The sequence below is a fragment of the Marmota monax genome, unplaced genomic scaffold (assembly GCF_021218885.2).
Source record: "Marmota monax isolate L192 unplaced genomic scaffold, Marmota_monax_Labrador192_F-V1.1 WCK01_AAM20220418_F8-fsc00326, whole genome shotgun sequence".
Lineage (NCBI taxonomy): Eukaryota > Metazoa > Chordata > Mammalia > Rodentia > Sciuridae > Marmota > Marmota monax.
The window spans coordinates 533,725-1,110,440 of NW_026693533.1; the positions used below are offsets into that span (position 1 = coordinate 533,725).

Here is a 576,716-nt window from a genome sequence, read left to right on the forward strand (position 1 = left end):
TTTCTACTCATTTCTTAAAACTTCATCTTACATATGCCATAATGTAAAAATATTTTCTAACATCTAAACCTTAAAATTCTCCAATTATATGTTTCAGCAGTGACCTGTATTTCTATTTTAGAACAACTACTTTCTCATCCTTGAAGAAAAGAATGTCCCTAGAACGACCCTTTCATTTCCAACAAACTGGCCAAATAAGAGAACAAGGCCTGGGCCAGGAATGCCTAGATAATCGAAAAGGACACAGACTTTCTTTCATGTATGCTGGGATCTAGGAAAAGTTAATATTATCTGTAAAGAATCGCTTTCTACATTACACCAGGAAGATTACTTCTTGGGAAGCTGATCATGCAAGCCATGTAAGCAACTAAGCCAGTTAGCGCTGATGATGTCATTGCTTCTGAAGCCTATCATATAAATCTCTTTCTCAGTGGCAACTGGGGCAGAACTAAGAGTACCGTGGAAAGGATATGTGTCACTTTCCCAGACAGGTGTCACTGGATAAAAGTCTATGAGGGAGAGGAAGAACTACTTGGAAACACCATGAGGGGCAGATGTGCTATCCATTCAGCCTATCACCACTATACTTCCCCCATAAACATTTTTCAATAAAGTCCATACTTTGCATGCCATCCTCAGAAATTTCTTTGGTCTTTTAGCAACCTGTCCCCCTGCCCTGGCACAACTGGGCTGCATAATAACAATTATGAACAATTTGTTAATTGCTTATTTAATTGGTTAATGTCTTTCATACTTGATAGACTTTTATTCCTATGAATCCGGGGCTATGTGTGTTTGGTATAACACTGGACTGAACCTGCATAGCAGAAGCTCAGTAAATATTCCTTGAACATATAAATTAATATTGTTCACAAATTCAACTTTCAGCTAGGTAAATGTTAGAAAATAGAATACTAAACTAATTTGTAAATTCAATTTATAATGAACCCCAAAATGCTCTATCACAGAGCAGTTAGATGTCCAATAATGCACATCTACTAATGTGCAAACTATATGCCTTCCACTTCCATTACCATCTAAAAAATCCTTGAATAAAATAAGGAAAAATGACATCAATAAGAGAATAATATATAACATTGAATCTCCTTTAAAATTTCAAGGGAAAACATTCAGAAAAATTAGGAAGTGTTATTAGTTATAAGGAATTTACAATACATCTCATAATATTATGATTGAAAGCCTCAAAATAATTACAAATGTCATAAAAATTATAGATGCTTTTTAAAAATAGTTAATGAAAACTATTTTAGACTCTTCTTTAAACATTTAGATTTTGCCCTGAATTGTTCATTACTAAGTAAGATGAGTAGATGAAGATGACAGTATTGCAATTAAATAGAAAAGACTTCAATTGAAATGATATATAGTTTTATATAGTTTTCTCTTTACTGGGAATCATTGCCCTTGAATCTTCTAACACAATAGAAAAAAGAGAAGAAAGAAGAACACTAGAGGGTGGTAAAGGAAAATTTTTTAAAAAATATTTATTCATTCTTTTTAGATATTCATGACAATAGAGCATAATTTGACATATTTGCATACATGGAGTATATTCTGTTCTAATTAGGATACTAGTCTTGTGGTTTTTCCTGATGTGGAGATTCATTGTGGTATATTCGTATATGTACAGAAGAAAGTTGTATCAAATTCATTCTGCTATCTTTCCTGTTTCTATCCCCCTTCTCTCCCTTTTATCCTCCCTTTGTCTAATCTAATGAACTTCTATCCCCACCCCTTTGTTGTGTGTTAACATCTACATATCACAGAGAGCATTTGACCTTTGGTTTTTTTGGTGACTGGCTTATTCCACTTAGCATGATAGTCTCCAGATCCATCCATTTACACTTAACTGTCACTGTTATTATTTTATGGCTGGGGGCTGGGCAATATTACATGGTGTGTGTGTGTGTGTGTGTGTGTGTGTGTTACATTTTCTTTATCAATTCATCTGTTGAAGGGCACCTAGGTTGATTCCATAGCTTAGCTATTGTGAATTCAGCTACTATAAACATGGATGTGGCTGCATCACTGTAGTATGCTAATTTGAACTCCTTTGGGTATATACCTAGGAGTGGTATAAATGGGTCAAATGGTAGTTTCATTCCTAGTTTTTTGAGGAGATCTCCCTTTCCAAAGTGTTTGCACCAATTTGCAGACCCACCAGCAATGTATGAGTGTAATCTTTTTCCCACATTTTTGTCAACATTTATTATTACTTGAGATGAAATCTCAGGGCAGTTTTAGTTTGCATTTTTCTAATTGCTAGCGACATTGAGTATTTTTTAATGTATTTGTTAACCATTCATATTTCTTTGTGAAGCATCTGTTGAGTTCCTTTGTCCATTTATTGATTGGGTTGTTTGTTTTGGGTTTCTTTTTTCTTTCTTTCTTTCTTTCTTTTTCTTTTTTTTTTTTTTTTTTTTTGGTGTTTCTGAAATTCTTTATATATCCTAGAAATTAAAGCTCTATCTGAGGTGCAGGTGGCAAAGATTTTTCTCCCATTCTGTGGGCTCTCTCTTCACATTCTTGATGATTCCTTTTGCTACAAAGAAGCTTTTTACTTGATTCCAGCCCATATTTTGACTCTTGAATTTAATTTCTCTTGCTTTAGGAGTCTTGATGAAGAGGTGAAAGAACTTATAAGACTCAGAAGATAAAAATCAATTCAGAGAAAGAAACAAACTACCAGAAGTGTTTTAAGCAAAAATAAGTCATGATGAGTAATACTGGATGTCATCTTGGCTGGATTGAGAGATGGATAGAAAATTGGTAAGATATACTTCTGGGAGTGTCTGTGAGGGTGTTTCAGAAAGGATTGACACATGATTCAAAAATACTGAGTGGGGAAGACCTGCCCTGAATATGGGTGTCACCTTCCAATAGGCCAGGGCATGAAAATTTAAAAAAAGACACAAAAGAAGAGGAAACTCTTTGTACACAAGCTTGAATCTTATTGAGCAGGTATGTTTGTGTTGCTGTCAAAACCTAAGAACAACAGATTTCATAATCTTCAACATTTGAACATAGACTTGCTTCAGCAATCCTCCAGGAGCTTTCTAAGCCATCAGCCTCTGGCTGGGGCTGCATCATTACTCCCTTATTATAAAGCTTCCAGATTCTTGGACTGAGCAGCTACTGGTTTTTCTGGCTCTCTATCCTACAGATATGATGTAATACGATGGCCTCTGGGTAAACCAATCTATTATATCCTCTCTTATATTTGTGTTTCTCTCTCTCTCTCTCTCTCTCTCTCTCTCTCTGTGTGTGTGTGTGTGTGTGTGTGTGAGAGAGAGAGAGAGAGAGAGAGAGAGAGAGAGAGAGAGAGAACGTGCCTGTATACAAAGTAAAGGAATATTAAATCCTACAAACTTTATCCACTACTGATATGACATTTATGTTTTGTTCATGTCATTGACATATTACTATCAATAATGCCTTATTCAAAACACTACTAGTACTTATTATTTCTACCATTTGTAAAAGTATATTATACACCAGAATATGCACACAAAGACACATAGAAGTTATTGTGATTCATAGCTAATGTTATGGCCTTTCCACAACAACTAGTGATTATTCTTAATTTCCTATAAGAGATGAGGAAACAGAGACATTGAGCTGTAAAATAATTTTCCTGATAACACATGGGAATAAAAAATGTCCACTGTGAGGTTCAAATATGTCAATATATCCTTGATAGGCTAAGGTATCAAAATCTTTATACTCAGAAAAAACTGGCATCTGATATTAATACTTTTGATATTGCCCTAATTCCTAATACTACTTATGAAGGAAATTGTGTCTATTTAAAGCTAATAGAAAGAGATCATTCAGACCCTTATATGTGCTATAATGCCTAAGTACTAAATTTTTTGTAAAAGTTCTCTGATAGTTGAAATAAATCTTAAGAGAATCTTCTTAAATCATGAAGGCTGCAAGTTAACCTCAAAAATTCACTGTCATCTGCAGACTTAACATTATTTGGTACAGAGCTAGAATGTCTTTCTTGAAAAGGTAAACCCAGAATGAAATTTAATGTATAAATATCATCTTCCATGTTTAATACACAAATAAAGAGCTCTGCGCTATAAGTATTATTAAAAATTACAATCTTTACATATGTGATTTGTTCCAGATATTATCTTGATCAGTAAGAGATAAAAAGGGGCAAAAGTAGGCATTGCCCACACTTAGCCTTTCAACATGTTAACATATTGATAAATTATCACTAAATACGTGGATAATAACTTTGGTGAATATGTGAAGGTAAGATACATGATATTATAGGAGCATAGAACAGCACCTGACCTCAACTATGGACTTAAGGGTAATGTATTTTTTTTTTTTTAAATTTTTTATTGTTGGCTGTTCAAAACATTACATAGTTCTTGATATATCATATTTCACAATTTGATTCAAGTGGGTTATGAGCTCCCATTTTTACCCCATATACAGATTGCAGAATCACATCAGTTACACATCCATTGATTTACATATTGCCATACTAGTGTCTGTTGTATTCTGCTGCCTTTCCTATCCTCTACTATCCCCCCTCCCCTCCCCTCCCCTCCCCTCCCCTCCCCTCCCCTCCCCTCTTCTCTCTCTGCTCCCTCTACTGACATTCGTTTGTCCAAGGGTAATGTATTTTTAAAGCTGGGTATTTTGATAAGAATTGACTGAGTAAAAGTTTAAGAGGAAAACCCCTTCCTAATAAAGGAATTAATAAGAAATTCAGAATAAATATTTTAAAATTACTTTAACCATATAATGAATTATTATTCTACCTTTTCTGCATGATATAAATAATTACTCAATTCAAAAACTGAGTATGATTAGACACACACAAATATATGGCATACATAGAAATAATAATATTCATACACTCATGAATATGTAAAAAAGAATAAGGCAAAATATGAATGTGAGTAAATTGTTAGCTTCATTTTATATTCTTTCACGTTTCTGAGAAAATTCAAAGATCTCACCTTTTAGATACTATTTCAAGTTCAGTTAGTTTACATTAAAAAATAAATACACCATCAACTTGTCTTTGCAGACTTATTAGAATTAGTAGCCCTACCAAGTGGCCAAAAAGAATTTTAACTTTAGCTATATTTTATCTCTTTTATTTGTTCCTCTCTCTTTTTTTATCTTTTCTTCTATTTTTGAAAATAGTGTATTAAACAATTAGTTATGTAGTTTAAAATTAATATAATTAACTTGGTTACTCAAATGTGCATTTACAGATAAAAATTTTTAAATATTTATTTTATTTAAAAATGTCTTGAATTCTGCCTGAAGTGATACATTTTGCTAATTTCTTATTAAATACTGATTACCTAATATTTTGCTGGCCATTTTATGGTGCATATGAAGTAATAAACACAATTTCAACTTATTAAAGTAAAATTACTAAAAATCATTTTAATATTTTATATACTCCTGTTTCTCTCACGCTCCTATGTGCATGATTGCCTCTGTTTCAAACCAAGTTTAATTAATAAATTTCAGACTCACTTTTAGGAGGATGCAACTTCCAATTTTACAAATTCCTAAATCCCCAGTGAACAACTGGTATAGAAAACTGCCCAATATAGTCTTTTCAACCAGGACACATGCATGATTTTTGACCACCAGTAATTGCTTGAGAAAATAATTTATTTTATCTCAGCTACAATTTTGCATCTGAAAAATAGACATTCTATAATTAAACTTCAGAGTTATTTTGAAGACAAAGGCATTTTAAATTACCTGCCACCCTTGAAGTGCTTGCTAAATTTGTCTCAATAGATGCAATATGGTAGAGTATTAGGGGAAAGAAAGGATTGGGGTATAAGTCCTAGCAAAAGCAATAATTAGCTATTTTATTCTTATATGTGACATTTAACTTCTGAAAATTTGTTTTCTAAAAAATTTATAAAATGGAAAGAATAATACCTGCCTTGTAGTGCTATGAACATCAACTAAGATAATATATTTTTTTAAAAAAACAGCAAAACTATGCTGTTGCTGTCAAAATTTGGCCTCTGAGTGTGTTCATGATTGTGCACAAAATTAGCATTACAGAAGTATGTAGGCAGAGGTTGCTCAATAGCACTCCAAACAACAAGGAAAAATATCACCTCCACTTATTCCTACTTCACCACTCAGCTCACCACACCCTAAGACATCATTCCTGCCAGAAGTCACATCTCCTGCCAGAAGGACAGAGTAACTGTCATAAAAAAGAGCTGTACTGAATTATGCATTGGGGTCAAACTTTACTGGTTATTCCATTGATGTGAAGGGACTATATTCATTAGCTATTCTGGTTATTATTAGGTCTTATCCTTTCTATTGAAAAGAAGATAATTTTCATTCCATCAACAAAAGTGAAGAAAATTTTACTTAATAAAACTATATAGTTTTAAATATATGTGGAATGAACATAAATGCTTTATGCTTAAAAATGACACGAACACAATTGATACACTATGTAAAACAATGAAGTTTTATATCACTTTTTAAATACTATTTAAGATTTTTATGTAAAAATATAAGAGGAAATGGTAAAGAAAACTACCATTTAAATTCTTGTCAAACCCACGCATTTCCCCTTGATATAAGTTCACTGATTTTTTTTTTTAAATTCATACGGCCATTTGATGTAGAACTTGTTTTATTAAATGGTAATAGGAAAATCATCTGCTACATTTTATTTCACACTACTGGTTTAAATCATACAAAATTGTGTATCCAAGTATTTATCAAATATAATTAACACTGTATACAATGAATCTTTCTGTCAATGTGGACTATGAACTATTTTTAGACAAACCATACAGCCCTCATTACTTTATCTGACCATTATCATGTTGCTTGAAAATAGGGTAGTGATTACAATTTTGTGTTTTAAAAGTACTCATGAAGAAAAGATGAAAGAAAAAGATACTTGGGAAGAAAGTGATTTAACCAAAACCAAAACAAAGAATTTATTTTTAGTTCTATCATATTATGAAAATCTGTGCTGTGCTTATTTTAAACTTTGAGATTTATTAACATTCAGGAAGCCTAAATGGAACTAGACATGCGTAGTCAAATTTAAAAATAAGAGATTTATGAAAGGAAAATTATCCAGGGACTTGATGGAGGCTCACATTTTGCTTTTGACCAAAATGAATGAACATCCATTTGCTGGTCACTGTAATCAATTAATCCTAGACCAATTGCAGTAAGATGCATTTCAGAAGGCATCAGGATAATTATTAAGAAAGTGTCTCTCAGATAAATGGTTTATGATATCCATTACCCCATGTTTTGCTAGTACAACTTTTGAAAACAATATTTTATTAAAGAGTAGGGAAGAACAAAAGACTGAAAAATAAATTTCATCTCTGTCAAAGCTAATATATGAAGAATCAAATAAAATATGCTCACACTGCAGTGGAATTCAAATAAATTATTTTAACTATCTTTTTGTACTATTTATACTTACTCTCCTGAATTTAATTTCCTTCCATAAAATTTCGATTCTCCTTTTTAAAGCTCCAGGTAAAATGAAATGCCAGGAGTTGTTATATATTCCTTTCTAATAATCTCTTTTTTGGCCTCTGTAGAATCATTTTAAATTATAATTAAATAAAAAGATGAATACAGTAACATTGCCAGAATAAACCCCCAAATCTTTTACAAATTACTTATCTATGAAAACAAAAATCATAAAACCATAGATATTTTCTCAGAAATTTACTATTTCTGATGATTCTTAATGCTGGTGGATGAACAAAAACTGAATAATGATCTCAATGATTTCCTAATTTATTAAATGAGTTGCACACTCTTACAAATATTAATGCAATCCAAATGTGAATTTAGCTTTACAAACATAATTTCAACTTTCTGGAGAACATCCTCCATAGCCTGTGACAAAGGAGCAAGAAAGTTTACTGGGTGTGGAAAATGAAATGAGTAGCATAGAGAGAATCAATGCAGAGACCAGAATATCCTAGAGAAAAGTAAGTAGGTGATAGTGTCACAAATGCCTAGAAGTAGCCTATGTTATTTCAATTTTTGATTCAATTCACTTGATCTCCTGCACCTCATGTGCTCATGCACATAATAATCCCTTCTTTAGAAAATACTACATTTGGAGTTGTATGCAATCTTTCTGGCATATATAGAGGCTCAGTCATTTCTAGCTATTAATTTTATTCAGAAATAAAATAATATTTTGACTCATCCTGGAAAATGACTACCACATCTTCACACAGTATCAATCTCAATTTGAGAGAAAAAACAAATTGATAGGAATAGAAATGTAGCACACACCCACAGAATATTAACTATTCTGTTATGACTAAAAGATGTAAAGGCAGGAAATAAGACTGGAGGAGCAGAGAGGGTCCCCATATAAAACGCTTAAATGCCTTGTTCGTAAGTGTGAACTGGACTATGTAGACAATGATAACCTAGAAACAGTGAGAAGAGCTTGAGTGGGCAGGGATAGTGATAAGTTTTCTTTAAATAAAAAGTAATTATTATTAATGAGCAGTAATGTGAGATGATGATCTATTAGCTATGTACCTATCTTAAACATAATATCTTCTATATTGGATAAAGATACAAAACCAAGGCCATGATAAAAAATATTCTGTGATATATTCTGTCTTAGAAATTTTTCCTCTTATATTTGAAGTTGTAAAATACTACAAAAATGAAAAATAAAAATAAAATTATATAACTGATATAACTGAAAATCATGTGAGCACCAACTTTTAATATAAGTGATCATATTATTATCTTTACTTCATACTTTTTAAAAAGTAAAACCTAGGCTGGGGATGTAGCCCTGGAATACAGTGATTGCCTAACAGGTGTGAGGCTTGGTTTCAAACCCAAGCACTTCAAAAATAATAATAAAAACAAAAATAGCAAAACCTTGAGTATGAATTAGAAATCTCAGAGATTGGCTCTGAATGTAACAGCATAAAGAGCTCCACTGACTTACTCCCAGGGGAAACTGGTGAAAATTATTTAATAAAAATAACTTAAAGCTTCTGGAAATAGTCCTAAGAACCAACAAGCAAAGAAACTCTATTAAAGAGAATCTACAAAAATTTGGAAGGTGAGAATCTAAAATTTGAACTTAGTCAGCAAAACACATTCCACTCCAGATTGCAACAGACCAAAACACAAGGCTCCCACACATTCCACTTCCCACTTGGAGGTTTTAGTTCCCCATAGGAGCAGGATGTCAGTATTTTTAATCCTACTACCAGACACAGGTTGCTGAAGCTAAATCCCAGGTGACTGAGAAAAATGGATTAATGCCAGACAAAATAGACTTTACAACAAAAAAACAGCACAGAAGATGTATTCCGCTATAGTAATTGTCGCGACCCCTCGCCGGCAAGGGAAAACACGACACAGGATTCTTCTTTCAGCAGTTTATTCAGGCCTTGATTCAAGTATCATCTTCTAGTGAGCCCCCGCCGAGCGCCCAAGCACAGCCTAATAAAGCCTCCCGCATACCAATCCCAAGCTGCCACGTGGATCTCTCTCATAGGGTGGTAAGGGATTGCGCGCCAACTCTCCAAAAAAGGAGTTGTTTATCACAGGCCACAGTGGAAGCCGGCGCCATCTTCTAATGGTGGCCACGGTCTATAAGAATGGCTTACCACAAGTAATCATATGGGTATGCACATGAAGATGCACACATATGTGTAGAGGAGATTACAAAGTCACTTATATAGACAACAGATCTTTTTACAATGTTATAAAGGCAATTCAGTAAAGATACTCCCTTCAAAAAAACTTTAAAGAACTACTAGAAATGCAAATGTCAAATTTTTAATTAACTCTGATCCATACCATGAATTACATGAAATAATGAATTCAAAATGTATGATAGGCCTATATGTAAAATCTAAAACTATAAGATTTTAGGTGAAGATTTTGGGGATAAAGTACCAAAAAACAATTCATGAGAACCATGAGTTCAAAGCCAGCCCCAGCAAAAGTGACACTCTAAGCAATTCAGTGAGACGCTGCCTATAAATAAAATACAAAATACGGCTGGGGATATGGCTCAGTGGTGGAGTGCCCCTGAGTCCAATCCCCGATACCCAAAAAATATATCCATGTAAAATTAAACTGATTATATTAAAAATATTTGCCTCTCAAATATAATTTATAAATATATATAATATACACATATTCATTATAATAATTGTGGTGATGGTTTCACGGGTATATACATTTGTAAAATCTTATTGAGTCATATATTTTGAATATGTGCAACTTGATTTATATAAAGTTGTTTTTTAAAAGAGAAAAATTCTTTAAAAATAAATATCCAAAAGTGTATTATTAAAAAAAAGACACTTCACACAAATCTGTTGCTTTTAAAATAGCATCAGGAAAGAAATTGATAATTGAAAAATAAATTTATTCCACGCCCTAGTTTGTAGACTAAATTGCTGCTGGAGCTGTGACCTTTGAAATCTTCAATTACCTAATAGTAACTGAATTTTACCTCCAAGTTTCTTTACAGAGCTTGCCCAAGAACTCATATCAAATTCTGAGCAAAAGGTCAGAATGTTCTGCCATGTATTATGGGTTTTCATTATTTCCTATAAACTATGACATTTTCAAAAGGTCAACATTGAAGCAAACTTGAGTATTTTTCATTCTTTCATCTGGATGTATACTATGAAATATATAACATGGAAGTGATATAAAATACTTGTATATTATTGTTGACATGGAATAAGTAGTAATAAGAGAAATTTAGAAAATTTAAAAAGCTTTTTTCTTACAGAATTTAAATCAGACTGAGGTATGTTTCTAAGTTACCTAAAAATATAGATGCACAATAATTATCAGCTCTATTTCCACATTAAAATATTTCTCAATTAATTTTCTAACAGAGTGTATAACAAAACAGTAAAGTTCATAGTCATAAAGAAAATAGAAATTAATAAAATATGCAATATAATTTGGAATAATTAAGTTATCATAAATAATGCTCCCACACAAGAAAAGTATTTTAAGATAGTTTCACTAAAATAATTTAAATGTCATTAATAATAGTTGACTAAAAATTCTTAGCATTCTCTTTGATTTTTCAAATATATTATTCATCTAGTACACGATTTAGAAAGCAGTTTCTTTTAAAAAATCATTATGCTCCAAAGACAAGTTGTAGTAATATGCTACATACTTTTTCATCAGAACTTGTATTTACATTTTCTAAGACCTCTGGATCCTATTAGGCTACAGCAATTTAATATTTACCACTATATGTCCTAATCAGCTTAATTTTTTTAAAAATTAACACTGGATAGTTGGAAATGTATGGTAAAAAATCATATTTTGTTATTTTTAACAATTTTCATGCTGACAGAAAAGGAGAACATGTGTGAATTTGAGAAGGCTCTGTTCACTAAATATTATTGATTTACCATAGGATCAAGGCTATAGGAAGCCCTGTATCAAAATGCTTTTCAAAGGGACACAGTTGTTTTCACGAAAAGAAAGAGCTCACTAGATTTCCAGAAATTAAAGTGTGCATTTCATTGTTTTTCATATTTCTATTGTAATTTTTCTAATTGTAGTAAATGTCTACTAAGTAAAACCTGAACAATTAATTTGTATTGCTGCTGATTTTTTAATTCTAAAAGTGACGGGGTATGATGAGCAATAATATATTAGTCATAGGCTTGTAGTGAGATATAAAAATCAGCACCCTACTAGTCTGCACTATATCCATACATTAATGCCTGAATTGCATAATGTTAGAAAATATTATAAGACATAAAATATGAGTGCAGATAAACTTTAGCATCTATTAGGTGCTGATCACTAGAGCTCATTCAGCTAAAATTTCCAATTCCAACCAGAAATGGGCACACAACATCTTTGTGAAACACTGCAATGAAACTGCCAGATTTTGAGGAAATAAAAGTGTAGAAATATATCCTTGAAAGACAAAAAATAATAATTTTAGATCTTGATGTGGCTTGGATTCCGTCTGGGCACATTTTTTCAGTGCACAACGAAGAAAGACTGAGTGAAAACCAAATGTAACAGTCTCCTACACTAAGGTGCCAGGTTCAAGTCTGCAGTGGAGATAGCAATTGTGGAAAGAGCTGTGCATAGCATGAGCATCAGACATTTGCAAGAAAAGTCTCCATGGGTCTTGAGATAAAGGCTCAGCTATAAGGCAACAAGACTCTGAGCAATGTGTGAAAATGGATGCTGAGGGTTTAGAGTCCAGCCAAAGGTATGAGAGATAATTCAGTACAGGCATATATTGGAGTTCCAGTCCAAACAGAGTTGGAAAATTTTGTGAACTTTGAAAGACCAAACTTTAAGGATGGAGTAATGGCCTTCCTTTATTACTAAGGACAAAAATAAAATAAATATGCCCTAATAAAGAATTAAATTAGAACAAACAGAATTAAGAGAATTTTCCAGTAATTCAACTGCCTGTAATAACAAATCACTTTATCAATTGTTTGTTTGTTTGCTTATTTATGGTACCAAGGATTAAACTCAGGAGTGTTTGCCATTGAGCCACGTCCCCAGCTTTACTTTGAAACCGGATCTTGCTGCATTGCTTAGGGTCTCACTAAGTTGTTGAGGCCAGCCTTGAATTTGCCATCCTCCTGCCTCAGCCTCACCAAGTCCTGTTACAATACCCTTTTGAGAAAAACAAAGTAGCTCGTACTCTATAAGTGTCATTCATGATGTCTCTTACACAACAGAAATTTACTATTGAAGTAGGAAAATATGGCACATGAACAACAACAAGGCTGAGGTGAACAACAAGGCTTTGTTCACTGAAGTAAACAAAGATTGAAATTTGCACAGAACAAGAATTTTTTAAATGCTGTTACAAATACATCTGAGGACATTATTCCCTTAAAAATTGGCCAAAAAAAAAAAAAAAAGGCATAATGGGTGAACAAATGGAAAATCTTGGAATAGAGAGATGAGAAGTTCTGAAGAAATTCAAGATAGAAATTCTAGAACTGGAAAGTACATGATTTCAAGAAATCACGCTGGATTGAAACAGGAGCATAAGAAAAACTATAAAACAAAAAACCAAGTTAGGGAACTTGAAAACAAATTAACAACCATTATTCAATCTAAAGGATAGAGGAAAATATTGAGAACTTTAAAAATCTCTATTTCCCAAAGGACTATATCCTGTAGTAGTATAGCACAAAAGAAGAGGATGTTAACTCTATTAAATTTCCTTAAACCACATTTTATATAAGTTGGTTCCTACAATAACAACTTAAGTAGATGCTAACAGATAAAGGATGCACATTTAATCTCATGAAAACACAAATGGAAGTTAATGACAGGAGTATAGTTATACAGCAAATAGAAGAAAGAAGTGTAATAGTTAATAAATATCAAAATATTTTATTGACTCAAATGAATCAGAAATGGAATAAGACAAGAGAGGTAAAAATAGAAAACAAATAATAAAATAGAAGACATAAATCAAAACACATAAATAATTATATTGAAAACAAATAAACTAAATTCTCCAATTTAAATGGAGTTATTACTAGACTGGTTAAAAAAATCAAATACTTCTGCCTTAAAAAGATGGAATTTAATCTGAATGAGGTGGCACATGCATATGACTTAGCAATTCAGGAGGCTGAGGCAGGAGGATTACAAGTTTGAGGCCAGTTTCCAGAACTTAGTGAGGCCCTAAGCAACGTAGCAAGACTCTGTCTCAAAATAAAATATAAAAATCTGGCAAAGCAGCCCTGGTTCAATCCCTGGTACCAAAAATAAATAAATAAATAAATCCTAATCTTAAACATGAGAAAACTTGTATGGTTACAATAAGATGGAGCAAAACAATGAGTTATTAGTAGAGACAAACAGGAACATTTCATAATTATGAAAGTATCATATGTCAGGAAACCTATTAATCATTCACAAATAGGCATCTTATACCAGATTTGCAAAATACATGATGCAAAGCCTGACAAAACTATAGGGGCATACAAAGAAAGTCAAGAATGTAGTTAGAGGGGCTGGGGATGTGGCTCAAGTGGTAGTGCGCTCGCCTAGCATGCGTGAGGCACTGGGTTCGATTCTCAGCACCACATAAAAATAAAATAAAGATATTGTGTCCACCTAAAACTAAAAAACAAATATTTTTTTAAAAAAAGAATTTAGTTAGACATTTTCACAATTCCTAACAGTTGACATAAAAAAGAATTTATATCAGAAATATGCAAATCTGAACAAGACAATTTGAGCTAATTGACATTTATAATACAACTATATTTTACATTCTATATTTTAAATTTTGTTTACATTTTAATTCTTATTGTTAACCATGTCCAGGGTCAATCCCAAGGTCTCACACACACTATGCAAGCATTTTACTGCTGAACTATACCCCAGCCCTTCATATTTGTTTTTCAAAATCTATGTTGCCCTAAATAAAAGACTTAAAAAAAAAAACTTGTATTCTTCATGGTTTACTTGTAAATTATATCAAATTATACTAGACATTAAAGGATTACACCAAATACTGAAAGAAGAAGTAAAACAATTTAAATATGATTCAGTTAATTTGTTCTGCTTGGCAAGTCAATTTTCTCCCACTCAATATCATGTATATTTCCTCCTGACCTTTTTTTTTTTTTTTTTTGATTCGGAGGAAATCAGAAAACATTTGTGCAATTAGAAAGACATGCATCCTGCTATTCATTAGCTAGTCATCAACATTCACTATATCTTGACACATTGTTAGATCTCATTGCCCAGGACAGTCACAAAATCAGACATGGATGTTCTCATCAAAGGAATGAGAGCAGAAGCTGTGTGTATCACAAGGTGCCAATATAGCTAGGAGTGTGTACACCATCACCACTGTGTGAGACTCCCTTGCCTGCTAGCCAATGTAGAGAATTCAGCCCTTGAAACATCATGGTGCTATAGGTATAAGAAACCTGGATTCCTGGTCCCTACATACAGTAGCCCTAACGAGTACATCCCTACCCCACTGATACATTCACATATTGACCTGTGTTGTGAGTGAGAAGTGAACCTTAACTTCAGCAGGCTACTGAGATTTTAAGTGTGTTTTTATGGCACTTAACCTACCCTAAATCAAAACACCTCCCTACTTTATTTCTCTAAGTCAAATATTAAAACTAGCCAGATATTTAAGAAACATAATATTTTATAGTTTCTATATCAGTAAGTTTTACTTTTTCAGTATAACTTTCATTTACTTAGACTTCAGTCTCTTAATTCTACTGGTTACATCTAATTTGAAGCAGATTGCTTTACTTGCCATTAGTAAATTCACAGAGACTCCTTCCTTACTACTCAGAGGCCACAGTAGTACTACTTACAGAACCACTGTTATCTGCCCTTCCATACAGACCCATGTTTTTCTATTACATGATGAACTTCCACTGAATGCTAATCAGATATATCACCTTATAATAACTAGTGCTCTTAGAAGAGGAAGGTTATTTCTAAATGTGGCTGCTTCTAATGCTAGTGAAAAGCACATGATCTTTAAATGGTAGTAGATTAATTAGGAGATAAGTATATGAGCAGGAGTAGTCTTATATGAAAAATCCTCATCTTAGATTCTGAGAATTCATAAGTTTACCTTTACTAATGAAATTGTTTCCTCGGGCAAGACTCCTAACGTAGAAGTCTAAGTGTCCTGACATTATGATGGCAGTTAGTAGATAATACTTATTGAGACCTAGAATTATATAACCAATTACCCCCAAACTTAAAACAAGAAGAATTAATTATCTCAAAGTTCCTATGAAACAGGAACCAAGAGCTCACAATGGTGCAGGACTGGTGAGAGGAGGAGAATTGCTATAGGAAGAAAGCTCTGCTTGGAAAAAGTTCCCCTCTCTCTTCGGTGAATCAAATCCTTCAGTTGCCTGGATGAGGCAATAATACTGTCACATTTAGGCCACCGAAAATGTGTGACATCCAAGGAAAAACGAGAGGAATAATATCTACTCCTGAGTTAGGTCAGATCTACTACTGGGATGAAACAGGATTACTGAGAAATCCCCATCCTTGACACAGAGACTTATTCAGAATTATAAGAACCCCCTCTGATGGGAGCACCAGCTGACAAACCATCTGCTGCAGGGAGAGGGGCAAGGGAACATCTAAAATCGAAGGTGGAATAGACATTAAAAAAAAAAACAAAAAAACTTACCATCCCCACCCTAAGATTAAGGTAACACTAGAGGCTTAAGATACACTAAAGATACAATAGCAGAGGCAAAATCAAACCTAGCCCAACTCCTTACTAGATTTGACTCACTCTTCGCCCCCATATTGAGAATCTAGCAGAAAAAAAAAAGGCCCATTGCCAAGTTTGAGACCACTTATCTTGACCTCCAATATCCTACCCAAAATAGAAACTTTTTTGTTTTTAAAAAGCACAATTTTAAGGAAACAAAGTAATGTGTCTCAGGAGGTTGAGGAAGGAGGATCACAAATTCAAGGCCAGCCTCGGCAACTTAGTGAGGCCCTAAGCAACTTAGCAAGACTCTATCTCAAAATAAAAAATAAAAAAGGGCTGGAGATATAGCTCAGTGGTAATACATCCCTGGAGTCAATCCCCACCACCACAGGAAAAATAAGCAATCGGTAGAACAATAGTTATATAGTCAAATACTCACATAATCATATGTGATTCAGAGGCTACATATTGAACAATGAATTTAAAATGAATGTTGTGTAGAGAATTCTAGTAAATAAATAGTAGGGATGATCATATCCACAAGCAGAAAGATAAAAACTATTTGAAAGAATCAAATGAAAAATACATGTTATTGCATAATAGCAGGTAAAAATAACATGAACAACTTCATCACTGACTCTTCATGCTTACTTAGAAAAGTAAAGAATAAGTGAAATTGAAATACATTGAACATACAGAAAGATTAACAGAAATTATACAAACTGAAACACAAAGAAAAAATTGAGATCCAGAGAGAAGGTCCCTCAAGAGCAAATATACTAAAAGGCAAACACTGAAAACTACCAAAAGACACAGACTCACTTTTGCCCTACACTGATAGGACAAAATAGTCAAAATTTCTGCCCAAGTTCAAGAGCGTGGGGAAAGACACTCTGTCACTTTGTGGAAAATAACCAGTATCACATTGCTTAAGAACATATGGAATGAAACTTATTGTTGCAGCTATTTTAGGAAAATATAATCTGTCACATACATGTTTATTGAATTCCAAGCTTGTGAAATTGTAGATGCCTGAGAATATGTAGTCCCAGGATCAGCTAAACTTCTGGAGTAGAGTTTGGCAAACAAAATTCAAATGATATAACTCAAAATAGAGTATGCCAGATATCATTCGCAAAGAACTTAGTGCTATGGAGTTTCCAAAGAAGTAATGGACATTCTAAAGGAAGAGATTGAAAATTAGCGCATGCAAGAGTTGGAAGTGAGATGACCTCAGTTAAGATTTTTATAGATGTAAAAACAGGAAGGAGCATCAGAGCGAGCAAACATTATAGTTCTAGAAACAAACAAAAGAATAAAAATAAATACACATATAAAGTTGGCATCTTTGTAGAAACAAACAACAACAACAACAAAACATTGTGTATTTAAAAGCACAGTAAAGGATCCACACACCAAAAGAAAAAGAAGCACCAAAAGTCTAAAAAGAGAAGTATGTGAATTTTTCAGGACAGTGATAAGAGCGCATTAATTTGAGTTCAGGCAAACATATGGTAGTGTTCAGTGTAATTTATATACATTAAATGGCATAATCTTCATATGCATCCTATAGGTTTCAGTACATATAAAAAGAATAAAAATATTATGGATTCAAGCCAAAATATTGGTCAATTCATGTTACACATTTTACCACACACCTCTTCCTGAGAAAAGGTCTAGTATTAGATTTGATATCTAGTAAAATATCCTTGAAGATTATGAAAAAGAAAGTAAGAAAATGTGAGCAGAAAAATGTGTGTGGTTTGAAAAGAGAATACAAGAAAGAAGGATGAGACGAGTCATTAAGTCACTACACTGTTCCATTATGTTGTGTGCTGGGGCTACCAGCGCCCAGTAGAGCAGATTTCCGCTTGGTGGTATGAGCCACCTGGGAAAATTAAAAGTCTAAAAATAATCAGTAAGGAATAAAAGACAGACAGAAGTTAGATTTTAAAAGGGAAGGGAAGTACATCAAAGATTTCAGTGTGATAGAGGTCTTGAGGTAAACAGGTTATTTGATGCTTGGCAAGGTTACACCCATCTCTGGGAGACCATGTTTGATCCTCTTAAGGCTATGAGCTAAAAGCAGGGTGCCAACATGATCTGAGTTTCCTTGAACCAGGGAATTTCACCCAGGAATTCCCAGAAAAGCAGCTTCTCTGACTTAATGGCTCAAACCATTAAGTCATTAAGTAGTTCATACATGTTGCCCAACAGTTGCGTCCAATCAGAGGGAAGAGTCAACAGAGAACAAGTGTAAAGATGCTTGCATGGCAGTAGAATGCATTTTGACATATCATACATAAACGGAGTATAACTTCTCATTCTTCGGCTTGTACATGATGTAGGGTTACATAGGTCGTGTAAGCATATATGTACCTAGGGTAATAATGTCTGATTCATTCTATGATTCCTGCCCCTATGCCTTCTCCCCTCCCTTCACTCGCCTCTGTCTAGTCCAAATCACCTCTATTCTCCACCCCCATTATTGTGAATTAGCATCTGCATATCAGAGAAAATATTAAGTCTTTTTTTTTTTTGGAATTAGCTTATTTCACTTAGCATAATATTCTCCAGTTCCATCCACTGGTAAATGCCATAATTTCATTTTTCTTCAAAGCTGAGTAATATTCCATTGTGTATATATACCACTGTTTCTTTGTCTATTCATGTTTTTGAAGGACACCTAGGTTGGTTCCATTGTTTAGCTATTGTGAATTGAGCTGCTATAAACACTGATATGGCTGCATCACTGTAGTTTGCTGATTTTAAATCCTTTGGATATAAACCTAGGAGTGAGATAGCAGGGTCAAATGGTGGTTCCATTCCATGTTTTCTTAGGAATCTCCATACTGCTTTCCACAGTGATTGCACCAATTTGCAGTCCCACAAGCAACGTATGAGTGTACATTTTTCCTCATATCCTCGCCAATATTTATTGTTACTTGTATTCTTAATGAAAGCCATTCTGACTGGAGAGAGATGAAATCTCAGTGTAGTGTTAATTTGCATTTCTCTAATTGCTAGAGATGTTGAACATTTTTTCATACATTTGTTGATCAATTGTATTTCTTCTTCTATTAAATTTTTGTTCAGTTCCGTTCCCACTTATTGATTGGGTTATTTGGGGTTGTTTTTTGGTGTTGAGTTTTTTGAGTTCTTCATATATCCTAGAGATTAATACTCTATTCAAGGTGCATGTGGTAAAGATTTTGTCCCATTCTGTAGGCTCTCTCTTTGTGTTATTGATTTTTTTCTTTGCTGTGAAGACACTTTGTAGTTTGATTCCATCCCATTTACTGATTCTTGATTTTACTTCTTCCCTTTTAGGAGTCTTATTAATTGTTAAGATACTTAACTAGATTCAGAGGGAATATAAAATGTGCGTCTTTCCTGCATCAGTTGTTAACCCTAAGGAATTTACTAGTGATGGAGAAACGTCTGGGGATGATGAGTATTTAGAAAACTGTCTTCTAGGCCTGTCAAATCATAAATGCTGTACTCATCTAACCAAACTGTATTAATCAGACTTGGCAAAACAAAACAAAAAAAAAATACTTAATGCTATGCTTGATGATGAGAATCTGATGAAATAAATAAAACTCAACATTAAAAAAAGATGCCTGCAGACTTTGCATGAGACTTGAGGATGGGTTGGAGATATGTGGAGAGCAGAGGGTGAGCTGTTCAATTGGAGAAGGATTAGTGCAGATTTAGTTGGAGAAGACAATTGAAGATATTTGTGAACTCTGAGACACTGATGAAATGAAAAAAATATATATATCAAGTACAAAATAACAACCAACATTATCAAAAAAGATATGATGTCCCTGAAAACATGTTAGCAATAGCCTTGAATATGAAGAGAAAGATAAAAATTCTCTGAAAGTTCTGTAAGTTTATCTACCAAAAATATATGACAGGCAGGTGTGGTTCACGACTGAACTGGCACGCAGCTTTATCATCTGCAAAGAGTTTGGGGTATTTATTAATAAGCCAACTCTAAAATCTTCACAACAACCCACTGTTACTCATCTAGGCAGAGGCCCTTGAAAACTGAACTATGAAAAAGTGTACCTGTATCACAATTTCAGAGTTTCACTAGTTTATTACGCTCAAAGAATGATCTAATCTTTTTATGATAGGCAGCCAGTCATTTTTCAGTGAAATGACTACCACCACTTACTGAGAAACAAAATGAAGGAGATAACATTTCTTTCAGATATATCTGCACAGTCTTTCCCTTTATGGATTCATACAGTAATATCACATTGCTATAGTAATTTTCATTAAAGCCAATATTATATATGAACTTAATTTCATCATTTTATTCACTCCAAGAGGAAGAAATTATGATATTATCTCCATTAAGTAGTTATGGAAAGTGTTACTTAGAATTAATTAACTCACCCAAAATTCTATAGTCATTGTAAAGTCAATTACAGGTATTAGAATGCAAGAATCCTGATACCGAGAATTGATACTTTTTCTCCTAAATGAAAATACTTCTTTCACAATAATAAAAAATATAAAATACAATTACCTGATTAATTTTCTATTCTATTCCTATGGTCTTCACAACCTATTTTAAAATGTTTTCCACTTATGAAATAGACATATTCCAAATATATACGATATGTGAAATGTTAACATTGGGGGAATCTCAGTGATTTATGTGGGAATTCTTTGTATTGATTTTGAAACTTTTCAGTAAGTCTTAATTTTTCAAAATAAAGTGTTAAAAAGATTATGAATTTTTGCTCATTTCTACATAGTCAAATTTGTATCATCTAGATCCAAGAAAAGTAAATTAGCACAAGTTAGCAACAACAACAACAAAAAAAACTATTCAAACCAAAGAAAAATTCTGCAGAAGATAATAAATTATCAAAATACACCTCCAAAAAGTGAATAGTTAGTGGTCAAAATAGTAAAATCTGATCATTCTTGATGGAAAGGTACATATGCAAGAGATTAGATTGAAGAGATTCATAAATGATAGCCTTAATTTGTTTGCATTTAGTTTCTAATTACTAGTTTAAATGTTTCTATTCATATTAATGGATATATGAAAATGGATAGTAAATTGCAATCAGACTTTATTTGAATTTAAATCAATTCTGGAGTTGTGCCAGGTACCTGTTAATGGAATGCGAAAGTATCATTATAAGAATTTATTGAATCACATATCTTAGAGATTCAGGTACAAAGTCATAGTGAACTACTTAATATAAGTTTACGTTTTTCTATAGATCAGCATAAGTAATTTCGTCTTTGAACTTTTTAATCAAAATCATTACCTTATATGTGAATAATACCCTTGTGAGTTATATATAATATAATATCAGCAAGGAGGGAGGGGGACCTCTACAGTCTTAATTCCTTAAAAATTCCAGGCTAGGGGCTGGGGATGTGGCTCAAGCGTTAGCGAGCTCGCCTGCCATGTGTGTGGCCCGGGTTCGATCCTCAGCACCACATACAAACAAAGATGTTGTGTCCGCCGAGAACTGAAAAATAAATATTAGAAAAAAATTCTCTCTCTCTCTCTCCTCTTTCTAAAAAAAAAAAAAAAAAAAAAAAAAAAAAAAAAAATTCCAGGCTAGTGTCTTATCCCAATAATAATCCTTTTCCCTCCACTTAAACTCTGAAATTTTAAAGAATGATGAATTCATGATTTTTTTTTTAAAGAGAGAGTGAGGGGGGGGAGAGAGGGGGGAGAGAGAGGGGGAGAGAGACAGAGAGAGAGAGAGAGAGAGAGAGAGAGAGAGAGAGAGAGAGAAATTTTTTTAATATTTATTTTTTAGTTATCAGCAGACACAACATCTTTGTATGTGGTGCTGAAGATCGAACCCGGGCCGCACGCATGCCAGGCGAGCGTGCTACCGCTTGAGCCACATCCCCAGCCCCTCGTGATTTTTTAATTTAAAAAAAAATGAATAGAAGCAAAGCAACATGTGTAAATGCAGAAATCATAAACAGCCAAATGAGATTAAAAATATATCTTATAATTATTGTATGTATATTAAATGAATGTATATTAAATGATGGTTAAGGAATTAAAATGGAATGAATTTTGAAAATAGGAACAAAGAACAAGAAATTATTTACAAACAGCTTTGTGCTGGCATAAAAACAGACACATTGACCAATGGAATAGACTAGAAGATACAGAAACAACACACAAATATAGTCATCTGATCCTTGACAAGGTGCCAAATGCACATGTTGGAGAAAGTGCAGGGAAAACGGATATCCATATGTAGAAAAATGAAACTAGTTCCCTATATTTCACCTTGTATGAAAGTCAAGCCAAAGAGAATCAAAAACCAAAAAAAAAAAAAAAAGCAAAATTAGACCTGAAACTTTGCAAGTACTAGAAAAAAAAAAATAGGGATATACTCCAACATATAGGCACTTGGCAATGACATCTTGAATAGACTATGACTTTAGAATTAATACCAATATCAAGAAATGAGATGGCATAAAACAAATAAGTTTCTGCTCAGTGCAGGAAATAATTAACATGAAGAGATAGTCTAGAGAATGGAAGAAAATCTGTGGAAGATTATATTGTCCAGATTCTCATCTAAGAATTAATATCTAGAATATATATTTCAAAAACCTCAACTCAAAACAAACAAAGAAACAATTTACCCAACAAATGGGCAAATAAACTAAACAACATCCCAGAAAAAGTAAAAATAGAAAAACTTGCATAAAAAATAAAAAGTTCAACCTCATAGCCAACAGGGAAGTGCAAATCAAAACTACACTGAGACTCCATCTCACTCCATTCAGAATAGCAATCTTCAAGAATACAATTAATAAACACTGATCAGAATGTGGGAATGTGAATTAGTACAGCTACAATGTAAATCAGTATATAGGTTCCCCCAAAGTTAAAAATTGAATTACTACATGATCCACTTATAACACTCCCTTGATATTTATCCAAAGGAATTAAAGAGAGCATGTTTTAGAGTTATATGTATATTCGTGTTGATCAGCACAATTCACAATAGCTAAGTTTGGAGTCAACTTTGGTATCCCTCAACAGAGGAGTGGATGAAGAAAATGAGACACACACACACACACACACACACAGGCACACACAGGAGTTTTATTCAGCCATTAAAAAAAAATCATATCATTTGAAGTAAAATGGATGGAACTGGAGGACATCATGTTAAGTGAAATTAGCCAGACTCAGAAAGACAAGTGAAAGCTAGGGGGGTAAAGGCAAGGAAATGGATCTTAGAAAGAAGGAAACTATTAGGATAGAGAAAGATCAGGGGAAGGGAGCAGAGGAAGGGGAAGAATTCCTCATGTACAACTATGCCACAGTGAAAATCACTATTTTGTGTAATTAATGTGCAATGATAATTTAAATTTAAAGAGTAAAAAATAATCAGGCATATTTGAAAAGGGAAAAATCACAGTCAAAATTTTTAAATGTAATGGGTGAAACAATCCCATCTCAAAAGGAAATGAGAGCTGCACAAACTTACACAGGGAGGTAGACAACAAAATATATGTCATTGCTATGGTGTTTCTCTTTGTAGTAACACAAAACCAAGATACATCATGAACAAGATGAACTAAAAGTTTAACTTAGTTCACTATATATGTTTTTCTATGATTAATATGCTTTGTGATTATTATGCTGAAATTAGTATGATTTTACATGCATTATTATTTTTAAAAACAATATAATGTCAAGTGACTTTGTACATTTGTCTTCCATAGTAAATTATGTATGCCTTCCTTTCACTAATATGTATTTGTAGTAAATAGTATTAAATAGCCACTAATCATTATTCTTTATTAATTTTATTTTAAAATGAAGAACAACTTAAAAGAATAATACCAAGTTCAAAAACATTACTCAGATTCAGTAAAATGGTTCATGTATGTATTCAAATATATGTATACTGAGCAAAAATGGTACATCTTAAACATCATAGTTTTTTCCTATTTTAATTTGTAAACATACACTAAAACATATCTGTAAATATTCATATAGAATGACAAAATTTAAATGAATCACATTCTTTCTTCATTTTTAAAATTGTGAGAAATAGAAAGTCCAGTGGTCCATTTTCAGAATGCAGTATTTATCCTTAAATATAAAACTAGGATGTAAGAAAGGCAACAGAGGGGAAATAGAGCAGAGTGGAACGTTACAAGCAGTTAACTCACAAAATAGCACCATAGCTATGGACATGGCAGATCCAAAGTTCATGCACCTGAACAGCCCTTGACAAGCAGGAAGTGGGGGAAGGGGTTAGCCTAACCAACAGAGGTAGAAATCTCTGTTAAGACATAGAACTTAGGTAAAGAAATTAAAGAAGTAAGGTTTTCCTATCACAAGACAGCAAAGGGAGGTGGAAACAATAAAAGATATATTTCTTTAAATAACCCCATGAGAGACAGTAAAACCTAGGCAACAAACACACCAGGGGATAAAATGCTGATTGTAACCATCTTGGAGACACTGATAATCAGCCACCAGATCTTTCAAGACCATAATTAAATTCTAAAGTCTCACTTTTTTTTTTCTGTACCTACTGTCCTTAAGCCTATTCTTTGGGTTAGGGTAGGTGAGTGTGTTTCTCACATAATTATTATGATATCATGTTTATGTTTCAGTAACTCAGGTTTTTTTCAATCAGGTTTCCACAGATCTCAAATTTTCAGCAATATGTTATTTGGGTTTTATGACAGAACCTTATCAAACAAAAACAGAAGTGTTTATTTAACTTTATTTGCCACATATGATGCTAGTGCTTAAAATAATGGACAATAATGAATAAATGGCCCATTTAGCTACTGAATTGGAGAATATTAAGCTGTATTTGACATCAAAGGAGGACCATGTTCCTCTGCCGGAGTCCATTCTGGTTTTGATGAGGGATGAGAAAGGCTATTGGTAACTTGTGAGTACTTATTTCATAGACAGACCAGGAGCTGATGATTTTGTCATTCTCTCCCTCTTCAGTTAGCTCTCCAGAGCTCCCTTGCACACAACTGACCTGAGAATGTGATTTTTTTTCCTATAACAAAGTGTCAAAGGGAAATTTGAATCCTCAAAAGGAAATTTTTGCATGTCATAACCTAGTTATCATGCCATCTCTCCATTGTTTTTGGTGCTGCAAACATGATTATATAGAAGCAAATTGAAAATTTTCATATTTTTTATATTTTCATTGGTGCATTAATATATACATAACAGAGGGATTCATCATGCCATATATTTACATGCACATAGTTTGATCAACCTAGTTTCCTATTATTTTCGCATTTCCTCCCTTCCTCCCTCCTCTAATATCCTTGCTCTATTCTAGTGCTCTACCTTCAACCACCATCATTATTATTTCAATTAGTGCATTATAATATGTGTGACATAAATGACATAAAGCCATACACACACACACACACACACACACACATATTCTGTTGGTCTCACTTCCATTTTCATGAGACTCTCCCTCCATTTTTATTCTTTTCTCTCTAGCTTATGCCTATGCTTTTATACATCATATTTATTAATGTTTGCATTTTAGGAACATTGTTGATGATTCAATGTTCTCATTTTTTAAAATGATGAGTGAGAAGAAAATATTCTAGATCAAAGATTAAGACTAGTTTTCATAAAGTTATTGTTAAAAGATTAAAATCTTCAAGTTCTTTCACTGCATTAGTACAACAGAGGACATACAACAAATCCTTTATTACAGGAAAACTGCTCATCACTGGGGCTTACATAGGCTGCTAATTCAAGTTGTCCTATCCATTGTGCCTAGTCTGTGGCACACAATTGAGATATAGGACAATGATGACAATGACATAAAGCCACTTATCTAAAAATCACAGCATTTAAGAAGTAAAGGCCCTGATCATTTGAAGCAGGCATTGAAATCTCAAAACAGAGTAAAGCTTTTTAAAAATCAGTTAATAGATTAAAGAAACAAGTTATTTATAAGTTATTGCCCATCAAAATCACAAAATAGATAAGAATCTATTAATCTATTATAGGAAATTCTATGTCAAGATGCACTATATAAAATAGATAAGATTCCACTCTAATAAAGCATAATAAGTTGATATATTGACAAAATGCCACATGATGCCAAAGAAGCTTTATGTAATAAACTGATAAACAAGAGCTTCTGTATTCAACTTGATGAGTTAACAGATTTTACCAATATTTGTCACATTGTAAATTTAAGATTTATAAATGATGAAGAACTTTTAAGAAACTTTTCTGATGCAAAGAACTACTAAACCAGGCAAAGATAAGATACACATAATGGTTTGTTGTTTTATCTGGAAACAAAAGCTCTGTCTTGAAAGTGTCTTGCTATCTGCACTCACAGTATTCCATGGTTAAACTAACGTGCATGTCACGGATGATCAACAGTAATGGAAAAATGTGCATCACTTTTTTGAGAAAAATTTTGGGGAAAATTCTTCAGAAAATTCTGTGATATGATTTGGCATCTAGTATAAGACTGGACTCAATAAGAAAGAGTCAATTGAGACAATGTATCTAGCCTCAGTGAGTTGAAAAAATCTAGCTAGAAAACAGCACATGTGCACAAATTTTTTCTTTTAAATTTTTAAAAATATTTTTAGTCGAATATGGATATAGCTTTATTTTATTTATGTATTTTGTGTGTGGTGCTGACAATTGAACCCAGTGCCTCACACTTGCTAGGCAAGTGCTGTACCACTGAGCCACAAGCCCAGCCAGCCCCACACCAATCTTTTTTGAACAATAGTCTAATTACTTGGGAAAAACAATAAGTAGCAGAATTCAATATGATGATCAGTGCTCAGTGAGACAAAAAAGTGATATATAAGTTCATTTGGGTCTCTAAGGGCAGATCTTAGATAGGTCAAGGGGAGTGAATTGAAGCTTCCAGACATAGAAAAATAAAATAGGCAAATATGCAATATTTGTCTGCTTTTGGTATATTGGACAATAAATGAAGTAGATGTTTTATTATTTCACTAAGTATTCATCAAATATATATTGATATCTCACTATCTCCAGTTAATGTGCTAGGGTCTGTGGATCCAAGGGAACAAGACAGAACTGGTTTGTCAAAGCAAGTATTAGGATATAAGAGAAGAATTAATGAAGATTAAGTCTACATCCTTTTTTCACCAAGACAGTTTCATTAGAATAGTATCCTTGTGGGCTTAGATGTTAGATAATTACCTTGCAACTCCAAAGCTTTAGTTTTCCTAGATAAAAGGAAGAATTAAATAGCCTTAATAATACATATTCATATGTATTCTTTTCATACTTAAACAAATTATAAAAAGTGTTGCTATAGTTAGAGTTTATGCTAATGGTATCAGCAGAACATCCAAGATACCTGAAAATATCGAGGGTACTCTTTCCAGTAAATTCCTTGAACATGTGTTATAGAAATTAGCCTATATGTGTATGAATCAGAACAAACATGACTGAATTTTTTTGTTTGTGCTTTTCAAGTTCAGACATTAGTATTTGAGTCAGCTCACAGTTAAGAATACTATTGAAAAAATTCACTGACTATTTTCTCTACTCTCAACTAATGACCATGGCAAATATTATAATTGGTTTATAATCTTTGAATGTTCATATTATTTCATGAATTCAATTTTAAATAAGGAAATGAAATGTTTTGTCTGCATGAAAGATCAGATTATATACAAAATGAGATCAAGAAAATTTGATTATTCACAATTAATTCCAGAGTCACAGTAATACAAGGGAGGGGGGGAAACTATGTTCTCGCCTCTGTCCAATATCAGCTATTAGGCATAGCAAAGCATCTTGAACCTTAGTGACTTAAAATAATCTGCATTTGTTATTGTAAGACTACAGGACATCAGGTGCTCTGGTACTCCTCCTCCTAGGCTCATGTCACAGGGGTTTCATTCATGTAATTGATCAGCTGGTGGCTTGACCAGGACTGGCTGCCAGGAGTGGCTTCATTTACATGTCTTGTGTTCAGCAGATTCTCAGCTGGGCACAGGTGGGGCTGAGTCTGGGCTTGTTTACATGACAATTGGAGAATTCCAAGTATCAGAAGTATGCAAGTCTCCTTGAGGCAGGCCACAAAAGAGGTACACTTGCTGATCTGTCACATTCTATTGGCCAAAGCAGGTCATCATGAAGTAGGGAAATAAACTACTACATTTTGGGGAGGGATGAGAATTACATTTTGTAAACAGCATGAACACAGGAAGTATGATGGATTGTTGTCCTCACAAAATCAATTTACTAATTACCAAACTATTCTCAATAGATGGTGTAATTTACACATTGTTCTGCTTCTTGTTTTAATGAACTAAATGTTAAGTAGATCATTTTGAATGAGTTTGTAAAGAGCTTTTTTATTTAAAACTGCATCATAATCTATGATTACTATTGTTCATCATTAATTTCATTCTATGCTACCTTATTTAATTTAATTTATTTATTTATTTATTTATTGTGCTGGCAGTTGAACCCAAGTTTACCAAGTGCTACACATATACTCTACAACTAAGCTACACCTCCAGACCCTGACACCTTTTAAGAAAAAAAATGTAAGTCTTCTATATTAGTAAAAATTAGTATAGTATAGTATATAGTATAGTCTTCTATATTAGTAAAAATCTGTAGTCTTCTATATTAATCACCTAAAAGACTATATTTATAGAAGAGATTTCTAAAAGTTGAATAACTTAGCAAAATGAGTATATATAGTTATGATTTTTACAGGTATTACAAAAGTTTTATTATAAAAGTTGTCATTTTTTATATTACTAGCAGAAACCTGTGAGCATGCTCATATCTCATATTCTTGGGCCACATCATTTAATATAACTTTCTGAACTCTGCAAATACAACAGGGAAAAGTGATGTTTCAATTAGGCTTTAATAAATAAATGTCACAGAACATCTTTTATGTGTTTGAAAACCAACAATGCTTTTGTTCATAGCCTTTGATTATTTCTTGCATTTTTTAATCTAATAACAGTGATTGAACTTACATTATTACAAACAAAAGTCTGTGTAGTCCATGTGTGATGACACACACCTATAAGCCCAGTGACTCAGGAGGCTGAGGCAGGAGGATCTCAAGTTCAAGGTCAGTCTCAACAACTCCTCAAGGCCCTAATAAACTTAGTTAAACTCTGTCTAACAATTAAAAAGTAATAAAAAAAGGGTTGAGGATGTAGCTCAGAGGTAGAGGAGCCCTGGGTTCAATTTCCAGTAGGGGAGAAAAAAACAGCTATGTGAAGTGTTCTCAGATCTCTGAGAACTTTTGTGAGGGTATTCAAACGGATTTCCTAACTCTTGGATATGCATTTGATTTAGCCCAATTTTTATACTTTATTTGCTCATTCATTTTTTTGGATTTTTTAAATCAATATAATCAGACTTTTTATTTTCCTATGACTACTGGAATTTTTAAGGAATTACAGTATTATAAAAAGATAGATAAAACAGAATAGTAAACCATACAATAGGTGTAGGTAAACAGCATATTAGATCCCATGGGAAGTTACACAGTCCAAATTTGAGAAAACAGGAAATGTTGCTGAAGATACACCTTGACAGTTAAACAAAACATAATGAGGGAGAACATTCATTAAAAATAAAATTCAATTTGTTAAAGCTCAAAGTCCAGAAACACACCTGTAAGGAATTCAAGTAAAAATATACTTTTATTTTAAATATAAATCCTGAAACTAGAGTTCCACATTCAATATGAAAGTGGGTTTTCACAGATCTCAGGCTGGAGCTAGGAACAAAAGGTTAACAGCCTGGAGTCTACAGTAAATACACCCTAAGGGATTATAAACTTCTTGGTAACAGGAAGGAAACACTGATTCAGTAAAACTGGGGAATGAATTGGGATAACATTGAACTGGTGGAAGTGACAATGCAGGCAAGATCAGAAAGATCTGAGGGTAAGGCATGAAAACACATCAGTGGATGATCATGAAAAACAGACAGTGTTTGCCTGCAGTGTGTGAGTTTTACATGTTCAAGTTGTCTTGAAGTATCTTTCAGAAACCAGAAGAATGTGAAACTGCTGAGACTCCTGGGTATACAGTGTACACAGTTGCACATAATAGTGTTTAGGAACACATAGGAAGTTGCCTGATCCACAATTGAGGAAACAGGAAAGCACTGGATTGAGATGTCAAACACCTTCAGTGTAGATTATGACTATAAAGTAGCATCAAATAATGAAAACAAGAAGGTACAAAGAATCTCCTGTGAACCGATTAAGGATACATGTTGCTTAACACATAATAAACTTTGTAGAATTTACAACCTAAAGATTTCAAAGAGTAAAATATAGGGTAATGGTCCAACAGCAAAGAAGACAAGATGGTAAATAATGTGAGGTTAATCAGCCTCGAATGTTCAGATAAAATCCTACATAAGTTGGCCAGTGAAAGTAAAATTCTACATCAATTTGCACTTGAGGCTTCATAAACTGAGGCCTCACTTGGAAGTTGGAGGTTTGACAAAACCAGCAGGAAATATAAACTTAATTTTGTATATTTGGTTTCCCAGGAGCACTTGGGAACTAATGAAGGCCACTCCCACTGAGAAAATCATTTCTATTACTATCATTATAGCTAGAATCCCTCAAATAACAATAAAGCTTAAAGAAAAGTTTCACCTTATATATATTCAATTATAGAACTTCATGTTCTTTGCTCCTATTGAACTATTATGCTTATGAATTTTCTGTATATTATCTAAATGAGTCAGAGTTCAGTTAGGAGACATACATTACATTTCTTATTTTAACAGAGAAAATTTAATATTTCTTTAAAAAAATGTTAATAGTTATTAACTTTAATTAAAAAGGCAAAACGAAAAGTTATCATGAAGGGAGCATTGCAAGAAGCACCTCCCACACTAGATCTGAACAAATGAAAGAGGCTGCAGCTATTAATCTTAGAGGATCAGGGAAGAAGCCCTGGGGAGCCAAAATGCAAACCTCCAGGGAGCAGCTGCTCATCTTGTGCTGGTGTGTTTGTGTTCGGAGAAAATGTCCCATGAAAGGCATCAAACCTTTAAGTTGGAGTGTCTGAGGAGCTGCATGAATGAACTGCATGCATGAACTATTTAACAAACTACAAGTTCAATCAAATGCTGTTATAAGAAGGCACTTTCTCAGTAGCAAGAAAAACTTCCTTAGTAAGACTCCTATAGTGCAAGAATTAAAATCAAGAATTAATAAGTGGGTGGATTCAAACTAAAAAGCTTCTTCTCAGCAAAAGAAGCAATCAGTGAGGTGAATACAGAGAGCCTACAGCTTGGGAGCAAATTTTTACAACTTGCACATCAGATAGAGCACTAATATCTAGGGTATATAAAGAACTCAGAAAGCTAAATACCAAAAAAAACAAATAATCCAATCAAAGGCCAAGGAACTGAACAGACACTAAGGTGATACACAATCGATCAATAAATATATGAAAAATGTTCAATATCTCTACCAATTAGAGAAATACAAACCAAAACTACTCTAAGATTTCATCTCACTCCAGTCAGAATGGCAGCTATTAAGAACACAAACAACAATAAGTGTTGGCGAGGATGTAGGGGGAAAGGCACACTCATACACTGCTGGTGGGACTGCAAATTGGTGCAGCCAATATGGAAAGCAGTATGGAGATCCTTTGGAAAACTTGGACTGGGACCACCTTTTGACCCAGCTATCCCATTCCCCCGTCTATACCCAAAGGACTTAAAAATAGCATACTATAGGGACACAGCCATATCAATGATTACTGCAGCCCAATGCACAATAGCTAAACTGTGGGACCAATCTAGATGCCCTTCAGTAGATGAATGGATAAAGAAAATGTAGTGTATAAAAAAAATGAAATATTACTCAGCAATAAAAGAGAATAAAATCATGGCATTTGCAGAAATGGAGGGAGTTGGAGAATATAATGCTAAGTGAAGTTAGCCAATCCCCCCAAAACAAATGCTGAATGTTTCTCTGATATAAGGAAGCTGATTCACAATGAGGTTGGGATGGGGGAACACAGGAAGATTAGAAAAACTCTAGATAGGGCAAAGGGAAGGGAGGGGGAAAGGGGATAAAAAAGATGGTGGAATGAGATGGAGGGCCTCACTGAGTTGCTAAGGCTGTGTTTGAACTCACAATCCTGCTGCCTCTGCCTCTGTCTCTGGGATTACAGGAGACTGCTGGAAAAGCATAACTCTGAATTGGAGAGCCCCAGAATCATTATCACAAATGTTGAATACCTGAATACCTGACCCAGAGAAACTTCCCTTATGTAATTTTATGTGTATATGTGTGTGTGAATATATGTGTTTGATGTGGAGTACAGACAAAATATAAATATGTGTGTGCATGTAGCATTTAATACATAGACTATCCTGGAGTATAATTTTACTTTTAATTGTCCTTTAACTTTGATGAGAACTTTTTTTAAAAAAAAATATTGCATCATCTTTGAATTTATTTTAATTTTGTTTTGATGGCAATGATACTTCACTTGTAGTAACCTGATATTTGAATAAATTGACTGATGTCTTACAGCAGCTAGAAACATTACTGATTATAGCAATAAAACTTTATTGGCCTTCATAAATGAAAAATTCATTAATATCTGGCTTACAACTCCAGCTGAGCATCCTGCTTCATTACAGGAGAAAGGAATCAGCAAATGTGTCATCAATCAACATTTTCTCCAGCCCAGGTTTTTCCTTTACCTGCTACTTTTTCTGTGAGCCAAATATTCATACACACAGTTTTCTAGGACGCCCATGTTTTGCCGGGCCTCTTTGGCACCAATGCTTGTAAATCCATGTTCAATCTTAAATGCAAATAGTTTTTTAAAAGACAATTTTCATCAAGCTCAAATAAGCATCTCTTTTTACTTTAAATCATATTTCCATTCACTGAAATTGAAATAAAATACAAATATCTATGTGTAATAAAGCCATTAGTAGAACTACAAAGGAAAATGCATACACATTTCAGTAATTTGAGCACTATCATTTCACAGGAGCTTAAGGCTTTACAGACAAAAATCAGTCTGAATGTTAAAGAAATTTTGCTCAAGGAAAGCAGAAGACAGCAACAACAACAAACAACCAAAGGCCTAGAATAGGTAAATCATTAGAAAGGATAATGATATAGTAAGCTAAATTTATATTTTAAAGAACTAAATCACTCAGAGCAAAAGTTATTAATTCTTGTTGTGAGAAAACTGACCAACAGAAATGACTGGAAAAATTAAAACACATATTTATTAACTCTTAATTTTTTAGTAAACATTTTTCCTAACAACATTTTAAATCTCACATATACCATTAATTCATATATCTTCATTTTAAAGAAAACTACAATAGAAGATTTTATTTATGTAAGCTGAATAGTTTGTATTATTTTTTAATTTGTCTATAAGGCTCTATAGGTGCATAGAAAAATAAAAATTTATGTGGATTAAGATTAGTTCCATGACAGAAGGATAATGCAATAAAATCATTTATGATGGTCAATTTTATGTGTTAACTTGACTGGGTAAAGGGATGCCCAGAGTGTGGGCAAAATATTTCTGGCTGTCTGTGAGGGAGTTTCCAGAAGAGAGTATTATTTGAATCAGGAAGACTGAGTGAAGATCTACCCTCACAAAAGTGGTTGGGCACCATCTAATTCTTTGGAACCCTAAATTTTTAAAAATGTGCAGGTAGTGTGCATTTACTCTCTCCCCTTGGATTGGGACATTTATTATCTCTTGTTCTCCGACTTTGGGGTTTCTGATTCTTGGGCCCTTAGGGTCCAAGACTTAAAGCAGTAGCTTCTTTGTTTCTCAGATCTCCAGCCTCAAAATAATTTACCTTATAGGCTCCCCTGATTCTCAGGTCTTTAGACACGAACTGAATTACACCACAGCTTTTCTGGTTCTGTTGCTCTCAGGCAGACATCTTCGGACATCTTGGCCTCCACAATCTTGTAAACCAATTCCCACGATAATATCTCTCTCTCTCTCTCTCTCTCTCTCTCTATATATATATATATATATATATATATATATATATATATATAGAGAGAGAGAGAGAGAGAGAGAGAGATATTAGATATATATATATTAGATATATATATATATCTAATAATATATTATTAGTTCTATTTTTTAAGAACCCTGACAAATAAAGCATTTGAAATAAACATTTAAAATACTGCTTTAAAGACAATATTGCATTATTTACATTTAAAAAAAATGAAAACTTGATTTTATACTTGTAAAAGAAAGCCTGGATTGGGCTGAAGAGAAAAACTACTTTTTGGAGTTCACATTCCATGCAGCTGTTTTTAGAATATTTATGCTGACTATTAGTTAAGAAATTTGAGACTGTGCTAATAATAAATAAAGATAACTGATTAAAAATTTAAAACTAGATCTTTTAAATTGTTGAGTTTAAATTATATCATAAATAGCCTGAAAAAAACTGAACTCATTTTTCCCCAAAAGAATTGTTGGTGCCATACAATGATATTATTGATTGACAGATATATTCTTTTAACTATTTGACAATATTTTTGTGAGAACTTTAAAATGACTCTTAGTTTATGTGCATTAGCCAGCCATCGAAATTGTTCCCAATGATAATTATCTCTTGACATTCATGCCCCTTTGTCATCCCCATTCATATCAATAGATCTGACCTGTATAAGAAACAGCAAATTGCAGAAATAACCAGAGTTACTTCTGAGGATAGGTAATAAACGACATTATGTTTCTGTCTTTGCATATTATTAAATAAATCCCTCTGGGAAAACCTGTTGCTAGGCCAAAGGGACATATACAGACATAAGGAGTGGCCCACATAGTGAAGCAATGAGGCCTTTTCAGCAGCTGGTGGGAAGCTAGGGTCTTTGGCCATCAGCCATGTGAGTGAGCCACTGCACCCAGTTCCCACTAAGTTTCTGGTTGGCTGCAGCTGCAGCCTACATTTTTTTTTTAATTTCTTACATACATGCAGCCTACATTTTTTTTTAATTTCTTACATACATGCAGCCTACATTTTGATGGACACTGGGTGAAACACTCTGAACCTGAAGCACCCTAGTAAACCATCCTTGGAATCCTAATTGTAATCTACAGAAACAATGTAAGATATTAGATATTCATTGTTGTTTTAAGCCACTATTCTTTAATTTGACAAGCATCAATAAATTACTAATATCTGTGCTTAGTATTAACCTTTAAACCATTGTAAGTATAATTTTTCTGTGTATCAAGAGATAGCATATATATATATATATATATATATATATATATATTTATATTTAGTATTGTCTTTGAATCCTGTAGTTTCATGTAAAAAGAAACTCAATAATCTACTTAGGATTATCCTAAATTGGTCATAATTGTTTCTTAAGTCCTTGAATACTTGATTGTAGGTTATTACATAGCTGTCCAATAATTTTACATTGAAATATGAGACTGAAATTGAGAAACTCTTTTTAACCAAAGTGTTTTGTACACACAGTGTTAAAGGAGAAAGGGATAACTCCATAAAGATAATGACTGTGTTGACAATAGAAAATCATTAAAGATATCAGCTATAGCAGCAAGATTACTCACAGACCAATAAACCAAAGTGAATAAAATCTATTGTCAGTGATGCTTTGACACAAATTCAAAAATTGGAATTCCCTTCACAAGGTAAGATGATAAAATGTCCCTTATAGGATGTGATTAGTCATTTGAGGAAAAAAAAAACTAGAGATCAACTGTACACTAATGACAGACAAGTTTGGATAAAATATAATACTTTGTTCAAAGTAACCTACGTATTATTTCAAAGAAAAAAAAGTAACTATAATATGATTATAAATATATGGAATCCAAAACCACTTATTTTGTCCCAGCCTATGGATAAAATAATAAGTTCCATGTGATTTCAACAAAAAACTCAGATAGCATTTTTCAGAGATCTTGCTAAATTGATGAAAAATTTCATATAGAAAAATAAGAAGCATATGATGGCCGAGAAAATTATAAAGAATAAATTTGTGAGAAGTCATTCTATGAGAATTATTTCTAAATTTGGTAGAAATAGAAAAAATAACAGAGATCTGATAAAAATGTATGTTAACATATGACAGAAGTGATATTAAAATCAGTGAGTAAAAAAAGTATTAGTCAATATTATAAGTATTTAAATCCCTATATTAAACATATATGCATATTATGTATGCATTATATTCTTACCTCAAACCACATATAAAAATAAAATGCAGACTGAAGGACATCAAATGGGAAAAATATTAAATCATTTCACCAAGCATAGACACTGTCTTTAAGACAGCAGGATCAAATAAGACTTATCAAAACAGTTACAAATGGGGGCTGGGGATATAGTTCAGTTGGTAGAGTGCTTGCCTCTCATGCACAAGGCCCTGGGTTCAATCCTCAGTACCACAAAAAAAGAAGAAAAAAAAGCGTGAAAACTTGCACTGTAAATTAATGACCAAATTAATGGGCTTCCAGTTCTCCATATAAGGAAATTGTAAGTCATCAGTCTGTCCTAAAAACATGTATAAACATGAGAAGACTGAAAAAAACAATGATTCTTCTTAGAGTCCCCAAGAAAGTGAAGATTTTAGTTCATTTTCTGTTGCTATTATAGAATACATGTGACTAGATTAATTTTAAAGAAAAGAGATTTACTTTTTGGTTCATGGTTCTGGAGACTAGAAATCCAAGATGGGGTCCTCATCTGTCAACAGACTCCTGCTGCTTCAACTCATGATGGAAAATGGAAAGACAAACAGATCTAATCAGAAGTAAAAGAACCCAAGGAAAAGACTTGCTATTTCTAACAACCTATTCTTGTGAAACTGATCCAGTTCCCTGAGAACTAAGCACTCACTCACTCACTTGAGAAAGCATTCATTTATTCATGAGGATTCCAATCCCATGACCCAAACATTTGCCTCTATTCCTTGCATCCCAACACCACTGCAATGAGGAATTATGGTTCCAGCTCCTGAACTTTGGAGGACATAGTAAAACCATAGCATGAGGTCACAGAACAAACCACTGCTCCTCAAATTGAAGAGACAGATGTATGAAAAAAATTTCAAGTTACTGGAGTAGAAACTTCTGTAAGAGCAAGTGCCAGGGTAGGACAAGCTGAACTGTACTTGAGGAATTGCTAGAGGCTATATGTGGACAATCCAAGAGTCAAAAACTCCGTGGGGACCCAGTCTTATGCAAGTCCCATGTTTGTGTGAATTTGACCTCCATGAGCTCAACCAATTTTCATGGTAAATAGCAAAGAAAAAGTATCCCCTCACACTTCCTGTGTATGAAGGAACCATTTTGAAGACAGACAGAACACTCTGTTCTTCGTAAGTGTCTGCCCTTGGAAGAGACTAGTCAACCAGAACCTATGCTGATGGTTTTTACTAGAGTACAGCTGACCTGGGGCAAGAAAATATGCAACTCTATCATACCCGAGCACCCTTCCCCACATAAGAAGGGAGAAAAACATGGAAACACTGTTAAAGTTCACCACTGAGAGGCAAAGGATTGCTAAAATTTAACCACATAATATTAATAATAAACTAAGTACACAGACAACCCAAAGACTAGAAGATTGGTAGAGAATATTTGCAATGCCCATTGTCAGCAAAGGATGAGTTTTCAGAATGTATAAATAATCCCTACATTAATAAAAGATAAGAATAACCCAATAGAAAATAACTGTGCAAACGATGTGAGAGTATATTGATATATGGAATTACTAATAAATGTGTATACAGATTTTAACATTATTAGTAATCAGAAAAAACACAAATTGAAACAATGAAATGTCATTTTTCTCATAGTTAGACAAAATTAAATTTTTTAATAATTTTCAAATATCAAACGTTGTCAAGGCAACAAGGAAATAGGTGTGCTATGCTATGAGTGTAAATTAATCATTTCAGAGGTCAGTTCACCAAAATCTAACAAATTAGAACATCCATATATCTTGTCACAGGGCTATGACATTTACATGTGTCTACCCTTAAAGAAAATTTATTTATCTGCAAGAAGATATTAGTTATAGCACTGCTCCTTGTAGCAAAAGTAGATATACTTAAACTGCTCCTTTTATAAGAATAGATAATTACAGCTTTTATAATTCAAAATTCATACAAAAAATTTCAACATGTTTTATATGAGTGAAATCTACATTTGGTAACCTTGAAGGAAAGAAACAAAGATATACAGAATAAGATATTTATATGAAAACTTGAATCACATATAGTTCCTATAGATGTAGGAATTAAACCAAATTCCTCTGAAGAGAGAGAGAGTACTTGAAGAATGAGACCGGGTAGGAGAAAAGACTTCTGACTACATTTAATTTGTTTATTGATTTATTTATTTACCTATTTATTTACTTAAAATGCTGTGAGACAAATTTGCAGGATATATCATATTGTGATATGGGGTAGGTACATAAAATTGAATTCTGTGATAGACTTCAAGAAGCATTTAAAAAGCAGCAGAAACATGTTGCTGGAATATTCTATTGTAAAATAAATACATACTTCAAAGTATAAAGTGCAAATGGACTTATGGTTAGGAGATCCGGGCTCTGGATTTTGCTTTGCCGCTGACTCCTGCCGTGACATGAAAGTTATATATGTATTCCCTTTTGACTCAAATTACCGCCAGGCCAGTTTTGACCTTCTACAAATCCTAGCTCTTGTATCCATGAAACTCATATGAATCTCCTCACAATAGTACTGTAAGCAGTGTCAAGAAAATAAATGAAATATACTATTTACATAATGCCACTCAAAACTTTAAATTTAACCTAATTTTTAATTTGGGAATTTTTTTTCTTTCAAAGTGATAGTTAAAATGCCACATTTTGGGTGCTATAGGGATCACTTCATAACAGACTATTCAAGTGTTATAGGACAGTGCCTAAAAGCTGAGATATGAGGAACTGGGCCTGGGTGAAATGAAGAAATTTAATACTGAAACATTTTTAAAAATATTTTTTATAGTAGATGAACACAATACCTTTATTTTATTTTTATGTGTTGCTGAGGATCAAACCCAGTGCCTCACACATGCTAGGTGAGAATCTACTACTGAGCTATAACCCCAGCCCAATACTGGAACATTTTAGCACTTTTATTCTATAAATGCTTCTTAAATATGACTTATTTTATACATGTAAATTATGTAAATATGTGGATTCAGACAAAGAACCAAAGGAAGCTTTGATTTTGCCGCCATCCAATGTGGAGTTTAGCTGTCATTAACCACCATAGCACCCCAACTTGATGATGAACCTAGGTTTTGGTACCATATCACAAAACCAGATTGGTAAAACTGGATGTGTGTTACATTTCAGTGTCAAACTACTTCACAAACAGAAAGACACATTCAGGATTGCAAAGACTATATCCTAAGCACTGGGCACCTTTATGCCCTTGCCTGAATTCTTTCACACATTCATAATCTGAGTATCTGATAGATACTAGGCACTGGTTTGGCATATGCAAGTAGAAAGACACATCTGCTTTCACTCAATAACAAAATCATTTGGAAAGGAGTATAATAAATTAATAAGTAAATTAGTGAGTGATAAATACATAAGCTGGGTGGAACTCTTTGATCTCATTTTTGGTTGAGTTTCCAACACAAATGAAATCACAATCCAAATTGAAATGGAAGAATCAATAACACGCTGAGGGAGCAGATGGAGAAATAGAGAAAGAGGAAAGAAGGCAGGAAAGCAGGGAAGGAAGGAGGGTGGGTGGCAGGAAGGCAGTAACAGAAGAGAGAACTAAAGAAAGGAAGGGCCAAAAAAGGTAGGAGTTAACATTTACAAGAGTAGACCCAAACCAGCTTGGCTTTTTCCATCCTATCTCTTCTCCAATCCTGCAGATCAGAAGTTGGAAAAAGAAAAGATCCTATGGTAAATAAATTTGTTGGGTAAAGGCAGAAACTCTAGATAGGGAAAGAAAGAAAAAAACTGACTGTTTCCCTCCTTCTCCTGGGCCCCGAACAAGGGAAATGGGGTCTTAACTCCAAATGAAATTTGATATCTTTTACTATCATTACTTTCATACAATAGATAAATCAATTACTAAACTGAAGATGTGGTAACAAGAAGCCACCAGATTTACCATTCAAAACTGACCAAAAGAATCCAAGGAATTTATCCTAAAATTTATCCCCATGTCAAAGAACAATTCACACTCTGGGCAGATATAAAAGGACAGAGACTGGGCGCCTGTAATCTCAATGGCTAGGAGGCTGGAGGCAGGAGGATCACAAGTTCAAAGCCAGCCTCAGCAACAGCAAGGCACTAAACAACTCAGTGAGACCCTGTCTCTAAATAACATACAAAATAGGGCTGGATATGTGGCTCAGTGGTTGAGTACCCCTGAGTTAAATCCCTGGTATGAAAAAAAAAAAAAGAGGAAAATCAAAACTTTTTCAAAAGTTATATATCATGAATTTTGCTATTTCAGTGTAGTAAGATGAACCATAAGAGAAGAGGAGCACAATGAGAATCTATGAAAGAAGGATCTAACTTTGTTCCAAGATAAGAGAAACTTAAACTTATACTCAAGGGATGAACAATACTTTAGGTAGAAGTGATCTTTATTCTATTTTACTTTAAATTTGTAAATATTTGAATAAATCTGGAAAAGAGTAGGGGAAGCTAAGGCAAATAACCTGAGCGGTTTGGAAACTTCAATGATGCAGAATTATCTTTGTGTTGGTTAAGTTAGGCAGCTAGTAGATTTTGTGTATATTTTCTCTCAAACTCTGCTCTATTTAAGCATGAAGATGCTATTATTTGTTTCTCAACAAGGAAATTGAACCTGAGAAAACTTGATATGCTTGCTTGAGTTATTTACATAATAATTTAAAGTTATTTACATAATCCTGGTATCACCACATTCAGATTTGTGGAACAGAAGAGCTTTAATTCTTAACTGATGTGCAAAATAGCCTCATGAAGCCCATTTCAAACTACACTCAGCAAGCTATTTAAGTGGAGAGAACCCTGGAGCTACAGAGATACTAGGCACTCCTGGAGAATTAGAAATACTACACATTACAGAGAAATAAATATAATTTCTACTATAGAAAGAAGAGATTGATTTTTGCCTGCTCCTCAAGATGGGTAAAATAGCCAGTCACCTATGGTCATGTTTAAGGAGCATTAAAAGGACCCTTGGTCTAGTATATCTCCCTCATTGACTTTTGTCTTTTTACTTAAAATGCTAATAAGCATCCTCACTATTTAATATGTTGATGTACCTCATTAAGTATATATTTATTTTCTTGGATCAGGAAAATATTATTGCCTTACAAAAACTTATCACATTACATCCCAAAGAATAGAAATTAAAGGAAGAAGTCAAAAATGTAAAAATATAAAAATAAAAAGAAAGATCCAGATTGCAGTATCTTTTTCAGTGAAGTGGATCTAGAATATACTTGTAAACATAAATGCTGTAAAACTATCTTAGGAATCAGACTGGAGAGAAGTAGGGAGAATAATTGTGAAAATAAAATAATGTACACATAGAAAAGAGAAGATTAACAAGCTGACGGTTTTACCTTGACAGCTTTGACTTTGGTTGGGCCCAAGGCTAAACGTAGGTTGAGCCTAGATATAAGCCCAGTAAAATTTCTTACCTGTTTTGATATATGGTGATTAAGAAACTTACCAAATTGTGGCAATTTGAACTTGCATGCGTCATCTGATAGAGAAAAGGAGGCTTTGTAGATGTAACTAAAATAAAACACATTAAATTTAGATAAAGCATGAGAAGACAGGAAATAAAATTCATTAGTTAATGTAAAGTAACACAAGGAATTTCCACTAGTAAAAATATCAGATTAGTTAATAAGTATTTACCATAATATAAAAGTGGTATAACATAATTAATGAACATGTCTTTATTCATTGATAGGAGGATTTCATCTGTGGCAGAAGGTAAACTCATACTTAAAAATCTTACAGCTGATTTGAAGCCAAAATGACATGTAATGTAAAAGAGTCATCTGTTTCATCTCATCTTTTTCTAGATGGATCTCTATTTCCTAAACTGGAGATCTCTGCCTTCTTTAAAGTATTGGACAAGTATATCTGACTGTTTTTTCTCTTTCATAGACTCCTCACCACAGCAAGAGTGATGTGCCCAATTGTAGGATTAGAGAGACTAGAAAAAAAATTCTATACTTCCAGGACCAGCTGAATTAATCTAACCTCCTTTTTCCCACAGGGAATGGACTTGGAAAAGAAAGGGGAACCCTGGTTCCTACCTCAATTTCAATCCCAAACTCTATCACCCAATCCAGCTCTATTGGAAGTAAACATTATTTTCATCTCTGTCTGGTCGTGGGTCTATTTCTACTTCTATTTTCATCTCTGTCTGGTCGTGGGTCTATTTCTACTTCGAACTCAAAAGATAAAAAGTTTGGGACAATTGGATTTATTTGATTACTGTCCTCAGGAACTAAATATATAAGAACTCTTTAATAATTACAGTCATTTATATCCAGAAAAATTGGACTATCTTTGCTTTCTTCTATTATTTTTAACACATAAACTATATAACAATAACATGTGTGAATTATACATTAGTGTATGTATTATGTATATATGTTAATATATATTACATATTAATTTCATTATAATTTTTTAAAATAGTTGTCTGCTTTTATGCAAACTTCAGACTCTATGAGAACAGTAACCCTTCTATTATGTTTACTTCTTCATGACCAGGGCCTAGTTCTGTGACTAGCACATAGATGGTTCCAGAAAACACTTTAGTACATTAATTAAACATTACTTATTGAACTCATATCATCCTATTTCACTGGATTACTATAGATAGGCTTTCTGGTTTCAAAAACCAAAAAACTTGGCATTTTCTGTCGCTTAATAAAGTCTCTCTTTCATAGGGAACTTCAAGCAAGCACCTTTCACAAATGAAATTCCTCTGAATAAAAATGAAATTGTGTGGTGAAATTGGAACTGCCTGTGGGTTGAGGAAATAAAAGCTCTGAATACTTAGAAAACTTTTACTTTTGATCCCTTTATTAGAGAACCAATATTATTCTAGGTTGCTCTTGCTGTTTTATTTTCTATTTTCACACTATTGACAGATATGTTGGTAACATTCACACTTCAGCATGACCTTTTGGTCTTTGAAGAGGAACTAGTAATCTTTCATGAGAGAAACTTTCCTGTTAAGGTGTTTTCCTGCCTTCCTCTCTTCATTCCTGCTATGAAGAATTTATTCTGTGCTTACAACGTTCTTCTTTCTGGAAAATGTTCATTTATTGCAGGTAGTGATGGGGGTTGTGAAGAAAAATAAGCAAAGAAATGGAACAAAATGACTAGCAGAGTCAATAGTTGGATGCATAAAATATTTCTCCAATGGAGTGATATTTGAACCCAAATCTGGAATAGGATTGAGAAAATCATTCAAAAGCCATATGGGAAACTTTCTCAGAAGAAGAGAGAGTGCAAAGGCTTTGAAATGAAAATGTTGGTCCTCTTTAAGAAAAACTAAAGGGACCCATCCTGGAATGAACCTTCTTAGCTGTTGAAGTGCTACCCTTCCTTTTTGTGTTTTATCTCTTCTTTGACTTCCACTGCTCCCTGGGCCATACTGAGGACCTCCTAACATATTCTCCTTTGCTCTTTGTAACAAAGCCCTAGATGCTGTTGGTTGGCAACAGTAGAGTTTCATCATGATTTTCAAGCTGTTATTGTGCATGACTTTGAAAGGAACTGAATAGCAGGTATATACATTCAACACAAAAATAATACTGCATCAGTAAAGTCTCCAAACCACTCAGGTTGTTTGCCTTAGCTTCCCTTACTCTTTTCCAGATTTATTCAAATATTTACAAATTTAAAGTAAAATAGAATAAAACATATTCTGGAAAAGAAGAGACACATGGCGGCCAGGAGGGAGTGGCTGAGCCGCCCTGTGCCCCACACCTCAGCACCCGCAGATCTCACCTAGTCGGAATACTCCATCTCTGAGAGTGTTAGAGGACCCCTCTCCAGTTGCTCTCCTCAGAAATCACCATGGCTGTAACCTTGCCTCGAGGCTCTGGGTCTCAGCATTCAAGTAGGAAGCCTGGCGTTCCAGCAGGACCCAAAGCCGGAAGTTCCAGGCCACGCAAGACTCAGGCGAGTGCCTTAGCAGAATCACTTATCAACACATCTGCACATCGCCAAGACTTCGCCCTGCTCCCATGCAAGTCCCTCAGCTGCTGCCTACCCACAGCGCAATGCAATCGCCCAACTCCTTCCACCTCACCAGGCACCCTGGCGCTGAAAGCAGGCCGCCACCATCTTGACTCAACATTCTTGTCATATTAGCTGGGGGCAGTTCCCAGGTGGGATCTCCAGAGGCCAGGTAACATTGAGTTTCCTCAATTGGGAACTGCTGGGAGAGGGAGACTGGGCTAAATTCTGGAGCCTAACCGAGAGACCAGAAACTGGGAAATCTCCAGGCAAGAGAGGGAGATTGTCCCAGGCCCTAAAGTCATAGGAGCGGTCCCAAAAAGAGACCCCTGAGGTGCAGTCTTTCTGCAGGGACTGGTGGGTGCCACTCCTCGCATCCAGGCGCCCTGCGCCAGGACCAGTCTTCCTGCCCTGGTTACCTCCACCATCTGGAGGGCAGACACCAGCTTACAACAGACCACTGGGTGAGAAGAGAATAAGGAAATATATGGATCTCTAAAGCTAGCTGCAACCCTGGCTTCTTCGAGTTTTTTGTTTGTATGTTTGTTTGTTTTTCCTCTTCTAACCGTCTATCCTCAGGCCCTCACATCCACAACATATGTGAAACCAAGAACTTTGCATGAAATAGGACTTTGAGGACTGAGGTATCTGAATAATATAATATAGAGGTGTTGCATAGGCACTTTGTTTTCTTTTCCTTTTTATTCTTTCATTTTTCTTTCCCCCTCCAAATTTTACTATTTGAACATCTGTATTTTTCTAAATACATATTTGTGTTTGTTTTATGTACTCTACTGTCATCTCACGTACTTGCCTACCCTAAATTACTTCCTGTCTATTCTCTTGCTACTAACCCTCTTCATTAGATTTCTCCTTCACACTTCCTAAGATATATTAACTCTATGTCCTCACATCCTACCTCCTCAGCATATTGTCCTACGACCCACCCCCAGTTAATTGTCCAACATCAGAAATTGTAAACCTTTTTACAAAAATACTAATTATATTTTAGATAATAATTGAATCCAACATTTCTGTACATTGAGACTAAATGCTTAAAATAATGATGTAGGGGTAAATCTAGTAACTAAAATGTAGAGACAATATAAAGATGGACATTACATACTGCTCAAGGGGACCATACACCAACAAGACATAGCAATCATAAATATATATACTCTAAACAATGGCATAGCTATGTTCATCAAATAAATTCTTCTCAAGTTCAAGAGTCAAATTGATCACCAATAATCTTGGGTGACTTTAACACACCTCTCTCACCACTGGATAGATCTTCAAAACAAAACTTTAATAAAGGAACTATAGAACTCAATAATACAATCAATAACTTACACTTAACTGACATATATAGAACCTGCATCAAGCAGATACATTTTCTGCTCAACAGCACATAGATCCTTCTCTAAAATAGACCGTATACTATGCCACAAAGCAACTCTTAGCAAATACAAAAATGTAGAGATACTACCATGCATTTTATCAGATAATAATGGAATAAAATTGGAAATCAATGACAAAATAAAAAATAAAAATTACTCCAACACCTGGACACTAAACAATATGCTACTGAATGAACAATGGGTGCAGAAGACATCAAAGAGGATATTAAAAAATTCTAAGAGGTAAATGAGATCATAGATACAACATATCGAAATCTCTGGGACACTATGAAAGCAGTTCTAAAAGGAAAGTTCATTGCATCGAGTTCATTCCTTAAAAGACTAAAAAGTCAACAAATAAATAATCTCACTTTATATCTCAAAGCTCTAGAAAAAGAAGAAGAAATCAACAGTAAAAGCAGTAGAAGGCAAGAAGTAATTAAAATCAGAGCTGAAATCAATAAAATTGAAACAAAAGAAATAATTGAAAAAAAATTGACAAAACAAAAAGTTGGTTCTTTGAAAAAAAATAAATAAAATTGACAGACTCTTAGCTACACTAATGAAGAGAAGAGAGAAAGAATTCAAATACCAGCATACATGATGAAAAAGGTAATATCACAACAGATACTGCCAAAATGCAGAAGATAATTAGAAATTATTTTTAAAACTTATACTCCAATAAAATAGAAGATATTGAAAGCATCAATGAATTCTTAAGTCATACGACTTGCCCAGATTGAATCAGGAAGATATACACAATTTAAACAGACCAATATCAAGTGATGAAATAGAAGATGCCATCAGAAGACTACCACCAAGAAAAGCCCAGAACCAGACAGTTACATAGCTGAGTTCTACAAGACCTTTAAAGAAGAACTAATACCAATACTCTTCAATTTATTTCAGGAAATAGAAAAAGAGGCAGCACTTCCAAATTCATTCTATGGGGCCAATATCACCCTGATTCCAAAACCATACAAAGACACTTTAAAGAAAGAAAACTTCAGACCGATATCTCTAATAAACATAGATGCAAACATTCTCAATAAAATCTGGCAAATCAAATACAAAAACATATCAAAAATATCGTGCACCATGATCAAGTGGGATTTATCCTAGGTATGCAAGTTTGGTTCAACATAAGGAAATCAATAAACGTAATTCATCACATCAATAGACTCAAAGATAAGAATTATATGATCATCTCAATAGATGCAGAAAAAGCATTTGACAAAATACAGCGCCCCTTTATCCTCAAAACACTAGAAAAATTAGGGATAACTGGAACATATCTCAACATCATAAAGGATATCTATGCTGAGCCCCAGGCCAACATCATTCTAAATAGAGAAAAATTGAAGGCATTCCCTCTAAAAACTGAAACAAGACAGGGATGCCCTCTTTCACCACTTCTATTTAACATAATCCTTGAAACACTGGCCAGAGCAATTAGATGAAAGAAATTAAAGGGATACGTATAGGAAAAAAGAACTTAAATTATCACTATTTGCTGACGATATGATTCTATACCTAGAAGACCCAAAAAGCTCCACCAGGAAACTTCTAGAACTAGTAAATGAATTCAGCAAAGTAGCAGGTTATAAAATCAACACCCATAAATCAAAGGCATTTCTGTATATCAGTGACAAATTCTCTGAGAGGGGGAATGAGAAAAATTATCCCATTTACAATAACCTTAGAAAAAATAAAATACTTAGGAATCAACTTAATGAAAGAGGTGAAAGATCTATAGGATGAAAACTACAGAACCCTAAAGAAAGAAATCAAAGAAGACCTTAGAAGATTGAAAGATCTACCTTGCTCTTGGATAGGCAGAATTAATATTATCAAAATGACCAAACTACCAAAAACACTATACAGATTTAATGCTATTCTGATCAAAATACCAATGGCATTCCTCATAGAAATATAAAAAGCAATCATGAAATTCATCTGGAAAAATAAGAGACCTAGAATAGCCAAAGCAATCCTTAGCAGGAAGAGGGAAGCAGGTGGCATCACTATACAAGACCTTAAACTATACTACAGAACAATAGTAACAAAAATAGCATGGTGTAGGCACCAAAACACACTTGTAGACCAATGGTACAGAATAGAGGACACAGAGACTAAACCACAAAATTACAATTATCTTATATTAGACAAAGGTGTCAAAAACATGCATTGAAGAAAAGATAGCCTGTTCAACAAATGGTGATGGGAAAACTGGAAATCCATATGCAACAAAATGAAATGAAACCCCTATCTTTCACCATGCACAAAACTCGACTTAAAGTAGATCAAGGACCTAGGAATTAAACCAGGGACTCTGTGTCTAGTGGAAGAAAAAGAAGGCCCTAATCTTCATCATGTGGGATTAGGCCCCAACTTCCTTAATAAGACTCCTATAGTACAAGAATTAAAACCAAGAATTAATAAATGGGATGGACTCAAACTAAAAAGTTTCTTCTCAGCAAAAGAAACAATCTGTGAGGTGAATAAACAGCCTACATGTTGGGTGCAAATGTCTACCCCTCACACATCAGATAGATCACTAATCTCTAGGGTATATAAAGAACTCAAAAAGCTAAACACTAAAAAAAACAAATAACCCAATCAATAAATGGGCCAAGGACATGAACAGACACTTCTCAGAAGAGGATATTCAAACAATCAACAAATATACGAAAAAGTGTTCATCATTTCTAGCAATTACAGAAATGCAAATCAAAACTACTCTAAGATACCATCTCACTCTGGTCAGAATGGCAGCTATTATGAAGACAAACACAATACGTGTTGGCAAGGATGTGGGGGAAAAGGCACACTCATACACTGCTGGTGGGACTGCAAATTGGTACAGCCAATATGGAAAGCAGTATGGAGATTCCTTGGAAAACTTGGAATGGAACCACCATTTGACCCAGCTATCCCACTCCTCAGTCTATACCCAAAGGACTTAAAAACAGTGTACTACAGGGACACAGCCACATCAATGTTTATAGCAGCACAATTCACAATAGCTAAACTGTGGAGCCAACCTAAATGCCCTTCAGTAGATGAATGGATTAAAAAATATGGCATGTATACCCAATGGAATATTACTCAGCAATAAAAGAGAATAAAATAATGGTATTTGCAGGTAAATGGATTCAGTTGGAGAAGATAATGCTAAGTGAAGTTAGCCAATTCCCCCAAAACAAATGCTGAATGTTTTCTCTGCTATAAGGTGACTGACTTATAGTGGGGTAGGGAGAGGGAGCATGGAAGGAATAGACAAACTCTAGACAGGGCAGAGGGGTGGGAGGAGAAGGAAGGGGTCAGGGAGTTAGCAATGATGGTGGAATGTGAAGGACATCATTATCCAAAGTACATGTATGAAGACATGAATTGGTGTCTTCACCAATTCATATACAGAGATATGAAAAATTGTGTTCTATATGTGTAATAAGAATTGTGATGCATTCCACTGTCATGTATTTTAAAAAATAAAAGCAATTAATAAAATAAAATAAATAAAAACATATTCTGATATCTGGTATTCATTAAAAAAGTGGAAATATTGAAATATTGAATTTTCTCCCTAAATAGTTCATATCATCACCAACTATCCTAAATATGTCCCTTGTGTAGCATACTGGCAAACATGCTAGACACTATCCAGGTATGGGGAACATTAAGACAAGATGCTCACCTGATCACTTACACCTCAAGTATTCGCAGTATCCCATTCCCCAACTTGTGATCCTCTAAAGTTGTTTTTGTTCTAAGAGCACTGATTTGATCACATGGCAAACTCACATGGAACCATCTCTGACTTGACTTTGTTCATAAGGATAAAATCCAACTTCTTCAGCACACCTAAAAAGGCCTTACAGTCTGGCTCTGACCTTGTGTCCAGATGTGGTTTCAGGATCATCTTTCCCCACGTTGCTTATATTCTATTCCAGTGGTTCTCAACACTGTTTACACAGTGGACTCACCTGGAGAGCTTTTATTAATGCCAGTGCTAAGGTCCCATCTCAGAAAAATTACATCAGAATCACTAAGAGTGCAGGTTCTAAAGAAACAGGTATTAAAAATCCTCTAAATGATTCTAATCTGCATGAGGTTAGAAAGTGATTCAAACTGCTTCTATTGCCTATGAGTATTTTTGTTGGCATTTGTCCTAAATTTAAACTATATGGATCAGAAATCAAATAGAGATGTGGAAGAAGGAGAAAAATAACCACATTGAGTTTCTTATATTTCTTCTCAAGCATCCATAGGTTTCTATGCTTACCTGTTCTTTCAGTTCTTTTTTATTTGTAGTATTTGTTTATTTGTAGAACACTTGCACATACTTTCTCATTCTGGCACTTTCCTTTTTATATTACAAAATGTAGCCTAAGCACTGCCCCTCTTGAAAATGAAAGCAATTCCACAAGCAGTTAGAAGCTTCTTGTTCTAAATGATGTGCCATTTTGAATTTATCTCTCTTAAAACATTGTAGAAACTTGATCACCAGTGTTCTTCTTGCATAACTAAATATCACAGCCTTCAGGGCAAGGAACCACATATTTTTTATCTGCTTCACTGCCCTGTTACTCTTGAGAACCATAATCCAAGTAATAGGAGAAAATGCAGAGAAATATGAAGTTCAGAACCCAAATGAAAACAGGCTTTTTTTTAAACAAAGGAAGAAGTAATATATTTGTTAAATGCTGCTGATTAGTTAAAGAAGATGAGGACCATTGATTAATAGTGAAGTGTAGGAGTATGGTAGCTGTTAGTGAGTCAGAGTGGTAATATAAGATAGTGTTGAAACATATGGACTTCAGAAAATTCTATCTGGATTTTAATCCCATATCAGCTTCTTACTACTTAGGTACCTTCCATATTGTTATGAGGATCAGAGTAGCCAGTAAATAGTCTTGTAAAGTGCTTTTTTATAGACTCTAGAACAGATTTATTTATTACTGTGAACCACAAGTAATTTTGTTTTTTTCATAAGTAATTTTACTCTACTTTATATAGAGAATAAAACCTTATTTAAAATGTATACCAGAGATTTGGAGACAAGAAGAGTATGTGCATTTTTTTGAGGAATATTACCATAAAGGAAAGAAGATATGAGTTAGCAACTGTAGTGCAATATTAAACCAAGATAAAGTGTTTCTTTTTAAGATAAAGAAATAACAATATGCTTATATATTAGAAAGAAAGAAATTTTCCCAATGCCAGAAAAAAGCAGGATTACTGAAATGTTGTCTAGTAGGAGGTGAAGAACATGTGGAAATTGGTATCTAAATGGGAAGATTAAGTAGAAGTACAGTTTATCAGCAATAAAAGAAAGCAAAGAAAAAATTATGATTCCTGAAATTTTGGGGCATGGAGATGGATGAATAGATGGACAAATAAATGGATGGGTGGATAGGTAGAATGATATGATAAGGGAAGATAGTAGAAGTTCTTTTTCAATCATTTTATTTTCACAACGAGATAAATGGCAGATATCAACAAACAAGAAGTTGGTGGCAATTTTAGAAGACAGCCAGAAACATGAAGAAATTGGCTGTAAGGGTGAGTATCTGGACTAGCAGACTATATCAGGATTCCCAGGTAGCATGATGAGCCCTCTGAAGATTGAAGATAATGAATTTAAAATGAGACCACGTGGTATATGTGTGTGTTTGTCCTGTCTCAGTTGCAAGAGGCATGTAGAGAGATATCAAAAATGTCGATTTGTTGTGGATTTGGCAAAAAATACAGGAGAAATATATATATGAGTGGGTATCATGGGGTAATTATAATGATGATCCTCTGAATTTCAGGTGTATTCTATATTGGTGATAATATGAAAGAAGTGGAATTAAATAGAATGGAATCAGCAGACTCTCAGTTCAGGTGAGGTCCAAAGCAGCTGGACACAGGAGCTGCAGGTAGTGAAATTCATGTGTTTCTCTTTCCTCTCCCTCACACCATTTTCGGCTTAACTGTTAACAGAATTACTGAAATGATGTCCATGAGGAGGGCAACCTGCCACTCTCTCCTCTACCCTTCACTGTGCCTCCTCCAGAAAACCTTTCTTGAGTCTCACAGACTAGTTTGAGAGCTCCTCCAATCTGATCCTCCATCATGGTTTGCTATTAATCACAGTCCATTAAATTCACTGAATTATCTATCAGACTCTTCCTATCAGTTTTAACTGGAAACTACTTATAGGAAGTATTCAAAAGCATTTTGATGGACACATAAAAACACCCCTGAAAGAATTAATAAGCAAGTCCCTTTGTGTGGTAGATAGCATAGTGGCCTCTAAAAATATCCACATCTGAATCTCTAGGGATCATGTTATTTTACATGACAAAAAAGGACACATGGATGTAATTAAATTAAGGATCTTAAGATACTGGGATTATCCTGGATTATCTGAGTGAACTCAATGTACTCATAAGAGGGAGACCAGAGGAGAGGTGAGGACAGAAACAGAGGCAGAAGGGATCCAACTGATCTGAAGGAAAAGACAGAAGCCAAGAGATGTAGGCAGCTCCCTAAAACTAGAAAAGTTAAGGAAAAGAATTCTTTGCTGCAGTCTCAAGAAAGAAGACAGCTTTGCTGATATGTTGATTTTTAGCCTAAGATTCATTTCAAACATACAACTTCTGGAATTGAAAAATAATATATGTGTGCCTTATAAACCACTAAATTTGTGATAATTTGTCAGAGCACCAGTAGGAAACTAGTACAGTAATTAAACAGAAATTCACCAGGGCTGTGTTACACTCTTCACCTTTGTATAGGGCTGAAACAATCTGCAGCAGATCATTGACATAAGGGTGGAATTTCTCTCCCACTCTGACTTTTATTACCCAGTCATATGATATTTAAGACCTAAAGTTAAATGAATTTCCCTATGATGATAGATAAGTATAACATACTTATATCTAGGTGCCATGTGTGATTATGAGATAATAAATAGACATGTTTCATTTTAGCTGTAGATAGCACTGGATACACTTTTATTCTTCTATACATGATAGCAATCCTTTGTGTGATTTAATCTCTGAAACTAGCAAAGAGAATGCAGGTAGATTCAAATTTCAGAAAATATTGGCATCCATCTAATAACTTTTTTCACAGTGAGTTGTGAAAGTGACTTACAGTGACAAAATATATTATGCCCACTAAAATATGTAAGCTTTCTGGACATATCATGAATTGTAAGGCAATGAGTATTTTATTTTTGATGTAGCTAAATGCATCTGCAGCTTGATGGCCCTCATAAGTAATAATCTGAATTGCCTATCAGAGAAGACTGTTTGAGTTATTTACAAAAGAAAATCTAACCCAATAACCCAAGATGTCACCATTTTATGCAGAAATAAAGTGAATCTGGCAGCAAGTATAATGAAATGAGATAAGCCACACACTTGAAATCTTATATTCTGTGTTAAAAAAAAAATCCTTACAAACTGTTTCTGTGCATCTATAGGCTTACTGAAATAGAATTCACATAAATTGTGTAGATGATCAGCCAGAGATCTCATGCTAAAGTTCCTTCTAATGATGGCAACCATGGCTTCCCAAAATGTCTCCACTGCCTCAGGCCAACTATCTTTGAGTTTCTCCTTTGCCTCTATTCTCTTAGAGTGTGTCTTAGGTCTGTCAACCCTCTGTTGCCTAAATGAACCTTATTTCTAAATGTGCTTTCTTTGTAAGCTCTAATTTTATTCAGTAGATACCATAATTTTTGCTGTAATTATTGTTATGGTGACTAAACAATAAATCTATTTTCCTTACATTTGGCCAACAGCTTCTGTATATTTTCAACTTCCTAACCCAAAGTTTTTATTCAAGTCCTTTTTTTTAATTTGTAGTATATTTACAACTAATCGTCACTTCCCATAATTCCAAAATATTGCTATTTTGAGTAATCATTGCTTAAGGAGAGACCAAGAACATTCTGGAAAGAACAAAGCTATTGTGTTAGATGATCTCTGATATTATTTAGTCAAATGTACCAAATTAAGTTCCTTACCATCCTCAATTTCATTATCCTCCTGTGTAAAAATGCATCTTAAATATCTCTATTGGGAGAAAGAATAACTCAGAGTATTTAGAAGAAGGAAATAAGACAAAGCATGTGAAAGCCACTAATAATACCAATGGCACATTTGTAAGAATATTGGTACCACCAACAGGGGTGAGCCATAAGCAACAGACTGCAGAACAAACTAATTATTTTTTGCAGTGTCTTATTCAGCAGCTAGTAAAAGCATCCATCTCAATCATTTGATTCCTCTGGCCCTGCACTTCTCAATTTGTGATTTAGGTATCCCTACAAGTCTCTTGCAGACCAACTGTGACATCAAAAATATTTCCAAAATAATACTAAGATAGTAGTGTTTTCACTAACATTCATTTACAAGTATTCAGTGTCATTTCCCAGAATATTATGAAACTCCTAAAACACTGGGATAAAGAAGCAAATGTAAGGCTCTCTCTTCTAATAAACCAGTCACTAAGAGATATGCAGATTTACAAAGATGCACTGTAATGCCACTCTGAATATATTTTTGAAAAATATAGTCATTTGCCATATATGTTGTTATTTCTGTTTAAATGTAATAAATATATGATTGTTAATTTTTACTAAGTTATTTAATAGCATTATATGTTCCATCTCTAATTTTGAATATAGTAATTGGATTATCTGAAAATAAAAAAAATGTTGAGGGAACTTCTGTAATTTTTATCCATATAAAGGAGTCCTGAAGAGCAATGTTTTGAAACCGCCACTTTGGTTTCTCATCTTGGTAGATCACTCATTCTCACCCTTCTCCATTTGGGTCATGTAGCTACTTCACTATTTTCTACTGTAACATGATTTATTGTGATTCCCTGTGATCACTGATGCATAAGACTACTCCTTGAACTTGAATGCATTCAACCACAGGAGATATAAGCAAAGTCCTGCCTTAGCAGGACAGTGCAAACCTATATTTGCAAATCCTATGAAATAAGACTGTTTGGAACAGGACAGTGTGTTGTACTGGACATGAAGACACTCTGCCTCATCCCCAGTCTAATCTTGGATCATTCATCTCTTTACATATACTAGCCTCATTGAACCCTATCTATAGTAATTCTAAGTTAGTTTTAATTTCTTACTTAAATATAACCAGTTTTACCAGAAAAAAAAATGTGTATAATTGTTTCATAGATCTGAAAGCTAGATTAATGGAAATTACATTTTGCTCAAAGTTAGAAAGATTTCAGGAATTTTTGTACTACATTTATTTACATTCAAAGTAGATATATAAATATGAATTTTGCAAAACTTTGACATTTTACATCAGGGATATTATGTTAAACAACAGAAACTAAGCGTAACTCATATAATCAGAAAAGTCTTAAATAGATATTGAATAATTAATTGACATGAGATACACACAGAATCACCAGGTATCTCACAAGCTAATGAGGATTATAAGAAAATTGTAATGAATGAATTTTGTTATGCCAGCATTTAGCCTACTATTGCCATCATGAATCTTGACAGGACATTATTGCCTCTCCTTATTCGTTAACTGATATGCTAGTTAGCTTTGGGTTACTGTGACAAAATACCTGTGATAATCAACTTAAAAAGAAAAAGTTTATTTTGGCTCACCCTTTTGGATATTTCAATCCACAGTAACTTGGTCTCATTTTCTTTGGGGTTATAATTAGGCAGTACATCATAATGGGAAGGAAGTTGCTCATCATGGCTGGAAAAGAGGAAAAGGAAGGCCCAGGGTCCCTGTATCATGCTCCAATTAACCAAAAGATCTCCCATAAGGCCACACCTCTTCAGGTTTCCACCACTTCCCAATAACCCCAAGCTGGGAACTAAATCTTTAATGTGGGCTTTCACAGACATTTCAGACCTGAACTATAGGAACTTGTTAGTCCCTCGTCCATCACAATGGGTGTCACTGCATTCAAAGTCAATATGGAGAGCAAATACTACTGGTTGACTGAGCCTAATTGATGTATCCAAGTTCAAGGGATGTGGAGAAAGAAAATGCTTGATACTTTAAGCTCCATCAAGCTCTTCTTTGTACTCAGCTATGTAAGTTGGGAATCCCCTATACGTAGACATGATGTTAGGATTAAAAGTATAAGAAAAGGCAAAACCCACTACAGAAACATTCATGTTTATCAGTAATTTAAAATTTACCAGAAAATAAAACTATAAATTCACTATAAATTTATCTTACAATATTACTGATTGCACTGTCATATTGAGGCATTTTTTTCAAGGTCAGAATGAATATTTTGCACATCTGCACCGATAAATAAATGTCTATAAAGTTTTAGTGAGGTGATAATTTGTTTCTTTTTTTTTCCATGTTTATATTAAAAAGTAACATTTATATAATATTTTTGTAAATGAGTTATGATTTATCTAAATTAGCTACTCAGGTAAGTAAAAACATAGTAAACAAAAATTCTGAACACGATGTATGCGAAATGTATGTATATGTGTGTGTCTATGTGCCTGTGTGTATTTCAAACTTTATTGTTAGATTAGTGGTCTATACTGTGTTTAATTATAGATCGAAATCAAAATGCAATTTCTAACAACATGTTTCAATTTCTTACTGGCATCCAATGCATTTTATCTCCAATACAACTTACAAATCACACGTGGAATTTTTTTAAAAAGTAAAACATGAAAACAGAAATTAATGAAACATTGATTCAGGCACAATGTAATGATAACTTCTGCTGTAAAAGAAAAAAAATGCTCTGGTTCTAATGTGAAGATTTTAAATTTTTTTAAAACTGATGAGAAAATCTGAGGGGAAAAAATCTCTAAGCCATTTTACTTCTTCATAAAACAATGACTATTTGACATTAGTAAAATGGATCTTAAAATTTACAAAAAAAAAATGAGCATGAATTTTAAGCAATAGTTGATGAATGCTGCACAATTAACATTAAATTATAATGCTGTTTGGCTGGAGATCAAATAATAGTATCCTGCCCAGCAGGTTCCTTCAGATTTCCCTAAAGGAAATTTATGCACAGAGAATGAATAAAGGAAAGTTAACACTTAGTTATCAATTGAGACTTTAGTATCACATTCTCAAATAAAATTCTCGTGAGTTAATCAGACTCACAATTTTGTATCTTCTATTTTCTGGGCATTAAATTCAAAACTAGGGACAACAAAATTTAGGTAGCTCCATGATACCTGTCCTTGTGAAGGAACTCCCTTGTTTAAGACCTGGAGGTTTAAAAAAAAAAAAAAATGAGACACTTGAACTTTCCTGAGTACAGCACAAAGAATGAAGATTAGTGACTTAAGAAAAGTCTTCAGAGATAGACCAGGGCAAAATCATTCTGACCTTGCAAAGTTTAGTATGGTTTTTAGCTATTACTTAAAGGTGACAGGGACCTTGCTCTAGGGAATAGGATGATATAACTTTAATTTTACATATGCTTTCCCTAGATGCGATGAGGAAACTGCATCTGTTTGAAAAAAATGCATGGAAAAAGGAAAATGTTGAATGACTACAGCTGCAGTCTATATAGGCTCAGCTAAACTCTGAAAATTCTTGACCTAAATTAATTGTCCCAGAAGCAAGGAAACCTTAATGGATGACCCTCACTACTGCCCCTCAGGAAGTCCAAACCCAAAGCAAGTTTACATGGAAGCATTTAACAACAGGTTATAAAGGGATGTGTTTTTTTTCCAATTGTGTCCTGTTTTGTATTTTATAAAAATGAAAGTGACTATTATGCCCAGAAAATCAAAAGTCTAAGATCGGGCAAAGATATCAGAATCTTCAGACATGAAATGTTATCCCTAAGGTGGTACAAACCTTCAGTATTTTTCACAAAAATGTTTGCATTTTCTAAAACTATTTTGAATCTTCTTACTGAATGAGGATATTATTATGTTATATTAAATAAATGTAAAACTCCATTTGTCTGTGTGTGTGTGTGTATTGCGTGTGTGTGACTGAGAGACAGAGAAAGAGAGAGAGAGAGAGAGAAAGAAAGTTGGGACTGAGAGGGTGAACATAGCAGAAGGAAGTGTACATAACTAGGGAACTTTGATCTTAGAATCCATTAGTCAAAGTTTAAAACATAACACAGGGACTATTAACACACTGGCTACATAGCTTGTTTCTGAATATACAAGATTATTTTATACCTTGTATCCTAGCAGTCATGCTGAAGAGGGAATAACTCCAAGACTACTGACATTCACCTAGTTCACATCAAACTATGTCCTGAACTACTCAAGCCTTGGCAATAAAATACTGGAACCAAAGGAGTTTGCAATGGCTTGATACTCGGTATCCTCTGAAACCTTAAAATCTCTTGGACGAATTTTGAGATCAAAGCCCACAGTTCTGAGCAACCTGAACTGCCTTTCTCATCACTCTGCCCTGAGTGCTGGCAGCACTAAATTGCTTGTATATCCCTTAAATAAGCATTCCTCACTTGATTTGTCAGAGCAGTGTCCAAAGATGCACTTTCCATCAATCCAGCAAACTATTGACAGATGTACACTCTTCAGGAAGAGGTCTGATTCTTTGGATGTTGAAAGAATCATAGGCTACTCGTAGATGCACATTTGGAGTGTACATAACAGCAAATACAAAAAGAGTGTGTTTGTGAACAGGCAGCAGGCATTGCCTGAAGTTAAAAAAAAACAAAAACAAACAAACAAACAAACAAAAACTAAAGGATAGAAAGCACGCACCATCTTGTGAGAGTTCTGCGGCTCTGGTCTTGTAAATCCAGCCAGCTAGAAACTCATGCTCAGAGCATTTTCTGGCAGAAGTCAGAAATTCTACAGCATCCATCACTGGCCTTTTGGACTAGAAGACTTTCTGATGCATCCACTCACCACTTTCCCTTTAAAGGATTTACAGGTCTCCAGTGGGGCACTGTTTATTACTATACCTGCTACTGAAGACACCAAGTAACTGTGAAACCAGAAGTTCAAACAACTATGAGTTTTCTAAGAAAAAAAAATTTCAATTTACTAATTTAATGATAATAGCAAGTTAGGAGTATGGAAAAGAGGTTGACATGGGAGGTATCTCAAACCCTGTAAACAAGTGGTAGACATAACCACAAATGTATCTCTAGCTTCAGAAATTTGGAATCTTCATTGTTAGTCTTTGATTTCAAGACTGGTTTTATTGTGTTATTATTACTAATGACAGTAACCAATTAATGAATAAGAGAAGCTAGAAGATGGTAGATTTCAACCTAGGCAATAGAAGGACTCTCACAAAAGAAGGCAAAGATAAATCCATTTGACGAGCCAAAGGAAATACAAGGAAGTAAGCAGTCAATTCCACTGGCTCCTCAGCTAAGGTCTATGATTTAGATATATTCTCTGGCAGGTGAACCCCTGGGGGCCAGACTATTATATTTTCCCAATTTGGTGACTATACTTATGAAAATATCCTGTGTTTTTAAAATTCAAATCAAGCTGTTTATATTCATGACCAAAAGGGTTCTTGAGCAAGAAAATCCTCATTATTGGAAAAATCCATTGTTCTGCCTTTGGAGGTGAGATAAAGGGATGCAAGTTTACTCAAGAAAATATATAGTGGGATTAAACTATATTTTTGCTCCTTTTGTAAAATATTTTATTTTGAGACAATTTTTAAATATAAAGATCAGTGTACAGTTAAAGTGTATTCCCATTTATCTTTCACCAAACTTCCCCCTAAATGATAACATCTTCCACAAATGTAGTATATTCACCAAAAGTTAGAAATTAATAGTGATACAATACAATTCAGAGGACTACACATTTATTCATGTTTCACTGTTTTTTCCACTATTGTTCTTTTCCTGTTCCAGAATCAAGGCAGAACACTACATTGTATTTAGTCAGCATGAGTCCATTAGTTCCTTTCAATTTGTGACTGCGTCTGTGTTTTCTTTCTGACTTTGTTTTTCATAACTTTGTCACCTTCAAGAGTACTGGTATTGTAGAATGTCACTCATGTTGGATTCATCTGATGCTTGTTTTGATTAGACTGTGGCTTTGTTTCAAGAGAGGACACCTCAGCTATATCCTTATATTGGCGGTACCCATTATTGACCAAACTTGTTACCAGTGATACTAACCCTGGTCACTTAGATGATGAAATGGCAACTGCCTTATATGTGTCTTCTCTCCAAAGTTATTATTTTCTGTCATATATATGTTAGAGGCTCTATGGGAGAATTGAACTCCACCTCCTGGACAAAAGAAGATCAAAGAATTTATGGTTTAGGTTACAGCTAACACAGAAATTAATAAAGTTTTGGGAAAAACTTTGCCTCTATGCAAACATCCTGGTTTGCTTTAAAAATTTTCCCATTTCTTTTAACCTCCATCACTGCATCTTTCCTACAGGAATAATTACCCTGGTATTCTCCTGGTGATTTTCTATGGACTTCAATCTTCCTACATCTATTATTTGAATTTTTCTATGAAAATAAACATGTCTCTTCTCCCCCACTTACATGTACCTATAATAAATACATATTTATAAAATATAATTATTCATTTATGGGTATTTATTTTATATTTTTTATTTATTCATTTATTTTGAGTACACATTATCACCATAGTTGTTCTGCTCTCTAATTTGAATACCGGCCGCTTGCTCAGTTTTCTTCAGTGACATTTTGACATAATTCCATTTTTTTTCCATTTTAAGTCCTTCTCCTCTGGTGCTACAAAATGCTCCAAGCTATTTTGTATTTTTCATTGTACCAGCCCCAGTGTTAGCCATTTCACCAAGGATCCCTGGTTGCTTTAATGTGAGAATGATATTTAGAAAAGCAAGTGGAAATGACACTCTTTCCACTTTCACAGCTAGAAAAAAATTAGGAAAATTGAAAAATAACAGATTTTCTTGAACTCAAAAAAGAAGTTAAATCACAGTACAAACAAGTAATACCAACTGTCTGGGGAGACAAGGCCTGCAGGCAAGAAACAGGACCTACGGAGTTACTGACCTGGGACAGATGCAACCAAATGTTATATCTATACTGGTTAGCACATAGAGCTAGAACTTTTAAATGGTTGCTAAAGACTGAGTGTGAACTGCTGTATAAGTATGAGGCCCGTGGTGGCTCTAAACATAAGGGAAATCCATGCTCTTATAGGCCTTTCCCTCTAGGAAGTCACCAGGCATCCAAAGAGAAGCCTGGGGAAAAAACCTGAGAAAGTTTTCCTTGTGCTCTTGCCTGAGAAGGAACTAGTGGAAGCTATAGCTGCAGGAGTATGGGAATGCGGATTCAGGGAGCCCACTTCTAGGATGGGCAAGAGAGCATGCAAGGCTTTAATATTGTATCTACACAGAGGCAGGAAAACCTGAGAAAGCCACCTCCCTTATAGTTCCCAGTGCCTGTCTAATATAGAGTCTTAATACAGCCTCAGAGAGGACTCCCATACCCCACTAATCCCAGCACATAGATAGGCATAATGTGAACATGAAAGTGGATTAAGCCTTGGAGAGCTGCAATGGACAGATTTTTCTTGGAACATCACAAAACAACAGTGCAAAGGTAATTATGGAAAAAATACTCAGAAATAAAAACACTGGCAAATCAACTCACATAAACACAGCATGACACTGGAGTGATTTATGGTGAGAATAGTCCTTCTATATATTTCATAGATGTTAGTAAATTATGGTTTGGATAAGAATGCCAACCTCAGTGATCAAAGTGCTTTCTTTTCCCCTTGGTTCATCAGTTTGAACTAATTTGATTATGGAAAAACTGCTTCAGTTAGGATCTGAATTTCCCCTTTGGCAAACTGAAAATATCGCTGCTGTGCAACATTGCTTCCAATGCAGAGCGAAGGTCCTGAGTTCTATTGATTTTTGCCATAGTTTGCACACATATGTAGGCTGGATAAGATGCCTAGTGCAATAAGCCCCCAGTCTAAATGAAATAGCCATGAGAGATAAATTGTAGTTAGGAAGATTGCAACAAAGCCATATTTCTAAGAATCAATCTAACAAGCATATTTCTAATGGACCATTAGAAAGTTTCCATTATGGAGAAAATGAACATTGTATTTACAATGTTTGGAATGGAAAAGAATTAGGCTGTGAGATGGTTGTTGAGAAAGAATAAATTAACAAGTTGATTAAAATGGTCCCTTATCAGACCATAAAGAGTAGACTGGAAAAGTTCTAAATTCGAGGACTTGTGTTGCATGCTCACTATTAACATGTAATAAGAGTAGCATGATATCTCTCTCTCTCTCTCTCTCTCTCTCTCTCTCTCTCTCTCTCCCAAAGATGGCACTTAACAACTGAGCCACATCATCAGTCTTTTTCTTTTTTTCTATTTTATTTTGAGACAGGGTCTCACTAAATTGCTTCGGGCCTTGCTAAGTTGCTGAGGCTGACTTTAAACTTGCAATCCTCCTGCCTCAGCCTCCTGAGTCACTGGGATTATGGACATGTGCTACTGTGTCCAGCTGAGTGGCACAAATGTTGATGACCTTTTCCTATTACACTCCAATACTTATTACATTTTTAGTATATGCTGGTTTATTCCCTTTTTCTTTTCATGTCCTTAAAGTCTAAAATATTTTAAGTGTAACAATAACATACCTTCTTAAACTTTTTCTAGTGTTTTTAAAGAGTAAATTCAAAGATGGAAACATTTGTAATTGGAAATATATTCTTATGTATAACTCATGACATATGTGAATGTAGCTTTTTCTCTTTTTTTTTGAAATATAGCTTTCGTTTTTAAAAGCATTAAGTACATTTTAAAGTATCAAATTGGCCCTGCAGATATTTTTCAATAACTTGTAAAATTTTAAAAATTGAGTTAAAAATAATGCAAAACAATTTTTTAAACTGAGTTAAATCCAATAAAAATGACAGTCTGGCATAAGTCTAAATTATGGTAGATTTCATAGGAAGCTTTGTGTTTAGCTAAACCTAGCCTTGATGAGATTGGGACCCAGAGCTATTTTTAAATCTGGCCACAAGATGGTGCTATCCCAAAGCAATTTCAAAGATAAAGCAAAGTATATTCCAAATTATTTGTATTTTACTTGTGTTTCTTTTCACATGGAGTCTACAGACTTTAAAAATCCTATCAGTGTTTTTTTTTTGTACCAATTGATTTTGTACTTCAAGATATTTTTCAGGTCTGTCTTTGGACTTTTTGGTCCTTCCTATCTATTGTTGATTATCTGGCCTTCAAGGAAATCAATTAAGCTTGTTTTCTTGAAAACCATATACAATGTTGGTAAAATAAAATTTCAAAAGTAAGAAATAGTATAATTCTTTTTCTGTTAGTTATTGTTATTTATTTGTTTCTGTTATTCAACAGCAGAAATATTCCTTTCTGTATCAGAGGGTCAATTAATGTAACAGTCACAAACAGAATAAACTCTTAGGAGAATAACAAGCTGAAAAGTATTCTCATTAATTTGGTCATATTTTTCTCTTTCTTAACTATCTGGACCTTCATGTGTTGAGAAGTTTGTCTTGCTCGAAAGGCAGCAATTAAGGATCTCCACCAAGATAAACAGAAACTAAGAGGGATTCTTAATAAAGTGATGCTCCCAGATGATTTGACATCCCTCATACTGATTTGTTCTCTCAGGTCAACAGGACATGGTTACTGAGAAATACCATTTTCAGTTCAAAAACATTCAGGCTTGTAATACTGCAGCTTGCCTGGAATCTAAGAATAATATCCAAAGGTGCTCTGTGTCTCCTTTAGAAAAAATCAATTTGATGCTTTGTGGAAGCAAAAAATAAATTGTACTAGAAATCAGAGAGACCCAAGACCCAAAGATGCACTATAAAGATTATTATAACATTAGAGAAAAAAACTTAAATTTTCTGGAGTGTTTTATAGAAAATAATTTCAGATGTTTGTTGGTTGAGAGTATATTCAACAGACTTCTAGATAAAAGTGGGTAAACTTTTTGGCTATAACTATGCTGCTGCTGAAATGCAAGCTTATAGTTGTGTATTTTAAGATGTGTAACATGATGTATTAATAGACACAAAATGTGAAATATGATTTTCATATCTGTCACCAAACATGGTTATGGTGTGTGTGTTGACAAAATTCAAATATACATCATTATGAAATATAATCACTGTACTTTACATTAGACCTCTAGGATCCTTTCATCTTGTAATTGAAAGTGTATACCTTTTGACCAATGATGTCTCATTCTTCCCCCTCTTCTACCTCCAGCCTCTGACAATCTCCATTCCACTCTCTATTTCAAATTTCTTTCAGAGTGCACAAAATACTGAGGCAATGTGGTACTTGCCTTTTTATGCCTGGCTTGTTTCACTTAGCATAGTGCCCTTTAGTTTCATTCATATCATTGCAACTGACAAGATTCATTGTTTTTGTGGATTATTTGTGTTCAATTCTGTGTGTGTACCACATTTTATGTATGCATTCATTCATTGATGGACACTTAGGTTGATTCTGTATCTGGGAAAGGAAATAATGCTGCTATGAATTTGAGAGTTTAGATATCTCTTTGAGATAGTGGTTTCATTTCCATTGGATATAGCCCAAGAAAAGGGTTTACTGGATCATAGAGTAGTTCTGTTTTTCTTTATTTCTTTTTTATTTTTATTTTTTGAGGAACTTCCATACTTTTTAAAAAAACTTTTTAATAGTAGCCATAGTAATAGTAGCAAAAAGGAAGTGCTAGTTTCATTGTGGTTTTGAATTGCATTTTTTTATAATTAGTGATATGGAACATCTTTTTCTATACATGTTGGACACATGTATGTCTTCTTTGGAAAAATACTCAGGTCATTCAAAATTTTTACTAATTTCTAATCAGGTATTTTATTTCATTGCTATTGAGTTGAAGGAAGTCTTCAGAAATTATGGATTTTTGAACAGTTACCATATAATATAGTTTTGCAATTTTTTCCACCTTCTGGGTTGTCTTCCAATTTTGTTGTTTCCTTTACTCACTAATGTATAGTATGTAATTTTATATTAGTGTAGTCTCACTAGTTTATTTTTGCTTGTATTGTCTATGCTATTGGAGTCATATCCATACAGTTATTACCAAGAACAGTTTTATGTATGTTTTTCTTGTGCTTTATTTTAGAAATTTTACAGTTTCAAATTTTACATTTAATTTTTCAAAGCATTTCAAGTTAATTTTTCTGTATTGCTTCAGATAAGGATTTTGTTTTCTTTTTCTTCCTCTTCAAATGTGAATAATCAGTTTTCCTAACTCTATTCTCTATAATCTATTCAAGAGATTATCATTTACCCATTATGTTCTTAAAATCTTTGTTGAATATGAGTTGAATATACGTGTGTGTGTGTATATATATATATATATATATATATATATATATATACACAATTTCTGGGCTTTCCCTTTGGTGTATGTGCCTAATTTTATACCAGAATCCTACATTTTTGATTACTATAGCTTTGTAATGTAATTTGAAATCAGGAAGTGTAATGTCTAGCTTTGCTCTTCCTACCCAAAATTGCATTATCTATTCAGTGCCCTAAGTGTCTATATATAAATTCTAAATTATTTTTTCTATTACTATCAGAAATAGCATTAGAATTTTGATAGGTATTGTGTTAAATCTGAAGACCACTTTAAGAACTATAGACATTTGACAATATTATTTTTTCTAACTGTAATGTGATATATTTTTTTCATTTATTTGTGATTTTTCTAATTTTTTTCATCATTGCATTATAGTTTTCAATGTGTAGATCTTTTACCTCCTTGATTAAATTGTATTCCTATATACTTTGAATGCTACTATATATGTGATTTGTTTTCAATTTTCTTTTTGGATAGTTCATTATTATAATATAAAAACACAGCTGATATTTTTACATAAATTCTCTATTCTACAACTTAACTGAAATTGTTTACTAATTGTAACAAGCTTTTGATAAGTTTCTTTGGGCTTTCTATATATAAGATCATGCTTTCAGAAAATGGGAAAAAAATTAAATTCTTCATTTCTAATTTGGATAGTTTTTGTTTCTTTCACTTGCCTAATTGCTCTGCCCAAGACTCCTAGTATTATGTTGATTAAAGCTCTGAGATTGAGCATATGCATCTTGTTCCTTATCTGAGAGAACAAATTTTCAGCTTTTCACAGATGAACGTGATAGTTACTGAGGGCTTATGACATATGCCCTCTATTGAGTTGAGATACATAGTTCCTATTCCTGATTTGTTGACTGTTAATTATAGTCATCTCATTGGTTTTCACATAGTCATTGACATAGTACACTAAAAAAAACATAGTTTTTTTCCAACTCAACCAACAATCCTTCAGGCCCACAAAATCAATCAGTCCTTCCTTCCTTCCTTCCTTCCTTCCTTCCTTCCTTCCTTCCTTCTCCTCACCTCTCATCTCTTCCTTTCTTTTAAATTTGACTAGAAAAATGTTTAGTAAAATATCCAGATCTTCAAAATGTATCACCAGAAAGTGATTGTCATTTAAATCCAGGCTACTCTTACTATCTGTGGTATTAATAAAGTGTAGCTTTCTAAGCAATTGTTTAAAAACACTAAACAAATCATGTAATTTCATCCATAAAATTTTTATTAGTATTAATTATAGCTAGCTTTAGTCGGGGTGCTATTACTGAGAGTGTAAGTTGCCATTATCTTGCTTGACAGTGTATTCTAAAACTCTTACAATGTTCAGAAACTTTGACACTGAATTCCTATGAATAGCAACCTTTTTCTCTGCCTACGAACTGAATCACTTAATAGAATGTGCCTTAGTTATGTGGCAACATAGTGTTCCTAATGTTGAATCCCAAATCAAAGACTTACCCATTTGATCGCAGACTGCCCTGAAGAACCACAGGCCTCCTAGGAGTACAGAGCAATTATTGATAAACTTATGGTACAAAAGCACACTGGGGCACATGCTGTCTGCAGGTTTATATATTTTAAAAATGAATAGGGAAAGAGTAGAACTGAAATCTAAACATGTCGTTTCCCATTTCCAAATTTATGATTCTGAGAGACCAAGAGTTTTCCTCTAATGACTGCCTCCACTTCTCAGGGAGCATCAAGAGTAATGAATTTTATAACATGTCTGAAGTGAAACTTGAGTTGTAATCAGAAATGCAAACATGCAAACTTTAAAAGTATAAATCACATTATTAATTATATTAATATACAAATAAAAGGGCTTTTATATCTATTATACAGTATCTCTGGAGTCATGTAGTGGTACACAGGAGAGTGGGCTTGCATTTGAAAGGCAAGTGATCATATGAAAATGACTACATTTTGATATAGGTAAGTGATGGGATATTTTGCAGCTATTAAACTGTTTTGAAGAATGCTTATATTAATGTAAATATTAAGATACAAAATTTAATTATTAAGATATAAAACTGCATGGAAAAGGTTTAAGAAAAAGAGCCTTTGTTATGCGGCTACATAACTAGATGAAATAAGCCTTAGTAATAAAGAATGCTCCCAGTTTTTTCTACCTTCCCTTTGTAGTAGATACTAGATTCATTGACATTGGATGATTTGTCTTCAAATCAATTGCATTTTGCATATCAAAATGTATATTCTGTTCAAGACACAACACAATTAACTACACAAGTGGGAGTTTTTATTAATCTCAAATTTTCATACTCCTGTTAAAAGCACAGAACACCTTATTCTCAGGTTTAGTTAATTCTTGACCATACTTTAGGTTATAAAATCAAACTGCGATAAACTCAAGACTATTTTTTCTCCTATTGTGTAGTGCTTACAATTTACCATTTTCTTTCCTAAAAATAGATCAGTAAAACCAGACAGAACATAAAATATTCTTTAACAGTTTCAAAAATATTTGTGTTTATATGTATTCACAGACTTATATATACATTTTACAAAACACTCTAGGCAAAGAATAGAATGATTGTAATTGATAATAATTTCTGTCAATCTAATGGGGAAAAACACTAAACACAATTACAATCTGTATTCATTTTAGCTACTATGAGAAAATTTTGTAACTGGTTGACATATAAACAATAGAAGTATGTTTTTCACAGTTCTGGAGTCTGGGAAGTCCATGATCAAGATGCCAGCTGCATTGGATCTCTGTGTTCTCACATGGTGGTAGAAGCTAGCTAGCTTGTCAGGGTGCCTTTTATAGGGGCACTGATCCAGATCACCAAGGCTCACAGTCATGACCTAATTGTCTCCCAAATAGTGAGGATTTCAACATCTGAATTTTGGTGGGAAGTAAACACAGACGATCACATTAGCTATGTGACACACATGGTGACAGTACAAAAGGTGCTGTTGTAAGCATCACTGGGGATGCATTGTGGATTAGATTAGCGAAGGATTCTGAGAAGGGAATATTTATGTTGAGAACTGATCTATTTAAATTCTGGAGGCATCAGAAGAAAGAATTCATACATTTATTACTTTATTACAGAAGTAAGTTAAATTGCCTTTGGGAAGGAAATTAGCGTGAGAGGAGAGTAAGGACTGAACATGAATGACTGAACATTTATACCAGTGTATAAAACAGAAAACAAAGACGGGCAAGACAGAGACCAGGTCAGTAAGCAAGACACTCAGTGTTGTGGAAAACAGGGAAGAGTCAAAGGAATGTCAACATCATTAGAAGCCAATATAAATGAGACCTGAAAAGTTTATATTTTGGATTAAATTAACAGAGATTATGTGCGAACACTACGGACACAGCAATCTACAAAAATAACTTATAGGGGCTGGGGCTGTAGCTCAGTGGTAGAGCGCTTGCCTAGCATGTGTGAGGCACTGGGTTCGATCCTCAGCACCATGTAAACAAACCAAATAAAGTTATAAAAAATAATTTATGCAAATCTGGGGAAATGTTTGTTGACATTCTTCAATACAACCATTACAATGATTTTATTCTTATGTCCTATTTATCTAGAGCACGTTCCCACTTGAACTATTTCCCTTTAACAGTATTTATTATCATCTGCCGCACAATTGTTCTGTCATATGGAATTTCTAGGTGCAAGGCATTTTACCATCATCTGCACAAAATAGTCTTCAGAAATCTAAAAACCCATAATCTGCACATTATAAAAGGCAACTCTTTAAAGGCAAAACCATACATGCTAGCCATGTGAGAGTTTTGTTTTTCTTAAATGTTATATTTTTTATTCTATCGGACCCAGGTTATCAAGGACACCTCTTTTATGGAGGTCTTCATTTGCTTTCCACCATATGGTAAATATTGCATCTAAATCTGCTTGTCATCCTAGCAGTTCCTTCCATTGCTCTCCTTCTTTTATCTTGTGTCTGTTAACTAGAAATCATATCAGAAAAAAAATTGGGAGATACAATATCTGAACCCTTAGATATCTAAAAATGACTTTATTCTATCCTCAGAAGTTATTAATAGTTTTTTCCTGGTATTGAATAAAAATGTAAAACAATTTTCCTTACAAATTTAAAGGCGAAACCCATTGTCTTCTAGCCCATACTGTATTAAAGATAAATCTGTTTCTGAATTCAAATTCATTTATTTTTAGACTTTTTTGTTTGTGTGTCTATTTGCTTTTTGTTTCTCTCTGAAGGTTGTTATCTCTATTAACAATGGTCCTATTGTGTCTAGAAATATGTGGTAGCCACTAATTTCACTCATCAAGCATTTCCAGCTCTTTCTTCTGGCTCTTTATGGCACATTGGATCAGGTCTGGACTGTAAGGTTGAATGGAAGTGACACATGACATTTTGGGGCTGAACATTTAATTACTTATGGGAGACTCCCAAGAGTTTCCTAGGTCATAGTGGCCAGCATTATTCCAGATAGTATCAGGCAAGCTCATTTAAACACTTAGGGAATTCTGGGGCAGACAGCCTTAGATACAATTTCACTGACTCTTCAGACTCCTGGTACCACCTGAAGTTTTCAGACTCTTTGGATTGGTACAGATAGATGTCAATATGAAATACAGAGATACAAATATACATTTTGATCGATAGATAAATACCTCCTTTTGGATCTATTTCTCTAAAAAACTCTAATACAAAAGGGAACACTCAGTTTTCTCAAGAACCATGATAATTTCTCCCTGTTTTCCCTAAACCCATAACTAGTGTTTAATCTCAGCATGCTGCAAGAGATATGTATTTAATATTTCTCGGAGGAAATAGCGCAGACACAAAAATAATTACAAGATACTGCTAATACTAGTTGACATATGTGGGAATGAATTATAATGGAGTGAGACAAAGGGGGGTAGAAAATAGCAGTAGTTCATGCCAAATTCTTGGATATAAGTGCACTTATAGAAAAGCTGAATTTAATGTTGTGGTTTGTAAGCTAGAAGCAGCTCTAACAGCTCACTTTCTTGGGTGAAGCTTGGACTCAGCATACTTCTTTATTTAATGAGATGGGAATGCCTTAGTGATGTGGGAAAATGAATAAAATGAAGCTTTAATTAAATCTCAGACTTTTCAGAACTCTTGATTTAAAGCCTATACACCTTTTTGATATTGCAGCTACACAGTCAATACACAAACTTCTGGTGTGCTTTTATATTACCTAATTTGTCTCAAGTATTAATTTCCACTTTTAATAATTCATATATATAGATACACATACATGTGTCTCTATATATAGCCAAACTGTATAGTGCTCTTCCATTTCTGTGAGGAATTTTAACTGTACTGTTACCTATGCATATTTATTTATTGATGTGTGAAGATTCACCAATCTGCAAAGAAGAAGATTCAATAAACTTCTGAACTAGTGTCACTTATATATTATTTGACATGTAATGCATCTTATATTTTCCTCAAGTGACATTTTTATGTTTGATTTATTTATTGATCCAGAACATGGTGTTGGCAATTTCCTTATGGATGATGAAATGCACAATTCTCTCATTTCGTCAGTCATCTTGGCTACAGCTATTAATGGAGTAAAAAGAACTTTTTAGCTAGCATCTGAAACCACATGCTTTTTTCTTAACAGAATTTAAGATCTGTATGTATCACTACATTTTTATTTCTGTATACTCTAAAGTAACTAATTATTTTCTTGCATTATAATTACTCTTTTGTTGTAAGGTCATAGCAGAGTTTACCTTTTATCATTTCTATATTTGGCAACATTTTGCCTGCAAATGAATCATGATCTGAGAGAGCTAAGAATCATAGGATATATATATCTAAATTTGAATAATTCTTACTGTTGTCTAATTGATGATAAGCAATTTTTTTGGACCAGAATCCTTGCCTTGTGGATCTGAAACTGAACTATTTCTAAAGTAAAATAATTGACAGTTAACAGAATGAAAGTATATGTTAAGAAGAAAATATAAAATCCTTAGGGGATTATAGGTTTTATTGCCTCATAAACAAATTAGATCATCTGTACTCTTAAGAACCATTTTAACATCATAACAAAATTATTCAGACAATGTTTTAGTCAGCTTGTTCACTGCTGTGACTAAAAGACCCGGCCAGCACAATTATAGAGGAGAGAAAGTTCATTCCTGGGAGGGGCTTGTGGTGAGGCAGGACATCATGACAGCCAAGTGAACCACTTCCTCCAGCCACACCCTGTCTGCCTCCAGTTACTTCAGTTAATAATATCAGAGATTAATTCACTGATTAAGGCTATAACCCAATCACTTCTCTAGATCTTCTTGCATTGTCTAATATATGAGCTTTTGGGGAGCACCTCACATCCAAACCATAACAGGCAACCATATTTTTATAAGTTAAAAATAATAGTTGAAATTAATTAAAATAGAACAGTTAAGGTACAAAAATTCATAAAGCTTGGGTGTAGAGCTCAATTGTAGAGCATGTGCTTAGCATACCTGAGACCCTGGATTTAATTCTCACTAAATAAATTTTTTAAAAATGAAAGCATGTATATGTGTAAAAACTGAGACATTATTTTTCTAGAGCCTACAAAGCAGATTCACTTGTGAATCACTGTAACTAATGCATTTAGTTTAATGATTTTTAATAAAAATATTTTTAATTCTATTAAAAATGTCATTACAAAATTTGGTAAACAATCACAATTTAGCTATCCATTATTAGATAAGTAATGATAGCTTAATTATGATTAGCTTAACAGTGGTTAATATTGTTTCAGGTAATTAACGAAATGAACTCTATATCATTTAATTTTACATAATAAAAATTATTGAAATAAAAGCAATAACAAAATATATCTTAGAGTAGCAGCATAAAAACATGAAAAGTAATAATAACTTTCAAGAAAATAAATTCTGAGAAATTGCCATCTCCCCACAAAACCAAAGTTTTCTGTGATAAAGAGTGAGAAATTAGACAAAAGTTAGGAATCAAATGATTCAGCAGGAAGTCAGGGAATGGGTTAATGATCTGCTTGTGGGGAACATGCAGAGATGCTTACATAACTGACATAGCTACTGGAACTACAAATCTACAGCGGGCACCAATGATTAGATAAATGTTCAGTTTTTCTATATGTGGAATAGTTATTATAAATGCTTTAAGTCATTAATACAATAAGCAATTTACAAAATTTCATAGCATATTTATATCACACTCACAACACTACACAAAAAGTATTTGCTCTTCAATGTATAATATCAATGATAAATTTAAATTAAGTGAAAGGGACCTTCAATGCTTAGTAATGAAGAAGTAATTATACTATGAAGCATTCAACTTTTGACTTACATCTTGTCAAGTCTCACATACTGCCACTAAAATCTAGATCTTATATTTAAAAATTTCAACTTTGCAATAGTCTAGTGTCTTTTTGCGTCCTAGATATAATAACTGTGATATGACAATATTTTGAAATTGTTAAAAAGACACTTTTTTCCCGTGAGATTTTGCTCATTGAAAATAACTGAACCTTGGTCCATGCCTTGCTATATACTACTGAAGACTTCAATCAAGAAATAACAAGCAATAATGAAGCGGTGCAAGAAACAATAAAAAGATGAGTACCATTGATCTATTCATTTATAAGTGATTTGTCAACAGTCATGTCCTTTGGGCAGCTCTAGCATTCATTTTTAAGAAAGTTCAGAGCTGGCAGCTGTTAAGTATTGAATTCTTGTTGTTCCCCAAAGGTGGGATATTGAAGCCCCAATCCCAAACATGATGGCATCTGTGGAGGACCATGATTAGATGCAACCATAAGTGTAGAGACCTTTTGGTGAAATTTGTGCTTTTATGAAATCTGCTACTAGAAGTTGTCTTTCTTTCCACTCTTTGAAAAACACAGGGAGAAGGTAGCAGACAGGTCCTCACAGGATGGAGAGAGAGGGCAGGCTCTCAACAGAACTCAAATCGGCCAGAATCTTGATCTTATATTTATCAACTTCTAGAACCAGAAGAAACAATTTTAGTTATTTTAACTTACACAATTTAGAGTATTGCTTTTCAGCAGCCTGAGCTGACTGATACAGTAATATATGTAGTCCTTGAAAGCATGAATTTTGGAGCCTGATTTCCTAAGTATAAATCTTGGTTCAGCATGACTAGTTCACGTGACGATGAATTAAATCCTACTTACACTCTCTGCATCTCAGCTTTGTCACCCTGAGATAGAAATGACGATAGCCTGCCTCATAGACTAGCTATTGAAATTAAATGAGAAATTATTTTAAAGTTGTTAGTAGCTAGCATAGAGAAGGTGTTATTTGCTTTTTTAAATGATTAGATAAATAAGTTTTAAAAATCAAAATTCCACCATGAAATTGAAGGAATTGTTTGATACATAAATGGTATTCTTCTCCTATAATAATGAGAAATAAATGGGGTGGAAAAGAAGACATATTAACAGAGGGTAGGAAAGATGGTGGCATGAGTTAGACATCATTACCCTAAGTACAAGTATGAAGACATGAATGGTGTGAAAATACTTTGTGTACAATCAGTGACTTGAAAAATTGTACAATATATGTGTAATATGAAATGAATTGCATTCTGCCATCATGTTTAAAAAATTAGAATAAATAATTTAATTAAAGAAGGAGACATATTAACGTGTAAAATGATGATAGAAAATATATCTCGTGCACTTGAGAAGAATGTGTTTCTTTCTGCTGTTGGGTGGAATGTTCTGCATATGTCTGTTAGATCCATTTGTTCTCAAAGTATAGTTTGAGTCAAATGTTTGCTTATTGATTTTTCTATATTATGTTTTCATTGTTGAAAATGATGTATCAAAGTGCCCTATTACTATTATATTGTCTTTGTTTTCTCCCTTCACATCTATTAGCATTTTCTTTATATATTTAGAGATACTCCAATATTGGGTGCACATACATTTACAATTGTTATAGCCTTTTGATGAAATGACCATTTTATTTTTACATAATGCCCTTCCTTATCTCTTTTTAATGCTATTAATTTGAGGTTTATTTTATCTGATGTAAGAATAACTATAAATCTCTGCTCTCTTTTGTTTTTCATGTGCACAAAATAATTTTTTACATCTCTTTGTTTCTTAATCTGCATGTATTTCAGAACTGATATCTCCTATAGGCAGCATTAAATTGGAACTTGTTTGTTTAACCAGCAGCCACTGTAAGTCTTTTAGTTGGAGAATTTAATCCCTTTATATGCAAGGTAATTACTGATAGGTAAGGAATTCCTTTTACTATTTTGTTAATTATTTTTTAATTTATACCTACTCTATTTTTCTTTCAAAAAAAGTTTTGCTTTTTTGTTTACAATGGGGCTTACATAAAACAGCTATAACAGTCTATTTTAAGCTGGAAACAATTGACTTTCAATCACATATGAAAGCTTTGTATTTTTAATTCCCTCCTCCTCTCATTTTATGTTTTTGATGCCACACTTAACATTTTTATATTGTTTATCCATTAATAAATTATCATAGTTGCAGTTTTTTACCTTTTGTTTTCTAAACTTGAGTTATAAGTGATTTGCACCTTATAATTACAGTATTAGAACATTTAAAATTTGACTACATACTTACTTTTTCAGAGAGTTCTATACTTTCATATATTTTCATGTGACTAATTAGTGTTTATTTATTTATATATTTATTTTTAGCTGGAAGAACTTTCTTAAGCAGATCTTGTAATGTAACTTGTAGTGGTGATAAAAGAATGTCTTTTTCTGTCCTTTATTTCTGAAGGAAAATTCTACATAAAGTACTTTTCCTATTGCCTTTTTTCATTTAGTTCATTGTGTTCTTCAGCTCTAGAATTCCTGGTGAAATTCTCATTTTCTTTCATGAATTGCTTTTCTAGTATTGTTACTTTTTGGTTGTTCTCTTACTTCACACCTGAAATTAATTTGAACTTTTTGTCAGATAATTTTAAAGTCTCTATTTGAGGTTGTTTACTAGAAAATTTTGTTGCATTGGTGGTGTTACTTTGTGTGAGAAAGAGTGTGTGTGTTTGTGTATGTTTTACTTGCCTTTCATTGATAAATTCACATTTAATACAGCATTCACCTCTTTCAGACACTACAGACTGATTTCAGTGGAAAAAGACCTTCACCTGCAGGTGGGTGTGAGGACTGGGTAGGGAGGGGCAGTTTTATCTAAGGTATGGTGGTCTCCATGAATCTCTGTAAAATGAGGTTAATAATAATGGGTAAAGATTACAGGTACCCTCAGCAACCAGGGCTGAGGCTGTCCACAACAACATCAAGGTCCTATATTGTTGAGGTCCTTTATGGTACCTGATCTCTTTTTCTCCTGTGGCCATGAAGATACCTCTTGATACCAGGTCTATTTTGTGGACATGCTCTTGGTGGCAGTAGCACCAATGACTAATGCATGTTCTTCAGATATAGCCACAGAGCCAGCATGTGGAGTATGGGAAACAGCAAGCTAAACAACTCTGAGATATGAGAACAGGTAGCTTCCTGTGGTAGTGGCTTCAGTTAGTGAATACAATTGCTTACAAAGTGACAATATACCTGGGATATGAGATTCAGGCAAATATTCAGTGACCATGACTTTCATGTTTAAGACATGCTTGGGATCCGGGGGAGAGGTGGTCACAGTCCTAGTGCAGTACAACAGTGGTTCCTACTTGGGAAATGCTGCTGTTCCTCCACTTCTTCAGAGGACTCTGTGATGGTGATGGTTGGTTATTAATTACTTCAGTGACAAAAGATGCTATTGTCCTTTGCAGAGCAAGCAGTTGTGTCTATGCCAGTGAACCCAAGGGCACCTATATTGTGAAGCTATGGGAGTCTGTGGTGGCCACGTGGATTGCTAGGATCTTCAGTGACAAAGTCAGTCATGCTTCCCTACAGAACTGATCAGTGGGGTTGTATCTTCACTGGCCATGTGACTGATACTGATGCCTCTTCCTTGTTCCTAGCCATCTCCAGAAGTGTCAGCTATGCTGATCTCTCCAGTGATCCTTTCTGTGTAGTTTCTCCCCATTTTTTTTCAACTATGTTGATGCAGATTCTTAATTAGACTTGAGCAGTCTCAGTGTTATTATATTCACAGATAGCTATGTAATTGATAAACCTGTATCTTTTATTCTTGAAGAGCTTGAAAACAGAAAACATTAAACAGATTAGTAACTGGGACTCATTAATACCCTGAAATATTGCCATTAAGATTGCTGGAGCTGGGGTTATGGCTCAGCGGTAGAGCGCTCGCCTTGCACGTGCAAGGCTCTGGGTTTGATCCTCAGCACCACATAGAAATAAGTAAATAAATAAAGTTATCATGTACAACTACAAAAAAAAAGATTTTTTTTTTTAAAAAAGATTGCTATTGTGTTCTCCTTAGGAAGAAAATTGTTCAATTTCAAATCATAATATGAATTTCCCTTTACTTATATGCTTCTGCAAATCCATAGAAAGAGAGAGAGAGAGAGAGAGAGAGAGAGAGAGAGAGAGAGAGAGAGAGAGAGAAACCAATAAGTCTAGACAAGTTATGGATCAATGATGCCCAGCATGCACTCTGAAAAATATTTTGAATTGAGTCTACTCTAAGGAAGACCAGTGTTACAATGTGATTTTTATTCTTTAGTCAATTCTTCTGCATTTCTTAGAATCTTCAGAAACAATAAATCAAATTGTTATTAATAAAAATGATGAAAATTTAATAGCTACCACAGCATTTGTATATTCACTCAGCAATGAAGTTGCTTGTCACCAGAAAAAGCCATAATTAACCCTAAAAACACCCTCAAGAATACAGAGACAAGATGGAGACCTGATCTGACTTTTATCTGCCATGAGCAGACTTAGAAGATTGAATTAGGTGAATTTAATCCACACACTCATTTGTCATTAAAGAACATATTTTTGTAAGCAAATATAAACACTAAACAAAACTAAATGCTTCATTTAGAGCTCTGATACCTTTGAAGTTTAAGTGATGTTCGTTTTATTATATAAAATTTCAACTGAAAAAAAATCCTAAAATATTTTATTATGATTTTAAAAAGTTTTCCATTTCAATTTTTGAGACACTAAAGGCAAAAATAGCAACACAAGAGCAATGCTTATTTACATTAACTCAATTTTATCTTTCCTATAGTTTCTACCTTTCTCAGCCTTAACTATTTTCACAATCCTAAAACTAAAGATAAAAATTAATAATGGGTAAAATGTTTTCATAAACCTATGAAGGAGGTGACACATGGATATTAATGATCCAAAAAAAGAATAATTAAAGTTCACTTGATTCAGTCAACAAATATTTTTTAGCATCTCTACTATGTCAATGACTGTGCTATATGCAAGAATCTACAGCAGGTTACAAAACAAACAAAAATCCTTGTCCTTTAGAGATGACATTGGGGAGAGTAGAATCTAGGAAAAGAAATGTGTAAGTGCTACTGCAGAGGTAAAGCAAACTGAAATGTTACCATCATGGAATGAGTGGGAATTTCAGAGGATAGTTTGCAATAAAATTATTCCAATAAAATCACCAATAACTCTGTAAGCTAAATTCTTGGTTTGCATCATATTTGAATTTTTAATGATAGTTGACATAATCAATAGTTTGATTTCTATCTAAAGAACCTCCCTAGTCTTGTATGTAGAAGAAACACTTGAGTTGGTAGAATAAACCTGGGTAAATGTGAACCCTAAAAAAGGTATTTTTAGTAAAAGGCTAGGTTTAATAACTAATGTTTCAGTTAACATCCATTTCTTCCTATGTCCTCAGGCTACAGGATAGGTAATAGTCCTTAAGCATTATATGTAAGCATAGATCAACTGCATCTAATAGTAAATGGCAAAGACTATGAAAAATCCACCTAATGTAAGCAAAAATAACTAAAATGGTTTTGGCACCATAATGAAAGCATAAATAACCAGGACTGGAGCAAACTTCGTGGATCAGTAGTACCTTTTATTCGACAGCAGAGTCAGGAATCAGAAGGGCTCACTTTCTGGGTAGAAAATGACCCCCAGTTACAAGAGGGGCCTGAGTTTTTGTAGGTTACACTGAAAAGTGGCTTAATTATTGACAAAATGTGTCAGATTGGGTGCCCAGGAAACAGGTTGTGAGAATTTGAAATTTGTTTTTACTGGGCAAGTATGAAGGGTCCAGTGCTTATCTTTTTCCTCTGGGGGTCATTCTACTGTCACTGGGAAAGGATTAATATTTGGCTTCTTTCTCTGGGGTCTATTGTACTGGGAAAGAATTTATTGATAAAGGATCAATATTTATTGATAAAGGATCAATATCTTCCCAGGGACTGCCATTTTAAGATTGATGTTTGCCTCCTTTCCAGGATTGTCTTGTCACTGGGAAAGGATTTAATGGGGAAGGATCAATGTTTTGCCTTCTCCCTCTCTTCATCCTCCCAGGTCACACATCTTAGAGGGTTGTCATTTTCCATATCCTTCACCTACTATATCAGAAAGAAGAGAAAATCCTAATAAATTTACCTGCATTAAGTATGAAAAGGAAGAAAATAAACAGACTAAAAGCCGGATACAAAAGGAAAAAGAAATAGGAAACCATGAAATGAGAACAAAGATGAGTATTACGGTTTGGACATAAGTTGTCCCTTGCATGAGGCAATGCAGGAGTGTTCAGGTGAAATACTTAGACTGTGAGAGTTATAACCTAATAAATGGATTAATCCATTTGATAGTTTAATAATTTAAATGTATTACTTGTGGTAACTGTAGCTAGGTGGGGCATGGCTGGTGGAAGTAGATCACCGGGTGTGTGTCTTTAGAGATTATAAGATTATACTTTGTCCCCTATTTCTTCTCTGGCCCAGAGTAATGGAGTTGGGGGACCTTGGACAGAACTTCTGAAACAGTGAGCCCCAAATAAAACTTTTTCTGCTCTAAATTGTTCATATCAGGAATTTTGGTCACAATGAAGAAAAGCTGACTAACACAAAGAGGTAAAATCAAAAGTTGATATACAAAAAATGTAAGAGTAAAAAAGAAAACTATTATTTAATCAACAACCAGCCTGCAAGGAGGAAAGTGTAGGAAAGAGGAAGAGAAAATAGCTTTAAAAAGCCATAAAATAATCTAATCTAGAGGAAATGACAGAGAAATTTTTAAAAATGATCCAAAAGGGCTTACTAGAAGAAGGAGCTTTAATGAGAACATGGTTTCAGGAGATGAGACTTCTTTAGAACATGAGCAGTTAAAAAATATTATACACAAAGTGAGACTATGGTGGGAAGATAACAACTGAGAACCATAAGAAATTACAAATAATAATGATAATGTGGAAAAGTGAAGAGAAGCAGAGACCCAAAGAGTAAATTAGTTATCTGAATGAAAGTATAAGAAAATCACTTTGAACTGGGTCTGCTGGTGCCTGTAATCCTAATGACTCAGGAAGCTGAGGCAGGAGGATCACAAGTTTGAGGCCAGCCTCAGCAATTTAGCACAACCTTTTCTAAAGATAAAATTTTTAAAAAGAACTGGGGATGCAGCTAAGTGTAACACCCCCCTGGACTTAATTTCCATGATCATAAAAGAAAAACACTTTAAATTCAGATGAAAAAAAATGTGAAAAACTGAATCTTCATGAAATAAAATGTAGAATACACACACCATACATGATAGAAAAGGTTCTATAAATCAGAATAATTTCATTTATTTATTAAAGTAGAGAAGAAAAGTAAAAGTTATACAAATACAACAACAACAAAAAAAAGAATTCATTAGGTAATGGATTTTTTTTTTTCAAAAGAAAGAAAAAGCAAATCTTCCAAATGAAAGATCATGCAGTGTTTTGTGAAAAAAAATTGATACAGAAAATATATACTCAGGCATATGCTAATTAAGTTACTGAACTTCAAAGATAAAGGACTCTGAGACATCTTAGCAAAAATATCACGGTTCTTGCACAAAAAGATTTAAAATATCAGGCTGGCTTCAGGCGTTCAGATTCTTTTCATCAATATTTCCAGTGCCAGAATGTTACAGACCAACTTCCACAAAATTCTTGGGAAAATAAAGAGCAATGCAGAAATGTTTATGATAAATACTTATTTTAAAAAATTAATGTTTATAGAATCCACCCAATTTGTCATTCAAATCTAAAGCCAATAACAGATATTTTCAAACATAAATAATATTAATGAGGCCCAGTGAAAGATCAAGACACAGAAATAAAGAAAAACTGTTCTACATTAAAATTATCCTATATTTGAAAAATACAACCAACCAATTGCTGGTTAAAAAAAAAGTTTATGTAAAAGTGATTTTACTCCCCAGAAATAAGCATTTTTTTTCTATAACCAAGATGAAGTAACTGAAGAAAGATAAATATATGTATTGACAAATATTGAAACAAAAGTCTAAAAAAATAGGAAACATGAATGGGCAAAAATTTTGCATTTATCACTATTTCATTATTAATAGGAACTTTATATCTTTATTAGTGGGATTCAAAGTACACTGAATTTAGCAAGTTAAAAAACAAAAATTTCCACATTTATCTAAAATTATACTAAAGGAAATAAGAGGTAACATAACCAGCAAATAGCTGTCGATGATAAAGGGAAAGGAATTCAAGTGTATTCTGTCAGCTGGGCACTTCCCAAAATATCTGCCAGAAAAATCCATGATGATGCTTGGCAAGCAAATCTGTTTATCAGACTTTACTACAGTGTGGGAGGACACTGCTGCCACAGAACAGGAAGTCTCAGGAGAGAGAAGTCCCATCTTCAGACCTGGGTGGATAATACAAGCTGGTTTTCTGAGACAGGGAACAAAATGAAATTAGGCAAAGATGATGAAATAAAACTTCACGTTGTTGGGCAAAGAAAGCTAAGAGTCTTGAAGTGAGTATTGATAACCTAAGTTGTTGAGGTTAGTTCACAACCATATCTTTGGGAAGTAAACATTTCCTAGAGTAAAAACTCTAGGAATAGATTTTGCCTACTATCAACATTGTCTAACATATAAAAAAGAAAATATGCTATGTACTAGAGTTATTCAGCTGAGAGGATAATACATTTGGGTTAAAATTCCATAGAAGAACAATAGGAAAAAAATCTGATTTTTGTTCACCATCTCTTCTTTTGTTGTTCTTTAGCCTTGTGGAGATAATGTAGCTTTATCATCCAGGGGTATGGTCAATTTGGATCTGCACTGCTGTTTCATGTGTCATTGATGGCAATTTTTCCAATGTTTCTAGCTGTCATGTCAGAATTTCTTTTTTCTTTTTTTAAAATACATTTATTGGATCATTTTTATGGAATTGCAGCTATGTAACTATATTTGGAAATGTGAAGATCACATATTTTAGTAATGTAATACAGACAGATAATAAAAGAACACATGCAGTCAGATCTTGTAGTTTGTTTTGTTACCCCAGAAACCAAGAGGTCAAAATAAAGTAATCCAAGGTAATTTTAATATCAAGGACCTCAGTTGCTGGTCCTTGATTCATCATTCGGTTCACAGATCTTTTTTTTAGCAATATTAAAGATTCCAGACAAGTCTGTAAGGAATTTTCGACATTTTCCTAAGGTAGTTTGTGCATTATATATAAAAATACTTTGAACCACCTGAATAATCTTATTAAACCCTTTCAACCATAAAGTTCTGTAGCCTTAAAATCATTGTCTAATTCACTGGCTACTTTTTAAACCATAGTATATAGAATTCTCCTCTCCCTTTTTGATCTCTCAAAATTTGTCAAATAAGGAAGTGGGGCACAGAAGACAGAAGTCCAAAGTTCCTCTTTTATTTCTAAAGTTTTAAATTTTACAATTTGGCTAAGTTTTTCTCTTCTTGAATTAAATTATATGAATAATTCACATTACTTAAGATTCTATGTGCTAAAATTAACCCCAAATTATGTCAGGAAATATCTCTAAAATAAGTATTATTTCAATGAGATTATTGTTCAATTTATGAGAGTAGGTAATGGAATTTTTTTTCCACAACTACAATATAAGACATAGAAAACCCAACAATATCCATTTGGTCAAAAAACTCTTATTTTTTTTGGTTATTTTTCAATTTTTTAGCATCATACATCAAAATGGTGCAATAAAAATAAATAACATTTATACAATAGAGATTTGCAAATAAATCTAAATAAAAACATGCAGTATGGCGATTGTACCTAATTATTTTGACTTTAAAATCTGTAACATTAGCATCTGAACATGCATTGAATATTTTCTATCAACTCTTTTTTTTAAGATCTATTGCTGTGAAAATATAGTTAACAAGCTTGTTGTTATTAAACATACCTAATGATTTCCATGGAGACAAGGTACTCTGAGTATAATGTGATTTAGTGTTCATATTCCTGACCAATTTATTTGTGTGTCATCTAAAAAGTTACTAACTGGTTGAATTCAATTACTTAGGAAGGAAACCAAATACATTTTATTAAAAAACTAGGATCAAGCCAGGTGCAGTGGTACATGCTTGTAATGCCAGCAGCTTATGAAGTTGAGGCAAGAGGATCTCAAGTTTAAAGCCAACTTCAGTAAAAGTGAGGGGTTAAGCAACTCAGTGAGACCCTATCTCTAAATAAAATACAAAATAGGGCTGAGGATGTGGCTCAGTGGTCGAATTCCCCTGAGTTCAATCCCCATTAACCCTCCCCACAAAAAAATAGGATCAAAGGAAGTTGGGCAGCATTCAAAGGAAAGTGTATAGAAGTCCAACAGTAGGTTTAATTGTATGTTTCAGCCAAATCACAAGTAAATTATAGACGTTGCTCTCATACCAAAGGGGGACAAATGATGCAAAAAAGCAACATAAGGAACAGAACTGTATTAAACAATTATAACTGAGAAGTAAAAACTAGTGACTAATACAAACAAGAATAAATGTCAGAGTGAGATTTGTCTTGGTAGTCTGAAGTCAGATAATGGAGCCTTGGCTGATTGTTTTGGGAATATGGGTAGGGAAGGTGTCTAGGGCTCCATCTTAAACTCAACCAAGTATGCCAAGGAGTACTGAAGAGAGATACACTTATTTAGCACTTTTTTTGATCTGGCAAGTTATATGCTCAAATGCCTTACATCATTGTATCTTTGATTACTCTATACAAGTCTTTTCGGAATCCCAAGGACACCAAGACTAGCTGATTTGTTAGAAGGACTCAGAAGACTCACATGCGATTATAGTCTTGGTTATGGATTATTGCTACAGAAGGGTACAGATTAAAATTAGCAAAGAAACAGCACATGGGATAAAGTCCAAAAGAAATGAGGTACAAGTTTCTAGGAGTCCTCCTGGGTGAAAGCATACAAATATGCATAATTCTCACTCCAGTGGTGTGTGACAACACATTTGATGGACTGCCAACCAAGGAAGCTTGTCTGAGCCTTGGCATCCAGTGTTTTTATTGGGGTCATTCACACCGGCATGCAGCACCAACATGAATGACTTCAACCACTTTAACTCCAGCACCCCAAAGCAAAAGTAAACATCATAAATTACACTAGTTAGCATAAACTATCTAATCAAATTGATAAATAATGCCCTGAGGGATCACACAAATAAAATATCTAATTCTATTCCAAGAATTCAGAGCTCATCTCCCAGGAATGGCTAAGCATTATTCCCAAGAACTGGCTCTTGTTGGGAATGTACAAGGTCTTGGTAGCCCCTGTCTGCTGAGTTAACTCTTCCCAGCCCAACAACCCTATGTTGTGGCTATAGCCTTGGTGTTCAGCTGTGAACAGGAATCAGAAATTCCTGAAATTTGGATTTGGGGAAAAAAAAATCTCATGTTCACTTAAAACTGAAGATTTTTAATGTATGCATGTGTATAAAAAAATTTAGAACTTGGAAATAAGTCAAAAAGTTTAGCAGAATTTCTTTTCAGTGCCATTTAGGAGCAGAGTGCAAAAAAAGGTTGTATAGGTTCTTAGTTCATTTTAGGCTACCAGGCTTCAATTGTACATTTTTTTAAATAGTAGATTTTTATGTGATAACACAGAAATAATATATGTAGGGTTGTACAGATTTCCCCATAGATTTACAGAGCTAAAGGAAATATCAGATTTATATCTAATCCAGGTATTATATTTTCTTATAAATATCCCAGTTTTTTAGTACTCCTTGATTTATTTATTAACACACTATGATTTTTCTCATTAATTAACTAGGTGAATAAACTATTTGTTCATTTTATGTTTGCATGGGAGTCATAATTTTACTTTTCAAAACATTACAGTCAATAAATATAAACAAAAATCAGATTTGTTGCTAGGTACTATAGCTTTGCAAAAGAGATCACAGATTTTTTTATGATTAGCAGAAGTAACTTAAAATATTTACTTTCATTTATTAAAGGATCTGTTGTCTCTATATTGTATAGATTTACCTCTACATCATTATTTTAAGGATTATTAAAATATCATGTTAGTGTATCAATAAAGTTGTAGTTATACTATTACTTCAAAATATCTAAGTATTTGATAGTCCTAAGAACTCTTAGTTCTCTTAGACTATATTGCAAATCTTTTTAGTATCTCTCAATTCTGTATGTACCCCTTTCCCTCATTTAAAGAATTGCTTTTTCTTCACTTAAACTCTTAATAATAAGGGTTTAAGGATAATGTCCAGGGCTGAGGATGTGGCTCAAGCGGTAGCACGCTCGCCTGGCATGCGTGCGGCCCAGGTTCGATCCTCAGCACCACATACAAGCAGGGATGCTGTGTCCGCCGATAACTAAAAAACAAATATTAAAAATTCTCTCCCTCTCTCTTTAAAAAAAAAAGGATTAAAAAAAAAAAAGGATAATGTCCAGGTTGCAAAATTTACTGTTTTTCCTAACATGTTTCTTATTAGAATTACACAAAAGGATTTTTGACCATAATGACAAAGCTGGGGAGAAGTATCCTGAGAAGAGTTGTCAGTGAGAGAAGGGGACATTTAGTGCCATATCATAGAGCAGCATAGAAAGAAGAAATCATCTTTCAAATGCTGCTGGCTCATAGGTCAAGACGGAGGTTGCACATTGACTTTCTAATTCATCAATGCAGAGATAAAGGGTGTCTGTGACCAATAAAAATGCAGTAGTAGGAAAAAAAGATTCAAGAGTAGTTTGAGAGAAATGGATGCAGAGGAATTGACAGCAGAGACTATAAGCAACTTGCTCAAAGAGTTTTGCTGTGAAGGTGAGTAGAGACTGGAGCATTAGCTAAAGTAATTTAAGTTGAGAAGTCTCTAGATCTGTAGGTAAAAATCTGAGAACACAAATGCATACATAAATATAGATACCTGGGAGAATAATAGCATATGCTGCACGTTGATGGGGATAATTTAGTAGAAAATGAAAAAAAAGATTGAAATGTTTTTGAGTAGAATCCAGGAGGGGATTTAACATTAAAATAAAGAGGTGATCTGAAATGCCAGAATGGATAGCTCATCCCTTATAAAAGAAACATGGACAGAGCACAGAAGTAAACATTATAATAGACATGTAATGGGGCATCTGGGAAGGTTTATTCTGGTGACATTTTCAGTTAAATAGAATACAGGTCTTCTGCTGGAACTAAGGATGTGGGAGAAGATAGAGCATAAGGAAGGGATACTCCTTTAGAAAAAGAGGAAATAGAGGCTAAGGGTATAGCTCAAAGATAGACTGCTTGACTAGAATATAGAAACACAGATTTGGAGGATTCAATTCTGGTCATATATCAGAATGATTTAAAGAGCCTTAAAAGAAATGTATAAATGCCTGGGCTCTTGCCTCAGATTCTGATTTAATTGGTTTGGAATGAGGACAAGCATTGATATTTTTAACAAGTTCCCCAGGTAATTCTAACTTGCAACAAGGATGAAACCCACTGGGCTAAAGTTATAACTCACATTACTGAACAGAGAGTTTAATGTCTAAATCTCATTAGCCCTTTACTCCCTTACTTCTGTTCTCTCTGACCAGAATGGAGCTAGGAAGGCTGCAAATTCAGTGATCTGTGCAGGGACAGGAGAAACTCCAAGGTGGCAGAATCAGGTATCAGTTCTTCACCTCCCAAGTAAGGTTGCTATGGTTACCTTCAAAAGCATCAAGATTGATGTGATGATCTGCTCTCTGATAAAATTTAACTGGCAGTGGTTAAATTAATTCTGTCTTCCTGGGAATAAAATTGATAAGCAACCCATCAACATTTTACTGGATTTGAACCTGAGTCAAATAACCATGAGATCCTTGACCTTTATTCCACTCTCGTACGTGAAGGAAATTTTACAATCAACTGAATCCTTTGAATGAAAGAGAGTCCCCATTCCCCTGAGTAATGTCATTTCTATTATACTGGGAATTGTGGAGCAAATTGGATTTCCAGCCATAGCATGCCTTATTATTAGCCCAGTTGGACCCTGAAACAATCCAGTGTTTTTTTTTTTTTATTTCACAGTGTCAGGTGATCTAGTTTAAGTACATTGAATTTATTTTGTTTGCTATTATTATTATTTTGGCACCCCCCACTGTCTCTTAGACATTTACTTAAGTAAAAATAAATAAATAAATAACATGGTAGGTGTATTAGTGTCCTTGAACTGATACAACAAATTATTACACATTTGGTGGTTTAAAAACAACAGAAATTTATTTTCTAAGAATTGTGAAGTCTACAAATCTGAAATCAAGCTGTTAGCCATGTCCACTCTTCCTGGAGCCTTAGAGGAGAATGCATTCTATGCCTATCTCCTAACATCTGTTGGTTGCCTGCAGTCTTGATCTAGTCTCAGATGCATCTATCTAATCACTGTCTCCCTTATTATCTGAAATTCTCAATGCATGCCTCTGTGTTCAAATACATCTCTTTGGAAAAGGACATTAGTCCTCTAATATCACAGCTCACCCTAATCCTAACTGAATCCATTTTAACTTGACTACTATACAAAGACCCTATTTCCAAATAATTCACATTCACAGTTTCTGGATGGACACAAATTTGGGGAAGACATTATCCAGACCAGTATAGCAGGCCAATTTCTATAAGGTTTCTTACCATTATCAGGTACCTTATGGCCCATAATCTCTGGCCATAGAGAACTGTTGATTAGATATTGAATATTCAGGCATAGCATCACAGAGACAGTATCTTTCAAATTTTGAGAGTGATCTTGGAAAATGATATGTCCTGTGAACCAGCAGCCAATGCATGATTCTATTTCTACTATAGTCAGAGAACCCCATTCTCACTTCCAAGATGGAGCTCAAATTAATATTTTTTCAAGATTGTATGCAATGACACACTTTTTAATATAGAAATAGAAAGTGGGGAAAGTTTTCTTTTCTTTTTTTTTGTTATTTCTGGGGTTTCTGATTTAGTGAATTTAGTACCCGAGCAAAGAAATTAAAGAAGGAACAAACATAATACAGAGATCCTGGATTTGGAGCTGGATGAGTAAATTAGAAAAGTTTTTCCATTTTCTCTTTAAAAAGTATATCTTAATCAATTCTGGGTGTAGTTATGAAACTTCATAACCTAAAATTATAAATATTTATTCTTTTTTGCTTCTGTAGGTTAGCTGGTGGTCTTGCTGGTCTGAGGCAGTCTTTGGTGGGATGATGTCTGAGATTACTTGGAAAATTAGCTGATATAACATGAACTAGGGCAGCTTCACTTGCTTGTTTGGCAAGATGCTAGGTCTAGGGACCTTAGCTGGAACCATTTTTTTGCCTTCTGTGTGATTTCACATTCTTCAAGTCAGTCAGACCAGGATTCTTTACACAATATTTTTGGGATCTTAAAGAGGAGCAAAAAAGTCTGATTTTAAATACACAAGTCTTTTCATGAATTCTACTTTCATTTTCCTTCCTATTGTCTCATCGACTGCAGCACTAACAGTGAGAGGAGGTACTGTACAGGATGGAACCACCCAATTATGTGAGTGCTAAAAGTAGGATTATTACAACTACTTTGAAAAAAAAATCTACTACACTTTTTTAAATCAAGCAAACCATATTTCCCTCATGTAAAGGAGAACTTTTATGAAGATACAGGAGATTACACTGTCTACTAGAGATAATGAGGCAGGTATGGAAAGCAGGCAAGAATCAGTGATGATTATGAAACTTGATTGGGGAAAAAATGTAACCAAAATAATACTGCGTGGACGTATACTACATCCACTGCTAGACATTTTGTTTTGTTGGATGCCACAAGTGAGCATCATTACTGCTTCTGTAAGGTGACACTCATCATTTCAAACCACTCTTCCCTCTTCACTTTTTCAGTTTCTGATTGCAATCTTAGGGGAGAATAAGCCTACATCATTGAAAGTAGAAGAGTGAGGAATTTCTACCTTTATTTTTCTTGGTGGAGTCAGGGAATTGCATTCCACTAATTCTATGAATATTTAAAAAAGTGTAACAGGAAGATCAGACATTGAAATGCCACTCACACATTCACACAAAAAAAAAATCAACCCACACATGCACAAAGTATACACTAGAGGAAAGAGTGTGTTCCTGTGCTTTGTAATAAAGCTATCCAGGCTTTAGGGACTGGGGATTTGAAATTTTGAGAGAAAAATATAAAAATAGACATATTATTCCATTTTTGCATGAAGATTCATGATCCTTCTTATTTGCTTTTTTTTTTTTTTAGATTTTCCTTTGCTCTGGTCAGATATACATACAAACAAATTTGAAAACAAGCTAAAAAATCCCATCAGCTGATATAGAAATTGAAGTGAGAAAAAAGCAATTAAATGTGTAAAATTAATGAGACTTGCATCATCTGCCTTGTCCACTTAATTCTGTACATTCATGTTAGTGATTTTTTTTTTATGCTAGAACTGAGAAAAAAGACTTTGAATTCAATCATTTCCTCACTACCTAAATTGAAACCAGTGGACTGATTTTTCTTTGTTCTCTAAACTGTAGACTGTGACTTGGGCAGTGTGTGGGCGGGGTGGTGGTGGTGGCTTTTGAAGTAAAATAGTGTTAGTTCTCTTCCCAATTTCTACCTCTACATGCATTATTATTCTCTCCCTTTATGAGACTGGAACACACCCATACACAAGAAATTAGAAGATAACATTTTTTTAATAATGCAATTAGTTTACAGGATATAATTTCTGAAGTATAAAGTATGCCTTAGTATCTATAGTTTTTAAGATAATATCTGTTAATCAATAAATATTTCCCAAAGTCAATAATCTAGAGTTGGAAGGCAAATGTTAAACAGTTGTGCCTTAGTAGTTAGTTTCTCTATCCTTTCTTCATTGATTATCTCAGAGTAGTCTCCTTTGCCTCAGAATTAGGCACCTGGGAGCTGCTCTTTCTACCTCTTCTGTTCCTTCTCATCATTATCAGGTTTGCCTTGAGCCACCGAGTCACAGGTGAACACCAAGCAGACTGCTTTGTTCTACAAATATCAACTAGAGAAAATCATTTCAGTAATAAAATTTGTAAAAATAAGGGAGGAAAAAACATGTAGGTTGAAGTGGGACATAGTGCAAAAATTTTAAAACTACTGATCAATCCTTTCTTAAAATGTTACTTATACCATCCCTGACATTGAAAATTTTTCTAGTCAAAGATACTCCCAAGTTTTTCTTCATTGCAACCTGAGATAGGTCACTGACATATTCCCTCCTATATCACAGGGAACCCCTCTCTAAATTTGATCCTCTTTCTACCATCAAGATCACTACTACGACCTTTTGGAGTCTGGTTAATCTATCATCTCTCTAACTTTAGCCCATTCAGACTGTTTCCATAGAAACTTCTCTTTCAGTCAAATATGTTCAGTGATATGTTTCTAAACAAATAGTGTATTCTTTCCCTGAGAAAGGTTTTGCAACCACAGTTTAAATTTCTTCTCTATTGATCAAATACTAGATCACAATCTTACTCATAGCAGCATAAGTACAAGGCGGGATAAGAGGTAGTTACAAAGTCTGGAATTACATAAGATTTTATATAGGGAATTTTTACTTATTATTATTAGTGAAAACATTGCGAGAATTTCCTTGAAAAAATATTTTTATTACTTTTTCAAGGATTTTTTTCTATAAATATTTTGCATAACTGAATGAGTATCTAGAGTAAGTAAAAATCAGACAGAGTTAAAAGGCCAAAGAAATTGCGTATGTGTTTCTCCACAGAAGCAGATGTGGCATACTTGACAAATAGAAAACTGCACTGGGAGTGAAACACAGTGGAGAGGTAAAGGCATGGGTCAGATCATGCCTGTTATGAGGCCTGCTTATTATTCTGGTCCTTATTCTAAGAACAGTGAAGATCCTTTGGATGATTTTAACTGGGAATAAATGTAAATCTTTAAAGAAAACTTCTGACCATAATCTGGGGGAAAAATGAGGAGGGAAATATTGAGTTTGAGAAACTCAATAGCACAGGAATATGCTAATATCTGAATACCCTGGTCTAAGAAGACAGTGGGAATATAGGATTTGAGAGACTTTTAGGAAATAGAATAACAGACCCATGAATGATGTGATAGATTTTTTTTTTCCAGTAGAGACCTACTTCTAAGCTTCTGAGAGCTTTGTGTTAACCATTTTTTTAGTTCATGAGCATATATATCTCTCAATTTCCACAAAACAAATTTAAGATGTCCATGTCTACTGTGATTTTTCTCCTACAAAATTCATTTCTAATTGCTATTCCAGTTACTATGGAAAGTTCTGTCATGATCTTCAAATCCAGTTGGAACAAGTCCCGGGTCCAAGGGCAATTGTAAGAAATGAACACACACAGAACGTACTTTTTCAAGGAAAGCCTCACAATGCCTTCACTGATATTAATAAATAAAAGTTCCCTTTATGTGATTTTATAAAATCTTAGATTTCTTCAGGGCCTCTTAACCCCTCCTTGTACTTGTGTTATTATTAGTCATAGTATGATCAGTATGTGGTCAATGAAGAAGAAACAAAATTTAAAATGTGGTTTGCCACAACTCCAGCCCCTCTAATAACACACTTTTTAAGAATATATGTTTCTCAGGAAGATAATGTTTTTTGTTTAGAAATATACCATTGGACATCTTTGGCTGAAAGAGAAGAAATGTGTTTGTAAGAAATGAACTTTTCAACTTTTTTTTTTCTTTTAAATCACCATTCCTGCCAAGTCACAGAATTGGGGAGTGACCAATCACCTTTCCACATGGCCCAAACGCCCCACAATTAGTTCCTGAATACCTGAGATTCAAGTAGCTGTCTCTCTAAATGTAAGCTCAATGCACCATAGCAGGATGCAAGATGCAGTAGCTGCAATGAAGATTATGTCGAAAGAGGTGATCAATATTGTATGCACAAAACAAATTACCTATCCCAGCTCATCATCTGTATCCTGTAGTTTATTCTATGATGATATTGGATGAGTTACAAAGAAGCAATTGATTTCAGATTCAGATGAAAATTGGCTTCTATCTGTGATACAAAAAGATGTTAAATTACTTCACTAAGTTATTTCAAGGTTATATGAATTCAGTAATTGCTTTGGTGGCCGTTTTATATAAAAAAGTAAATAAATTGAAAGATGTTAGGAAAGTTTGATTCTTTTAATATAAAAAATGCTTTCAAAGTCCAATAATTGTAAGGCAGTGCAAATCTTGTCAATATCTTTTAATAATAGCTCCTTAAGAAAAACTTTACAAACATTACAGGAACTACTTCAAAACACTAAACCAATGTTCATGCAGATTCCTAATAGTACACTTTTTTAAAATATTGCTTTTAGTTGTATATGGATACAATACCTTTATTTTATTTATTTATGTTTATGTGGTATTGACAATAGAACCCAGTGCCTCCTCATATGTGCTAGACAAATGCTCTACCATGAAGCCACAACTCCTGCCCCTCTAATAACACACTTTTTAAGAATATATAAATATCATGTATATGTTTATAATACTTCAGAAAAACTCAGAATGTGAACATGGCTCCCATATCATAAAATATCATTTTACAAAAGAATTTTATTAATTTTTAAATTTTTGTATTCCATTGTGCATCTTTGGCTGAAAGAGAAGAAATGTGTTTGTAAGAAATGGACACTTCAACTTTTATTTTCTTTCAAAACAACATTCCTGCCAAGACTTAGGATTGGGGAGTGACCAATCACCTATCCATATGGCTAAAATGCCTTCAATTAGTTCTTTTTAAAAATATATTTCCTTTTCAAAATCTAGTCATTTATAGCCAACTGAAAAAAGTATATGGCAATCTTTGGCCACAATGTTATACTACTTTTACAATAACATATTATTAAATAAAATGAACATATTCCATTATAAAAGGGCAAATGATTTTGCCTTTATCTAACAAATATTGTAATCATATTGATAAATAGGTAGAACATTTCAATTTTCAGGTAGAATATTTTCTATTTCAAAAATATGTGTATTGAAAATTTTATATTCCAAAATGACTGAAGAACCATCCTCTCTCTGGCTAACTTAGGTTTTCAAGTTTAACACAGTGACACAAAGGTAACTGATTATCTTTCCCTAGCTTCAAATTAAATTATAAGTTGCCTAGTACAAGGATAAATCTTAATTTGGCTAAAGTGAGAACTGAGAATTACTTGCATGATGTTCAGTGCTTCAAAATAAAGAATTTTTCTCCTTTAGTTAGTGATAATAAATCAAGCACAGCTACTTAATTATCTTCAGCAACATGTTTTCCTGGGTAAATGTCAGTCATTTCACAGCATGCTTTTTGCCAGAAACATTAAAAATTAGTTTGTTTTCATTAGAATAAAGATCATAAGATATTTCTTTTTCAAAATCCAGTCATTTATAGCTTAGTTGGCTGAAGAACAAAGTTGAAGCTTTTTTTTTTCAAATAGTTATCGTTTTTTCCATATTTTACCTCTGAGTTTGAATTATTAGTAAAGGCAGTAAACATGTTATATTTATATTACTCCAGTGGTTTGACTATTAATACTATCCCATCCCATGAATGTATATTTGTAAAATCTTTTATTATAAAACTTTAGATCATTTCCTGTATTGGTCATTGCTCTAAATAGAAATCGATTTCTATTAAACCACTTGAGATTATTTTGTTTATCTATTATTACTACAGTATATAGCCATACTTGTCCTGCCTAAGTACATCACAAAAGATGTTTCTTTATGAAAACATATGACAGACTGACAACCTTTTGGAGTCTCATTCTGTGCTCTCAAGTAAAATTTGAAATTCATCACATTTGATGCAAATTAGTAAAGTTTTTGAAATATGGCAATAATCAGTAATAAAATACTTGTGATTCTATAATTATTTTTTCTGTGATATAATTTAATTGTGTCCATATAGCTATATAGTATACTTATAAACCTGAACTTCAATACTTACCTCACTTCTAGTAATAGTGTCTCAGTGGCTCTTTCTTTTGCTGATTAAAGATTTTCAGAGGAAAAAAAATAAATGATTGCATTTTAATGAGAATCTTGCCTAAAGAGTTTGTTTAATAATATACAAATCACAGATTGAAAATCATAAATTTAGAAATGCTTCCTTTTCAGATTGCAAGTCTAAAGCTATCTAGCCTGCTATCTCTAGACTTAAATGCATTTTATGTATGATGAAAAAACAGAACACATAAATCTTTGTGTGGAGCTATAACTTTCTTTGACATGTGACTAATTTATGGTGCAATTCATGAAATATTTCTATTATGAATTTTTAAAAAATAGATTTCTCTTTTATTTTTACTAAAATATTTTGTTTAATTACATACAGTTCTATTAGATTATAACATACAATGTAAGTTTATTATAAGTTCAATTACTGTTTTTAAGAATTATTATTTATAACCTTAGATTGACCGAGAAACTTAAAGCTGGCCTAATACCACTAGGCTTCTCCAAATGAGACAGACTAGAGATCAGTCTTATAAAAAATAAGAAAGATCAAAATGAAATCCAAGTGGCCTAATATACCACAGGATGAGTATGTTATCTGTCAGAAAAGTTTCCTGGTAGATACTATTCTTATGTTGAATTTGCCTAAAGTCTGTCTCTCTGATTTGCAGTCATAAGAATTTGATGTTGTCATTATTTAATGTTTGAGTACATAAAGAATTGCTGATTATATATCATATATCAGACCAGGTCCAGTTTAGAGTAGAAACTACAGTGATTTGGGCAGAGAACATTTTATATAATGAAATATTAACTGCAACAGAGCACTGGATTAATAACAGATTGGCTAGCAGTATGTAAAGAAAACTTGGAAATAATTAAATTATAGTGGCTATAGGGAATATCTATTATGTTCAGGGCCGAGATGAAGTGCTCCAGGAAAAGAATACAGAATTCAAATGTAAACTCCTTTGGGTATGGTACAGCTGTGGTTCACAGGATGGCAAAGAAATCATTATGATGCTGCAATAGCAGAAAAAGCTGGAAGTCTGCCCTTTAGTGTGCAGGCAAAGTGATCCATGAGGCATTGTCTCTCTGCAGAGACTCTACTACAAATCCATCTGATGGGGTGCTAGGGGGAATCTTCTGGCCCGGGGTGCTGACCGCTACATATTCTGGGATGTGTTCTCTGGAGAAGTCACCACACTGAAGTATCAAGAGTAAGAAACTGTACATGCTGCAGGAACCAGTCATTTGGGAGGAGAGAGCAGATTGTACTTGGGAATTTTTTTGGTCTATGCTCATTAGTGTTTCCTAATATCCAGATCCAGATATAAGGAAGGCAAAAAGAAACCCATGCAACTCATATTTGGGCTGTTCCTCAAGTTCCATGTACCTACTCAGCTTTTCTTCTTCTTCTTCCCACTGTTAAGAGTCTTCTATTTGTATTATTAATATAATATTCAAGGGTTATAAAGGTATCTTAGCAGGAAGACTAGGGAGAAAGGTGCCTACTCCGTTTACTTGGAACCAGAAGTCTATTAATGCATTTAAAACTTTTTCTTTCCCCTGAATCAGTGTTTTCTGGACCTCAAATTAGCACATTGGGATGTCATTCTCTGCTTTATGAAAAATACTTCTTGTTTGGCACCTGTATTAGGTTTCCTTCCTGCCACTTTCTTTTCTCCTTTCTTTCTTCTCATTGTTCATTCCCTCTTTTCTCTCTCTTCCCCTCTGGTCCCTTTCCTTTCTACGTTCTTCTGTCTTGTCATAGTAAAATTACTATTCAGAATCTATTATGATAAAAAGTAATTTATTATTTATGGCTTAATTAAGTTCTCTCTCTTCCAATGGGATTCCTTTGATGTTTATCTTGGATTTGAAATATAAAAGTAACAAAAATGAATTTTATAGTTACAAAACATACTTTGTGTAAACAAGTTTTGGCAAAAATCACAAATAGGTTTCATCATCAGAAATAATTTTATTATTTATTCTAAAGCAATTCAATGTAACTGGTAGCAAAATGGTACACAGACAATAAACAGAACCAATTCCCATAGGGCTACAAGGACCATTATTGACTTTATGTTTTATTTTCAATGTGCTAGTGTAATTATTTTAAAAAGGCAACAGTTTGTTAAAATTATTTTATAAGCATGTTTTATTTTTTTAAATAACCCGAGAGACTAATAAACTATTATTATTATAGCAAGCTGATATGAACTCTGTCAAATATTAAATTTGGGATAACGTTTATAATAAAAAATAATTACTTTAAAAGTTATCAAACAAAATTTTTAGTCTTATAGGAAATATAATTATATCCTAGCTTAAAATCCTAGTCTTAACAACTGTCAAAATGCAAAAATACTAAACTTCAGATCTTGTGGGGAAATAGAAGATTTGTAAAATCTTATTTTATTCCTAAAAATAACCATAATGGAGTAAAAAAATGTCAACTCAAAGAAACATCATATTTGACTATCAGTGTGCAAATATGAAACAAGTTCAGTATGTTCCTTATTTGTTTCCATTATATCATTAGTTCAATTCTGCCGTCAATTTTAACAATTATATGATAGGTGTATTTGTCAAATATATTTGACATTTATAACATACACACACATATATGCATACAATCAGTAAGTTTTAAGGCATGCTCCCAATTTTAAATAACTTGTCATAATTCTACTTCTCTAACCAATTAGAGAAGAATAAAGAGAGCTTCTCTCTGGAGAGAAATTGTTGGTGTTCTTGCCATTCTAAAATATGGGTATTGCAAATTATATTTAAAAATTTTAAAAAAACTCATTTCACTCCCCAAGTCCAAATGTGCAATGACAATATTCTTTGATTTCATATTGTATATCTTTCATTTTTTCCTATGTAATTATTAGGGAAATATTAGGATTTCTTTATATTTTTAAAAAATAAATTTCTATTTTCCTTTCAGTTGATCTGCTTCATTATTTTGTAAAAAGGACAGAAATGTTCCGTACTATTCTTGAGGTCCTAGTATTATTTCATGAATGGAAACTCAATGTCAAATTAAGGAATTTTAAAAAATAGGCAATTAGAAGAAAAATATATTAAAAAATTTAGCAAAGTCTATCCCACAGTAACACTTTAACACCCTTCTACCACCAGGCAAACTATCTGTGCTTTCTCTTGTACTTTTTGGTCTATTTATATAGGGAAGGAAAACAATCCAGACAAAAGCATTAGTGTCTCCAAGGGCCAATTTATATTTAAATTTATAACTGTCAAATTCTGAAAAATTCATGTTAAATTTAAAGGGCAAGGATTACCTATTCTTTAATGCTCATTCCTCACCAAGTTCAAATACAATAATATGGATGATTTCCAAAATTCCATAACAGCATCTTTGTCTTATCCATTTTTATGATTTATTTTAGTTTCTGTTTACTCATTGTCCTCTACATTGGTCATTTTCCCAAAATTGAAACAAAAAAATTTTAACATCCTATTTTGAGGGCAATTATTTTAATGCCAAAGACATATGGAGGATGTTTAAGATTTTGACATATTTCTGTAGTCCATAAAAAGTACAAATATTTTTCCTTCAATTTTAAATTATTTTTCTGGTGAAATTAAATACATAGATATATGAAAAATGTTAAAGTTCAAGAGTCTAATGAAAATCATTTCTGCATATTTCAGAAATCCAGTTACTGTTTCAATTTTTGGAATAAAATTAAAATCAACAACTGTTTATTAAGTGTTTTCTCTATGCTAGGCATTCTTTTAGGAGAATAATATTTACTTTTTAATACACTTTTCTTAGCATAAAGTGTGTGCTGGTTATAAGGTCACCAAAATATTCAGTACTTCATATTTCTTTTTATGTTTTAATTTCTTCTGTGTAATTAAACATGCTATGAACATCTCAAATTCTAAACTAATATATCATATGAAAAGGCAGACAGAAAGGGTTAAAATGACTTTAAGATTTGTATGCTAAAGCAAACTCTGATTCTTACACAAAAATCAGCCACACAAGTTTGTTGGGTAATCTCTAGGCAGAGAAGACTAGACATTTATGATGAGCTCAGTTTTATAAAACAGCAAGTTTAAAGAATATGCTGACACATTTATTTTTAAGAGGAGTAACAATCTTCAATGTCCTTTGGGACATACCAAATACTAAAATTTTTCATTACTTCATAAAACCTTAATTTTTGTTAAGGTGGCTTCATATAGTTCAATTTACTGTCAAAGAGTTGAATATCACATTTAATTTTTTTTGTTTTACTTTTGGTTTTCAGATTCATTCCACTGTTGTCTTTTAAGTAGTAATAGGGGAAGTACCAATAAATAATACATAGAGTTTCAAAATGATCTATACTTCTAAGAGAATAGATTTTTGCTTTAGTAGGAAAGAGTTAAATATATTTCAGTATAGTTTCTTTTAATTTCTGCAACACTTTTGCTGTTTCAAGCAAGATCCTTATAGGAAAAAGTAGTCTCTTATTTTCCTTTTATCAAAGTTGAGTTTCCTCCCTTGAGTCTTGATTAGTGGCATTGCAGATGCTGTTTTTCCGACTGGGTTCACTATTTGGAAGGTAAGCCAGTGGATCTGGTCGGATTAAGTATCTGATGAAAGAGAAAACAGGAAATCACTTTGCAATAGTAAATAAAGGCAACATTATTTGACACTGACACAGTGGATTTCTACTTTGTAATGAGCTCTGATTTCAGGTTATCAAAACTGTTTTCTTTAAACAAAACTAATGAAAAGACCAATTGGTGGAAAGACTAACTATTGAGTTAGTCTATAAAATTTTGCAAGGTTTATATTATTCTTTCTATACATGATAAGATAATGATAATGAATACTGATGAATCATAATGAGTCATGAATTATATCACTACTTTTCAATTGTGATCCATTTCAGCATTGTCATCATCTTATTCATTTTTATGATTTATTTTAGTTTTCTATTGACTCACTATCTCTTCCATTGGTCATTTTTCTATCAAGGAGGTGGGCATCCTAGACATCATTCTTTCATTACTTAAATTCTCAATTTTATTTATTTTATTCATAAAATGAGAAGTTTGATTAAGTAATTCCTATGACCTTTCTAATTTAAAAATATAATTATATAAAATTAATGATTTAATAAGTATTGCAGTGCATATTATGCATGATAATACTTGAGTATTCATTTAAAATTAGTTTAGTGTTCATCTAAAATTAAATGATGTTATAATGAGAATAAAAATGCATAAAAATAATTTTTAATTCATTCTACAAACAAATAGAAAAAAAATGTTCATCTGCCAAACTCAAACTTTTCATTAATGGTAGGATTTGTTTTAAGATGGATGTTTTACTTCACACTGTGAAATGATCTCTGTCAACAGCACCCACCTCTTGGGCACCTGTAGGACCAGTGCTAGCATCTGGCAATACAAAGTAGTTTCAGTCTCAAAATCTCACTCCTGCCCTGCAGGAGACTAGAGTATAGCTTCTGAAGCATATATAAAGAAGACAGGAAATTTCAAACAGCCACAAAGAAGAGCAGAGAGAGTTGGGAACTACTTTCTCTTAAGAGATTTGAGTTGAACTTGTCACTGCAGGTGTGAGAAGAGAGGAGGGGGGAGGCCATTCCTGAGCTGGACAACTAGGGGAACAGAGGAAGGGCTGTTCCTAATATGCTTAGAAAATGTGTTTGACTTCACATGACTGGTGAGACCAAGAAACAGTGGTAGGCAGAGTCAGAAAGAAAGGTAAGAAATAGCTAATGAAGGATCTTCAGCTTCAGGGAAAAACAATTTTTTTGGTTGTTGTTCCAAAGGTAGTGGGAAGCCACTGATGGTTAGGAAGGAAGAGGATAGCAAATGTAATGCAAGATTCCAAGACAGTTTTTTCCAGGTAAAAATGAAAGCAATATTTTATGTTCCTATAATGATTTCAGGAGGAAGTAGAAAATATGAATGGAGCAATCAATTAAAAAGTGAGAACTCAATGAAAATCATAATTTTCTCTTAAGGATTAAAGGTAAAATATTTATAAAATATAGCCCTTAATTTAAATGAGAGAGTATTAAAAGCACTGCAGTCTATTTTCTTCAATCAAAAGTTGAGAGTAGTGTCTTTGAATCTGTTTACTGGATTTTGCTGTCTTTGTACACTATTTTATAATTACTTAAAATATCAATAGCATTATAGATCAATGAAGAAAATTAATAGTGCACATTAAGCCCTTTAATGCCATATCATCTAGTGATTTTTTTAATCAAATTAATGCTGCCAGTTCAATTGGAATGAACTTTTGAAGGTAAATTTTTAGAATAACATAAAAGGCACATATATAATCCATTATCCATTAAATTCATTGATGTTGTGACAAAAGTTTCTTTCCCTATTGTTATCACTATTATAAGTGTAATAAAGCAAATTTCTTAAGCTGTATTTTTAAATATTTTTAGTTGTAAATGGACACAATAACTTTATTGTATTTATTTATCTTTATGTGGTATTGAGATCAAACCCAGTGCCTCATATGTGCTAGGCAAGCACTCTACCATTGAACTACAACACAACCTTATGCTGTATTTTTATATGCTACTTATGATGGAATTTTTTTATGATAATTTGTCATCACTCAAATTCTACTAAAATATATTTCAGTGCCACAAACATAGATTATTGCAATGATGTAATAATGGTTTGTATAGAAGTCAAGTTGGGATTTTAGATTAAAACTAACAGAAGAATAAAAGCATCCAGGGGAGAAAAAGGTCCAAACATATATGCATTTTACCTGTATACATTATACCATATATGATTTATTTATAAGCTGAAAGATTTCAGAAATAATTTAGTCAAATACATACATATATGATATGGGAATATGTCCATAGACTTCAAAGGAAAACAATATATTTTTGATAATTCTTTCAAAAAATAATCATGGAAAATAATTTTGTTAGGGTTAAGATACTTAACCTATTTTGAAATACAAGTAAAGTAAGCATAATTAAATGAAAACTATATAATGAATACAATTGTATTATTTGGAAAGAAGTATAAGAAGGTTCATACTAATGGGGTAGCCTGAAGAATTCATAGATATTGCTTATATTTATGTGTTTAAAGAAAAGAATATTTTTAAAATAATTTATTTATTTATTTCACCCTCCCTAAAACCAAACACTACTCTATAAGCTAACATTCAGTTTTCTATTCTTTTTCATTTATACACTTCTTTGGAAAAAGTCATTCCCATTTAGCTTCCTTAATCTCTAAAACTAAAAAAAAAAAAAAAAAAACTTCCAATGTAGAACTAACTGATCTTCAAAGCTGCAGTATTATATATCTATATGCTTTCTAGACATTTCTGCTTAGCACTTAGAAATATATCTAGATCCAGTTCATTATCTTTTTCCTCCAGTCAACAATCCCTCTTTCCAGTTTGAGAAATTGGTAGACTCCTTCTTCCTCAATTCCCACATCAGTAATGAAGTATCATTCTTTGCCTCCATACATATATTTACATAGGAACTTACCTTTACAACCCATTGTCTTGATACTGTGACAGGTTATCTCCCTCATGCCTGCTTCTGAACTGCTTTCCCTACTTTCAGGCCCATTTCAACCATAATCCACCCTGCCAATCAGTTCCATTGCTTTCTGCAGAATTTCTTTTTTACAATTAGCATACCTGAGGGGTGACATCAGCACAATGGATGAGGAGAGGTGTCTGGCACCTTTCCCTCCAAAATAAAGAACCAAATCAAGGGGCTATTTCTCTGGAGTGTTTAAAAAAGAAGACCAAAGTTCAGTGGGAAGTTGCAGAGATGTCATTGAAGAGACATGGAAACTTTATAAAGAAGGGAACTGAGTAAACAGCATCTTCTGTACATCTCCCAATATCAAGTCTGAACCAAAAAACTTCATGTGGAGGTCCCACTTAGGCAGAAGAACCCCAGTAGTCTCATTCACACCATAGACACCCTAAGCATTTACTGCTGGAGATCCATCCCCACAGTCCTTGAAGGTCTTGAACCCAGCTTGGGGAGCTGTGGGTTATTATACCAGTGTATTATCATCAACAAAGAGCACAGAACACACTGTGCCCTTCCCTGTCCAGGCGCCTGCAGAACACCATCTTGAGATCCTACCCACCCATGTTCCTGTGAGGTAGCCAGATATCTAAGGCCTGCAAACCAGCTGAATTCCCCTGCCTACCCTCCCACAGTCCCCAGCAAGCAGCTGGGCAGCCTTCCCTGAGTGGCTCAGCCTGATAAGGTTTGGGGAAGCAGATAGGCCTCCCCACCATACACCTCCAGCCTGGGAAACAGATGGGAGGCCAGATCACCCATAGTTAGCCTGGGGAAGCAGCTGAACCACCCCTAAACAGGTTGGCCAACAGAGGCTCAACAGATGGGCAGCTACACCTAACAACCGCTGGCAGGATACCCTGAACTGCTCAAACTACAGGTGCCCTAGGAAGCAAAAGGGCAACTTTACCTATTCTCCTGAAGCTACTAGAAGTAGCAGGAAGCCTCTCTTGAGAAAATTAGATGACTGAGGACCAGAATTGTATCCAGAACCCCAGGAAACAGCCAAGTAACCTGTCCTGAATGATTTAGTCCATAAAGGCCTTTGGAAGCATGTGGATAGCCCCATCCGCATATCTTCAACCCCAGAAAACAGCTGGACTGCCTATCCAAAGCAGGCTGGGGATAGATCTTGCTAAGTCACCTATGTAGCTCTGGGATATTTAAGGACAACCTAGTCATTCCTGTCTGTGTAGCCTGGCTCCTGCATGGCTTTTAAAAGATGATAGGTAACCTTGCTCTGCTACCAGGATCACTGCTCCACAACACCTATTTCCACAGAGGCAGCCCCATTTCCACACAGCCCTCAGAAACAGATGGATGCTCTGTCTATACTGATGGTCCAGGTCCATCTTACCAGCGTGAGCGTTCCAGACTGGATCCACTGGATCCTGACATAACCTATGGAACATAATAGGTACCCTACAGGTGCAGTCAAGAGCAAATTATTAAGAGCCACTAACTAACCAACCACATCCAAGAGGGTTGCATCCCTGCTGGCAATGCAAACCATGACCTCTATGGCCTAGGCTGCTGAGACACTCCCGGGCATCACCAGCATTGATATTGACTATGGAAGCTGCACAGACAAGACCGTAAGGCACCTATGTGGAACCACAACAAATATAGCCTCTCTAGACCCTAGGTCATCACAGAAAATTATGTAACTGAGAAAACCATATTATAAAATTAGTAGAGGCAACTGACCCTTCAGTTACACAATTACCAGTGTACAGACACAAGGAGCATGAAAAGGAGAACATAATGTGACATCTCCAAAGGAACACAAGGACTCTAGCAACAGACTCCAAAGAAGAACAAGTTGACTAATTACCTGGCAAATAATTTAAAACAATGACTTTAAGAAAACTCAATACAATAGGAGAGAATACAGACAGAACAGTCAATAAAATTGGGAATGTAATTCATGATCTAAGTGAAAAAGTCAGCAAAGTCAGAGTTCATAAAAAAGAACCAAACAGAAATCTTGGAGCTAAAGAAATCAATAAATGAAATAAAAGAATGAAGAAAGTCTACAAGACTTATAGGACACTAGTAAGCGACCAACATTTGCATTATTGGCATTCCAGAATAAGAAAAGGAAAAAGGCAGAGAAAATCTATTCAAAGAAATAATTGCTGAAATCTTTTAAATCTTGTAAAAGATATGGGCATCCACATTCATAGAACTCAAAGGACTCCTAATAGATTAGACTCAATAACAGGTTCGCTGAGGCATATTACAGGCAAACCGTCAAAATTGCAAGACATTCTCTCTTTGTATTTCTTTCTTCCTTGATTTTCTAAGTCTGGCTTATTTCATTTAGCATAATGTTCTCCAATTCCATTTATTAACCAACAAATGCCATAATTTCCAAGGGGAAGGGAGGAAAAAAGGAAAAAGAGAAGAAAAAGGAAAGAATTTGAGCAAATTATACTATGTGTATGTATGGACATTTCAAAATTCATTCAAATTTAATGTGTAATTATAATGCATCAACTAAAAAGTAAAATAGAAGACAGACTAATTGAGTAGATGAAGAGTATCTGAGGAAGGGTGGAAAAGAGGAAGTACTTTGGTTGAAAGAAAATGGAGAAAACTATATATTCATATATGAATATGTCAAAATGACCCCAATTATTTTAACTATGATGCCCTAAAAATAAATGAATAAGTAAGTAAGAAAAGTTCAATACCAAGAGTGATTTCTAAAAAAATCAAGATCAAAGCATCAAGTCATACATAAGGGAATCCGCATTGGTCTAAAAGCAGACTTCTCAGCAGAATCCTCAAGGGCCAGGAGCGAATGGGGTATATTCAAAGTCTTAAAGGAAAAAGGAAAAACAAAAACAAAAACACAAACAAAATCAAACAAACAACCAAACAAACAAAAAACCCAGCCAGACCTAGAATGCTATACATGGCAAAGTTATATTTCAGAAATGAAGGAAAAATAAAGACTTTCCAAGACCTGCAAAAACTGATAGAATTCATCACCACCAGATCAGCTATACAAGAAATACCTAAGGGAGTCTTCTAGTAGAAGTAAAACAATGATAATTACAATCCTGCAAATGTGCAAGTTTACAAAAATTACTAGCAGAGTCAATATATATAAAAGAGAAGAGAATAAAACCTTATCAATACAGAAAACCATCAAATTACGAAGATGAACAATAAGACAGGAAGAAACGAACACAGGACATGCAAAACAACTACAGAAATTAACCAAAGGAGAAGACTATGGCTTTACTTATCAATAATGAGCTTGTATATAAACAAAATATATTCTGCAAATAAAAGGCTTAAACTGGAGGGATGGATTTAAAAAACAAACAAATGAAAAATGATCCAATGGTAAAATGCCTACAAGAAACTCTTTCATCAGTAAAGGCACACACAGACTGAGAGTGAAGGGACAGAAAAAGATAAGCCAAGCAAACCAAAATGGGAAGCAAGGAGAAATGACAGTTATTTCATATAAAATAGACGTTAAGTCAAAAACTACATGTAGAGATAAAGAAGGTCACTATGTGACGGTAAAGTGATCGATAAAACAAAGAAATAACAATTATAAATATATATACATGTGATGCAAGAGTGTCCAGTTATTTAAAACAAACATTCTTAAATGCTAAATGAAACATCCTTTTATTTTAAAAGGAAAAATGGATCCGGGACAGTAGATTTCAACATCCCACTTTCATCATTGGATAGATCATCCAGACAAAAAATCCATAAAGAGACATTGGAGTTAAACTACACTATAGATTAAATTGACCTAATGACATATCACAAAACATTCCATCCAGCAGTTGCAGAATTGACATTCTTTTCATCCATATGTAGCATATTATCTGGCACAGACCACTGCTGGGCCACAAAACAAGTCTCAAGAAATACCAAAAACTGAAATCATAACATGTTTTTTCTGACCATAGTAAAAGAGGCTAGAAGTCAGTAACAAGAGGTTCTTTAGAAATTTTACAGATACAAGGGAATTAAATAATGTTCTCTGAAATGATAAATGTCAGTGAAGAAATCAAAAGGAAATTTAAAAAAAGTATTAGAAGAAATTGAAAATGAAAACACAACATAGCAAAATCTATGTAATACAGTAAAAACAGTACTAAGAAGGAAGTTTTTTTTTTTAAAGAGAGAGAGAGAGAGAGAGAGAGAGAGAGAGAGAGAGAATTTTTTTAATATTTATTTTTTAGTTTTCGGTGGACACAACATCTTTATTTTATTTTTATGTGGTGCTGAGGATCAAACCCAGCACCCCGCGCATGCCAGGGGAGCGCGCTACTGCTTGAGCCACATCCTCAGCCCCATAGAAAGAAGCTTTTAAAAATACACACCTACATTACAAAAAGGATTTCAAATAATCCAATGGTACAACTCAGGGAAGGAGAAAAGCAAGACTAAACCTCACTCAAAATTAGTGGAAGGAAATAAATAATCAAGAGCAGAACATAAATAAAATAAAGAGAAAAAAAATCATACTTATATATATGTAGATACAAATAAATTATCAACAAAGTGAAGTCTCTGACTAATGTTTTCCTCCTTAAATATACTTTTATTAATTAATTATGTGAAATTTGAAGTCAAAGAAAATGTCTTAATTATCATCATATCACATCTTTAAGATAATATTATTACTGTAGTCTATGTAAAATCTATATTTTTCAATGAATCGGATTTCCTAATGGACCTTTTTCTAATTTTTAGAATGTCGGTATTATAATTTTAGTGCACATTAATTATACAAATCAGTGGATTTCACTTTGGCAATTTTATATATGCATGCATTGAGCTTTGATCGTGTCCCTCCTCCCTTCTCTTCATGTGTTTTGACCTATTTTACTTTAGCTCTCAGGAACTCTATGGTATTTAGAATTAAGTAGTGTGGAATATTTCAGGTTTTCCTTTGAGTTGTTTTCTTATTGTACCACAAGTTTTATTTCCTCAAATAAATATAGAATTCATGCCACTATTTCCTTCTTTGTTCCACCTTTCATGTCCTTTCTTTTAAATAACCCTATAATTTTTATAGTATTGTAATAAGGAACACATCACATGCACATTTTTAATCAGAAATAGACTTTATAAGCATTTGTATCACAGAAAAATAAGGGGCTATAGTGGTAACATATAAAATTTATACAGAAATTAGTAGTTTTCTAAAAATGCATGTCCAATATAAGATATGAGATCAACTTACACAACATCATTGAGTTCAAGCCTGGTATCTGGAGATGGGTTAATCAGGATGTAGGAGAGGGTACTTTGATGATCATTCATTTCATCTAGAAGATAAATAAATGCCAAGTTTGTTATATTATTTACAGAAAATGACAGGAATTATTGCAGATCATCCTTTGTTCAAACCATGCACTTGTCAATGAGAACTTGCTACAAATGTCACCACAGTATGACTGGGTATATAAGTTTGACTATTTTCAAATTATTGTCATTGGAAATATCTGACAGGTATCCATTTGTTGTCCCAATAGATGAAAGAAAAAAGTACCTAATTCTCTTCCGAGCAAACATAGTTGGAGTTATTACACTGAAAAAAACATTTCTACTAAAGAAATGGCTGGGCTAGTTGATTATTTATTATGCCTTATAAATTATTAAAAATAATTTTGTTTAAAGACAGTTATTCCAGAAAAAGCATTCATATAGTAAATTCTTTGAAAAAATATCTAATTATATAACATTTAGAAAGCATGATAGAAATGTGTCTAAAAACCTTAAAAGTCCCAGAATATGTTCGATTTTATAACCTAATATATTTAAATAAGCCATCCTGTTTTTTTTTTTTTTTTGGAAAATGCAAAGCATCCTATGAAATTAAATTTAACCATATTTAAAAAAAGTAAGTGTACCATTGAATCACTTGTTTTTCATCTAAATCACTAAATATTAAAATAAAGAATGTACAATTTTAATTTTGTTAATTCACTCTGAAAACATCCTTAAGGAGGAGGTTAGCACTATGCAGGTGCAATAGCTTAGATGTAGCCTGAATTGTGTGTCCCAAAGGTTCATGTGTTGGAAGGTTGGTCCTCACTATGGAGACACGGGAGTGGTAGACCTTAAAAGGTTGATCTAGGGGTTGGTCATTGGAGGCACTGTCCTCAGAAGGGACTGGGACAATCCTCTGAGCTAGTTCTAATAAGAGCAAGTTGTTATAAAAGAGTAAGACTGGCAGCTCCTGGCATTCTGCCTTCCTGTTTCACCTTGGGATTTCTCCATTTCATATATACTCCTGCCATGAGGTGATGTAGCCAAGGGGACCATTACCATGGCTCAATCAACAGGACCATCCAATCTTGGGTATTCTGCCTCCAAAACTGTGAGTTAAAGAAACTTCTTTATAGAGTGCCCAAATTAAAGTTAATAAACATAATTCATCCCATGGGTAATCTGTATATCCTGTGAGGATACTCTTAACAAATCCTGCTCCATGGCCATAGAATATTTTTGCGTTTTTTCTGTTGCAAGTAAGCACGCTTCCTGAAGGAACTACTAAGTTTTACAGTTTGATCAAAATTCTAAAAATAAATTTCATACTAATGAAGAGACATCAATACTTAAATAACTGTATTATAGTAGAGATCTTATAAGACCAGCATGACTGACCTTGATTAAAAAATAACAGCTGTCCTAGAAGATATGTTATTTTTATAAAATAAAATTGGCCACTGTGTTCATGTGACTAGAAAACTATCACACTAACATGAAAGACAACATTTTCACTTGTGGTATTTCAAACAGATATGCAAGAATACTTATTTTTAATGTTCACAAATAAAAATTCTTACAAAGAAAAACTAACCATAAGTTTACCAATGTAACTATTATAGTCATAGGCTCATCAAGTTAATATTCAAATAAAAGAATATAATTTGGTTGAAAGTCTATGGGTTAGATACAAAAACTTGAATCTTATAATAACGTTAGGGTTATAGGCAAAATGGATAATTCCCAGTGAAATATGAATTATAGGTAAACAACTTATAGTTGGTTTTAATATAAATATGTCCCAAAGACTATATGTGACATTCTACAATTATTTGTTGTTTATCTGAAATTCAGATTCCACTGGGAATTCAGTATTTTTATTTGCTAAATCTAGCAATTATACGTGTGAATAGATAGTTCACTAAACTAGCTGGAACCTGGAATCCAACTAGTATAAACTGATGTTTTCTCGAAATATGGTCCATTCCAGCATAATGAATAATGCACAAAGAGAACATAATCAGAATGATTTCTCCTTATGCAAAACAGGTTTTTGGTTTGACTAGCACATTAGAATCATACATCATAGTTGGATTCATTTTGACAAAATCATACATTCATGAAGTTTAATTTATAACCATTTCATTCATGGTGACTCCACTCCTCTCTCCCTCACTCCCTCTATTTCCTTTACTCTACTCTACTGTTCTTCAATTCACTCACTTATCTATTTGTTTATAATTGGTATGAAAAGCAATTTTGATTCAAGTCTTTTTTTCTTGAGAAATTTTCCTCTCATGTGAATTTCCACGACTGCTTTTCAAAGAAACTGAAATTGGCAATGCACTATGGAGACTAAATCATATAATCCACCGAAACATACTAGGACTACCAGAAATCTCCTTTTCATTTGGCTACAAATGACACAGTTTCTTGTATAAGCAGTGGAATTACTGAACTATGACACAAGGAAAATATTTTAACAGATAACTTTTCAGACGATATTCACAAATGCTTTGTTGGAAGGTCTGCAGTTGTCTTTTTCTCTTTGTGACTTTGTATTTAAGAAATACTGAGGTTCAAAAAAAAATTATATTGGAGTTACACATAAAAGTCACATTCAACAATAGTTATTATCAGTTGTAAATCTGGTATTTCTGCCTCTATTATTCATTCTCTGTGGTTTTTATTTTAAATTTCTAAATTCTGTATGAGAAAATGATACAAGTTTGCTGGATTGTTAAGACCCCATCATAATAATTATCACTGACTATAGCAAAAACACATAATGATCACAAATGAGGTCTGAACCAAAAGTATAAAACCATACTTATTGACCGAAATAAATTTCCTTTGGTAGGTTTGGTTTCATAAACTCCAAAATCAAAATTCTATTTTTAAAGAAAAAATATCTACTAAGAGAATCTATTGCTAAATATTCACTGTGTTCCGATAAACTCTGATCTTGGCAAATTAACAAACAGCATTATATAGTTTAAATTTCTGCCAGTGAAAGTATCGCTTCAATCTTGAGATAATTATCTAATTAAAATGAGATAATTATCTAAATAAAACTGTTATTATGATAAATTGTTATTATGATAAATTGAAAATATAGAATATCGAAAACTTTATAAGAAATTCTATAGGGTTAAAAAAGTCAAAGAGTACAGAGTATTACAGAGAAACTTATTTTTTCTAAGTTAATTTCTAAATTAATTAGCATATACTTATTCAGTTAAAATTTTCAAGTAGAAAATATTCTTAGTTTGTATAAGTGTATCTTAAATAATGGAAATAAAATCATACTCCTGTAGTTCTTAAAAATTAATTTATGCATACTAATTCACAAATTGTAAATTTAAATTTTTACTATATTTTGTTTGAAATTTTCATTTGAAATATTTTCAGGATTTTTGAAAAAGAAGAATAAAGTTTAAATGTTTCCTGTCAGTTATGAGAGGCCTCACAATGTACCAGTCTTTTTGGTGCCTTGATCATGGACTTCCAGCCTCCATAATTGTGAGAAAACAAACTTCTAATTTAGGCCCCCTAGTTTGTGGTATTTGTTATGATGACCCTAGTAAACAAATATAACTTCTGAAAAAACATGTCCATTATGTAATCTTAATCAAAGAAATATTTTGGATAATAAAATATCAGATTAAGAGGTCCATTTAAGACAAAAGCCTCCTAAACCAGATTGTCTACATTAAAATTCTGGCTCTATCAATGACAAATTATGAGATCTTAGGGAATTCACTTAATTTCACTTATTCTCAATGGGTTTAGTTTCCTCACCTGGAAAACAGGAACAATAGTAGTGTTATCACATAGTTTGTTGTAGAAATAAATTATAAGTAAATAATACAATTTTAAATTAATATATAGTTCTTAGGCATAATGCCTAGTTGATATCAGATATTATGAAAAGATTACCTAATATTATTATAGCAAGCAAAATAAAGCTATAAATTATAAGTAAAATTATAAATTTGTTGGAACATAAAGGTGTTGTCAGGCAAAGGTAGTGGAGTGTTCCAAACCAAGTAGAATGGGAACTGGGACACCTGAGATAGTGCAGTTTAAGAGGAGAAGCAGGCACTAGGGCATGGGCGCAAGTGAACAAAGGGATTAACTGCAAATGATTAACTGCAAATGATGTTGAAAAGGCAACAGGGGTTGGGGGGGTGGGTCGAGATCCCTGAAGGGCTTGTGGATCTTGGATGGGAGTTTGAATTGTATTCTAAGTATAATGAGAAAGCATTTAAAATTTGTCAGGTATGGTAGTGGGGTTGGCAGCATGATCCAGTTTTCTATTAAACATATATTTTTTGCTCTGTGGGAAATGAACTTTGGAAGGGACCAAGTTTAGATTCAGAAATATTAGGCTTTTTTGAAACAGAAACATAGGTGAGAGATGATGGTTATTATGGAGTAATAAATAGGAAGGAAGAGGGAAGCTATATAGAAATGAAAAAGATATGAAGACCAACAGGGGGAGGGAGGGAAGAATGGAGCGAGATAAAGTTTTAAGATGGGAGATACCACACCATGTGAAATCTTTCATATTTATCCACACTTATCATTTTGTGGGTATAAATCCAAACTTCCACCTAACGTTGTTTACATCCTGTCTTAGCAACGTCCTTTAACATTGTTCAGAGTAAAGATACGCTATTAGTGAAATCTCTTAGCATTTGCTGAAATTGTCTTTATTCACCTTCATTTTAGAGAGTGATAATAAATACGTATGTCCGGGTAGACCATATTGTTTTAGGTACACTAGGTAGTACTCCAAAGATGTCTCTCTATGGTTTTTGGATTTGCCAAATTTTTAACAGGATGTCTGTTGACAGATTTCTTCTTTTTTTTTTAAAAAAAAAAGAGTGTGTTTTTTTAATCCTCTGACTCCTTTTGAGATATTTTATCATTTATTTATAGCAATTTTGTATATCATGTCTTGGAATTATTTTTAATGTTATATTACTTGAATATAAATTTTATTCTTGCATATAAGTTATCAAATTCAAAAAAGTGACCATTATTATTTCTTCAAATATTCATTCTCCTCTGTCCTATTGGGATGAAAACTGCAAGTATGTAAGATAACTTGATTTCATCCTAGTGGTAATTAACACTGTATTTTTCATTATTTTTCCCCCATCACTCTCATCAATGCATTTTGGTTAGTCTATCATAATGGCTTTTGCATTTTTATATTATCTTCTGTAGTAGCCATTATGAGGTTAATCCCATGAAGATTTTTATTTCCAATAATGAATTATGCACCTTTAGGAGCTTCAATTTCTCCACATACAGAATATATTGTAATAACTACATTAATACTCATGTTTTCTGTATGTGTTTCATGTGATTGATTTTTCTGCTTGTTTATGGTTCTATTTTCTTATTTTGGGTCGACTTCCTGGACTACCAGCCTGTGAATGGGTTACCTCATTTGATTCACTTCCTTTGGAGAACAAAGGAAGTTAAAGCTTCCTTTTCTCCAATGATTGCACATGATTGATATTTTTTCTAATTATTTAAGTTGAGAGCATAAATAACTGTCAGAACAAGAAATTTGCCTTTTTTTTTTGTTTTAGTACATTTAGATAGCTCATTCTTTACTTTCTTGTTGACTGCTTATTTATTCAACCAATAATAAAATGTTAATAGTAAAAAGTCCACTCAACCAGTTAACATTTTTTCTCAGTTACAAAAATATTTTACTCAAGTTGGTCACGTTTTTCTTACACATATACCAAAACACAACACTTGAATTTCCAGTTGTAAAGATAAAATATAGGTGTAATTAAGTGCAATGAAGTTAATGATGATGGTAAATAAAAGTATTGGTATTACCGTAAAATTAATGTTCTAGGAAGATTATGATACAACTCCATGAAGCAAGAGTATGATTTTAATATATATAGAGATATGGAAAATTCATTGCCTACATATTTTATTTACCATAAATCATCAATTTAGCAATTACCCTTTTTGAAACCTATAGCACTTCTTTAAGAAGAAAAACTTAGTTTGTTTTGTTCAATTAATATTCTATAGACAGAACAATATTATCATATAAAAGCTTTTTTTCTAAGTTCAACCTTGTGAGAATGGTTTCTGGAAATACAGAAAAACTCAAAATCATTTTCTGGGAATCTACATAATATTATATACTCATTCACTTGGATAAAAAGTAAATGATATTTCTCAAAAAAAATGCAATAAAACCCTGGAGTCAATTTGTCATGGAATAATAAACTGTTGATACAGTCATCAGAGTTATGTCAGGAATTTATATTATTTCTTCTTGCTATGAAATATTGCAAAATATTCTAGAAGAAATACATAGCTATGATGCCTTCACTCTATATAATTTATTCTAATTAAATAAATTTTTCTAATCTGTGAAGAATTTTTTACTAGACAAACATACTCCAGTTATTAATTCAATTTTGAGGAATTTTAATCTTAATATCATCAGTGAATTAGAAAAGTATGAAAACAGGTGATGGTTTTACTATCACAAGCCTTAGTATTATACCTATCATACTTTGGGGTAGAAATAGCAATTCTTTCTTGGTAAGTTTGTTTATTTAATTTCCAATTTTAGACAATGACTAAAACTAAGCCATCATGCCGGCTACAGAAAATTTTCAGTGTATCTATTAACTTCTTTAAGCAAATTATAAATTTACAAAAAATAAGACTTTCTGGTGGATATAACGTCTAAATACTATTATTTACCTCTTTGTTGTTCAAATTTTTTTTCTCTTAGTTTCCTTCAGTATTTCTTCTTTTAGAAATAGTATAAACTTTTAAAGATTTGAGGTAAAATTGACTAGCATATGTAATGGTAGTCATATTGAAGATGTACTTGCCAATCAATACATTAAAAATGTCTGCCATTCTGTAAGCTACCATTATGAATCTGTTAATGATTTTAAAAAGTAATTTTAGTGAATGTGAGAGCCATCCTAAATATATTGTTTAAGAAAATGCTAGTTTTTAACAGAACGAAAACAATTATTCACAAATGCAGTATAGTATTGTTATAGTCAGCTTTTCATCACTATGATCAAAATACCTGATGAGAACAATTTCAAGGAAGAAAGATTTATTTTGCCTCACAGTTTCAGAGTTTTCCACCCATAGTCAGGTGACTCCATTGCTTTGGGCTTAATATGAGGCATACATCATGTAGAAGGGTATGGCAGAGAAAAACTGCTCAGATCATGGGAGGCAGGAAGCAAAGAGATCAAATTAGAGAGTGGGGAAGGGTCCAGGGCAAAGACATAGTACTAAAGGAACACCCCCATTGACCTCCTTCCATCACCCATGCCCCATCTGCTACAGTTTTTTCCACCTTCCAGTGGTCCATTCAGCTATCAAAGATTAATCTGGTAATGAGGTCAGAGCACTCATGATCTAACCACTTTCCCCAAACCCTACCTCTGGACACTCATGTAGTGGGGATCAAGACTTGAACACATGAGCTTTGGGGGAGCAGTCCAATTTTAAACTATAACAAGTACATTGGCTAAAAAAATCTTATCACATAAATTTTACTCCTTGGCAATTAAAACTATCATATCACAAGCCTAGGGAAGATTCCATTTATCCTCATTTGATGGTTCTTAAAGAAAAATAGTACCTTGTCCAAGAGCACAGAGCAAGCTGACAGTTCCATGAACACTGAGGTGAACGGTTTTCAAAACTATTCTGAAAAGAATTCATTTAAAAATCAATAAGAAGGGGCTGAGGCTGTGGCTCAATGGTAGCGCACTTGCCTGGAATGTGTGAGGTAGTGGGTTAGATCCTCAGCACCACATATAAGTAAATAAAAAAATAAAGGTCCATTGACAACTAAAAAAATATTTTAAAAAATCAATAAGAAGCAAGTAGAATTTGAAGACTGGCATTTTTGCTATTTTGCCATATCACAGGATTCCTCAAAGTCTTTTGGGCACAAGCAGTTCAGATTTAAAACATATCTGAATATGTACTAGATATGTAATATGTATTATGTATCATCTCAGCAAAGTCTGAAGCAGAAAATTTATACTTGTTCAGTAGAACATGATAATCACAATAAATAGTGTGTATGTGTGTGTGTGTGTATCATATATATATATATATGAGATATGAGATACAATTTCAAGCAGTTTGGGTCAGTTTCTTTATCTGAAGAAGTTTTAGTGCCAAATTTATATAAAATCTTGGTTTTCAGGAATTTTGTATTATGGAATTATTAGTAGAATTGTCTACTTGTAATCTAATCAAAATATTAAGGATAGGTTTGTTTACCTTAGATAATACATGCATGATCATTTCTATTATTTTTAGTAATGTCAATCCTACCTGCTGAGGGAGATCCTGCATGAGAAAACATTAAAAATTTTAATGGTGGTGATAAATAAACAGAATAATCAGGGTTTCAGTTCCTTCTGTTTAATCACCTTGGGTAGGGCATTTCATGTCTCTAAGTTCTGTTTTTATCTCTCAAATGGTAAACAATAGTGTGCCTCCACTCTTTCACAGTTAAGAATTCATATATAGCATTTTATAAGCATCACAGTTATCAAAATCTTGTCCTGGGTCTTAAATTTTCCTTTCATGTCCTTTATGGGAATTCATCTATTTTTACCTCAATGACCATCAGTTCCTTCATTGCTATAAAGCAATAATTTATAGCATCAAAATTTCAAGCATCAAAATTTCAAAATGTACTGAAACATAATTTAAGAACTTGATAATGTTGAGACTCTTTTATAGCTTGGTTATATTTTTATTTAAAAAAGTCTAGCATTTCTCAAATTTTCAACCCTGAAATCAATCATGAAATTATCAGGCCATATAAAATGTCACTTATGTAAGTGAAAGTCCAAGATAGCATTTGGTGTAAGTTGTAATTTTGCACTTTTAAAAAACCTGTGGTAATGCAAAGATAACCTGGCAATATTTGATTCTGCAGCTATGACAATTTTGAATGCCTCATGACATTAGTTAACAACTTGTATTTTGAAATTAATACCAACTGTTTGAAAGAAAATATCAGCAAATTGGTCATTTTTTAAAATTTTAAGTAATTTTCAAATTTGTTTCATAATTTATTTGCTCTTTGAGATAAAAATATTTTTTACACAATATAAAAATTAAATTTCTAATATGTCTCTTCCAGAGCAGCATTGTTGTATATGTTTGAAAATTTTGTAGGTGATTCCCATGCAAGTACATTGTTCACAATGTTGAAGACCAAGAAAGAGGATCCAGGAAAAGATGGTCCCATAGATTGGCCAAGAAAAGTAAGTAGTACACAAACATGCATGTGTACATGCACAAAGAGATGTGTATGCACATGGTTCTGTTAAGAAGAGAAAAAACTCTTGCTTGCTTACAAGTGAAAATAGGAAAAAGCAAAAAGAATGAGGATTGTGAAGAGTACGATTAGCTACTAGAGTTCATTTTTGAAGAAGTCAGGAAGACACAGTCAAAAGTAAAGGACAAGAATCATATTTGCTTTTTACCTAGAGGGAAAGAGTTAATTATAAAATTTATTTAGAAGAATAAACATTCAAAAAAAAAAAAACTAAGGAAATACTGAAAAGAAGAGTGCAGATACCTATTGCTGAACCAGATATTAAAATATACTATAAAGCCATTTAAAACAGTGAGCACTTTTGTCTGACTAGGCAGATAGACATAAGAGAAGTTTAGAAATAAGCCCAATTTGTGTATAAATTCAGGATATGATAAAAGCAGGAGGTAAAATCATTGGAGGAGAATGTTTTAATAAATGGTGTATAACTAAATATGGACAAGAATGTTAAAAATTAAAATTTGTTAACTTTCTTATCTATATATCAAGATAAATTTGAAACACTCAGATATTTACTTATAAAAAATGCGAACCAAATAATTACCGAAAGAAATGGGACATTTCCTCTTTAAATTGGAAAAGAGGAAAATTCTCTGTTACTCAAAATCAATAAAGTACTAATGGAAAAGATAGACAATTATGTTGATAATATTGAAAAAGACTAAATGAAGAAAAGAAAGACTAAGTTTGAAAGATATAGTTCTACCTTATATACATATATATATGTAGATTATATATATATATACACACATACATGTATGTTTTATACTTACATAAAACAATATTATTATACCTAATATGCAAGTACTCTCTAGAAATACTAAAGAATATGTCCATAAAAGTTGGGTAGGAAAATAAATAGTTCATGGAAAATGGTTCCTAAGCACAGGAAAAGCTATTCAACTTCACAATCATAAGAAGGTACACTGAGATATCAATGCTTTTCTTTATCTATTAGATTGATAGAACATCTAAAGCCTCATATTTTGTTGACAAGGTTTTAAGCAAACAGAAACTCTCATATTTTTGTTGGTAGAAATGCAAGATGGTACATACCCAAGGAAGAAAATTTTGGCAAGAAGCAAAATTATATATACATTTAATCTTTAATTTGGTAATCTCACTTTTTTAATACATCCCAAAGATATGCTGGGAAGATACAAAGAGATGTATGTATGAACCCATTTACTGCACATGCAGCCCCGAATTTAATTGTAATATCTGTGCGAACACCTATTTTACATCAATCAATCAATCTTATCTATCGAATTTTAGGGGGATGGGAATATAGCTTAGTTGGTAGAGTGCTTGCCTTGCATGCCCAAGAACCTGGGTTCAATACTCAGCACCACACACTCAAAAAAATCTAATTTTAAATCTCTCCACTGAGGAAAATTGGAAACAATGACAAATCCAGTAAAAATGAGCATCTCTAAATTTTGATTATTGTGTCAAAGTATTACTTCCTACTGAAAGAAACTGAAGATTCTTGGAGAGCTGACTTATTCTGGGTAGAAGCATTTAGTCATTTAGAAAGAAAAAAAAATCTATCAAAGGTGATTAATATCCTGACAAAAAATTTCAGAGGCAGTTTAAAGAGGTTCCCTCTTGCATCATTAGTGAAAAAATTGAAAATAAAGGAAAAGGAACAGTCCCTTTGCTTAGAAACTTGGAAATTCAAGAAAGATGTATATTTTCAAATGCTGTAAACTTGTACATATTTTGACAGGAAGTTGAGTGATTTCTGATAGAAAGAGGTAAAGTCATTCACTGAAATGTTAGCAAGAAAGTAAATGGTGGAGCATTTTGAACATTTCTTTACATCATGAAGACAAAGAAAATTATATTTGTGCAGCATTTTGGGAAACAAATGAAGTTATCTATGCTGAGAGGAATTCAGTCTAAAACATGGCTCTGGAAAACCCAGGTCCCACAGGGTCTTCTGAAGGCATAAAGATCAAAGTCATAACAAAATGTACAACAAATTGATAGTATACTATTATACTACAGCATATTTTTTGGGGAAAATAAGTTCTAGACTCTTTTTCCCTTAACATTTAAAAAAACGTGGGTGTTTGAGATTCTCTAATAGTCCTTAACCTGCGGGTTATTTCATCTACTCCTAACAGCTTTAATTAAAATCTATATGCTCATGAATACAAACTGTAGCATATGTATACATTGTATTTCTCTGTCTTGAACACCAAACGAAAAAAAGGAAATCCAGATATTTTAACAGATTCACTCCATTAGTAATTTTCTATCACTCAAATTAAATGCATTATCTTCCGTCCAAAATATATGTTGTAAATATATCTCTGTCACTATCACTATTGCACACTCAGCAGTTCCAACTAGAGCCCAAAGAATTTTCTTTTGATTCTTCACTTTTCCACTCCTTACATCCTATATCCATTGAGTCAAAGTAATCTGTTTAATTGTGCCAAGCAGCCAGGCCTGCTTAAACAAAGTCATGTTATGTCTTGTGGGTAAAACAAAGCCACCAAAGAGGCAAAACATTTTTTTTCTATGGAGGTGGGCCCCAATCTCTTACTTTTGTGTGTAAAGTTCAGTCATAAATATAGTAATTAAACAAATATGCAGTATAGTTATTTTAGTTGGTGAAAGCCATAGCTGAGCTAAGCTTTTTGTTTATCATTATCCCATGTCCCTTAAAACAAAACTAAAATAAAGATATTATTATTCTTTTTGATTCACAGATGAGAAAATGGGTCCAGAGAGGAAAGAAATTTTCTGGCCTGATATTAGAATATGAGCTTTATAAATGCCAAGGTCTTGTCAGAATAGACATTGTTCTATTCTAGTGCTTAGAACAGTTACAGATACTGAGTCAGCCATCCAATGGGCTGTCAAATGGGTCAATTATTGTGAATTACAAATAAGTGGAAAAGTCTAGAAGCCCATGATATGTCAGATTCTCAATGCGGTTTTTATAACAACTGTCGAATTACAGGTGTTTAGTGCATGAGTGTAGAATTGATTAATGTGTCTATGATGGACTGATGGAGGGGAGAGAGTAAGGACGAAAGAAAGAAAAATGTGGGCGCCGGCAAGGTAGAGGGAACTGTGACCACGCACAGAGCAGGCCCAGCGGCCTGCTGAGGGGCAGAGCCGCCCCCCACCCCCCGCGCCTCCCAGGTAGGTGGAACGGTGACCACCGACAGAAAAGGCCCAGTGGCCCGCGGCGGGACAGAGCTTCCAATCACTCCTGCAAGGTAGGCGGGCCTGTGACCCACCGGCAGAAGAGGAGCAGCGGCCTGCTGAGAGGCTGAGCCGCCCCCTCCCCCTGCGCCGGCAAAGTAGAGGGAACTGTGACCATGCACGGAGCAGGCCCAGCGGCCTGCTGAGGGGCAGAGCCGCCTCACACCCCCCGCGTCTGCCAGGTAGGGGAACTGTGACCACTGACAGAAAAGGCCCAGTGGCCCGCGGCGGGACAGAGCTTCCAATCACTCCTGCAAGGTAGGCGGGCCTGCAACCCACCGGCAGAAGAGGAGCAGCGACCTGCTGAGAGGCAGAGCCGCCCCCTCCCCCCAGCGCCTGCAAGGTAGACGGAACTGTGACCACCATCAGAGCACGCCAGACCTGCAACCAAGAGACAGAACAGGCCCAGTGGCCTGAGGAAGGGTAGAGCCGCCCCCCCCCCGCGCCTGCAAGGTAGGCGCACCTGCGACCCATTGGCAGTACAGCCCCAGAGGCCTGCAGAGGGGCAGTTCCGCTGCCTGCGCCTGCAGAGTAGACAGAACTGTGACCACCGACAGAACAAGCCTAGCGGCCCGCAGAGGGACAGAGCCGCCGCCCGCGCCTGCGAGGGAGACTTTGCAACTATACAAGACCAATATAAATATATAAGGGGAAAATTCAATAGCACAACAGTTTCACCAAGTAGAAAGGAACGCGAACAGTATGAAGAGACAAGGAAAGAAAGGACCACAAGCATTGCAGGTCAACTCAACGTTAGAAGAGGTAACAGCTGCAGCAGATGGAATGTCAGATAAAGAATTCAGGATATACATGCTTCAGATGATCTGGAGTCTCAAGGAAGACATCAGACAGCAAAATCAGACAATGAAAGATCACTTCAACAATGAATTACATAAACAAATCCAAGAAGCAAAAGATCAACTATACAGGGAAATAGAGGTTATAAAAAACAAACAAACAGAAATCCTAGAAATGCAGGAAGCAATAAGCCAACTTAAAAACTCAATTGAGAATACTACCAGCAGAGTAGAACACTTAGAAGACAGAACATCAGACAATGAAGATAAAGTATTTCAACTTGAAAAGAACATAGACAGCTCAGCAAGACTGTTAAGAAACCATGAGCAGAACATCCAAGAAATATGGGATAACATCAAGAGACCAAATTTAAGAGTCATTGGGATACAGGAAGGGACAGAGTTTCAAACCAAAGGAATGAGCAATCTATTCAATGAAATAATACGAGAAAACTTCCCAGACTTGAAGAATGAGACAGAACCCCAAATCCTAGAAGCCTACAGGACGCCGAATGTGCAAAATCATAAGAGACCCACACCTAGACACATTATAATGAAGATGCCCAACATACAGAATAAGGAGAGAATTTTAAAAGCTACAAGAGAAAGGAAGCAGATCACATTTAGGGGTAAGCCAATCAGGATAACAGCTGATCTTTCAACACAGACTCTGAAAGCTAGAAGATCCTGGAATAACATATTTCAAACACTGAAAGAAAATGGGTTCCAACCAAGAATTGTGTTTCCAGCGAAATTAAGCTTCAGGATGGAAGATGAAATTAAAACCTTCCACGATAAACAAAAGTTAAAAGAATTTGCAGCTAGAAAACCATCTCTTCAAAACATCCTTGGCAAAACATTACAGGAAGAGGAAATGGAAAATAACAATGAAAACCAACAGTGGGAGGTAGGACACTAAAGGGGGGAAAATAATCAAAGAGGAAAACAAACCATGTTTAGTAACATAAATAAACAAATATGGCTGGAAGAACAACCCATATCTCAATAATAACCCTAAATGTTAATGGCTTAAACTCACCAATTAAGAGACACAGGCTAGTAGAATGGATCACAAAACAAGACCCAACAATATGCTGCCTACAGGAGACGCATTTGATAGGAAAAGACATACATAGGCTGAAGGTGAAAGGTTGGGAAAAATCATATCACTCATATGGACTTCGGAAACAAGCAGGAGTATCCATACTCATATCAAATAAAATAGATTTCAAGCCAAAGTTAATCAAAAGGGATAAAGAGGGACACTACATACTGCTCAAGGGAACCATACACCAACAAGACATAACAATCATAAATATATATGCCCCAAACAATGGTGCAGCTATGTTCATCAAACAAACTCTTCTCAAGTTCAAGAGTCTAATAGACCACCATACAATAATCATGGGAGACTTCAACACACCTCTATCACCACTGGACAGATCTTCCAAACAAAAGTTGAATAAGGAAACTATAGAACTCAATAACACAATTAATAACCTAGACTTAATTGACATATATAGAATATACCACCCAACATCAAGCAGTTACACTTTTTTCTCAGCAGCACATGGATCCTTCTCAAAAATAGATCATATATTATGTCACAGGGAAACTCTTAGACAATATAAAGGAGTAGAGATAATACCATGCATCCTATCTGATCATAATGGAATGGAACTGAAAATCAATGATAAAAGAAGGAAGGGAAAAGAATACATCACTTGGAGAATGAACAATAGGTTACTGAATGATCAATGGGTTATAGAAGACATCAAGGAAGAAATTAAAAAATTCTTAGAGATTAATGAAAACACAGACACAACATATCGGAATCTATGGGACACATTGAAAGCAGTTCTAAGAGGAAAATTCATTGCTTGGAGTTCATTCCTTAAAAAAAGAAAAAACCAACAAATAAATGATCTCATACTTCATCTCAAAACCCTAGAAAAAGAAGAGCAAAACAAGAGCAAAAGAAGTAGAAGGCAAGAAATAATTAAAATCAGAGCTGAAATTAATGAAATCGAAACAAAAGAAACAATTGAAAAAATTGACAAAACTAAAAGTTGGTTCTTTGAAAAAATAAACAAAATCGACAGACCCTTAGCCATGCTAGCGAAGAGAAGAAGAGAGAGAACTCAAATTACTAGCATACGGGATGAAAAAGGCAATATCACAACAGACACTTCAGAAATACAGAAGATAATCAAAAATTATTTTGAATCCTTATACTCCAATAAATTAGAAGATAGTGAAGGCATAGATAAATTTCTTAAGTCATATGATCTGCCCAGATTGAGTCAGGAGGATATAGACAACCTAAACAGACCAATATCAATTGAGGAAATAGAAGAAACCATAAAAAGACTACCAACTAAGAAAAGCCCAGGACCGGATGGGTATACAGCAGAGTTTTACAAAACCTTTAAAGAGGAACTAACACCAATACTTTTCAAGCTACTTCGGGAAATAGAAAAAGAGGGAGAACTTCCAAATTCATTCTACGAGGCCAACATCACCCTGATACCTAAACCAGACAAAGACACTTCAAAGAAAGAAAACTACAGACCAATATCTCTAATGAACCTAGATGCAAAAATCCTCAATAAAATTCTGGCCACTCGGATACAAAAACTTATCAAAAAAATTGTGCACCATGATCAAGTAGGATTCATCCCTGGGAATGCAAGGCTGGTTCAATATAAGGAAATCAATAAATGTTATTCACCACATCAATAGACTTAAAAATAAGAATCATATGATCATCTCGATAGATGCAGAAAAAGCATTCGACAAAGTACAGCATCCCTTTATGTTCAAAACTCTAGAAAAACTAGGGATAACAGGAACATTCCTCAATATTGTAAAAGCAATCTATGCTAAGCCTCAGGCTAGCATCATTCTGAATGGAGAAAAATTGAAGGCATTCCCTCTAAAATCTGGAACAAGACAGGGATGCCCTCTCTCACCACTTCTGTTCAACATAGTTCTCGAAACACTGGCCAGAGCAATTAGACAGACGAAAGAAATTAAAGGCATCAAAATAGGAAAAGAAGAACTTAAATTATCACTATTTGCGGATGACATGATTCTATACCTAGCAGACCCAAAAGGGTCTACAAAGAAACTATTAGAGCTAATAAATGAATTCAGCAAAGTGGCAGGATATAAAATCAACACGCATAAATCAAAGGCATTCCTGTATATCAGCGACAAATCCTCTGAAATGGAAATGAGGACAACCACTCCATTCACAATATCTTCAAAAAAAATAAAATACTTGGGAATCAACCTAACAAAAGAGGTGAAAGACTTATACAATGAAAACTACAGAACCCTAAAGAGAGAAATAGAAGAAGATCTTAGAAGATGGAAAAATATACCCTGTTCATGGATAGGCAGAACTAACATCATCAAAATGGCGATATTACCAAAAGTTCTCTATAGGTTTAATGCAATGCCAATCAAAATCCCAATGGCATTTCTTGTAGAAATAGAGAAAGCAATCATGAAATTCATATGGAAAAACAAAAGACCCAGAATAGCAAAAACAATGCTAAGCAGGAAGTGTGAATCAGGCGGTATAGCGATACCAGACTTCAAACTATACTACAGAGCAATAGTAACAAAAACAGCATGGTACTGGTACCAAAACAGGTGGGTGGACCAATGGTACAGAATAGAGGACACAGAAACCAATCCACAAAACTACAACTACCTTATATTTGATAAAGGGGCTAAAAGCATGCAATGGAGGAAGGATAGCATCTTCAACAAATGGTGCTGGGAAAACTGGAAATCCATATGCAACAAAATGAAACTGAATCCCTTTCTCTCGCCATGCACAAAAGTGAATTCAAAATGGATCAAGGAGCTTGATATCAAATCAGAGACACGCCGTCTGATAGAAGAAAAAGTTGGCTACGATCTACATACTGTGGGGTCAGGCTCCAAATTCCTCAATAGGACACCCATAGCACAAAAGTTAATAACTAGAATCAACAAATGGGACTTACTCAAACTAAAAAGTTTTTTCTCAGCAAAAGATACAATAAGAGAGGTAAATAGAGAGCCTACATCCTGGGAACAAATCTTTACTCCTCACACTTCAGATAGAGCCCTAATATCCAGAGTATACAAAGAACTCAAAAAATTAGACAATAAGAGAACAAACAACCCAATCAACAAATGGGCCAAGGACCTGAACAGACACTTCTCAGAGGAGGACATACAATCAATCAACAAGTACATGAAAAAATGCTCACCATCTCTAGCAGTCAGAGAAATGCAAATCAAAACCACCCTAAGATACCATCTCACTCCAGTTAGATTGGCAGCCATTATGAAGTCAAACAACAACAAGTGCTGGAGAGGATGTGGGGAAAAGGGTACACTTGTACATTGCTGGTGGGACTGCAAATTGGTGCAGCCAATTTGGAAAGCAGTATGGAGATTTCTTGGAAAGCTGGGAATGGAGCCACCATTTGACCCAGCTATTCCCCTTCTCGGTCTATTCCCTAAAGACCTAAAAAGAGCATGCTACAGGGACACTGCTACATCGATGTTCATAGCAGCACAATTCACAATAGCTAGACTGTGGAACCAACCTAGATGCCCTTCAATGGATGAATGGATAAAAAAAATGTGGCATTTATACACAATGGAGTATTACTCTGCATTAAAAAATGACAAAATCATAGAATTTACAGGGAAATGGATGGCATTAGAGCAGATTATGCTAAGTGAAGCTAGCCAATCCCTAAAAAACAAATGCCAAATGTCTTCTTTGATATAAGGAGAGTAACTAAGAACAGAGTAGGGTCGAAGAGCATGAGAAGAAGATTAACATTAAACAGGGATGAGAGGTGGGAGGGAAAGGGAGAGAGAAGGGAAAATGCATGGAAATGGAAGGAGACCCTCAGAGTTATACAAAAGTACATACAAGAGGAAGTGAGGGGAAGGGGAAAAATAATATAAGGGGGACAAATGAATGTCAGTAGAGGGAGCAGAGAGAGAAGAGGGGAGGGGAGGGGAGGGGAGGGGAGGGGAGGGGAGGGGGGATAGTAGAGGATAGGAAAGGCAGCAGAATACAACAGACACTAGTATGGCAATATGTAAATCAATGGATGTGTAACTGATGTGATTCTGCAATCTGTATATGGGGTAAAAATGGGAGCTCATAACCCACTTGAATCAAATTGTGAAATATGATATATCAAGAACTATGTAATGTTTTGAACAGCCAACAATAAAAAATTAAAAAAAAAAAAAAAAAAATAAAGTTGAAGTAGGACATTTGAGACCAGGGCCAAGTTGGGAGGCTGAAAAGACCTGACTATGAGGTTGAGAACTCTGGATTTTATTGGGTAATTGAGAAGCTGGTAAAGATTTCTAAGCAGAAAAAGCATCATCAAAATTGTGCTTTAGAAAGATCAATCTAGCAGTAATTGAAGTAACTGAGCATCAATCAAATGCAGATGATATAGCACAGTGAATATAATGTAAGCCTGCAGGAATTCAGGATTTCATTTATAAAAATGTAATTTATATGCATCTTTTCAGTAACACAGCTCTATAAACCGTCTTGCTCATAGACTAGTACCTAATTATATAAGCATCTAAAAAGGTCATAAGTACCATAAAATGATATCAAAAAACCTCTTGCCTCTGCCTGGAAATTCTTCCACCCCCTTTCCCTTCCGGTAAACTCCTTCTCCTGTAGGTCTCAGTTTAAATGTCACTTCCTCAGAAAGGCCTTTTTTAAATCACTTATCCAAATTGAGTCCCTCTGTTTTTCACTTTCAAAGGTACTTGTACTTTTTCTTCATAGTACTTAGCACAATTTATAATTAGATTTTTTGGTTACTGATGAATTAAAATCTATATCCCCCAGTAGAGTGTGAGAAGAGAATCTGTAAAAAAAAAAAAAAAAGAAAAATGTGGACAGAATCTCTTCCATTCTGTAAGAATTATTGAGCATAAAATTAGCAAATTATAATAGAAATAAATTATAGAGGATTAAAAAGTCCAAGGTGCCTGTTGAAAGTTCCATTTGCAGAAGCGTAATATTTTTCCTAATGATTCTCCTATTGCATTCAAGTCATGCATTTTTATGTCTCTAAGAATCAAACTGTTTCTGCCACACTGCTTACAGGACCAGCATGAGGTAATACTACTCTTGAAACACACCTGGAACTTGGACAAGCAATCATTTACTAGAACTTCTCATTGAAAGAAAAAGTAGCTTAATCTTAGCTGATACATAAATATAGGATTTTATCCTATAAAAATTTAATCATACTTAATATCATCAAATTGGCAAATAGCTATTAGTGAATTTCTAATATGAGGACTATTGTTTTCTTTTCATTTACTTCTTAATGTAAGGCACTAAATGTGGTTATATTAAAATTATTGACCACAGATAAATCTGTACTTCATTTAAATAAGTGAAATATTATTCTGAATTTCAACTGAATATGGAATCCTAACTCCAACACATTTCAACTGTGTGTCCTCAGTCAGATCTTCAGTTTCTTCAAGGGTAAAAATGAAGCACCAGTCTGTTCAGATATGAGGGTATGAAAATACACATGGCTCAGTACAGTTTTTTCTTTGTTCAAATAAATATTGGCCACTTCTCTTAAACTCTAATTCAAGGATTAAAATTTCTCCCTATGAACACTGTCTCAAGTTGCAGTTTTAATAAATGATATTGACAATATCTTGGCTCCTGGTTTAACCAAGGTATATGTAAATAAAAGCCTTATTTATCATTGGATTTTTCTGAGTTGACCAAATTTCTTTTAAAATAAATTTCACACAGTAATAAATGATATATTTGAAGTTATCACTGCAGTATTTATTTAAGCTTTTCTATGTGGTCTGTTTGATAATCACAGATCAACATAGAAACCCAACAATCAAGACCAATTGTAGTACATGAGACAAAGCATTATTTAAGCTTAAAAAGTAAAGATTTTGAAAACTTTGTTTCTGTTACCACAAGAATTTTAAACACAATTCATAAGAACATTATGATTCATCTATGACTGCTACAGTCACTTGCCTATTCATGTTACCTCAGGAGACATGAGAAAATGTGTGTGTGGTTGTATGAGGAAAACTTTCGAGCTAGAAAGACTTAGATATAAATGTGTGCTATTAACAAGTGAATTAGCAAGTTACTTAATTTTTTAACCTCTAAAATGGAAACAGAGTAGACTCAGAATTTTTGTAAAAATTAAAATCAAGGTAATATAATGGGTTCAGAATAATGCCCAGTGAACCTAATAAATACCTAAGATTTTTAGCATTTTACTTTCATTATTATCAGTTACATTTTCCATAGGAAATTAGGTATGTGTCACTAGTCCCCATGAACTGAACTGTCAAACAAAAATGTAATTCTTTACTAAATTAGAATCAACTTGATAACTATTAATGGCAAGAAATCACAAGTCCATATAGTTTTAAAGAGCATACCATATCCCACTGTAGAAAGACCCAAGTGTTTCATTCTATTTTTCACAAGTTCAGCCAACTCTTGTCTTTCTGACCTTCTGTAGAGGTTCAGTCGCTGCTGGGTTATTTTTTCAGCTGTTTTACCAGAGTGCTTGGGACCCTTTCTGCTTAGCCTCCGGGCCCACTGCATGCTCTTTCTCCGCAGCAAGGGGTGGTCTGACTGGTCACTGGAGGTGGAGTTGCGGTGGTTACTTCGGTGGTGGCCTTGCTCTTTGGAGTCTTTGGTGTCTTCCCAATCTTCCACACTGATAGATATTTGGGACTTTAAAGAAGATGAATATCAATAATTAGACATTTTAGGAATGATCATTGCCTGGCATTGAAATAAGATTAATTTGCTAAATCTTGGCACAGTGATGTATTTACTCATGAGAGTTTCTGTAAAAAGAGCAAAAGCATAATCATTGATTCTAATTGTCACTAAAAGCATTACAGAAAGTATATTTTCTTGAACTTAGTTATGAACTACATAAAATATCTACATCTTCCAATAGAAGTTTTTGTGAAAAGATTTATTTTTTCCCCCAACGTGTGTTTTAGTTACAAAAGACAGCTGGTATGCAGTTGCTTGAAATACAAAAACAAAAAACCTAGTTATTTTATTACTGCATTCAAATATAGTCCTTGTAGGAGAATTTTCTAAATCTTCTAAAAGTATTTAATATGCAATTTAAATGACTTTTACAAAAGTTGTTTTATTGGAATTATTAATATCTGAACTTTTTAAATTATTGCTCTTTCTAAAAGTGACACTCGCATAAACTTTATAAAATGAGGATTTTTTAAAACTCATATACCCCAGGAGAAGACAAAAAATGCATTTTTAAACTCCTGCTTCATTATTTACCATATAAAATGCTTTTCTGATTAAAATACTAAAACATTTCAGGAAACATTCTAAGTAAAAGTGTGTTGTAAATAGTAATATTTCACAAATGCTTCGTAGAATCACAACTAAAACTTAAACTAGTTTATTCTCCACAGGAGAGAAAAACTATGAACAAACTCACAATGCCTATTCTGACTTATTCTTTTACTACCAAATCCGAATTTTACTGTAAGAGTCTCTCCTCCACAAGTAAAAGTTACTCTTTCAACACCATACCAGGGAGTCATATGAAATGCAACACCCATCAAAGCAGAAAGACTGACTTCCTAAAAGCATACACATGCAAATGAACAGCTTCCTAAATTCTGTTGTACCTAAGAGCTACATTCATGAATCTGCTATATTCTCTTCTTTGGATGGAAGCTTATACTCCAGCTATAACATACATTTATTGCTGGTTTTCAAAGTAATAGAATTTAAATTACCAACTTAAGTAAGGTCAGGAAGTAGATCCAATAAAACTCTTTAAATGAGATATAAATTATAGAGGCTCAGTCAACGCTTTACATACAACTCATTTAGTAACAAGCTAGGAAATTACCTCACATTAAAATTCAAACAAAAATTCAAATATGTATTCACATTTCTGTTATGAAACAGTGCTATATTAGAGTGACATCAAAATAATTTATCTAACGTTCATATATTTATGACAGGTTATTTGATTAAAAATTTTATAAATCATATTTTATGTAGCAAAACTTAAGTGGAAGCATTAAAAAATTTAAATACCTTGGTCTTGCAAAAATGGATACTTTTATAAGTCTTAACTCTATTCTCACCTACTTGAGAATTTATTTCATTATATTATAATGAAAATCCTCTTCTGTGGAAGTACAAGACAAACTCTTGAGTAATATATATTACCAATAAAGCATATCAATCTTTGCTCAGCAATTTATATGTACTTGTGCCAGACATTAAAATATATTAGTTCACTCATATTTAACACCTGTTTGCAAAGTTATACCATAATTTTAAATTTATTTGAAGTGATTTTGGACACTGTAGTTCTAACTCTTTTAGTAATAATTTGATTTCCTACAAAAGTGTAAAAATAGTAATTTCTCCAAACCAAATACTCAAAATGTTAAGTTAATATAATGTCACTTATAATTCAAATGATGAAATAATAAACTAATAAGTATTTTACAGAGGAGGGTAATAATATGTTTCTCTTTCAAGCAGGGGTTGAAACATGACTTGTCTTTGTAAATGGGTCTCCTTGGTCATGTGTATCAGGCACGATATAAAGTATACATACAAATTATGAAATGAAATTTATTAACACATTGGTTAAACAACATTAAATGGAGTTTCATCATCATTTTGAAATCTCCAAAGAAGGAAATACCATGATTTACATAAAAAATCATTGAGAACTACATATACATTTTTCAATAAACTCATAAAATAAGTAGTATCTCTTGGTAAATTTCATCTTAACTAGATAAAAAAGGAATGAGAATAGTCTGGGGATTAATTTTAAGTAATCAAAACTAAAAACATGTAAGATTGCTCTTCACATATTTGGTATGTGTATTCCTTTTTTTCATCCTTTCAATATCACATAATGAAAAGTAAACTCAATTTTTGTAAGCTAAGATACACAAATTTGAGTGCTACTTGAGATATTTCCCAGATCTCTTTTTATAACAAAAATGAATAGCCTCCTCATTAAATGAGAATAGTAAGACTCATCTTCAACCCTACAGAAGTCTTGTGAAAATTAATATAATACATTAATATATAAAGAAAACATGCCAATTCTAACTTCTACATAAAATAATATTAATATGAAAATAAAAATTATAATCCATAATTTCAATAACTTCAATAAACATTAGTTATTCTATTAATGGTACTGAATGTGTGTGTATGTGTGTGTGTGTGTGTGTTTTAAAAAGAGGTCTATTTATACATTTAGTTTTCTGATGTCATTCATTGTCTGCTTGTATCTGTGCTCTGTTTTGAACATGACATTGTGATCTAGTTGAAATGTAGTAGGGGGAATGCAATGCTGACTTCATCTTAGGACCTTTTCCTGAACTGAGAATCAGAATGATAGAATAGTTAAAAGCAGGAGTTCTAGCCTCAGATAGACCTGGGTTTAAATACCAGTTCTATTACTTAACAGCCTTGTATTCTTGGTTACATCATGCAAATGCTAAGATTATTCCATTTTCCCCATCTTAAAAAATGGCAATTATATTATTACTTTGCCTACCTTTTTTTTTCCGAGAATATCAAAGAGATAATACATGAAAAGCATACAATATGATGCCTGACAGAGAAAATGCTCAATAAATATTAGTTAATTGTATGGCTTATGGGGTTTTATGAAAGAATAATAAAATGAGTAAAATAAAAAGAAAAAAAATATGAGGGTGATGTAACCATGGAAAATGGATATTAAAAGGAGAAAGAATAAATTTTTGGTGCAGTTTTCTCTGAATCTGACTATATTTCACAAGAAATCATAGTGTTATAATTACATTTTTAGTTTAGTGAATCTGAAGAAGAGAAAAAGTATATAAAGTGAAATTGGATGCTTATTATACTGTACCGTTTCTGTAGATTATTCTCTAAAATTTCTGTGAATAATTAGGATCTGGTTTAACTTTTTTTTTGTATTTTTATTGTCAGTAGCCTAACATAATCATTAATGTGAAAATATCAGAAATTAATATTAATGGAAAATACATTTGCATATGTTTTATAGAATATGTCTAAGAATATACATTAATGTTTTTCATACACCTATTCCAGCAATTTTCTTATTAATTTAAAAGATTAACTTTTTTGACTCATAAAATGCTTTCATTTTATTTGACATAATATTTTACACTTCAAACACCAGAAGTATGGAGTTCAGGTGTGTCGAGGACTCACGGGTAAGAACATACATCTAAGTGCAGCATCAGGTTTAAAATAGCTTGAGGCTTCATTGCTCTTCTTAATTTCTGGTTGTTCAAGGAGCTCTTAACTTAAGGTCTAGCATAATGAAGGCCCTTGTGAAGTCATTTTCTACTTGTTTCCTTGATTTACACATAAAAACCTACCTGATTAAAGGCATATAATTTTCCAAGTAACTGTTAAACTTAAAATGATGGAAAAAAAGATTAAAGATCTCTTTGCAAATAAGAACTAAAACATTAAATAAGAAAATATTTCTTATGCATAAAGTATCCTGGTTACTTTATGGTTTTTAGAAAGGTAGAAAGTGTAAGAATCACAAATGTATCTAGCAGTTTTTTCTAAACACATACAACAAAATGACTCAACTTCCTCTCAATTTTTTATTGAGTAGTTACTCATGTCATAGGTTATTGAGCAATCTATGGAACAAAGTGGTATTTTAAAATAAATCAATTCACCTAGTAGTCTGAAAGCGACTATTTGCAATCTGGATTCATGACTCCCTTAAGAAAGGTTTTATAGGCTTCATGATACTTAAAAAAAAAAATGGTGCTATCTGATTTATGATTCAAGACATTTAAAATTGTTGCTGAAGAAAATAACATTACTGAAGATGTGTCAGCATAACAGCTTATAAAAGAATCCCTATCTAAAGTTTTCCATTAAACAAAGGTTAAATTATAAGAATACTTGACAAAGCTTCTACATTCAAATCCACATTTAACATGGCTAGTGATTCTATGTCCACTGGATTTTTCTTTTTAATTAAAAATATCTACAGAAATATGCTTTATCAATTTGGAAAAGTTCAGTTGGGTATGTTCATGTAATGTATGATCAAAGCCAAGATTAATAATAGTTTTGTATTTACATATTTGTATTTATACATATTTTCAGAATTAGAGAAATAATTAAGCAATCATACAGTCTAAAAAATGCTGCATTTGGAATTAAATAACCAGGCTGTCATTTCAACCACATCAGGTGAATGTTTTATGTCCTTGAACACATCAACTGAGATTCTTATAAAATAGTAACATTAATACTTATGCTGATTTTCCCAAAAAATTGAACAAAAAATCATGAAAGTTTTGTAAATTCTATAAATTTTAAAGTGTAATTGTCATTAAAAAAATTTTGAGTTCAAACAATAGCTTTTTAAAAAGCTAATTACTTGGTGGAATAAGAAAATTATTTGAATCTTGACCTCATTTTTGCATCTAAACATGACATACTTCCTCTCTGCGTTCTCTTAGGTATCTTTTGGTTCTGTCTATATACTTCTATAAATATAAGGTTTATTTATATTAGGTATAATCTCTATTAACTTCCCACTTCAATTTTATAACTCTGAAAATCAAGACATTAATTTAAACACAGTTTAAACCTAGGGTACTTAAACTTTATAAAGCAACCTTTGATATTGGAGAGGCCCATATTTGAGCATGCTAATTTGAGAAGCTCGGGGAGAAGAGGCTTAAAAATATGAGCACAATAGAGAGAAGGTCACAGTGTATATACAACAACAGGTACTAATAGCAGCAACAACAAAAACAGATTCAAAAGAGGAAACAAAAAATGGAACCAAAAACAAAAAATGGAAACAAAAAATGCACAAAGTGGAGGTCATTTATTCCACTTTGAGACTCTTAATTTCCTAATAGAATTTATAACATAAAAAGAGGGAGACAAGTGATTTTTGCCTCTACAACATGGGTTCCAAATTACAACTTTATCATCTCCATCTGAAGGCAAATCTTCAGAGCCTTAACTTATGGCACAAATTGCTGTTTTGAATGGAGACACCACTAAATTTAAAGAAAGTTCCTTAAATTTGTAATGTGCACTAAAATTAAGATAATTTCTATATTACTGGGAGGTGGGGGAGGAGGCTTTTTAAATATAAAGTAAAAGACTAGCCAGGTGTGGTGGCTAATAATCCCAGTGGCTCAGCCTACTGAGGTAGGCAGGTGGATTGCAAGTTTAAAGCAGGCTCAGCAGTGAGACCCTGTCTCTAAATAAAGTATTTTTTAAAAGGGCTGAGGATATGACTCAGTGGCTAAATACCCCTGGGTTCAAATCCCAGTGGTGGGGGCGGGGAAGATCAGTAGATATATCTCACCTTGACCATCAGGACAATTGCACTGTATGAATTGATCATGGTCCTAAAATACTCCATAGTAGGCATAGATGTTCTGATGCAATGAATAATAAATTGAATTAGGTTAAATCTTTGACACTGAGAATCACTTTGACTAAATAGGACCACAGGACCTTCTGACTATCCAATATAAAATTTAAGCCCTTCAAAGATGTATGCACTCAGTGGCTCATTATGCTTTAGCACCCTGAAAGTTCAGCATGGCCACCAAGCTCTGCTTGATAAAAGGAAAATGGACCTACAGAAAAGGGCCAAACTTGTTCCACCTACAGGAAGGGCTGCTTTGTTGGATGCCACAGTGATGATGAACAGGTCATCCTTATCTCAGATCCTTTGTCTACTTAGGGAGTTTCTTGGAATCAATTTAGTGGGCATTGTATAGATGACAGTATTACTATTAAATATGATGAAACTTGCAGGAAAATCACATCCCTAATAAAGGACAGGACTAAAAGATCAGCACGGATGGGTCAAACTTTCAGAGAATCATATTAGCAGCAGATGTCTTAGATAATAGTAGGCTTCATTTACACATTTTTATAGACTTCTGGGCTATTGTCTGTGGTCTGGCTATTTGGCCTAGCTGATGAAAGCAAACAGATTGCCTACTGTGAGGTCAAGATCTCTGCAAATCTCCTGACTCATAGATATAGGAAATTAAATTCAAGGTCACGTATCTTTTCACACACTAATGCCACAATACAAGACTCTTTAAAACACTCCTTATAACCTTCATAATTCCTGATGTCCCATATTTACGCTGACCAATATACACATAACTTCTCTCTAATATACAACACAGGGCTATTAGACAAAGAATTCTAAGAAACTTCCATCTCCATGCCAACCATAATTACAAGTTACAGGTTACTTTAACAAGTTTAAATCGTTACTAAAGATAGGCATGTATAAGTCATCAAAAATTTCATGCCAGTGTGCAGTTTATATTCCCTCTGCATAGTAAACCTTATCCATCCCCTCCCCAATCACAATAAAAGCCAAGGTATTTCATGCTCTCTGCTCCCCTAAACCATTAATGGGAGAGCCCACCTTATTCTCCAAAAGTCTCATCAGACCGTCTTTTCACATATGTGACATCATCAGAACCAAATTTTGGGTGGGGGCCTCCATTCTGCCTCTGTGGAATTATCAAAACATTTCTCCTCTGAACTACACCCATTTAATATACTCAGATATAGTTCTAGGTATTAAATAAACTATACTCTAAATGCCTCTCCCTCTTAACAGATTGTAATCCATGAAGAAAGAGAAGGTATATGCCCATAAACATTAACATATATAGTAAGGGTAAAGTAGCAGTTAAGGACAAACATTATTGACATAGGCAATATAAATAAAATTGCACAAAATGGAGTTTATGCAAAGTGAAAGGATGATTCCATATTGAGAATATCTGTGACTGAGTTCAATAAATATATATATATATATATATATATATATATATATATATATATATATTAAGCTCTAGTGTAAGGCATATTGGATATAATAATAAAAAACAGGGTTTAAGTAAGCATATAATCTCAAGTTTTATATCTCAGAATCCTTAGTTGGATACTGATATAAAACTATGGAGCAGTGAGGAGGAGGAAAATTAGAAATCAGGAATATTGACATATAGAAAAACCAAGTATCATGAAACCAAGGTAGAGGTAATTTTCATGGAATAAAATGGTTAGTGGCTATTATGAAATAGCTGTATTAGTTTATTTTAATTTTGGGGGGATACCATTGAACTCAGGGGCACTCAAACACTGAGCCACATTGCAACCCTATTTTGTATTTTATTTAGAGACTGGGTCTCACTGAGTGGCTTAGTGCCTCAATTTTTGCTGAAGCTGGCTTTGAACTTGTGATCCTCCTGCCTCAGCCTCCTGAACCACTGGGATTTCAGGCATGTGTCACAGAACCCGACAGTTGTTGTTTTTTTTTTTTAATTTTAATTTCTAATGTGCATCCCATAATGTGTTTTTTTTTCTTTTTAATGTGGTACTGAATATCAAAACCAGTGTCTCATGTATGCAAGGCAAATGTCCTACCACTGAGCCACAACCCCAGTTCCCACATGTGTTTTTATAGAAACACTGAGGACAAGGAGAAATAGGGATAATTGGTTTATTTAAGCCCATAGAATTGTCTATTGTGGAAGTTTTCAATTATGGGTCATATGCCTTCCATTTATACAACTATGTTATACAAGTTACTGGTGACCCTGAGAAGTAAATTTTCTGTATGATAATTTGTAATATTTAATGTTTATTATTCATAAAGTCGCTATAACTCTATTAAGTTGTGTTATTCAGAAACATGCTTAAAATGTTTTATTAAATTGCCTTAATTATCCCATATACTTAGGATTCTGGTACATGAAAAGACTGACAGGATGATGGAGGAGGAGATCACAAGTTTGTTCTTTATGTTAAGAAATTGGAATACCTAGGCCTCAGAACACAAATTTCTACCCACTACCATAGAGGTCTTGGTTGTAACCAAAAGGCACGATGAATGTTCTGAGTTAATATATAAACGAAAGACCAAAACAATGTAAATATGGCTTTTGTGAATATACACTGAGGGCTCAAACATCAATTCCCATTTCAAACAAAGCATTTGTTGACCTCAGAAGAGATGCTGGAAAAGAGAAAGTGGCTAGAACTGTGGTGTCACTAATCAATTCTGAATCCAGATCTGGCACTTCTTAGGAAATGCCTATGTGCCTTGAGAAATGCCTGAGTCTCAGTTTGCTTTTTTAAAAATGGTAATAATATTTGCTTTCTGGCTTATTCCACGCAGCAGATGTCATTTGGTTTCACCCATGTTTTCCTTCTCTAAAAATGTTGAACTCATAAAAAAAAGAGTAGATGTTTTCTTATCAGGTATGAAGAGGTGTGGGGAAAGAGGAGATGTTGGTCAAAGGAATAATCTTTCAGTTTGTGTTGGAGACCTAACACACAGCATGGTAACTACAGTTAATAATAATGCATAATGTGCTCAAAATTTGCTAACAGTCAATTTAAATAGTCTCACCACAAAAATATTCTTAAGACTATTCTTAGATACTTCAATTAGGTAAAACAGCTTCTAAAATTCATGTCTGTATTCTGTATGCTTTTATGTCTCATCAGTGCTTGTACTAAGAATAGCATCAGGGTTCTCCATTGCGGTGAGAGAAGGATCTGTTTAATATCAAGCATTTGAAAAGGAAAGGAACACTGATTTTTGAACCACTTTAAGAACTATAATTGCATCTTGAAATAGCTTTCATTAATTTTAATTAGTACAAAATATTAAAACATAAATCCACTTTAGAATTTAATCTTTAAAATAGTAAAAATGAGGAAAAATAGTACATTTTCTTTTCTCAACCTTAATATTTTTTCAAAACATTAATTTGTTCCTCAAATTCAGTTTAGGCTAGCCCTGAAATTGTGAAAGATGAACATCTGTTAATTATTAAGGCACAATTCTGCCTATACAGTCAATTTAATAAACAAAACTACTAAAGTTGTGGGCTTTTAAAAACATTATGTTCATTGGTTTCTCAGTTGTTACTCAAGCAGGTAGAGTTTTGATATATTGATAATCTGAAAAAATCCAAACTGAACTAATGCATACAAATTATTTGAGGATGAATGGTAACATTAACTTTCATTCCTTTAGGGAAAATCTAAATACTATCTTGAAGAGAACACACTTCAGTATGATATATTTTATTTTTACTCTGAAATACCAAATTCATCCTTTAATGTTCTGTTCCTTTAATCGTTTTGAATTCATATATTAAACAATTTAGGAAAAAGAGACAAACAGAAGGTACTTACTTGTGATGCTATTTCTCGAGACTGACACAGAGGGAAAAAAAGAAACACACAAAATACAATTTAGACAATGACTTAACAATACATACATGAAACAATCATGAGCAGACACAATATGACATACCCACATGATACTAAATAATCTAATTATGTGCTTATCTATCATAGGTTTTTGAGGAAAGGGGGATGAAGAATAAGCTGTTATTTTTAATGTTTACCAAAGATTTGTTGTTTTCAAGTTATTTTTATTTTCTAACATTGTGTTTTCAAATTTGTTAGAAAGAAAAAGTGGTACTTGTAGGAGAAAATAATAAAAAATATATTATGGAGCTACCATATCTAGAACAGAGTACTGGACATAATCATTTACATTCAATAATCATTATTGGTATTGGTATCTGTGCTAGTAATTTTAATTTTGAATCTTATAGCAAAGATTGATTTTTTTTCTCTTACATATAAATATGATTCTGAATTATATATTCAGAGTCTAAAAATCAATCTTTCCAATCAACTTATAATAGTGAATTATTTAGGCATTTTAAAATTCGTGCTTAGGAATAATTCTAATGAATAAAATTATATTCTTTTTTGGGGGGGATATCATTGAACTCAGGGGGCACTGAACCACTGAGCCACACCCCAAGCCCTATTTTGTACTTTATTTAGAGACAGGGTCTCACTGAGGTGCTTGGCATCTCACTGGTGCTGAGGCTGGCTTTGAACTTGCAATCCTCCTGCCTTAGCCTCCTGAGTCACTGGCATTACAGGCATGTGCCACTGGGCCTGGCTAATTATATTTATTTTTAAATAGGAAGAAGTAAAATGTTTAACTCTATTCTCTGATGTAATATAACCCATCTAATCATTATCTAGCATTATCTACTAATTGCAAATATAAAAATACATAATAAAACATTTGATTGTTGCCTACTTGCATTATTTATCCCAGAATTCTTGACACATTGGCCACAAGGGGGAAAAAAAAAAAAAAAACATTTAGTCAATGATAACCAAAAATAGGTAGCAAGAATTTAGAAAAAAAAGAAAGAAAGAATTTAATAAAATACTTAAATGTCAATTTCCATTTTAATAGTAAGGAGTACATGATTGACAGATTGCCCTGTCAGCGACTATTCCACTAAGTACATTCTTTTCACATACATTTTGATATTTATTAGCACAAATGGTCCAGAAAATAATTGGGTCAAAATTACAAATTAATAGTAGTTAAAATAAAGATTGTTGAGCTGCATAGTTTCTAAGGGACTTCCACAGTCCAGAAAGCTATTTTGATCTCCTAAAATAGGACTTAAATCACAATATTCAAGAGGCAAATTTCAATGGAATCTCTTCATTTTCTCTTTGGTCAAAGCAAAATACAATAGAGGTCTTTGTTTATACCTGCAAGCCTACTTTCCTAATAAGTGACCACTAGGCAGATTCTTTAAGGCTATTTATTGGTTATAATGGTGATCAATAATCAAGGCAACATAAAGATTTACAAATTTATTGGGTACTCTATAAAAGATGTTGGTGCTATAAAAATGATTTCAAATGAATTGTTTCTCTTTTTTTAGTAAAATTTTCACTGATTATAGTATACTTCAAGCAAATGTGATTTTTAGTATAATGTAAAACTAGAGGCAAATGAACCTTCACCTTTTCTTATCCGAAAACCACAGGGATAAGTATGTTAATTCAGAATTTTTCAGATTTTGGATACAAGTTAGTGTATCATATGCTGCCCCAATGGAGAAAACATGAAAACATTAGGAGTCCTACAATGAAAAGTATAAATATCCTCTGTAATTGGAATAAGTAAACTTAAGTAATCTGATAATGGTTCAGATAAAACTTTGCCACTAAGGTCCCAGGCGTGTTAGCGCTCAGCTGTAATCACAGAGGCTCAGGAGGCAGAGGAAGGAGGATCACAAATTCAAAGCCAGCGTCAGCAATTTTGGGAGGCACTAGGCAACTCAGTGAGACCCTGTCTCTAATAAAATACAAAATAGGGCTGGGGATGTGGCTCAGTGGTTGAGTGCCCCTGGGTTCAATCTGTGATTGCCCCTCACCCCGCCCCCCCCCCCAAAAAAAAAAAAAAAGAAAAACCTTTGCCACTAAATGAGTTTGTGATCTCTTTAGGGATTTCAGAATTGTTTTTAAAGAGGTAAAGAGTGGTGGAGATAAATATGGTTTTACCTTATCTCCTAAAATAAACATGAGTCCTTGTGTTTCCTGATATTTGTTTTTTGAACCAGGAGAGTCTAGGAGAATCTGATGTTTGCAAAAATTCCCTTAAGTAAAAACACATATGGTTATAAGGTCTCCAGGCATGTTGATATGTTACTGGTATCAACAGATTCATTTGTACCCTGTTCTTTATAGACTGGTTTTCCAGTCACTGTCTACATTCCTACTTTACCCTCTGCTTATGTGTTAACTTTTCTTCACCAATTTATAGACCAATAGGGGAAAAAACAGATAAAATTCCAGTACTTTTATAAATTTTGTAGGATTTGCTCTGAATATTCCTTATCATTATTTGTCTTTTTAAACCTCTCTATTAAACTACTCAGTACTCTTCAGCACAGCCAAATAGACACATGACTTATGATATATTTTCTAACTCAACATTTAACATACTATAATACTGAAGACTATAAAGTTATATTGCATGCAAACCTGGGTCTACCTTTAAAGTGCAAGGAAAGCTGCCGCAGTCTGGCTGGGCACAATCAGGAGCTGGAAGTTTGCTGGGGCCCCTTCGGCTGTGGCTCTCAACAGAAAGCAATGCCTAGTTTTCATATTCATTTACCCCTACTAGATTCTTACATGAAATGTTGACATTAAATAAAAGTTCTTCATTGAAAGACTAGAATTTAACCACTCAGAACTATGAACTGAAGAAATAATCAATAGTCTAGCATCACTATTTTATGCCAGTTACTTTATTTGTAGTACTATCAGTTATAAATGCATAGTTTAGTCAGAGAATGTTATGATTTATTTTGAAAAACAGTGGAAACTACAGTAATTTCTCTTATTTCCATCTCAGAAGATTTAATCTGTTTTGTATTTTTTAGCCAGATATGTTTGTCTCTACTTTTATTTCTATATAAAATGCTTGAAAGTTGTTTCTTTGTCTTTATTTTTTTGTCAGTTTTTGTTTTAATCTATTGAATTCTCATTTTGAAAAAAAGAGGTATTAATAGTCTTTTTCACATATACCTGCAATCTATAGACACTGACATCTTAATCATTTTGGCTGAATCAAAATTCACAATGTATTATGACTAACAACAATCAACAGATGAGATAAATAAAATATGATTAGTATTTATTTCTTGCATACTTTTATTGTTGATAGAGATGTTATATTTCTAGAGTTAATAATTGTTTAAAGTAAGACAATTATCATAAATAATTATAATCAAAATTATATTACAAAATATATTTTTTAAATATGTACTTAACAATAATTCATTCTGAACTCTTTGACAATTGCCTAATCTTAAAAAAAAAATGTAAGATGCATTAGGTATTCTGCAGATTTCATCTTCCTAAAAAAATCTCCCTGAAGCCTTCTGGCCTTCCCTAGTTTCCCTTTATTTCTAGTGGTTTTAAACATCCTGGGAATTCTCTTGGACTCATTTTTACCTCCTAGTTTCCATAAAATGTTTGGTTTCCTGCACAAGATGATTAATTTCCAAGTTTACACATTGATTTTGTTGGGAGTCATTTTCTTAGAAAGCTCACAAGAGAGGATATTTTTAGAGACTCGGCATATTTGAAATATGATTTATTCTACTCCTAAGCAAGTTTGATAGTGTTAACTGAGCACAGATTTCTAGTTTAAAAACAATATTCCTTTCAAATCTTGAAGCCCTTGTTCCATTGTCTTTTGGCTTGTAGTACTGCTGTTGAGAAATCCCAAATGCTGAGTGGAATGTGACCTATCCCCCAGCCTCCTACCTCATTTTTCTGGATGCTTTTACAATCCTCTTTTTTCCTGCACTGTTTTGAAATTTTTGTGTTGATGTATCTCAATATAAGTATTTTTAACTTATTGCTAATGGCACTTAGTGATGATTCTCATGTGGTAATTATCACATTTCAATTCTGGGATTATTTTTGAAATTTACACTGATATTTCTTCAATTTTGCTACGTTTTCTGTTTTGGAAATTTTGTAATTTAAATCTTAGACTACTTGGATTAGCTCTATAATTTAATCTTTACTGTTTCCCATGTCTTGAATTCTTAACTTTACACTGTTAGCAATTTCTCTAATATAAAATAATAAACTTTTTTCACTTCTACTATATTTTTAATTCTCCAGTATTCTATTACAACTATGTTTCTTTAAAAATATATTTCCTGTTTATTTTCATTCACATAACATTATTTTTCTAGTAACATTAATTGTGGCTTTTTAAATACATAACTTTACTAAAACACACTGGGCATATGATGTAACTCAAAAATTTCAAGTATTAAATTCAAGGTTATTTTGGTTAACCTACCAAATTGTGCAAACCACCATAAATCAGTTCTAGATTATTCCCATCATGCTAATAAGTTCCACTTGTCCATTAACTGTTCATCTTCATTCCCCTGACTTCCCTCTGCTTCACATAAGTGAAGTGCCTTGAATAATTTCTGGTACTAAGCACAATTTTATTATTGGTCCTAGGGATAGTATTAGGGATGTTGATTGACTAAGTGCACTAGTTTCAGCACATTATTCTGATATAATGTTTATGAGAAAAGCTTTTAATAAGAATGTGGACGCATTGCTTGTACAAGGAAATGCTTGGCAGCAGTCTCTATGAATCAGGTTTTGTTTTTATTAATTAGAATGAGAAAAATAGTGTTATGGTTTAGATATAAGGTATCCCCCAAAAGTTCATCTGTTAGAGGATACAAGAAAAGTTAGAGATGAAATGACTAGGTTATTAGAACCTTAACCTAACCAGTGCATTAATCTTATAAATGGATTAAGTGGATGGTAATTGTAGGTAGGGCATGGCTTGAGGAGGTAGGTCATTGGGGGTGTGCCCTTGAAGTTTATATTTTGTCCCTGATGAGTGAGAGTACTCTCTCTGCTTCCTGGCTGTCTTAAGCCTCTTTCTTCCTCCACACCTTTCTGCTATGATGTTCTGACTTGTATTGGTCCAGAGCAATGAGGCTGGTCATCTATGGATTGAGACCTCTGAACCTGGGAGCCTAAATAAATTTTTCCTCCACTAAAATTGTTCTTATCAGGTCTTTGAATCACAGTGGCAAAAGCTAATCAACACAGTTAGTATCTTATTTCTAGGTCTATAAGGTTAGTAGCCAATGTGAACTGAGCAAAGAAATCACAGTACTCAAAACCAGGGTAAGTAACTAATATACTTTTTGTCTTGATACATTTGCCTTTTATGGGCATCCTATGAATGAAATTATGTAATATTGATCTCTCCTGTCTGTCTTTCAGTTAGCATATGTTTTTGAGGTTCATGTAAGAAGTTTATGTTTCTAAACAGAATTCTCTTATATGGATACAAGAACAATGATTGTTTCAAATTTGAGGTTATTATTAGCAATGTTACTGTTATAAATACATATCTATTTCTTTTTATTAAATATCATAAAAGTAGGTTTTTTTATCTTATAAATTTAATTTTTCTCCTTTCTCAGTGGTCCATCTTACTTACAATATTTCCCATTCCTGATTGTTTATTTTGGTATCTATATTTTAATATTAGAAGTCTTCCTGAATCATGAGTTCAAAGCCAGCCTCAGGAAGAGTGAGGCACTAAGCAACTCAGTGAGACCCTATCTCTAAATAAAATACAAAAAGGGCTGGGGATGCGCTCAGTGGTTGAGTGCCCCTGAGTTCAATACCTAGTAACTGCCCCCACCCTCCATAAAAAAAAAAAGTTTTCCTGAGATAGCATGAAATTTTTGTTATCTTCTCATATTTAAAGATTAAGGGAACAATATATGGGGAATTCTGTGCAAGATTCTTTATTTTGTGAGTTCATGGTAATCTAGCTAGATTAGTGAATTAGACAATCCCTTTGTGTCTGTGTTTTTTGACCTTTCTATTTGGCTTGACCTGATTCCCTAGGTAAGATACTTCTATTTGCTGCTGACAGGTAAAACATACAGAATATACCTTTTCTCTGATCTCAGAATTCACTGGGATAATCCTGGCCCTCAATTGTGTCCAATTGTTTTCAATTGTTTGTGAAATGTCTCCCATTTCACAAACAAAAGTTCTCCATAAAATAAGCCTTTAATATGTGCCATGTGAGTTGAGAGACAGTAGACTTTTTTTAATTGTGAGGGAGAATGGGGATCTGAAAGCTCTGTAAGCAAGTACACATCTGACTCTCTAATTACTGAATAAAGAGTTTCTACCTCCTAAAATCTGGTTGTTCGTTAATTTCAGTAGGAGAAAACACTGATGAGTTATTTCAATTTATGTTTTTGAAACACCTGATATTGAGAAAGAGGGTAGAATGTCTAAGCTGATCTTTCATTATACCCACTACATTATTATTATGTTTTTATGTAATCAAAAAGAAATAATGTCTCTTCACACAAAATTCAGTGTCATAGTGGATTAATATTTAATTGATGTTCCTTTTCTGTGTGTCTGTGCATGTGCGTATGTTGTTATTGCTGTTACTTTAAAAATAGAATGTGAATCTAAGGGATATTCACTTTAATGATGCTTTTGCAACTTGCAAAGCTATGATTGAAGGTAAATATTGTTTATCATGTTATCTAAAATCTCCTAAGTAAAAAAGGTCAGAATATACTAAATTATTTTCATAAATGACCAAGAAAAACAAATCTTATATAATATAAACTTACATTCTTTCATTCATTAGACCATAATTGCTACATAAGTCAACATAGTGCTATTTTTGCCTCATTTACCAGGAAAATAAAAGTAGAATTAATGCTAAATTGCAGTAGTCAGGGTATGTTAAACCTGAAATACCATTAATGTCTTTTTAAATATATTTTGGTGGAAACGTGTGATGGTACTACTTTTTTCTTGAATTATTTCTTACTTTTTATAGAATAGTCAAAACATAAAATTTAAATAAAAATGTGTCAAAGGTGAATTGAATTCAACACAGAGAAATAGCAAGTATCATCTTTCATCCAGTTTCATTTTATCTTCCCAATGACATGGGTTTTTAATGAAAAATAAAGGTTTGAAGATTCATAAGAATTCTACTGAGGAGATCTTTGTTGGTGAAGAGCAGAATTGATCAAAATGCAGTAAAATCCTCCTTGATGACAACACAAATACTCAGTTGTCTTTTCCCTATTTATCACACTTTACACAGAACACATAGACCCTTTAAATAATAAAAAATGACTGACATGAATATGGACTGGGCCTTACATTCAAATTTATAAGGCTTAAATGTAAAAATAAAATACAGTAATATATCATATGAAAAACTTCTTTATTTTTGCTACATCAAATAATAAATTGTTGGTATAGGCTCAATGTTTATGTTTCCCATGCCACCCAAAAAAATCATTAGTGCAAATCTAATCCATAATAATATTTGGAGGAGAAGCTCTTGAAAGGTGATTCAATCAAGAGGGCTGATTATAAAAGAGGCCCCAAAGAGATGTCAGCTCCTTCTACCATGACAGGATGCAGTGAACTGGGAAGCAGGCCCTCACCAGTCACCTTATCTGCCCAGAATCAGCTTGAACTTCTCAGCCCCCAGAACTAAAAGAATTAAATTTCTGTTGTTTATAAGTCATTGAGTTGATGATATTTTATTATGGAAATCTTAATGGATTAAGATAATGCTTAATCACTTAGATGTGAAAGCACTTGTCTTCTTTTAACCTATAATTAAATAATTTTTGAATTCAACATTCTTCAAATTTTAGGCATGGCTGCCAAACCATCTTACATATTTAAATATTTGGTATGTTTCTCCAGTCATTCATTTCTGATTTTCTTTGATTGGCGATTGCTTTTTGTGGTATGAATCATAGGGACCACATCCAAATGAAAGCTTTACTGCAGCAGAAGAAATGATAATAAAGCTCCATTTGTTATCCCAAAAGCTACAATGATACCACCAGAAACCACCTCAGGAAAACTGAATTATTCCCTGCTGGCCACAACATCTACCTATATAAATTCCAACTATATATTTAATAAGAAAACAAAAATCTACCCCATTAACCTTATGCTTTTTTTAGTTTTTTTTATATACAAAGATATGTTGTTTTTGTCACAAATTGGATAATTACTTGGACTACTGAAATATATACAATTGACCTAAGCCTAACAGTTCAGGTGATTTTACCTTAGATCCCCTTCTCCCCCCAAAGTAAGATCTTATCAAATTTCTGTGTGATTTATAATAACTTTGGGGTATCTGAAGAAGAAATATAAACTATTTCTTCACAAATATAAACTATAATGTGAACAATATTATACAATAGTGCATTACCTAAAATCATTATTTCATGAAGAATCTAATTTAAAAGGTGATATTTTACCAAGGATATAAAAACTACTTTCAACCACATGCTGTAACCATATTAAAATATACTGCATGTAGTCATCAAAATTTCATCTTCTATACTTCTAACTTGCTTTAAAAATTACCAAGTTTCTTCTGGCTGGTCTTCCAATATGCCTGGAGTTTTCTTTTGGTTGTACAAAGGTCTTTAATTTGAAGATTGAGAAACATGAATTTCAACACTTACTGACTTCTCTTCATTTTGCTTCCTTCTAAATGCTAACATAGGCAGTTGGAGAATACCTTACAAATCTAAGTTACTTTGAGAAATTTTCTTGTATGTCAGAACCTTAAGATTATTTAGAATTAATTTTATTCCTGACAATGTTCTAGAAACTGTTAACCTTAGATCTACAAAATGCATCCACATCCTGGTCTGTAATAGAGAATATCCCCCTAGACAGCAATATTTTGTGAAGTTCTGCCCTAGTTTACTTAAACAGCTGGTAAGTTTTTAGCTTTTGAGAATTGATACTATGTATGCATACAGCATTCTTTTTCACTTTCTATAGGGCTCTTTCAGGAATCAGTTTCTATGTTTATCAAACTAAACATCAAAAGTAGAATATGTTGATATTTCCAAACCTCAGATGTAGTGAGTTTCTGAGATTCTGTCCTGTAGATTCCAATGGGAACATCCCCAGTAGAAGAACACAGCTTCTGATAAAGTCTGGCATACGTTCTGATCCATAAGTCATCCTCGGTGATTTTCATCTATAATACATACAAATTACTTACATAATAAATGTTTTAAGAAATAAGTGAATTATTTTTCTCTTCTTCCAGGCAGAATTTATGAACTTTATTTATTTATTTATTTAGTAGTTTTAAATGGACCAAATGCCTTTATTTTATTTGTTTATTTTTATGTGGTTCTGAGGATCAAACCCAGTGCCTCACGCATACTAAACTTAAGAAATTTAAATACTCAATTTGGGACAGTATAACATTATAATAGTCCAATATCAACATGTAATAGGACACTGGGAATCAACTGTGAGATACTGTAGAACAAGTAGAGACATTCTAAAATGTTACAATAACTGGAGGCTGCATCGCATCCAGAATTTAGTGGAGAAAGTCTACTGGTGCTACAAAATGTAAAGATACTCCACTGCACAAAAAGACTTATCCTACACTTTCTTCTTAACAATACTCATATTGAAAGAGGTGTAGTGGAATGAGCACAGGGCAAACAGCAAACATTAGTTGTGGTCCTTCTTTGCTATTTGTTAATCTGGACTGTTAGCAAATCACTATATTCAATGCCCTTGAACACAGCACACTCCTATAAAACAGAGGCTGGTCCAGATATGGTGGCATGGGTGACTCAGGAGGCTGAGGCAAAAGGATCACTTGAACCCAGGAGTCTAAGACCAACCTGGGTATCACAGTGAGACCCTGCTTTAGGGGGAAAAGATGAGGGGAATGGGAAGTTAAACTCCATGATCACAGTTTTCCTGGAAAACATGCCATTCTATATCTGAACCTACTTGCCAGCTAGAAAAAAAAAATTGGTCTGAATTTGGTACAGAATGACTACTTGTTTGATTATTGATTAAAAATTATTTCCTGAAAACATTTTTTATAATTATTTTTATTGGTATGTTATGACTATATGTGACAGTAGGGTTCATTTTGACTTACTTGCACATGCATATAACATAATATGGTCAATTTCATTCCCTAGTACCTCCTCTTCCTGAAACAATGTTTAAGCAAAAAAAAAAAAAAAAAAAAAAAAAAAAACTCAGATATAACTCCTCTTTGGACACACATTAGTAAAAAATTACATAATTATACAAGAGTTAAACCAAAGTACATGCTGAATGAATTTTAGAACCTTGTATCACAACAATCGTCTATTCCAGAGATAATTAACTTACAGAACAAAGAAACCCCGATCCTGGTATAGTGTCCAGTCCCAACAGGAGTCTAGTGATAGAAATCATATAATCCTTTACAAATGACTGAAATATAAACAAAATATGTATGTATTATATACATGATATATGTAGAAAAGCTGGGAGATAAGACACCTATTTCTAACACATAACTTCTCATAACACATCATTAAATATCCATAAAAAAGTAAATTAAAAAACTGTCTTTTCAATATCCTCAGTAAACATGTACATTTTACATGTTTAGAAAATACAGAAAATAATTATTATTTAGAAAGATCTTAACATGTCTAAATTTTATGTGTTATTAGGCAAGACAGAACATTTTAGATGTTTTAATAACAAAAAACTACAAACTGAAAAAAGATGAATATCATAAAAATATTAAAGTGAATTTGCAATGAGTTACTTCAGTTTTTTAGTGTTAAGTTCAATGTATATAAATAAACATTGAACTAAAATTTTAAATAACACATCATTTATTATTACACAGATTCTCTTTTTCAATCACTGCACATTAAAATGGAACCTCTAAATAACTTTTTTTTTAAAGAGAGAGAGCATTTTTTTTAATATTTATTTTTCAGTTCTCAGCAGACATGACATCTTTATTTTATTTTTACGTGGTGCTGAGGATCGAACCCAGTGCCCCACGCATGCCAGGTGAGCACGTTACCTCTTGAGTCACATCTCCAGCCCCTCTAAACAACTTTTGATTTTGAATCATCATATATGTCTGGAATGACAGAGCATCTATCTTATTGGAAAAATTGAAAACTAGAACACAGTCTTTATAGACATACAAAGACTTTTATTAGTAAGATATTACAAAATGTGTGATAAAAAATCATTCCCTGGGCTAGGGGTATCACTTAGTGGTAGAATGCTTGCCTAGCACACATGGGACTCTGGGATTCAATCCCTAGTAGTAAAAAAAAAACGTGAGAAAGAAAAGAAAAAAAATATTCACAATAGTTCAAGAGCTATTAATAGCCTATGAAAAGCCCACTTGAGGAATTTATCTAGATTTTACTAATTCTGAAGTCCTCTGTTAACTGTTTTAAAAACAAGTCATGAAGTTCAAAATTGTAACCAGCAAATTGAAACAGAATAAAGTCATCAAGATAAAAAATAGCATAGCAGATTATAAGTGTGTTTTATTGTGAGATTTTTCTTCCAGTTATACACACAAACACCTGTATATATATGCAGATATCTATTAGATTGAAATGCAAAATAAAATGTTTGCTTTGTTATAATCCCCAAAATTTAAAACCTGTAGTTCTAAATCATTCTTTCTGCAGAAGCTTCAGAAAACAACTAATTTCCTTAACTCTGTTTATAATATAAAATATGAGGCAAAAATGAAGAAGTAAAAAAAACTTCAGCTTTCCCTTTCTACAAAGCTTTCCTTCTATTTAATGTATATATTAGACTTTCTCATATTATGTAATTTCAATAATGGATACTGCAGCCAAAAAATATGAAAAACTACTGGTTCAAAATAGCACCCAAGCATTTGTTTGCTATTGACTTAAATCTTCAGTTCAGACAATTCTGTTTAAACAAACTCTACCCTGCAGTCATCTTTTTAAGTGATAATAAAAGATTGTGTGTTTGGGGTGGGAGCTCTGCCTCCTGGAATTCCTGGTAATGTGCCTGGAAACTTTGGGTCAAATGGGAATATTTATTCTCTTTGTTGGGCTTGCTCTTGCACTCATCTGGTATCAGCAGATGGTTCCTGACATGGCTAGAGGCATATTCATGGACAAAATTGGCCCAAAGGCCAGCAGAAAAGTTTTAACTATCTTTGGATTCATTTATTCAGTCAAGCAATTATAGAAGACTATACGTTAATATATAATCAAAAAGAACAGGAACAATCAAATGCTTAGTTTGAGATTAGTGTTGTCAAATAATTTAAAGTCCTATGAACATCATCTTCCTTTTAATGGAAACATTTAGGGATTGTCTGCTCACTTTAATCAGAGAGTATGAAATATTATTATTGTTCAGTTGTTGGCAGGAATAATAAAAGATTATATTTGTGTGAAAGAGCATCTCCATGAATCTCTTAGCAATGATACAATGACAATGTTAACTTGGCATTCAGGAACAAACTAAATGGTTCTTTGTTATTGTAAAACCTTTTTTATGATTTTCTAAAGTAAGAAAAAATCAGAAGATGCTTAAATGTGTCCTTAGTTTATCAGTTTATCAATATAATTTGATACTTGATACCAAAATGGCAAAAAAGTAGACTAAGAAGAATGTTGTCTCTTTTTTAACTTAGTATTTTTCTTTATCATTTTTAAAGTCTAGAAATATGTTTGGAGTAATATGAAAAATGTATTAAAATGTCACATTGCAGAGAACTGGCACCAAAACAACAAGAACAACAACAAAGCCTAACAATAAATAATGTTATTTAAAAACAATGTTTTTAAATAACATTTTTCTTATAAAATGTTTCAGAGGAGCATTTATGTAATTAACTACATGAAATAAAACAGAAAATCATTTGAGAGCCAACATTAGTTAATAGCCTTAAATTTTATTGTTGGTTATTTAAACAAAATATAGGCTGAATATGAAATAACCATCTTTGAGAAAAAAAAAAGAATATCACATACCTGATATAGAAGAGTGTCCAACATACTGATGCTAAAAACCCTTCCAGCGGCAAAAGGCAGTCGAAACATGAAGGCTAAATTAGAACCTCTCTCCCGTTCTTTCTATTTAGAAATTTTAGAGAGGAGAATCTATGAGCATTCTCAGTTTTATGTATTTTTGCCTAGGTAAATTCTGTTGACAAAATAGATTCTTACTGCACAGTTCTTGGTTATTGAATCAAATGCAAACACATACTAAAGTCACATAATATACGATAGCAGAAGATTTGCTTTTAAATATTCACATATATGGGAACAAATAAGGCCGCTATCGTCTTGCATATTTGTGTCTCCTTAAAATTCATACCTTGAAATTCTAACTGCCAAGGTTATGGTTTTAGAAGGTGGGGCTTTGGGACATGATTAGGTGATGGAGGAGAAGCCCTCATGAACAGGCTTAGTGCCCTCACAAGAGACACAATCCCTTCCCGTGTGCCATCTTCAAACCAAAAGCAGACCCTCACCATCCACCAAAAGAGCCAACACCTCGATTGTGGACTTAACTTCCAGAACTGTGAGAGGTAAACACGTGCACCAGCCTATGGTACTACGTTGTTCCCCAGACAGACCAATACAGGCCCACCACATCCAGTAGCTTCTAGCTTTCCATCATCTTTATTTACTTCTCTGCCTCTTAAGTAGCGTCAGCCACACAAATTTGCAGGTAAGCTTCTGTAAATTTCCAAAACAAACAAACAAACAAACAAACAAAAAACACCATTGTTTAAGTGTGTATGTGTGTGTGTGTGTGGTGTTATGATGTACAGTGGTTTCTTTAACAAGAATTATTGCTGTTATCTTCCCTACTAAATGAAAGAATGAGAGCAAATATCAAAGTTTGAGAGGAAAAAAAAGTTTGAAAGGAGTTTCTTAAGGAAACCTGGTTACCCTTGTACTTGACACATGATAACCTAAAAATTGCTAGTTTATTTTGCTGCCAACTTTACAAGGAAAGATTGATACAGCTAGGAAAAGAAGAAAACAATCTTCACCAAGTGAAGCAACTGAGCTAAGCTCCTATATCTAAAGCGGAAAATTTAGGGAAATAAAGCTTCCTTCCCTTTCACCCATGTTAAAAATGGGTAGGAAGAAATACTTCAAAGGAGTCTCAGAGAGGAACTAGCACTACTGTTGCAGCTTGTTGTGATGATAGTATGAAAATGTCTGGAGTCCTGGAGTTCCCCAGAAGAGAAAAATGGAATGGGGGCTCCACAGTAGCCAGGCCCTGCTGGAGGAGGAATTATTAGCAGCACATCTGTCATGTTTCTCTAGTTGAGAAGATTATCCAGGCTATAAGAGTATCTTCACGTGAGATGCAGAGAGAAGACAAGGGAAAGGATAGGCAAGTGAATATGTCCAATACATTACAATATAATCTGTAATATACAACCAAGCCATTAAGAGTGCTTAATGTTGAACACACCTTGCAGATTGATTGGAGACAACTGGAATTAGCTGTTCTTATTGTGAATTTAGGGTCAAATGTAGCTCTTAAAGAGTGACAGGCATCACAGGTAAAACAAAGTCATGGTATCTTAAGCCAAATTAAGTGGGTGACCAGAATAAACTACCTGGCACCTTGGAGTTTGTCCAACATTTTCCACTAGGCAGGACAGGTGGGAAACAGCAAGATAACTGGGGGATTGCTCTTAGCTTACCAGGTCTTCCTTTCTGGGGCCTTTGATGATGACCTTTGTTCACTGGAATGCAATCTTCTAAACTAAGACTCATCTTCTCTCTTCATTACTTTATTTCTCTAGCTAACTAAGGGCATAGAATTCACAGCAAAGTATGTTTTTATGGTACCACATTTTTATCTGATCCCTTTTATTTGGTCAATTTTCTTTGATGTCAGAGTTAGCTGTATTCAAACTAAACAATATGAATATGGGCAAGAGAGTAGTGGTGATTGGATGGTGGCAGTAGAGAGGCATAGGAAAGTTCACCAGTGGTAATTATGCAGGTGTGAAGTGGGGTGGCAGTGTGTGATGGCAGATTCAGATGAAGCTGCAGAGGAACTGAGAACACTGAGCAAATTTTAACATGTAGAGGGCGACATGGTATCAAACACTGATGGAAAATCAAATAGAATGAACACTGAGAAAGACCATGATTGAGTAATTAGAACATGATTCCAACGGCAGCTTTCTCTTTTCTTTCTCACTGTGTAAACATCTAGTCTTTGGTTTTAAATATTTCATCTAGGACTTCTAAGCCCTTATGTTAAATTTTGCATCTTTCCCAAACTCCAATTATGCATCAAACTGAAGATCATTGCAAATTTAATCTCATATTTTACTTGAGTAAATTCCCCATCATGCTAAGTAATCTAACTAGTAAATCAGGGTCAGAAAACACTCACTAGTGAGTCTTTTTTTATCCCTCCTTGTCCCATATCTCCATCATACTTTCAAATTCACTTAATACCTCTTCCTTTTAACTTTGGTGCTTCAATGGAGATTTGAAGATATAAAGGATATAAAGTTCATGTTATGCAAAGCTCTCTTTCTTTAGTATTTATTTTGGCTGTTGTATTTTACAAGATGTTAGATATTTCTATTATTGCTTCTAGTAAAATCATATATTATAACTCCTTTTAAAACCATATTTCCTTTTTAATAGGCATTCAATTGAAGTTTCACTGTTGATTTTTTATTTTCTTCATAGTCACTTATTTTAAATGAGTAAAAAGACCCTGATATATTTATATCATGACTTAAACATCCCAGACACTTTGATACGCCTGTTCCTATCTATCTTTTCCATTAGGTTTGCTATCATGAACATATGTCTTTCTTGGAAGAAGAAATTTGTTTCTGGCAGAGATTTTGTTTCCTCTATTCTGTGTCCATCCAATACCATATGGAACGAGATGATAAAATTATTGGATTTAACAGAACAGTGTGGGAGGTGAAAAATACCAAGGATTCTGTTGGCACAAATTAGTGGCTTCTGTCCCCTACTTTCTCAGTTATGATTCTTTAGATTCCTCATTGTTCTCTCTGGACTCAATCACAACATAACATGCAAATCTATTGGCTTTTCTCAGTGTTCATCCTACCTGACCTTTCTTATAGTATTTGACAAAACATATTCTAATTGTAGAGATCTTTCTTTTGATATCACTTTATCTCAGCTACCAGACTACAAGTGGAATCCTCATTTCTTTTCTCTGATTTGTCTTTTTCCCAGACTCCTCTTTATGGACTCCAACACGTGGCCTTTAACTAAAATCTCTTTCCTGTAATTCCTTTTTTTTTTTTTAATATACTGTCTTTCCTTAAATGTATACTTCAATGTGCATAACTTTTTTTTTCTTTTTTTAGTATCTGTGTTTGAACCCTGAGGCACATCCCCAGCTCATTTTTAATTTTTTTTTTTTATTTTGAGACAGGGTCTTGCCAAGTTGCTGAGACTGGCTTTGAACTCACAATCCTCCTGCCTCAGCTTCCCAAGCCACTAGGATTATAGGAGTGCACCACCAAGCCTGGCAAAGAACATAACTTTTAGGTGTGCGTACATATATGTACATGGGTGCATATGTATATGTATAAATATACATACGTATATTTCCCATCCCTTTTGTTTCATTTATTATCACCTTTTTAATAAATATTGCAACTCTAACATACTTTAAAATATATCATCTACTCTACCAAAGTCAGTTCTTGCTCAGAATTCCTTGTATAATCAACATAATTACCTTGCCAATCCCAGACCAGGCCTTTATTATCTCATGCCTGAATTATTGAAATAACTTGGTAATTTTCTCCCTTTCCACCATAGAGTCCTTTTCTGGTAAATATAGAAATGCTATTTAATTTGATGAAAGCACAAATCTGATGATGTCAGATCCCCTGTGTCCTAACTTAAACCTGCTGAAGCTTCCCATTCACTATAAAAGAAATCCCAACAACTCAGCATTGAGGGCTGGCTCCCACAGTGCATTCCAGGATGACTTCTCAGTTCTTCCCAGCACAGACTACTGATGAGTCAGAATGGTTGTCGGGCTAAATCCTAAAAACTTCTGCCTTATATTTGAGCTCCAACTTACTGAATAACATAAACTTCACAGAGCCCACCATTTTCAATCTGCAAGTTCTCCTCATCCTCTATAATATGTGTAATATGTGATGCATTCTGTCCTCGGAAAAGCCTCTCATACCAACCCAGTGGCACTCTTCTGATTGTGTGATTCATTCTGCATTTGTGATTTCATACCTTTTAATTATTAACTTCCTTTACAGAGGAAAAATAATCAAAACTTGACAGCACCAACTTAAAGTCCCGTTGTCTATAAAATTATGGGAAAAGATCTTAAGCAACTGATTCCATCCTGATAAGAATACATTACATAAGTGCTTTCTTTTCTTTTAGTACTGGACAATGAATAAGAGGGAGACAAAAAGTTAGTGTTAACTATCCAGTTTGATCCACCAAAACTATGTCTCAAAAAAAGAGAAATAACATGAAAATGATTAGTCAATTAATTAATCACTGGCAGTGATCAGTCCAAAGCTAAATTATAGAAGTTTAATTAGTTCTACTATATTCATTGATGCTTACTAAGTTTTCAATATTTTCCCATAAATATCTAACTTTCTGACTCTAAATTTGGAAAATCATAGGTCATACAGGAGTTGGCCAGAGTTGAAAGCACCTGCTTCCTTTGAAATTCTTACACATGATTCACTTTTCTAATTAAAATTGGCTGCCTGAACTGAAAGTTCCTTATGATTCTTTACTTTAGAAAGTAAAATAGTATTACCTAAGGGGACTATAGTTAATATACTACTTAAATGTAACTTAGGTGAATGTCAATAATATGAGAAAGTAACACAATGAATAAGCTAACTGTGCATATAAAAGTGCGTGTTAAGTTAAAGAAGAAAAGGAATCTTTCTAATTGCCTGTAGAATAATCCTTGCTTTAGGATAAAATTCAAAGCGGTGGGCCTAGGGATGTGGCTCAGTGGTAGAGCATTTACATATTGTACAAGAGGGTTCAGTCCCAGCATCCCTGCTCCACCCTACTCACCCCAGCTCCAGGAAGGAAGGAAGGAAGGAAGGAAGGAAGGAAGGAAGGAAGGAAGGGCAACCAAGAAACACTTGCCAATTAACTATTGTGCCTTAGACTTTGACCTAGGTTCCTAAAATGTGGTGATAATTAACAAAAGGTTCCAGGTGTGTAGGAATGTATGGTTTTACTGAGGAAACAGACTGAAAATCAAACATTTTAAGGCCAGATGATGTAACCATGTATTATGGTGGTCTCAGGAGGATGAGGATGGTGCCATGGGTGAAATTACTACAGAGTTGAACCTTGAAGTTTGCCAAGGAGAATGAAGTAATTCACCATTCCATGTTCAAGAACTTATTACTTTTGCTTTTTTATACAGTGAAAAATCTAAAATCTTTGTACCTTTTAAATAGAATTTGGAGAAACAGTGAACAATATTCTGCTTGTATTTTTATAAAATTTTAAAAGTAACTATATGCATTTATTTAAAAATATAAGTATTAATAAGTTCTGTATCATTTACTGTTTTTCAAAAAATATATAATTACAAAAAACAGACAAAATCAACAATCATACCCATAATGAGGGAAGACCTGCAACCAAAACAACTTGTAGGATGCAGGTACCTCAATGTTTCCTCAAATCTCTGCAGAAATAGTTGGTAATCCCTACTGGGAGATATTTTGGAAGATAAAAGAAGAAAAAAGTAACTTTAACACAAGAATTAAAAGGGAGGGTCTGCTTTTTAAAATTAGAATATCAATATATAAGTTTGGTTTTGAGCAAGGCTGAAATAAAGAGTTCTCCTGATTTTGATTAAGTCATAAGAAGCCAACATTCAAGACTAAGTAACATTCAACATTCAAGCTTTAAGTAAGAAGTGGATTAGTATTAAAGGTAAAATTTAAATATTTGAGCCTTCAGAAGATAAAGAAAGAGAGCATAATTTTTTTGTGAAAATTTTATAATATGGAGAGCTGTCAATGTAAATTGCATCATGATTTTGAAATATTAACAAGAATAAAGATGAATAATTCATGATGAGTCTAGACTATTTTGTTTTGATACTACCTACAAAAGGCTGTTCCATATGTTATTTTTCCAAAGCGGAGGGGTAACTGCTTAAATAATGATGAATTTTGATTATAATTATCTTGCATGATCTAGGCAGACAGACCAAAATCATTTTCAAATTAATGACTGAAATCATATAAAAATTTACTATTGTATATTTTAGATTCATTAAGAATAAACTTCCAGGTGCAGTGGTACACACCTGTAATCCTGCATCTCCAGAGGCTGAGATAGGAGGATCATAAGTTCAAAGCCAGCCTCAGCAAAATGAGACACTAAGCAATTCAGTGAGACCCTGTCTCTAAATAAAATACAACATAGGTCTGGGGATGTGGCTCAGTGGTTGAGTGCTCCTGAGTTCAATCCCTGGTTCCTTCCGCCTTCCAAAAAAAGAATAAACTGTCATAAGATTAGTCTTATTTTAATATCTTGATAATCCTTTAACTCCAAGAATAAAATTTAAGAAAATTACAGAAATTAATAAAATTTGATGGTTATAGAAATTATACATGTGGAAAAAAAGTCAAAGATGTCAGAGACAATACATTTTGAATAAAAAAGAAATGGGGTATTTTTGTATGTCAATTTTCAATTAATTACCAATAATTGGATTATAAAAGTTGAATATATTATTACATAAATGAATAAATATATGGAAACTATAATTCTAGATTCCTATTACCTTAATTGGAATAATTTGGAAGGTGCATTTTAGCCACACACACATACACACACACACACAAAAAAAAAATACAGCTTTACAATTTGTGAAAAGATTTACGCACTCAAAATAGTAAACTAATTATCTGGAACATTTTCTTGAGTCTGGTTCAAAGTTAGTTCAAGCTAAATATAACTAAGCATAGAAACTTTCAGGGAACTCTTCTACAGTTCATGATGTGAAGAAATATATTTAGGATTTTACTCACTTAAAAATAAAAATGTTCATTTTCCAATGTAATTGAGCAGGTATTATGTTGACTTCAAAGTTTTGAAAAGCTCCCTTCCTACCCCTCACACTTAATCTGTGATGTAAAGTGCTTCTATTTTACTTCTGTATTCCTTAAAATAGACAATTGATCAATTGCCACATCTTCTCTTTGACACTGGGTTCAAAAACTAAATGTGGCCTGGTGTATGAGCCCAGCAGATCAAGAAGCTGAGGCAGGAGGATCACAAGTTCAAAACTGCCTCAGCAACTGAGTTAGGCCCTAAGCAACTCAGCAACACCCTGTCTCAAAATGAAAAATAAAAAAAGGGATGGGGATGTGCTCAGTGGTTAAGCACCCCTGGGTTCAAACCCTGGTAACCCCCTGCAAAACACACACACAAACACAAACACACACACACACACAAAGAAACAGCAACAAAAAACCTGAATGTGCTTTGCCAGCTAGTAAGACAGAATCTAACAGTGAAGGAAAAACCTATTAATGTAAAAGAAGTAATAAGAAAGAGAGATCATTGGTTTAAAGTCCCATCATTAATAATATATTTATATTTTAATATGCAATGAATATCCATATTTTTATAAGTACATATAAATGTAAATGATAAAAGTATATCAATAATAAAAATATACCCCAAAAGTTACCTTTATTATCCTAGGTGGCAATTTTTTTGTTGTTGTTGTTTTAACACGAAGAAATTTCTTTCTTTTTTTTTTAAATTACCTTATCAGGAAATAAAATGAATTCTGTGATCTTGCTCTCTGTATGTGTATGTTCATGTGTGTATATATATGTTTTTATAAATAGAAAAGTAATTGTTGGCCTCTAGAAATAATAAAGTTAACCAGCATATTAAATTTATTTATTTTCACAGAATGTTTACTTTTATAAAAATTTTACATTTTACTAGTGTAAATTTTACTAACGTGTCAAGTTATGTAAGTCCAATACTTTTTTGCATTTGCTATTTAACTTTAATATTTTTAAAAACTTTGACATATATTTTCATCTTTACCATAGAAACATATGGCAGGCCATGTGAGACTGTTCCAGAGGGAGTAGTCCTCTTTGTAGTCAATGTGAATGTACTTCCTGGGTTGTGCATGACACAATCTTAGTAGCCCAATGTGAAGATTCTGTACCTGTTGTGTGAATCATAATACTATGCACTAGGTTGTTAGACAAAGATGCATATTAAGAATTGTTATCTACATAAATTGTATTTATCATACTTTAAGGGTAGATCAGGTAATGTTTTTTCACACTTACAAGGAAAAGAAACTAATTAGTGTCTTTCTCAAATTATTTTTTGGACTAACAGAGGAAGGGATAAAACAGGATTCTTAAAAACAGTAAAAGAATTCTAGTGAATCAAACCCAGTGTAGGCTGATGGTATCAAACACCATGCAGCTATTTTAGTACTTCCATTATGAATAAAAGGTAACTCAACTGTTCTGGGCAGAAAAAGAAAGTAAGATAATGAGCCTGTGTTTGTTTTCATATATCTATGTTAACATCAAATTACAAATTCTTTGTGTTTTATTCTATTTTGTAACTCCTAGTATTTAGCAAGGCATTTGGCTCATAGTTTACTCGGTAAATATTTGCTCATTTGAATTCAAACTGAGAATATGTAAAATGTTGCCTTCTTGTTTTTACATAATAAATATGTTGAAAAAATAACTTTAATATTCTTACCCTCTTTCTCCCAGAAGATATATCTAATTGCTGGTAGAATTTTGTCATTGTACCAGTGACAAATTTGCACATGACTTATAGATATGCTTACTTTCATTCTGATACCAATTCTTTGAAAGCAACTGAGTATCCTTCAATGCAGTTCATTTCTGACACACTTCCTGCAGTTGACTGAGGCCCTACAGATTAAGGGCTCAGTCTCATATAACTGTCTCCACTTTGAACATCAGCCATAGTCCCAAGTATTTCCAAGCCAACTGCACTTCTGCCCCTCCAGCTACAAATTTGGGGATCCCCATAAACCCCCTGATATTGGATAATTCTCTAAAACAACTCAAAGAATGTATGAAAACACTATACTTTAATGATTGTCATTTCAGTAAAAAGATATGAAGAAACAGCAAAGGAAAATGTTCCTAGAAATTCTGGAAAGGTCCCAAGAGCACAGGAGATTCTATATATCAATATATTCACCAACCAGGAAGCTTTGTGAACCTAATTTTTAGAGGTTTCATATGAGTATGATTAATTAAACCATCAGCCAAATAATTGAACTCAGTTCCTAGCTCTCTTTCTTGGAGGTGGGGAGCAGGGTAGCTGGGCTGCAAAGTTACAACCTTCTATTACTGTGGTTTATTTTTCCTGGTAACCAGCTCCCATTATGAAGCCATATAAGGGCACCCTTCATGAGCCACCCTGTTGAAATGTCATCTCACATTTTCATTACTTTGCCTTTTACATTGGTGTATATTTATTATGATTGTAAAATGTAATCATGATCATCACTGGGGAATGGTAACAATTCAAAGCAAGTTTAAAGGAAGAATTCTTGAAGCAAATTATGCACACACATAAGCATGAGTAAAAGGATGTTTTGATAAAACATCAAAGAAGAGAAATAAAATAAGTCTTTGGAGGAATAAGAGATAAATGTTTTTCCTCTTCTATATTTATTTTCCCCCTGCTTCTCCATTTCTTTTTAGTTCTTATTCTATGTTTCTGATGCTCATTGTGACTACTTTGCTGGGAGAAATGTCCAAGGACTTCAAAGATGGAAGCCTCACTGAGAAAACAGTAGTGGTGATGGGAATATTTTGGAAAGGATAATGTAAAAAAAATGAGCACGGAAATAGCAATGATGAAAGAAAGGTCAGAGGAAAAGGAAAATGCAAATTAAACTATGATGTTCAGGATATGTTTTGATAGTGTGTTCATATTTAAGAAAATAATTGTGATGAGAATGCTGACTGTCTGATATTTTCATGGCCCAATCCTTCAAGGGAAATAAGGAATACATGGCTATGTACTTAAATTAGCCAATTGCATATGAATAGACGAGTATGCTATTCTAAGTCCAGGCCTACAGCCTACAAAAACTTCCATCCATGTAATATTAGTGTTTTTATACTGTTATTTCCTGCAGAGATTAAGAGCCTTTAAGATACATATAAAAAATACAAAGTCTCACTCAAACCCATTGTCTCAATAACCTGAAAGTATCTTCCCTAATGAGAGAAATGGAGGGAACATTATGTATGTGTCTGTCCATGAAACTGAATAGAAGGCAAGTATACAAGAAGCTATCAAGTTTAAAAAGAAGAAGAACAACAACAAAAATATTCTGGTTTGAAAAAACTTTAGACTTCTTCAGCTTTTATAGGTAAGAAGCAAGTTACAAAAATTGCAAAAGCTGCAAGGAGGATGTATTCCTAAATTGAAAATAATAATAATGACTTAGGACAAAGCTTGAAGTGAAACACAAGATCCACATGAAACAAGAGAAAAAGTAATTCTTCAAAATTAGTAACTATGAGAATAATCAAGGAATTGCTTCCTCAACCAGAACAGAGGGGAAGTCCTCAAAAATCTTTGCTCACATCATTGTTATGCACTAGTGATCCTTCTGGGTTTTAGGTTATTTCCTTTTCTTAATGACAGCTAGTATTATGGTTATGAGGTTCAAGAAATGCTACTCTCAAATGTGTCACCTTGGCTTTTGAGAAAACGGTAGAGGCAGGAAAGTCTCTCTGATCTTTTCTTTCCCCTTTTCCTATAAAATAAGGGGGAAATGAGTGTCCCTTCTTAACTAGAGGAAACAAAAGAGTTCATCTCTGAAGACAGACAGATGCCAAGAGGAGTCTAAACAAACAGGCCTTGAGCTAACTTCTCCCCAGTTTGTTACCATTAATTACACCACACCTCTTTTGTCCAATCATACTTTGGTACAACTGTCCACTCTTCACAAAACCTAAGCATAAAATATGTGGACTTCTGTGCTTCTTCAGGTCTTCATTTCTAAAAATTCTGAAAATATGTTAAATAAATGTGTGTTTTTCTTGTTAATATTTTGTCCTGGGGATCTCAGCCATGAACCTTGGGATGGGTGATCTTTTTTTCCTCCCTGACAGTGGATACTTTTCAGCAAGTGACCACTTTCAGAGAAGTCCTACAGAGTATATTATTTTTGACACCAATGGAAACTATGTATTTAATAGAATGTAAGGTCTAAAAGGAAAACATAAAGCTTATTGGCACACCAATAAAGCCAACTGGGACCAATACAGTTCATTGTTCCAAACTCATCCTTATTAATAATTAATTAATATTCTACTTCTTAAATTTCAATGAGAATGATGTAGCAAAAAAGTTTGTACATAGCTAAGCTGGTGTGAATTCCTAATTTGAAACCTTGATTGTGTTTCTACAGTTAAGGCCTTGCCCCTGAAAATGCAGATGTAAATACTTGCAGATCAACTGAAGTGATATTCATAATTGTGTTGAAAGAATATAATCCGCTTATTTCTCAGTCAACAGTAGCCATTCAAAATGTTAATGGGAATATATTTAAACATTGGAAATAAAAGTCAGATTCCTAATCTAAAAAGATGTATTTATATCCATAGTGCAAATACAGGAAGATAATTATACAGCAAATTAGCTGTATTTTCATACCAGTAATATTAGTGATTAAAAAATACTGACTAGAAATGGACAGTTATCACATCATTGAAAGAACATTGATTAATTTGTAAGGGATGCTGTAACAAAGAACTACCAACTAGGTGGTTCACATAACAGAAATCCCATGGTCTTATACCTCCAAAACCTAGAAGTCTGAAATCAGATTGCTGGTAGGACTGGCTTCTTCTGAGAACTATTAGTGATCTGTTCTAGGTCTCCTTTATTTGATGATTTTTTCCATATTTCTCTTCACATTGCCTTTCTTTTACTCCTGTTTTTGCTATGTCCAAACTTAGTTTTGTGTTTGTTGTTGTTTATAATGATGCCCCTAGTGACCTCTTTAGAGGATGGTTTCCTACAGAACTTATTTCCAAATAAGGTCACATATAAGGTACTGGGGGTCAAAATACCAACATATTTCCTGTGTGTTTGGGAGGGGGCATAAGATACGTAATTCAACTCATAAAAGTACACAAGTCTTAAAAGTTTCTATTGGAAAAATCCTAATTTCAGTAAATAAAGTGTCAATAAATGGATAAAGAAAGATTTTTCCCATGGTTTTAAAAAATCAAAACCTCTGTTTTCAATTAGAGTTCCTGCAGTCTCCCTATTCATGAATAATATGTTCCAAGAAGAAAGAGTTTCTTCTTGGGGAAAATTGTAAAATTCTAGAAGATATCCAGGCAAATACAATATATATATATATATATATATATAAAATATATTATTATATATTATATATATTATATTATATATATTAATATATATTAATATAATATATTAATATATATTAATTTTTATATATATATATATATAATTTCTGTGAATCCCTAAGAAAGTCCCTACTCTTCTCCTTTATCTTACAGCATTTCCTTTAGAAAACCTGCAACTGCAAATCCATCCTCTTCCTTTTTGAGATGAATGCCAATCTTTTGAAAACTCTAGCAAGTTTTATAATTTAGGAGCATCTTTCTTAGAGTCCTTGGATCTATCTTTTTAATTGTTTGAAATGTGAATATCAAAGAAGATGACAACTAACACCACTGTCTCTTTGGGACGTTTAGCCTAGCTTCAAGTTCTACTTGAAATTGGTTAAGGCCTAGATACATTGGGACATAAATTCCTTATACAACAAAGTGTTTTTTAAGTTTTCTTTCAGGAAATATCCCAGAGGTTACTCAAGGATGATTTGGAATCACCAAATGTATACTAACAAAAAGAGGCCAGAGTCTCATATCAATGACCTTCTGACATTACAAACTTAAAATCCCCCAAGCAGAATATATCAACTTCCCTCAAAATGAAACATATGAACTATGAAGAGGCATGATGACCATCTAACACACCTCCAAAAACTCTAAATGACTCCCCTTCTTGCCATCCAATCAATTCGTCCCTCACCTTCCTATAAATCCATCACCAACAGATTTCAGAGACAGATCTGAGCTTTCTGCTCTTGATCTCCCTGCAGGTCAACCTCACAAGAAATCTGTTCCCTCCCCACCACTATCACCAAAAATCAGTGCCACAGTAATGACTTATATGTACATCAGGCAGGGTCCTTGCTCAATTCCATACCTTGTTTATTACAAAGACAGAAAAGTTTTTGCTTTTCCTTTGGATAAAGAAAAGCATATACATAAATATCATGCATGTGGTTTTTTATTAACAAGGACGTAATTGACCATCTTTGCAGTCTCTGGTGGATTGCCTGGGATACATAAAATGTCTGGTTTAAATGTTTATCAAATAAAACTGTTTCCTACATTTGTGGAAAGGATTTCCAGGTTAACAACAGATTTCATTTATAATTAATGCTCCAGTAAACATCAAAACTTCATTTTGTTCTTTTTCTTTAATGCAATAAACACACAATTATGGAGACATACATAAGCTTACAAATATTGAAAATAACTTCCACAATTATGACCTTGCTACATAAACTGACCCAGCATAAAACTGAATGCATACAATGGAATTAGTGACATTAAACACAGATACATTTTATGCTTTTAATATCATTTTTATTAATTATATGTCAAATACTAGGTTGTTTTCTTTACAGATAAGTATCCCAGGGTTTTGAACCTGGAAATGATTTGTTCTGATTTCATTCCTCAAAATTGACAAATCTGACCCCAAAGCCTGGCCTCTTGAGCACCTGGTGATCCCACCTCATTTTTCACAAAGCATGGCATGTTGCATCACATCAGCCCCAATTCCAGCTAGATTCCTAATTACTGGGTTTGCCTGTGGGTACTAAGACAATTTAGTCCTGCTTTCCATCCCTTCACCCCTTCTATGCTGCTAAAGTGGTATAGCATAATGGAGTTTCTGGCTCAAATATTGATTCCTAAGTTTCCCATACTGCATTGGTGTGATAACCACACAATCTTGAAAAAGTTATTTAATCTAACATTCAGTTTCCATGTCAGGAAGTGGGCATAACAACAATTTCCATAAGCCCACAAAAGAGTGTGGTAAGGTTGGACTAACACAGTGTATGTGATTAGCTTTGGAGATGGAAATCCATAGACAGAAGTGCAGAAACATTCTTACACATCAAGTCTAACAGAAATGAAGATGCTGTCTTAAATAATAGAGAAACTAAGCACTGGGACCAGATTTCATGTCCAACTCCGTATTTAATTTCACTTCCCTATTTTCTTTCATAATAATCATATGAAATTTGTTCTCTTTCATTACTCAAAATTTGGGGATCAGCAAGAGGGTTCCCTTTCTACCCTCTCTAGCCTGTCTATTGTGTAACATGTCAGGAACTACACGTAGGCAAACTAATCAGTAACAGGGTTGTTTGAGTAAATAAAGATATTTGTTCTTGAGATCTACAAAACACAAAAATATTGTGATTTGGTGATCAGATCAGATGTGCATGATTTGGCCACAAACCTGCAACCATGGTGGGAAAGCACCACAATATCTGGTCACCCATCTATATGAACCAACCCTAAATCAGTTTCTTGGGACCATATCTCCCATTTTCCACTCTGCTAACTCATCATAATAAAATTCTTTCTCTCTGGATACTTTACTACTTGACTATTTGGCTTCTATCATACAGAAAGCAGACTGAGTTTTTCCCATGACAAAAATATGTAAAAGAGAACTCTCAGGTGAAATGTAAAAACAAACAAAAATATAAGTATCATTTTCTCTGCCTCTTATGTGTCATAAGCAAAGAAGACAACATAAACTTGTTTTTACATGTATAGAACTGAGTCTTTTTTTCCCTTTTCAATCTAGTTCTTTCGATATACTCGTGTTATGATTTAGATATGAAGTCTTCCCCAAAAGCTCTTGTGTTAATGCAGGAATATTTAGAGATGAAATGATGAGACTGTGAGAGCGGTAACTAATCAGCCTAATTTAGGTTGAATGGACTAATTGGGTGGTGGGTGTACCCTGAAGAGTCCATCTTCCTGGAGTCTCTTTCTGTCCTCTAATCTGCCTCCTGGTCATCATGAGTAGAACAGAGCTCCTCCACCATGCACTTCCACCAAGATGTTCTGCCTCACCTTGAACCAGAGCAATGCAGTCAGCTGACCAAGGACTGAACCTCTGAGGCCATGAACCAAAATAAACTTTTCCTCCTCTAAGTTGCTCTTGATAGGCATTTTGGTCACAGAAATGAATAGTCCTCTAACAATTAATATCTAGTAAACGCTGAATACACAACAACATCTACCCACTGCTGGACCTGGTTGTTGAGAATGGAAACCAAAACTTTCTTTCCACAAAACGTGACAACGCGATTCCACTGTCTCTATTAGCATCATCTCCATCTCTTCCCAGCTGTAACCAAGTCCTTGCTTTGAAGTATCCTCGCTAAATCAAATTTCCTCAATATATTTTGACCTTGCTTTCCCTCCTCTGGGGCATTCCCAAAGCACCCCTAAAGTGGAAGTACCTCTTACTTATGGTAAACAATGAACTTGGCTTTGTCTCAGGCTATGTTGGTGACATTTTAGAATCCAGCTTTCAACAAAATCTCTGACTCTTTTAATATCTTAGGGATTTGGGGAATTTCAAATATAGATGTCATGACATAGGAAATAATTGCTAATGCTCTCAATATAACCAACATTAAGTAAATATATACATTTCCATTGTACTTAATTCTTTATAAACTTATAGTTTTGATTTATAATTGTTGATGACAGAAAAAAAACATTTTCACCATATTTACTTGTAAAAATAAATGATTCAAATTAATCAATTCACTGTTTCAAAAAATTTTAGCTCCCAGATAGGAATTCAAAACAGCAATTTCACCTTCCCTATCTCATGGCATTTCTTTCTATACACAGATATTTCTAGTTAGTTCTTTCAACCAAAATAATTAAATCCAAATTTTTTTTGTTTTATTTTTAATGTAGGTCTTACCTTTTCCAGTTTTGAAAGAGCAAGGGAATAGCAGTCTTTGGCTCTGAACTGCATGAATCTCATGTTTGCTGGGTGAGTAAGCTCTGTGATAATACTGAGACTCGAAAACAACCTACAGTTAAAAAAAAATTTGCATCACACTAACAATCCAATATGGTATTTATCATAACAACATATTTATAAGTGAATGATTCCTAGCCTTCAGCATAAACTATATCCATTTATAACAGCAGGCAGTGCCACATAAAATATTCTATACAAGAAAAATAAAACACTATTTTCCTAAGAATATTTTCAACAACAATTTAGCACAATAAGAAAAATAAATTCAATCATTTGACTTTTATTAGACATTTTTTATCTCCATAATTATGAAACAGCATCGAAGAAAACTCATAAAACTGATTTAAGAAGTTGTAAGATTAGTTTACGGGTCCTATTAAAACAGAAATGTGTGAACTGGCAAAATTTTTACATGATGAGCTTCTTGTCCATTATGTGGTCTCTTTGATACCCTGTGGCTCCCTACTCTAATAGTATGCAATTCTTAAACATCAAATTTTGCTACAATGAACTTCCGAGAAGAGGAAATGATTTAGGTAAAATTTCACCATAGTGAAGCAGAGCAAATGCTATAACATTGATAAAGATGTTTACAAAAGGCTTCTGAGAATTTTCACATGTCAAATGGCTTCACACTAGCTTTCTTTTCATTTGGCCATTTTCCCAAATATGTATACATATACATACACGCATACATAAAAACATTAGATTTTCTCACCCAGAGAAAAATGACAGGATATACCGCAATAAATGCCTTTCTATATTTTGACAATCTAATCCTTACCTAGTATATATGCATCCTTGGTAGCTTTCTTGGTTCAAATAGTTTGGGATTCTCCATAGCAGCTACTTCCTATGATAATCAGCCCCACCTCCATGCAATATTTTTACACTAAGTTAAACTAAGTTCTGACCACTTAATATTCTCATTACTGGGTTGGAGCTGTAGCTCAGTGGCAAAGGGCTTGCTTAGCATGCATGAGGCCCTGGGTTCTATCCTCAGCACCACATAAAAATGAAGAAATAAAATAAAGGCATTCTGTCTACCTACAACTACAATTTTTTTTTTTTTTTAATTCTCATTACTAGGCTGAACCCCCTCCCTTGAACTCAGGGACTAGCACTGACTGAAAATATTCAGGATATAAACAATCTGTTTGTAGCTCAAAACCAACTCAGCTTCCACTGCTCTCATCTTTCAGCAGTTCCAGTAGTGAGCTTGCTCCCATTTCTTGCTGCTTGATTCGGCATTTTGTAAAGGATTGTACTTCTTTTAAAATTCGAGCCCTGTTCCTGAGTCCTGGTGCCACAGATGATTTTTGACCTCTTCTCAGATCTAATTCCCTAATGCTGACTGATGATTTGCTGGGACAGCGCCCTCCTGCCAGGCAGAGGGTCTGCTGCATGTCATTATTCCAGAGGGGCTGGTTCCCCAGCCACAGGCCAAACTTAGGGAATACCTGCCTCAAGGTCTGTTTCTCTGGGCTTTAGGTATCACTCCAGTTGAGACACTAAAACATCCAAATGTTTCTTTTGTGAAATTTGTATACCTTCTTGGTTACTAAATGAACAAACACAGGGACTTTATCTAATCAAGGCCTTTGGGAGCTAAAATACCATCAGGTGTTTTGGGAAATCCATTGTTACTTAATCTTAATTTCAAGAACAAATATTACCATATTCCTTGATCTAGATAAATTACAGTAAGGGTAACTGAAAGATTATCAACAAAACAACATTGTCAATACAGTTTCTTATGCTGATTATTAATATTGAAAATACTGTAATTTTATTTGTGCAATTGATAATAGTTCTAGAATCTTGAGTTGTTTAATAATACTCAAAATCTGAGATTCTTTAAAGGAAGGGTGTTGCAAACTCAAAAATATGGTTTGTGGAACATTTAGCACAGGGACAAACAATAGGTACTATTTCTTAGCCATGGGCATTAATATTTTCTTAGCTTCTCTCATGTTACAATTTCTGCCTAAAATGCACTTACTACCCTGTTTACTTACCTCCTCAATTTCTGTATATTGAAAGCTGAGTCATTATTTAAAGTTCCTCTCAAATCCAATTGGTATGAAAATTTAAAAACCTTTTTTAAATCAAAATCCTCCTCTCCACTTTAGGTCCCCAGTATTTGGTTCATACCAATTATTACATTGTGTTTTGCCTGTGTTCTGCTGGATTTTATCCATGCCTGAGCTCTTTAAGTAGTGACACCTAAAAAGGCAAAGTTATCCTTCCAGTGCCTAGTACTGAATTTTATATGCCTTTAATTTATAAATCTTTGTTAAAATAAATAATCACTTAATTCTTGTTTGTGTATCAGGGATGCCTGGTTTAGTGGGTAAAATGTTAAGGATGAAAGTACAACTGTTTAAACAGTAACCCTGTGTTTTTTATATGCCATCTGACTTGCTTTTTTGCAGTTCCAATTTTTTCATTTGAAAGTCATCAATGATAGTAAATTCTCTAAACTGAACTTACCTTTTCTCAGAAACTTAAAATTTAAGAGTCTTCTCATTAAAAAAATGTGTGTATAGATACACACTTAAGTATAAATATAAGTATATATGTATATACAAATATCATAAGCATATACACCTGTGTGTTGTGTGTGTGTGTGTGTGTGTGTGTGTATGCATATGATGTACATATTCATCAGTTGACTTTTGAGCCAGCAAATTCTCTCTGGTAAGCCTAAAAAAAAATGCCACCAATTGCCAAGCTTATACCATCCTGGATTCTCAGAAGTATTTATTTAAGAAATATTTTTAAATGATAGTTACCATTATATGGGTTGTCACAGATAATTTATAATAGTCTGTAACAGTAGAAACTAAAATGAATAAGTAATAGTTATAAAAATGGGTCCATCAGCACCAAGCCTTATAATTTCATTTAGACAGTAATTGTTACATTCTATGCTGTGAACTGTGAAAAGGAAAGTTCACTGACCCAAATTTTCTTCTTTGTATTTTTTCCATTTTATAGCTTTTGGAAAGGTAAAAAATGCCCATAAAATATTAATAGATAAAAACACGAAGCACTGTTTTAAGAACTGTCCACGTATTAACTCAAGTAATCTTCACAACAACATGTGGGAACCTCTTTGTTTCCTATTTCCATCCATACCTCCTCCTTCCTCTGGAAGTATTAAGGGCATGTGGCTAAACCTTGCCTCTATTTTTCAGTATCTATAGACATGTGCTGGTTTGCACAAGGCTATTAGGTAAGCTGAGCCCTACAAGGCAAGTTTCCTGGTTGTCAGCATGGCCCGGGACCACCATACTTGAGGGTGAATAAGAAACCCACTATTGCTACATATCAAAGTCACATCCTCCTGCCAGACATTTTGATCCCTCTCTGTCTGGCTTCTTTGTAACTCAATAGTTTCCAACTTGTTTCAGAAACCAAGAGAGTCATTATCTTTTCAAACCACAGAAAACAATTCTATGATTAACCCGTGATTCTTAGCTTACAGATGAGAAACTGAGGGACAGGTAGCATTCAGGTATGTGGCAGAGCCTGACTCACCCCGCAGCACTCGGGTTCCAAAGCTCTCTCCTTACCATTTTAATAAAGAGGTAGGGAGACCTCTGGAAAGGAAACTCAGAGGATCTAGATAAAATAACAAATTATTAGGAATACCTAGTTTCATATCAGGGTTTCATACACTAAGATCCATATCTAATTTAAAACTATAAACTCTACCTTCCTGTCTACTTTTAAATAGTAATTACTAGGTGATAACTTCATCATTATTATTCGTATTTTATGAAGGCAATTTTAAATATCTGATTTAACAAATAGCTATTACTGGTTTACTATCTGAAAGCTCTTGTCTCTAGGAGATACAAAGATGTATAAAATAAAATTCTTGTCATGAAACACATCTATGAACAAATAGAGGAAACAATAAGAATTCATGAATTATAATGCTACATACATATTTCTAGTGGTGATAAATTATGGCTCATAGAATATTCCTAGATTAGGGAGCATTGAGACACTCACTAATGAATGGATAGCTTGTGAAGAATATATAGAAAAGTAATGAGATATAAGACCAGAGAAGAAATTTATGAGCAGTCATTTAACTAATGACAATTTATTTCATCTTTGAAATATTCTTTATTTTCCTAGAGAAGTATGACTTTTATCTTCCATATATGCCATTAAACTAAATTTAAATAAATTTGTAATTGCTCGGAGTTTTTGTTTATATTCCTTTTCTAGAAATTACATCAAATAGAAATATATATGTAGTTAGATATGTTTGGAGTCATAGTAAGAGTGAGTAAAAAATAAAGTTGAGTGACCTAGTCATCATATTTGAATGACTTCTATGGTTGAAATTAGACAAAACAACACAATTTATGCAAAGTACCTGCATAAGAAAACCTACATCATTTATGTTATTTTAAATTGGGAAACTGAATACTTGGCTAAGACTGCCATCTAGTGAAAATTTAGAACTAAGTAATTTTTAATGAAGTACTGTATTACAGTGCCTTTTATAAAGCATTGATTATATTCAATTATGATATTCTGTATTTATAAATTTTGTTGTATAATTTTTTTAATTATGTAAGTTATGCTAATGCTACAAATCCATTTATGTGCATTAATATATGCTAAGTATATTTTAATACAAAATAGTTTAGAAATAAAGTGATATAAGAAGCATCTCTTCCCTAAATACTAAAATTATAATGAAGCAATATTGTAATTAAAAAAGTATTATAGTTTGTTCTATTTAAGCCTTTTCTATGATTATTTTATGTTTAGACTCCCTGATGTTAAGTGTAACTATGGTGATGTAACAAAATACCTATGCTATAGTTCTCTGCCTTCATTAACTTATTCGATGAATGTTTTTTCCTTGCCTGGTTACACTAACTAATAGAAAGATGAAAAATATTTTGTTATGGTTTGGATCTTAAATGTCTCTCCAAAATTCATGTGTTAAAGGCTTGGTCTACAGCTGATGACACTGTTATTAGGTAGTGGAAACTTCAGGAGGTAGAAGGAATTGGGTCATTGGAAGAGTACCTTTTAAAGCTCTTTAACCCCTTCCTCTCTCCCTTTTGCTTCTGGGGTGCCATGATGTGAGTAGTTTTGTTCTACCATATGCTCTCCTCCATAATGCTCTTCCAGCCACTAGTCCAGAAACAATGGAGTTAGCCAACCATGGACTGAAACCTCTGAGACTGTGAGGCAAAATAAACCTCTCCTCCCTTAGGTTTGTTTATCTCAGATATTTTGTCACAGTAATGGATAGTTGAATTACAGAAAAATAGTACCAAGAAATGGGGTCATTGCTTGTGACTATCCCTGATGGTGTGGTTCAGCAGTCTTTGAAATTGGCTTATAAGATAAATTTGGAAATGTTTGGAGCAGGAAGCTAGGAAGAGCCTAGAATATCAAAAGCAGAGATTAATGATCAATTCTAATAGGGTTCAGAAAACAAAAATGGTGCTAGAATTGCAGATTCAGGAAGATTCAAATGAACATGAGGACTCTATTGAGAATTGGAACAGCAGCCATTCGTGCTATGTTCTGGCAAAGACTATCAGCATTTTGGCCATGCCCTGGGATTTGTGTGATACTGACTTTAAAGGTGACTGACTAGTTTATCTGGTTAGGAACATTTCAAGGAAGTGCAACATTCAAGCAATAACATGGATATTACTGGCTGCTTTTAGTTAGATTTATGGTGAGAATCTGGAGCAAAAGGCAGAGTGGAAAGATTTGAAAACCTGCAGTTCTCTCAGAAAAGGAACACATTTAAAGTGTTTAAAGTGCAGAAGGATGCACTTGTTAAAGAGAATAGTACCATTTAAAAAGGTAAGAACATAACACAGGGACAATATGAAAGATGACTTGAGACTATCTAAGGGATTGGCAAGATTCCACCCATTAGAGGTTCAAGGGTATAAAAGTGTAAATTCATTTCAAAGCCTTTCCTTTGAGAAGAGAGCCCCAGAACACCCTGCTAGTGGAGGGATGCTTAGAGAATTATTTCCCTGGGACTCATTTCTCTGTGTTTGGCCATCTGGCACCCAGCCTGCTATAACCATGGTTCCAGTGGCTTCACATACACCTCCCACTGGTAGCAGACCTGGGCTTGTCCACGTGATGCCAGTTTTGCAGGCATGCAGAATGCCAGAGTTGGAGGTCATTGAAGTTTCCACCAAGATTTCAAAGGAAAGCCTGAGAGGTCAGAGAGTGTATGCCAGGTTCCAAGTTTCTGCAGATAGACCTGACTGGATGATGTGCGAAGCTGAGGGAATAAAGTCAAAGCTGAAATAGAGACCCCAGGAAGTTAGGGATAACAGAAACATGGAATGTCTGCCAAGGGAAGTTGCAGAGAGTGAGCACATTCCACCTAAGAGAGCAGACACATGGGCTGCAACCAGCAAAGCCACAGGGATGGGGCTTCCCAAGACCCTTGGAACTCACATAATACTACCATATGCCCTAGATGCTAGACATGGAGCTACAGGATTTAATGATTTTCTGGCTGCGTTTTGGTCTTGCTTTGATTCCAGTCCTGCTTTTCTACACCCTATTCCTCCCTTTTGGAATGGAAATGTTTACCCTGTATCTGTCCTGATACTCTCTGCTGAAAGTATATAACTATTTCTTTTAAACAGGGGCTCACAGCTTGGTGTTTGCCTTGAGTCTCAGAGGAGATGCTGGACTTGGATTTTGAGCAATGCTGGAACTGTCAACACCATGGGGTCTCTTGGAGATAAACTGGATACTTTTGCATAATGAGATGGACATGAGCCTTTGAGGGCCAAGGGTTGAGTGTTATGATTTGGGACCACATAAATCCATGTGCTGAAGGCTTGGTTCTCACTTTAAAGTGTTATTATTGTTAAGTGGAAAGAATTTTAGGAGGTGAGGCCTAATTGGGAGAAGTTAGGTCAGTGGGGATATGACCTTGAAGGTAACATTGGGACACCAACCCTTTCCTTTCCTTCTTTTATTTCCTGGCTACCAGGATGGGAGCTGCTTTGCTCTCCCATGTGCTCCCCACCATCATGATCTGCCTCATCACAGGCCCAAAGCAAAAGTGTTAAGTAACCATGGTATGAAACCTGTGAAACCATGGGCTAAAATAAACTTTTCCTCATTTGTTTATTTCAGGTACGTTATCACAAAGCTGACTAATATATATGTATATGTATATGTATGTATATAAACACGATTTCACAGTCTATTAGAACACTGAAACTAATGTTAAAAATGAGAGATAAGTGATTTTATCTTACTTTCATTATTACTAATGCAGACCATATGCAGTATATTTAAAAAGTTATGATATAGTCATATTTACATTAGTATTAATAGTCAGTTGTAGTACCAAACTGGTGTTTCAGGTATTTAAGTTTTATCTATACCTACATGTTAATGTTTTATTCCTGTTATTAAAGAGTTACTTCCAGTCATCACGACAGATCTGAAGATATAGTGTAACACCCTAGCTCTGTGAGTAATATTTTAATTAAGACATAGTAAACATTTTCTAGATTTGGATGATCTTCTGCTTCTTTGTTTTGCGTTAAGCAGCTTGTGGATACCATTTCAGCCTCATCTCACACCAACCTTCCTTTTAGGCTCCTTTAGTCCTTAAAAAATTCCATTCTCAGAGCTCCATATAGTTTACATTGCCCCCTCAGGAATGTTCAACCTATCTCTTTCTGCTTAGCTTCCATTTATCTTCCAAGTAAAACATCAACTCCTCAGGAAGGCATTCCCTGAACAACAGAACTGGATTAAATATCCATGTTATCTGGGTCTGTAATATTCTACATTTTTCAGTAATTGCAACAACTATAATTCTCTGGTTAATTCCTCAAATCTTTTGCTTAACTTCCCTACCAGATTATCAGCATTCTAAGATCACTTCATTTTTCATTGCAGTGAGGGCAGCAACACTTACTAGATGCTCAATAAATCTGTGGAACAAGTTTGCAACCTCAATAAATCACAATTGCAGGAGTCCATAAAGGTTATTTTGTTTGTCTATTGATCAAATGTAGGAATTACTCTATTCCAAATAGATAACAGTTCCTTAACTTATTTAAATGTTTCCATTGATAGTGGTCATAAGTCTGGTCACTTCAATCTTAGGGGGAAAAAAAAAAGCAAATAAAAATCTTTGTATAAAGCAAAACACAAAGAAACTTTTGTATTAAATCACTCCTGGACGTTAATTATATAAATTTAATAATGATTTAATTTTATAATTATCCTACACTAAACATAACTGTGCCCTCTGAAAAAAACTTCTTAACATCTACAGAAAGCTTTCTCATCTTTCACCTGACACCCAGTAGTAATCCCCAGTCTGCCACTTTTTCCTACATGGGCTGAGATGAGCGACTAAGTTTCTAACAATGTTGATTTATTTTTCAGTAAAATAATTATAATAATGGATTCCACTGACATATCAAATATTCCTAAAATAAGGCATTTTTATAGGTCAATCAGAGAGTCATTTTGAAGTCAATGTTTTTAATTCAAGTCATATCTTTATGTATATATTGGAAATTTAGTTTAGATAATAATACTTGTTTATAAAAATACAAAAAATGTGAAATATTTTCCAAATGTAATGGTGTCACATTAGGTGATACTTTAGCAAGAGAAATTCAAATATGAAAGTGAAGACCTGTTATTCTTTTAATTTGGAAGATCTATTTTCCAGTAGATCCTCTTACTGGGAAGACTTATTGCAATATTTCCTATTAAATATATAAATGGAAGTCATTATGCACATAGGAGGAAAAGGTATAACAGGATCAGACTTGATTAAGACCTTCTCTCCTTATGCCTTTGTATTCAGAGTTGTCCTCTGGGGAAATAATGACCCAGTTGCTTAGGATTCCAGGAGTCTCTTCTGAACGAAGGAGTGGACATACTCTATACCTCCAAGAAATCTGGCACCTCAGAGATAGATGTTGTCCCATGGAAAGTCTGTGTTTAGTCAGCTTTTTCATTGCTGTGACCAAAAGACCTGACAAGAACAATTTTAGAGGAGGAAAAGTTGTTCCCGGTTCAAGGTTTCAGGAATCTCAGTCCATAGACAGACAGACTCCATTCCTCAGGGCTTAAAGTGAGACAGAACACCATGGCAGAAAAGTGTGGCAGAGGAAAACACCAGGAAGCAGAGAAAGAGCTCTCCTTGCTAGAACAAAATATAAATCCCAAAAGCATACTCCCAGGGACCCATCTTCTCCAGTCACACCCTCATTGCCTAGAGTTACCACCCTGTTAATCCCTGTCAGGGCATTAATGCACTGACTAGACTAACATTCTCATAACCCTTTCATTTTACCAATGAACTTTCTTGCACTTTTCACATATGAGCTTTTGGGAGACACCTAAAACCTATACTGCAACAGTCTGTTGCTATAAAGGGTTGCTAGGAGTCAATAAGGAAAACTCACCACAAAAGCATTAATAAACCAACATAAGTGATCAATACATAGTCTATCAAAGTTATTCTGGAGAGGGATCTCATTTTGGCACAAATCATGTCAGGCTGGGGGCTTCTTGTGGATCAGACATTCTGGTACAAACTTCTAGATCACTCATAAAACATTTGAGCATTAAAATTTAAGGTACTGTAATCTACACTTTGGATGTTAAAGATGAATCCCATTGTGGATAAGTTCTCTGGAGGAATAACAACTGTTCCTCAAACCATGGCACAGGAGTTTAACAAGCAAATATATAACTGTCACAGTAGACTGACTGGTAGTAAAATATGCCACCCCAAAATGTCACTTGGCTTAAGTATTATTTTGATTTGAAAGCAACCTAGAAGAAGCAGAAACAAGAAGAGCACTCTGCCCGCCCTTTTCTTCCCTAAAAGTAGGACATAAATTTACAACAATGTCTCTCATCTCCTGCAAGGTAGACTTTAGATCCTTATCAATCTGGTGACTGTACCAGAAGGATCTACACTATAAACTGCTAACCAGCCTTTATCTTCTATTGGTTTCTGATACATTTGCCTTTTCACAGTTTGTCACCCTTAGAAACTCAAGGTTCTTTACTTTTGGGCAGTCCCTTAAAGTGTAGTGTTCTTTGTTGAAGATACTCTATGCATAAGCCAAACTTCTAAGCCAACTCCATGAGTTATTCTATTCTGGGTCCTACTGAATGTTTCATGAGCAACACACATATTAAGAAATTCATTTGTTTTTATTTTTTTCTTGTTACAGAGTCTTTTAAATCCTGTTAATTTGTTTTGTTAATCTGTTACAGGGGCCCTAGTTGAAAATTTAGAAGGACAGAAAGCAAATTACTTTTCCTCCCTTACAGGATAAAATACATTAAATTTTGAAATTCGTTTTTCAACTATAAAACCACATTTAACCTGAAAAGGAAATTTCCTTATGCTTTCAAACATCTTCCTACCCAGATTTCCTCCTTTTCAACAAACATGCTCGCTAGATTAATGAGATTCTCTAGTTTGGGGCCAGGAGGGTGAATCCATCAACTGATACTGAATATCCCAGTGAACTAAGAAGGCAGGATTCAAATGGGCCATGCAAACTTCTGAACAAGAATTCAGCCTTATTCTGGCCTGGCAAAACAAACACGTTATTTGAGGTAGATAAATAAATTATTTATCAGAGCATTTCTACTATCACATTATACTCAAATTACATCTCATTCTTGCTTCCTAGACTCTAAGATAACCACAAATTGAAGATCTATCTATCTTTCTTTCTTTCCTTTATATATTTATTTAATTTTATTTATTCAGCGATACTGGGAATTGAACTCCTAGGCACTTTACCACTGAGCAACATCCTTAGCCATTGAATTTGTTTTATTTTGAGACAGGGTCTCGCTAAGTTGTTCAGGGTCTGTTTTGCCAGGGTCTGTTGCTGAGCCTGGCCTGAAACTTGCAATAGTCCTGCCTCAGCCTCCAAAGTCACTGGAACTACAAGCATATACGGTACCAGTTGTGTGTGTGTGTGTGTGTGTGTGTTGTGTGTGTATTTTTTTTTTTTGAGGTGCTGGGGATAGAACCTAGGGTCTCACGTATGTTAGGCAAGTGCTAAACCATTAAGAGACATCCCTAGAACCAGAGATTGAAGAGCTTAGAGTTTTCTAACAAACATATTTCTTGGTAGTTTTGAACACTGAATATGTAAAAGTCAAAGTGGAATGTCAAAGTAATTAATTAATTATCCCATGGGCCAAAATAGCTTCACAAATGCTAAAATGAAATGCAATTTCACCCAAATAAAGTAACAGCGTATAATAATATTTATCTGCCTGATACATGTAGATTCTAGGTAAATTGCAAGATGTGGTTTATTCCCCCAGAAATAAAGAAACAAACTAACTGCATCTAACTGCTTGTCCTAATAATAATCAAACAATAGAGTAACTATGATGTCCACTTACATATATCTCTTTTGTGTCTACCATATTTTGGAAATACCAATTTAAGGAAATATTCTTTTAACAAGCAGTAACTACCAGTTATCACCTGCTGGTGCCATGCAAGGCACTGTTCTGAGCGCATTACAGAAATTATGTCTTATAGTCATTTCAATGACCCATGGTGGCAATATGATGCAATAGCACGGACACATTCAAACTTGCTAGATTAAAATACAATTTTAGACTTTGGAACTATTCCACTTTAAATCCCAAGCTTCATCAACACAAAGTGAATGACCTTTTGGATGTCAGTCATTTAAAATGCTTTTGAATAAACAATGTGATGAGTACATGTGTTGGTTTAAATTAATCTCTGGAGAGAGCTAGTAGTTTATTTCATCAAAGTGGCTTACTTTGATTTTAATCAGAGTTCACAGTTCCTGTTTTCACTATCCAGATTTCTTTCAAAATCACAGGTCTTACTAATTGACCAATTAGAATTGGCTTTCCACTAGAAAATTAATGATGTTCATCAATATATGAGGATCACTGATTATTTTCGAAATACTTGTCACTCTTACCTAATGAATGTATAAGAATTTAGTTCCTTGGGAGATACAGCCCAATGACTTAATCCTAACTATCCTGATATTATGATTTAGATATAAGGTATTCCCCAAAAGCTCATGTGTGAGACAATGCAAGAATTGTGTGGACACAGAATTGTTGAATTGCAATAATTGTAACCTCATCAATTGATTAATCCATGATATGGATTAACCAAGTGGTAACTGTAGACAGATAGGGTGTAGTTGGAGGAGGTAAGTCTCTGGGTGCCTGCCTTTGGTTTTTATGCCTTGCCCCTGGTGAGCACAGCACTCAGCTTGCTTCCTGATGCTATATCCTCAGCTGCTTTCCTTCACCATGCCTTTTCTCACAATGTTTTGCCTCACTTTGGTCTTAGAACAATGGAGTTAGCTGATCATGGACTGAATCTCTGAAAACATGAGCCCCAGACAAACTTTTTTTCTTCTAATTGTTCTTGTCATGTCTTTTGGTCACAGTGATGAAAAATCTGACTAAAGCAGCCACAGTGACTTAACTTCTCATTGCCTGATGCTTTCTGTGAAGGGTACTTGGATCCTACTTGTGGAATAAGGTAGTCTGCCTCTAGTCCACCTTTCAGTGAAAGGTGTTGAGTAGAGAAGCTTGAAGGTCAGAAAACTGGAAGGAGGAAGAAGAGAGGGAAGGGAAATAGCTGCAGCAACCTTTACAGTTAGTTGCCACATGTACATCAGCCCTTAACTACTTTTAGTTACTCTAGTGAGTTAGTTTTAGATTATTAATTGGAACCTTTTACCTCTCAGTGAGATGAGGTTTATTATTATCATGAAATCAAAATAATTCATTCAAAAGACAAAAGTCAAATCAATATAACACTTCACATAGCAGAAACATCTCAGAGTGAGTTAAAAATGAAATAGCATGTTTAATCAAAAAACCAAGGATCCTCTTCTCTTAAAACTATATTTAGCTTTTGCAAAGCACAGAATCAAAAGAATGTGTTTATTTTATTCACCAGCTATATATCTCACCCCTGAATTAACGCTCTACTCTGTAATTTTCTTCATTATTCTCTAGAGAAGTTGCTTATATATCTGTCATATTTTAAGCAGGTTCTATACTACCTTAGATGTGCTATTTAGCACAGTGCAGCAACTTGTCAGCCATACTCTAAGTGAACTGCTGATTATCATAGCTTTAGAACTTCAATCCTCCTTTTGGAATGAGCAGTTCTTATGCAAATTCACAATAGATTTTTCCAGGTGTTGTGGCAGATCCTTTAAATTTCTGATCCTAGGTCTTTTACATTAGCACTGCAGGGTGGGTTAATTATTTTCCACAGCGCTTTATAGATGAGGCACTACATTTGAATAAGGTCATCAAGTTAATACTGTCCATGGCACCTCTAGAAGAGGTCATGCCAGATGAAGTTTGCTGCTACAAGAGTTCAAGGTCTGTGGTTTTTCCATGCTGTCACATGAAAGCGATAATTATAAGGCTCAACTATATTAACTAATATTTATTAAAAACTACCAGCCATGTGCTAAGGCATTATATGTTTTTAAATCTTAAATAATCTTGTAATTATGATATTGAGATTTAAGGAAGGAAAGTAATTTCCCTCAAATTATACCCCAAATTTCAAGTATTATTGAGATTCACATCTAGGCACTCCCCTCTGAATTTTGAACTTGAACTATATACTGAGATAATCAGTCTCAATACTTGCATTGCTACACTGTGATGGTATGAAGGTAGAGTAAGGAGGGATGGCCATTGAGTTGAGATTGCTTTATTTATATTCATAATTTGTACATTTCTCATATATTTTCTTTAAGCTGCTGCAAAACTCATTCATACAACTGAAATCATGATCTTTCTGATATTTAAATTTTCAGATAATTTTACAAAACATCATTCCTAATTACATCAGTGTCTTAATTTGTAGATGATTTTTGACTCTGCTCACATCAGGACTTTCTCTGTCAGGACTTTTTAGACTTACTCAACAGTAAGCATAATAAGATTTCATATCTGAGTTAGTTTAATTAACAAAAGACTAGAAAACGATGAGGGTAAGGTTATGCATTCACTCCTAAACTGGACAAATTACCTGTTCATAGCCTTACAATCTATTCATCTTAGTTAAATATACATCCCTGACCACTGCTAGGCAGTGAAAATACACCCCTGACCACTGAGACCATAATCAGAACATATGTAGCAGAACTAGTGTTCTGGGGGTAAACATTAACTTTATGCAAATTAACTTTATTCAATGCCAGTCATATATTAGGTGCTAAGTAAGTGTTTTGTGAGAAATGAATAAACAAAAGTGAAGATAAATTCGGTGTGAACTTTTCCAGTAAATTGCTGACACATAGATTCTACATTTCATGCACATTTAACACAAAGTACAAGAGGGCTCAGTTATAGACACATACCTGAAAAGAGTCTGCACATTTACAATGGTTTTGGCATCTGCCATGTAATCCTCCTCGGCACTCATGGTGCTCTCCTTATCCACAACCACCATATTGGCAGCAAAGGTCACTCCACACCTGAGCAAATCATCTAGGCTTTGATCAGAACCAACAGAGAAAAGAAGACATTAACTACAGTGTTAGAATTAGCACCCAGACTTGCTGATCTCTGTATTTATACACGTTGTCCTTATAGATGGCTTATCTAGAGTGTGCACAGATAGATATTAATGGGAATTATAATACAATATTATCTACTGACGTGAAATTATTTTATATGGAGCTCATTAGACTTCACTACATCCTTACAGTTTCAAAGCATTTGTGTTAAGAATATTTACTTAGTAATATTTGTTAATTATGTAAATGATATGTGGAAAACACCCATTTTGCAACCAAAAGAAATAGAGGACTTTGTTAGAACTTTGTTTTTACAGTTAACATACTACTTAAAAGATACAAACTTTTATATATATATATATATATATATATATATATATATATATATATATATATTAAATGTCTAAGATTCTTTTGGTAAGAGTAGAGATGGATAATTTCTATATTAATTTAGATAGCTAAGCCTAATGAAATAGAAAAATATAAAATGTTTATTTTTAAATGTCTGTTTTTACTTTATGTAAGAACTATGCACTGGAGATTGATTCTACACAGTCAAGAACATGGGAAAGATATACATATCTGTTGTATTCAAGCCTACCATTTAGACTACACACATTTTTGAGCAAGTTCTATTTTTAAGTATTTGATCAGATTAAATAACCTGATTTTCTTGGATACATGTGATGATTGTAAACCTAGGATACAAATACCTGAAAGCTATAACAGGGTAGTCTTTTCTCCTATCACTGATAAAATACCTGACCATTTCCCCTATGAATTAAAGAAAAAAGATGTTTACCATTAAAGTTGAAAAAGGTTCATCATTATTCTCATCGCCTTTGCTTTTCACAAACTAGAAAAATAGGGCTGAATGGGATCAGAGAAACTAAACCTGAATGAGGGCAGGAATGTTCTAGGTTCAGAGTTGACAGAGATAGATAAGAGAAAGGTGAATTGGATTCCATATGGTGCTTACAATGGGAAGTATAAAACTGAAAGAACCACAGTTCATTTAAGATTATTAAATTGAAGAGCCAGGTGCCTGAGGATCTTTTCCAAATTCATAATTGGTTGAGCTGGCCATGTCACTTTAAAGGGGAATACTTTCCTTTTTGGGGGGAAGGCGGAAGGAAGGATTTCTTACTCTGTTATTAGGTGAGAAAGTATTACCAAAGCCTTGAGTCCAAGATCCCCAGGAGGAGTCCAGAAAAAATATTTCGCTTGAATCAGGAGCAATGTTCTGTGGCAGATATTTTATGGCTAAAACTGTGGAAACAGAATGTTATTCCAAATAAATTTCCTATGGTAAGAGGGGCTAGGACCATAACATCGAATCAATATGATGATCTTCAAGTTTAAATCTCTAGGGATACTTGGGTCTTCCTTTTTCCTAGAAAATTCTTAGTATTTTTTCTTACATCTACTAAAATAAAATTTAAAAAGAATTGTGCAGGGATTGGCACTATAGTTCCAGGACAGAGAACTTATAAGGTCCTGGGTTCAGTCCCCAACAATGAAAAAATTATAATGAGTTGTATAACAAATGAGTCCCTTATGGAACACAGATGTGACTTAATAATCTGCCTTCAAACCACCTAATAATTTTAAATTACTTCCTCGTATTTCAGCTTTCAGAAATGTTTTTCCTCATTTAAAAAAAAAAAACTCTATGGTAATTAAATAGGAAAAGAAAAAGGAAAAATTGCAAAAGGTGAGTTTGGATGAGGCTATATAGATAGAAGCTAAGACAGAAAAGATGAATAATTAATCAACAATAATTTAAGGAAACTGAACTTAATACTTGACAAAAATTTCCGTGGGAGTAGCTATGGTTAAGTTGCTAACAGCTACCACCCATACCCATATGTATCAGTGAATTCCATCTACAAAGTATTTTCAGTCTATTCATAACCTTGTCAAGTAATATCAATAATTATCATTAAAATATGTTTAAATCCACAGAAAACATACATTAGGAATAACATTCCTGAACCATGTAGATTTTTTTATCTTTATGTTTTAACTGAAAATTATTGTTTTATTTATTTAATTGTATTTAATCATTTTTTCTCCTTTAATAAATAGGCTACTAACTTGTCTATCTTAATTTCTTTCCTCTACCTCTCTGTACCATCCCATTTTCTCCAGCAGGGATGCTTTGCACAGTTTGTCCACGAGATGGCAGCTGAAGAAAGTCAATCTGGATTTTTATTCTTTTTTTTTAAAAAAAGTTACAGATAATCTAATTGGTGATAACACTTATGTCACCTTTCTCTGATTCCTTTTTTTAAGGACTAGAAAATGAAAATTTTTTGAGTGTCAAGGAGTGCATTTTAATTTGCGAAAGGGGTCTTCTTTTAAGGAAAATTTTAAACACAAGGAAAAGAGAATTATAAAGTAAACCTCCATGTTCCTGACCCCTAACTTTAATAATTATCAATTTGTAGCCATCCCTAGAAATTTAATGGCCTCAAGTTCTCCTTTTTTCTTGCCATAAGTACTTTCGTGGAGAAAGAATTTGCTTCGGGGCTTATATCATAAAAGGCAGAGAGGAAAGGCTTATTCATCACCTTATATGATTTTTCTAGAGTTTTTTTTTTTTTGATGGAAAACTATCATTTCAAAATAACACTACTGGATATAAAATGTGTGTAGTATTTAAATGGTAATTTTACTATATCTATTTTCATTTTAATTGGTTAGTATTATGATACCTGATAATATGAATCATGTTAATGTAGAAGTGAAGCTAAATATACTTTAGTCTAGTTGACCTTTAATGTATCCACAGCTACTAAACACTTTTAAAGTTATAATTTTCAACATATGTAGGATGACATGAGAGATCTCAATTGGCTAATTTTAGTATTTTATTTTGAAGTCACTGACATTTTTAAAAAAATGTAAAAGTAATGTATTTTATGTTACTTCATGTATGTTAATTTTCTGATCCTTCACTTTTTATGTTTTATTATGGTCTTATAATATATAAAAATTATTTTATATAAATGTACTACATATGCTATCTTGATGAAAATATTTAGAAATTGTGAACAGATGTGTAATTAGAATAACTTGTTAAGAAAATATTCCTATTTACAAATGTAAGTTAAAATGAGCATTTCTACATTTAAGTTTATGGAAATGATATCAATATATCACAATATTGAACCCTTAGAGGTTTTTCTTGATACTGTAACAATATTAATAATGTAATTTTTATAGAAGATAAAAACTGAAACAGCTTTGGAAACTGAGCACAGCTGACAAAATTGACATGCAGTGAGATTTGTTTTAATTCAACAATAAATTACTGCTTAGGGAGTTTAATATAAGATGTGTAACAAATGAATATAAGCTCTACATGCATAATTTATCATATTTGCAATACTGACATGACAAATTACACTCATCATGCAGTAACAAGGCACAGCACACAACAGACCACAGGACACTACAGTAGTAATGTGCTAAAGATTTTGTCACCTACTTGTCAATAGAGCCCACCATGTAGTAAACCATTGGAAACCAACAGATTGCATCCAGAAAATGCATATCTGGCCTAAGTAGCAGATGGGTTACAAAATGAAACACAATGTCACAACAGTGGCAGCATTTCTAAGGAAAGGAAGCAAGTTGACTTAGTTTGCATTTCCAAAACTAAAAGCTGCTGATGAACTTAATTGTAAGTGCCTTTACCTTAACATTAATTATAAAAATTATACTTGTTATGAATCACACAATGCACTCAGAATTATAAAAACAAGTACTTCATCTTTCTAAATCAGAAACATTATGGCATAATTCTACAAAAATACTGAATTAGCACCCTTAATTATGGCTAAAATATCTTATCGATGAACCTAAAAGTTACTCATGCAAAGCAGACCTTGAAAATGAACCAATGATTTTCTTTTTTATTAAATAGCCTAAAGCAAGTACCTATTAAGAGTAATCATTAGGCATACCTATTAACAGCAACTTTGTATAAGGAATGTATACAATCAAAACATGCTCCATGTTATGTCAGCATGTCAAATAAATACAGTATATATCCCTATGCAAAATATGAACTATATAAAATTATATAGTTAATGAATGCATTTTACCATTAGTTTATGGATTGACTTAATGTATATTGTTGAAGAAATATTTATTATGACTAAAATATTTACTTGTATGGAAAAGAATCATAAACCTAAAACTTACTTGGAAATCTCTTAATATATTGCATTCACTTTACAGATGTATTCCTTTCATGCATCTATTTAATCAGCAAATTTGTATCCCAAAATTTCATTTCATGATTTTTTAAAAAATATTCAGGCATATTTTTTAAAAAAATTAATACCATGGTAAGTTGTAAGATATACAGAGTTGCTTAAATGTATGCACAAAATCACAAAAATACAATATATCTTTAATCTGAAAAGAACAAACAACTCATTGCACTCTGGAGGCAGAGTTGCCACAGAGGTGATATGTAAATTGGTTATAGAAGGAAAAGTAGGAGTTTGCCTAGTACAAGAAAAAGCAAAGGAAATTCTAGGCCAAGGTAACTATATAATCAAGGCTGATTCTCAGAGAAATTCTTTTCCCTCCTATCCTATTTTTGTTTTTCTTGGCCATTCTCCTACCTCTATATACTCTAAAGAAAAAAAAAAAATCTCAGTACAGCAAAGCATAAAAAATGAACCCAAAGAATACCACTCTTACTGTCTTGACTAGATTCCTACCACCAGCAAATTTCTTTGTTCTCATTTAAATGGCCCAATATATTATATCATTTAGATATATCACAACTAATTTTAAAAGTCCTCAGTTTGTAAGTTATTTTCACTTTTTGCTATTTATTGTAGTCATTTATAATATTTTGCTATCATATGTAACAGTATTATGCACAATTTTGGATTATTTTATTTTTTGAATTGTTTTTCATCATTGAATTGTTTTTTTGTCATTACTTCAAAAAATTCAGAGTATGTATATTACTAAATCAAGGTCTATAAACATTTTCAAAGCTCCCACTGTGTAGTGTTTTCAACAAATATTATAATAATATGCACTGAGCAGCAGTCTCTGATAGCTCCTATGGTACAGATTTATACTCTCCTTTTTCTAGGCACTGTCCTGCTTCTTATATGAGAAAAGTCATTCTCTTTGCTAATTCAAGACCCTCTGTGTCTCTCTCACCCTGTTTCATAATTTTAAAAGCCTGGGTATGGATGGAAACACCCAAAGAGGATAACCACACATGGGCTAAACCCTTAGTCTGTGTTTGGGATTTTACTTTTGCTTTATCATTTTTATTTTATTCTCTTTGTTCCTAACTTTTCATACAGTGCCAGTCAGGTAAATGAGTATTTCAAGTGCTAATAATTTATTTCCTGAGTTGAGTCTAAAATTCTTTACTATTAATTAGATACCTATTCCTTTTTAGTCTGACCCATTTCTTTAGTTTCAAACCATTTCAGTTTTCTTCTGCTTATCTTCTCTGATCATCTGTCCAGTGTGACATCAGGTTTCTACAGTTTTTCAACAACATTTAATATTATGAATCATTCTGTTCAATAAAGATTTTGAAAAGTTGCTGGGTACTAACATATACTGAGGTCACTGGGTCAAAGTAAGTCTTTTATGTTATACCAACAATCCTATTAGAGTTCAGGTTGGAGGAAGGCCTTTGCATTTTGTGCTTTGTCTAATAAAGATCATAAAAACTAATTGGTCATTGAAATTATTGCCTTGCTTTAGAAAACTCATGAATTTAAATTATGTGCAGGTCTTCCACAACTATGTATCTACAGTGGACAAACACTCATCTAAATTCTTACAACTTGCTTTTCAATTGTGATCACACAGTTCATCTTCACATAAATTTATATGTTTCAAGGTAAATCAATCCCTTTGAACACAACATATATATTACCTGATGAAACATTTAATGTAAAGGGTCATAATGTGCTATATTCTTTGCAAAATTCAATTTAAATATGTATTCATCTATTACTAATATTGAAAAAGGATGGTATAAAAAACCTGAAATAAAGAAAAAACTCAATTTTGTATTTACATGTATTGTGCCTTCTCATTTAAACAAATTTACAGCACTGCTTATGTCACTATGATTACTGAATAACAAATTATATCACAGTCTCTTAATACACTAATTATTTTAAGTCATGGGGAGATAGTTAATTAGCAAGCATAGCTTTTACCTTGAGAAGCATTATTACTAGAAACACTAAACAAAAACACAAAATATTCATAAAACCAGATGTCCTTTTCTTAGGTTTCATACCAAAGGACAGATAAAAATTTGAATATAAGAAAAAAATGCATTAACACAATAGAATAAGATGTATGTTTTTTTTAAAATCTGACTTCTAAACAGAAAAAGCCTATCCATACCATTACAAATTACATTAAAATGATTACATTAAAATTATATAATTGACAGATATAATGTTTATCATAAAATTTTGAAATATAAGAAGCAAATGTCAGATTTGTTATTTATAGCAAATTTATAGATCAAAGTTGCTTTATATATGTAAAAACGCATTTCAAATCAATAAGAGGACAGGAAAATAGATCTAAGGCAGAATAAATTCAGAGACCAAAAAATGAAAAACAAAACAGGCTGAAATTAGTAATTAATGAAATAAAAATTCCACAAACAAAAAGTAACTGATGTTAGTAAACAGAACAAAGTGAGCACATTTAATAATTAGTCCTAACTATAATTCTACTTATGTGCCTAAGACCTCAGACTGTCATAAAATCTGATAATAAAAAATGCCATTATATGCAAATATTAATAGCAAGTCATTGTTAGGAACTGAAAAGGTGTATAAACTTGCATGGATTTGCAAAATTCAGGACAATTATTCCTTTCCCATTAAACTGATAACCATAATAAATTTAATTTCTTTACTTCAAGTTCAAGAAATGAGTATAATATGCCTTTCTGAGCAGTTTATTTAGTTAACATTTCCTAATTCCACTTGTAAGTACTTTACTTCTTCCTAAATACATTAAAGATTAACTGCTGATACTCTAAATAAATTTTGTATTTTTATTAATTGGGTTTTCCGCTCATTGATTTGAATAGTAACTGTTTCTTTTTTTTCCTTTTCTGGTACTGGGGATATGAAACCCATGCTAGGTATACACCCTAGCACTGAGCTGCATCCCCCGTCTTTTTTACTTTTCATGATTTCTGAGGCAGAATATGGATAAGTTTCCGAGGCTGGACTAAAACTTGTCTTTCTCCTGCTTCAGCCCCATGAACCTCTGCGCCTAGTCAGTGTTATCTACAGACTGGCAGAAGGGAAACTGTGTCAGATCTTGCATCAGTGTTTTCTGTGCATTATCTTACATGCAGTCTCACAATAACTTCCTAAGTGTTCTAATCATTTTAAATCAGAAAGTTGAGGCTTACAGATTCAATAACATGTAATAGGCCTATCAAGAGGTTAAACTTATATCTTGTCATAGAGCTCTGTCTGAAGCCAAAGTTTGAATGTTTCTAGTAAGGGCACTGATATAAAATATCAGTAATAATTTTATTATTGCTTTTAAAATAAGTTGAAGTGTTTGTGGTATTATATGTGAAAAAAAGGCAATTTAATAAGTGACTAGTATAAAAAAAGATTTTGGTAAAAATGAATAGCATAAGCTTGGATTTTCCACTTCATCTTTGTGTACCTCTGGGTAACAGATTTCAGCTTTTAACTTGCTTTTCTGGTATTATCAGATGACTAGATGACCTTCCGTGTAGGAACCATTATCAAAATATTGACATTGATGAGGCAACGGAGCCAACACAACAGACCGCCAGTCAATCAGAAATGACACCAGTTCTAATGAACTGCAGAAATATTAGAACTGCTATAATAAACTAAGCAAATGATGTTTTTCAATATGACCATTTCATTTAATTACAATTGGACCTATAGAAGTCTTTGTGTATAGAAATACTGTAAACCATTATTTCACCATATTATATTTGTGTATATGGTAAATTCAATTAACATTTTTAAATTTCATACTTATGATCTGTTACTGATTGTTATATTAAATTAACTGAATTTCCTAAATAGTGATGTATCAAATATTATTTTCAGCAGTGTTTACAGGAATTTAAAATAGAGTCAAACTCTCAAACCCCCAAAACTAAGTAATAGTTGTAGAAGTGTATTCAATCATTATTGCATAAATTTTTATGACATGGAAATATTTTAAAGAGAACATCTTTTTAAACTATTTTAAGGTGAATTGCAAAACATTAGCCATTTCAGAGCAAAGTGTGCCTTATCGTTTAAAAGGGGGAAGAAAAGGACTGAATAAAATTTCCAGAAACATTATTTACTGGTGTTCAGTTTTTGTTTCCTCATTCTTGCCTCAAAGAACAGAGGAAATCAAATACAAATGTTAGACGCCGCTTTTGAAAAGCACACATGAAGCTAATAAAATTTACAGCATGAACATTGAACTTATAACTTAATAAAATGAAATAATCATAATACATAAGAACGAATTAAACCCTACAAGAATCAATTAAACCCTACAAGAATAAATTAAATCCTACAAGAATGAATTGAACCCTACAAGAATCCTAAAGCAGTTTCTCATTAACTATTGGTTTCCAAAATGTAAGCTATTAGGAAGGCTAATGTAAATTTTAATGCAAAATTAATATGAAGATAAAATATATCCTTGCTTTTAGAAACAATTTACAAGGAATATGTATTTTTAATGTACCAAACAACTCTAAGTTAAATATGATTACACCTGAAATAACAGTGAGCTAGAGATTGCTTAGAGGTTCTAATTCTAGAATTTATTTGGTAAAGGTCATATAACTTCTTTGGATCTGTTTTATATCATCTTTTAGAGACAGAATGTATGTATCACAGTCACTTAGACTTCAGCTTATTTAGATGCTTACATTGCAATATATAGAGCTCACTGAGCCAAATCTCTATGTAATGTATTTCTTATGGAATAAAATATAGAAATACAGGTAAAATGCCTGGTATAATAATGAACATGTAACTAAATACTCAATAGCTATAATAATTATATAAAGAATGGAGGTAAAGTTTATTAACTTTATTAAATGATCGCTATGGTATTATTCAGATAAAATTTCTCTGATTAAAAACTACATTTTTATTTGTACAGAAATATCAACCATTTTGTCAGTAATTTAAGGAAGGAGAATTTTCAGATTTTTCTGTAACAATTGACCAAATTTAGGAACTAAGACAGTAGAAAGAACCACCTGCCTTTATAATCCCAATATAAAAATCAATCATTCCACAGAGACATGATAGTAACCTGTTTATTAAAAATCAAACAGCAAAGGACAGACTTGATAAAACTACTTTGAAATTTACTCAAGGGTACATGTGAATGATTCCTTAGCTCCTGCAAAATGGGACAAGGTGGAAAAGGGTGGGGGGCGGAAATTTGTGATTCTCAGATGGTATTATTTAGATGGTCTGGAGATTGAATCAGAGGAGTCTATCTCCACTTCATAAAGAGAATTCCACTTCCAACTATGGACAGATAAATTTTCGGCAGGAGCTTTACATTATCAGGACAAGAAATCTCATCTTTAAGTAACATGAAGAGGAGAAATGGGGAGTTTCTTCCCTTAGCCCTATCAGAAGGATGCTACAGGTATAGCTCCATTTGCTTCAACTCAAGTTTCTCTATATCTTTCTTTCTGTGCCGTGGGGCTTGAACTGATCTTGCTTGAGCCAATCATCCAAGATGAGGCTACTTCCAGACCATCAATTCAACTAAATTCCTATCTTAAAATTCTGTTTTGAAGGGACTGGACACACCATCAACAGAGTAAACACCTGACAAGATTAAGTTCACATAGGTAAGTAAGAATCTCTGCTGTGCCAGCTCTTCTAGCCTCTTTATACCTTTCCCTCACAGAAACTTCAGAATTTAGGGTGTGTTCAAAAGATTTGGGAAGAGATTGGCAACCACTCTATTGCTATAGTCATCCCACAAACCAAATTTTCTTCTCCTCTAATTTGGGTTAATATGCTTTTATTTCTTCTGGCTTTGTATCCAAGTTTCTGTTCCTCCATGCCCACCCTTTCCTTAGATGGCAAAGAGGTATTACAAAGTCACTGCATCATTAAGCCTGAAAATTCTTCAAATTAAAATTCTACAAATGTGCTCAACATGTAAATTAACCATTGTAAAGATATTGAAAAAAAGGATATATCAATGGGAATTTTGATATTGGTATATTCAGAAAAAAATGAAGTTATAATATTTTGGGGGAAATACCTCTGTTCTGAGGATCTTCTCTTGATATTTTTAAAACACAGAGATAAGGCAATAATATTTGGCCTCATTTATTTGGAAATTAGCATCATTTTGGAATGGATGAGGAAAGAGGGAAAAGCCCCAAATATGACTTTGATCTAAGGACCACTTGTTATTAATTGCCTGGCATAGAAAGAAATAGTATAATTTTAGAATAAAATGGCTTTGAATATCACATTCAGTGACTTATATTTATATTTGCAGAAGAATTTCAAAAATACTCATGTAGTCTTGTTTAACAAAAGTAAGTCAATCCAATAGTATCAAAATAAATACATGATAAAGTATTATTTCTATTAATATATGTTATAGAATGTATGTTTTAACAGTAGTATATTAATAACACATGATGATGTCCATAGTATAACATATAAAAATGGATCAATAAATGCTTCTCTGATAATTAATAGTTCTTTAGAAAGAAAACAAAATTATCCAGTTTTGGCAGAGATTTTTCAGGCTAGCTGATTAATTTAAGGAAAATTACAGTAATTATTTTAGTGGCCTGCTTCCCATTATTTCAGTGGCCTGTTTCCAGTAGATGACCACTGGAAAGCAATTTTATGTAAAATTCTCAGAGCATTCCAGTTATGTTTTAAGTAGTATTTGTGAAACATAACCATATTTTAAGACTTTTACATATCACAGCAGAGACTATATCTCCCAATGAATCATGTCCCATAATGTGTCTGATTTAAAATGCTATTTGCAAATTAAAGTCAATTATTTTTATATACATAATATGATATTAAAAACTCTTTGTCTTGTTTGTGTATTTTAAAATATACTTACGGGTTATCCAAAAGCAGTACTATGGGATTAAGTTCTTTCTTTGGTCTATAATATGCCCTGAGAGGAACAATAAAATTATACAATCCATTTCCAGCTGTTTCAGCTGCAACTATAATTAGTTTATTTTTGAATCCATAGGCTTTTGCGTCCTCATAGTAGTTATGCTGGCAACTCTAGAGAAGAAAAATTATACAAAGAAATGCCATTTTTAAACTCCACTAAAATTTGGTAAAATAATTTAGGATATCTGGAAATGTAAAATTAATTAATTAAATCCTCAATTTGTAACAAATTTAAAAATAGTTACATTTGTCTGTGCCCAGTTCTCCAACTTGACTTAGGAAACAAAAGTGTGCATGGGCAACGTAAATAGGTAAATAGGTAGCTTGCTGTTGAAAGAGGAGCAATGTGTGTGTGCTCAAGTCCTACTATTATGTGAAACTTGCTGCTGCTAAGTGACATCTGGGAACTAATACTGAAACATTACCTACCTATAACTTTCATTTCCAAAAATATAGCAATATTATAATTAAATAACCTTAAGGATATTTCCAGTACTGAACACCTGAAGTGACAGACTAAAAAAATGAAATTAAATAAAACAGAAAATGAAATAAAACAAAACAACCAAAATCCCTCCTAAATACCTAGCTGAGCTTTCAAGATAATGATGCAAATACTCAAAATAATAATAATACCAATAAAACCAACAAACCGGAAGCACATATTACCAAAGCTCATTTTTAGCTCAAGGGCACTTCACTATTTCCTGAGTCTAGAATTTGCTGGAGTTAACATTACTAAACCAAGACTATTTTAAACTTAAATGATCTTTATAGAAAACTGCTTTGGTGTTCTGTCCTTTCACTTCTTTACAGATGTACTTGGAGCTGTTTTTATTTGTTTGGGTTCAGATTAGTTCTCTATGGATTCATCACATCTGGAATATTCTTTGCCATTATTCCTTAAGAAAAAAAAAATCATAAAACACTGGCGGAAGTGAAACACCAAGAATAAACAGAAACAATAGACAAGATAATTAGACCACAAAGATTATAGTTTTTGCTGCTATTATGTTCAGAATATAAACTATGCATGGTTAAGAGGTTTAAAGAAATAAAAGAAAGAACTTAAAATATGAACAAAATAGGCTATTTCAAATATTCAAGGCAGACGTTAAAAATAATATTGCATCTATTTCTATATATTCTCTTAAACTGTGCTACTGAAGGGATCAACTGCAGGACTGAGTTGAAGAGATTATCCAAAAGGCAAGACCCAGAAGGAAAGATATAGCAAGTAAGATGGAAAAATTAAAAGACCTGGAAGACCGTGTGAGAATAGGAAACAAACATTTAATCAGAATAACTGACAAGGAGATAAGAATCAGAAAGTAGCATTATTCAAGTAAATGCTTTCTTTCTTTGTCATTTTTGTGATACAGTTTCGTTTATTAATTCATATTACATTTTAAGTTCTTCCAACTTCCTGGTCGGTTTTAAGAAAATTGTCTACAGTAAAATTCACAAAGCATAGGGTTATGACTGAGGATTTTCTACATGTGAAAAAACAAACAAACAAAAAAATAAACCTCCAATACTCAGGAAACTCAGTGAATCCCACTTCCAACAGAGAGAAATACATAGTCATCACATCATAATGAAAGTCTGGAACTACCAAGAAAATGAGATCTTAAGATGAGTCACAGGGGGGGAAAAGGACCTACCCATAAGGAACAACAATTTGAATGACAGCTGACTTTTCAACAGTGCAAGAGGCATGATAGTCATTAAATAAACTTCTTGAAGTGCTGAGAAAAAAACTGATAGTCTGGAATTGAACACCAAACAAGATGGTCTTTCAAGAAGGAGGGCAAAAATAAATACATTTCAAGGGAAATCATAACTGAAACATTTGACAACAAAATCTATTTAAATAGAAATTCTAATGGCTGCAATCTACGCAGCAGGAAAATGAATCCAGGAAAAAAAATCTGAAGTATAAGAAAGAATGAAGACAAAAGAAAATGGTAAAGAACAAGATCATTAAGTCTTCAACAGACACTTGGAGAGTTACTAATTTAAGTAGATGGGAAGCCATATTAAGAAATAAGATCACTCAGAAGTCACAGAAGGAGAATAGTAACAGGAGATAGTTGATGTAGATCATTGAGAACAATGATATTTATGAAATAAATGAAGAAAAAAAATGACAACATTGCTTATGGAGATATAGAAGCAGCTCAATTATTAAGGTAAATCACAGAGAGAACAGAAAATTTAGTGTTTATAAGTCTTAAAGACATCAGCCTTACAACACTGGAACAGTGTTAGCCAAACTGATCCCAACTCATACTCTTTGTAGAACAGTGGAGTCAACTGCATAACTCCATTCCATAATGTCAAAGTGGGCACCTATTTACCAGAAAAGTCCACTTCCAACCAGCCTCATACTACCCACATAATCATTAATTCTAGATATCACCAGCCAATTAGCAACACTGAAAACTTTGTGTTATGAATATAGTGAAGAGACAGGGAATAGTCTTTGACTTTAAAACATCCTCTATTGCTCCCCTATCAATTATCATCCCTGAAAGCTTAGCCTTCTGTTGGATCAGTTCCCTTGGAGATGAATCATTTCTAATCTTTGGCCTCCTGATACCATATACTTTTTAACTGTATATCAGAAAGAAGTGAATGCCACCAGAAGTAAGTCCAGGTTTCATGGTGCCTGAAATATATGCTATTTTAGGAATTTTCTTTAAGTAAACAACAAAAATGCTACAGATAAAACAAAAATTATAGGAAAAATTAATTGTTGACAGGATTAATGCAGGTAAATCATCCTAAAATTTAGGATTTATTGATGTTACCAGAAATACACAGCTGGTCAGAAATATCAAATGCTGCATAAAATAGAGATTGTAAAAAATATGAAATGAAATAAAGCCTTGAGAGTTAGAATTATCCATTTCAATGGGCCCATGTGAATAGGAGCAATGGCAAAGATTTACAAAGCAACTTCAGAGAGATAATGTCAGGAATTTTCTAATATTCTCTTAATCTTCCTTCTAAAGAATGGGAGCAGCAGCCAACATTTATAAAGTTTATCATATGAATAAATAATTACAATATCAACAAAGTGAATACAGCACTTATTCAATTATTGACTTTTTTGTGTTATTATATTAAATACCTTCAAATTTATGTAATCCTTACAAAAGCCCTATAAAGTTCATATTAAAGTCATACTAATTTTATAGATGAGGAAACTAAAATTTAGTGTGAAGCTAGTTGCTTATGTTGTGCAACTTTGTAAGTAGAGAGCTGGAATTTTCACACCAACTCCAAAATTTAGAGTAAAATAAATCCTTAAATTAGTATCATGCTTGAATCTCTAGGGGACATGTAAGGTTATCCATTTTATCTGTTTTCTTATTTTTTAGGAGGAAAAATTCATATAGATCCAACTCAATAATTGTATTGTGAAAAAGATCAAAAATGCTAACATTTTCTGAATTTTACTATCTTGTACAGCTTCTCTACATAATCCTGGCAGGAACTGAAAAGTACATAAAAATTTGGGGAAAAGAGACCTTAGGCAAAACAATTAGTTTCCAGTCCAGTCACAAATGCATTTTTATGTCTACCATGTTAAGATCATCTTATGTCAAGAGATGCCACATGGAAATTTGATGCAAAAATGTAAATAAATAAAGCACATTTGGCCAATGTGATTTCAGGAGTCTTTTAAAAGTTGAGAGAGTTCATGGGTTTGATATTTAGGCACTTCTGTTTTCCCCTTTGAAAACACAGCTGACTAATCCATTTTGTTAATTTAGCAGAAGCATGGAGCATTTGGGTAAATTTCAGTAAACATAAAAAATAAAATTAACCACTTTAATTAAATTCACTTTGAAAAAAAAAAAAACCCTTTAAACACATTTAGTCAAAATACTATACAAATTGTTTTAATATATGCAATTGCAAATTTCTTTTATTATCAGAGAAAACAACAGCAAAAAATAATGCTCACCTTGTCTAACCTTAAGCAGCAAAATGGCACTTTTTCCTGAAGAAGATGACAAAAAGTGGGTGAACTTCCTATATATGGAGAGTAGGGTGGGTAGCCTTTAGCATAGCTGCAAAAAATATGAGACATTACCTATAGACACAAAATATGACATTTCTTATGGACAAGTCAAGCTAAGTTGATAAATTCTGAATATGTTCCCATGTTTTGATGAAGTTAGATTTTGTAACTCTTTATGTTGCAATTATATTTTGACATAGTTTAGAATGGGTGTTGGCAAATTATGGCCCAAGGATCAAGTCTTGGTTACTGTACTACAAGATTTTGAGATTTAAGGGAGATTTTTATATTTTTAATTGTTGGGAAAAATTCAAAAGAATATTTTATATCATGCAAAAATTATATGAAGTTAAAATTCTGTGTCCATAAAATAGCTTTTTTTAACCCATGTATTCTCATTAATGTATTTATTGGGTTAGGGTATCATCTGTGCTTCAACTATAGAAACAAGTAGTTGCAAAAAGAATCATAAAGCCTCAGCTATTTACTAGTTGTTTCTATCTAGAAAAGGTTCTCAACCTTCAGCTTAGAAGATGTAGATACATTTTTAACAACCAGGAATGTTAACATTTACAAAATGTGTTTAATGCAAAATAAATTATTATGTGTCACTCTTTCAATATTTATCAACCATAGCTGCATTACCAAAAGGAAGCAAGTGATTGAGTTAATTAGTTAAAAACAGAGATTTTGCTGGAAATGTACTTGAAATATTATCAAAGACATTTAAGTTGTTTGCTGACTTTTAAAAAACAGCCACCTGCATATTTTGGCTACACTGATTAAAAAAATGGGACTTCTAAAAAGTAGCAACATAAATGACGAGGAAATAAAAGAAAACTTAGTGAAAGCAATGTTCTTTTAAAGGGAAGCTATTGATTTTACTGAATTTACCTGGGAAGCCATGCATGTGAGACCTAACTGAAACTGTTTTCCTGACATCATTGGTTCAGAACTCAAACAGAGCACATTCTGCAATTTAGAAGTTTGTAATGTCCACTATTATTTCAATTTCTCTCATTTCTCTAGATATAAAAACTTTCTACTTCTCAATATTTTCAAAAATATCAAGAATTTCAGTTACCCTTCAAAACGCTATTTTTTCAAAGATATTGATTGTGAAGCCTGTGCCTTGCTTCCATCTTCGAACCCACAAATATATCTGAGTCCAAGGACCATTAATTTCTTTGAAAGTAGATTTAGTTTTGTGGATGCTTCAAAGTTTCTTATAATCAATGTAAAAGAAAAATTTGGAAGATTAAAAAACAGAGATCTTTCTAAGATTCAAATATATTTCAGTTTATCTTCATTCATGTCAACATTAAATGAATTTATATGAAAGCTGGGAAATATGTTAGGTGATGATGTTACCAATACCACTCATACCAGCAAAACTAATAAGAACAATGATTACTCTTTATTTGTTGCTTGTGGAGCAGAAAACACTATACTAAGCATTTTTCTCCATTATCTCAATTAATTTTCATATAATGCTATGAGGCAGTAATTATACATAGTATACAGGTAAAAAAAAACACAGGCCATATTATTTAATCCATCTCTGTACCTGGAGAGTAAGGTGGGTAGCCTTTAGCTTGTGTCTTGAAAATCTATAGCCACAGCACCTGAAACATCAGTATAAAGTGGAATTGCCATAGCAAACAAAGTCTTATAGACTCCATAGTAAAGGTGTGGAACACTATGATTTCTATTTTGCTGTGGCAATATAATATGAGGAATAATATAGCTAAACAGATTCTACTGTAGGCTACAATATAGATAGATACTGTAACATTATGGAAGCTTGGAAAAGGAGAGAATCCTTTTATTCATAAATTTAAAATATTATTGCTCTCAACTGAATGAAAAATAATGCTAAAAGTGAGATAAGGAAGAGAAGTATAATGGAGGAAGCTGCTATTACACATAATTAAATAACTGATAGAACTTCAAAATGGATGTGGAATAAAAAAAAAATGATTGTCACAATTTGGCTATTTAGTGTCCCCGAAAGGTCATGTGTTTAAGACTTGGTTCCCAGTGTAGCTGTGTTCAGAGGTGAGGCTTTTAGGAAATGATTGGATCACAGGCTTTAACCTCATCAGTAAATTAATCCATTGATTTGATATTTCCCCCTGTAACATATATTAGGTACTTAGATCAGTGTAATGTAATACTAACTAACACATTATAATAAAAAATCCAACCATGGAAATGCACTTTATAGTCTAGGAATATAAACTTTTTTAACAGATACAGTGTATTTTAGAGAAAAATGAAATTGAAAAATATATTTTAAAGTCAGAAACATGAGGGCTTAGCATGCTTGGTAGTCCAGTAAGATAGTGACTAATACAGGGGTGACTTGGTAGAGCCCCGAAGGAATGATTCTAGAATGGTCACAAGGTGAGAACATCAGCTCCTTACTTATTGGTAAGGTATCTAAGGACAATATTTAAGGTCATTAACACACACACACACACACACACACACACACACACACAAAACAATTTTCCACCTCAGAACATCTAAACATACTCTAAATTTGAAGAAATTTCTTCATCTGGTGCAGTTTCATCTTCTGATTGGTCACTCAGAAGATCACATGTTTGAATTGATGATGTATCTGCAACCTCTAAAACAGGAGCAATGCTAGGTCTTCTTAATTCTTTGCTTCCCTCTACAGGAAGAGACAGGGTAGGACCACTTGCTGATCTACAGCTTGTGTCTTGCAAATCTATAGCCACAGTACCTGAAACACCAAAACATATAAAGGCATGTGTCACATACAGGACACACACTGATCATTTAATCATGAAAATCAACGAGATATAATTAGCATTATCAAGATATGTAATCTTGAGTTCCAAAAACTAACTTTTTTTCCTCATATAAATGTTTCCCTGGATAAGAAATCTTATACTTTTATAAATGTGTATGTGATGTTTTCAATGTGATTAGTCCTCAAAAGACTTATGCATTGGCAACTTGGTCTCAAGTGTGGTGAGGTGAGAGGTGATGGGACTTTTGAGAGGTGGATCCCAGGGGGGAGAATGCTACATGGCCGAAGAACTCAGATGTTCCAGAATCTGACAAGAAGTAATGTTATAGCCATCGAAAATGGTAGGCACATTTCCTCTCTCCAATTTTTAGCAGTGTAAGCAGAGGAGTAATGTAAAATACAATCTATATATTATAGGACAGAGGGAAATTTTTCGGGAGGTAATGATATAAAGTTATTCATTAAGCAAGTGAATGAATTTGACTTATTTAAATGATATAGAAATAAAGGAAATCCATATAGTATAACTGACATCTTAATATTGTGAGCTTAGATTTATACTTTATACATTTACTCTCTAGAGATAATCATGTCATCTACTTCTGAAAGAAAAGTGAATTCATCATTCAAAAACTTTTCAAGACCCTCTGTCCAGTGACAAAAATGAGATCTTCATTGAACTTTTCCTCCCTTATTTCTGCTTAGAAGTAACAGACATAGCTCCCTTCATGTAACCTAATCACTATACCTGCATTGTGGATTAAATTTCTGCTAAATTCCCAAGAAATTGGGTGACTCCATGTTACTGCAGTCACTTCTTTATCATTTTTCTGTCTAACTTATGGATTCTCCTGTTAGTCACTACTTAGATATTCTGCAAACACTGACATCTGGTTCCAGGATTGGCACTAGGATGTGATCATAAGAAAGAATTCAGTGGAGAGGCAATTAGTTACAGAAATGAACTCTTTGAAGGTTCCTGTCCTCTCCCTAAGGTCTTTCCCTCAACCCTCTTAAAGAGGTTAATTGTCTTCTTAAGTTGAGTAAATAGGCTCAGTGTTGACGCCTTAAGACCATTTTCTATTGATCTGTTGTGAATATCCCAACTTTCAATTATATGTCTTCAGATTATGTGATCCTCTCTTTGTATTATTTTAATTGATCATTGCCCATAGACTATATGTTTTTTAATGATTCTGGTGAATTTTTGCGATATTGTTCGTTTTAGTTTGCCAAAACAAAATACTTCATACTGTGTATCTTATTTGTTAGTTCCGGAGACCAAAAGTTCATGATCAAGGTGTTTATAGGTGTTTATAGGGATGTTCTTTCTGAGGATGCTCTTTCTGAGGACTATGAGGCAAGGTATTGTTCCAGACCTTATTTCTCGATTTACTGGTGGCCACTTTCCCTTTATATCTTTACTTCATCTTTCTTCTGTGCCTATCTGCACCCAAATTTCCTCATTCTACTCATCATGTGGATTTAGTATTAACCCTAATGATCTCATTTTTAATTAATTTCCTCTGTAAAAACACCATGTTCAAATAAGATTGCATTCTGAAGCACCTGGGGTTAGAATTCAAACAGAAATTTGGGGAGACACAATGTATCCCATAACAACATTCTTGCCTCATATAGTATTTTAAAAACATAAATTGATGAATCTTCCTCCACCCTTACCTCTTAGTTTCTTGCATCCACTGAATAAATTGCTTTTCACCTTATCACAACCTTTCCTTTTCACAGACATATTTACATGCTTTACAAAAGGCTGCATTTATTCATTTCATGTATTCATCCTCTGAACACCACTATTTCATGTTTTTCACCTTAGTCTCACTGATTTCCAAACCACAGATACAATCTTATGCTACTGGAACTTTGATTTATCAATGATGCCAACTTTTCACTGTTTCTCCCATTACCTTAATATTCTCTCTCCTTATCCACCTTAAATTCCATGCTTAAACATTATGACTATTTTTTTTTTTTGCATTTACCTTTGGCTCCAGATACATTTATGTCCCATGGCACTCCTTCAACAAAACTGAGCCTTGCTTAAATTCAACTTTTTATGTTCTTATGTTTACGTAGCTAAGAATGCCTGGGTAGCTCAGCTACAGTGTTACAGATTAGTCTCTATACATCATCTGTCCTAATTCTTGGCAATTTCATTATGTATGTCCCTCAAATACTCTAGACTTGTTTCCTTGTCCTCTACTCCAATAATGGGTATTTCTTCTACCATTTATTAACCGTTCACTCTCATGGTCATACTCTATACCTTGTAATTACTACTCACTATACATAGTCCCTATTTATGGAATCTAACACCCTGACACATGCATTTTCCTCATTTTTTTCCAGGTCCCTACCATTGGATTCCCACTAGAATTATAATCTATTAATCTATTCTTTCAGTCTCCTTTAACCTACAGATATCTTTTCATTTCCTTACCTAGTTTTGTTCCATGGCTTATCATTATATACACTCTTACATATACCCAACCCTTGTTTCTTTGCCTTTCTCAATTCCACATACTTTCACCACCAGGTACCAAAATATTTCTTGGTTCTTCTTTATGGAATATCTTTTAAGAGTTGTCTAGATCTAGGGTTTGTATTTGTCTCCTACCTTCTGTTTTTTCCTACTCCATTGAAAGAGCTCTTCTTTGTCCATTTTATTTTTGCAGTCATTTAATTCAAAACTCTTGAAGTACATCACACTCCCCTTTTTTTCATAGTTCAGTCCCAATTCTCTAAGGAATCCTAATTACTGGTAACTTTGATATAAATGCAAATTTTTCTTTTCATATCATTTCCAGTTGAAAACACTCATATCTTTGCCTCAAAACGTCTATTCTCAAAAATAGCCACAGTGACTGTACTGAAATAAGCTTTAGCATAGGCAATATCAGAAAACTGATCAGCTAAAAATTTTGCATGATCCCACTATACCCAGAAGAGATACTACAATCCTTCCAGTAACTCAGAGAGTCCAACATGATCTGTCCTTTTACTGTGCCTCAATTAGAAGGGTTCTACTATTCCTGCAGAACTCAGGGTCCCATTATAAGCCTTTTGTGCTAGCAGCTGTCTCTGCCCCAAGTGATCTTCTTCTAAGTGTCCAGGGGACTAATACCCTATTTACTTCAAATAATTTCTCAAATATCACCTTCATAATGAGAGTTACTGTCCACTTTATTTAGAAACATAGTCCTTGCTGACTTCATAATCCCCTTTACTAGTTTCAATTTCTTCTTTTTCTATTAGTTATCCCCTTCTAACATACTAAATAATTTATTTTCATTTTTATGCAGTGTTTATTATCTGTCTTCCCCATTATAGAATATAAGCTCTATGAGCTAGATTTTTGTCTGTTGACTATTTTACTTATTATAAATACTTAGGAGAGTTCTTGGTACACATTAAGTATTCAATAAATACATAAAGAGGAGACAAATACATAAAAAGGAGAAAGACAGCACACAAGGGAGAGGGGAGGAGAGGAGAGGAGAAGAGAGGAGAGGAGGGAGAGAGAGAGAGAGAGAGACTGACTTTTGGTGAAAAAAATGAAGTTAGGTAATAAGGATGAATTAACCCATCTTGTTCAATCATCCCAGTTATAGAATGCCTATAAAAAAAACTTAAGTTAAGCAAAAAAATATTATACTATAATAAATTTGAAATAATTATTATGTTTTTAGAGGACTATGCTTTTAATAAAAATGTAGGTGAATGAATAAAGCATTTGGAAATATATGTACATGTATTCCATAAATAATGAAAATATATATAAAGGATATATAAGCTCTAGATTATGATTTCCAACCTATTTTAATGCCATTCATTAACCATTCACTCTCATGGTCATACTCTAGACCTTGTAATTACTACTCACTATACATATTTCAATTTCTTGAAATATTCTCAGAATTGAAAACATGGGACATCATGGGCTAAATAATGAAGACCTAAAGAAGAAATAAGAGACTGGGTCAACAGCATAGGTGGCACACTAGGATTCATTAAAAGGAAAGAGGCATTTTCCTTGTAACAAAAAATAAATATTTACAGGTTTTTAGGTGGTTTGGTGGCAAAAATATTAGGGAAATTCCTACATCATTGCTTTTTTTTTTCATGTATAATGATCAGAGTTAAATGGGAGATAGAAAGACAGTTTTGAGAAAAATGGAGAATATTAGAAATGCCCTCTGAAGAAAGTTGGATAGATAATTTAAAATAGAAATATAGTAGTCAGGTACTTATGGTACAATCAGAAATACAAATAAATTGTTAATTATATTTTAATAATATCTTACTTTTTTACTAAATTAACAGTATAGAAATTTTCTTCTGTATATGTAATTATACCTAGTTTACAATATTCCATACCTGTTTTAAATTTACCTTTGAAATTAAATTTTAAAAATCAGAGTATATGTATAATTATTTTTTTATAGAAACTAAGAGTAATTTGAAACTAGTTTGTACTTACCCATGCTGGCAATTATGCTATGTACAGGTAACCTGGAAGGTCCATGATAAAATGATCTTGGTACATTGCTATTTCTCTGCTGGTCTTGGTTCTTAAATGCTGAATTCTCTTCTTTGGTAATATTAATATAAAAACATATGTCTGTAGCATTCATAATGTAACGAGGACCTGGATTCAACAAAATGTTTTTATTGTCTTCCCTCCTAACACCAATCAAGCAGACACCAAACCTTAATTTGAAAAAAAAAATAAATAAAAATAAAAGAGTTTAAGAATTATAATTCAACAAGTCTTTTTTAATCTTACATATGTAAGAAAATTACTAAAATATTATAAACAGGAAAATATTAAAATTTCAAATCATAAAATGATGAAAGCTGAAGTAAACTGTAAAAGTGTAAGATGCACATTTTTATAGAAAAATATGTCATTATAAAATTGTTTAGTTGATTATGACTAATATATATATATATCATGTACATAGTAGAAGTTAATATAAAACATCAGAGTGAATATCATATGATAAACATGATGTTGTTCTATAATATAAGTACTATGGTCAAAAGTATAAACAAAAGAGTTTTAAAATTATTGGTGTAAGGAAAGAAAGAAATCTAGAAGACATTATATGAAAGTCCTTATTTTAGTACTATTTGTAATATATTTGATTAAATTTGAATTTTAGAAAGAAACATTTGCCTTTAATATATGTGCAGATTAACTGGGAAAAATAAAAATTTTGAATATAATAGCCTGTTTTTTATATTTATTTTTTAGTTGTAGTTGACACAATACCTCTATTTTATTTATTTATTTTTTATGTGGTGCTGAGGATCAAACCCAGGGCCTCACATGTATAAGGCAAGCGCTTTACCACTGAGCCACAACCCCAGACCATAACAGACTATTTAAGCATTTTTTAAACATTTTTTTCAGTTATGTTCCAATAGAAATTGTCCTGAATATTTTTATTTTAACATATGCTATAGTTGTATAAAATAAATCAAATTTTAAAATATTTTATATAGAAGAATGTGTGTATATATATACACACACATTATGTACATGTGAATCATATTGAGAAATGGGAATTATTAATTATTATTAATTAGTGGGATATGCTAGATATATTATAAATTCCTGAAGTATATCATAGTAATATATTTTAATATGGTTACTGTAGTGTTTTCATGATATACATATCTTTGTATTTCTTCAGCAAATATTTTTCTCAGAAATAATAATAATAATATCCCGTGTTTAGATTGTAATGCATTTTTACTTCTTTTTTATCTTATTTCTCTGGCCAAAGCAAGTGGTATCATCAATTTTTTCAATTCTATAGTTTTTATGTATTAATATATCTGTGTTTGATTTTCTAATCAAAACTTGAAAACTCAGTTCTATAAGAAATTTTATCTCATGTACTTGTGAACTCTTAATGGACTAAATTATTTTAAATGAGAGTTTAAAAAGTTGTTTAAGTATTCCTCCTAAACTATAATTACTCTTGACAACATTAACATGTAGAGACCACACAGTAGCCAGAGTTCAAATGTTGCAATAAATGTCAAAAATTCCACAGTACTTGAAACTTATGAACACCAATATTCACTATATTTTTAGAAAACTATTTTTTATTGCTATGAAAGTATTGTTTCCTTCCTACCAAAACCTCACAAGAAAAAAGAAAACCTATAGAACAATATCCTTGAGAAACAGAGATGCAAAAATCTTCAATAAACTACTTCCAAATCAAATTCAACAGCATCTTCATATCGTATGATATGATCAAGTCAGTTTCAGTTCAATGATGAGAACATGGTTCAACATACACAAATTAATAAACAATAGAGTACAGAAAGAGAATCAAGGATAAAAATCATATTAACAACTTAATCGATAAAGGAAAAGCCTTTGATAAAAATTCAACATTCCATCTTGATAAAAGCCTTGAATATATTAGGAGTAGAAGGATCATATCTCAACATAATAGGCTATCTATAAGGAAATGACAGCCAACATCATAATAAATAGGGAAATAGTAAAATCACTTCCTCTAAAATCAGGAACAAGACAAGGTTGTTCTGTCTCACCACTCTTACTGAATACAGTATTTGACATTTTAGCTAGAGCCAATAAGAGAGAAATAAAATGGATACAAATAGGAAAGGAGGAATTCAAATTAACTCTATCTGCAGATGACATGATTCTCTTTATAGAAACACTCAAAGACTCCATCAAAAGACTCTTAGAACTGATTTTAAAACCATCATTATTTAGCAGGATTCAAATACAACTAAGATCAATAGCATTTCTATAGACCTATAGAGTTCATTGAGAAAGAAATCAGGAAAGCAATACAATTCACAATTCACAGGAACCTGAAAATAAATTTTAACAATATCCAGGAATAAATTTAATGAAGGAGGTGAAAGACCTCTATGATGAAAATTATAAAACAAAGAAAAAAGAAACTAAAGAAAGCAATAGAAGATGGAAAGGCATCCCATGTGTGTGGCTTGAGAGAATCCAAACACTTTACAGATTCAGTATAATTCCCATCAAAATATTGATGATGTTCTTCACAGAACTAGATAAAATAACCCTAAAATTCATTTGAAATCACAAAAGTTTCCAAATAGCTAAAGTCATCCTGAGCAAAAAGTCAATGCTATAGGCATCACGATACTTAATTTCAAAATATACTACAGAACCATAATAACAAAAACGTTATCATATTAGACTAAAAGCAAGAAAAAAGAATGATAGAATAGGATACAGGAAACAGAAATAAATCCAGAAAGAGACATCTAACTAATTATCGACAAAGGAATCAATAACACACTGGAGAAAAAACAATCAAATAATACTGGAGAGACTGGATATTCACAGGTAGAAGTTTAAAAATATACTCTGTCTTTCACACTGTACGAAAATGAACTTAAGTTGGGCCAAAGATCTCAATCTAAGATATGAAAGTTTAAAACTTTAGGGGAAAACACTTTAAGATATGGTCATAGGCAACAATTTCCTGAATAGGGCTTCAATAGCTCAGGATATAAAATTGAGAGTTAACTTATGAGATTACATCAAATCAAAAAAACTTCTGTAAAGCAAGATAATTCAGTCAAGACATTCTATAGAATGAGAGAAAAAAAACCTGCCAGTTATTCATCTTACAGAGGGTTAATATCAAGAATATACAAAGAACTCAAAAAACAAAACACAAAAGAACAAGTAATCCAATCAAAAAGTGTGCAAATGAACTGAATAGGTGCTTCTCCAAAAACAGAAGCACAAATGACCAATAAATATATGAAAAAAAAAAATGCTCAACATCTTTAGTCAGTAGGAAAATGAAAATCAAAACTATTTTGGAAAGGGACCAGGGGTAGAAAGTAAAGGAGGCAATGGAAGTACTGAGGACTGAAATGGAGCAAATTATATTCCATAAAAGTATGATTATGTTAAAATGAACCTTACTATGGAATATAACTAAAATGCACTTATGAAACATTAAAAAAATACTACACTGACATTGGATCTCATCCCAGTCAGAGTGGCTATTATCAAAAATACTAAAAATAACCAATTCTGGCAAGGACATGTCGAAAAGGAACTCTTACACTCTGTTAGTGAACATAGAAATTAGTAAACCTACTATGGAAAACAGAATACAAATTACTTAAGAAAGTAAAAATAGAACTACCATATAATCCAGCTATCGCAGGCCTGAAAATTTATCTAAAGACACTGAAGTCAGCATGCAAAAGAAATAAATGTATACCTGCATTTATTATGTCACTATTCACAATAGCCAAAATATGAAATCAGCCTAAGTGCTAATAATCAGATGAATTGATAAAGAAAATATGGTATATGTATGTGCAATGGCATACTACTGAGCCATAAAAGATAATGAAGTCATGTTATTTGCAGGATGAAATAAGAGAGCATTATCTTAAGCATAATAAGCCAGACAAAAAAGACAAGTTATATGCATGTTTTCTGTAACATGTGGAAAGTTAATAAATAAGTAGATAGATAAATAAATAAATATGACCCAGAAGTAGAAGTGGAAATGGACTATAAAACGGGAGCAGGGAGAGGACTGAAGGCCAGAGAGGATAGAGGGGAGGGTAAACATGATCAAAGCATCACATACGCAGGTATGCACGTATGGAATTGTCACAGTGAGACCCATCAATTTGTACAATTAATATGCATTAATAAACGGAAGTAATTTTTAAAAAATAGTACTATTCCTTGATTGATGGATACTTAAGTTCCACTCTGGAAGCAAAAACATACTTTTTGTGTGCATGGAAAGAGGCATATGTAAAACTCTTTCCTTCGTATTCAGCAAAAAATGTACTTTCTTCCAAAACAATGTGGTAAACTTCATTCCCAGAGCATCTACCGTACATCTTCTGCCACTGTTCTGGCGATTGCTGGCCTTCTCTGCAACACAAACACACACACATACACACACACAAAGAGAAAAACAATGAATGTGGTTAAAAAAAAAAAAAAAAAAACAGTTGTTGCTATACAACTGTTTCCCAACTGGAAGAGCTGGCAAGCACAATGAAAAGAGGTACTGTGAGGTTGCCTGGCCTCTAAGTGATGACATTACACAGGCTAGTCTCTCCAAAAAAAAAAAAAATCTGCAATTGGCACTATACATTCATATGCTTGAGAAATGATAGGTTTCTAGAAAGTGAGAGTTTTACAAGAGGCAGTTAATAAAAGCATTTACTCAGACCATAAATCAGTAAGATATAGCATTAGACTTTTAGTGTTTATGAATATGCTGTCATGTACATTCCAACTATAATGTTTGTTTAATTGTCTCATAAAGTGGCTAATTTTATTCCACAATACTTGCTTGGCTCTTGCAGGTATTGATTTTGCTTTCTATTTAAAATTAAAATTTTCAGTTTATCAATTAATTTTATTGAAAACATACTTAGAATAATCTCTGTCTATAATATTGCAATGGCTTTCTTCCAATTTTATAGCAGTCAAGAATGTGATAAAAGAAAGAAGAGTCTCTACAGTGGATTCAATGTTTGTGTCTCCCTCAAAACACATGTAATGAAACATTAAATGTAGATGGCATCTGGAGTTGGATTCTTCGGGAGGTAACAGGGTTTTAAGAGTGTGCCCCTGGTCAATGGGATTAGTGCCATCATTGGTTCCAAAGAACTAATTAGCCATCTTTCACTATGTGAGAATACAAAAAGAAGTCGGAAGTGTACAGTTCAGAAGAGAGTCCTTATCAGAACCTGACTGCATTATTACAGGACATCAGACTTCTATGCTCTAGAACTATGAGAAATAAATTTCTTTTGTTTATAAACCATCCAGCCTCTGATAATATTTAATAGCAGCCTGAATGGCTAAGTCATTCTCTGAAAAAGATTCCAGAAGTGTTTTTAAAAATAAATTTATCACAAAAATACAATCTGTTTTGTTCTAGGTTGTTTTACATTGGACTACCTCAGTGGCTTTAGAAATTTTTTTAAAAATAGTACATTTCCTTGATTGATGGATACTTAAAAATTCAATTTATGACAAATTTATAATAAATATACAAGTAGGACCTTTCCCCCATTTTTAATACTAATTTACTCTTACTGAATAAAGCTTATGAACTCTACCAGCACAAGTAAGGGCACATCAAGCAGCAAAATATAAATATCAAAAAAATCAAAATATTCCATCACAATCTGTATAGGTTCTTAATGGATGGAAGCAGATACGTATATTTAGAATTTAAAAAGTTACTTGAAGTTCAGAATACTGTCTAAATGATTATTAGGGAAAGACTTATCAACCACTTCAAACTGTCAATCAAGTAAAAGTATATATATTCAACGTATGTTTCACTTGTGTTTAATTTCTTAGGAGTCAGAAGTGTGGGCCCTGGAATCTATTTGATTGATTTGTATTTAACTTTGCAAGCTTCAGTGAGCTATTTAACTTCTTAATGATTCTTTATCTCTTTAGTGAAAATGTGTCAGCCTTATTTTGTTACATAAAATAACACCAAAAAAATCACTTAGGAGGTATTAAGATCATAAAAATCACTGTGTAAGTGTTAGCTGCCATATTCTCCTCATTTCTCAATTTTGGAATCACTTTCGACATAGCTAGTCAACCTAATAAACAATATTGCACTTAAAACTTCTACATAGTTTTCCACAATGTTACTAGTATTTAGAAACATGAAAAAAAAAACAAGAAGTCACTTTTTACTATTGCTTTTATATAGCTAACTACTACTTCCTAAGAATGATTAGCCCTGGTGGAGAAACTTTCCCTTTGGCAAACAAAAATAAAATTGTCTTGTTGTGTATCACAGTGCAATTGGCAAGATAGTTCTTGGCAAAGATAAAAACCCATCTTATGGTCTGTAAATGTAAGAGAAGGTGTTGGTAATTCATGAGGATTTGTTTGAGATCCAAAAGGCAGCAAGGGGTCAACTAATTACAATGCAAGGGCACTTATTAAAAGCTATTCAAGACAATCATAAATCTAATTCCAGAGGCTGAAATGGGAACACCACATGGCAACTTGACAGAACAGAAAGGATAGGAGTCTGACAAGAACAAATCAGATGAATTTCTGAAATCTCTCACTTTGTTGTCTTACTGTTTTGCATAGATGCTTTTCACTAAGCAATACTAGTTTCTTAAAGATTTCTTATATATAACTTTCAGCTCCTTGGAAATATGCAAACTTTTTCTCTTTTAAGCTAAGATTATTTGCTTGAAAAATGTTCTACTCTAGCAATTCCATGTAACACTGAAGACTGTGTTCATTTTCTATTCATGAATTTCTACATAAAACATTTATTGAGTGATTGTGAAGTGCCAAAAAAGATTTTAGATTCAAATTATATAGCAGTTAAAAAGTGCAAAAATCCTGTCTCTCGTGGATTTGCTAGTGGGGGAACACTAACAATAAATGAAAGAAATCAGTACATTGTTTTACGTGTCGGAAGTGATAATCATTGGGGAGAAAGAAAAATAAAAGCAAAGCAGGAACTTTAGAGGGAAGTTTAATGATGTTTTCAACCAAGTTAGTTTCTGGGTGCATTTTGAAGTTGAAACTGAAGGAATTTTTGTTAGAAGAAAAAACATATAACAACCTTAAGTACCTTTATCCATAATCTATAAATAGATAAACAAAAATTCATACAATAAATAGTGAAAATGCAAATAGTGCTTACAAAACATCATGAATAAATCTTAAGTCTAAAAATATTAAGTATGAAGTGTCTACATTTTCACCAATGTGTTAGCTATGTTCTAGAGAAGAGAGGAGAAGTCAATTCAGAATGTTAAGTACGTGAACATTTGTAATGATATTCTTATATCTTTTCAATTTTGAAATATTTTATGATAAATAAAAAATAAAAACTGTCAAAAAAGAAGAAAGCAGGACTGGTAGTGGTGATTTAAGCTTTTTATATGTCTATTTTTCAGAGTCACCTTATAATTTTCAAGGCAGTATTATATGCTCTGTCATACAAAGCCCTCTACCACTTGCAAATATTTTAGGAGAAAATTTTATTTAGGTAGAAAGTAATAATTTTTCTCTCTTCCTATGATTATGACTACTCTATCAAATTTCACTTTTCCACGAATCTAGAGTAATTAAATTTATTGAATAATCTATTTTTAATTAACTGACTTAAAATAACTTCTTTATCAAACACTGAATTCCTTAGTATATATGCCTCTATTGGGACTTTCTGGGCTGTCAAATTGATTTGCCTCTGTTCTTTTACTAATGTGACACTAATTTAATTATTTTAACTATAAAATATTAAAAATATATTCATATATATATATATATATATATATATATGTATATGTATGGTATTTCCATATCATAATAATTCTTTAAAATCTCCTTGCTAGTCTGGTTTTTCCATTTGTGCATATGAACTTAAAATACGCTCATTTACTTCAAAAGTAATGTTATTTCCATGATTATTTGGATGGTCTTAACTTCATAAATCTGAGTGAAATTGACATCTCCAAGATATGAACACATATCTTAGTTAATTTGCATGTTGATTGCTATTTCTGCCATAGCCTGTCATCCAGTGCCAATCCTCAGCAAAATATAAGTACCAGATCTTCTGAGCCCCATTGCTTATTTTGTTCTGTGGGATTTCCAGTGACCAGAACATTTTCTAGAACACAGCAAATGTTTGGAAATATTTGTTTAATGGAAGAATTTAATCCTCCTGGAAATCTATGAGATACAGATGCTCCTAGACTTATGATGGGGTTATGTCCCAATTGACATCTTGTAAATGGAAATACTATCAAGTCAAAAATGCATGTCAGACATCTTACCTACAAGAACATCATAGCTTAGCAACAGAATAAGTACACTGTAGAGTACTAGCTGTTTTTCCTGATCATGAGGCTTTCTGGGAATTGTGTTTCTGGGGCACTGCCCAGCATCCTGAAACAGTGTCCAGAGATCACATATCAAAAGTATAGGGAAAGACTGACATTCAAAATGTGAAGTTGATTTCTACTGAATGCATATTTCTTTCACACCATCAGAAAGCTGAAAGTCCTAAGTTGAAACATTATAAGTCAAGACTGCTTGTATATTCTATTATTATTCCCATTTCAAAGATAAAGTAACTGGGGATTAATGGCTTCAATGACCTTGCCAGAAAAGGTAGATCAAAAAACTCAACTCAGTTACTCTGGCTAAACTATCTAAACTTTGTTCAAAAGCTTCAGTTCTGAGTAGTCCAATATTTTTTCAGGCTACTAAGAAATTAGAAATCAACTTCTTTTTCTAACTTTTTTTAAGTAATGGAGGACATTTTAGGTCCTGTAGATTTTCAAAATACCTTCATTTATTCAATTTACCATTCTACCATAATTTGCCATTTAAAAATTGCTTTTTTGTATCTTGATAGATTTAATTCAAAATTTGTTTTTAAATAAAGGAAATAATTGCATAAATGAATAGGAAATATATTGTCAAAATTCTTACACAGAGAATCCTTTATTTTTTTTTTTTTTTTAAGCATCTGAAGCAGGGGTAACACAGAGGCCATAGCTGTTATCCTGGTATCCCAAAAGGCAAGGTGTTCTGCCTTTTTGGTATGTCCTAGGATTCCTTTGTCCTCCTGTCTTTTCCCCCTTATCTTTCTCCTTCCTGCAGTTAGTGACTAGGCCCAGGAATACTCAGTGGGAGGGCCAAAAGGTGAGAAACAGTTGGGCTGAAGGGGGAATGGCAGGATGGAGTAGCCAAAAACACATTAACAACCTTATAGCTCCCTGTAGGAAGGGTAAATTCCTGGGACAGGTTACCTTGGCAACAGGTTAGAGCAGGAGCAGGTTCTTGATAAGGGTGGTGGAAGGGCTCTGAAGGAATTGACATTTCAGTCCCTCAGGGGACAGTATCCAACTTCCCAGACTCACTTAAAATTGGCCTCCTTGATCCAACCTGACTCAATTTACCTATCTACACTGACTGCCTGTCTAATCCTGCTTCATTCCCCCCTCTAATTTTAGGAACTTCTTACTACTATAAGGAGAAGGGGCAATGATTGTTCTGTCTGCTTCAAAGCTGAGAGGGGGCAACATAAGGAGGAGAAAGCAGCTTTGGAGTTCCTTTTAGAAGTCAGGTTGGATATTCTACCACCCAGGTGTCTCTTGGACTCACCAATTTGCCTATCTCTTTCTATTATCAATTCTTAAACTTTTAAATCACTCCTAACTTATTTTCTTGCCTCCAAAACTCATTTTTACAAATGCATTTATGTTGGAGAAAGAAAGATGAGAAGATAAAGGTGTCCAAACATAAAAATGATAATATTTGAGGAGATGGAAAATTTCAAAACCTTACATCACTTGATGTTACTTTCCTATTGAAAATGCTTAAAAGGCTTCCTCTGATATACAAGGTTAAACAGTTTTATCATCTTTCCAAAGCCCTCCTGAATTACTCTATGACTGTCTTTGAGGTTTCACCAACTACTATCATCTTTCTCTTACATGCTCCAGCCAAGCACAGTATTAACAAAATACTGTCATATATCCAGGTTTTGGTCATGGTGCTGTTCCTGCTCTCTCCTATCGCCTACTTCTTCCTTGACCCTCAGCTTTATCACTCTTCCTCAGTTTTTCAGTAGTGTACTTATCTTTTCATAACACTGTAACACTGAATTGTATTAATTAATCCTTAATCTCTTGCTTACTGTGAAATAAGCTCCATTAAGAAAAGGATCATGTCTTGTTTACCACTTTTTCCCCAGATGTGCCATCCCTTCTGACACAGAGTAAGTGTTTAATAAATGTTTTGTTAAATGAACAAAGAATAAGCTAACATTGTTCTCTAAGCTCAATTACTAATGTGCTGCTTTTCCAATTATATATTTCCTTTCTCCTTAAGCAAAATAAATTCTTTTTAAGGTCTAACAAATTACTTAACTTATGATGAATTTGCTGTTAGAATTAAGAAAAAGAATTCAACGAGTTTCATAATTCTTAATGGACATGAAATGCACTTAATGCCATATGAATTGAATTTTATAATTAAAAATAGCAACAATAGAAACACAAAGCTTTAAGGAGCAAAAATGACAAAATAGAATGCTTAATTAAAATTATGAAAAGCCATCTAATGAAGATTTGTAATGGGTTTATACCAAATGAACATTTAGGGAAAATGTCCTGTATTTACTTACTACACTTAACCTCAAAGAGTACTTCAACTTATAAAACAGCATAATCTTGTTTCCTTTGCACACTTTAAGACTGCTCTACTATAGCAACTAAAAACTGAATCATAAAATATATTTCCTAGTTGTAAAATCGTTAGTAGAAAAATAAAGAAAAAAGAACAGAAATATAAAAGTGAAATATTCTATTGAGAAAATAGAACATAGGCAGTGTTTGATATTTGAAGGAAACCCGTAGGTCTCTATTCCCTAGAATAAAAGCATGTGCAGAATTCAGGTACCCAGTACCTTAGTCATGAGAATATTGGGAAAACTGATGGGGGCGTCTAGAAGGAAAGAAGTTTTATCTGTTATCCTCTGCATTTTAACCCTAAACGGAAATGTCTTAGTGGGAATAAAAAAAAAAAATGGAAAGAAGTAAATTGTAAGAAAATTGATTAGGAAAAAGGAGAAAAAATGTCTAGTGAAATAAATTGCAAACTCCTTTCAGGACAGTGGCCTTGAGCCATGGAATTTCAAGTCTCCCAGGCTCATTTCTTTGAAATCATGTTCAAGTTCCATTCAAATTAAACCCCAAACCTCCCAGTTTGTAGCTCCAATCTTACAAATGCAGGCTTGATTTTCTTGGGCTGTTCCTGTACTGTGGATTAGTTAACTAACTGGCCATCGATATATTCTATGAGAAAGTTTACCAAACCCTGGCAATCTTGCAGAGATGTGAAAATACTTGCAGGGGGCAAGATAATATACTATCAGTGGTAACCTCTCTTTCAGCTTACTTGCTATTGGGACACACCATGATTATTAGTTTCCTACGTCTCTTCACTTTGTGGAATGTACAGGAAAGAAGAAATTTAGCTCAAACGTTTTTAAGTTATCAGCTGTGTTTTGGGATACACATGATGTGGATTTAGCTGCTGGACAGCTTTCTCTGCTTCTGACATGCCACCTCTGCCTTTCCTTTCCACATGTTCCAATAGAGAACTACCCAAGCAGCTATGTAACTAGCAAAGAGACACTAGCTCCCATATCCAGCAGATATTCTATTCCACAGGAGTAATAAGTGGATCACTAGCACCTCAGTTCACCAGGCTGAGGAAAGCACTTGCCCTCCTCTGTTGGCCACTCTTTCTGATCATCTTTTTATAGAAGGGTAGGAAGATCAGAAAACAAAATGAGATACTTTATTCTTCTTTGTCATCATTTATGAGTTGTAATCACCAAATCTGGGTCAATATGAAAGTCCCTCTCAACATAGTAAGTATTCATTTTTAAAAAGTAGTTGTTCTATTTTGTTTATCATTCCCAAGTTAGACATATTATTTGTTCCAGCCAACTTTTGGATTGTGTATAAATCAATTCTGACAACTGATTTTTCTTTTAAACACAAGCTGCACATTTCTCATTAATCCATAATTATACCTCCAAGGCAAAAGGGTATTTATTGCCAGAGAGCAAATTAACTCACATTCCAATCTTGCACTTCAATATGATCAACCAAGCGGAAAAAGGGCTTTTAGCTACTGAGTACTTGGGTCTGCTCTCTGCAAAAAATGCATTTTAGTATAGACCTTTGAATTCAATACAAGACCCTTACATATTTTTGTTTTAAACGTTTTTCCAATTTGAATTTTCCCAAAGAGAGAAATAAAGGAATTAACTGGAATTTCCTGTTACAGATATGATATGTTGAAGCCATATAATATTGTATACTCTGTTCCTCTATCAGGGATATACTGAATTATTCTGCTCAGTGATGTGATTTGTATTTTTAAAAAACAGTATAAAACTTCATTCTATGGACAACTTATGTTTTTCAAGCTAGATGTTTTTGTGAAATTCACATTAATAAATGTTAGACAGTAAAATTGATTGTTACTTCTATGTTTTCTTTACAAATATAAAGAATTCTGTCACACTAATGGTAAACTAAAGAGCCACTTTAATGTTTTCAAGCACTTAATGTTTACAAGCCTGTAAGCTGCACAATGTAATCATTAATGGGAATCCACCTCTTTCACAATATTATACGTGCTGTTTTAAACGCCTCTGGATTCTAATTGCTCAGGTTACTTTTCTAGTACATTTTGTTCTCTTCAGTCCTAACTACAGTAGTTCAAGACATGATAAATAATCAGTTTCAGATTCATCAAAATTGACATGGATTGTCATAAAACTTGCTATTATATACTCATTTTTGCTATCAAGTGAAATTATTTTCATATCAGTGGAAAAAAAGAGATATATTTGATATAAAATTCATTTTTTAGTAAGTACTAAAATACATATAAGTGTGAAAAATTTGGACTTAGGAAAAGGATGTCATTTAAATTTTATTTGAAGAAAGAAAGTGACATAAAAAATTTTTTTTATTGACAGTACAGACTGTCTTTATTAATTATAATTTATGGGGTACAGGGTGCACAAAAGCTTCCAAAAAAAGTAAGGTTACAAAATAAACAGTTATCATAACTTCATGGGAACACTTATTCCTCCTAGTCTGCAGATAAAATGGACTCTACAGATGTAGGGTTATCTTTCTAAAAAGGAAAATACTGGAGAACTCTAGATAGAAGTAATATAACCCAAGATTCACATATCTCAGTCTACTAGGAAACTGCTTATGCCTTTCTGCTCTTGAATAGCAGAAAATTCCCAACTTTATGTTGTCAGACATCAAAACAGAAACCTGAATTCTAAGATTAAAATTGCACCTACAATATAGAAGTTGATAATCAATTTTCTACCACTAGATGGAACTGGAAACCTGTTTGCCATTCTAAGGATAAGGAATACTGCTGTTGCAAGTGGAAAGAATAGAGAAATGCTATATAGTTTTCAAAAATTACTGAGAGTGAACATAGGCAATGAACACCCTTTGAAAGAGAGCTACTTCAATAAGAAATGAAAAAAGAGCTTAAAAGTTAGATTTGAAAGGTGGATTGCACAATGAAGGTGGCCAAAATTCACTGACCTTGAAATTGATTTCTCCTTCAGTAACTTCAATAGGGGTTTTGGTAGAGCTCCTTTAATTCCTATTAAGTATTGCCAAAAATAATCTTAAAGCTTTGCTAAGAGTTTTTATCTACTTTGTATACTGCCAGGTGAAAAAAAGAAATTAACTCGTCATAATGAAACAGCACTTTCAGCTCTTTAGTTCCATTATTAAGTCATATCTCACTGATTTTAGACTATTCCATTTTAGCATTAATAAAAATTTATAGCCAGAATGTGTCTTCTCTCTGGCTCTCAGAGCACAGCCCACCTTCTTGCTTACTAAATGCCATATGCTTAGCTTCTGTTCAAGTGCTTCCTGCCCTGTGCATTGACATTACATCACTATACCAGTCCCTTCAGTTTAGAACATGAAAAATGTTCCAGAAGAGTTACAGTCCAAAATATAAATGCATAAGGATATAGGAGTTTGGGAAGCTCTTATTGTTGCTATTTATGTTTTATTATTTGCCTTTCTTTGCTCTTTTAAAACTAATTAGATCTCAGGAGATTTTGCTATACTTTGCTGTTGTCATTTGATTTATTTTCAAAGTACAAAATCTCATACCACCACAACTAAAATATAGTTTTACTAATAAAATAAATTAGGGGAAACTTGGAATACTTTCCAAATCCATATGTAAGCCATGTTGAAAATTGTGTGCTGCCCTGCAAAATCACAAACTCAATCAAGAGTCTCTTCATGAGTCTTGGTTTGATTTCTCAAACTCTTTACATACCTTATACTGTATGAATGCATGTGATTATTGTTTATGGAATGTATGAATGAATGAATGACCAAACCATAACATTATGTTAACACTTAATTAAATATTTTTTAGCATTTTACCTCATTCATAGTGTAAAGCTTAACCAAAAAATTAAAAACACATCCTTCCAAATCCTGAGCTTAATTGAAGGACTTTTAAGGTGTCTCCTATTCATATTCTTAAATTTTATTATCCTACCATTGAACTGTATCTATGGATCTCTTTCTATGAAATATGAAAGAATCATCTCAGAATGGATTTGCCGAAGGCAGCTCATATAATCATACAGCTATTTTAAATTCTCTTCTGCAGTGCACTTGAACTTTTATATGTGCAGAGTAAGTATAGTAAGGTAAAAAGAGAGCCATGTCAGATGTTTATACTTGTGGTTAGCCAGTTGTTAACATATCCACTGAGTGGCAGATTCAAAAACAAAACAAATCCTCAAAAGATAATAATGTGCATGCCATGTAGGTAGCCAAATCAAACCAATCTACCAGCAGAAATTGACTCACAAGTAATTAGTTTGTAAATTAAGATCTATGAGTTACTTTTTAATATAACATACTTAACCAACTCTAGACACAGACTCAATTTTCAATTTTGTAAGCTTAGGAATAGATACACAATTCCTTTCCAAATCTTATCTCAACTTTTACTCCCAAATTAATTACTATAGTTATTTTTACATTGTTTAAGTTGAATTACTGGTAGTTTGCTTACTAGCTATAAATAAGTCTATGCCTTTCAATTAAAAGTAGAAAACTTGTGAGCAGTGATTACATTATCATGACTACTACAATGGAATTCACTGCAGAGTAAAATGGAATGCTATAAATATATGACCTTAACTACCAGTTCCCTGAGCTGCACCAGAGAGAATGTTCAAATAATTTTTCATTTGTTTTATCACAGATTTTGGTTTTCTTGCAGTTTGTTGTTGCCCACCACCCCCCGCCCCGACCTCATTTTGGAAAGGGAAATGTACATCTTGCTCTACATGTTACTTTTGATTTATTCCAGTCTCCTGTTGAGACTCCATGCCTGACTTTTGGACCAACCCCTTCTCAATGGTAACTTTTAGGAATCATTGCTCCTAGCTGTGGTGCTGATATGTGACCTGGTTTCTATCAATTAGACACAAATGTAGGAATTTATTTTGGGAGTGAGCTAAATGAGGAAACAAGGCAGGGAGCACCAGATTTGTTTCAGCAGATGTTTCAGAGGAAGAAGGGTTTTGGGGTTTGAAGAGGCCCAAACTCCTTTTTCTAATGAGCTGTTTGTTGCAGCTTTGGGAATTGTTTCAACAAGTTCAGCCTAGACAGAGGCTAGCTTTCTTGTTCTCCCAATGACTCTGTGGGCCATCCATAACTTTTTATGAATGTTTGTTCTTAAAACTAGCAAAATGCATAGACCTGTCTGCACTATAAGAACTCTAACCAACACAGACATTTTCCCCCCCCTTTCTCTAACTTTGAAGAAACTTTTCTTCATCATCAATCCTTTGTAATTTGGTAATGCTATGTCTCTATCTAATGAATGTTTCATTTATTATGACCTCACAGACAGGAGACCCTGTCAGGTTAAAGATTTCAATTTCCCTTCTTGTCTTAGAATTTCACACACACCCCACTTCCTTCCACTTTTCTTTCTGGAACTTCCGCTCTATCTGGTATTATCACTGCTGGATGAATCTCCTGGGCTTCTAATCCTTTTCCTTATATATTCTATCTCTGCATTTTTATGTGAAATTCTCAACTATAAGATTACGTTTCAACACTTTTATTAATTTTTTTAAATTTCATCACTTTGTAATTTCAGTAAGCCTTTCCTTATATTTCTCCACCATGACTCTCTTTTTATTTTTTACTCTAACAATAATAACTATGCTAATTTTGAGCTATTTTTGTTTGTGGGTTTATTTGGTAAGGCCCCTTTTATTCCCTCAAAATTTAGAAAATGCAGTTGTTCTACAAACATATAAACAGAAATTGTAGTTAATTTTGTACAAATTAAAAAACAAATGAATTGAATATATCTATAGCCTTTTGTCCTTTTAACAACCACTACAATCCTTCTATAACTCCTTCAATATTTTCTAAAGCTATTACCTATATGTCTCTACTTTTGAAATATATCTCTTTTAATGTATTTTTGTCCTCATTTACTGAAATTCTCTTGATTTCCAAAATATATATTTGCTTCTCCTTCCAAATGATAGAGTCTTTACTTTCTAAAGAAACTGTTTAATAGTGAATATAAAAGACCAAATCTTCCCTATGAAACCCAAACAATTCCATTATAACTAGAAGTAGTAGCTTTCCTTTGAATTGGATATATTCCCCTTATTTAATTCTGCATGATGACTTTTAGCAATTAACAAGAGTCACATGTACAAATTCAGACAACAAGATATAGGAATATTAAATGGATCCTGTTCTTCCTTAATATAATTTGTTAAATGGCAGGTTTCACCTTAGAGTAAGTGGGAAGGGATTGGTCTGTTTAGTATGGGGCTTCCCATCTGATTACAGAGGGTTGAACTTTAACTCCAAATTATCTGCTAGTGTATACTTCATTTTTAAAAATTTCTGTTACAAAAATTTTAATTTTTTTCCAGTAATAAATTCCTGACTAGATATAAATATCAGGAAGTGGTACCGTAGATAATGGAGCAGTGAAAACTCCTTGTTCTGCATTCAGAATTTTAATTAATCCTTGCTCTCTTTTTGTAGAAATCTTGCACCCCAGAGTCCTAGTGGAGGCTGGTGTTTGTCCTAGTGTATCATCTCCTAAGCATATTCTGGGATAGGGGTTTTGCCAGAAATTTTTTATTTACTTTTCACCTCTCAGAAATTCATTGAAATCTCCCATGGCTTTCACTTATTTTTCACTGATGAAAGCTTATGATTCTTTATTTCTTTGTGATTATTTCAATGGAGTCTCATGAGGGAAAGCAGATATATGTATGTGGGTCATAAAATACTTTGAATTACAAGCTTCAAAGAATCCTCTTTAGTGTAGTTTTTACTTCCTTTAACTCTTAATTGAATATCTACATTATGGAAAGAACTACAGAATGAATAAAATGTACAAGACACATTTTCTACCTTAAATTAAATTACAATACAAATACAATTACAAAAAAAATAAATAAATACATGAAATATAACAATACATACCCTGGTAGAATCTAATAAAATTCTATGCAAGTTCCTATAAGGAAGAAATCACATTAAATTGGGGAGTTTAAAAAAATGTTCATGAAGAGCTAGATTTTTTGACTTAACAAAATCTTCTAAGAAAGTAGAAGAAATGAATTCAAGGCAGAGAGAACCACATTTTAAAAAGAAGTCGAAGGCGGAAACTATGAAGTATATTTAGGATCATGTTATTTGGAGAACATGCTATATATAAGAGAATCACAGGAGATAAGGATACAAAAATAAGTTAGTACTACAGCATTGTGAGCCTTAAAAAAATAAAACGGAAGTATTTAGATCTAATTTGATAGTGAGTGCTGAGCTATTAAAGGCTGTCCTAGCAGAAGACTGCCAGGCCAGAGCAGTAAACAGATTACTCAAAATGTGCTTAATAGAAAACCCTTCTACCTGAACCTTTCTGGTAGAAGGGTTTTCCATTAAGTGAGTTTAGGAAAATATTTCTTAGGTAGTCACACTGATTTTTAATAAACACATAATAAAATTCATTTCTATGCAGAATTTCAGACAATGTTAGCTTATATAAAAGAAAAATAAGAGTAAATTGAAGACAGGTACCATTCATTTCCTCTCTTATAACTACCTTCATTCAGGTCTCCATCTTGTAGTACTTTTTTGATTTGTTTGTGGTTTTGATTTTTTTGCCATGGAAGAAATGGAGAAAGACCACCAGGAATGTTGGGACAATATCATTTCTTTTAGTGTCCCTGATAAAAGAAGCAGGCATCTATAGAATCAGCTGAAGTGTTTACATGGTGAAATCAAGAACAATTTGTAGAATAAGGTATCCTAGTAGAACCCAAGGTATCTCCAGCTCCACAGTGTTATGGACTGAATTGGGTTCACCTGTGATTCTTATGTGGAAACTCTAACCCTCAGCACCTCAGAATGTGACTGCATTTGGAGATACAGCCTATAAAGAAATAGGTAAGCCAAAATTGGATTATCAAAGTGAACCTTGATCAAATCTGACATGTATCCTCATAAATGGCGGAAATTTGGCCACACAAAAGACATCAGGGGATGTGGGTGTATAGAGAAAGTACCATGTGAAGACACAGCAAGAATTCAACCATCCACAAGCCAAGGAGAAGGTCTCAGGAGAAACCTAACACTCTTCTAGGACTGCTAACTTCCAGAACTGTAAGAAAATAAATTTCCGTTGATTAAGCTTCCCAATTAGTGGTATTATTGTCTGATATATGTAACACACTAATACTATGGCCAAAAAAATCCATGAAATTTAGAGAAGAGTAAGGTGAGGTAAAAAAGTTTTAGAAGGACAAGTGTGAACAATTGTGTAGTTTCTTTCTCTTTTCTTTTTCTTTTTTTGGCAGTACTGGGGATTGAATCTGGGGCCTCGAACATAATAGGCAAGTGCTTTGCCACTGAACCACAACCTCAGCAATTGTGTAGATTATTGACGCAGTGAAAGTCACACCACTTGGTAAAAGAGATGGAAAGGCATGGAGTGGAAATATGAAAAAGGCCTTTTCATGTTATTTAGGAATCTGAGCAGCAGGAAGTTCCAAAGTTCCTTCCCAAGATATAGCTTGCTGAACAGCAGCCTAGGTTTAGGTATGAAGCAGGATAAAGAACCAATTGATGCAGACAAATGACAGTCACCATAGAACCCACCCCCTACATACACACACTAATACACACACAGAGAAGAACATGATGAATCTGTCATAGAAGGTGTCTATATTTCCCTGGGTCCATTACTAGGCTAATATATGAGCCCCAAGATTCATCTTATGGAGCTCAAGGAGACATAGGATGATGTAAATGAACAGCCTGTCGGGGGTGACTAAGAGGCTGATGGATCTCACTAGGTTCATTCAAAAGAAAGCTCTGATGATTCCTGTCAGAACAACCAGTACAGATGGTGGGTATAAGGCTCACTTGGAAGCTGGCTACAGAAGACATCAGCTGTTGTAACCAGTTGAGTAGCTTACAGCTATACTCTCTCTCTAAGAAGTACATGAGAACATAAGGAAGCAGGGAGCCATTATGCAGCCAGACACATCCTTTGATAAAGGATATCTATCCACCTTGATGCTTTCAGAAGGTCATGAGTATAGGACACTAGGGGTGGGAAGATGATGTGGGGTTTGGAAAAGCCTGTTAATAATTTTAAATATGATGCAAACCACTGAAAAGCACACAAAAATCTATTAATGGAGTCAGAGGTTCAGATTTTTAAAAGTTATATCAAACAGAGTTCATGTTTTATACACCAAGTGACAATTACTGACCTAGAGCTATCAAACATATTAAAACTTTAAATTGTGTGTGTCTGTGTTTCACTCTAAGGAGAAATCAAAGTGCCTCTCGTCTTCGCTGGTACTCTATTTTATCCACCTACAGAAGGAGGGTGACTGAACTAGATTTGCCAGATTACAAAATATAGTCCTCTGTCACAGTTTTTGAGTGTGAAACTTCCAAGGGAGCTAAAGATAGCTCATTTGAGCATGCTCTCCCACCCGTTTTTTTCTTTTCCTTTCTGGCAGTCAGGGTGGTAATTATAATCCCTATTACTTTTGAGAAACTTTCTCTTCCACCCACATGACAGCTGATTCCCTGGGCCCTCTGTGACGAGCTCAGGACTAAAGGCAGAGAAAAATCTCCCTCTTTTTCTCTCTGTACCTCCTTCTTTCCTTCCCTCCCTAGTGATTTTTCTTGGTCCTTTTTCTGGTGCTGGTAGACACTGGGTTTTCCTTTTCTTTCATCACAATGTTTAAAACCAGAGACTCTGTGAGTGTTAGGTTATAATAGCAAGGGCGTACTCATGGCTAATTTCATCTGAAGTCACTGACCTACCAATCTGGAAAGCACTAGGGGCTTCTGCCAAGTGCAGCCCAGATCCGTCAAGTGCCGACTGAGATGTGGGTTCCAGGCTGTGGGGTTTAGCACAGTGACCTGTTGCCTTTGTTTTACCTTGGTCTTTGGTTTCTCTGAACACATATTTCTAAACTATTTTCCTTTTACATAATATTGTGTCTTCCAGTCACAATACTATCTAAAAGGATTTAAAACTTCCTCAAATTAAGCTGAGTAAAATGTTGAAAAGCAAAATTGTAAACTCCCCTTGCTCATCTTTTGCTCCCTTGATGTTGAAGAGCATCAATCATATTATAGAAGCATCCGATATAGTTGCACCTGATGTTTCCTTATGAATAGAAAGGTCAGCAGGAACACAAAAGAAGCTACCCGGTGTCTTTTGTGTATCATGTCTTTTATTTACAATACTTGCCTTGATTCCTTGTTTCAGGTGGTATTTGTCAGGTTTCTCTCCTATAAAGTTAGAAAATTTGCCTTCATAGTTAATAAATATCTTGAAAAATTATGTCAAGGTCACACAATTATTCTGGCTTTCCTTAAACCTCCACCCACTAATATTAGTATACACTGGGGGAATCCCAATAATTACCATAGTGTTTGCTTAATTTTTTTTTCTTCTTCATTTTTTAAATTTGGAATTCGTCAGTAAAAAAGAGTTATCCCTATTCTACCCTTTATTTGTTATGTTGTTTACCACAATGGAATTCTGGATATTTATTTTATTTTATGGGTTGAAATCTAATATTCTCATTACTTGTTTTGTAGCTCAAATTATTCCATTTTAGCCCATTAGGAACTCCTTTAGCTTGGTTCTTGTGTCAATTTGGCAAGATCCACACTATTCTGAGAAATTCCTTGTTTTTATGAATTGTGCTGCTATAAACATTGATGTGGCTGTGTCTTTGTAGTATGGTGTTTTTAAGTCCTTTGGAAACTATGGAACCAATCTAGATGCCCTTCAGTATATGAATGGATTAAAAAATGTGGCATATATACACAATGGAATATTACTCAGCAATAAAAGAGAATAAAATCATGGCATTTGCAGGTAAATGGATAGAGCTGGAGAAGATAATGCTAAGTGAAGTTAGCCAATCCCCAAAAAACAAATGCCGAATGTTTTCTCTGATATAAGGTGACTGACTTATAGTGGGGTAGGGAGGGGAACATGGGAGGAACAGAGGAACTCTAGGTAGGGCAGAGAGGTGGGAGGGAAAGGGAGGAGGGTATGGAGTTAGCAATGATGGTGGAATGTGATGGACATCATTATCCAAAATACATGTATGAAGACATGAATTGGTGTGAACATACTTTATATACAAACAGCAAAATGAAACATTGTGCTCTATATGTGTAATAAGAATTATAATGCATTCCACTGTCATGTATTAAAAAAGAAAATCAATTAAAAAGAAAAAAAAGAAATTAATTGTTTTTTGGAACTATGAGATTTTCCAGCCTACTGTTATATTTTGCTTGCACCAGTCTTGCAATCCACAAACTCTCCAAAGAGCCCTGCTTCCTTTTATTGGAGACTGATATTTAGTCATCAATTTCTGATCATTAAGTGTGTTCCTTGTTAGTGGGATGTCATTGTTTCTAGGCTTCCTCAGAAACACAGCAGGGAATTTCATGTAATATATTATACCAGATGCACACAGATACAGGACTATATTAATGTTTCTATTTTGTTATATGGATTAAAATTATAGGTTTATACTGTCTACAGTCTTATCCACAAAACTGTCAAAGTTTGGAGGAGGCTAAGAGATAAATAACTGAATAAAGTACAGGTTGTTGGATAAGATTCTGAAACAGAAAATATATATTAATAGAGAAACCTTAGAAATTCAAATAACATCAACAACTTAGTCAATGGCATTACACCAATGTTAAGTCTTCTTTTGTTAACTGCACTATGATTATAAAAGGTAACAATATTAGTAGCTATAAGGAAAGGGTATGTTGCAACTATCTGTATTATTCTTGTAACTTTCTTTTATAAGTCTAATTCAAATAAAATGTTAAAAAATAAAGACAGAGTTTAGCACAGTATTTCCCAATCTTCCTTGAGTTTTTATTTTCCAGGACAAGTATCAACACCCACCCAAAATTGTTAATTCTACCATGGAACACAAATTTGGCAATTGTATGAAATAACAGAACCATAACTTATATACCACACACAAAAAATTAATTATGCTGCATTTGGCTTAATGTGTCTTTACTGTGCTTGCAGATTTTGCAAAACCATTATGCAATCTTTGGTAAAATAATTATTTGAGAAAGCCTAAAATTCACTTTAGTTTAAGTACTCAGGACAGAAAGTTGAACAGAATCATTTCTTTAACTTTATAAATGCTTTACATTCAGTTAGAAGTATAGTAAAAGTTTTAAAACTAAAGAAAAACCCATGAATTTCTCATTTTTTCTTCCATTTTTAACATACTAATTACTTTGAAAACAATGAATGGAATTTAATAGTTACTGTTATTCATTAAATTTCTTTTTGCAAAGAACATTGCAGAAATACCCAAATCTGCTGTTTGATCCCATTGATGAAAATAACATACTCGCCCAGTAAGTTAATGAAGGGCTTCTTTTGAAATAACCGCCCCTGAGAAACATATTTACAAAATTACAACTTCTTAAAATTGCTTCTGGTAAAATATCAGAGCCACTTTGCTTACCTTTACTTTAGTATATATTTGTGAAATGTAACATTGTTTCCCTATCTTTTTATTCATTGAAAATACCTAAAATATATATTAGTATTGAATAGCAGCTTATTAGTATTTGAAACATTCTTTTGTTTTTCATCTTATAAATCAAAATAAAAAATTTTCAGCAAACAATTTACTAATGACTTATCATTCTCTTAATATATTAATTGCTTACATTTATACAAGTTAACCACTAATCTGTTACCTATTTTCAAAATTTCAACTAATGTTTTATCATTTAAGTTCCTTTAAATAACTTGTATTTTCTTACATTCTTATTGTAATTCATGTTCTCCACACATACGTTCGAAAGGTTGCTCTAAGCATATCTTTTAAGAATTTTATAGGTCCTATAACTTGAGAATAAAAAGCTCCAATTAGGCAGGTACATAAGACATCTTTTTCAAAACATATTTAATCCTAATACCTGTAATATTAAGTCAGTGCCTTAAAGACTGGTCATGGTGAAAATATACGCCATTACCATTATTACTTGGGAACATTCAGATATCTACATTCTCATTAAAGTCATTGTTCAAAGAACAGCCAATGAAGTAGCTAACATTTACTTTCATATGATCATGATAATTGCCATACTTTGGTTAAGACCATAACTATTCTCATTTAGATGTAATATACCCATGAGTGAGACATAGGATTTTTTTTCACTCATCATAAATCAACATCCGGGTCTGGGTTTCCCAGTTTGTTTTTAAAGCATCTCTTCTGCCTCCTTCCACATTCTCAAATTTGACAACAAATTGGACAACTGGTTTTGATGCATATTAGAGATTCATAAAGCCAATGACAGAATTAAAGACCACCTACTATGTTGAGGCATGGCTACATCATCCTCAGGAAATCTCTCACTTGACTTCATCCAGTTTTGTGACTTAAATTTGTTATTCCTATGCTGATGGGAGCCAAATTTATGTCTTTATTTATATCTTCAGTGTAGACTTCCCCTTTACTTCCATCCTATATACTGTTCAAAATTGGAGGAGTGTAATGAAATATCTTAAATTTAACTCATCCAAGATAAAAAGAAAAATGTTCACTGTGGTCATCTGTATTATGGTATTTTATTTTGGTTGCTCAGTTCAAAAATATGCCATTCTCCTACATCCTCTTCTTTTTGCTCTGCTTCCTATATTCAATAAGTCAACAAAGGTGGAAATTACTGTTAAAAATACATCTAAAATCATCGCCTGACATGTTGCTTCCTTTCGCATCTCAACTTTTACTATCTGTCTCTTCTCTATTCTATTACAGCTACCCTGAACTTCTTCCTGCTCCTCAAATTAACAGATGTGCTTTCCTGCATCTCAAGAGTTTTGCTTTACTTCTACCTGGAAGAATCATATGACAGTTACCTACAAGGTCACTACTTTAATTTGGTCAAGCCATTGATCAAATATACCTGAGGAGTTCAAATATAACTAGATCATTTAAATGGGACCTACTGTCATATTCTTAAACTCCACCATTTCATTTCTTTATTTTCCCTATAGCACTATGGCCTTCTGAAACATTGTATGTGTTTTACTTATTTATTTTGGTATATTACCTGTCTCATTAATTCTAATGAAAGTTCCTTGAAAGGAGGAATATATATTTTTTTTTCTGGTGTACTCCTTATTGTATGTAAAACATCTGGCATGATGCTGTTGCATAGTAGGCATTCAAGGAGCAATGGCAAAATGAACACAAAAAGTAATGGAGTAGCTAAAAATTATTATCTTAATGTTCCATAAAAGTTACTGAGAGTCAAACAGAACATGTAATTGCTCAATGTTAGTTGGGTTTAGCATTTAGTGAGTCAACCATTTCTGTCTGCCAAAATTGTTGTTCTTTCCTCTTTGCCACATTTCCTCCCTAAATTTATGAGTTCCATTTGCAGCATGAACACTAAAAAACAGGAATTTAATTTGTGATTAGGACGTGGTTTCCAAAGAGTCTGACTTTAATTTTTGCTTTAATGTCAGAAGTTCCTGAATGGTACATTTTATAATAATAATATACCTGGTTTTGGTTTTGAAAGGTAACATTAAAAGTTCAGGTAAAGGAGTATCAAAAGTAATAATAATAGAAAAGCTATAATACAAATATAATTAATTTTTAAAATTTTAATAGTGCCAATTTGTGTCACCAGATTTGACTAGCAAATGATAATAGTATTTGACTTGTTAAATTTAGGCTAATACAGAATCTTGTATATTCAATTAACAGATAACAGCTACTCTGTTACTTGTATAAAACAATATACCTCTTCTTAAGATCCCTAGATTTACCTTTTCATTCCTATGAGACATAGCCTCATGATTTAAGAAGAGAAAATATCCAAGTTTAAATAAATGTATGCATGTTTTATGTGCATAAATACATTTTTAAATTTGAAACTATTTACATTGCTAACAGATGTAATTAAAATCAAGTCCATATTTTAATACTCAAATATTGCTGTTTCTTTAATGCAAAAATATAAGGCTCTTTGATGCAGAATTGGAAAACATCTTTTTTATCATACATATTTAATTTTAATGATAATCATTTCTCTGTAAGAATCACAAAAATTGTATTGACTACTCAAAAATGTTTCATAAATCACTTCTCCCCCTGTCTTTTTCTACTAAAGAAGATTAAACTGTAAAATACCTGATGTATGAGAATTGTTTAAATGGACCTTAACACCTGACATGGTTGTGGCCAATGAGATACCATTAGATAGATAAATGGCCTGAGTGAACTTTACGGAAAGCTTTAAATAACCTTAGTTAGCCCTAGTTTGCCCCTTTATCATTTTTCCTTCTTCCTAAATGGTAGGAAAATAGCCTGACTCAGAGTTGCCATTTTGTTGTCCCATGTCCCACAGCCTATAGTAATTGTGTCTAAAAAGTAAACTTATGCTTACCTTTTAAAAATAATTACCAAGTAAATCAAATTGTAAATTGAATTAACAATAAGATACATAAGCATCAAGAGCAATCAACACTCAAACCAATCTAAGAAAGGAAGAGGTAAATGTGAAGCTTTAAAATACAGAATTAACACTCAGTGAATTAAAAAAAAACAAAACAGTAATTTGAAGTCAGATGAAAGCTACTCTATTACTTGTACATCAACTGGAATTGGAATGAACATGTAAACATGTAGGAAAGTAAAATGTAAGAGCTTAAGAATACTAGTCAAGTTTGGACACTATATCTGAGTACTGTTGCTCAAAGACTTCAAAATATAAGATAGAAATTTTTAGCACAGAAGCAGGCAATTCATCATTAATATGTATGTTTTATAGGAATTCCCATTTCCACCTGCTAAAAGACATGAAGAAATAAGAAAGGATGAAAATAATTGAGAATGTAAAACTGTCTGATTCTGGAGCAGAATCAGTACCTCCATTATTAATTACAATGACCTAAGGCAGGTCTGCCATTAGAAGGGCTGATCATTTAATCTCCCAGACCTGATGTGTTTGTCTATTTTGTTTCATAAATCATGTTTATTTTCTTTAAATACCTATACCCTACACAGAAATTTACTTTAAAAGTGTATTTTAAAATGAGAACACTTTGGGTTTTAGATTATATTTATTTCTGTACTTGTTGAATTTAAAGTCATAAATTGTCTTTTTTTCCTTTTGTATCAACCAAGCAACTCCAATTGCTTGTGAATATCAATTATTATTGATACAAAACACAATTTGTTAGAGAGTAAAGTGGTAAAATCATTCTAAATTTTTTAAATAGAAAAATTTGAATATTTTTGTATAGATTTGTTTTCAATTAGTGGTTTCAAAACTTGCCTATGGCTATTCCTAGACCATTCAACATTTTTCCCATTGTACTACTTCACTTAGCTTCCATGTTAGTTCTCTGATTATTAAATCAATATATTTGAGCTTTTAATTTCTACAGATGCTGAAAGGCTAAATTGTAAACGTGTTCTATTAATAAGAGAATCTTGTATACTCAATTAACAGATAACAAAAGGGTTGGTAAAATAACTCCAAACAATATTCTTAATAAAACAGAAATGTTAAATGATCTGTTTTGATGATTACTCATATTCAAGTGATGGTATAGATCTGAGAAGGTAGTTGTATCTAGAATGTATGAGGAATTCTTACTACTCTATAACCAAAAAATTTTAGAAAATGAAAATGGGCAAAGGGTATGAAGGTATATCATTATATCTTGATTATGTGGCCAATAAACATAAATCAATGTTCATTACTATTAGCCAACAGACAATGCAAATGAGGACCGCAGCAAGATACAATTTCACACCCACTAGGATGCTCATGATCAAAAAGAAGGTAGTAAGTACTGCTGAGGATGATGAGGAAATTGGAACCATGATAAATTTTGGCAAGAATATTGGAACCCTAATAAATTGCATATTTAGAAAGCATTCTACCAGTTCCTAAAAGAGTATAAAGAGAATGACCACAGACAGTAATTCCACTCTTAGGCATACATACCTAAGAGAAATGAAAGCATATGTCCAAACAAAAAAAGTTTCATAAATTTTAACAGCAACTCAACTGATATTCTTCAACCGATGAATAAAAACTCAAATCTTTGCAGTATAATAATAATAAATTATAAAATGTAATGAACTATGGATGTATAATACAGACGAACTTTTAAAATATGCCAAGTGAAAGAAGCCCAACTAAACAAAATATAATTAACACATATTATATGATTTCATCTATGTGCAGTGTTCAGAAAAGGCAAATTTATAAGAAACAGAGGATTAGGAATTGCCTAGGATTGAAAGGATTGGGGGGATGAAGGGGAATGGCTAAAGGTTAGGTTTATTTGTGGGATTCTGGAAATCCCACAAATAATGATGATGCTTGAAAAATTCCATGAATAGACTAAAAATATTGAGATGCATATTTATTGTGGGAATTATAGTATGGAAATAAATTTAAATAAAGATGCTAAAAAGAAAGTATAGTGTGTCATAGTATTTACTGTGGCACAGATTTGAAATATATTTTCAGGTTAATCTTATCTAAAAGAAGTTCTTAATTATGTGATAACAACATCTTTGACATCACTTTTTTAATAAGGCAAATTTCATTTGAGTATATTGGGGTAAATTTTATTCTAAGGATCCAAAATTCTATTTCAACTTATGTCAACTACAATCTTTTTCACAGCCAAAATTGTGTCAATAAATATCATTTATTAGTAGTTGCAAAGTGTAATTTAACTTTAGTCTATGAGTAATGAGTGTATGAAATATTATCAGTGCGCCTTGTCTTATATAAATGTATGACATTGAAGTTGAACTAGATATTCAGTGTTATATTTTTCTGTAATAAAGATGGTATGGGAAAAATAAGAAATACATGTGATAGGGCTACTATTGTTCAATTAATTGGTGTCAAAATGCTTTTTAGGAATTTATTTAAAATTGCATCAAGATGCTGTGAACTTTTTGCAGAGAAGCAGCAATGTCATCCACAATCCTGTCACAAGCTTTCGTTGCACAGATGAAAGTCTTGCAAATATAGAGAATGAAAATGTTCCTATTCAGAATTTGAGAAACTGCTCCTGGGAAAATCATTCCTTCCCAACAGAACAGAAATACAATTAGAGGAAAGATAGAAAAATCCATTTTAAAAAAAGGTCTGGGTATTTATTATTTTCATATTAGTAACTTGCTCCATCTACTGTTTAATATCAAGAAAGAGTTTTCCTTGTTCTAGATTTACTTGTCTTGGCACATCATTTAAATAATTATCAATTAACTTACCAAATTTAATGAGTAATGACCATAAATACAAATTAGAATTTATAAGAAAAAAATCAGTATTTTGTGTAAAATACTGTTAGGAATATGAAAATGTGTGAAATGTAATGTAACATTTGTCTCTTAAAATAAGAACAGTGACTGTGATTCCTTGGTCATCCAAGTCAAACAGTATTTTATAAAAATGGCAAAGTAAATAAGTAAAAATTTTAAAGTTCAGATGATCTAAATTTCTATGGGCTACTTAGAAATTGCATAAAAAAACAACTTATTTTACATTAAGTAATTTTATAAAGCTGTAAAAAATAATAATTTTATAAAACTATAAAAAATAATAATTAAAACTTTAACATAAAAACATCGAGGGAGAAAAAATTGACTTTGTTCTTATATTAGTGATTGTTACAATCCCTTTTTAAAAATTTTACTTGTATAACTCTTACTCCTGAAATAGAGCCATGCCCTTACTCTAGACCTAGCAAATCATTTAGAGACTTAGAATTTAAGATGCAACAAGTTATCTAAAGAGTACTAAAAAAAAAAAAAAAATCTAATGACTTTCAACTTTCTGTGAATTTTGAATCCCTGAACATATTTCTATTAGGTGAAAATAATTCCCACAAACACAAATATAGGTACATATCTCACTATATATGTTGGATTTTTAAAGTTGTAAAACACACAACTGCACTTATATTATTTTAAATACGTTATCTTAAAGAAAAAAATATACTTACTGCCCTCTAGAGGTATGAACCAGTAGTGTAATAAGTGTAGATGTTGCTGGGCAAATACAGTTTAAAGCTAACATGGCGTATTTAAATTCTTCTTCACAAACAACATGATCTGTTTGAAATAAAATAGGTAAATTAGAATAATTTACCTTGGGAGAGTAATATTTTAAAATGAAAAATAAAACAATAAATAAAATGCCAAAAAGTCTCAATATGAACATAATTGTTTCAGAGATGCTTTTACATGTGCAATTTTGTTTCCCCAGAAATGTTTCCTAAGAGAGAGTTGTAGAGAGTGGGTTATGTAAGTGGGAGGGAGGAGGCCTTGAGAGTCTAACCATAATTCTTAATTAAAACTGGCAACTTTTGTACAGGGCTTAATCTTCTTAAGCCTTATATATACCAAGGAGGTGAGTTGAAGCTGTTTGAGGTACAGTCTGGTAAATGTATCACATAATTTGTAAAGTCTAGTTAGTTCTATTGACTTTATAGCACACAATACAACAGTATTGATTTAAAAACATATTGATTTACCAAATTCATAACCACACAGCATTGGTTTTAGTAGTTTTTAAAAGATGTGATAGATAATTTGCCTAGCACAGAAATAATAGATTTTATACTATATAAGCAACTGCAGTATCAATCAATAAAAATTAATGCTAAATTAAATTGAAGGTATGCTTTAATCTTAAGACCTCAAAAGATGATAAGTTCAAGCCAGGAAAGATAATAACTGGTAGCTAAAATGCAATGTGACATACAACAACGGATAATGCTGGAGATGGTGGCACATGGGAGGGGGCAGGCTAAATCTATAGGGGATGAGGCCACTCAGCCCAAGTGTATTTTATTATAATGTAATGAGGCTTCAATATGCCAGATATTTGATTTTCCACAGTATTTCTTATTTTGAAAAACAAAACCAAAAAAGAAATCCTCCCCTCCCAAGTGAGCAATTATACCTTGTATTTTAAAAAAGAGTCACTGTTGAGATTCTAAGAAAAGGCATATCCTTAAGCAGCAGATAATAGTTTTAGCTATTAAGGAATAGAATACTGAAGTTGTTGGCCAGATCTATAAAATGAACACAAGAACCACACAATTCAGGTAGAAACAAAACAAGTTAATGGAAAATAGTTTAGCAAATGCAATGACTATGTAAATAGTATACTTAGTTTTACTTTTTTTATAATTTAGCATTTGAAATAGGCCAGTTCATATTTTTATAAAACTTTAACTGATTTACTTTAAATATTTTTGTCTATTATATTTCATGGAAGAAATTATATACTATAATTATATCTCAGGATTTACACTCTATACTATCAAGGATCTCGTAATAATCTCAACATCTCTCACTCTTTCTATCCTTATCTTTATAATGATCTTCAAGGAAAATTTTTAATACTATATAAGTACTTAATACAGGAAAGGCTAGAAGATTCAAAATACAATTTTGAGTTGTGGAGAAGGATACCCAATAGTTGCAAAAGAATAGTGCATTTAAACTATCATTTCAATATTTCTAAAAATAATTTTTGAGTAAGTATAGCCAATATGTTAAAAAAAAGTCATAATACTGCAAAATGCAGAATGTTATTAGAGTGGATCCATACGATAGCAATCCATAGGGGACCCATAGATTTCAAACCAAAATGGGAATATATAATATACAAACTGAGAAAAATATGTACATTTGTTATGACACAAATTTGGTTTTTTTGTTTTTGTTTTTGTTTTTATATTGTTTTGTTTTTGGTACCAAGTATTGTACCCAGGGCTGCTTAATCACTAAGCCACATTCCCAGCCCTTTTCATTTTTTCCTTTGAGACAAGGTCTTAAGTTGCTTAGGGCCTCACTAAGTTGCTGCTAATGGCTTTGAACTGGCCTACTGTGTTGTTAGGATTATAGCCCTGCACTACCATGCCTCACTACAAAACAGAATTTTTAAAAATCAAACTGTAACAGAACATTTGGAAGGTATGAGTACCATACACGCAATGCCACAGAAAATTATTAACTTTCCCATACAATAATGCACAAACTGTATCTTTTCCAGCAAAAGAAGATGAAAAAATATGGTGTTTGTGGGATACTTTGAAAATATTCTACCTTAATTTCTTCCTTCCATAGTTACAAAGAAATATATTCGGTCCTTTCCTTTCACTTTACTTCAATGAATGTGTGCATCTGAGTGGGGAAAGGGATTGCTGTGGGAAAATCATGATGTGTTGTAGATAGTTTTCAAAAACTCTATATTTTATTCATATAATCAGTAGAAACTGGAAGGAAGGAAAAAAACCTAATAACTATCAGGTAGCCATTTTTGTATTTGCCTACATCTTTTCTCTATAGTTGTGTAAAATTTTTATGATATGCATCCACTGTTAAAAATAAAAGTACATACATTATCATTAATGGCAGCAATTTTGTCCACAAACAAATATATGGTTTGTACTGATTTAGAGTAACATACTGAATTATCTAGGAACATAAACATGATGTAAATAAAGGAATTTTTATGCTGTTTAGCATTGTATGTATGTCAATAATAAATTTAACATATTTGATTACTATATATTACCAGTGTCAGCATTGGTCCTTGATACATTTTAATGGTACAAAATTCTGTCTTTTCACTGTGTTCTCTTGGGTACTTATACTTGAACATTTACATATTGAAAAACATGCTTCTCTGTTATTAATCAATTCCCTCTGATTCTCCCTCATGTTATAAACAGAATGTTACATTGTTTTAAATTTGTGTGTTCAGATAGTTATATTTACTGAGTTTCATTGCAAAACTGTAAAGGAAATGTTACAAAATATTTACTGTAAAAAGGGAACATTGGATCAGATAGAATGAAAAGCACTGTCCTAGGTTTGAGTTAATATATAATTATTGCAAAATTCCTTGTTAGACAAACAGTAAAATCAGTATTCATTCACTTAAAAAAATCTATTTAAGCTCCACGGATGGCAAACATGAAGGGAGAACTGCGATAGAATATTGAATTGGATAATAATCTTCATTAGCATATATTATACAGAGCCCACACTTAATCTGCAAAATAGAATTGATTATATCTTTAAAGCTCTCCTTTTAGGTCTAAATATACCCTTCCCTGTGGAACATGTTTTTAATACTAACCAGTAACCTGTATACTGAATTAAAAAAAAAAAAAGGAAAATATCCTTTCAGGCTACATTACCCCTCATTTCCCATCGCCATATGACAGAGTTTATTAATTCATTAAAGTCATATTTCTCTCTATTTACCCACTCCCCTTTCCACTCTCACTAGTTCCCATGGGTTTCTAATCCTTGTCAATAATTCCTGAAAACATCAGACTGCACAACAATTTTTTTTTCCAAATGTTAGGAAAGCTATATGTCTCGCTGATCAAACACAATACAAGTATCTAAGGAGCAACTTGGTCTTAAAAATATATGTATATTTCTGCATTTAGATGGGATATTTGTACTAATTGGAAAAAAATAAAAGATTAAATAGCTTCTGAACAGTTCAATGGGCAATAACAGTTCAATGGGCAATAGATACAGTGGGCAATAACACTGAAAGGAGGGAATTTAGAGAAACATGAATCTAGAGCTTTAAAGAATCATTTTCATGGACATCAATATCATCAAATATATGACCAAGCAGTGTTGGAGAAAGTGACAGTGAGCTAGCACTTTTTCAGATATATAAGTTACTTATATTTCCTTTTCTAAGACATTTCAAGTTATGGACCTCAATTTTTATCAAATATTTTTCCAATTAAAAATGGAAGACAGCAAGGCAGCGCACGCTTGTAATCCCAGTGGACAGAGACGCTGAGGAAGGAGGATCGCAAATTCAAAACCAGTCTCAGAAAAAGCAACTCAGTGAGACCCTGTCTCTAAATAAAATACAAACTAGGCCTGTGGATGTGACTCAGTGGTCGAGTGCCCCCCTGAGTTCAATCTCTGGTACCAAAATAACAATAATAATAATAATAATAATAATAATAATAATAACAACAACAACAACAAAGAAAACGTAATATAAAATTTAGATATTATATGAATGCATAAAGCAGAAATATCTTCATGACAGAAAGTGCTATTTCCCCCTACTGTACAGTTTTTCCTTTGTATGTAGAAACCAAATGTCAATAGATGAGGTAGCTGGAAAGCACAAGAATTACCAATTTATGTTGACAGCAGCTTGATGGTTCTAGTGCTATCTAGAGATGATCTAGTAAGAATTAATAACCTTGTAAGCAGAGAGGAAAAGGAAATAGACATTGTTTACTTGCATCCAGAAATCTAATCAGGAGTCCAGAAATCTGGACACTAGCAAAACTAAAAACAGTGAACCAGATCCTAAATAACAGGAGATGACACTTTTTTCTGAGCCTTTATCAGAGGCCTCCCTTTAAGATTTCTCAGCCACAACAAAGCCAGACCTGTAGCCAGGATCAGATTAAGTGCTGTGTTGCCTTCCCACCCAAAACATGTTGTTTAAGATTATGTCAAGGGAACAACTATTACAATAGAGAGGGAGATGTGAACAACAAAATTTTGGTGGCAACAAAATTCAGATTTAAAGAAAGTTCTTAGAAAACAAATTTGGGCACAGTACTGACATAGAAAGGACTAGAAAAATTCCATTCCAACTTCATCTTCAGTGGTGGCTCTAGAGAGTAGTGAACAAACAAAGCAGAGTAGGAGATAATAAACACATTTATGACACAGCTTTAGGGGACTCCTGATTCATGTGCCATAGTACATGCTATGGACCAATGATGCCTGTGGGCCTCCCATTCTTCACTTCTCCAAAAACCAATATTTAATTACTGTTATCTTGCTCTACTATTGTATATCCATATGGGGTGGTGATAGTGGGGAACAGCTAGCAACTATACTGATTGTATATATTGTCAGATCATTAGGAGCCCCATCTAGATCTGATGGGATTATCCATATATCATGGACATTGAGCCAGACACAGCTTTTGATGATGATTGAAGTATTTTTATAGAGAAGAGATAAATGTTTACAATATAAGTATTTTTAAAGTTGTACATTGACTCTTGGGGGGGGTCAAAGATTGGAACTGTGGCTTAAATTACTATCTTCTCGTTTCCATTCTTTCTTCCTTTTAGTAGAAAGGGGTTTTATTTCACCTCACCCCACCACAATTCAGCTGGATGTATAGCCTCTGTTGTAGAAATTGTGCTTCTCAGTTTCCCTTTTAGATAGAGGTGGTCACATGACTAGGAGATGCCTGGTGGACTATGTCCGAAAGTGTGCAACTTCTGAATTAATTTTTGTAGACAAAATCACTTTCCTTAAACTCTTTCCTTTTTTTTTTTTCTGGGAATACCACATATGTGGTGAAAAGGCAGCAAAAAAAAAAAAGATAACTCATTGTCATACAACAAATCTGTCCATTTTTCATGGCTTAAAATTTCCCCTCTTTTGTTGAAGAAAGCATTATCAAGCCAAAAGTATATTTGTTTCATCTTGCATTCCCTTCCTATCTTTTAAAGTTTCTATTGGTTTTTATTTCAACCTCTCCTCTGCTGCCAGTTGACAACACATAACACATGAGATCAAAAGGTGTCACCATGGGGTGTGCCAGGCCATGTACAGGATTTATGATCTCTCTGAGCCTAACTCGCCTTATCTCTGAAACATAATTAACAATGGCACCTACTTTATAAGGTCTTTTTAAAAAACATATGTAGACAATAAGCATAAAATGCTAACCAGAATTTTAGAGTAGTATATATCATCACAATCATGCATTACTTAAAAAATAAAAAAGATAGATTTCAATAAACTCTTGGAATAATGCCAATCATACATTTTAAAAACTCCAGTGGCAAAACAATATAATATTTTTACATTGTTATATAATTAAAACATTTCATTTCGTAAAAATGCTCAATTTTGCATGAATACTCATATAGAGACCTGAATTACTTAGTATGTCCAGAAAGTCATCTGTCGGTGCTAAAGTTTAGATCTTATGTGTCCTGCAAATATCCATGTGTTCAAGGCATGGTCCCCAGGTTGGTACTCTTGGTACTTGGTAGAAGCTATAAGAGGTAGGGCTTAATGGGAGGGCTTTAGGTACTAGGAGCATACTTGTAAGGGGGATTGTAGGACTTAGGTCTCTTCTTTATCTTTTTCGCTTCATGGGCATGAGGAGAGCATTCCCTCCACCCCATATGATATGCAACATAATACGCAACCTCACCCAAAGTAACAGGGTCAGCCCATAATGAATTGAAATCACCAAAATTGTATGACAAAATAATTTTTTTCTTTAAAAGTTGATTATCTCAGTTATTTGTTATCATGATGGGAAGTTGTCTCTTACAGTAGAATGAGCATGAAACTCTTAACAGAAACTACTTCAATGGACAGGAAAAAGTTTGACAGGGATATGAATTTTAATATAGTACTATTGTGTAAGATTTTTGGTTTCTTTTTATTATTATTTTCAATTTAAAAGTTTTAAGAACAGTTAAAATTAAAGATATAAATTTATGCATCTGAATCCATTTTTTAAGTCCCTTTTATTTTATGGAAAATAAAATTTATAATTTTAACAAGTCAGAAGAATCACATTTACAAAAGCCTTTATCATATTCACATCCCTGTTCGGGTACCAAGGAAAGTCTTCGTGGCAGTATTTTCTGAGCTTTTCTATGATTTAAAGTGTGACAAGCTTGTTCCACACAGTTGCTAGGTAACAGTTCTTTGGAAAGCAGTAAACACTGGAACATACACTAAGCCAATCCAGTTCTGGGTTTTGATTTACAGACATCAAATACCCTTTAGAAAAGACCTTGTGAAGACAAACACAAACCAGGGTCAATTTCAAAAATTGAACATTATTCATTTTAATTTTATGGGGGAAATTTTATTACATTGACTAAATGAACAAATTATGTTGTAAAATCTGTCCTATATCTTTGCTTATTAGATTCTGTTTATAAGCATGAGTGGGTTGATTGCTATGAAAATTGACTCTTTTTCCTAATATGAAAACAGATAACAGAGTAAGCAAGTCATTTTTATTTTGACCCTTCTGTCTTAATAAAATAACCAAGCATATGTGTGTGCATATACATTTGCACACGTCAGAGATTTTTGCCAATTGAAGGACTGGTAGGCATTCAACCACTAAATGGCTAAAAGTACATGTAAGCAAACGTTTAAAAGCTAGTTAATTTCACCAAATCTAACTTTTAAATATATAGAATCCAACAGTTTGCGATGAGCAACTCTATAAAACAGACATTTTGCATCAGTAATATTTTCTGTAGAAAGCATGTTTGTGTTTTCCTAATTGCTCAAATACTTATTTTAATGCTATAATTTTTGATGGATCATATTAATTAAATTTTCAAAAGGGGAGACAAATTTCTGCATCCTAGAGCAAAACAGCCTTAATTTCATTATCATTCCTTTCTTTTATATTTCTTAATAAAACATAGCAGTCTTAAGATTTTTGAGAAGTTATTATCTTCAGAACTCCAATTTCTTGAGTTCTCACCAAAAGCATTCTTTCCTTATTAGCCTTTTTTGTAACATAGTAAAAACAAGCAATATTTCAGCTTTCATGCTAATTGATACATATGTATGACTGAGTAAATATATACATTATATATATATATATATATATATATAATCTAACATATATATTATATATTATATATAATCAAACCTCAACAAATATAATAATACATAAAATTAAACTTCACCAAAAAGGTCCTTTGGTAAATAAAGTTGTAAATAGTTTTCAGATGAGTAATCAAATGTACAGAGAGGTAAAGTAACTTGCCTACATATATTATTATTTCTTTGAATCCAAACTGCCTTCAAAGAACTCTGCAACAACTACACAACTCCAAAATTGATTAACCAAACACCTAAAATAGATAACATAGTTTAGTGGCTTTTTTCTCTCCTTAAAGTACTTTGTAGGTTGCTACTTCCTACCAGTTATACAAATGGCAGCAGCAGTCATTAAATTGCTGATGATCATGAAAGTACAATCACTAAATTACCCAAACACCCAAGATGCAATGGGAAAGTCTTAGAGAATGTGGGAAAGTTTGCCCTGAAATCAATTTCATTTCTTTTCAGTTACACACACACACACACACACACACAACTACTGTGAAGTAAAATGATTTGAATGACTGATTTAAAACACTTGCAAAATGTTTAGGAAATTTATTAGTACAAAGTAAATACTGTAGTAAATGGTAAAGAGAAAATAAATACAGATTGTGGAAGACACAAAAGGACAACTTGCCTGCCTTTTGGGAAGAGAGAGAGAAAAAACACCCCTAAGAATATGCAGTTTAAACAAAGATTTCTAATGATAATTAAGGATAAATTCATAGAAGGGTGAAGGAAGTGTATATAGGTAATTTTCTTAAAAATAAAATTGGAGAAGTAGGAGGACATCCAAATGTTTGTGGAAATAAATTAACAAAGAAAGATATATTAAGAATCAGGGAATAAAATATTGATAGGGTGTGAGGCAACAGTGTCCAGCACAGAAAGGAAAAGAACTCCTTCAAATAGAATAGAAAAAAGTAGGATGTAATAACAAAAATAAACTCAGGCTGGGAAAGGCAGTTGTGAAGTTTTAAGGAATTTTTCATGCATTGGCTTTGTAAACTTTTGAAAACAGGAAATGAGATAAAAACACGAAACAGTAACTGTAAGAGCAAGGGAATATTTTCAGCTCCCTGAACATACATTTATGGAAACTTGAAGTCTGACCCATTCTATGACACAGAAGTTTGGTTGCTTATGCTTGTTGACTTTTAAGCAGGAACTATGGGAGGACAGAAAATCAAAATACTGATATGAAGCAAACTGAATCAAATGACAGAGCAGGAATTCTGGTTGTTTAAAGAGGGCAATAAAAGAAAGGAAATTAAGGCATAAAAGGAATCTAGGAAAAAAAGATGCTTTAGAGTATTATTTCTCAAGCGATTTGTGAAGAAGGACAGTGTTTTATTCTTTTTCATTTCCAATCCACTACAGATGCATGAAGTTCTACTGTACATGGGTACAGATAAAGACATGTCTCCTTATATGTAATACACTTATGATTTTGATATGAACCAAATTAGGTCACATGCTTTCAAAAAGACAATCCATTGACAATGCCCTTGGATATCATGGCAAAATGAATGGCTGTATTTAATCAAGTCCCCAGCAAGAAATAAAACTGCTCTTTGCACCACAGTGAAGAGCACCACATGAGATGTCCTGATGAGGTGGAAGGAGAATGTTTAGATAGTATCAAGTGATTTAATAAGCAAAAGATAAAAGAGAGGAGTTTGAGTTTGGACATTGTAAGATCTGAATAGTGTCAGTAAGACTGGAATCATAAGATGGTTACAAGGTCCAGACATACCTTATACTATGTATCTTTCTCATGTTCTCAGGAAGTTTTTAAGCACTAAACCAGAAAATGAAACTGTTGAACCAAGCATTCTGTAAAGATTAAAATATAACACTAGCTTAACACTTGCAGAAATACAACATAAAGTGGGGAAATGTGGAAAATGTTGTCCTTTACTTAATTTGAAGGAACATTGAATTTGAAATCAGACGAGTTTTAATCTTTGATAATTAACCAAGTAAGTCTCTGGACAACTATATCCATTTTCATATTAGATTTAATGGCATAGCTATTATTATCTATTTTACAGAACAATAAATAATGTATAGCTGAGAATACTGTCCCTCAAAAATATCTATTCTTTCTGAATTCTAAATAGATACTTGAAATTTACTAAGAGATAGCAGATCTTAGCAAATTTGCCACTATATATACATACAAAAAAAGGATTATGTGAGGTTATGAGAGTGTTGTCTTCTGTTAATCATTTTATAAAATAAGTAAATTAAATCATAACATTGTGCTACTTCAATTTATACAATATCATTTGTTAGTTCTACCACCAACACAAACAAAAAAACACTGTAAACAATAAAAACCCTGTTACTTCGGATTTAAATGCCCTGAAAAAGCATACATAAAGTCCCATAACAAGTAAAGCTTGTTTCTTCCTTCATAAAATTCAATAAATAGAAATAAGCACTGACATGCGTCCATACCTTTCCCTTAATGAAAGAAGATGCCATGATGTGCAGGATCCCCCCAAAGAAACAATAAAACAAACCCAAACTTGTGATTGTCAAATACAAAGAGTTGTAGTTGGTTTTGGTAGCTTGCTACTACTCTGAACAAAATTTCAATGGGAGCATCCCTTGTACTAAACAGTAAGGACTCACTATTGTTCACTGGTTGTTTCTTAGAAATTGCCTATAACAATCAAGTCTATTTTCCCTATCCCTCAAAAATATCTATTCTTTCTGAATTATAAATATTCTTTCTGAATTATAAGATATACAGATGCATTGACAATAAGATAGATATAGGTAGGTAGATAGAGAAATGAGAGACAGATGCTATTATCAACTAAGTATTCACCTACTAGACTGAGTTAAGCAATATACCAAAAATATAGAAGTTCCAGGTTCATTAGGAGGCATATACAGTTTAAAATGTATTTCTTAATGTAAAATGAGGATAATTTAATGAGACAACTGACTCAAATGTTTTGTCTACTGGTCCATACCTTCTACAGATTACCATTCCTCAATACTACCCACATTAGCTGCTGTCCAGAACTCTTCAACATGATATTCACAACATGTTCCATGAAATAAAATTAGTTTGACATATCAGTCATTATCAACACACTAATTTTTACCTTAGAGGATAATTCTAGGGGTTGATAAAAAGTCTGTCATAAAAAAGTAACTTTGGGGGAAAATATGAAAAGTCTATTTTGAACTATTAACTGATGAACCCAGATCACTTAAATGCAAGAAGGACACACTGACACATTTGAAAAAAAAAAAAAAAGAAAAAATTTCTATCACTTGAAAACATCATAATCAAAACCCAAAGACAACTTTCAAATTGGTAAAAATGTAATATATAAAGACAAAATATTAATTATTTTAGGATATGAAAAATCCCTATAAATCACAATGAGAAAAGTAATTTCCTCTGTAGAAAATAAGGAATCAGGGAAATGTTTTATATTTCAATGCTCATACAATTAAATAAAAAATAGATACATAAAAATGTACAACTATGTTTATCAAAAACTAAAAATTAAAATGAACTGTTAGAGGCAACACCACAGATATTTAAACAGCACATATTCTTGCAAACAGAATATAGATCCAAGTCCACACTCTACCACTTAGTACAGCAACACCCATGCTTTATTTAATTTCTTTATGCCTCAGTATCCTCATCTAAATATTGGGAAAACAGTTGAATAGGCCTGTAGTTGCTAGTCTCTAGGATAGTCACTAATGGTGTCCTATCCAGGTACTAAATCCAGTGTCATCCAAGGCTTTGTTCTCCCTAGGATCAATTGCTCTAGGAAAAGCCAGATGCCACATCATGAGGACACTAAGGAAAGATCCACACAAACAGAAATAGAGGCTTCTTCCCCATAGTCAGCATAACTTGCCAAGCATGTGAAACTCCTTTTGAAAGTACATTTTAGCCACATCAAGCTTTCAGTTAACAGACCCAACAACATCTTCATTGCAACATCATAAATATCCTGATTATTACTTCTCCCAAGATCCTGAAACACAGAAACTGGGAGATAATAAATACTTATTGTTTATTCTACAAAGTTTTAGGGTGGTTATGCAGCAATAGATAAATAATACATGCATAATAATCATAAATAATAATATATTATAGGGATTCTGGCCATGGAAATGTATAGGGAAATGTTCCCCTGGTGAGCAAACTCCCGGAGAGTAACAGGCACCCTGTTTCCCACCCATAGAATGCCCAACAATGTCTCTTAGGAACTAGTAATATAGAAAATACATTTGCAATGTCTAGCTGGTATGGCAATGCCCTGAGAAGCCTCTGTGTTAGAGCCTCATCAAGCCTCAACCTTGATTGCAGGCACATAGTTCCTTGGAATAAAGGAACTTTTTTTGCTACCAGACAATGGACTTTCTTGAGAACTGCACAAAGTTCCTAACATTGCATATTGCAACTGTGAAATGTAACTTCAGAATAAGCAACCTTACTGATACTCTAAACAATAATGTAGTTATGGTACTAATGATCTAACGTAACCTATTGATATAAATAAAGCTTGGCAGCTTGACCTCTCAGCCACTCTGCCACCTTCCCTGCCTATGCACCTTGTCTCTCTGTCTCCTCTTTATTATTTCTTTATAATATATGAATATATAAATGTATATATACACATATACCAGAAGGTATCCAAAAGAATGCAACCTAGGGGCCGGGGTTGTGACTCAACTGTAGAGCACTCAACTAACATGTGCTGGGTCCTGGGTTCAATCCTCAGCACCACATAAAAATAAATAAATAAAATAAAGGTATTGTGTCCAACTACAACTAAAAAATAAATATTAAAAAAAGAATTTAACCTATAAAAAGAGATTTAGAGGGGTCTGGAGTTGTGGCTCAGTGGTGGAGCCCTTGCCTAGCAGGTGTGGGGCCCTGGGTTAGATCCTGAGCACCACATAAAGATAAATAAATAATGGTATTATGTCCATCTACAACTTAAAAAACAATATTTTAAAAAGAGGGGATTTAGAAGAACAATGCATTCAAGTATACTATATGACCTGGGTGGTGTGGCTCATACCTGTAATCTCGGCAGCTCGGGAGGCTGAGGCTGGAGGATCAGAAGTTTAAAGCCAACCTCAGCAACTTATGGAGGCCTTAACCAATTTAGCGAGACTCATCTCAAAATGCAATAAATAAATAAAGTTAAAGGGCTAGGGATGTGTCTCAGTGGTTAAGCACCCCTGAGCTCAATCTCTGGATAAAAAAAAACAAAAACAAAAAAACAAAACACCAAACTATGTCAACATCACTTACCATTATTGCCATACTAGTAACCTTAAAGTTCTCATATTAATTTTTATTAAACCAAGGGGCAAAAGTTAAAAGGAATGTTGACCAATAGTGCAAGGGGGAACTTAAATATTTCCAGAGAATTAATTGGCACTGTGTATTAAAAAATACACAAATATATATACAATTAAACTAGAAATTCTACTAATAACATTAGCCTTAGGGATTTTTTTAAAATAGTACTGCTTTTTAAATTGCTTTATTTTTCATTTCTTATCAGAAACTGAATGAACATTCCCAAGAAGGAAGTAATTATTGGCAGACTCATTAGTTTTAGTCCTTATGATTTATTATGCAGAACAGCTTGCGGACTTAAATGAGAACTTGGCACCATGAATGTGAACATACTACAATATTAAGTGAGATTTGATCGTAAATTATATTGTGAAACAATCTGCTGATTTCATATATTCAAAAATTCATATTAACTTTTATGAATAGAAATGATAATTGACATAACCCCTTCATGTAGTTAAATAAATAACATACTTAGATAAAACCATTCAGAAACTTGATTATAGCATTAATTATTTTTGGTCATTTGGAATTTTGGGGAAATGTGTGAAAATGAAAAAGATCACTAATGAATTAAAAACAACCATCGTCATAAACATACCTTCTAACTAGTATTAAATATTCCTTTATAAAAATTACATATAATATTATATAGGAGGATTAACAGAAGCATTACCTTATTTTAAGAAATTTTGTTATCTTCTTAATTTCATTTGTATTGCTCATCACTCTAATATAACTGCAAATAATTTATAGTCAGATAATACTGAATCCCACATTCACTCATTTCATGTACCATTCTCAGATGGTTACATATTTTGTTTCTTTTTACATTTATTCCTACAAATAAAAATGACGTCCCTTTATTTAAATTTTATGTACAGCTCATATTATTTCCTCATGAGACATTCATGAATTGTGTTAAGAGATGTTAGCCGATGCCCCCTCCACTGTGGATTTCACAATATGCATTCTTTTACTATGTTCTACAAGAAATACACAAACACCTATGCTGTGTAAAGCCCTTCCTATTATTACCTTCAGAGAGGCATGCTAAGGATTAACATTTTAATGTGATATTCTGCTGGAAAAATCTTCAGTACCTTCTCTTATTTATAAGAAAATATCCAGAATTCTACAAGTGCAATATAAACTTTTGGATAATCTTATTTCTGCCTATTTTCCTAGTGCCTAGCTCCTAAAATCTGCTATCTTGTTACAGGCACATTGTAATTTTTCAGTTCCTAGGGATTCATTACACCATCTCCTACAACAGGTTTTTCCTATTTTATGTTCATACCCAGGAATTATTGAAATCTAATTAACCTAAGTGGGATTAAATTATTTCTCGATTCACTTATAGCTTACACATCCCCAACATAAAACTGAAACTTCTATTCCTATGGTCTCCTTGTTGCCCTTCTTTAAGTAAGCCATCGAGTAAGTTCTTACTTGCTCAACACCATCTTCCCCACTAGAATGTAAGCCATGGGGGGGGGGGGACAAGAGAGGACTAGTCACTTGTAACACAATTCTTTTAATCTTCACTACACTGTGCATGTAATGGTATTGTCATTTTACTTGTGAAGCTGAGAATAATTTCAGGTTCTTAGTGGCCATTTCATGTCCTATTCTTGTATGTAAAGTGTTCAATCTACCTATGCAACTCACTACTTTAGATTCTTAATATTGAAATTCTGCAGGTTCTTTATATATACCTGGGTGCAAATTTTACCCATATGTGTTCATTGTGACTATTTTAACCCTAGTTGTTTAAGGGCTGCCTTTCTTTAAATAATATAGGTATAGAGTGGTAGGATTAATTTTGATGATGGTTAATTTTCAGCTTTTTTCTTATTATTTTTTTGTTCTTGTTATTATTGTTTATAAGTTGAGAAATATTTTCTACCTAATTTTGAGAATATTCCCCTATGTTTTATTTTTGATATGTTGTAGCCTGTCCTTTAATCTATAGTATATTGTCAACAGCTCTCCATGGGCTGAGTGTGGATTGTGTAGCACATAGTACCTCTTGAGAGAAAAGGCCTGGCTCTTGGAACTCCCTGTCAAGAGATTGATCACATGATGCAGGTGCATTCCTCTCTCCAGCTCTGCCTAAGATACCACAGAGCACCTGAGATGGGTGTGACTCATAAAGATGTCAATCAATCTGTTGACCACAAGACATCATGAAGCAAGACTCCACCCTTAAAACTTTATCTCCCTCTGATGCTCCCAATATAAAATAAAGGGATTCTGGGCTCATGCTCTCTTTCTTTTCCAGTGTTCTTGCAGTGTGGAAGTTGACCTTAAAGTCGCAGAGCCACCCCTCTCTCGATCTGAAAAACTTATGTCTGTGTTGTGTGATTTTTTGCTGCTTTCTTAGCTTAATGTTGCAGCCAGTTCTTTTAAACCCAGTTCATCTCATCTGTGCAGGTCATAGACAAGAGTATATGACCTATTTCAAGTTCGTATTTAGCCTATGTTATGGAGTAAGGCCGAAAGTATATATTTTTTTCCAGATGGATATTCTGTTGATCCACAAATATTTTTTAATGAACCCAGCACCCTAGGGATTAACTTGACATCTTTGTTGGAAATTTTTGAAAATATATAGCTGAATCAACTTCTGGACTGTATTTTTTTGTTCCATTCATGTTTTTGTCTATCATTATGATAAATCAATGCTGTCTTGAATATTCCGCCTTTAGAGTGAACATTTAAACAGGGTACTATAAATTTTATAACAGGTGTCTTTTTTTCATAGTCATTATTATTATTATTATTATTATTATTATCATTTCTTTCCATTTTATATTAATTGTGCAATCATGTTGTTAAATTTTCAAAGAGTCTTGTCTGACTTTTATTGACTCTATGGATTAATTTGGGTAGAATTAACAGGATAACAATATTGAGTCTTCCAATACATAAAAATGGTATGTTCCTCACTGTTTTAAATTTGTTTGAATCATCCTCTTAGTAATGTTTATAGTTTCACTTATACTGCACATATTTTAATAAATTTTCTCCAATAATTTCATATTTTGATGCAACTATAAAGGTAATATAATTTAAATGTTTAAATTATCATTGCATTAATTAATCCTCATACATTAAATCATCTTTATTAGATTCACTGATATTTATATAGAAATCTTGGTTTGAATTATGAATAAAGACAATTTTACTATTTCCATTCCCATATATATTTTTCATTCATTTATTTTTCCTGCCTTATTACAAAGGTTAGGACCCATATGATGGTCAACAGAAGAAGAGGAGACATTTTTTTAATTGTTCTCAATATTAGAGTTAAAAATTTAGTTAGTTCCCTTCTACTTCCAATGTGCACAAGTTTTTGTAAAATATTTATTGACTTTTTAAAACTCAGATGCTGCTATTGTATAAAGTGATGTGATCATGTACTTTATTTTCGCCTTAGAGTACAAATATGGTGAATTCTATCTGATGTTTAAATGCATATGACTTATGGAGCCACAAAAATAAGCTCCACTTGTTTATAATGTATTTGTCTAAATATGACTAAATTTGATTTGCTATGTTGAACATTTTTGCATCTTGATTCATAATAAATATCAGTCTGTAGTTTCTTTAGCCATTATGTTTTTTACCTAATCAAATGAATCTGGGAACATATTTTTTTTTTCTGTTCTTATATTTTTTGGAAGTAAAGTTAGATTTCTACCTCAATCACTATCCCTTAGAATTTCATGCTTATTGGTTTTTTAAAAATTTTTAATTTGCTACTGGCCAATGTGAATCTTACTTTACCAAATATTGAAAAGTTTTCTCTTTTTTTCAATATCTTTATTTTTTTAATTTATTTTTATGTGGTGCTGAGGATCGAACCCAGGGTCTCTCACATGTGAGGTGAGCACTCTACCACTGAGCCACAACCCCAGCCCCGAAATTGTTTTCTTTCTCTAAAAATATGGCACTTTGTTTTGGGTAAGGTGAATTTGGTACTTTCAAGGCCTTTTATTTAAGATTTGCAAGGCCAGTTTTGGCAGACAATTCTTGGATGGCTTCCAAGATCCAAGGTTCCTGGTATATACATCTTGTATCATGTTTTTGAGTGTGGACAGTACATGTAAATATAATAGGATTATACTACTATGATTAAGTTTTGATATATAAAACAGCTGAGTCAGGTGGCTTTTACTCAGTAAAGAAAGAGAATAACCTTGGTTGGCCTTGATCTTAAAAGAAGACTAGTGCTTTGTCAAAGGACAATGTCAAAGCTACAATAAATGTCATCCTATGGCCTTTAAGAAACAAATGGCCATCTTGTATAAAAGGCCATGTAGCAGAAGAAGGAGGGCAGGTTCTAGGAAGTGGAGCCTCCATTAGAAATCCATCATGAGCTGAAACCTAAAAACAAAAAGTGAACTTGGAAGAACTTTAGCCTCAGATGAGATAATAAAACCATCAGATATCTTCAGTATAGACTGCTAAGACACTAACAAGGGGTAGATAATAAATTTATGTTATTTGAAGCCAAAAAGATAGTGGTAATTTATTATATATCAAGAGAAATCCAACACTGATTGATTTAGAACAGCCTTGCCTCCAGGGAATAGTTGAACCTAACTGCCAAATGACTTTTCTTCCAAAATTTCAAATGTCCTGGCTAATCACCAAGGTCACCCAGAATTTCAGAATTTGAAGGTCTCTCCATCCTATTTGTGCTCTGAGGATTGTTTTGCTTATGAGTCCCTGGTGGTTTTTAGCCTGGCCTTTGAACTTTTATTTTATGTTTATATAATTTAATGCTCAGAAAAGATCACAAGGATTTAAATTTTGACTTCTGGTGCTCTTTCTGTATTTCACCCTCTTTAAGACTCTACCTGTATGTGTCAATATGACCAAACATTACTTGTATATTGCAAACTATTTCATATATATATTTTTGCCAAAGTTTTGTTTTACTGATTTATGGTATTATTTTTAAATGTGATTACTGGATATTTTGATCTCTTCATATTATATTAATAAAATACTATATGTCAGGTACTATGTTATCAATGAAGAGATAGCACACATAAGAAAGGATATTCTACTGTTAGATATCTAAGGAATTAAAATTCAATTAGTTCCTTATATAACAGAATTATTATTAATTGTGAGAATATACAAAAAAATAAGAATTGCAAAGATAAAATGATTTCTCACACTCTCATGGTTCTCACAGTCAACTGATCATTAAATCTACAATATATATCTGAAGTGTTTCATGAATCTGTTCTCACTCTCCATTTCCATTATCACCACTCTTGTTCAATTTCTCAGTATCTCTCACCTGAACAACTACAACAGATACCTAAATAATCACTCCTATGAGATTCTTTTTGTCCTTTCCACTGCACATTTTCCCTAGAGCTACTGTGTTATCTGGATAAAACTATATGCCTTCATCTAATACCCTCTTTAGCCTCTCATTACTTCTCCAACAAAATTCTAATGACTTAGCAAAATCTAATTTATAATCAAGCACACATACATTTATTGGATTATGTGTATGTACAATATGAAGCACCTATGCACTAATATTTAAGGCAAATTTTAATTTTAATTTTATAAGCATCCCATTATAATAACTATCATTGCTATTTGCTAGCTGTCCTGCTACTAAAAACTCATTCTTGGAGTCAAAAATTACATTTTAAGAGACTTTTCTCAAAGCAAAGGCAGTTCAGTGATGAAATTATATTAAACCATGAAAATCTTAACTATTTGTTGCATTCCATTGGATTTACTGTAATCATAAAGCAATATCAAATGAAACTACCGCATAGTTGGAATCATGTTTTGACATTTACAAGTGGCAAGGAGTGGAAGGGAGGGATTATCAACTTAAAATTAAATCTATGCAGAAAGAACAGACTTAAACTGATTTCTTGGGCAGCATGTAAAAGTACATTGTGTCAATGATTTTTTAAAGGGTGTGAGGTAGGGACATGATAAAAGTTGGCATTGGCCTAGAAAGAGCATTGTATTCATAATTGTATCAGCAAGACCTGGAACAACAAAGTTCTCACATTAGAAAGTCAAGAAAGTAGTTTGAATAAGTAAATGAGAATGAAAAAAAAGAAGTACCTGACCTTCTTCAAAAAGCATTTGTGTCTAAGAACTAATTTATGGACTTAAAATCATAGGTCTAGCATATGATAGAATGTGCCTGCCATTTTCCAAATACTGTAAATATTCTTCTCTTACAGACCATGAAATTTTATGCTTGTGAAACATATAAGAAAATTAATGGAGGGAAGCATAAAAAATGCTGAGTTAATTAAATCATAACTGTTCCACATGAAGATGACTTGCAATACCTAACGTTCAGAATCACGTTATTCATGTGTCAAAGAGAATGAACCAGCCAGATAGTTTGGCTATATAATTGACCTGCATATTAAATTTTTAAATGTCACAAAAAGAAAAACCAAACAACTTATTAAAATATTTTTTTAGAAGGAATGAACTCTAGGAACAAATTTCACTTAAAAATAATCTAAAACTTAACAAATGCTAATTTGTTATTTTGATGAAATGGACCATGATTACATAAGATATTAACATTAAATTGTGGGACCTGAGGGTTGTAGAAGAACTTTCACAACTATCAGTACCACTCCTCTGTAAATCTGAAAATTTTCAATCAAAATAATTTTAAATGAAAAAATTAAAGATAGTGAAAGTAAAACTTTGTGTAATTACTGAACTTAAAATTTTTAGGAACATTTTTTATGACAACACCATTTGAGTATGAACTGAATTTATAGACTTTTTATTAGCTTCTTGGAATAAAAACATTATTGTACAGTACACATATGGCAGAATTTACCAATTTTTAGGAAAGTGCACTGAGTAAAAGCGTTTGTGTAAATGCATGCATATGTACACAGAGAGAAGGTCAAGCAAATGTGGCAAAATGTTAAGGATCATTAAAAGTAGATGGAATGAATATAGTTTCATTGTCTATTTATTTTAAAAATGTGAGTTTGATAACTTCTCAAGAAAAAAAAAGAAAATAGCAAGGAAATACACACACAAAAAAAGACTCATGATAGTTCTGTCTTTAAATATGACCTTAGATCAAGTAGTTTCCGTTGATCTCCACAGTAATATAAAAAGAAAATGACTTCCATCTTAAATTACAAGAATTTTCAAAAGTTTGGTGTTTTATATTTTGAAAATATAGAAATCCAAAGCATTATGTTCTTAAGTAGGTTGTAAGAATAAAGTTTAAGATGATGTCTATGTGGGCGTTATATGGGAAATGAAGAAATGTTTCAGCATGAAAAACTCACACTTCACCATTTGGTGAAAGTCAAGCCTGCATATCCATATGTTATTTAGAAACAGCTAAGATAATTTCCAATATTTATATTGCTTGGAAATAGTTTCACACTCTCTTTTTTGGGGTAGGAAAAAAGGCATTGAAATGTCTGGTGCTTCAGTAAAAACTACATGGTGACAAAGCTTCCATTTTTTGTTCAGATCATTTCTCCAAGATATACATGTATGTATGTATGTATTTTAAACAATACTGTTTCTATAATGGCAGTCATATTATCTCTCTTAAGAAAAAGCATATTTTAAAATATTACTGATGATATTGCTAAAATATATTTACTTTTGCTGTACATTTAATATTCATTGTAATTACTTTTTTTTTAATTACTGAAAAAGCTAGCTCCTACAGTTCTGTTATAATGATTCATTCTTCTAGGCATGTTCTAACTGTGAAGTAAAAAGTGTTTCATTCAGTCAACACTTTACTATTGAAATATGGTTCTTTCTTTCATTCATGAACAATAATCAAATTCCGTTACATGTGGTATATAATCAATGCAGAAAAAAAATTCAGACAATTCACAATTGCATTCACTAATAGATTTTTATATTCCTTGCCCTACTCGTAGGTGAAAATTTGCCAGTTTGATTTTTTACGTTCTTTTATATTAGTTAAATAGAAAATTTTCAAAGGACTCACCCAATGATTAAAAGAAAATTAACTGAGGAAGAAAAGACAACTGAATATTGACAAAAGATGGAAATAGAGTGTTAACCTAAATGTAGCTATTACTTTATTAGTATAACATTAATTTGCCTCTCATTGATTTTCTGAGTAACTTCTAACTAGTAGACAGAAGTAAGATTTTTTTTATATTAAAAGAATAATTGGATAATAGTTTGTTCTTAAAGTTCATTGAAGGTCATTCAAGGTTTTTCTTTTTTTTTTCTTTTTTTCTTTTTTTTATTGTTGGTTGTTCAAAACATTACATAGTTCTTGATATATCATATTTCACACTTTGCTTCAAGTGGGTTATGAACTCCCATTTTTAGCCCATATACAGATTGCAGAATCACATCAATTACACATCCATTGATTTACATATTGCCATACTAGTGTCTGTTGTGTTCTGCTACCTTTCCCATCCTCTACTATCCCCCTCCCGTCCCCTCCCCTCCCCTCTTCTCTCTCTACTCCCTCTACTGTCATTCATTTCTCCCCCTTGTATTATTTTTCCCTTTCCCCTCACTTCCTCTTGTATGTTCTTTTGTATAACCCTGAGGGTCTCCTTCCATTTCCATGCAATTTCCCTTTTCTCTCCCTTTCCCTCCCACCTCTCATCTCTGTTTAATGTTAATCTTCTTCTCATGCTCTTCGTCCCTACTCTGTTCTTAGTTACTCTCCTTATATCAAAGAAGACATTTGGCATTTGTTTTTTAGGGATTGGCTAGCTTCACTTAGCATAATCTGCTCTAATGCCATCCATTTCCCTGCAAATTCTATGATTTTGTCATTTTTTAATGCAGAGTAATACTCCATTGTGTATAAATGCCACATTTTTTTAATCCATTTGTCTATTGAAGGGCATCTGGGTTGGTTCCACAGTCTTGCTATTGTGAATTGAACTGCTATGAACATCAATGTAGCAATGTCCCTGTAGCATGCTCTTTTTAGGTCTTTAGGGAAGAGACCAAGAAGGGGAATAGCTGGGTCAAATGGTGGCTCCATTCCCAGCTTTCAAGAAATCTCCATACTGCTTTCCAAATTGGCTGCACCAATCTGCAGTCCCACCAGCAATGTACAAGTGTACCCTTTTCCCCACATCCTCGCCAGCACTTGTTGTTGTTTGACTTCATAATGGCTGCCAATCTTACTGGAGTGAGATGGTATCTTAGGGTGGTTTTGATTTGCATTTCTCTGACTGCTAGAGATGGTGAGCATTTTTTCATGTACTTGTTGATTGATTGTATGTCCTCCTCTGAGAAGTGTCTGTTCAGGTCCTTGGCCCATTTGTTGATTGGGTTGTTATCTTATTGTCTAATTTTTGGAGTTCTTTGTATACTCTGGATATTAGGGCTCTATCTGAAGTGTGAGGAGTAAAGATTTGTTCCCAGGATGTAGGCTCCCTATTTACCTCTCTTATTGTTTCTTTAGCTGAGAAAAAACTTTCTCTAGAAAAACTAGGGATAACAGGAACATACCTCAATATTGTAAAAGCAATCTATGCTAAGCCTCAGGCTAGCATCATTCTGAATGGAGAAAAATTGAAGGCATTCCCTCTAAAATCTGGAACAAGACAGGGATGCCCTCTCTCACCACTTCTGTTCAACATAGTTCTCGAAACGCTGGCCAGAGCAATTAGACAGACGAAAGAAATTAAAGGCATCAAAATAGGAAAAGAAGAACTTAAATTATCACTATTTGCAGATGACATGATTCTATACCTAGCAGACCCAAAAGGGTCTACAAAGAAACTATTAGAGCTAATAAATGAATTCAGCAAAGTGGCAGGATATAAAATCAACACGCATAAATCAAAGGCATTCCTGTATATCAGCGACAAATCCTCTGAAATGGAAATGAGGACAACCACTCCATTCACAATATCTTCAAAAAAAATAAAATACTTGGGAATCAACCTAACAAAAGAGGTGAAAGACTTATACAATGAAAACTACAGAACCCTAAAGAGAGAAATAGAAGAAGATCTTAGAAGATGGAAAAATATACCCTGTTCATGGATAGGCAGAACTAACATCATCAAAATGGCGATATTACCAAAAGTTCTCTATAGGTTTAATGCAATGCCAATCAAAATCCCAATGGCATTTCTTGTAGAAATAGAGAAAGCAATCATGAAATTCATATGGAAAAATAAAAGACCCAGAATAGCAAAAACAATGCTAAGCAGGAAGTGTGAATCAGGCGGTATAGCGATACCAGACTTCAAACTATACTACAGAGCAATAGTAACAAAAACAGCATGGTACTGGTACCAAAACAGGCGGGTGGACCAATGGTACAGAATAGAGGACACAGAAACCAATCCACAAAACTACAACTATCTTATATTTGATAAAGGGCCTAAAAGCATGCAATGGAGGAAGGATATCATCTTCAACAAATGGTGCTGGGAAAACTGGAAATCCATATGCAACAAAATGAAACTGAATCCCTTTCTCTCACCATGCACAAAAGCTAATTCAAAATGGATCAAGGAGTTTGATACCAAATCAGAGACACGCCGTCTGATAGAAGAAAAAGTTGGCTATGATCTACATACTGTGGGGTCGGGCTCCAAATTCCTCAATAGGACACCCATAGCACAAAAGTTAATAACTAGAATCAACAAATGGGACTTACTCAAACTAAAAAGGTTTTTCTTTTTCTTTCTTTTTTTCTTCTCAGTAATGCACACATTTTTTCCCATTGGCTTTATTTATTTATTTACTTATTTTTGTTGTGTGCTTGAGATTGTTTAATGATTATTTTTGGAATGAAGTATGGTGAAGGAAATAGTTTTGGAACTCCAGAAATACATTTGAAAACTATATTTTACCTTTTTCATCATGTTTTGTCAAATAAGAGGAAATTATTTATGAAGGGCTCAATAACATGGAGGCATATTTTTTTCCAGGTTATTTTAGATCAGTTAATTGACCTTGGGGAGGCTTTACTAGAATTATTGGTCCTATAACAGGTTGACAGAGAATACAAAATGTAAACACAACCATATTTTACATTGATCATATCTACCAAACACTGTCATCACCTGTCATGTTTCAATGCCAACTGCCACTTCTTTCAAAATTATTGGTAAAGTGTTTCTCACTGTTTCTCATTTGACTTTTGACTATGAAAATTGACCCAAAAAATCCATAAGACACACTCTTAAAAATAAAAATACTATAAAAGAATTAGAATGTCATCATCTGTATACTAAAAAATGGAAGCAAGAGAGCTTAGCCTGATAATGAAGGAAAAAAGATGTAGCTGTCCTTCTGTGATGCCCAGCAGTAATCACAAATGCATATGTGAAGGGGAATTCAAAGAAAAGCAGTAAGCTCACAGATGAACTTGTGAACACCCAGGAAAAAAAAATGACAAGGGAATATTTTGGAATAACTAAATAAGAGATGATCATGTGTGGACTAGGATTGTCACAAAGGATAAGGCTGAGAAGTTCAGGCAGTATAACTGACAGGTTGTGATGATATATTGAATATAGTAGCTGAAAGAATGACTCATAGGTTTTTGCTTAAGTTCTAAGTTGGTAAGGGGAAGAGTGAAAAGTTCTAGACCAGTACAAATCAATAAATGTTTTTAGATATCTTAATTTTGAAATGGCTATTAAAAATATACTAGGGGATATTGACGGTGTATGTTGGAGATACAAAACTGAAGCTCACAGTGGATACTGAAGGAGAAATTTAAACTTATAAATGGATGAGATCCACCAAGAAACAGGTATATAGGGAAAAAAGCAAATTATATTGAATTTTCCTTAAAATAATCTGATAACATGTAGAAAATGGCAATTTTATTTCTTGCCTGCTAATATTTATTCTCTGCATTTTCCATATTTACAAAAATCTGTAGGATTTGAGGGAAAAAGTAGAAAACGATCATTTTAACAGATACCATTATTTGTTCCTAATTTTAAAGACATATTTTGAATATGAGATCATTCAATGTTTATTTTCTCTGGGTTATTTTGAAGATAACTTCCCTTAGGTTTGGAGGTTTTTGTTTCTAGCTTCTCGGTAGTTTTCTTGCTATCATTTTATTTTTTTTTTTGCTTGTGAATATATATTGAATTTTCTTTCATATACTTTTCCTGCATCCATTGAAAAGATAATGTGATCATTCTCCGTTAACACGATAATCTATTTCAGGAATAACTTAACTTGCTGGTGATATATTCTTTTTAAAATAGATTATTTAGTTTGTTTTGGTAACATATTTTATATAATGTTTAACTATGTTAACCAATTAAATTAGTCTCTAAATGTCATTTCTAATGCTATCCTTAATGAATTTTTTTCAAGACTATGTTGGTCCCATAATATGAGTTGGAGAAATAGCTTTCTTTTCTATTCTCTGGGAAAATATATGTAAGCTCAGAATCATGTACTGTTTGAACTGCTGTAATAATATTTCAGTTATTTTTCCTGGCAATAACTATGATAAATATTTGTCATGAGGATGAGAAATAGGTACCCAAGATATTAGTGATAACAATTACCCTGACAGACATCATTAACTGGTGGCTGGTTTTCTTCAAAATATTTTCTTCAATCATGAAAACCCTATGGGGTAGTTTCTCTTACAAGCTTTTATAAATCATAATCCACAAGCTTAGAGAAATAAAGAGTCCTGAGTTCCTGTATTTAATACACAGTAGAACAAAGATTTCACCAAAACAATGTCTCACTTTAGAATGTCTGGTTTTAATCACGTACTTTGATAAATTTATTATAAAAAGGGAAAATATTCTGTGAATTATACTCTTCTGTTATGTGAATTTGCCTGTGATTTATAGTTTATATTCAGATATCTTTTATAAATATTCTTGCTGATTCCCTCTATATTAATTTGTTTAGCTTCCATTCTTGGTAATATGAATGAAAGTTTATCTTTTCTATTGCTCAAACCACATGGATCAGAACTTTTTCTTATTGGATCTGATCAAAGTGTAAAAGACTGTTTTAATTATAATTAATAGCCTAAATCTCATGTAAAAAAATCTTATGTAAAAATTTATTCAAATAAGAATGTAATAATTCAATAATTTTATTTTCACAAGAGAAGTATAAAAGGTCTGAATTGTAAGTGTGCATAAAATAATAATTGCTATGTTGTTGTTGTGTTTTGCTCTCTAATGTTTAATGCATAAACAAGTTAAGTTTATCCATTTTACACATCTTTTAATAAAATGAATTCACTTTTAAAAATGCATTACATTTACTAATGGCAGGAATTCCACAATTTAGTGGAAGTTTAAGAGGCTATGTACTGGGCTGGGGATGTGGCTCAAGTGGTAGCGCGCTTGCCTGGCATGCGTGCGGCCCGGGTTCGATCCTCAGCACCACATACAAACAAAGATGTTTGTCCGCTGAAAACTAAAAAATAAATATTAAAAAAATAAATAAAAAATAGGCTATGTACTGGAAATTAGAATGTCTAATTCCATATCTTGTGAAAATTATAAAAGTGTTTATTTAATATTCAGGCAAATGCAAGGTTAGGAATATAATGAATATCATCCAGTGAAGACGACTTAAAAATAAAGCAATTACTATTTTATCACATATGATGTTAGTATTCTATTGTTAAAAAACAAATAATCCCTGCTTGCTTACGAGGACCGTGTGCATGGTATATTTTTTCCCAACCTTTCACCTTCAGCCTGTGTATGTCTTTTCCAATCAGATGTGTCTCCTGGAGGCAGCATATTGTTGGATTTGTTGGGAAAACTGGAAATCCATATGCAACAAAATGAAACTGAATCCCCTCCTCTCGCCATGCACAAAAGTTAACTCAAAGTGGATCAAGGAGCTGGATATCAAATCAGAGAATCTGCGTCTGATAGAAGAAAAAGTTGGCTCCGATCTACATATTGTAGGGTCGGGCTCCAAATTCCTTAATAGGACACCCATAGCACAAAAGTTGATAACAAAAATCAACAAATGGGACTTACTTAAACTGAAAAGTTTTCTCTCAGCAAGAAAAACAATAAAAGAGGTAAATAGGGAGCCTACATCATGGGAACAAATTTTTACTCCTCACACTTCAGATAGAGCCCTAATATCCAGAGTATACAAAGAACTCAAAAAATTAAACAATAAGAAAACAAATAACCCAATCAACAAATGGGCCAAAGACCTGAACAGACACTTCTCAGAGGAGGACATACAATCAATCAACAAGTACATGAAAAAATGCTCACCATCTCTAGCAGTCAGAGAAATGCAAATCAAAACCACCCTAAGATACCATCTCACTCCAGTAAGATTGGCAGCCATTATGAAGTCAAACAACAACAAGTGCTGGAGAGGATGTGGGGAAAAGGGTACTCTTGTACATTGCTGGTGGGACTGCAAACTGGTGCGGCCAATCTGGAAAACAGTATGGAGACTCCTGGGAAAGCTGGGAATGGAACCACCATTTGACCCAGCTATTGCCCTTCTTGGACTTTTCCCTGAAGACCTTAAAAGAGCGTACTACAGGGATACTGCTACATCGATGTTCATAGCAGCTCAATTCACAATTGCTAGACTGTGGAACCAACCCAGATGCCCTTCAATAGATGAATGGATAAAAAAAATGTGGCATTTATTCACCATGGAGTATTACGCAGCACTAAAAAATGACAAAATCATAGAATTTGCAGGGAAATGGATGGCACTAGAGCAGATTATGCTTAGTGAAGCTAGCCAATCCCTAAAAAACAAATACCAAATGTCTTCTTTGATATAATGAGAGCAACTAAGAACAGAGCAGGGAGGAAGAGCAGGAAGAAAAGATTAACATTAAACAGATACATGAGGTGGGATGGAAAGGGAGAGAAAAGGGAAATTGCATGGTAATGGAGGGAGACCCTCATTGTTATACAAAATTACATATAAGAGGTTGTGAGGGGAATGGGAAAATAAACAAGGAGAGATATGAATTACAGTGGATGGGGTAGAGAGAGAAGATGGGAGGGGAGGGAGGGGGGATGGTAGAGGATAGGAAAGGTAGCAGAATACAACAGTTACTAATAGGGCATTATGTAAAAATGTGGATGTGTAACCGATGTGATTCTGCAATCTGTATTTGGGGTAAAATTGGGAGTTCATAACCAACTTGAATCTAATGTATGAAATATGATATGTCAAGAGCTTTATAATGTTTTGAACAACCAATAAAAAAAATTAAAAAAACAAAACAAAACAAAAAAAACAACAACAACAACAAAAAAAAAAAAACAAATAATCCCTATGCTTTGTAACAAAGAAAACTTATTTCTCAACATAGTTTGGGTTAGTATGATTCAGTGAGCTGATGGGTAAGGAAGTTGGGAGCTGAATAGGCACAATGCTGGGATAGATATGCCTCACTTTTCACATGACTTTCCATCCTCAGAGAGGCTAAACAAAGCTCCTAATATGAGTACATAGCAGAAGCTCCATGGCTTTTCAGTGTTTTCGTTATGATATCATATGTTACAGTATATTGGTCAAAGCAAACCACAAGGAAAACCATATTCAAGGCTGGAGAAGTAGATTTCTACTCTTTGTGGATAAAAAGCCAGAAAGTCACATTGCAAGGTGACACACACTCAGGGAATATGGTTCATGGGGACTACTATTTTAAGCATCCACACAAACTAAGCAACATTTTAATATACTATCCTTGTAAAGGTAAAGCTCATAATTTTTTATGAACTCATGCTGTTATAAAAATACATTATATTGGGTTTGTGAACCTTATATATCACTGCAAGCTTTATTTTTATGACATTTTAAAGAAACAAGGGTGCTTTCATCATTTCATAATATAAAAAGAACTCCTCAAATTTCAACAGGTGTCAAAATGAGAAATATTGAGATAAACTATTAAGATACAATTTTATTATTTCACTCATTTTCACAATTGTAAACTAAAAATTTAAAAGATCAATGCAAATAATGCCTGTATTTTTATATAAAAATAGATTAGTTCAGCAAGTTTGATCTGTGGGGAGTATTTCCATAGCTTACTACAGAAGGAAGGAAGAACTGAAGTCTATTCTCAATTTTAATTATGAAACATTCAATGTTACAAATTGTCCTCCCAAACCACACATTGTAATTGTTTTAAGATTTAGATTCAATACTCATTTAGTGAACATTGAATGTGTTTTAGATTGGTATTTATTTAACATAACTGATGAAGCAGAAATACCATATATATTATGATCTTTTATAAAGAAGAAAAATAGGGCTCAGAATACTAATTTGCATGCATCAAGGTTAAGCTATAGGACCGAATTTTAAATTCATATTTTGGGGACTTTGCATAGTGCCATGTCATTACCGCTATCCTAAAAATTTTGTCAAAGCAAATAATTCCCAGGTTTAATGAAAAATTTTCAAAAATATCCTTTTTTTCCTAAGTGATAAAAAAGGTACTTTAGAGAAACTACTGGCATTTAGTCATTGTTAATTACATGTGTACCAGGGAGTAGGTGGATTACTTTACTTGTATTTTTTCCACTTTGTTCACAGGATCACTTACAAAAGATGTACCTTTAGTTTTGAGTTAAAGCAATAGGATTAAAGAAGCCCTAGCATTATCTCAGACCATTTAAATAAGAATCTCTCTAATTATTACTTTAAAAAAAGTCTTCCAAACAGATATTAATATGTAGCCAAGTATGAAAGACATTACTTGAAGTTGTTCACTCTACATTTTCAGAAAAAAAAATAATGATGCAATGGAAGGCTAGTATATATAAAACAGAAGAAATAGAATAGCAATATTCTCTTGATTTTCCTATTATTATTTTAATACCTTAGGGTTAGAATTTTTTATTTCAATATCATATGCTAACAAGCAAGCATTTTAACATTTGTGAACACGTCTTCTGAGGGAAAAGCATTTTGCTGACACATTGCTAAAATTACCTACATTATAATAAATTTGATGTTTCAGGCTATTAAGGTAAAATATAAAACACAATACAGTTGTTATATTTGGGGAACAATATGTATGTGATTCACTGCCTGAATTAAAATTAGTTCCTTTCTCCCATGGAAGCATTTAAGAAACAAATAATCAAGCACCACTTCATTGTTCAATTTCCTAACAATTCAAAGGAAAAAAATCTCGTGATCAATTCTCTTAAAAGTATTGCTTTCAAAAAACTCACACAGATATCTTTTTCTTGAAAATTTTCCAAAGTCTACACCCCAAATTAAATGTATTTAAATGTACCAAAACATGTTAATACATTATTCTATAGTGGGACAAACTTATCCGTGTTTTAAATAATCTATAGGAAAGTATTATTCTACATATATACTTAAGGATAAATGAAGAAAGGATTTGAAATGTGTGTTCCTATTGTGTACAAATCAACTGCCAATCAACTTAGGTTTACAAAGTTATCCAGTAAGCTGAATTCTTAAAGTTACCAAGTTACATTTAAAAGTAAAGGATCTCTCCCCAAATTATAGTTTCATACATTAAAGTGAGGAAATTCATTTACAACAAGTAAACGATAAAAAAGAAAATCCTTTCTATTTTGTAAGATGAATACATTTAGTTGCTACTAACTTCAAAGACACAGCTTTTAAATTACAATGAGAGCTGGAAGAAATTCAAAGAATCTCATTCAGGATTAAAACTTACCAGCAAATTTGATATGGAATTTATTTTCTGGCTTTAATATCTGGACATACAAAGGACAATTTGGAGCAAAATCTTTTACAGCCCATGCCCTCAAAATAGTCTGATGATCCTGAAATGACAAAAAGTCAAAATATTATGAGAATAATTTAAAAAATAATTTAAAAGCTTCAAATATATAAAGTAAAAATATTCAAGCAATTGGAGTGTTAAGTGATCAACTCCATAGTTCAAAACGTGTACAAACATGACCATTTACATTGAGGACACAATAAAAAAGGGTAACAGTAAACTGTAAAAGTAATAGTAAACTGTAAGAGTAAACAGTAACTGAAGAAGAGGGTAACAGTACTTATTTCAATCAGCATTAATTATAGCAATTAGTTCAAAATTGAATAGGTAGACAAATGCAAAAAAAAAAAAGTTTTCTGAAACACTACTGTGAGTCAGAAGCCTCCAGAATTGCAGCACAACTAACACAGCATTTGACCTAATAGCAATCTCTATGGAAGAAAAAAATATTGACTGATATTATTAACATATTTAGAAGGAATGGTAAAAGGAAAACAACTACAGTGGCCATTTATCTAAAGGACACATTATTTCACATTTTTATGTAACAGTAGAGGTTAATGGATTTAACTGTGTGTGTGTATAAAGAAGAAAAACTTGTATATATAATAAAATAGAAAATGTTTGAATGATAAAACTTAAAAAAATCCAATTCATGCTTAAAATGAAATCTTACAATACTCACACCCTAAATAATTATATAATGAATTAAATAAATCAAGACAGATTTTTAGAGAACTATGCCTCACAGTTATAGTTAATACATTTTTTAAAAGAAGCACAAAGATGTTTTATATAGTAGCCAATAGTCACATGTAGATGTTAATTCTATTTAACTAAAATAAAAAATTCTATTCTACCCATACATCACATGTTCAAAGTAACATCTGACTAGTGGCTGCCATATTGGACAGTGGAGATATAGAGCAATTCCATCATCATAGAAAGTTCTATTTGACATATTGCTGGGAAAGAAAGGAATATCAAAGCATAGGTAGATATGAGGGATTGTTTATCTAAATGCAGAAAGAAATAGTTCTTATAAAAGTTGGTACTTGCTTTAGACTGAATATTGGTGTCTCTCCCTGCTCCCCAAATTTATATGATGAAATCCCAGCTCCAACTGTGATAGTATTATAAGATGTGGCCTTTGGAGATCATTAAGTCATGAGCATCTTACCCTCATGGGATTGATGTTCTTATGAAATAGACCACATTGAACTCCGAAGCTTCTTCAACCATAGGAGGATGCAATATGAAGACAATGTCTGTAAACTAGGAAGTCAGTTCTTACCTGACCCCCCTAGTACCTTGACTGCAGGCTTTCTAGTCTAGACAATTGTGAGAAATAAGTTTTTGTTGTTTATAACCCACTCCTTCTATTATATTTTTTAACAGCAGCCCAAACTAAGATTGTAATTGCAAATTATTTAAATATTTATAAATAAAAGTCCAGAATAGCTCCAGTGGACAATGTGCATACTCAGAAAAAATTAGTACATGGTGATGACTCTAATAATGCTACGGATTCACCAAATGGTATCTGTTGATTATGTAACACATTTAAAATCTGATGATAAGATTAGAGGTCATTCAGGAGTGCTTGGTGGTTGTTATTTCTTTCAGTAAAAGTAAAAAACATGAATGGTAAGGAAGAAATTGGAAAAAAAACACTATTAAAGTAAAAAATATATATATATTTTTTCATTTTGTTTAGTGTTGTGTTAAAGAAAGTGGGCATTTTTAGCATTTTAATCCTGCTTTTGACACTTAATACCTGACTGGACTTGGACAAGGTAGAGTTGCCAATTTGAAAAAAATATTTTTCTACCTTATAGGATTTCTATCTTATAGAAATACATCTATACATTTCTTATAGAAATACATCACATAGAAAGCTCTTATCAAAAACTGGAAGTGAGCTAACGTTGGATAAACATAAGCTTTTTTTTATATGTGAATCGTCTTAATAATAGGAGTAGTATTACTAAGGATAAAAGTTAAAGAACATGGATGGATTTCTTATCAAGAAGATATTAAAATGAGATTTGCTTCCTGACACCACAGACAAATGAAACATTAATAATGACGGAGGGAATACCAGATGCTAGGAGATCTACCAATAAGGAAAAGTAAGCTCCTCGTAAATTGTACTTCTTGCAGATAACAACTATAAGCTCTGGATTAAAATCTATAAAATCATCACACAAGGGATAAAAATGAAATAAAATAGGCAGTTATTGGGGGAAACTAAAACTGGGAGGAAGAAACTTACATGTCATATTTTTCCCCAGTTTTGTTGCTTTGACCTGAGAGCAGCTGTGATTATCACAGCAACACAGGGTAACAAAAACTTCATAGCAAGCCTACAAGAAGAAATAGGGAACAGAGCCAGGCATATGAAGGGACGCAGACTTAAAAAAGGGAAAGACAGAGAAGAGAAACCAAATATATTATGTATACATTTATACACCTTTGGCTAACCCATAAGTCATTCATGCCCATGGGTTATAATTGTAATCTGAACTGATATTTGAGCTACTTTCAACTTCCAGGGTGATGAATTTTGCATTTTGAGCTACACCAAATGAAACTCCCTCTTAAAAAGAACAAAACCACTTTTTGGAGGAAAACAAAAGGATTCATGGCTCCACAACATGATGCAATACCTGCAATATCCACAAGCAATGCAAAATTGCTTAACATAGGAAGTGCCATGAAAATGTGACCCATTTTCATAGGAAAAAAATATAATGATAACTAATAGATGTTAGCCTTTACTGTCTGGATGCTAGAATTATCAGACAAGAAACAAAAGCCACTAGTACAACTATGATCAACATAGTAATGCAATATATACCTGTTACAAATAAAAGGAAAGCAAAACCAGAGTAAGAGAAAGGATTTTGAACATCAAATAAAAGAATCCAATGTTTATGAAAAATATTCACTGGACAGACTTTGAAGAAGAAAGGAAGACAGAAGAAAGAGTCTGCAAACCTGATCATAGATCAACTTATCTTATTCAATTCATAAAACAAAGAGAAAAGTAAAGAACAAAGCAACAGTGTTCAGTCTCTTATGAAACAATGTAAGATAGCTCTTACATATGTAGGTGGATGCCCAGGAAGAAAACAAAATTGAAAAAAAGGCAGACAATGATTAGAAGAATAGCTAAAAATATCTCAATTTTATAACACACATACACACACACACACACACACACATTCATTGAAGGAGCTCAGCAAACTCCAAGAATTCTTGACAGAACAAAAGAAAGAGAGTCATACGACCAAGGATTCACATCAGAAATTATTAATCCAAGGAACAATGGTATAATTGTACTAAAGTTCAAAATGAAGGAAAAGAAAAAAAAACAGCCAGCATTTTATATCTAGAGAAAATATTCAGAGAAGGTGAAATAAAGTATTTATTTAAAATAAAGAAATCTATTCTTTTTAGATATACATGACAGTAGAATGTATTTTAGCAAATTGTTCATACATGGAGTATACCTTATTCTAATTAGGATCCTGTTATTGTGGTTGTACATGATGTGAAGTTACCCTGGACATGTATTCAAATACAAGGTACATCTAAAAGGAACAAATAAAATAAGAAATTTTAAAATAAATAATAAATAAAATAAAATAAAGAAATCTAAGCAAATGTACTGTCATCGGCATCATACCACAAGAAAAGCAAAAGAAAATTTATTAGACTTCAGAAAAAGGATACTGGGGAATGTTAGAAATTCAGAAATCAAAGAAAAGTATCAAAAGTGGTTAATGTTTGAGTGACTATAAAATAATGTTTTCCTCCCAATTAAAATATATGTCTATATAATGAAAAAAATATGTTTTCTGGAGTTTCATAATCTATGTGAAGTATTATTACACTTTATAAATGCAACAAAGAAATCGAATAAAAAAGTAGAAAGGGGGAATTAGAGAGAAAAAAGTAAGAGGGAACCACAGAAAGCATTTTTGGTGGATCTAAATCTCCACAGGAAAATGACTTTAAATGTTTTAATATGTCTAATACACATATAAAAATGCAAAGATTATAAGAATGATCGAAGTATTTTTCCAGATTTTCAAATTTGATTAATATAAAATTATACAGAATAATGGGCTTCATTGTGGCATATTTGTGCATGCACATAACATTTTTGATCATTTCTACCCCTAATACACTCCTTCCTACCACTCCCAGATCTCCTTCTTCTTCCTATTCTCTAGTAGTCTCCCTTCTACCTTCATGGCATCTTCCCCCTCCCCCAAGATTTCATATGAGAGAAAAGTAAGCTCCAAATATGAACTACTTAGAAAAGCTATATTTTAAATTTAAAGTTATTGAAATGTAAAATTAAGTGGATTTTAATACAAAAACAATTAAGTTTCAAAGTGTACACAAACATTTGCTGGAAATAGATGGAACTGGAGAACACCATGCTAACAATACATCACACTCACAGGGGCAAATGTATTCTCTCACATGCAGAAGATAGGGAGAAAAACAAAATATAAAAGGAATATCATAAAAAATAGTACGGAGACCAGAAGAGTAAGGAAGGGGGTTGAAGGAGGGAGAAGGGGAGGGGAAAAAGGAAGTATTAGGGACTAAAGTAGAGCAATTATATTCTGTGTACTTGTGATTACATCAAAATGAGCCCCAATATTATGTACAACTATAATGCACTAATGAAAACATTAAAAAATACACTAAATATATTCTTACAGATGTCCCAGCAAAATTGGGGTCCTTGATATTTACCAATCATTTGGTTTATGTCCACACAAAAATCTGCACTCAAATGCTTATGGCAATTTGATTCATAATTGCATACATTTGAAAATAACCAGACACCCTGCAATAGGTAAATGGATAAAAAACTTATGCTACATGGATGCAATGAACTAGATGAACTACTCATCAATGGAAAGAACATAAGCTATCATATCAGGAAATGATATGCAGGAGCTCAAATGCCTACTACTAAAAGGAAAAAAGAGTTGATCTGAAAAGGCTACATACTGCATGATTCCAACAATATGATATTCAGGAAAATGCAAAATTAGGGAGACAGTCATAAGGATCCATGATTACCAGCCACTCGGGAAGAGGAGGAGGGTAGAGAGATGTAAAGGTGGAGCATATTTTTGACTATGAAACTATTCTATATTATACTGTCATGGTGAATACTACCATCATATACTTGTGAAAACTCATAGAATATACAAAAAAAGAGAATATCCTAATGTAAATTATGGACGTAAGTAATGAACAAATATTGGTTCTTCAATTTTAAAAAATATATCACCCTAATGAAAGATGTTTAAAATGAGGTATGTTGGGGTGCCATGGGTAAATATTTAATGTTTTTGTTCAATTTTTCTATAAACCTAAAACTGTTAAAATATGAAACATTAAGTCTAGTTATCTCTCTGAAATAAGAGAAAGTAGAAAAAGTATGTGCTTTTTAGAGTCACAAACTGGGCTCTAATTTTCATTCTAGAGGTTACAAAATACATGAATAAAATGACTACAGACCAGATTCTTAGGACAGGTTTGGTTGTCAGAAAATGAGTTTGTCTCCTTTCTTAACTGCCTCACTACCACCCACCCACTGAATTCTTGGCAGTATTTGACCTGTAGACTAATGGCTTCCTGAGTATTCTTTGGCTTCTCTGACCCCATGCCTTTGGTTGTGCTTTGACATTCTTTTCTCAAACTGAACTTATCTTCCTGATAATAATCTTTCCTTCTCCCCAAGAGCATACTAGGTGATGCCAAACTTCTTAACAAGGTTTACGACACCCTTTTATTAAACCATACCCTCGCTTGTTTTCCTGTATTTACTGAGTTCTGAAGTCTTGTTGATTATGTCTTCTAAATTTTGCTCTGATATGTTCAATTTTTTTCCAGCCCAAGTCCCACTACCAAGTCCACACAATTGCTACCTCTGGCTTGGAACAAGGCCCATAGCCTCACAATCAGTATCTCTATCAAATTTATGTTTCTTGATTAATTCTGTATTCTTGTCAGAAACCATACCCCTTCAAGCTAAAACCTCATTGTTACATAGCACAGCATAAAGTCTTAACGTAGTTTCATTACTTTTAGCATCAAGTGCAAACTTCTTTACAACACCCTTTATTAAAATATAACCAAAACTACCCCCTTAGACTCTGTGATCTTTATTCCAGTGATAATAATTTCTCCACTCTTAAGCATTTCTGATATGGAACCATCTATCCGTAACATTCTTTCCTGGGAGAACCCTATTTGTGAGTTTCATTCAAAAAAGCCACTTGTCAGAGAATCCGTTTCAACTAGGATTGAAGTCCATATTATGTGGTCCCATTATATTCTGATTTAACCTTTCAAACCATTAAACTAACCGAATTTTTAATGTTTGTTCTTAAGTTAGTCCCCACTAAACTTCAAGTTCCATGAAAGCAAGGGCCAGCCTACATTTTGCTCACCCTAGCACCGAGCATTCATTTGTACTTCACAGATGGATAAGAAGAACAGTATTTATTTCTTGGTGATAGCATGAATAATATGAATGAAAATATAAAGAGTATGAGGTACATAGAAAGCATTTGAAGTATATTTCCATCCAATGGAGGAATAAATGAGATGAAATCTTTATCTTAAAGACCCTTGTTGCAGGGCATGACCTTGGACCCTCATGAAGGATTACTTATCTTGATCACTGTGCATCGGGGAAGTCCTAACAGAGAACACTATGCTTGGGGACAGATTGCTGTCAGAACACTGGCAAGCACAATTTCCTTGCTCTTTTGACAAGGAGTTATTCCCCTGTTGGTGCAAGGTCAGCCCGCATGGCAGTTTCAGAACTCTTGGTATCTGGACGTCCCTAAGATGATATGTTGTGTATCACCTCTGGCCTATCATGGCTGTTGTATGTAAATTGGCTAATACCCAGTATAAAAGCTATTTTTGCCGTGCAATTAAACAGACCCTGTTCTTGAAGCTGTTCTCTAAAGCCATCTCTGGAGGGGTTTCTCTGCATCCCTAAGCTCCCCACAGTCCATGCTGGAAGGATAGGCCCCTCAGCAGACCCAAGTTTTTCTTTTTGATTATATGCCCTCCCAAGAAAGAGAAAAAAACCATAATAATCCTGTGAGGAGAGAATTAAGTGATGAAAAGTAAAGAGCATATTCTGTAGCATAATGTCACATGAAAAATAGAAAATAAATATTTTCCAAATATATACAAAAAAAGCATAAAAATAAGATTTTTAAATTTATTCTTCTAAAAGCTGAGAATGAGATGAATGAGTTTTAAGGTTCCCTATTGATAATTCACCTTTTTTCTGACCAATAATTGAAGCTACTGATTGTGAGAACTTGTACCTTAAGGTACTATTGGGTCAACAGGGTATCTATAGTTCCTTGAAAGGTGAACATTTCCCCTGAAGTCAGTTTTACTAAAAATCAAATCAGTAAAGAACTTCTCCCTAATATTCAACTTTTATAATTTGAATTGTCTAAAAAAATTTTTGTTTGTGTTCTAAGGCAAATCACTTTAACAATGGCAGGATTGTTTTTGCTGGAATCCTAATGACCCATGAAAAATTTTAGACATGTTAGATGAAATTTTATACATGAATTATTTACAACCCCATCTATGACAATTGTAATTAGATTTTCAAATGGAGTTCATGACCCAGAAAATGAGAAGATATTGCTCTTATCAAAGGTCACATTCAACCCAATTTTCAATTTATGAAATATATCTGTAGCACTTAGCAAAAGACATAATGATATATTTTGACTGTATTTCAGTACCTTATCTATTGGACTCCTTTTTTTAATTCATTCATTTATAAAGTAAAGCTGAATTACAAAATTTAAGTTAATAAACATAATAAGTCATTATCAAATACACAGGTAATCAGAAAAAGTACTCACAAACATGTTTTTAAAAAGAGGATTAAGAAGTCATATGAAATTGAACAAATCTCTATGAAAAAAAATGTCTACTCAAAACTTTTGCCTGTTTTTTACCAGATAACATATTTCTTTTTTTGCTATTAAGTTATGGGTTTCTTACATAGTTTTGAACATTCTTTTCTCCCATTCTGCAGGCTACTTTTTCCACCTGTTGAGTTTCTCTTTTTTTCTTTTTTCTTCTCTTTATAAAGATGAGCATATATGCATAAATTCATTTCTAAATTCTCTAATCTGTTCCAATAGTATGTATGTCAGTATACATTTATGCGGGTCCCAGACATTTTTAATCACTGTAGCTCTAAAATATGTATTTAAATCAGAAAGTATGATACCTCTAGTTTTCCTTCTCTCCTTATGATCACTTTGGTGATGCTGGATGTTTTGTACTTCTATATGTATTTTATACTTGCTTTTGTTACTTTCTTAAAAAATATTTTTCTCTTCAATGTGCTCATGTTTGCATTCACATTCTGTGAATACATGTGCAAATTTATTTTAAAAGACTTGCTTTTTCATCATCTCTAATTGGTATGCCTTTTCATATGGATTAATTCTTCTTCCAGTTTACAAAATATATTTTCTGCTTCTTTGCCTATCTAGTAATTCTTTAAGATGCTAACCATTTTCAACATTAGATTGTTGAGTCTCCAAATTTTTATCATCCTTTAATGATTGTTGAGTTTAATTTTGGCACTAATTTGTGTGTGTGTGTGTGTTGTTGTTGTTGTTGTTTTGTTTGTTTGTTTTTGATAACAGGAATTAAACCCAGGGGCACTTAACCACTAAGCTACCCCTCCAGCTCTTTTCTATTTTTTTTTTTTTTGAGTCAGGTTCTCCATAAGTTATTGAAGTTGGCTTTAAACTTGCAATCCTCCTGCCCCATCTTCCCAAGCCACTGAAATTATAGGCATGTACCATCACACCCTGCTTGGTAGTTACTTGTAAACAAGCTTTTCTGCCGCAGTCCGGCTGCAGCAAAATAACCGGGGGGGGGGGGGGGGGGGGGGGGGGGGGGGGGGTGACGAATAACTTGTGTACATTGATACAGCAGGAGTAGGAGCCATTTATTGTAGGACCAGAGCGATATTTATACATTCCACACAGCTTATCTAATTAGCATAAACTAGATACATCAGTCAACCAATAAGGAATCTCCACACTTAATGGCTCGCTTTTGTTACTTCTCAAACCACTCCCTCTGGCATTTTGCCAGGCACCATCCAGACTTGTTTACAGACTCTAACATTTCTCTGGCAAAATGCCAGGCGCCATCCTGACTTGTTTACAGACTAACACTTTTCCTAAAATCAAGCCTTATTTTTAAGCTCTGTTGAGCTATTTTTAAAGTATTATTATTCTAAAATGGTTTGCATGCACACTTAAAATGAACTGGCCTTTCTGGGGTATCTCATGACTATCTAGGCCTGCAAGGAGATCTCTCCACTTTTGGATTAGACATCCATTTTTCCTAAAGCACACAAGGTTTATTTCTTATTCTGCATCTTCCTGCTTTTTTATTTTCCTAATTATTATTCCTTGCCTAACCTCAAGTACTCTCATCCTGAATATGTGTGTGGTGTTTTTCAGACAAGTTTCCAAGGGTCCCCTATGCAGAATATTGAAGCTTTTCATGCACAGTTTCCCTCCTCTTGGTCCTCAGCTCCAGGCATTCCAGCCTTTTCACAATCTCCTCCCCTCCAATTCACATCTCTGTCTCTCATCTCAGAGAAACTGCAATGAACCACTTGCTTATCTTTTTCTGCACCAGAATCTTATAAATGCCTCCAGGTACAAGGTGGGATTTGTTTTGGGGATGATCTCACTGTTTTCCTTACCCTCATAGATCACAGTCTCATATTGCCTGTTGTTCAGTCTGAAAATAATTGTTTTACATATTTTGTCCAGAATTCTAAGCATTAGAGTGGGAGAGCTATTCCAAAACTCACTGCTCCCAGATGGCTGGAGGCAGCACAGTTTCCTATTTATTGGAAGTATGTTTCAGGCTTTAATAACCCAATATTTCACCAAAAATATGCTGTTATATGAATACCAATGACATCTAGCTTCCCAAATCTGGTGATCAACATTCAGTAAAAAGCTTCTGAAATATTCCTTCTTTCTTAAACACATCTTGCACTCAGTTTGTACAGACCCACTCTCTGTTGAATCTGTTCCGTAATTGTTTTTCTTTAAAACCTGGATTCTCATCCTCTAAACATTGCACCACACCTGGGTTTAGTCCAAAGACTCCTCTTCACTAACTACATGCAAATCCTTATGTGACTTACTCCATCTAGTCCTGTATCTTTAAAGTACATTTCTATATTTATAATTCCCAGAAATACAATTTCAAAATCAGAAACTCAAATACATATATCCAAATACCTGCTTAATATTTGTAGCTAGGTATCCCACAGGTATTTCAAACATCATATGCTGAACACATTATTTCTTTCTCAAAATTTGCTTCTCCCTAAACATTTGAATGTCAGTAAGCATGGATGTATTATTTAAATTTCACATAACAGTTCTTATTTTTGCCTTTTCTATTTTAAAACTTACATCCAAGATAATAACAAATTACATCAGCTTTACTTTCGAAATATATCCTACAATTATCTTTCATCATCTTAACTACTACACATTAAACTAAGCCATTATTTTCCCTCACCTAAATTATTCTTCTTCAGCTTCTCTGACTGGTCATTCTTCTTTATTTTTCTTTCTTATATCTCCTAATACACTTAGTCTACTTTCCGTAATGCCTCCAAAGTGATCTTTTAAAATGTAGGACAGATCACAGATCACGTTACATCCAACCATTATACTCAAAATCTTCTTCCATGTATATTTGTCCTCTTGCATTTTACTAAAAATAGCAAGAAGAAACCAGATTGTGCCTTCAACACTTTCCTTAGAAATCTCTTCAGTTCAATTTCCAGGTTTATCACTCTCAACTTCTGTTTCCATCCAATAGAACACAATTTAGCCAAGTCTTCTCCACCATAGAACAATGATCAACTTTCCCCACTTTCAAATAACAAGTTCCTCAATTGCATCTCAGACTTCATCAGAAGCATCTTTTACATTCATATTTCTACCAAGATTCTCTTTCTGACAATATATGTGCTTGCTCTAAGACAACCAATAAAGAGAATCTTGGTTTCAACTGTAATATTTCTCTTTTCTTTATAGAGCACTCACCAAATTTTCAATAACATAAGCATTACTATTAACATTGTTTCAAGGTAATCTAAACTTTTTTGTCATTCAACATAAAACTCATCCTCTACCAATTAACCAATTGTAAAACCACTTCCATATTTTTAGATATTTTTCACACAGCAGTATATACCCTGATTCTAGTACTAAAATGTGTCCTGATTTGCTATGGCTACTATAATAAAGTATCACACATGAGAAGAATTAAATAATGGAAATTTATCATCTGGTCATTGTGAAGACTAGAAGGCTGAAATCATGATGTTAGTGGAGTTGGATCCCTCTGAGGACTGTTCCATTCCCCCCTCCTTAGCTTGAAGATGCTCCTCTTCATGTTCCCATGGCATTCTCTTGGGATTTGTCTTCAAATTTACCTCCTTACAAAGACAACATTCATATGGGATTGAGGCCTAACATAACAGCCCAATGTGATCTTGTCTCTGTAAACACCCTATCAAATAAATTCATATTCTGAGTTATCAGGAAAAAGACTTCAACATATGGGCTTGAGAGGCAAAGGACACTATTCAACCTCATCAGAATTAAACTCTAGGCATTGGTCATATTGTTCAGGTATAGCAACTCAAGTGAAAAGTCTCCCCAGGAAAGTACCCTGGATATGATTAATATTTAAAATATATTGAAAAAGGAAGAGATTTTTTAAAGGAAGTGAAATGAAATGGCCTAAGAGTTAAAAATGAATTCTACAAAGAATAAATGGACCAAAGCACATGAGGAAGGGAATATCATGAAGGATAAAAAAAGAAATAAAAAAAGACTTGATAACTTAACAAAATGGAGCAAATAAGAAGGTAATAAAAAATGACCACTAAAAAAATGATCTCCACTAGGTCACATTTGATGCAGGTGCCTAAGGAGTTCATAGGTTGGAATGGTGCGTGCTACTTTTTTCAAGAAGATAGGCATAAAGGGAAGAAAGAATAGGTAGTACTTCCAGGAAAAAAAGGGAACTGAAGTAATAGGTACAATAATTATACTCCAGTGGGACGGGTACACAATGTTTGATGAGTCCTTTATCTTAATAATTAATGAGATTCATGATTGTTTTAAGCTAATGTTTCAAATAGTTTAATTAATAATTCAATGTAAAATATCTGCCTTTCCCAGCACTTTCTAACTCTTCCCCAGTTCTCTAAAACTTATCATTATGTAATAGTCTATATACTTATTTAATTCAGATTTTGGTTCTCACTTCTACAAATAGACAAATTCCATGAAAACAGTAAACTTTACTGTCAAGTTCAGAACTGTATATTCAGCTGGTATGTTAGCATTTGGGCCATAGAATACTCAATCAATATTTTTTGAAGAAATGATGGGATGAATATTTTAAAATGGGGAAAGTGTTGTATTGGGGTACTATTTTTTCCTGTTTAAAAGATTATGATTGAGTAATCTTTTAACATACCACATGCAACATGCAACAAATTATGTCAACTCACCTCATGAAAATTTGAAGCTGAATCACTAAGGCATGTAAACATTATGTGACAGTGTAAACAATAAATGAAGGCATGACAGAGATGTGTCAAATAGCAGATCTATAACTAGTTACCCATCTACCCCTAAAATGTAATGAAAGGTAACAGACACATGCAATGTACACCTGATATTGAAAATTAAAAAGGATGGTGAAGGAACAGAAGAAAGGAGGACTGAAAAGCAACCTCATGTATTTAGTCACACAGCTCTAAATATTTGTTGGTTTCAACATTTAGAATCAATTAATAGATAATATGGGAAAAATAATTTATCCACTTTTTTCAACATTCTAAATGTTGAAATATAATTTATTCTAAATGTTGAAGAATAATTTATCCACTTTTTTCAACATTCTAAAAATTAACCATTTGTTGGTTTCAACATTTAGAATTATCAATAGATAATATAGGAAGAATAATTTATCCACTTTTTCCATTTAAAGAAAAAATTTAAATGGTATCTAAAAATGTCAAAATGTATGTAAAAAAGACCAAAATTGGGAAATAGAACACTGGCAGTGAAAATTGAAGGAAAGAAGTGGGAAACAAATGCCATTTTTCTTATAAGACATACATACAAATGTATTATTAATAATTTAGGGGAAACAAAGTCAACATATTCTTTTAAGGGATAGACTGGGGATAAGAAGGAGTAGAACAAAAGCAGATGCCTAGAATCCTAACTATAAGTTATTCTGATTATAATTTCTAAACAGTGGCATGACATTTATTTGCAAATGTAAGTGGAATGCCATTTGAACAGGAAGCTCTTATCTCTATGGGGAGTAATTTATTGTAAAGTAAGGGGTTTTGGAGCTGGACTGAACTGGGCAGAATCCAGTTTTTGCCTCTCTGGGGAATCTAATTAACACCTCTGAGCTTTAGTTCTCTCATCTATGAAACAATTGTATGAAATGTCTTAATGGGCACAAAATGCCTGACCATATGAAAGCTACCCAATAAATGTCAAAACTGTTTCATTCCTTTTTCCATTTTTTATTAAATAGACTTGAAAATTTGTTCTAAATTATGCATACTAATGGTAAGAATGTTGACTAAAACTCCAACCCTATAAAAGCATGTAAGATTTGTAGAAAAATAGTATTAAGTTTCAAATATTTAAGTGTTATGTGAAGGAGATGTATACATTTTCTTTAAAAAGTATATATCATGTACTTCATTGTTTTAATAACATTAATCCAGAATAATCAGAAATCATTTTGACATGAGTGAAACTATACTCAATGAGGTTTTTTTTTTTTTTTAAATAATTTTGGTCATTCAATATAAAGAGAAAAAAATGACTAAGGTAGTTGCTCTGGAACTCCCAAATTCCCGATTACCTACTGATTTTCCTATGAACAATGCAAAAATTTTATATAGACATAGTTTTCTCATGAAATGTAGTCCATTCCAAAGGCCAGTCCTTTGTAATCCCCATTAATTTTCATTTAGTTGTTATTCAGAACTCCCCCTTCCTCTAATCAGGAAAATGTGCACAATCAATTCTACAGTTCCAAGGAGTGCTCTTCCTGGTTAAACCATTTTATTAAAGTAACAAAAGAATTCAGTCATTTAATTTTTCACACTAAGAAATAACAACAGAAAGTGTCCTTTTCCAAAATAATATACCATTGACATATTTAAAATGTCATACTATGCCAAAGAGAATAATATTAAAAAATCAGAATGATTTATAACCACATTTAGGAAAAGTCCTTTACAATTTTACCTAATATTAAGCCAGGTGTGGTGGCACATGCCTGTAATCCCAGCGAATTAGGAGGCTGAGGGGGAAGGATTGCCAAATTCCAGGTCAGCCCAGCAATTTTTGGAGACCCTAAGCATCAGTGAGACCCTGTCTCAAAATAAAAATACTAATAACAATAGAAAGGTCTTGAGATGTGGCTGAGTGGTCAAATACCCCAGATTCAATACCCAGACCAATATAATAATAATAATAAATCCTAATATCAAAAATTGAACTATACAGATTTTTAAAATGCATTTTCTTGCATATTACAGATTATACTAATTCACACACTGGAAGCGTGTGAAAATTATGGTGACACTGATTTGATCACAATAAAAGTAAAAAGTTCATTTCCTAAATTAAAAATATAAGATTTACTGCATATGAAATGACTAAGTTGTGACAAGACTGGATAGTCACAAAGGACAAAATTTTTTCATCTACTTTTTTCCCAAACAGAATAATTTAAATAATAAGAAAAGAAAAATATTTTGTACTAAGCCCTTGGAAAAAACAAACAAACAAACAAAAAAACTGTTCTAGATATTTTCTAAACTGCGGAAAAGATGTGTTTGTTTATTTTTGAGGAGTCAAAAAGTAGTGATTCTACTGCTCCTGAATAGATTTAAGCCAAATGCTGGAGAAGGAGGAAGAGGGTTGTGAATTTTGGAGTTGTTTAACCAACCTCAATGTAGGAAAAATATAGTATTGCTTACATCAGCAATTAGTCAACTCTTTCCTAAGAAATAAAATGTAACATTTTCATTACCAAGCAATATGGTGTTCTCTACGTTAACATTGTTTGCTATTTAACATAATGCATAATTTGCCTAGATTTTATTATTTCTATGTAAGTCAAATATTTTGGATTCCTGTGCCCACCACCTACATGTAAAAATGATTTTAAAAAGAGATGACTAAAGCCAATTGTTGCATACAGATGTGAGAAATCTAGGAAGAGTCAGTCATTCTTTTTATAACAAGTCCCTGAAAATTTGTCTTTCAAAGGGCAGAAGACACTTCCTTGAAATCCTTAAACCAAGTGTAAAACATCTGAGAGACTCTCCAGTTGGCCAAAGAGATTAAGATGTAGATTCAGAGCCTCATGTGGATATGATTCTTCCTTATCTTACTATCAAAACTTAAAACTCCATTCATTTCTAGGACCTAGTGATACTCTCTTCATAGACCTTATTCAAGATGCCCCAGCAGTGACATTAACTTCTCTGTTGGATTTCTAAGAATTGAGTTGCTCTCCCAAAATCTACTAACCCCTGGCTATTTTTCTGAACCTTCCACAGCTATATGACACTACCACTTTCACTGAACTGTTGTTAGAAACTACCAAGCTGTTGAATTATACCTGTTTTCTTAGATTTCCCTTGGTATGTCTTGTATCTTCTCCTAAATCACATGTGTGAATAAGACAGCATAATTTCATCAGGTTTGGGGATGAAAATGGAATTTTAAAACATATAAGTATACAAAATATATATAATTCAATTGCAAATATGCCCATTCTTTTATTGTCCTCCAAAGGGTTGCAAAAAGGCAAATTTACTAATTTAAAAAAATACAATAGCAAATCCCTCTTGCTGTCATATCACAAGAATATGCCATATTTCCACTCCACAGAGGTAGTCACTTTAAATCCCTAATTCTAATTATTCTCTTATTGCCTCCATATCTAAATATGACTCTTACTATTTCATGATTTTTTTCAATTGTAAATATCTACTTGCTTTGAGTCAGAGAAGAACATATTTTCTTGTACCCACCCTCACCCCATCCTCAATCATAATTTCCGACCTCCTTTGAATGGAGTTCAAAAATAATTCTGATAAGATCAATACTCAGCATTCCATTATATGATTGTTATTTATAATAAAGCATAGCGGGCACTATTTTTTCCAAATATTGAGTTATTAGTCTTTCTCTAGATGCAATTCTCTACTTTGGCATTTCTTTAATTCTCTAATTATTCATTATAGTTGTAAATATGGATCAGCCTATTCAGGCTGTCATAACAAAACACCACAGGCAGAATGGCTTATACAACAAAAATTAATTTTTTCACAGTTTTCCAGCTTGAAGTCCAAGAGCAAGGTAATGACAAGGCAGGGCAGGTTTCCTCTGAGGCCTCTGGCCTTGGCTTACAGATCCCTGCCTCCTTACTGCTTCTTCATAGGCCTGCACACCAGTGTCTCTCTGTGTATCCATATTTCCTTTTGCTATAAGGATATAAGTCACTGGATTAGGACCAGTCCTACTGGCCTCATTTTAACTTCATTACATATTTAAAAGTCCTGTATCCAAATACAGTCCAATCCTGAAGTTCTTAAAGTTAGGGCTTCAACATGTAAATTTTAAGGGGGCAAAATTCATTGAGAAACATTTGGCCAGAAATGGAAATCTCTTCTCAACATAGGCAACTACACCAGGTAACACGAATTTCATGGGTTTTTTTATTAATTAAAAAAATAACAGTGTAATGCATTACAATTCTTATTACACATATGTACCACAATTTTTCATATCTCTGTTTGCATATAAAGTATTTTGAAACCCAATTCGTGTCTTCATACATGTACTTTGGATAATGATGTCTATCACATTTCACCATCCTTGCTAATTCCCTGCCCACTCCCTTTCCCTCCCACCACTCTTTCCTATATAGAATTCATCTATTCCTCCCATGCTCCCCCTCTCCACCATATCGAAGTTTCTGGGATACTAAGAAAGCAATACTAAGAGGAAAATTTATTGCATGGAGTTCATTCCTTAAAAAAAGAAAAAGTCAACAAATAAAGGACCTCACACTACATCTCAAAGCCCTAGAAAAAGAAGAACAAATCAGCAGCAAAAGCAGTAGACGGCAAGAAATAATTAAAATAGAGCTGAAATCAATGAAATCGGAACAAAAGAAACAAATGAGGGCTGGGGATGTGGCTCAAGTGGTAGTGCGCTCGCCTGGCATGCATGCGGCCCAGGTTCGATCCTCAGCACCACATACAAAGAAACAAATGAAAAAAATGGCAAAAAAAAGTTGGTTTTTTGAAAAAAATAAATAAAAATCGACAGACCCTTAGCTACGCTAACGAAGAGAAGGAGAGAAAAAACTCTAATTACCAGCATATGTGATAAAAAAAGTAATATCACAACAGATACTACAGAAATACAGAGGATAATTAGAAATTATTTTGAAGTCTTATACTCCAATAAAATAGAAGACACTGAAGCCATGGACAAATTTCTTAAGTCATACAAACAATTTGCCCAGATTGAATCAGGAAGATATACTCAATTTAAACAGACCAATATCAAGTGATGAAATAGAAGATGCCATCAGAAGCCTACCCACCAAGAAAAGCCCAGGTCCAGATGGCTACCCAGTCTAGTTCCACAAAACCTTTAAAGAAGAACTAATACCAGTACTCTTCAATTTATTTCAGGAAATAGAAAAAGAGGCAGCACTTCCAAACTCATTCTATGAGGCCAATATCACCCTGATCCCCAAACCAGGCAAAGATACATCAAAGAAAGAAAACCTCAGACCAACATCTCTAATGAACATAGATGCAAAAATTCTCAATAAAATTCTGCAAATCGAATACAAAAACATATAAAAAAGATTGTGCACCAAGTGGGATTCATCCCAGGGATGCAAGGTTGGTTCAACATAAGGAAATCAATAAATGTAATTCATCATATAAATAGACTTAAAGATAAGAATCATATGATCATCTCAATAGATGCAGAAAAAGCATTTGACAAAATACGGCACCCCTTTATGTTCAAAACACTGGAAAAACTAGGGATAACAGGAACATGTCTCAACATCGTAAAGGCTATCTACGAATTTCATGTTTTTCTCAGAGGAATTCCTCCATTCTCTATTGTGGTCAGGGCCTGCTGCTCAGTTTGCTGGTTTACAATCTTGTGTCAACACACCCATAGAAATTTCTACTATCCTTCCTCTGGGGGCTAACCTGAGTCATCTTCTTCTTTGCTCACATCTTGATTTTAGTAAAAAAAAAAAACATTTTGTAGCAAATTCCCATGAGTTGTACATCTCCTGTAATCTTTAATATTTACAATACCTTTCTTTCAAACGTTTTACTTGACTAAAATTTTGCCAAGATATAGAATACTAAGTTGAAAATTATTTTTCTTCTGAATATTGACAGCATTTTCCTTTTGCCTCCTGGCTTCTAGTATTACCATCAAGAAGTCTGAAGACACACATATTCTCCATCCTGAACTTTAAATGTTTTTTTTCTTTTTTTCTTATTATCTGTGCTCTCATTTTAGTTCTACCTTTAATGGTTTTTCTCTTATCTCATTCTCTCTAATCCACTTAGGTTTTTCCTATTAATTGTCCTATAACAAGTGGATTTTTTGAATTTGACAATTTGATTTTGGAGAATTTGATTGGATTATATTTTCGATAATGTTGTTCACTATTATTTCTAGGTTCCCTTTCTTTAATTCTGACTATGTATATATTGTTTTTTCTGCTTAATCTTCTAATTTTCTCACATTTTGACCCTTTTTTCTGTTATTAAGTATTATTATTCATTTTACTATTTTGCAATCTTCCAAGGCCCTGAGGTTTAACTTCTAGGCCTTTTATTGAATTTTCTATTTGTTACTCTATATTAGGCTGGCTCCCCAAATGTTTCTTTCTTTTGTTTTGACTAGTTTTGGTTTACAGCATATACTATTCTTGTTTTATGTACGTACCAGATTCTTATATTACTATGAAGATATGTATTATGTGACATCTTCCAAATATATATTTTAAAAGTGATATCTTTGCCCAGAATTATTTGGTGCTGTTCACACTTCCTCTGATTTCTCTTTACTGCAAGCTTTTTGTTTGTTTATTCATTCATTTATTCTTTCTTTTTCTAGTTAGGAATTCTCTCAAGTGTCTGGTAATTCCTATTGTCTGAATGTATGTGGGAAAGAAGCTCTAGAAAGCTGCTCAAACTCAAGTGAATGCAGGGGTATTTTCATGAGGGTTTTACTCTAAGGTGATCATCTGTGATTCTACTCTGCAGAACTCTAGACATTATTTATGTTTTATATGTATACACAGAATTTTCACTGGACCATGTCCTCAGATAAACCTGTCACTGTTGTTCATGGAGATAGGAACCTGGCTGCAAGGATTCTGTAAGACATGGAAGGAGGAAGAAGCATGTGATATTCAGTAAGGCAACTGGCTCCTAATTTCCCTAATTTTAGCACATGCTGAGTGTCTCTGAAAGGAGAGTATCCTTAGAGCAAATTCTCTAAACAGTAAACTTCTTTTCCCAGGGCTAAGAAAGTAAACAGCAATAGATATATGGAAAAATTAAGGGAATCTGCTTTTCTCAGAGACTTTTAATTGTTATTGGTACATTTAGTCCTACTTATAACCTTACTTTCAGAGGCATCTGGTGCCTCTATCTCCTGAGACTTGAGGTTCCGTTGCAGAACGCAGCCTGCTTCTGATTTGTTTCCTCTTTCAACCTAAATTTCAACTTCCTTCTGGCTCAGCCAGTTGCCATTCTTCCACCTGCTTGCTAGTTTCCAAAAATTCTCGTGGGTTCTCTAACAGAGAACCAAACCGTCTGTTCTTATGGGTATCAATCATTTTATTCACTCCCTATCAACTTAGTAGAGTGTCAGGAGGAAATAGAATGCAATTGTTTAACTGAAAGCTCCCAAATCCACATTGTAAAGGGAACTCTAGAAGATACCATGTATTTATTTCCTAATGCTTAGACCTCCCTTGTGACCCAAAGGCATTAAAGATACTGAAAGACTGAATGTATTGTATACCTAAGTTACACCCGAAGGGAAAAAAATTACATAAGTCAAATAATTATAGAAACGCAAGATTATGTTCAGTTCAAACTCATTTTTTTCAGTGCATATGTTTGGAGTACCTACTATGCCAAACCAATTAAGAAACTACTGAAGTATTGCTTGAGTAAATTGAAGAGGATCTGGTCTGAATATCCTAGTAAATGAGGAAAAGGAGGAGAGTAATGATTTTTTTTAAATACATATTTTAAATAAACTATTTTGCAAGTTTTCCAATTATTTGTTTGGTCTCTGCCCAACTACTAGTTTTCTGGGGCTGCTATAACAAAGCATCAAAAACTGGATGGCTTAAACAACAAAAATTTAGAAGTCTGAAATCAAGGCATTGGCAGAGTTGGTTTCTTCTGAAAGCTGTCAGGGAACGATCTGTTCCAGGCCTCTCTCTTAAGCTCATAGCTTGCTGCTTTCATGTCAGTTTGGAACTGTTGTATATACATGTCTGTCTCAATTTTTTTTTCTATTTTGATATGACATCAGTCTTTGCAGATTAAGGCTTGCCCTAATGGCTTCATTAAAACTGGATTGCCTCTGAACATATTTAGTACCAACGTTCACATCTGAGATACTAAGAGTTAGGACTTCAACATAAGAGATTTGTGGGAAAACCATTCAAATCACAGCAGCTGTCTTCAAATGAAGGTTGAGAAAATTGGTTAGGAATTATGAGTAAGAACTTTAGGAAAATTAAAGGAAGGCCACCTTAGAGCCTGCCACATTCACGATTTAGAGTCCTAAATTAGTGCAACAGAGTATGCCTAATCGATGCTCCAGAAATCGTCAAAATATGTGCTTGAAGACCTCGGCTTATTTTGCCTTTCTCCCAGTCACTCCAGAGGTAATTCAGCACTCTCATTTGTCCATGAACCACAAATACAGCTAGAGATGGGATTATTGGTTTAAAAAATATAATTGGTACCAGTACTCAGTCAACATGAATAGTGCACTTTTAAAAAATAATAAAATTATAACACTTTTTTAAAATAATAGAAGTAAAACTTTAATACCTTATTGTATTTCATTATAAGTTTATAGAACTTTGACCTAAAAAATACACCACAGAGACCCTATAAATCAAATATTACCAAACCGAATTTTATCAAACTCACCTGGGGGTCTTTTAAAAATATAGAGATTTCTGATTCCCACCAGTGATACTCTGAATAAAATTTTCATGAATGTATATTTTTTTAGAAACCCTACAACTGATTCTAATGCAGACTGCCTGATCCATCTGCTTTGTTTTAGTGTTGAGGAAATTGAGGCCACTTTAACAAAATTACATATTGTAGGATATATTTAACAACAACAAAAAAAGGTCTAGTTCTGTTTTTATTTCCATCAACAGAAAACTCAGAGGATTAGTATGAACTACTTGATTATAACTTTTTATTGATACAACAATGCAACTTTTCTTATATTAAGGCAAAGATAGCTAAGCAATCATTGCTTCTCTTTAGTAAAATTTAAGGTCAATATTTATTATTGGAAGATTTATAAAAATCAAACAAAAATCTAATATGAAAAGCACAACTTATGAAAGTAGAAAGTAGATATTAGAAACTTACAGATGATGTCCTATCTACTTCACAACGGCTGCTCAGAATAAAACAGGCCTCGGCATCATCCATCCTAAATACAGACAAAAAAGCAAAATAATTACACACTGAAATATTACTTGGAGAATAGAATTTCAACGCTTGGTCCATATAGTACATGTAGACTATGTGCATCCTTAAGCTTAAGCAAAAGTTGAATTTCTAGCAAATCATGACTATATTTGGCTGAATAAAAAAAAAAAATTGTTGGATTATCTATATAACTCAGTAGTTTATGACACAAGTACAGATATTCAAACTTTATTTTCTTTTATGATTATATATTTTTATAAAGATTTTGCATAAATTAAGGGATGGTATTGAACCTTATTTCATGACCAATTATATTTCAACTGCAATGTCAGTTAAACTAAGAGGGTGGGAACAGAGCTCATCTGCATTTATAAATCAAACTCCAGTGTTTATTTCTATTTCCCTGAGATAATGCATTGTTGTGTTCCAAACCTCTTCCCCTCATGCTAGGGCTTTATATTTCTTAAATTTAGTGATGCAGCAATATGCTCGAGTGCTTGATACATAATGTTTTAAAGCATAAGATGTATATTTTCAAAATTAGGGATGATTTATCTTTCTGGTACACTATGATAAAATAAACCTTTTCCCCAAAAAAAAAAAAAATTTTTTTTTGATGGACAGCAAAGATAAAAAAGTTCATGAAATTAATTCAAACCAAACAGTTCTGAATAAATGTTGAGCCATGATTACTAAGGTAACATTTTCTAAACATCATTTTCAACAAAGCAATTCAAAACTCATGCAACTGACCTTTGAAACTTGTTTGGAGAATCCTATTCCTTGCTCCTTGCAGGGGGAATTGTGTTGAAGAACGTGTTAGTTAACATTACATCCCACATCTTTTATATGAAATTAGGAATAGAAATGAACACAAAAATGGAAACTGTCACCCTATGTCTTTGTCAACCCATCCTTTTTTGAGTATTATCAGCTGGCTCCCTCTCATCCCTTCATCCCCTTTCTTTTGGGGGGATTCCAATGAAGGACTGTTTCCTGTAAGTGTGATTGCTTTTTCTGAGAAACCATTTTCAAATTTTTAATCAGACATTGATTATGTTAATCCTAAACAGTATCTAGCTTAGATCTAAACAGTTCAGATTACTTTCTGAGACCAAAAAAAAAAAATCTTTCATTTATCACACAAATTAATAACGAACATTCTACAGACATTATGTATGCTTATTGGGTGCAGAACTTAAATCATACAATAAATTAAGCATTCTGTTTATCTACACAAATGAATATGAACATACAGATTATATTACTGTCTAAGCAACAATTCCTCTAGAGCACCCAAATAATGATGAACAGAACCCATGGCAAACACCTAAATTCAGGGATTGCTTGATGTGCTTGGAACATCTGTGATTCAAAAAACTCTCTTACATAAAACAACACATTTCATCCACCATAGTACTAATAAACTCTCAGAAACACTTATTTACCAGTTTTACTTTTCATTATATCCTGGTAGTTTCTAGTGTGACCTCATGCTTTAGAAAGTGAGTCATTAAAACAAACCTCAGTTTAACTTTGCCATTTATGAATCAAAAGTAATGTCAGAGTACTTAATTGCTAGGTATGTAGTCACCACTTGAATGATTAAGCAACAAAAAAGAGCTTTTTACTTTTCCTCTACTCTTTTTATTATCAGACCATGCGCTTGCTCACGCTCTCTCTCTCTCTTTCTTTCTCTACACACACACACACACACACACACACACACGCCTTGCAGGGGGCAAAAAAAAAGCTTATGCTCTAATATTCATGAGACTTTTAAATCTTAAGTAGCACACAGGTCAACTCAGGATGAACATGAAGACATGTTTAAAACATTTCAAGCATCAGGAAACATCTAGCAAAACTAAGGCTTTCTTTTCACTTCTGAAACTAAGGACCTAGTATTGATGAAGCCCTAATTTCCAGAGGCCCATGTTCTGCCCACTCTTGCTTCACTCTGCTCATGTGGCAGAACCTCCAGGCCCTAGATTATATCACCTAAAGCTAAATTGGCTGGGACATGTACAACAGGAAGAGGACAGTTCAGAAAGACCTCTAACCCTCTAGATTCCTTCAGCCTCCAGGGATTCTTCTGTCCCTGATCCCAGAAAACACAAGTGCTTTCTGCCTAATATATTTTCGTAAACTCTTTAAAATTTAAAACTTGACTCATTACTTTTTTGTTTGTTTTGTTTTGGTGCTAGGGATTGAACCCAGGGCCTTCTGCATGCAAGGCAAGAACTCTTCCAACTGAGCTATATCCCTAGCCCTTGACTCATTACTTTGATATCTCAAATAATGCTTAGTCCAAGATTTCTATTTTCAGAATCAAAACAATATACAGGGACTCTGAGACTACTGTAACAGTGAGTCAGGATACATTCGCCCACCTCTGACAGCCTGGAGAATTATACCATGCCACACTTCTCATTGCAACTTGTGGACACAGTCTGCTGAACATCTTTCCCTAAGGTAAGGCTGGGAAAGAGGAGCAAATAAACCAATTTTATATTTTTAACATTTTAATTGGACTCAATAGAAATTAGCAGAACTAAGGCTAATTTCTATTTTCAAACATCCTTAACACATTTTGTAACATTGAAAATTGCTGAGATTTGGAAGATAAAAAGGATATTAAAGTACTCAAAACCACAAGCTGCAAGATGGAAAACAGATAAGGATACCTACTTTGCTCTCAGCAGATCCTGATCTTTAAGAGCGGAACCCTGAAGGTAGATAACTCTTTGAGACCACATTGGAATCTGTAATACCCTTCGAACTTGCACATCCATTTCAGTAGGACACAAAATCACCACATAATAATCCTATTCAAAACAAATTGGGAAATGGGGAAAAAAACAAGAATGCTTTATGTTGTCTTACCTAGGTAATTAAAATATTTGAATATTTTGAAATACAATAAAATTGAAATGATCTCCTGCTTATAGAGGTTTATATATAAACTTTAGCATAAATTAAATAAATTACATTTAATAACATTATACTATAATAAACAAAACTGAGACAAACAGAATTTCATAAATCATTCCTCTTTAACTATTACAATCATATTAGTACCACAAATGGAAGTGATTATACACCACATACTCCAAACCCTCTTTTAGCCTATGAAGTGTTAGTTGTAACTATAGAACGATCCCAACATACATATTTTGAATGGCACATAGAAGTGTTTAAGAACCAATTTCTCCTTCAAGTTATTACTTTTTAAAACAAAACTGTGATAATTATTATCATTTGGTAATATTTTTATGGACAATAATTTACAATAATTTTTTGATGAATGAGTAATTCATAAAAACATTGAAAATACTGACAAAGTAAGTGAAAGAGCTTGGGTTAAAAAAAATTTCAAAATATATGGTCCGTTGGAGAAAATACTAAATTATTCAAAGTGATAATATGGTTTAAAACAAAAGGATCTGTATGACTTGAAATTCTTTGGTGAACATTCACTATTTTATTGCTCTAAAATATGCCTGGTGGAAGTTTTGGAGTTTTAAGAATTCTCTATATTGATACTAGATAAAACTCATGATTATAGGATCAAAATGTTCCACAAAAGAGATTTTCCTTATTAGTTATAATAGCAAACTAGATATTATAATAAGAAAAATTTTAAATCCAAAATACGAATGAAAATTTCTCTAAACCACCATTTAATTGATGAAAACAGAAGATTTTTATATGATATAGTTATCAGTTTTAAAGTAAGTTTTTTAAATGTAAAAATATAGTATTTAAAAGCTCTAAAAATATTCACAAATCTATGCTTTTCCTTTTAATAAAGGAAGAATGAACAAACATACTCAGCAATGTCTCCATCACCAGAACTATTTAACCCCATGACAATGATATATTGAGGAAGGACCAACAAATCTACATTGACCATGTATCCTGAAAAGTAGAAATATCCAAGGATTTCATCTGCCTAGGCAAATTAAGAAACTCTTCTGAATTCGTGTTCTCGATTCATCTAGTTACTGTACAGTTTTGGGTCATTTATTGCTACTATAAATAGTACCTAGTTATACTCCAGGAAACAAACCAACAAAAATAAATAAATGAATAAAGAGGAACTTCCAGACTTCCACATTTCCAGCAGCAAAACTTCATGAAATTCTGTAGCATTCAAGTGAACAGATGATATTGAAATGGTTCCTTCATTGTTTTATTATACTTTATGTTTAAAATTCACTGTTTCATAAAAATGTCATTTATGTTTTATCCAAGGGAGAAAAAGCAACCATTTAATTCAAAGAAAATCTTGCTTTCTGAATTAACATAATTCCATCTGTCTTTTAATGTAGATACAGAAAGAATCTGAAAATGCTGTTTATTCCTCCAGCATTTTTTCTATGTTCTTGGCTATATTTGTAGTTCTTCATTTGCTCTCTATACCTTTGGTTGTATAAATTAAAAACCTCCAAATGCAGGCTGCACTGTCAGTTAACTGAATTTGATAATATATTAATAGGTATGATCCAGTATCATGCATTAAATGTACCTGTAGTCTTGGATGAGCATAGAATTCATTTAAAAAATCCATAAGTAAATCAATCTTCAGTGAGCTGACGCACAGAACAACATGCTTTTCAGTCTGAGCTCTATGTCGACTATAATTGCCACCTGACTTTTGTCTCTCCATCCACAAATAGGCCAGCTGTTCGAACTGTAATATATTTTCGAAATGTGAATGAGTAACATCATACATGAAAATACAAAAGAAAATCAATCTAGTATATGCATCATTTATTAGGTACAGTCAATTTCTTAGGTGAAGTCATTGAGATTCTAAGTACTCTCTTCAACAACAGATTTGTCATATGATTTCTTCAGAGATTATAAGTGTCTGCCACGAGTTTCAGGTATCTAAGGAAATAAATTACCACAATTGTGTTACTATATCACATCAGGCCACTAAAAGGCTTATGCCTCTATTTATATACAGAATAATGTGATAAGTTATGCCATATGCTGAGCGAAATTGTCAGCATCCCTCCACATTCTCCTGTCAAGTTCTACCCACATGTCATGCAATGGGAAATTCCCTTATCAAGACACAAAAGCCACACCACACCCTCATCAGTATCTGGAGGAAGTGGAGCGAGCAAGGGAAGAATATAAGGAAACAAGACATAGAAGGTAATTTTTGTGGCTGCAAAGGAAGTATTTAGATACACTCATTGCCAAAGTTGTGTAATGAACATGCAAGTTTAATTTACACTTCATCATATCTCTGTTCTGACATGCTCACTTAGGAGCACCCAGGGGTCATTACAAGAAAGAGTTGGCAATTACTTCTATTTATCTTAAGTCACATTTTATATCCCTATCCTTTTGCAACCTACTATTCAGGTCCCAAAATGCTGTATACTAGTTGTAATACCATGTTCAAATTTTGGTTTAGTTGAACATAAATAATCAACTTCTAATCCATTGAAGTTTACAGCTTTTAGGTTTATTTTCAAGAGTTGAGAGAAATTGACCCTTCACAAATTTGTTTCTTTAGTCTATCATCCAATAATAGAATCATAGTGTCCCATAATTAATGTGATTTAACACTGTCTATATAAAGAAAAGCAACTCAAAAAATTAAAACAAGATGTGAGCTATCAATTGTGTCTGAAGGAAGAAAACACCTCACTGTTTCTAATAAAGAAAAAAATGGAATTTCTGAAATAATTTACATAATTGATTAGATATAATGAGAGAATGTGGCGGTATATTACTGCTAGATGAATAAGGCACCCAGTAGTTTTATTAAAATATGGAATATTCAATTTTACAAGACTTTGAACACTTCTATAAAATTTAGCAAGATTATATTTACCTGTATGGGTAAAACCACAAGAGCAACACAGATCATAGCAACAACAAAAAGCTTGGAAGACCACGTTTCAGGAGTGACGTCCCCGAAGCCCACAGTAGAAAACGTCACAATGCAGAAATAAAGGGAATCAAAGAGATTCAGCTTCTTTCCTATTCGTTCCAAATGTTGGATTCCACAAATGCTAAAGAAGCAAAAATGCATTAAAATTAAAACTCTGCAAATTGAACATATTATTTCTCACAATTATTATTTTGAAAGTCAAAGCACATTTAATAAAACCATTCAACAGCTGATCTCTTACATTTCACAATATTTTCCCCAGAGAAATATAATATTGAAGTATTTTATATACTAACCAGATATAGTCTTATTTTGAGTAACAGCCAAAAATGTTAGCCAAAATATCATAAAGTATATTTGAATAATGATTCAATGAATGGAGTTAATTTCTTTGGATAACACACAAAGATACTGAAGGCATGTTAAGGAAACAAAGGACAAGAATTTGTTAAATCTAATTTCTGTAAAAATATCAAAAGTCATTTTACTGTATAATTATCCAATGCTATAGTTTGTTGTCCCTGACAAAACACATGATCAAATTTATTTATCATTGTAATTATGCATTAAGAAGTGGGACATGTCCACTCTCGGTATGGATTAATGCCTGTGGGAGTAGGCTTTTTTTATTATTTTATAAAGGCTGCAACAAGATACAATTCTGTAGGAGTAAAATATAACATCCTGTATTTGAGTCCAAACAACCAATTCTATCTCTAGTGACAACAGCACTACATGTTTGGTAAAAACCTGTCAAATGAATTATGCTTCATGAAAGGACAGAGAGAATGTGTAGGGAAAACAGGCTTTTTAATCAACCAAGAGGAAAACTAAGAATTTAGCTAATCCTACCGGATATCCTACCATGTCCTGAAATATAATTATATTATATAGAAGTAGGTTAAATGAGAGCCCTACAAAGACTTTTGGTCCAGTCAACCTAAGGCCATGCAGAGAAGGTATGGAACCTAGGGGTGTACTAACTAAGGTATAATGAAAAACTTTGAACATTTAACATGGAAAAAAGAACTCCAGTGAAGATGGTAGCAAACTTCAAAAGTGCTATCATGAAAAAGAATCATGCCTTTTATAACATAAGAATAAAGCAACAAAACACCATTTTGCAAGTAGAGAAAAGGTCTTCACTAGGACCATCACTGAGAGCAATCATGTAATTGCTCTTAAAAGTTAAATAAAACCAACTGATAGAGGTTACAGAAAAATAAATCCAGTATTAATATAAGGTAGAATGTTCTAAAAGTTAGATACAGCCATAAAAGAAAAGGCTGGGACAAGGGAGGACTATGGAAGAAGGGTGTGACTACACTAAATATGGTACTAATAACTCAGGAAAGGTTGGACCACATTAAATCCTATCTCTTTCAAAACTAAGGACCTAGTATAAAATAAAAGGAAATTTTTAAAAAGCAGTCATAAAACATTTTAGATGAGTTAAAACAGACAGACTTGTCACCAAAATAGACTTGAGATGACAAAATGTAAATGTAAAGGAAAAATTAAAAAATAGAAGTCATTTGCCAAGGCTGTAAATGGGAAGAGCTTGAAGCCTAAAAGCAATGGGATAAAATTCAAAGAAAAAATGTTCACTTTTAAATTAAAAAAAATATATATTTAAGAGGCCATTTTAATCTCTGCAACTAGTAGAAAGGAATTATATCTTTAATATAGGGTTCTGTGGTCCAATATAATAGCCACAAGCCAGATGTGACTACTTAAATCCATTAATTAGATTGATTTTAAATTGGGAAACATTGAAAATTTACATCTTCCATTGCATTATCCACATTTCAAGTATTTAATAGCCATTGTAGCTAGTAGCTACTGTCTGGATATTTCCTTCACTGCAGAAAGTTCTACTGGAAATTCTGTTTATATTAAACAGAATAGTAATTCAATAATAATTGAATTCAGAGAATGCATTAGATGAGGTAATAGAAGAGCTGAGAGACCAAACAGATGGTTGTATAGCAATCCAGAGACTAGCAACAGCAAGAAGCCATTACAATCCCAAAGACAAAGTGCAGAGTCCAAACCCCAAGATCACCTGGAACAAGATGGAACCACAGCAGGAGTCTTGAGTGGAAGAAACATACAAGAAGCCGCCCTTGATGAATAGATACAATATAAAGATGGGGAAGGGAAGAAATTGACCTTTCTATTCAACCAGCCAATCTCCCTCCAAACCCTCTAATGGCTGATCACAGACAACAGACATGTGACAAAGAGATCTTGGAAATACAGCAAATCAGTATTTGATCTTTGTTAAAATGGATACAGCCAGGAAAAAACAAAAAGAAACAAGTCTGAGGTCAAACAGGATAAGGCCTGGTACTTGTCCTACTATGTCCTCATGTGGCAGAAGGGACAGGGACAGGGAAATCCCTTTTGCAAAGATATTAAATCCATTCTCTCTCTCTCTCTCTCTCTCTCTCTCTCTCTCTCTCTCTCTCTCTCTACTGGGGATTGAACTCAGGGACATTTATTCACTGAGCCACATCTCCAGCACTTTTTGTATTTTATTTAGAGACAGAGACTCATTGAGTTGCTCAGGGCCTTGCTGAATTGCTTAGCCTTACTTTAAACTTGTGGTTCTCCTGCCTCAGCCTCCTGAGCCACTGGGATTACAGGCCTGCACCACTGCATGCAACCTTAAACCCATTCTTGAGAGCTCCAAGAAAGTGGGCTTTAATCCATGGGAGTGTTCTATTATAGCAGCACAAAGTGAACTAACACACCAAGTGACTCTCAAAAGAAATCCATAAATGGGACAATCATCTAAGCAAAGCCATTAATGGTGTGAAAGTAAGAAACTGTTACAATGTACCCCCAAATTGGAATTGTTAAAATGGCATTAGAAATATTGCTGCTACTAGTTTCAAAAACCATTATGACTAAGAATGATAAAATATTGTGCATGTTGGAAAGAAATACAGCAACTGCAATATGAAAATTAGTGCATAATTGCTATGATTTGAAAGATGACATTCTCTCCAAAAGTCACAGTGAAACATAAATCCTCAATGAGGCAATATTTATTAATGAGGCAATATTTATTAACAGGTGGGCTGTTTAGGAGGAAATTAATCATGAGGATAGAGCCTGGATAAGGCTGGAGAGAACTAGCTAGGCCCTATTAGCCTATCTGCCCTTTGTCACGTGAGAATAAAGCAAAAACAACAACAACACTATTATGAAAGTAGAGAGAAGGTCCTCACTAGATATTAAACCTAGGGGGTCTTGATCTTGGACTTCACAGCCCCTAAAACTGTCAAAAATAAGGTGCTTTTTGTTTGTTTATAAATTATACAGTATCAGGTATTCTTATAGCAGCAGACCAAAAATATGGATAATAAAGGCCATTCTAATGAGTTATTAGAAATGTGGAATATTTTATTGGAAAGCAGAGGAACGACCATCCTCATACAAAGTGGTATAACTTGGCTGAAATATGTTTATGTCTTAGTACTTTGCAGAAGGAAGGAAGAACTTAAGAGTGATGAACTAGAATATTTGGCAAAAGAAATCTCTAAGTAAATGCTAAGGGTGCTGCATGGTATCTCCTGACTGCTAAAATGAGAGAAGAGTGAAATGGAGTAAAGATGGAATTTATAATCAAAAGGGAAGCAGAACATAAAGATATGGAAAATTCTCATCCTGGCCAGATTGCAAAGAATAAAAATGGTGTTCAGGAGAAAACTCCAAGGGTGGGAGAATGGTAGGGACAGAAGGAAGCCAGATGCCAGTCACCCAGACAATGAAAAAGTAATTCTGAAGGTATTATGGAGCCCACTCTGGAGCAAAGAGGTTTCAAGGAAGGAGCCCGAGATGCCTGTGGCACTTTGTGCCCAAGGAAACCTCAATTGTGATCCCTACATTCTAGCACAGTGCTCCTGAGCCACAGGTGTGGCTCACAGGGGCCCAAGTGTAGCCTCAGCAGGCACAGACATGGCTCAGGCTGCTGCTCCAGAGGATACAAGTGGTCAACCTCAGAGCAGGCATAGAGTGCTGACTCCGCGGGTATGCAGACTACATGAGCTAGGAAAGAAGGGCTGCTTCTACCTTGACTTCAAAGGATGTTCTGGACGGCCTTATGGCTCAGGAGAAGTGCCATAGTGGTGCCACTAGGGAAACTCCTGAGACCCACTGATGGAGTTTCTCCTGGGACACCTTATATGTAGAGCCACCAGTGTGCCTGAGAGAGCTGGAACCACCAGATTTCAAACTGTGAAGTCCACTTTGTGGGATGTATCAAAAAAAGCCAAGGAAGTGGGAATCTCTCAGTGTCTTAGTGGCCAAGCCCTTTCTAGAATGTCCAAAACTTATAACATGTAATCAAAGAAAATTGCCCTCAAACCTCAGGATTTAGTGCTGTTTTCCTCAAGGACTTGATGACTATACAAGATAAGACTTTTGGAGCTATTGGGAAGAAATGAATGAACTTTACAGGAGAGTCAGATATGAATGTGGGGGAATCCAAGGTGGAATTCTATGGTTTGAACATTTGTGTTTCTTCCAAAATTTATGTTGAGACCTAAATTCTCAATGCAATACTATTAAAAAATGGGACTTGGAAAGTGATTTAAGTAATGGGCAGAGGCTTCATGAGTAGTACTAGTGACTCTATAAAGGAGCTAGGGAGAATGAGCTAGGACCATTTTTGCCCCTCTGTTTTCCACCATGTGAGGACATAGCAAAAAGGGACCATGGTGGAAGTAGACAGAAGGTCCACACCAGACAGCAATTATGCAGCACCCTGATCTTGGACATCCTAGAACCTGGAGCTGTCAGAAATAGATTTATGCTTTTATAAATTACCCAGTATCAAATATTTTGTTATAACAGTAAAATGAACTAGCACAAAAATAGAATACAATTCAGGAAAGAAAAAAAAAGAAAGAAGGGTGGGAGACGATAAATAAAGTACTGATACATGTTACAACATGGATAAACTGCAGAAACTTGCTGAGTAAAAGAAGTCAAATGCAAAAGAACACACATGTTTATGTTTATATGAAATATCCAGAAAAGAGACAGAAAGCAGATTAGTGGTTGCCTGGAACTGACGGTGGGAATATGGAGATAGAAATGTTCTAAAACTGGATTGTGGTGATGGCTACAAAACCCTGTAAATATGTTAAATTAGGATTGAATTTACACTTAAAACGAATGAATTTCATAGTGTACAAATTGTGCTTTTATAAAGCTGTCAAAAAAATCAGTGTGTGGTTTGGGACACCCACTAGAGCTTCTGTGTACAACAAGCAGACAGCTCAATTATGATGGCAATTCAATGTTTAAATCCCAAAATTCATTTTCCAGTTTTTTTTAGGTATTCTCCCTGTTTGTCTATTACATATCATAAATATTCAGTTGTCTAAAATCTCTAAATATATCTATCCCCCCCCCCGCCCTTGTAACATCAAAGTCTCAGGTGGTGAATTGTTAGGCAAAAGAATAAGTACACATTCAAGAAACAGAAGAGGGGAAGGAAGGCACTTATTTTAATTCTGAAAGAGAAACTGTTCTTGTTTGGGGTTCTTTTGATTTGTTTTGTTTTGTGTTTTGGGTTTTTGGTTTGTTTTGTTTAACTCCAGTTGTCCAAAATAGTTCAGGAAAATTGCCCTTGTTCTCTGCTTTGGAATTTTTTGTGATACACAAGAACACTCAAAACAGAAAATTGATTCATATCAAGTTTATTCGCTCCGCTACTCCTGGGCAATATTAACAACCTAATTGTGAAGCTATTCAGATGGAAGTCTAGTAAACTAAAGAGAAGAAATGTATAACAACAGATATTTTTGTGAAGTTAGGCCTTTTGAAATGTTATATATAATAAGATATATCGGCGAATGTGAACAGGTTATACATAACTTTTAATCTTTATTAGAAAATAGAATAAAGAAAGGAAGATAATTAAACCAAGTTACAAATTTCTAAGGAGTCAAATGTTATCTGAGTTTGTTACATTTTCCTTGACTGGTTATCTAGACTTAAGTTACCAAAAAGTGTTCTACTTTGCTTCTTGGTCTTAATCTATCCATTCATTAATGTAACTTACTGTTAATGACCATATTCAAATTATTTAAACACAGCTTGAAGACAGCTCAATAACAGGTTCAAAAAGGCTAATGGATTCTCACTGATTAAAGTGAGAATCTCTAATTTGTGTTATAATAGATTATTATAATAGCTGTCAAAATAATCAGGTCTCCCTAGGTTCATCTCCCCTTTGCAATAATGATATTGTTTCTCCTGTCAAGATGTGAAGTCTGTATTTCCACCTCCTTGAATCTAACCTGGCTTAATGCTTTGATCAATTGCTGAGTTAATCAATACAAGTAATAGGTTATAGGTTATAAGATTAGGAAATATATAAATAAAATACATAAATGAAATAATACAGATTACAGGATTTTAAGATAAGTGTTATAAAATTAGTGATGTTAAGTTACCTTAGTTTGCCCTAGTTATAAGGTAGAAGAAGTAAACAGTAAAGCAGAAGAAGTAGCAATAAAATAATAATACAATTTTAAGTTATAGGATTTAATGTTGCTAGCAGTAAGACATAGACAATATAAGGTGATAAGTGTGTGCTCATAGGTTAACTGTAGTTATAGACAGGTACAGACAAGCATAGGTTAAATCACAGGTAAGTATAGGCCAATAAAACAAGAGTTAAGTATGAAGTGTAGTTATAGACAAGCCTAAATAGATATAGCCATAGTAACTCCAATTTTATGGTTCCCATGTGAAACTGCTATATAAGCAGTTTTTAAGAAGTATTTTTTTAAAAAATTGTTTTTCTGTGCTTCATACACCTGCAAATGTACTCAAACCCAGGATGTACAACCACAACTGTGCTCAAACCCAGGATGTGACTAATGATTCTGCTCTACTAATTACTTTTCTCAGTCTTTGTATCCTGCTTGCGGGCAATTCTCAGATTCCAAAGAATGTGCTTTTCTTCCTTAAATATTGGAACCACAGACTGCCCAGCACACTTCTATCAGAAAGCCACTTGGGCTCTGGTAGTAGTGTCCCTGGCCAGGAAAAGATAGATAAAATGAAATTCTTTGATTCATTTCAAACTCAAGCTTAGTGTGTTTTCTGAGTGGTGTCCCCATAATACAATAAATATGGTAGAAATAGCATTGTGTGATTGCAAATACTAGGCCTTAAGAGTCCTTGCCAATTCTTTCTCTTATTCTTGAATCCCTGAGACCACTATATTGAGGACTCTGGTATGGTCAATGGAAGCCATGGATTAATGTAATGTCTACTTGAGGCCACATGTTCAGCCAGCACCAACTGCTAGACATGACAGTGGGGTCATCTAGAATCCTTCATTTGTCAGGCTATCAGATGACTAAAATCAAAAGAGTAATTGCAATTGAAATTAGCAGAAAGCTTAATTACTAACCACAAAATTGGAAGAAATAACAAATTGTACTGCTTTAAGGCACTACATTTGGGGACATCTTGTTATTCAACAACAGATACATGCTAAATATTGAACTATAGATTCCAGCAAAAGGATCTAATTTATTTTTGTATTTTTGAGTACGTTAGCTCTCCTTCACTTATGGTTTGACTATTTATCTAGCATAACATATAAACCTTGTCCCCTATATGTCTACCTTTTTTCAATCTATTCCTGAAATCTCTCTTTCCAATACTTGACATATATCCAGTTTTTTTAAGAACTACCTCAGTGGGACTTTCCTCATGAAGTCTGTCTTAAACCCCAAGGTACAGAGTTCCCTCTGAATTTCATGTATGTATAAGTTCATGTACTGGTTAGGTGAACTTTTACAACAATATGTACATTTAACATTTAATATTTATCACCCCTACTCAACTATCATCTACCCTGGTAACAATAATTTTTATCTATATTTTAATTTCTGACAGTATAACAGTATTTAGCACAAAATACACAATAGCCAAAAATGAACAACAACAACAAAAGAACTGGTTAAACTCTTCTCAAATAATATAGACTAGACTCCAAAAAATATTTCATGGATATGTATTGATTTCTTATTACTGCTTAATAAATTCCCTAAAACATAGCAGCTTTAAACACTATCAGTTTATCATTTTACAGATTTTTACAGTTGTCTGAGAAACTTCTGTGGTTTTCTTAGACTCATATATGTGACTGTGTTCAGCTCGAGCTCTGGCTGGAGAGCAAGCCCTACAGTGGCTTCACTCTTGTGCTGGATGGTCAGTATTCAGCATTGGTGAGAGTGCCTCAGTCCTTCCTCATGAGTGCCTTGTATTCTCAAGGTGGCTTGACTGGCTTCCTTGCTGTTATCAGAGTAGCACTCCAAAAGGATCAAGATGGATGATGCAAGTCCTCTCAAGATCTAGATTTTATCTCCTTTGTTCTATATCAAAGTACATTACAGACCTACTCTGATGGAAGGAGTGTGCAAATGGACTCAGTCTCTTCATGAGAGGAAATATACTATATTTATAGCCAAGTTTTTAAATATGACAAATCATATAATTGACAGCATCTCTCATAATCTTTAAAAATCTTAATAAGATATATTTTGCTTTGTCAACTGTAGTCAAAGGATTTAATTTCCTTAATATAAATTCATACTTAAAATCATTTATAAGAGTTTTTGGAATCCTTATGTAAAATGTTATAAGGGTCACAGCTTTGTTCACAAATACCAAGGCCATTACATTTTTAAAGGATTTTTAAAATACCTTCTACAAAACTAAAGATTGTTTTTGTAATTTCTGTTAAAAATGACACTAGAATTTTGATAGGAATTACATTAAATCTATAATTTTTTTTTTTGCTTTGGGTATCACTGACCTCTTAATAATATTAATTCATTTAATCCATGAACATGGGATATTTTTATACCTATTTGTGTCTTCTTTAATTTTTTTTTCCAACAGTTTTTTGTAGTTTTGAATTTTGAGACCTTTACCCTCCTTGACTGATTTTACTCTTTTTGTGCTATTATAAATTCAGTTGTTTTCTTAATTTCTTTTTTAGATACCTTGCTGTTAGTTTATAGGATCATAATTGCTGCATGTATGTTGAGTTGGTGACCTGCAATTTTACTGAATTTGTTTATCAGCTCTCATCTATCAGATTTCTCACGGTATTTTTTAGGGTTTTCTACATAGAAACTCATGTTATCATCAATAGAGACAATTTCACTTCTTCCTTTCCTATGCAAATGCCTTTTATTTCTTTTTCTTGCCTAACTCCTCTGGGCAAGGATTTCTAATGGTATATTAAATAGAAATGGTGAGAGTGGGCCTCCTTGTATTGTTCCAATCTTAGGGGAAACACTTTCAACTGCTCACCACTGAGAATAATGTAGCTGTGAGGTTGTCATATATGGTCTTTCCTGGGTTGAGCTGTAACAGCATTCAACTTGAGGTTTAGCTGAAGGAAAGCTTCATGATAGCCTTATATCTACCACCCCTCAAAAAGTCAATCTCATAGAAACAGAACAGAAAGGTAGTTACCAGATGTTGTGAGGAAAAAAGGCATGAGAAATTAAAAAAAAAAAATGTTGATTGGAAGGTACACAGTTTCAGTGACTATAGTTAATACATTATATATTTCCATACTGTTAAAATCAATTTTAACATGTTTACCACACAGGACAAAATTATAAATTGGTTGAATGATATGTTAAGTAGCTTAGTTGCATCTTCCCGTAACGTATACATAAACTCAAACATTACATTAGATCCCAGAAGTATACCCAATTAATATTGTCAATTAAAGATAATCTTCTTAATAAATACCATTTTCACTAAATAAATTTAGTTCCTCTATCCAAGTGAAAAAATAAGGCAGAAAATACAAGAACAGAGAAATCCTTTTAAATTGTAGGCCAGATTTTCTTTCTTGTTTGTAAATCTTAATGTATTTTTATCATGGTCAGGGGAAAAAAATCCCAAAAACGTTTCTGGCTCTCCAACATCTTTAAATAGAGTCCTGTTACTTATACCTTCTAGGCACACTGACCTATGTGCTGTTCCTTAAACATGCCAAGCACGCACCTAACTCTTCTCAACTTCATCCCTTAGATTTGTAATACATGCCCCAAAGTTCAAATTGAACCATAAATTTCCTTCCTAAACATGCTCCTCTCACTCTTAATCATCAGTTCATGATAAATCTAGTTTTCCAGTTGCTTAGGCTAAAACCCTGGATTTAGACTCCCCTTTGCTCATAACTTACATCCATTCTCAGCACCTCACTGTATTTAGTTTCCAAATATCCAAAATCCACAGTCACTACTCACCCTTTTACTGTGACCACAATAAGTCAACCATCATTACTTCCCTGAACTGTAATAGACACTCCCAGCCTTGAACCAAATAGATTAACATATGAAAACTTGAGTCAGGCCTTGTTATTCCTCTACTCAAATGTCTGATGTGATTATTGCACTTAGAATAAAAAGTAGTGTTCTTTCATTTTCCTAGCTCATTACCTAATCTGACCCCTCACTGTGTCCTTAACGTTTACTTTTTACTCTTCTTCTTGTGGTTTCTTCTTTTCCAGCAACACTAGCATTATTGCCAAGCACACTTATGGTAAAGACATTGGCATTGTCTATTCTATCTGGCTGGAACTCTACATACCAGACAATCCCATGACTAACTCCTTACATTCTTTAAGTCTTTACGAAAATGCCACTGAATCTATGAGACTTATCTTGATCATCACATATATGTCTAATCTTTTGTAGGTTATTTACGTTCTTTTAAAAATATCCATTTATAAGCCAGGCACAGTGGCTCAGGAGACTGAGGCAGGAGGATTAGAGTTCAAAGCCAGCCTCAGGAAAAAGTGAGGAGCTAAGCAATTCAGTGAGACCCTGTCTCTAAATAAAATAAAAATAGAGCCGGGATGTGACTCAGTGATTGAGTGCCCCTGAGTTTAATCTCTGGCACCCTCCCCCCAAAAAATTCATTTATAGTGTTTGTTATCCATGGCCTGCATTCCTGATGGTGGAGGCCCATTTGTTTCTTCTTCAGTATTACCATGAACACCCAAAATAGTGCCAAGCACATAATAATGTTCATTAACATTTTTAAATGAATAAATGAGGATCTGATCATAAAATACATAGACTTCTACTGCCTATATTTAAATGACCAAGACATTTTTCGTGCTTAGATATAAAATAAAAATAACATATGAAAGAAAAATAAAAGCATGCAAAACTGTTCATTAGACTACTGCTTTCACTGTGGAATCTAGTATGACTAGTAACAAGATTAGAAACTTTTTAGTGAATAAAACTGGACTCTTATCTCACACAATACACAAAAATTAACTCAAAGTGGGTTGAAGATTTCAGTGCAAGATCTTAAGCTCAGAAACTCCCAGAAGAAACATAGAGAAAAATACTCTTTATATTGGTCTTGGCAATAATATCTTGGATTGGCATCAAAAAATTAGGTGACAAATACAAAAATAGACAAGTTGAACTAATCAAACTGAAAAGTTTCTGGGAAGAAACAATCAACCGAATGAAATGGCAAACAAAGAATAAGAGAAAATGTGTGTAAAACCATCTATCTGTTAAGAGTCGACCCGGCTCCAAAGAGTAATTTCTCCATCCCCCGAGAGAGCCGCCCAATGGTGAGCCCTACTGACTCACATGTCCCTTACCCACCAATCAGAAAGCTCCTGGTGCCAACTGTCAAACCTTTAAACTGTTAAACTGTCATAACTGTCAAACCGCCCCCAGCCCTATAAATATGCAGAGCTATTCCTCAATAAACTGGCATTTTCTCCAACGACAAGCCTTGTTCTTACTTACACTATCCAATAAGAGATTAATTTCCAAAGTACATAATAATCTCCAACAACTCAATTTCAAAAAAAAAAGGAGAAATGTTCAAGATCATATTTACATGAACTACCTAAAATAGTCACACTCATAAAAGCAGAAAGCAGAATGTTATCTACTAGTAACTGAGAAAAAATGAAGAATTGATCATTGGTGTTCATTGCTCAATGGATATAAAGTTGAAGTTATGCCAGATGAGAACATTCGATTCAGGAGATAATATAATTATCTCTTGTTAACATAGTGCCTATTACTAATAATAAGGTAGTGTGCATTTTAAAATTAGTTAGAAGGGTAGTTCTCATAGTAAGATTTGTTATGTCTCTCTATGTCACAAACACACAGAATTACAAAGAACACAACAAAAGTTTCTGCAGGTGATGAATATGTTTAGTATCTTGATTGTGGCTTTGGTATCATAGGTGTATGCATAGTCAAACTCATTGAAATGTAAACATTATTTTTATCCACTGATTATATCTCAGTAAAGCATAAAATAAATACTTCTTTGCCAAATGAGGCAGGTGCAGTGCTAAATAAATCTATTAAACTTCCCACAACCTTTAATCAATAGCAAATCAGATTTTACTGTCCCTACTAATGAGTGTCTATAACTTCAGCATTTGTATCAGTTAGGAATATTTAAAAACTATGATAAATGAAGAATTTGTAAATATGAAATGCATGTGATGTGCTTAGTGAAACTCATCCTAACTGGTATAATGTACAAATAAAATTAAAAACTGGCTTGTTAATTATAATTGACTTTTGAAATATGAGATGTATTTATTTAGTCCCATTACATTCTGAATTTTCTGTGTCGCTAACATTTAGAATGATTTAAGTAACTTTGCTCCTATAACTATTTACTGACCAAATGTTTGACCTATAATCCTCTTGATGTCACTGTTAGTGGATATTGCAACAATAAGTTCAAGACAATTAGGTTAGTTAGTATATACTATAACATTCAAACAAGTTGTCCAGTTGGTGTTTAAGGAAAAAAAATAATCACTCTCAATATTAAATAAAGGTTTGCCTGTAATAGGTAAGCAACCTGGACCCTGTTGTCACTTTCACTTTCATTTTTTAAACTATTTCAGTTTTTGCTCTTTTCTAAATATATATACATATACTCACCTTCTTGAAAGTTGTGAATGAAATTTTGAAGAAATTTGCACAAGCTTATCAAATTCTAGATTATCCACATCATTTTTTAAAAAGATGGACTTTAAAACCTTATAGAATCTTAACAATTAGATATTAAACGTCTTAAAAATCACTTGTTCCAAGTTTTTCTTTTACAAAAATAAGTGTAAAGACATGGAGAAGCTTAATATAATATCTGAGTCCAAATTGCTCTGATGAACACTATACAGGCATAGTATCATTCCTGGATGCCTCTTAGAAAGTATGTAATATGACAAAGGCATCAGTTGTATCTTCTGAAGCACTGCATGTTGTTGTGGTTACAAGCAAAAAAACCTGGAATGTTTTAAAGGTAAGAAAGATAAAGATCTACTTTCATTTTCTGAGAAAATCATTCAAAATACAAAATAATTTAAAAAGTCCATATAAGAGATGTCTTAAAAAATAATTCAGGTAGTAGAAGGAATCAAAAGAAGGTACTGTGTTTTCATAATAGGTAAATGGTCTATTGTTACTTTATATACATAATTCTTAAGGCCAAATAGGTTGTAACATTGAAAACATTCATGATTGCATGATACACAAACTTTAATATTGCTTCTATAATAGTGATTTTACTTAGAACTATGAATATTCCACATGCTACTTAAGGGTTTAAAGCAATTACAAGATTATAGTGTATTTTAATATAGATTACTATCTTCCTTCATTCACAGATGTGTTTGGAGTCATTAAATGAAAACTTCAATTCTTCATCATAAATTGAAGAATTTTGGTTATTATTTTGTATATGAACTGAAATGTGATATTAATCATCAGTACCAATTTTCTGATAAACTAAACTCAAGAATCTGCTTAAATACATCATTTTCATAATCCAAATATCCTATTTTGCCTTGTCATAAGAGAGATATAACTTTTTAGTCAGTAAAGGCCAAGCTAAAACATTTAATTAAACATTAAATTGAAAGTAGCTGAAAAATTTAATACTGTAATATTTATTTTAGAATATCAGTAAACATTTATCTTCATATCTTTTAGTATTCAAATTTAATATTGGTTTGTGACTGGGCAACTATCTATATGCATATTTTAAAACTTGCCCAAAATATTTGGTTACACAGCATATCTAACTTTAACAATTTTTTTGATTATCATGTATCCTTCACCTACATATTTAAATTCATTTATTGCAATTTAAAATACTTTTAAAAAAAACACATGTTCTAATTGTAGTTTTTATAAGCATAAAAGCTACTCAAATTCATTCAGTGATGTACATTTAAATACAAAATGCAAATGAATATCTTTTCCTTATTATATTAATTCTGTATAATAAAAGCATCTCTTAAGTTTTAAATTATAACAAAATGATTCACATCCAACTAGAAATGCTATGAAATGATTCCTAAATTTGCATAATGGGAAATTGTTACCTAATATTGCAAAAGTTAGTCATGTTTATTCATACAAATAAGTTTATTGATGTTTTACTAGGGTGCTAGATAGGGTACCATGATAGATATTACAGATGCAGATATAAATAGAACAAAGCTTTTTCACCCCAGTCTACATAAGAGCTTTTAAAATCTAAAGTGAATAACAGTAGCCTCCACTTTAAAATAGTACAACTAATAATACTACAAATTAATATTTGAACATTTCACTTGCTAACCTCCCTAAATTACTTGAGCTTTTCAAACTTCATGCTCAATTGAAAAGCAAATGTAATAACATTAACTTCTTTACTGCCTATTATGAGAAATAAATGATCTAATGCTCCATGAAATGCCCAGCATAGAATAATGTTCAACCACTTTAAATAATAATTTTGTTATTTACTTCCATAACTTTACAACTTTACGAGAGAAATGGAGGCATAAAAATGAGTCAAACATAAGGAGCAAATATATACATGAAACTACTGCAAAACCTTTGTTTTCCATTTAAAAAGAAACAAATGCTGCTATTAAACAACGGACACAGAAATTACAGGGAGTGTGGTAATAGAAAAATAGTGTGTCTATTCCTCTTTACTATGGATGTCAACAGGATAACAGTAGCAGATAATCATCCATGGATCAATGAGTAGTTGTAAATTTGTCCAGTCCTTTGAAAATTCTGCAAGTCCCCACTGGTATGAAAATGGAAATTCAGGTGGTCAGAGAAGGCTCCAAAAGAGAAGAGTTAGGCAATCGGCAAGTAAACCCATAATCTTTACTATTTAGAAAGAGTAATCATGCTGAGATTTGTTGACTTTTGGAACAAATCATCATCACTATCACTATCATCATTTACAGAAACTGATGACTAATTCTTGGTAAAAGAGCAAGGGGTAAAAAAAAAGAAAAGAAAAAGTTAGCACTGTTTCTACTCCAGAATATTAATATTAGGGTAGTGACTTATTTTAAAGAATTAGTTATCACTAAGATTATTGAATGAAAAAATTTCATTAATAACTGTATGCAAATAAATATGTTTGTATATCCACTGTGTATATATTTATATAGTTCAATGAACTCTGTAAAAATTAGTATACCATCACATAGAAATATTTTAAGACTGAAATGTTAAAATATAAATATTTTTTATAAAAATTCCCAGTAGGACTTTCTCTTTTTATATTACTTTACAGACACTCACAATCAACAATTTTATAGGTATATAATTTTATGTGACTTGAACATTTGATATTTAATAAAGGTCAAATATACCTATCTTTGAAATTCTATATATTTTAGCAACCAAAGAATTCATGCTATATATACTATGGCATGAATTCTTTGGTTGCTAATATATATATATATATATATATATATGAATATATTAATAAAACAAATTACTTGGTTGCTAATATACATATGTATGTATATATGTGTGTGTATGTATATATATATACATATATATATATATATATACACCTTTTTAATTTTTTTATGAATATCCATTGATTTTAATATTTATCTTAAACAGCACTATCATAGAATAAAAATTCTTGGAGATCTTATTGAATAGCACTATTGAAGTTTTTTCTGAATTAAAGTACTATACATTTAAATTGTGTAGAGTAGAGGTCAAAATGGTAGAGAGTCAAATACATACTTAAATGTCTACTCAAAGCTTAATTATTACTAATATTCACCAAAAAATTAGGGAAATATCTTTGGCAAATTCACATTCTTGAGTATTCAATAATTGTGGTTAAAAGGTTAAATATATGACTAGAAATGTATGAAATAAATATAGATCTTGAAATAAATGTTTTGATTGCTTTTAAAGCAATAGTCGATGATTTTTGGATATGGCCTATGAATATCAGGGGTTAAAGGAAATGAGCAATGGTGACATAAAGTAAGGAATATTAGGAAAACTTTGGGAAAGGGAAGAATAGAAAATTATTTCATATTTTGACTGTTGAATTTAACATTCCTGTTAAATGCACATGGACTTTGTATTTTATTAATATATGCCTGTGATAAGCCATTCTTTTACCTTTAAATTTATACCTGACTTGATTGTAACTTGCTCACAGTTCTCATCTATCCAGCTCTAAAAAAGCAGTAATATGCATTTGCTATTAAAATTTTTATTATTTAATAAAAAATATAAATGAGACGTTATTGATATAATTACACTCACACTAACCTTAGGTAAGTAATAGTGATAAGTACCCTTTATTTATTTATGATTTGTTGTGTTTTAGTTTTTAACTAAATACATTTTTACTTCTAGTTTGAAAATTTATTGCTTTAGGATGTTTATATTTTTATATCCATTAGTTTTATTTAAGCTGGGTCTGTAGTTCTGCATTGCAAATGTAGAACCAATTTGACAGCATATATTAAACAGATTCAAAGTTGTGCAGTCAAATACTTTGACATCTCTAGCTTAAGCATACTTTTTATCAAAGGATTTTTCAGATCCTTTTAATAAATGAATGTCCATTGCAATTAATTTTCAGAGTATTTACCAAATATAGCTAAAAAGGTTTTGGTCTTGAGGTATTATCTCAAATGATTGTTATTTTATAAACTAAACTATGAAAACTTGAGCCCATGGTGTATGCTTTGTCAGTGTTTTAGAGTCATTGAATGAAAAAAGTTACTTGGATAATTTTGACCTTTGTCCATGTCCTGTACTATCGGACCCTGGATTAATCATGTGCTGAATGAATTTAATAGTGAAAAATTTCAGGGCCTGAAATGTTTGTTGTTAAAGATGATCAAAATATACAACTTAAAATGCAACATTTTATAAGCACTCCATCTCTCTCCTTCATCTCAATTTAATACTAATTAATACCCCTAGTGAGCCTTTTTGGCCTGACCTGCCAGATCACAAGAATTAACATGTTTCACTCATGACTCCTTGGTCTTTACCAACTTACACAAATCTAAAACTAAAGTACTTTTGACAAGTACAGATTACAAATTCGGCCCACAGGAGCCATACTGAGCACAGGATAAGCACAGAAGAAGTTTTGCTACACTGCTTACACAGAACTGGGAGAACAGAACAGATTTGTTCATAGGTACTGCAATTATTTGAAATATGGATCACCAAACTGAGCACGCCATATGGAAAGGAAGACTCAGAATTGAAACTCGTTTAAAAAACTTAAAACTCCACTTTTTTTTGTTAAGTAGAATACTGTTTAAATCTCATTAAGAACAATCTTAGTTTAAAAAAAAGAACTATTCAAACACCTATATAAAATTCTCATCCATATTAACTGAAAAAGGAATAGGCTTCACTGTACAGTAATATTTAGAACCATAATATGTATCATACCAGTCATTTAATTTTTGGTTATCCAACCAAATAAAAAGAAAGCATCCATTTACTAAGTCTCATTTTAACTAAATATTCTTTCTTTGAGAAAAGTTAACTCCTAAAATTATGTATTGTTTATTTTTATATTCATACATGCACATGTAATTTGTTTAATCTATTTCCCCAGTACCTTGTATTTTTCTCCCTTCTTTCCTCCCCAGATCCTCTTGCCATAATATAGTAATCTCCCTACTATTATTAGTAGTAGTGGTAACAGTATTTTAATTAATGCATTATTAATACACATAGGAAATCCATTGTGGTATATATGGAAATGAACATAATGTAATTTGGCAGATTTCATTCCTCAGTACTTCCCCATGGTGTCCCTTCCTCCCTCCCTCTGGATCCCTTCCCTCTACTGTATTGGGCTCCCTTCTGTTTTCTTGAGACTTTATCCTCCTTTATTTTCCTCTCTTTCTCATTCTAATCTCCTCATGTAAGAAATCATTTAACCCATGATTTTTTGATCAGGCGTATTGCGCTTTGCACGATTTTCTCCAACTTCATCTGTTTATAATCAAATGACATGATTTCATTCTTCTTTATGGCTGAGTAAAAACATATATACCATATTTATTTTAACCAGTCATCCATTGATGGGCACCTAGACTGGTTCCATAATTTGGCTATTGTGAATTACACTGCTATAAATATTGATATCCCTGAATCACTATAGAATGCTGATTTTGGTTCTTTGGGATAAGTATCAAGAGGTGGAATAGCTAGGTCTTAGGGTGGTTCCATTTTTAGACTTTTGATGAAACTCCATAATCCTGTCCAAATCTTCAGTTTCACCAGCAATGCATAGGCTCATCTTTTTCCTCACATCCTCATGAGCATTTATTGTTATTTATATGCTTCATGGTTATCTTTCTCAACTTAGTGAGAGGAAATGTCAGTGTATTTTTTAATACATTTCCCTCACTGCTAAGATTGTGGAATATTTTTCATATATTTGTTGGACATTGTGTTTTTCTTCTTTTGATAAATATCTGGTTAGTTCATTTGCTCATTTACTGATTGGGTTGTTTTTGTAGTGTTTTTGAGTTCTGTTTATTCTGGGTATTAATTTAAAAAAACTATTTTCATAGATTTTAAAAACTACTCAACTTGTCAGAGGAGTACATGACAAAGATTTTCTCCCAATCTGTAGGATTCCTCTTCATTTCTTCATTTCCTTAAATGCTTCCTTTGCTATTAAAAAAACTTTTTAATTTTATTCCATTCCACTTACTGATTCTTGGTTTCATTTCTTGAGTTTCAAAGGTCTTAATAAGGAATGATGTGTCTGCAACCATACCTATGAATATTATCAGTATGATTTCTTCTAGCAGTTGCAAACTTTCTGGTCTAATCTGTATGTCTTTGATCCACTTTGAGTTGATTTGGGGGGCAAATCCATATTCTTCTGCATATGGATATCCAGTTTTCCCAGAACCAATTGTTTAAAAGCTATCTTTTCTCCAACACATGCTTCTGGCACCTTTGTCAGGGATCAAATAACTGAACCTACATGAATTTGTCCGTGTGTCTTCTATTTTATCCCATTGGTCTTCATGTCTATTTTGATACCAAATTCATGCTGTTTTTTTTTAACTATAAATCTGTAATATAGTTTGAGAGCAGGTATTTGGATGCCTCCAGCATTGATTTTACGGCTCAGTATATCCTTTGCCATTCTGGGTCTCTTATTCTTCCATATGAATTTTAGGAGTATTTCTCCCAGTCCTGTGAAGAATATCATTGGTATTTTGATGGGGATCATATTTTTAATCTACATTTGTTTCTTTCTTTTGCTCACCAAGTGAATGAAGAATCACCTACAGTTACACAAACCATATAAAACAGTTCAGTTACATGGATTCCTCATTGCCCACTGCTGGTCTTATAAAATATATTTTTTAAAATAAAATTGTGTTAAATTGCATTCATTACATTTTCTTTTTTTTTTAAAGAGAGAGTGGGGGAGAGAGAGAGAGAGAGAGAGAATTTTTTTTAATATTTATTTTTTAGTTCTCGGCAGACACAACATCTTTGTTTGTATGTGGTGCTGAGATCGATCCCGGGCCGCACGTATGCCAGGCGAGCGTGCTACCGCTTGAGCCACATCTCCAGCCCTCATTACATTTTCTCTTGTTTAATCACTAATGATTTAAGCAAAATGAAAACATCTGCTGAATAGTCTGGAACAATTTTTACAGACTAATCAGCCTGTGGGTTATTTCTATTGAAATGTATACTGATAGCAGTAGTATAGTTTTTATTCCTTGAAGGAAGGATGGATTTTCATTGCATGGTTTTGTTCTATTTGCATTCCTTAGTTTATATGCTACACTGAGCATGTATCCATATTTATCTAAAAATATTTATTAAGAAATATGTACTGTATCTAAACATAAGATGCATTTCCCCACCAAAAAAATGTGAAGAAAGTAAGCAAAAAGATAAGACAATAGAATAAGGGAGAAAATGAAAAGAGATTAAACTCAGTGAAAAGGAGAAGACTAAAACATTACAAACACATTAGAAAATATAGTCAAGAATCAAGCAAAATCATGATGTCCCATTCTGAGAACTCTAACAAAACCTTTTTTGAGAAAGATAGGGAATGATGCTTATCATCAACAAAGTTATTATAATTATTTTTATATTTTTAAACCAACTAACATGACCACCACAGTAGGTAAACACAATATGTGACTTGAACACTTTTTAGTCCCCATTAGTAAATGAAAATGTTTTATTTACAGATTTTGCTCCCTGGAATTTAGCATTATACTCTCTTGAAACTACAATATATGTGCTTGTAATTTTAACTGTACTATAGATCATATGCATATGAAAAATTTTTGCATTATCTGTTCCCTATTTACTGAATGCTACCAAGTGTCAGGCACAGTACTAGCTACTAGAATAAGTGGCATATAAAAATTGGTATGAGATTTTTTTATGGGATGGAGAGTTTAGACAAAAGGCAGAAAGTGATTACTAACATAATTATATGTAAATATACAAAGAATATCCCCCTCCATAATGATGATATCCTGTTGCAGTGGAATTTGAGCAATTTGGGTGAGCCAGGCTTCAATGAGTGGTATTTCACATAAAAAGGATAGTTTAGACTTTATTCTGCAGAGAAGGAAGATAGAACATTCCAGGAAGTCATGAAGTTAGCATGATGAAAAAGTAAATAGTAAAAATAATATACAAAACAGAACCTCTAAGCAGAGAAAAAACAAAAGATATGATATTAGAAGGAAAATACAGGAAGAATTCTGACGACAGAGGAAATTTATAACACATTAATGATTTTCGTATATGCCCTTAAATATATGTAAAATTTAAATAAGCTTTAAGTGTGCGATGGCACAATCATATGTGTACTTCAGAGAGGTCACACTGGGCTGGTTGTAACTAGTAGGGACAGAAGTTGATATATTTGCAGGATGACTAGGCGGTAAAATCTACAGGATTAACTGATTGTGTATCAGAATAGGAAGTGGTAAGAATGACTCCTAGATATGTGCATTACCCAAAAAAATGGGTATTAACTGTTGTTTCTGACATGTGGTCAATTTGGAGAAGAAATATCATAAAATTTCGTTCAGGCATATTTGTTTGAAGAATCTAGGATGAAATCAAACATAAACAATTAAATATAAAGGCCATAATTAAAGCCATAGAAACTGAACTAAGATAATTATCTTTTCATAATTGTCACATTGGTTTTGGAGTAAATTTTAATCTCCAATGGAAAGGTAAAAAGTTGAAGTTTCACCAGCTTTACTGCCAAACATACAATGATAAGAAATCTAAGGTCAAGTAATGCACATAAAACACTCATTAACCTGTTTTGTATGACTGAAGACATACTTGGTTCTGTGTCTTTTCATATATATCAAAACAAACTGAAAGAAGAGTTTATACTACTGAAAATGTAATTTGCTAAAGGCAGTTTCAGCCAACTGCTTTGTGGAATCAGAGACAGCACCCTGTTAAGTGAAAACAGATTTGAAAAGGTCTCTAGACCTGAGGCACCACTTCCTGAACAGTTAGGCTGCTGTGCTCACCCTGTTCTTATAATACAATTACGCAAGGGCAGAAGTAACCAAATAATACTTCCTTGACAACCACATGCCTTCAAAAATATTTCTAATTTCCCTTGTGTTAATTTGTCAGTGCTCTGGCACAGATTTATTGTTGCTTGAAACTGGCAATAGCCTGGTATATTTCCTGATTTGAATCCTTCACATGTTTATGAGCCATGCTTTGGATTTTAACTTGTATGGGAAAATGTCAGATATACCACACTACACATCTGATATAGTCCCAGGTTACTGACAACATGAGTAATGTAATATATAATTGATAGTATATAATATACATCCAATATTTATAATAATATCAAATGCAATGTCTAATATCTAATATTTTATTAATATCTGACATTTATCTACACAATATATGTAATGTTATATTAATATATTTCATAATAGGTATAATATATCATATTACATGTTAATATATTCCTAGGAAAAAAATATAAAATGAAATGATAGAATTATGGAATAGACTGCCTAGAACTAATCTATGAAGAACTATATGATGTAATGATGATTTATTGAAGAAGATGAGCTTGAAAAGGACAAAAAGTGAGCATGTGGCAGGTGAGTGTGCACTAGGGAGTGTGTATGCACACACATACACCTGTAGAGTGTGGGTCTATAAAAGGGTATCACATATCCTCAAGCAAGCTCATGACCTCCATGCATATGGGAATGTACCCATGTAAATTTTTTTGACTTTATTACTGAACTGGCTAAACTGTCTTGAGTTTTGCATTATCAGAGACTCTTTCTAAATATACCTTTGCTCCACCTCCAATAATAGGATAATGGTAAAAGAGCAACAGTTCTAGGACTATATTTTCCTTTTTTATCTTTTGTTTAAGGTTAAACTTTTAAAAACAAACAAAAAAGCATAATATTTCTTATTCTTTCCTCATTATTATTTTTTCATGTTCCTATTCTTTAGTTTACCTTACAAAAAAAGTACCCCAGATAAGAAAGCTTTAAAATCATAACCAGATCAAAATGATTTCTACTGTTTGCAAACAAGATACAATGGAATTTTGCATAAAAACAAACTCTACTGTTAAAGGCCTCACTATAGTGAAAGGTGGCGGGAGAAAAGCCCTTATAGAAGGGCAAAGAAAAAAGAGGCTAGAAATAAGCAGAGACCAATTATAAATTACATACCAAACCAAGCAATTTGCATTATCTTGATTGAAAAGTACAAATAAAGAATTTTAAGCAAGAAAATAAAAACAATATAGGTAGTATTTGAGATTAATAATAAGTGTCTGGATAGTACTATAGCTATAGTACTAGCTATATTTATACTAGTAGCTATATTTATACTAGCTTAACTAGTAGCTATATTTATACTAGATTAACTATCTAAGGCTGAAAGAACACTTTTAAGGCTCTGCCCATTGAAATTTTCAAAGTGTAGTTATAATCATACCCAGAGGGGAAAATATACATAAAACTACTAAATTCAGTCCTAAAGCATATTCCAAGCTGTGAGCTCGTGCTTATCTACCCTTTATTTACTCTTTTCTTTGAATTAATTTATTGTACTCATAGAATTCGGTTCTTAAAAGTAAAGTGAATAACCAAAAAGTGACAAGGAAATTACCTTTCATACCACTAATTCACATTCTATGCATAAAGGTATGTTCACATGTAGAATTGATAAAAATAAACCACCTCAATTCTTTGCAGACAAATTTTGATTTATCATTGCACTTTTCTTTCACTATTAAGAATATTGTAACATGAGTACACATTTTAAAAGTCCTTGCACAGGGGAAATATGAAATGGGGCCGAATAAATACCCACCCTTTAAGCTGTATTATCATTTTAACTTATTCCCTAAGCATGTCATGCTAGTTACCACCACGAAACAAGACCAAATAGTCAGTCTCTGGTCAACCTATTCTGGCATTCAAAAAAAGCACAAAAATAAGGTATTATTTTATAACTAACAAAATGATCCAAATTTACTCACTAAGAGAGAGAGAGAGAGCAAAATATCCAAAATTACTCATTAAGAAAGAGAGAGAGAGAGAGAGAGAGAGGGTGGGGGTTAGAACTTAACATGTTATTTCACACTGTAAGCAGTAGGAAATAATTTCATAGTAAAAATGACTTTTACTTTATTAAAACATTTACTTGAATCCAAATTTTAAAATATGATTATTAAAATCTTATGTGTATCGGAGAAAATCTGTCATAATGAAAACACTTTTAATTTCATAATAATGTTTGCTTCAAATAATTTGAAAATTTCTACCTTCTAAGGGATGATCAATGAACTCATACCTGCTCACAGAGCATAATATTCACAGATAATTCTACAGCATGAAATATAAACACATATAAGTACCAACACTCTTGGAAGTTGGTGATTCTCCAAAGTATTGCTTGTAAGCTAATGTCAAATGTATCAGAAACTATATAGAATAAGCTCCTGTTAAATAATGTTTTTTCACTGCAAATTGCAACCGTTTTCCTGATCAATATTTGTTCAAAGAGCAGTTTCACAAGGCCAATAAATGACACACTCTATAAAGAAATTTACTGGAAGACCTGGCTTGTGGCAATATTGACCTAAGGAACACTGCTCCTGTGAGCTTTAATGTTTAGAAAATTTGAAAGAACTTTCACATATTTGATTATGTAAACTTAAGGTGATTAAGCAAGGAGTTAAATAGTAATTACAATATTCACAATTAAATCTTATATTCTAACTACTTTTTCAAATTGGAATGAAAATTAAACAAAAAGGTAATGTTTTTAAAATCAGTAAATATGCTATTTCTTTTATTTTTTCTCACCATGAGAGTTGATCAGTTTGAAACCTTATTTTATAGACATTATCCTATTAGCATTGATCCTCATTCTTACAAGCCAGCAACGCCATGGAATGACACACTTTTGATGACACAATATGAAGGAAACACAGCTCACTGGCAGAGAATGACTGGTTCTCCACAGAAACAGTCTTAGGGCAGACTTTGGTCAAGGATCTCTCTTTTTCTCCTCATAATTGGTGGCACTAGTGGTATAACAAATGTTTTCATTCACTGTTGCCAAATTTGTGAAAGTCATAATAAAAAAAAGAAACTCAGAAAAATTTTGAAATTAGATATGCCTTCTTTTAAGAGCCAAATCAGGAAGCCATTGCCTCAGAGCCTGTTTATTCAGGCACTAGGTTTCTAAATCCTGTCCTGGAATAAAAGGAAACCCAATTTACAATCTAGTGAACAGAGTGACTAATAGTTACTTGGCTACTAATTAACTAGGACAAATATTCTAAGGGAGACGAAATTTGAGTAAGCTATGCTGTCATTCCTACATGAAATCTGTCCACAGTGCCTTCCGCTCATTCAATAAAGACAAAAAATTCACTAATCATTTTACCACATTCTGTCCTTACCCATCTGAAATATAAACATTTAAAAAGTTTTGATATATGTTTTAAATATTCATGGCAAAGTTTTTTTTTAAAAAAAAACGTCTAATAGGAGGAAGAAAAATAGTTCTTTGAATTGTCATTTGTTATCAATTGCTTTGGGTGTAATTGAACTTGAAATCACTGTTTATTTTCTCTCTCATATCTTTCCATCTTCAATCAAATATGTTGCTTTGAATGTACTAAACAAACTTTGCATCATTTGCAGAACACATTTTAAATACTAAAATACAAAAAAAAAAACCCCTTCAAACAGGCAAATGACTGACGATAATAAAAGGTTAATATATTATAGAGCAACTGCTGGTGGGAGGGTACAGTGGGATTTTCAGAACCCTTAACTAAATAAAAAAACTTGAAGAATTTTGACATATGAGCCAAGACCTAAAGGAGATCAAAAACTAAGTGAAGAACATTCAAGGCAGAAGGAACACTTAGTACAAAGCCCATGAGTCAGGAACCATCCTAACATAACCACAAAACAGAAAGAAAGCAGAGAGAGGAGGCCTCCTGATGGAGAGAATGTGGAGTGTAAACTGAGGTCAGAGTTAAGCATAAAAAGTCTTCCAAGGATTTTTGTTTGCTTTTTTAAATTAAGTGCACTCAGAAACAAATAGACATTTTTAAACTTGTAAAGTTATTTTTATGGCTCTGCTAAAAAACCTTGTCGGAGAATAAAGAAGTTAGCTGAGAGACCAGATCCTGTGAGCAAGACAGTGGCTAACTGACAGGAGCATTAACAGAGCAGGCAGAAGTAGATAAAGAGATTTGGGAGGTAGAGTCAACAGGGCTTGTTGATGGATTGGATGCTCAGGTGAAGAAAGGGAAGCAATCTAGATGCTTCAAGTTTTCAGTGACTCAGGTTTTTTTCATTTCTTGAGCTATTTTAGACAGCTGAAGTTATGAGCTTACAAAAGATCTTGAAAGACATGAGCATGTAAGAGCTCCCCTAGGCAGACAGAGAAGGCAGGTCCTTGTGAGCAGACAGAACACTGACAATCGTATCTATAAATATTAACTATCTGGAAAGAAAATGATATTGGAAAAAGTTAGGAGGCTGTGTAAATTATCCTTACACTACTTTATATTTTCTAATTTATCTACTAGGATGAAGTTAAATCTTGAGAAGCACCATAACTTGTAAAACAGAACTTATTACCTGAAAGAATTGCTTTCTAACCATTGTTAAGACTGAATTTGTATGGAAAAGAAGACAAAGTATGATCAGATAAACCCAGACTCATTTCTGTTGTCCCACTTACTGTTAAAAAAAAAGTGTTTAACTTCTTCTTCTGACCTTGTTTCTTCTATAAGTTGGAGATAATAAAACATACTTACAGTATCATAAGGTTATTAAAGATCTAAATGAGATAATGCAAGTAAAACTCCAAGCCAATAGGCCAGAAATCAATGATAGTCATACATTACAAAAATTATTATAAGAAACAACATATATTGTGTTTTTAAATTGTATTATTAAATATCATTTTGCCTACAGAATGAGATTTCTGAGCTCAGGGAGGATGGGTATTAATTCCATTGAAGATCATGGTTCTCTTCTTTCTTATAAGAATTAACTAAAATGACATGTTTTTGTCTACCTCAGCTTCGTAGAAGCTTTTCATAAATTGATAAGTTCTCCCTATTAGATTTCTTTATTTTATATTTATGTCTATAATATATGTCGATAACATATAGTTATACACATATAACTATATGTCTATTTGGAAAATTGCCTCATATCTCTTGCTTAAGTTCATGTAATATTTTTCTCCCTTCATGGGAAAAGTAAGTAAATCAAGTTTTGATGAGTCTGTCATTTAACAATAGTCTGAGACCAAGCACATGACACAACCAAGATATCTTCAATTCTATGAGTTCCATTGTTTCACTAATGTCCATCTAGATAGCTATGTATATTTATGGCCCTCTGAGAAATAAAACCTAAGGATGAAAATATTTTTGTTAAACTAGGAAATATTTCCTCTAAATTATGGCAATAAAAAGTCTACTTTATATTTCAATAGTACCTTATAATTTACAAAATGCTTTTCCATAAATTACCTTGTGGTTTGTTTTTTTTTTAATAATTGCTCAGCACTGGTGACCCAGTTTGAATTTGTAATTATGAAACAGAAAATATTTAGAGAAAGGCAAACAAACAGCAACAACACAAAAAATATTCTGGGGAGAAAAGTTAAAACATTTGGGGTTTTTTGTTTCTTGCTTAAAGCAAAGAAAACTGAATGCTCTCCATGGTCAATACAAAAGATAATTACAAAGCAGCAAACAAAGTGTTTTTTCACCTTCACGGTAGGCACACTAGAGGGAACAAGCTCAAAAGCTCATATGAAATTCAAATGAGATATTTAGAACAACCCAAAATCAATTTGCTAGCAAACTGGGAACCTAAAAATAAATATCAAAATCTTTATATAAAAACAAGACAGAAACCTATAATAAATATACTTCACTGGGCTAATAGGAACTATAAAAAGTATTGAGTGGCCAAATGAATCTATGTTGGAGAAAAATCAGAAATACTCCATATAATATTTGCATAGCAAAATACTGGTGAAAGTTAACATAACCCTGGGGTAGGAACTAGGCTCTATTTTAACAACATACACAGAAAAAGGAGACAATGCTGAAACAAACTTGGCAACACTTTAAATTGAAATACTTTAAAACACATTGGCAAACATTGTAGATCCGAAAGAAGATGAACTATAATACAACTAAATAATTTAACAAATTTACAAACAGAAAATTACAAGAAGAATAGCCATTACCATGCTCTTTAGCATGAGCATTGTAAAATCCAGCTCAAATGCAAATGTGTGTAAGCCAATGTAAGGAGCTAGGTAACAGAGGAAGAATTTATAAGAAGCAAAAAGGCAGAATGAAAATGAAGAAGGAATTTTGAAAGAGAAAAAGAGATCGCAGCATTTTCAAAAGATGTATGAATTCTGCATGGATTTGGTAGCTTGATGGTAGGAAAATGCTTTGATAATAAAAATGTACTATAAAAGCTCTGACATTGACTATGGTTTAAAATAGACAACCATCTGGGTTGGATGGTATAGAAAGGGCTATGTTTGCAGAAGTGAAAAATAAAAAATATTCTCAGATCCATTTTAGTAATATGATTCTTTATAAAAAAATTCTGGTGCAGCTATATTTTTTATCAAGTTCTCATTGTATTATTTTCCCTCATTTTCTCTTTGCATACTTAATGACAAAGTGTTTGAGACCAATAGGTCATTTCTCCACACATATCGTGTTCTTCATACTAATATGCTAGGACTTATTACACTGTTAACTTTTTTTGGTTTGCTTCTTTTGATCAAAGACATTGCCTAAGTGGCCTCTTCTAACCCTCTGAACTTAATGAGCATTAATATTCTGATAATTCCCAAATTTCCATGCTACTCTCCTGAACTCCAAGCTGGTTATTAAATAACCAGATGATAAATGGTTATTTAACATCTCCTCCTTTAATTTCTAAAAGGCCTCTCAAACATAAAGGTCTCTTTATTTCTTCTCTTTTTCATGTTCCTTTCTAGATTTTCCTGTCCTGGTAGAGGTAACATATATTCAGTTTCTCAGAATGCAAACTTCAAAGTTATCTTTGAAGTTTTTTAAACTCTCTAATACCTTAAATCCAATTTTTTACCAAAATGTTTCAATTCTATCTTCAAAAGAGGTCACACAACCATCCAATCACTGACCACTTCTCTGCCACCATTCTTGGTCAGGCCCCTACTCTCTCCTTCCCAAAGTCTCACAATAACCTCTAGCCACAATTTCCGCTTCTGTCATTCTCTCCCCAGAGCCCCTTCTCTATATTAACAGTCAGAGCATTTTTATCTCAACATCCATCTAAGCACATTCTTCAAAGAAGTATTAAAAACTCCTTCCCATGGACTTTGCCGGGACTACTGCTCAACCTGGTACAGGTTTCTCCCAGAATTATGCAACATTCACAAACTTTTTTTTTTTTTAATTTAAATCCCACTTTCATAGACAACAGTTCTTTGAACACCCTTCAGAAAAAAATAAATAAATAAAAGCCCATCTGCTTTCATCCTCATCTCAGACTAATTTTATTCATTTCTTTATTAACTTTACATAATATATTTACATTTTTGTTATCACTGCTCCAGTCCAGGAGTTAGAAGAAACTCAAAATCAGGTTGAATAAACTAGTAAATGAGCATTGTTAGTTCTCTATTTTTGTTTGTGTTTTCTTGCTATTTCTTTACAAACCTGCTTTAAGTATACTTTCAGTATACTTACAAGTAGCATTAATTTTTTTTTTTTTTACTCTATCAGATACTCCCTTCATATCTGGGAGGATAGGAATGCTGTAAGTTTGGTTTTATTGCTTAACTTATTTTTGCATATTACTGTTTCTTTCAATTTATTGTAGTTTTCATGCTGTACTACATTTTATAAAAAACCCCTAATAAACTTTTGAAGTACGTTATCAAACTTTTCCAAGCTTCCTTCCCCCTATCGTGTTGATTTACTAAGATAGTTTGGTTTTACCATTCAAGTATTTATTAGGATGATCTTGTAGATAAATGTTCACACATACTATTTGCATTATATGATTATATAATATACAATCAACATTTAAATTCACACATGCAGAGACCTCTGTAACTCTGCTTGCTCCTTCTAAGGATTCCCTAACACCCTTCAGTCATGTCTTAAAACTGCACTATTTTAAAGAAAAGCACATTAAACTTCTCATGTTTCTAGTAATACCAATACTTCCAGGTACTGCCACATTATTACTTCATTGTCATAAACTGTCTATGACATGAATTCCAAGAAGAAACTGAGAACTAATGACCTACCTTTGCATAAAAGTTAGTGCCATAGTCTCTCATTTTCTTTATCTTTTTCACCAATGAAGTCTAAAATTATACATTTTGTGCAGAACCTTATTCCTAATCTCCAGCTAAATGTGCTAATTTGACAAAGTCTTTCATCTCTTTTCAGTCCCCATATAGAGAGATGACCCATCAAATAATCAGCACACAAATCATCTTGTCTGCTCTCAGTTCCATATCTGAGTTTTCATGCTCAATTACAGACTATGACGATAAACTAAGTTCCCTCAACTCCGTTGTTATTTGATTTCAAATGAGGTTGTCAGAAGAGAGGCATTATTAGAATGAAGTGGATTAGGAAGTTTAGAGAAACAAAACAAGTGTCTTCTCTATATAAAGAGATTTGTTTAAGTTACTGGCTCACACAATTATGGAGGCTGATAAATCCCAAATATTCAGAGAAGCGTAGTGGTGCTGGAGATTCCAGAGGGCAAAAAGTCACAATAAAGATTGAATTCTAGTTTTCTGGACAGTCTGGACAGAGTCCGTTTTTTTTTGTTTTACTCAGACCTGGGTAAATACAGTCCACCAATATTATATAGAGCAATCAACTTTACTCTATTGATCAAAATGTTAATCTCATCCAAAAATTCTAACAGAAACATCCAGAATCTTTGGCCAAATAGTTGGGCATCCTATGGGTCAGTCAATTTGACACATAAAAGTAACCCTCATAGGAAGTCAAATGCCGTTTTGACCTGCTCTCTCATCTTCCTTTGGCCTTTTAGGCAACACAGAATCAGTGTGGACTCCTGACTTCTCAGCAAGAAAGAAAGCCTTTCAGAGGCTACCGCAGACCTGTCTCCAATCAGAGCAGTGGATGTTCCTCACTATGGCATTTGAGAACTTTGGCTCAAGTGGTGGCAGTGACAGTGCCAGGAGTCTTTTGACTCAGAATCCTTCAAAGTCAGTGATCATATGGCTCCCGAATTCTTACAAGGAAGCAGCCTTAATGTTTCCAACTTTGCCATTTTTACTTTCATTCCTCTAGCTGAGAAGTGGGATAACCTCATATTCTCATTTTTATTCCTTCAGAACTTCAACAATTTAGAAACCAATTTCCCCTTTTAATATATACACAGGGATTTTTGTTTTCCTGACTGGATTCTGACAAAAAAATTGTCTAACCTGTCATATTATTTGCTTGTTTGTTTTAATGTTTTCATGTTAATTAATATTTTCTTTTTTGTGGGGCAGAGACCAAGAATTGAACTCAGGAGCACATGAGCACTGAGCCACATCCCCAAATCTATTTTATATTTTATTTACAGTCATGGTCTCACTGAGTTGCTTGGGCACCTCACTTTTGCTGAGGCTGGCTTGGGACTTGGAATCCTCCTGTCTCAGCCTCCTGAGCTGCTGGCACTACAGGCATGTGCCACCACACTTGGCAACATTTTGTTTCTTTCTTTTTTTTTAAATTTTATTTGTTTTACTTAGTTACATATGACAATACAATGATCTTGACATATCATACATTTGAATCAGATGGGATATAATTTCTCATTTTTCTGAGTATAACAGGTTGCAGAATCACATTGGTCATGCAGTCACATATATACACACAGTAGAATGAATCATTTATTTCTTTATAGATTGGTTGCTCCATCCATAGGCATATCTTGGATCATACTACCCTCAATGAGGAGATCACATGTGCCTCCTCAAATATCGCTCCTTAAAGTCTCTTTTGACCAAACTACCTGAAATTGCTCCTCACTATCCTACCCTACACAATTACTCGGCTATGTTTTTATAGCTTTTACCAGTAATCAAGATAGAAAGTACACATCCTTATTTATGATTTGTCTGCCATCTTAACTACATCCAATTATAATATAAACTATTTGAAGACTAACTACTTACTTGCCCATACTTCTATCTTTAGCCCTTAAAGAGACTCTGGAATGTAATAATTTCTCAGGAAATATTAATTAAATAAATATATGCAATAATTCACAGATCAACTCATATCTTTTATTCATGTGTTTATGTTTTATTATTCTTTCTTCTGGCATTTTCTCAGATGGATTGTGTACTCACTTGATCCACATCTTTCTAGAAACTGCTTTCTTTTTTTAAAATATCTATTTTTTAGTTGTAGTTGGACACAATATCTTTATTTTTTTTTTTATTTTTATTTGGTGCTGAGGATCAAAGCCAGGGCCTCACACGTACTAGGCAAGTGTTCTACCACTGAGCCACAACCCCAAACCCTAGAAACTACTTTCTTGCACCCATAAAGGTTGGTATAAGATTCTTGATTTCAGTCATTTTCTGTCAGATGTCTATAAATATTTTTCCATCATCTGGACATTTCTAGTATAGCCAGTTAAAGGTTGTTCCATGGGTATAGATCACTCCTTAAGAATTTCATTAGCCTTCGACTGCTACAATGAGTATTTACCACAAACTTAGCAATTGAAAGAGTATAAATTTACTTTCTCAAAGTGATGGATATCACAAATGCAGGTAGACAAGTCTAGCTCCACTGCTACAATTTTCCCAAGGTGAAAAATCACTTGGCGAGTAGATGAGGTTCACTACTAGAGTTTCTAGGATAGAAACTGTTCCCAGTGTCATTCAGATTATGTACTCAAAATTGATCCTAAATGCAATGTGTGTAACAATTATTATATACTTTCAAAGTCCCTTTTGCCACCTAGCATAACATATTCACAGTGACACAGATTAGGACATGGTCATCTTTAGGACTCATCTGCCTACCCTTTGGAAAATAGTGAGTATACATACAACTTATAATAAGTAAATAATCTATTGTTTTCCTACAAGAAGTGTGAACAAGTTTCTCTTGTCCTTGGAGATTAAGTACCTTTAGTAGAACATGCCAAGATGTATTTTTTTTCTCACATTTTAATCTCCAGGTTCATGTCTGTCTTAAACACCACATACCATTTTCCTATGTGTTTAGTAATTATCTTTCGACTATATTTTGCTTTTTCTCCTACTGACTTCTATAGAACCCATCAGGTATTCTAAATATATCCTTTATATCTATCCCTAGATGAATTCTCTTTCCTTGAGCAAGTTTATATCATTAGGGACAAGTCCAAATTATTGTTTGTTTTCCTTACTTTGAATTCTGGCCCTCCTAGATGAGGTATTTCCTGTGATATGCTCATCGGCAGGTGGGTGCAGTCCAGAAGAAAGTAGGGAAGGGCTTTACTCCTAGAAACCAGAAGACCCAAGCTGAGGGACCCAGGGAAGCATCAGGAAGAAGCCTCCCTGACCTTTCTCTTTTCAAACATCCCACCTAAGAGATGGAGAGGCCTCAGCATAGTTCTTCCTTACGCTCGGAAAGTCAGAGAGCAGCTAAATTCACTCAAGCCAATGTCCACCTTCTGCGGAACTCCAAGTTTAAACAGCACCCTGGGTCTGCTTCATTCAGTCATCACCCACGTACCTTTTTTATGTTCTAGGTTCCCCTACTTCCCAGTGTTTAAATAGCTCCTTGGCACTTCTCCTGCCCTCCCTCTGAAGGCAAGAACAAGTGGAAGCTGGTACTGGAGACAGAGAAGGAATGAACCATGTAAAGTAAACATTTTCTACAATTTTTTGCATCTCAGTGTTCTGTGCTTAAAGTACAGCATTCCCTTATTTTGAATTAAGTATGGTTAATGGTCCACTTGCATCTTCACCACTGGCTTTTTGGCGAGACCAATTCCAGGTCTCAACATTTTATGTATGGTGGAAAATTAAGACAATATTATTCTGATGGTGTCATTTTGTCCTTTGATACCACTGTCATATATTATACATGTCATTTTCCTCTGATCATCCAAAAATGTCCTTCTATAGTCTTTCCTTTAATACATATCAAATTTCAAAAGTTTTAAGTTGCAGTTCTTATTTTATCTGCCCCCTGTATCCCCTGATATTTTTAACAGAAGTATAATTTATTAAATTACTTTAAAATGTATTTTCTCTATGGCCCACAATGACTTTGTTCATACCATTAATATGATTTTTAAGGGTATAGCATAACTGTCATCAGAAATATATGCCTGCTGTTCAATAGACATCCAGAGCATTACATAGATAAATCAGAAACAACTTACAGAAAAATTATCTTAAAGCCCTCTTGACAGTAGACATAAATAGAAGAATATACATGTATTTGAGTACAGGTATTTATACTTAAAGGTACAATTAGTGGTCTTGTGGCAAGTTTCCTGAAGCTAATTCTTATTTTCTAGTGAAGCAAACTTCATGTCTCAACTGATACCACAATCAGAACATAAACTATTTTTCTAACAAAATAATGTCTATCTCCAACATCTATCTTCAACATTGATTCAACACACATTTATTACGTACTTTCTCCAGGTTGCCTGATGATAAAACTGATAAAAGATGACAGAAAAACCAATTTAGAAAACAACAGTGGAGAACCCTTACTATGTAAGCACTAACCTCTCCCCCAGAGAGATCTTTCTTTTCATGATAACAATTAAATAATAAAAAAATTGTTGACTCCTACAAGAAACTGTGTTCTCTACTTATTTTATGTACTAATAATTTTCATAACAAGTCTATATAATATTATTATCCTCATACTGCCAATCTTAAACTGGACTTAAAGCAGATAAATGATATGAAATGCCAATCATTACATTAACTAATGGAAATGACATAAATAAGAACCCAAGCCTGCACAGTTCCAAAGATGATGATTTTTACCTTTATACCAAAAAGCAAGCATGCCTTAACACTTATGGAATATAGCAATTCTCTGTAGTCACTCTGATGTGACAAAAGCTATCATTAAGATGGAAATTGAGGAAATTCATAAATGACAGAAAATAAGAACAGTGTATTAACTGGGTGAAATATGTGTGGTAAAAGAAAAAAGTTGAACAGGGTCTGAATGGAATGGAGACCATTTCTTGATTGTTAAGCTATTTTTAGGCAAGTTTTCTTGTCCATCGTAAGTAAGAAGGAGCCAGTAGTTACCATAGCTCAGTGTACAGCCTGTCCTGACCTAGAGGAGATTACACTTACTTGCTGCTTGAGAGTACAGGTAAGACAGCACCTAGGTGACTCATCACTTCAAATGCACCTTCACAGCAATGATACTCCACGGCTCTTTGCAAGGATAGGAACCAGAATCAAAAGATCAGATTCTGGGCTCTTGGAAGATTTATAGAGTCATTCAATGTAAAGTTCCCAGTGCGTGTGTGTGCATGGCATTAATAGCATGAGACCTACTACTTTACACCCCACCAGCCCCAACCAGCAAGTGGGTCAAACCTATAACCTATTGCAATGTCATATATATTTTAGGTTAACATATACAAAATAAACATATAGGCTTATGACATTTGCATTCCTGAGTATGTGACTGCTCTTTAAAAAAAAGTAATATTAAAAAACAGAAAATCATGTAGAGAAAAATTAATACTAGATAAGCATCTATTTCAAATATTAGCAGTACTTAAATCAATTATATACCTTTTGTAAAACATTTTCTTAGATTCAACATATTTAAGAAAAATGAATTTTAATTTTTAAAACATTTCAAGATAATCCCATGAAGAATGTTGAATGTGAGTTGAGAAATCTGCTGTGAGGTTTGCTTCTTTACAAAATATTCTTCAGTGTTATCTTTGACACAAATCCACACAAAATAATTTCACTGTTATGTAACTCTAAAACAAAATAAACTCTCAAGTTCCCTCTTTAAAAAATATCTAAAAACCCATTATTTGTCTCCTTCCTTAATATAAAAATAAAGGCACATTAATTAATAATCACTTACTCTGTGCCTTTTTATATTTTCTGTTTTTAAAATGGTAACAATGAATTTAATACTACAAGTTTTTGAAGATTTGGAATGTTTTGCAAGGGAAACATTAATTTCAATGGAAGGAAATGTTGAGAGTATAAACTTTTTCACCACCTGGTAAATATCAATTTGTATAACAAATGGTTTCAGGGAGACAAAAAAAAAAAGAAGTTACAGGACAGATATAAATAACCTTAAATATCCATGCACTCCCCATGAATTCCATTTTGGTGCACAGTTACTAAAAAATAATAATAATAACTTAATTAGCAATGGCATTCTGTGATGAAAGCATCTAGCACTTTGATTTCATGCCTGTAATTCAAGCATTAGCATTCAAATCAGCCCACAACTTGCACTTTGGTATTTATTGAGTGAATGCCAATTAACTTTTCCCATATAATTATTTTCATTTCCTCAACAGTATCTCCTTAGCAACTAATATTCCCATGGAACATAAGATAATATGAGATGCTGAGAGTTTACATTTTTAGTGATAATATTTTTGTGAAGTAAAGATAAAGTCAGTTTTTCTATAATTGAAAGAAATACCTCATCCTCCTAGGCACTGTCTTCATACATGTGTAACAAAAAAGTTAGTGACTCATTCTATGAGCCATAAATTGGGAATGAATATACATTACAATTTAATAATTCATGAAAACTGACCACATCCCACTCTAGAACCTGATGCACAAATATGCATTTCTTTGTTTCAAGATAATATAGGATGAGTAGATTTTAGGAAGGAATCATGATTTAGATTACATGATAGCAAAGTGAAATTTAAAGAAATAAAGCAGGAAAAAAAGCAAACAAAAAAACTACACAGTGGTGGGAAAAGAAATATTTGATGGTCATGCTTCTAAAATCTAACAAATTTCATTTTATGCTTAACAAAGAAGTTGATAGTTTGAGTAATTTTATTACTTTGTTCTGCTCCCTTAAATTTCCCAAATTAAGAGAGCAGAAGACAAATTTCTCAAGATATAAATTCAGAAGTTACATGGAGACAAAATTAGCAGCCAAAATTTGATTTATCTGTAAATTCCCTTTTACGGGGTATGTGTGTGCAATTTATAAGAATTATTTCAACGGGTACTACTTGTTATTAAAAAATTGCATAAGTTTTACTATACAGTTATATGTCTTTGTAAGAAGCAACAATCCTAGAACACCATTTTCATCGAATTATACCCTGGACTAGAAAGTTATGACAATAAGGATTCTTTCCCATGATATTCCACAAAAGTTAACTGTGGAAATAAGGGACTTAAAATGGAATGTTCCCAAAACATATGGTTTGAAAATGCTTTGTTTACAATAGTTAAGGTATCTCCAACTGAAAAGAATGGTCTCATGCCAGAGTGTTAAAGTCAATCACACATCTTGTTAAACCTCTAGTATTTTCCAACCACCTTGAGAGATGCTGAATGTAAAGGTGGTGGAAAGGCATCCTAAGTTTTCACTCTTATGTACCATAAAAAACTAGAAAAAGCACTAATTAAAATTTTAATTATTATATATTTCACAATGTTTTTGAAAACTGAGAAAGCACAGAGCATGGACATCTCCCATGATTCAGATAAACTTCAAGAAAGCTGCAAAGTCTTAGAGACTTAATGGTAAGTCTAAGAGAGAAATTTGGATTTTTCTTTAAAAATTAATATGAGAACAATTTGACTCAGGGGTAAATTAACTACACAATTCATACTGAGTGTTAAAACATTGTATTTTGAACCTTGTGTTAAATTTTATGGTCTCCTTTTACATTATTTAACTATTGTAATATTATCTTATTTTGATGGCTTTCAAAAATTATGCATAAACATTATGAAAATTTAAACAATAAAAAATAAGAGAGTTGAAAATAACCTCACAAAATCCAGTGTCCATATGTAATAATCTGTTGTAGTACAATCTACATCACTATAGACATACCACAGAAATATACAGAGATGGATGAAAAGGGAAATGGTTACAAATTTACCAAATTGGAGATATATTTATGAGGTAATTTTATGTTAATGTAATATAGTCATTTTTGCCAAAATCTTAAAAAATAGTTATTTAAAAAATTTCTGAATTTGAAATATTTAATTATTCACACAAAAGACATGAGGCATAATAATGACTAATATATTCATTTGCAGCTAGTCGAAATATTTTTAAAACTTAAGATTTTATCATCATAATGTCTTTCATTAATTATAATTCTACTTGTAACAATAATTTTAAAATTCAAAGTAACAAAAATGAGAAAATCATCATAGTTCTATTGGATTTTTTAGCTTTTTAATTTTATCTATCTAGGTTTAGAACTTTCAGGACATCATACAAATGATGGGACTATATTAAATACGAAGCTCTAAGACCAAATTTGAATTATGTTTCTTACTAATCATGGATCATAGATAAATTATTTAATCTCTGTGTCCCCAGTTTCTTGTTTATAAAATGAGAAAAATAATATATACCATGGAAGGCTGTTATGCAAACCTAAACACTTAATACAAATAAGTCAAGTAAGGAATGACTAGCAAAGAAGGAAAATATGAAGTGTTACAAAACATTATTATGATACTTAGTCACTCTGAAGGAAATGAATAATTATTTCTGTTGCTGCTATTAAACTGATTTATCTCTTACCTCTATTCTTCTAGTAAATGTTCCTTCTTTTTCCTTAATTTTATTTCTTATTGGTTAGATTTTTTTTTTTTCAGACATTTTTTCAAGAGGTCTTCCTATGTATGCTTCTCACTAAGGGTATGCCTTGTGGAAAAAACAAGTTGACTGCTTTGATACTTGTATGACCTTCTTGGCTAGTACACATAATGTCACAGAGATACCTCAGAACTTTTTCTATAAAGACCATTAGGAAAATATCTTTGATGTTCCATTAGTGTGCTGCGACAATGTTTCCCCCACTCCCTCTCTTCAGTGTAACTGGAGACCTTCCTTGGATTGGAGTCTGCTATAGACTGGGTCTCAAGTGTCTCTTAAATGTCCCTGATTAAACACTTGGTCTCTAGTTAGTAGTGCTACAAGAAGACGGTAGAATACATAGACAATGGGATATAGTAGGAGAAACTTAGTTCCATGGGATCATGCCCTGAGAGGCGATATTTCTGTTTTTACTTTTACTTTCTGGCTGATATGAGATATACAGGTCTCCTTCTCCACATGTGCCCATGCTGTACTATTCCACCAGAGGCCCAAGTCAAGAGTAAAACCTCTGAAACCATAAGCAAAAATAAACCTTTCCTCCATATACCTTGTTTATCCCAGATATTTTGGCACAGTGATGGAAAGCTAACACAGAACCTAAACCAAAAAAAAAAAATTAACATTGCTGACTCTCTCTCAACATGTGTCTTTCAACTACATTTCTATAGATAGAATGAGGTGTGAATAGGGAGTTTCCCAGGAACAGATAAAATACACTGTATATTCAATTGTTTCCAAAACAATATAGTTTTCCTTTTCTTTTATCTTTTTTTTTTATTATTTCTGGATTACATCCACTAAACTGGATGCTCAGAGTATTTTCTAAACTAATTAAATATTAGCATAATTCAAAGGCAGTTTGATTTAATAGCATTTTGAATTCTAAGTCAATTTTTCCTGGAAACTTGTAGATAATATTCTAGAAACTCTTAGTTCAGAGAGAATCTGGATATGAGATTAATTCTTATTTCCTTGTAAATATTATCTGTCTTTCTTCCTGAAGTTTTAACATAGTCCACAGTAGATCATTGGGCATTGAAAATAAGTCTGCTTGGTTGTTTCTTTTAGTTACTTCCTTAACTATTTTGGGTCACATTTTTTTTCATCTATAACATCAGAATAATAATGGAATTTAATTCATGAATTTCTTAATATTAAATTAGCCACTATATATAAAGTACTCAGAAAAAAAAGTTCTTATTCTCACTTTGGCATGCTTAAAAACAAGAATACATTTGTCATAATTCAAAAGTGCCTTCTTCAATACAAAACTTTAGATTCAAACTGTTTCTTATTTATACTAATAACATTTTTATTATAATAGTTATGTATATATACTAAATAACCATATGCCCCTTTTTCCCCCTTGAACTTAAATTTTAGTTAGCTAATTATTGCATAAAATTAGGTGGAATACATATACAAAAATTAGTTGAGACAAGTTATTGTCTATTTTTTTTAGTGTATACAACCTAGGGGCTGCTAGTTGATTGCCATGTTTTCAGATAAATGTGCTTTCTGTCACTCAGTTATAATATAAACAAAACAAATTTTAAAAAACAAAAACAAGCACCAGGTAGGATGCTGGTGACAATTAACACCACTAGACCATGTTGTAAAATTTCCTCCAAACTATAGTATTTGACTTGTCACTGTCCACTTCATAAGTGGTAATTTGCCTTAAAAGTAGAATCTGCATGTATAATTTTATCAAAATACACGCAACTATTATGTATAACTATAAAGAAACAATTTAAAAAATTAAATTTTAAAAAGCAGAACCAATAAAAGTAGACTACTTCAAGAATTTAAGCATCCAGCATTCAAATAATTGTTAATCAATGCATAAGAAAATTCCAAATACTACTGAATAAGTATGTAAATAATATTTACCTAGGTCATATTTTAAAGTACAGGTGGATTTATTTTCTGTTGAAATAAGACTGAGAAACTGAACTGAATTTTTACACTTAACTACAATAGAAAATATTTATCTTTATAACTGTATAAAAATATTATGAAAATTTATGTCTACATATTAATTCAGACAAAAAATTAAAGTTTGAAACAGAGTACTTATGAAATAAATCCTAGTACAAAATTAGAAACACCAAATGCATTATAAATTATGGTACTTATTATTGGTTAGAATATGTTGATAATTAAGCTAAAGTCCTGCACTTAATTCCCGGATGTACCAGTTTATTCTGCTTTGTTTCAGAGACACAGGCTGAATCACAATTTGCAGCTGTCTTGGGAATGAGCATTATTGATCACAAGGGGTATAGAGCCAACATGTAGATGGATTAGTCCAATTCCATTACAATAACAGGAAAAACAATTCTAAGCACATTTCCTGAAGAGAGTGGGTCAGCAGCTTAATTTCTGTTTCAGTTTGGCATTGAGCATGTGTCCCTCATAGGCAGATGCTTAATGACAGTTCTTTGTCATGCTAATAATGATTAAGAAAAGATACATTTTAAAACTATATAGCAGCTTTCTAAAAACAGGTAATTTTAAGACTGTGAGATTCATGAATAATATAATCAATCATCCAAATATTAGCTCCTGAATTATTCAGTCTGGAATTATTAAAAAGTATATCGTAAATGTTCTGATTGAGAGTCTTGCAATCTTGCTTTCTGGTATAATGTAACAGCAATTATTTATAACATATGGGGGGTATGTAATTTCATAGCTCAGGTAGGAATTAGGTTATTAATTTCTGACTTGGCATATGTTTCAATTTTCAGAAAGGGAGGGTAAAAAAAAAGATGAAATGTGCATTCTGAGGAGAAATAGTCTTAAATAGTCCAAACACTTGATTAAACTTTTAACCTTACAAAGCATTCCCCTTTTATACAGTCTGCTGTGTAACACCATCCCTATTTACATGTCCTTGAATTTACCTGTCATCTTATTATTAGGTCAAATAAAGAAACTGTTCTAACCAGTAAGATTAGGGCCATGAGTATGTTGTGATGCTATGTTTATGAAATATTAGATATTAAATGGCTGGGCATGGTAACACATGCCTGTAATCTCCAATGGCTCAGAAGGCTGAGACAGGAGGATCTCCAGTTCAAAGCTAGCCTCAGCAACAGCAAGGGGCTAAGCAACTCAGTGAGATATTGTCTCTAAATAAAATACAAAATAGGGCTGGGGATGTGGCTCAGAGGTCAAGTGCCCCTGAGTTCAATCCCTGGTAACCATAAATAAATAAAAAGAAAGATAGAAAGATAGATAAATAGATAGATAGATAGACAGATAGATATTGAATGTACTAAAGACAGAGATCACCATTTTACTTCAGTGAGGGGAAATAAATGCAGGGAAAAAAATCTCAGAATATGTAGGACAACTGGAATACAATATAGTGGATAAAGCTGTTTTCTCATATTTCATGTTAAATAGTTTTTTAGGCATTGTAATTCTGTTTTATAGCATTATAGAGAGAATTATGAATTTTTATAGTTTTATTAGTAGTTTTATGTTATATTATTTTTATGTTCTTAAATCAAATACAGTTTATAACCATATGTAATTTAATCCTTATTTAAAAAAAAAAAAAACTTGTAAGGTGACTAACATTATCATTGTTTTATGACATGTACAAAAGTTGTTCAAGGGCACCAAACTATGATAGCCTTGAGTTTTAAACAACTAATAACACATGAACTTTTATGACTTGTCAGTGCCAAAGATTTAATTGTTCTACCATATCTAGTTTTTATTTTTTATGTCATAGTACAAAATTCAAACGGGCACACTGTTGGCTAGCTAGACCACATTTTTGCAGGGACTCTGTATCAGTCATGCTAGATACATAACTGAATTCTAGCCTAAAATATGCATGCAAATATTCAGTTACATCTTATTTTCCATCCAAATATTGGAGTTAGGATGTAATGGCAAGGGTAGAACCAGCCATCTTGAACCAATAAAATGGAAATCACATTTTGAGAATGGCTGAAAACAACATATGTGAAAATTCAGTCCTCAAGAGTTTCAAGTTAATATATCAATCCTAGACAAACTGCCCACATGTTTCTGTTTGTTTCAGATGCATTTATTTATTTATTTATACTTTATATTCCACATGGTGTAACTCTTTAATAAAGCAGCCTGTATAATATATTATGACTAAAATAACACTGTCCATACCCTTCTTAATAGATAATAGCACTTTTAATTGTGAATCTTATGATTTCTTCTATATCAAGATGTTTATGATTTATGAAGATATTGTAATGCTAGAGAAGAATAAACAAATAAATCTGCCCTCAGTCTCTCCATTCTGGATAGAGGATATGAAAAATAATCCCAGAAAGAATTTACATTCCCAATCCCCTACCTGCCCTCCTGCCCCGCCCTAAATGACCCTGCCACCAAAACTCCTCCCATGATTTGGATCTACCCACTGCCCCTCAAAAGCGCCTGCCAAAGTCACTAACTCCTCCCATGGGCTGGTTCTGCTATAAAACCCAGACCCTCCTTTGGCCTGCCGCCATTTTCCCCACAAAGACATACCCCTCAGGTGCACAATAAAGCATCACTTATCCATGAGTTCTGCCTCCATTTTTTTTTTGTATTCCCTTTCAGGTGCTTTCAGGAGATGTCATAATTTAAGAATGTATTAATAAGAATGTGATTCAAAACAATAACATTTTACTCAGTTAAACTTCACATGACTTGCACAGAAGAGATATGTCCACATATCAATCACATTTACAAGAGATATGTCCACATATCAAAACCTCCAATGGTCTAAAACTGATACACAAACAACAACAATAACAGCAATTATAACAATAAATAAAAGCAAAAAAAATTACTCAATGATGAATAAATTACACAGTGGAAACTTCACATAGTGAAAACCTTACTCTAGGGCTGCTGCATCCCTTGGCATAAAAATGTGGCAAAATGTATCTAGTTGCTTCTCCGAAAATAAAAAACTACCCAACTAGAAGTACTAGGCAGAAAGTGGGAGTAAAGAGAAAACCTACTCTAGATGAAGATTTATTATAATGAAGATATCTCCAGAACTAAAGTACTACTTAGTGTCATGATATAAAAATAATTTATCTTGGGCTGGGGTTGTGGCTCAGTGGTAGAGCGCTTGCCTTGTATGTGTGAGGGCCTGGGTTTGATCCTCAGCACCACATAAGGATAAATAAATAAAAATTAAGATAGTGTGGCCATCTACAACTAAAAAATATATTTTAAATAATAATAATAATAATAATAATAATAATAATAAATAATTTATCTTCATTTGGGTATTAAATATTTTTAAAAAATTTTTTTTCAGTGCTGGGGATTGAATCTAGGACCTTGTGCATGCTCAGCAAGCTCTCTAACACTAAGGTACTCCCCCTCAAACAATTATTTCTTTACAGCATTCATTTTAATAGACTCCCACATTTTACCTATAAATCATTAATTTTAATTTTTGTAATTATTAAGCAGTTAAAAAATTAGCATATATATATACTATACATACATAATTTCAAATAATTTTCCTCATGTAAGATAAGAAAACTAAGTGATTCAAGTAATTTCATTATATGGATATTAAGAATTATTAGTGACTTTAGAAAGAAAGTTATCACTTTTAGTGTTTCATATTATTCAATTAGATATTTACTGGATGAAGCATAAAGACAATTTGTGAAAGATTTAAAAAAGCTGGTGCTGTGTAAAATTTAGATGGACATTTTATATTTACATATTAGATATCACAAAATATTTATTTTTCAATAAAAAATAAGGCAATAAAACACACCTGACGTACATTCCATAGTGATATTAACCACAAACTACTAATGCAAACTAGTTACCATACCTATGTTATCCAAATCCACTGCACAGCAATTACACCAGAAATCCACAACTCCTACAAAAGAGACATTATTCTACCTTGTATTTTGATAGCCACATATTTTTCTCTTGCTGAGGATCAGCATGACTCCATATGTACAATACAGCACTGCACAACGGATTACTCAATAATTGTCAAAGTGTGACTTCCAAAAGAGCAAATTAATTTTTTTTTGTAATAAAGCAAAATACCAGGTGTTGCCTTGCACTGTCAGGAGATCTGCCCTTGCTTTCCACCTGACTGCACAAGAAAACATCTTGTAGATGAGGCAGAGACACTGATAGGTAATGACAGTTTTCTCAACAGTATTTCTGCTTTGAAGAATGTCAAAGGATTAGGGCACCTTTATGTCAGTGATTGGAAAGAAAATTCTTGTTTGACAAGTACAGTATGCCGTCCAAATTCTTGTAATTTGACTGTTTACAACATATGGGAAAATGTCAGACATGCAGTAAATATCAACACCAAATAATATATGTGCTCTCCGTTTTGTCTGTAAGACTAAAGAAATGATTTTACTTTACTTCTGTAAGAGGCCTGCTGTATTTCATGGTGAATACATGTTTGCTTATTTTTAGCCAACTATTAATAAAATACTTTAAAATAGGGTTTCCTTTAAAAACTATAATTAAATGAAACTTTTAAAAAGTCTGATATGTACAATCTTACCAGGTGAAGATAAGGCATAGTAACGTAGATATCAAAATCAAAACTTGGTTAAACATTGCAGACTGCGTACGCTGAATGGCTCTATGTAGATCATTCTAAAATGATAAGGAAAAAAGCATAATGCAACATTTTGATAAATAATAAATGGGCATGAGTTTAATGAGATTTATTTTTATTCATTATATTTCTACTATCTTCTGTCCTCTGTATACCCAATACATATGATTTTAAAGGATTTATGAACGTATTTTGGTTTTGCTTATATCTTTATGTAACTCACTATAGAACCTATATTACAAAGTAATAGTATGTAAAGGTCACTGAAGCACTAAATTTTAGCTTCCTTGCCTTGCAGACATCTGAACAGATGTTGCACTTACTACTCCCAAAACACCCCAATGGTAATGATAATCTTGCATGGAAAATTCAAATTTCCAAAAATCAGAAAATACTATGCCCAACTAAAGGGGCAGTAATAACTGGGTAGAGCTGCAATAAAAGCTCATTCTTTAAAAATATATGACATGAATTATGGTAGGAGTTTTTTCAAAGAAAAAATTATTCAATGAACAAATTATTTAAATATCATTGATACTAATATTAGGAGAAATGTGAATCAAGATTCATTTTTACCTTCATAATATGTAGACAGTAAAGTATAACAGAGACAGTTAAGCTTTTGGTGCAAGAAGTGACTACATGTACAATACTACTCAGTTAATTATTTACAAATTTCTGATAGGCAATTTGATTGCATAGGCTCAAAACTCAGAATTATGTCCTTTCTATTTCATGCACTTATTTATTTATTCACTCATTCAATTTATTCATTCATTCATAATTCCATATTTTCTCAAATTTAATTGTATGAAAATCATGTGATGGGGTACCAATATTTATGTATGTTCATCTCTATTATAAAATTATGACATGAAAACTGAATATTTACTACTATTAAAATATGAAATACAAAATGTTAGATAAATTAATCAATATACATAAAATAGACACATACATTTAAAAATGATTTGAAATGAAACATTTAATAGCATGGCAACTTGTCCACTAGATACCAGTGAGTGGGTGACACAATTTCTAAATACAAAACAAACACACAGTATGATTTTATAATGATATTTTTTTTACATAACAAATATTGGAAATATTGAAGTTATTATGAATTACTTTGGTAGATTTGTATTTTTTTTATTTTTTCCTCTTATTTCACCTTTTTTTGTTGTATTCATTTTTTTATTTGTTCCTTTTACTCTGTAGCTTTCAGTTCATCTTAAATTTTGTGTAAGACTTTAACAGTCTTAAAATCAGTATAGTATGAAAAAAGCTCACCAATTATAAAAGAACCTCAATGAGTCATTATTTATTGTCCTTTACCATCCACTTAAACAGAAATGTTATGAAAACAAATAACTAAATTGATTGATTAGAATTTCATCTCTCAATGCTTAAAAGTTTCCTATGGCAGAGGTGTTAATGAGCAACAAAGCAGATAAAAATTGAGCATCCAATGAGAGAAAGTGAAATAAAATATAGAATGAAATGGAAAATAAATCCTAAATTAATATTGTAACACAGTTCTTTTTTCTCAATTACTGATTAATTGTTCATATTTTGGTTAGGTTATTTTTTCCAACAACTAATTGCATAGTAATTAACAAAAAGATTTATTTTTTCCTCATGTATATTTTTCATTAGCAAGTTTAGCAAGCTATATTTAATCAAATAGTATTTCTTGGGGACAATTAAGACAGTCGAATATTTCTACAGACCACAAGCCATACTCTCTCTCCCATTGTTCATGTTCTTTCATGAGATTCCAGTGGTAACTTGATATAAATGTTTGGAAACATTTATCTGGTAACAAATATGTGTTATTCAAATATTCCTTTTGGCCAAAATTTTTGTCATATTATCTGGTTCAAGACCATTTACATGAAAAGCAAGTTTGTTTCCAAACAACTATAACTTAAATACAGTAAAAATAATACTATTAATCCCTTACTCAATTCATGCCAGATACAACATTATGCACACACAAACATGCTATATATGTATATGTATATATAACTGCATTTGACTTTTGCAGCAATTATGTAATGTAGGTGCTCTTATTTTCTTTTGCAGACAAAAGTATTGGCAAAGAAGTTAAAATCATTTGCCTATTAGAATTTACAGCACAAGAAGGCCCATACTAACATTCGTATAATGAATGACTAAATACCAAATGTCTTACAGCTCACTTGTAAGTATTGAAGTTGATGGGAAATACATTTTGATAGTTTTAAACCATTCTTTCCAAACAAGGTCAGCCTTGGGTAAAATGCAACTATGGCACAATTCTGAATTAAGCATCTCTACCTCATTTACTTTTCTCCCTCCTAAAATCCCTTACAAAACCCAACTCCACCAAATCTAAAATAAACTTTAACTAAAGGGTTTCCAGCTCTGATACAGGGCTTTTACAAAACTCCAGAGATTTTCATGGAACACAAAACTACCTACAAGTAAGGAAAATTTAGCAAAATCACTTCCCTAAATTCTTAAAACCGGGAGTTCCATTGCATGTAAAGAGATGGCCTTGGAAAAGAAGGGCATTTGTGTTCAGAAGATTGTCTACCCAACTGAACTAGTCCAATAGCAGTTAGGTGTAGGTTTGATGAAATCCAAAAAATGTGAACCATTTTTATTTACTAAGCCCTACAAAGGTAGTAACTAGCCAATATAGGCATTTTACAAGTTTTCCTCTTGATCAGCATATAGCAGACTGGTATTTAAACTCAATCAACATACATATTTGTATTGCATATCACTTTAATTATTTAACAATACTTCACCCAATAGTTTATCATTACAAGCATTCAAATAGAACTGTTTGCTGACACCAAATGAAAATGTTTAAAAATGAAACATTTGAAAAAATAATTATAATTAAATACATTCCATATAATTTATATTTTATGGGAAAAGGAATAATGGAAAAGTGCAAAATCGGATCCAAAAACATCATCTGTTTCTGCTTAATCACTAAAAATAAGTAAGAAATAGTAAATGTTTTAAAAATATTTTTCTATTTGTGCTTCACTTTTATACTTACAATCATATTTTCCAAGGCATGTTTGGCAAGCCAACAGTTTAGAAATACTGGAACAAATAAATTCCTCAAGGAAGGCCAGAATATCTAAAAAAAACAAACAAAAACTGACTTTAATCTCAAAGCAGGAAGTTACACCTAGGAGGTTAAAAAAGAAATGCAAAACAGAATAAAATTATTAAAGACTGTGCAATGATTTAAAACAAGGTAAATGCCTTATACTCATTATTAAAGAAACTCAAGGAGGAGATATGATCTTTCATTCATTGTCTAAGTCTTTCTTAGGGAAATTATTACAGAAGCAGAAAGAAAATAATAAGCGCTCATTAGATGTCAGATATAACTATTCTAATTCTATTATTAAATCTTTTAGTGTTAGATTTTATAAAAGACTTTGGCTCTCTCTTCCTCTTACCTAAGATGGTAAGCAGCAACCAGGAGAGAAGGCTTAGTCTTTTATAACATTACCACTGACTGTCTTCAGACTGAACTACTTCAAGTGACATTGGAAAACTACATTCAGTAGAAATTTTATTTATATAGTTAGTTATTTAGCTTGTCATTTAATCTAGTTTCATTTCCTTCTGAAAATAAATCACTCAAATTAAATTATTTGCCAAAACTGATATCTACTTATTTTCAAAATTTTCCAAATAAAATTCAAATAGTGTTAGAAAGTATAATCCCTATAGGCATTGCATCAAATTGAGATTAAAAACTAATTTTGCAAATGTGGAATTTATGGGTTACATATCTGTAGGATTGCACTTGAATAGGTTAATACTGTGGAATAGGGATTGGAGAGTCTGTTGATAAAGAACAAACTATTATCTGTTTCTTGGTAACCTTCTTATTAAAGAGACACTTGGACTTAGTAAATCCTATAGTTAACTAGTGATAAATATGTTCTCAGTATGAGAAACCTGTAGAAATACAGGTTAATTTATTTCTTTTGTGGGGGTAAGGGCAATGGGGATTAAACTCAGGAGTGCTTCACCACTGAGCCATATCCTCAGACCTTTAGAATGAGTCAGGGTCTCATTAAGTTGCTTAGGTCCTCAATAAGTTGCTGAGACTGGCCTTTAAATTATGAACTTCCTGCCTCAGCCTCCCAAGTCACTGGGATTGCAGGCATGTGCCACCACACCCGGCTTGTTTCTATTTTTTAAATTCCATCACATAAACAAGAAATGGAGCAAGTAATTTTGAGTCTCTTCAGACAATATTGACATTTGTTCAAATATAAATTTCTAGAATTCCATTTTGCTATTGCACTGAATTACATTAGATTTCCCTGAATTAACAATTCATTATCCAAATGACTTCTTATTTTTTAGTAGGATGATTTTAACCAAAGTCTAAGTCCAGTTATCTCAGCTACAATATTATATAAAAGCAATTAAATAATTTGCTTAAATTTAATAACAAAAATTTTATTCTCTAAGATTTTTTGACTTACTGAGATAATGAAGGGAACTGCATTAATTATTTCCAAGATGAAGGGTATTCTTAAAATCTGTTCCCAGATGTTTCCCTTCCAAGAAAGAAATTAATAAAAATGAAAGTCAATTATACTTAATCCTATTAAAAGGAGAAAAAACAGTAGTCAGAATTTCTCTAGTAAAAAAAGGTTAGAAAGTTACTGGTCACAATGCAGAGATGTAGCAATAGCTTAGAGGTTATGTTTTTACATGTTGTTGTGCTCTCCCAATGTATTCATAGGAATTTATGAATATTATACATAACATTTCAATCTAATAGCTTATCATGGAAGAAAATTTACTTGTAAAAATAAAACCTACAGAATCATTTAAAAAGTGACTCAGTCTTTTTTTATTTTAATACTTACATTCACTCATTGTAACATATATTAAGAAATTTGTAAAACATATGTGCTTCCTAACAATTGTTGATATTTTGTTTTTACTTTAATCAAACTTAAGGGAAAAACCTTTTCAATCACCTACATTCTAACCTCCCAACCCATGTAGTATGATATTAATCAAAATCAAATACATAATTTGCAGGCCCTATATGAAATGAATGTACAGGCCCTCTTATTAACAAATTTTTATCAATTTCAAGAAGTGACGTGTGGCTACTTTTAGTCATGTAGCCCTGTGCAAATACATGGATGACATGCCCATGAAGCTGACTCTGATTTTAATTTTTGAATTTATCATTGTGTGGATTTATGTTAATTAATTAATTTTAACCTGTTCATAATAAAAATAATAAAAATTATACATATTAAAATCATGTGATATTTTGCTGAATGTATACATTGTATAATGTTTGAATTGGGTAAAATTTATCTATCTCCTGAAACATCATTTCTTTCTGGTGAAAACTTTGAAAATCCTTTCACCTAGCTTTTGAAATGTACAATATATTATGGTTCTCTGTAGTTACCCTACTGTACAATAGCACAACAGAACATCTTGCTCCTTTCTAACTGTAACATACTAGCCATTCAAACTTTCCCTATCTCTCCCTCCCCAAAATTCTCCCCATCCTCTGGTAACCAACATTCTACTCTCAATTTCTGAGACCAACACTTTTAGATTTCTTACAAGAGTGAGATCATGAATATGTCTTTTTGTGCCTGGTTTATTTCACTCCTGTTTCATCAATGAATGAGGACTACATACACAAGACCAAGGTTGTGTGGTCACGTGGTAGTTCTGTTTCCAGTTTTGTGAAGAAACTTCACACAGTTTTCTAAAATGTCTGTACTTACTCACATTCCCATCAACAATGTGCAAGGGTTCCCAATTCTTCACATCCTCACCAACACTTGTTATTTTTTTCTTTTTTTTACATGCATTAAGTTTATTTTATTGTTTTTTTGTACATTTAATTTGTTTAATGACCCTGATTTTAAGATAATCACTGACACTTTTCTGAATGGGGCTGTCACAGTTTGAAAATGGCTTGAGTATGTCTCCCAAAGGTTCATGTCTTGGAAGCTTGATTCTCAGTGTGGGAAACAGAGGTGGTGGGATCCTTAAGGGTGGGGACCACTGGAAGGAAATTAGGTCATAGGACATCATCTTCCAAAGGGATTGATACAGTTCTTGTGTAACCCCAGTTAGTTCCTGCAGTTTTTATGAAAAAAAAAAAAAACACAGCCTCTGGATATCTCTAGCTTCCTGCCTCACCATGTGATCTCTTCCCCATGTGCTCCCTAAATGGTCATGTCGCCCATTGTGAGGACCTTGTCAGAAACTGAACACATACCAGCACCCAATCTTAGACTTTCAGTCTCTAAAACTCTAAGATAAATAAAGCACCCAGATTTAGATTTCTTGTTACAAAAACAGAAATCAAACTAATATTCTCACTAATAATAAAGAACTCAGAATTTTCTAAAGGAGTTTTCTCTTCTATGAAATCTATGTTTTGGAAAAGCAATTAGAAATCTGGCTTCCACATAAATTCCAAATTACCTTGTAACACTGAATATAAATTTGGGATTATTTTTAAGTTTTCCTTGAAATCCCAATGGCTTAAAACAATGTAGTGATATAAAACACTTCCAGAACCCAAAGCAAGGTTCTAGATCAGCTATGACCTATGTAGTCAGATAGGCTTTGTTGGCATTAGTTCATCACCTTTCTCCAGGGTGTATTAAAAGTGATACATAGGGAACAGGTGGAGGAAAGTTATTTAGGAGAACCTCTGTATGAACATGTTCCAGGTGCTATGGTCCATCACCTCAAGTTAAGTGAAAAGGATCAAGGAGATCACGGAGAGAGTTTGACTTAGACATGAGATTGTATACAGTAATGCCTAGAACATGAAAAATCAGAAGAGCAAAATAAAGAGAACAGTGATGACAGCAAGCCACAGTTCCTCCAATTTTAAAATGAAAGTGCCTATTTTATAAAAGCCAGATACATATTCTGAAAAATGAAAACTAGGGTCATTTTTGAAATGGATCACATTCAGACTCTGTGTGGATGAAGGTGAAATGGTACCTCAACAAATGGTGGATCTCAGAATCCAAAGGTCTGTGTCAGAGTTCTGGTGACTAGCCTGAGTCATTAAGCCTCTAGGGAACTTCAACCAAAGGTCCTAGAAGAGCCACAAAACACCCCCCAGAGAAAAAAAAAACAGTACTGATATTCATCATGCAGAGCAACCCAACACCAGACTACAACCGCCAGACAAGTGACTTCATCCCAAATACAGATCTCACTTTACTCCTGCTCCTCCTTTGTCCTTGGAGGCCCATATCAGTAGGCATCAAAAAAAGTGAGGAAATGAAAGAGGAGACACATAGATCCCATGAAGATGCTCTGCCCCATAATGATCTAAACTGAGGACATGCTAAAGTCGAACTGGATGAGAATTTTGAATTTTGCATACATTGATCATCCATCTCAGTAGCATGTATGAGAAGGATGGTATAGGGATTTGAAAAACTTTCTTAGCAATTTTGACAAATGGAAATAAAATATTTTCTATTTCTTTCCTCTGTCTTCTCATTTCCACTTATATTAATCTCTTTTTTTCTGATTTTTACAAGGAATCATTAGAAATGTCCTATAATGGTATATGACTAAGTAATTTCAGTTCTGATTTATCTTCCATATTAAAGGCAAAGGATTCTTTCTGAAATACCAAATTCCCATTCTTGAGATAATAAAATCCAAATTCCTAATTATATTCTGCGAAGCTTCACAATTTGAGCTCTGGTCTATGTGCAATATTTCTAACCCTTCTCTGAGTTCAACCACAGATTCATCCATATAAAGTTTTACACAGTTCCTTGGACACAGTAGGTCTTTTCATACTTTTATAACATGTTTCTGCCTCTGGTTAGAAAGCTTTACTCCTAAACCTTCACCTCTAATCTCCTTGGCAAGTGTTTGAAACATTTTACTGAACTCATTTCCTTATACACTTGGGGCTCAATTACATAGTTAAATTGATAAGTGAAACTCCCAAATATTTTATACATCCTCTTCCCCTTCTTTAATACAATTATTTTATTTTATTTTTGATCTTAAGTATTTATATTCCTTTATAATGGTCCCAAATGGAAAACAATTGTTTAAAAACTTCCTGAATATAGTTATGTATAAATTATTAAACTTGTAACCAGATTTCAATGGAAATTTTCTGGAAGAAAGCATGTAGAAGTTCTTATCTGTATACCCACATTACGTATTTTCATGTACGTTTTAATTGCAACTTATAACTACTGATAACCCTATAACTTCCAATATTGTATCTCTCGCTCCAAACACTATTTCATTTCTGAGATTCTAACTCAGATCAATTGCCTAATCCACTGTTTCACATGGGTGCCTCAAAAGGATTTTATACCTAAATGCAAAATTTATGCTTTTTTTCCTGCCTGGTTTCCCAGGCACACACAAACCAAATATCCTTGAGAAGCCCTTAACTCTTCCTTTCACATGCTACCTAGGTATAGTTTACCAAACAAACGTACATTTTGTAAATAGATCTTGAAAGTTTCTAATGTTTATTCTCATTTAATTCCCACTCTGACCTATTCAAGCCTCCTAATTAGTATTTGTCCCTTCATTCTTGCCCCATTCCTACTCACATCCTGCATTATTAAGTGGATTATATTTCAAAAGGAGCATTTAACAACCAATACAATACCCTCACTCCACCCAATGACCACTCACTTCAAAACTCTGTAACCAGTAACACACTTCAAGAACAAAAAGACAGAAGTCTTATTACAACTAGAAATGCACTACATCATTCTTGCTGACATCTCTACCATTATTTGAAAAGTCATTTCTTCCACACTCTTTTTACTTCTTAAAATATGCCTTCAAAAACTTCTTAGAATATAATTCTTCAAGAAACTTTTGTTTTGCAGTTAATTCACACACACCTTTTACCTTTTAATTGAGAGTCTTTCAAGTTTTGTGAAACTTGCCTTAACATACTCCATACTCACTGTAAGCAAGATCTACTCTTCACATTAGGCTTCCTTCTTCCCTCCCTCCCTCCTCCCCTCCCTCTCTTTCTTCCTTCCTTCCTTTTATTGAAGGTTGAACCTAGAAACACTTAACCACTGAACCACATCCCCAGCCCCTTTCTATTCTTATTTTTTTTAATTTATTTTGGGTCAGGGTCTCTCTAAGTTGCTTAGGGTCTTGTTATATTGCTGGGCCAGCCTCAAACTTACAATCCTCCTACACTTAACCACTGAGGCACATCCCCAGCCCCTTATTAATTTATTTATTTATTTATTTATTTATTTATATTTTGGGACAGGGTCTCTCTAAGTTGCATAGGGCCTCATTAAATGGCTGAGGCCAGCCTCAAATTTATAATCCTCCTCCTGTCTCAGCCTTCAGAGTTATTGGGATTACAGGTCTATGCCAGCCCTCCCAGTTCTACATCAATTTCTTTCACTTCTCTTCTTTCAGTTTGTTTTCATACATCAAAAACATTACAACACTACAGATTTTTAAATCCATATGGTGAGAGTCAGCACCAGTGTATGTTACGAATGGTATGCTACATTCCTGGTACAGTGCTTGATAAGACTGAAGCTCTAAAATAAAACTATTACTACATTATATTAAACTTCCTATTGCTGATTCACTCTGTGTGTGTGTGTACACAATATAGTTTCTATTATTGTCATTAAGAATGTCAAAGAGTCTTAGACTAAATCCTTCGCTTTATCAGAAATAAGCCATTATGGTGTTAAATTTTCACAATCATTGCATTTTAAGAGTGATTATAGAAAAAACAATCATAGATTTAACAAAAGACTAGGTATAATGAATTTCTGTTTGCAGAGGTTTAGAAACTGTGCTGGGGTTTGTTTTTGTTTCCTTTTCATTTAATGAATATGTGTGCATAAATAGAGTTCTATTTTGAAAGCAGTTGATAAAAGAATTAGAGGGTATTTATGGTGGCAGAAGAATAAGAACTTTAGTGCAGGGCAATTACTATAGTTGTTTTGCCAACTAGCTATAAACATAAATGGAAAGATTATTTAAGCACAGACCTGAAGTTCTGTCTGATAGAAAATGAAATTAGTTAATTCCATGGATCTTAATTCATTATCTGCAAATTTCAGCATGTACTTTACATTTCTGCTAATTTCATTCTTAGCCTCCATGAGAGTTTAAACTGTTTTAAGTATCAAAGATTGAGTTATGCTGATGTTAGAACCTCTAATTTCAAGAGTTACCAAGTTCTGGCATAATATTATATTTATTTTAAAATATTAAATATATACTACATGCATATATATACACATAAATATAAGAAAGGTATAAGTTGACTAGCTATTAATATTGATTTCTCATAAATCTAACAAGAAACAGTATTAGGAAAAGATGCAATTTTTTTCTTATTTTTTATGGGTTATTTTAATTTTGTTTTGTTTTGTTATAGGTGGATATAATAGCTTTATTTCATTTTTATGTGGTACTGAAGATCAAACCCAGTGCCTCACACAAGCAAGGCAAGCAGTCTACCACTGAGCCACAGCCCTAGCCCAAGATGCAATTGTTAATGAAAAGCAATATCAATTTTTGTCTTATTTTTCTTAGTAAACTAAGTCGAGGAAAAAAATACACTTTAGATTCTGCTATCCAAATTTCCCTTATTTGTAGGCCACAAAATATTACCAACTACTTAATTTATTCCTTAAAAAAAACAGTTAGCTAATACTACACTGAAGAAGTCAAAAGAGTTCATGAATTTGACTAAATTTATGAGATGAAAAGAAGATAATTAACAATAACTTGTCCTTTTACTGTCATATAACTCCTTTTTACCATGTTTCCTTTGTAACTCTTACTCAACTCTACCATCTACCTCTCCTCCATCTAAGCCATTAATGTTGTTGAGGGTCAGACTGGAAATATTATACATCATCTAGCCCTGCATGCTAAAGCTTATAATGATCTGCTTTCATTTTATAAATGATAGGAAGTAATTAATTATAAATGCTGCCATCATCTAATTGCAATGGAAAATAATCTTGAATCTCTGTGTGTTTTTTAAATGACTTCTTAAATTATGTCAAGAGTTCTGTTAGCAAAACACCGAAAGTTACTTTTATATTACTTTAAGTTAGAATTTGGAGCAAATACATTCACAAATTAATATTAATATTTTGGCAATGGTATGTTTTTGCAAATATTCTTATACTAGTCGAAGAGATATAATTAATGTATCCAAAATACCCACATCTGTTTTTTTAAATATATTACTTTTTATACTTTACATTCAATACTCATCACACATTTCACATTAAGGAACTTTAACCCAATAAATTCCATTTCCATTGTTCATAATGTCGGGCACATATATAAACTTAAATTGAGCCACAAATATACCACTTATACTAACTTTTGAAATAAAAATTATGTCTGTGAGTCTACTCTTTTGAGAAACATAAGTGAATGATTAGAATGTTTGAAAAGATATATATATATTTTAAACTCAGAAATATCTAATATCTAGGTGAAACTGTGAAAATTTAATGCCCTAATGGATTATTTGATAAAGCAAAGGATTTAGTCCAGAACTTTTAGACACTCCTGGTACTGTACGCAGCCTTTTCAAAGCTATTCCTTAAGTCTATTCTGTTCCTTTCCTAAACTTCATTTCTGTCATATTTTTATCTTTTCTGCACCTTCTTTCTTTAAACAATGCAGATGGTTCCCATCCTTAGAAGTTCTTCCCTGTGTTGTTCTACTACTTCTGGTGAGCTCCTGCCCCAGTTCAGTAACCTTCTCCATTTCACAATTTTTACTTTGAACGACATTCCACTAAAACTGTTGTCTTTGGCGGGATTAGTCAATAGTCTCCTAATTTCTGAATTCAATAAATTTTTCTCAAGCTTCTTGCATTTACCATAATTCATATAATTTTATATAATGTTTTTCTTCTTTAGATATTTCTAACATCTTATTTCTTCTCATAAATATTTAAATCAACCCCTCAATAGTGTTTAAGCACTCATTCCTTTTTTGATACACTTTCTTATTCATCAACCTTACTGTCATAGAAATTGATCTTATTTTCTTTAAATGTCATTAAAGAAAAACTAAAAAGAATATAAGTGAGCCAAAGAAAATGGTGAATGACTATGAAAACTTCTGGCTTGAAAAATAATCTAAAGAATGCATCTTCTAAACTTGTTTTTAAAAGAAATTAATGTGTGATAAGAGTACTCTGTTGCAGGATGAACATGAAGTGTTCGCAAAAAGCTCCTGTTAATGCAGCAATATTCAGAGGTGAAATGATTATGTGAGCTGTAACCTAAATCAGTCCACCCTAGTTTGCATGAACTGACGAGGAGGTGGTAACTGTAGGCACTTGGGGTGTGACTGGATAAATTGAGTGAAGATCAAGGTGGAAGGGTGCTTCTTCCTAACACTGACAAGACCTAAGAAGCTTTCCTCAGCTGAGTTCTTTTCCTGTAGGATACTATCTCACTTCGGCCCTGAGCAATGGAGTCAGCCATCTCTGGACCAAGACCTCTGAAACCATGATCCCCAAACACACAATTCGAGTTGTTTAGGTCACAGCAATGAAAAGGTTGACTAAAATATTCCACAAAAATATGACCTTTACTATACTTGTTGATGTAGGTAAAGAAATTATCAATGAAAATGAATAATTTAGCTTCCTTGTCTATTGCCCTGTATCCTTAATTACTCTGTACTTCCTCCAAAACCAAAACAAGATACTCATCTCCATCAACAGAACCTAAACTTCTACCTTAGTAACTATCCGAAGCATGAGATCATGACTACCGTTAATACTCTCTGAAAATCACTGCCAAACCTAAATAAATAACTCTTTTCAAATTTCCTGGTCCTCATTCTCCATTATTTCCATCTCATATCTCCTTGATTCATCCATCAGCATGTCAGATTCATCTTTTCTGAATTCAGTTTGATTGTTTTATCTATCTGGGCCCCAACTTTATCATTTTTTCTTTATATAACTCTCAAGTATGTCTACAATATTTCCAGTCATTCAAACTCAGAAAATCTTTGGTAATGGCATTTCAGTATACTTCTTCTCACTTATCAACCAATGAGTTGGTGATTTTTTTTTAGCTTCTACCTTCATATTCTTTCATCAGATCTAGCAATTCATTTTGCCTACCAAAAACACAAGGTTGGTTTTTCTTTCATACTTCAGTATGTCTTAACTGAGCAATCATCACTGTGATGTCTCTGTGACCTCTCTGATATTCGCTATACAAAACCCTCAAATTCCAACCAAACATAATTATTTGTCATTTCTCCAATTCATGTGTATATTCCTTTAAGCTTTTGCTAGTTCTTCCAATCCCAATTATCCTGTCTTTCCATCTTACCTTACTGAAATCACTAATTCATGGACTCTGCTTGTCAGTCAAGTATTGGCTCTCCTATGAATCCTCATGGTATTTAACTTACATCTCACAGAAAATTCTTCTTATAATCTGCCTTGTACTATAGTTATCTGTGTAATTTTTCTCTGCCCACCCCTTTTCTAGGTTGCAAACTCACGGAGAAAAGAGCCATGTAAACGTGTAGAGGTCTGCATGAAAAAAATACACAAACTTCATCAAATACAAGTTAAATAAATATTTGTTAAATTGTGTTAGCCCGATAAAACCTCACTAGTAATTAAGATAATGTATTAAAATAATTCCTAACAGACACATTTTTGGTCTCTCAGTATCTTTTACATGTTAGGAAAAGAGATTGAGAACAATAAGAAGCCAGAGAATTCCATTTGCTTGCCTCACTCTAAGCATTCATATAATGGGTAAGTAAACTCACGGGAATTAGTGAAGTACCTGAAGTCATCAAGCAAAACCTTACTATATTAGTATAGCTTTTTACTGCATACTAGAGAGGCTCAAAATAATTAAAGTGGTTTAAGAAGAGCCTGCCTTATCCCCAAGTATGAATTATAACAAGAGGAATACTTGGCAAGTACTAGCAGTATGCTTGCTCTACAGCAGAAAATTGCTAATTAAAATAACTTACCTTATAACTCAGATAACCAAGTAGTATTGTTTCAAATAGACTTATCAATGCCACTGATACCTAAAATATAAATTTTAACTTAATGAAAAAATGCAATAAAATATATGTGCATTATGTACACATGTGTTTGTGCATATAAATATATATAATACATACACATAAGACAGTGGTTGTTATTTATTAGCACTTCAACAAATGTAAGCAGGTGGCAGTTTCCCAGCCATAGTTTGCCATGTAACCATTATAATTTAGTTTCTCTAATTTCTAATGTCCTAAATAAATATATTTTTATTTATTATTCCAAATGTAAAGGTGGGACTAGAATAGGAAGGCAGGCTAGAGTTTAAATAATATGTAAAGAATAGGTTCTTATGTGTATGTTCCTAAGAAACAAATCACACACAATTGCCCTGCCATCAAATAAACATCCTTTTCCAGCAACACCAGCAGTAGCACCACCAAAATCATCAATCCCTTTCAGAAAATGGAACAAAAAATACAAACTTCAAATTGGATACACTCAATCCTATCATCCACCTCAAATAAAATGAAATGGCAACATCCTCGAAAATTAAACAATATAGACCATATCAGCATTTTAAGAGACTTCAGATTTGATTTGAATTAATTTCATAACCAATTCTGCTTTGCATCTGGGCTAGACATATTCCTATCTCTATTCTCTGTTGTATGTTCAATTTCTACTGTTTAAATTCCAGAAAAATACTGTAATAAGAAAAAGAATTAAAAAAAGAATGTTATTCTGTCTTAAATATTCTAGTTACTTTGAAATGGACCAATAGAATCAAATAAATAAACAGAAAATGACTCACCTATCCTATTTGTTTATAGATCTATAAAATTTAAGATAATCTGAATGAGAAAAAGTAGATACCCTAGAGTTTGAAATTTTTCTTCTGTTAAAATGGAAATTTGAAATATAAGTGAAAATTAAAATACGAGAACAATAGAAGTAGATGAACTCATAGCAGTGTAAATAAAATATGTTTGGAAATAAATCCTATAGCTAGGCATCATTATAAAAGGAAATTCATGATTTTCTCCAAGTCTTCCAAATTTTCCAGATGTTCATATTCCTATATGGTCTCTAGAACACTTTTAGCACTCATTATTCAAAGTGTTATTTGCAAATGAGTACAGTTTAAAATATTACTCTTAAATAAATCTATGTAGATAGATCAAAGTATACTTCAAGACAACATATGACTATTCATAAATACATTAATTTATTTAAAAAGTGCATTTTACTGAAAGATATGAATCTAGGTCAGAGATTAAAAGCATTTTAACTGAACATTTAAATATTTGAAAAGGATTATTTATATATTAATGTGACATTGCAACAAAAGTCAGTATATATTAACATAAAAACAACTTGACTTCAACAAAATATGAAATATCTAGATATAATAAAGATAGATTTCAAAGTTATGATCACAATATATAACTAAAACAATTGTCACATATAAAGTGTATACACTTCACAATCATGATGTTAAAAGGCAAATCAAACATTTAGTCAAAAGTATTCTAAAGACTGTTCAAAGCAGTGAGTCTCAGAGACTTTTTATTTCCCTCAATTGTCTTTCCACCTCAATTCTGTTTCATAGTAGTAGTGCCATTTTTCCAATTAATTTATACTTCTTAAAATTAACAGGAAATTGAAAGAATTTGTTGAAGGTACACAAAAAGTAGAGGAGACAGCACTTAATAAAAAGTTTGCTGGTCATGAAATCCAATAGAAAAAAAGAAAACAGAAGAGCTACAAGGAACTCTAGGGAACTCATCAACAATGCAATTCAGACATGCTGGCTTTCTCGTGTTTTCTGTTTCTTTTTGAAGAGCTTCTTTTATGCCAGAGCATACCTTTGTTTTATTAACACAAGTGTCTGCTTGGGAACTAGGCTCTTGGTATTGGTGATATGAGCCATCCATTCATTTAACAACTATTTATTGAGATTCTACCATGTTACAGTGAAAATATAAGGTAAAAACTAAACATGGTGACAGGCTTTTGATTAATTTTAAAGGAGTTACAAAGCAGGAATATGGAGGCAGCTTGGGAAAACATGAAGTCTTAACATACTGGTTTACTTTTAGTTTTCTCCACATTCTCAAACACTCTCTGAAGTATAATCCTAATTACCAGGAAACTCTCAGGAGGTAGAATGCAGAGCTCAGGAAAACAGGAAGAAAGAATAAAAATGTTAGTGTACAATGTGCATAAAGATTAGGCAGAAAAGCAAACTCACTTTCACTATCAACAGTTTTTCTCCACTAATATTTCTCTGTGAAATATGAATAAACCCAGAAATATAGGTATAGAACAAAATTGTACACAACCTGTAAGCCCCATAAAGGTAGACTTCTGTTCACCCAAAAGATATGAGACCTATGGAAAGAATGATAAAGATATTAGTTTTTTAAACATGTGAGAAAATTCCATTCACTTTTAAAACTGAATTAATGTTTGAAGTAGCAAAATAAATATACTAACCTAAAAATAATGTTAACATACAAATTAAAAAGGAGAAAACATTGTTTCAGCTTTTTCATTTCTATTCCAGCAAAAAGCCTTCTTAATTTCTTTTTGTTAGTATTAATAATAAATGTAAATAAAATGAACCATTAGTTTAAAAATGATAAGGCAGAGATAAAAAGTTTCAAACCCTTTTTTACTGGATTCTCCATTGAGAAGTCAATTAAAGATATTCCATAAATCCTAAGACTCTGTTATTCTTAAACATGTTAATATCTGGATAAAATCAAATCAAATAATGAAAATAATCAGAATGAAGTAAGTACTTCAGAATATATAGCAGATATATATACATATATAGCATAGTAATGCTGCTATAAAATATTGGGTTTCTATAAAATATGTAACATATCATAAAAATATCTTCAACTGGAGTTAACATAGAATATTTTGTGAGACAAGAAGTCATTGTCTTTAAATAATCTTTTTTTAAATGTTTTTCCTAATTTTTAATAAACTTTTTTTATAGTTGTAGAAGGGTACAATACCTTCATTTTATTTGTTTATTCTTTATGTGGTGCTGAGGATAAAACCCAGTACCTCACACATGCTAGGCAAGTGCTCTGCCGCTGAGCCACAGCCCCAGCCCTTAAATATCTTTCTTAAAATATTTGTTCTGTTGTTAAGAAATACTTACACTCTGCAAAGAATACCATGATACTTTTACTAGACCATTAATCGCCATTTTAGTTGATTCAAATGAAAATCATTTATAGTAATATAATCTACTCAGGAAAACATAAAAATTTCTACAACTTCTTGCCTGCCAAGATGCAAAAAAATCCTCCAAAAAAAAAAAAAACCCAACAAATAAATCAAAACCCACTCTTTACACTTACTAAATTTAAAAGGAGTCCCATAAAGTATAGCATATTTTCAAATGCTTTAGTCATTTTCTTTTTATAATATAGTAAGTGATAACAAAGAGCAACAAACTCTTTTAAAATATTTATTTTAAAAAGAATGGCATGGGCTGGGGATGTGGCTCAGTGGTCAAATGCCCCCAGGTTCAATCCCCGGTACCAAAAAAAAAAAAAGAATGGCAAAGCTTTAAAACTATTTAAAGACATTACATAGCACATTAGACTAAATTACTCTGATGTTTCAAAATGTCACATCTACCTGGCTAATGACATCTTCAATTGCTCCAATTCAAACCACTGACCTTTCTTCCAAGAACTAGTCCTCCCTCACTTTTTCACATTTTAGCAACAGAAACCAAGTCCATAGTGTCTGCTTACACAAAAACTTGTGTGTGGCATCTTAGACACTTTCCTCTCCTGCATCTGTAAATACGTACTCCACCAAGCCTTTTCAATTATTACCACCAAACAAACAGCTGCAAATACCTATAGAATTCATCTACTTCTTATCTCCACTATTATAACCACCTTCATCTAAGCTACTTTTCCTTTGTAATTCAATTATCTCAAAAACCAAATAATGAGGTCCCCACACCTCTTTTTGCATTCTATAATTTTTATTCTGAATTACAAGTACAAGTAATTGGGTTTGTTTTTTTACAAAATGAGTTTTAGGTCATAATTTGTGCTATGGATTAGTTTGTACTTTTCTTAGGATAAAGTCCAAAACACTTGACATTGAAGTGTGGCACACTCCTTCCTACCACAAGCCCTTTTACATCCACTTCCCTTATCCTAGAGCAATCAGCTGAACCTTCTGTTAGGGAAACCTCTGAGGATTCCACTTGATACATGTAGTCAAGTAATCTCAGGCCATGTCATTCACCACAGCTCTCCTTTCATTCATTTCAGTTGGAACTTATAATTTATTTGATAAGTTGTTGCTTTAATGTCAGTTTTCTCCAAAATTACACGGTCTATAATATAAAATAATGTCTATTTTACTCACTGTTATAAACCTGATGTTTTACTGAGTATACACAGAGGACAATATAAATGATGGATGGTGCCAAAAAACACAGAGACATGGCTGATGAGTTCAGTGTCCTTTCCAAAACAATTTTATATTCTCAGTAACATTTGAGAATCAAACAAAAACACAGTATATCAGAGTGAAGAAAGATATACCTGTTTTTGTAGATAGAAAAATTATGTGCTACAGAAACATCTAAATAACTAAATAGATACAAATCCCTGCAAAATTATTAAATGTATTGTTAAAATATGTTCATGAGCACTTTCAAAAGGAAACTGGTAATTAACATGGATTGACTAACATCTAGTTATATTTAACTAAAGACATTTTCTTTAAATTGGGGTGTTATTTGGGTAGGCTATGGAAATATCATAGAAAATTGAAATTTAAATAGGATATTAAAATATATATATATATATATATATCTTTTTGGGGGGACAAGACCATGTAGGAAATAGTTTTATAATATATAAAAATATTAAAATTCTCTTACATATAAATTTCAATGCAAGTAAGGTCTCCAATGAAAAGTTATATTTTTCATTCATTTTATTAATGTTAAATTTGATTAATGGGTAGAAGGAACTCTGTAAATGTTGGTAAAATGCTAGTGCCTAAACTCTCCTTCACAAAATGGATTTATCATGAATGAATAATATGTGATCCATAATTTCTAGACAACCTCCAAAACAAGAGGAGTGAAACCAAAACTGAGGCCATACCTAATTCAAATTGAAGGCTCAATCTCATTGACCAAAAAGAATGAAGAGGAAAGGAAACACATGAAGGTAATATTTATCGCAGTATTATCTATAGCAGGAAAGCACCCAGACTCTGTAGCATCATTATTAACAATTATAATAAGAATAATAACACAACTAAGATAAAAATGATGAACAAATATTACTTATCACTTCAGCATTATATGTTATGTGTGTATGTGCATATAGAGAGAAGTTACAAATGATTAGTCTTTAAAATACTAGTACTTATTTCTAGGTGTTGTGATCTGAGCTAATTTTGACTTCCTTGTTGTCTATGTTCATATTGTAGTAAGCATGAATCAGCTATTACATCTAAAACACAAAACAAATTTCATAGACTTAAAATTATATAATTCAAACAAAACCACAAAAGCAAATAAAAAAAAAATCATTCAGTTATTGTGAATTAGATTGCCTTTATAGGTGAAATTCATGTATGAAGCATTATTAGGAAACCTGAAGAATCATATCACACAATGGAGGGACAGCAATAGTTGAATGTGAAAGTTAGTGACAAGCAGCTCAAGCCACCTTTCATAGCCCTATGTTATGGCCTGTCCTAAAGGCAGGTAAACAAATGTAGAGAGTGTCAGAGCAGTTTGAACAGCTATGGTGAAGCCAGGAGGTGAATATATTTAGCAGAAGACCAAAGCATTTGGTAAACACAAAAGTAATGGTAACGGGGTCAACATGTGATGCATAAGTCATATGAAAGTACTTATTGCTCACAAACTCAAAATGAACTCAAATAATTTTGAGAGCTCTCCCAATAAACTAATGTAAGCTTATATTGTATTAAAAAATATAATATCCTAAATTAGAAAAGTAAATTCTAGAATTTTCCTAATAGTAACAAATAATGAGATCTAGCACTAGGCAGAGTAGTAGGCCCACATTTCAAGAAGATCAGGGAAAATTTAGTATGTGTCAAAAATCAAGGTGACCAGAACACTGAAGAATAGAAGTCCTGTCAGTAGATTAGAAAGACTTTCCAGTACCTTAATTTTCAAAACACTAGAAACACTTAACCCCACATTAGAAAGCAATTATGAAGTGTGGAGAGAACTAAATACTGACTATTAGAATGGACATCAAGGGCCTTTTCATCTGACTTATGCTGACTGTGGCAAAGGTGGCTTTCATTCATTGCCAACATTCATTCTCCTCCTTCGGTACACAGTGTTGAGTGCAAAAAGGCACTCTTCACCCAGACTACATTTCTCAGGCTTTGTGTCAAAGTATGCTGACCTGACTGATTCTCACATGCGATCTGAATACAAAATTCAAGTCAAAAAAATGTTGGTCATTTGCTAAGCATTTTGAAAGCATATCACCAAGCCCCCACCATGCTATCTTCCTTCTGAAAGCTGAATGCAAAGAACACAGGCCCTAATACAAAATGTAGTTTAAAAATGCAAATGGTTTGCATATGTATTATATTGATCATGTTATGCTGTGTGTGTGTGTGTGTTTGAGAGAGAGGGAGAGAGGGAGAGAAAGAGAAAGAGAGAGAGAGAGAGAGAGAGAGAGAGAGAGAGAGAATTATTATTCTTATGGAGAAAATGCCCACACTAACCAGGAATGACAGTGTTAGACTTTGGTAAACAAAAAAATTATCCTAAATTTTTGAGGTTATATGTTATTATTCTTGTGATACCTGAGTCTCTACAGTAATCAATATTTATGAAAAAAGAAAACATTTACATTATGATAATCATTCCTATAACCTCATCAAATATTTAGAAACTATCTTTAAAATTCTATTTCTTCTTTTAATAGTTCTTATCTTTTAATACTTCTTATCTTTAAACTGTGAATGTCATCTGAACACACCAGTTACTGGATTAGGCACTGATTTCAAATTCAAGACCCAAAATGATAAAATAAAATATAAAAATTCACAGGCTTCCTACCTTTGACCTCTATCACTTGAAGCTGTAAACAAGCAGCTCAACAATTTTAATAGGAAAGAGACATGTGAGTTTTGACACATAGTGAAGAAACATAAGCATCAGCAGGCCAGGGATCAATACCATCTCACCTCTCAATGTACTTCATAAACTACACGCTACAGATGTGTGTCATTACACACATAGTACATCAGAGTCTTCCATTTGCCCAGTGTCATTAATGCCCAGGCATTAACAGTAAAATTATTTCGTATTCTTCAGTTGATGCATAGTGCCACATTTTCATATCAGTTTTGATTCCTGGGTGTAATTTGAAAGTGCAGCAAGGCAGTACAAAATATCTGCAGCTTTGTCATGTCAGAAACTCTAATTAAATAAATCTCTTTGCTGAATTATCCTCATTATTTTAAAATAGAGCCTGTGCCCATAAAGGCCACTTCTGTTTTTCATTAACCAAGACTGCATTGACATTGGGAACTAAACAGAACATTGTATTCAAAATGGAGCCATGAGCTAGTTGGTTATGCTTTTTAATTACAGTAATCTGATTTTTCAAATGTATATCCTCTATAATTATGTCTGAACACTCTAAGTAATATTACATAGAAGTTAATTGTAGGAAACTTTGTTCCTCTTAATGTTTTCAAATAATATAATTTTATTCTGCTATCACCCACTAGTGTGCCCTTTTTTCCCTTGGAAGGGTTCTTCATGCATCATTTATAATTTTTATGTCTCGCTAGTGCACATTTTATTTATAAATCATCAAGTTTTAAAAATAAATTTCTGGTATGTTTATAGATGGATTTGTTTGGGGCATCATTTTTAAAAACATAGACAAAAAATATAATAAATGAAATATGCACTGATATCCCTAGGCACTGGTCCTCAAGCAAAAATATCAATAAAACTGGTGGTGAGCACAATTCCATTAATATAGCAACATTCCGTGATCCACCAAAAACCATGTTAAGAATGAACTACAGAGGCAAATACAACATGGTTTGTGCCCTTCATGTAAGTATATGGAGAGGATAGAGAATCAAATGGTAGAATTAAAGTCAATGTATTAGGTACTATGAGAGAAGTATGGGGTGATGTTCAGACAGTACTGAGAGGATACCCTTAATCCAGAATAAACTGTGCTACAGAGTGCAATGCCTGCTAATATTTCCAGATTAAGTGTTATCCAAGAAGTTATTACCTTGAAATTGAGGAGCCCTCAAGCAAGTTAAAAAGGGTGAGTTGTGAGAGTCAGGATTGGAAAACAGCTTTCCAAGAAGCATAGAAATGAGAGAGAGCAAAGTATGAAAAATGACTTCAAGTTAGATCAGCATGGCTAGAGTAGAAGTCTGGCAAAAAGAGGTAAGTAAAAGCTACATTATAAAGGAACTGCATTTACTCATTTCCTCTCTCATTCATTTAACAAATAACTACTGCCATTTTGTGCCAGGCTCTGGGGAGTCACACAATTTTCGATGCCATCAAGAAATATCCATTCTAATACCCACAGGATATACAGAAAACAAAGTAAACATGTAATATGTAAGAGACAAAGCCGTGGGGACAAAAAGAAAAAAATATTCAAGGAGGTCTTTTAGGATAAATGTTTTAAGTAGAATTCATAATGAGATTCTGAGTAAAGATTAGAGGAAGTCAAGGAAGTGTGCCTCATGTTATGTAATGGGTAATAACCAGACAGAGGGGAAACCCTCTGAGGAGGCCCCCAGCTGGCACTGCACCTGGCAATGATTCACCAAGAAAAAGGAGGTCAATCTGGACTGAGAAAATGGGTGGGGGATAAGTAGTTGGAGGTGAAGTTACAAGGAAAAGAGGGAATATTATAGCCATGGTAAGCACTTTTCCATTCAAAGCAGAGCTCATTGGAAGCTGGATTTTTATTTTGTATGCACAGTGACTCCCACATTAAGGATAAACCAAAGGGAGAAAGAGCAGAACTAGCAGTAGAGGCTACTGAAATAGTCCAAGCAAGAGACTGGCTTGCACCAGGATGATGGCATTGAGAAGTGATTTTATGCTGTTTATAACTTGAAGGTATAAATGACACAATTTTCTAAGGGTTTACACATGCTAGTGACAAAAAGAGAAGTAAGGATAACCCCAAAGCATTTGGGCCAAGTAACTGTCAGATTGGAACTGTTTTATCAACTGAAATAGGGAAGTTGAGTCGGATGAGGTTGGAGGAAAGATGGAGATGCCATTCCTTGAAATGTGGAAGAGCACAGAGGACGCTGACTGGAACATGGTAAATCTGAGAAGTCGTTTAGACAGCCAAGTAGAGAACTTGAATATGGAGTTGGAACTGGGAGACACTGTCTTCCTGTGGTCATGAGTTAAAAGAGATACAAAGCACAACACGATTAGTTCTGAAAGTCTCAAAACAAAGAGTCACAAAGATGAGAACCTCTGCTTCCTCATATTTAAGATGGCAAAAAATAAAATTAAGAAATGTTTATTTAGACTACAGCAGCTAGTCTAATGCCAGAAAATCTCAGAAACTCCATAATAAGCAATCTTTCCACAAACTAAAAAATCCCTAGGGGTACTGAAGCTCCTGTGCCTCTCTTGTGTTCTGTTATGGTTTAGATGTAGTGTCTGCCAAAAGCTCATGTATGAGACAATGCAAGAAGGTTCAGAGGAGAAATGATTGGGTTATAAGAGTCTTAACCCAATCAGTGAAATAATCCACTGATAGGGATTAACTCAGTGGTGATTGAAGTGGTAGGGTGTGGCTGGAGGGGGTAGGAATTGGAGCACGGCATTGGGGTATTTATTTTGTATCTGGAGAGTGAAAACTCTCTCTGCTCCCCAATCACGATTTAATCTGCTTCCCTCTACCACACTCTTCCACCATAATATTAAGCCTCACCTCAAGCCCCAAGAAATAGAGCCAGCCTTCTATGGACTAAGACCCCTGAAACCATGAGACCTTAAATAAAGCTTTCCTCCTCTACAGTTGTGCTGGTGGGTCCTTTACTCACAACAGCAGAAAAAGTTGACTAAAACATCTTCATTTCAAGTAATTTGAGACATGTTGACTAATCAATGAAGATATGTTGAAATATCCATAACTGTATTTCATAAAAATTATTTTAGGCCAGGAATAATGACACAAGCCTGTAATCCCAGCAACATGGGAGGCTGAGGTAGGAGAACCCCAAGTTCAAGGGCAGTCTCAGCAACTTAGTGAAACCCTCATCAAATTAGTGATATCATCTCAAAATAAAAAATAGAGAGGACTGGGGATATAGTTTAACTAGAAAGAACCCTGGGTTCAATCCCCTGTACCAAAATATATATATTAAAATATATATTAATATATTAATATATTATTAATAATATTTTATATATTTTATATTATGTATATACATTTTTATCTATACATACACACATATATAATATTTTTAACAAGGAATGATCACATCACATAGATTATTACATGATAAAACTTCACTTATTACCTATCTCCAAACCTTTGAGTAAATACAAAGCCATATTCACTGCCTAAACAAGCTGAAGAATATTCAACTAACTTAAAAGAATATTATGTACCCACTTTTCCAATTTATGTTTTAATATTTTAAGGGCAAATTTTCACAGGAGAAAAGAAAAAAGTCATGAAAATAACTCATCAAATTCACATTTTCTATTTTGAAAATTGTTGTACATTTAGTAGACTGCATAGTGGTACAGGAAGCTGATGAGATACAAATTAGTCATATCATTACACATGCAGTTCTCTTCTCTATTGCCTCCAGCAAAGGACAGCCCCTAAAAAGGAGGTCCATAAAAGAATACAATTTAATAAAAGCCACAGGATTGTATATTAAAAGTAAGTTGACATGCTAGAATATTTCTATTCAAGGTAACAGCTACAATATAAGTGAAAATATCTATAAAGCTAGCCTACAGAGAGCAAAGTTTGGGGGAGTACATCTAATCAAGAACACAAAGATATTAAGGTTTTTTAAGAGATTGAGCCATTTTAAACCATTATTTATGGCACTTCTATTACAATAACATTTCCATGGATCAAAGTTCGGCATTATCATTATACAAATAGATAAAGACAAAAAGAAGATATTTTTACAAAGAATCTATAGTCAATATTCATGTAGCACCTGAAAATCAGATCAATTGTGACAAACACTTAATATCCTTGAAAAAAAAAAAGGAATTCTCTATAATGTCCTTCATAATGTAATCCAAATGAAAATAATTAAAAGAATACTACTGAAGATCAGACAAAAATACCTTACCACTCATTTCCTTGTGAAGGGTTTTCTAGTAGCACTCGGATTATATATAATAAGCAGCTTAATAATTTGAGAGAAAAGTTGAACAGGCGTATCCTTAGACCTTTAAACAAACAACAAAAATTTGATTTTAATATGAACTTGTTCACAAAAGGCTAAAAAGGGTTGTCAAAGTTATCAATTTTAAGTACAGCACTTAGATTGTATTTAGAAACTACAATACTATAATTGTCTGAATTCACTGAAGTTCTTGGTAGCTGAATTTTAATTAGTTGAGTATTGAAACAAAAAGTGAACTTGACAGGATGCATGAACTGTAAGTGACAGTGAACATCACTCACTGAAAGTAAATCTATTGGATAATCAGAGTATTTGAGTACACTTATAAGTTTAACCATTTTACATACACATGAATTTTTGGATAAAGTCTAGCTAGCTAGAAAATAAAGCTGTTTACATATTCACAGGATGAATAATAAACTTTGGACCTTCAGAGCAGCTTGTAGACTGGATTATACAGAAATTGAAATTATATTTATATAACTTTATGTTTTGTTTTTAATATTCATTATATAATTATATTATAGTGTATATTAATTGTATATGTAGATGTTACATGATATTTATGGAGAGAAATCATAATAGTTTATAATGAGAAACAAATATGCATGTCCTCTCCTTTGCTCTCTCTCTTGCCACACTCTCAGTCTCATTCACATATACACACATTTGAATTGAATCTTATTTTTAACCAGGTTAAATGCCAATGAAATATGTAAGTTTTTGTGAGTATTATGACTGTCATGTGTATGTCTCTTAAACTGTTTTGGTCACAGTTACACAATCTAAAATACTTCATGATGATGAAGATGCGCAAATAAGTTTAAGCTAAGTAAAAATAAACCTTAATTACTAGGAAGATTACCTTTCATGCACTTATTTGGTGATATTTGATTTGCACATTTTTAAAGAAATTTTGAGAAAGACTTTTCTAAAATTTTTACTTAATAAAACATAGAAGTAAAATGTTACTCATTTTTTTTTTTTTAATTCTGCCATGAATGTACCGGTAGCATTTCCTAAGAGTGAAAAGATTAATATTTAATTGTGTAATTTTTCCTAGATTTTCCTATTAAAATGCTGAATACATTTGATGGGTTGGCTTCTTTATAAAGTCTTTTAAATTTTTAATGAAATTGTATTTGTTTTATAGAACTGGTTCTCCACTTTAGTAAGGAGAGTATTCAAACAATGCATCTATTTTTCTTGTCAGGAGAGATAGGATTGTTAGTACTGAAATTAAGGAAACCTTCCATTCTCATGATGTGGCCCTTTTAGGTCATGTCTATCAATGGCGCTTCCTTGATAATTCTAAACAAGCAGGTTAGAAAGACATTAGTTATTAACAGTCTTAACCCTGAAACTAATCTACTAATCTCTGACCAGTGTGTGCCTTAAATATTTAAATATTCCCTGTAGTTAGTATTTGAGAACACCCCACAAGTCAAGCCTGTCTCTGTGAATCCTATCTACAAAGGCACAAGTTAATTTAGAATACTTCAAGAGGAGTCAAAATTCAAAGAGCTTCAAGTCTACACCAATGAAATACAGATATCTCCTTGTTGACATTTTAATAGTAATCCTGTGCTATGGCAAATGGTTTCTAAAAGTACACAGTATAATAGCAAAGAAGTATCACTGATATTTCAACCTTGAATTGGGTCATGAGGGCAGTGACTGTCCTGTTAAAGTTCTAGTGTTTCCCAAATTGTCTGATGATAAGAATCATTGAATGTTAAGCATTGAGATTCACCCTATACATGCTGATTCAAATTTTCCAGTAGGAGAACTTTAGATGTTTCTTATTAAGCCTGACTGGGAAACACTGAGCCCTTCTCTCATTAATTCAGAAAGTTATTCCCCATTGTGATCAATTTCCAGAGACTTGTCAAGCTCTTTTAGATATTCCTCACATTAAAAAAGTATGAATTTCTCACTGAAAGTATTTTTCTCAATGTTTCCACTAACCAAATAGTTTATGCAAAAGTGTATTTAGTAAAGTGGGATTTAGACAATTAAAGGTGCTCAGGAGACAAATAACACTAATATATAAAGCATTTACATTTTTCTAAAATTTTACTATTTTCCAATCAAAATTACCAATGTCACTATTCTGTACAGAAAAGCATTTTGCAAACTACTTTGCAGTTAGAATTTTGAGGTAATTCCTTTACAAACAGAGAGGGAAATGACATGAAGGACTTACTTGATCTCTGGTTTTTAATGAAAAATAACTTTAATCTCTCTTTAAATGTGTTTTCGTTCATATAGAATTCAACTTGTACTCTGCAAACAAAAAATAAAAACAAATTTATGCAAGCTCAATTACACCTTTATTTTTATGAACAAAAATAAATATAAACGAACTCTTCAATTCTCTTATTAACCTGAAGGTATTATGACCTAAATATAACCTACAAGGCAAAAAAAAAAAAAAATTATGTCATTGAATACTTTATATTCATTGATTGAATTACATGCCACAGAAAATGAGAACTGAATGAAATATAGCATGATATATTGTAGAGAGAAATCACTAACTTTCTAATTTTAAAGGTAAGGTCAGTTCAAATATAATATGTAGTAAATGCAATTTTCTGTATTAACAAGTGAAAGAACAAACAAGCCTCGTCGTCAGAAAAAAGTGCCCGTTTATTGAGGAACAGCTCTGCACATTGATAGAGCCAGGGGTGTTTTGACAGTTATGACAGTTTAACGGTTTAATGGTTTGACAGTTGGCATGGGGTGCTTTCTTATTGGTAGGTAAGGATCATGTGAGCCAGCAAGGCTAGTCTGACTGGTGGGTAAGGATTATGTGAGTCAGCAGGGCTCACCATTGGACAGATATTTTTGGGGGATGGGGAAGTTAGTCTTTAGAGGCGGGGCGACTCCCAACAACAAGTATAACCAGTGATATAGATGATTCAAAACAAGAATAAAGAGAGTTTTAACATGTGTCTTGGGAATTATTTTGTGACAGTTATTTTCTCAATTTCTTTCTCCTGCTATAAGAATTAACTGGATATTTCAAAAATCCACAGCAAGACCAGCCTAGATCTACTGAATCAAAATCTTAAAACAGAGGGCCTATAAATCTATTTTTAACAAGCCTTTCCCTTCACCTAAAAACTTACTTGGGACATGACGTTATTTAACATGTTTCTTATTTATTTAAGTTCATCTTCCAATACATATGGATCAGATGGAAAGAGGGGACACCACAGACTGCAATAGAGTAAACGAAATTCCATGTATAAATAATTTTATCAAAATGAACCCAGTTATGCATAACTATAATTATTTATTACAGCAATATAATTATGCATAATACATATGAATCTGCAAAGGAGTGGTAATGGTAAGTAGAATATGAAACATAAATAGAATATAAGCAGATGACTCAAGTAATAAATAGAATTTCACATAGTTAATGCACCATAAAATAGTATAAACAGTCTTAAAAATTAAGACAATTCTAATGAATGATTTTGCTCTCTCTCTAAATCGTAGAAAACTGCTAACATTATAGCATGTTACATGCTATAATTACTATATTCCAATAGTTTAAAAAGAATTAAAGTTCTATTTGGTTCATGGTGAATTGTTAATGATCTTCAGTTTTCTTAATTGCTCTCAAACATATTTATTATAGGATTCTAAAAGTGCATTTTAATATTTACACAAACAACAGAAATTTAATTTAATTTTTCCAAATATCATAAGCTTTTGAAGATAGACACTATCTAGATATACACTAGATATCTGTATACAGTAGACAGACTTGGGGAGGTTTGGGGATTTTGTTGTTGTTGTTGTTTTAGGCAAAAGTCATATGTGAGAGAAAACAGGGGTGGGGGAAGTGACATATGAAGATGCTCATGTATTAGAGAACTTTTTGTCTACTATGATATCTTATATTTTCTCCATTATCCTATATGCTCAAGAAGCCTCATGAACACATGAAAAGTACCACTCCAGGGCTGGGTTCCTGGCTTAGTGATAGAGCGCTTGCCTCACGTGTGTGAAGCACTGATTCTCATATGAATAAATGAATAAAATAAAGATCCATCAACAACTAAGAAATATTTTTTTAAAAAATGGCAATCCTCCATGTCACAAAGGAAAACAGCTTTTTTATCCATCACAAACCACGTTTGTTCTGATTTTTTAAAATTTTTAATGATATTGTCAGTGGCAACATGTTCATACCTTTCTTTTAAAAAACTTGCATGTCCTCTAATTTTTTTGTCTTCTCCCTAAATATTGTATCCAAAAATAATTTTCAATTGCCTTTCATCATTTTCTTACTATCTTTTTTCTTCACCTTATATGTAAAATAGGAAAAAATACAAAGCAAATTTTTCTTTACTAGATCATTACTTTAGAAAATAAAAATTTAAAAAAATTCAATATCTTCCAGCAAATCAGTTCTAAATGCAAGCCTATATACATGCTCACAGCCCTGTAAACCTAAATGCTCACACATACTTCGAAATCCCCTGTACACACAAACAGACACAAATCCCCATTAATATCTGGAAATGCAACACTGGATCTGTTTTCCTTGTTTATCAAATGAAAAGTCAGTTCATTTTAAATAAAGATACTGTAATAGTAATATCAAGCTAAATTAGCTAAAATTTGTTATGGATACAAAAGCAAATTTGAGAGGACATATGGCTATTACACAAGTAATTTAGCAAAGGCCATGCAGATTTGCTTCCTAGAATCATCAAATTTGTAAGAGTATGCATCCATCCACTTCTCAGTATCTGGATGGAGTTCAGTACCAGCTACATACAGAGAAGCATTTTTGTAACTAAAAATGAGATCATCTAAAACATTAAACAAAAAGAGGGATCTGAAAATATATTACATAAGAAAAAATGGAAGGAACTAGAAAGACTGAATAGATAGAGTTAAGGGTTACACAATGGTTGTTTTTAAATATTGAGGTGACATCCATTATTAAAATGGAATGACTCATGATGTCATACATCACTGAACTGATACTAGAGAATATGAGAATTATGAATGATAATTACTCAATTTTGAAATGACCATCATTGTGAAGTGGAGAGATCTCTAATACACATAAATGTGCCAAAGACCAGATAACAGCTTGCAAGCTACTAGAATTTTTCATGAGAAGGCAATTTTGCATGGTATGAGGGTCTCTCCTTAAATAAATTCTGAATTCCCATCTGATTATTAATTATGTGAAGTGAAATGTTTAGCTAATCTACTGATCTCTCTAAGCCAATATTTTCACTGTGGAGCATAGAGGATATTAAGGCATAAAAATATACAAATGATCTTGAAAGCTAAAAACCAAAACCAGAAAATTTTTGGTTCATTATGTTAGGACAAGATAAACATCCTTTAGGCTTGCTATCAGTAACACAGAGTAGAACTTTGTTTTATCTGATCTAGTGACAACTCCTTCCACAACCAAGGCATGACAGTGATGGTATACACTTTGGGGACCCTCTCTATCACTACAGAGTTATACAGTACTCAAGGACTTAATATAGTTTAGTGATTACCCTTCCCAAATTTTTCCAGAATTTTAAGTTATTGTAAATATTCTTGGTATATCCTCTTCCTGATATAAAGATGCCTTTAGTTTCCTCCTTCCTTCCTTCTTTGCTTTCCTCTCTTCCTACCTCACTTGGCCTCCATTCCTCCATCTAACATTTTTCTAAATTTAGTTTCATCTAGTAGATTTTGTTAGTATACTCCTTGGAAACCTTCACCAAAACCACAGAGTTTTGAATAATACACTAAGACAAATATATCCCATTGCTTCTTAAAATTTCCTTTTTTTTTACGTGTTTATAGAAAAATCAAAATTTAGGATCATTTTGTAAAATTTATCCTAACACAATAACGTGACTGTATTTTATAAAAAATAAATTAGAATTATAATCATTATTAGGTGGTAGCTTCTATTCAAATATGTTCTCACTGTTAAATATTGTTATTTTATGCAAGTCACTAATATTTATTGTTTATTTAAATAGATCCTATACATTCACTCTGACACTTAATTCTGGACACTTTATTATTTTTTTCAACACTTTGTTCTGATTTTTAACTTTTTAATGATATTGTCAAAAACAATTATGGGAAACTCCCTTATTGGTAATGACATTTTTTTTCATGTTAATCATTTGAGTTTTCAGGCAGACAGTTATGTCATCTGGAAATATTCTCCACTACTTCTATTTCTATTATATTTTTTAATCTTATCAAGTGGAAAAGTAATTTAGAAAAAACAATAATTACGGTGTGCCTTTCTTCAAAAAGGATGTCTCTTGTCTTACAGGTAATTACTTTGCTGACACTAAGACCATAATATGTATTTATATTTTACTAAAATTTATATCAGATACAGATTCATATTTATTGTGATGAAAAATCTTCCTTGAATCTTTCAAGTTGATGATGCATTATGGCGTTTCTTCTGATTTGATGAATTATTCTAAAAGTTCTTCTATCATGTGGGTTTTTTTCCCCCTAAGAATAAGTTGTTTCTACAATAATATTCATTTTCTGCTGGATTCATTTTCCTATACATTTAAGAAGTTTTTTTTTCTACAATCATAACTAAAGATTGATGTGCCATCAACTTTAACTATTTTTGTATCTTGACGATAAACTAAAAAACTCTCCTGAGTTTTTTTTTGGAAAAACTTTAATTACAGTAAACATACTAAATTTTTGACTAACCTGGTACTATAGGACTCTCTTAAAGAAATATTCCACACAGAAAAAAAATTAAAAATCCTTAAAGATCACATAGGAACAAATCTCATTTAAGGAGTAGCTAAACAAATGAGAAACAGACCAAATTAAGCATTACAAATAAATCAAAATGTCAGAAAATAATACAGATCTCTCTATAATGACAGCAAATGTAAGTAGTCTCAACTTTCCAACTAAAACACATAAGCAGGCAGGATGAATTAAAAAAACAAAACCCAACTATATATGGCAGGAGATTCAACACAGCCAAAGGCCTAAAATGAAAGGATGGAAATTGATATACCATGTGAATGGAGCCCCAATACAAGCAAGAGTAGCTAATCTTATATGTGACAAAGCAGAATCCAAGCCAACATTAATCAAAAGAAATAAAGAAAGTAACTACATACTGGTAAAGGAACCAATCCAACAAGAAGATATAATGATAATAAATATTTATGCCCCAAATGTGAGTGTAATTAACCATATACAAGAGACATTATTTGAATTAAAGTGGCAGAGAGACACTAGCAAAATAATACTGGATTATTTCAACACACCTCTCTTATCTAAAAGAGAGGTCATTCAGCTGGAAACTCGGTAAAGACTCTTTGGATCTGAAAAAATATTATAAAGCAAATGGTCTTAACAAGCATTGTTTTATCCAACGATAGGGGAATATACATTCTTCTCAGTGGCTCATGGAATCTCCCCCAAAATAGACCATATTATATGCCACAAAACAACTCTCAAATATTTTTTTAAAAATTGGTATAATTTCAACAGACTTTTTTGGTATAATTATAATCAAAGTTCCCTAACAATATAAGTGTCTCTTGATGTTCATTTTATTTGGGAACTATATTTTTCCTTTCACCTCTCATTCTGTTGCTCTGCAACTTGAATTTAGTATAAATGTCACCCAGCACCGTATTAACTATAATTTAACTGTTTCACTTTAAAATTTCGTATTTCATAAGTTTAAAATAGGTCTCATCATTTTAACAACACAAAAACTAATTCTGATCCAGGTTGTCAATATACTGTTCTTTCAGAAATGTTATATTCCTATTTTTTTAGTGGTAAGCCCTTGAAACCTGTTTAGGATGCCAAACCTTTGCAGATATGCTCTTTTGAATCTTAGAATAGATTCAGATTACTTTCAAAGGAAGAATCTACCTGTTTCTCCTTGGTGCCATTTGGTTTTATAAATCTCTACTCTCCCTCTGATTCTGCAACATCAATTATGGAGTCCATGCATAAAGTCATCATTACTGTATTCATTGCAAACAAGACCTTACCTGCCTGGACTCTCCAAGCTAAGCAGACAGTTCAACAGATGCACATTAACCCCTCTCTGTCAGCGGTTTTCCATTGGATGGCATATTTATATACATATCTTCCAGTATAAATCTTATTGCTGAGGCCTTTTTCTTTCAGTCACTTCTCTATATTTAGGTTGTAGCATTCTCTTAACTCCATACTTAGTGCTGATTCCAAACAGAAAATATTTAAAAATTGCTCTGTATACTATAGACAGGTTTGGCTCACTCTGTTCTTGCCACTAGTAAGCCCTGAGTTGGGTAAACAATAGTAAAAATTGCACCTTTACACATTAAGTTTATCTCTATCCTCTCTAAAGACTTTCAGGGGAGGTTGAGTTGTGTCCTCCAAAGGGATATGCTGAAGTGTGACCTTGTTTGGAAATAGAGTCATTGCAGATATAATTAGTGAAATTAGAATGAGATAATACTGGAGTAGAGTAGGTCCTCAACCAAATATGACTTATATATAAGATCAAAAAAACTGGGGCACAGAAACAGATGCAAAGGAAAGTCAGCCATATGAAGATGGAGGCTGGAACTGGAGTTATAATGCTACAATTCCAGGAATGCTCAGAACTCCCAGAAACTGGAAAAGGTTTACTAAGAAGTATGAGCCTGACATCAACTAAAGTTCACATTTCTGTCTTCCAGAAATGTGAATCAATGCATTTCTATTATTTTCAGATACCTAGTTTATGGTTCTTTGTTGCCCTGGAAGCTAATAAGTCATTTTCTGATGGCAACACTAGAAATTCTCATTTATACCAATTCTTGAGAACATAAGCTCTATAAGTACCATATTGACATTTTTCACACAAATCTTTAGCATCAAACGTATTACCTGAAACCTAATAGGTATTAAAGATCACTGGTTTTAAAAAAAAAACTATCCTGTCCACATATATGAATTTCACTTTTATGTATATCTATAAATCACTAATTTTAAAAAAAACTATAAATAAATAGAAGGAAGACGAGCTGAGTAGAAGGGGAAGAGAGAGTGGGAAAAGAGGAGGAAAAGGGTTAGTACTGAGGACTGAATTGGAACAAATTGTATCTCACACATGTATAATTATGTTAAAATGAACCCAAATATTGTGTATAACTATAATGCATTATTTTAAAAAAATGTTATCAAATGAGATACTTGAAGAAATGAGAGTGTGGTCTCTAATTCTTTCTTTAGTACAAACCATTAAGACCTGAAACTACTAGAAGAAAATGTAGGCCCAACTTCCTTAACAAGACTCCTAAAGTTCAAGAAGAAAAATTTAAAAATCAATAAATGGGTTGGTATCAAACTAGAAAACTTCTTCACTTCAAAGAAAACAATAAAAAGCATGAAGACAGAGTCTAAAGAATGGTACAAAATCTTGGTTACCCACACTTCCAAACTTCAGATAAGCAGTTAATTTCCCAAATATAGAAAGAACTCAAAAAGCTTAACATCAAAGAAAACAAATAATCCAATCAATAAATTGGCAAAGGACCCAATTGAGTCAAATGTATGAAAGATGATATATCACGAGCTTTGTAATGTCTTGAACAACCAATAAAAAAATAAAATAAAATAGAAAAATAAAAATAAAGAAAATAAATAAGAAAATAAAAAAAATAAATGGGCAAAGGAACTAAAGAGATACTTCTCAAAAGAAGAAATATGAATGGTTAACAAATATATGAAAAAATATGTTCAACATTTCTAGCAATTAGAAAAATTCAAATTTAAAACTACACTGAGATTTTACCTCGCTACTACCTCTATAGCAATTATCAAGAATATAATAAATGTTAATGAGGATATGGAGATAAACATACACTCTTACAGTGTTGGTGAGAATGCAAATTAGTGCAACCGCTCTCTACAGCAAGCAGTATGAAGAATACTCAAAAAACAAAAAACTCAAAAATACTCAAAAAAAAAAAAACCAGTGATGAAACCACCATTTGATCAGTTATCCCGCTCCTTGGTATATGTACAAAGGAGTTAAAATCAGCATACTACAGTGAGGCAGCCACATCAATGTTTATAGCAGCTCAATTCACAGTAGCTAAGCTATGGAATCAACCTATATGCCCATACACACACACACACACACACACACACACTCACAATGGAATATTACTCATGCCTTTACATTAGGCACAGTGGCGCAAGCCTGTAATCCCAGCTGCTCAGGAGGATGAGGCAGGAGCACTGCAAGTTCAAAGCCAGTCTCAGCAAAAAGTGAAGTGCTAAGCAATTTAGTGAGACCCATCTCTAAATATACACAAAATAGGGTTAGGAATGTAGTTCAGTGGCCAAGTGACCCTGAGGTCAATACCCACTACCAGAAAAAAAAAAAAAAAAGAATGACTTTATGACATTCACTGGTAAATGGAAGGATCTGAAGACTATCATGCCAAGTGAAATAAGCCAATTCACAAAACCAAAAGATCAAAAGGTCTGTCTGATATATGCATGCTAACCCACAAGAAGGGTGTGGAGGTGAAGAATAGAAATTCATTGGATTAGACAATGAAGAATGAAGGGAAGGGAGAAGGAATGGGAATGGAAAAGACATGGAATTAATCTCACATAAATGTCCTATGTACATATATGAAAACACCACAGTGAATCTCACTATTGTGTGCACACACAAGTCTGGGAATCCTAATTAGAATAAAATATATTTCAAGCTTAGTAAATATATCAAAATGGTTTCTACTATAAGGTATAACTAAAAAGAATAAAATTTTAAAAAATTTTTTTGATTTTCATAATGCATATAAATTGTGTAAGATAGACACTTCATTTTATAGAAAAATAAACTTTGACTCAAGTAATTTTGGTGAGATGCCTAAATTCATTCAGTTAGCATGGGGGCAGAGTCAGGACATGGGTCTTTCATTAGTGTCTTGCCTCTTGCCTCTTCATTAAGTTTGATTACTTAACAGATTCTTATTCACTTTCAAATATTCATTCATAACTTCTGATAGCTAATTTTTTTAACAGAACAATCATCCAAATGAAAGCTTGTAAAAATAAATTAAAAACAAGCTTGCTATGCATCTTTCATTTTTAAATGAAAAATTTAAAATTTTAATTACTAGTTCCCCCACTTGGTGCTCAAGTCGTTTCAGTTTGTTTCTACCTGGCTTCAAACCTTTACTAAGTATACTCAAATAACCTCACTCCAAAGATTTGGGAGTCCTTCCTAAGGCATTTTCCACCTTCTTTATAACATCAAATTCTTTTCACAATTACCCAAAATTGACTTTTCAACTACTTTAATCAGTAATGTTTTATAAGAAAACAGAAATTAATACTGGTGGCATCCAATAGCATTCTCCGCATATTTTAAAACAAAATTTATAATAATGTTATTTTGGGTAAAGTAACAGTTATACACACACGTATATGTTGCACATATTTGTATGTTATACACATAGATACTCATCAATTTAAGATGGGATTACATCATGATTATTTACATTCTTTGTAAATTGAATGTATCATGTCAAAATTGCATTTGATATACATATCTACTAAATATCGTAGCTTAGCCCAGCATATTAGAACCATGCTCAGAATTCTCACACAAGCCTCTAATACGACAAAATCAATCTAACACAAAGCCTCTTTTATAATAATTTATTGAATTCTTGTATCCCCAAAATGTTGGCAACACAGTACACTATGGAGTATTGGTTTCCTACCATTGTGATCACAGAGTTGACTCAAAGAGGCTTACTGTCACTGCCCAGAATCACAAAAGAGTGTCATACTGCAGATTGCTAGCCCGAGTAAAGATCAAAATTCAAATTTTGAGGGATGGTTTCTACTGAATTTGTATTGCTTTCACTTTATTACAAAGTAGAAAAATTGTTAAGCCCCTATAAGACAGAGACTATCTGTGTGTGCATGTGTATACATATAAATATATAATATTTTATGTTTACATATGTATAAAATATGCTATGATGCATTGGTATAAGAAGTGGATCTGGGGTCCTAAACTGAATCAGTTTATTTTCATTACAAATAATGCTGACAACCCATCAATAACTTCATTTATTCTACTGTCAGTCCTTGGAAATCATGGCTTGCAAGTAGCTGGAAATCCATAATCTGTGGTTTCCATGGCAAACACATTACAAATCGACCCAAGAGTACTTCTGTATTCAGGCCTCTCTTCAGTTTGAAAACTCATGTCCTCGTGTCAAATGTTCATTTGCTGGATTGGACCTACACCCTGTATTTTCTTATTTCATTTAAAATAACTAAATTTGAAGAACTCTAATTTGACTTAAATCTAAGCACAAGAAGCAGAAGATTATATTTTTTAAAAAGATAGAATAACTATAAAGTTACATTTTGTCATCATTAAATTGTAAATCAATTCTGCCTGTTCATGCCCCCTGCCCAACTGTATAAGGGAGGCAGGCCTTGGACAGGCCATTATAAAAGAGAAGACAAAAGGAAAATTTCATAGAACATTTATTCGCTTATATTCTATTAAGTATTCATATAATAAAGGGCAGCCACAATAGATAGCATTTAGGCTTGCATGAAATTGAGTTTGATATCACCACCTCTTCAGGGGAAAACAATTAGATGCTTCAAGATCAATTCCACTCCTTCCCTCTCACTCCTCTTCTAATTCCATATATACCTGCATATATATATTCATATACATATATAATATATATCAAGGTATCACGTTTTATATATATAACATATCATAACTACATACATGTATACACACACATACACACAGAGAAGCCTCCAAAAGTAAAATATATACACACAATATATATATGCATATATGAACATACATGTATTTGAAATATGAAGCTGTTACTCACAAAGACTGTGGGCATATATAATATAAGTATAAGCAGCCATAACCCCACCATAAACCGAATAGCCTCTGGGTCAAATTTCATAAGGACTACAAATAAACTCTCTTTTTTCTAGGAGAACAAACGAATGCAAAAGATGCTATATAGTCTCTAACTCTGATTGCAATGCAGACAGTTCTCAATTTATCATGGTTCAATTCACCATTTTTATAACTTAGCAATGACATGAAAGTCATACAAATTCAATAAAAACCATACCTCAAATGTTCAGTGTTGCTCTTTTCCCAGGATTGCTAAAATACTCTCAAGACACTGGGCAGTTGCACTGAGCCACAGTTCCTAGTCAGCCATGCCATCAGACTGGTAAACAACCCACACTCTGCAGTGTTCTATATTCCCAGGTTTGGTGAATACAAGTATTCAATAAATTACATAAGATATTTGACAGACTTTGTTATAAAAATAGCTTTGTGTTAGATTATTTTGTAAAAATTTAGGCTGATAATATGTCCTAAGCACATTTTGTATAGTATAGAGTAAGCTATGCTTGGTAGGCTAGGTATATTAAATACATTTTTTTCCTAATAACAACTTCAATTTATTTATTGAATAAATAAACTAACTTTTATTTGGATATAACTCCATAATAAATCAAGGAGGATTTGCATTGCACCAATCAATTTGAAACCTTGAAGGAAAACATAGTAAATCATGGACAGTGCAAGATTACTAGGAAATGGCAAGTAAAAAAACAAAACCAAGTTTGGGAAGAAATGTGTTTGCACAGAGGAAACTATTTGGTCTCACAAAGTCAGGACATGTTCAACAGATACTAGTTGTTAGTATGAAACTAGAGATGACACAAACACAATAATATGTAATGCAGCAAGCACTTTTCATTTTTAGTTAACACTTCCCACCAATAACATAAGATTTTAAGACACCCCTCCCAACAAGCACATTCATTTGGGATTTTAGACAAAGAAAACACAATTCAATATATGTAGAATAAATAAACACTTGTAGTTAGAAAAAGAAAAACAATGGCTCAGCTATTTTAATTTAGTGTGATTGATTCCTCCAAGAAACAGTTACTTAGGAAAAATAAAGATACAAAGCAATAAAGAACTTCACTATTTATTTCTGAAAATTTCTAAAGATATATTTATTGGAGGCAATACAGAGCTCCTCAACTTAACAATATTTCAATTTAATGATTCTTTTTGCTATTTCTTGGCTTTTCTGTTGTATAAGAGTGATACTCATACAGTACAAACACTACTTTGAATTTAGAATTTTCATATTTTCCCCGACTAGTGATACACAGTAAGATACTCTTTCTTAATGCTAGGCAATAGCAGCAAGCAATAGCTTTCAGACAGCCATACAATCGTGAGAACATATACCTGATTCTCTCCAATGTACAGTTTTAGCAAGCTATAATGTTCAGAATATATGGAATATTTAAGGAATTTTTATTTACAATATTTTCCACTTATGATGGGTTTGTTAAGAATTAACCCTATCACAAAGTTAGGAGCATATGTAGTCTGTTGGCCTGGCAAAAAGACACCAAACAACAGCTTACTCTCTAAGAATTCAAATTCACATTTTTAAGTCTCCACTAATTCTGAATTATTTATCAAGAATTTTGAACATTCAGAAACCCAAAGCCAACATCATAGTGAATGGAGTAAAAAAAAAAAAAAATGAAAGCATTTCCTCCTTTAAAATTTGGAACAAGACAATGCTATCCACTATCACTACTCCTATTTAATATAGTACTAGAAAATCCAGCCGAAGAAATTAGATAAGAGAAGAAAATAAAAGGAATAAAATTAGGAAAGAAAGAAGTTAAATTATCATTGTTGGCAGATGATATAATCCTATATTTAGAAGTTTCGAGCTGGGCCTGGTAGCACTTACACCTGTAATCCCAGTGGATCCAAATGCTTAGACAGGAAGATCACCAGTTCAAAGCCAGCCTCAGCAATAGCAAAGCACTAAGCAACTGAGTGAGACCCTGTCTCTAAATAAAATACAAAAAGGGCTGGGAATGTGGCTCAGTGGTTGAGTGTCTCAGAGTTCAAACCCAGGTATCCCAAAAAAAGTTTCAAAAATCTCCACCCAGAGATTGCTAGAGCTAATGAACAATTTCACCAAAATAATAGATTACAAAATCAACATTAAAAATCAATAAGTTTCCTATATACCAGTTATGAATCTGCTGAGAATTAAATCAGGGAAAACAATCACATTCACAATAGCCAAAACACATAGGAATAAATATAACCAAAGAGGTGAAAGACCTCTATCATGAAAACTATAGAACATTGATAAAGAAGTTCAAGAAGACACATGAGGAAAGACCTCCCATGTTCATAGATAGGCAGAATTAATATTGTTTAAATGGTCATACTACCAAAAACAATATACATATTCAACACAATCACCATCAAAATGCCAAAGACATTCTTCACAAAACTAGAGAAATTAATCCTCAAATTCATTTGTAAAAAAAAAAGACCCAAAACAGCCAAAGTAATTTTAAGCCAAAAATGGAATAGTAACAAAAACTGCATCTTAATGACATAAAAACAGATATACCAATCAATTGTACAGAACAGAACATGTAGGAATTGTCATCTGATAGTTGACACAGGTGCTAAAAGCATACATTGGAGAAAAGACAGCCTGTTCAACTGCCAGGAAAACTAGTTATCCATACATAGAAGAATGAGACAAAACCCTTATCTCTCACCCTGGACAAAAATCAACTCAAAATGGATCAAAGATATAGGATTTAGACCACAAATTATGCAACTTCTAGAAGAAAATGTAAGCACTACTTCAACATGTAGGCACAGGCAAAGACTTTAACAGGACACCTAAAGGTCAGAAAATACTACCAAGAGTCAATAAATGGGATGGCATCAAATTAAAAAGTTTCCACATAGCAAAGGAAACAATTAGTATTGGGAAGATAGAATCTACATAATGGAAGAAAACCTTTGCTAGCTACTCTTCTGACAGAGAATTCATATACAGAATGCACAGAAAAATTATTAAAAACTTATACCAAATAACCAATTAATCAATGGGAAAATGAAATAAATAGGCACTTCTGAAAAGAAGAAATACATACAGCTAACAAATATATGAAAAAAATGTCCAAGATAATTAGCAATTAGAAAAATTCAAATGAAACCTACACTGAGATTTCATCTTGCTCCAGTCAGAATGGCAGATATCAAGAACATAAACAATAATAAATACCAGAGAGGATATGGAGAAGAAGGAACACTTTTACACTATTGGAGGTAGTGTAAATTAGTACAATCACTACGGAAATCAATATGGAATTTCCTCAAAAGACTAGGCATAGAACCACTATGTCCCTGCTATACCACTCCTCAGGATTTATCATAAAGAATTAAAGTCATCATACTACAGTAGTACATGCTTAACCATGTATACAGCAGCACAATTCACAACAGCCAAACTATGAACCAGCCTAGGTATCCATAGATAAAGAAAATGTGGTATATATTCACAATGGAGTTTTATTCATCCATAAAGAAGAATGAAATTATGCCATGTCCAGGAAAATGGATGTAACTTGAAAATATTACGTTAAGTGAAACAAGTCAAATTCAAAAGGTCAAGGGTCATGTGTTTTCCCTTATATGTGGCAAAGAAGAAAGAAAGTGAAGGGAAGGAGGAATTTCATGAAAACCCAAGGGATATCAGAAGAATAGAGGAACCAGAAATACTGGGAAATAATATTATCCCAATTGTAAATTTATATTGTGTGCATGTGAGAATATATAAGAACAAATCCCACCCTTCTATAAAAGTATCATTCATGAATAAAAATATATGAGATTTTTTAAAAAAAGAATTTTGGTCATTCAGAATCAGTTTTCTACCTTGAAAGATTCCCCCTTAATACTTGACCCCAATGACTAATATCTCATTTCTAATATTTCTCTTTCAAACCATTTTTAAAGCTTACTCAAAAAGTGCAAAAGTTTGAATAAATTTAGTTTTGCTATGTTAACACATTTTTGGTGGCCTTTCAATTATTTATACATTGATATAAATTGAGGTATATTATGTCTGTTGCTAATTATTTTAGTCAAAAATACATGAGACTTATAGCATCATTTTTAATGACTACATGCTATTCTTCTAGATTTAAATTCACCATTTACTTACTAATCTCCTAACAATGAATCTTTAGTTTTTATAGGCAATCATAAATAACAATAAATAAAATAAAATCAGTTGTATTTTATAAAAAATTAAATATGAATAAATAATAGATTTCCTATATTTTTCACTAAGTAATGTGAAATCTAAATGTTAAGTCATTTATATGTGTGCATTCATGTAAGGCAAAAAATAGAGCAGTAGTCTATAAGTTTAACAGATTCTCATCATTTTGAATAGTTAACTAAGTTTCCTCATGGAACTATCCCAATACTATTTCCCCAAACTGTCTGAGAAAGTAGACAATGATAAATTTAAAATACCGAAATGTTAGGCTAGAAATAAACTCCTGTCCATTCTGTCAGAAAAATTATTCAAAACTTGGAAAAGGCAAAAGCAATTACTACATGCTCTTTCACGATAGTGAAAAGAGCTTGACTTTGTATTTTCTGTGGTATTTTACCACTGTGAAGGGGTAGACATTAATGTGCAGTTCTATCTAACAGATATGAAAAACTTTTCTGCCCAATAAAGGGAATAACTACAACGGTTTTGGGTTATGGTCCTGTAGGACAGGGGCAGGCAGGTACCAGGAGGAAGGGCTGACTCAACAAACTTACTCTAACAATTCCCAGAAATAAATAGCTTAACAAATGTTCTGTGGACCAGCTTGACTATATTACTGTTCTCCTCACTGACTGATGAGTAGAATAAAATAAATGTATGAAGCACAAACTTTTTAACCCTTAGAAAATTCTACTTTAGTACTTCTTCCTCCTCATATTAATAAGGGTGTCTTATCATTGGCCAATATTATTTAAGTTGATGTATTCACTTTGAAAAACTAATTGATATTTATGATATATAGAGAGTTCATAAAATTCTAATCCAAATTCATACATCTACTTCACAAAACTGGTTCTATAATAGGAAAAAGATCAAACTGTGCAAGTTTTTGAGAAGATAAAAGCATAGATATTTTCCCTATCTGATATCAAGAATTATTACAATGGTGCAGCAATTAACACATTATGGAAGCAGCACAGGAGAAAACAAACTAACTGTAGAGTAAAAAGAGAATCGACCAAAACTTTTTTAAAGTTCATAGAATTACTTATTTAGGGATATACATGCACCTGCTAATTTGTAGTTTTTAAAAACAAGAGAATGTCTATTCCAAAAAAATACATAATATAAAAAAACATTATTCACTCAGCATTTATTGGCCCTGAATACTTTGCAGATTTTCTGCAAAAGCTTTTGCTGTGATTTGGGCAAAAACCTGATAAACTCATGATTTCCTATTTGCCAGTTGGCAGATGCAGAATGGAAAAAAAAAAAAGCAAGAGAATGAAAAGGCCAACATCAGGACAGAGGTGAGTTCTGGAAGAGATGCCACGGAAGAAAGTTCAAGATTGCAAAGTTAGATATAGGTTATTTAAAAGAATTGGTTCAGGCTGGGGATATAGCTAAGTCTGTAGAGTGCTCGAATGCACAAGGCTCTGGGTTCAATCCCCAGCACCACAAAATAATAACAATAATAATAATAATAATAATCACAAAAGAATTAGTTCTTTGATTGCCATAGGAATCTATACTTTATTAATTAATAAGGAACAAAGGAATAAATGCATGAAATGAATAGGGTTTGTACACACAATGATGATGAGAATGTACCATAAACTAAAACCTACAACTAAACTAATTCTGAGCCTCTGGAAAATAGAATTCTTGAATATTTATGTTGATAAAAAACAGGAATAAGGAGAGGACTCCAAGGCATTACATAAAAATAAATATTTATACCAATAAGTATATGAATCAAATTTTTGATACATGTAGGAATTTGGTAGAGAACCATATAGAAGACGACTGGCAAGCTTGGGTGGCAGAGAAGAGACTTGGAAGATCTTTTCTAATATAAGAAGTAGAAAGTACAAAGAGAAAAAAAATGTAAGGAAAAAAATGCATTCAGGGAATCAAAAGGAAGATATGAAATAGCACAACAGAAGTCTAAGTTACAAGATCTTGGATAAAAACTAAGAGATATATTCATAAATAATAACAATAGATAGACAGTGTAAAGGCCCTGTGAGAACACAGTGAGAAGGCTTGGTCACCTGTAAGTCAAGGAGAGAGGCCTCAGGAGAAACCAACCTTGCTGAAACCTTGATCTTGAACTTCCAGCCTCCTGAACAGAAAATTCACACATGAGTGTTTCCATCTGGTGTTTGAAGTCACAGCCACGTGTTCTCTGAGAATGAGCCCACCCATCTGCAACTGGGTGTGCAGAACTGCTTTGCATTACTTAACCCCGCCCAGGTCATGGTGATGAACTGGGGGTGGAGAGCTGACCCCATCTCGGCCAACTGGATTATCTTCCATGGGGATCTGGAATGACAGAGGATGCTTGGATCATAACACCTCCTATGACCCAAATTTGATTTGGGTCCTAGGAAATTTTCATGGTACCTAATTGCAGGAAGAAAAGCCAGGACTCCTGGGAAAAAAAGGCTTTTGTTTAAAGAGCAGGAGAGCGGAAGGAAGATGGCGGCGAGGGGAGTGCATTGCCCCCGTGTGCTGCTTCACTGTGTGGGAGTATGACAAGTCAGGACGGCTAAAGGATATCTTGTTAGGAATTTCCAGCAATAGTGGGGTGCTCCGGAACCTGGAGGAAGGATTTCCATCGCACGAGGATCGGCTACGGGGACTCAAACGCGAGAGGTTTGTCGCACGGAGGGTAACACTGCTTATTCAGCAAACCGCCCCGCGGCTAGAGTCTACAGCGCGCGCTGGGAAACGAGGAGATAGCGACGCAGGGATACAGCGCAGCAGTTTCTGCCAGCCGTGCAAGCACCGTACTCAGGGCTGAATTCTGGGTTCAAGACGGGGGAAGGAAGCGGTCCATCTCGGTTCTCCACACCGGTCAGACCACAGAGGAGGCCAGCAGCCACCATGTTGGAAAGCTGACGTCACCATCTCTGTTTTCGACTGACCGCAGCTCATTCAGCCATAGAACAGGTAATTTCAGGCTGCAATTCAACTGCGGCTTGCAGACAGATTGCTAGAGTTCAGCGCCTGGGTGCTTCTTAGAACCTGATCTTATCGGAGCGAACACCGAGCGCGGGGCGGCCGAGTTCCGGCTCCCGGAACCGCCCTGGCCCAGGGCTGCAGAGCCTGCGGAGGCTGCTTCTTGGACCCTGCTCCTATCAGAGCATACACCAAGCACTAAGCGGCCGAATTCCGGCTCCAGGAACTGAGCCCGCGAGGACTGCTTCTTGGAGCCTACACTTATAGGAGCTTACACTGAGCAAGGAGCGGCCGAGTTCCAGCTCCCGGAACTTCCCTGGCCCGGGGCTAGGAGCCCGCGGAAACTGCTTCTCGGTCCGGGTCCTGCTGAGGGCCTGTCAGGACTCACCCATTGCTTTGGTTGCCCGGCAAGGGGAACGAAATGCTGCCATTCGCATAGGATACCAACATAGCAGAGATCTGATGTCATCAGAAAGCGGCGGAGGAGAGAACTTCATCAATACCAGCGGCGACATAAACAGTTGGTCTCCTGGTAGGGGGGGTGAGGCACAGACACCCAAGTCTCCTCAATTTGTCGTCCAGCCAGAGGGGAGGAGCCGGGCCGCCGCCAGCGCGCGGAGCAGGCCCAGCGGCTCGCCAGCGTGGTGACCGCGTGACCCCAGTTGGAGAGGGGGCGGACCGGAGCCGCCACCCGCACCCTCAAGGTGGGCAGACCCGCGACCCAGTGGTACATGGGCGTGGTAGGAGGGGCAGGGCAGAGCCGCCGTTCGCGCTTGCAAGATAAACAGACCTGTGACAGCCTGGCGGGTCAGGCCCAGTGGCCTGCCAGTGCGGTACACACGTCACCCCAACTGGAGTAGGGGCAGAGCAGATCCTTCTCCCACGCCCAGATCAGGCCCTGCCGGTGTGGTGGTCACGTGACCCCAATTGGAGTGGGGGCGGAGCGGAACCGCCACCCGTGCCCGCAGAGTGAGCAGACCTGTGACCAACCTGCAGGTCAGGCCCAGGGGTCTGCAGGCGTGGTAGGAGGGGCAGGGCAGATCCGCCGCCCGCGCCTCCAAGGTAGGCAGACCTGCAACAGACCAGCGGATCAGGCCCAGGAGCCTGCCGGCGTGGTACACACACCACCCTAATTGGAGTAGGGGCAGAGCAGAGTCACCGCCCATGCCAGGAACAGGCCCAGCGTCCTGCAGGCGGGGTAGTCAGGACACCCCAATTGGAGTAGGGGCAGAGCAGAGCCTCCACCCGTGCCCGAAAGGTGGGCAGATCTGCGACCGACCAGTGGGACAGGCCCAGTGGCCTGCCGGTACGACAGACACATCACCCCATTTGGAGTAGGGGCAGAGTAGAGCCGCCGCCCGCGCCTGGAGAGTAGGCAAACCTGCAACCGACCGGTGGATCAGGCCCGGTGGCCTGCCGGCGTGGTACACTCGTCACCCCAATTGGAGTAGGGGCAGAACAGAGCGGCCGCCAGCGCCCAGAACAGGCCCAGTGACCTGCCGGCGTGGTAGCCACGAAACCCCAATTGGAATAAGGAGAGAGCAGAGCCTCTGCCCGCACCTGTAGGAAAGATACGCAAGCAATATGAAAAGACAAGGAAAGAAAGGACCACAAGCAATGCAGGTCAAGGCAACTTTAAAAGAGGTAACAGCTGCAGCAGATGGAATGTCAGATAAAGAATTCAGGATATACATGCTTCAGATGATCTGGAGTATCAAGGAAGACATTAAACAGCAAAATCAGACAATGAAAGATCACTTCGACAATGAATTACGCAAACAAATCCAGGAAGCAAAGGATCAACTATACAGGGAGATAGAGGTTATAAAAAACAAACAAACAGAAATCCTACAAAGGCAGGAAGCAATAAACCAACTTAAAAACTCAATGGAGAATACTACCAACAGAGTAGAACACTTAGAAGATAGAACATCAGACAATGAAGACAAAGTATTTCAACTGGAAAAGAACATAGACAGCTCAGCAAGACTGTTAAGAAACCATGAGCAGAACATCCAAGAAATATGGGATAACATTAAGAGACCAAACTTAAGAGTCACTGGGATACAGGAAGGTACAGAGCTCCAAACCAAAGGAATGAGCAGTCTATTCAATGAAATAATACGAGAAAACTTCCCAGACTTGAAGAATGAGACAGAATCCCAAATTCTAGAAGCCTACAGGACGCCGAATGTGCAAAATCATAAGAGATCCACACCTAGACACATTATAATGAAGATGCCCAACACACAGAATAAGGAGAGAATTTTAAAAGCTACAAGAGAAAGGAAGCAGATTACATTTAGGGGTAAGCCAATCAGGATAACAGCTGATCTTTCAACACAGACTCTGAAAGCTAGAAGATCCTGGAATAACATATTTCAAACACTGAAAGAAAATGGGTTCCAACCAAGAATTGTGTATCCAGCGAAATTAAGCTTCAGGATGGAGAATGAAATTAAAACCTTCCACGATAAACAAAAGTTTAAAGAATTCGCAGCTAGAAAACCATCTCTTCAAAACATCCTCGCCAAAGCATTACAGGAAGAGGAAATGGAAAATAACAATGAAAACCAACAGTGGGAGGTAGGACAGTAAAGGGGGGGCGGAAATAATCAAAGAGGAAAACAAACCATGTTTAGTAACAGAAATAAACAAATATGGCTGGAAGAACAACCCATATCTCAATAATAACCCTAAATGTTAATGGCTTAAACTCACCAATTAAGAGACACAGGCTAGTAGAATGGATCACAAAACAAGACCCAACAATATGCTGCCTACAGGAGACGCATTTGATAGGAAAAGACATACATAGGCTGAAGGTGAAAGGTTGGGAAAAATCATATCACTCATATGGACTTCGGAAACAAGCAGGCGTGTCCATACTCATATCAAATAAAATAGATTTCAAGCCAAAGTTAATCAAAAGAGATAAAGAGGGACACTACATACTGCTTAAGGGAACCATACACCAACAAGACATAACAATCATAAATATTTATGCCCCAAACAATGGTGCAGCTATGTTCGTCAAACAAACTCTTCTCAAGTTCAAGAGTCTAATAGACCACCACACCATAATCATGGGAGACTTCAACACACCTCTCTTGCCACTGGACAGATCTTCCAAACAAAAGTTGAATAAGGAAACTATAGAACTCAATAACACTATTAATAACCTAGACCTAATTGACATATATAGAGTATACCACCCAACATCAAGCAGTTACACTTTTTTCTCAGCAGCACATGGATCCTTCTCAAAAATAGATCATATATTATGTCACAGGGCAACTCTTAGACAATATAAAGGAGTAGAGATAATACCATGCATCTTATCTGATCATAATGGAATGAAACTGAAAATCAACGATAAAAGAAGGAAGGAAAAAGCATACATCACTTGGACAATGAACAATAGGTTACTGAATGATCAATGGGTTATAGAAGACATCAAGGAGGAAATTAAAAAATTCTTAGAGATAAATGAAAACACAGACACAACATATCAGAATCTATGGGACACATTGAAAGCAGTTCTAAGAGGAAAATTCATTGCTTGGAGTTCATTCCTTAAAAAAAGAAAAAAACACCAAATAAATGATCTCATACTTCATCTCAAAATCCTTGAAAAAGAAGAGCAAAACAACAGCAAAAGAAGTAGAAGGCAAGAAATAATTAAAATCAGAGCTGAAATTAATGAAATCGAAACAAAAGACACAATTGAAAAAATTGACAAAACTAAAAGTTGGTTCTTTGAAAAAATAAATAAAATCGACAGACCCTTAGCGATGCTAGCGAAGAGAAGAAGAGAGAGAACTCAAATTACTAGCATACGGGATGAAAAAGGCAATATCACAACAGACACTTCAGAAATACAGAAGATAATCAAAAACTATTTTGAATCCTTATACTCCAATAAATTAGAAGATAGTGAAGGCATAGATAAATTTCTTAAGTCATATGATCTGCCCAGATTGAGTCAGGAGGATATATAAAACCTAAACAGACCAATATCAATTGAGGAAATAGAAGAAACCATAAAAAGACTACCAACTAAGAAAAGCCCAGGACCGGATGGGTATACAGCAGAATTTTACAAAACCTTTAAAGAAGAACTAATACCAATACTTTTCAAGCTACTTCAGGAAATAGAAAAGGAGGGAGAACTTCCAAATTCATTCTATGAGGCCAACATCACCCTGATACCTAAACCAGACAAAGACACTTCAAAGAAAGAAAACTACAGACCAATATCTCTAATGAACCTAGATGCAAAAATCCTCAATAAAATTCTGGCGAATCGGATACAAAAACATATCAAAAAAATTGTACACCATGATCAAGTAGGATTCATCCCTGGGATGCAAGGCTGGTTCAATATACGGAAATCAATAAATGTTATTCACCACATCAATAGACTTAAAAATAAGAACCATATGATCATCTCGATAGATGCGGAAAAAGCATTCGACAAAGTACAGCATCCCTTTATGTTCAAAACTCTAGAAAAACTAGGGATAACAGGAACATACCTCAATATTGTAAAAGCAATCTATGCTAAGCCTCAGGCTAGCATCATTCTGAATGGAGAAAAACTGAAGGCATTCCCTCTAAAATCTGGAACAAGACAGGGATGCCCTCTCTCACCACTTCTGTTCAACACAGTTCTCGAAACACTCCCCAGAGCAATTAGACAGACGAAAGAAATTAAAGGCATAAAAATAGGAAAAGAAGAAATTAAATTAGCACTATTTGCAGATGATATGATTCTATACCTAGCAGACCCAAAAGGCTCTACAAAGAAACTATTAGAGCTAATAAATGAATTCAGCAAAGTGGCAGGATATAAAATCAACAAGCATAAATCAAAGGCATTCCTGTATATCAGTGACAAATCCTCTGAAATGGAAATGAGGACAACCACTCCACTCAAAATATCTTCAAAAAAAAATAAAATACTTGGGAATCAACCTAACAAAAGAGGTGAAAGACTTATACAATGAAAACTACAGAACCCTAAAGAGAGAAATAGAAGAAGATCTTAGAAGATGGAAAAATATACCCTGTTCATGGATAGGCAGAACTAACATCATCAAAATGGCGATATTACCAAAAGTTCTCTATAGGTTTAATGCAATGCCAATCAAAATCCCAACGGCTTTTCTTGTAGAAATAGAGAAAGCAATCATGAAATTCATATGGAAAAATAAAAGACCCAGAATAGCAAAAACAATGCTAAGCAGGAAGTGTGAATCAGGCCGTATAGCGATACCAGACTTCAAACTATACTACAGAGCAATAGTAACAAAAACAGTATGGTACTGGTACCAAAACAGGCGGGTGGACCAATGGTACAGAATAGAGGACACAGAAACCAATCCACAAAACTACAACTGTCTTATATTTGATAAAGGGGCTAAAAGCATGCAATGGAGGAAGGATAGCATCTTCAACAAATGGTGCTGGGAAAACTGGAAATCCATATGCAACAAAATGAAACTGAATCCCTTTCTCTCGCCATGCACAAAAGTGAATTCAAAATGGATCAAGGAGCTTGATATCAAATCAGAGACGCGCCGTCTGATAGAAGAAAAAGTTGGCTACGATCTACATACTGTGGGGTCGGGCTCCAAATTCCTCAATAGGACACCCATAGCACAAAAGTTAATAACTAGAATCAACAAATGGGACTTACTCAAACTAAAAAGTTTTTTCTCAGCAAAAGAAACAATAAGAGAGGTAAATAGGGAGCCTACACCCTGGGAACAAATCTTTACTCCTCACACTTCAGATAGAGCCCTAATATCCAGAGTATACAAAGAACTCAAAAAATTAGACAATAAGAGAACAAACAACCCAATCAACAAATGGGCCAAGGACCTGAACAGACACTTCTCAGAGGAGGACATACAGTCAATCAACAAGTACATGAAAAAATGCTCAACATCTCTAGCTGTCAGAGAAATGCAAATCAAAACCACCCTAAGATACCATCTCACTCCAGTAAGATTGGCAGCCATTAGGAAGTCAAACAACAACAAGTGCTGGCGAGGATGTGGGGAAAAGGGTACACTTGTACATTGCTGGTGGGACTGCAGATTGGTGCAGCCAATTTGGAAAGCAGTATGGAGATTTCTTGGAAAGCTGGGAATGGAGCCACCATTTGACCCAGCTATTCCCCTTCTTGGTCTATTCCCTAAAGACCTAAAAAGAGCATGCTACAGGGACACTGCTACATCGATGTTCATAGCAGCACAGTTCACAATAGCAAGACTGTGGAACCAACCTAGATGCCCTTCAATAGACGAATGGATAAAAAAAATGTGGCATTTATACACAATGGAGTATTACTCTGCATTAAAAAATGACAAAATCATAGAATTTACAGGGAAATGGATGGCATTAGAGCAGATTATGCTAAGGGAAGCTAGCCAATCCCTAAAAAACAAATGCCAAATGTCTTCTTTGATATAAGGAGAGTAACTAAGATCAGAGTAGGGACGAAGAGCAGGAGAAGAAGATTAACATTTAACAGGGATGAGAGGTGGGAGGGAAAGGGAGAGAGAAGGGAAATTGCATGGTAATGGAAGGAGACCCTCAGGGTTATACAGTGGAGGGGGTAGAGAGAGAGGAGGGGAGGGGAGGGGAGAGGTGGGGAGGGGGGAGGGGGGAGGATGGGAAAGGCAGCGGAGCACAACAGACACTAGTATGGCAATATGTAAATCAATGGATGTGTAACTGATGTGATTCTGCAATCTGTGTATGGGGTGAAGGTGGGAGTTCATAACCCACATGAATCAAAGTGTGGAATATGATATGTCAAGAAATTTGTAATGTTTTGAACAACCCACAATAAAAAATTTAAAAAAAATAAATAAAGAGCAGGAGAGATGGAAAAAAAAAACAATAATAGAGGAACTACTTACTAACAATGTCTGGATACTATGATGAATACATAGAAATAGTGTTTTGCTTAATCCTCAAAACAAATCTTTAGTAGACGCTATAAATATCTCCGTTTTGTAGATTAGAGAACAGAGGTATTTGCACAAAGTCATAACAACCATAAGCGGTGATACTCGTATTTACATCCAGGCAGTCAAATTCCAAATCTCACAAACTTAACCCTGACTTGAATCAAACTTTATTGTTTTATTTTTAAGTTATTGTATATATTTTTTTCTGATTACAAAAGATGTATAAACAGATCATTTAAGTAATATTTTGGAGAAAATTTACTTATATGTGAAAAATGCCCATCAATTCCAGATTCAAATAATGCAAGAAGTATATATAATTTCCTAAGAGCCTATTATATGTAAAATATCATACAACTGAATACGGTAGACATGGAAATGTGGCCAATTCCTCTTCTTCAAAAATAGCTGGACTAGGCACAGTGGTGCAGGCCTATAAACCCAGCAGCTCAGGAAGCTGTGGCAGGAGGATCATGAGTTCAAAGCCAGCCTCAGCTAAGGTAAGACATTAAGCAACTCAGTGAGACCCTGTCTCTAAATAAAATATAAAATAGGACTGGGGATGTGATATAGTGCTTGAGTGCCCCTGAGTTCAATCCCTGGTATTCTGCTCAAAAAAGGGGTGGGGGGGGCAATCTTCAGCTGCCTGCACTTTCAGGGTTCCCTCAGTTGCAAGGAGCGCCCTTACCTGAAATCACACCTTCCCAGGATAAAACTCTGTACCAGGTTCTGATGCCAGAGAATCCAACCAGATGCACAATTACTTTCATTCAATTGTCTATGAACTTAATGGTAATTTTACCCGATCTAAAGCAAACCATTGATTATGATTAAACTAACAATATTTGGATAAGAACAAATTGCTTTACCACAGAAAAGTTTCAAAATAATTCAGGACTCTACTTCTGACAATATGGTAAACCAGATGTCCCACAAAATCCTCTCCAAAGGGAACATCTAAAAAAAAAAAATGAATAAACTGAATCTCTCTCTCTCTCTCTCTCTCTCTCTCTCTCTCTCTCTCTCACACACACACACACACACACACACACACACACACACTTTTAAACATGACTTGCTTAACCCACACAAAAGGGAAATTCTTAGAAATCACTGGGTAGAGCAGGGCAGGGCAGGGCAGGGAATAGCAGGATAGAAAGTAAGGGAAGGGAAGAGGAGTGGATGAAGGAATGAGAGGGAAGGCAAACATCCAGAGAAGCATGTTAACACCAAAGCCATTGTTCAACCCTGTGTCATCTACCAATTTTTCATGGTATGGTGTTTGTATGTGGACAAACTAGAGACATCAAAGAAATCCTCAACAAAAAGCCTCACAGAAATCCCCAAGGTCTCTGATAGCCATCATTTATCAGTGCATGAACCCAGCAGAATCTTTACAGCAGAGGCAGTTGGTGAGCATTCTGACCATCTTGGCCATAGTTGAGAGCAGTATTAAAAAGATGCCATAGAAAGATACTGAAACTTGTAATTGATTTGCTAGGGCTGCTATATCATATATCAGAATTCCTGAATGACTAGAACAAATTTATTTGCTAATAGTTCTTCAGGCTAGAAGTCCAAGATCAAGCTCCCAGCATTTCTCCTGCAGACTGTCTCCTTGGCTGGCAAAGGCCACTTTCTTACTTTGCCCCACTTGGTCTTTCTCCTGTGTACATACATTCCTGGCAGGCTTCCATTTGTTCAAATTTCCTCTTTCAAGGATATTAATGACATTGGATTAAGGCCTGCCCTTATCAACCTTATTTGAACTTATTCACCTCTTTAAAGAGCTGAAGAAAACAAAACAGTCACTGTCTGAGGTACCCTGGCTTAGAATTTCAACATATGAACACATTTCAGCCCACAGCACTTGCTAATATGAAGTCTGAAATCATTGGTTCAATTCTTCATCTCTTATTGTTTCTTCAGCCTGTTTTCTCTCCATCAAAACAGCAGATATCCAGGTCACCAGTTGCCTCTACATAGCACAATGCAGAGCTTCAGCACAATCCTCACCTTATTTATCCTATAAGCATTAAATACATCACTTCTTCCCCCTTGAATCACTTTCCTCATATGACTTCCAGGACACCCCATTTCCATGATTTTCTTCCTACCTACTGGTTACTCCTTTTGAGTATTCTTCTCTGATTTTCCCTTCTGTTCCCCAAAATAAGTTCCTTTTTATAAACTCAAAATGTAATCCATGCATATGGCCAGAACTGTCAAATTTTATCCCCAGCCCAGTCCTCTCCCCCAAATTCATGTATTCAAATGTCTGTTCAACTTTTCTACTTATTCTCTCTTGAACTTTTCTAAGCCAACATATCTGAATCTAATTGCATTCCTAATATTCATCCCTGAATCCTTCTTCTCAAATTAGCTGATGTCAAATACATTCCTCTTATACTTCAACCAAAATCATGCAGATTATACCTGAATCCTCTTTTCAATTGAGTGCACATCAATATCGTTTTCTAGGATTCTATGAATAATAAAAAAATCTTTTACCAGGATAATAAGCTATAAAAAGAAAACAAAGTGCTCACCATGACCATGTTCACTTGACACTAGAAGTAGTGACCCAATGATATTTAAACTTGTCTTCAAGCAAAAAAATTTATGTTCAGCACAAGACATGGAAAAACAAATCAAAACAAAGCATGAAGTGAAAAATGGAAATACTAAACCCAAATTAAAACTCTATCCATGTATCTATCTACAAAAATAGCAACAAAACATTATACATCATTGAAAGTATTATGAGGTGCAAACTCTTCTATTCTAAGGCATGACCTTTAATTGGATATGACTACAAAAACTACAAGATTGGATCCCCAGTGTGAGTGATGTATAGTGGCACAAAGAAAAGTATTGGAAAGGAAATAACAACTCACTTTCTTCTTCCCTCCTTCTATTGTATATGAAAAAAAGAGGTGCTCTGATTCACCTGCTAATTTTCTATGCTGCTTTTCTTCGAATTCCTTTATCGTGTCTGAGAAAGGAGGTACTTTGATCCACCTGCTAATTTTCTATGACTATCTTCTCCCTTCCCCCCAATTAATTACAATTATGACATGCTAGATTCTAAAAAAAAAGTTGTGAATTGGTTTAAGTGAGAATAAGGTTTGTCATTCAAGAGCTTCTTAAAGCCTCATTAAAAGTCAAACTTCACTAAAGAAATACCCATTTTCGCTTAAAATTTTATGTCCAGTACTTCAAACATAGGGGATGCTCACTAATATAATATGGAATTAAAAGTTACTCTGCAGTAGTTACATCTAACACCCTGTTAGCATACAAAGTCGACAACTATCAGCATGCAGGGGCTGACAATCTGTGGAAACTGCCATCTGGCATCTATGCTGGGAAACAGAAACTCCCAAATAACCTTGCTCCAAAAGGGAGAACACATTTGTTAATTTGAGAATTCATGCTTCTGATTTGTTATGGATGATATGAATAATTTAGCTTACCATTGTACCTCTTTATTTTCTCAACCAGACTTCATTATCATATGAATTTCCAATAAAAAATATTCAGCTGGACATTAAGAAAAATGAACAACAACTGAATTAACTAAACTTTCTTGCTTCTTTCTTCCAGACCTACCCTGCTCCCTTTACCTCTCATTTTTTATGCCATGTGAACCTTCTTCTTCATTCAAGTATTAGTTAAATGACACGTTTACTTGCTTATTGAGCCCCTTCCATTCACAACATTACAATATAATGCAATTGCTGTTTTACTGTCTATATTCTTCAATTGGACCTTAGAGATCAAATAACTAATGGGATGCCATAGGATGTAAAACTCATCAGTATTAAGAGAAAAAAAAATCTATATTTATATAATTACTAATTTAGTTATTTTCATTTTGAAAATTTATATTTTCCTTAAGCAAAGTAGAAGTAGCTTAGCTTAATGCTTTGAAAGAATAATGAGCAAAATAGACCAAAATAGACAGGAAGCTACCAGATGGAATGCATCATTAATAACATCCAACTATGAGCCTCATCAAGAGTTGATTTGAGGGCATGTTTCTTGCTGTGTGTCCCTTCAAAGCTGCCAGTAATGGATTTACTTGGATCTAAAACTGTGAGGGCAGGAACTATGTCTAGTTTGTTCACTTTGCTTATGTTTTCAGAATGTAACACAGTGCCATATGTACGTATTCAGTATTCTTCAATCTCAGTACTTTTACTGAGTGTTGACTGCAGGTTGCCTTTCCTCTAATTCCTATCTGTAACTTTTAAAATCACAATAACAATCAATACGTTTAAACATATTTTTCTAATGTTCAGTCATCCCTTCTTGATGCATACTAATATTGCGGCTTATTTGGAATTACTACAAATGTCCTGCAACATCCCCTCAATAATCCATCAAAAGAAGCAGTCATATATTCTGTGTGGGAGAAGCATCATGGAAAAAAATGCATTCCTTACTGATATTCTCAGAATAATTATCTTAATTTATACAAATTATGGATAAAATGTGGCTAAAAATATATACTATGTAACATTTACTCAAACATTCAAATAAATGCATGCATTTAAATATAGGTTGAGTTTCTCTTATCTGAAACACTGGAACTCAGATCCCTGATATTTTTTGCATTTTGGAATATTTGCATATATGTCATAGGATATCTTAGGGATAGGAAGTTACAACTAAGAAATTTATTTGTGTTTCCTATACACCTTATACACATAGTCTGAAAGTAATTTTGTATTTTAAATAATTTTGTGCATGAATAATTGTAGTCTCCTTCTCCAGTCTCAAATTTGGGACATGGACAGGGTTGAATACAGGATGAATCTAAGGCACATGGACTGAGATTGAGGGAAAAATGTAATTTTGCAGTGAGAAATCAAGTGTCAGACACAGGAGTGTGTGTCTGTAGTCCCACCTGGTAGACAGGCTGAGGCAGGAGTTCAGAGTCAGGCTTGGTAACATACAGACACTTTCTCTCTTACAAAAGAAGTTAAGAATTGTTATCTAGAATGAGAGAATGAATATTCATCAGTGCAAAATAACTGGTACACGCTGAGGACAATGCAAATAAAATTATATTTTCACTAGCATCATATTCTATGATAATTCTTCATATTTCCTAAAATACTACAAGTGAGGTAAACAAAATAATGTTATATCATTTAATGTCAGTGTCTCAAATATTCATGAAAGATTTGTGATGCAAAATAATGATGCTTATCCAGGTCATTTATAATATTTATTCTTAATATTAAGAAAAATCTTTATATTCTTATATTCTAGATGCCATACATATGAACATATGTGAATATATGTGAATATATATGAATATATATGAACATTCAAATTGACAGTGATGTATGTTCATATATTATGTACAATCATGCGCCACCTCGCAATGTTTTGGCCAATCAAGGATGGTACACACTATAGTAGACCCATACATTTATATTGTCCAGTGATGTCAGAGCATTCTTGGTCTGTGTACACTCTAAGTTGTTTGCAGGATGATGATACTGCCTAATAGTGCATTACTCCGAAAATGTCCCTATCTTTATGTGATACATGACTGTCCTTAAAGCATCACTTACTCTGACCCTCAGGACCTACCACATAGTGTTATTTGGATAGGTTCATGTATTCTTATCTGTTCCTCAAATTAAATCATAAACTGTCTCCCTACACATTTACATCATGTTCATTGCATTGATTCTATAGTATATTCATTAAAAGTCATTATTGAAGAAGCCAAAGTCCATTTGAAATGTCAAAATATATCTTTCATTCATTTTAATAGAAAAGGGTAGATCTCATACCACTTATGAGGAGTTATTTATTAGCTTCATAAATTAGGTATAAGATGTTAGCAAAACAAAGACTGAAAGTGCAAATATAGATGCATCAAATCATCATAAAATTAGGCAAAACGAACTGAAATGTGTTCAGAATTGTTCACACTTAAATGATAACACTAGCAAAACACAGTAACATGAAATGAAAGATATTAATAATCAAATAAACTTTCAGAAAATGAGGCCATTATCTTTACAGTGTCAAGTACTTTAAAAGCTACTTGAATTTCTTTCATGGAGAAAAATATTAATAGGAAACGATTATTCTGCTTTTGAATCAGCATGTGCTCCTTAAAAGTAGTATATGTTTCTAGCATATGAAGGATATATGAATAATTACTCAGAAACTTTCCTTTAAATAATAAATATAAAGTTACAAATTAAAAAGTTCCCATTAGATTAAACAATTTAATGTGAAGCATACTTACTGGTGCACATGAAGGAACCTACTACATATGTTTTAGATACATTAAAAATAACAGTTGAATTCATTTCTTTCTGTAATCAGCAAACATTAACGCTATTTCTTTGGTTCAGCAGTGGCCATTAAAAAGTTCAACTTGGAGTTCACAAAACTATTCAAGGAATCTGTTTTTCTACGCATGTATCATCAAAAATTACCTAGCCCAATCACTTTATCCTAATCATATATGAAAGTGAAATCATGCAGAAAAATTGATATATAGGGTCAAATTGAAATAAAAGGGGAAAAATCCCAAATAGCTAATATTAACAATGAGAAATATTTAATTAAAATGAAAATTTTTACTTCCAAAAAGTACTTGTATTATATTAATCAATCATACATACTATTACAGGTAGCCATGTAAATTATAGCATTTTAATTACATGGTTGCTGTTCACCAACATGATTTTTCTTTCATTTAACATTATAAAAATTCTTGGCACTAAGAATCATTATCCTCATACAGATGAAATTGGTGAGGTAAAGGAAGTTCAACACATTGCCAAGATCACCTTGCCAGTAAGTCATGATCTGGGGTCCAAAAAAGTGCAATTTTACAATAAAAATAAAATGCATTTTGAAGTCTAGCTTCCCCATTTCTTACACTTTACTTCCACAAACGTGAACATTTAAGGTCTTCTTCTACTCAAGGCGTCCGTTAGAACTAAATTTTCTTCATAGGAAACTCAAGTCCAGTATAGATAAGAAATTTGAATAGAAGTGCCCCTCTTTTACCCATTGACAGAGCAAGGACAGAACATCTCTGATTCTTTCATCTTGACTCCTGATAATGAACCAAATTTCTCCTGCCATTCCTCCTTCCTCTCAACTTTCAAACTTTCTTAGTCTCAATGATTCCAATTGACTACTTAAAAAAAAAAAAAAAAAACAGGCTAATGGCCAATAGTAGAAGAAGAGCCATCTTGCCACTGATCACAATCCCCATAACCACTTCCTTAGGAGAATGACCATGTATACTATAACTGCTTCCTGATAAAAAGTTAAAAGCACATGCTTTTTACATTTAAAAAAATCTCATTTTATCTTTAGTTTTCTAATTGGTTGACAGTCTTCTTTTTTTCCTTGTAAATCCATAGACTGACTAGTCCTTTTGATTTTACATGACAGTATAGGCTAGAAACTTGGAATCAGATGTAGAGGTACTCTGTATGGAAAATTTACTTTCAATATTACAATCCAGAGTAGGATCAAGTATTTACAAAGATTGAAAAATGGCTTTTAGATACTAAGATCTTATTATTCTATGATTTCCTCTGAACATAACAGAAAATTCCAAACTGTCATTTCAGTTTCAAAACAAATTATTATCAGTTCTTTTAGAAGTGTTCAAGTAAATACCAAATAGAAATGGCAGGCAGTGATTTCTTACTTACCAATGATATACAAGCCAAAGTAGATGTAACTGACCAGAAACCAGTAAGAATGCAATAAATCGATAATCATTATGGATTATTACCCAAACACTTACTTTAACATAGTCCATTTAAGGAAGAAGCATTTTAGTTTTAAGGGTTGATCATAAAAACCACAATCATTAATGGAATAGGAATTTATCTTTTGTGGGAGTTTCCTTCTTGCTGGCTCATGACTGTTTGTCAGTAATACAAATTGGTTAGCACTTCTCTTGCTCATTAGGTAGAATTATTCCCTTGACTGGTGACATCAATGTATTTATAACAACCCTATCTGCAATGCTGGCAGCCTGGCCTGAAACATACTGATAAAAGGAGCAGAAGCAGGCATTTTGAGAGATAGTTACCCAAGCCATCCAAGAGCTTAGAAAGTCAGACATGATATGATTAGGCAGGAGCTTGCTTCATGCTACAACTATACTATACATAAATATTTAATTTGAACATGTATCCTAAAATAAATAATGTGATTGAATGGTTTTTTTAGAACACATATTGAATGTAACATACTCTAAATACTTCTCATTTTAATAATAATATGAGAGAAAGGACATAATTTCAAATTAGAGGAACTTTATAATTTAAGAGTACACTATGTATTCATTTATTTTAGAGTACATTAAAAAGAAACTGTTGAATTGAATATTACTAATGCTAAATAGTTTTAACATATATATCTTGTTGATCGTTAAAAAAATATATTTAAAGCACGCAATATAAGCTCATTACAACCATGGATTATTAAAAGTACTCCATCTTGGAGAAACAATTAAGTAAGGAGCAAATAAATATCCATGTAAACAAAAGCATTCAAACCTTGTTTGCTTCATATCAACCCTTGGTATAACCGTTAGCAACCCTTGGTAGAAGAGTTACCCTACATTACCTTTTCCTTGAATCAGATATCGATGGCTGAAACCGTGGAAAAGGCACAAATGTGGATCCACAAGGAACTAGCTGTGGAGACATTATGATCTTCTCCTCGAATGTTTGTTCAAGAGAAGGAAATTTATTTACAGCCACAAGCTCCTTTCATCCAGTAGCATGATCAAAGGAATGGAAGCTTGTTTTTAACATTTTATATTTTAAGGACTTCGTAGGATGTAAACATTTCAGCTTCAGGAGCTGACTCTAATTTCTTTAGTGCTGTCTTTGATACAGCATTGCTTGACAGACTATTAAGGAAATGTTGATGATGCAGGAAGGCCAGAGTACTGGTTAACATGATTATTTTACAGAGCACTGTGCGTTCATTAATAGCAAATAAATTGTCACAATATTCCTCTCTGCTTCTTTCTGAATCTTTTATTTATGTTTATTTGGTCTCAAGATGTTTGGTGTTCAAAATAGAAAACATAGCACTTATTTCAGAAAATATAAACCTATGATCTTTTCTCTGGGAAACAAAATGAGATGTTAAGAAAATCTGCAGCACTGATACAATACCTACCAATATGTATGCCTTCCCATTCAGTAAAATATGTAGCATTCATACCTCAATTATACCAGCATGAGCCTTCTGCAATAAAAAAGTACATACACACTAAATGTCACATCCCAAGAAGACACTACTATTTGACGCATGCCCTATGAAATGGATGACACATTTAGAGAAATAGTAAACATGCAGGAGTCTCTTTTAAAACATTTCAGGAATTGCAGAATATTCAAAGAAAAGGTATATATGTAAGAACTCATAAAAATTCAGAAACATAAAAAATGTACAAACGTGTCCTTTGCTGTCAAAAACAACATGTTGAAAAGATACTTTAAATTTATATGAAAACCATGGTACACAGACGTATATAAATATTTTTGAAGACTTAATTGTTCTATAACAGAAAACCAATTAAATTTCTTTGGCTCATCTGTAGTACAGAATAGTACTGGAACAATGGAAACCTACTTATGATGTAGTATTAAGTGGAAAACTAATATAGAAACAAAAATAGGTTACCAAATACTATTATGATTAGATTGGTTAAATCACATATGCATAAATACAGGAGGAAAACCTATTAGAATTGGGGAGATTTATGAGAGCTTGTTATGGTTTGGGTATGAGGTGTCCCCCTAAAACTCATGTGTGAGGCAATGCAGGAATGATCAGAAGTGAAATTATTAGATTATGAGAAGAATAACCTAAATCAGTGGATTTACCCACTTGGTGGATTAATAATTTGAAAGGACTACCGAAATAAATACTAACTATAGGCAGGTAGGGTGTGGCTGGAGGAAGAAGGTCACTTTGGTCATGACTCTGAAATTTATATTTTGTCCCTAGTGCCACAATTACTTTCTCTGCTTGCCAGTTGCCATGAACTTACCAACTTCTTTGCACTGAGCCCTTCTACCATAATGTTCTGCATTATATCAGGCCCACAGCCACAGAGTTACCAACCATAGAATAAACCTCTGAAACCAGGAACACAAATCAACTTTGGCTCCTCTAAGTTGTTCTTGTCAAAGAGATGAGAAACTGAATAACACAGAGAAATTTTTAAGTTTCTGATAATTGTTTTAATTGGTATTTTCTATTTTTACTCTTGTAACCACTGAGACATAAATAAATATAAAACACAAAATAAAGTACATCATTTGTACCTATTGACATCAGGATCACAAGTTTTAACCATGATTTTACTTCCTAAAACTTTCATCCTTTCAAAAATCACCTTTTGAGTATTTAAATACATGAAAACTCAAGTAATACTTTCTAGTGCTATTGGGTCACTTAAAAAGAGGCATATTAGAAATCACATCTCACCCTTTCTCTAACTACTATTTACTAGACATTTCAGCCAAATAGATTTCAATTGCTCCCAATTTCCAGAATTATCTGTTGTTTCAGATAAAAATCTAAAAAAAAAAGAATCAAAAGCCAAATATTGACTATAAAGAGCAATTTATCGATGGACCTTTATTTTATTTGTTTATGTATATGTGGTGCTGAGAATCGAACCCAGTGCTTCACACATGCCAGGCAAATGCTCTACACCTGAGCCACAACCCAGCCCAAACATACATTCCTGACCTAATCACTACCCCAAGACTGAACACTGTCATATAGTATTCTTATTAATTTTGTTCTGCTAAAAAGAGAGTGAGGAGTTTCCTCATAATTTTTTTTTTCAAGTACATTGTACAGCTTTGTCACTTACAGCTTTGGAGTCCTTTTCTTCAATTCAGATAAGATGGACCCATACTTTTCTCCCATTCCCATCGGGAAAAAAAAAATATTCTTGCAGTTCCCAAAGCAAAATCTTTCACAGTTTCTGAAATAACAAGTTCACCTGAGGACGGTAGTGTTGAGAGAAGTCACACAGAGTGAAAGAGGAAAAGCTCTGTAGCTACACTGATTTGTTTTAAAATCCAGCCAAGGAACCAGAAAACTGCAGGATTCCAATGTACAAAAAGCATTTGGAGTTACTTGTTCTGAGACACAGTTTCCTCTGCATACAATGGAAGTAGTGATTCCTACTTTTTAATGTTAACAAGAAAAAAATGAGAATGTACATGGAATACGTATTATAATAGGTATATAATAGAAACTGACAAGGAAAAGATTCTCAACTATCTTATATCTTTACTAACTTGATATACTTATAACCAATATTATCAGAGAAGGTTGATAAAGCTTCACTTAAAAGTTAATAGACTTTCAGTAAGGTCACAGGATATTATCAGAGAAAAAATGGCAAGGTTCTTGAATTAATGGAAATGACTTTAGAGCCCAGGGATTATTTCAGCAGTCTCCAGTCAGTTGACATTAGAGTCTTTCTCCATGACGTAATGAAAGACATCTTTATTTCAGTAATTTATGTAATTACTAAAATGCCTGCTGTAGAAGTTAAACAGTAACTACTAAAGAGGTACTTCCTAGAATTCAGAAATCACATGAAGTGGCAATCAGTGGGTAGTTGGAAGAGACTTATCTGTAAGTCAACTTTGTTGTTCTGATTATAGCCACCAAGACAGTCAAATTTATAGTTTAGCTTATTTTGCTCAACACTGCAAAAAATGTTTGTTTTAGTAAATAAAGCCTCCATATCATTAGTGTTTTCCCTCTTAGAAATGGGATGCCTTATCACATGTTCATATTATTTACTTCATGGTGATTGCAAAAGAAGGATCAACAGAAATAATATTCTGATTTAAAATTTAAGTCCATGAGTCCTTTTTTCAAAGCATCAGAGTATAGACTAACTGCAACCAGGAACAACTCTTTCTGACTCTGAATAGCTCATAAACACTTGCAGTAGCCAAGCAAGAAACAGAAAAACATGGTATTTACATTTTCCACATAATTTATTTGGACATGATTTTAGTTTCCAAAACTAACATCAATAGAAACATTCAAGAGTCAACTTCATTTTTTGACTTAAATATTCTAGAACTCTTTAACATTTCCAAGTTCCAACTTGTAATGAGTCTTATTAACAAGAAGAAAAATGTTGAGATAAACAAAAGAGAACATACATATGATCCTTGAGATTATGTTTCTTATTTCATTCTTGAATTTTCATCATAACTAGCTGAATTCAAGGTGCATGATAAATGACATAAAAAGAAAAAAGGAGGGAATTGTGAATATATGCCAATAATTTATCATCAGAACTGTAACACTTTTAAGGACTTTGTTGCTGAGTCAAATTCATTTATTGTCACTGTTTATATGACTTTTTCCACATGCAAAGGGATATTCAAATGACAATATTCTTCTCTAGTAATATGCTTTGATGAATAACTAGGTTAATGGGCTCTTAATATAAACTGAGGCATGAAACTATATGACCTATTGCAGAAAACACAGCAATAAAACAAAGAAGATCAGATTTCTTTCTTCTCTATGTAATATTAGAAACATTGTTTCCTCCCATGAAAATGTTGGTCACTCAAAAAATGGCCCCTTCTAGAAGAAAGCAGTGGCAATGCAATAGCAAAATGGTTCTCAAAATACCACACTACAGAGAACTTATCTGGTCACAATTGAATTCCCTTCTTTTCCTGAGCAAACTAAAGATAAAATAAATGAAGTTGGAATAATATTTATATTAGTTAGTGAGCAAGTTGATTATTAAGGATATGACAATCCAAATTAGTCATTGTTTCTATCAGTATCTTCTAGTGCATAAGACTTAATGATGCTGACAGAACTAAGAGAAACTCATTGAAGTATTAAAACTTACTTCCTCGATGTACAATTATAGATCTTTTTAGGACTCTAGTGTAACAAGAAAACTGCCCCTTGATTACAAAAAGGATCATGGTCTGTATCTCTAAAGAGATGTCTGTATGTCTTATAATGATAAGGATCATATTAAAAGAAAAACATGGTGATCCAGAAAGAAGCAAATGTAAATATAGACCAGTTGGACTAGCATTAACTGATATCACTCCTGTGAACCAAAATGCACTGGGAACATTTTCAAGTTCTTCAATCTCTGGGTATTTCATCTTACATAAAGCCAGTGGACTAGCTTTCTCCCAGATCAGAAAACTAGCAATCCTTTCATTCAATCCATGAGTAAAAAAAAGCCTTTACCTGGCTGCAGAGATATTTATTCCTTCAGCAATATTTTACTTCTTTCTATTATGGTTAGCACTATAGTTAAAGCACTAAGCAAACTAATTTTTGTTCTAACAGAGCCCAAATTAGAGTCAGAAGAAGAGGAAAATAAATGGAAATAAATGTTTAATTACAAGTTGGAGAAAATAATATGAATGAAAAGTCCATGAAATAGAAAGATTGTGTATATTGAGTGGGAGGTAGGCAGCAAACTTCTACCATAAAACCTGGGCCAAGGAACTTCTCAGGAACTAAACAGTAATTTTGTTCACTGAAAACTGGCTTTTAGTCAAAAGTTTGAGATAATGCATGATATCTGCCATTAAGGCCCTATACTCTTGTTCTCTGCACAAAAGCTTGGAAGGTGATGGAAGAGGCTGGGGGTTGGGGGAAAGAAGGAAACCTTTTTACTTAAGACATAGCAAGGTACTATCTCAGAAAACCATGTTTTGCAAAGACTGCTCCTGATTGTCCGTATTTCAGCTTTGACAGATAACCGTCTTCAATACAGTTAAACTACAAGAGAAAATCATATGGAGGTAATGTTCCACGGAGTTTCCTACTAGACTATAAAGGCACTGTTTCTGCATGAGAAGTACACAACTGGTGAGGTAAATTACTTTAAAGTATTTTGTTCTTCAATACTACCTAAGGCACTAAATATGCTCAAGCCACAGTATAATTATTAACACAGTATTTCCTAGACTTTAGAGACTATTTGAGCCAGAACAGAACTGCCTATGTCCTCAGATTATCCTCAGATGAAGAATAAGAAGAAATGAGAAGACCAAGAAAGCTACTGTGAACTAAATTAACATTAAGTAGAAAAAACATTAAAAGAAAGCTTTCATTTTAGCCTTTAAAATGGGGAGGGGGAAGATGGGTTCTTAGATAGTTGATTTCAAAATACATAGGAATAAATTTTATGCAATTATGTATATGATATAGATATTTAAAATTCTATTTATAGACTATGTATAGAACTGAGATGATTTCAGTGATTGCTTTGTGCTGAACCATCTCTAAAAAGGAAGAGAAAAACCAGAAAACAAGTTAGCATTCCCTATATTAGAGACGAAGTATTTCATAATTTTCCTAATGGAGACCAGTCGCAACAGGAACTACTTATTATATGCCATTCAAAATCATTCACCATCTATTTCTTTATTTATCTGATTCCATATTATCAAAGTATAGTTCTAATTACAATTTCCCTTTCCACACATATGATTTAATTAGCCCCTTCCTCAGCATTACACTTTGTATCTTGGTCATACTTTAGTTTGCGAAACATAGCCATAATTTCTAAAACTGCACAACTATGGAAGCCCTCATGAAATCATATGCCCAGCTTTCTAAGAGAAGTCTAAGACACTGCACCTCAGGCTTATCAAGGTAAGGCTTTTGATGTACTAAGTGGCTAATCCCCACCTCAATTTTTTCTTTGATTTGGCTTTTTTCTTTGAAATTTCAAAGGATGAGATTTTTTTTTTTTAAAGAGAGAGTGAGAGAGAGAGAGAATTTTTTAATCTTTTTTTTTTTTTTTTTTTTTTTTTCAGTTTTCGGCGGACACAACATCTTTGTTTGCATGTGGTGATGAGGATTGAACCCGGGCCGCACGCATGCCAGGCAAGCGTGCTACCACTTGAGCCACATCCCCAGCCCCTCAAAGGATGAGATTTTGATTGTTACCTATGTGCAGTAATGTCTTTCCTAGGCACTACCCATTTAAAGGTAGCCTCAGTGGTACATGGGATATTGGAAGGTAATGGAAGAGGCTGGGGTTGAGGGGAAAAAAAAGCCTGAATCAGTCATTCAAAAATGACAACTGGGAATCATTCTAACAAATATTTGAGAAAATGTAATGAAATTTAATCCAATTTAGGCTATTTAAGAAGCTCCCCCAAAACTATTTTTGGAATCATCCTCATTTTTTGTTGTTGTTGTTGTTGTATTTGCCTTTACTACAGGCAATTACATTTATGGGGAAATGATCATTTAAAGTTGATGACTATGCATAATGGGAAGCCATATTACAATTCGATTTTACTAAATTATAAAAATTTTAATGGACCATTTGACTATATTTACTCTAATTATTCTTAAAATTTCCTAACTTCTGCTTATTATCCTAACATCACCCAATTAAAAAGCTAACTTTAAAATTACCAAGAAAGTTAATGTTTGAAAAATGAAATAAGGGTTTCCAAGAAATATATCTCTATTTGAATTCAAAGAAAAAAATGATGTTACCTTCTTGTGTTTTATTATGGTACAGTTTTATATTTTGTCTAAGCAAGGTCTTCTCATGCATTTCATGAAAATTGTTCTTAAATATTTTTCTGATGACAAAAATTTGAAATGAATACAGAAAAAGAAGTTATATAGTTTAGTAAAAATTATCAATGATAAATCAACTCAGTTTCTTCGGATATAAAAACAAATAAATATTAATTTATTGAGAAATGATATATGAAAATAGTAATTTTCATTGCAAAAAGCAAAGTATGTGGACAGATTCCATTCATTAATTCACCCAATAAATATCCAGTGCCACATATGTATTGGTATTATATAGGCAGCTGGGCAACATTGGAGGAGGAAATGTACTTAAAACATTATTATGCAAATAAAAAGCATCATTAGTGATATTATTGAATGTTTCATTCATTTCAGGATGTATGAAACATTTATAAAAAAATCTCACAATTATTAGTATTTTACACTGTGTTCACAATTACAAAAATCCAACTAATGTTTTAATGATATGATATCTCTAACTTAGAACAACATTGTTACACTTTCTTGCTAGCTCTTTTCAATTTTATGGCACACAGTATTTAGTTTTTATTTTAATTAAATTACTCTTCTCCTAAAAAAAAGGTGGGGCACTGCGCTCTCATTCTCTCATTTATCTTGGTAGTTCTTAAGTAATGATTATAACTCATCAGTTTCATAAAATGCAATGGCATGATCTCAGTATTTGTTTGCTTTAATGTTTGAAAGTAGATATTAAATGAATACTTTTCTCTAATATTTAACAGTAATTCCACAACTCTTCCAATTATTAAACTCTAAAAAATCCCACTAAATTGTCTGATTTATATAGCCCTATAATTTGAAACAAATAGTTTAAGTGATTATTAGTCTTTTCCCAGAATCCTTTCCATAGATTGGAAATTAACCCAGAATCCCTAAAAGGATTCCAAATGTATATTTCCAGAGCTAAAGAGAGAATATTTTGTGATATAGCCAACAACTGTGAAAAGTCCTGACCATCCAACTTATTAAGATACTTTAGGCTGTTAGTGAATTTAGATACAAACTGAAAATTTAACCATTTATCAAAAATGAGTAATAATAGTAGTTACAGTGGCATGCTGTATTTTGTTATTACTTAAAGAACTTTGTTCAAATAATTTAATAAATTACTTTATATAAGAACCATAAAATAAATCAATATTTATCCAAAAAATTCAAATTTAAAGAATTATAGAATGAATTCAAATGTGTTTGCTTTGTTGTACTGTATTATTAAAGCTAGCTACATTATATAGACTTAACATTGTGAACATAATATAATGTTGTTCAATAAGAGATTACTCTAAGCAGTTTTCAGTGTCAGAAAAAAAATGTACTTTTACATATTTTATAATCCCCATATAAGTACATTTCATTCTTCATCTAACCGCTGTCAAAAACAATGTTCCAATACTGGTACATCATCAATGTTGTTCTGAACATCAGATGATTTCAGAGGAAACTGAATGAAATTTAAAATTCAAAATATAAATTATTTATATGACAGCAAGGCAGGGACAATATTGGGGGTGAGGGAGAATTTTTATTTCAAACTCTGTCAATTTTCCAATCCAATTCCCCTGAAAAGGAAACAAGATAGAGTAAAATCACTCAAAAGAAAATTCTGTACCGCAGCAAAAATATGGATTCAATTTTTCTGTTTAGTGTTTTAAGAAAATAGCATCAATGAGGACCTTCTCAACATGGCACATCAGAAGCACCTAGCACTCCCTGCAGCTCCACAAGGTAGAATTAGAATAACTGGAATGTAGCTGTGTACTGAGGTAGAGGGCTGTGGAAGAACACTGGAGTTCAAAGTGAACAGACAGATGCTTGGAGAATGGTAGAGATCTTGGATAGTGGAATGGAAATTGAAACAGAAACCAGGTGTTGTGGTGGCACATGCCTGTGACCCCAGCAACTCATGAGGCTCAGAAGGAGGATTGCAGGTTCAGGACCAACCTGGGCAACTTAGTGAGACCCCACCTCAAAATAAAAAAAATAAAAATAGCTCAGGGTAGAATGCCCCTGGGTTGAATCGCCCTGTGGGGGGGGGGGGGGGTAGGGTAGGAGTGAAAGAAAGTGAGTGAGAGTAAAAGATAAGTCAAACAGGATGCCCCAGCACAATTATATGAATGCAGCAGAGGGAGGGATAGAAGAGAAAGGAGAGTTCTGATGAACAGCACCAGCATGGAATTGAGCACCTTGTAGAAATACAAGCTAAACAGACAGTTATTCTAAGATTTGAATGGTGGAATGGCTTGGAGATCTCTCCACTTCCCAGTGTAGTCTCCCCAGGCTATTACTAAGAGCCATCTTGAAAAGGCTAAGTTTACTGCTTTGTGAATCAGTACACAGGGACAAAGAAGATAGATATTTTAACCACATTAAAACATTACACAAGGGCTGGGGATGTGGCTCAAGCAGTAGCATGCTCGCCTGGCATGCGTGTGGCCCGGGTTCGATCCTCAGCACCACATACCAACAAAGATGTTGTGTCTGCCGAGAACTAAAAAAGAAATATTAAAAAAAAAAAAACATTACACAAGCATACCTGTATCAAAATATCACATTATTCCATTAACATGTACTATTTTATGTGTTGCTCACAAATAAATTTAATTTTATAAAGGATGAGCATATCAAACACTATAAGCACAATCATTTTCTGTCAAATAAAATCCAGAAAATGTCTAGCAGCTTAAAAACTATATGTCACAATATAATTTGTAATAAGAAATGTATGAACATATATAATTTTTAAAATCCTATTTAAAAGATTTAGGTTAAAATTATATATAATATCATTTATAAGAGGAAAAAATACACAAGACATTTATAATTTTTTAAAACCATGATTTAAAAGGCTGAAATAACTTATTTACACAGTTAAAATCTATCTAATATATTAAATTAAAATAATATAGTTCCTAAAATGTTCTGCTAGTCTAATTAGAATTTCTTAATTACATTCCTGAACTGACCCAAATATGCATTACTCTTCCAGTCATAAAAGTGTATCAAGTATTTTCAAAAGAACAAAATGGGACAGTCTGATAACAATTAATTTATGGATATAAAAATTTAAAGAATATTAATAAGTAAACACTTAAATATTTTTATATAACTCTCATTTTCCAAAAGAGAATACTAAATAAAGAGACAGAGCTAAAATACCAGTCCTGGAGGTCTGGAAGTGGCTGAAAAAAAACTATAACACTGAACAACTTTCTGCAGTATATGCCTCTTCATTTTTTATCTAATTCCCCTATGAGTTCATTTACTTGTTTACCCTCAAAGAAATGGACTTATGAATAAATAACTTACTGGAGAAGGAAAATGAATGTTTGAATGGAACCTAGAGACTGGGAGATATTTTTAAGTTCATTATTTCATTTCTCTATGAAAACACAGATAGACAGATGATAGACTGAGTGAGTACTATGGTTATGGTACCAAGTTTAGTACTTGGTAACACAACAATGAGCAAAAGATGCCTGCTTCTTCTCATGAAGACGGAGAGTAGTTCTGTAAAAGAATAATCAGAGGAACTTGCTGGAAATGTTATGATGAGGGAGTTAGGGAATCACACAAAAGGCAGATGTAAACTACTCAAACCTCTTACTGGTAAAATGACCATAAAACAGAGATCCAAGGGGTAACTTAGGTTATCTAGAGAAAAAAAAAAACTAATATAATATCAAGTAATAGAAATTGTTCAAGGTGAAGTAACAGAAATAAACATGGTGAGATATTTTATATAAAATCATAAATAACTACTTAGCAAATATGTAAGCAAAATATTAATGCAAAATATAATTGTGCTGGTCTTGAAAGCTATTGACTTAAAATGCATAAGGTGAATTTACTAGTTAAGCTTTTTGTGTGAATAATTTTGTTCAAAATTTAATTTGCCCCTTCCCAAGAACTACATTTGATATGTAGATAATTATCCCATCTGTCTCTCAGCAATATCTTAGAGAATTAACATTTTAACATATTGCAATTCTGAGGATTCTAAAATCAGAATACTAAAGATTAATCTCAGTAAAATGTATTGTGTACATCTCATGATTATTATTAATCTTGATGTATCTTGCTGTATGACCAAAAAATTCATCAGTATTGTCAGATTTCATAGCAATAAATTACATTTATTTCTTTCTTCAGACTCTCAAATCTGTGAAAATAACAATGTGGTAGAAAAGAAAATACTAAAATATAAAAAGGGTCTAGATATAAACCAAACAAACAATTCAAAAAGTTAAAAAATATAATCTTTATCTATTATTATCTTTGAAGATTTACCCCATGTTGGAAAAATAAGTGTCTGCTATGTTTTTTATAATCTTATAGATGAATCAAATGAAGCATGTAATATTTCATATTTTAAAAAGTAGATCATTTACATTAAATCCATTATGTATCAGAGTGACCATAATTAAAAATAATGACAACCCTAAATGCTGTGTGGAAAACTGGATCGTATATACACCGCTGATGGAAATTCAAATGATAGAGTTTGGCTGTTATTTAAAAACTAAGCATACGATTATCACAAGATACAATTGTTTCCACACATTTGTGCAATAGAAATAAAATTGTTTGTCTATACAAAAACCTGCACAGAAATATTCATGGCAACTTTATGCAAAGCTCAAAGCTGGAAGCAGCCCAGTGGATGATCAAATTATAAAATATATCTGAACCATGGAATATCACTCAATAATAAAAAGGGAACAAATTATTAATACACACAGCAACCTACACAATTCTCCCAGACAGTTTAAATATCCATAAAAGGTCACTGTATCAATAACTTATTCCATGCCCACACAAAAGATCATGTTGCAAATTTTAAAAACATAAGGAAACTCATTGTACTGTTCTGCACTGTTCTGGAAATGTCTCCAAGACTTCTCACAAAAGTTTTAAAAGAAAGGTACAAAACAGACTATGTAGTCACTACAATTTAATTAAAGAAAGAAGATTATATATGTATAATATATATATATAATATAATAATTATATATATATAATTCCAAATTTATGGACTATCTTTAGAATCATATACTGGAAATAGAACACCCAGCTAAAATGATTTTCTTTGCAAATGCAAACTGAATAGAGTCAGACATATAAACAAATTTATATAATATTCTTATTCCCTCCTTTTAAAATTTTAAACCATGTCAGTGTTATTACCAATTCAAAAACTAAACATTTTTAATTAAAAAATTCAGCTTCTAATAATTATTTTTCAAAAGAGTGATTTACTTGTAAATGGAGCTGTGATTAGAAAGATGAAAAGGACAACTTAGAAAAAATTTAGATTTAAAACTTGGAAACAAATTTACCTAACTTGTCATCAGTAGGAAAGTGAATTTCGGGATGTCAGAAAGACTCAGATGGTTTGGGTACTTTCTTTGATATGATTCCATCCTCTCATTGAGCAAGGTTTTCATTGTAAGTTGTTTTCAGACACAGACTTCACTGGAAAAAAAGAATGTCCTGAGCACCATAAAAGCACATTGGCAGACTTGGCACTTCAATGTCTCATTATACATGATCACATTTGTTTTATTATACAAATAATGTCTCCTGTGAGACTAAGCAGTGTGATTTTTTTTCCCAGAAAATGAGCAGTTGAGAAACAAACTTTAGAATAACAACTGACTTCATGAAAATAAAAAGTTTGGAGTAAAACTAGTGTTATGAAATGTTTGTTTTGTTTTTTTTAAAGAGAGAAAGAGAATGTTGATTCTCATTCTTAGCAAAATATTTTTTTTTTTTTGTAAATCTAAGCCCAGTGGAATCCTCAAAAGGTTTGGATACCATATAATTTGATGCAAATATATTTTTATTTTCTCCATGTATGCAAAAAGCTACTAGCAGAATCTAAAATTGCTGTGAATTATGAAAAGTTTCCCAGAGCTTTAATCCCACCAACAACCATGTAAAAACTGTCCAGGCTCGGATTTTTACATCCACAAGAGGCAAGGAGGATATGGCAAACAGGATACAGTTATGAGAAAGGGAGCAAGGGAAGAGTGTAATCCCTTCATCCACTTAGCTCCATCCTTCACCACCATCACAAAACAATCCAACTGTGTGAATTGAAAAATGGAATGACCTGCACAGAAATATACAAGGAAGAAAGAGCCGAAGGCAGGACCACAGAGAAATAGGATCAGGCAGGATAGGATGTTAAGCATGATAAGTGATCAAAGAGAAACCTGGGAGAAATGCTGAAAGCTGAGCTCCACATGGCTTTTTTTCTTTCAGTGGCTTTATTGCAATATAAATCATACAGCATGCAATTTACCTGTTTATAGTTCATTGGTCCTGCATATATTAATAGAGCTGTGCAATCATCACCACAGCTCAGTTTAGAACACTTTTAGCAACGCAGTGACCTTCATTCTTCTACTCTCCAAACCCAGGAACCATGCATCTACTTCGTGTTTTTATATATTTGCATTTTTAAATATTCCACATAATTGTAATTATACAATATTTCATCTTTCTGTGACTGGCTCCTAATGATTCAAGGTTCATCCAATAATGGCCCTTTATTAATACTTGTCCAGATACACCACATTTCATTTATACATCCATCCATTTACAAGTATTTGGTTGGCTTCAGCTTTGGGGCTACAATGAATAATGTACACAATTTACATGAACATGTGTTTCCATTTCCCATGAATATGTACCTTGGAGTTCAATTGTGGTGCAATATGATAAATCTAAGTTTAATCTTCTGAGAATTGCCAACCAGTTTGTATTCCCAACAGCAATGTACGAGAATTCTAACTTCTTCACGTCCTCTCAAAACTACTTGTTCCACTCCATTCTGCCCTTCAGAATTTTTGTCTTCCACATTGTGAATTACTTTTTCACTTTTGTGGATAAAAAGTTGTTGCTGCTGTCATCTTTTTAATTTTAAATAAGTCAAATTTACCCATTTTTCCTTTTCTCCCTCATATTTTAGTGTTATAACATTTGTATCTATCATAGAGAAAAGTATATAAACCCCTAAGAAATGAAATATAATTAGTTACTCTTATCATCTTTGTAGCATATGGGCCTTCTAGTGATAGTGCTCAGCAATTTGATGTTTATATTATCAATGCATATATTTCCATAATTGTGAGTATAAGTCAGCTTTGATTATATCCTTTGGCCACCTGACATAATAACTCAGAACACTCATTAGGTTATAAAGCAGAAGACCAATGGTAATTCCTGAAAGAACAGTGCAGTAAAGAAGGAAACCTAATTATTAGTGTCTTGAGTGATGAAATTTACCACTTATTACTTCTGTGGTAAGAAGAAAACAAATCAGAACACACAGTTTCTTAGGAAGGAAGGAAGGAAGGAAGGAAGGAAGGGTGTAAAATAGGAAAGAAAAGAAAATCATTACAGACATTATCAAAGAAAACTACTATTCTTACAATTTAGAAACTTCACCAACTTAAAGCATGTTACACACAATGAAAAGCTGATAACAAAACTAAGACATCTGGAAAAGAAAGTCAACTTCTTAGAAAAAAGAACTTAATATACAGTCAGCAAAGAAAGGGTGGGAAAATTAGAGTGATCTGAGATTTCTTGAAGGAAATAATCAATGCTTAAAATGCAGCCTTATATATAACATTGTGAAACAAAGAACAACAAAAGAATTACATATCTATACCACTGGTCTTCCAGTATAAAGGCAGCCTACCTTCACTAGCATTCGTGTTATAGAAAACAATACTCACTATACTATGCTTGGGAACAGAATAAAAATATGTGGTGAAATATTGAATATTTAAAATATTAATAACTATAGTAATTATATTAGATAGTAATATTAAATATTAATATTTGAAATATTAAGAAATGACTCCAAATTAAAACTCAGGATGGGACATACTATGGTTAAGTACAACAAATGTGACAATCATAAATCTAGATATACAAATAAGCTTACACAATGATTGAAATTATGATCATATAACAGAATGTGAACATTAGAAAACTTGCACTATAAAAAACTGTTTTGAAGAAACGAACCCAGGAGGTGGGAGTGTGAGGCAGTGTGGATATTTCCTCATCCTTCATTGGACAGGCAACAGATGTCTGAACTTGAAACACATCCATCTCAAAATGTTATTACATTTTAGAAGACTTGAAAAATCTAACAGCTCTTCTTGTAAAGAAACATTTACTTCAATTTCATCAATACCTTCAATTTCACCTAAGTTTCTTTGTTTTTATCAACTCTGAATTCAGAAGTTAGAAAAATTAATTTTATTTTAAAATATTATGTACAAACTTAATCCATTTCAGCAAAATCCTGTTTGACCCTTTCTTCAAACAAAAACAATACAATAAACTCAAACCAAAATAACAAAGCTGTCTTTTAAAACTGTTAAGAATCAGTTTTACCTATTTCATAAGGGGAAAAAAAATAGAAATGAGCTCCAGTGTGATAAAGTCCAAGGAACTTCTCAAACTTTAAAACAGACAAATAAGTTAAGGATTGTCTAAATGCAAGATCCAATTCAGTAGGTCAGCAGTGGGCCCAGAAAGTCGACATTCATAAGCACCTAGTACTATACACTTGAGTAATAGGTCAAAGGAATTTCACAACATTGCTAATTAAATAAGCAGAGCATTATAAGCCATGTAAATGAGGATATGAGGACAACTAAAGAAATCAACAGTAACTAATAATTAAAAATAGTAAAATCCTTTTGTGTGTGGAATAACTAAAGAAGATTTGCTTTTATAATTCTTTAAAAACATTCCTTCAGATAAGATGTTATAATAAAGCAAAATGTCTGTTCTACTCAATGAACTTTATACTTTTAGAATTCATTTATTTTCCTTTTTCTCTATTATGATCCCCTCTTTTCTTTTTCAGTTCATGAATTCTAAATATTCCAAAGTGAGTTGTCATCGGTGAAACTCCAGAAAAAAGTACCAGTGAATTATCCTACAGGTAAATAGGTCCCTGTCCTAGTCTGTTCTGTGTCACTACAGTAGATGATTATAGTCTGTATCATTCATAAAGAAAAGGAATTTATTTCTGATGATATCAGAGACTGGGAAGTCTAAGATGGAGAGGCCCATGTGTGTGGTAAGAGCTATTGTGCTGTGTCATCCCATGGCAAAACACAAGGGACAAGAGTATGAGAGCAAGAGACAGAGTATGTAGGCCCTTGCAAGGCCTATTACAATCTGAATTGATCCATGCACAAGGGTGAAGTTAGTAAAATCACTTCCCTTTTGGGTCCACCTTCCAATGTCACTGCCTTGAGGATGAAGCTTCCAACACATGGAAAGCACATTCAATCCATATTGCTCTCACTCTCCACAAGAGAGCAAAAACAGGCTATGGAGTAAAATCACATAGAATTTTATTTGTATATTATTTTACTATCTATATAAAAATCACAACCAATTTCCTTATGTGATTTGATTCATCTTACCACAAATATCAAATAGTCCACCTCTGGACTACCTGTAACTTGACTTAAATTCTTCCTAAATTCTGGTAGTTTACAAAATTCTGGAGTAATGTTTCTCAACTAGCATCAGAAACTTATGGTAATATTGGTTAAAAATGGACACTAATGGGGATGGGGTTTTGGCTCAGTGGTAGAGAGCTTGCCTGGCTCGTGTGAGGCACTGGGTTCAATCCTCAGCACCATATAAAAATAAATAAATAAAATAAAGTCATCGTGTCCATCTATAATCCCCGCCCCCGAAAAAGACACTAAAAAGCTCCAGGAGCAGGATCCAAATATGAATTTTCAACAGGTAATCTGGGTGATGCTTCCAATATATACTAAATTTTAAGAACCATGTGCATCTCTTATTCAGATTGTATCTGAGTACTTTTTTTTTTTTTAATTTTAACATTTATCTATTTATTTTTTTTAGTTATCGGCGGACACAACATCTTTGTTTGTATGTGGTGCTGAGGATCGAACCCGGGCCGCACGCATGCCAGGCGAGCGCACTACCGCTTGAGCCACATCCCCAGCCCAATGAGTACTTTTTATTACTAGTTGAAAATGAAGTTTAATTGAACAGTATGTGAGTAATTTGATGGAGGTGAAACTAAACAGCAAGCTATAAAATTCACAATGCTTTGCAAGAAGGAGAGCATGCAGTAGGAAATCTTACGAACTCTGAGGCCTGACTGTCTTAAGCAGAAAAAGAATGACCAAGAAGACATAGGGCAATGGAATGCAGGTGAGAAGGGTGGGAAGGTACCCAGGGCAGATGGCATAGATGTGACAAAGAATCTAGGACTGACCTGTCCCTTGTTCTAGTCAGACCACCCAGAACTAGAAGCACTCTCCTTGCACAGTCTAGCCCATTCACAAGAGAATAAGCATCAGGTGTGTGACTGCTTCCCTGAAATCATAAGGATAGTCTCTCAATTCTTGATTGTCCCTTTAAGGCATACCACTTGATTTCTCAGAAGCCCATCTTATTGACAGATAGAACAAAATTGTTAATTATATCATTTAAAAAACTTAACATTTTTAGTTTATGTTCATTATATGTTCAAGATCTTTCTTACAGGTATAGAGCTCTAAATATGCTATGCCTAATTGTATGTTTCCAAAAATAACAAACCCCAGGATAGTAAAAGTGTGGTGGCATGATAGATATGATAATAATTATCTTACTGCCACTGTGTGAATTTATTGTTTTTTCTATAAGGTTCTTAATAATGTTACCTGAAAACTGTAACTCTTTAACTGTAAAGGCTAAACAAAATTAATCATGACCCTATTTTTTCTATATGTCCCACATCAGAATTATTTTGCATAATTTAATCCAACTTTCAATACATTTTAGTCCATCACTGGTTAGTTTCAAATTTTTTTTGATACCTTACATTTTTTGAGTGTTCAATATAAATCAACAGCTTGTATCAAATTCAATCCCACTCCCATATGCTTATTATCAGTTTAAGGGAGGAAAAAATGCTCTGCTCAAATAGACTAAATTGCAAGTATGTGCACTTTCTCAGCAGGAGAAGAAAAAAAATATACCCAAAGATCCTGGCAAAATTATTTGGAAAATCAAACATTTGGATTGTCTAGATTCCTCTTCACTGTTTTGCTTCAAGTATCATGTGTAAGAAAATACACATAATGAAGATTGCTTATTTTAAACAAGGCACAGTTTGTGATCGCTCTGTTAAAAAAAAAGTGGAGATTTACATTACATAAGTAATTTCTATTATTATAATAAATGATTATCAAACTCAAGGGAATAGCTTCGGCCTTATAGTCCTTCTTCAATATGTTATCCCTTGGGTTAACGTACAGAACGCCATTCAGAATTTAAACCTAGACCACATTTATATTTTACCCATGTATACAAGCTTAAAAATAAGCACAAGATCACTTGTAGAGGTTCTAAAATAAATCACCAGCAGACATCAGGAAACAGAACATGCTCTGTTTCTCACTTCTGTTCCCTTTCTGCTTAGTTATCATGGGAGCCTGTTACCTCCAGGCAGCTGCTTTCTGTTCTCTGAACCCAAGGCTTTGGGAGCAGAAGAAAGGAGGAAAAGGATGCTGAGAATAAAGTCATGTGTCCCCCTGGGAAATTCAAAGGCAACATGGGCAGATCATGTTCCAAATCATATTTTTCTAAATACAAAAACTCTTCCCCTTTATATGTTTGGCATTCATGATTTCAGTGTCTTTACAGCACTGCCCCCAGGGGAGTCAAGGAAGGAAGCCAGGAGGCCAGCCTGACCTCCAGGAGGCCCCATGGAGCCCATAGGTTGCCTGAGCTTGCTTGGTCCCTGCCCCCATGCTGACTACTCAAGAGATGGATGGGAATTAACTCATGCTTAAATAACCCCTGGGGTCCTCCATCCTGTCTTAAATCTGTAAGGTCTGTTGAATCATTTTCTTCAGATGATAATACAAAGACACTGAACAAAAGGGCTATTTTTGTTTTTGTTTGAAGACCAACACATAAATTTGATACTTGGAATTGTCAGTGTAAACAGAAGGAAGAGATGGAGTAGGAGAATCATCAGCCTGTGGCAGGAAGATGTGGGGGTTTTGAAGATGTTAAAAATGGGAGGACTGTTTTCAAAGGAGTGGGATTGTGGTGTGGAGTAAGGGAATCACAAAAATAAACTTTGACTACTTTGCTATTTCATTAAGATTTTGAGTGACTGCAGCTTTTGTATGATAGGAACACATAAAGTAGAAGGATCCAAAGTTAAATAGGAATCCCCTTAGAGGCCACCATCACCTTCTCTTCCTAAGACAGTCACCTTTGACATTGTCCATGAAACATTAAGTATCTAGAATTTGCAATAAGGTTCCCTGTGGCAGGGAACCCACCTCATTAGGATTAAGTCCCCTCCTAAATATGGAACAATGCTTCCTCTAAGTCTCTTCCTGCAGCTCCTTACCATCTCAGTGTCGCTGTGACTCACGATAAACAACAACAACTTACATTAATTTATAGAATAGCCATGGCGGGTTATAGTTGGAGCCACATTAAAAAAAAAAAAAAATGCTTTCACAACAAATTAAAAGGCATGAGGCTTACTTCCCCAAGGAGTTTCACTATATCCATTGTGCCACATCCTTTGCTTTCAAGTTTCCTGTTTTATTATGAAGATGGCCTGGTTGATATCCTTACATGATTGTGCCTATAACATATCAAATCATATGAGATTTATTTGGGGATTTCGGAATGCAATAGGGTGCAGGACATTATATTAAAATTTTTGATTATTAGAAACACTTATAAATACAATGAACTTCAAATTCTTTCCAAATCCACTGTCCTTTCTACATATTTCATCAGGTCATTACAAAGATGCCTACCCAATACCAACCTCTTTCTTAAACCTAAGTATAATAAACAGGAAAAAAAAAAGAAAAAGAGAGAATCAGAGGTGGTGGGGTAGGGGAGACAGAGAGGAAGGGAGGAAGGGAGGGAGGGAGGAAGGAAAGGGAAGAGAAAGGAAGGGAAAGAAGAAAGACTTATAGCAATAGAAAACACAGAGTCTTTACCTTAATTCTTATGGGATTTTGTTTCTTTGTGATTTTTTGTTTTTGTTTTTGTTTTGGTTTGGTTTGGTTTTTTGGTTTTTGCCTTACTGGGATTGAACTCAGACCTCACACATATTAGGCAAGCTCTCTAGCACTGAGCTATATCTCAGTCTTTTTATTTTTATTTTGAGATCAAGTCTCACTAAATTACCCAGACTGTCCTTGAACTTGCAATCTTCCTGCCTCCACCTCCCAAGTGACTAAGATTATAAGCCTGTGCCCACACTCTACTTCGAAATAAATTCTCTAGAATTTCTGCATGAAATTTGTTTTCTTAAAAGAGGAACAGCTGATAATTGTATCATAAAATGATGTTTTCCTTCCAGGAGTCTCCATATCGTTAATAAAACTAAAACATTACTATTTAGCAAACACATAGAAATGGCATAACATCTCATTTTTCCAAGAATTCTATCAGTATTTGAAATTTTGTAATAATCTTGAAAGTGGGTTTATTTTGAAAACATAGCAAATAACATCTTACACCATTTCTGAAGGAATGTAACCATAGTGGTAAACAATGCAGCTTAGACTTAATTAATAGTAAAGGTGTAAATTTTCATGGCCCCTATGGATATTCTTCTCATTCAAACTTTAGGACTAAACATGATCTCTGTAGAAAAAAGGAACATTGAAAAGAAAAATGACTATCTGGCTTAGCAGGCACAGATTTATTCATTAATAGCAGAGTAATTGTATTTTGCTTACACGTGCCCACCTAATTTCATGAAAATGATTCAAAAAAGAAAAGTATAAGATTAGAAAGGGATGTGAAAAACAAGTCTGATATGTATGAAGCATTATTGGTGAATCAGATCAGGTAATTTACTTAAAGAATGTCAACAAATATGCTATTCCGTTATCTACATTCTTTTAAATGAAAATATATTCACTATCGCAAGATGCCTCTTTTGCTGTCAATGAAATAAACTTCTTTATCAAATAATTTCTTTCAAAATTATTAAGAAAAAAACAATAAGATCTAATTATTCTTATGTGGCAAACGGTGATGCATATGCTGCCAGGGAATGTTCTAAAATATTTTATCTCATTTTTTGTCACCAAAATGTGACAAATTAGCATCCTGGCAAAGAGGGTGATGTCTTACACTTTCTATAAACTTCTCTTAAATAGCAAGCTAACATTATAATTGAATGAGGGATTGATTTTTATCCCTAATGAGAAAAATGACATCATGTAGTGAAACCAAAGAAAGCAGCTCCACATGGTAAGCACTGCTGAAGAAATTGTACATGTAATTTTCACAAATCATATGAAAATGTGTATATTCGAGTCATTGATGCCAAACAGAATCAAACAGCCAAGTTAAAAAATCCTTATTATCAATGTTTAAACATCATAAAGTAAAAATGCCATATCTGATATAATTTTACATCATTTTGAAAATCAGGCCTGAGGTAGAGGGTGCATGTGTCTGGACACTTTGTGTTTGTGTTGTTTTTATTCTGCTTAGTTTATGCTGGCTTTTTGAGTTTTTTGTTTTTTTGTTTTTTTTTTTTTTTGGCCTAAACCATTCTTAGGAAAATGGGAGGGATAATATTTTCACAACCAGTGCAATAAGCCAAGTAACATGCCACTTACCGGAATCTCTAATGTCTTTGGAAACCTGGTCAATAGTTTTCCAGGAAAACAGAACCAAAAATAAATAAGCTGTTAGCTAAGGGGGAAAAAAAACTACATGCTGAATTAAACTAGCAGTTACCTTGATTTTACTGTTTTGCCTGAAAAAAATTCACTGAATATTTTCCTTAAATTGATCTCACCTAATTAGGTGATTTTGAAAAAGACTTGGATATAAAGTATGTTTTCAACAAGTCTTTCATCTATAATGTTTTTGCTTTTGATACAGGTCTCAGTAAATAGAATGTTGGTTATGTTATTAATTTACAATGTTTGTGCATTATCTGGGAATCATAAAAAATAACACAGAAAAACAAATTCCCCATGTTATTTCAAACACAGGAATTTACCACATTAATATATAAATTCCATAAACTAATAAGCCATTCTTCCAATTTTGAATATTAAGATTATTTCCAGTTTTATACTATCATAAGTGAATTATAAATAGGAAACACAACTCTGAGTTTCAGAATACAATCTTTAGGTAAACTGTCAGAAGTTGATTTACTGGGACTGGGGCTGTAGCTGTGAGGCACTGGGTTTGATCCTCAGCACCACATAAATATAAACAAATAAAATAAAGGTATAAAAACATACAATAACATTGTTTCTTTTTAAAAGCTGATTTACTTGATCAAAGAATACAAATATTTCAAGGTTCTTGAAAAATACTGACAAATCATTTTACAAAGAGTTATACAAATTTATATTCCTGTTTGCAGTGTAAGAAAGTTTCTGTTTTACTCTGTCCCCATCCGTATTAAAAAGTGTAAGAACTATTAAATACGGCATCTCGTTTTACTGGGCATTGCTTAGTTTACAGGTGACATTTTTTTCTATGGTTAAAAGTTATCTCAATCTCATCTTATCTGAATCTTCTAGTTAATTATTTATAAAATAAACTCTGACAATATTTCACAATACAACAACTAAACCACTGGTGTATGTTTCCCTGTATATGTTTGAGTATGCCTATGTACACGTGAGGCACGTTATATCAAATTTGATATTCTCGTTGTTAAAGACACTAGTTCTACAGTCTTATTTTTAACAATCCCTTAATCCTAGGAATTTTCTGTCCATCCATATTTTTAATATGAATCACATTATCTATTATTTTTAATAACTTAATTTTCATATTATTCTTTCTTATCCATTTATCACAAAAGATAAGTAAAGTACTTACTATTTGTCAAAAAGAAATACTTTGAACCCAGCATAAAGCAATAGTGAACAAAAACTAATACAGCCCTTGTGTTTTTTGAAGCTAAAAATCTCCTGCAACAGGCAGCTGTTAATGAAAGGAATGTTGAAGCTGAAATTAAAAAGATAAGGATTTCTAAATTAGGTGAAGGGGTGGTGAAGCAGAAAAGTGTTTTTGTTATGCTAAAGCAATGTGGTGTGAATTCTGATAAAATAAGAACAATGTAGCTGAAAATGTTTGAGAAGGGAGCATGGAGCAAGATAGCCAGAGAGGCCAGGGGACCCTGCCACCATACAGGCCCCCTAAAATTTCCCTGGGTTTTATCCTAGCAAGACAGGAAAATATTTAAATGTTTTTGGTGTTAACACCAAAAGCTAAAAATTAAAAATAAGCAGCTTAGTTCTCGATGCTGAAAATAAGGGAAATGATTTCTCTGCCCATTTTTTATTTATATTTACTTTAGAAGATTAGCAATTGAAATGTAAATTCCTTTAAAAGCTAGAAAGTTTATTTTTTGTTTTTTTGGTTTTTTTCCTTTTATCAGCTTTGCAACACAGGAATCTTTCCCAAGAACCAGAAACTATGGTTTTGAAATATAAACATCAAAGGAGATAGTGGCCCTATCTCTCAGTGAGTACCTGTTCCAGGTGACAGAACTTCTTCCCTTACTACAGATATAAGAAGTTTGGATTCCCTCTGGATAAAGGCCACTTTATAGTTAACATACATGGTCACCATAATTAAAAGGTAAAGTTAAGGTGAACTACTTGTGATAAATGATGCTACTAAGTCCAATTAGTTTTACTTTAGACTGATTATTATCAATTTGAAAGCAATGATTTAAATGATCATATTGCCTCACTAATAAAATGATAGTTCTATCTTTTCTCTAGTCTCTGAGTGGACCTTCCTGTGATGAGTATCACATTCTCACTTAATACTTATTTATAAATGAATGCTTTCTTTTTCTACTACCTTTGTGAAGAGTTTCCAGGTTGGAAGATTTTGCTTTTCATTGTATTTACCCAACGATGTAAAGGAGGGGAGACAGGCTTAGTTTTATGCACTACAGTTTTATGTACTTAGTTTTATGTACTTTCTTTTTAGTGATCTAAAAAAAGATTGTATATTTCAAAATGAGTAAAAAGGTTGATTTTAAATATTCTCACAAAGAATAAGTACGTGAGGTTCTTCATTACTTTGATGTTAAACCACATCAAAATACCACATTTTACCCCATAAATAGGAACAATTATTATTTGTCTATTAAAAACAAAAAATAAATATTGGGTTCTAAAGGAAAAATGATCCCTCTGACTGGAAAAAATAAAATGGATTCTACAAATGGAATAGTTGTTTATCCTGACTAATGATGAGTTCAGGTGAGAAATGACAGGTGCTTAGAATAAGGCTGGTGTGGTAGGAAGAGATGTGCATATGTTCAAAACTTCATGTGTAGGGTCAGGAGGATCTGGGGATGAGCTAGATAACAGGAGGACAGGCATTATGATAACTACTGAGTTACTGGATAACAGAGTAGATAAAGTCCCAAGAAAACAGACATAAAAGGAGCAGGTATTAGAAAAGACTGTGTGCTGGTTTGGGAAATTCCCAGAATGGATTTGAAATTACTGGGAAAAAAACTAAAAATGATAAAGTGGTCATTAGATCATTTATTTTGTATCTTACTTTGGTTACTGAAATAGCGTTCTAATTCCCATTCCCCTCTCTCAATTATAAATTGCCCCCAAAACCGCTCTATTTTAGTTTGGTACCTCAAAACACACAAAACTGAGTACCCAATTAAAAAGTATCTTCTTGGACTGGGTTTGTGGCTCTGGAGTAGAGTGCTCATCTAGCACTGGGTTCGATCCTCAGCACCACATAAAAATAAATAAATAAAATAAAGGTATTGTGTCCAACTGTAACTAACAAATAAATATTAAAAAAATTATTTTCTTTCCAACCAGATAGCTGTCTTTTCAATTTAGCTAGATTCCACCATGTATATCTAAGGCAGAATCTTTGCTTCAACTCCATTTGAGCTGCCTACTTACTGTGTACAAAGAGAATTAATATAAAGCAGTAGAGATTTTGTTGCTTAGACAATGTCCCAGTATTTCAGCATTTTTATATTTAGGACTTGGGCTCCAAATTATGATTTTTCTATGTTATTAGCCTTAGGTCTTTCACCCCAAACTGCCAATAATCTAGGAACCATAGTGCAGATCCTATTCTCCAGTCCTCCCAATCGCATCAAGAAAAGCCAAGTGTTAGGATCACAAAAAGGAATGAGGAAGAACTTTGTTGTTGCCATTCTCTCATAGAGAAAACAGTTTTCTTTCAAATGCCCTTACCATTTCTTCTCCAATCACTGGTAATGAAAAAATATCATGACTGTCTTAATATAATTATCACAGGATGTGAAAAAAAGTTCCTATATTCTTTAAATCATCTATGTAGGCTGGGCACATGGCACACGCCTATAATCCCAGCAGCTCTGGAGGCTGAGACAGAAGGATCATGAGTTCAAAGCTAGCCTCAGCAATGGCGAAGAGCTAAGCAACACAATGAGACCCTCTCTCTAATAAACATATAGTTTGATATATTTTTATATATACATAAATAGATATAGATATATACACAAAAAAAATTGGGCTGGAGATGTGGCTCAGTGGTTGAGTGCCCCTGAGTTCAAGAGCCACTACCAAAAAAAAATTCATCAATGTAGGCTGCTATTCAAAAATGCAATCACTTCAAGGGAATAGACATTGTCTTTTTCATTGTATCCACAATTTTTTTAAGGCTTAAAAAAAATCCTTCTCATGCTCTTCCTAAAAATAGAAGAAAAGGAAATACTTCCAAACTCACTGAACAAGGCCACACAAAAACTCTAGTACACTGCAAGAAAAGAAAATTACACACAAATATACCTCAAGTACATAGGTCCTCAACAAAATACTAGGAGCCCAAATGCAATAGCACATTAGAAATACCATTCTTTGTCAGGATCAAAGGAAATATGTTCCTGTGATACAAGGATAGTTCTAAATATGCCAGTCAATGAATGTGATACACATTAAAAGAACAGAAGAGAAAAAAATCATGTGATCATCACAATGCATGCAGAAAAACATCTGAAAAAATTCATCATCCTTTGATGAGCAAACACTCAAAAAATGAAGTATAGAAGCAATGAACCTCAACACAGTTTTATATTACAAACCCACAGCTAACATCAACTGAAAACTTTCCAGTCTCACCCCTATTTTAGACACTAAGAAAATATGGCCATGTTCATATTTGATAAGAGTTATGGAAGATATCTTCCATAAGCTTATTAGCTCAAGTTAAAAACTGAACATTTAATATATAACACATGAAATACACATTTCTTTAACATACAAGGAGTTATGAGGATGTGTGTTTCCAAATTGGAAAGTCAGAGGTAAAAAGATATGTTTGCAGATGACATGATCATATATATAGAAAATCCTAAAGACTCCTCCACCCACCCTTGCAAAAATTAAACCAATAAAACAATTCAGTGAATTTGGAGGATATAAAATCAGCATATAAAAATCAGTAGTTTCTGTACACTAATAATAAACACTCTGAACAGAAAATTTATGAAAATCTCATTTACAATAGCTACAAAAACAACATAAATTAAATTTTTCAAACAGATGAAAGACCTGTACACCCTAAGTTATAAAACATGAATGAAATAAAGAACACAGATTTAGATGAAAAGATATTGTGTGTTCATGGATTGAAAGAATTAGAATTGGTCAAATGACCATACTACAAAAAGCAATCTGTATATTCAGTCCCTATGAGAGTGCCAATGATGTTTTATTAAAAAAAAAAAAAATTCTGAAATTTGTATGACACCACAACAGACAACCAACAGTCAAAGCACTCTTAAGTAAAAAGATCAAAGCTAAGGACATGACATTAATTGACTTCAAAATATACTATAAAGCTACAGCAATCAAGGCATCATGGAACTGGCATAAAGACAGATGTATAGCCCATTGGACCAGAAAAAAGAGCCCAGAGTAAATCCATGCATTAACAGTTAACTGATTTTCAACAAAGGAAACAGGGACATACAATGGAGAGAGGGGTAGTTTCTTCAATAAATGTTGGAATAACTGGATAGTCACTTGCAGAAGGAAATGGGATCCTTATCTCATATATAGAAAATCAATTCAAAATGGATTAAAGACATAAATGAAAGATCTAAAACTGTAAAACTGCTGCAAAGAAACATTGAGGAAAAACTCCATGACATTAGTCAGGGTGATGATTTGGGGGGTTATGACCCCAAAACCCAGGCAACAAAAGCAAAAATAGACAAATGAGATTACATCAAACTAAAAAGCTTCTATACCATCAAGAAAGCACTTAACAGAGTTAAAGTGCAGAGACAATTATAGAATGAGAGAAAACATTTGCAAACCACTTATCTGAAAAGTCTTAATATTCAAAATATACAAGGAACACACACACACACACACACTCGAACTCAACAGCATGAAAACAACCTGATTTTAAAATGGGCAAAACACCTACTATGTATACATTTCTCAAAATAAGACACATAAATAAAGCAATGGGAGATGTATATATATATATATAAATCTAGGGATGGTAAAAGTTCCCCTCAAAGTGCCCCTCAGTTAAATCCCCCAATGGGAGATTTAAGTGAGAGGCACTTTTACCATTGAGCCACATCTCTGTTTCCAACCTTTTATTTTTTATTTTGAAAACCAAATGAGATATCACCTCTCACCCACTAGAATGACTATTATTTTTAAAAAATACAAAAGATAACAAGACTCATTGAGGATGTGGAGAAAATAGAACACTTGCACACTATTGATGGGAATACAAATTGATACTGCCATTGTGAAAAAAGCATGTAAATTCCTCAAAAATCTCAAAATAGAACTGCTATATGATCCAGCAATTCCACTACAGGGTACACATGCAAAAGAATTAAAATCAGTATGATGAGAAGATGCTTGCACTCCCATGTTGATTTCAGTATTACTACAACAACTCAATCTAAATTTCCCTCAGTGCATGAATGAATAAAGAGATATGACATATATACACAATGGACTACTGTACACCCTTAAAATACAGGATATCTAATTTGTGACAACATGGATGAATCTGGAAGATATCATGTTAGGTTAAAGAATTCAATCACAGAAAGACAAACACCACCTGATCTCACTTGTAGTAGAATCTAAAGTTGAACTCAAAGAGACAGAGAGTAGAATGCTGTGGTTACCAGTGTATGGAAATGAGGGAAGTTGGACAGATATAGGTCAACAGAGACCAAAATTCAGTTCAATAGGAGAAGCATATTCAAGAGATCTATCCTACAATATGGTAACTATAGTTAATAACAACAACTGTATTCTTGATTATAAAGAGAGTAGATTGGAAGTGTTCTCATCACAAAAAATGGCATTTAATATGTAGGCATTTGTTAATTCACACAATTTATAAAATACACAACATGTACATATTTCAAAACACCATTTTGTACAAAATGAATATAAATACTTTTTATTCGTCAATCTAAAAAATCAATTATTTTTTATAAATAAATAGGCAGTGAAGTCAAAGGATAGTTTGGGTTAGGAGATGACTAAAGATCTTCAGTTGTTAAGGACCAGGAGATTTCTACTTCTAGGGCAAATTTCACCCAGTTCAAACAATGCAAAAATGACCTTCCAAGTAGGGAATATGCTCATAAAAAGAAAGGAGCAGAAAACATTTATCTGAATAGAACAACTTAAGTGACTCACAGGTAGGCTGATATTGGAATTGGTGGTCTTTGAAAACTAAATTGCAGAGTTGAGTCTTGTCCTTTGTATCAAACAGCAGACAGGGAAAGCACAATAAACTATTTTAATGAGAAACAGCATAATTAAAGCATTTTATGAATAGGAGTATGTCACCTATGTGCAAGATTAATCAAAGGGTTGGAGCAGGAAACCAGTGTCTTAGGAGGCTATTTCAATGAGCCATATGTGAAGAAATAAAAAGGCAAACTAAGGTGGTAGGAGTAAGAATGGGGGGGGGGGAAAGGAAATGTTATAAAATCTAAATGGATATTTACCTGTAGTTTCACAATGAATAAACTGTTATTATAGTTTCACCATGATAGTGTGAACTGGCAAAAAAAAAAAAAAAGCTATCTAAAGGACATTTCCATAGAGATAAGAAGGAAATTATATATCACTACCATAGCTAAATGTGGTAAATGAATGCTTCATAAAGATGTCAACCTAACATGGGTACCTCCTGTGAGAAAAATATAGGATGTACATAAATAGATGATGAGATTTAACACTTTGTTCTACTGCAGATATTTTTAAAGCAAGATAAAAATATTGCTAGATCTTTGATTATATTCTGTAAATGTCTGATGCAATGTTTTGCAAAATCAATTGAAAAGTAGGTATATATATGATCCATAAACTAAAATCTGAATTAAAATTCATAAAAAGGTAAATAATACACAATACAAGGTTCAGAAATCATTTAACTGAAAAGTCTTGAATCTGCATTCTCATTACTTAAAAACTTCAGTGGCTGGGTATTAATTATAAAATTGAATATTTAATTCCTCACTTTAGAAAAGGTGCATCTTAAGATGGTTCACTCTGTCGTGTAGTCATGCTTCTCACTCCTCTTCTTGAATGTTAAGTTTTTAATTGAGCTGCACTACATGCATCATGTGATGCACCATGTCTTGAACCTCTTCCCTCTACCTGGAATATCTTGTTGACAGTAAAACCACTTGTAAATCTCTTTATCCATCAAGGGCAAAACTTGAATGTCTTCTTCCCTAAATTTAGCCTAATGTTTAAGTCCTACGTGAAAAGACTGAATCTCAAACATTGTTCCTGACATAACTCTGGGAACTTCCAAAGTTTCTCTATGATTTTTACCAACATGGCTGATGATTGATGTTTGGGATTCATCACGAAGTACAAGGAGATGGGATCCAAAGAAGGTATGGGTTTGCTTCCCGGAAAAATGCCTCTTCCTCCGTAGAGGAGAGAAAGGACATTGAGTGGGAGGGTGAAAGGATAGGAAAAGGGAGGAAATGAGGAATGAATTTGACAAAATTACATTATATGCTTATATGAATATACTACATAGAATTCCATCTTCAGTGATGTGTTGATTATAAAACACAGATTAAAAATTATAAAACACAGATTTTACAGTAAACAAACACTCTGGGCATTGTGGCTCACATCTGTAATCCCAGGGCTCAGGAGGCTAAGGAAGGAGGATCACAGGTTCAAAGCCAGCCTCAGCAACTTAGGGAAACCATCTCTAAATAAAATATAAAAAGGGTTGGGGATGTGGCTCAGTGGTTATTCACCCTGGGTTCAATCCCTGGCACCAAAAATAAATACATAAACAAATACATAGAAGGAAGACAGTTGAATAGAAGAAGGGGGAAAGGGCTGGAAAGAGGATGGAAGGAAAGAGGAAGAAGTCAGGACTAAAATGGAATAAATTATGTTCCAGGCAGGTACAGCTATGTCAAAATGAACTCCGCTATTCTATATAACTATAATGCACTGATAAAAATGTTTAAAAAAACTTCAAACACACACACACATGCACACACAAATACCTTTCCCTAGTGTCTAGAGTAATTAGTGGAAATGTGTTCAATTAGAAACAGTTATAAAAACTTGAGGGAGCTCCCCTGAGTGATGGCCTCTGTCCTATTCTATCCTATTTTAAGGAAGGTGAAAGTAGTAAAGAACTATTGAGGAGAGTGGAGAACATTCCAAAAGTGTTTGCATAGGAAGAGAACATTAAGGGACTGCAATAAACTGCTGTAAGGCAATTACATTCCTAAGCATCCCTCAGTACCAAAGCCTTCCTTCATCCACGACTTCAATTCCATTTATGATACCTCTGTGCCCTTAGCCGTAGGTCTTAATTTATGTGGTTGTGGTTTTCTTTACAATTTTTACCAGGTCTAAAATTAGAACCCAGAAGGCATCACTTCTAGCAGAAATAAACACACACAAAAAATCCCTGAAACTTACTCCTTTTCAACTGGGTTAAATATCCCTTCGATGTTCTCTCTCAATATCGAGTACTAATCTCCATATGTATTTACCACAAATTAAAGTGCTTTCTTTACTTTACATAATACACTTTTTTTCCTTTCCCACTGCAAGTTCTAATATAAATGAAGCAAATATTTAAGCGTTAGTTGAATTCATTCTAGAAAACACCATACTTGGAAAAGAGATAAAGCTCACAGGTCTAGGTTTAAAGGACTCTTAGTCTGCATAGTCAAATCTATTAATATATTTGTCTTTTATGATAATTTTCTATCCTTTTAAAGAAATAATATTCCAAGATAAGGGATGTGTGAGTTAAAGAGGTAGTAAGTGACTGTTATTTCAATTTTATTCCTGAAAAGTTGTTGATATCCTAAAGATTAATTTATATTTTCTCCTACTTTTTCTATGACTTTTATTTGATAGATAGCTTTTTATTCTATTTAAAAATGTGTGAGGTGATTGACTTGATAGTCAGTTATATCTATAAACTTATTTCTCTGCAAGTTAATTGATTACTTCTTATGAGATTAAATTTTATATCAACTCTGTCATGTCAGATTTCCTTTATCTATTTGGATACTTTAGAACATATGGTCTATCTAAAATATGCATTAGAAGATGGCGGCGAGGGGAGTGCATTACCCCCGGGTGCTGCTTCACTGTGTGGGAGTATGACAAGTCAGGACGGCTAAAGGATATCTTGTTAGGAATTTCCAGCAATAGTGGGGTGCGCCGGAACCTGGAGGAAGGATTTCCATCGCACGAGGATTGGCTACGGGGACTCAAACGCGAGAGGTTTGTCGCACGGAGGGTAACACTGCTTATTCAGCAAATCGCCCCGCGGCTAGAGTCTGCAGCGCGCGCTGGGATAGAGACGCAGGGTTACAGCGCTGCAGTTTCTGCCAGCCGCGCAAGCACCGCACTCAGGGCTGAATTCTGGGTTCGAGACGGGGGAAGGAAGCGGTCCATCTCGGTTCTCCACACCGGTCAGACCACAGAGGAGGCCAGAAGCCACCATGTTGGTAAACTGACGTCACCATACCTGTTTTTGACTGACCGCAGCTCATTCAGCCATAGAACAGGTAATTTCAGGCTGCAATTCGCCTGTGGCTTGCAGACAGATTGCTAGGGTTCAGCGACTGGGTGCTTCTTAAAATCTGATCTTATCGGAGTGAACACCGAGCACGGGGCGGCCGAGTTCCGGCTCCCGGAACCGTCCCGGAACCGCCCTGGCTCAGGGCTGCGGAGCCTGCGGAGGCTGCTTCTTGGACCCTGCTACTATCAGAGCAAACACCAAGCACCAAGAAGCCGAATTCCGGCTCCCGGAACTGAGCCCGCGGGGACTGCTTCTTGGAGCTTACACTTAGAGGAGCTTACACCAAGCACGGAGCGGCTGAGTTCCGGCTCCCGGAACCGTCCCGGAACCGCCCTGGCTCAGGGCTGCGGAGCCTGCGGAGGCTGCTTCTTGGACCCTGCTACTATCAGAGCATACACCAAGCACTAAGAAGCCGAATTCCGGCTCCCGGAACTGAGCCCGCGGGGGCTGCTTCTTGGAGCTTACACTTATAGAAGCTTACACCGAGCACGGAGCGGCCGAGTTCCAGCTCCCGGAACTTCCCTGGACCGGGGCTAGGAGCCCGCGGAAACTGCGTCTCGGTCCGGGTCCTGCTGAGGGCCGGTCAGGACTCACCCGTTGCTTGGGTTGCCCGGCAAGGGGAACGAAATGCTGCCATTCGCATAGGATACCAACATGGCAGAGATCTGATGTCAGCAGAAAGCGGTGGAGGAGAGATCTTCATCAATACCAGCGGTGACATAAGCAGTTGGTCTCCTGGTAAGGGGGGTGAGGCTCAGTCACCCGAGTCTCCTCAATTTGTCCTCGAGCCAGAGGGAAGGAGCCGGGCCGCCGCCAGCCCCCGGAGCAGGCCCAGCGGCTCGCCAGCGTGGTGACTGCGTGACCCCAATTGGAGAGGGGGCGAAGCGGAGCCGCCACCCACACCCGCCAGGTGGGCAGACCCACGACCCAGTAGTACATGGGTGTGGTAGGAGGGGCAGGGCAGAGCCGCCCTTCGCGCTTGCAAGGTAAACAGACCTGTGACAGCCTGGCGGGTCAGGCCCAGTGGCCTGCCAGTGTGGTACACACGTCACCCCAACTCGAGTAGGGGCAGAGCAGATCCTTCTCCCACGCCCGGATCAGGCCCTGCCGGTGTGGTGGTCACGTGACCCCAATTGGAGTGGGGGCGGAGCGTAACCGCCACCCGTGCCCGTAGGGTGAGCAGACCAGTGATCAACCTGCAGATCAGGCCCAGGGGTCCGCAGGCGTGGTAGGAGGGGCAGGGCAGATCCGCCGCCCGCGCCTTCAAGGTAGGCAGACCTACAACAGACCGGCGGATCAGGCCCAGGAGCCTGCCGGCGTGGTACAAACACCACCCTAATTGGAGTAGTGACAGAGCAGAGTCGCCTCCCTTGCCAGGAACAGACCCAGCGTCCTGCAGGCGGGGTAGTCACGACACCCCAATTGGAGTAGGGGCAGAGCAGAGCCTCCACCCGTGCCCGAAAGGTGGGCAGATCTGCGACCGACCAGCGGGACAGGCCCAGTGGCCTGCCGGTACGACAGACACGTCACCCCATTTGGAGTAGGGGCAGAGTAGAGCTGCCGCCCGCGCCTGGAGGGTAGGCAAACCTGCAACCGACCGGCGGATCAGGCCCGGTGGCCTGCCGGCGTGGTACACTCTTCACCCCAATTGGAGTAGGGGCAGAACAGAGCCGCCACCAGCTCCCAGAACAGGCCCAGTGACCTGCTGGCATGGTAGCCACGACACCCCAATTGGAATAAGGAGAGAGCAGAGCCGCCGCCCGCACCTGCAGGAAAGATACGCAAGCAGTATGAAAAGACAAGGAAAGAAAGGACCACAAGCAATGCAGGTCAACGCAACTTTAGAAGAGGTAACAGCTGCAGCAGATGGAATGTCAGATAAAGAATTCAGGATATACATGCTTCAGATGATCTGAAGTATCAAGGAAGACATTAAACAGCAAAATCAGACAATGAAAGATCACTTCAACAACGAATTACGCAAACATATCCAGGAAGCAAAGGATCAACTATACAGGGAGATAGAGGTTATAAAAAACAAGCAATCAGAAATCCTAGAAATGCAGGAAGCAATAAACCAACTTAAAAACTCAATGGAGAATACTACCAACAGAGTAGAACACTTAGAAGATAGAACATCAGACAATGAAGACAAAGTATTTCAACTGGAAAAGAACATAGACAGCTCAGCAAGACTGTTAAGAAACCATGAGCAGAACATCCAAGAAATATGGGATAACATTAAGAGACCAAACTTAAGAGTCATTGGGATACAGGAAGGTACAGACCTCCAAACCAAAGGAATGAGCAGTCTATTCAATGAAATAATACAAGAAAACTTCCCAGACCCGAAGAATGAGACAGAATCCCAAATCCTAGAAGCCTACAGGACGCCGAATGTGCAAAATCATAAGAGATCCACACCTAGACACATTATAATGAAGATGCCCAACATACAGAATAAGGAGAGAATTTTAAAAGCTACAAGAGAAAGGAAGCAGATTACATTTAGGGGTAAGCCAATCAGGATAACAGCTGATCTTTCAACACAGACTCTGAAAGCTAGAAGATCCTGGAATAACATATTTCAAACACTGAAAGAAAATGGGTTCCAACCAAGAATTGTGTATCCAGCGAAATTAAGCTTCAGGATGGAGAATGAAATTAAAACCTTCCACGATAAACAAAAGTTTAAAGAATTCGCAGCTAGAAAACCATCTCTTCAAAACATCCTCGCCAAAGCATTACAGGAAGAGGAAATGGAAAATAACAATGAAAACCAACAGTGGGAGGTAGGACAGTAAAGGGGGGGCGGAAATAATCAAAGAGGAAAACAAACCATGTTTAGTAACAGAAATAAACAAATATGGCTGGAAGAACAACCCATATCTCAATAATAACCCTAAATGTTAATGGCTTAAACTCACCAATTAAGAGACACAGGCTAGTAGAATGGATCACAAAACAAGACCCAACAATATGCTGCCTACAGGAGACGCATTTGATAGGAAAAGACATACATAGGCTGAAGGTGAAAGGTTGGGAAAAATCATATCACTCATATGGACTTCGGAAACAAGCAGGCGTGTCCATACTCATATCAAATAAAGTAGATTTCAAGCCAAAGTTAATCAAAAGAGATAAAGAGGGACACTACATACTGCTTAAGGGAACCATACACCAACAAGACATAACAATCATAAATATTTATGCCCCAAACAATGGTGCAGCTATGTTCGTCAAACAAACTCTTCTCAAGTTCAAGAGTCTAAGAGACCACCACACCATAATCATGGGAGACTTCAACACACCTCTCTCGCCACTGGACAGATCTTCCAAACAAAAGTTGAATAAGGAAACTATAGAACTCAATAACACTATTAATAACCTAGACCTAATTGACATATATAGAGTATACCACCCAACATCAAGCAGTTACACTTTTTTCTCAGCAGCACGTGGATCCTTCTCAAAAATAGATCATATATTATGTCACAGGGCAACTCTTAGACAATATAAAGGAGTAGAGATAATACCATGCATCTTATCTGATCATAATGGAATGAAACTGAAAATCAACGATAAAAGAAGGAAGGAAAAAGCATACATCAATTGGAGAATGAACAATAGGTTACTGAATGATCAATGGGTTATAGAAGACATCAAGGAGGAAATTAAAAAATTCTTAGAGATAAATGAAAACACAGACACAACATATCAGAATCTATGGGACACATTGAAAGCAGTTCTAAGAGGAAAATTCATTGCTTGGAGTTCATTCCTTAAAAAAAGAAAAAACCAACAAATAAATGATCTCATACTTCATCTCAAAATCCTTGAAAAAGAAGAGCAAAACAACAGCAAAAGAAGTAGAAGGCAAGAAATAATTAAAATCAGAGCTGAAATTAATGAAATCGAAACAAAAGAAACAATTGAAAAAATTGACAAAACTAAAAGTTGGTTCTTTGAAAAAATAAACAAAATCGACAGACCCTTAGCGATGCTAGCGAAGAGAAGAAGAGAGAGAACTCAAATTACTAGCATACGGGATGAAAAAGGCAATATCACAACAGACACTTCAGAAATACAGAAGATAATCAAAAACTATTTTGAATCCTTATACTCCAATAAATTAGAAGATAGTGAAGGCATAGATAAATTTCTTAAGTCATATGATCTGCCCAGATTGAGTCAGGAGGATATAGAAAACCTAAACAGACCAATATCAATTGAAGAAATAGAAGAAACCATCAAAAGACTACCAACTAAGAAAAGCCCAGGTCCGGATGGGTATACAGCAGAATTTTACAAAACCTTTAAAGAAGAACTAATACCAATACTTTTCAAGCTACTTCAGGAAATAGAAAAGGAGGGAGAACTTCCAAATGCGTTCTATGAGGCCAACATCACCCTGATACCTAAACCAGACAAAGACACTTCAAAGAAAGAAAACTACAGACCAATATCTCTAATGAACCTAGATGCAAAAATCCTCAATAAAATTCTGGCGAATCGGATACAAAAACATATCAAAAAAATTGTACACCATGATCAAGTAGGATTCATCCCTGGGATGCAAGGCTGGTTCAATATACGGAAATCAATAAATGTTATTCACCACATCAATAGACTTAAAAATAAGAACCATATGATCATCTCGATAGATGCGGAAAAAGCATTCGACAAAGTACAGCATCCCTTTATGTTCAAAACTCTAGAAAAACTAGGGATAACAGGAACATACCTCAATATTGTAAAAGCAATCTATGCTAAGCCTCAGGCTAGCATCATTCTGAATGGAGAAAAACTGAAGGCATTCCCTCTAAAATCTGGAACAAGACAGGGATGCCCTCTCTCTCCACTTCTGTTCAACATAGTTCTCGAAACACTCCCCAGAGCAATTAGACAGACGAAAGAAATTAAAGGCATAAAAATAGGAAAAGAAGAAATTAAATTATCACTATTTGCAGATGATATGATTCTATATCTAGCAGACCCAAAAGGCTCTACAAAGAAACTATTAGAGCTAATAAATGAATTCAGCAAAGTGGCAGGATTTAAAATCAACATGCATAAATCAAAGGCATTCCTGTATATCAGCGACAAATCCTCTGAAATGGAAATGAGGACAACCACTCCATTCAAAATATCTTCAAAAAAAATAAAATACTTGGGAATCAACCTAACAAAAGAGGTGAAAGACTTATACAATGAAAACTACAGAACCCTAAAGAGAGAAATAGAAGAAGATCTTAGAAGATGGAAAAATATACCCTGTTCATGGATAGGCAGAACTAACATCATCAAAATGGCGATATTACCAAAAGTTCTCTATAGGTTTAATGCAATGCCAATCAAAATCCCAACGGCATTTCTTGTAGAAATAGAGAAAGCAATCATGAAATTCATATGGAAAAATAAAAAACCCAGAATAGCTAAAACAATGCTAAGCAAGAAGTGTGAATCAGGCGGTATAGCGATACCAGACTTCAAACTATACTACAGAGCAATAGTAACAAAAACAGCACGGTACTGGTACCAAAACAGGCGGGTGGACCAATGGTACAGAATAGAGGACACAGAAACCAATCCACAAAACTACAACTATCTTATATTTGATAAAGGGGCTAAAAGCATGCAATGGAGGAAGGATAGCATCTTCAACAAATGGTGCTGGGAAAACTGGAAATCCATATGCAACAAAATGAAACTGAATCCCTTTCTCTCGCCATGCACAAAAGTGAATTCAAAATGGATCAAGGAGCTTGATATCAAATCAGAGACGCGCCGTCTGATAGAAGAAAAAGTTGGCTACGATCTACAGTCGGTGGGGTCGGGCTCCAAATTCCTCAATAGGACACCCATAGCACAAAAGTTAATAACTAGAATCAACAAATGGGACTTACTCAAACTAAAAAGTTTTTTCTCAGCAAAAGAAACAATAAGAGAGGTAAATAGGGAGCCTACATCCTGGGAACAAATCTTTACTCCTCACACTTCAGATAGAGCCCTAATATCCAGAGTATACAAAGAACTCAAAAAATTAGACAATAAGAGAACAAACAACCCAATCAACAAATGGGCCAAGGACCTGAACAGACACTTCTCAGAGGAGGACATACAGTCAATCAACAAGTACATGAAAAAATGCTCAACATCTCTAGCTGTCAGAGAAATGCAAATCAAAACCACCCTAAGATACCATCTCACTCCAGTAAGATTGGCAGCCATTAGGAAGTCAAACAACAACAAGTGCTGGCGAGGATGTGGGGAAAAGGGTACACTTGTACATTGCTGGTGGGACTGCAGATTGGTGCAGCCAATTTGGAAAGCAGTATGGAGATTTCTTGGAAAGCTGGGAATGGAGCCACCATTTGACCCAGCTATTCCCCTTCTTGGTCTATTCCCTAAAGACCTAAAAAGAGCATGCTACAGGGACACTGCTACATCGATGTTCATAGCAGCACAGTTCACAATAGCAAGACTGTGGAACCAACCTAGATGCCCTTCAATAGACGAATGGATAAAAAAAATGTGGCATTTATACACAATGGAGTATTACTCTGCATTAAAAAATGACAAAATCATAGAATTTACAGGGAAATGGATGGCATTAGAGCAGATTATGCTAAGGGAAGCTAGCCAATCCCTAAAAAACAAATGCCAAATGTCTTCTTTGATATAAGGAAAGTAACTAAGAACAGAGTAGGGACGAAGAACAGGAGAAGAAGATTAACATTTAACAGGGATGAGAGGTGGGAGGGAAAGGGAGAGAGAAGGGAAATTGCACGGTAATGGAAGGAGACCCTCAGGGTTTTACAGTGGAGGGGGTAGAGAGAGAGGAGGGGAGGGGAGGGGAGAGGTGGGGAGGGGGGAGGGTGGATGATGGGAAAGGCAGCGGAGCACAACAGACACTAGTATGGCAATTTGTAAATCAATGGATGTGTAACTGATGTGAATCTGCAATCTGTGTATGGGGTGAAGGTGGGAGTTCATAACCCACTTGAATCAAAGTGTGGAATATGATATGTCAAGAAATTTGTAATGTTTTGAACAACCCACAATAAAAATTAAAAAAAAATAAAAAAAATAAATAAATAAATAAAAATAAAAATAAATAAAATATGCATTAATATTTGTTAAGTGTTCTGTTTTTCAAAATGACCTCTTAAATTCTCAAAATTTATTTTTCAGATTATTTTGATAGTGATGTGCTGATTTTTCAATAAAAGTACTTTTATTAGACTTATAATAAGGCTATGAATTTATCTGATATTTGGTCAACACATTGAGATAAAGCTAAACTTTCCATTTTTATCTCCATTTTATATATTTCAACTAAATTTTATAGATTTCTTCAGGACCATTTGGAACAATTTACTGCTAAGCCTATTTATGGCAAAACAAGGCTGAAGGCATTCAGACTTCTAGAGGGACCTTAAAATGCCCCTGAATTTGTCTTTGTTAATGAAGTTAATTCAAAGGGATAATCACAGAGAAATAGTGTTGGCTATCCATGGGGAGGGAAGAGAATAGCAGACCTGGAACACTAGGCCCCTATTCAAACTTAGGCAGCTGGAGTTCCCATTAACCCAAATTGTCCAGATTGGGGACAAATTAAAAGATTGGTATTTTCTATGCCACTAGAAACTTTTTACTTAAAAAGTGAATTAAAAGCCTAGGAATAAATCCAAATATAAATAGTCAATATGGGTATTGCTATGGTTTAGATATGAGGTGTCCCCAAAACCTCATGTATTAACTATGCAAGAAAGTATAAAGGGTAAATGACTGGGCTATGAGAACTTTAACCCAATCAGTGAATTAATTCACTAATAGGAATTAACAGAATATAACTGTAGCCAGGTAGGGTGTGACCAAAGGAGGTGGGTCACTGGGGACATACTTTTGGGGTATATATTTTTGTAAGAGGTAAGTGGACACTATCTGCTTCTCAGAGTGATGTCTTGAGCCTCTTTCCTCTACCACACCCTCCCCACATGATATTCTGCCTTGTGGTGGAAGACCTTAGACAGCACAAAATAATTTCCCAAGCTTTCCCTGCTCAAGATGTTAATTTTGGAACAGAAATAATGCAAGGTGCTAAGGCTATTTATCCTCAGGGAACATCCTAGAATATAATAGTAGCACTCCACTCAGACTGAAAATGCTGAAAGAAATGTGGGAATACATCAAGTATGACTCTGTATGTAGAACTTTGGTTTCGGAAAGATTAGAGTTAAGATAGTTTTTAATGCAAGTCATAATAGTCTTCAAGAGATCAGGTTCTCTGTAATTAACCACATTGGCTATCTGCATCTATTGTGGAATTCTCATTTACAAACAAGATAGTTCTGATCAATAGCTCAATCATGCCTTCATGCCTAGCAAACTACAACTGAAATAGTGCAAATCCAAGGAAAGGCACAGAGCTTCTAAGACCCATGTTTCAAAAGACCCAGTAATTTGATAAATGCTCTAGACATGCAGGTATCCCTTTTCCTGGGAAAAGTCCAGCTCAACTTGGAATGAGGTATATTTATGAAGAAGTGATGTGTGTTCTTGAGACTTCATATAGCAGAAATAACAATTATATTAATTTAGTAGTGGAAACAGTATATATTATTGATAATGTGTACCCAAGTTAAAAATATGACCTTGATTGCTCAGATGTTAAAACCTGCCTAATGGAGATATTAAAAGTGAGAAGCAAGGCCTGAGTGGTAACGACTTAACACCATGAAAGAAATGATCCTACAGACACCACTAACCCCTTGGCTTCCATACCCTAAATCCTTCTTAATCTCTTTTATGAGTAGGCTGGAAAAATGACAGCAAACCATTTTCCACAATAGATACAGATAACCTTCACTATAGAATAAAAGGGAGGGGGCGCAGGGGTTGTGGCTCAGTGGTAGAGAGATTGTCTAGCACATGCAGGCACTAGGTTCGATCCTCAGCAGTACATTAAAATAAATAAATAAAATAAAGATATTGTGTCCAACTACAACTAAGAAAAAAAATTCTAAAAAAGAAAAGGGGAGCATGCAGTATTAGGTCTATGAGTTTAAATATGGTCCCTGTGGTGGCACTACTGGGAGGTAGTGGGACATTTAGAAGATGGGGCCTAGGGTGAGGTCCTTAGGTCATAGGGGATGCCCTCAAAGGGAATCATGGGCCACCATTCTTGCTCTTTCTCTCAATTTTCTGGTTCAAGGTTCAACCATTTGCTCCTACACATACTGCCACCAAGGTGTGCTACCACTTACTATTCTTACCAGCAGTCAAACAAATGGGGCCATCCCACCTAATCTTCAATTTTGAGCCTCCAAAACCATGAGCAAAATAAACTTTTTTTCTTTATGAGTGAGTAGCTTCAGATAATTTATTGTAATTATGTATAGGTTACTCATACAGGTAGTGACATATTTTGAAAGTTTACTCAGCCTCCCAGTCAAAAACAAACCCTGCAAGTTCAAGTTCTCAATCCATTACACAAAAATCCACTAGGGACTTGGGCTTTCTGCCAGTGAAGAGAAAGCTCTGCCTGACAAAGGATCCTCAAAATCCAGAGTAGTCTAAGTGTGAGTAGTAGAGGTTGGTATGATAATGACTGGATCCAATGAATGAGGATCTCTACCCAGCATGTGGAAAAGGTAGCAGATGAAGAAAACAAAAGACAAAGGGATCTTAGGTGTCTCACCTGGGTCTTCTGAAAAGTAAAAGAGTGAGAAAAAGTCATGAAAGAATGAGAGAAGATGTAAAAAGGTATGTTCAAGCAAGAAAAATAATATACTTTTCACATTGTCAGTAATAGCATTCAACATCAACACTCTTGATGGGAAAATTTGTAAAGTATAAGTATTACGGAATGCAAATGCTCTCTGATGAGGACAGATGCTATTATTTAAAAGCTATGGTATTTGATTGAATACCAATATACATGTTGATAAATAAATAAAAGCTTTCAATTAATTCTGGTAAAGATCTTCCATGGTCATAAAATGGGAGAATTATTACTGTTAAAATGACCATTCCACCCAAAGTAATCTTGAGGTTCAACACAATCCCACTCAAAATAACTTTCTTCACAGAACTAGTAAAAACAATCCTAAAATTCAAATGGAAACACAAAAGACCCCAAAATGCCAAAGCAATCTAGAGTAAGAAGAGCAAAGCCAGAGGAATAAAAATGTCTCATTTCAACACATATCACAAAGCCAGAAGATATTGGTATAGAAGCAGACTTGTAAACCAATGGAACAAAATAGAGGATGCAGAAGTAAATCCATGTATCTTCACCCAGCTGATTTTCCAAAAAACTGTTTAACATATTTATTGGAAAAAGGGTAGCCTCTTCAAAAAGTGGTGCTTGAAAAAATAGTTATCTGCATGTAAAAGACTGAAACTAGACTGCTATTTCTCAGCTCGTACAAAAATTAATTCAAACTGGATCAAAGACCTTAATACCTAAAACTTTGAAATTACTAGAGTAAAACACAGGGGAAACACTCCAAGATATTACCACAGGTGATGATGTCCTGGATTGGAATCCAATCACTCAGGAAACAAAAGCAAAAATTGACTAATGGGATTACATCAAATTAAAAAATATCTGTGTATCCCCTCCAAAAAAAAAAAACAACAACAAGAGACTGAAGAGACAAGCTACCAGAATGGGAGAAAATCTTTGCCAGCTATTCATATGACAGAGGATTCATATCTAGAATCTGAATCCTCAAAATAACAAAATAACACAAAAAATTTAACAATAAAAATAATTAAATCAAAAAATGAATAAATGATGTGAACAGACAAATTCTCAATAGGATAAATACAGTTGGCCAATAAATATATGAAACAAATGCTTATTAGGGTAGAGGAAGAGAACTAGAGGAGGATGGAAGAGTATGGGAAAAGCTGGGGAACAAAACTGATCAAATTATATTTTATGTACGTACAAATATGCCACAATGAAGTCCACCATTCTGCATAATTAGCATGTGCCAATTTAAAAAACGTGTAATGTCTTTAGCAATCAGGGAAATGCAAATCAAAACTACAATGAGAATCCGTCTCAACCTAATTAGAAGGGCTATTATCAAAAAAGCAAAAAATAATAAATGCAGGTGAGAATGTAGACATAAAAGGAACCCTAATACATTGTTGGTGGGAATGTAAATTAATACACCCACTATGGAAAACAGTGTGCAGTTTCTTAAAAAAAAAACAACAACTATAGCTGTACCATTCCTGGGTTTATATCCCCAGGAAATGAAGTATCCTTACAGAAGAGACACCTACATCCCATGTTTATTGCAGTACTTTGGCACTGTTCACAGCAGCCAAGACATGGAATCAGTCAACAGATGAATGGCTAAAGAAAATATGGCGCATCAACACAATGGAATTCATTCAGTCATAAAGAAGAACAAAATCATTTGCAGGAAAATGGACAGAGGACATAATGTTAAGCAAAATAAGTCACAAAAACACAATTACCACATTTTCATGTTTTTCTCAAATGTGGAAACTAACCAAACTGACTCGAATGGGAAAGAGGGTCTATAAGGGATTGGAAAGGAAGCAAACAAGATGGTGGGATGGACATGATGGTGGAATGCACAATGTATGCATGTATGGAAATGCCACAGTGAATTCTGTTAGTTGGTACAAGTAATGTGTTAATAATTAAACATTTAAAACAAAAAACTAAATCCTGGTAGAAAAGCAAACAATGATATACCGAGATAAGGGAAGGAGCACATTTTGTGGAATGAAGTAACACACGGGAGCTGCTGAAAGAAGCTGCTACAGAGTTTTATGAGTGGAAATGTCTAGACTATGCTTTTCAGTTGTTCCTTGGTGGATGATAATTCTTCCCTACTTCTCAGAAAACCCTAAGCATTCTTTCCATTCCATAATGGGAAGAGGCTCTAGAGTTTCATTTTTAAATGGATGCTAGGAGAAAATACAAGCACACACGTAAATCAGAAGGAAAAATACCTCCCGTAACTATATATCTGAGGTGGTGTTAACCATGGAAGGTCTTCTCTCTTCTGAATTTCAAAAAACTTGGACGTTGGTTTTGAATTTCTATAAGACTACAACAGGTATCAAAATAAATCATACCTGATGAGAAGTCAGATTATCTGATTATCTTAACAGAGATTTGTTCTACTGCATTGAACTTCAAAGAATAACCTTAGCAATCTTCGCTAAAATAAACAAATAAATAAAAACACAAGTATGGCTAATTTTAATTTTTAAGAATGAAAAATACATGAAAAAGAGAAACTTTTGAAAACTGTATTTAAAATTCCATGACAGCACAGAATTCATAAAGATATTTATGTGAGTGTTTCTTCAATTCATAGCTTCCTTAAAACTAGAATCAACTGCACTTTTTGTGGCAAGAATTAGCAAAAATAGTGCTTTTGACTTGATTATGTATCCAGCACTACAAAATCATTTGCAGGAAAATGGACAGAAGACATAATGTTAAGCAAAATAAGTCACAGAAACACAATTACTACGTTTTCATGTTTTATTAATTTCTGATTTTGTGTGTGTGTGTTGGTGATAGGTAATCTCAATTTCTAATCACACTAGAAGAAAGTGACTTTAAACACTTTGATGAGACACGGTGTAGAAGTCAAAGCTAGATTGAAGATTCTGTTACAGGATCAACTTTTTTTCTAGATGTTCTTCTAGTATTCTTCAAAGTGTTTTAAACATGAAATAATGAATGAATAAAAGAAGAAAAAAAGAAGATAAGGAAAGAGAAAGGAAGTGACATCTGAATGTGGCATCCCATCTGTTTTTACAGGAAACTGGAAGAAATATTTATAAGATTCACTAACTTTATTTATAATAACTTGTTTAATGATGGAGCCATAAAAACTGTCTTCCCACAGAACATTTTGCATACTATAGTGCAACACCAAAATCAGAAATTGAAATTGGTACAATCCAAGGACTCTCCTCAGATTTTACCAGTTATAAATGCACTCACTACAGGTGTGCTGTGTATCTATGGCTCTCTGCAACTTTATCAAATACATCTTCATATAACTATCACCACAATCAAGATACTCAATGCAGCATCACAAAATGCCCTCATGCTATCTGCTCATAGCCACATCATCACCATCCATGTGACTAACATCTGGCAACTACCAATCTGTGCTCCATCCCTATAATAGTTATTTCATGAATGTTAAATAAATTTACTCATGTAATATATAATCTTTTGAGATTGAGTTTTTCTCCTTCAGTATAATTGCCTTGATGATCATTCAAGTTGTAGAATATATTAATAACTTATTTATTTTTACTTCTGACTAGTGTATCCTAGGATGGATATACCATAATATATTTAACCAGGTGTTGGCTATTGTAAATAAAACATTCGTGAACATCTGTATACAAGTTTCTGTATGAAAATTAGTTTCATTTCTGAGAATGAAATTTCTCATTATATGGTAAATCCATTTTCATTTTTAAAAGAGACTGTCAAACAATTTTCCCAGTATGGTTGTACCATTCTGTATTTCCACCAGCAATGCATGAGTGATCTGATTTCTTGGAATCTTTGCCAGAATTAGAAGACATCACTATTTTTTGTGCCTTTAGCCATGCTGATAGGTAGTAGTAATACCGTATCATGGACCTCATTTGCATTTCTCTAATGGCTAATAATATTGAATGTCTTTTTATGTGCTTATTTGCTATCTTTGTGTCTTCTATGGTGAAATGTTTGTGCATGTCTCTTTCTAAAGTTCTACCCAGATTCCTTTTTAGTGTTGAGTTTTGAAAGTTCTTTATGCATTCTAGATACAACTTCACTGTCAAAATGTGGTCTGGAAATTTTTCTCTCAGTTTGTAATTTGTCTTTTCATCCTCATGATAGGATCTTTTCCAGAGCAAAAGTTTTGAATTTTAAGAATGCATAATTTGTTCTTTCTTTCTTTCTTTTAGGGATTGTGCATCTGATGTCAGATCTGAGTACAATTAAGTCCTCAAAATTTTCTTCTGTTTTTTTACAAGATTTATTGTTTTATATTTTATATTTAACTCCATGATCAATTGAGTTGTTTTGTGTTGCGTGGTGAGACTTAGGTTCTATTGTTTTAGCTATAGATACCCAGTGGTCCACTGCCACTTAAGTAATGGTTTAAAAAGGCTATACTTCCTCCATTCAATTGCTTTTGCTCTTTTCTTAAAAACTAATTGGACATTTTTATATTTTTATATGGTTCTCTTTTTGGTTTCTTCATTTGATTCCATTGGGTTATGGGTTCCCAAGATCACACAGTCTTAAATACCATAGCTAAATAGAAAGACATTGAGAAGACTAATTCCTCCCACATTATTGCTTTTATTCAAAATTGTTTTGGCTATACCAAAGACTTTTCCATTCAATACAAATTTTAGAATACAGTTGTCAATATCTACTAAAAACCTTGCTAAAATACTAACAAAAATTGCCTTAACCCTAGAGGTCAATTTAGGGTGAACTGACTCTACTGTGTTGAGTTTTCTGATCTAGGAACATAAAAACTGTTTTCTAAACCACAGTATTTCAAAATGCATTATTTTATAGAGCTTTGACATCTTTGTGAGGCCCCAAGGGGAGAATGTCATGCTTCAGTATTATAGAATTAAGAGATCAAGCACTAGCCTTTGGCAATTTTTATAATTTTCATAAATTTAATATTGGATAAGCTTGTTCTGATCTGGGTTAATTCCTTATGTGCAAATATTTACCATAATTTGTTATAGCTGTTGAGCTGTTGAAGTGCATGTTATTCCCACCTAGGAGGGTTAGAGACAGTGTCTTTCATCACTGTATCTGCAATAATTACTTGAGCTCATCTTTCATGCTAAAAAAACAAAAACAAATATTAATTGCATGAATGAAACCATTCTTTAATCCATAAAGTAATGTCTAAAATAGTTATCTCAGATTTTTAAAAATCCAGAGGTTCTGAATCTTGAACAGATCAAGAGATGTTCTCTCTTCTCTTGGAATCTTAGGTCACTTCGTGTCTTAAAACCATTCAATACTCTCTCTCACCCATCACACTGACTTAAAAAGTTCAGAAACTTGAAAGAGATAGAGACTGTTCTCTTGATCAAAAACCTACATAAATTCACAATGTTAACTCCTGACATTTATCCACATTGTGTTCTTAGCTTGTGAGTTACTTAAGTTTCTTGGCTCCCTTAGAGTTCTATACATTTGTGCTTGCTATATTTTCCTCCTCTTCTTATCATAACGACCAATGTGACACACTTGAACATCTCATCCTCTTCAAATCCTCCCCCAGTCCTGTCTTTTACTCTGCTCTCACCATACCCATAACTTTATCATAGCATGCTACATGGCATTCTGTTTATTTTTCCAAATATGTTGAGTATGAATTCACTTATAATGGTGCAGAACCCATAGCAAGTATTACAGTTTCTTGAAAGAGTGAGAGAAAGAGAAAGAGAGAAGGACAGAGAATTTCATTTCCAAAATAAGGGGAAAGCTGCTAAATATACAAAATTTGGTGTAATGGAATAATCCAGTAAAGTTGTGTTAGTCAACTTTTCATTACTGTGACACTATACTTGAGAAAAAACAACTTAAAGGAGGAAAGATTTATTTTGTATCATAGTTTCATAGGCTTGAGTCCATAGACATCTGGCTTCAATATTTCTGGGCTTGTGGTGAGACAGAACAATATGGTGAGAGGGGAAGGGTATGGAGGACCAAAGCTGCTCATCTCATGGTAGCCAAGCAGAAGAACAGAAGAACGAGAAAAGGGTAGTGGACAGGGAATGCTCCCTGTGACCTACTTCCTCCAACTAGGTTTCACCACCTGTAGTTTCTGCCACCTCTCAATAATCCATTCAATTGTGAACCCATCAATGGATAAGTCCATTCATGAGATTAGAGCCTTTGTGATTATTTCCCAAAAGCACTACACCTGAACATTGCTGCATTGGGGACCAAACATACAAGACATGAGCCTTTAGAGGACATGTCATTTCCAAACAATTACAGGAGTAGACCTAGGTTTGAATTTTAGCCCTATCATAGCTCCATGGTCCTGAATGAATCATTGACTTTTCTGAGAACCACTTAAAAGCAGTAGTATTATTTGATCTTTAGAAATGAGAAAATAATATCTTTGAGGTAAACTGTTATAAAGAATAAAAGGAATAAATATGAAAAAATGTTCCGGCAATAAAACCAACAAATGGAATATTGTGCTTTATTTTATATAAATTAATTTGAATCTATCTCCAGAATCATGAATCCATATATTTGTAAAACTTCTACCAATCATTTTCAAAGATATTGTCTAGGCTGAGGATATAGCTCGGTGGTATTATGCTTCCCCAGCATTTGTGAGGCCCTGTATTAATTGGATCCCTAGTATTATAAAACATAAATAAATAAATAAATAAATAAATAAAACAAAAAATTATTATCTAATATGATTCTCGCAACAATCCTATGAAAAAGTAAGAATTCTATCTCACTTTTTTTAAAAAATTAGAACTGGTAGTGAAGCTTAATGGCATAGCACTTGTTTAGCATGCATGAAGTCCTGGGTTTAATCCCCAGTCCTATGAATGAATGAATGAATGAATGAATAAATAAATAAATAAATAAATAAATAAATATTTGGAGTTATGGAGGTTAAGCAACTAACTAGGAAGTAGGAACAGAAGACCCAAAATCTGGGGACCCAGGTAGTCTCTTGTTCATTTTAGTGCTTTCTCCATTCTACAACAAAATTCTTATTTCCTAGATACCAAATACAAGCTGATAATGGAATAAATGAAAAATATTCTAAATAACAAGTAGTTTCTCAAGAGAGGTAACTTCCTAATAAGGTCTTCTTAAAAATCACACAATTTTTTGACAGAGGTTAAAAAACTTTTCTAAGATTTAAAGAGATGTATTTAAAACTATATAGGTAATTATTTTTAAAAAAGATTTAGGTAATCTAAAACTTTGGAGATATTAGAGATATATCATATATATGACTTCTGTGTAATTTTCTTTGTATTATTTGATTATAATTAATGAATATTGAAATTAAAACATTGCATGAGAAAAAATATCTTTTTCCTTTTTAAAACTTCATATTAGGTAAAGAAAAGTTTTAACAGAGTACTTCCTATGATTTCCCCCCCCCCCAGAATTTTGAACAAGTAACATGCCTTCTGTTCGGATAAAATTCAATGCTAACAATCAGTTGATGGTGATTCCTATATAAATAAATTTCATCATATTCAGTTTGGAGAAATCTAAAACTGAAACAGTTTTCAGAATCATTGAAGGTATAAGTAGGGAGACTTTTAGAAGTGAAAATCTGCTATTTTCCCAAAGAAAGGGTGAGGTGAATGCTATTAATTGATTAACCAAACAACAAAATATTTTTAATGATCTACATTCCATATTGTTTTAAATCCCTAACAAGAATTGAAGGATCTTTATACACAACTATTGAACACTCTCTTAAACTTCCTCTTTCAAATTCAGAATTCTTGCTGTCTAGCATAATTTAGTGGCTTATTCAGTGGTATCTAAGTCATTTTTCCCCTTTCACTTAATATGGCTTTTGAGATAATGCACATAATGTCATAGTACAGTTTTATGTTGAATGAGTCATAAGTAAAATGTTCATAACACTAAACTATGTCCTTTGATTCTAGAAGAACTGTAAGAATCCTAATCTTATAGTCATAAAACATTTATCATAAAACATTTCATCCATTGTTCAGAATAAGAAAGTTTATGCTAAACATTTGTGCTGAATACTTATGCTAGAAACCTACTGATAACACACATATACATATATATAGATATCAACGTGTGTACATGTATACTTATAATCTGAGATTCTTGTTGAGGAATAAATGGCAACTAACCTGAATTGCAACTAACCAGCTAATGAATATACATGAAGTATCAGGCTTCTAGGTGCTTTTTATATGTCTCCTCAAGGACTGTGCATATCAAGGATGCAGAAAGGATAAAGTTACACTCATTTTACAATGGCAAGAATGGAAGGTCCCATGATTCATTAACTCAAGGGTAGTATATACAAAAAGAACAATATAAACAGATATATCTGATTCAAAAGCCAGTTTGCTTGTCTTTACTACCATTTTAAAAAGAGAAAATTGAGATCCAGAGACATTAAGCTAATTATCCAAGGAGCTACAAGCAGGGATAACACAGCCATTTGAATGAGTGTTTTTCTATTTGAATCTACTGTCTCCTGAAGGACCCATAGGAAAACATTCCAGCCCAAACTCATTAGGAATACCAATTAGTAGCTTACTTTAGAATAAAACAGATATTGTCATATACATACTCATGTGAAATTGTTGCATATTATTTCTAAAGTACACTTCTAAGAACAATTATAAGTTCTTGTGGTCAGAGTATGAATAAACATTTATGTCATAATTTTAAAGTAAATAGAAAATACTGTTAACATGGAGTATGGAAAATGGAGACACAAACTCATTTTACACTGTACAGATCTTTCCTTTTCAAATGAAAACTACCTTGGCTTCATTTACACATGTATCTGTATAGTACATAGTTAATTAAAGCTTTTTAAATACTAGACATTGTTGGGTCTTAGGATTAATCTTTAAAGTCTGCTAATTATAAACTCACAGCAATCAATCCAGTGATATTTCCCTTCCTTCCTCCCTATACTTTTTTAAGTGATTAAAAAAATGAACTCTATTAAATTCTTCTTTCCCAGCAGAACATTCTCTTAGAAAAGTGACCTATTTTTCTATCTTTGGACAAATTAATTGCCAAGTTGATGTCCACCGAAGAACATTTGATGATATACTGGACAGAAAAAAAAATCTCAAAGGCATTTTGGTATTTTTAATTTGATAATGCCAACACATTACTCTTAATATATCAACTATTTATGAAAATATGAACTTCTTATAGTAATAATCAATTAAAAAGCAACATCTATCCCATAGTTTCTACTTCTGGCCAAGATGAAAAAATAAGCAGGAGATTTACCACCCTGCCAAAACAAAAAACTAAGATCATATACATGCAAAAATGTTTCCAGATATTGCAAATCAATTAAAAAAAGATGATAATCCCTGGGGTGAGAAAAAAATGAAGCAGTCTCCTTAGTTTCCTCAATGTACTATTACTCTTTTGACACATTTTCCCACAGAAAACAAAAACCGGCAGATCTGTGAAGGAGAAGACAGAGCTGTGAGTCTGCAAAGATCAAAACCCCTAGAGTTTTCAAAACAGAGGATCAGAAACAGAGAGATGCATACAAAATAAACTCCAGAAATCAGCATTCTCCCCTCCCCCACACTCAGCTGACCACCAGCTAACACATGCATGTTAGGAAACTTCCCAAGGTTGGGAAGAGACCCTGTGGTGATTGGACCTGAACCAAACACAGAGCCCTAACTTGGGCCAATTTGATTGGAAATCTCAGGATTCTCAGGCACTGGCTAGAGTCCTCAGAAGGATCTGGACTCAACTAGTAGAAGATGAATGAAAGTCCTAGATGGATTCATTGCTGTGGGTCTGCCCAAGAAACTTCAGAAGCAAGACCTACAACCATGAACCCCTCCAACTAACATGTCAAAACAAATTCAACATTTTTCAAAATATACAATCTGCCAAAAATACACAATATCTGCCAATGTACACATCCAATAAAACTTCCTAGGAATAAAAAGAAATAGGAAAATATGATCCACTGAAATTTTAAATTCTTTGTTTCTCAAGAATGCTATTTTTGTTTTTACTTTTTTATTTATGGGTTCTTTTTAGTTATACATGACAGTAGAATCCATTTTGGTGTAATAAAAAAAGCTTGGAAAATATCTTTTCTAATTTAGTCCCCAGTATCTCTTCTTCCCCTCCTTAATTTCTTGTGGATATACATGATGGGAAATTCATTGTGGTATATTAATATATGTACACAAGAAAGTTACATCAGACTCATTCCACTGTCTTTCCTTTTCCCAACCCTCCCCCCTTTACCTTCATTCCCCTTTATCTACTCCACTAAACTTCTTTTTTTTCTTTTTTGCACCCCACCCCCCACCACATTGTGGGTTAGCTTACACATATCAGAGAAATCATTAGACCTTTGGTTTTTTGGGATTGTCTTATTTCACTTAACATGATAGTCTCCAGATCAATCCATTTACCGACAAATGTCATAAAGTCAACAATGCCATTTTTAAAATGTATGCATTCTCTTATTAGGAAAAAAAAAGTTCAATAAGAACAAAAAAAAAATGCAACCTGCACGGATTATGTTATTTGTCTGCTGCTGTAAGTCACCAATACAATAAAGCACTTAAAGCACATTAACCAATATTTGGGAAAAAATATTCACTCATAACCAAAAATTGGAAACAATTGTTACATATTCCATAGTTAGGAGGAAAGATAATAAAATGTGACTCAGAATTGACATAGATGTTGTGCAGTCCAGGACAAGGAGAAGTACAGCATTACCTGATAAGACACTGTTACTAGAGAGACAGGGAATCTTGGATGTGGAACAAGAGCTACAGTAGAAAACAGAACAATGCAAGATGGGTTAGAACCAGTATTCCTTTCTCAACCAAATGAAATTGGGCAATATCATTCCCTGACCTTATAGGACACTGGGGGATGAATCTGAGGAACTACAGAATAAGGAATCAGGAAGGAAACAAAGTGGGAAGGGAGGTGACAGGCCTACTTATGTGACTGTCTTCATATGGGAACTTATTGCTTAAAAGACTCCTTTCCCACTAAGCTTCTAAAAATAGACTAGAAGGCAGGACTTTGAAGAATTCAGATCTGGAGAAACTGACCCAAGAGACTACAAATACTGGTATTTGAGATTTGGAAGGGAGGGGAGAGAAGGATGAAGAAACAATAAGCTCCTCTCCTGATCTCAAGGTGAGGTCCACAGGCATCAAATTCCAACCATTCACAAAGGACTGTCAGTTACTTTTTAGTATTATAATCATAAATAAATGAGGGGGAGAAAAAGAGTTATGTTAAGGCATGTCACTGTAAGAGATCAGAAAAATGAAGATAAAGTTTTCATTAACTAGACGCAAGTTTCATTCAAATATCCATGGTCCTTCCAAAAGAAGGGAAAGATAAAACCGACAATGGAACAAGACTGCTATGGTTAGAATGTGTCCCCCAAAGTTCATGTGTTGGAAATGTGACACCCACCCAAGGTAGCACTGTTGAGAGGTAGAAGCTTTAGGTGGTAACTAGATCATTGGGACCCTGCCCTGATAAATGGGTTATTGACATTATCCAAAGAGTAGTTTCAGTATTGCAAGAGTGGTATTCCTACAAAGGAGGAGTCTGGCCCCCTTCCCACATGCTCTGTTGTGTACTCTCACACCACGTGATACCTTCCAGCATATGATATAGAGAGAGGTGCTCAGCAGCAGCAGCCTCTCAATCTTGGACTTCCCCGCTTCCAGAACTATGAATCAAATAAACTATTATAAACTACCAAGTCTGTAACATTCTGTTACAGCAGCACAAAACATAGACATATGCTTTCAAATTATGAAATGAGTTTCCAAGCTAGAATTTTCCAGTCACATGGAAAGGCAGAAGAAAAAGATTTTCAGATATGTACAAGCATATTTTTTTCCTCCTAAAAGCCTTTCTAAGGAAACTTCTGGAAGACGTGCTCTACCAACACCAAGGAATAATTTTAGGATATAAGAGACCAACATAAGAGCAAGTGAGGGGCATTCCCAAGATGATGGATTGATGATGAACAGAAGTTTTGTCTCCACAGTTCATGAATGGAAGAAATAATGATGAATGGAAGTCCCGGGTAAACAGAGCAAAAGAGATAAACAAGCCTAGAAAGCTGAATCCAGGATGGAGCTTGACAGTGATTCATTGGAAGGAGGGAGTTCCTGAGTAACTCCAGAGGGCGGAATCACTGAGGGTTTGAGCTGTTTTTACCATAGCGTAATCAGGACCAGGCTCATTGATTCATTCCCTGATGTGCTAAACTACACTGAGAAAAGCTTTACTGGTTCTGCTCTGTTTGTGGAAGCACTATCAATGGGTCACTAGAAAACTAAGTAAGCAACAAAATGAAAATACTCACATTCCTAAGAAACAAACAGTGTGAATAAGAAAATTATCATCATGAGACTCTGCAGTACTCAGTTCTGAGGAGCATTTAATTAATATACATGGTTGGCATTCCTCTAAGCAATAATCACTAGTGCATTGGGAGGACAGGGAGTGAAAGGTGTATGATGTCATCAGGTAGATGAGACTGTTCAGTCCTCACCTTCCACACTGGAAGTCAATGCATTCTGCCTGAAACGAAAAAAACTAAAAAACTTGCCATTTGAACAAACTTTAAAACTGGAGAAAGAAAAATCCAAACATGGTTTAAAGAATTAAAATTATTTCTGTCTGAAAAGTACATCATGAAAAGCCAGAGAAGATAGAGACAGGGGTCAGCAGTTTTTATTATTAGTGTCTTTGTTGTTGTTGTTGTTGTTGTTGTTGTTGTTGTTTTCTTGCTGCAAGCTTTCTTATAATAGTTTATTTTATGAGCTATGTACATATAGTACTTTTGTTAAGAATCAAATAATTTTCTTCCAAAGGAATCATCTAGATTACTGCTACTGTGGCTATTTACAAAACACATGTTTAAAGTAGATTAAAGATTTGACATTAGTATATGTGCAATAGAGTCATCCTCTTAGCATATTAGCCTTTTGTATCACATAGGCTTAGGCTAATTTCACACAAATGCTATCTTTCGTGAGAGAATCCAGGTTAGGTTCTAGTGCTTCACTCTTTCTCACTGTTATAGAAAGATTATTTTTACATGACACCTAGTGAATGGGAAGCAGGAAACAATTCTCCCTAGCATTTGATTTTTATAGCCTCCCAAATCCATATGCTTATACATATTTAGATTTGGACTAGTTTAGTAAAAGCACTTCTGTTATGGTTTAGATATTAGGTGTCCCCCAACAGCTCATACATTAAGACAGTGCAAGAAAGTTCAGGGGTTAAATGCCTGGATTATGAGAGTTTTAAGCTAATCAGTGCACTAAATTCCTGACAGGGATTTACTGGGTGGTGACTGTACACAGGGAAGGTATGACTGGAGGAGGTGGGTCACTGAGGCCTGGCATGCACAACCTCGCCCGCTTCCTGACTGTACTCTTCCACACCCTTCCACCATGATATCCTGCCTCACCTTGGGCTCAAAGCAATGGAGATGGCAATCTATCAAAACGGGGAATGCCAAATAAACTTTTCTTCCTCTAACAGTTTTTATGAGGCCTTTTGGTCATAGCAGTGAAAAAGATGACTAAAACAAGTTGGATTTTTGTCTCTATGTTAAATAGACATGTTCAAAACTAATCAAAATAAAACATTAAATTTAATAATGTGAGTTGTTTTGAGTTCTATTTGTTCCTTACTGAAAATGAATACCCCAGGTGAACATCATCTGTCTATTTTATTTCTAATCTCTTATTCCCTGAAGCTATTCCAGAATTTTAGTTGAGGGAAGTTAACATAATCCAGAGTTCTCTCAGTGGCCTAACTCATTGCAGACATTCTGAAACAAGCACCCCAAGGGGAAGAGATGATAGGGAGAGAACAATATTGGTAAGAAGAAATTTGTTTTCACTCATTTATAAAAATTTTCTAGAGAAAGAAATTCTACCTAAATGCAAATTATTTTCAATTAATCTAAAAAGTATTTGTTAAAACTATGTGTTTTCTTTTTAATACAAAAACACCTAATTTACTGTCTTCCATTACTTAGATTTTGTAAACTGTCTTCTGTTTCATTGGTCTCCTATTTAAATCATGTGTACAGGAACACACAGATGCTACTGAATAATGTGCATTACAAATACTTAAACATTCACACTTTAGAAAAAATAAATCTCCCTCATAAGAAAAGTTCTGTGGGAGAACTAATAATATCATTAGTTCTTTCTGCAGCCCTTAAAACATTTATTACACAGTTCCAAATCAAGTGTATTTATATGGTATCTATTTATCAACTGCTTTCTTATACGCCAGTACAATACTAGATTTTGGATAGAAACATCAAAAGTCTCCATTCCTGCTTTCTACACCATCCTATCCCTTCTCAACATAACCTAATAGCCAAAAAAGTAGTTTGACTACTTGGCTCTATCACTCTAACTTAATAATCATCAACCAGTTACTTCACATCTCTACATCTCAGTTTCTTCACCTATAAAATAGGAATAATAATTCATCATAAGATATGTAAAGTACTTGAAAAATAACTGGTAAAGAATAGTGTTATGTAAGCGTGCTACTGAGGAGTTCAGGTCTATGAGTAGATTTCAGCCTGTGTTACTTAGAGAAGGAGAAAATACCCTACAGTGAGACCTAAGATGGTATGCTTCCTAGATTCTAGGTCCTGCATCCTTGTATCTATTTGTTTTCTTAAATTTGCATGTTGTCCTATACTTAATAAGGGGAGGGGAAGGAGAAAAAAAATGAAAAGCCACATCATCTTATTTGACACTTTATGCCAGTTAGACTGTAGATGATAAGAAATCAATTGCAACTTCTGGCCACATGCAACTAATGACATGTCTAGAAATGTAATGTATAATATTAGCACCCTTAGTATTAAATAAAAAGATCTACCTTCTTTCTAATGCAAACAGGGACAATGAATTTGTGAAAGCAAAGCCAAATACATCTCTAGAGGTATGGATGGATGGTAGAATTCCCAAAACAGGAAAAAAAATAAAAAGATAATTCAAAAAGATAACAAAATTAGTTTGGGGAATTCTGAATGGAGAAATCTATCACACACTAATGCTAAGACATCCAGTGGCAAGCAGTATTAGACCTCCAGATATAGCAATAAGACAAATATTGAGATTCGGAATTTATTAGCATATCATTATTAAAGCTATCGCTTCAGTGAAGTAAACTAAAAAGAGATCAGAAGGGAAAAGAAGAAAACACAAGGAAGACTCCTTGGCAAAACATAATTTTTAAGAGAAAGCAAAAGAAGTGAAACCTATAAAGGTGAACGAAGCACAGGCAGGACATATAAAAGAGTATGATAGTGTCAACCTCAAAAGAAGAAAGTTCCAAGAAAGAGAAGAATCAGAAAAAAACAATTAATTGGATTTAGCTGGATAGAGATCTCCAAAAGCTTTGAGGACAGTCAGTGCAGCTGTAAGGCAGCAGAATGTGTGCAGGAGGTAGAAAAGTAAGAAAGAAGAAAAAAAAAAAAATCCATGCCAAAATTGAGGGAAAAGTATATAAATGAAGTGTGCAAGGGACTGAAGGTCTTTGTGACCTAAAAACAAATCAGTTTATTGTTAGCAGTGTGAGGGCTGGAAGGACAGGCTGGAGTGGCAGAGTAGCATGCTTTAGTACGCATTTCCAGAAGTAAAGTACTTCTGGTCACACTAAATCCCAGCCTTGAGAGGGTACTCAACAAAATCAGATTTAAAAGTCATCAAACTAAAGGGACTATAAAGGATCTTGAACATGTTGTTCACTAAGGCAAAGAATGTTGAAAGGGTGAGAGCAGACACTCACGTTCACGTATGGAGGACAAATGAGAGCTGACACTCAAAACACCCATGAATGTGAAGGCATCTGCAATAGGCTGAAAGAACACAGCAAAGGGGGAAAAACAAAGGCTGCAATAAAAATCATGCCTCAAAGACGCAGAGATAAAACGCTCTATAATCTGCAGGCAGAACAGCAGCAGCATACTCACAGACCCTGGGGGATGGGGTACTAAAAGAAAAGGAGCAGACTCCATTCTAAAGACTCAAATGTTAGAACTTGTTCCTATTAAAATAAAACCATCAGTAAGCTCTTTGGAAAAACCAACAGTTTAGACTGGGTGATAAATAAGAATCATTCCCAGGTTTAAAAAAAATTGCTCAGTATTTGTCAAGCAATTATTATCTCCAAGTATGAGTGTACCACATAAAAGGAACTTAGAGTCTAGTTGAAGAAAATAAGAGTTATTAAAAAAAAGTATTCAAAGGAGTATCTATAAATATCAAGTAAAATATAAGCATAAAAAAGGTAGAATAGGAAGAAAGTTCAAAAGAGAAAATGGAATATGTGAAACATCAGAAGAGGAGAACTAGCAGTGACACTCTTGGGTTGCTTTGATACCTTGATTCTGTGTCAAATACATTACAGAAATCTCTCTTGGAGGGGCTGAGACTTGACTTGTACATCAAACAGTGGGTAGTATGTAAATAAATTTTGAAAGGAGGGAAAGAAATTTAAAGTTCTTTACAGACTTTCTACACATTTATTTGTTTTGTATGCTGATTATACAAACCAGGTGACTTTCGCCTAACAATTAATACTAATGAATTCTCTTTGCCTTTCTGCCATTCTGTGCCCCTCCAATATGAAAATTATCCAACTAAATAGAACTGAATGGCCAATTTGGTAGAAATTATTGAACTATTTGTTATAGCTAAAGGGATAATGCTCATTATTTTTAAAAAATCACAAAAGGGATTTGATAATTTATGAATAACAGAGGGGAAAATGGAATTACTTTAGAATATTTTTTCTTTCTTTACTAGAAAAGGTTATTTATTCACTCATTTCATTAGTCAACTTTATATCACTATAACAAAAAAAAAATACCTAAGATAAGTCAATTCATAAAAAGAAAAGAGTTACTTGGGGTCCATAATAATGAAGACCCATTGCTTTGGGGCCTGAGCAAGGCAGCACATTATGGTAGCACCAGATGAAGAGCAGGATCATTGACCTCACTGCTAGAAAAGAGAAGGGGAAAAGCGGGACGGGCCAGGATCCCAATATCCCCTTCAAAGGCACACTCCCAACAATCCATAGACCATACTGGAAGTCTTCCTAAGGACTCTACCACCTCCCAATAACAAGCTAGGCACCAAAATTCTCTAACACATAGGACTTTGGAAAATACTCAAGATCCAAAGTATAGCACCCATCTATTATGCTTATCAATTTAATTCCTTGGACATAGTCTTAGTAATCCAAAGACTTAAAATAGAGTAACTCATCAAGAGGTTCTGGACTTAAATATTAGAAACACTTCATACTTCCAACTACTTCATACTGTCCGTCAACAACATTTGACAGGGAAAATAAAATGGGTCAAAATCAACATTTTATGAAAAGAATATAAATCTCAGCTCTACTGAATTCTTAATCATACAGTTAGCAGACCAATCAAGCACTTTTCTCTTTTCCTATTACAAAATGTCCTATTTTGTAGTTTAAAAAAAAAAAAAAAAAGCTCACAGCATGTTTAGACTACTGCACCATGTTGGTTTTAGTCCAATGACAAAGCTAGTTTGCCATACACAAATCAATAAAAATAATACAACATATAATAGAATAAATGATAAAAATAGCATGATCATCAATAGATGCAGAAAAAAAACTTAAAAATGTCATTATCTGTCATGATAAAAACCATGCATAAACTAGGTATTGAAAAATCATACCTCAAAATAAATTTTTTAGAAAAGGTTATTTGTGACAAACCAATATCATCCTGAATGGGGAAAAATATAAAACATTTCCTCTAAAATAAAGAGGAATGAGACAAGAATCTGCATGCTCAACATTCTTACTTAATATAGTACTGGAAACTTCAGCCAGACAAATCAGGCAAGAGAAAGAACTGAAAGGAATGTAAATAGGAAAGAAGGAAGTAAAATTATCCCTGTTTGCAGATGACATGCCTAGAAAACCCTAAAGATTCCACCTAAAGATTCTTAGAACTGATAAATGCAAAGTAACAGAATACAAAATCCACATACAGCAATAATGAATTCACTGAGAAAGAAAACAGAAAAATAATCCTATTCAAAATAGCCTCAAAAACCAACAAAATTATGAATAAACTTAACCAAGAACGTGAAAGATCTCTTCTAAAATGAAATTCATAAAACACTGAAGAAAGAAATTGAACAAGAAACCAGAGGATGGAAAGACCTCCTATGTTCATGGATTGGAAGAATTAATATTGTTAAAATGGCCAGAATATCCAATGCAATCTACAGATTCAACACACACACACACACACACACACACAAAAAAAAAAAAAAAAAAAAAACAACAGTGATATTCTTCACAGAATTAGCAAAACAATTCTAAAATTCAAATGGAAGCATAACAAACACCCAAATATCCAAAGCAATCCTGAGCAAAAGGAACAATACTGGACACATCACTATACTTGACTTCAAAATATACTAGAGTCATTGTAACAATAACACCATGGTATTGGCATAAAAATAGACATGAAGACCAGTGGGATAAAATGGAGGACCCAGGGATAAAGCTTTGCATCTAGAGTTATCTAATTCTTAACCAAGGAGCCAAAAATACACTTAAGAGAAAAGTCAGCCTCTTCAACAAATGGCACTAGGAAAAGTGAACATCAAGTATGTCAAATTATACTCCACTGACTTGTATAACTAAAAAGAACAAAAATAAATTTAAAAAGAAGATTGAAATTAGATCCTTATCTCTCACCCTACATGAAAATCAACTCAAAATAGATCAAATGTCTTAATGTGAGACTGAAAACTTTGAAAGTACTAGAGAAAACAAAGGGAATATTTGGTACTGGCCATGACTCCAACAGCCCAGGAAATAATAAAAAGAACTAACAATTGAGATCACATCAAATTAAAAACTTCATCATGGGAAAGTAAACAATCAACAGAGTGAAAAGATGGAGTATAGAATGGATTAACATCCAGAATATGTAAAGAACTAAAATAAAAATCAACACCAAAAGAAAGAGTAATTTAATCAATAAATGGACAAATAATCTGAAGAGATAATTCCCAAAAGAAGTACAACTAATTAATAAATTCATGAAAAACTTTTCAACATCTTTAAGCATAAGAAAAATGCAAATCAAAACTACCATGAGATACAATTCACCCCATAAATACAGTTATTATCAAGAAAACAAAGAAATAACGAATGCTGGTGAGGATGTGAGGGAAAAGGAACTTTTTAACACTGTTGGTGAGACTATAAAGTAGCATAGCCACTCAGGAAAAAAAAAAATATGGAAGTTGCTAGGAAAACTAAAAATAGAATTACCATATGTTCCAATTATACCACTCCTGGATATGTATATACACAAAGGAGTGAAAGTCAATGGGAAAAGAGATAACCTCCATGCCTGTTTATTGTGTCACTATTCACAATAGCAAAGTTATGGAATCAGCCTAGATGCCCATCAACAGATGAACAGATATATAATGTTCAGCCATAAAGTAAAATTAAATTATGTCATTTGCAGGAAAAAAAATGGATTGAACTGGAGAGTATCCTGTTAAGGAAACTCAGAAAGGCAAGTATCACACGTTTTCTCTCAGGTGTGAAAATCTATGGGGGAAAAAAGAACACGCAACATAAAAGTTGAAGGAGACTATAAGAAAAGGGGAAGGGCACAAAGGTCAGGTAAGGACAGGAGGGTGGATAAAATCATAGCATGTTGTATGCATGTATAAAAATGTCATAAATAACTATTAATGTGCACAATTAATAAGCATCCATAATTATAACACATAAAGTTTTAAAACTTTTGTAATAATATTTGGAATATTAGGAATATTAGGAATTTAATCATTTTTGCTATGCCTCCCTTGTTGCTGGAAGAATTACATCTCTTATAGGCATTAGTATTCTTTTTTTTGTGTGTGACATTCTTTTTTTTTATTAGTTCTAATCAGTTATATATGACAGTAGAAAACTCTTTGATTCATTGTATACAAATAGAAAAAAATTTTTTTCGCTTCTCTGGCTGTACATGAAGTAGATTCACACCATTCGTGCAATCATACATGTACCTAGGATAATGATGTCAGTCTCATTCCACCATGTTTCCTACCCCCTTGGCCCCTCTCTCCTCTCCTTTGTCCCATCCAAAGTTCTCCCACTCATCCTATGCCACCCCCATTATGAATTAGCATCCACTTATTAGAGAAAACATTCAGCTTCTGGTTTGGGGGGATTGACTTATTTTGCTTAGCATGATGTTCTCCAACTCCAACCATTTACCTGAAAATGCCATAATTTTATTTTATTTTAATTCTGAGTAATATTTCATTGTGTATATATACCACAGTTTCTTTACCCATTCATATTGAAGGGCATCTAAGTTGGTTCCACAGTTTAGCAATTGTGAATTGTGCTGCTATAAACATTGAAGTGGCTGTGTCACTGAAGTATGTTGTTTTTAAGTCCTTTGGGTATAGACCAAGGAGTGGGATATCTGGGTCAAATGGTGGTTCCATTCCAAGTTTTCTATTCTGTTACCATTAATGGCAATATTTAAGTTATTATGGAGTCACCTTCTTAGCCCACTACTGAGAGAACTAACATCCCATCACCTTGTAGGACATGAGTTTTCAGGAACAGAAGAGGCAAGCTTTTAAGACTACTAAAATTAAAATTAAAGGGAAAATGTTTAAGAAACCTAAATGGCACTAAATTTCTTTCACTAAATTTTACCATTATAACAGTTTTCTTCATACATACCTCTCTTGAACTGTTATGTTGATAAAATGTGTCTACATTAAATACGAACTGGAGTATTTTAAAAAGAACTCATATGTGAACAGTACTCTATTGCCTATAAATAATGAGAGAAAAAAATTTTGGACTTGGAGATGAACAATTCACACAATGACCACATAATGTGGTTCAAATGAACTCTGAATTTATGAAAAATAATAGTAATAAACTTTGGCTATCAAAATTCTACTTATCTCAGGGCAACTTAATGAAATATAAGAACTATTCTAAATGTGGAAAAGTTGCAATAAAATTTTAACAAGAACTAGACTTCATAAAATTAAAACCTGTTTTCAAAAATAATTCTCCAAATTACATTCTCCAAAAAGTCAAATGACCTATTGATGACATATCTAATGGCTGACAAGGTATTCTAAAATTTCCAATATACTATAAATAACAAAATGGCAACGAATATTTATTAAGCAGAAATTTTTATCCGTACTTAGCTAAGGACTTTTCATGAGCTACTTTTTATCTCACAAAGGCAATAAGATTGGCATCCATGTTTTGCAGATGAGGGCACTTTTAAATAATTGCACAAGATGCTGAAAGAGGGACATAAGTTCAGTAAGAGTTGGTTAAAGGTTTATGTCCTCAGAAGCTCTACTGTACTAACATTTAAAAAGTGTTTGACCTTTCCCTTTTAATTACTTAATTGCATACCATAATGCCACACCTCGCCAACTTTCATCATTTATTAACATTCTGTATCATTATTTAGAGGGCTAAGCTTCATGTTTTAATTTCAGACTCCTAATTTAGCTGAATGCTTATGTGATTTAGCTCTACAGGTTTTAATTATAATAATTTATAGAAACCTGTTTATATAAGTACTTAATATAGAAATTTCTTACTTTATATTTAAATTTCAATCTTCTATTTTAACAAAAGGAAGTGCCATGAATAACCCATAGTGTATGTAACCCCAACTCTTTGATACTTATTTTTAGAATTAAATGAACCATCTATTTAATTTACATTGTAATGGCCTGGGTAGATATAACATGATGGAAAATAAATTAAAATAAAGGTCCACTACAAAATTAAGACAGCTCAAATTACCCTGCTTTAACACACTGACATGGTCCACTGCTTCCAAATATCTAATTCACTCCAGAGAAAAATGGATTCATCTTTTCAAAAACAGTAAAGCTCTCTGGTTCAATGCCTGCATTCCTCTTGCCTTCATATGATAGTATGGAAAAAGTATATCATCATAATCATCATAATCAACACTTTAAAAGCCTCTCCTGTCAGTTGAGGCAGGGCGAGAGGCACATTTTCTTATTACTAATCTAAACTGCCATTTCAAGACAAGGTGGCTTTTGAATATTCCAAATATTCAGTTCAACCCTTGTAGAATATTTGAATACAGTATTTGCAGTATTTGATTTGTAGAATTTGATTGAAAGGTGGTATACTGTAGTATTTGAAGGTGGATTAAATAGCCACACGTGTGTGCGCGTGTGCACACATACACACACACACACACACACACAGAAAAACAGGGCAACAAACATATAAAGCAAAAGCTGTTGCCCTATTGTCCCAGGGGAACAGACCACCAATATGATAAATTACTTGGAAAAATTAAAACCTGGATATTATTTCTTTACATCATTAGCTTTTCTGAGGGGACAATGTTCATGTGATGTTTATTTTTCTTACTAGCACACAACAAAACAGATTTTATTAACAAAATAAAATCACTGTCTTATCGAAAGTATTTTGTTGAGATTTTTTAAAGCATTTACTTTTTTGAAAGTTGAATTTAAAAGCAGTTACTTTATCAATTTCCTTGTTTTATTTCTTGTTGGTTTTAGTTTTGCCAATAGTACAAATACACAGTGATATAATAATACAAATGGAAAAATAAAAAGAAGTAACATAGTGCTCTCCACTCTACCATTATGTAAGCACATTTCACAATGTTCTAGAAGCTGTATAGTTATGGGAACCAATTAATTTCTATCAAATAATAATAATACATGAAACAACTATTGTGCACAGAAACAGTATTTCTGAAGTACAATAAAAACTATGCATTAAAAATGTTTATACTCATATTCTTGCTCATTAACAAGGTAATTTTACATTTAGGAATTTATTTTAGAAAAATCTCCAAGACCCCAAAGATGCCTATAACTAATTAGAGGTTAAAAAAAAAAGAAAAATATCAACATAAAAACAAATGTCTAGCAACAACAATAAAAACTCATTAAACAATATGACACATGCATATTATGGAATATTACACTACCAAACATAATCTTTCAGGGAACTACTTAGAAACACATTTCACTAAACTCTTAACAGATTTAAATATGTCTACTTAACAACATGTTAAGTAAAAATGGCAGTCGACAAACCTGTATCGTCTAGGGGATATCTCCATCTGTGTAAACATAATCTTTCCAGCCACTAAGTATAAAAAATATACATACATATATGCATGTGCAAGCAAAGTATTTTACATACTTTTCTTTTAAAGGTTTTGCACATTAAAATGTACCAAGTATATTTTTAAAAAGTGTTCTCAAAAAAAGTGTAGCATAGGGCTGGGCACATACCTCAGTGGTAAAGAGCTTGCCTGGCACATTGTGAGGCCCTGGGTTTAATCCCCCCACATACACACACACAAACACGCACACGCACACATACACATACACACACACACGCATACACACACACAAATGTAACATAGTATTTACAGTCTAGAAATATTACAATTAAAGTTCAAATTTTTTTTAATTAAAAGTTAAAATTGTTTGCTTTATCAGCAAATTTTCTAGTAAGTTTACACAATATTTTCTTCATTCTTCTCTTCTGAAACTTGACCTTTGGTGGGTCCATCCAGCCAAAAACCAACTCCATTATTATTAGTCAAAGAACGTATTCTCTTTTTTATAAAGGCATACATAATGAATATGTGCATTTTTGATACATCATGTTCATTAACACTATATTTGGGTACTTGCACATTCCTGATGTTCTTGAGTCAGGGTAGGTATTCCAAAAAAAAAATCTAGACTGTTCCTTTTATTTACCTTGCCAGCTATTGAATATGCAGTCCATCAAACTCAACCCATTTCATTAACAGAGCTCTTTAATTTAGGCATACAGATTTCTGTCAATTTGTCCTAGGTATTACCTAGAATGTGCCTCTACAAAACCTTACTAAAGCTGTCTTTTGAAAGTAAAATGACTCCGGTTTTCCTCTCAATTTCTTCACTTAAATAAAAGAAACCAATTTTCTAGCCATTATTGTTTTAAAAATAGTGTGGCCCTCTAGACATTTGGAAAATGGAAAAGTGGTTATTGAAAGGAATACAGCCAAGTGTACTACTAGGAGCCGATCTTACATTCTCCCACACGTCTGACTGGTTATGTCTCTTCTTCCTTTTAAATATGCCAAACAGGCAAAAATATAAAAAGAAAGGAAGAAAACAACTATATACAAACTTCTTGTCTCCCATAAGTGATTAACAGATGCCTGCTACTCACAGACAATATCATACTTATATTAATCAGGAGGAGAAATTTTAACTGTTGGAATGACCTGTTCTAAGAAAGAGGAAATAGTACCAAGGTTACCACCTGGCCCAGGTGTCAGATGACAGCCCCAGAGCCACCCCCTTGCTGTCCAGAGCTCTCTGCCTTCCCCCTACTCTGCTGGCAGAACTCTCTCTCAATCTCTTCTTCACCATTCTAGATAATTTAGGATGTGCTCTACCAGGTGAAAAAAATACCTATTCAGCAAGGGGCTGGATGACGTGGGCTTCATAACTTACCATTCAAGTGGTTGCTCTACTTTTTAAAATTTTAGACAAAATAAAGTTCTTGCTCCTAAATTGAGATTCTGAGGTTACTTGGCAGTAATGAAGAGTTCACGCAGCACAGCTTATAGGCATATATTCTTCTATTATACACTACCCCAGCACCCAAAATACCCACACCTTCTCAATATCTATAGGAGTAAATGATGTTTTATGTTTTATTAGTGCATTATAGTTATATATATGGAATATAATTTATTCCACCTTAGTTCCCAGTACTCTCTCTTTCCATCCCTTCCTCCCTCCCCCTATACCCCTTCTTTTATTCTACTGGTCTTCCTTCCATTTATTTATAATTTTTATTTAATACTTTATAGATATACATAAAGGTGAAATTACTGTAGTCTATTTATAAATGTACATAGGGCAATTTGGTCAATTTCATTCTACTATACCTCCTTTTTCCAACACTCCCCATCCCTTTCCTCTGCTCCTCTGCTCTCCCCCTTATTTTCATGGGATTCTACATACACACACACACACACACCATCCCTCCCCATTTTGGTCTGGTTTCTGCATCAGAAAGAAAACATCCAACCCTTAACTTCCTCAGTCCAGCTTATTTCCCTTAGCATAATGTTCTCCACTGCCTTCCATTTACCAGCAAATGCCATGATTTCATTTTTCTTTATGACTCAGTAAAACTCTATTGTGTATATATACCACATTTTTTTAATTCATTCATTTGTTGACCAGCACCTGGGCTGGTTCCATTATTTGGCTATTGTGAGTTGCACTGCCATAAGCATCAGTGTGCCTGTTTCACTATAGCACTATAGTATACTGATTTTAGGCTTTTTTCTTTCCCTCTCTCTCTTTTTTTTTTTTTTTTTTTTTTTGGATAAATACCAAGGAGTGGGCTAGGTGGGTCATATGGTGGCTGTTAATAATCTTTTAAGGCATCTCCATACTGCTTTCCAGAGTGCATACCAATTTACAGTCCCACCAACAGTGTATAAGTATACCTTTCTCCCCACATCCTCACCAGTGTTTATTATTATTTGTATTATTGATGTTTGCCCTTCTAACTGGCGTGAGATGAAATCTCAAGCTAGTTTTTATTTGCGTTTTCCTGATTGGTAGGGATGTTGAACAGTTTTTCATATATTTGTTGGCCATTCATAATTCTTCTTCTGAGAAGTGTCTCTTTTGTTCTTTTGCCCATTTATTAGTGGGGCTATTTGTGTGTGTGTGAGTGTTAAGTTTTTTGAGATCTTTATGTTTTCAGGATATTAATACCTTGTCATAGGAGCAACTAGCAAGGATTTCCCATTCTGATGATTTTGTTCTAAAAAGCTTTTTTCAGAAGACTGAATCATATCGTAGGGACAATGTGGAGTGACTTACAATTTTCCAAAAGGCTTGGTACAAGTTGGTGCAGTGTTTATTACATTATAATTGCCACAAGGGAATATCAAAATATTCACATTTTGGACCATTCTGTTTGTCAAGAAAGGAATTAGGAATCTGGCAAAATTATAATTTCCTCTGATTATTTCCCAGGAGTGAAAGAAAAACAATAAAATGATTAAAGATGTATGCTTTTACTAAGAATTATGATTTCTGAACCTCATGAGACCATTATTCCATCCCTACCATCCCTCCCTACCCACTTAGCAAAACACACACACACACACACACACACACACACTTTTCCATAAATAAATCTGATTCACACTCTTTAAGATGGTAAAATTCTTCAGAGGAGGTTGAGTCTACCTCTTATCCCAGGACAATAATGTAATTATTCTAAGCTACTCATAGTGGTCTCACTGTTTTTACCATGGTTTGGTTTGGCATAGCCTGGGAATCTAAGAGAATTATAGCACACGAAAATCAATCTGTTGGTATGCTTCTGGCAAGGCAGTTCTCACATTTAAGAGAGGAATTACTCAAGGATAATTCTCTTCTCTGTCTCTGGACTCTATCATTGTATGGAGTACCTGAACATCAGAGTAGCCATTTAGGAGTAAGGGGAACAAGAGCCAGAAACAACATATATCAAAGGATGCTGAGGAAAAAATTAAAGAAACTAGGACTCTGAGGTCAACCCTGAGTTTCAGAATCCTTGTTTTGTTGAGTGTATTAATTATTAAGGATATCTTAGCTGGCTTTTCTATGATTATCCAGTGAAAGAATCAATAAAGATTTTCTCTTATTTGTATATAGTATTTAATTACTTTGTAGTGGAATTTTCTTCCTATAAAGTATACATGGATTGATCACTTTCTCAGTCATATTTTGAAGAACACAAAGACAATAAATTTAAAGGAGTTTAAATCCAATATTTAACTTTTATAAATTATATAAATTATGTACACATAATCACACAATTGTTCTTCTTGTTAACTCTAATTCGTTCATACTTTTTATTTTTATATAGCATGCTATATAATAATTACCTTATTTGCTTTTCTGTACTAACTGGAAGTTAGGGATATCTTATTTTCAGAGGCATCAGAATAGATAACCCATGGTCCTGCTTTAACTATTGCTTGTTTGACTGAATTAAGTTTGGTCAATAATGAAAATGAGTGTGCTAACTAGAACTTTTCTTGGGTGTTTTGGAAGGTGTATCAATTACATGCTAGAAAGCTCATCCTCTGAAATTTATAATCGAAATGAATGATACCAAACTGCACTAAAAAACACAGCAAACAACACTAATACAGTTGCTCCTTTTGTTAAATTTCCTCTCATCTTACAGCACCAATAATGTTTTTCCCAATCCATTCTCAAGTCTGAACAACCCTCCAAAAGTTTATGTATGGGTTTTTTTTCTTTGTCATTTTCACTCTCAATGCCCTACATTTTTTAGCTCATTGAAGTAGCTAAATTAATGAATCTCCCTACTTTTTGTCTTCCAAACCATTCCACAATCTTCTGAAATAGTAATTCCTCTAAAGCAATAACTTCAATCACATCATCTCCTTATTCAAAACATTTTAACAATCATGCTATAAAAGAAAAAAAATTTGCACTCTTTCACTTTTCAGTATAAATTCTCCTAAAGTCTGCCCCCAACCTACCAATAAGATGTGGTACCAATCTTCATATATATTGTTGTTTCCAATTGGGTCTATTTTTTGAATTTTGTTATAGAAAAGATCTGGAAGATTCACCCATTGTGACTTTGGGCTGGCCTTTACAATTATATATAATATATGAATTGCAAAAAATAAAATTTAATTTCTCTACAGGATTCTCTGTCCATGCAGATTTTTTCCATTATTTTCATATTAATTCCCTTGTGCCACATTCTAGTTTACATAATAGGTATTCTATGTGTCTTATCTCTGCCACACTATATACTCTCAATAGTGGTGAGATCATAGCCTTCAAGTACCTCTCATACATTACTCCCACTTCCTATAATAGCAGAATTAAGTTCATTTTGAGAAGGGTATGGTGGTGCATGCCTGAATCCCAGCGACTCAGGTGGCTGAGCAGAAGAATCCCAAATTCAAGGCAAGCCTCAGCAATTTGGCAAGGCCCTAAGCAACTTATCAAGACCCCATCTCAAAATTAAAAATTAAAAAAAAAAAAGGGTTTGGGGAAGTTCCTTAGTGGTAAAGTGCCCCTGGTTCAATCCCCAGAAGCCCCCCCCTCCAAAAAAATGAAATTAATTTTGAACATAATTTGGGATACACAAAGAACTTCCTTCCTAAAAGGAAATACTCTTGGAATACTTTGTAAGCGGAATAGAATCTGCAAGTCAGAGACCACTGTAATAAGCATTTTAGTTAGTCCTCTTTGGGGACATACATTTAATTATATATTTCTTTGAATAATTAGAGTTTCTGTTTCTCCTACATTTCATGTCATAGTAAGGCTGCAAGGGTAAAAAGAGTATTTACAAGCTTCTTTATGGTACTGAAAAGGAGAACAGAGTTAATCTAAAGTGGGCATTCCATGGGACAAACAAAATCAGGAAAGGATCTAACTTGGTACTTAGAAAAATAGGAATATGGAGCTAGGGTTGTGACTCAAGTGGTAGAGCGCTCGCCTAGAACATGTGAGGCACTGAGTTCAATCCTCAGCACCACATAAAAATAAAATAAAGATATTGTGTCCACCTAAAACTAAAAAATATATATATAAAAAAAAGAAAAATAGGAATATATATGTTCTAAAATAATGTGCCTTCTATTTAGTCTTGGGACTTGCTTAGATAACTGTTATGGGTACACTTCACATATTTTCTATTCAAGAAATCAATTTTTTGTTTATGTTCACAATAAAAAACTAAACAGATCCTAAACTATTTGAAGCACTGTGCTTCAATAAGGAAAAATTAAAAAAAATGTTTACAGGATTTAAGATAAAGAAGAAAAAATTCCATTTTGTTCACCCAAGTAAATATTACTACCACTACCTATCTTTGTGTGAGATGGAGGTGATCATTTACAACACCTCCACAAGTCCTGTGGACAATGGCACTGCTGGCTGTCAGAAGCAGATTGATGGTTTTCACTGAACAGCTCCCCATGTAAATTTCAGAATTCACTTTAACAGTTATTTGAACTATCACAGTATGAATTATGGACTGAAGCACATTCTGCTTTGCTATTTCCAAAGGAAAGCTCGTCGTGAATATTAAACTAGGTGTGGGAAAGACATTTTCAAATCAAATGACTTAAAATACAATACCTCAGTTTAAAATGAGCATTAAAAAACTATTTTGTTTCCACAGAGGGAAAAAAATTCCTTGAATTCAAATGACCTCTTATTTTTATTATAATACTCTATATATGTGGGTACACATACATATTCATAGCTGTGACTTTTTTTATTTTGGCAATATCTTGCTTATATTATAGATTTAAAATTCTTGGATCCTTTGTATAAACTTCTTATGTTAAATAATATGGGAAGACTCAAAATGAATAGAAGATAAAACTTTTTCCCTAGAAAGTTTTATGTTATACCTGCAAAAACATGAGCCTAACTATATAACAACACAACGACACATTGAGTATACTGAATTACTCTGAATATAGATTGAATATTGATTTCAAATATCTCATTATTAACTCTGTAAGCAGTTTAGAGTCTCGTCACACAGTAGGGGATAACAGGGATGTGAAGAGGTACAGGACAGCCTTGGATAATGGCATGATGAAAACAAAGGCACCCGTATGCACATCAGCATAGAAGATGAGAGAATAGTTCTGGGAATAACTACAGCCATTAAATTTCAAAAAGCATTTTCAGAAGAAAAGTCAATTAATGAATTGAATGTACAACTGAGTAGTTTAAGTTTCATATAATAAGGATTAGTGGCATAGCACAGCCTTTAAAACATAAATATTCTAGGGCAAAATTATGTTTAAGAAGATTATAATGAAAACCTACAGGTTGAACCAAGTCATGAGCTGGGCATTGAAGATTATTAGACATAGAGTGCACAAAACAGACTTGGAATAATGAGATACACTGGCAAGTTGGAAACTAATTTTAATAAAAAAATATGAAACACTATCAGGAAAGAAAAGGTGAAGCTCAATAACTAAAGCAAGCTGAAAAGTAACATAAAACTAAAGTTTTGAAATGGAAATTTGGGATGATTATTGTGATGCTGAGCAGTTTTGGATAAATTGTAAAGATGTTCTAGTTTGAGGTCATTTATAAAGTAAATGAGCAACCCAAAAGCTGGTTATAGTAATTATGCAATTGATATAAAGAAATAGATATGAAGATAAAGATATAGATGTGTGTATATATACACATAAATATATGTGTGTATATCACATGTGTATATAGGTATATGGGATAAATAAATAACTAAATTCATGGTAATTAACAAGTCTCAGTAGAATATGTAATTGTATGACACTTACTTTGAGGGTTTTTGAAAAAAGAACATAAATTAATTATGCCAAACTATGTAAAGAACTGAAAATCACCACAATTTGAGCTTGTGTTTTGATTGAATCCTAATAGGTCCTCCATAGAAGGATGACCATCCTAATCTCAACTATATTTCTATTTCAGGTTTTCAACAAAGACTATAATTACAACCTCTTTATATTCTTAAATATTAATCAAATTCATATGTATTTAAAAATACTTAGGGAAGATTACATGAAAGATTTATAATCTATCAGGAACCTCACATGTTCCCTGTTTTCTTCTATAAGATATTTTGTCCTACAAGATACATCAGAAATGCATTTATTTGTGGTCCTGTAGATTTATTAAAGTAGATAATTCTTTCTAGTTACACCAACACCTGGCAGGAAGAATGTTGTAAAAGCCTTATAAAACTTGCTATTCTTTTATGATAGAAGAGTAGGTAAGGATATTGTACACTAACCAAAGATCCACAGGAAGAATTCCTTTAAATTTGAACATCAGGAAAAACTGTATTTCACCTGAAATATCAGTTTGTCTCTCATCCTATGAGACTAATCGTGTCTTCTTTCTTGCTCTAACTTTGTGACCCACCTCTAGCAACCATATAGGAACTCATGGAATTGGCTCTACAGCTGACTTAACTTTTCCCCATGCTATCTTTGTGTTCTGCTGTGTTTTCTGTTTATTTTATGCTATACTGCACATATTTCTGTGAACCGCTGCAAATCTTTGAAAAAGATGAAGCACACAACAGACTGGCCTAAGTGTTAAGCCTTATTAAATCAAGTAATTTTGCATTATCACTACTAAACTTCATAACATCCCTGCAAGTGAATTTTTACTATCACCAATGTACTGGTTCAGAAAAATGAATTGCTCTTAGGTACAAATATTTTAGGGAGTAGACAAATATTTTAGGGAACTCCAAAGTCCTGATGCAAAGAACTGAATGAACTCAGTTGGCAAGAGAGAGAAAACTGTTGTGGATTAACTAAAGTAGCAAAGAAATGACCCTAGCCAAAGTTCCCAAAACAAGAGGATTTTTTAAAATATATATATTTTTTTTTAGTTGTAAATGGATACAATACCTTTATTTTATTTATTTTCATGTGGTGCTGAGCATCAGACCTAGTGCCTCACACATGCAAGGCAAGTGCTGAACCACTGAGCCACCATCCCAGCCCACAAAACAAAAGTTTTTGTAGGTCAATTATATGATCTTACATAATGTTTCTGTGATTCATTTGTGCTCGGATCTCACTTATTTTTCACCTATTTTTTTCACATTAGCCATTCTATTATTTTTATTTTATTCCTCAGATACCAGTTATGATAAGTCTATTTCAAATTAATAAATAAATATGCAATCTCTGCCTTGATTGTTTTGCCAATTTTCTACTTCAATCCATTATTTTAGACTCAATGAACACCATGCTACACTTATGGAGAAAAAGTTTCCTTCTAAAAAATATTGCTGACTTCAAAAATTATGTAACTTTCTTTTTAAACTAGCCATTGTTACACTGGCCTAGAAAATGAAAAATTTTGTGATTTTTATGTCCTGATAAGTCTTTATATTTGTTGTATTTTGTTTATTCTGTTATTTCAAGAGCATTAAATGATATTAATATATGTTACAGACATAGTTGGTAAGCATATTAGATTCTGATTCTACCTCTTATGGGTAATATGTTGGAACAGTTATATACTTCTATACCTTGAGTGATTCATCTGTAAAGTGGAAAAAAAATATAGAATTCCTCCAAGTTGGTGAACATTAATAATATATGTAACATACCTAGAACAACATTTGTCACATACAAGCTCTTTGTAACACTCACCATCTAATAATAAATACTAGATTCAAAACTACCATCTATTTTCACTGTATCTTCTGAATTTTCAGTGGATATAGATGAAATACACATGAAATCATTTGTTGGGAGATAGGTAAGGTATACAAACAAATCACTGAAAATTTCCATTTACACTTTGCCAATGTAATAACCACATGGTGTGGCCCGTGACCAAAGCCATTACCGTCACTCCTTAATGAAACCTGGGCAGCTTGCTGATCACCCTGTCTGATTCCTAGGGGATTGAGTAGTATTTCAATTTTGACAAACCTGAGACAGCAGGCTGTCCATTGTTAAACCACACATCTGGCTCCTGTTGTTAATAACTGCTTGTTTGCAATATGTGGACAATCTACAAGTTTTCCCACAGGGAGTTAAATGAGGTTGAAATGTGTTAATCCACTTTTATCCCTATTCACACATTGATTTACAAGATGGGTTAAGTGTGCCTCTGTAATAACAATTCATCATTATGATTCTGTGTAAGTCTAATACAAGAAAGCCAAGAACAAACAGTCCTTTATTTCTTGGATTCACTGTGGTTTTTGGCTTTGTATGCAAAGTCCATTTCTTACGCATATTTACATACTGTGAAAATTGGAAGTAATACAAGTCTGAGTTCAAGGAATGCATACACAGAGGGAAATGATTCTCAGTTTTTAAAGCAGTGGCATAATTGCAAATGCTGAAATCACTGAAGTGCTGCTTGGCAGAGAGGTCAAGCTAAGACTGTAAAGAGGAAAGGGGTCAAGAGATGGAAGTCTGCTGCCAGCCACTGTCCCTTACAGATAAGTCAAGCTTGACAGTTGGGTTTCTGTTCCTGTTTCCTTCCCTGCTTCTTTTGTCCAAAAAAAAAAAAAAAAAAAAAAATGAAGATAAATATCATCAGTGCAAAATTCAATTTGAAATTGTGAAGAGAAATCTCCCTCTTCTGGGTCTCCTTTCATTCTCGTACTCCTCTTCCCCAATCTGGAAGCATTTTCCCACTCTTTCTTTCAGGCTACTTGGACATTCCAAGCTCTAACCTCTTCACCTCCAGCTCTAAAGCAATCTCCTCTTCCTAGTCAAAAGAGGCAAATTTAACACCACTGGTGCACTGATTTATTTAACACAAATGATTTATTTTTCCAAAGTATGTGCAGCAGTTCCTCCTTCGCTTGAAATTATATACATCTATGACTCTTTATGAGTCATTTTTTTTCTAGTTGTACCTAGTTATTGAGGAGGCAAGTTCAGAAATCGAATGCACTCCTCTGCTTCTTTTTGTATAATGAGATGCAAAAGATCCAGTGCCATTCTCAGTGTTTTCTCTTTCGTGGAATCTTGATTTCTATTAATCTGCCTCAAACATACACATGATCACTTTTCTACATGAGAGATATGCAATCAAATGTCCAGTGGTTCAGCATCTTCCAATATCAAGATTCTGGAACAAATTACAAGATAAACTACACATGAGCAAAGCTTTAAGTTGGCGAGATAGAGATGGCTAGATATAGGACATGTGAGGAAACAGTAGCTCCCAAAGAATTGTAGTTTTTGTTCTTTAATACACAAATCCTTAATTAAGAAAACTATAGAAACATAATACATAATATTAGAATAGTTGCCAGTATTAATGATTGTTTTAGGCAATGAGAAATTAATAATGCAGTTTAGCTGACAAAGCAAAATTCATGATTCTGATTAGTGTACATTTCTTGATTTCTACATTAATTAGAATAAAATAACTTACTTATTACTGTATATTAGCTTAAATATTTAATACAGATTATATTAAGTACTTGACAGATTAACAGTTTTTATATTTTATTTAGTTGCAAGAGTAAAATACACATCTATGCATGTTTGTTCACATAGTTTGGTCATATAATTGCAACTTTAATAACTTCCCATATAGCTACCACTTCTCCAGAATTTTCTGGCCCTGGTTATACATCTACACCTGAGAAGCACAATCAATATGCAAAAGGGTAGCAATTCCCTGCCTTTACTTGCAGCCCACCTACAACTTCACATGAGCAATTGTGACCTTGGACCGAGGATCAAATTTGGCAGAACTCCAACCTTGCCCCCCATATTCTTTAACTATCGAAGACTCCAGTAAGAAGTTCCATGTAAACCCTATCTTTCATTCTCCTGCTCAGACCTGTCTACTGAACTCTAGAACCCACCTCCAAAGACCCCCGACTTTTCTCAGTTCCTTGAAAATGCTTTGTTCTCTCCTTCTGCTGCCCCTTTCAACAACCTGGCCTTAGCCTGACATGTTTATTTCCTATTTCACCTATTAACATCTTCCTATCCTTAGCATAGATTTCTTTAAAAACTTCCCAAACCACCCTCTTGTCTGCTGGACTAAACAAGGTCTTGCCTTCTCACAGCATCTAGCAATTTTCCTCTGTAGCCCATCAAAATCATATTTAAGTCTATTTCTGCAATTAAAAAAAAATTAATGTCTGATTTTATTACTGCAAATTTCATTGTTGTCAGAACTAGATCTATTCCATTCATGATTTGATCCCTACTAATTAGTGTCCTTCTTCATAGTTGGTAGTTGTTTAATGCATATAAAGGAATAATGCCAATAGGATTAAGCTTTCTATAGTTATGTTTTTATATGAGTTAGAATTAACTTTGAAAAGAGAAAGACCCAGTTCTCCACAACTCTGTCAGAATTTTCTTCTGGGAGAGGTTATTTAGCAAAAATAGAACTGACTTTACTAATACAGAGATAGTATTAACCTGCTTATTATGATGGTCATCCACCAATTTTATATTGATTGTACCAATTTTCTGACCCTATACATTGATCTATTTCAATATACTTTCAGGTTTACCACATTGAATTGACCCATTTTACATTTTTATTCCTAGCCATTTTATCTAAAAATCCTCTTTCTTCAATAAGATAGCTATATTTATATTTATCCTATTCTCAAAGAACTTGAGGAGATACTGCTATAAATATGGACATAATTTATTCTGTTCACTAGAGTTCACAGTGTTTGCAAGTCTTTTCATAAACTGCAGCTTGATTGCTATCTAATGATTAAGATCCTTTGGTGATTCATAAAAATATCCCATATGGCCAAATATGGTGGACCATGACTGTAATCCCAGTGGCTCAGGAGGCTGAGGCAGGAGAATTGCAAGTTCAAAGCCAGCCTTGGCAATTTAGTGAGGCCATAAGAATTCTAGCAAGATCTTGTCTCAAAAGAAAAAAGAAAAAAGGGCTGGGATTGTGGCTCAGTGGTTAAGCGCCCTTGCGTTCTATTCCTGATACAAAGTATATATATATATATATATATATATATATATATATATATATATATATATATATATCTCCATATCCATAATCCCATATGCAATCAAGGAATATCAAAAGTGAAATAAATTTTCTTGCTGGATCATTATCTTTGGTTTTGATTACTTTTGCAGAGAAAAATTTAATTATTTAGGAAAAGTCTCAGTTTTTAAAAAATCTTGATGAAGAATATTAAATATTACTTAGAAAAGGCCAGACAGACTAGGCCTATAATCCCAGCTTCTCAGAAGGCTGAGGCAGGAGGATAGCAAATCCAATGTCAGCCTCAGAAACAGTGAGGTCCTGCTTCAGAAAATAAAAAGGGCCTGCAGTGCAGCTCAGTGGTAGAACACCCCTGGGTTCCATCCTCAGTGGGGGTGGGGAGATTGGAGGGCAGGGATGACACCCAGACTGATGTAATCTCATACAGTAAGTACATAAAGCAACTGGTTAAATTTCACTGTATAAAACTCTTTTTTTACTTCCAAAGATAGATTAGACAAGCCTGGTGCCTAAGTAAGATGGCATTAGCAACACATAAATACACTAATAAAAAACAGATGGACCATCAATGACAAAATGATTTATGAATTTCTAAAACAGTTTAAATAATAGGAACATGAATTGTCACAGTCCACAGAAATATTCAGTGCTAACGTCAGCAAAGAAATAAAATCATGATCTAGTTTCTGGTATATGTTAATACATGTATTGTTTAATTTTTATTTTATTTCAAAAATGAAGAGCACTTAGCTAAGAGTATTTAGCCTTCATTTGTATATTTTTTATATTTTCTTTTAAATCTATTTCTGCAAAAGTTAATGTTAAGAAGTTTATATTAATAACAGAGAAGGAAAAAAAGTATTTTAAAATTTTGGTAGAATTAAGTTAGTGAAATAATTTCCTTGGATATCACTATGTTTTGCATCCATCCTCAACACCCATTTGAAGCTGCAGGTGACTACTTAGTGGAAAGTATTGTTAGAAATCTTAAGTAGAAATTTATATTATTGCATTCTAAACTCCCCAGTCCAAGTCTTATTACATGTAGACGTATTTTCAGAGTTGAAAGTGCAAGATTCTCAGGTATTACTAATACATATCTAAATACAGAAAGTGGGTATGTGAGAGTGGTTAAATGGACTCAAACTTTTAAAATAAATTCTAAGTAACTTGAAAACCCACATTTCAATGTTTTTATGAGTTGATCAAAGGCAAAGGATCCTGTTTTTATATAATATATGAATTCAAATTTTGGCAACTACTGAAAAACAGTAATCATCATTATATTTTTCTCTGAATTTTTTGAATTACATTGTATATATTTAAAGGGTCTTTGGCACCAATGTCTACCTCAGTTGCTAATTTTTATTGCTTTATTCACAAAAATTGATCTTAGTATAACTGACAGTGTTAAATGCACACAATTTTCTAGATTATTTTTAGAAAAATAAATGTTAAATCATTTTTACAGATATTGCATATGTGTGTGGGTAATTCCATTATACAACTAAATAGTAAAAAGGAAAAAAAGTTTATTCATTTAATGGCACTCAAAATATCTTAAAAGCATATTTATTGACCTGAACTTGCAAACTTAGAAAAAATACTCCATGATAAATGGCTACTCCGCAAAACAAAATATAATTTATTTTGGGAGATAAAATTTGTCCCATATGCCAATGGAAAACCCCTTCCCTTAATTTTACTGCATACGGTAATATATTTTGCAACCTATAATAAGTAAAATTGCACATACTCCAAAAGCTATTCAAATATTTTCTCTATTTTACAATACCTCTTAAGTTGTTAATTGACTTGTACTCTTTGTTCAAATCCTTTTATGGTTTAATCCTAGGGGACTTACTTGCATTACTTTTAAACGCTCCTATAAAACCTGAAGAGATATACTTAAAATTACTGAAGTTGAAACCATTGACCTGACTTTCAAAAATGAGAATGGTCTTAATTAAATAAATGGCCTACTCTTTTAAAACTACAGGTGAGAATGATCCATTGACCGTAATTGGAATTGTGAAAGTTTATTCACATGAAGTGCAATGTGTTCTAAACTTTAAAATTACTAAGCAATGGTGAAAGAGGAGAAGGGTTTGTATTAACTGTCTGAAGGTGTTTAAAAACCTGACACTTATCTATCTTTAACTGCACAAGAATACTCCAAATCTCTGTTATTTTATAAATCGTACAAATAACAAAACAAAAAAACAATAGATTTTAATACTACAATAAGTCTACATATCACAGAATGTCTTCCATATGAAATCAGCTAGATTATCTCTACTCATATGTCAACCATAGGATAAGAATGAAAACTAAATATCATATTCAAAATAAATTGAATACCTTGAGCCATTGCTCATGTGATGACTTTGGCTACTTTATTTTCAAGCAAATGCTGAATATACTATCTACAAATAATCAAGGATTTTCTTGACAGTCTTAAAAGAGAAATTGTACAAGGACATCATCATAACATAAACAACTCTGCCATTGTTGTGGGGAAAATTCACCTCTAATTACATCGAAGGCCACCTCCTTAGCTAGAAGCACTGTTTCATATTTCTGCATTTTTTCCAAAACCTAACTTAATGAGGCACTGAGATGCAGCAAGCATTCAAGTATTACTGAATGGATAAATGGCCATTAAAGACATTTAAAGCATTGTAATAGATTTTTGTTTTTAACTCAGGAGGCCAAAGAAATCAACGTGCATCATATGTACATTTGATATAGCAGACATCCCCAAGGCATAAGTAATTGATCGTTTAGCAGCCCTCAAACTTACTTCATGGCATCCCAGAACTAATGCTATCCAAGTGCTAAATTCTCTGCACTGCTGTGTCTAACTCAGTTTCCTTCTACTCAGATATCAGAATGCAACTAAAGTAGAGGTAGTTATATAAGGATAGCACTGAGATAATGCGTCTGTATCCATTAAATGTATTAAATATCCTTTACATATCTGTTACACATACTATATCTATGTGTGTATATGTGTGTTTTATACATTTATTACATATAGGTGTTGGAGGATATGTTTACCTACCAAAAGGTAACACAATATAAATTTAGGAGACCTCTCTATCCAAGGTTGTTTCAAAGAAAGTCTATGGTGTGGAATATACACTTTCTGTATCCTAAAAGGCTCATCAATATTTTCTCTTTCACAACACCTTTCCATTCAACTATCATATGCCTCACTTATTTTCACATCAATCAATCATATTCTACTAAAGTTTAGCTTAAATTTCAAAAAACAAGTATCAAGTAGAAAGTGTCTGTCTTCTCACAGTGGAACTCAATTCCCCCATCCTTTGTAGTATACAACTCTAAATGAAGAAGACAGACCCCTTGATTCAGATTCCCCCAGAAGTGGAACTTCAGCTAAGACTGAAGAATAAGAAGTTTATTTAGGCATTGACTCCAGAAAGTAATAGTAGGGCAAAGGAATGTTCCAAACCAGCAAACTCACAGTATTAAGCCAGTTATCAATGTGAAAACCTGGAGCTTAGTCCTCTGGACACCAGGTAGAACAGGCTTCAGAATGATCTCAATCAAGGAGCAAGGCACCTGAGGTATTTAATAAACAATTCCCTACTTACTCAGGGGCACTTTGGCTTGCTCTCCACTATGTAGGTGTAGTATGCTTCTGAAGTTAGCAGGGGAGAGAGAACCTCAGAAACAAAGCATTCATAGAAAGTAGCATAAGGAACAAGAGCAGAGCACTTAAAGAATTAGTTGGTGGAAGCTGTTTACCTACTCATATCTAAAAGTCTTCCGTGTTCAACTCTGTAGGAAATCCATCCAAGATGATAACTGAGTAGAATAAGATTGCTACTCAGATTTAATTGCAAAGAGGAATCTTTCACCTTATTAAAGATAAAAGAGATGGCTTTACCTACTGCAAATTAGTTTAGGATCCTGGAAGAAAAAAAATCCAAACTACAAATCAGAAGTGAAGAAGGGAACCAATATTTAACGAATCATGCTAGGTGCTATAATATTATTGACACAAATTCAATGAGTTAAGGGGAAAAACTGAAAAGTTTCCTTTTTTCTTGAGTTTCTTGAGAAATTTGAGTCACAAAGAATTGAGCGCAAGTCTTATTTATCCTAATATATATGAACCAAGAAAAATAGTTAACTTCCCAGAATCTCAGTTTCCTTTTCTGTAAAATACCTAAAATTCAGGGATTATCTATTGATTGACTGAGATAACACACAGCACAGTAAAGCACTTGGCAGTCTTAGTACCAACTATTAGTCCTGTGCCTCTTCTTCTTCCTTCTTGTCACAATTTTATGAGATAGATATTTATGAGGCATATATTCCCACTACAAAAATAAAATCACTGCCTCTCATAATGGCTAAATTAGTTTCTCAAGACTACTCAGTAAGATTGAAATCTGGGGCTATCTGAGTCTAAGGATCTTGCCTTCAAAGATTAACAATAAAGATTTAGTTTGGAACCCAATTGGCAGTATTAATTTTTATAAAACCACAAAATCAGTTACATCTTTTCAAATGGTCAAACATTTTAAAATGTTTAATATTTAATTGTGTAGTAAATGTGGCTTAATTTTTAAGTTAAAAGTTGGGCTAGCATAAGTTCTATTACAGTAGAAATTTTAAATGACTGTGCAAAACTTTTCAATATATCAGTGATTTCTTTAGGTCCTATTTAAACAAAAGACTTAACTACTGACATTATCTGCAACATCCTTAAAAAAAAAAGGGCAAACACATGAATAATTAACATCTTGGAGATTACACTTAAAAAGCAAACCTTGGCCAAAGTATGCCCTTCTTGTAGTCAACCCACCTCACACTTTCTACAATGAAGATTTCCATTCTACTTGATGATCCTAAGGTATTGAAATAAATATAAATTCAATCTCAATAAACATTAATCTGCCTTTGAACAATCATTTAACTAAGCTAATACAGTTTATCTACATGTCAATTAGCGTTATAAACTTGTTTAAATATTCTTGTAATGATATGCAGTTAACCAGAATACCCTAATTCACAAGCATTCTGAGTAATACCTCAGGTTATTTCTTCATTAAATTTTTAACCAACATATACATTTTTGCCTAAAAAGAAGAGATTTAAATGAAATATTATCCTCTACAAAATATCCATTTGAAATTAGTAATATGAGATCAAGGAAGATGTTCATAACTGATGTCCAAGATAAAGTCCCCAGTTACTGGATTAGGAGTTAACATTGGAAGTCCATCAAGTAAGGAAAGGAAGAAAGGTGTGCTGCACAGTGTGACTGCAGGGGGATTCCTAATTGGACCAATAGTGGATCTTTTATTTAATTCAAACAGAACATTAACACCAAACTGAACTTCAGGAAAGCATTTCAACTGAACTCAGAGCTAAGTTAGCACACATATTATTTTAAAAACATGTGTGGCATGTGATACATGAAATGACTATTCCAGAAAATACTGAATTCAATGAAACACAGTGCTCTTTAAATAATGAGACAGAGATACCAAGAGGTATTTCATAAGTTCAACTGAACAAAGCAGCAGTGCGATTGCTAAAACACATGAGCGATATTTTCCTCATAATTATTCTAGTTGTGAAACTTTATTTTGAGACAAACTGTTTAGGTTAAAATTATACTAATCATAGAAAGGCATCATGCTATAGAGACATCATTATCAGTCACAGTTACCTGTTCAAAGTAAATATTTTCTAGGTTAGTGGTTATTATATCCACCAAGTACCTGTTACGTATTTAAAACCAACTGTCTACCTAGAACTCCAAATGTTTAAACAGTATAAAATTCCTACTGACAAGTAGACACCTAGTCAAGAAAAAGCTGACAAGAAATGAGGGAATAGGTGCAGGGGATTTTAAGTTTCCAAAGTGCTTTTTCCATCAACTTGGATAAATTTTTGAGATGGATTAACCACACCTAAGAAAAACAGTGAAAATTCTCAGGCACTGATACTGCGTGCCATTTGGATGCTGGTACCTCTGATAACAGCCTTATACACACCCGAGGAAAGCACAGACAGACAAAGAATTAGCATCGAATAAATGCAATAAATACATTGCAAGAATAAGAAAGTGGAAAGGCAAAGAGTTCCTCATCTATAGCAACTGGCTCTATAGACTCAAAATGGAGAGACACGTCAGAGTCCCTTTTACTCCCTCGCCCAGTGTTCCCGTCTCCCTTTCGGCTCTCTCCATCCCCCTCTCCAGCCCTCCCATCTCCGTCTCTTTTTCAGCAGTATTTACAGAACAACACTGCACCACACCACTCACCTGTCGTCGTTTTGCCATCCTTGGTCCCCTAGCAGCAAATCCCGAAACCTGTACCTGGGAGGCAGAGGGGGCACTTCGCTCTCCAAATCAACCATTCTTCCTCAAAGAGTGGGAAACATCAAACAACAAATGGGGGAGAGGAAGGAGAAAGAAAGAAGATGTTGCGGGGGTAGAGCGAGGAGATGGGTAGAATGCTAAGGCCAAAAGAAAGAGGGATGCGAGGAGGGGAAGGGGACTGGAGGGGGAGGGGTCGCCTTAGCGCCGGAAGCCGAGGCTGGAAAGGGGGCTGGCTCCTCTCTCCCCAGGGTGTGATGGGATGATGCAAACCCAGCCCTGGAGCAAAAGTCTGGCTCCGACTAGAATCAACGCTGCCAAGGAACCGCCCCCAGGCTCGGCACCGCCTCTGGTCCCCAGGACTGGGGGGGAGGCGGGATGCAAAAGTTACTTCTCCGGGAAAAAAAAAAGAAAAAAGAAAAAACGCGCGGTGCCTAGAAAGAGGGCAGAGGGGTGGAAGTTAGCGCCCTGAGAAGGTGAGGCACTTTCCTAAAGGCAGGTAAAAGAGCCTCCAGCTAGGGCATCCTCGGGGCTGCAGGTCCCCGGGGAGGGCGTGCAACCAGCACGGCCCAGGGAAGGCAGGAGGAAACCCGGTGGGGTTTTAGCCCCAGGAGCCGCCAACCCGGCTCTCCCTGCACTCGTCCCTCGGAGCTGTTGCTGGAGGCCCAGCCAATGAGCCTTCCCTTCATTAGCATAACACAGTGACAGAATGGGGGTTCCTGGGGACAACCAATGGGGGCGAGCTAATTAGCGAATTCCGGGGCTCCAGACCCTTCTCTGGGTAGCGGGGTGCAAGGTGCCCAGAGCGTTCCTGGAGGCTCCTTGGCTTGGGTAGCCTTCAGCGCGGGTGGGCGGGGTGGAGGATGCACGTTCTTTGAGAGGGAATCCCCGCTCTCAGAAGCAGGAAAGCCCCATTTTTTTCTCACAATCTGAAAGAAGGAGGTGTTTCCCTGATCTCCGGGAAAAAAATGCATGGCCACCTTAGGCCGCCGCTGAAGAAAACCATTTAGATGATGACTGGCAAAGCATATTGAAACGCAGAGAGAATTATATAGTGGTGAACTACTATTATGGATTTGTAGCAGTATGTGCACTTCCATGTTGCATGACCTTAATTTTAGGTGTGCTCCTATTAGTGATTTACAATGTCAGAGGAAGAGGCAACCCAAGAACCCAGAGTTTGCTATTCATTACCAACCATTGCTTATATGAACCCTGCTATAGAAGCTTTACATTGACACATACTGTTCTTTCCGTAGGGAACTGATTCCATCAGGTACATACAGACACAGAAATACTTAAATCACTTGACAATTGTGCCTGAGGAAACGACATTAACCACTGCCCCATCTTAGAAATTTCACACTTTGCTTGGAGGGACAAGCTCATAAAGAAAATGATACAATATGGGAGTCAATAATCAAAGAATATGCAAAGATATTTCAGAAATACCTGTGCAATAACACACTTATTCGTCTTGTGGTCAAGGAACACAATGAAACTAAACTAAGCCTTCTTTATTCATTTGCAATCTGCTTAAGGGAAGGGAAAAAATATGAAAAATGCAGAGAAAATACAATGAGTAGAGATAAAGTGATTTTTTTAAAAAAAATTAATTTTTTTGCTTATCAAGGAAATAGTGATTAATTTAGTATGATTAACTCTCAGTAGAGGTCAAGTAGCAGAAAGTTTATGAAGTTGAAGTGCAGAAACAAGTTGGCAAAAGAGTATCATCAAGTGAAATGGAATGAGCATCTAAACCTGGAGAATAACAATTGAAGGAGATTGATTATCTCCTTTGCTTTAATCTTCAAACTAGATTCCTCTAGACCCATCTCAAATGACATTTCCATTATATTTCTTGATTTTTGCAGGTGGTTAATCTTCCTTCAAGCCTTAAATGGTTTCATACTTATTGTGAGCATTTTGCTTGTTATTTTTTAAACTTTTGCATGACTATCTATATATTTTTCTTAAATCACTTCCCCTCTCCTTGTGGCTTATCTTTCTAGCACAGTGCCTTCAAAATATCAAAATCTTATCAAATGTCTTGAGATGCACTGAACACTATTAAGCATCCAGGTCCAGGGACACATACCTGTAATCCTAGCAATGCTGGAGACTGAGGCAGGAGGATTGCAAGTTACAAACCAGCATCAAAAACTTAGCAAGGCCCTCAGGGACTTAGTAAGACCCTGTCACTAAACAGGGCTGTGCATGTGCTCAGTAGTAAGGTGCCCCTGGGGTCAATACCCAGTACCAAAAAAAAAAAAAAAAAATCTATTAAGCCACTTACTTTAGTTCCAGAGTTATGTATCTGTTCATGAAATCATTATTCATCATGAACATTTGTAATCATTTTGCCAAATGAGAAAATTATATCGTTACATTATTAGTTTGAGAGAGAGAATATATCTGGTTTAGAATTTGGACCTTATCATCTGCTATTAACATGGCTCTAGGAAGTTTATTCTTTTAATGTTCCAGGTTAATATTTATATTATGAAAATTTTTACTCACATATTTGGACAACTCAAAACTCTAAAATATTTACAATCATTAGCAGACTCAGAAAGAGAACGCTAAAAAAAGAGGAAAGGGTAGTATAGCCATTGAAAGTTAGAAACATGAGATGCTGAGAGTTAAGAATAAAGCAACAATTTACTTGAAAGAAAACTGCACACCTTATTTTACACTTTTGTGTCAATCTCAATTATTTAGCTTCTATGTGCCAAGATAAAAGTATAGGAGAGAGCATGTAATTAATTAATTAATTAAATCCTTCTCAGCTAACAGTGTCATAACACAGCTGTTACGCATGATAACAGTTACCAAGTGCCCCAGTGTGCTGAACCAAACTAGTTGAACACAGCTGCATCAATGATACATTGATGTGCTCTATGCCTTAAAATTATGAAAATGAAAAATCTCCAAATTTTAAATTCAAGAAAAATTTTAAAACAACACAACCTAAAAAATAATATCCTGACATTCTTAACAATTTATAAAATTGGGGTCATCAAAAGTTAAATTCATATCCTTTCACTTTCTATATATTTACTGTCTTCTGTAGGCAGACTTTTTATGTTTGTCATTAATTTTGACTTCTAGTTCTACTACCTGTCTTTCAACGATTTTATTCTTTTATTCCTTGTCATGTCATTCCCTGCTGTTAAAATGTATTTTCCTCTCATACTCTTTTCACCTTGCTTTCCTTTTTTCCCTGTATGCTTTTAATCTTTTATTTCATTGAGTCTTTTTCTGTGTGTGAGAGAGAAAGAGAGGGAAAGTTTTTCTTCTACTATGACATGAGATTCAATTTTTGGAAACAATTTTAAAAATGGTTCTGTAACATTGCAAATCTGTACCTTACTGATGTTCTTAAGTTTTGTAACCAATATCTAGCATGGCTTAAGAGCAATACAGGAGATTGGTTCACTTCTGAAAAAAAGAGAAGTTAAAAAAAAATTCTGAATGATTACACTGATGGACTGGAGAGTAAGTGTCAAGAATGAGAATTGAGCCTGGTGCTGTGGCTCACACCTGTAATTCCAGCAGCTCCAAAGACAGAAACAGGAAGATAGCAAGTCCAAAGCCAGACTCAGCAAAAGTGAGGCGCTAAACAACTCAGTGAGACCCTGTCTCTAAATAAAATACAAAATAGGGGTGGAGATGTAGCTCAGTGGTTGAGTGCCCCTGAGATCAATCCCCAGTACCAAAAAAAAAAAAAAAAAAAAAAAACTGAGAATTAAGGAAAATGATTTCTTAGTTATAGAAAATTTAATTTTACTGGGGCTGTTGTAGCTCAGTCGTAGACCACTTGCCTAGCATATATGAGGCACTGGGTTTGATCATCAGCATCATGTATAAATAAATAAAATAAAGATCCATCAACAAAACTAAAAAAAAAATTTTTTTTAATTTAATTTTACTTTCCAGAAAATAAATCATCTAATTTTTCCCACTTTTAACAAAAAACATCAATTTCTTATTTTTGATTTCCAGGAAATTGTTTGGTTATTCAAATGTCTTAACATAAAAAAGAAAATGATCATTTCTGTGGGTAAAGAATGATTTTATTAACAATTAATAATTTATTGGTAATTATCTTATGCATAACAAACATAATTGCAATCATAGAACATTGACAGAATTTGATCCAAAATTCAAAAGTATATGTATCTTGCATAGATACATATAATTTTTATGATAAAATTCCACAAACTATTAATTATTGTGTCTACACAGCCCTGTAACAAACTGTCCAAAAAAAATTTTTTTTGCAATGCTTGAGATAGAAACCCAGTCACACATATAACTATGTAAGCACTCTACACACTCTAAGCTAAAATCCCAGCCCCTCAAAAACAAAATTTAAAAAGAAAAAAATATTATATATATTAGGCTACATACTTCCTAGATGCTTTATCTGTAAACGCAAAAAAAAAAGGATAATCCACTCAAATAATCTCATTAAACTCCTTAACATCTCAGACTGAATGCATTCTATTAATTTTTTTTTAACAAAGATTTACTAAAGGGTTACAATGAATTAAGTTTTCAAAGTCACCCAGATGAAGGAAAGGAAGGTTAAGAGAATAGATCATCCAGGTGTCAGAATAGAAAGCAATGGGTCACAGTAGTGATCTAGACTGGCTGCTGTGTTACTAAGGAGCAGGTAGAAAAACCTAGTTCCAGATTTGGAAAAAAAGGTAGTGGGGGGATGGGAGAGAGGTTCTGGCAGAACTGCCATCTGTACTGAAGAATGGCAATGAGTGTGTAAGGTGGGGGCAGAAGGTGACAGCAACAGTACAGCTAAAACTAATTGCTTTAAGAAGGCCTGGGTGATTCCAGCAAATGAACGGTATCATATAGTTTCTGTTTGGGTACATATGTAGGTAGAGGAGGGACAGAAAAGGAGGGAGGAAAATGGCAGGAAGAAGGCAGCTTACCTTGTCTTCATTTATTAAGTATATCTTAGGGGATTTGTATACCTTTGCCAATGAGTTTAATGAACCTCTTGAGGATTTTAAAGTAGGTAAATGAAAAAGCCCAGTTCACACTTTGAAAATGTCACCTGTAGTGGTAGAGCCAATTGATTGGTAGGGAAATCAAGAAGAGAAAAAAGGGAGACAGGAACTCTATTGCAATTTAGGTTAAATAAGTAAATTGTTTGAATAAGACAGTGGTTATAATACAGATAGAAAGCAGGGGAAATTAGGAAGACAGAATTTACAGTGCTTGAGAGTTAATGGAGAGTGAATCAATGACGCTTTCCAGGTTTTCTGGTGTGAGTAGGTGGAGGATAGTACAGTTGGGTGAGATGAGGAGAAAGATGTAGGTCTGGATGCGAAAATGGTTTCACTTTGAGCCATCTGCAAAAGGTCAGATGGAAAATTCCAGAAGGTTTGAAACTGTAGATCTGAATATCAGGAGTTAATGCTTGCCCAGAGATCTAAAACTGAGAGTTGTCAGTATACAAGTGGCTGTTGAAATTGAGGAACGATAAATGCATTTGGCTCTTACACTGAGAGAGAAGAGGAGGGCAGAGACAGCCCATAAAGATGACTAGGGAGAAGAGATAAATCAGACAGAGCAAAACCAAACAGGAATTCAACTTCTACTGTCAGAGTAAAGGGACATGTGCTCCTCTTGATTAGTTTTATTCTGTGACCCTTGAATCAAGCTAAAATAGATTCTAGCTACAGGAATAAAAATTTAACAAAACCTGTCCTATATTCTAAGCATGTTCAGCAACAAGAAAAGAATCATTTTTTATTTCAACCACACTGGCAATCGGAAGCAGTAGAGAGAAGATGGAAAAGCAGAATATCACATTTGTTTCCTAAATTCTACCTGAAGAGCACAATTAAGTAATATGAAGAAAGGCCATCTGGAGATTTTATTAAAATAACCCAATAATTAATACATTTACCCAACATTTCTAGTAATTGTTATTAGTTGTTATAAAATATCATCTATGAGGTTAAATATATATGTAAACCTTATAACAGACAGCGATCAGGAGACAGTTAAGGTTCTGTTCTATGGGTAGTCATATTCTGTGTGATCTTCCTGTTGCTCCCTTTCCTTGTTTCAGAGCTTTCTCTCAAAGCACACATCTTATTCAACATCACTCTTGATCACATGGTGGGTGTTAGTCACCCTTTTGTCACTGTAACCAAAATACCTGACAAGAACAACTAAGAAGAGGAAAGCTTATTTGGGGCTGATAGTTTCCAAGGTCTCAGTCCTTGATCATCTGGCTCCAGGGCAGAAACCTCAGGGTGGAAGGGTGTGGCAAGGAAAATTGCTCAGCTCCTGGCACCCGGAGCAGAGAGAAAGAAGAAGCGACCAGGGAACAAATAGAACTTCAAGGCCATACCCCTAGTGCCCTACTTCTTCCGGTCACATGCCTCTTGCCAGATACTACCAGATAGTCCATTCAAATTATTAATCCATCAGATAGACTAATCCACTAATGAAGTCAGAGACCTAAGCATAATCTATTCACCTCTGCACAATGCCACATTGCCTAACATGAGTTTTGGGGGATATATGTCAGTTAACAAATGCATAAAACCTCCATTTATCTAATTTTAAACGTTCACTTTGACTCAATTCGGGGGAGGGGTTGGATAACATAGAGCCAAAATGGGAATTATTTAATACCAAACGTCATTAATAACTTTAAAGCATGCGTTCTTATAAAAATATAGAAATCATACCCATGTATGGTTCCATATGCAAAACATATATATTATTTATGAAAAAAAATCTGTTATTATCTTGAATTTTTCCATATTTATGTTAGTGTCCTAGATTCTATTCCTTGGTAGATTGAAGGAGGGACCTCTATTCATGATTATCCTCCACCTTTAACCTAAAACAGGTAATGGCTAATTCACCTTTGCCATTTTCACAAACTTGACAATAAGTGAATGATTAGTGAATGTTTAAAGGATGAATAAAAAAGCTGGATAGTTGAGTGAACAGGCTCATAACATTGTTACTACTGAAGAATAAATGCATACAACTATTAATAATAGTAGAAAAACTAACAGCTACAGTGTGAATAACTATTATATGCCAGGTATTTTGTTAAAAGCCTTACAATAAAGATAAAAATATTATCCTAATTTGAAAAATGAAAACAATTAGGCACATAAAATATCACTAGCATAGAAGATACAAGATTCAAATACTTGACTTGCTGACTCCTTATAACATGTTCTTCCCGATATATCTGATAAAGAAAATTTGTGTACAATCACTAGTAAATGTTGATGTGTACCAATTGGCGAACTAAATTATAAGATAAAACTATCAAAGTGGCCTATCACAATCTTACTCATCCACTATGTTCCATTATCAACTGCCTTGTTTCATATTGTAGGAAATACATTACTCTGTATCTTTCCATGGTTCCTAAGACTTGGCTTCTTAAACCCTTGAAATCTTTGGAGAGATGAGTGTCTTTTGTATGCTAGTATGATGATTAGTGACTGGTAGCCATTAGGTAGCATTGGGATGAGAGCTGGTTACCCAAAAGAACTACTCCACTGCAGTATCCTCCAAGGAGGGAAGAGAAGATTTAAATGGATCACCAATAGCCAATGATATAATCAATCATGCCTATACAATGACATCTCCAATGAAAAATGACTAAAAATAAAAAAAAAAATATGCAGGACAGAGTTTGGAATCTTCTGTGTTGCTTGCTGAGTATATAGAGGTCCCTTGGAAGGTGATTTGCCCAAAGAAGGCATGGAAACTCTATGCCCCTCCCCACATAACCTTGTCTCATGCATCTATTTCATTTTGCTCTTCATCTGTATCGCCTGTGATATCATTTATTATAAACCACTAAATTTAAGTAAAATGTTTCCCAAAGGTCTGTGAAACTTTAGCAAATGAATCAAACCTGAATATGATGCTCCAATTTATGTCCAGTTGTTTAGAAAAACCAGTAAAACATCCTAGGGCTCTCAGTTAGCATCTGAAATGGGAAGCAGTCTATTGGGACTGTGGGATCTGAAACTATCACCAGGTGGGTAGTGTCAGAATTTAGATCAAATCTAGAACATCTGACTGATGTCTGCTGGAGGATTGATTGGTTATTTGTGCAAAAAATACCCACATCGATTTTGGTGATCACAGGTGAAGTGTTGTTGTGTTGTGAGTGTGTAAGAGCAGAGAGAAAAGAATCAGTTTCCTCCCACTCCAAACAATCTTTTCCACCTTTTGTTACTTGTTTGTTTTCCCTAGACTGATCCTTCCCCATCTTCACAAGGCTGCCTCACAACTTCAGTATCATTTCCTTGTATGAGACCTGCAGGATCACACAACACAAAGCTGCCATTTATTCACTGTATTATAACACACTATCACACCACCAATGTTAACAGTATTATTAAAATTTTTACCACTATACAATTTATTGTCTTTATGTTTTTGCATATTCTCCTTGCTTCTCTACTCCAATGATAATACAAGCTGGGCAGGGACCTTGACTATCTGATCAGCATGCAGAGCAGTGCTTAATATATGACATAGTTTATAAGTGCTACCTTTGCTCTCCCAGATCACTCCAGCCTGAGTAGCATGGTGAAGTGTAATTTGTAAAAATTTATATTCCAGTGGCATCTATTAGCAGCTTGACCTTGGGCAAATTACTCACTATGATTCAATTTCCCTATGTATAAAATGAAAATACTTATTGGATAGAGGATCAAATATGTTAACATACCTAAATATTTTAGAATAATGCTCACCATAGTTTCCAATTGTTATTATATGTGGTTTTCCAAGTGTAAGTAAGCATCCACATTTTAGAAGACATTTTCTTAATATAAACTCATCTTTGCTGTTCAGCAACTAATGAATTTAATTGTGCTTTTCAAATTTCACACAACTGGTTGAATAGCTTTGATTGCCTTTGAAGCAATACATTAAAGTATGTACCCTCAGAACAATTGAAAAAAACATAAATGAACTAAAGTGAAAATGAAAAAGTGTGTTTGCTCTGTAATTTAATGATCTCCCATAGAAATAATAAATATAAATAATCAGAAAAGTGCCTTAAATATTCTTTAGTTACAAGCCATATCACGTCACATAGGCATATAAAATTAAAACAAGCATCTTAAATTTTATTCCCATGCACAGCAAAAATATACATACATATTTGCGTGCACCATATTGCGTTCAGATGCAACAAGAGGAACATGTGCTACAGAGCTAAATGAGTAATGCAATTTTTACACTGAGTCCATGCAAACTTTATGGTTGCATAAAATAAGGATATGACAAAAAAGCAATCTGGATATGTCATTGCCAAATCAATAATTTAAAAAAGTTCATCACCTCCTCAAATATCAATTCAAAATATATTGAAATACTAATTAACATGAAAAATAAAATATATGATATTTAAGAATGGAAGGACTAAAATTTTTGACAAGGCATTTACACAGATTTAGAAAACAAACTCTAATTTGTCCTTTTTATTTTATGGTTCCTTTCTTTTTGCCCACAAGCTCACTTGGACTCGAGCCCTGGGGAAAATACCAAGCTGCACAGATTAGAAGAGAAATGCTGAATGCCATCAGACGTTAACAACCTAAGAGTTAAAAGTGAGTTTTTAACTAATTTTCTAAGTCAGGAATGGATTATTGTCCCGGGATGTGACTACTAAATTCTATAAGGCCATGTTTTTTTCTATGGCATATGAATTTTATTAAGTCAACCCTTCAAAAATATATTATCCATAGTTTAATTAAACTAGAACAAGGGTCAAGTGTAGCAAACAAAAGAAACATAATGAATCAAATGATTTTCTTTTAAATTTCCCTCCAATTGTTCCCTCCTTCTATCTCTCTCTCCCTACCCCCATACTCACCCCCACATTGTCAAACACTCTGACAAAAGATTATCTCTTTGATAAACACAACTACAGATGAAGGATTGATTCTAAGTTCCTACATGAAGTTCAACTATCCTTAGAGCAAACCAGAAGCCAAGTCATTCGTGCTAGAATCATAAGGGTTTCCTTATGTATATTCTTATTGTGAATGGCTTGGAAATAGCAAATACATTGCAGGGAGACTTAAGTCTCAGGATCTGATTGTGACTAAAGTAAGCACAAATCCTAGAATACACAAACACAGGAATCGATAAGTTCTCTTTGCTTAAGATGACTTGAACTGAATTTCTATTATTAAAACCTAAAAAAATTCTAACCAAGAAAATATGACAATCTCAAAAGTGCCATGAATAATTATCAGTCATTGTTGGACCAGTGCTAGAATATTTTCCTAATAAAACAAAATAGTGTAACAATTTTATAATATTTTTGTCAGCAAATTCCATTGCCATTTGGATGCTAATTTTCTAATCATTATCATGGGATAATATTCCATGTTCAGGCCCTGACTTTTACATTCTGCAGTAATTACATTGGACCACCTGATCCCTTAGGAAAATAAATGGAAAATTTCACAAAGGCAGACTTTCAAAATTAGCAAGTAAAAGTATATTTTTTTACCAACCAATGCTTTATGGAATTTTAAAATATGATTCTAGTATGATTTTTAACTTCCTAAATTGAGCATTCTTCCCTTTGGTAATTTTATGAATTTTTTTCCTATAATGACAACTGAATCATTAACCCAGTATAAAAATAAAACTGCTTTATCTTCAATGAGACAAGGAAATGATGACACCCTAAATCACAAACTCCAAGTACAATTAAAAAAAAATTAGGAGAAGGTGTTAAAAAGAAGTACACTCCTGAAGATATTTTAAATAACATGGAGGTCCCTCAAAGTAGATAACACGACTCTGAAAGGATAAAAGATAACTTACACCAGTGCTGTGAATGGAGTACAGTGCTCTAAAGTAAGGATGATGGGAGAAGGAGGCTGAATCAGAAGCTGAATAGACTCAATATCTTTCCAGAAAGCAAACAATGTGGAGTGCACATCCCACAGGCATATTCATGACTCCTGAAGTCAACTGAAAATAAATCATCAGGTGCTAAATACATTATAGACTCCTGGAACAAGGGGGCTGTACTGTGAAAACTCTGAAGATGTTCTGCTCAGCAGACCAGGGTAAAGGTAAACTAGAGTGGAGTCTTTTACAGAGGACATGACAAAGCAGAGATGATGAGAATGTGTCCCAGCTGTTCATTGCTTCATCCTTAATTATATTTCTTCAAATATTTAATCCAAATGTTTGTGACCCATCCTAGATTGATTAAAAAAGAAAGAAAGAAATAGGCAGGGATGGCATACTCAGAAATTTTTAAAAATTTAATAAGCATAAAAAGAACAAGAAAAAATAAAAATATTACTAGATGAATAAACCATAAATGAAAAGAAAACTTCTAATCAAGTCTATTTTGAGTTCAAATAAATTAAATTTGAAGAAAAAACTATGAGACCAGAAAATAAAATAAGTTTACAGAGCTTAGAAAAAGATGTAATAGCCGGGTGCAGGGGTGCATGCCTGTAATCCCAGTGGCTCTGGAGGCTGAGATGGAAGGATCTCGAGTTCAAAGCCAGACTCAGCAAAAGTGAGGTTCTAAGCAACTCAGCGAGACCCTGTCTCTAAATAAAATACAAAATAGGGCTGCGGATTTGGCTTCATGGTTGAGTGCCCATATGTTCAATGAATAGTACCAAAAAATAAATAAATAAATAAATAAAAGAAACCATGTAATAGAGAAATAAAATACAATACAGAAAACAAGTCAACATCAAAAGCCCTGAACACATGTTTGCTTATTTCTATTCTATATTTTGGGACATTAATACAGACTCAAAAGAATCAAAGTGGAGTTTTTAAAAAGTCTAAATAAAACTGATTGGAAATCTAAAATTATGGAAAAGTTATGGAAGACAAAGGAAATACAATATAGGTGTAAGTGGTGTTACTAAACATGAGAACATAACATATATTTAGTGACAATTATAAAAACAACATGTAATAATTATTTGAAAATAAGTAACATTTTAAAAATTCAAAGTATAACTGTACTTTTCAGAAAAGAAAGAAATCCTTTATTTATAGACTAAAAGGTGATAACATATTCTAGGAAGAGTTGATCCAGAACAATAAAACTAAGAATAATACTAGAGGAGTTGAATCAATAGACAACTCTCAACATTGATAAGGGAATCCATCAAGATTATTTGACCAAGGTAAACTTACAAAATCAATAGCTTTTCTGAACAAAGGACACCCAGTTAAAGTTAACAGATCAATGACAGATTGAGAAAAGCTGATATTTACAATATCCAAAATCAACAAGGGACTAATTTAGAATGTATAAGCAATATACCCTATGATAAATTTCTGAATATCAAGCACATTAACAGTCAAAAGTTATGATTTCTCACACAAAAAGAAAATAATATGAATAGAAATTTGGCAGAAAAGGAAACCAAAAAGGCTAACAAATATATGAAGTACAGAAAAATACTGATACACATTAGTAACTAGAGATATACAAATTAAAACATTAGTGAAATATAAGGATATACACACAATATCCTAACTTTAGAACACTGCACTCTAATATATATTATATCCTTATACATTATAAGAAATTTTGCCTACTATGTAGGAATACAGACTGAAGTAGCCACTTTGGAGAACAACCTATTAATATAAAAATCATATTTTCAGTATATAAACTATTTGGACCAGGAATACAGCTCCAAAAACATACCTAGAAATATCTTTATAGTCATCCATTAAGACACACGTAAAAAAGAATGTATTGCATCATTTTGAGGTAACAAGAAGTTGAAACAATTTCAATGACTATCCATTAGGGAATAGACAAATTATGTAAGACAGGTATATTTTGGAAATATATGCAACAATACATTTGTGAACATGGGTAGATATTAAAAATATAAATCTGAATAAAAACACTTAGGAAGTACTTTAATATGATTGGTAACTGATAGGAGGGAAAGAGGAATAGTAGAAGGAATGACAATAAGAGTATATAAAGAAGATGAAACAAGTAAGGTGCTTTGAACCAAAGAGTATTATTATCTAATAAATAATAAATCATATGTTAAATGTTGAATAACAAATTAAAACGGAATGGAAGAAATCTGTTTATCTTTGTATATGAGCATAGAAATAAAGATGTGAAATAGTATAAAACTGTTAAATAAGTGCTATGTTCTGCATGTTTATGTCTTCCCCTAAATCTATATGCTTAATGCCTACCTCCCATGTGAAGATACAACAAAAAACCAATCATCTGTAAACCTGGAGGAGGACCCTCACTCAAGGAAAAAACCATGCTGGCAACCTGATCTGAAACTTTAAGCCAAATATATGTTTATTAAGCCACCCATTCTGTGATCTGCCATGGTAGCAGCCTGAACTGACTCAGGCAAAGTGTCACCTCATACTATGATGGATAATTGCAACAAACCTATTGAACAATTGCTAAAATGAAAAAGTCAAGCAATATTGAAGGCTGAGTGGAGAAAACAGAACTCTCATGTTGATAATGGAAATGCATATTTGTGCAATTACTTTTAAATTTTTTTTCGGAGAATCCACAAAATCTGAACACATATGCACACTATGATCCAGCAATTCTATTCCTGGGTATATATTTTAAATTTTATATGCATGTTTACCTTCACCAAAAGACTTATGACATGTATTAAAATGCAAAAGCAGAACTATTAATAATGATTTAAAAAAACACCAAATGTTATCAAGAAGTGAAGGGATAAATTGTGCTTTAACCACACTTGGAATATGATAACAGCAATGAGATAAACTACAACTACACACAATAATGAAAATGAATCTCATAATTATAGTCATGCTGGGGTATTAGAGAGGATTGTTTCTGAGATGTACCAAATATCAAAATCTGATTATGCCCAGGTTCCTTATATAAGAAGCATATTTTTTACACATAACCTATATACATTCTCCTGTATACTTATCATCTCTACATTATTTATAACACATAAATGCAATGTAAATGCTATGTAAATATTTGTTATGCTGTATTGTTAAGGGGACAGTGACAATAGAAAAGTCTACACATGTTCAATAAAGACATAATTTTTTCCTAAGTACTCTTTATCTGCAGTTGATTGAATGCATAGATATGGAAAGCTCATGGTATAACGTTGAGTGAAAGAAGCAATGAAAGAATAAACAGTATATATCATTTACATACTGACAGAAACCAGGCAAGTCACTGTTATTTGAGAAGTGAGGATAGTGAAGAGGGAATTCTAGTGTGCTGACAGTTTCTTGTTTAATGATATTCATAGCGGTTAACGTGTCCTGAGCAATTATGACTTAGGCTCATTTATATGTGAAGCCAAAAATGCCTTGCTAAGAAGGCTTGTAATCATTAGAATGAAGTAAAACAAAATATTATTAAACATGGCAATGAATCAAAACTCATTGATCCTTTTCACATAAATATAGTCATTAATACCTATGAATATGGAAATTTAGCCTTCTTTAATATAACTCACAAAATTCAATTCAAATATTATTTTTTTAAATTATACATGCCTCTTTTCATTTAATACTACATTGATAAACAAATGTTTTTATCCATAGAATATAAATTTAATATTATCTTTCATTTGTTTATCATTGTATATGAGCATAGATATAAAGATGTGAAATAGTATAAAACTGTTAAATAAGTGCTATGTTCTGCATGTTTCAAATTTTTATTTGCCAAAAACTTCTTCATTTTGCTTTGTTTTGAGAAAAAAATAGGTAAATTTATTTTAGCTGTTAAAAGTTAGAATAGTGGTTCCTCTTCAGTGGAAGAATGATTGAAAAAGTGTATGCAGAGACGTCTGAAATGCTAATATTACAGTTTTGATCTGTGTGCTGCTTGCATAGGAATATTCACATTTATAAAATTAATTCACTCTAGACATGTGATTTCCACATTTTTCTCTGTCTGTGCTTAATTTTAATAAATGTTTGTATCTAAAAAGAGGAAAAGCCAAGGGAGATGAGGTTGGTTGGGAACATAAAGGTTAATAGCCTTTTCTATACCTGTGATATATAACTTGTCTTATTTTATGACTTAAAGTGTAAATAAAATTATATTAAACTAATTAAAAATTTTAAAAAATCCTATGACACTCAGGAAAAATCACAGAAAGGAGAAATATCTGAATGACATTAGACTCTTACGTAAACATGTTAAAAATGTAGCTGTACATACTTCATTGGCTTTGACAATAATAATGCTTTTAATGACCTAAAAAAGGAAATGTAACTCAATAATTTTTATATTCACTCAAATTGACATTTAAATATAAAAGAAATAAATTCATAAATATGTAAGAAATCAAGGAATAGAGTCCAAGAGCCTATGCTTAAAAAATGATTGTAAATTTCAAGTGGAAAGAAGAGGATTCAAAATTAAGATCTCAATCACAGAGGAGCTATATTAGGAAAATACTGGGTAGGAAAAAAATTCACTTATATATAAAACTAAGACTTGAAAAAAATGGAAAAATTAGTTATGATATTAAATGTAAGTGCTGCAACCATAGAATAAATGTTAAACCTAACAAAAATCAGAAAGTAATGAAAGAAGGGTGTTGGAGACTGTAGGACTATATATCACAGTTTGGATATTATATCTACTCTTTGAACCTGCTTAAAACAATGAAATGAAAGCTGAAGTGATTTATGTGATCTTTAAGCTGAAGCTTTAAAAAATAGCATTCAAATGTCAGATCTCCTCCACTCTTGCCTTACTGACTGGTAACATGCAACATGACCCCAATCTCAGGGCAAGAACAACATGCACAGTCAGTTTGTGAGCTTCCCATTAAAAACAAATAGAATGAGTGAGATGTAGCATAAGAAATATAACTGGAAACCAATCACAGTGGTGCAAACCTGTAATCCCAGATTCTTGGGAGGCTGAGGCAGAATGATTGCAAGTTTAAGGCCAGCCTGGGCAATATAACAGGCCCTTGTCTCAAAATAAAAAGGACTGGGGGTGTAGAACACTTCTTGTTTCAATTCCCAGCACCACAAAATAAAGGTGGTCGGTGTGGGGGTGGGGGAAGACAAGAAGAAAAGGAAGAGGGGGAGAAGAAAAAGAAGAAGTAATTTAACAATTAAAGATTATCAGAGGGGGTCTTGCCTTAAAGAATAAGAAGTTAAAAAAATACAAGGTTTTACAATCACATAGACTTCAGATATTGAAATTGTCAGATCCAGAATATAAAATAAATACCCAGAAGGAAACACAGACAAATCACATGAAAAGGAAATAGAAGCTAGAAATAGAAGGAGTGGAGTGTCAATGAGAAACCACTTGGCTAGATCAAGTGGGAAGTAGTGTATCCAAACTTGTAAGTGACTCATATTATGAGACATTGCCAAAAAGATTTGTATAAGGGCATTTGAGGCTATTTGTATGAATCTATAATAGAAAAGGAGAATATTATGCTCTCTCTTCCTCCCACCTGTCTCCCAGGGTTGGACATTTTCACACCCAACCAATTAAAGTCTGCGTTTCCTCTTATGAATGAGACAGACGGACCTCTTTATCCAGAATGGTGAATTCTCCAGTGTCCCCCTATTTCCCTCACAAACAATCTATGGAGGCATAGAAAGGGATCCATGAAACAGATTGGGGCAAAATGTCAAGGACAAAGTTCATATTCTCTCAGGTTTCTTTGATTCTTACAATGGATCTTTTCTGCTACCAGTTGAGGTTAAACGAATCATTTAAAAAGTTGTCCTTATACCTTCAGAGGTCATAGTAAACACAAAAGAGGAAGATGCTACATGTATTCGACAATATGGTTATCAAAATGAGGGTATATACTGTTCCTTTTAAATTTTTCTCATTCTTCGCTCCCTGACTCATGCATTTCTAGGAACATTGCCAAAGAAGAAGGAAAATGTGGACATGTGAAACTTAAAAGAATTTGAAGACATTTGGATCAACTGGCCCTGCAGAAATCCTGGCTTATGCAATCACAAATAGTAAAACCTTTGAAAATAACACTGACTTTATGTTTTTCATTTTATCACGGTGCATTTGACTATAGACCCTATAGGGCTATTGAGTATTTTGTACATACTTCATTGACTTTGACAGTAATGATGCTTTTACCAATATGTAGTAATTTATTTGGGTTTTCATATGTGTAGCATAAAGATTAAGTTTTATCTGAATTTATATATTTTTAGTATTACAGTCCTGAATACATGACCAATAGCCTTACAATTTTTAGGTTGTTAGTGTTGGCTCAGGAGCTAGGTAAAGGTAAATTTTAATTAATATTAAGATGATATGTTGTATGTCCAGAAACACCATTTGATGGTCAGTCCATGGATTATTGACAATCCATCATTATGTTACAAGGCTATTTTATTTCATCAAATTAATTTTTCTGGAGGCAGCCTAATAGTGAACCATGTTGTTTTTGTGTCTAAAGTTAATTTTTTTAGGATACCTAGGTTCTGCCATCTCCATTGGAAAGTTATGCCTACTTCTGGTGAGATCATCTGAATATATAGGGCAATTTATAGGTGTATGCAGCAGGAAGAAGTCCAAGAATGTAGAAATCTGGAGGCTAAGTGGGTATAGTTGGTCTGTGCCAAAGGTTTTAATTAGCTGTGAGGCTGGACAAAGGTATTTGTAATGTCATGGGATCTGAAGGAGGTATGGGCTGCAGGAAGCACTTGTGTAACTAATTCTTGCATTGATTTCAAGGCCATTACCTCTAGAGAATAGTCTGAATGTCTTTTGAATTAGTGCAGAGACTGAAGAAAATTTTCCAACTGTGATATATGCTATGGGTAATATCCAAAACAATCAATTAGGTATTGAACATCTTTGTAATAGTTGATGGTTGCAGAACCAGCGGTTCACCTTTACCATTTCTTTAAATTATAGTTCAAGAAGCTCCCAAATTAGTAAGTGGAGTAATGTCTTAAACTTCAGCTTCATTTCAAAGTCAACCTGTTCTAGTCAGATGTTCTAGGATTGCCTTTGATGTGCTATGAGCTTATATTTTAGTAGAAGTCATTATTAAAAATCATTGCTAAAGGAACCACAACAAGAACCACAGTGAAGTACTTAAGGTGTTCAAAGAACAGCCTACCAAACTAGAATTCTATATCCAGCAAAATTATTCTTCCAAAGTCAAGAAGACGTGTTTTCTTGCTCAAAAAATAATACAATAATATAAAAATAAAATAAAACCTATATTTATTTTAATTGATCAATTACAGTATCAAGTGATACTATATCAAATGATACTGTAGTGGTAAATTCAGAATAATATACATTTGCCACAAAGTTATGAAAATTTCTATCACTAAGAATAAACATTAATGCACACAAATGTATATAAAAAAAATCAACTAAGAGGTTGGAGAATTTCAGGATGGAATGTGGATTTTAACAAAAAAATTAACTATATCCAAACTTATCACATAACCTCATTGACCAGGAAGTAGAAAATATACCAATAACCTATGTAACTTTGAAAATTATTAGAAATTGTAATGCTAAATACCAAAGGACCTGTGCTAAGCACTACTCTAGTTGATAAAGTTATTTTTCTTATGAGTGTAGATTAATAAATCTGAAAATGCTATGCCTATCTAGTAGGATTAAAGAAAGGTAAACAGAGGTGAGATGATAGCAGCTGACTTCTCACTGCTGGAGAAAGATGTTATAGATTGCAAACAGGGAGAATAGAATAAATCATTGTAGTTTTGAGTTAAAATCAGGGCCATTAGTCTGAATTCTATTTAACTTAATATAAATATTAATAACTATTAATTGAAATTAATTGTTATTAATAGTTATTAACTATTTAAATTAATATAAATCACACATATCTATAAAAATTACTATATCTAATAAATATGAGAATTTTTATAGATATGTGTATATTCACAAATTAGTAAACATGTATATTTTCTAGCTCTGCTGGCTGGAAAGGCCTAGAAGCTATAATACCTCAGTGCTAACAAGCAAACTCAAGACCCAACCTTGGCTTCTAATACTATCCTCCAATAGAGGAACCAGGGCTACTTGCAGAAGTAGCTTGCACTAGGGATAAGGGAGAAAATACACAAAAGAAACCCAGATGATCTTGTGTGTAAAAAGTAAAGAAGTGCTAAAACTGAAATGATTAGCATGCCAAAAGCACATGGAAAAAACTAAAAGAGCTCCCAAGGACCGAGGACCTAATGAAGAGCAATTTGAGAAACAAAACAAATAAATAGTATTGAATTACAATCCAAAGTATGAACTAAACATACCCAAGTCCATGCTGATATAGTTGAATAATTGAATAAAAAAATGGAAAAGAAATACCTTTCTAGTACTTAAGAATTCGAAATAATTAATGTAGATGTTCCCTACTCAAAGAGGTAGAGCACAGTTCCTCAGTCCTTGAATATGGGCTGTGCTGAGTAAATCGCTTTTAAACAAGAATATAAAGAGAAAAAAAAGTAACTTGATGGTGTGAAAATACAAGCACTTCTTGATTCCGGTTAATAGCATCAGAGTGGGCATGTACCGTGAAAATGATATAATGAGAACATTGCATTCTTTTGGGTCTTCCTCTACAGATACATTACCTAATCTAATCATGAAGGAAAATATAAGACCAAGTCCACCAGAGGAACATTATTGAAAACACCTTATCATCACTCCTCAAAACTGTCAAGGAAACAAGAGAAGTCTAAAAAATTGTCACAATCTGGGCAAGATAAGAGAGACATGATTACTAAATATAATGTGATATCCTAGATGGGATTCTGGGACAGGAAAAAAGACATTAGGTAAAAACTAAGGAAAATCAAGAAAAGCATGGGGTTTAGTTAGTATTAATATATCACTATTGATTCATGTCTACATAAGTGGTGACAATTATACTGCAGTAATACAAGATGTTGATAATAAAGGAAACTAGGTAACAAGTATCCAGGGAGTCTCTATATTATCCTTGCAAGAGCTCTAAAAATGGAAAACTATTCTGAAGTTAAAGGTTTATTTTAAAATGAATGAAAGGAGAGATAGAAATGTTAATATCTGTTATATAAATTTACTTTATAATTGTGTCAGTCAACGTTCTATCACTATAACAAATACAGAGATAAGAAACTTATAAAGAGAAACCTTTTATTTTGATTCAGAGTTTGGGTGGTGTCAGTCCATGATCAATTGGCCAGGAAGGCAGAGCATAGAAGGCAGAGCATGACAGGAACATGTGGCAGAGCAAAAGTGCTTACTACATAGGCAGGAAGGAAAAGAGAGGTAAGAAGTGAAAGGGTCTGGTGTCAAATTATTCCCTTTAAGGGCACAGACTCAATGACCTAAAGACCTCCCATTAGAACCCCACCTCTTAAAGATCTCCTAATAGCACGACATAATAGCATCTTCTAATAGTACCACAGGCTGGAGACCAACCCTTTAAAACATGAACTTTTGGGGGGCATTACAGCAAAAAGACTTTTTCAGCAAAAGAAAATAGTTTTGTAAAAATTTGCAAAACCTAACCTCTTAAACATTGTCATGATTTAGATGTAATGTCCCCCAAAAGCTCACTAGTGAGACAATGCAAGAAGGTCTGGAGGAGAAATGATTGGGTTATAGCTTTAACCTAATCTGTGAATTAGGCCCTGATGGGATTAACTGGGGGTAACTGGATGCAGGTGGTGTGTGGCTGGAGGAAGTGGTTCACTGGAGGTGTGGATATGGGGTATGTATTTTGTATCTGGAGAGTGAAGTGTCTCTGCTTCCTGATCACCATGTGAGCTGTTTTCCTCTATCATACTCTTCCACCATGACGATCTGCCTCACCTCAAACCCCGAGGAATGGAGCTAGCCTTCTATGGACTAGCACCTCTGAAACTGTGAGCCTTAAAATAAACTTTTCCTCTCCTAAAATTGTTCTGGTCAGGTCCTTCAGTCACATCAGTGAAATAACTGATAAAACATTTACCCATTTTCCCCATGTGAGGTTCTTATATATTTATATAAGGTTTTCTTTTTCCATTATTTGTTTTATTTTTAGCTCAGTGATGCACTTATTGGCATATTTATATGTGTCACTCTGTTTTACTTTAAGTTCCTTAGGTTAGGAAGCATGATAAATTTTCTTCTACACAGACAATGCCCATCAAACACAAGCATATATAGTTGCCAATATGTGCTTATCAAATGCACAGAGACAGAGACTATGGAGGAAAAATAACTAAAGGCAATGTTACATGAATGCCATGGAAATGACCACAAGAAGACAAAGAAATCAAGAAGATATAGTTACCAAAAGATTAGAGAATAATATGAACAGGAAATGTCAGTATTGTGGAAGACAGAAGGGAAAGTTTAAAGAGAAAATGTCAGTAGTGTCAACTGCATCAAAAAGACTGAAAAATTCTTATCAGGATAGAATGTTATAGGATGAATTCTGTGCCCCCAAAAAAGTCATGTTCGAATCCTAACTCACAGTAACAGTGAATGTGGACTTATTTGAAAATCTATATTTTATAATTATATATATATAAATATTTCCTTCAAGTTATGATTATGTTATGTTATAATGAATTAGGTCTCTTTATAAAAGAAAGAAGAGGGAGATTTAGAAAAAGATACAGTGACCCACACTGAAGAAGGCCTTGTGGTCACATAAGGAGAGTTTGAAGTGATGTTGCTGCAATCCAGGGAACTTTAAGGAATTACAACAATAGATTGAGAAAAAGCACTAAAGGATTCTTCCTCATTAGTTATAGAGGTAGAAAAACTCTAGGGATACCTTGACTTGAGACTCCACCATTCTGAGAAAACTTTCTAATTGGTGGTACTTTGTTACAGCAGCACTAAGAAACTAATACATTGAAAAGAACTGAATGAGAGCTGGGTAGAGTGGTGCGCACTTGTAATCCCAGGTACTAGGGAAGCTGAAGCAGGAGGATTAAAAGTTTGAACCCAGCCTAAGCAATTCAGTGAGACCCTGTTTCAATATAATATAAAAAGGGCTTGCAGAGGTGGGGCTTGTAGCTTAGTGGTAGAACACACCTGGTTTCATTACCCAATACTGCCCCAAAAAAGAATAATTAGAAGAACTGAATGATTACAGAACATACTAGAGGCATTTTAAGATAATTATTTTAGAGGAACAAATAGAATCAAGCTAAATTACAAATAAATGGGAAAGTGTGTGGGTGATGAAATTAATGCTAAAATTATAGCCCATTATTAAAAAAATTTAAATGATCAAAACAAAAAATGTTTATCTCTCATACTAAATTATTTAAGTTTTACACTAAGTGATTTTACAAGGTTGTGATAAAATATATTCCTTTAGATACTACTGGAGTTTTGAGAAAATAATATACTGAAACAATAATTTAAAAATATCTTTTCAAAATAAAAATTAGTGACCCTGACCTCACAAATTTACTCTTATTTTAGAAATTTCCTTACTCAGTGTATTTTAACCAACATTACGTACATCTATCTTCACAGTCAAGTTCGTATTGACAAGGTATTTTTTTTTCTTTTCATCCTTCTTTTCTTTTCCTGCTGTGTAATTGAACTCAGATTTTCTTGCAGTCAGCTCTGTGTACAAAGAATCAGGATACAATTTCACTTCATGTTCCTAAGGTCAATGGGTAGTTCAATCTTAAAATAACATGAACACTATACAAATACTTTTGACTAGCTACATCCAAACTGTAAGCCTGTACTGTGCAGGCTATTACTGCTAGAAGAGGGATTGAAACAACCAGAGCAAGCATTATTTTCTCAAGGATACATTCCAACTGACTTTGAACTTGTTTATGTTTTTTAAAATCACTTTATCAAGGTATGATTGACATATAAAAAGGTACATATTTAATGTATACAACTAATTTTTATGAATCAAAAAAGGTATCCATTACAAATCTAATCATAGAAATTTCCTTTACATAGCCAATATTTTTTCTATTCTTTTCTAAAATCAAATGCTGTAACCATTTCAAGATATCATATAAAAATAGTCATCCTTACCCTTCTGTCCCATAAAATAAATCATTGCAATTATCCTGACTTTGGACCGCTGCTGAAACAAGACTCAAGATAACAATGGAGAAAAGTATAATTGGCTATTTTGTTCAGCTGTTTGATCATTTTTGTGTGTGTGCATAAAAACATAGCATCATAGCCTTCAAGGAATATGGACTTTACCTATATACAATTAAAAATAGTTATTATATGTACCCTAAAGGCATCTTTATCACCTTGGCTTCAAATTAAGTTCTAATCATTTGCATTACAGAGAAAAAGGAAATCTCTACATTATTAAGAAAGTTCCCAAGTAGTTAAAAGTTTGCTCCTTTAGTTTATTGAAACTATGGCGTGGGTTTATTCTTAAACGACAACATTTCTATAAAATTAAATTTTGCAGTATACTTTAAAATTGTTTTTGAGAAGGAATGTGTGAATGATTTTAATTCTCTTAGACTATCTAGTATAGTTTCTGTTGTACAATCAGATGCCTTTTTGTTGATTTGCTTGTATGTTAAATAGGGATATTATTACTAGCGTGATGCTTAACTACTTATAAATAAATAGGATCCTTAATAGAATTAATACTGTAACAATGGAATTAAAAGTAACTATTTCAATGCCATAGATACAATTTACATCTAATCTCCTAATACCTGATCATGTACCCAGTGTGACATGTGCATGTATCTTTTGCTTATTGATTTAAATTAATTAGAGAAAGACGGATAGGTTTTTCTTTATTCCAAGGAGAAAATATAAATAAAAGAATATATGTTAAAATTTAAATGGGTGGGAATTTTATTTAAAAAAAACATTTTTTTAGTTGTATATGGACACAATATCATTGTTTTATTTATTTATTTTTTAATGTGGGGACTGAGGATCGAACCCAGTGCCTCACACATGCGAGGCAAACACTCAACCACTAAGCTACAACCCCAGCCTAAATGGATGTGAATTTTAAGGAATCATTTTTAATTTCAATTTCATTTGAACAATGACATATAAACTAACCTAAGTGGTTATCAAAACTCAATAATCAACCATTTACTTTCAGTCACTATGTAATTACACATCATGGCAAGGCATTTGTTTTTTCCCAAGGAATATTTACTTCTATCAAATATATTGCTGTACATAATTTATTAAATAATATATATTCTTCTGAATAACATACAGTATGTAATTATATTCTAATAAAATAGTATCATTACACAAGTACAAAGTTGTGTCTCAATAAGTTTTCATTAGAGAATGGAAAAGACCAGCTTTAAGAGTGTCTTCTTATTTGAGAATAATACATACTTGGAGTCCGAAAGGTAACAAGCCTAATGTTTAAATGTTCAACTGTGGAATCAGACAGCCTGGTTAAGATCTCAAGTCCCCTGCTGATTTAAGCAATCACTTTAAACTCTCTGCAAATCAGCTTCCCTGTGCAGAGAAAGGGAATGATAAAACTATCTTACAAGGGTTTAAAGATTGAGAAATGTGCCATTCTGCAGAATGTTGTACACTAGGATAAATGCCTCACTCAGCCAGGGAAGAGTTGTTAGAAGCAGCAGCTAGTAGAGGGAAAGATAGGGGACCTAATTTTCTCTGAAGCTTTGTGAATCTCTTTGTATAAAATCCAGTACAATTGGGAAAGTTATTAGGGACATAGTATTTTTTTTTCCTTTAGATGGTTAAATTATTTGAAGAGCTGCCAATCTAGTTTTAGAAATGGAGCTAATAAAATAAGTGCAATAAATGTGAATGGAGACATTGTATGTTTTCATTTCTTAACAAGAATGAAAGAAAATCCAAAGAATAATGATTCTTCACCTCTGTGCAATTGGATGGTGTTTGTAGTGTGTCCCCTTGGAAAGAAGTAAAAACAGTCTTCTAATGAGCAGGAAAGAGAATTCAAGAATGTTCAATGAATGAAAGAGATACTCTAAAATAAATCAGAAAGATGACCTCTATCTTAGGCCATGCTGATATTGTGTGTATTGGGTATTATTTTTCTTGTGATCAAAAAAGAACTAGGGAGTAGTTCTCCTACTTCTAAGAGGAAGGCAATAAAGAAATTGATGATATTATAAGCTCTTTTTATCATAAGGGGAAGATGACCATCTGAGTCAGTAAGTGGAAGAATGTTTGGCCTAAAATCAGAAAATGACAAGTTGTTCACTGTTTGAATTACAGAAAGGATAATGAGCTTAAAGGATAATGGACATGATTCTTTTGCTTTTGCAGCTTTAATTCATACTGTGTTTTAATTTGTATGAACCTTGTTCCCAATGTTGGCTGTGTCCAGGTGTAGACAGAAAGCCCAAAGCATGACAACTAGAAAAACATTGAATAATAAATGACAGAATCTTTATATGTAAATTATACCACTTACATCCTTGATGTTCAAGAAGTGAGTCAAATTGGTTTACCCATCAGAGATAACTACTAGTTTCATTATCAATAATTTATGATGTTTAGGGATGGGGATATAGCTCAAGTGGTAGCGTGCTTGCCTGGCATGCGTGCGGCCTGGGTTCGATCCTCAGCACCACATACAAACAAAGATGTTTTGTCAGCCAAGAACTAAAAAATAAATATTAAAAAATTCTCTCTCTCTCTCTTAAAAAACTTTATGATGTTTAATATCCTGCTCTTTTGAATATATATTAGGATCAGCATACAGAATATGATGCTTTATTTTCCATCCTTTGCTGAGCACAAGAGGCACCAATTTCAGACCTTTATGTCAGTTAGCTCATCATACTAAACTTCAGGGATGATGGAAATGCTCTGTATTTGTGCTGTTTAGCATAAAAATCCCTATCCATATTTACACATAGGGTCCTTGGTGTGACTGGTGAAAAGGAAGAATTGATTTGAAGACATTTAAAATTTTTTATTGATGTTTCACTAGCATACAATAAGCAGTGTAGCAACAATTTACATTTTCAATGGTCTGTGTTGCTTGGAGTAGTTCTATATTTCTGAGTAGTATCATTTTTCTTCTGCCTGAATTCTTTCTGTATCAGTTTTTATAGTTTGGATCTAGTGCCATGAATTCCTTCAGCTTTTTTATATATAAAAAAGACTTTAAAGTTTTCTTATACACTATTTTTTTTAACTGTATATAGAATTCTAAGTTGACAGAGCTTTGTTTTCTGCACTTTGAAAGAGCTTGAGAAAGAAATAACTTTCTGAGGAAAACAGAAGCCAGGGAATTTCATCATCATGAGGCTTGCCATGCAGGAATTATTAAGCAAGCTTTTTGTAGTTTAAACAAAAGGCTGCTAATTATTAACTTAAAAAATACAAAGTACAAAGCTGGATGGTATACTTATATTTATTATTTAATGTGTAGCCATGTTCATAACCCTCCAGTAATGTAATGGTGGTGTGTAGAGCAAATTTTGTCTCTAACATAAATGTTAAAAGTCAAAACTATTGAGAGCAACCCTTACTAAAATAAATGTTAAAGTACACAAACAGATGTAACTTCTGACATCAAAACCATACAATGTGTTCATGGGGGTGGGGACAAAAATATAGGGTTCTTGCATGTGATTAAAGTGAAGTTCTTATAAGCTTAAAATAGCCTGTGTAAGTATGTTTTATATAATCATTGTGTTACCCACAAAGTAAAAACCCTACAATAGTTTCAAAAACCTGGAAGGAAAGAATTCAAAACATGCTACTCTCATCAAACTACAAAAGAGGACACCAAGAGAAGAAGGCAAAAACAAATGATCTACAAAACAACCAGAAAACAAAGTTAGGATGGTAGCAGCAAGTTCTCACCAATTAATAGTTACCTTGAATGTAAAAGGGTTAAATTCTACAATCAAAAACATAGAGTGGCTTAATGGATAAGAAAGGGGACACAACTATATGCTTTATACAAGACACTTCACATTTAAGAGTACATATAGATTGAAAGTAAAGGAATGAAAATAGGTATTCCATACTAATGAAAACCAAAGGAGACAGGGAGTATACATATCATATAAAATAGACTGTCAAAAAGATGAAGAACATTACTTATGATTAACGGGTCAATTCATCAAGAAGATATAACAATTGTAAGCATACACTCATCTAAGATCCGAGTACCTAAGTATATAATGCAATTATTGAATGACCAGAATGGAGAGATAAACTGTAAGAATGTAATAGTAGAGAATATCAGATCCCACTCTCAATAATGAATGTGTTATCTGGACGGAAAACAAATAAGGAAAAATTGGACTTGAATTCCATTGCAGCTCAAATAGGTCTGACTGCCACATGCCAAAAATTATATCCAAAGCAACAGAATTCACTTTATTCTCAAGTACATTCACAACATTCTCTAGGATAGATCATATTTTAGGTCACAAAACAAATATTAAGAGGATTTAAAACATAACAGTTATCTTTTAAAAAGAAAATGGCACGAAGCTAGACATCAATAACATGGAAAATTCACAAATATGTGGAAATACAACATTCTCAGAAACAATCATGAGTTAGAAAAATTAAAAAAAATACCTTGAGACAAATAAAAACGGAAAGATAACATGCCAAAACTTATGTGGTATAGCAAAAGTGGTTCTAAGAGGGAAAATCATGGCAAAATATGCTTGTATTTTTTTAAAGAGCTCAAAATCTCATGTTGCACCTCAAGAAACTAGGGGAAAAAAGACAGAGTCCAAACTTAGTATAAGGAAGGAAACAAATGCAGAGAAAGCATTTGATAAAATACAGCATTGCTTTATGTTCAAAACACTAGAAAAACTAGGGATATCAGGAACATACCTCACCATTGTAAAGGCTATCTATGCTAAGCTCCAAGCCAACATCATGCTAAATGGAGAAAAATTGGAAGCATTCCCTCTAAAAACTGGAACAAGACAGGAATGCTCTCTGTCACAACTTCTACTTAACTTATTTCTTGAAACTCTAACCAGAGCAATCAGACAGATAAAAGAAGTTAAAGGGATAGATAGGAAAAAAAGAACTCAAATTATGACTATTTGCAGACAATATGATTCTATAACTAGAAGACCCAAAACATTCCACAAGAAATCTCCTAGAACTAATAAATGAATTCATCAAAGTAGCTGGATATAAAATCAACACCCATAAATCAAAAACATTTCTGTACATCAGTGACAAATCCTCTGAAACAGAAACTAGGAAAAACACCCATTTGAAATAGCCTGAATAAAATAAAATACTTGGGAATAAACTTAACAAAAGAGGTGAAAGACTTTTACAATGAAAACTACAGCATGCTAAAGAAAGAAATTAAAGAAGACTTTAGAAGATGGAAAGATCTACCTTGTTCTTACATAGGCAGAATTAATATTGTCAAAATAATCAAACTATCAAAAGCACTACATAGATTCAATGAAAATCCCAATCAAAATCCCAATGACATTCCTCTTAGAAATAGAAAAAGCAATCATGAAATCCATCTGGAAAAATAAGAGACCCAGAATAGCCAAAGCAATCCTTAGCAAGAAGAGTGAAGCTGGTGGCATTACTATCCTAGTCCTTAAACTGTACTACAGAGCGATAGTAACAAAAACAGCATGCTATTGGCATCAAAATCGACCTGTAAACCAATGGTGCAGAATAGAAGACACAGAGAATAACCCATACAACTACAGTTAATTTTTATTAGACAAAGGCACCAAAAAAGTACATTGAAGAAAAGATAGCCTCTTCAACAAATGGTGTGGGGAAAACTGGAAATCCATATGCAACAAAATTAAATTAAACCTCTATCTATCACCATGCACAAAACTCAACTCAAAGTGGATAAAGGACCTAGGAATAATCCAGAGACTTTGCGCCTAATGGAAGAAAAAGTAGGTCCAAATCTCCATGATGTCGGATTAGGTGCCAACTTCTTTAATAAAACTCCTATAGCACAAGAATGAATATCTAGAATCAAGAAATGAGATGGATTCAAACTAAAGAGCTTCTTCCCAGAATAAGAAACAATCAGTGAGGTGAATAGAGAGCCTACAGAATGGGAGCAAATCTTTACCACAAGCACATCAGATAGAGCACTAATCTCTAGGATATATAAAGCACTCAAAAACCTTAACAGTGAAAAACAAGTAACCCAGCCAATAAATGGGGCAAAGAACTGAACAGATACTTCTCAGAAGAAGATATACAATCCATCAACAAACATATGAGAAAATGTTCAACATCCCTAGCAATTAGAGAAATGCAAATCAAAAGTACTCTAAGATTTCATCTCACTCCAGTCAGAATGGCAGCTATTAAGAATACAAACCACAGTAAATGTTGGGGAGGATATGGGGAGAGAGGCACACTCATACATTGCTGATGGGACTGCAAATTGGTGCAGCCAATATGGAAAGCAGTATGGAGAATCCTTGTAAAACTGGGAATGGAACCACCATTTGACCAGCTATCCCTCTCCTCAGTCTATACCCAAAGAACTTAAATACAGCATACTACAGGGACACAGCCATATCAATGTTTATAGCTGCACAATTCATAACCAACCCAGATGCCCTTCAATAGATGAATGAATAAAAGAAAATGTGACATATATACACAATGGAATATAACTCAGCAATAAAAGAGAAAAAATTCATGGCATTTGCAGGTAAATGGATGGAGTTAGAGAATCTAATGCTAAGTGAAGTAAGCCAATCCCAGAAAACCAAAGGCAGGATGTTTTCTTTGATATGAGGATGCTGACTCATAATGGCGATAGGGTGGGACATGGGAGGAATGGAGGACCTTTAGATAGGGCAAAGAAGAGGGAGGCGAAAGGAGGGGGCAAGGAGGTAGGATTGATGGTGGAATGAGCCAGACATCATTATTCTAAGTATGTGTATAAAGATACGAACGGTGTAAAAACACTTTGTGTACAGTGACTTGAAAAATTGTACTCTATGTGCAATATGAAATGAGTTGCATTCTGTAATCCGTATAACAAATTAGAATAAATAAATAATTTAATTTAAAAAGTATGGAATAAATGACAATAGATATGGAAAACAATAGAAAATATTATAAAAAAGATAAACAATTAACAAATGCTTAACTAGGAAATGAAACAAAGAGAGAAGACTCAAATATATAAAGTCAGATATGAAAAGGGGGCATTACAACTGATTACAGAGAAATATAAAAGGTTATAAGAGGTTATAAGTACAATTATATATCCAACAGTTTGGATAACCTAAGCCATGGGTGTATCCCAAACACACGAAACCTACGAATACTGAATCATTAAGTAAAATCACTAAGGAAAATCTGAATAGATCAGAAATGACTAGGAGATGGAATCAATAATTTAAAAGTATCCTACTAAAAAAAAATTCTGATGAATTCACAGCTGAATTTTACTAAGTGTCTAAAGAAGAACACTAATTCTTCTCAAACTCCAAGCAATTGAAGAAAAGGAGAATTTAAAAACTCATTTTCCAAGGCCAGCATGACCCTGATACCAAAACCATACAGAAACTGTAAGATCATATGCCAGAATCACTGATGAATATATATACATATTTGTAATCAGTGAAATACTACCAAACTGAATTCAACAACACATTAAAAAATTATTCACCATGATCATGTATGATTAATCATAAGATACAAGGATGGTATAATACATGTAAAACAAGAATGCAATATATCACATTAATCAAATAAAGGCCAAAATATTACATTATCATCTTAAAAGAGGCAAAGTTTTTGACAAAATTCATTATTCTTTCATAATAAAATCTTTTAATACATTAGGTATAGAAGGAATTTATGGGACAAACCTACAGCTGGCACCATGCTAAATGACGAAAAGTTGAAAACTTTTTCTCTAAGATCAGTGACAAGAAAAAGCACATTTATTTGCACCATTTGTTTTCTACATAGTGCTGGAGGGTCTTGATGGAGCAAGAAATAAATAAAAGGCATCCCAATTGAAAAGGAAGAAGTGAAATTATCTCTTGCTGGCGTTATCTATTATAAAGAAAACCCTAAAAACTCTGCCTAGAATTTGTTAGAAATGATAAATTCTGTTAAGTTTCAGAATGTAAAATCAACACAGGAAAATCAGGAATTCTATATAATAGGAATGAGTTGTCTGGGAAAAAATGTTAAACAAGCAATCCCATTTGTAACAGTAAAAAAAAAATCATATCAAATTAAATCATATAAATTTAATCAAAAAGTAAAAAAAATAACATGAAACTGTAAAACGCTGATGTATGAGATTGATGAAAACATGAATAAATGGAAATTTATCACATGCTCATAAATTAGAAAAATTAATTTTGTTAAAATGTTCAAACTATTCAGACCAATCTACTGATTTAATACTACATGTATTAACATTCTACAGGAAATTTTCACAGAAATACAAAAAGAATCTTAACATTTTTATGAGGTCATAAAAATATTCCAAATAGCCAAAGTATTCTTGAACAAAAAGAACAAAGTTAGAAGCTTCATATTCCCTGATCTTAAAATATGCTACATAAATTTTTTAAATCAAACATCATGGTACTTGCATAAAACCAAACATACAGACTAATAGAAATGGGGAGAAAGACCAGAAATAAACTAACATTTATGGTCCATTGATTTTTGACAAAGGTTTCAAGAACACAATGGGCAAAATCAATCTCAATAAATCATGCTGGGAAAACTGGATATTCACATTCAGAAGAATGAATTGGGATCCTTGCAAGATATACAATAATCAACATAAAATGTATCAAGACTTAAATACGTCATCTGTAACTATAAAATTGCTTGAAGAAAATATAGGAGAAAAAGATTCAAAACATTAGTCTATGCAATATTTTTTTGGTTATGACCTCTGAATCCTAGACAATGAGAATGAAGGTAGACATATGGGAGTCTACCAAACAAAAAATCTACACAGCAAAGAAAACAATTAATGGAGTTGAATAGACAACATGCAAATGGAAGAAAATGTTTGCCACCCAAATTTGAAAAAGAGTTAGCATCCAAAATACATATTTTGTCAGTTTTTCAGTGTTTTTTTAGTTGTTCCAAGTAGAATGGTGAACCTAGTCCCTATATTGTATGGTGGCAAGAAGTAAAAAAACTGGATTTTTCATTAAATTTTATTTTAGTTAATTTATATTTAAATAGTAACAAGTGGTTTGACACTGCCATTATGGACACTAATTCAGAAGTGAGAGCTACCAATTGCCCATCTCAAACTAATAGAAAAAAAAATTCTATGTAGTGATTAGTTTCAGGAGGCATCAGAGGCATAGAATATTTTCCTTCAAAATATGTCTTTAGGACTTTTCTTTATAAAGAGTCTTAATGTATTGAAAATTTTATAGTATATTTAATTATTACCTATTACTTTTAGTAACTATGCTATAATTGGAGAAGATCAGGAGATTTTTATATGCAACATATAAGTTGGAAAGACCTCCTAAGACTACAAACTTGGACAAAAATAGGTATGAAATTAAATATTTGTATTAAAAAATTGACAAATAGAAAAGACATTATGTAAATAAGAAACATAATATGCATTTTAATTATATGATAGATTCTATGATACTTTTAATTTTTATATTGTTTGGCTGAATGCTCAATTATTTCTTCATATGACCCAATTTTACAATTTTTTTCAATGTAGATAAAATAGAAAAATTATCCAGACTTTCCTCTAATGTGTTTCATTAAAATTTTGTTACTTTTTATTGAAATATTGTAAAAATCACTACAGGTTCACTACTCATGATTTACAATATCAATAAATTTTTAGGATTGTTATCAAATTTTAGAAAAAAATCTGGCAAGTGTCCTTGATATAATGGATAGCAAAATTTTAGGGCTTGGAAAGAGTTCTTGTGATATGGTTAATATCAAATTCCCTCTGAATTGAGACATTTAAACTAGTTTGTTGTCAATGTTCTCATTTTGAAGACATGAGTTTATGGTAACTTCATTGATATCAATATGTTATTCATGACAGGAATAAACTTCCATTCTTACTAGGAATCAATGAAAATGAATGATCCTCTTAAAATTTTAAAATTCAGCGAGATTTAAAAAATCATATTTATCCTTCAATACCCATAAATATCTTGTGCCAGGCAATCTGGAATATTCATATATTCTACATCTTTAGACCTTATTTACATCTATGTGTCATAACATCAACTGATTTGGCTCAGGTATAGTAGAAGTATTCCTAGAAGTTGTTCTTACACTTGAATGGCCATTTCCAAACTATATACAATCGTGACGGCTTAAACTAACACCATCCTGTACTTGGCTTCTTAGTTGCATCCTTCAAATGCCTCCCTAAAGTCAGCAGATTTAGCTGAAGTATAAGAAAGAGGAAATGCGAGTAGAACAAGGCAGTAACATACTCTCTTGCAATTCAAACATCTTTTCAATTTTATTTAAAAAGCCTAATACTATGTATAAACACTCCGAAAGTCCCTCTCAGGACCTTGATGGTGTCCTTTCAAATAAGGAATACTGAAGATTAAATTTTACTAGCTTCAGAGAAAACCAAGCTCTAACTATAATTATCAATTTTCCTCTTTTCTTCACATTGTGATTCTGTATAATTTTTGTGTTAAGAATTTATTAAATAACCTACTTTATTCATATTCATTACTCTTATTCCTTTTCCTCCATCCTTTGAGTACATGTCACATTTATTTTCATAGTTAGAATTATCAAAGATACCTTATTGTCTACAAAATTAGTTTTTTAATGTGAAATTAAAACCTATTCTTTTTCAAAGCCTCTCTTACTTTTTTCACGACTTCCTTGTGCAAAACCAATGCTCCAGTGTTGGTCTTCGCTTTCATTACAGAATAGCCTCTGTTTCCTACACTTCAGGTGTCTGCTCAGGTTTGTTCTTTTAAATTACCGTGTAATACACAAATATTCTTGAGACTATCCTCAGACAAAGCCCAGTGTTAGTTCTCCTTCTTCAAAACTCCTGTGTTTTTCTTACCATAACAGTCCTTTCTTGCTTAGTTCCATTTTTTAAAATATGGAGCATTCCTCTAATACAAATTTTATTTATAAATCTTATACATTTTGCTAACTTTCATGTTATATGTATGAATTCTACACATTTGCTTAGAATGTACCGACATGAACATTGACAATAAATTGGGTATTCTGGGGCCTAATTTTAGTATTAATAGTTAACTGCTATCTGCTTTTCTTAAGGGTAATCTAATACTATATAATAAATTTTATTGTTAAATAATGTGTTGCTAATTTTCATGTGTTCTTCTAAATATCTTTATAATAATTCTTTTTTAAAGAACTGAAGCATAAATTCTAAACCAAACCACTCAACTAGTACCTTAGGAATCAGTCTTTGAAAAAAAAAAAAAAAAACCTCTAGAAAAATAATACAACTAAAAGATATGAAAAAGAATGACCATGAGATACTTTTGACTAAGAAAATTTGACCAATAAACAGGAAGATAAACTACTAGGACAGGAATAATACCTTCTGTGGTTATCTCCAAAAATCTTAGGAATTCTAGTGTTAAACCTTGACCAAGGTAAGCATGAGATGGAGTAGCTAGTGATTTATAATTTACTACATAAAGTTCAAAACTCCCCTGGAGATACCCTTTAGAAGCTTATCTAAATTATCTAAGAATATATAGATTTATAGTATAATTAGTTACACAGACAAGTTTTAAGAATGTAATCAGAGGGATATATACTGCAAAACCAATGCTAAATTTAATAAGACCCTTATATACAAGAAAAACATTAGAACCCTATGTGATTTAATAAAAATGGAAAAAATTAATATGTAATATTATTTTAAAAAATCTCCTGCTACATAAGAAAATAATTAAAAATATATATACATAACCCACATTTTAAAAATTAAAAATCATTACTGAACAGATGAAAGAAGACCTAAATACATAAAGAGGCATACCATGTTCATGAAAGGGAAGAATTAATATTTTAATAATATGAATCTCCCAGCTATAAACATATTACACTCAGTCTCAATCAAATCCCGGCAGAATTTTTATAGAAATCAACAAGGTGATATCAAAAGTAAAATAAAATGGAAAATAGCTAGACAAGGCAAAAGTATTTTTAAAAATAATGTATTTATTTATTATTGTTTCTGTAAAAGAATTGTATTAACAACACTAAGTTTTTAATCCTAAAATTCCAAATATTAAAAATATGCCATGTATATACTGACTTAAAATTAAGATGGTGTAAGAGGTGCATCTCTTTCTGAATGGTTCAGGGAAGAATCAATTTTCCTATCATTTCCAGTTTCCAATAGCTTTCTCCTCTGTTTGGTTTATGTCTCCTTCCTCCATTTTCAAAGTCAAAACATTGAACTTCTATCTTACCCTTTTCCACAGTAACGTAACTCCTTCTCTTTCTCTCCCTCCTTCTCTTTTCTTTTCACAAATTATCTTGAATTCACCCAGATGATCCAGAATACTCTCCATATTTCAAGATCAAAATAATATCTCTAAAGTTCCTTTTACCATTTAAATTAATATATCATAGTGGGAGATTAACATATCCTTTCTAATAAAATAAACAGACACAAATATACTAAAAATACATATGATTTACAGAGACAACACAAACAATATATTAATATAGGTAGCATACAAACCATATAATGGGCCATAAAGAAAAACTCATCAAATTTGAAAATACTGTAATTATTTACAGAATGTTTTCTGATCCAACAAAATTAAATAAATCAATTTAAAAGATAACTAGAAATCCTACTTTCCCAGAATTTGACACTTCAGGGGAAATTTTAGAAGAGATAGAGAGGGAGGGGAACTCTAGTTTTTGTTATGTGAAGAGTTGGATGATATTGACCTCAGTTACCTAAGTTATAATTTATATTATATATTATATAATTAATATAATATACAATATAGGAGTTCAGTACTGGAACAATTAGATATCCAAGTTTTTAAAATGTATCTGGAGTCCTCATTATACTCCCCACAAAAATCAATAGCAGCTATGCTGAAGAAATGTGAAACAAAAAAATAATTCTTTTAGAAAAAAAAAAAAAAAACATTGTGTTCTGGGGGTAGTAAGGAAGGACACAAAATGCACTGATAAAAAAAAATCTACCCTATTTTTAAATTAACAAGTTTCATTTATTAAAAGACATATAGTATTGAGAAAAATGACAACCTAAGGATTGGGTAAAGATTTACACTACATATGTTAGAGAATGGTCTCATAGCTAGAATATGTAAAGAATTCCTACAATGCAACAAGAAAAAAAGAGACAACCAAAAAAACCAAAAACCAAAAAACACCAAAGTCTTGAGTAGAAACCTATATGAAAACTATTCAATTTCATTAGTCATCAGGAAAATTCATGTTAAAACCATAGAGAATTGTTGCTTTATGGTCACTAAAAAGGCTAAAATTACAAAGATTGAATGAGGGGAATGTCAGTTGGTATAACCCGTTTGGAAAACTGTCTGATATTACCTACCACACCTAAACATAAGCTGTGGCCTAATGGGCCACTCCTAACTACATACTCCCTAGAAATGTGGACACAAATTTGCCCAAACACATATAATTTAATGTTCATAGCAACACTATTTCTGTTAGCTCCAAACTAGAATCTACTCACAGACCCAATAACAAACACACTAATAAATTAAAAATGGTGAATATTTCAAACAATAGATATTATATAGAATTAAGAATTAACAATCTGCAACTAAATCCAACAATGTAGTTGACTATCACAAACATTGTGAAAGACTAAACACAAGAGCAAATAGCTTCTTTTCCATTTACATAAAAGTACAAAAAACAGGTAAATATATCCCATGTTCTTAGAGATCCTGATAGTGTTCACCCCATATGGAGGGCCAGCAAGACAGAGGTCAAGGGGCACTTAATGAAAGACAGTATTGAAGTTTTAGGGAGATAGTGAAATTCAGTGATTTGACCTTGATGGTGGTTGTGTGTCTTCACAGTAATATTCAGCAAATCATTTGCTCTTATTCTCTTTATGCATATTATACTTCACTATCAAGTTTTTTAAAAAAATTTCAATTTTTCTTGAATGATTAAACTCATTTATGTCAGAGTGAACCAGTTGCTTCACACATGCATATTAAAAAGTCTTTAAAGACTGATTTCACAAACTGCTGGAAAAGCAAGCTCCCCTTATCAGACAGGACTAAGTTGTTTGCTTATGTTGTCTGGGAGTTGATTGAGAAACCACTGCCTCAACTGAAGTTCTATAAATGGTTTTATAGACATTCCATTACTTCCTGTTCTGTGGTTTACATGCAATAGAACTGAACAGAGTTGGATTACTGGAGAGTTTATGAAATCCCAGTGGGTGATAACCCCCTGCTGCTTTTACATTCCAGGAGACCTGAGCTTGTTCCAATAGAGAACATGCCTTCATTTACCAGAACAAATCAAAGAGAGGTCACAGCATTAGCATTCAGTGGGAGTGCAGTAAGAATCTGGATCAAGTTCTCGCGCTGCTAGGATTAGTAGGATTGTTTGTTTTTTTCTCCTCATTTGCTTTGCGAAAGTTTCTGATGGGTGGAGCATCCAGTAACCCCTATTTCCCAAGCTCTTTCAACTTCCGTTAGAAGCAAGTACTTTCCTGTCCTGATTGTGATTTTTAGCAGAGGTGAACTGGACCCTGTGAGCACTCTCAGCTATTAAATGTGCCCTTAAAAGATTCAAAACATGAGATTGCCTGCAAAGATTATTTGGTTGATATTATGGACTGTTTGTGCAGCAGAAGGTAAGATGAAAACAAAAATGCTTTTTCCTCATAAGTGTATTAGGAAACATTTGCTGATGTTGTTTTTCACATAGTTAAAATTTAGTCTAGAAAATGTGATTTAATTAGTAGTTTGTAGCTCAGTGTTTGGCTTTTGACATTTTATACGTTAAAAATGGAATTACCTGGGCTGGGGCTGTAGCTCAGTGGTAAAGTGCTTGCCTCGAACGTATGAGGAACTGGGTTCAATCCTCAGCACCACATAAAAACAAAGATACTGTGTGTTCATCTACAACCAAATAAATATTTTAAAAAATGTAATTACTTTATTTGAATGGCATACCTGACTATTCATAATTTTATTTAATGTATAATTTAAGAAACTATTTCAATCTGGTATGATCATTTTCCATGTAATTAACATAAGATACAATCTACTCTTTTTGTTTAGAAGTTTCATCAGTATGCTTTATGTGAAAGTAGTAAGAGATATGTGCATATACATAATCAAAGAAAGCCTTCAATCATATAATGATTTGATTTATTTCAGATGTGATTTTAACTCTTCCTAAAAAATAATAATTTAAAAATGATATTGCCAAGGCCTTAAAAGTCTTGTAAAAAAACATTACTTGTATTATTAGAATGAGAAGACCACATCAGTTTGAAACACAATTGAATATACAATATTTGTAACATTTAACTTTTTCATTTGGTTTCTTTTTTCCTATGGTTATCTATAAGGTATATTCTCTGTGAGCACTCTTTTGGATTAGTAAATGTGAGCACTAGGATTTTTTTCCTAATATTAGCAAAACAAATTATGAATTTATAATTAAATTTTTTAAAAATTATTTTTAGTTGTAGATGGAAACAATATCTTTATTCATTTATTTTTATGTGGTGATGAGAATCGAACCCAGTGCCTCATCCGTACAAGGCAAGTGCTTTACCACTGAGGCCCAGCCCCAGCCCCAGCCCTATAATTAAATTTAATTCTACCTATAATTACCAATAGATTAAAATTTTTATCCTCAGGGAAGTTTGCTTTCCTAATTCATGATAGGTAACTAGATATATGATAGGTATCTGAGCAACATTATAGTGTCAATTGAATAGTATATCATTCATAATTTTCCCAAACTTTTTACTTATCGAAAACATTTTGATTGAGTGCCTACAATATAGTGTCTAGCCCCTGAAGAGTATTAGCAAATAAAGAGTATTAGCAAATGTTACAGAACTTTTCTCTTTGGAGGTTTTCCAATCTAGAAAATAAATTCAGATTTTTTTTCAGTTATGTTTTTTAGGAATTTTTAAAAAAAATCATTTAAAATTTATTTAAAGTTATTTAAAAAGTTATTTCAGTTATGTTCTTTAGGAATTTTTTTAAAAAGTTAATATGTTTTCAAATATTGTATCCTTTTTTTAGTTATATATTCTAATATGTTATTGCTTATTAGCTCATAAACCTTATATCCAGCCACTTTTTTTCCCCCCTCAGTACTGGGGATTAAACTCAAGGCCTTTCATGCAGTGCAAAGAAAGTACTCTACCAGAGTTACATCCCTACCCATATCTAGTGATTAAAAAAAAAAAAACAACCTTTATGTATTTATGTGCTTATTTATTTATTTACTTATTTTATGTTTTTATTAGTGCATTCATTGTGGTATATTCATACAAGTAAGTACGTAGCATAATTTGGCTACTTTTAGAACCATGCAGATATCAGTTTCTTGCACATATAAATACAATAATTGGAAGTTGAAAATAAAGTATTATTGCATTTGCAAAAAAGTTCTAAAAGAATGTGAATATTACCAATCGTAGCAAACTTTCTTTTCCCTTAAGTAAATTTTTTTGTCTTTTCTTATTTTATGGGAATGCTTTTAATATTTTACATTACATACTGTTTGCTGAAGTTTTATGTAGATATCATTTATGATGTAAGGAAGATTTATTTTATTTTTTTACTAATTTTTCATTAAGGCCAAGTTAAATTGAGTTGTTTAAATGATTACAAAGTGGAATTTGAAATATTATTAAAATGGAGTGCAGCACAATATATATGATTATTCAATAAGATTGATTTAAATTCTTCATTTGCATAATCAATTCCAGCTGGCTTGTTTCACTTGTATTTTACTTTTCTTCAATGTGTGTTTAAATGTGATATCAGTTCCTGCTGGTGAATTGAGCAATAGCACATCCATGTTGTAGTAGAAACAACTCTTTATCTGGCTATATTCCTAACAGATAAAAAAAAAATTCTAGAATTTAAAATGTTATTTAGGTCAGCCTCATAATAGCCATCAAACCACATGTAAGATAGTAAGCTAATAAGAAAAATTTTATGAATTTTCAGTGGATATAGGATTCCTATTTTATTCCTTACTTTTCAGAAAGTCTCTGAAACAATTAGTTGAAAATGTCACCAATTTCATCAGTCGATTAAATTTTACTAAGCAGAATAGCCTTGATTGCTGAAAGTATTCATATATACTTCAACATTTGCTTCTGTTTTTATTTTCCTCATTGAATACTGAATACTAAATTGAGAGATTGAAATAGTTCTGAAAACTACCACAATCTGCTCTACTCCACTAGACACAAAATGTAAACATTTCATAAATTTCTTCTGTCTTGATAAGAATGAACATTCCTCAGAAAACCAATACTCCTAGAGAATAATAATAGCAGGGAAAATGTGTAAACTCAGCTTTCTGTTTGTTCTCCCCTTTTACTATGCTGGGGACCAAGTGGCACTTTGAATGTAGTGCTTGATCTGCATTCACATTCCTCCTTGTGTAGGAGCATAAGTTGCTTTTTCCTTGTGAAAGGTCTTGGCTCCAGGAGAGACCACGGGCTGCTGAGAATTGGGTGGGACTTACAAGACAGAGTATAAATTACAGTTCCTTAATCAAACCAGAGTTTCAGTTTTATTGAATGTATTATGACCAAGCTTTTCCAGTAGATCTTGAAAATTTAGCATCTAACAATTAAATACTATCTGTGATTAGGCCATAACCCCCAAATTACAAGATCATTAAAGTAAACAGATTAAAACTATACTGAACTATGTCCAACTGAAATATGCGCTGGCTTATGGCATTTTGGAAGATAGCGTTTTCTGATCCTGGAGGTTTTAGAGGGCAAAAAATGTTCTTTGAGGCCTAGAAAGACCTTATAGATTAAAGATTGAGACGTTCCATTTCAGTCAAGAAAAGGAGAATTAGTTTTGTTACAAAATACATTGTTTCAGGTGTAAGATATTTTAAAATTTGAGTTAACCCTAATGTGAAAAAAACTGATATTATATATCATATAAAAACTAAATACACATCAATAAAAATTGCTCTTGATAAAGATAAACATATAAATGTTATATGTCATTTTCTTATCTAAAAAAAGTGATAGTATATCATCTCAAATGGTTTTAATTTCAGTGTGACAAATAAAATCCCCCATTTCGCCCAAACTCCACATCATCAGAGATAGGTATATGGGTTTTTACCTATATAACGAGAATACAAAGTGGAATCCCATGCAATATCTCAGTTGTCTTTAATATCTTCTCTTCTCTTGAAATACTTTGCAAGTTGATGTTGTCATAAATTCAACCAATCTGTAATTTACATGGAATGACAAACACTCTGAATCAATACTTTAATTATCCTCCATAATATCCTGTGAATTATTACAACCTGGCAATGTTAGTACCATTTTAGTGGGGGAAGGTAGAAATGGATGGTAACAAGAATAAGAAAAGGGCAGAGTAATTCTCGAACACCAGGTGCTCCCAGGTAGAGGAGAGGGATGAAGCACTACAGAGGGTGACCAGGGGTACAGACACCATCCTCAGAGATGGTGAGAAAGTGAGAGGTGTACTAAGGCAGGTCTTGTTCACTGTAAATTTAGGCATATTCTGGCAAAGCATATGCTGCCCTTCCTGCATACATTTTTAAACTGAAACTAAATATTTACACATTGCAAACTGACATCATTCTAAGGGAGAGGTAAGTTTCTACATGTAAGTTCAAAAACATGTTAGTAAACAGTTTTCATTTTTGGCCTTTGGTTACTAAGGTTTGATCCAAAGTTGAAATTGGTCTGTTTTTATCCACTAAGTCTCTGTTTTTTTTTTTTTTTCAGTCTACCACTTTTCCTTCTTTGCAATTATGCCTCTCCCCCCCACACCATCCCCCCACATGCCTAGGTCTTTGAGATTCTGCCAACCAATCTGTCTTGTGCTCAGTTAACTAATGTGCACTTTATCCATTTCTTAACTTTAATAAATATCAGAACCTTGTACATGAAAAGGGCATGAGGTAATTGGGAAAATGTGTTACATTTTTGCTTAAAATTATATAAAGAAGCATTGCAAAAAATAACTCAGAGAAAATAAATTAATGGAACAGAGGGAGAAAAAAAAAACCCAGCATGAAATAATAAAAGAAAAAGAACATAAAGATTTGACAGAGCACTTTTATTTGTTTTGACATTTTAACTTAGAAAGCCAAGTTTCTCATAAACCTTGTTAACTGGAAATGTAATAGATAGAAAAGTGATTATAGAATGTTCCTTCAAAGGTTCCTGAAAGTTTTTTTTTTCTTTTTTAAGCTAAATTAAAGTGATTACTTGGTTCAAAACTGTATCATAAGTTCAGACTTGGGACACATAGACCAGATGCACAATGGAATTACAGAAATTAGAGTTTCTGATTTCATGGAACAGCTTCTAAGTGCACTAAACATTGTTTCCTCATCGTCTTTTGTATTTTTACATTTGCTGCTGTCTAATATGCCCTTTTCCTATGGGCCAAAACCTACAGATCAAATGGGAAATCTCCTAGATAGTTTCATTTTCATTCATTCATTCATTCATTCAGTGATCACTTTGTGACTTCTACGTGCTAGGCAGTATGACAAGTACTTTCTAAAGGAGATAGCTTAGTGGAACAAAAAACAAAGAAATGAATATTTTAGTATAGTAATACATTGTATTTTATCATAAACTAGTATTACAGACATAAACAAAAGATACTATATGACTATACAGGTAAAGCAGGAAAATAAATTGGGAGGTATGAATAGGGTAGGGTGTGGTTGGGAAGTTGGTTTTTAAAAGATGGAATAAGGAGAGAAGTACATTAAGAATGTTATGGTATCCAGGATAGGGATGGATACACACACACACACACACACACACACATTATAGTTGGACATTTATTTATTTATTTTTATGTGGTGCTGAGGATTGAACCCAGTTCCTCACACGCGCTAGACGAGTGCTATACAGCTGCTCCACAACCCCAGCTCCCCAGGATAGGTTTTGAAGATTGAGTAGGAGTTAGCCAGGAAAAGTAGTCAAAGAAGACATTAAAGACGGAGGAACATCAAATGTGCAAACCTGTCTCCATGTATCCATTTGCTCTATCAGCCACATCCCCAGCCCTTTTAATATTTTATTTAGAGACAGGGTCTCATTGAGTTGCTTAGCTCCTTGCTTTTTGCTGAGGCTGGTTTTGAACTCATGATCCTCTTGCATCAGCCTCATGAACCGCTGGGACTGTGGGTGTGCACCACCATGCCCGACTTCCTTTCTCTCTTAATATTTATCCCCAATATTCCCTGATAATTACTCAGATGCTAAATTATTCCTACTGCAGGATACTCGGGGTCTCATTTTAATGTTGCCCTGCGGCTAAGCTGCTTTTTGTGGCAGCCAGTCAAGCGTTATGAAAACTCATTCCATATATACTAACAATTTATTTTAAGACTGAAACAATGATGGGCAATAGGTAATAGCTACTCAAACAGTACATGTTTCAAGAGATTTGATCTCAGAGGAATCAAGCTGTTTTCTGATAGTAATGTATTTCAACCTAATTATGGCATACCTGTTATTCTACCCAGTTTCTTATGGCTGTTACCTGTTTTTCCATTCTCTTTTTATGATCCTGGAATAATCTTTTTTTAATAATTTTTTTGGTTATAGATGGACACAATACCTTTATTTATTTATTTTTATATGGTGCTCAGGATCGAACCCAGAGTCTCACACACATTAGGCAATCACTTCACCACTGAGATACAACCCCAGCCCCACCCTGGAATAATCATCATATTCTTTTTCACTATTAAAAAATGTTACACAGAAATTGTGCAATCATCTTTTTAAATATAAAAAAATATAATTTTATTTTTTGAAATCTTATTAAGTGCAACATAAACTCTATTCCTTTTTTAGAGTTTATTTTTTCAAAAACTTCCTTGCTGCCACTGATATTTTCTTTACACCACTTTTCCCAATTACCTTTCTTCTCATGATACTTATAATTTGAATAACATTTTTAGAAGCTATTTGGATCATATCTCATATATGCATGTAAAGTATACTCATGTATATCCATGAGAAGATAGGAAAGAAATCTGATGCAAAATATCTGCTTTTTTCTATTTCCATCTTGTTCACTTGCTTTATTTTTGTTAAAATTGGTTTTGTAGTTTAGGTTTTTAGTGTATTCTACCATAATCTAAGTTAAGAAGTAGGCTATTTAAAAATATCTCCTTCTCTACTCTTTTCCCCCCCAAAAAAAGTGATTTTAGAAAAATGGAGCAAATGTAAAAAAAAAATGGTAAAAATTTAAGTAAAGTTTTCTGAATCCCACTATTATCTATAATCATAATGGAACAATAAAAAATTTCAAAGATACAAAGAAAATAATACCATTCTCTTAAATTTGAAAGTTTAAAAAAAGCTAAATGATAATTAAATGACTATTAAATGCATAGGATGAAACATTTGTTGTTTAAATCCAAATAAATACTTGGATATAAGAACACTGACTTTACTTATTAATCTGTAATTGGAAACATAACATAGAAATTTTTTAAAGTTTTAAGATAAATCAAACATGAAAAAATATTTGCACACTTTGAAAAATATTTTATACTGCCTATTTAATAAGTCCCTGCTCAATTTTCTTTAAGAACTGCCAATTTAATTCAAGAAAATGTGTACATACATGTTGATGGTTTGATTATTTGGAGCAAAATAACTTATTGATTACTTGGAAATTTTTGAGAATGTTTTTAATTAAGCTTGAACATGTAGTTTTTTTGTTGATTCACGTAAATAAACATCCTAACATAAGAAATGCTTAACTGTTGTTATAACTTGATATGGTGAATTATTACTTGAAATATTTTTGCTGACATAAGTTAGTAATAAAAATTCCATGTATTGGGGATTAGAACAAAAATAGACAAGATGTATTTGAAGAGAGAAGACATTAAATATTATTGAAAATTATTTTACCATATAAACAGAGACAGTCCTCAATTTCATTTAGCTTATACTTTGAGAGTGATAGACAAAAATCCTAATTCAGAGCAACAGTTCTGAATTATAAACTAAGTTATGAAGGAAACAAAGGCCAAAGGAAAGAAATTGGGGTGGAACTGTGCTGCAACATTAGATGAGCTAGACTTGGGGACCGACTAATAATAAGTGGATGGCTTTGAGCAAGCAGCATTTGAATAGAGTTTTGAAAAATGAAGCAAAGCCAGTCATCAAAAATCTGTAGTACAAATATTCTTAGAGGGAGAAACAAATAGAAAAATAGATCTTTAAAAAAAGGAAAGAAAGAAAGAAAACTAAAGAGAAATAAGTTTTGAGATGCTTAACAAATTATAAACAAACCAGGGTAGATCTGTCACAGTTAATAAATGGGATACTTATGAGAAGAGACTGGAGAGAAGGGCAAGAGCCAGATAATGTGCTTCTGTCCAGGTGGAGGTAAGGAATGAAGACTCCTTAGTAAAAAGGAGATGTCTGAGAAGAATGTTAATCACAGGAGTGGTGTGATCAGATCTGCAAAAATCACGTGGTTTTGTGCAGAATGGCCTGGTAGAACAGAAGAGTTGAGGCCTAGAGTCAAGTTAGGCTGGTCAATAACATAATGTGAGGAAATGGAGAAGGGATGATAATTTATTTTCTTACAAAATCCAGTGATGCCATTTAAAATTGTGAAAGAAAGCACTGGAGTGTTAAAGTTATTGGTGGTTAAACAAAACAAAACAAAACAGAAAAAGAAAAATAAAAGGTAATAGTATGAGAATTCCTTAGGTATGAATAACACCTATACACAAAGTAAGTTTTTGAGGAGCTGGTAGGAAGAGATACGGCCTTATATTTTATATCTTGTTAAAAGTAACTAAATTTGAAAGATCAAGAATTAGAAGTATAAACATATTGTTTGAAATTGGAATAATAAGCAGAAAAAAATTATTGGCCTCTGGGCCTAACTCTTTGCAGATGAACTACATTTTGGGTAGAGGTATTCCTTTAATAAAAGTGATTTTAATCAAATAAATTGATAGGAAACTTTGCATATCACTTTGTTCCATTAACTTAATAAAAGCAAAGGAACTGGATTTATCACAATGCAAAGGTTGTGGAAATAGTCTCTACTTACAATGTTGGGAACTACATTTGAAATTTAACAAATGTATTTTCCCAGTAACAGAAACACCACAAAATTGATCTAGATTTTGAAAGTTAAAGATACACACTCCAACCTATAACTAAAGAGAAATTCTCCATGTAGCAACTTGGATGTGAAATTTCAATATCAAAACAAAAACATCAGGCTTTTTGGTAGTGGTTAAGGGTGGAGAGTGGTGGTGTTTTGTAACGGGATATTGGCACCACCTAGTGGAGAAGATTTTGTTTGTTTAAATTATGAAAATCAAAGCTCTAGTGAGGAAGCTCAGGTTAACCAACATCACTAACACTAATGTTAAAATATTTTACAAAATCTTCAGAAGAAAATCAATGAATATTACAGCCTACGCAGATATTTTATTTTTTCCCAAAATGCAATTTCACAGAAATGTTTTTGTTTTTATGAAATGTAAAACATTGCTCAGTTATGTTATTAATTCCCCTTACTTTAAACAAAATATTTTTAGTTGTAGATGAACAAATACATCTATCTATCTATCTATCTATCTATTTATTTATTTTTATGTGGTGCTGAGGATCGAACCCTGTGCCTTATACAAGGCAAGTGCTCTACCACTGAGCCACAACCCCAACCACTTTCCCCTTACTCTTTGAAAAGAAATTCCAGAACAGAAGGTTAAATAATTACCAGTATTATAAAACCAAGTAATAAAAGAAGTTTGACAATTGAAATAATAATCTAACAAATATGTATAATAATAAATATCTTAAAATTTGCCATTTTTAAAAACTAAGATGCAATGTTTCTAATATCACTGTTATTGTATCTTAATTTAACAGCACATTGTCTTAAAATCATTAACAATTAAAATCAATAACCAGCATATTTATTTTTTCATTTGATTTTATTTACTTTTGTTTGTTCTAATTAGCTATACATGACAGTAAAATGCATCCTAACACATCACACATAGATGGAGCATAATTTCTCATTCTCCTGGTTGCATACGATGTAGAATCCCACTGGTCATATTGTCATACGTGTACATAGGGCAATAATGTCTGATTCATTCTACTAGCCTTCCTACCCCCATATTTATTAATTTTGTTTTTGTTTTGTATATCATATAATTAGTCTTACAAATAAGAATGTCAATTTTTCTTTCATATTTTATTGTAAAATATAATACATATAAGTAAATAAAATATGAACATATTCTATTACAAATAATTCTAATCATTCTTTTTTGTTCCTAATGATGATTATTTGTGCCCCCTCCCTTTACTCTTGATTAGTCTTGTCAGGATTGCATTAATTTTGTTTTGTCCACAAACTAGCTTTTAGTTTCTTTAATACTTTATATATTGTGTATTTTTTTTCATTTTATTATTTCTGCTCTTTTTACTATTATTTACGAATTTCTTTCTAAATAGCTATTTTTCTAGCTTTTTGAGAATTCTCACTACCTTAAGTTTTACCTCCTTTCTGTATTTTCATTTATTTTACTAAATGTTTGTGTACAATTTTGGTTATTGTTCACTTCAAAATACTTTCTAATTCTCATTGATTTGCTCATTGACCTATAGAAGACTTTATGTATTTGTAAACTAATTATTTTTTATTGCTATTTTCTAGGGTTTTTTCTATAACATGGGGGAACAAGAATATATTTTGATTTTGATATTTTGAAATTTATCAGAACTTTTATTGTGATCATCTAATGTAATTTATTATTATATTTTATGTGTTTTTTTGAAATATTCTTGGGTACAGTGTTCTTTGTATGTAAAGTAAGTCTTTTGTTTTGTAAGTTTCTCAAAATATCCTTAAGAATTTTTCTTGCTTTGTTCTCATCAGTTATTAAGAGGTACACACTTACACACTGTCTCCAACAGTAATTTTGAAATATATATATATACACATATATATGTGTGTGTATATGCACACATGCACACACACAATATATATATATATATATATATATATATATATATAATGTGTATATATACATATGTATGTGTGTGTGTGTGTGTGTATATATATATATATATATATATTTTTTTTTTAATTAGGTGATTCACATTTTATTTTAGACTTTTTTTTTTTTTTTGTACTGGGGACTGATACCAGGGGCATTTAACCACTGAACCCAGCCCTTTTTTATATTTTATTTAGAGGCAAGATCTTGCTGAGTTGCTTAGGGACTTGCTAAATTGCTGAGGCTGGCTTTGAACTTGAGATTCTCCTGTCTCAGTCTGCTGAGTCTCTGGGATTAAAGGCATGCTCCACTGCTCCCGGCATTATTAGTATTCTTGATGACTGCCATTCTGACTGGTGTGAGATGAAATCTCAGTATAGTTTTGATTTGCATTTCCTTGATTGCTAATGATGTGGAACATGTTTTTCAAATGTATTTGTATTTCTTCTTTTGAGAAATTGGTGTTTAATTTGTTTGCCCTTTTAGTAATTGGGTTATTGGATTTTTTTTGGTGTGAAATTTTTTGAGTTCTTTATATATCCTAGATATTAACCTATGTCAGAAGAGTAACTAATAAAGGTTTTCTCCCATTCTGTAGGTTCTCTCTTCACATTCTTAATTGCTTCCTTTGCTGTGAAGAAGATTTTTAACTTGATACCATCCCATTTATTAACTATTGGCTATTTTTCCTGAATGTTAGGTATCCTGTTGATAAAGTTTTTCCCTGTGCCTATATGTTGAAGTAATGACCCTACATTTTCTTCTAGGAGTTGCACAGTTTCTGGTCTAATTCCTAGGTCTTTGATGCATTTTGAGTTGATTTTTGTGCAGTTGAGAGATAAAAGTCTAGTTTCATTCTTCTACATATGGATAGCCAGTTTTCCCATGAAACTGGAACATTTAATCCATTTCTGTATCATAAAATTACTGATGTGTTACAGTTAAAATCTAACCCTTTACCTTAATCCCTTTTACTATATTTGATTCCTCTTTACTATCTTGCTGCCTTTTGAGTTGGTTAAATTTTTTGATTTAATTTTTCCCTTCAAGTAGGTTAAAATTTTCATCTCAATTCTGCTTCTATAACTTTGGCAATTAATCTAGAAATTAAAAGTATTGTTTTAGTTCATTTGGACTGTTATAACACACCATCATTAACTGGGTAGTTTATGTAACCACAGATGTTTGTTTTTGAAAGTTCTGAAGGCTGGGAAGTATGAGAAGGTGCCAGGGGAGAATCAACTGAGGGCACCTTCTGGTTCATAGACAGCACCTTCTACTTGTGTCCTCACATAGTGGAATGGACAGGGCAGCCTCCTTAGTAAAACCACTCTAGAACTTCTTTTAACATAGTCATGAGAGCTCTACCTTCACAACCTACTACCTCCCCAAAACCCCATTTCCTAATACCAACACATTGGTGATTTGGTTTAAACATGAATGTTGGGGAAGCAACAAACATGGATATAATAGTATGAGCCTTGTTATCAAAGTCTGATGCTAATTTATCATTCAGACTTCAGAAGAAAAGTCTAATCAGCAGAAGATTATCTAAATGCCCATCAGTTGATCAATATACGCATTTATCTATCTAGCTCTTAAAAGAGATTTCTTCCTAGTTGCTTAGGAAATTATGGCAACAATATATACAAGTCCGAAATCTACAGGATGGGAAGTCAGAAAGAGAAGGTCACAAGCAGACTGGAACTCACAGAGAAGGCAACTGCTGTTCACAGTAAAATTTCTTCCAGAATTTTTACCTTGAATAAAGTCAATAGATTTATTGCATGCCCTCCTAGCAGCACATAGATCAGTGTTTGATGGAATAACAAAAGATGGAGGCCCAGCCATTTTCATCTACCAATTATTACACCTATGTATGAGTGCACAAATAGTGTAACTCTACATCATGTACAACCAGAGAAATGAAAAGTTGTGCTCCAGTTGTGTAAAAAATAAAATAAAAATTATTAAAATAAAAGAAGAAAACTATCACAGCTAGTTAATACCTTTCCAGTCTTCTCAAAACTGAGAGCTTATAAAACATCAATTCCCTTTTCTCAGTTTATACACCATTGTCATGTAGTTTATATATGTGTGTGTGTGTGTGCACACTTGTGTATGTAAACAGCATAAGATTATATATGTACATATATTATATATATTTGTTTTGTAGTCAATGTTAATTTAGATTTACTCCTGTGTATATCATTTTCTTTGCTCTTCATTTCTTCTTTTATCATAGACCCTATATCCAGGGGTATTTTCCTTTTCCTGAAGTATATCTTTTAGTTCATTTGTTTTTATTTTCTTCATGTGAATTTATGGAGGCAATTTTCTCAAATTTTATTGATCAAATTTTCATTCTTGAAAAATTATTTGTGTATGTAGAATTCTAGATTGGTAATTACAGCTTTCTCCAAATTAAAAAAGATCTTTTAACAACTTCTAGCTTGTTACCGCTATTGAGAAGTCTGCTTTAAGTCTAACCATTAACTGCCATTAAATGAATCTGACTTTTTCTTTGGCCAGATTAAGATTTCACTCTTTTCTTTGGTTTTCTGTGTATTCTTTAAAATGAAGCTAGGCATTCATACCAGTGATACCACCAGTTACCCAAGAGGAATCCTGCTCCTCACACATTAAAGTATAACATTGGAGAAGCACACCAAGGCAAGCATATAAAGCAGGGTTTATTTAGAAAGGGGTAACATAGACTTCTCCCAGGAGGAAGAAGGGGGCCATGGCTGGTATCCTGGTATCTTAAGAAGTGAGGGTATTCTGCCTTTTTTTTTTTTTAATGTCTTAGGCTTCCTTTGTTCTCCTGCTCTCTTCCCCTTATCTCTCTCCTTTCTGTGTATGTGACTAGGCCCAGGAGATGCTCAGGTGGAATGACCAAAATGTAAGAAGCAGATGGACAGGGGGGTTGGCCAGATGAAGCAGCCCAGGACACATTAATTAACAGCTTTTACAACTCCCTGTAGGGAGGGACAATTCTTGGGACAGATTACCTTAGCAACAGGTTGAAACAGGGCAGGTTATCATGATAAGGGTGGAGGAAGGGCTCTGAAGTCCCTGGTGGGCAGACTCCAACTTCAAATTGGCCTCCTTGATCCAACCTGACTTGATTTACCTATCTATGTTGACTGCCTGGCTAATTCTGGCTTCACCAGGGTGAACTCATTCAGGGTTTAATTTGACTTTCATCACTTTTATTACTTTTGCATAATAAACCTATCAAGTAACAGTCATATTAATGACTGTTCTTAAGATAATGAATGTTTTTTTTTTTCATTTTAACATTTGATTTTTGGTAGTATTAGTGCTTTTCTTACTGGAAAGAAGAATGTAATTTTTCAGTTTAATTTTGAGTAGGTTTTTTTTTTATTTTTAAAATACTCTAATATATGTATTGTTTTTGAAATTTGTTTTATTTATTAAACTGTATATTTTGATATTTAATCATAATGTTTAAAATATTCAGTTTTCTATTGTATGTAGGGTAATTATCAATTATGATAATGTACTGTGTATTTCAAGAACTGGAGAAAGGATTTTGAATATTCTAACTGCAAAGAAATAAATGTTTGAGGAGAAAGATATTTGCCCTGATTTGGACATTGTGCCAAGTATACATGCATTAAAACATCATAAAGACTCCATAAATATGTGCAAATAAGTAACAATTAAAAAGATGTTTTCACCAAGAAAAAATGATAGGTCATTGAGAAGATAGATGTTTAGCTTGACTTAAACATTATACAGACTATACAAACAGGGAAATACCACATTGTAAACTGTTATTAGGTGTAATTTTTGTTTTAATCTATCACTTTTTCAAAAAATAAAAGAAAAAATGAAAATATTGATAAAATAAACAAATATAATTGTAGATTAATGGCACAAAATATTAGTGAGTTAAACAACTGAGTGTCAAATATAGTGGATAGTTAGAGAAGATTTAAGAGAATGTGAATTCTCTTACATAGATTGTGGTGAGATATGAATCCCTTTTCTGTGGCCCCACCCCTTTGGCCTTGTGCACTGCATCCAACATGGCTTCTCTCTTGGATGGCTCTGCCCATTGCTTCCTACAGCTTTCCTTGGCAGATGTTCCATGTTACTAGAATCTCTTAATTCCTGAGGTCTCCACTGCAGCTTTAGCTTCATTCTCACATTTTTATGCATTTCTGTCTCAGGGGCTACCTGAAGGGATTCTGACCCTTCTGCACTTTGCCTGGCCCCCCAGGACTTCCTGTGAAATCTCAGTGGAGGCCTCCACAATCCCCAACTCCAGAATCATACATTCTTGAACAACTAGCACCACATGGATGATGCCAACTCCTGTTGCCAACTCAAGGAATAGCTGGGCTCCTTGACTATGGTTGCAGGGGCCCTTGAGTCTAGACAACTGAACATTATTTAGGGAATCCTGAGGAAGCAACTTCATAGGTCCCTCTTATGGAGGCAGGGTGCTCCTATGATCTCTTTTCAAATGAATTTTTATTTTACACCCTTAAGACTTCAATGGGTGTAGTTTTCTAAGGTGCCCTCAAGGAATCTTTTCTATTATCTCTGGATAAAATACTTAGCTTCTCTTTAGTGGTGGTAATCTCTTCAGCAACCACATCTACTTCTTTGGCCAAACTGAAAACTTTTTCAATCTTTCCTGTTTTCTTTTTTGCTTCTCATTATCACAGTAAATTTGGATAAAAAACCACCAGCAATACCCATACAACTTTCTCAATTTGTGCTGCCTTGAAATTTCCTCCCCCAGATTAATTAGTCCATCAACTATAGATTGAGACTCAAAGTTTCAGGTCATGGGCAAATTGCAGTCATGTGACTGTATCTAATGTGACTTGTCTCTAATCCAATTCCTAGGAATCCTCATTACCATCTGAAACCTCATGAGCATAGTCTTTTTACTGTTCACATTTTTATCAACATTCTAATCTTCTCAGCTCCCATCAGAATTACCTAATAAGCTTTGCTTTTAGTATTCGAAGTTTTCTCCAGCCTCCATCTCCAAACTTATCCAAACTCCAAAAGGCTTCTGAACCACATGGTCAGGTTACTTACAGCAACAACCCCACTTTTCGGTATCAATTTGTATGTTAGTCAGCTTTTCACCTCTGTGACCAAATTACCTGACAACAGATACTTAGCAAAGAAATAATTTATTCTGAGTTCATAGTTTTAAGGACTAAACCTCTGAGTCAGTGAGCCCAAAATATATTTTTCTTTACTAATTCTCAACTGACATATAATTTTAAGCACCTAACTAATTTTAGAAATGTAATTTTAAGTACCTAATTTTAGAAATGCAAGACACTGATTTCTCAAAATAAAATGTTTTTGTTTTTTCTGTATGTGTTTAAGTTTTTTTGCTTTTTTTTTTTAACTGGTGGAAGTTGGTCTTCAGCATAGGTCTGTTCTACACTAAAGCTCATTTTTTATTTTTTATTTTTTTCCTTTTTACTTTTTTTATTATTAGTTGTTCAAAACATTACAAAGCTCTTGACATATCATATTTCATACATTTGATTCAAGCAGATTATGAACTCCCATTTTTACCCCGTATACATATTGCAGATTCACATCGGTTCCACATCCACTTTTTTACATGCTTTTGTTTTTTGATGTGTGTGTTTTAGCAGAGTCTGAATATAGGTTTCCTTTGTGTATATACTCGGGGAGTTTGCCAAGATTTACATTTATGTTTTGATTTCTCTAATCAATTTTGGGTACCTTTGAGCTATTAATTGAATCTTTTCAATTAATTGAGCTGCTATTATTAGAATCTTGTTCCTCTATCCCAAAAGACTGATAAATTTACCTGCTTCTGTCAATTCTCCCTCCTTTGAAACTCCAGTTGTTCATATGTTGTGTCACTAGATTCTGCACGACACATTTTTTTACTGTGTTTGATTTGTTCTTGTTTATGCACTTTAGTCTTTCTGTATTTCACTTGTGGCGATTCTACATGAGACTTTCTTCAAGTTTAACATATTTCCCTCTGTGTCCATATGACTCATGAGACATTATTTCACATATTTATTCTATACTTACAGAATAATACATGATTTTTAGAGTCATTTTGTTTTGGTTATCTTTTTATTTTTACTCCTTTACATCTTCTTTATATAGTTTCTTTAACATACTTAAAAGAGTTGTTCTAAAGGTATTGATAGCATTGTAGCTTCAGGCGCTAAGTGTCTGCTATTTACTAACTTTATTTTCTCTTCCTGGACATACTTTTTGTCCTTTCATGTGTGCTTTAATTTTCATTTGAGTCCACACATTTTGCATGAGATGGAATGTTATGACTTAAGTTTACATAATTACTCCCAACAAAGAGAGTGTTTGCTTTCTTTTGATCTAATTAAACTCATTTGGGCCTGGGTTGCACTTTAGTTTGAGTCAGTCCACTTCTGGTATGAAAAGATGCAATGAGAGGACTGTGTGTGTGTGTGTGTGTGCATGCACACTCATATGTTTTCAATTGAGAACATGGTTAGAATCTTGTTCCTCTATCCCAAAAGACTGATAAATTTACCTGCTTCTTTGATGCTTTGTCTCCTGTTCTAAAATCTGATCCTGAGTGATTTTCAAATATAGCAAATATGTTCAATAAAAATACTGTGTACTTAAAGCAGGCCATTTTTGCTGGTGGGACTCTTTGTCTGAGAATATGGGAAATTTCAGTCCAAAGATTCTGCAAGGAACTCTGATTCTACACAAGTTTCAGAAAATTTTATCTCTCAAAGTTCGTCTGGTTCTTCCTTTCTTCATTACCAGTCCTCTATTTATTCAAGTTCTGATCATTAATCCATATCCAGAGCTGGCAGTCACAACCAGGTAAGAAACAGCCAAAGACCATATGTTTGCATGAAATAGGGCTTTCTCACTTGGATTTAATTCATTTAATCCTCTCAATCCCACAATTTACTTTTAAACACACACACACACACACACACACACACACACACACACACACTGTTTTACATGCACACTGTTCTAGTCAGCTTTCTGTTGCTATGATTAAAAGATCTGACCAGAACAATTGTCTAGGAGGAAAAGTTTATCTGAGAGTTCACAGTTTCAGAAGTCTCAGTTAATAGATAGGCAGCTCCATTCCTCAGGGCTCGAGGTGAGATGAAACATCAGGGGGAAGAGTGTGACAGAGGGAAGCTGCTCATATGATGATCAGAAGGCAGAGAGAGAGAGACTCCACTGGCCAGGTACAAAATATATACACTCTAATGACCCATCTCCTCCAGCCACACCCTACTCACCTTTATCTACCACTCAGTTAATCTCCATCCCCCCATCAACAGATAAATTCACTGATTGGGTTAAAGCTCTCATAACCCATTCATTTCTCTTGTAAACCTTCTTGCATTGTCTTATAAGTGAGCTTTTGGGGACACATCACAATCAACCCATGACACACATTCCTATAATGGATGGATCAGTAACCATATAGATATTTTTAAAAGCAAAGCTAACCCAAACATACCATATGTTTGCTTTTATTATTTACAGATTGCCAAGGACCTCCTGCAAGAGAAGATACAGAAATTCTGTCTGGTTCCTGGACTGACCAGCCTTATTCAGAGGGTACTCAGGCTTCCTACAGATGCCGCCCTGGCTACAGAACCCTTGGCACCATCATAAAGGAATGCAGAAATGGAGAATGGGTGGCTCTTAATCCAGCCAGGATATGTCGGAGTAAGTACTTCACTTTTTAAAAAAAATATTTATTCTTAAGTTTTAGGTGGACACAATATCTTTATTTTACATTTATGTGGTGCTGAGGATTGAACCTAGTGCCTCGTGCATGCTAGGCAAGCATTCTACCACTGAGCCATAACCCCAGCCCTGACTACTTCACTTTTTTTGTGAAACTTATGAAATCTTTTAGTTGTAAAAAATGCTTAATACTTGATATGTTAACAATACTGGTTTAATTATATCATTCTTATCATTTTAATACAAAACAACACATGATTATTTTTAAAAAGAGGTCAGTAATCTGACAAAATTCAAAAATGCATTCAATTATAAAATAATAGCTTTGCTATTTTCAATTTCTTTAAATTCAATGTTGTCCTCTCATTAAATACCAAATATCTTTGTCCACCAACTCCTATATAAAATGTGTTCCCTGTATAACATACTAATACATACATATATATATATATATATATATATATATATATATATATATATATATATTTTTTTTTTTAGAGAAGCCCTGTGGACATCCTGGGGATACTCCATTTGGTTCTTTTCATCTTGAAGGAGGAAATGAATTTGTATATGGTGCAAAAGTTGTTTATAAATGTGATGAGGGGTACGTAGTCAATATTAAAAAGGTTTATAACTCAAATACTGAAGAGGAACTGTACTAATTTATATACACAAATAACTTGAAAATTATGGTACAATATAAATTATTATATGTGTATATCATACTGTCTTCTTAACATTAAGAAATTCAAGCTGTAATTACTCTGGATAGTATTATTATAAGTATATGGAAAAACAGTTTGCATGTAAGTAAGTGTTCACCCAAGGCATCTTTTCTACATTGTACTATTTGCAGGGTATTTTGGGTCATTTATGTTGGGGATAATTGGACATACAATAAAATTATAAATTTATAAAATTTAAGAAGAAGCAAGTCTTTGGTTGTAAGTTTTACTTATAAATGCTATTATTTAAATTTCCATGTTTAAAAAATTCTTATCATTCATATCAAAAATACTACTCTTTCAGAATCATTGATTTTATGCCTTCTAACCAACCAATTAGGTTTCCTGACTGCTCTCATCACAGTACCTCCTTAGTATTTGTTCTTATCTATTTTTCCTCTCTAGGACAAAACTTATTTTGCAGAAAATTTTGTACATTAGAAAGCCATGATCAGATCACTGTAATCTTATATTGAACAGGAAGTATCAAGAGATTATAAATCAAATCATTATTCTCCCCTTATACATTTCTCGATTTGGAGCAAGAAAATGTAATAGTTTAAAGGTCAGACTTCACACTAAATCCACATTTCAAACCTTAAACTCTCAGTATCTGTGTGTATAAATAGGTCTTCACTTGTATTTTGCTCTCTTTTTAAAGTGAACACATATCATGTGCATCATGGGATTAGTGAGAGAAAGAAATAAGACTCATACTTGAAGCTCTTAAAAGGGATCCTGGGGGGGCTGGGGATGTGGCTCAAGTGGTAGCGCGCTCGCCTGGCATGCGTGCGGCCCGGGTTCGATCCTCAGCACCACATACAAACAAAGATGTTGTGTCTGCCAAATACTAAAAAAAAATAAATAAATATTAAAAAATTCTCTCTCTCTCTACCTCTATCTCTCTCACTCTCTCTTTAAAAAAAAAAAAAAAAAAAAAAAAAAAAGGGATCCTGGGATATTTCAAATGCCCAATAAGTATCAGTTCTTAATAGTTTTGTCTCTTCAGAGGAAGTTTTTGAAATACATTTTCAGTCCAACTCTCAATCATTACTACTGTTGTCTTCATATGTAACCAAGTAGATTAAGCCAATCTGGGCCTGAACTTTTCGATTTGCTTTACCTCTGAAATATCACTTTATTTCTGGAAAAGTCTTCCTTTTAGGTTCCAACAATGACTTGGAAAGGAATCAAAATCCATAAATTTCTTTTACTTGATTTCCTCAATTGTAACAATTCATATTTACAACTTGTTGAAGAAATTAACTACAGACTTGCCTCTGATTCTGGCTCTCTTTACCTCACTCTGTCAACTAGGGGTAACTCTGCTATAGCCTCACTGTGAGAGTTCCTGCTCTTCTCTTAGTATCCAACAGAATTTTGTCAGTGAAATCACTGATATTTATCAGTGAAATTAAGTGTTCAGATCATCCAGCAAACAGAAGTAATTTATGTTATTTTAATTTTTTTTTATTTAAAATAAATTTAATTCTTAAATTTATTTTCAAGGAGATGTAAAGCTTTTGACCCAGTTGTAGATGGTGAAATAGATTTTTAATTTTTTTTTTTGTATTTGTAAGTGGACAGCATGCCTTTATTTTATTTGTTTATTTTTATGTGGTGCTAAGGATTGAACCCAGTGCCTCAGAGATGTGCAAGGCAAGCACTTTGCCACTGAGCTACAGCCCCAGCCCAGTGAAGTAGATTTTTTTTAACCCCTTGGTTTCTGTCAGTCAACTAACCCTTTTTGATCTTTTGTCTGTAGTTATTTCCCTTGGTGAATACTAACCATTTAATTGGATATTCAATGCAGATATCTAGTTTTATAATTCTACAGGAAGGCAGTTTTGAAAAACTTAAAAAAAATTTTTTTTATTATTATTCTGCTTGTCTGGGTTTGAGTATTGTGAGCTACTGTTTTTTGCCAATCACTGTCAAATAGGCAACTTTGCTCTTTTTCCTCCCCTCCTCCCTCCAAATATTTGGGCCATGGGAGGCTTTTGCAGAATGTTGCAGAATATCTGAAACATCTTTGGGAAACAAATGGATCTCTGGTCTGCTTTCTCTGTTAAGAGGGTGCATTCTAGCTAGTAGAGAAGTTACAGGATTATCTTAGTAGTCAATTATTTTGTTTCCTTTACATGATACATAGAATAAATGCTTGGCTCTGTGACTAAAACTTGGTTTATGAAAATGTTTTCTTTCCTTACAGAATTAGTAACAAATAAAAACATTTTCCTTTTTTTGAGGAAGAACATTTATTTTACTTGTATAATGAGCAGAACAATCCTTATTTACAAATGAAGAAAACAATGGCCCATGAAAATTGTTTAGTGAGTCTGCAGTTCTTTCAAAGAAAAACAGAGAGGGGGAGAGAAAAATATTTAAGACAGGAAGGAAGGAAGCAAAGATCAAATGATGGTAGGAAGGGAGAAAGGATAGTAGGGAAGGTAAAACAAAGGAAGAGAAAAAGCAGGAAGGAAATGTATTAGTTGCTAATTTTCCATAAAAAGGAGTTTTTGAGAGACATTCAGAATAGGATTAAGCTAAAAACTGCATGCAAATACATAATCTCTTGCCAGTCTGTTTTTTTGTTTTGTTTTGTTTTTAGGTATAGAATGTTAGGTGAGAATAATTTCCGTCAATGTGATGCAGAAGGATGGACAAATGATATTCCGATATGTGAAGGTAATATAAAATTCATTTACAATCTGTCAAGATAGCTAAACTATTTAAGCTTTTTCAAAATGTTTGACATCAAAACGTCCTTAAGTTTATAATTAAATATTTTTTATTTAAATTATTTTTTTGGTTTATAATACAGTGCAGTTACTTCCCTTGCTGAATACCAACCACTTAACTGGATATCCAATGTGGATATCTAGTTTGTTATCCTACAGGTAGGTGGTTTTAAGAAATTTTTGAAAAATCTGAAAGTTGTTCTTTCTGCATTCTTGCTTGTCCAGTGCAGCAATGTATCTAGTCATTCAGTTTTATTTTTTATGTGTAAATTTATTTTTGGTACCAGGGAATGAACTCAGGAGTGCTCAATCACTGAGCCACGTTTCCAGTCTTTTTTGGATTTTATTAAGAGACAGGGTCTTGCAAAATTGCTTAGGGCCTCACTAAGTTTCTGAGGTTGGCTTTGAATTTGTGATCCTCCTGCCTCAGCCTCCCAAGTCACTGGGATTATAGATGTGTACCAAACACGCCTGACAAGTCAATTTATTACTACATATTTTGTGTTTCGATATATCAAATATCGGAGTTGAGATTATAGCTCAGTGGTAGTGTGTTTATTAAGCATGCATGAGGACCTGGGTTTTATTTCCACTACCTCAAAAATAAATAAATAGATAAATAAGAAAGAGAGAGAATAAATAAATAAATCAAAATCCCTTAGAATCCTTGTTAAAACTGAGGTTTGGGTTACGGAAAAAAGGCCTATGAATCAGTATCTTTGGGATGAGAGAGAAGCACTGTAGAATTTTCACTATAAGAAGAATCTAGGGTCCTTCTTCAGTAAAAATGTTTGACTTCCATAACCTTGGAAATTTGAAAATATTAAGTAAAATCACAATAAGTACTCAAGTTATTTTGAACACTGAGGTAGAAAAGGAAGGAAATTCAAGAACATTTTTTCTATTGAAATAAATATTATGTTTACTTTTTATCTTTTAGAATGCTGGTTTATATTATTTCAGGGCATAAATGGAAATTTTGAATTTAGTCATTCTAAACTTATATTTCTTAATAATTTGAGCTACTTGTTACCATAAAAATGCAAACTACCATTCAATGTAGTAGTTGTTTGTTCACTTCCACAGAAAAGAATCAGAGATAAACAGTAATTTTAATGTTACCTAGTTTTTATCTTTTGCAAACAGGTGTATCAAATGCTTCTAAAAATATCTAAGTAATTTTCTCTATTTTATCTTTCTGATGATTTTACACACACACACACACACAAACAGACACACATGCACACACACAGTTTCATTATGAAGTTTTCAAATTCTACTAGAAAAAAATTATTTTTTGTTTTTTTCAGTTGTTAAGTGTTTGCCAGTGACAGAACCAGAGAACGGGAGAATTATCAGTAGTGCGACAGAACCAGATGAGGAATATTATTTTGGACAAGCAGTGCAGTTTGAGTGTAATTCAGGCTTCAAACTTGAAGGACAGAAAGAAATATATTGTTCAGAAGATGGTCATTGGAGTAATGAAAAACCAAGATGTATGGGTAAGATGTATTTAACTGCTTGCTTGATTGTTCTTAGTTTTTCTTATGAAAATATATATTTGAAAACATTGTACATAATAATGAATATAAATAATTCTTAAAAATCGAATGTTTATTAAGCATGTACAATATCCCTGTAGTTGATCTTAGTTTTCTATATAAGTTATTTTATTTTCTACCTACAAAACAGTTTTATGATTTATGTACTAGTATCATCTCTATAATTGAAGAAATTTGGGTGCAAAATTGTTTTAGTCAGCTTCTTGGTTGCTTGATCAAAAAAACTAACAAGAACAATTTGAGGAGGAAAAGTTTGAGGTCTCTCAGGTTCAGAGGTCTCAGTCCATGGATAGCCAGCTCCATTCCCTGGGGCTCAAGGGACATGATGGGGAAATAATGAAGTGATGGAAAGTAGCTCAGGACATGATGATCAGGAATGAGAAAGAGAGAGAGAGAGAGAGAGAGAGAGAGAGAGAGGGAGGGAGAGAGAGATACTCTCCTCACAACATACAAAATGCATACCCCAAAGGTACACCCTCAGTGACCTACCTCTTCCAGCCACACCCTACCTACTTTCAGTTACCACTCAGTCAATTTCTATCAGAGGATTAATGCACTGATAGGGTTAAGGTTCTCATAACCCAATCATTTCACCTCTAAATCTTCTTGCATTGTCTCACACATGAGCTTTTGGGTGTTACTTCACATGTAAACCACAACAAAAATCAAATCATGCAGCCTAGATTACCGTAGCATAGGGAGTCTAGATTTAAGCCTAGGTTATCGTCTGACATCAAATTCATGCGCTAACTATAAACATATTGTTGTTGGCTCTTTTTTCAGGGTGGTGGGTACCAGGGATTGAACTCAGGGGCACTCAATCATTGAGCCATATCACTCACCCTTTTTTGTATTTATTTAGAGACAGGGTCTCATTGAGTTGCTTAGTGTCTTGCTGTTCCTGAAGCTGGCTTTGAACTGGAAATTCTGCCTCAGCCTATGCTGCTGGGATTACAGCGTGTAACACCACTCCTGGCTGTAGTTGGCTCTTACAGGTTGAAAGAGAATGCTCACCCTTTCTGGGATGATCTCCAGAAAAGTCTATTCTTAATTCTGGATGCCAAACATTTATTATTTGTTTCCACTGATGCATCATGATAGCATTATATGTTTGAATAACTCATCTTTGATAACTTATTTCTAAGAAATGATCTTCTTTCATATTTGTACTGAAAGTTAAGTATAAACTGCTGAACATAGTTGAATCCACCAAATAAATGATTTTCTTTTAGAAAAATTTCTAAGTCAATTTTACATGATTTCTTCTATTTATTTTGTCACAATATAGCTGATTTGTATATCTTGATTCATCAATGATTTTGGCTTTTAAGTTAAACATTATGGCCAATTAGTTTAATAGTACCATACTTCATTTAACCTATTTTTTGGGGAAGAAGTTTCTGCCATATTTATTTGTTATCTAAAATCTCTGATTTATTCACATTTTTTATCTAGTCTACCTTACAGTAAGTAAGTAAATAAATAAATAAATTCTTAAGTATTCTAACAGAAATAGTTCTCTGTGATAATAATGGTAAGTTAAATACTTTAGAGGTTCATATATGGGATTTCTATGATCAACGCTAGATGTCATGACTAGCAGAACCTTCCTGGAATTGCAGATGCTTAAGGAAAGTCTTACAGGAAGAGAGGGCTGTTTTTAGGTGACCATGAAGAAGGCAAAAGCATGCCAGTCCCAGGAAGGTCAGAAGAGGAACATAGAAAGGCAGTGAGGCTTCAATAAGTGTGAAGTCCTATTGTTCCTTGTTCACTGTCCACAGGGGCCTTGCATAGGATGCAGTCAGGTGATAAATCAGTGATGAACTGAAGATAAGCCAGTACAAGGTACTGAGAAGCGAATGCACCATTCTTAAGAACTTAGCTTTAATGTAGACTGATTTTGGAACTGGTGAAGGATTTCAAGCGGAGGAATTAAGTGACCATTTGGAAGTTTTTGTAGTTAAACCCAAGAAAAACAGATTAGGAAGATGGAAGAAGAGGATTTGGGAAAACAGTTATCATTGTCACTATCTCAGGGAAAAATGTTTGAGAGAAGTGGTGTCAAAGATGATGGGCAGTTTTCTGTTGTTATTATTTGTGTGTTTGTTTTATTGTGATTTTGTTTTTGACAGAAAACCTGTATAGACGGTGAAGACACAAAAGCAGAACTCAGTTACTTTTCAAAGATGTAATGAAAAATGAGTTGAATAAATTTCCTTGAAAAAGATTCTGTTGAATAAGTACTCTAATCAATAACGAGAAAATGTTTTATTTTTACAGGTCACTTGGAGAAAATACTAATCACAGTAAATCTATATTCAATATCACATGTACATTTGGTGAATATTACTATCAATTACTGCCAAAGGACTAATTTACCCTTAAACTAAAGTTGAAACAGAATTTTACTCAGAATTTTAGCTTCTGGCAAAAATGAAGAGCTACAGATGATAACAACTGATGTTAAGAATAACAGATAAATCAGACAGTCAAGCCAAAAGAGAACTTTTGTTTGGTTGGCTGATTTACCTAATGGAAACAAAATTTCTATTTTTATGTAAACACAACTTGGTTATAGTCTTTTAGATCGTAATAACATTTTAGAATTTAATCCCTTGTATTTAGCAATTTCCTGCACATCGCCAGAAATTAGAAATGGATATTCTATATCTCCGAAGAAAATTTATAAGGAGAATGAAAGATTTCAATATAAATGTAATCAAGGTTTTGAATACAGTGAAAAAGGCAGTGCTATATGCACTAGTTCAGGATGGAGTCCAACTCCCTCATGTGAAGGTAAGGTTATTTTTATTTTCTGTCTCTTTTGTTAAGAATTTTATCAGACTGGACATGGTGGTGCACATCTGTAATCCCAGAGCTCAGGAGGCTGAGGCAGCATATCACCAGTTCAAAGCCAGCCTCAGCAACAGTAAGGTGCTAAGCAACTCAGTGAGACCCTGTCTCTAAATAAAATAGAAAAGGGGGATGGAGATGTGGCTCAGTGATCAAGTGCCCTTGAGTTCAATTCTTGGTATCCAATTCCAAAAGAATTTTATCACTTATTTATTTATTTATTATTTATTTTTTGTGATAAGTGAGATTGGGCCCAGGACCTTTTGTCTGCTAGGAAAGGATTCTACCATTCAATGAGCTACAACCCCAACAATTATTTTAATAAATATAATCATTTTATGTAAGCAATCTATTTTTCTCAAAAACAGAGTATTAAATTTGTAAGTATTAAGTGTGCAAAGTCCTTTTGATAGTACTTTGTATGATATTCTCTCAAGATAAAAATAAATAGGACCAGAGGCTTAAATACACTCTTAAGTAGTTAGTCCCTGGTGATAAACCATTTCAGGAGCAGAGCCAGGACTGTCATAGGCTTTCCAATTTCAATAATCTGCAATTCTCAAATACATAAATTGCTCTTCTAAAGCCTAGAATTTGGCTCTAAAGAGTAAATTATGTTAACATCAGATGAGGTAAATCTCTATTGACAATGGAATTAAAGGGATCCAGAAAGTGGAGGTTTTCATGAGCAATGGGTTTAATTTGGAACAACAGTGATGATGGTGCTGAAAAAGAAATCCTAACTCTCAGCTTCTTCATGGAAGGATGTCATGCAGAGAGGCAGAGTGCTTTTCCCCACAAGAAGTATATCTGAAGATTGTGTTCTTTTTTGCCTACCTCCTTTTAAAGGGATGTCTTCCAACGATCATGACCTAGAAGAGAGAATATAGATGATTGAAGAGTTTAAGAAATCATAACCATAAAAAGAATAGCAAGAAGACATAGCTATATTGTAGTAATTCCTGTCCTCAGATATTTGCAGGCATTTCTGAAAAGAAGTGAGGTAGCTTTTTGATGAGAACTGTTGCAGTGAGGGAAACAAGGACCATTGATAGGTCCAGTGATTTTCACAGATTTTACCATACTGGGAAGTAAGGAGAGTTAACTCCTAGGAACCCTCGGAACTTTACATCTGTGGTATGTAATTACATGCTTAAATCTTGTTTTAGTTATATTTTATAAAAGTACAGTTAATTTTGAATTGATTTTATAATTAAACATTTTATTTTGCTTCAGTTTACAAACAGTTCCATGGAAAATGTTTCTTTCTTCACAATAGAGTGATCTCTATTTTTAGGCATCATTAACAAAATATTTTAGAAAATAATTAATGAATATAAGACAATAATAATCCATGTTAAATCCACATTAAATGGGATTTGGCTGATCACAAGTTATTTTATTAAACTTTGATAACAATAAAGAGAGATTTACCCCAAATTGGATAAGCATGTACATTGTTTCAAAATGTGTTTCATTTTATTTAAATATACTTTACATTGACTAGATGTAGAAGAGTTTCTTGTTAATAAAAGGACTCTACCTTCTGTACCTCAGCTAATATATTACAAATACTTCTCTTTGTTTTCCTGGCACAATGCAAGAATTGACCTGTTGACATATGATGAACTCCTGACCCAGAAATCTTAATTTCTCTAAAATTGTGTAACTCAAAGCTCAGAAATTGAGTAATAAAGCAAAATTTAAAATGGTTGAGGAGAAAATAATTGAATTGCTTTCCATCTCTTCCACGGCATATAGATGCCAAGGGTTTTGACAGAGTTGTCAAAACTTTGGTTCTCTCTGTCCAATAGAGGACAGCCTACAATAAGTCATTTACAGGAATAATTAAACATGCCAAAATGAATTGATTAAAAGTCACTTTTGATCCAATTTCATCTTTTTTCCTCATAAACTTTTAAAAATTGATTTACAACATATGGTGCTAATCATGCATTATTATTCTTACTTCAAATGTATCTGGTAGTGAGAAAAAGGGACCACATACATTTGGATAGTCTTGAATATTATTATTTTAGATAGCAATAGATAGGAAATTTTTAAATTGTTTATTTTAAGAAAGATTTAAAAAGGCAAGAATTAAGTTTCATCAATGAATTCATGTCTACAGTTTGAGATTAATCTTCAGAAGTGTTTCCATTCTCGAATGTTTTAACAAAATTACCCGATACACTTTGATCATTCTCTTAAACTTTTGTTTTTTGTAACTTGTAACTTTTGGATTAAAAAAAATTGGTATTAAATTTAGTTATACCATGAAGTAAAACATAAGTAAAGAAATGTAAACTAAAGTTCAAAGACTTATTATTTGTTGATAAAAGAGCAATTGGGTTAGGTGGCTTGAAGAGAGTGTATTAACAATTAGTAACTTATATTGGAAAATGAAATAAGAGGTAAATTATGAGCATATAAAGGATTATTTTAATGAAATAAGAGATGAATTATGAGCATATAAAGGATTATAAGTAATGATGAATATCCACCACATGTTTTTAGGCCAAATTACAATATGGCATCAATACAGACATTTATATAACTTTTCTACTATACTTAAAATGTATAGCACTTTATAAGAAAAAGAATATTGTAAATTGATCCATTATTGGGATATAGCAGAATTGATGCAAGGAACAAGAAAGAGCTTTATATGTGAGAAGAGACTAGATCAAAGGAAGACAAACTTGCTCACAGGTCAAATCAAGCTTGCTTCCCTTTTGAAAAGAAAGCTGTATTGCAACACAACAACATCCATTTATTTACAAATTGGGTATGGTTACTTTTATATTATATTGCCACACCTAAGTAGTTGCAAATGAGACCCCTTACAAAAAAGGTTTTCCAAAAAATAGATTGCAGTATATCAATGTCTTAACAAACTACACTTTGTTTCTGGTTTGTGCTCACTTCTAATACAGTTCAGAAGGGTCTCCACACAGTATTTTACTGAAAAATCATTGCAGACTTTATGCCTTTTTTTTTTTTGCCAAAAAGTGAAATGCTACTAAATGTTTCACATATGAAACATTGTTTTTTAAATTGTGCAGGTAATACTTGAAAATTTTCATTACTAAATTGTCTTGGTGCAAGATTAGAACACATGGAATACTCATGAACATATGTTAATGCAGTGGTATGGTAGGGACTTTCTCAGAACAAAGGAAAGGTAACATGACACCCACAAAATCACCATGCACATTCCACAACTCTGTTGTAATATTGTTGCAAATCTATAGTATAAAATATAATGCCCAATTAGAATGTATATAATGTATATTACCTTATATGGGAGAAAAAGAGCTAGCAAATAAAGAGGAACTAACAAGAGATATATAAGGCAACATCTGCTTTGGGACCTCAGCCTTTGAATAGGACCAGTGCCAACACTAATATGCTCTGCTTCCTGCTGAATGCCCCGGTTCCTGGTCTCTCTGTGGAAGAATCCTGTAACAGTGGCAATGGTAATGCAGTGAAATATGGTAAACTAGTTCTAAGAATCAGGTGACAAAAGGCATCATCTTTCCAATGTTCTTCTTCAGTTAATGCAGATGTGGGAATGAGAACATGAAAATTCACACAATGTCTTTTAAAACTCCCTTCTGTTTTATTTTCATTACATTGAACTATCTAAGTCATATGGCCATATTTAATTCAAAGAATGGATGTGATTTCCTACCAGTTGTGTGGAAAGAAGAGTCTATGTATATTTTTGTAAACAATCCTTATGAGAGCAACAGTGTCCAAAGAAATAGAAGAAAGTGGAAGAAATATTTGAAATATTTATACATGATCATGATGAAGTCATTGCCAGACAAGGAGTATCATGAAGTATGTGAAAGCTTTAGACAAAGCTATCACATACTTCATGATATCACAAATATATTGGTAAAAACCACAGTAAGTTAAACAGGAGTGATATATGAGGATATATATATAGTGATATGTGAGGATATGTTTATTTTAATGTCATTTTGTGCTCCTCTAGGGACAAATAAATATTACCTATAGTCTTACTTTCTTATACTTAATTTTAATGAGTACTGATTTCCACACTATTCACACATCCTATTTTTTTTCCCCAGAAGTAACATGTAATCCTCCTTATATTCCAAATGGTGTTTACTCACCTCAAAGGATTAAGCACAGAACTGGAGATGAAATCAGATATGAATGTAAAAGTGGTTTTTATCCTGCAACCAGGGGAAATACTGCAAAATGTACAAGTAGTGGCTGGATACCTCCTCCAAGATGTAGCTGTAAGTTCCATTTATATCTTGAGCTACTTTGTAATTCTGAATTGATTTTTCTACTAAACACACTCACACACACACACACACACACACACACAGTGACAAGACCAAATAGTTTTCTATGTTTATGTACATAATATGTACATAGAGCCTTTAAAAGCATTCTTTACATCTCTTAGTATGAATATCACATCTTAGTAAATTAAAAACAGTTTCTTGCAATTCAAAAAAAATGTGTGTATGTGTATGTGTGTGTATATATATATATATATATATATATATATATATATATGTATTTCTCTAATTAATAAAATTCTTCCAGTATGTGAATAAAACATTGGGTAAAAATACTACCTTCTAACAGATAATATGTTAGTTATTTGTTTCATTGAAACAAATTTACTGGGCTAGGGTTGTGGCTCAGTGGTAGAGAGCTCGCCTAGTATGTGCAAGGCCCTGGGTCCAATCCTCAGCACCTCATGAAAATAAGTAAATAAAATCAAGGTATTGAGTCCAACTACAACTAAAAAATAAAATTAAAAAAATTCCCCCCCAAACATATTTGTTTAATACCAAATATTTGTTGTCTCATTGTGACTGCGGGTCAAGAATTCGGAAATGAGTCAGTAGTTCTGAGTCAGTTTCTTCTTGTGGTGCAGTCAGTACATCAGTGTAATAGACTGTTCTGCAGGATCTGTTTCCCACACGGTTCACTCACATAGATTTTGGCAGGAGGCCTCAGCTCCTGACCACATGGGCCTCTCCTTAGGTTACCTGAATGACAGCTAACTTTCTCCAGAGCTACTGATCTGAGTGAGTGGAGGCCTGAATACCACTTAGGATCTACTCACATACTCTTGCTACCACCACATCTGTTCTTCAGAAATGAGACACTAAGTCCAACATGCCCCCAAAAGAAGAAAAATAAAGCTCCCTTATTGTGAGGGAGGAGTGCTAAAGGACTTATGTAGTTTCCTACAAATCTTACATGTGGCAAAATTCCACTCAGGTCAAGACTATTTTATTTATGGAATGCTTTCTTGGCCCTCTTCAAGTTTTAGTTTGTCTCCATAGTCATATTCCTTTTTTTTCTATCTAGCAGTACATTTTAAAGGTGTATCACACTTAAACAAAAATGTGATGATACGAATGATTGGTCAATGAGTTCAATGTTAGTTCTAGGCAAAATTTCAGTCACTAACAGAGAAAGCTTTTATAACTGTGAAACAAATTTCAAAGTGCATAAGAACTATAAGGTCAATGTTTAGTGATTTTATAGTTGACTTTGACAATATGGATTTGTTCAAATATATCTGAACCTGCCTTTCACAGGTTCTTATGGATAAAACAATGAAATTGACCAGTTAGATGGTTTATCTCTTTGCAATTTCATTAAATAATCTTATCTGATAATCAAGCAAGAGGACTTTCTTCTCAGGACAACTCCATTACTCATTGGTGACATCAAAGTATTCAATGGCTCAGGGAAAATGTAGTATAAATTCACAACTTGAATGACACAAAGGATGATGTTAGTGAATCTACACTAGGACATATCATTCAAAGAAAATCCTACATGTCAAATTGAATCAAATAGGATAAACTTCTTCAATGGTAACTCTAAAATCCTGGGCTTGAGTCAAATAAATAAGCATCCCTAGGACAGATGGATTAGCAACAGTTATGAAAATTAGTGAATATTTATTCAATTTTAAGATCAGTTTGACTCAACACTAGGATGGAACAACTATAGCTGGTAATGAGACTATGAGCTACATTTAGTGAAAGTATAAGCAGGCGGATTTTCTAAGTAGTAGAATGAGGCTGTTGTGAGAACCACCCATCTCTGCTGATCAGTCCTTAGTGGAATATTATATTTGCTTCAAGGTACACCCTTTTAATGAGGTTTAGATGTGCACACATGAGTGTGAAGAATATAGACAAGTGCCTCTGGCCTATCATAATAATTATACCTGTCAATTCTCTGCTTTTTGTGCATTTTGAAAAGACATCAGAGTGAACTAATTTATTTTATTGATGTTCCATGAGACAGGATAAGGAGGTGAATAAACACATTTGTTCTGCAACCACCAGGTTTCAAATCTCTTATCGACAAATGGGAAATTTAATTGATTAATCTTAAAATCTCACTTCTTGCAACTCAAAAGACTTAAGCATGTCCAAGGCACAGTTCTTGTTGAATAATACAGGTTTGGACAGATCATGATGTAATTTCTAAAACCCACGGGTTAATATAAAATATCAAAATCTTAAAAAAAAATTATAGGGGAAAAAGTGAATGTTACCTAAAAGGAACAAGACTTAATGCTAAAAAGCACTTTAATTATACCACTGGAAGCTTCATAAAGTTGAGGAAGTATTTGTCAATGATAAGAGATATGGACTGTAGACCAATAAAGTGTACTTAGAAGAAATCATTTTCTCACCTTTGTTTAAAAAAAAAAGACATTTAGGTTGAGCAAGAATTCAAAATATATAATCCAAAATCCAAATAATATATCCATAATAACACTGAAAATAAATAGCCTTAACTCACTCATTTAAAGACATAGACTAGCAGAATGGATCCAAAAATAAGATCCAACCAAATTCTGTTTGCAAGAGATTCATTTCATAGGTAAAGGCACTTGCAGACTGAAGGCAGAAGGATTGAAAAGAATTTTCTTCATGCAAATGAACTCTGAAAACAAGCTGGAGTAGCCATTCTTCATATCTGACAAAGCAGATTTCAAGCAAGAATTAATCCGAAGAGAAAAAGAGAGCCATTATATCCTAGTAAAGGAAACAACCTAACAAGAAGAAATAATAATAGTTAATATATATGCCCCAAATGTCAACATATTACATTAAAAAATACTTCTTAAGGGGCTGTGTCTGTGGCTCAGCAGTAGTGCACTTGCCTGGCATGTGTGAGGTACTGGATTCGATTCTCAACACCTCATATAAATAAATAAAATAAAGGTCTATTAAGAACTAAAAAATAATAAAAAAATACTTCCTGACATTAAATCCCAGATATATCCCAATACAGTAATACTGGAAGATTTCAATACATCCTTATCACTAATAGACAGGTCATCAAAACATAAAATAAATAATGATATATCCAAACTGTATGTATTCAAACTCAATTTATTCTTTTTCCCAGCAGTTCATGGAACCTTCTCCAAAACAGACCGTGTTCCATGTCAAAATGTACGTCTAAGCAAATACACAAAGAAAATTGATATAATCCCATGCATCCTATTAGAACATACTAAAATGAAACTAGAAATCAAAAGCAAGAAAAATAGCAGAAATCACATAAACATGTGGAGTTTAAACAATATCCTTTTAAGAAGGATGGATCAAAGAATAATTGAGGGAAGAAATAAAAAATATTTAGAAACAAATGAAACCAAGGTATATTAAATCTCTGAGATAGTATGAAAGCAGTACTAAGAGTAAAATTTATGTCATTGAGTATCTACATTAAAAATATAGAGAGAGACCAAATAAATAAGCTTATGTTACACTTCAAGATCTTAATTACAAAATCAGTAGAAGGTCAGAGCCAAAATTAGAAGAAAACATAGGATCAACATTCCATCATATCGGTGCAGGCACTGACTTTCTGAATGAGACACCTAAAGCTCACAAAATAAAGCTAAGAATCAGTAAGTGGGATGCCATTAAATTAAAAAAAGATCCTGTCCAGCAAAGAAAATGATGAAGAGAGTTGAAGAGAGAGCCTCTGGAATGGGAGAAAATATTTGTCAGTTACTCCTCTGACAAGGGAATAATATCCAGAATATATAAAGAACTAAAAAAAACCTCAAATCCAAAAGCAAACAAACTCAAACAAGCAAACAAATAGAAATAGGCCAATCGATAAATGGCCAAAAGAACTAAACAGAAACTTCTTAAAAGAAGAAACCCATCATGCTAAGCGAAATAAGCCAATCCCCCAAAACAGGTGCTGAATGTGTTCTCTGATAAGTGCATGCTAATCCATAATGGGGTGGTGGATGGGGTGAGTGGAGGAACTTTGGAATGGGCAAAGGGAAGGGGGGAGGGGATATGGGGGTAGAAAAGATAGATACATATATGAATGGTGTGACTTTACGTCATGTACAATCAGAGAAGTGAAAAATTCTGCTCCGTTTATGTACAATGAATCAAAAAGCTTTCTGCTGTCATGTATAACAACTAATAAAAATGAATAACAAAAAAGAAACACAAATGGTCAACAAATATATGGAAAAATGTTCAGCATCTCTAGCAATTAGGGAAATGCAAATCAAAACTACACCAAGAGATATGGACTGTAGACCAAGAAAGTACACTTGAAAGGAATCAATAATTATTAATATCATGAATAATAATAAATGCTGGTAAGGATTTTGAGCAAAAGGTGCACTTCTGCATTATTGATTGGACTGCAAATTAGATCAATCACTCTGGAAACCATGGGGAGATTCCTCAAAAACAAAACAAAACAAAACAAAAACTAGGATTTAAACTGCCATATGACCCAGCTATCCCACTCTCAATGTTTTTCCAAAAGGCCTAAAAATCAGCATCCTATTGTGATTCAGCCACTTCAGTATTTACAGCAGCATAATTCCCAAATTATGGATTCTACCCAGAAGCCCATCAATAAGGATTAGAAATGTATTAGTAAAATGTGGTACATACATACAAAAGAGTTAACTCAGCCATAAGAGTGAAATAATGACATTTGCTGATGAATGTATGGAAATGAAGAAAAATCATGCTAAATGAAATAAACCAGACTTGGAAACTCAAAGGTTGAAAGTTTTCTCTCATATGAGGAAGTTTTAGTAAATTTAGGGAAAGAAGGCAGTGGGAGTGGGGATCAGATATCATAAAGATATAGGGAAGATCAGTGGTAGTAGCTATTGGAGAATGAGAGGGAAGAAGGAAGAGAAAGAGGAAGATAAATGGCATGAATTTAACCAAATCATGTCATATTCATATATAAACATCCCAAAGGAAATTTCCCTTTTGCATGTGTAATAGAATGAAATTTTAGTAGAGAAGAGGAGGGAACATGAGGGAGAAGAAGGGAGGAAAAGGTTGGATGGGGCTTGAAATAAAATTTCTTGCATATTTGATTGTCAAAATGAACCCAATATTTATGATGTTCTAATACAAAAGATGAGCAAAAATTCAAAGTGTATAATGCGAATTACCATTTTTAAGAGTAGAAACATTTTGAAAATGGTCTGCAATCAAACATAAAGGAAAGTGGAAAAATTAATTGACGTTGTAGTATATTTATTGTATGTGTGTATACATGAAGGCGATGAGGGGATTCTTTATAACATATCATGCAAGATTTCTTGAAATAGAATCATATTACATGGAAAAAATTAATAGTATTTGTATAGTAAAAGGACTAGGTTTTCTCTAAACAATCTCATGAAAGAGTACTTTTTCAAGAAAATAAAAATAAACCTGACAAAATAAATAACAGCACTTAAATTTGTGTTAAATTACTTAATATATAAGAATAAGTCAATAAGATATAATCATATTATACCTCATTGAAAAACATTTTAGCACATTAAAAATATCTCATTTCCCAACTGAAACTAGAATAAAACTATTGTTTATTATAACCTTATCTATTTTGATACTAACAAATTTTTCTAGTTGATTTCTCTGGTGACTGAAAAGATATCATTTGACTTCACTAACAAAGACCTCACAGAGCATAATCATCTGATTTCTGTGACTTATCTTTTCTTGAAAACCTGTAATTATGTTAATAATAAGACATAATTCATTACTTAAATGGTTTATTTCTGATATGTTGCTCAATAAAATAAAATATTATTCATCTTATTTTTTTATCACAAGTGAAACCTTGTGATTTTCCAGAGATAAAACATGGACGTCTATACTATGAAGAAAGATATAGACCATACTTTCCAGTACCTATAGGACAACGATATACCTATGAATGTGATAACAATTTTGTGTCTCCTTCAAAATCATACTGGGGTTACATTTATTGCACAAAAGAAGGGTGGCTGCCAGAAGTACCATGCATCAGTAAGTAAATGTCTTTACAATGATACATGTATCTTTCAAAGAGGAAAGAAAGAAGCACATAAGTATTTACAGTTAAGTCTTGCATGACAAATTAGGGCCAAGGGAAGAATTGTGTGTGCAAAAAGACCCAATTAGTTTTTGTCTTTTATAAGAAGCTCTTCATAAAAATCACATGAAAACCAAAGTTACAAGAAAACCTGTATCATTTATACATGTTTTAGCTACAAAATTAAAGATGAATTCAATGTTATTGATTTTTATTTTTTAACAAACATTTGGTATAGTAGTTTTGGGTTTTTCTTAATTGCACATTTTTCGGATGCTTATGCATTTTCTAAATATTATAAAGGTAATTTTTAATCCAATATTTTGTTCAAATTAATGTTTTCACTTTTTATCACTTTATGCTCCTTAGGACAATGCATTTTCAATTATGTGGAATATGGATATTACTCACGTGAAACAAGACATTTACTGCATGAGTCTGTTAAAGTTGATTGTTATCCTGGCTATAGTCTTTCAAATGGTCAAAACACAGTTACATGTACAGAGAATGGCTGGTCCCCTCCTCTCAAATGCATTCGGATTAGTAAGTAAAATGCTCTGATATCTATACTCGTGATTTTTTAAAGGCCCATCTACATTAAACTGGGGCAAAATATTTATAAAAATTTGTTTCCATGTTTCATGTAAAAGTGGAAATCAAAATTTATTGATAAGTATGTGGCAAAATAAGTTCACCTTAGTAAACAGTATTCAAGAATATAGTAAAGAATTTGAATACAGGGGCTGGGGCTGTAGCTCAGTAGTGGAGCACCTGCCTTGCATGTGTGAAGCCCTGGGTTTGATCCTAAGCACCATATAAAGAATAATAAATAAAGGTATTGTGTCCATATACAACTAGAAAATATATTTAAAAAAGAATTTGAATACAATATTTTTTGTTTAATTAAGTCATATGCATATACTTTGAAATTAATCATTTGACTCAAAATTATTAAAAAATTATGTTATAGATAAAAAATGAATACAATGAGAGTAAAAGATGTCAGTCAAGAAGTGATGGGGTATTTTTGCAGTATTGCCCTTTGTCTCTGAGTATTTCTGGGACATGTTACAGAAATGGGTATTTTGTTTTAGGTTTTCTGTAGTGCTTGTACTAATATACATTCTGGTCAATGCTAAATTCTTGCTCTACGTTCTTGATAATGATTAAGTGTTGTTGTATTTTAATATTTACTAGATAAATGGCAATAAAGTGGTAAAACACTGAAGTGTTGATATGTGCTTCTTTTATTAATAATTGGATTTAGCATACATTGTTATGCGCGAATGGGCAGTTCATGTAATCTCTAAGATGCGGCTTGATGTTTTTTTTTTAGATTATCTTTTTGGAAGCTTTGATGTTGGATTCTTAGTAATTCTAAATATCATTTTTTTCAATTATATGTATTACATATGTGTTCTTAATTTATGTGGCTTTTATTTTTCTTTTATGTTTACTATGAATAATATTGTTCCTTTCACTACAAAATTAACTGTATTTTATTGCTTATGTTTTTGGGTTTTTAATAGTAATACTTCAGAATGTAGACATACTTTTTATTCTAAAACTTATATCTTGTCTTCATATTATTAATTCATTTGCAGGTGATTTTTATGCATGATAATGACATTATTTCCTTTTAAAAACAGTATGGGAAAATTCAATATTTCCCCAGTAATCCAATATTGTACCTTTTCATATATCATAAAAATGGATACTGACAATACTGTGCATTTTATTTTGCAACATTAGCAAATAGTGTTTTAGTAATCTTCTACCTTAATCACTATAGATTCATAATAAGTATCGCTATCTAATCATGACTTTTCACCCCAATCTTCTTTGTATCAGTTTCTTTGGGAGGTGACACTTTGATCTTCTCTAAACTTTTAAATTTATACCACATACTTTTAATTACCCTGTTTAGATTTTGTTTGCAGTTCTCTTGGGTCTGCAGAATAATTTACAAATAATTCACAGCTTAATGATATTGACCTTTCCCTTTTAGAAATGAAGTATATTTCTACGTATATATTTCTACATATATATTCTGTATTTCATATCTAGGTCTTTTGAAACACATTTTTGCTAATGAGAGGCTTTGAGTTTTTCTGACTTTATTCTTTGTAGGTAACAGGATTATCCATTACTTGTTTAAGCTCTAAGAATGTTCTTTTATCTTTGGAAATTTTAAATTTTACAAGGTTTATTTTATTAATTTCCTTAAAATTTGTATTGAGCTTTTATTTGATGGTTTTTAACTTTCTCTTCAGAACCAGTTTTTGCTTAATTCTTATTTTTCTATATTTTTTCTATCTGAAGTGTTTGTTATTTGGGTTAATCTGCTTTGAACATATAACTTTTATTTCTATATCTTTTCACTTTTTATGTTCTATGTAGACAGATTGCTTTGACTTTTTTTCTTTCAATAACTAAATTATATTTAAAAATGTTTTAAAAACTGCATATTTAATTTGTAAGGGCTGATTTTAAAAATTATATTAGTATGTATTTATAAATAGACTAATGGGCTTTGTTGTGACATATTCATACCTGCACATGATAGTTTAATCAGTTTCATTCCCCACTACCTCCTCTGGTCCTTCTTCCTCCCTTGCCGGTCACCTTCTCATTTTTCAATTTCTAAGGGTTCACTTTTTAAAAAGACAAACTTTATTTAGGTATGAAGTATACACAAAGAAATTAACATGCATTTAGTGTGAAGGTGAAAGACTTTGATAAATTATATAAGCATAAACATAATGAAGTTTGAGATAGTTCTAATATTATGAGAAAGTTCTCTGGTTCTTTATCCACTGAGTCTACCCTCAATTACCATCAACATAGGTAATCAATGTTATTTCTGTCACTACAGATTAGTATGCCTTTTGACAACTTTGTTATCAATAGATTTACACAGCATATTCATTTATATTTGGCTTTATTTTTTTCAGCAAAATGTTATTTTTTTTCTGTTGTTTCTTGCATTAACAACTAATTTTTTTCATTACGAAGTCATATATCATTATACAAGTCGATGAGTATTTGGTTTTCTATTCCACTACTAATGAACATTTGGGGTATTTTCATGTTTTGGTAATTTTGGTTGCACTCTTTATGAACATTTGAGGAAAATCTTTGTATAGACATATTTTTACTCTTTATCTAGGATACATTTCTAAAATTGAAATTACTGAGTCATATGATATGTACGTGACTAAATCTGTAAGAATTTGCTATATTGATTTTCAGGATTATTGGAATATTTTATACATTCCTATTGGCCATGTATAAGAGTTCCAATTGACTTGCATCTTCACTGACAAATAGGATGGCCAATTTTAAAATTTTAGCCACATTGGCATATATGTAATGGTATGTCATTGTGCCCTCATTTTATTTTCCTGGTTGACTCTTTATGGTGAGCACTATTATATTTGCTTAGACATTATATCTGCAGGGACATTGTTATACTTTTTTTGTAAATTTCAATGTTTTTCCCATTTAAATTGTGTAGGTTATCTTATCATTCCATTGTGATAGTCCTTCATATAGTTAGGATGCAATTCCATTATCAGATATATGTCTATACATATTTTCTCATATTTTGTGATTTGTCTTCTGAGGTTCTAAGAGATTGTTTCCAGTAACATATATTCTAACTTTTTATGAAATCCAAATTAATCATTTTTGTGAGTTATTTTTTGATCTTATATAGTTCATTTTTTCCAACGCTAAATTTACCCCCAAATTTCCATATTTTTCCAGTAATATTTCTATATCTCATATTCATATGTTGATTGACATACTGTTATGTTTTTTATGAAATGGAATTTATTTTTATATGGATGTCATTCTTAAAAAAATAAAAAATTTAGAACTTGTGTTTTTTTTTTTAATTGAATATGCATTTATTCACTGGTACCAAAGATACCTATATGTCCCCAAATATCCATTTTCCCCTTCTTATAACAGAATCTGCATACTTTGTCTAGGCACATGAACATCTAGAATAAAGGCTCCTTCCAATTTAGGTATATCTACACAAATAAGTTTTGAACAATACAACGTAAGGGAGAGTGGTATTTGTGTTTTTTGATCAATGAGAAATTTACATAATTGTCAAGAAATTGTTAAATGTAGGTTTTGTGATTTTTTAAAATATTTGTTATTTTTAGTTGTATTTGGACATAATACCTTTATTTTATTTATTTATCTGTGGTGCTGAAGATTAAACCCAGGGTCTCGATTGTTAAGCGAGTGCTCTACTGCTGAGCCACAACCCCAGCCCAGTTTTTGTGTTTTTTATAGGCTTTTTATTCCTTTATTTTTTAAATTGATGTATGTATTTATTCTTATATCAATATACTCTGTCTTGTTTACTGATGTATGAGCCCTCCACCTTTGTTCTTAAGTGTAGTAGACAAACTAATGGCCTCCTTAAATATGTCTATGTTCTCATTCTTGGAATCTGAAATGCATTACTTTAAATGGTAAAATGGACTTTAGAGATATTACTTTGATCTTGAAATATGGAGAATATTCTGGATCATCTGGGTGAAATCACGATAATGTGTGGAAAGAAAGAGAGAAGGAGGGAGAGAAAGCAAAAGAGTTATGTTACTGTGGAAAAGGGTCAGATAGAAGTTCAATGTTTCTGACTTTGAAAATGGAGGAAGGGGACATAAGCCAAACAAAGGGGAAAGTCTCTGGAAATGGAAATGACAAGAAAATTGATTCTTCCCTCAACCTTCCAGAAAGGGATGCACCTCTTACAACATCTCAATTTTAACTCAGTATATACATGGCATATTTTTGATATTTGGAATTTTAAGATAAAAACTTAGTGTTGTTTGAATTTATAAGATAATAGAATTCTTTTGCAGAAGCAATAAAATACAAATACATTATTTTTAAAAATAATTCTGCCTTGTCTAGCTGTATTCCATTTTATTTTACTTTTGATATCACCTTGTTGATTTCTATAAAAATTCTGCTGAGATTTGATTGAGACTGAGGGGAATATGTATATAATTGGGAGAATCATATTATAAAAATACTAATTCTTCCATTTAATGAACATGGTATGACTCTTTGTTTATTTAGGTCTTCTTTAATCTGTTCATTAATGCTTTTTAACTTTTAAAATGTGAGTTATATACATATATTGTTAAATCTTTTCTTAGGCAGCAGGAGAATTTAAAAATAATATTACATATTATATTTATTTTTTCCATTTTTATTAAATCACATAGGATTCTAATGTGTTTCTTGTATATTAGGATCTTATTAAATTTACTGTTGGTTTTGCAGTATATATCCCTCTGATTACGTTCTTAAAACTTGTCTGTGTAACTAATTATACTATAAATCTATGTATTCTTAGGTAATTTAGATAAGCTTCTAAAGGGTGTCTCCAGGGGAGTTTTGAACTTTAAATAGAAAACTATTAATCACTACATATTGCATCTCATGCTTATCTTGGTCAAGGTTTAACACTGGAATTCCTAACATCTTTGGAGATAACCACAGAACGTATTATTTCTCTAACAAAAGAATTCTGTCCTGACAGTTTATCTTCCTGTTTATTGGTCAACTTTTCATAGTTAAAATATCTCATTGTCATTCTTTTTCATGCATTTTTAATAATGTATAGAATTGAAAAAGCAAAAAGAGAAGAACTACTGGTATGTAGGCATTGCTTTCCAGAAACATTAGAGTTTTAACAAATATTTCAGCATAAATTTATCTATAAAATGTGTTACTACCCCTGATTGTCTGCTCCAGGAATACAATATGAACATGTACTTTACGTTGTGTATTTCATTTGGAATGCCTCCCAAAGGCTCGTGTGATAAATGCTTGATCCTCAGCTGATAGCACTATTAGGAGATGGTAGAAATTCCAGGAGGTGGGGCCTGGTTAGAAGAAGAAGTTTCCTGGCAGACGTGTCTTTGAAGAGTTTATTTTGTCTCTAGCCTCTGTCTCTGTCTCTGTCTCCCCTCCCACTTTCTCTGTTTTATCACAGGACCATAGCAATGGAAGCAGCCACCATGGACTAAATTCTTGAAACTTTGAGCTAAAATAAATCTTTCCCATTTATTTATTTATTTATTTATTTTGCCGGGGAGGGGGGAGTATTTTGTCATCATGATGGAAAGCTGACTAACATGTTTTGTAACTGAATTATAGGCTTTTCCATATAGTTTTATAAAGGCGGTATTTACCTGACATATACATTAGTTTGCATATTCCAAAGGCAGGTACCCTTGGCAAGCGCTAAGCTTGTTAATAGTCTGCAATCTGTATTTGGGGTAAAAATGGGAGTTCATAACCCACTTGAATCTAATGTATGAAATATGATATGTTAAGAGCTTTGTACTGTTTTGAACAACCAATAAAAAAATTTATAAAAAAATAGTTGGTATGGAAGGCATAGTGAACTCTTATTCTGAATTGGATCCAGTTTATGAAGCATTCTTTAGTTTGAATATTGACAGTCATCCACAAAACAAAGAATTCTGCATCCACAAAGATATCATCTATAGCATAGACAAGACAATAAAGGACAGACAATAAATATTTTGGGTTTTTCAGCCACACATGTTTTTAAAAAGAGAGAGAGAGAGAGAGAGAGAGAGAGAGAGAGAGAGAGAGAGAGAATTTTTTAATATTTATTTCTAGTTTTTACGGTAGACACAACATCTTCATTTGTATGTGGTGCTGAGGATCGAACCCAGGCTGCACGCATGCCAGGCGAGAGCGCTACTGCTTGAGCCACATCCCCAGCCCCAGCCACACATTTTTTTTTTTTTGCTGGTATTCAACTGGCATTTTAGCATGAATGTTGTCTTAATGTGAAAATCATCAATATAGCTGTATTCTAATAACCTTTATTCACAAAAAGAGACAGGGGCAAAAATTTAGTCCACTGGCAAATTTTTTTCCCCAAGTCAGGGTCTGGATGTATTGTAATACATGATAATATGACTAGTTAGACATTCCACAGATATTTGTTTTCATCTAGGTTGTTAGTTATATGGTTTTCTCAAGATTTGTTTTTGAACAATGACCTCATGTTTTTCAGGGAGTTAATATTTCCCACAATTCACTTCCCAAAAGAAGTCCTGTCATACAAATAGCCAGTCAAAATGAAACCAAAAAACCTGACAATATTACCTCTCTTCCAGGTGTTTACCTTCAAGGTGCTATTAGCCTCATTGTAAAGCATTATGTGCATCCATTCATTTGTTTCAATCCCCCAGTACCTATTCTAGACCTTCACCTGAAAAAACAAAACAAAACAAAAAAACCAACCAACCAAACAAACAAACAAAAAAACCAAAACCCAACCAGGGAGGATTTCTATAGGCAAACAGCTATGATTTTGAGTATTTGTAAATACTGTCATAAAATTACTGTACATTCTTTTGTTCTCAACTTTTCACATGGTATCAAGGCAATAGTAATTTTTCCTTTCTGCATTGGTGTTTGTTTATTTGTTTGTTTGTTTTTGGTCAACAATATTCTCCCTTTTTTTCATTTAGCATTAATTTTTTTCTTTAGTTTCCATATGTCAATGCAACCAATGTAGGATCACTAGGTTCAGCAGAGAATTGAGTCATAAGATGGTAGCAATATCCACCTGGCTAATATTTCTCCTTGTGTTCCCCATTACATGGAGCAGGGATGCATATGTATAAGGTTACAAATCTCTCATCCACTCTGTAGAAAAGAAGTAGAAATCATTAATTCTAGTTTAAACAGTGGAAGAAGGAATAATCCATGCGATAACTTTTGGAATTTGATCTACAACAACTAGAAATATTGCCATGATATCATATTTAGCAATTGATCTTTCTCTAAACCTGCAAAAACAGCCTAGGTCCCAGGTATATATGATCAGACAAAATAAAATTAAAAAGTCTTAGAAACAGTGAAGATGTTTGAAATTTCTGGTATCATGCCTTACTTTTCATCCCTATCTTTCCCAGGGTATTTCAAATATCTCTGCAATGGTGGTTCTGTTTTACATCCATCAATGTTGAGTAACACACATTTACTGATGCAAACTATCCATTTATTTTCTAAAACACTCCCCTCTATATACACACACCCAAATTATTAAGTAGAAATGTTCTCAATCTATTTTTTGTTCAATCAACTACATTTTACGTCATGAGGACTTTAGTTCATTGTATGTTTCTCAATCCTCTGTTATATTGCACCTACAGTAAAATAAATGGATTCCTTGACCAGATAATATATAACCTGTGGGTCTAATTTAAGTGCAGTCCTTAAATTGCAATTCTTACCTATTTACTCTGTGCTATTGTAGAGAAATTTGTTTCAGTTACCAGATATGGAAGTCTATATCTAAAATTACATTATGGTTAAAGCCATCTGAAACTGGGGGAAAACAAATTTACCAGATTTCTTCCAAGGTAAGGAATACATACATTTGGTATGCAGTGATCCTATTACTTTTTTGTCTGGTAAATGAAAAAATAACAGAGCCTAATAATATTTCTTGATTTGACATGAAATATTTTTATTCTTTTTAATTACATGTAACATTAGGATACATTTTGACATAATCACAAAAGCATGGAATATAATTTGTTCTAATTCAGTCCCCAACACTTCTTTCCTCCCCTATTTCTGCCCCCACCTGCTCCCCTCTCTCTCTACTCCACTGATCTTTCTGTACTTTACTTATACTTTTTTAAAAAATAGTGTGTTATGGATATACTTGGTGTTGTTATTCACTCTGCTATATTCATACTATAGTTTAGTCACATTCATTCCACTCTACTTCCCTTTTCCCGTCCTTCCATCCTCCGCCTCCATCCCTTCCATCTACTCAACTGATCTTTCCTTTATTTTGATGAAATTCCCTCTCTCTTTTTCCCCCTCTCTCTCTTCCTTTTTTATATCCCCCCTTATTTTGGATTAGCCTTCACATATTTGACCTTTGACTTTTTGGGATTGGCTTATTTTGCTTAGCATGATAGTCTCCTATTTCATCCATTTACTTTCAAATGCCATAATTTCATTCTTCTTTATGGCTGAGAAATACTCCACTGTGTATATATACCACATTTTCTTTATTCATTCACCTGTTGAAGGGCATCTAGGTTGGTTCCATAGCTTGTCTACTTGTGAATTATGTTGCTGTAAACATCGATGTGGCTGTATCTCTGTAGAATGCTGATTTTAAATCTTTGGATATATAACAAAGAGTAGGATAGCTGGGTCATATGGTGCTTCCATTCCCAGTGTTTTGAGGAATCTTCTTACTGTTTTCCAGAATAGCTGCACTATTTTGTGGCCCACCAAAGATGTATGAAGATACCTTTTCCCCCACATCTGTGCTAACATTTAATTTTTTTTTTTTTTTTGGTATTGGACATTGAACCCAGAAGTGCTTAACCACTGAGCCACATCCCCAGACCTTTTTATATTTTATTTTGAGACATGGTCTTGCTAAGTTGCTTAGGGTCTCACTAAGTTGCTGAGACTTTGAACTCCTGATTCTCCTGCCTCAGCCTCATAAGCTGCTGAGATTAGAGGCATGAGTCAATGCACCTGGCAGCACTTATTTTTCTTTGTATATTGATGATTGCCATTCTGACTAGAAATGAAATCTCAATGCAGCTTTGATTTGCAATTCCCTAATTGCTAGAGGTGGTGAAGTTTTCTTTTCTTATGTTTATTGACCATTTGTATTTCTTTTTTCTTTTTTTGTGAAGTGTCTATTTAGTTCTTTTGGCCATTTATTGCTCTCTCTGTCTCTCTCTCTCTCTTTTTTTTGTGTTTTTTTTTTAATTCTTTGTATGTTCTGGATATTAATGCCCATCTGAAGAGCAGGTGGCAAAGACCCCCCTTCTGTAGAATCTCTCTTCACACTCTTTGTTTCCATTGCTGTGCAGAAGCTTTTTCATTTGATGTTATCTGACTTATTTTTTTTATTTTACTTTTTACAGTTTAAGAGTCTTTTTAAGGAAGTTGGTTGCTGTACTGATATGTTGGACTGTTGAGCCTACATTTCCTTTTAACAGCTGCAGGATTTCTGGTCTAATTCCTAGGCTTTCAATCCACTTTAAGTTGACTTTTGTGCAGCATGAGAGATAGAGGTTAAATTTCACTCTTCCACATATGGATTTTGAGTTTTCCTGGAACCTTTGGTAAAAAGATTATCTTGCTTTTTTATAACATATGTTTTTGGCATATTTGTCTATTGTCAGATAACTGTATTTATGTGAATTTGTCTCTGTGTCTTCTATTCAGTTGCACTGGTCTTCATGACAGTTTTGGTGCCAGTACCAAAACATGTGCCTTTGTTACTGCAACTTTGCAGTGGAGTTTGAGTGATGTTATTTTGTTGACTCCAGCTTCACTCTTCTGGGTGTTCTATATTTACAAATGAATTTCAGACCTTATTTTTCTCCTTCCATAAAAAATATCATTAGAATTTTGATGGGGAGGGTTGGGGTTGTGGCTTGGAGGTAGAGCGCTTGCCTAGCATGTGTGAGGCACTGGGTTCAATCCTCAGCACCACATAAAATAAAAAATAAAGATATATGGCCACCTGTATCTAAAAAATCAATATTTAAAAAAAGAATTTTGATGGAGATCGTATTGAATCTGAATAGAACCTTTGATAGTAGAGTTACTCTGACATCTATCTAAGAACATGGGATGTCTTTCCATCTCCAAAGTTTTCCTTCAATTTTTTTCTTTAGTATCCTCTAGTTTTTATTGTAGAGTTCCTTTACCTCTTATTAGATTGATTCTTAAGTGTTTTTTGTTTGTTTATTTGTTTGTTTGTTTTTGAGGCTATTGGAATGGGATAGTTTTCCTAATTTCCTTTTCAGCAGATTAATTATTGGAGTATAGGAACTTAATTGATTTCTGAGTGTTGATTTTATATCCTGCTACTTTGCTGAATTGATTTATGAGCTATAGAAGTTTTGTGGTAGTTTTTTGGGGGAGGGGTCCCTTAAATATAGGAACATCAGCAACAGAGATAATTTGAGCTCTTCTTTTCCTAGAGTTTCAAGTACTGTGATGTACAGGAGAAGTATAAGTGCCTTGTTCCCCTTTTTAGAAGAAATGCTTTTAGTTTTTCTCTATTCAGCATATTGTTGGCCTTGGGTTTATCATATGTAAGTTTCTTCTTACATTAGTTTTACAAAAACATTAGTTTTTCTAATGTTTTCAACATAAATAGGTGCCATACTTTATCAAATGCTTTTTCTGCGTTTATTGAGATAATTTCGCAATTCTTAACCTTGACTCTTTTTTTGTGGTAAGTCACAGTTATTGATTTTCATCTGTTGAACCAACCTTGTGTCCCTGGGATGAAGCCCATTTGATCACAGTGCACTATCTTTTTAATGTGTATTTGTTTGCAGTTTGTCAACATTTTATTAAGAAATTTTTCATCTATGTTGTTCAAGGACATTAGCATGAAGTTTACTTTCCTTAATATGTCTTTGTCTGGTTATGATATCAGGGTGATTCTGGCTTCATAGAATGAGTTTGGCAGTATTCTCTTCGTTTCTATTTCATGGAAATTATTTCAGGAGGACTAGTATAAATTCTTTTTTCAAGGTCTAGTAGAACTCAGCTGAGAATCTCTCTGGTCCTGGGCTTTCGTTGTTGTCGTTGTTATTGGAAGGCTTTTGATGGCAGCTTTAATTTCTTCACTTGACACTGAAATGTTTAAGTTTTCTATATCCTCATGGTTTAATTTGGGTAGGTCCTGTGTCTCAAGGTTTTCTAACTTGTTGGATGATAAATTTTCAAAATAGTTTCTGGTGATTCTTTGAATTTCAGTAGTGATATTTTCTTTTTCATTTCAAATTTTGTTAATTTGATTGTTTCCTCTCTTTGTTTAGTTTTGCTAAGGGTTTATCAATCTTTTTTATCCATTCAAAAGACCAACTCTGTGTTTCATTGATCTTTTTTTATTTTCTTAATTCTCAATTTCACTGAGTCCTGGTATGATTTTAATTATTTTCTGATTTCTACTGATTTTGGTGATGCTTTTTTTTTTTTTCTTGTAGGACCTTGAGATGTAATGCTAGATTTTTATTTGGTATCTTTCTATTTTAAACTGCCATAAACTTTCCTCTTAGAGCTGCCTTTATACTATTCCAGAGATTTTGATATGTTGTATGACTATTCTGATTTCTTCTAAAATTATTTTTTTATTTCTTCATTGATTTCTTCTTTTTCCAATTCATCATCCAAAAATGTATTATTTAATCTCCAGGTGTTATATTGGTTTCTGTTTTTTTATCTTATCATTGATTTCTAATTTTATTCCATAATAATCTGATAGAATGCAAACAATTATCTCTATTATTTTTGCATTTGCTAAGATTTGCTTTCTGATCTAAGTTATGGTCTATTTAAGAAAATTTTCCATGTGCTGCTGAGAATAAAGTGAATTCATCTATTGATGGATGAAATATTCTGTACATACCTGTTAGGCCTATATTATTAATAATATTTTAGTTCTATAAAATGTTTACTTAGTTTATATCTGGATGGTAATATAGTCATAAAAGAGGTGTGTTAAAGGTAGCCAGTAGTATTGTATTGTAGTCTATTTGACTTAATGTTGAGAAAGGTTTGCTTCATATATATTTTATATATATATATATATATATATATATATACACATACACAAACACACACACACACCATTTTAGAGGGCATAAATATTTGCAATTGTTTATCTTGTTGTCTGATTTCCTTAAGCAGTATGAAGTGAACTTTTCCAATACTGAACTTTTCCATTTCTTCTGATTAATTTTGGTTGAAGTTTGCATTTCTGATACAAGAATAGCTTTCTCTGCTTGTTTTCCAGTACCATTTGCATAGTATGTCTTTTCCCATCATTTCACCTTCAGTCTTTAGATGTCTTTCACTATGAGATAAAGATAGAATATTGTTGGGTCTTGTTTTTTTATTAAAATCTGCGATTCTATGTCTTTGATTGAAGATTTTAGAGCATTTATATTCATTTTATTTTAGAGAGATGATTTTCATATTCTGGATTTTTTATTTATTTCTAATATTTAAATCAGATTTAATTCTCTGTTAATTATCTATTCTTCTAGTGTAATTCCTCCTTATGCTGGTTTTCATTTCTTCTTCATGAATTATTTCATCAAATAAGTTTTATAGCAGGATTTTTGGATATGGATTCTTTTAGCTTCTGTTTATTGCAGAAGATTTTTATTCACCTTCAATATTGAAGCTCAATATTGCTGGGCATAATATTCTTGGCTGGCCTCCATTTTCCTTCAGAGCTTGGTATATATTTTTCTAATCCCTCCTAGTTTTTAGGGTTTGGGTTGAGAAATCAGTTGAAATCTAGACTGGTTTACCTCTAAATTGACGAGCTACTTTTCTCTTCAGCTTTTAAAAATTCTATCCTTCTTTTATATGTTAGGCATTTTCATTATAATGTGTCTTGGAGTAGATAGGTTGTGATTTTGTGTATTTATAGTCCTATATAACACTTGTATTTGAATTTCCATCTCATTCTTAATGTTTGGAAAATTTTCTGATATTATTTCATTGAAAAGATTTTAAATCTCTTTAGCTTGAACTTCAGAGCCATTATCCTCCCTGGTGCTTCTTAAATTTTGCTTCTTGATGTTATCCAAATTTTTAAATATGCTGCTCATATTCTTTTAGCATCTTTTATTTTTGGCCAACTTTATTTCAAGTTTATATATTTTGTCTTCAAGGCCTGAAAATGTATCTTCAAAGTGGTTTATTCTATTGGTAATGCTTTTCATTGGATTTTTAATTTGGTTTATTGAGTCTTTCATTTCAACGTCAGATTTTTTCAGAATGTATATCTCTTTTATTAAGTGATCTTTGACTTCCTGTATTTTCTTCTTTAATTTTACTTCTTACATCTTCTTTTAGCTCATGGAACATTTAGCTATGAATTTCCTAAATTCTTTCTCTGACAATTTCCCCACTGTAGCATTAATGCAGTCAGTTGTTTAAGCATTATGGGTTGTGTGGGATGATTCATTCCCCTTCTTTTTCACATTGTTTTTATGTCTACCCATCTATTGGGATAGTTTTTATTTCTTCTTTTAAGCAAGGGACTACTTTATGAGCTCTTTTTCTCTTCAGAGACCTGTGTTAGTTGAATATCCAGATATTGATACTTTAAGTCAGTTTGTGACATATGCTGATCCCAATATCATACCACTTTGAGAGATGTCACTGGATACTTATTATTATTATTTACTATAATTACTTCATAGTCAAGCTATGTATTATTTAACCTTATGAGAAATGAAAACTTGCTGATATTGTTCTTCAAAGTCCCTCAAATCCAGGTTTAAAACTTGTAGTAAAGTTTTGGAGTAGGTCAAAAGTAGTTATTATGTTTAGTAAAGTTGCTATAATTTAAAATGAAGGCTAAAAGAAAGAAATAAAAAAGATTAGTCAACAAAGAAAGGAAAAAAGGAAAGCAAGAAAGAAAGAGAACATGAGAAAACAAACAAACAAAAAAACATGTAGTAGATATCCATTTTTTGGGGGGTATGGATTGCTTCAGAGTTATTGAGGCACAGGAGCCAACCCCCTACTTGCTATGGAATGTCCATCAGCCTGTTGTGGTTTGTCAGGTCAGGAACCTGTAGCTTACTGCTTGGAGAGTACAGTCTTGTGGCTTGGTTGTTTTTATTGTGTGTAGGAGTTCAAGATGCAGGCTCTATTGTGTCCATGTAGCTGCTGCCCTTGGCAGGGTCCTTTTCATGGTTGTGAATTTTCTGTGGGTGTTCTGTGGTGCAGAAGCATTGCCCTTGCCCATACTGCTCTCTAGGTTCTGTAGTAACCTGACTCAGGTGGTTCACATAGATTCTAGTTTCCACTGCCCCTGCTTTTAACAGCAGGCATCAATTCCTTCAGTTGACTATGACTGATGGCAAGGCCAGCCAGTCCTTTTACTCATCATTTGTGCTGTAGGTCAGGCTGGGAGCAGTCAATTCCTGTTGTTTTGGATCAGGAAATTTTCTGCCTTTGCGTGACCTCCCTCTGGCTATATTTTTAGGTGCCTTCCAATTAAGTTTACTTAGGTATTCAGTGAACTTCTTTTAGCAGCTTCTTCCAGTGGTTGCCACTATCCAGAAACTGGATTTCTATGTCACTGGATATTCCAGCAGCTTTCCTCCAGCCCCATGATTAAAGGTACAGTCCCTAGGCTTCCTATGGTGCCTCCTCTCAATGTTGGTGGTCAGGGCTGATGCAGTCTGATGGCTCTGCTTTCCTCTACTCAGGGCCAAAGCTGTTTTGCTGATCTGTCATTGTCTGGATCCCATGGAAGCTGCACAGAGCATTTCCCCTCTGCCTAGATGACAGGGAGGCTGAGCAGAGCACTGAGTTAGGGGCACTTCCCCACACAGGTCTGTACCTGAACATCCTTGTTCATAGTGAGAAGGAGTGGAAGGGGTTTTAGCAATTTGGGGCTAGTAGCGGTTCCTCTAGAACTTCTTTCTAGATGGATTTTTTAAGAGGTCTCGATGCAGAGGACTTTTCTCTGATTGAATTTGCAGCTATCTGGGCATAGGAAGATGCTGTGTTGACTTAGGGGAGTGATTGGTCAGCTGAGGGCTCCATGAGATAGCTACAGACTCCCTGAGTCAGCTTTCCTTTCACAATTTGGTTTTATAGTGTTTGATCTGCTTTAAGAACATTGCTATTTTCCTCATCCTTCAATTTTTATCTGCCTTTCCAAATATTTTTAAATGGGTGAGCTTAAGAGCTTTCCCATTCATTCTCTTTCTTTCTGTGTTGCCCACACCCTATTCCCCACTCCCACAGCCTCTTACCCCACTCTGGTTCAGGTTGGAGGTTAGGGAACTCTGTACTTATTTTCTGCTCTGGCAACCGATCTTCAAGTCTCTCCAGGTTTTAGACTTTATATAGTATTTTGTCTTAGCGCATTTATTTTTTCATCCACCCACCATTCTTGTGTTCATTCACTGTCCCCTTTCTGTGCTGTGAAGAGACTAGGAATTTGTGCCTAGATCCCACCCACCATCTTCTCAGCTCTTGATGTGAAATTTTGTCTAATATTAAAAAATTCAAATTTTTTGTCTCTTGCTTTTGTTTTAGAGCTAGCATTCACTAAATTTCCTTTCTTCTATACTTTACCTCTCTCTACCTTACATTTCTTTCTTTCTTTCTTTCTTTCTTTTTCTTTTATATCCCTGGTTTATCTGGCTCAAATTATTGATAAGAATTTCTTTGTAAATTCCAGGATCCTGTGCTTTGCTCTGGTTTTTTATTGAGTCAATGGTGGTCATGTAATTGACCAATCTCACGTTGATATTCATATTGAGATGTCACTATTGCCAATATATATTTAGTCACCATTGAATCACAGTCATTTTTATTTGAATTAAATCTAAGCCTCACATAATCTTATTGTGACAATAAGCAGATTAATTAAAATATAGTTGAGTGCAGTAGACAAATTAGTATGTTCTACATAAGTATTATTTGTCCATAGTTTCCTTTAAAATCGTCACTGAATATAATAAAAATTAGCCAAATGGATCACAGAATACCATTTTTTGATGACTTGATATGAGTTATTAGTGCTATTTTGTCTGATGCTTTTGAAGATATTACTTTTTCACCCTTTGAAATAGTGATTTGTTTCCCATTAAATTGTCCATTTTAACTCATATGTGGTGGTATCTCTTTTTTTTTTCAGTTTCAAAGTCAAAGTCATTTAATTATTATTTTTAATTGATTTTTTAAAAAAATGACAGCAGAATGCATTACAATTCTTATTACACATATTTAGCACAATTTTTCATATCTCTGGTTGTATATAAAGTATGTTGACACCAATTTGTGTCTTCATACATGTACTTTGGATAATGATGTCTATCACATCCCACCATCCTTGCTAACTCCCTACCCTGTCCCTTCCCCTCCTACCCCTCTGCCCTATCTAGAGTTCATCTATTCTTCCCATGCTCCCCCCTCCCTACCCCACTATGAATCAGCCTCCTTATATTAGAGAAAACATTCGGCATTTGTTTTAATGCTGCTGTTTCTTTTACCATGTTTAATTGCTATCTACACATCTTTGTTGAAGACTCTGAAAAGCTTTTGCCTACTTTTCTTTGGGTTGTTTTTTTATTACTAAATGTTGAAACTGCTTAGTATATTCTGGATACCCTTTTATTGGGTAGACATGCTGCAAATATTTTAGTCCCATCTGTAGCTTTGTTGTTCACTTTGTTAACTGTGTAGTTCATAGAGCAAAGTGTTTAATATTTAATTTCATTCAAAGTATCAAAATTTTCATTTGTGGAACATGTCTTTTTGTGAGTACAATTCACAATCTCTTTGCTGAAACCAAGGTCATATACTTTTGTCAAAGTTCACATTTTACCTTTAGTAGATGATTCAGTTTTTGAGTTAAATTTTGTATGAGCTTATGTGGAGACTTGTTATTGTCCTTTTGAATGCCTGATTGTTCCAGTAACATTTGTTGAAAAGACACTGTTTCCTCCACTGATTTGATTTTGCTTTCGATCCTTTGTTAAATAGCAATTGACCATGATATAAATCCAGTTCTGGACTATACCTTCTCTTTCATTACTCTATAATTTCACAACATCACTGACTGTTTTAATTACTATTGCATTATATAAGACAAAATATTCTTTATAAGTCCTCTACCTTCTTTTTTCCTTTTTAAAATTTTTAGACATAAAAGCATAGAAATTGTGCATATTAGTGGGGTAATGTGAGACTTCCATACGTATTTAAATTAAACACATCTATTTCCTCAAACATTTTTAAGAATTGTATTGATATTGTAGTCTCTTTGCCTTTTCATGTAACTTTTAGAACCAGCTTTTTTCAGAAATATTGACAGGCACAGTGGTTCATGCCTATAATCCCAGTGGCTTAGGAGGCTGAGGCAGGAGAATTCCAAGTTCAGAGCCAGCCTCAGCAACAGCAAGGTGCTAAGTAATTCAGTGAGATCCAGTCTCTAAATAAAATATAAAAAAGGGCTGAGGGATGTGGTTCAGTGGTTGAATATTCTTGAGTTCAATCACCTGTACCCACCCCCTAAAAAAAGAAACATGAAATACTGCTTGGTTCTTTATTGAGATTGAGATATACATACATATATATATGTATACATATATATATACATATATATATGTATGTGTATATGTAATACATATATGCATATATATAGGTTATCATAATATTATTGGGTTTCAATTCATAAATATATATCTGTATTTAGTTATGCCTTCTTTGAAACCTTACACCTTGGTTTTGTGGTTTCAGCATAAAGATCCTATCTGTATTTTGTTAGATATATAACTCATATTTTTAATGTCATTATTTTTTCTTGAGTGAGCTGTGGTAATCTGTGGCTTTCAATGACTTAATTAATTCACCTAAGTTGTTATATTCATTGACCTAAATCAAAATATTCCTTTTGTGTTCTTTTAATATACATAAAAATTAGTGAGGCCATTACTAGCATTGCTATTATTGGCAACTTGCATATTCTCTGTTTTATTTCTTTTGCTGTTTCCTGACAAATCTGTTTAAAAGTTTAATCAATTTTAGGGACCTTCTAAAATAACAGCTTCCAATTTTTATGTGTGTGTATGTGTATATGTATGTGTATATTCTATATATCATGTAAATTACATATAATAAATATATATTATGTGTATATGTTATATATTAAATATATCATGTATGAATATATAGTGTGTGTATAAACATAATATGTAATGTGTATATATTCTATATTATATGTAATATTTCTTTTTTCTGCTTTATTATTTTAGTTCAGATCTTTGTTTTTTCCTTTTGTCTGCACACTTCATATTCATTTTTTTCTTCTTTTGCTAATGTATTAAGATAGAGGCTAAAGTAATTTTTTTAAAAATATTTTTTAGTTATTGATAGACCTTTATTTTATTTATTTGTATGTGGTGCTGAGAATCGAACCCAATCATCATGCTTGTGAGGCAAGCACATTACCACTGAGCCACAACTCCAGCCCCCCACCCACCCCAGGCTAAAGTAATTGATGTGGAACCCTAATCCTTTCTGTACAGATATTTAGTGTCATCAATTCATTCCATAATGCTTCAGTGGCACTCCAGAATTTTGATATGGTTTGTACATTGATGTTTGGATGGAGACGAGTGAACATTACCCAAATAGTTTTGTGTGTATGTGGGATGGGAGGTAGATATTGACAAAATTGTTTTTTCTTTCACTTTTCTTCTATCTTCTGACTGAAGAAACAGGCTTTTCTTTGTCATTACTTCTTGGTGTTTGGGGTTGGAGACGTGGACA

The 576,716-nt window shown here is 33.4% G+C and overlaps 2 protein-coding genes across 9 annotated transcripts in view; one reads left to right on the plus strand and one right to left on the minus strand.

Annotated features, from left to right (window-relative positions):
- Positions 1 to 95,685: 95,685 nt before the first annotated feature.
- Kcnt2 (potassium sodium-activated channel subfamily T member 2) lies at positions 95,686 to 483,312 on the minus strand. Of its 8 annotated transcripts, none has more exons than XM_058583685.1 (29): positions 482,945 to 483,312; positions 365,395 to 365,474; positions 363,132 to 363,231; positions 354,083 to 354,131; positions 351,719 to 351,778; positions 342,169 to 342,243; positions 340,713 to 340,796; positions 337,601 to 337,695; positions 292,159 to 292,339; positions 290,833 to 290,997; positions 288,993 to 289,129; positions 286,239 to 286,302; positions 264,269 to 264,377; positions 233,531 to 233,639; positions 208,058 to 208,207; positions 203,744 to 203,973; positions 198,999 to 199,212; positions 196,404 to 196,509; positions 192,366 to 192,538; positions 184,705 to 184,776; positions 181,053 to 181,187; positions 166,555 to 166,666; positions 150,409 to 150,510; positions 147,758 to 147,841; positions 146,457 to 146,585; positions 137,312 to 137,332; positions 127,462 to 127,762; positions 106,538 to 106,622; positions 95,686 to 98,338 (listed from the first exon to the last, which is right to left on the minus strand). In XM_058583685.1, exons 1-29 carry the CDS (start codon positions 483,037 to 483,039, stop codon positions 98,227 to 98,229), a joined length of 3,429 nt encoding a protein of 1,142 aa, XP_058439668.1. In that variant the 5' UTR covers positions 483,040 to 483,312; the 3' UTR covers positions 95,686 to 98,226. The 8 variants fall into 8 exon arrangements, with proteins under 8 accessions (XP_058439668.1, XP_058439671.1, XP_058439672.1 ...); XM_058583688.1 differs by lacking the exon at positions 482,945 to 483,312 and adding an exon at positions 366,323 to 366,399; XM_058583689.1 differs by lacking the exon at positions 208,058 to 208,207.
- Positions 483,313 to 520,615: 37,303 nt separating this feature from the next.
- Positions 520,616 to 576,716, plus strand: part of Cfh (complement factor H) — a gene marked incomplete at its 3' end in the record, with an annotated part of 75,245 nt that continues 19,144 nt past the window's right edge. Inside the window, 9 exon segments of the mRNA XM_046458546.2 lie at positions 520,616 to 520,857; positions 538,836 to 539,021; positions 539,541 to 539,646; positions 542,379 to 542,455; positions 543,819 to 544,010; positions 546,696 to 546,866; positions 551,024 to 551,197; positions 557,078 to 557,272; positions 557,688 to 557,861. Coding sequence (XP_046314502.1) covers positions 520,800 to 520,857; positions 538,836 to 539,021; positions 539,541 to 539,646; positions 542,379 to 542,455; positions 543,819 to 544,010; positions 546,696 to 546,866; positions 551,024 to 551,197; positions 557,078 to 557,272; positions 557,688 to 557,861 — 1,333 coding nt within the window.

Excerpts from the sequence above, each read along its gene's own strand:
- Kcnt2 (XM_058583685.1), bottom strand. The coding sequence starts at position 483,039 with ATGGTTGATTTGGAGAGCGAAGTGCCCCCTCTGCCTCCCAGGTACAGG. Across the intron at positions 363,232-365,394 it reads CATTAAAAACCAGAGATCAA|GTCTAAGGATACGCCTGTTC; the intron begins GTAAGTCCTTCA and ends GTTTGTTTAAAG. Across the intron at positions 192,539-196,403 it reads GCTGCTTAAGGTTAGACAAG|AGTTGCCAGCATAACTACTA; the intron begins GTGAGCATTATT and ends TTTCTTCTCTAG.